The sequence below is a fragment of the Clavelina lepadiformis genome, chromosome 9 (genome assembly GCF_947623445.1).
Source record: "Clavelina lepadiformis chromosome 9, kaClaLepa1.1, whole genome shotgun sequence".
NCBI lineage: Eukaryota > Metazoa > Chordata > Ascidiacea > Aplousobranchia > Clavelinidae > Clavelina > Clavelina lepadiformis.
Window position 1 is genome coordinate 2,713,503 of NC_135248.1, and position 561,510 is coordinate 3,275,012.

At 37.0% G+C, this 561,510-nt stretch overlaps 56 protein-coding genes and 5 long non-coding RNA genes across 99 annotated transcripts in view; 34 read left to right on the forward strand and 27 right to left on the reverse strand.

The window, feature by feature from the left end:
• Nucleotides 1–1,283: 1,283 nt before the first annotated feature.
• LOC143470391 (putative methyltransferase-like protein 25) lies at nt 1,284–4,450 on the forward strand. Its single transcript, XM_076968500.1, has 3 exons — nt 1,284–2,963; nt 3,321–3,453; nt 3,633–4,450. Exons 1-3 carry the CDS (start codon nt 2,018–2,020, stop codon nt 4,036–4,038), a joined length of 1,485 nt encoding a protein of 494 aa, XP_076824615.1. The 5' UTR covers nt 1,284–2,017; the 3' UTR covers nt 4,039–4,450.
• A 74-nt stretch (nt 4,451–4,524) lies between these two features.
• LOC143470390 (DNA-(apurinic or apyrimidinic site) endonuclease 2-like) lies at nt 4,525–7,216 on the forward strand. Its single transcript, XM_076968499.1, has 6 exons — nt 4,525–4,659; nt 4,810–4,893; nt 4,968–5,157; nt 5,371–5,517; nt 5,597–5,666; nt 6,118–7,216. Exons 1-6 carry the CDS (start codon nt 4,545–4,547, stop codon nt 7,012–7,014), a joined length of 1,503 nt encoding a protein of 500 aa, XP_076824614.1. The 5' UTR covers nt 4,525–4,544; the 3' UTR covers nt 7,015–7,216.
• A 61-nt stretch (nt 7,217–7,277) lies between these two features.
• LOC143470389 (sodium-dependent multivitamin transporter-like) lies at nt 7,278–11,515 on the forward strand. Its single transcript, XM_076968498.1, has 13 exons — nt 7,278–7,415; nt 7,491–7,692; nt 7,799–7,916; nt 8,035–8,141; nt 8,300–8,415; nt 8,561–8,701; nt 8,852–9,064; nt 9,358–9,438; nt 9,638–9,765; nt 9,954–10,123; nt 10,372–10,449; nt 10,622–10,745; nt 10,875–11,515. The coding sequence occupies exons 1-13, from the start codon at nt 7,279–7,281 to the stop codon at nt 11,015–11,017; spliced, it is 1,758 nt and encodes a 585-aa protein (XP_076824613.1). The 5' UTR covers nt 7,278; the 3' UTR covers nt 11,018–11,515.
• Nucleotides 11,516–11,974: 459 nt separating this feature from the next.
• Nucleotides 11,975–14,438, reverse strand: LOC143470392 (ubiquitin-conjugating enzyme E2 variant 2-like). The gene is made up of 4 exons (XM_076968501.1): nt 14,286–14,438; nt 13,679–13,821; nt 13,350–13,472; nt 11,975–12,589 (listed from the first exon to the last, which is right to left on the reverse strand). Exons 1-4 carry the CDS (start codon nt 14,296–14,298, stop codon nt 12,449–12,451), a joined length of 420 nt encoding a protein of 139 aa, XP_076824616.1. The 5' UTR covers nt 14,299–14,438; the 3' UTR covers nt 11,975–12,448.
• An 8,195-nt stretch (nt 14,439–22,633) lies between these two features.
• On the forward strand, nt 22,634–30,748 carry LOC143471219 (apolipoprotein(a)-like). Of its 2 annotated transcripts, none has more exons than XM_076969619.1 (16): nt 22,634–22,695; nt 23,321–23,437; nt 24,180–24,323; nt 24,513–24,679; nt 24,885–25,020; nt 26,137–26,269; nt 26,479–26,703; nt 26,934–27,073; nt 27,331–27,439; nt 27,822–27,925; nt 28,010–28,165; nt 28,457–28,562; nt 28,630–28,763; nt 29,030–29,191; nt 29,350–29,530; nt 29,727–30,748. In XM_076969619.1, the coding sequence occupies exons 1-16, from the start codon at nt 22,635–22,637 to the stop codon at nt 29,884–29,886; spliced, it is 2,235 nt and encodes a 744-aa protein (XP_076825734.1). In that variant the 5' UTR covers nt 22,634; the 3' UTR covers nt 29,887–30,748. The 2 variants fall into 2 exon arrangements, with proteins under 2 accessions (XP_076825734.1, XP_076825735.1); XM_076969620.1 differs by lacking the exon at nt 22,634–22,695 and adding an exon at nt 23,079–23,172.
• A 5,403-nt stretch (nt 30,749–36,151) lies between these two features.
• Nucleotides 36,152–38,656, reverse strand: LOC143470693 (zinc finger MYM-type protein 1-like). The gene has a single exon (XM_076968958.1). The coding sequence runs from the start codon at nt 38,654–38,656 to the stop codon at nt 36,152–36,154; it is 2,505 nt and encodes an 834-aa protein (XP_076825073.1).
• A 10,415-nt stretch (nt 38,657–49,071) lies between these two features.
• Nucleotides 49,072–51,071, reverse strand: LOC143470752 (uncharacterized). The gene is made up of 3 exons (XR_013119397.1): nt 50,877–51,071; nt 49,910–50,382; nt 49,072–49,724 (listed from the first exon to the last, which is right to left on the reverse strand). It is a non-coding gene; the product is annotated as an uncharacterized LOC143470752 (long non-coding RNA).
• Nucleotides 51,072–51,158: 87 nt separating this feature from the next.
• Nucleotides 51,159–54,675, forward strand: LOC143470950 (uncharacterized). 9 transcript variants are annotated; one of them, XR_013119447.1, is made up of 7 exons: nt 51,162–52,247; nt 52,466–52,659; nt 52,770–52,894; nt 52,998–53,127; nt 53,273–53,404; nt 53,475–53,624; nt 53,735–54,675. It is a non-coding gene; the product is annotated as an uncharacterized LOC143470950 (long non-coding RNA). The 9 variants fall into 9 exon arrangements; XR_013119449.1 differs by having other exon boundaries at nt 51,163–52,247; nt 53,033–53,127; XR_013119442.1 differs by having other exon boundaries at nt 51,164–52,247; nt 52,770–52,912.
• A 4,078-nt stretch (nt 54,676–58,753) lies between these two features.
• Nucleotides 58,754–63,372, reverse strand: LOC143470583 (kelch-like protein 20). The gene is made up of 10 exons (XM_076968808.1): nt 63,121–63,372; nt 62,571–62,751; nt 62,201–62,334; nt 61,819–61,977; nt 61,536–61,749; nt 61,284–61,461; nt 60,568–60,711; nt 59,972–60,194; nt 59,501–59,620; nt 58,754–59,429 (listed from the first exon to the last, which is right to left on the reverse strand). The coding sequence occupies exons 1-10, from the start codon at nt 63,370–63,372 to the stop codon at nt 59,253–59,255; spliced, it is 1,782 nt and encodes a 593-aa protein (XP_076824923.1). The 3' UTR covers nt 58,754–59,252.
• A 601-nt stretch (nt 63,373–63,973) lies between these two features.
• Nucleotides 63,974–65,751, reverse strand: LOC143470584 (polyhomeotic-like protein 3). Its single transcript, XM_076968809.1, has one exon. It carries the CDS (start codon nt 64,907–64,909, stop codon nt 63,974–63,976), a length of 936 nt encoding a protein of 311 aa, XP_076824924.1. The 5' UTR covers nt 64,910–65,751.
• Nucleotides 65,752–68,061: 2,310 nt separating this feature from the next.
• Nucleotides 68,062–74,733, forward strand: LOC143470790 (phospholipid scramblase 1-like). 2 transcript variants are annotated; one of them, XM_076969061.1, is made up of 9 exons: nt 68,062–68,738; nt 68,814–68,912; nt 69,785–70,038; nt 70,197–70,239; nt 70,339–70,435; nt 70,783–70,906; nt 71,187–71,348; nt 71,523–71,681; nt 73,087–74,733. In XM_076969061.1, the coding sequence occupies exons 1-9, from the start codon at nt 68,729–68,731 to the stop codon at nt 73,147–73,149; spliced, it is 1,011 nt and encodes a 336-aa protein (XP_076825176.1). In that variant the 5' UTR covers nt 68,062–68,728; the 3' UTR covers nt 73,150–74,733. The 2 variants fall into 2 exon arrangements, with proteins under 2 accessions (XP_076825176.1, XP_076825177.1); XM_076969062.1 differs by lacking the exon at nt 68,814–68,912 and having other exon boundaries at nt 68,064–68,738.
• A 1,056-nt stretch (nt 74,734–75,789) lies between these two features.
• On the reverse strand, nt 75,790–82,520 carry LOC143470187 (uncharacterized). The gene is made up of 13 exons (XM_076968144.1): nt 81,952–82,520; nt 80,883–81,714; nt 80,683–80,741; nt 80,382–80,514; nt 80,103–80,231; nt 79,790–79,875; nt 79,337–79,456; nt 78,906–79,109; nt 78,268–78,436; nt 77,941–78,085; nt 77,048–77,243; nt 76,753–76,900; nt 75,790–76,523 (listed from the first exon to the last, which is right to left on the reverse strand). The coding sequence occupies exons 1-13, from the start codon at nt 82,141–82,143 to the stop codon at nt 76,390–76,392; spliced, it is 2,547 nt and encodes an 848-aa protein (XP_076824259.1). The 5' UTR covers nt 82,144–82,520; the 3' UTR covers nt 75,790–76,389.
• A 620-nt stretch (nt 82,521–83,140) lies between these two features.
• On the forward strand, nt 83,141–88,884 carry LOC143470189 (general transcription factor IIE subunit 1-like). Its single transcript, XM_076968147.1, has 11 exons — nt 83,141–83,159; nt 83,762–83,989; nt 84,220–84,310; nt 84,799–84,894; nt 85,380–85,451; nt 85,629–85,758; nt 85,911–85,993; nt 86,237–86,355; nt 87,146–87,284; nt 87,569–87,697; nt 88,170–88,884. Exons 2-11 carry the CDS (start codon nt 83,928–83,930, stop codon nt 88,404–88,406), a joined length of 1,158 nt encoding a protein of 385 aa, XP_076824262.1. The 5' UTR covers nt 83,141–83,159; nt 83,762–83,927; the 3' UTR covers nt 88,407–88,884.
• A 39-nt stretch (nt 88,885–88,923) lies between these two features.
• On the forward strand, nt 88,924–95,586 carry LOC143470188 (uncharacterized). Its single transcript, XM_076968145.1, has 17 exons — nt 88,924–89,062; nt 89,289–89,470; nt 89,649–89,720; nt 89,789–89,935; nt 90,198–90,314; nt 90,430–90,556; nt 90,692–90,796; nt 91,303–91,388; nt 91,595–91,727; nt 91,875–91,939; nt 92,025–92,195; nt 92,329–92,419; nt 92,703–92,900; nt 93,157–93,270; nt 93,348–93,431; nt 93,746–93,981; nt 94,248–95,586. Exons 1-17 carry the CDS (start codon nt 88,972–88,974, stop codon nt 94,398–94,400), a joined length of 2,172 nt encoding a protein of 723 aa, XP_076824260.1. The 5' UTR covers nt 88,924–88,971; the 3' UTR covers nt 94,401–95,586.
• Nucleotides 95,587–96,622: 1,036 nt separating this feature from the next.
• Nucleotides 96,623–98,954, forward strand: LOC143470423 (DNA polymerase alpha subunit B-like). Its single transcript, XM_076968550.1, has 3 exons — nt 96,623–98,004; nt 98,123–98,295; nt 98,467–98,954. The coding sequence occupies exons 1-3, from the start codon at nt 96,658–96,660 to the stop codon at nt 98,720–98,722; spliced, it is 1,776 nt and encodes a 591-aa protein (XP_076824665.1). The 5' UTR covers nt 96,623–96,657; the 3' UTR covers nt 98,723–98,954.
• LOC143470421 (interferon regulatory factor 8-like) lies at nt 98,946–114,057 on the reverse strand. 4 transcript variants are annotated; one of them, XM_076968549.1, is made up of 14 exons: nt 113,941–114,057; nt 111,102–111,211; nt 110,795–110,975; nt 109,911–110,069; nt 103,285–103,465; nt 103,035–103,100; nt 102,061–102,183; nt 101,732–101,787; nt 101,181–101,457; nt 100,769–100,941; nt 100,305–100,448; nt 100,090–100,227; nt 99,867–99,977; nt 98,946–99,633 (listed from the first exon to the last, which is right to left on the reverse strand). In XM_076968549.1, exons 4-14 carry the CDS (start codon nt 109,968–109,970, stop codon nt 99,250–99,252), a joined length of 1,713 nt encoding a protein of 570 aa, XP_076824664.1. In that variant the 5' UTR covers nt 109,971–110,069; nt 110,795–110,975; nt 111,102–111,211; nt 113,941–114,057; the 3' UTR covers nt 98,946–99,249. The 4 variants fall into 4 exon arrangements, with proteins under 4 accessions (XP_076824664.1, XP_076824663.1, XP_076824662.1 ...); XM_076968548.1 differs by having other exon boundaries at nt 111,074–111,211; XM_076968547.1 differs by lacking the exons at nt 109,911–110,069; nt 110,795–110,975; nt 111,102–111,211; nt 113,941–114,057 and adding an exon at nt 107,205–107,692 and having other exon boundaries at nt 103,035–103,094.
• A 3,497-nt stretch (nt 114,058–117,554) lies between these two features.
• On the forward strand, nt 117,555–128,905 carry LOC143470543 (uncharacterized). Of its 5 annotated transcripts, none has more exons than XM_076968747.1 (26): nt 117,555–117,694; nt 117,806–117,968; nt 118,097–118,204; nt 118,393–118,458; nt 118,565–118,742; nt 118,907–119,009; nt 119,135–119,286; nt 119,634–119,766; nt 119,920–120,024; nt 121,304–121,445; nt 122,308–122,382; nt 122,591–122,716; nt 123,057–123,125; nt 123,322–123,548; nt 123,825–124,018; nt 124,176–124,251; nt 124,338–124,485; nt 124,680–124,850; nt 125,039–125,168; nt 125,370–125,418; nt 125,592–125,666; nt 126,744–126,905; nt 127,037–127,123; nt 127,213–127,320; nt 127,514–127,686; nt 128,029–128,905. In XM_076968747.1, exons 1-26 carry the CDS (start codon nt 117,665–117,667, stop codon nt 128,156–128,158), a joined length of 3,180 nt encoding a protein of 1,059 aa, XP_076824862.1. In that variant the 5' UTR covers nt 117,555–117,664; the 3' UTR covers nt 128,159–128,905. The 5 variants fall into 5 exon arrangements, with proteins under 5 accessions (XP_076824862.1, XP_076824863.1, XP_076824864.1 ...); XM_076968748.1 differs by having other exon boundaries at nt 119,920–120,018; XM_076968749.1 differs by having other exon boundaries at nt 118,109–118,204.
• A 710-nt stretch (nt 128,906–129,615) lies between these two features.
• On the forward strand, nt 129,616–130,808 carry LOC143471137 (protein phosphatase 1 regulatory subunit 3B-like). Its single transcript, XM_076969515.1, has 2 exons — nt 129,616–130,036; nt 130,186–130,808. The coding sequence occupies exons 1-2, from the start codon at nt 129,809–129,811 to the stop codon at nt 130,663–130,665; spliced, it is 708 nt and encodes a 235-aa protein (XP_076825630.1). The 5' UTR covers nt 129,616–129,808; the 3' UTR covers nt 130,666–130,808.
• LOC143471138 (ADP-ribosylation factor-like protein 16) lies at nt 130,745–132,296 on the reverse strand. The gene has a single exon (XM_076969516.1). It carries the CDS (start codon nt 131,619–131,621, stop codon nt 131,079–131,081), a length of 543 nt encoding a protein of 180 aa, XP_076825631.1. The 5' UTR covers nt 131,622–132,296; the 3' UTR covers nt 130,745–131,078.
• Nucleotides 132,297–133,107: 811 nt separating this feature from the next.
• On the forward strand, nt 133,108–147,727 carry LOC143470466 (unconventional myosin-Id-like). Of its 2 annotated transcripts, XM_076968618.1 has the most exons (25): nt 133,108–133,402; nt 133,605–133,711; nt 134,263–134,364; nt 136,163–136,248; nt 136,706–136,879; nt 136,994–137,123; nt 137,194–137,333; nt 138,427–138,514; nt 138,619–138,734; nt 138,911–138,987; nt 139,128–139,266; nt 139,773–139,985; nt 140,679–140,824; nt 141,820–141,952; nt 142,181–142,347; nt 142,779–142,865; nt 143,420–143,437; nt 143,902–144,022; nt 144,236–144,348; nt 144,516–144,626; nt 144,840–144,984; nt 145,248–145,352; nt 145,690–145,803; nt 146,153–146,307; nt 146,607–147,727. In XM_076968618.1, the coding sequence occupies exons 1-25, from the start codon at nt 133,305–133,307 to the stop codon at nt 146,764–146,766; spliced, it is 3,045 nt and encodes a 1,014-aa protein (XP_076824733.1). In that variant the 5' UTR covers nt 133,108–133,304; the 3' UTR covers nt 146,767–147,727. The 2 variants fall into 2 exon arrangements, with proteins under 2 accessions (XP_076824733.1, XP_076824734.1); XM_076968619.1 differs by lacking the exon at nt 143,420–143,437.
• Nucleotides 147,728–148,920: 1,193 nt separating this feature from the next.
• On the reverse strand, nt 148,921–155,248 carry LOC143471159 (uncharacterized). The gene is made up of 11 exons (XM_076969537.1): nt 155,090–155,248; nt 154,341–154,407; nt 153,567–153,735; nt 153,202–153,316; nt 152,886–153,070; nt 152,109–152,264; nt 151,857–151,934; nt 151,381–151,518; nt 150,949–151,053; nt 150,485–150,652; nt 148,921–150,215 (listed from the first exon to the last, which is right to left on the reverse strand). The coding sequence occupies exons 1-11, from the start codon at nt 155,094–155,096 to the stop codon at nt 150,054–150,056; spliced, it is 1,350 nt and encodes a 449-aa protein (XP_076825652.1). The 5' UTR covers nt 155,097–155,248; the 3' UTR covers nt 148,921–150,053.
• Nucleotides 155,249–157,841: 2,593 nt separating this feature from the next.
• LOC143471022 (palmitoyltransferase ZDHHC6-like) lies at nt 157,842–159,899 on the forward strand. Its single transcript, XM_076969345.1, has one exon. It carries the CDS (start codon nt 158,046–158,048, stop codon nt 159,231–159,233), a length of 1,188 nt encoding a protein of 395 aa, XP_076825460.1. The 5' UTR covers nt 157,842–158,045; the 3' UTR covers nt 159,234–159,899.
• Nucleotides 159,900–163,463: 3,564 nt separating this feature from the next.
• On the reverse strand, nt 163,464–167,038 carry LOC143471079 (adenosine receptor A1-like). Its single transcript, XM_076969425.1, has 7 exons — nt 166,648–167,038; nt 166,315–166,432; nt 165,858–166,193; nt 165,487–165,658; nt 164,803–165,016; nt 164,608–164,630; nt 163,464–164,447 (listed from the first exon to the last, which is right to left on the reverse strand). The coding sequence occupies exons 1-7, from the start codon at nt 166,717–166,719 to the stop codon at nt 163,772–163,774; spliced, it is 1,611 nt and encodes a 536-aa protein (XP_076825540.1). The 5' UTR covers nt 166,720–167,038; the 3' UTR covers nt 163,464–163,771.
• A 3,280-nt stretch (nt 167,039–170,318) lies between these two features.
• Nucleotides 170,319–174,793, reverse strand: LOC143470947 (uncharacterized). Its single transcript, XM_076969245.1, has 7 exons — nt 173,690–174,793; nt 173,201–173,498; nt 172,480–172,818; nt 172,155–172,332; nt 171,637–171,850; nt 171,521–171,546; nt 170,319–171,388 (listed from the first exon to the last, which is right to left on the reverse strand). Exons 1-7 carry the CDS (start codon nt 174,038–174,040, stop codon nt 170,668–170,670), a joined length of 2,127 nt encoding a protein of 708 aa, XP_076825360.1. The 5' UTR covers nt 174,041–174,793; the 3' UTR covers nt 170,319–170,667.
• Nucleotides 174,794–178,852: 4,059 nt separating this feature from the next.
• On the forward strand, nt 178,853–180,972 carry LOC143470885 (uncharacterized). Its single transcript, XM_076969171.1, has 4 exons — nt 178,853–179,053; nt 179,333–179,497; nt 180,465–180,602; nt 180,791–180,972. Exons 1-4 carry the CDS (start codon nt 178,921–178,923, stop codon nt 180,835–180,837), a joined length of 483 nt encoding a protein of 160 aa, XP_076825286.1. The 5' UTR covers nt 178,853–178,920; the 3' UTR covers nt 180,838–180,972.
• Nucleotides 180,973–181,238: 266 nt separating this feature from the next.
• On the reverse strand, nt 181,239–186,883 carry LOC143470884 (NKAP-like protein). The gene is made up of 9 exons (XM_076969170.1): nt 186,610–186,883; nt 185,846–185,926; nt 185,066–185,154; nt 183,941–183,987; nt 183,636–183,745; nt 183,029–183,150; nt 182,428–182,551; nt 182,142–182,221; nt 181,239–181,564 (listed from the first exon to the last, which is right to left on the reverse strand). The coding sequence occupies exons 1-9, from the start codon at nt 186,822–186,824 to the stop codon at nt 181,329–181,331; spliced, it is 1,104 nt and encodes a 367-aa protein (XP_076825285.1). The 5' UTR covers nt 186,825–186,883; the 3' UTR covers nt 181,239–181,328.
• A 1,823-nt stretch (nt 186,884–188,706) lies between these two features.
• LOC143470571 (uncharacterized) lies at nt 188,707–190,377 on the forward strand. Its single transcript, XM_076968794.1, has 5 exons — nt 188,707–188,842; nt 189,307–189,331; nt 189,662–189,808; nt 189,945–190,014; nt 190,159–190,377. Exons 1-5 carry the CDS (start codon nt 188,762–188,764, stop codon nt 190,196–190,198), a joined length of 363 nt encoding a protein of 120 aa, XP_076824909.1. The 5' UTR covers nt 188,707–188,761; the 3' UTR covers nt 190,199–190,377.
• Nucleotides 190,378–190,847: 470 nt separating this feature from the next.
• LOC143470569 (histone acetyltransferase type B catalytic subunit-like) lies at nt 190,848–195,661 on the forward strand. The gene is made up of 11 exons (XM_076968792.1): nt 190,848–192,163; nt 192,337–192,459; nt 192,704–192,779; nt 192,975–193,098; nt 193,319–193,498; nt 193,641–193,762; nt 193,895–193,999; nt 194,268–194,374; nt 194,913–195,064; nt 195,212–195,328; nt 195,413–195,661. The coding sequence occupies exons 2-11, from the start codon at nt 192,381–192,383 to the stop codon at nt 195,554–195,556; spliced, it is 1,206 nt and encodes a 401-aa protein (XP_076824907.1). The 5' UTR covers nt 190,848–192,163; nt 192,337–192,380; the 3' UTR covers nt 195,557–195,661.
• Nucleotides 195,662–196,112: 451 nt separating this feature from the next.
• On the forward strand, nt 196,113–199,642 carry LOC143470570 (cyclin-dependent kinase 2-like). Its single transcript, XM_076968793.1, has 7 exons — nt 196,113–196,368; nt 197,246–197,323; nt 197,477–197,594; nt 197,783–197,953; nt 198,241–198,342; nt 198,973–199,176; nt 199,278–199,642. The coding sequence occupies exons 1-7, from the start codon at nt 196,253–196,255 to the stop codon at nt 199,380–199,382; spliced, it is 894 nt and encodes a 297-aa protein (XP_076824908.1). The 5' UTR covers nt 196,113–196,252; the 3' UTR covers nt 199,383–199,642.
• A 4,032-nt stretch (nt 199,643–203,674) lies between these two features.
• Nucleotides 203,675–207,129, forward strand: LOC143470332 (uronyl 2-sulfotransferase-like). Its single transcript, XM_076968392.1, has one exon. It carries the CDS (start codon nt 204,737–204,739, stop codon nt 205,739–205,741), a length of 1,005 nt encoding a protein of 334 aa, XP_076824507.1. The 5' UTR covers nt 203,675–204,736; the 3' UTR covers nt 205,742–207,129.
• A 26-nt stretch (nt 207,130–207,155) lies between these two features.
• On the forward strand, nt 207,156–211,062 carry LOC143470331 (uronyl 2-sulfotransferase-like). The gene is made up of 2 exons (XM_076968390.1): nt 207,156–207,408; nt 207,516–211,062. Exon 2 carries the CDS (start codon nt 209,768–209,770, stop codon nt 210,776–210,778), a length of 1,011 nt encoding a protein of 336 aa, XP_076824505.1. The 5' UTR covers nt 207,156–207,408; nt 207,516–209,767; the 3' UTR covers nt 210,779–211,062.
• A 1,598-nt stretch (nt 211,063–212,660) lies between these two features.
• On the forward strand, nt 212,661–215,432 carry LOC143471155 (uronyl 2-sulfotransferase-like). Its single transcript, XM_076969534.1, has one exon. It carries the CDS (start codon nt 213,202–213,204, stop codon nt 214,207–214,209), a length of 1,008 nt encoding a protein of 335 aa, XP_076825649.1. The 5' UTR covers nt 212,661–213,201; the 3' UTR covers nt 214,210–215,432.
• A 13,749-nt stretch (nt 215,433–229,181) lies between these two features.
• Nucleotides 229,182–232,176, reverse strand: LOC143471005 (F-box only protein 4-like). Of its 3 annotated transcripts, XM_076969321.1 has the most exons (3): nt 231,809–232,176; nt 231,548–231,721; nt 229,182–231,415 (listed from the first exon to the last, which is right to left on the reverse strand). In XM_076969321.1, exons 2-3 carry the CDS (start codon nt 231,714–231,716, stop codon nt 229,968–229,970), a joined length of 1,617 nt encoding a protein of 538 aa, XP_076825436.1. In that variant the 5' UTR covers nt 231,717–231,721; nt 231,809–232,176; the 3' UTR covers nt 229,182–229,967. The 3 variants fall into 3 exon arrangements, with proteins under 3 accessions (XP_076825436.1, XP_076825435.1, XP_076825433.1); XM_076969320.1 differs by having other exon boundaries at nt 229,182–231,412; nt 231,548–232,176; XM_076969318.1 differs by having other exon boundaries at nt 231,548–232,176.
• Nucleotides 232,177–235,249: 3,073 nt separating this feature from the next.
• LOC143470842 (uncharacterized) lies at nt 235,250–240,087 on the forward strand. The gene is made up of 3 exons (XM_076969123.1): nt 235,250–235,401; nt 236,450–237,187; nt 237,950–240,087. Exons 1-3 carry the CDS (start codon nt 235,341–235,343, stop codon nt 238,633–238,635), a joined length of 1,485 nt encoding a protein of 494 aa, XP_076825238.1. The 5' UTR covers nt 235,250–235,340; the 3' UTR covers nt 238,636–240,087.
• Nucleotides 240,088–250,298: 10,211 nt separating this feature from the next.
• On the reverse strand, nt 250,299–256,378 carry LOC143470492 (uncharacterized). Its single transcript, XM_076968660.1, has 6 exons — nt 256,316–256,378; nt 255,450–255,530; nt 252,444–252,623; nt 251,742–252,344; nt 251,458–251,660; nt 250,299–251,369 (listed from the first exon to the last, which is right to left on the reverse strand). The coding sequence occupies exons 3-6, from the start codon at nt 252,565–252,567 to the stop codon at nt 250,917–250,919; spliced, it is 1,383 nt and encodes a 460-aa protein (XP_076824775.1). The 5' UTR covers nt 252,568–252,623; nt 255,450–255,530; nt 256,316–256,378; the 3' UTR covers nt 250,299–250,916.
• Nucleotides 256,379–257,763: 1,385 nt separating this feature from the next.
• Nucleotides 257,764–260,438, reverse strand: LOC143471212 (sperm flagellar protein 1-like). Of its 2 annotated transcripts, none has more exons than XM_076969612.1 (6): nt 260,260–260,438; nt 260,072–260,183; nt 259,817–259,961; nt 259,602–259,656; nt 259,218–259,339; nt 257,764–258,477 (listed from the first exon to the last, which is right to left on the reverse strand). In XM_076969612.1, the coding sequence occupies exons 1-6, from the start codon at nt 260,372–260,374 to the stop codon at nt 258,346–258,348; spliced, it is 681 nt and encodes a 226-aa protein (XP_076825727.1). In that variant the 5' UTR covers nt 260,375–260,438; the 3' UTR covers nt 257,764–258,345. The 2 variants fall into 2 exon arrangements, with proteins under 2 accessions (XP_076825727.1, XP_076825726.1); XM_076969611.1 differs by having other exon boundaries at nt 259,218–259,402.
• A 2,536-nt stretch (nt 260,439–262,974) lies between these two features.
• Nucleotides 262,975–266,498, forward strand: LOC143470823 (galactosylgalactosylxylosylprotein 3-beta-glucuronosyltransferase I-like). The gene has a single exon (XM_076969104.1). It carries the CDS (start codon nt 264,089–264,091, stop codon nt 265,088–265,090), a length of 1,002 nt encoding a protein of 333 aa, XP_076825219.1. The 5' UTR covers nt 262,975–264,088; the 3' UTR covers nt 265,091–266,498.
• Nucleotides 266,499–266,504: 6 nt separating this feature from the next.
• On the forward strand, nt 266,505–267,983 carry LOC143470824 (palmitoyl-protein thioesterase ABHD10, mitochondrial-like). The gene is made up of 3 exons (XM_076969105.1): nt 266,505–266,657; nt 266,790–266,919; nt 267,129–267,983. The coding sequence occupies exons 1-3, from the start codon at nt 266,512–266,514 to the stop codon at nt 267,603–267,605; spliced, it is 753 nt and encodes a 250-aa protein (XP_076825220.1). The 5' UTR covers nt 266,505–266,511; the 3' UTR covers nt 267,606–267,983.
• An 8,858-nt stretch (nt 267,984–276,841) lies between these two features.
• Nucleotides 276,842–288,572, forward strand: LOC143470729 (transcription factor COE3-like). 4 transcript variants are annotated; one of them, XM_076968998.1, is made up of 15 exons: nt 276,842–276,984; nt 278,406–278,559; nt 278,875–278,938; nt 280,048–280,103; nt 280,184–280,257; nt 280,378–280,446; nt 281,655–281,736; nt 281,888–282,008; nt 283,575–283,702; nt 283,785–283,914; nt 284,038–284,126; nt 284,201–284,447; nt 284,680–284,907; nt 285,730–285,926; nt 286,191–288,572. In XM_076968998.1, exons 1-14 carry the CDS (start codon nt 276,899–276,901, stop codon nt 285,921–285,923), a joined length of 1,722 nt encoding a protein of 573 aa, XP_076825113.1. In that variant the 5' UTR covers nt 276,842–276,898; the 3' UTR covers nt 285,924–285,926; nt 286,191–288,572. The 4 variants fall into 4 exon arrangements, with proteins under 4 accessions (XP_076825113.1, XP_076825111.1, XP_076825112.1 ...); XM_076968996.1 differs by having other exon boundaries at nt 285,730–285,915; XM_076968997.1 differs by having other exon boundaries at nt 284,201–284,438; nt 285,730–285,915.
• Nucleotides 288,573–290,067: 1,495 nt separating this feature from the next.
• On the reverse strand, nt 290,068–292,786 carry LOC143471163 (uncharacterized). Its single transcript, XM_076969544.1, has 8 exons — nt 292,625–292,786; nt 292,332–292,528; nt 292,097–292,225; nt 291,859–292,012; nt 291,587–291,760; nt 291,325–291,461; nt 290,812–290,959; nt 290,068–290,419 (listed from the first exon to the last, which is right to left on the reverse strand). Exons 1-8 carry the CDS (start codon nt 292,680–292,682, stop codon nt 290,376–290,378), a joined length of 1,041 nt encoding a protein of 346 aa, XP_076825659.1. The 5' UTR covers nt 292,683–292,786; the 3' UTR covers nt 290,068–290,375.
• Nucleotides 292,787–300,163: 7,377 nt separating this feature from the next.
• On the reverse strand, nt 300,164–311,032 carry LOC143470723 (4-galactosyl-N-acetylglucosaminide 3-alpha-L-fucosyltransferase FUT5-like). Of its 3 annotated transcripts, XM_076968990.1 has the most exons (5): nt 303,293–303,401; nt 303,002–303,208; nt 302,327–302,576; nt 301,676–301,864; nt 300,164–301,578 (listed from the first exon to the last, which is right to left on the reverse strand). In XM_076968990.1, exons 2-5 carry the CDS (start codon nt 303,177–303,179, stop codon nt 300,816–300,818), a joined length of 1,380 nt encoding a protein of 459 aa, XP_076825105.1. In that variant the 5' UTR covers nt 303,180–303,208; nt 303,293–303,401; the 3' UTR covers nt 300,164–300,815. The 3 variants fall into 3 exon arrangements, with proteins under 3 accessions (XP_076825105.1, XP_076825107.1, XP_076825106.1); XM_076968992.1 differs by lacking the exons at nt 303,002–303,208; nt 303,293–303,401 and adding an exon at nt 310,936–311,032; XM_076968991.1 differs by lacking the exon at nt 303,002–303,208 and having other exon boundaries at nt 303,209–303,425.
• LOC143470724 (ammonium transporter Rh type C-like) lies at nt 309,653–314,635 on the forward strand. Its single transcript, XM_076968993.1, has 10 exons — nt 309,653–309,777; nt 311,067–311,239; nt 311,490–311,682; nt 311,855–312,005; nt 312,536–312,680; nt 312,999–313,162; nt 313,343–313,480; nt 313,621–313,754; nt 313,831–314,011; nt 314,206–314,635. The coding sequence occupies exons 1-10, from the start codon at nt 309,773–309,775 to the stop codon at nt 314,281–314,283; spliced, it is 1,362 nt and encodes a 453-aa protein (XP_076825108.1). The 5' UTR covers nt 309,653–309,772; the 3' UTR covers nt 314,284–314,635.
• Nucleotides 314,636–314,930: 295 nt separating this feature from the next.
• On the reverse strand, nt 314,931–317,217 carry LOC143470725 (fibroleukin-like). Its single transcript, XM_076968994.1, has 6 exons — nt 316,740–317,217; nt 316,531–316,634; nt 315,856–315,952; nt 315,680–315,776; nt 315,348–315,491; nt 314,931–315,239 (listed from the first exon to the last, which is right to left on the reverse strand). Exons 1-6 carry the CDS (start codon nt 316,999–317,001, stop codon nt 315,050–315,052), a joined length of 894 nt encoding a protein of 297 aa, XP_076825109.1. The 5' UTR covers nt 317,002–317,217; the 3' UTR covers nt 314,931–315,049.
• A 5,017-nt stretch (nt 317,218–322,234) lies between these two features.
• Nucleotides 322,235–328,531, forward strand: LOC143470992 (ammonium transporter Rh type C-like). The gene is made up of 10 exons (XM_076969301.1): nt 322,235–322,394; nt 323,727–323,899; nt 324,150–324,342; nt 324,507–324,657; nt 325,188–325,332; nt 325,719–325,882; nt 326,063–326,200; nt 326,341–326,474; nt 326,551–326,731; nt 326,926–328,531. Exons 1-10 carry the CDS (start codon nt 322,390–322,392, stop codon nt 327,001–327,003), a joined length of 1,362 nt encoding a protein of 453 aa, XP_076825416.1. The 5' UTR covers nt 322,235–322,389; the 3' UTR covers nt 327,004–328,531.
• On the reverse strand, nt 327,651–330,099 carry LOC143470993 (fibroleukin-like). Its single transcript, XM_076969302.1, has 6 exons — nt 329,460–330,099; nt 329,251–329,354; nt 328,576–328,672; nt 328,400–328,496; nt 328,068–328,211; nt 327,651–327,959 (listed from the first exon to the last, which is right to left on the reverse strand). The coding sequence occupies exons 1-6, from the start codon at nt 329,719–329,721 to the stop codon at nt 327,770–327,772; spliced, it is 894 nt and encodes a 297-aa protein (XP_076825417.1). The 5' UTR covers nt 329,722–330,099; the 3' UTR covers nt 327,651–327,769.
• Nucleotides 330,100–333,752: 3,653 nt separating this feature from the next.
• On the forward strand, nt 333,753–336,739 carry LOC143470706 (uncharacterized). Of its 2 annotated transcripts, none has more exons than XR_013119391.1 (3): nt 333,753–334,010; nt 334,549–335,086; nt 335,206–336,739. It is a non-coding gene; the product is annotated as an uncharacterized LOC143470706 (long non-coding RNA). The 2 variants fall into 2 exon arrangements; XR_013119390.1 differs by having other exon boundaries at nt 333,756–334,010; nt 334,549–335,020; nt 335,206–336,738.
• A 7,140-nt stretch (nt 336,740–343,879) lies between these two features.
• On the reverse strand, nt 343,880–345,209 carry LOC143471057 (uncharacterized). The gene is made up of 3 exons (XR_013119466.1): nt 344,260–345,209; nt 344,099–344,185; nt 343,880–343,973 (listed from the first exon to the last, which is right to left on the reverse strand). It is a non-coding gene; the product is annotated as an uncharacterized LOC143471057 (long non-coding RNA).
• A 2,644-nt stretch (nt 345,210–347,853) lies between these two features.
• LOC143471127 (fibrocystin-L-like) lies at nt 347,854–363,440 on the reverse strand. 2 transcript variants are annotated; one of them, XM_076969503.1, is made up of 39 exons: nt 363,197–363,440; nt 362,830–362,971; nt 362,322–362,488; nt 362,008–362,197; nt 361,765–361,918; nt 361,084–361,299; nt 360,520–360,643; nt 360,194–360,373; nt 359,868–359,970; nt 359,580–359,763; nt 359,152–359,324; nt 358,359–358,460; nt 357,661–357,894; nt 357,349–357,452; nt 356,986–357,124; nt 356,606–356,775; nt 356,092–356,261; nt 355,700–355,848; nt 355,338–355,503; nt 354,959–355,073; nt 354,755–354,875; nt 354,503–354,676; nt 354,197–354,374; nt 353,757–353,905; nt 353,462–353,636; nt 353,119–353,205; nt 352,928–353,036; nt 352,599–352,698; nt 352,275–352,405; nt 352,013–352,132; nt 351,724–351,789; nt 351,442–351,624; nt 350,867–351,091; nt 350,360–350,418; nt 349,985–350,139; nt 349,676–349,893; nt 349,333–349,441; nt 348,353–348,441; nt 347,854–348,204 (listed from the first exon to the last, which is right to left on the reverse strand). In XM_076969503.1, exons 1-38 carry the CDS (start codon nt 363,329–363,331, stop codon nt 348,380–348,382), a joined length of 5,538 nt encoding a protein of 1,845 aa, XP_076825618.1. In that variant the 5' UTR covers nt 363,332–363,440; the 3' UTR covers nt 347,854–348,204; nt 348,353–348,379. The 2 variants fall into 2 exon arrangements, with proteins under 2 accessions (XP_076825618.1, XP_076825616.1); XM_076969501.1 differs by having other exon boundaries at nt 353,119–353,241.
• Nucleotides 363,441–363,637: 197 nt separating this feature from the next.
• On the reverse strand, nt 363,638–378,039 carry LOC143470694 (fibrocystin-L-like). The gene is made up of 34 exons (XM_076968959.1): nt 378,006–378,039; nt 377,645–377,821; nt 376,963–377,187; nt 376,310–376,522; nt 375,615–375,860; nt 375,075–375,170; nt 374,615–374,839; nt 374,279–374,462; nt 373,972–374,207; nt 373,376–373,558; nt 373,078–373,232; nt 372,466–372,568; nt 372,098–372,217; nt 371,858–372,015; nt 371,461–371,609; nt 371,047–371,174; nt 370,535–370,699; nt 370,244–370,357; nt 369,815–370,033; nt 369,485–369,648; nt 369,095–369,185; nt 368,849–369,001; nt 368,298–368,481; nt 367,422–367,536; nt 367,105–367,242; nt 366,609–366,755; nt 366,269–366,460; nt 365,985–366,105; nt 365,604–365,696; nt 365,334–365,461; nt 364,707–364,849; nt 364,369–364,466; nt 364,126–364,284; nt 363,638–363,873 (listed from the first exon to the last, which is right to left on the reverse strand). The coding sequence occupies exons 1-34, from the start codon at nt 378,037–378,039 to the stop codon at nt 363,638–363,640; spliced, it is 5,292 nt and encodes a 1,763-aa protein (XP_076825074.1).
• A 436-nt stretch (nt 378,040–378,475) lies between these two features.
• Nucleotides 378,476–390,117, reverse strand: LOC143470696 (fibrocystin-L-like). Its single transcript, XM_076968964.1, has 24 exons — nt 389,978–390,117; nt 389,736–389,803; nt 389,446–389,520; nt 389,222–389,357; nt 388,993–389,098; nt 388,409–388,614; nt 387,877–388,070; nt 387,481–387,581; nt 387,122–387,299; nt 386,751–386,926; nt 385,860–386,031; nt 385,539–385,733; nt 384,852–384,992; nt 384,287–384,524; nt 383,815–383,965; nt 383,315–383,504; nt 382,548–382,676; nt 382,323–382,454; nt 381,798–381,883; nt 381,464–381,654; nt 381,142–381,325; nt 379,709–380,471; nt 378,876–379,334; nt 378,476–378,693 (listed from the first exon to the last, which is right to left on the reverse strand). The coding sequence occupies exons 2-24, from the start codon at nt 389,794–389,796 to the stop codon at nt 378,476–378,478; spliced, it is 4,482 nt and encodes a 1,493-aa protein (XP_076825079.1). The 5' UTR covers nt 389,797–389,803; nt 389,978–390,117.
• A 2,365-nt stretch (nt 390,118–392,482) lies between these two features.
• LOC143470489 (conserved oligomeric Golgi complex subunit 6-like) lies at nt 392,483–397,911 on the forward strand. Of its 2 annotated transcripts, none has more exons than XM_076968656.1 (14): nt 392,483–392,752; nt 393,679–393,822; nt 394,432–394,503; nt 394,664–394,834; nt 394,910–394,992; nt 395,147–395,311; nt 395,584–395,849; nt 396,056–396,206; nt 396,487–396,610; nt 396,779–396,910; nt 396,981–397,126; nt 397,254–397,311; nt 397,412–397,588; nt 397,662–397,911. In XM_076968656.1, exons 1-14 carry the CDS (start codon nt 392,657–392,659, stop codon nt 397,833–397,835), a joined length of 1,959 nt encoding a protein of 652 aa, XP_076824771.1. In that variant the 5' UTR covers nt 392,483–392,656; the 3' UTR covers nt 397,836–397,911. The 2 variants fall into 2 exon arrangements, with proteins under 2 accessions (XP_076824771.1, XP_076824770.1); XM_076968655.1 differs by having other exon boundaries at nt 392,484–392,752; nt 396,050–396,206.
• A 26-nt stretch (nt 397,912–397,937) lies between these two features.
• Nucleotides 397,938–405,687, reverse strand: LOC143470487 (chondroitin sulfate glucuronyltransferase-like). Its single transcript, XM_076968654.1, has 18 exons — nt 405,264–405,687; nt 405,031–405,099; nt 404,673–404,889; nt 404,261–404,441; nt 403,950–404,106; nt 403,620–403,787; nt 402,892–403,080; nt 402,659–402,809; nt 401,214–401,314; nt 400,841–401,005; nt 400,654–400,767; nt 400,354–400,479; nt 400,118–400,195; nt 399,382–399,502; nt 399,007–399,065; nt 398,619–398,771; nt 398,364–398,473; nt 397,938–398,249 (listed from the first exon to the last, which is right to left on the reverse strand). The coding sequence occupies exons 1-18, from the start codon at nt 405,432–405,434 to the stop codon at nt 398,135–398,137; spliced, it is 2,445 nt and encodes an 814-aa protein (XP_076824769.1). The 5' UTR covers nt 405,435–405,687; the 3' UTR covers nt 397,938–398,134.
• Nucleotides 405,688–408,889: 3,202 nt separating this feature from the next.
• Nucleotides 408,890–451,782, forward strand: LOC143470327 (fibrocystin-L-like). 2 transcript variants are annotated; one of them, XM_076968383.1, is made up of 90 exons: nt 408,890–409,029; nt 412,045–412,119; nt 412,201–412,330; nt 412,458–412,566; nt 412,894–413,099; nt 413,274–413,467; nt 413,793–413,893; nt 414,097–414,274; nt 415,057–415,232; nt 415,493–415,667; nt 415,780–415,974; nt 416,079–416,210; nt 416,841–417,078; nt 417,406–417,550; nt 417,748–417,934; nt 418,285–418,410; nt 418,529–418,660; nt 418,829–418,911; nt 419,825–420,015; nt 420,166–420,349; nt 420,802–420,961; nt 421,173–421,328; nt 421,533–421,652; nt 421,936–422,163; nt 422,251–422,431; nt 422,517–422,752; nt 423,218–423,400; nt 423,686–423,843; nt 424,167–424,272; nt 424,387–424,503; nt 424,586–424,743; nt 425,082–425,227; nt 425,463–425,593; nt 425,801–425,965; nt 426,191–426,304; nt 426,539–426,757; nt 426,925–427,088; nt 427,436–427,526; nt 427,625–427,777; nt 427,962–428,145; nt 428,272–428,389; nt 428,599–428,736; nt 428,909–429,055; nt 429,221–429,412; nt 429,799–429,916; nt 430,381–430,470; nt 430,580–430,707; nt 431,040–431,182; nt 431,422–431,519; nt 431,603–431,761; nt 431,945–432,176; nt 432,391–432,637; nt 432,828–432,966; nt 433,197–433,363; nt 433,728–433,914; nt 434,269–434,422; nt 434,673–434,888; nt 435,180–435,303; nt 435,451–435,606; nt 435,931–436,033; nt 436,152–436,335; nt 436,600–436,772; nt 437,119–437,220; nt 437,905–438,138; nt 438,534–438,637; nt 438,751–438,889; nt 439,107–439,276; nt 439,538–439,707; nt 439,848–439,996; nt 440,818–440,983; nt 441,254–441,368; nt 441,452–441,572; nt 441,784–441,960; nt 442,119–442,296; nt 442,743–442,891; nt 442,961–443,132; nt 443,638–443,718; nt 443,831–443,939; nt 444,147–444,246; nt 444,691–444,821; nt 444,990–445,109; nt 445,383–445,448; nt 445,650–445,832; nt 448,355–448,579; nt 448,749–448,804; nt 449,023–449,159; nt 449,394–449,578; nt 449,974–450,082; nt 450,737–450,839; nt 451,022–451,782. In XM_076968383.1, exons 1-90 carry the CDS (start codon nt 408,972–408,974, stop codon nt 451,074–451,076), a joined length of 13,404 nt encoding a protein of 4,467 aa, XP_076824498.1. In that variant the 5' UTR covers nt 408,890–408,971; the 3' UTR covers nt 451,077–451,782. The 2 variants fall into 2 exon arrangements, with proteins under 2 accessions (XP_076824498.1, XP_076824499.1); XM_076968384.1 differs by having other exon boundaries at nt 414,097–414,220.
• A 3,565-nt stretch (nt 451,783–455,347) lies between these two features.
• On the forward strand, nt 455,348–461,080 carry LOC143470953 (uncharacterized). Of its 2 annotated transcripts, XR_013119450.1 has the most exons (4): nt 455,348–455,506; nt 455,691–455,828; nt 460,598–460,779; nt 460,861–461,080. XR_013119450.1 is itself a non-coding variant. In XM_076969249.1 (3 exons), exons 2-3 carry the CDS (start codon nt 455,800–455,802, stop codon nt 456,426–456,428), a joined length of 432 nt encoding a protein of 143 aa, XP_076825364.1. In that variant the 5' UTR covers nt 455,348–455,506; nt 455,691–455,799; the 3' UTR covers nt 456,429–458,206. The 2 variants fall into 2 exon arrangements, 1 of the variants encoding a protein (XP_076825364.1); XM_076969249.1 differs by lacking the exons at nt 460,598–460,779; nt 460,861–461,080 and adding an exon at nt 456,026–458,206.
• A 1,691-nt stretch (nt 461,081–462,771) lies between these two features.
• Nucleotides 462,772–467,597, forward strand: LOC143471130 (uncharacterized). Its single transcript, XR_013119489.1, has 3 exons — nt 462,772–462,856; nt 462,920–463,073; nt 467,298–467,597. It is a non-coding gene; the product is annotated as an uncharacterized LOC143471130 (long non-coding RNA).
• LOC143471128 (fibrocystin-L-like) lies at nt 466,737–495,506 on the reverse strand. 7 transcript variants are annotated; one of them, XM_076969505.1, is made up of 65 exons: nt 495,295–495,506; nt 494,636–494,818; nt 494,184–494,341; nt 493,511–493,613; nt 493,280–493,396; nt 493,040–493,197; nt 492,548–492,696; nt 492,179–492,309; nt 491,910–492,074; nt 491,567–491,680; nt 491,121–491,339; nt 490,790–490,953; nt 490,353–490,443; nt 490,102–490,254; nt 489,735–489,918; nt 488,916–489,030; nt 488,606–488,743; nt 488,305–488,451; nt 487,943–488,134; nt 487,095–487,215; nt 486,711–486,803; nt 486,474–486,601; nt 485,943–486,085; nt 485,354–485,451; nt 485,111–485,269; nt 484,561–484,792; nt 484,176–484,422; nt 483,877–484,015; nt 482,870–483,036; nt 482,422–482,611; nt 481,867–482,020; nt 481,318–481,533; nt 480,874–480,997; nt 480,513–480,695; nt 480,295–480,397; nt 480,016–480,199; nt 479,385–479,557; nt 478,789–478,890; nt 478,168–478,401; nt 477,841–477,944; nt 477,582–477,720; nt 477,136–477,305; nt 476,616–476,785; nt 476,257–476,405; nt 475,867–476,032; nt 475,415–475,529; nt 475,207–475,327; nt 474,769–474,954; nt 474,262–474,439; nt 473,742–473,890; nt 473,503–473,674; nt 473,177–473,257; nt 472,971–473,079; nt 472,458–472,557; nt 471,856–471,986; nt 471,463–471,582; nt 471,206–471,271; nt 470,836–471,018; nt 470,294–470,518; nt 469,901–469,956; nt 469,602–469,741; nt 469,168–469,361; nt 468,670–468,778; nt 467,635–467,737; nt 466,737–467,508 (listed from the first exon to the last, which is right to left on the reverse strand). In XM_076969505.1, exons 1-65 carry the CDS (start codon nt 495,371–495,373, stop codon nt 467,454–467,456), a joined length of 9,441 nt encoding a protein of 3,146 aa, XP_076825620.1. In that variant the 5' UTR covers nt 495,374–495,506; the 3' UTR covers nt 466,737–467,453. The 7 variants fall into 7 exon arrangements, 5 of the variants coding, with proteins under 5 accessions (XP_076825620.1, XP_076825619.1, XP_076825621.1 ...); XM_076969504.1 differs by having other exon boundaries at nt 487,095–487,210; nt 487,938–488,134; XM_076969506.1 differs by having other exon boundaries at nt 467,615–467,737; nt 487,095–487,210; nt 487,938–488,134.
• Nucleotides 495,507–495,586: 80 nt separating this feature from the next.
• LOC143471129 (fibrocystin-L-like) lies at nt 495,587–509,682 on the reverse strand (the record flags this gene model as incomplete). The annotated part of the gene is made up of 26 exons (XM_076969509.1): nt 495,587–495,786; nt 495,874–496,101; nt 496,408–496,527; nt 496,731–496,886; nt 497,096–497,255; nt 497,716–497,899; nt 498,048–498,238; nt 499,024–499,109; nt 499,315–499,446; nt 499,586–499,714; nt 500,062–500,251; nt 500,450–500,591; nt 500,825–501,062; nt 502,226–502,357; nt 502,594–502,788; nt 502,921–503,095; nt 503,253–503,428; nt 503,753–503,930; nt 504,099–504,199; nt 504,364–504,557; nt 506,367–506,572; nt 506,925–507,033; nt 507,129–507,258; nt 507,340–507,414; nt 509,479–509,552; nt 509,621–509,682. Coding segments are annotated over 26 exons (3,948 nt in total), but the record flags the coding sequence as incomplete, so codon positions are not given.
• Nucleotides 509,683–514,147: 4,465 nt separating this feature from the next.
• On the forward strand, nt 514,148–519,141 carry LOC143471188 (uncharacterized). Of its 2 annotated transcripts, none has more exons than XM_076969580.1 (4): nt 514,148–514,230; nt 516,146–516,269; nt 516,427–516,559; nt 516,857–519,141. In XM_076969580.1, exons 3-4 carry the CDS (start codon nt 516,531–516,533, stop codon nt 517,272–517,274), a joined length of 447 nt encoding a protein of 148 aa, XP_076825695.1. In that variant the 5' UTR covers nt 514,148–514,230; nt 516,146–516,269; nt 516,427–516,530; the 3' UTR covers nt 517,275–519,141. The 2 variants fall into 2 exon arrangements, with proteins under 2 accessions (XP_076825695.1, XP_076825694.1); XM_076969579.1 differs by lacking the exon at nt 514,148–514,230 and adding an exon at nt 514,957–515,147.
• Nucleotides 519,142–523,544: 4,403 nt separating this feature from the next.
• Nucleotides 523,545–525,229, forward strand: LOC143470611 (uncharacterized). The gene has a single exon (XM_076968860.1). It carries the CDS (start codon nt 523,655–523,657, stop codon nt 524,831–524,833), a length of 1,179 nt encoding a protein of 392 aa, XP_076824975.1. The 5' UTR covers nt 523,545–523,654; the 3' UTR covers nt 524,834–525,229.
• A 6,222-nt stretch (nt 525,230–531,451) lies between these two features.
• LOC143471174 (uncharacterized) lies at nt 531,452–533,148 on the reverse strand. Its single transcript, XM_076969559.1, has one exon. It carries the CDS (start codon nt 533,067–533,069, stop codon nt 531,825–531,827), a length of 1,245 nt encoding a protein of 414 aa, XP_076825674.1. The 5' UTR covers nt 533,070–533,148; the 3' UTR covers nt 531,452–531,824.
• A 6,711-nt stretch (nt 533,149–539,859) lies between these two features.
• The window catches only part of LOC143470510 (fibrocystin-L-like), a 43,298-nt gene continuing 21,647 nt past the window's right edge, over nt 539,860–561,510 (forward strand). The window contains exons 1-43 of the mRNA XM_076968684.1: nt 539,860–539,976; nt 541,822–541,899; nt 541,992–542,121; nt 542,256–542,364; nt 544,299–544,498; nt 545,602–545,810; nt 546,000–546,100; nt 546,288–546,465; nt 546,898–547,073; nt 547,371–547,545; nt 547,658–547,852; nt 548,168–548,299; nt 549,022–549,259; nt 549,558–549,708; nt 549,945–550,131; nt 550,470–550,598; nt 550,721–550,852; nt 551,051–551,136; nt 551,308–551,498; nt 551,671–551,854; nt 552,218–552,377; nt 552,658–552,822; nt 553,187–553,306; nt 553,583–553,816; nt 553,895–554,075; nt 554,157–554,389; nt 554,950–555,132; nt 555,421–555,578; nt 555,874–555,976; nt 556,091–556,207; nt 556,316–556,473; nt 556,722–556,870; nt 557,134–557,264; nt 557,510–557,674; nt 557,955–558,068; nt 558,302–558,520; nt 558,635–558,798; nt 559,098–559,188; nt 559,267–559,419; nt 559,603–559,786; nt 560,556–560,670; nt 560,854–560,991; nt 561,221–561,367. Of these exons, the coding sequence (XP_076824799.1) occupies nt 539,916–539,976; nt 541,822–541,899; nt 541,992–542,121; nt 542,256–542,364; nt 544,299–544,498; nt 545,602–545,810; nt 546,000–546,100; nt 546,288–546,465; nt 546,898–547,073; nt 547,371–547,545; nt 547,658–547,852; nt 548,168–548,299; nt 549,022–549,259; nt 549,558–549,708; nt 549,945–550,131; nt 550,470–550,598; nt 550,721–550,852; nt 551,051–551,136; nt 551,308–551,498; nt 551,671–551,854; nt 552,218–552,377; nt 552,658–552,822; nt 553,187–553,306; nt 553,583–553,816; nt 553,895–554,075; nt 554,157–554,389; nt 554,950–555,132; nt 555,421–555,578; nt 555,874–555,976; nt 556,091–556,207; nt 556,316–556,473; nt 556,722–556,870; nt 557,134–557,264; nt 557,510–557,674; nt 557,955–558,068; nt 558,302–558,520; nt 558,635–558,798; nt 559,098–559,188; nt 559,267–559,419; nt 559,603–559,786; nt 560,556–560,670; nt 560,854–560,991; nt 561,221–561,367 (6,624 nt within the window). The 5' untranslated portion in view covers nt 539,860–539,915. The remainder of the gene's footprint in view (nt 539,977–541,821; nt 541,900–541,991; nt 542,122–542,255; nt 542,365–544,298; nt 544,499–545,601; nt 545,811–545,999; nt 546,101–546,287; nt 546,466–546,897; nt 547,074–547,370; nt 547,546–547,657; nt 547,853–548,167; nt 548,300–549,021; nt 549,260–549,557; nt 549,709–549,944; nt 550,132–550,469; nt 550,599–550,720; nt 550,853–551,050; nt 551,137–551,307; nt 551,499–551,670; nt 551,855–552,217; nt 552,378–552,657; nt 552,823–553,186; nt 553,307–553,582; nt 553,817–553,894; nt 554,076–554,156; nt 554,390–554,949; nt 555,133–555,420; nt 555,579–555,873; nt 555,977–556,090; nt 556,208–556,315; nt 556,474–556,721; nt 556,871–557,133; nt 557,265–557,509; nt 557,675–557,954; nt 558,069–558,301; nt 558,521–558,634; nt 558,799–559,097; nt 559,189–559,266; nt 559,420–559,602; nt 559,787–560,555; nt 560,671–560,853; nt 560,992–561,220; nt 561,368–561,510) is intronic.

The window sequence follows — 561,510 nt, forward strand, 5'->3', positions numbered from 1 at the left end:
CATTTGACTGAAGACGTTTACATATCATTGTTTTATTAATTTATAAGTAATAGTTGCAGGAAAATTCAATCTCATAATCCCTTAGTATTTGTAGGACAAAAACTAAGGTTCCGATATAGCGCAAATAAATTTCATTTTGGGTAGAGCTTGTAGAAAGCCTTTCATCAGTCGCAACGAATTTTCGTCTTGGTTGTTTTAAGCGTTTCGTTTGGACTTTTCCATTTTCTCCAAATAATGCTTTCACCAAAAACTCCAGAACGAAGCCAGACTCCGATCAATGCAGAGTAAAAGCAGTTATTGAACCACCTGCCTCCACTTCCACCGCCGTAATTCGTTGCACAGTTTAAATTACTGCAAACGCAGTATAACTTGAAAACAGCCTGTAACAGGTCTACAGTTTACCATTTGTATTACGTTAATAACATAATATAACTTACAAAATATTTTATTTCAATTTATTGTAGGCCTATAGTAATATATAGCTATGAGATTCTGTAAAACTAAAAAGTTGAACGCAGTTTTCCTGTCACATGTTGTTCTAATGGTCCCTATCTGGCGTAGAAAAAGAATGACCGTTGTGTCAATGAATTAAATTACCCCTGTATTTCACTATAACTATTTATACGAAAGCAGCAGCAGAATGTTCTGAAGTTTAACAATGATAAAATAGGAGCTATCGTAAAACAATTTTTGAGAAAAACTTATTAACTTTATCGCCCAGCAAAAGTTTCTTGCTTTAGCACAGATAATTAGCAAAACCCATGAACGTCTATAAAGTTTAAACGGCAACGCTCTATAGCAGTGATTCCCAACCGCGGCTCCAAGCTAGCCTTCTTGCGGCTCTCATTGACCCCTGAAAGTCCCACAAAAAATATAAAAATCTTCTTATAATAATTAGGGCAATTACTTTTTGACTTGTCAAAAAAAAGTCAAAAATTGGTCAAAATTTGTGTGATTTGTGTTATTTTTCTTGTTAGTGTTGCTATTCGTTGGGACATGCTTTCATGCTTTAAAATTTTCGTTATAATTATTTGAGTGTTTTCATGCGGCTCCATACGCACTCTGAAGTTTGAAATTCGGCTCCGACACCAAAAGAGGTTGGGAACCACTGCTCTATAGGGTTTGTGTTGACGTCCTAATGTTGCATGTCTGCCGCACTCCATGCTGGCTTCGCTCGCTATTGCGAGACACTCGGTTTAGTTATTTATTTAGTCTTTATATTTATAAGATATCCATGACTTCACCTTGGCAAACAAATGCGCACATGCTATTCTGCATACGACCTGTGCACAAAAACAAAACTTCTTACTTATATTGATGATTGGCTGGTTGCAAAACATTATGAGCGTGTTGTTGAACAATGCTGGCCTAGGGCTAGAAATCCGTGATCTTAAATAAGGGTTCTTCGGCAATTATATCCAGAAAAAAGTTACGAGCGAGCGTACCGGCAATTGTGTTCAACGACTGATGAATACCGTAGTTTGCCTGCGAACTGCTCTGCTATAGGCTATACAGCTTTTTATGTTTGTGTTAGTCTATGTATTGTCACTACAGGGAAGGGATTGAGCTATGAAAATCAAGTTACAAACCTTTGGACCTAAACCTCATATTGGAAAGTGTCACTCACGACCCACAGTAGCACAAGACTTGCACCAAGCCAAGTTTTGTTACGTTCACGACAATTTCTGTAGTTATAATAAATAAACAAAGCAAAGTTGGTTATTTGAACACTAATTTATACAAACAAACTAAGAATTAAGGCTTTTGTGATCATTGTTAAAAAAATTGTGTCTTTGCATGCATGATTTCACATAAAAAACTGTTACACATTCCAATCAAGTAGGGTATAATACTATGTTGCATACTTGTGGTATTCAAACTACCTAAATCATAGCTTTATTGCTCACTGCATTATGGTTAATATAAGTCCTCTGAGGCAAGATCTAAGATTAGGTTATATAGCTATGTATAGGCTAATGTTTTGCTATACATAGTATCACTGACATTGTGTTCGAGTATGGGAAAAGATGCTGAAAGCCTTTATTCTTCTATGACGCATATACAACAATACATAACGAAATATGGAGAATTGGGCAATGCTCATATGGTGGAATATTTCACTAAGGATCACTGGAATAATCTCTTGCCACAGGATCTGAGAACTGACTTAATGAAACTCAGTGTGGATCAATTATACACTTTGCCACTTGAGCTGAGTTGCAGTAATGTTAAAAACTTTGAAAAAGATCCAAAAGCAACTGTATCTATAGGGAAAACTTTATTAAGTTTCATTCAAGAATCTAAAGTTTGTCACTTGGGAGCACAGGATATTTTGACGAACATAAATGACCTGAAATCAGCATTGAATTACACGCGTACTGGGCAAATGGACAAGCAACTGGCAAATGTGAAGTCAAAAGAATATATGTGCCAAAAGAAAGCACACGAAATCACAGAAATGTCACCAGTGATAGATGCCCTGTGCTGTCACTGCAACACATCAAAAGTGTTGGATGTTGGCTCAGGTAGAGGCTACTTGAGCACTTTCTTGTCCTTGCGATATCAATTAGATGTGACTGCTGTTGATTGCACTGAAAATAACACAATTAGTGCCAGTCTCCGAGCAGAGAAATTTTTTAAGTACTGGAATAAGCGTTTAAGTGGAAAGAAAAATATATCACAGGCCTCTGTGACTGAAGTAACCACCAGTCAAAGACCATCTGCCGCAGTGCCCAGTTTCAAATCAGCTTACGTCTCTTGTGACACTGAACTAGTTGATTTACAACCATCGGATACTGACATAACACACGGATGCGTCATTGTTGGACTTCACACGTGTGGAGATTTAGCGTCAACAATCACCGAACTGTTTGTGAAACATTCGTTCATCAAAGGCTTATGTGTTGTTGGTTGTTGCTATCATCACCTTACCGAAAAGTATGATCAGACTGAGCACGAAAGAGGTATAGATGCATTATGATGATATACAGACATATCCTATACATTATGAGTGTATTGTGTATGTATCTTTTAGTTAAACATATTTCTGAAACAGTAAACACCATATGCACATACATAGATCAAAACCCATCTTAAAATTGACATAGTTGTGTCACAGGAGGTTACATGCTTTTATATGTCAAACTTTTTACGTCATAGTTTTTTTAGTTGTGATGTTGGGTTAATGGGTTGTACCAATAATATCAAATACCTCCCAAAACAATATGATATTTCTCAACTAAACATACTAACAATATACATGTGTAAATATTTTATATATATATACTGGAATATAAGTAATATTTACCATGTTATTTCAGTTGGCTTTCCACTTTCGTCTTACTTGAAAAATCAGCATGTGCATTTGGGGAGAAATATACGAATGGTTGGTTTAAAAGCACCGGAAAAAGTGGCCGTGTCGGATATTGCTCAAATGAGTAACAGTTCTGAAAGGTTAACATTGATTTTTTATTACGTACAAAAACTTAAGTACCTTACCGTCTTTTGCCACTTCTACTGTATTTAAATAATGTTACTTTTATGTTTTGCGTGAAAATGTAATTTTTGCTTTCTTCACATAATGTGACATTTTAAGTCTTTTATAACCGATGTGTTTATTGTTTATCTGATAGGTCACTCTTTTATCGAGCAATTTTAACAGTGATTTTGCAAGAAGAGTTTCTAATGGATATTAGTCGTAAAGATATTTGCATTGGAAAAGTCTTTTCAAAATCAAAAAGCTTCATTGATTATGTACAACGCTCAGTAAAAAAGCTCAACCTTAACTGTGACAAGCTAAGTGATGAGAGAATAATGGATTACTTACACAAATTCCAACCTCGTTTTAAAGAGATCATCGCCTTCGCCATGATGAGACAATTTTTGGCGCCTGCTATTGAAGCATTGATTGTTCTTGACAAACTTTGTTACTTATTGGAAAGTGCCGAGTCCTTCAATATTTCGCAGTGTCATGTTTCTGAAATTTTCAATCCTATAAAATCTCCACGAAGATATGCAATTGTTGCTTTCAAATCGTAGCAGTATCTGTTTTTCATTGCACAATTGAACATGTTTATCTTCGCGCCCAATACAGTATATTAACTTCATCAAAGGAGTATGCTTAGCACAGAAACAAAACCAACACTATTGGAATAAACTATCACTATAACGAAATAAGACCACGATCACTAAGTACGGTAAAATTAGAAAACTTATTGCTTTTGATGGAATTATTTTGGCAATTTTGAACTTATTACAGTGATGATGTTGTTCTGTCAATGATATAAGAAAATGTTGCTATTATTGTTTATTCTGCAAGTTATGTCCTGACGCCATTATTTATATTTTATCTTTTTACTGATTTTACCGATTTGATTCATTATCACTGAAATATTTATCATACATATGGTTTAAGACTATGTTGAAAGTTGATTTTAAATTTTCGTCACAGTTTTTACAACATTTTTAATGATACGTTTTGTGATGTGCTACTGAGCTAAATATATGATGATGTTTTGATCATATACCTCCTATGGTATTGTGCAATGAAGATTGTCACTTGGAATATAAATGGTATTCGGGCAACCAAAAAATCATTTAAAGAGATTTTAGAAAAGACAAATGCAGATGTGCTCTGTTTGCAAGAGACGAAGATAACAAGTTTGTTTGTCTTTTCTATCAATTTGTATAACACAGATTTCCTGTTCATAAACACGGTTTAACTTTTCAATACCGGTTAAGTTAGATATGTGTAGGAAATGAAATCACAGTGAACTTATTGCCATTTGTGAACGCTCATATCATATTTAGGAGATCAGCTTGAAAGTGAAATAGCCATAATTGATGGATACAACTCCTATTTTAGCTTTTCCGAAGTTCGATCTGGTTATTCTGGTAAGAACATGTATTTCAATATCTTGCCAGATCAATATTTCACCTGGAGCAAACACTTGTGTTGCTTACCATAGGAGTCGCAGTCTATTGCAAAGATATTTACACCCCCATATCAGCCCAAGCTGGATTAAGTAACCTTTATGAATCAAAATCTGGCAAAGGAGCAGTCGGGTGCTATGGAAAATTAACCACAATATTCACACAAGATCGCTTAAAGGACCTTGACAGGGAAGGGAGAACGCTTATTACACAGTTTGAATTAAGGTTCGTATGTGATGTTTTAACCAATAAAAAGTGTTTGCAAAATCAATTAACACAAATATTGATGAGATAGAGGTTAAAGCTGTAATAAATTGGTAAACATCATGGACATGAATTATACCATCAACTTTTCTCCATTCTTTGTATTGTTTTGATTTGGCAAAGTATTTGTTTTTGAACAAATCTCATTACGAATTTCTTGACATATCACATAAGGAGTTCCAAGAATGAAACCTGCAAACTGACTCTGATCAATGTTTATTGCCCAAGAGCTGATCCAGAGAAGGAAGAGCGTAAAATCTTCAAACTCGACTTTTACAAAGCATTGGAAGAAAGAGCAAAAGCTCTGATTGAAAGTGGCAGGTTTGTCATCTTTGTCTTAATCTTAAGGCAAGAACAATGGTTCTATAGTGACAATTGAGAAATATTCACATTTTTGCAGCTTTGTGTGCATTGTTGGTGATATTAACACTTCTCACAAAGAAATTGATCACTGTGATCCAAATGACCCGGTAAGTGCCTCAATAATATGCTTAATCGAAATAAACAGAGCAATACAATACAATAAGCTCATTTATGATTCAGTGAGATGGGCCAGACAAATTAATCTTCCAGGGCTTAGTTTGGTAACCCCTGAGGTACAGTAAAGCAGAGGTGAATTCAACGCACCATTTTTCTTCAAAATGATTCTAAATTAAAAGACGTGCTTTATGGCTACGTTTTTTGTTTGGAGTCAACAAAATGGACGATCACTTACCAGAAAATATTGTAATTATTTGATGCTGTGTTAATTACTTTGCCTATGTACTTATTTTGCCTCTGCAAGTTGCAGCGAACCAGTTGGTTTCTTTGGGATTTGAAAGAAATCCAATAACTTTTTGTTGACCTGAAATTAGAACTTTGAATAGGTTGTATATAACTTGCAATAAAACTATACTTTTCTACCAAGTTTTGTTGTTGCAGATTGTCTTCTATGATAATCCATGCCGGGTGTGGTTGGATTCTTTTCTATATAAAAATGGTGACTACAAAGACATAGCGGCAGAAGTATCAGACACACGTAATCAGATTCTTGGACTGTTTGTTGATTCATTTCGATACTTTTATCCAAACAAACAGAACATGTTTACATGTTGGTGTACTACAAGCAGAGCACGTGAAACTAATTATGGCACCAGGATCGATTACATTTTCTGCGACACAAAATTAGTTCCAAGATTAAAATCATGTGAAATACTGACTGAGGTTTACGGCTCTGACCATTGTCCAGTTGAAGCTGATGTTGAAGCAGAAGTAGTTGGAGCTAAAATCTGTCCAGTCCTCTGTAGTTGTTACATGCCTGAATTCGCTGGTAGACAGCGGAAAATATCACATTTTGTCCAGAAAATGCAAACGGTACCTTCAAAAACCTCTACTTCAGAGACAAGCTTAACTAAAAAGCGTTTGCTTAATGAAAGCCGTCCTGTCGGTAATCTCAAAAATGTAAAGAAGAGAAAAACTGGACAGTCAACATTGACAAGTTTCATAAAAAATAAAGAAGTTAATAGCACCAAAAACAATAAAGTTGAAGAGAAAGTTGTGCCAGCTATGCATAAATCAGATGTTAAACCTTCGAACACAAATTCAAAAGTTGGAAAACCCAGTGATTCAAAAGCATCACAGTTTTGGAAATCAGTTTTGAAGGGACCTGAACCACCACCATTGTGTGCAGGCCACAGTGAGCCATCTGTTTTGCGTACTGTAAAAAAGGACGGGCCTAATCTAGGGCAAAAGTTTTACTGTTGTGGAAGGCCTGATGGCCATTCTTCAAACCCAGAAGCAAGATGTCAATTTTTTGTGTGGGTAAAGAACAAAAAATAAAGAAGAAAATGCATCAAATTACTTTTCTGTCATCGTAGATAATTGACATGGTGTTACTATAAATAAAATTAAAGTTTTCTGCACACTTTACTGTTTTATTGATTATGACCATAAAGGCTGAATTTGGTTAGTGCAAAAAAGGTGTAGTTTGTTATGTAATTATGACATTTTCCAATTATCACTGTATTCCCCCTTTTTTCAGTGCTGACTTGTAGGTTAGGTGACCTTTCTGGCAGGTCAACAAATCAAATTTAATTTAGACAAATGGAGAAGCAGTATTTTGAAGTATGGGATTATGTGATATTTTCAGTTTGTCTTCTAAGTTCACTTGCTATCGGAATATACCATGCTTTTGCAGGCGGCCAACAAACCACCACCAACGAATTTCTTATGGCAGATAGGTATGTCTCCCTTCTGCTAACTTGTTTGAAATGTGAAAATATTTCATGTTAATCCAAATTTACTTTACATCACAGGAGAATGAACTACGCCCCGGTGTCACTTTCGCTTCTGGTAACTATTATGTCCGCTATCACTGTTCTTGGGGTACCATCTGAAGTATTTCAACACGGCACAAGCTACGGAATGTTTTCATTTTCTTATTTCATTTTCATTCCGATTGTTGCACATGGATTAGTCCCTGTCTTCTACGACATGAAAATTACATCCGTCTATGAAGTTAGTTCCTACCTTTGTTGAATAGGACATTATTTTTATGCTTATTCCTGTTAATGATGTTTTTCCTTATCGGTAAAAGATTTTAAAGATAACCTCTTTTTAATAGTATCTTGGCCGTCGTTTCTCAAGGGTTGTTCGCCTCTGTGCGACGGTGGCTTATATGGTGATGATGATTACATATATGGGAGTTGTGCTTTACACGCCTGCCCTGGCTATAAATGCAGGTTTGTGTGGTTTGCTGTCGTATATATTTTCTCTACGTAACAAATTTATGTTTTTTACAAGATCACCATGCAATGAAAAATAGAAATTCTAATGCTGGGTTCTGTTTCTTCATTGCAGTTACGGACTTAAATGTGTGGGTATCAGTAGTTGGACTTTGTGTAATATGCACCATCTACACAGGACTGGGTGGGCTGAAGGCAGTAATATGGACTGACGTGTTTCAGGTATCATGCCAAATTGTCATGTGTTGCATTATAAGAATTGCTTTTTGTTGAGAAATGGGTGTTTTACTGATAGATGATATCACTGACATTAATTGTTATTACTGCATATTGGCTTAGCTTATGGTTACCCATTTACAGCTAGATCATTTATTTTTAAGGCAATTGTGATGCTGCTGGCACAGATAGTTGTAATCTTTATTGGGAGCAGTAAATCAGGCGGTTTCAGCACCATCTTCAAGCTAGCTGCGGAATCTGGGAAACTAGCACCCCTGAAGCAAGTATTGTTGTATATGGTAATGGAATTATATACCATTATACCTATGCCATTGGGTTTCTTCACATGCCATGCATTGCATGTTCATTAAGTGACATTTCTTATCTTATGACACAACAGCAGATTTAATGACCCTTTTTTGCAGTTTTAACCCATCGCCTCTGGTCGCCCATACATTTTGGGCCCTGACTTTCGGTGGTACGTTTTTATGCATGGGAATATATGGCGTAAACCAGACAGCCGTGCAACGAGTAATTAGCTGCAAATCTAAAAGACACGCTCAAATGTAGGCAAACTTGACATGACTTTTCATCTTGAAGAATCTTTTTTTTCCAGCTGATACTGTTGGTTGAAGCTTTGCACATAATATTACGCATATAAGTTTTTACTTCATTTGTGGTAGTTGCTCCTGATACTTTTATACAATTTTTCCCAGCACTGTTTACCTCAACTTCCCCCTACTCCAGCTAGTGATGGTCATTGCCTGTGTCCTGGGTTTGGTGATGTTTGCAGAGTACAGGTGCAACAACCCGCTTGCGTACGGTGCTAAATCAGATCAACTTCTTCTGTACTACGTCATGAATGTGTTGGGTGATTATCCTGGGATTCCTGGACTCTTCGTTGCGTGTCTCTTTTGTGCATCATTGAGGTGAACTGGAAATTTTCTGAAATTGCTTTCTACACTACACTTTCTACTTTTCACACTGTGTTGTATGATACAATCAATGGCAGCTTGTTAACTCAACTCTGTATTACTCCAATCAGCCATTGGTCTTCCCTAAACTCTTGCATGATAATATCGTTAATGCTACACCGATTTTGGAAAACTTGAAGTAATTTAATTGATCCGTTTAGCTTCCAGTTAACGAAGAGAATGAGCTTCCATTGTTTTCATTTATCTCAGACGTGGTCTTCAATCTTAAACTCATTTATACTTTGCAGCACCATTTCATCCTGCTTTAGTTCATTGTCAACCGTGGCATTAAGGGACATCATCCAGCCCAATATTAACCTCTCAGACCGGTAATGTTTGTTCCTAGTTATCTAACTAAAAATCGCTATCATTTGAAGACAGATTGCATATTGCAAGTTAATAGGTCATAAATAACTAAGTAAATAGTAAGTACAGTAGTAGAATTTTGTAAAATAATGCATAATAGAGGGTTGGAAGTAACAAGTTCTTTCTCATCACGTACTGTACATGGTCATTATATTTGCTTAGGGCTGCAACGTTTCTTTCCAAATGTCTCATTCTCTTTTTTGGTTTATTGTGTTTCTTGATGGCGCTTGTTGCTTCACAGCTGGACAGTGTTTTGAAAGCTGCATTGAGCATTCTTGGGATTATGGGTGGTAAGGGTAGTGTTTTAAACTGTGATTATCAAAGCTATGTTTTTTTTACACATGGTAAAACATGATAAAATACATTTTAACATAATAATGGTCTGCACAAGCAGACAGTTCAAAAGGTTTCCTAAGTAAACCATGCTGAATGCTTTTGCTGAAGTTGTTGTCTGTATCGTGGTCTTGCTGTACAACAGGACCAATGCTAAGCCTCTTTATTCTTGGAATGTTTTGTCGTTACATTAATTCGACCGGAGCATTGAGTGGATTTCTGGTATCAAGTGCTATTGCATTCTGGATAGGCTTTGGTGGTCTTGCCTACAGGATGGGTGTCCCAAGGATGCCTTCACCACCTATTCTTGACCATGTAAGAAATAAACTGAAGAAGTTAATTGTTCCAAACTTTTTTGTTAGTTATTTGTAAACAAATTTACTGGTATAGACCGGTTTATAACTCTTGCTTTTGAACCTGTCTTGTATGCTTATCTAGTGAAGTTGTAAGATGCGCTGGCGACACTATTACTCTCACTGTATCTTGGTATAATTATAGCGCCGAATTACTTGTAATGTGGTAGCTTTACAGTGAAAGTAAAACTTAATTCCATAACTTTTTAGAGTTGTGCACCTTTGACAAATTACACGAGCACAGTGACATCTGCTATCGTTGACCAAACAACTGATGCTGATTTATTGGTAAAATTATTTCCTACGACTTTTACGTTTATGTTTTATTGACTCCCTTCTGTGATACGTTTATGTAAATTTCAGCATTCACTTACGATTCATGATTTTTTTAGTTGGTTATGTAATAACTGACTGTACTATTATAGCTACTTCTAATGTGACATGTGTTGGGTATTTGCAGGTGCCTGCAGTCAATACGTACTACGATGGAATCAACATTGTGTATAAATTGTCTTACATGTGGTACAGTGGCATGAGTGTGCTTGTCTCCTTTGTGGTGGCATCGTTTGTGTCATTGGTGACAGGTATTTTGTCGATTTCAATTTCGTGATATTAACCTGTGTCTTTCTGTAACTACCAACCAAGTATAATTTATTGAAAATTTTGCAATGAATACAAAATCTCGTAATTAGAAACCTATTTTCAACACAAAGGTCGCGAAGAAATCCTTGATGAAGAAGCCTTGCATCCCCTTTTTCGTGCCGGTGGTTACTTTGGCCCAAAGACAAATCAACCAAACAAGGAGGAATTGATATCTTTAGAAACAAAAATATCAACTCCTGGTATTACAACATGAGTGTCAAACATTTGGTACCATCTAATGTGCAGCTTTGATTTTGTAAAGCCTTCCATTAAACATTACTGTGATTTAGAAGTTCCACTTGTTACTTTCCTAAATTATGTACACCATGCATTCTGCGTTCCGGCTAATTGTGCATTATCCGCTACAGAAGTTCAAAAAATACCATCTAAATCTAGGTTATATATACACCATTACACATTATTGAGCCAAAGCAACCTATATGCTTGCTAATTGTTTTTCTACCTTTCTATTGTGCCTCATTACCTAACCTTGTGTTGCTTTTTTGTTTACCTTAAATGTGTGTTGATGCTGTGAGTGCTACACATCAGAGGTACTTATAACCTTGAAAGACGTGAACACTGTATAAAGTTGTGCAGCCTAATGAAGTCTGGCAGTCATACCTCGGAGAAAAAACTACTGATGTTTATAAAAGATAATTGTTTATCTGTTGTGTTGGTAATGAAATACATTACGCTAAAACTGAGCGGTCTTGTAATATGGTGCTCACTGGTTGAAACCTCTCTGCATTTTACTACTTTTAACAAGTTACGTTCAGCATACATAACAAAACTGCTGCACTGTCACAGCTGTGTTGTATACTAAAAATGCAACTCAATTTTATGAGAGTTTTGTAACAAACTCTGCCTATTCATGTGATGAAGTTATTTTTTGACATTCCTATTAATCTGTTTTTAAGGAGATTTCAGGGACCAAAACGGTCTTAAATTTCATACTTTTGCATTGACATTAAACAGCTAGTCTTTAAAGTTGCGGTCGCCAAACCTTAAAAACACTGCACATAATGATCCTGCCCAGAATTTTAGTAATTCAGCAGTTGCAAATTAAAATTTCATCAAGTTGCATGGAGCGCATATAGTACGGCCGATTGTAAAAACCAAAAAAAAAACTCAAATTTCCTCAAAGAAATAAGCGCAAGTGACAAACATTGAATATGATGTGGAATATTTTTAATAGTATGATTAATACCAGATTCTAAACAAGTTCGCAATAGATAATATGCAAAACCAGGGCACAGAAGATATAGTGGTTAGCTAAAAGAGCTTCAAAAAAACCATGACAGTATGAGTGAAATCATAAAAACAGTTTGCAGCAAAATGGTACAATTACCTAACATCAACATTAACGGCTGCTGTTAGCCAATAACTAGCATTGGCATAGGCAATGTCACAAAATGAATACAACAAATGGTTTACATGCAAACCAGTCAAATACTTGAGTTCAAATACCTCAGTTCCAGAACACAATAAAACTACTTAGATTTTAAGCATTTTTCAAGTTGAAAGATTGAAATTCATGATGCTCACACATTAAAAATATAAGATCCTAGTTGTGGGGACAATTTACAGCAAATAACTGACGTAATAGATGTTGAATACTCGCTGCACATTTTCTTAAAACAATTAATTAATATTCCATATTCTCTGGTGGCTGCTTTAACTTTTGGTAAGACCTTTCTGTCATAAGGCGACGAATTTCTTTTAAAAGTGATTTCATTGTGCAACTTTTGGTCCAGTTCAACAAGTAATGAAATCTTCTACTATCAATCTGAAAAACAAACAGTACCTAAAAGTATAGGAAACAATTGCATTACTGATAAGGACAGCTGTGTGTGTATGCAATGTATATAACTGGCTTCAGTAATAAGAAAAACATTGGAAAGTTTACCTTAACAAACTTACTTAAAACTTTGGTGATTTGGGTAGATTTTACATGTAGTTACTTTGACTTAAAAAGCCAAATTGACCTGAATTATTTCTCCTGCCTATCCCTCATATATTAGGTGGTGAATCAATATTACAATACATTCACAGCTACTACTATTAATGAACATTAATACGATACTCCATGCTAGCCATTACCCTGATGCAGATGTTTCAAAAAAAAACAGTAGACTAATAAAATCTTTCTTGTCAATCAAGAACTCCCATCCTTCTAATAACTGAAATATACCCAATCTCACATAAGTACAAACAAGCAATAGCATAGCCAGTACTATACAGCACAGGTGTAACCAATTCAGTTTTTTTCAAACTTGAGTCGAGTCATGCCAAGTGGCTGTCTGACGGGGTGAGGAGTCTACCGAATCAGACTTTTTGTATTTCGTCCAAAACTGAATTTTCGGCATTTAAAGAAACCAAGCTCTGTCGGCCAAATTGCCATATTTTCAATTTGTAACCGTTTGTATCATGGACGTGAACTAATTAATGCCTACCAACTGTGGTTTATAATCATCAAGAAAAGCGGAAGATAAAACAGCATACACTTAGTAGCGAGATACTTAGTAAAAAATCTTGCAATTACTTACGTGACCTGTTGCTGAAACAAACGGTAAGTTAACTTTAGTGTTGAATTTTACTTCTGGTGCAACCTTGGGATATTTTTCTCCACAGTGTAAGACAAGTTGGTATATCCTTCCTTCAAATACTGTCTGGGGAGATATGTAAACAATCAAGTACACTTGGCTTGAGGTGAACTTTTGCAATCAGTAATCAGACGACTTGAATGGAATGGATTGTTATCGCACAAAATAAAACATAAACCTAAAACACGGTGATGGCAATACATCCAGTTGCATAGATTGTGGAACATGAGACAGTTTAATGTGTATTTGCACAATGACATAGATTTCGATACCTTTGGTGGTCCAATTATAGTTCCAATCCACTTTGTCAATGAAGAATCTTCATCATCACACAAACCCCAGCTGATGGTGCCATCACCTTCACCTTTAATTCCTTCATCAAGTTCTTCGAGGAGAACAAACGTCCGAGGTTTCTCTGAAATTATAATCTGACAATGAAGTGACAATGCCTTCTAGGACTTTTAGGCAGGTTTACGAAGCTGAAAGGTTTGATGGTTATTCCAATCGATCTCAAATTGGACTAACGATAAACATTTTTGATTTATTCATATCTCTTAAATATGAGAAAAACTTCATTCCGTCACAGGCAATAGGTAGAAATGTTTGGTACAGCCTTCTACATAAAATTTTCAAATTTGAACAATTTGAGTTGGGAGAAGCCCTTGAAAATTACTTGCTCATTCGCTGGGGTTTACCTGCACACTTAAATGCCATCTACTGCTCGTTGTCAGGAAGACATCCCTGAATTACATGAGAGGCACTGGGACTCACAATTTTATCAGCTCAAAAAATGCAACGATACAAAAACAATAAAACTAACATTTTACACAAACTTGCAAATAACTGTATACATATAAATCAACATCTCACAGAACATACCACAAGTGCTCATTGTGATCAACTTCGAAAAGAATCAATCACACCTATAAACTTTAAACTTACAGTGTTATGCTATTGCATTTGCACCTGCATGCACAAAAATAGGTTTTTAGTCTTTCTTTGAAATGTACCTCTTCAGCAAAAAAGCTGCAGATAACATGGAATTAAAAGTTTATTCACAAAACTATAAGACATGAAAGCATCCAAAGCGATAACACTAGCACAGAATGAAACCAACTATCTGGTGCGGTACATCAAGTGCAATAAGACAGGATTAAAAATGAAAATACAAATGCTTTTTTTAAGTTCAGAATTGTATACAAATATGATTTTCTACGATCAATACACTATAAAATATAATAAAATGTACTTCAATAATAAATCTTTTCAAGTAAAATGTACAAAAATAACATCGAAGAAAAATAATTTTCACATGTATATTATGTACTTTTGATAAAGAAAGGCCGTACCATGAAAGCAGAAACTTAGCTGAATACGATTAAATACATCTCAATACTATCAAATCAATTTGAAAAGAGAACCCAGGTTTGCCGAAGTGTATTTCAAAATTTTGTAGCCTACATTTAAACCAAAATTCATCATTTTTAAAAGTTGACAACTAAGTGAAGGACATGGCTAAATTAAAAAAAAACGTAACATTAATTTCCGAACAACCTGTCTGAATCCAACTTTTTGCATTAGACAACAACAAAGTAATTTAATTCACATCTCATTAAACTACATCATACACGACATACAGCATATAGCAGTATTGCCTATTTATTCATTTTATTTTTGAGAGTGACTAGGCTATTTCACCGAAAAGTAGGTCACCCAGCCCACAGTTAAAGACAGGCGGTTAGTTAGCAAAATCTGAGTTATTTAGGGTCTTAACTATTTTATAACATTAACGTTAGCTTAACAAAAAACTGTGAAAAAGAGGTTTCAACGCACTATTTTTCCGGTAAAATAGTGGCAGCCTTTATTTTTCCTCCTAATTGTGGGTCGGACTGCATACTAAGCTATGGCAGTTTTTGCCAAGATTTCCAGGGTGTAAAAGCTAAATTCCGATGTGCATCGTAAGGTAAGGAAGGATGAATGAATGAATGAATGTAAAACCGTCCTGACTCCTGAATCGCGAACGTAACCGCACAAACTACCGTATTCACGCCCAACCCAAGTATAAATGAAATACGGTAGACCTAATAAGTAAAAGGCAACCACACGAGCTACAGGTTATTGTGTTCAGGAAAGAGTAGAGGTCGCACTATTTTGCGGAAAATGAGGAATTGATTAACGGAGGAGTACAAGTATATATTGGAAATAAATGTTATAATATTGCAATGATTCGATAATTCCCTTCCAAAATATTAAAAATTTCATTAATTCACATGTGATCAATCAAGCATGAAATGTAATCAGGCCAGTTCACTTCAATCGCTTGTCAGTAACGCACATGGGGTGCGGTAGTGTTTAGTTAGTTGCTCTGTTTAAGCATATGCTGTACTAGCTCTTGTTTTGAAATCATCGTAACTTGTTATAAACAGTTGTAACAGTGTGTTTCTATATTCTGCACATTATCGAGGTGTGAATAAAGTTTAGCATACCCATTCCTGTTTATCGTTGATTGTGACAGCCAAGTGCTTTTTTGGCATCCAACCAACCTTCGCACTGCCTCAATATAAACATAAATTAAAGCCAGAGTGTTAAACCGAACTTAAACCTTTTAACGGGATATTTTTGAGAAAACAAACCGGAACTAGGATCTGTATCTGATCCCACACCATGCCTTGGCTATTGCAGTCGAAGATGCAAAATTCCAAACTGGAGACCAATCTTTCTCGGCAATGACCACCTTGCTAAGTGCGGTAACTTTAGTTACTTACTTTAACGAACAGTTAATTGAAACGTGTTTCTGATTATTACCAACTATAGCCTGCGGGTTTACTTATTCTAAAATGTGAGAAGCCCTAAACCAAGAAATTGTCATCCCTCATAAAATTTCCTGAGTAAAAGCAGCGTTATTATGAGCAGAGCAGCTGAAGAAAATATAAGCGGCAATTTATTCGAAATTTTGATAAATCTCAAAGTTACGAAACTTGTTGGAATTATTTTAATTTTCATACTCACCTTGTCCGCTAGATAGCGGCAGGACATCGCGTTTATTTGCCGAAAAAGTCATTGTATTTTTCTCTGTTCCACAATTCGCATTTCGAGGCAGTCGTCTTCAAGATAAAGAAGTGTTGTTATTTTCCAATAAAATAATGTCAAGTTAGACGCAGTCTTGGGTAAGAGATAGCTCAACATATACAGACCTATAACATAATGTCCTTTGTTGCGCTATAGCAGAGGTCAGGAACCTATGGCTTGCGAGCCAGATCTGGCCCTTTTCATGATGGCATCTGGCACGCAGATAAATCTAAGCTCGCATTTTTTAGAACGATTGTTACGATAAAAACTTTTCTGTAATTCTAAGTCGCATTAACAGTAAGAAGCATGTTATTAATGAGTAAATTCAGACATTTTCCGTTATCTAAAATTGTTGGTTTTGCTGAAAAATGTACACGTTAGTTGCATTGAGTGTTGAAAAATATTATACGACTCTCACTGAAATAGAATTAAAAATATGTAATTTTCATGGCTCCCTTAGCCAAAAACGTTCTCGACCCTTGCGCTATAGGATAACAAGAATTGCTTGTGTAACCATATAAAGCTGGGTTTATTACAAAATTTTTCGTTCCATCTCAAAAAACTCTTAAACGGTTCCATCAAAAACCAAACTTGGAAGGCAAATTATAGTAAGTTGTTATTTTTTGAAACGGCAACTAAATAGATACAGACAATGGTAAAATAATACCCAGTTAATAAAACGTCTACCCTTTAATATTGTTTCAATTATTGAGTGGTTTTTGTTTAAATTACTTAACACATTTAAATGTCAGGTCATAAGAGTTTCCCCGTATCCTGAGGATTTGTTTTGTCGTAACAGACAATCAGATCTTTCGTTGTAATAATGTTTTACGCTGATACTTGACGTCTACTTACGTTTACGCTGGTTGTAATAATGATTCAAGCGACGTGCATTGTATGGGTGAAATGGGGTGACTTTACACAGCACAGCAGCAATACGACCGACCGATAGTTATTTCTTAATTGGGCTGTAGATAATCAAAATAGAGATTTTTAAATCTTTTTTTAAGTCATCCGCGGAATTTCACCGTTTTAATTGCTTTCCCTTATCTTTTACTTCACAGTTTTTGTATCTATCTCATTCATTACCTTCGTTCGAGCAGGACGGCTCTTTAATTTTCCATCGCATACATACAGAGTATAATGTATTTTACTTATGGTTTTAGGATACTTTTTATAGGTATATCGCTTTTGTTTTTTCTAGTTTTCATTTCTGATCGTGTTTTTATTTATTTTAAAAGCCTGATTATGCCTAATTGAATAGACGAAATATGTTTCTGATTTTAACATTGCACAAATCTACTCGGGTTTTATTTTCCTTTTACAAAGCCAATGCAGGATTGTCGCCCTCGGTGGTCGTTTGTGTCTCACCGGCCACCGTTGAAATACGTATTAAGTGTTGATGTAAGCCTTCGTTTTAATATAAAATCAGAACTCTGTCACTTTTACCCATAAATACGGACCGACTGGTCATTATTGCACGTGAACAGCCCATATAAGGCCGCCCGCAGCGTGTATGCACGTGCGTACCATTTATCTGCTTTGTGTTCTGAATTTACGCACATTAGACTTGATAACGTGTTGGTTTCAGATTCATATTTGTTACCAATGACGTGACACGTATTTCAAGCGTAAAAATCCAAAACTTTCGCGTTCCGCACATTCTGGGCAAGGTGGAAAAACGAAGGAATTTTTGGAAAGGCTTTTAAAAACTTTTGCCCATTCCTTTCTGAACGCAATCTTAAGTAGGCTACGTCACTGATTAAAACGTCTTATATCGAACAAAATTACTTTTTGCTTCGTGTTGAATAATATAAAGGCCACAAGAACCGAACATAATCACTCTGTGTCCACTATTAGAGATTACTTAGTACGCAAGCACACTGCCTTGTATGGCCTTTACGCACCTGTGCAGCAAATGAGAAATGCGGTATACAAGCAGAGAATTTGATAAAGCAAATGGTTATTTTACCAGCAAAATGTAACGTTGAAACGAATACAGAACTTACGCAACACCAGCTTTGCTTATCAAAAACTTGGTTGATCTCTGCAAAACGCAAAATAGGCGGATTATACGGCGTTATACAAAATTGTTGCATGTGGCGTTTTAAAATTGTCCGCTATAATTTGCCAGCTACTGTTCGTATAAATTTGAGAACACAATTTATTTCGTGGCGTGAAAAAGATTTTGCGTTCGCCCATTTCGGCCGGGTTTGACAAGCGCGCATATTTCAGACCAGGAGTTCCAAAAATATCCCCTCAACGCCCCTGGACACAAAGTTGATTTACAGAGCACAGTACAACTGTATCATTACCAGGATATAAAACGATTTAATGCATGCCATTCGAAATTATTCTGTGGGCGCTGGTATAATCGGTCAAAGTACAGTTCATTTTATCTTTAATTGAGTGCTAGTTTGAGGTTTTGTAATAACTAATAACACACTTTGAAAACGTTCTCATTGTGTTTATTTTACGACAGGGTTATAATTGCACAGTTTCTTTTGCTCGAACTACTGTCAATCGCATAATATAAGCACAGTCTTCAAAGACACTGATAATTATATGTAATTAATAGCAGTCAAACCGTGCATTTTACGCCAACGTTGAAGCCTATTACACCGGCGTGTAATCCGACTGTTTTCAAGAGAAGTAATGGATAGCTCTTCAATATTTGTCCTTGAGCTACCAGATACAGACAGAGTACAGTATTGAAAAATTCTACATTCCACGCGTTGGGCATCTATGTTAGGTTAGCAACCTAAATCGTGATCAAGCACTTAGCAAAGAAGTTGTATACAACGTATAAGCAAAGAGTAAGGCAAGAAGATGAACACCACAGATATTATGTCACATTTAGCAACGGCGGATTATAAAACAGAAGATAAGACTTTCTACACCTCCAGCGCTATTACTACAATAAAGACTCGGACCAGGATTAACTTTGCTCCAAGCACAAGTACGTCAACGGGAAGTGTGGCAACGAACAATGCTTCTCAGTTTTGGGCATCAGAAATTTTCTATGGAGGATCCCACGTTCTGCAAGGCATCGTAATTATACTTTTGGTCTTAACCGCTTATCTGGCCTGTGTGACGTCGTTTTATCTGTACAAGTACCAGCAGCCCAAGCTCAAGCTCTCCAACTTCCTGCTGTGTTTAGCATCGATTTTGCTATTTGCACAGTGCTGCTGGTTCCAGCCTGAAGTGGTTATTACCTCGTACACTTACCAGTTTTGCATCGCTTACTCAGTCGTAAACATCATTCTGGCAACGGTTGCCAAAACTACCATATACGTTATCCTGTGGGTTAGACAGAATTTCATCTACACCAATCCATTGCTGACGCTTGTAGGGGAACACTTCCGCGTAGTTGGAAAGATAGTTCTTTTTGGAATGCTCATTTTCGCCGCTTTCCAGTTGGGGTCACTGATTGCAATCGTGCCAAAGGCTGTTCCGGGTGGATGCATTTTACCAAAACTCTTTGGATGTTTGATCGTAATTACACCTTTGACGTTTTGCATTTCTTCTGTTTTCCAAGTTGCCCTCCTGCTGTTAACACTGTACCCTGTTTTGAAGCACATTCGCAAACACAGTAAAAGCTCCATCGGTGCGCACCTGCGTCCGGTAGCTATCAGGCTATGCGTGTGTACAGGGATTTGCGTTGCCACAGACACGTTGTTTTTAGTTGGCACCAGGATAGCTTCATGGCGCGCTCCTATTAACTTTATACCGGTATGCTATGCCTTTGACATTGCCATTCACATCGCAGTAACTTTGTGTTCGTTTGTTGATTATCAACGTCGCCTTTAGCCCTTTTGCAAATTCGAACCTCACAAAAACAACAATTCCAGTCTTGAAAATTCGTCCAAAGTATAGATTTTTAAGCATGGCTCAATATTTTGCTATGCGACTTGCAGTCTATATTTGTGAATGCATGTTTTGTTTTGTTTTGTGTTTTTGTAAATATGTGCATATACTGTTTACGTGTTTTACTGTAGAAAGAAATGTTCCGAAATGTAAAAGAAATAATATCGGCCTCACTTAGACCAGCCTTTTAAGCTGTAAGACGTCATAAAAAACTGTAATGCAAATGATAACATGCTGCTGGTTTCTATGAAAATCGCCTTTCTATATTATTCGTTTCAGGGTTCACGATACTTCATGATTGTAAATTCCGAAGTTGCCATTTATTTTGTGTTAATCACACAAAAAATTTGTTTAAAATTTTTAGCTATTCCGTAGCTGGTTGGTCGTGCAAGTCTGAACGTTTAAAGACGAGCTTTCGGTGGAGTTCCTTGTCGAAGTTTTATCCAAAAAAGAAGAGTGAAGTTATGATTTGAAGAGTTTCAAAGTTTCTAAGCTGAGTTTGGAAGCGAAAAATTTATTTCGTCTCACTGTTAGTCAACGTTTGTTTTTCTCTGAGTTTTTCCATCAGATCCATTGCTTGTTCATTTTTGATGTAGGCTACCTACCTTTTGATGTAGGCTACCTCCGTGGACGGTTGTAAATTAGGGCCGTTGGCTTCGTCTAACTGTAAAGAATGTAACGTGCACTTCCACTGATGGCTGTTTCAAAATTTTAAAAGGCAATGCTGGTTGTGTAGCTTAATTTAACTCTCTAGGCTACCTAATAAAAAACAAACGGCTACAAATTTGTCCTGATACGGCTTGCTTTTACTGCTTGAAATGAACCGGTTTAATTTCAATTTGTATTTACAAATTTTATGACACACTGAGCTGCTATATGTAACTCTATCGATATCCATCCATACCGAGGCAGCAAATGGAGGTACGTAACGACAATTTTTAACACGTTGGATGAATAACATTTGCCTCAACGTCATATCGGCATGTTAACTCTAAATTTTCACGATCTTCAATTTTTTGCTTTTATGTGCTGTATATACGTACATATAAGTTGATAGTTAATTTCAGACTTCGCCAGGGATAAGCAACACGTTTAGATAATGTTCTATACACGTGTAAAGTAAAAGTAGCTTTGATGGTCATGACGTGAAACTGCTTGTACAATATAATATCAACACCCCACTATCGAGTTGTTTACACGCATACCTTAGCTGTAGCCTATCGGGTTGTTGCATAACGCAAGTTTGACTCGGTTTTACTAGCTTCATATTATGCTCACTGATGCATTCTACTTACTGTGCATGTAGCAACTAGCCAGCCATGTTTAATCACATGCGCACTAATAAGTATATTTCATATATCTCCAAAGTTTGTATGTTTAAAAAAAGTAAAAAGGATCGCGTGCGCAATGTCTTGCACTTGAAAATGAAAGCAAGCGAACTAAAATATAAAATTAACTCTATCTACAAAAGGTAAGAAGCATCTCTCACGGCTGCAAGGTTAAAGACAACAGAGAAAAGGTTTGTCATAGAAATTACAAACACTGCTACAGCAGACTCAAATTGGGTTCTTTACTACTAATGCGCATTTTGCCCTACACTACGATTCATTTACCGTTGCTAAATAACATTAAGCGATGGGTTTAGAACACAGAACAACAATTTGTGAGAGTGATAACTGATAAGTGAAAAAAATGGGCATTTCTACAGGGCGATGCATGATGTATTCGGTGTGTTTTTTTTAGAAAAAGCTTTAAAACTGTAATTATCACTGTCAATATAGAGAATGTGAATAGAGGTCGTTGCGTTAAATAAGCTTTAACAAAAAATAATAAACAATGAACAAAGTTCAAAAATTTCTTGGAGGATATGAAGTCACGCACTTTGTAATGGCCATAACCCATGGTGGTAGTTAAACTTAAAGCAGGTAATATAAAAATAGAATATGTGGAACTAACCAGAGCGGTCTTAAACCAGTTCAATGCAGTAAACTGACTTATATAACCACGTCGAGTGGAAATGCGCGAAGGCTTACAAGTGAACAACAACGATTTGTGTGGCGCGTGAAACAACGAAGGTCAAGTTTGGTTGTTTGTAATTTAATTAAACTGATATATATCAAAACCGTCAAGCTTATGTCGCAGATTACAAAATCCAACGTAAAGAAAATAATACAGAAAAAACAAGTTTAGACTGTGAAAGTATCAGAAGGTGTCGAAAGTTTCGCTTCTTTAACTTGTAAAATCTTATTTTATTTGTAGAGAGTGGTCGTAAGAACTACCTTCTAGTGCAGCATGCACTTATATTTTTACATCGTGGTCTTTCTTATCACCGTGTTGCTGTACGCAGAAGCAGGTAGGCTATAGTTTGTGATTATTTGATTTTAATGATTTAGTTTAGCGGTTGCAAGCGTGTAAATATGGAGTGTAATTGTTTCCTCTTGGTTTTGTTTGCTTTACACAGATGCGACAATAATAGCAGCTGTCGGAAAAGCGGTTTTACAAAAAGAGGCAATAAAATTGCAGCTGACTTACTGTTTCCGTTTACTTGTTACTAGTAGCCTACTTATGGTAGAAAAACTTGAATGCCCACTGAGCACCAATTAGAAGACAAAAACGTTCACGTAATAAAAATAGAAGCCGCCTTAGAATTGAAGCCGCCCTCGAATAGAAGCTGCACAAAACGTTCAAAAATAAAAAAATAGTAGCCGCGGTTTCTATTCAAGAAAATACAGTACCAAGAAAGAGATAGATTAAGAGAAGAAAAAGAGAAAAGTAAATGACTGGTTGACCTGCAAGTGTACGAAAAAAATGAAGAACTTTGGTTTAAAAAGTAATAACTAGGATATTTCTTTGCCTTTTAAGTTGATTTCATGCAGAGATTGCTCACGAAAAAATTTTTCATTTGTTAAATATAACCGAATATAAAAGCGGATACCTTTTTAGTTGGTTGATTCTATTTTAAACCAGTTTTGGTTTAGGTAAATGCCCCAACGTGGAATGTGACAAAAAATGCAAAGATGAACATAAGGAAAAGGATGACAATGGTTGCACGACTTGCAGGTGTACGAAACAGCTGGGAGATTTACTTTTAACAGGTACTGTAACAGTTGGGCCTTTTCTTTTCCTCTTAATGTGTAATGCGCAAACAGTAGTCAGCATGTTAGCAATCAACGTTATGAAGTTAGCTGCCACTATTTCACCGAAAAAATCGTGCGTTCAAAGTTTTTCTTCACAATTTCTAGTTAACCTAACTTAAATGTTTTAACATAGTAATCTAAATCTAACTTCTAATCTAAATCTAACTTTAAGTAAACCCTAAATAACCAAAATCAAGGTTTTGCAAATCAATTCTCCTAACCGCCTATCTTGAAATATACTTTTTGTGACCTACTTTTGGTGAAATACTCACTCTATGAAGTTTAGTGAATCAACTTAACATAGCCTAGTTAATTAGACTATTTTCCATATTGGTTTGAGATTTCCAAGCATGCAGTTGCGGTGATGAGGCATTACAATCTCTGTGTAATTCTACTACACTGTTTGACAAAAAATAATATTTACAAGCTGTTAGGGTTGTAAGATAACATCACTAACAACAAATAACAATAAGTTAAAAGGTTTTAACCAAGTGCTATGACCCAAACCGGGCAAATTTGTGCATTTCAATCACTATCTTGGTTAGTACAATACTATCTGTGAAAAGGTAAATAATTTAAGCAACATTGTTATGTTATTTTATATATTTTGAAATTATTTGATGCTAGTCAAATATTTTGGTAGATTATTTCACTTTTGAATTGTTTTCCAAAATAAAAGTTTTGTTTCTTGCTTACTCAGAAGCACAAATTAATTGGATAGATGACCAGGAAAAGTCTGGGGATGGTAGCCCAAGAGCTGCATCATCTGTTGTTAAAAAATGGACGAGAGATGTCACAGCTGATGGTTATTACAGAATCCCCTACAATTACTCAGATGACATACGTAAGTCAAAAGCTTTCAAAATTGTTAGGGAGTTAGCAGCTCTTTCATCTTGATTTAATTTTAAGGCACTGATTGTTTAGACCTAAAGTGTACTGTACATATTTCCGGTGAGTAAGTCGGGGCCTGGAGGTCACAGTATTTTGATTTTTTATCGCGCACTTGGTTGATTCATTTTCATGCTAATCCCAGATTCTCGGCCTCAACACCGAGCTAACATTATCAAAGCTATTTCAATTCTCAACGCGCTGACTTGCTTAGAGTTCCAGCCAGCAACCCAAGTAGACATAAATCAGATGTATTTCATTGTTGATGAAGGATGTTGGTCTTACGTTGGGAGGCAAGGTGGTAAACAGAAGGTGAAAAGGTTTCACAAGTTTACATTATTTACATTATCTTTCTTCACTGTTCTGTTATATTTTGAAACCTTTCGGGTATTTGGGTATTATAATGTATCTTTGCTTCATTGCTTGTGTTCCATTATGAAACTCAAATCATAAACGCTCTCTTCAGTGACTTGAATTGATCCATCGAACACTAAATTAGTTTACTTACTTTTGAAAGATTTCTATTGACGACGGATGTCAGAGCGTAGGAACCATCCTGCACGAGATCATGCATGCATTGGGATTCTGGCACGAACAATCACGAAGCGATCGGAATGATTTTGTCAAAGTGTTAAAACGGAACATTGAATCTGGTGGGTGATGATGGAATGTTGTTAAAATAATTTCCATATGTTAGAACAGGGGTTCTCAACCTTTTTTAAACACGACCCAATTTTTCTTCATTTTGGATGCAAGCAACCCAACATTTTGCTATACCATAAAATAGAAGGACTGCAATTAACTGTGATTCCTCAAACAGACAGAAAATGTTACTTAATCACGCACAATCGTAATACACGATACCATGGCATGATATGTTGCAAGCAAAACATTAAATACTAATACATAATAACAACATATTCGTCCAGCTTGCTCAAGCAAGACTTTCTTGAATGCACCACCCGTTCAAGAAAAGGTGCATTGTTTCTTTGGTGTTTCGTCATAAAACATACTATGACACAACAAATGCTCATTAAAAACGTCACAGATTTTTTAACAATGGTTATGGCTTTGCTGGTTGATGACTAAGAACTAAAAAATTTGACAACTAATAAACATTTTTGTGCAGTTTCAAGAAAGCTACGTCAAAAACAAAACCAAGTAGGCTTGTAAGAAATGCCCGGTGACCCATAGGTTGAGGACTCATGCATTAGAAGTTTGGTAATTATAATTGTTGTTATAATTACTGGTGAACAGTTCCATACTTAGGAAAGACCACAAATAACGAAAAAAAACGGATTAAACAACGCAATGTGAGCAGAAAACACTTGAAGACTAGCCCCACAACTGAGGCTTGGGCAGTGGTATAGTTAACAGGTTGTGTTCACGTAAAGATTTTATTCATTCAGTTTTAGCATGATTATTCGATTTTTAACATTATCTAAGCAATTAATAACACTGTCAAGTGTAATTTATATGTCCTGTACCACATGACATTTTATATCCAGCTGTGCACTTAACGTATTGTGTTGGAAAATTTTTCGTTATTCCTTAACCTACTCACCCCACGTTATCACCTATTTACTACACTTTAAAGAAATTTTTTTTATATTGCTGGTATGAAAAGTTTACCAATGTTATAGATCACATGCAATTGCACAGTTGTTTTTTGACCAAGTTTAATATTAATACATTCAAGATTTGTGATGTTCATTTTGTATTGACTGAAAAACTACTTATTTCACTGCTTTTTATTAAAATTTTGCCAGACAAGAAAGACAACTTTTTCAAGATAAGCTCGTCCGTTCTTGAATCGTATAACTCTGCATATGATTATAAATCTGTCATGCACTACAATGGCTACTCGTTCTCTAAGAATGGAAAACCAACCTTAACTAATGTGTGAGTTGCGTTGCTGACCATGCTCAAATTTACTTATCAGATAATTACCTTTAGTTGTTACCAAGACATTACTGTAGTCTTTGACGTAATCAACTCACTTGTGTTCATGTGTTTTTGAATGTATAACAATGTTAAAATTACTATTTTTTACCGTTTATTAATGTCCTTAATTCCAAAGTTATTTTCAAATACTACATTTCAACCTGCAGACGAACCGGAAAAGCTGTGGTCAATCAAAGAATCATGCTTTCTCGTGAGGACCAACTACAGCTTCGAGCAATGTATAACTGCAAAGGTTTACGGAAAGTTCCGGAAACGACAGACTGCATGCACCCTCTGGACCAAGGGGCAAGTTATAGGGGCACAGCTTCAGTGACGAAAAGTGGGTACACCTGTCAGAGATGGGATCGCCAATCACCACATTCTCATTATTTGTGAGTTAAGTTTCGTGTAAAAAGTCGTGTTGCATTACAAGAGCATACTGTATGATATATATTTACAAATAATATTTTTACTTGATTCTATTGTGAAGACTTAGTACCACAGTTTAATTCTTTACCTTTATGTTGCTATGAATTCTAATTTTGTTCAGAAATTTTTTTTCTGTTTGGTACGTGGAATATCATACGTTTTCAGTAAAAAGCTTTCATTAATTTTATTACAGTGATCCATCTCACATAACTGGAGCTGGTTTAGAGAATAACTACTGTCGTAATCCTAATCTCAAGAACAAGCCATGGTGCTACAGCACGAACTTGAGAAGGAAATGGGAATACTGCTCCATTCCAATTTGTGACAATCCAGGTTCCGGTTGATAAATGTTTTGCAACACTTTTATCTTTTTATTGATAAAAAGTTTTCAAAAAATTCCCAAGTTGTTTTGCGGAAAACCAAAATCCGCATTTGTAGTTACAAGTAAGTTTAAGTAAAGTGTGGAGTGTAATTAATTCAAGTTTTTCTGCAACAATTTAAATTCAGAAACATTTTCTAAAGTCGTTTAAGTATCAATAACATGAGAAATGAGTATGACCCAACACTAAGCAATGATCAACTTCTTTTAGTCCGAGAAATTTTCTCGCCCCACTCACCCAGAAACAATCGTGGTTTCTGGTCTGATTGGTCGGAATGGGGGCAGTGTAGAGCCACTTGCGGAAGTGGGTACCAGTACAGGTGGGTGCAACATAAAAATAGTTGCTCATTATTTTTATTCCAAGCTTTTTTATATGTGTTATGAACTACAGTAGCACAAGGAGCACCAAAATCTATATTACAGTAGGTTTTCTATATCAGCTACTTTTATTTATTTATTTTGATTTTCTTTTTCTTACTCGTAATTGATTAATAACAGTAGCTTTCATTTCACCAGCACAATTTTGTCGTAATTTTAATTCACTATGAAATGTCTGGCGTAATTACCTGACACCAACCTACAAATTTATGACTTTTTAATCATCTAATCATTCTAATGGCTCACTACTTTTATCGTAACCTTAGCAATTTTCCAATGAATATCCCACCTGGATATTTATAATGACACAAATATTCTTTTCAGGACTCATCACTGCATCGGAGCTGATGTTGGATCTGCTCAATGTCCTGGAGAATATTGGGAGAGCGTTCCTTGTCGTGTCCCCTGCGCTAGTCGTCCTGCATCAGGTGAAGACATCTTATAATCCACTTGTGCTTCTTGCAGGAATGGGTCGCTAGGAACATCACATCCACCGACTTGTTTGTTCTCAGGAGACTGGCAGACCTGGTGGTCCTGGTCAGCGTGTGATGCAGTGTGCGTGCAAGGAAACAACGGACATCGATATCGTGTGAGGGCTTGCAGCAGTGAATACTGCGAAGGAGACACAATAGAAGAAGAAATGTGCTTTCAACCAAGCTGTCCGACCTGTAAGAAAAACTATAGATTGCAGAAACAGATTTAAGGGTCAAGCTAACTGACTTGCATTCCAAGAGTTTTCTTCCAAGATCATGTAATGTTAATTCAGTCATTGTGAGAAACGTAATGTATGAAACTCAGGTTGTTGAAAGCCTCTGTTACAAGTGCAACTGTTTTGTTACGGGTTTTTATTCGACAAACAATCATTTACTCATAAAGGCTGAGTTTATCCGTGTAAGAATCAATCACACTAAACCCGATCTTGTGTTTTCTTATTGTTTGAGTCGATTAAAAATTTGCAGATGATGGCAATGATTGCTTTAACAAGAACGATCCTGCTGCATACAGAGGGACCCTTGCTTTTGCAATGACTGGTGCGACGTGCATCCCATGGAAAAGAACAATAATGTAAGCGAAATTGTCCAGAGCAACACCCAAATAGAACATCAAATTTTATAGAGTTCTGTATCTGCAGAAATATCGATACTTATCCAAACGCTGACTTGCGTGAGAATTACTGCCGTAACATGGGTAACAGCGATGGTCTTGTTTGTTTTGTTAAGAAGAAAAGGACAAAACGTTGCGCACCTCCAAAATGCCGGAATAATGGTTCGTTGACAGATTAACAAGTTTTTATGACGTAAAGCGTATATATTAACGTACCTTATTGGTCTATGACTCGGACAGTTTTATTACCCTTGAATACGAGGTAAATAAGACATTGTTTATGATAAGTGGTGTCTCAACGAGTCTCTATAGTTGAAATCGTCAGTGGAAAATATTTCGTTTCATTTTTTTCACCAGAAATTCCTTATTATGTGAATATGAAATTAGTCAATGTGTTTTGTTAATTTTGTCATGACATGACTTTGCAGAAGCGTATTGGTCCGACTACTCCGACTGGTCAGCGTGCACAGTGACATGTGATGGAGGCTTCAAATATCGAACCAGAACTTGTATTCGAGGAGCCATCAGTGAAGGTTCCTGCATCGGTGACGTAGTGCAAAGCAAAGAATGCAACACCAATGAATGCGGCGGTAAAGTTTACACATCATTTAAAACAAGTTTTAAGATAGTGGAAGGTTATGTTGGATTAACATTTTAAGCATGCATCAGGTGGACCATACTTTTTAAATCAAAATTGTAGCCTATTTTCTTGCTAAAGTTTTATCATCTGAATTTTGCATTTCAACAGATGGTACAATTGCTCTTCCGGTTGCCCCAGTTACCCATACCCCACCCTCTATACCCGCATCGACTGGTAGTCGTGGTTGTGTGGTGTTGGGTGAACCACAACTTTACAGGGGTACAGTTTCAAAGACGTTCACCAGCTGTCTTTATTGGGACTCACAGACACCCCATGCTCATGATTATACGTGAGTTTTGACACAAAATTCTTTCTCAAATTGCTCAAGAATGTACAAAGCTTTGAAATGTGATTTTATAAACCAGAATAGCGTTTAAAGATTAATGTTATCGAGTATTTTTGAGTAGTGACTACAGCCCTACCATATTTTTATTACTTTGTATTCGCACGTAATCGAGCATGGGATAAGTTGTGTCAATTCGCAGCACTCTGGAAAAATTTGTCTCTGCCGGACTGACCGAAAATTATTGCCGGGCGCCAGAAGCAGATGATTCATGGCCTTGGTGCTTAGCTTTGCTCTCCGGAGTCGCAACAAAATTATCTTGCGATGTTGCCGCCTGTGAGCCAGGTAACGTCGAAAACTAACATATTGTGTCAGTGTTGTTCAAAGTACTTTGGATTTTGTGCCTCAGTTATGCCATGAAGCTGCATTTGCTGGTAATTGCACGAGTACCGTCTTAAAATAAAAGTCGTTCACAGCAACCTTTCGAGTATTTCTTTTGGCTGTATAGAGGCCAGCCGTTGTACAGCCTGGCAGAACGGAGCGAGAAAATTCCGTTACAATACTAACCGCCCTCTTCGTCATAACAGGAGGCCAAATTTGCGATACAGCCAAAAGGCTTTTATTTTAAAGCACATGTACGCTGAAGTGGTGGGTTCGATTCCCGCCCGGTTCGATCGTGACGAAAAAAGTGTTATTTGGTTTAGTCTGATGATGGCAGGTAACGTTAAATTTGGTTAAAACAATTCATCAACAAATATCTGCTGCTAGATTAGGCTACAATGACCTTTTTGTAACTGTCCATATATGTGATTCAGAAGTAGATATTCGCAATTCGTTGAATTAATTAGCGCTTCCTTGCGCCTGAAGCAAGAAATGTGTGACCACGTGAAGTTATTGTATATAAGACGGTAAACGAATAGAACTTAAATATACAAAAAAATATCAAAAAGGAAGAACTTCGTGTAAATTTTTGCCAGTTTCTAGTTTTTCCATGCAAAATTCATACAAATCCTAAATCATTCCAACATGATCTCTTGTTAGATTTTTTGCTATTGTACATTGCTTTTGTTTGCCAAAATATGTTGCAAATTATCCACTCTGCCTTCAGTCAAGCTAATGGCGCAACACGCAGAAGCGCATGGACTCTATGGCAGAGGTACTGGGTTCGATTCCAACCAAGTTCGCCCTTGTTTCGTGGAAGGTTGACGGAGATAAGTCATCATAGCACTCTCTACGCTAATCGCTAATCGCTATTCAACCAATTGCACTCAATTGCATCTTCTCTTTTCAGCTTCACTCGTTCCGTTCCAGTCATCGCGGAAAAAACAGGTTCGAAAATCTGATAATAATTAATTTGTCCTTTATCAGAGGTTTTCGATTTTCGATTTTCGATTCGATTTTCCAAGTAAGAGATGGCAATGGCTGCTTGACCTGCAAGTGTTCGAAAAAAATGAAGAACTTTGGTTCAAAAAGTAATAACTAAAATTTTTCTTTGCCTTTTAAGTTGATTTCATGCAGAGATTGCTAACGAAAAAATTTTTCATTTGTTAAATAATACCGAATATAAAAGTGGATGTAATTTTTTAGTTGGTTGATTCTATTTTAAACCAGTTTTGGTTTAGGTAAATGCCCCAACGTGGAATGCGACAAAAAATGCAAAGATGAACATAAGGAGGATGTCAATGGTTGCACGACTTGCAGGTGTACGAAACAGCTGGGAGATTTACTTTTAACAGGTACTTTAACAGTTGGGCCTTTCTTTTCCTCTTAATGTGTAATGTGCAAACAGTAGTCAGCATTTTAGCAATCAACGTTATGAAGTTAGCTGCCACTATTTCACCGAAAAAATCGTGAGTTCAAAGTTTTTCTTCACAGTTTCTAGTTAACCTAACTTAAATGTTTTAACATAGTAATCTAAATCTAACTTTAAGTAAACCTTAAATAACCAAAATCAAGGTTTTGCAAATCAATTCTCCTAACCGCCCATCTTGAAATTATATGGGCTGCGTAACCTACTTTTGGTGAAATACTCATATGACAAATTTTAATTCGCTTGTCTACTACTCGTGTGACGTATTACACAACAAACATATCTGTCATAAAAACCGCGAATGCTGGCGGTAATTGTTTGAATATGAGCGAGGACGGTTGATGGTTGATAACTTGTTTTACTTCTGCTTCGATGGATGAGTTTTCATTTCTCAAATTTGCGTGACTATGCTGTTAGTTGCTTGATTCTGTCTATACAAATTACAAAATTATGAAGTTCCCATTTTATTTATTATAACACAAAGGCTTTTGCCTTCGGGCAAAGCTTACTGAATGTTACATAGCACTGTAGTAACCAGTGAAATCGATCACATGAAAAAAGGAAAGATTGAAAACATTACATCAGTATTTATATGTAACACACCAGTTCAAGCGAGGAAATTATCTGACGTCATTAAGGAAAACTCAAGTCTGGTAAACAGCTGAATTACAGGATTCTAAATTAAATTTCAAACATCTCAAAAACAACTCGTGAGTCGTGACGTAATCGTCACATAGCCTACCTACCCAGAGTAAAGCTTGCCTGAAATGAAATTGAAGGCAACCTTTACTCGACAAAATTATGTCTTTGATTAAAATATTTATCACGGACATTAAAACAAGAATTTAGTACAGTACAATGACAGAGTTCGGTAAATATAACAAATATCGATACACCGTTTCACTTGAAATGCAAAACATGAGACATAAGCTGACAGAAGTGTCGCATTCCCTTGCCTGTCGAAGGTAAAAAAATGAGCGATCACGTCTGCGTGTGTCGTTCTGCGGCTGTAGCAAGCCTTGTTCGCGGTAGAGATATGCAGTTTGTTGCGATGTCCAGTGGACTTTGTTTCTTGATGCGTAAAAAATATATACAATAGTTTGCTCATGCTCTTGGAGATGTATAACACGTTAGTTAGGCGATCAAAACTTCATCACATCAACCAGGTATCAATGTCATTAGTGCTGTTGCTGTCGAATTGGTCCTGTTGCCTATATTGGAGATAGAATTTCTTGAAAGCTTCCTCGTTGACTAGCGTTCGTAGTTGGCTGATCTTGCTGTTGAAACTTGATCATCAAAACTTCATAAATAGCTGGTAACATTCTTTCTCGTTCAATGTGCAACTAACTCAGCAATTTCGAACTTACTCGGGCACCAATTTATGACAAATTTATAAAACGATGATGGTTGAATTGATATATATATTGTTTTTCTTCTGACTTAATGAGAAGGTTGTTATTTCTCAAACGGCGTGCTTCTGCTGTTTGTTTAATTTCTGTCTATATATATTGCTAACTGATAATGTTGCCATTTTGATTATTATAGGACACAAAGGTTTTCACCTTCGGGCAAAGCTTACTGAATGTTACATAGCGCTGTAGTAACCAGTGAGAACGGTAAAAAGGAAAAAGATCGTAAACATTACAACAGTATATACCTTGCAAGTCCATTTCGGCGTATAAACTTGAACTCCAAGTGTTTCTATAGGTTTTTTAAAAGAAAACAATTTGTAGGTTATATATCTTTTTAACTTCATTTGCTCACACCGTTGCATAGCTCGAGCACTGCTGAAAGTCCATTGGTGCAATGAGTCTCCGGTTCGAATCCCCTCTCTCTTACTTTTCCTTTTTCAAGAACCTCAATCTGATGCTCCTTTAAATCCGTTAAGTTATCGTTGTATGCTGTTGCCACTTCGCCCGCGTCCTTCGACACTGCACTCGGTGCTAGAGGTTCCAGATTCGATCCCCGGCCATAAGCCATTCTAGTCCAATTCACGGCCATAAGCCGCTTAAACTTAATCCACGGCCCTAGGCCACCTTTAACCCAATTCAACGCCATAAGCCACTTTAAAACAATCAATGGCCTTAAGCCGCTCTTTGTCCTATCCCTCGGCCATGGGCCACTCTAAACCCTTTAAACCCTACCCCAACCCACCCTCCCTTCCTAATCCCTTCCCTAACCCCGACCCCATATGTAAGTTAACGGCCTTAAGCCACCTAACAACGTCTGGAACTAAGGCGCCAGCCGGGGATGCGGGTGAAGTGGCAACATCAGTGGCAAAAAAATGACCTCACTACAAGCACAATGGAAAAAATGTTATGAAAAGAACAAACAAAGAACATTTTAATGGATTTAATTTAATTTCTTAACTGAATGTGCCTTCAACTCGAATCCTCAACAAACGATGTAAGCTATAATAAGTATAAACAGTCGTGCAAGCAGAAAAAATTGAAATCAATTTGTTTAAATGTAGAAGCGTGTGATTAGCAGCTTTGGAAAATTGGTTGATTAATGGAACATTCGCATATTACGCTGAAGCTTTATTGCACAGCGTGAGTTTATCTCCGGTGTAAACAGTTGTGGGAATGTAACGTTAAAATTAACCAGGTTAAAATGGAAGAGATTTCATAAGTACTATTTTGTTTTGTTGTATTTTCCACCTTCGATGTTCATACCAAAAACGTCCATTCACAATCATCCTTTTTGCGCTTAGTTGGGAAGCGATGGAAACCAAAGGACACGCGTAAAAGCAATAACACCAAAATATAAAACTCCTTTCTGCAAGAGATACCGGTCCGAGGATTTTGTTGTTAAGAATCTTACATGTATGGATTATTCTGGCATTGTGCGTTGCCATGTGCATTGCATTGTGCGTTGCCATGTACGTTGCCATGTGCGGATCCGAGTGAAAATGGAATTTGACTTTAAACTTTACGGAGAAGTTGATCGCTCTTCATACAAAGCATTCTACTTATCTCTTCAGAAATTTGGAATTAAATTGTCGAAAAGAGTTTAGAAGCAAAACCGATTTACGGATGGAACAAAATCAGATCATCTATCATCTGGATCAGTCGTCATCAGAGACAACTTCACAGTCGTTAAGAGTAATCTGAGCTATTTCCAACAAAGGTCACGTGATTTGTAAGCATCAGTTGTTGAGATGACATTTGTAAACATTGCCTAATCGTTAATGACGTAACACCTATCATTATGAAGCAGCAGCCAAAGACAGAGCATCAAGGTTTGACTTCGGCGAAAGCTAAAATATTTCAAAAAATTTTAAACGACTACTTAGGCTTACCATACGTCCCGTTTTAGCCGGGACAGTCCCCCTTTTTAACGTTTTGTCCCGGCGTCCCGATCGGTCGGCCAAACGTCCCGGTTTGGCATTCAGTCATCCTGCATAGGCATACCGCATAGAAGCCATACACGAACATTAGCATGTTCTTATTATTGTTTTTGCTGTGTAGCGTACCGGTACTTCTTGAAGAAGAATTCGTGATCTTGTTTATTATTTATTTCATTGTTTTCGATAAAAATGTTATTGTGACGTCATATGTCAAAAGCGTCCCGCTTTGAAGCCACAAAATTATGGTAAGCCTACGTCTACTGCTAATTTTAATCTAATAAACCGAAAACTGGAACTTTTGCTCCGTCATTCTTTTATCTCATTTATAAATCAGCGCCAGTTGTGCAGCTCCGCTTCATCGTCTAGCGGACATTTTCTTTAGCAAATACGATGTATATAGACGCTGTCATTCTGATGCTCGAATAATTCGTCGTAATTGGTTTTCATTTAGAGTTAGCAAGAGAAACTCGGAAACCATTTCGTTGTTCCGCTCAAACCAGTTTCAAACGTTTCAGTTGAATCGTAATTCACAACAATATACTATACTATTGTGTAGGGCTGTGGCATTGTTAAGCAATAGGAGAGCTTGTCGCAAGTTTTCTAGCAAGAATCTGGCACCTTTTTGCTTCGAGTCAACCTTGGAGCAAGTTTCGTGCGTTTATTTAATCAGCTGAGGAATTTGCGCGAGATTTCTCGAATCTTCACTGCGCGTGTTCGTTCCATAATTTCATTCTTTTACCTCGTGCAGTTGAGGTGGTTGGTTGGTGGTTATGAGTAGTTTAGCATTTACAATACAATGGATGCAATACAATGGATTTACAATAAAGCGGAGTTCAGTTTGGTGTGACTGGTTTGAAGTAACAACTTGTCTATGCTGATTTGAAACGTCACTGCTTGGCTTAAGGCCCATATTTGTTGGCCGATTTGTCTGACTTGTTTAATAACGATAAGTTTTTGGTCAGGACTGCAAGTTGTATTTTGTTTGATGCTGAAACACAGCTCGCGCTTGTTGAGTTTTGTATTTGTTTGACCTTTGTTGTACACTTCCATGTTCTTGTTGTTAACCTTTGTTCCTGCTTTGTTGCAACTGCTCTCTGCGCGCGCTTTAGCGTCTTGGTCTCGTTCAGGGCCGGATTAAGACGAAACTGGGCCTGATGCTGCAGCGCAAAAACAGGCCTATTTTTTCTAGGCATTGGTACATATGCATTCGACACTCTGACTCCACCGTACACGCGTAATCAGACCGACCAAAGAGCCTTTATTGCTTTCGACGCAGTCAGCCAAATTTTAATGAACATGAACAATAATAACGACGTGTTATCGTAAAAACTCGAGAGTAACATCAGGCTATGTAACACCAACACAATTCAATACCAATATTGCCTGAAAAGCGGAGTTAATGAAGAAAAGGCTAATCCAGATCAACTTAACGTTGGCATATTGTCAATGCTGCGCTAGTGCTGCTTACTTATACTACTGTTTTTCGAGCCTTAGCAAGCGCGAAATCTTCGATCATGTCAGTGCAGTCAAGGCTGCTCAGCACCTCATGTTCAATGCTCATAAGCGCCAGCATGTTTAGCCTTTCCTCCCTCATCGAAGACCGCAGCTCTCCTTTGACTATTCCCAGTTTTGAGAAGCTCCGCTCGCCGGAGGCATTAGACACCATCAAGCACAGATAGATGCGCAAAGCAATCTCGACGTTTGGAAATGTTTGAGAAAGGTTCAACGACGACAAAAGCTTGTACATGGTAAGCTCTGCTGACTCGTTCACACTCACCGATTTCTGGGTGCGCATAAATGCAGCAAACTGTATGAGCTCAGCCACCAGCGTGTCTTCCAAGTCATCTGGATACGAGGAAACGAGATTTTGAGCTTTATTCTCGATCTGCTTTATGCTCAATGACGTTAGCTCCGAAAGAAATCCGAATGTTGTAGATATATCCTCATACGCCTTCATTCGCTTTTCCAGTTCAGCTAACAGTCTGTCGATCATGACCAGATATATATGGGTTTTGAATGTTTCCCTAGGGGTGAGGTTTTCTTCGTTTGCAGCTCCTTCATCAGGCATTCGCTTTCGCTTACGGCCTCGACGTTCTTCAGCCTTGTATTCGCCGTGAGGAACCTTTTCGATCGCCATCTGCTCATACACGTCAAATCTGTCCCGTGCAAATTGAATCGTGTCGACCAGTGATGCCAATAAACTAGTTGCCGTATTCAGACTGACTGTAGGGTCTTGGAGGCTAATGCTCGTACTGTTGAGACGGCATAGGATATCGTTCCAGGCAGTCGCCATAACTGCAGTCTCAAGTTCGTCCATCCTGCGCGAAAATCCGTCGGCCTGGTTTCTCGTATCGGCCTTCTGCTCCTTATCTGCCGCAAGCTCATCCAGGACTTCTTGAATGCTCTTCCACCCTTCTACTAGCGCTTTGACAGCATCTGCACGTTCACACCATCGGGTTCCAGACAAACCTTTGAGCGTTAATGTGCAGCGATTCTTCAGTTTCTGCCAGCGATATGTCGATTCAGACAGGAAAACGTATAGTCCATTGACAAAATGAAAAAACCTGGTACAGCCAGCGCAGCTATTAACAGCCTGGTCTCCTACCAGGTTTAAACTGTGGTTGCAGCATGGAATAAAAGCAGCATATTTACATTCTCGCTTCACAATTGCCTGGACACCGTTGTACCGTCCTGACATGTTTGACGCATTGTCATACGACTGGCCTCTGCAGTTAGTAACATCCAAGCCATTTTCCTTCAGAAAGTTCAGAAGTATGCTAGCCATGTGCGTAGCGGTGTGTCTCATCATAGGCAAGAATGTCAGGAACCGTTCAACTGGACCCAACGGCAGAACATATCGAATAACAATCGTTAGCTGGTCGAGGTGTGATACGTCAGGTGTAGAGTCAATCGAGACAGAGAAATACTTCGCCTTCTTGGCTTCTTTCAGGATGGTGTCCTGCACCTTTTGTCCCATGAGCTGCACCAGCTCCTCGCAAATTGTGGATGACAAATAAGAAATGTGACCTTTCCCGCAGTTCGCATATTTTCTAATATGGCTAGCCAGCAGAGTATCGTACTCCGCCAACAACTCAATGATGCCAAGGTAGTTACCATTATGAGGGGAACCTATGATCTCATCCGCGCCCCTTATAGCAAGGCCACGCTTAGCTAGGAATATCAGAACGTCGATGAGCCGCTTTACAATCTGGCGCCAGTAACACCGCTCTTCCTCGACCTGTTTAGCGGCTAGGTAGTCAACACGACCGGCCTCCCTCTGTCGGCTCGCAAAAGACAACATAGCCTTGCGATGACCATCGCTGCTTTCATGCATTTTTATTCTGGATTCGCCTGTCCTCCAATTGTCGAAACCGCCGGATACGAACTTGGTTGCTTGAACAGCATTACCACCGAACAACTTGCATGCAAAGCAGAACACCTTCCCGGTCGAAGGCGAGTAGCACAACCATTGTCTATAGGATTTTTCACCATTGAGTGGATGCGTACGCACGAAGAAGGTCTTAGTGCATCGACGTTGGAATGATTCACCTAGGTATTGTCTGGCGCTCTCTTCAAACATCGATTCAGTGTGTTGGCAGTGTTTTGAACCTTTCTTGGCCCAATATTCTCGAGTGTCAGCGTTGATTTTACCCCACTGTCCTAAATCATTGGTGATATCCTCCAGCGTTTGCGCCAGTGCTTCGCCAGTGATAGCGTCTCCTTTCACCTCTGCTCTCTCCGCTGAACTTTCCCGCTCTTTATCCTCTCTTTCCTCATCAGGTTCATCTTGCTTGGCCTGGTCTTCAGGAGCGCTCGAATTCGCAATCGCATCCGACGCAGGCAATTGAGACGAAGCTGCTCGCATTCCAAAGTATGAACTCAGTTTTGGAATTTTCGCCAGAAGCTTTTCTTGTTCTGCTGCTTCTTTCCTTTTCTTTTTCGCTTTATCCCATCCACTGAGTTGAGACGCCATAGCAAGCGTGCACAAAACGCAGCTAAATTTGTAAATTGTGGAACCGTAAAATTTATCGCATTAACTTGAAATCTTCCGTTACAATAAACACAACGCCGTATATTTAGCCTACGTCACAGTGCAAAAAAAAAACATTAGCAATTGTCTTAGAATTAAGGCAATCGCTAGCGTCCAAGTGAACCCCAATGCTTTCCATCATTTTTTGTTATAAACTGACACTGGTTTCCATCATTTTTTGTTGTGAACCGGCAGTTGTTTGCACGGTGTTAGCTTGTGAATCGGCAATGAAACAACATTGAACTCAACAATAATGATTGCTAACTCTTTTCCCAACCATAATGAGTACTAATCTTACTGCCTTAACCTAATCTATTCCTAAGGTTTAGCCTAACTCAGTGGTTCTCAACCGCCGGTCCGCGAAGTACCGTATCTTACTTTCTGCCAAGCTAATTTTAATCTGGAATCATAAGCATTGCAAAGTTGATACTTCCTGTAAAACTCATTTTACGCTTGGCCGATTTACAGCAGTAGGCTAAAACTGGCATAGCCTATCTCTCCTTCGTTGATACAGCAGAACTGTTTAATAATAAAGGTTAACCTTCCGATGACCTAGATTTTGTGCCGTTTATGATTGTTTCGTCATAAACTGCGTCTAGCTTTCAAAAAGTTTTGTAATACAAGGTCATTCTTCACTTTTCAGATGCTGCAATAGCTTGTCCTGTTAAACTACAGAAGGATTAATATGGAATCAACGAACCAACAAGTGTATTTTAACAAGAAGGAAAAAACTAAGACTTCTGAAACAAATAATTCTCAAAATGGAAATGAACCAAGTATCAGTAGGTGCAAATGTAAACTACGAAAAGGGCATATGCAGATAAGTTGAGTGTCACAGAGGGAAGTAAGAAACGAAAAGGGGAATTTGTCAGGCAATACAATAAAAATACTTGGAGCTTGGTTTTACAATAGTTCCGGGTAGTGAACAATCGTCACGGCCCTAATGTTTGGTGTGCTCCCAAATTCTGCCAAATGACGTTATGAAACCTTCTAAAGTTGTTCGTCACTTTCATTCAAAGCACAACAATCTTGAAGGCAAGCCACTTGAATATTTTGGACGAATATTCTCTGATATGAACGATTAAAAAAAGCAAATGAAAAGATGACGACTACCGAAAAATCCTTTCTTCATGAATCCTATCTAGTTTCTCTACGAATAGTTAAAACCAAAAAAAGCATACACGATTGGGGAAGAGTTAATAAAGCCGTGCATCTTATCTGCGGCTGAAGTAATGAAGGGCCCTGAAACAGCTCGAAAAGTGTTATAATTTTTCATCTTAAATAAGTAGTCTATGCCAAAATCTTGCTTTATCTTACGTGCCTAGGCGTAACACTGTGCCTAGGCGTGCGAAAGTCGGACTACAAATTTCATAATAAGAATTATTTGTGGGTTAATTAAGCAAAGGAAAACTGTTCAGCGTCCGGAAAATTCACGTCTGTTTTCGTCTGGGCCTATTTCAGGAATGGGCCTAATGCTGCAGCATCAATAGCATCCACCTTAATCCTGCACTGGTCTCGTTGTTGCGTTTCTGCGCTTTGGCGTTTGTACAGTTTGTGTTAAAGAGTATTTTTGGAGCCTGTAAATTGGTGATTTTTTTGGATTTTTTATAGAGTTTTTTTTTGTTGGCGTTTATTGATTTATTTTTTCCTGGCCATGCAGTGACCTTCAGTTTAAATATGTTCAGTTTCTCTGGATTCTGTTCAAAAGTTGAGCTCGAGATATCTGGAATCTGGTGTTTCAGGAGAATTTGTACCCCCAAAGCTGATCTGAAATCTTCAAATCTGAACATTTCTTGCTGTGAACTGAACATGTCAAGATTTGTAGCAGAACTACAGTATACGTAGGCAGCATAGAAACTTAGAAATCTGCTTTGGCTTTGTTCAGTTCAGTAAAATTGTGTTGGGGGTGTATTTTAAGCTTTATTTAACATCACGGTCACGTTGCCAAAAGTTCCCCTTTTTGAGATGACGAAAATGGTGACTTAGGAATTTTTCTATTTCATAAAAGTTCCAGGGCCTTAATAATTACCAACAATACAATTATGATGTCATTGGAGCCAAAGTTTGATAATGATTGTGTCCTCCCCATCGCCCCTTTGTGGGTCGTCACCATCCTACGATAATTTATAGTTCTGGTGAGTTCGTTTTATTGCTGAAAATAAAACTTAAATTTTTTCATACTCGTTTCCCAAGATATTTCTTCCATCAGCTGAAGCTTCTACTTTGAAGTTCCAAGTCTTCTAGTCACTTTCATCTACTTCCGTGCAACCAGTAACTAATAGTGGTTACGCCAATAGTAAGTGGTAATGTAATGTCTTTCTTGGGCCCGTATTTAATTCTCACCATATTAAATATCGATTTTTCCCGAGAATCGTGTTGATATTTGTCTATTTTCATTCCTGGTTTTAATCTCTTGCAGGTCATTTCCCTGATAGTTTCTCGTATAAACCAAACATTTTCACGTTTCACGTTTCCCAAACATTGTGACATCTTACACAAGCTTCAAGACGTACATATACAAGACGTACAAGACTTCAAAACAGTAATGAAATTATTAGACACATAGCTACGATTAAAAGCTACTTCAAAGTTTTAGCAAGTGTATTCGATCGTCAACTAATAATAACAATATTGTTTCAGACTCTTTCAACATTCAATTCCACTTCAATAACTTCGATAGTGTTTGTTCAATATCAAGAAGGCCTCGGCCTCTATAGCGGCCTCGACCCAGCTATAGCTCGCCATCGGTAGGTCTCGTTTTAGCAACTAGTTTCCTGAATTAAACTAATGAATTGCTGGTGTCAAGCTATTAATCATGGGTGATGGTTTGGCTGTGTAAGCATGGGTTGACCCTTCTGTTACTTTTAAGGTCTAATGGAAGTCCAACCACCAATCAACCAACCAACCAACCAAAGCAATATTTAGTGGCAGAGCATAATAACGTTAGGAGCGCGCTGGTAACCAACGAGGGACGATGAGAAGAAGTAGCGATGAGACAAACACGGAAGAGAGAGGAAGCTTCCGACGACAAGTTGCCGGCGCGCCGGTGCATCGTAGGTTACGGTTCAGGCGGCATTACCATCGCACATTGCGCCCCTGGTGTAGAAATGTTAAACCATGTAGTGCAGCAAAAAGGGACATTATGTTATCAGACTAATATAACTTCTATAAGAATTCATTAAATTCACCTCTATGAAAGACAGGGACATTTCGTATTTTTGTATTTTTGTGTGTTTCTACTTCCTTCCTTCCTTCTCTTTTTCTAATATTTTTGTCGTCGGTAGAGGGCGTAAATGCAAATGCGATGGTAATTTTTTTTCAGTTAGGGTATATCCCAAATGTACCTGAAGTAGTAAAGTTTAGAAGATCCGAGGTAAATTTTCAAATATCTTGTTTGCTTAGGCCCTTTATATGTTGCATAGTTTACAATGATATTATTTTTGTTACAATAATTTTGCTAATAATTGTGGGTGTTAACATAATAGCAATAATAATATGGAGAAGATTAACTATTGCTTATTTTAATACCTGTTACATTTACATTTTACCATAAATGCAAAGATAATTTTAAACATTTTTTCAATAAAACTGTTTTGCGATTTAACCAAAGGACAGTTATCTAAAACCAGTAACAAATTTACTGGGATTACCTTATATAGGCCTACAACAAGAGAGTGGAGGTGCTGGAGTCGATGGCATAATGACTTTCTCTTTCTCTTAAAATTGATGGGATTGTTGTTGTGTATTGTTTTATCGCTTGTCTTATTCTCTCATAGTCTGAATCATTGAGTTCTTCTGTCTTATATTGTTGTGTGTTGACTGTTTTATCGTCGGGAGGGTGCAGGACCCGATGCAGCACTGGTTTCGCCAAGCCCAAAGCGATCCAGTGTCCCGGCCCAAATTAAGAACATTTTGCCCTCGCGCCCCTATACTAGCCTGCATTCTCATAACCCTATCCTAGGGGGACAAAGTGCCGTGTAGAATAGGGTAGGGACCTCCGACATTTCACGCCTCCCCTAGATGGCGGCACTCAATATAACAAGTAGGTCCGACGGGGCATTAAGCCACAGACACAAACAATTCGAGGCTTATGGAGTTTGTTGTGGGTCCTCAGATAAAATAGTGCTCCTAGGGTGTAGCTCGCTTAGGTTATCCAGCACTATTTTATTTCAATCTTGCGAATAAACTTTTAGGGTTTTTGTTTTCGGAACCACACAATTCTATTTAGTTATTCCCATTGTGTCCATCGACTCCAGTGCAGTTATATTTCTATTTTTTATATATACTGTATCTTATTTTAGGCATAAGACTCTATACTTTCCTTTATTCTGGCACTCCAACCTAATGCAGCGGTTGGATTGGTGCCTTAGCGCGCAACACAACCTTAAAAAGATAATTCACATACTGCATGGCCGGTTTGAGTTACCGATGTTGGTTTCAACTATTTTTTTTCAGGTTATCAAGTAAAGTATTACAAAGTATCCTAGGTAAAGTATCCTAGTAAAACAATCCTAGGTTGACCGCACTTCGGTCTGGTTGACTAAATTTTCAGTCAAATATAATTAAAACAACAACAATAGGCCACAACATTTAACGCGACCATATGCCTTCTCTTATTGTCTTGTATAAAATTCTCACACCACACCGCGCGATACCGGCTAGATCCCTCCAACATTTCTTAGATGAGGTAGGGTCATGACTTGTTTTGTTTTTGCCTTTTCCTCCATAGAAAACTTTTAAAAAATTTCTTCTTGGGTCCGCAAATGCTTGTCTGCCCAACCCCTTTGTTTCATTTTGCACGATTGCGGCGGTTATTTACAGGTTACAGGTAATTATATGAAATGAAACAACAATCAACGGTTGGGCTGATTCCCCCTGGCTTTAAGAGAAGGAGGTCGCATCGTAACGTACCAAATCCTATACTAAAAAAGTAGAAAGTACAAAACATAATATTCGGTATTTTCGGTAGTTAAAAGAAGAATTCGGTATTTGTGTTTTTACAACGGTCTTTATCCTGCTTCTCTACACCCATCGGTAGCGAAGTGGGGGATTCTCCCCGTTCCCAAAGAACCGTTCCGACGACTGCCACCTTGACGCGGTGGAACGGCTTCAAAAACTAAGAGCAGTTGACTTTTTGGCAACATCGCCAAACGCAGTCAATTTTAAACTTTTACCAGCATTACCAGCATTTTTTGCAAATTTTTAACGTTGGCATAGCAGGCCTACATCAGCTTTAATTCTATGGCTTCGTACTTTTAATCAAGATTTTGTTCTATATTTTTTTCAGCCAAAAGAAGTCGTCTTTTGATCCTGTGCCTTCGTACGCTCAAGCTTCTCAAATGGAACGACGACAACATGACTTTCTATAAAAGTGTTCAATATTATCTATGCAATGTTTATACCGTTGCTGTGTTTTTAGTTCTCACATCATGTTACTGCATTGCACGTCGCACTGCATATTACGTCACACATTCTTGCATGTTCCATTCTAAATGGTCTTAATTTCTGACTGATGCTCCGCGGCTCTTAACGGTTACAGGTTCTGGCTATCTTGTGGACTACCCTCGTTACCAGCGGTTAAAAGATCACAGATCAATTCTTACAATAAAATATACAAAAAACGGATGTTCCATACAAAATTCTAGAAATAATGAACCATACAGCTGCATGATACATAATAAAATTGAAATCGTCAACAAATCGCAATCGAATTCGTCACACGGCTGATTGGTGACTGGAAAAAGGTCATTACCGCACAAAAAAATTTAAACAATATAAATAATTGGTTGGAATTAAATCACTGGAAAACATAGGTTATTAACATTATTATTACAAAGCCTCATGGTAACCGAATTCTTTTAATAAAATATATGAAATACACAATGCTAATGCAATATAAATGAAACAAACAACATGATACATAACAAAGTAACACTTGTCACGTGCTAAAAACCGCAATCGAAACCAATTGCTGATTGGAAACAGATTGTAAATCTTTCCTTTGATAAAAACGTAATATGATAAAATAATATATTAACTCGTAAAAATACTCGTACGGTTTAAGTGTTTCAGAACTTGTGGCCGCAAAACAATATCATAGGTTTAATATAATTAAATATAATGTAGCAAAATTCTAATTCAAGAATTGTGTAATAATATAAAATAACAAATCGATTTGTTGCCGTGGCAACAAAGCTCGTAGCAAATCGTTCGATTTTCGACCATGATTATTTGCTGGTATGCTGATGAAACTATGACTTGTGATTTGGCATTTTTGCTGAAACAAACATCTCCTCAACTTAACTTGCCCGCTATCGTCCGCAAAATAATACCATTATTCGTGCACGTTTTAAACCTAGTAAATAAATAATAAATTTGTAGTAACCGCCCATGATTGGCTGATAACGAGCTTTCATCAGTGACACCGCGCGTCACTTTGTGAGTAATGGTGGGATTGAAAAACATGTCTATCGAAAATATATAAACAATATTTAGCAATTTGGGAGTATAACAGCTTAGTGGTGGAAGCTTCATTAATAAAACATTGGAACCCGCGTCTTTATAAAGGGCACGACTTATTAATAAGTTACAATTAAGTTTGTCATACTGTTTTCTGTTGTCATCATATTTATTTTGCATCTATTGCGCTTATTTCTGTTTCATTGTATTCAGTTTGACGTTTACTGTGTACATTTTGTATGTTTTGTGTGTGGGTTATATTAATTGATAATGTTATGACTTGTGTATTTCGCTCTAAAATCAGTAAAGTTTCCAACTTGGCTGCTTAAAAAGTGAGAAATCTATTGTGAAGAATAAAACCTTGACACATGTGTTTCAAGAATCGGTTTCTTAGAATGAGTCAAATAACATATATAAACAAAAAACAACCTTGTCAAAGCAGATCCCAACAAGTTAACAACCCTAAAATGTAGTGCAAGCACAATCTTTCTGAATGGGATTTCGACTAGTTGGTTTCGCGTTCGATTCCATTCCACGCTGGGTATGTTTTTGTCCATTTACATCTGTAGAATATACTGAAATTAACGGCATTGACAGAAGCCGGTTGGTAGCTCAAGCCTTAAACACCTCCTCGTCGTTCAATAGGTCACGATTTCGATTCCTTGACAGTCATTTTTCCTTTTAATAGTTAGAATAATTCCTTTGAAAGTTTTAATATCATTAACGTGTAGGCTACCCATCAAGGGGTCGCATATGCCAGTATAGTGTCTAATTGCTTGTAAGCGTATTTTTATTCTTCAAGAATGTAGCTGTGGGCTCATTTTACCATGAATGCACAATTAAAAATGTAATAAATACAATGTGATGTACCAAAACCAATGCCCTGAAGCCCTGATCCAATGATATAGATTATAGATTACAGACGGTCAGCTCATGGGTGAATAAAACGCAATGCAGGGAGGAGAATTCTGGTCAACTGCCCCAAGTCACCTACGTTTTTGGAACTGATGCTCCTGCTAGGACGGGTTCAATTGGGTTATGGGGTGGTGCAGTAGGGAGAATTTTTTGGATCGTCTATTCCGAAACACACATGTTTGCAATAAGGCAAAACAAAAAGAATGAATCTATAGCAGGGTCGTACAAATTCTGCCTTCTTGCATCAAGACATAACATGTGATGTTATTGCATGTATACTTTTCGTTGTGGTCGAGTGTGCTGGTACTACCTTTTAAAAATGACGACTCTATGGCGCAACGGTAGCGCGACTGACTACAAATCAGAAAGTGGCGTGTTCAAATCTTAAGCGGGCACTTGATATTTTATCTCAGTTTTTTGGTACTGACGAACGGTTCCTGGACGACTCAACCTACAATTCGTTGTTTACATCAGTGCAAATGTTCTGGAATCGATTTTTTAAAGTCTTGAACTTAATTTATTTTCAATCTTGTCACCTGGTGAGAATATGAGTGTTGGTTAAGGACGCTCGTTAGACGATTTGTAGCTCGCGATAGGAATTGCAGGATTCGGTGCGAAGGATTCTGGGTTCAGATCCCCCTGCAGTCGAATGGTTGTATCATTTTTTTTTTGAATTGATGAATGTACATTGGTCACATTTGTTACATCACATCGTTTACATGAGTTAATTCGTAGCTCATGTGACTCGACACTGCACTCGGTGCTGGAGGTTCCAGGTTCGATTCCCGGCGTTAAGCTCTTAAGCCACTCATGCGTGAATAAAACATAAGCAGCCTGGTCCACGGTCACAAGTGTAACGTAATACCGACTGATAATAACCTTCGAAACTGTAACTGAGTCAGCAAAGTGAAAATATGTATTTAACATGATCGTATAAACTTAGCTTTCTGACATCACGTTATAATGTGTGTAATGATTACATGTATACCTTTACATCATTTATATTGGTACAATGTTTTGTCAACATTATGACTCCGTGGCTAAGCAGTAGCGACTCCAGATGAGAAGATTTCGTGTTCAAATCACGTTGGAGTCACTTATCATTTTCTATGATATTGATGAACGGTTTCAGGTGAATTCGATTTCTGTACAGTCGAGGAAGATACTTCTAGAACAATTAAACTCAGGATGACCCAACCAACATGTGTGGATTGAAACCTTGGACTCAATTATCCTTGGTTTCATCTTACGTTGGTTGAGTTCCAGAGTTGAATCGACCGTGAGCTGAAATGAATGTTATCCTGACGAACAAAGGGTTAAACGCAGAGCAGGAGCAAGGCATACTTCACAGAACTGATCGCGCCCTCCGTCATTGACATCGGTGCAAAGGTTCTTGCTTTGATTCCTCAAAAACTTCAATTAATTTTTTTTAACTGATGTGATGATGGTATATGTGCTAACAAATGTAGATTAGGCCAGACGCGTTGTAGCTTGCGACGTTTATCACAGAATTCCGAGCAAAAGTTACCGAGTTCAGGTCTCTGTGAAGCCATATGACCTGTGTCTTTCCCTTTTCAAAATTTAACAACTGATGCATCGTCGTTGGTTATATTTGTTACACAACATCATATACGTGTGCAACTTGATAGCTCGTGTGCTTGGACACTGCACTCGGTGCTAGAGGTTCCAGGTTCGATCCCCAGCATGGTAGAAAAGAATGCAATACAGGAAGGTGAAAAAACAAGTAACAGGATGTAGAACCGAAGGTCCTGCAAGAATGGGGAGGGACGAGGGGATTCAGTGGGTACAGTTTTTTTTTTTTTTTGAGTGTTTTCGAATAATATATATTTGAAATTCTAAGCAAAATAAATTCCTGTGTATAGCTCTTTTGGATAAAATTTGCCTGCTAGCATGGAGGTAGCGGGTTCGATACCCAGCTAGTGCAGCAGATGCAGTAAATTTATTTATGGCGCCAAATGTTTAGGCGTTCACTAGATGGCCACCACACGAAACATATCCCGTCCAGCCGCCCTAAATCTAAAAGGTGCCTACTCGCTAGCTGATTTGCTGGGGTTAACAGGGCCTTTCGTAAACTAGACAACGATCCTGCGGATCCACCGATCACCGTTTCTACTGATGACGCTACGACCTTAACTGAATACGTCGGCATAAATTAGCACGCCTGTAGGCTACATGTTACTGAACCTATCTTGGCTGCCGGTACTGTCTTTTCCCCTCAACCTAATATGTATCCGTGTACGGGCCAGATAAGAAAGGACTAGTTGTTGACTGCCTAGCCCTAAAGTCTCAAACTAACTGGACCAGAGAAAACTTAAAAGCGCTACATCGATCGCAACACCACTGTGCATTAACATCTCTTAACAGTGGAGTAGGTGGAGGAGCATCGAGAAACAGACCAATGTCTGAGCACGACAAGAAGAAATCCGCAATAGGAGTGACCAGGTTTTTTTTTAAGGTTTGGTTTGGGTGACCGCTAAGTAGTTTTAAGAGACCGCAAGTGTTTCATCTAAATACCAAAAAATAGCCATATTTGCTTAAACGAGGTCTTACTGTAGTTGCAAGTCCAAATTTTGGGAAACCGCTGGAGAAATTTAGGAGACCGTTTCGGTCCCCCAAAACACCTTAAATAAAACACTGGGTGTGACGTTGTTTTGCAAATAATTTCGAAATAACTACTGTGATGAAACGGAACAGTGGCAATTAATGATAATGATTAAATAAAAACATGCCGGAAGCGAAACACAAAGTTTTCCACCGATGCACGAGCTTAAACAATTGACAACTCTCGAGGAGCTGAGAAGTGCCGTGGCAACAACAGCTACTAGAAAAGCTTGTACCAACCGTAGAGATATCTCTTTGGTGAGCGTTGTTGGCGAAGTTATTGCCAGAGTACAATTTGAATGTTTATAAATCTTAGCAGACAGTTTTTATCCCGAATCATAAAGCGACTTCATAGAAACAGGTCATCAATTGACTTTATTTTCTCTATCCGACTAACCCAGAAAAGTATCGAGAACAAGGACGGCCCATCGTGATCATTAGACCCTTAACTGACGCAACGAAAGTTTGTGTACAACTAAAGGATACATTTTAGAAAACTTTGCCTAAGTGTACAAGCGGCCTTACACTCATGAATGATTTTGCAAACAAATGCGGGAGGTTCTCAATGGTCATCAGCACCAACACTGATGTGCAGCATCTGCTACAAAACCGTAACGCAAGCAAATAACCTAGTAAATGAGAAACATATACGTGACAGAAGAGAAAGCTGAAGGTTTAGATTAGATTTAGGTGTTTGACACCTTAATAGGCGCTTTCTGCGACGCAGTTAAGGAGTCACGTGGCGCACCAAGATCAGGAACAGCAGTGTGATGGAGCGCACTGACTGCAGCTCTCTACCCTATCACATGAAAGCACGCTAGCTCGAAAAGCTAAGGCAAGGTCGCCGACGTCCCTATGTCGGAATTTCAAAGGACATCTCTCACAGTGAAGTCATCTCTAGATCCAGGCCCATTGGTCGACCTCTCCTGCGATTCAACCACAAGGTGAAGCAGGATACGAAGTAGCTCCACCAAAACAACATGTACGACATCCAGGTCAGCAAAACGACAACACGCTTGAAAAAAATTTGAACAGCGTTTTGTAGCGTGGCTAAACCTCATAAACATTGAAAATTTCTTGAAAACTTCAAAACACTATTAGTATTGAGTGATTCGGTGTCCACTAGAGGCCCACCATATAGTTCACACGGCTTAAACGTGTCTTTAATTTTGTTAAATGGACCGCAAAAAAGTAACTGACTATTTCACTCTCAGCCGAACTTGAAATAGGTCACGCAGTCAGTCTTCGAAGCTGCTTTGATTTTACTGGGTATTTGATTTAGTCTAAAAAACATATATTGTTAGGGTTAGTTATCAACAGTATATGATAAAACATTGAAGTTTAGTTAACGTGAGGTATGGAAAAGTAATTATGAATGTACGATGTTTTCGTTGAAATAGCGACAGCTCAAAAATTAACACCAAAAGTAGTTGAAATTTCATGAATACATTATGATTGGAGAACTTCACTAATCACATGAACAAAGCTGATCCACTACAGAAAACAAAGTTTAATTATGTGAACTGTAATAAACAATTCTACAGTTTGCTACAGCCACTTAATTATGAGAATTAGCTGCATAAGAATGAAAACTTTGTTCCGCTGGAAGACAGAACCTTTCTAGAAAGTGTACGTCATTGGCGGATTGTTGATCCGATAATCACCGCTTGAACCTACAAACATAATGGCTTGATTGAAGATATCGTTTACGCTATTTTGCATCTAAAGTTTCCAAGTTAAAAACGTATTATATTTTACAACAAAAACTTAAGCCTATAATAGTAGATTACAAAATTTGATCAAAAATGTTGTCATATTGTTTACAAAAATATAACAAGCCAAAACCAGTTTGAAAGCTAACTTGTACTTATATAACCTAGCAAGCTATAATCCAGTTTAAATAACAGATATAAACGTCAACCGAAAATGTATTCAATAAACCAAAACTTAAAACTGACAGTCTCATAAACTTCAGCCATTTAGTCATAGCACAATTAACGAAAAGGAAAAAGTGGTAAAACTCGAACTTTTACAAACATGCAAGATGCCAACAATACAATTGTGCTACATCATATTAAGTTAAGACAAGCTAACAAGTTTGGACAAAATATACCACTATCATAAGCATGTTTATCGCTATCAAGAAAATACTGAATGTTCAACTCACCAAACGTACCAGAACAAGCTTTCACTCAACTCTGAAAATATTGAACTGACCAAGCCAACGCACAAGTTCTTACAGCTGCGACCTTCTCAGCCACCGTCAAAATAAAATGACCACGAGTTTCTTTATTTGTTTGTGACGTCACCTGGCATTCGGCGCGGCGCGCGTTGATTAAAGTCTGGCTTCCTTCCAAAATTATCCGCGTAAAAAGCTGAGAGGTAATTTTGAGCTTAAACCATAGATATCCTATAAAACACTAGATCGCTCAACTCGCCTCTGGAATTGAAGCCAAATTGAAACTTTGCGAATCCGCCATTAAGGGACCCAGTCAGTCAGTCCCAACAGTGGTGCTGAATTGTGATGGAGTTGTATCGACAATTGTCTTGTTTCCAGTACGGTATATTTGTATAAATAGCCTAGTTCTAACGTTATACAGAACTTATACGGGCTAGGACTCTTTATACATCGTAGGATACGCCGATGCCGTATGTAGCCTGGACTACCGTATATTTTGAAAATTCATAGCTTTAGCACGATATTATTTTAGAGATAGGCTACTGGAATAATCGGAGATGGGCATTGATACAGTACCTTCGTACATTACTTTGTAATACCATGTTCCGAATCCCAGACAGGAATGTGTTACATTGTAAGCTATAGGCCTACCGTCAATACCGGATTTCTTTTAGTCGTCTCAACAGCTAGGCTATTCGCCATCGGTACTTTTATAGTGATAGTTTCAAGATTTTTAGAGATTTATGCCTAGGCTAGTTTTGGTTCTATGCCAGTACTTTCAAAGTCAAAGTATTGACTGCCCACATCTGGAAATATGTTCAGTTAACTGTAGTCTATAGGCCTAGTTTTCTATTGTGCCACACTTTAACTACAAATAAGAATCTGATTTGTTGGACCCTATTGTAAAACGTGTAAAATTTGGTAAAAAAGGACATAAACATTTAGCCAAATTTATTTACATGTACAATTTTACAAAACAGAAGAGATAAAACAAAACCATTCACTTATCACTATACTACATACATTACTATGTCAATGACTGACATTTGAAATTAAACAGTAACGAGTCATCCACTTGTCATTACTGATGGCTGAATAGTACAAGTTTGTTAAATTTTTTTCGTATCTTTTTGCAGGTAATTTCTTCATTGTACTCTTTTCCAAGGTGGTAAAGTCGAATTTTGCAGTATGCTTTTGAAACTAACTTTATAAGGTCAAAGATATGGTTGTTGGTGACACTTGTGTCTAACATATGATATTGAAGATTGCAGAATGCTAAGGATAGGTTGATATTAGCCAGAACAGATGTTGCAATACCTTCTGATACTCCTTTTTCTAAACCGACATAACAAATTCAAGGTATATATGATAATTATGCAACTAAGTTGTGTTTACATATATATCAGATAAATATAATAATCATCAGACAAATATAAATTATTTTGCTACATTTTACCTTGGGGAAGTTTTCCTCTTGTAGTTTTAAGAAGACGTTGAAACTGTTTTTCAGTTTCCTCGCAAACTACTACTACACTTTCGGAAGGTTTAAATAATTTGCCTTTATCTTTCATTTGCAGGAAGTCAGACACTGGAAAATTGGTTGTTGAACCAAGAGCTTGACTACAGTGACTGCACAACATTTGCTTATCAACCATTTTGCTAACATAGCCAGCTACGTATGAAATGGCAGCTTTTTTGTATTCAGACAAACCAAGAATGTTTGGAATTTCACTGAGGCTATGATCTTCGTCGACTTCTACATCCCGTCCAAGTAGGTCATATTTTCTTATAATATGAGCACCTGATTCTGTCAGCTGAGGGTTACTAGTTGAAGCACCATTGAATATATGCAAAATTTCAATTGGTAACTTTTGTTCACAGTTACCAACTCCACCTTTAATATCACTTCTTAGAAGTAAGCGCTTATAAGCTGCTGTAAACTGCTGGCTTGTCGGGTTGTTGTTGAAACCTCCTGCTGACCTTATGGCTCCAAAAAACAACTCAAGGTGGTCTTGGCTAAGCTTGTAAGTTAAGATATATCTTAGTTGAGATTGATTTTTCCCAACTAAATCTTCAAACAACCCTTTTATACTTCTTATTGCCATCAAGAATCCCAGAAAGCCTGTTTTCCGTCTTGTTTTAAGCATTTGTACCCCAGCAGTGTCCTTCAACTTGAGAATGTAATCAAAAGAAAAATCAAGAAATGGCCTCCAGCTGGACTCATTGCTTCTTTTCAAAGGTGATTTGAATCCTTTAGCACATAGCACGCCGAACTTTGGAACTGTTGTAGTTTCAATGTGTTGCTGCAGTACTCAATGGCATCAGCTACACTTGCACTTATTGCTTGAGCTGCCAAGTTAACCTTCATTTTTTGTTGTTTCCAGTTTATATGGGCCAACTTAAGTTTGTTTGCAAGGCGTAACCCTTCTTCTTTTTGAAGTTTCTGCAGCTGAACCAAGTATTCCCATTTCACTTTCTTTCCTTCAAAATCTACAAGTATGCCACCTTCACCAAAGGTATTGCGTATAAGTTTAAGCATATGGCACACATCTAACAACATATATATTTTGGAATTTTCATCTGCAGGATGGTTAAAATAAGTTTGGAAGTTATCTATGTCTAAAGACAAACCAGGTTCATTCATCATAGCAAGATGACTGGAAGGAACTCACAGGAACTCACAGAAGAAACTACTACTCCTATATCATGGAGCCGCCCAATACAAACATTTACAAGGTTAGCTTTCTCTTTACCAGTCAGACTGTCAGTAAAAAAATAGCCACAAGGAATTTTCCATGAATTGTTTAACGAAACAACCATTAGCACTAAAGCATCTTTTGCAACAGGTGAGGAATCATCTGCTGGCATTTCCACACCAATATCAACAAAACCTCGGAAACGATGGCCATCCCAAGAAACATGCTTCTTAATGGCCATTTCATCCAGCATTAAAGCACAAATTACCTGCTTGTTTTTCTTCTTCAACTCTGGCTGAAAGTACTCTGAATGCAGGTTCTGTAAAACCAGGTTCAGCCGACACTTTGGTGTACCATTTTCTAATGGTTGATTGTGCTGGCAAAGCTAAGTTGAAGGTTTTTCTGACATACTCATATGCCTTGGAAGAGTAAAACTGAAGGGTTAGTGCAAATGCCTTCAATTCCGTGGAATACTTGCAACCTTTAGAGGAATGCAGTTGTTTTGCTGCTTTTTTCATGACATGCAGTGGCACACCTGTAAATGATGCCTTCAACACTTCTTCACAATTTGAAGATAGGAGTTGATTTTTATGCAAACATTGAATTAAAGTTTTCATTGAAACTATTTTCTGTTTAAATATGCGTGACTTTTGCTGACTGAGTTTTAAATTTTTTCGAATTGCTGCAATTTGTTTGCTTCGTGACTGGATTTTCGTATTCAATTTAGTGAGTGAATTGCTTATGCTGTATGTATGGTCAGACTTTACTTTATCACAGGAGCTTCTTTTAACAAGGCAATCACTTGTTTTATCTTTACTACCGGAACTGCATTGTAACTGCAAACCAGTTTTCATATTTCGTGTATATGGTTTCTTCCTTTCATGACCAGCCTGCAGTGAATCAATTCAAAGTATATATATTATATTATATATTATACTGCCAGTATATATATTAGTATATTATATCAGTGCCTGTATACTTGCCAGTATGTTATAGCCAATAATTTCCAATAATTAGTCTTGAGTCTGATGGAAATCTGTTGTACATATACTTGGTACTAAATATATGTTTTAATAAAAATATGTCATCGAATGCAGCTGAGACTGTTCGGGTGCACTTTTAGCTGAGGTAAGTTATTAGTTGAACGCCATGCCAATACACAACAGCTGCAATGTTAATGAGATGGTCAGAACTTACAGCTCATTAAATTGAACGACTGGTGCAAAGACACGATTAATTAATAATTCCTGTTGCACAAAAACACCTGCCGGTGCTACTACACTATTGCTCTTTACAACTCAGTTTTCAGCAACTAACCTGTAGCCTATATTCCTGGCATATAAAGGCTGTGGTTATCGCACCGCTGTAGTTGTTTAACATCTGCAGGTTTTAAAGTTTCATATGGGGGCCATTTTGCTGCTTGTGGTCTTGTTTTAGCAAGGTATAACAACATTAGCACCACTCTTTTCGAGGAATGTCCTGTCAATGGGCCACTGAGATATTTAATAAATAGACGACTTTGGAAAAAAATTGATCACTTATCAACTACTATGTTAGTAGTAAAAGAGTAGTTACTTTTGGCTACGTAGTTACTTTTGGCTGGATAGTAGTTACTTTTCATTATTGGTGATGGTTATGGTGAAGAGAGTTAGTTAGCTTGAAAAGGCACAATACAGCCAATATGCCTCTAAGAAGCATGAAGTTGAATAAGAGATACAGTTAGACTATAGACCGGAAACATATAGACATAAGTAGCATATTTAACACCTTAAGCAATGAGAAAAGAGCTTTCAGTTACAGGACTTTATGTCAGTGCCAGTATAGGCTAGGCTACGCTACAGTTTACATACGGTACCGGTATTAACGTTAAACCAAGAAAAACATTAGTTGTAGGTAATTATTATTATGCACAAAAAATGCTTACGCATGGAAGGTTCTTGGATGACAAATTTCCTTTCTTGTCTCATCATCCGAACTCCCTTCACTGGCACTTCTTTCCATTAACTTATCGCTTACTGTAGCGCTATTAACTCTCTTTTTCCTTTTTCCACAACCGTAAGCACAGCATTGAGTTCCCCTTTTATCCATGTTTTATATAGATTACAAATTGACGAAGAAATCTCACAATTTAACGTTGGACCTAACAGCTTAAAAGCCTTATAAAATCGTGTTCAAAGCCCAGTTTGGGTCCCTTACTGTTCCCGCCAAATCTGTTCAATTGGCTTCATTTTTGGTTGGTCGAAAACAATAAGAAGAGCGATCTAGTGTTTTATAGGATATCTATGGCTTAAACCCGCAATCTATGATGTCTGTGGAAATGAAATGAAAATCAACCAAGTTGACGCAATAAAGTTCAAAATACAAACATGGACGTAATTATTTTGTCGTACCGAAGGGACATTCTGCTATCGGACTAAATAGCTTCTATAAACGTAAGTTTTGTATTTTTGTGTGTTTTTCTACTTCTTTTTTCTTTTCTTTTATATTGTTTGTCGTCGGTAGAGGGCGTCAAAGCAAATGCGATGCTAAATTTGTTTCAGGTACCCCGGGTATACATCAGTTGTACCTGAGGTGACATTTGGAAGATCCGAGGCGAACTATCGAATAGTTTGAACAGGCTTGGCCCCTCTAACATTTGCTAGATGAGGTAGGGTCATGAGTTGTTGTTTTGTTTTTGCCTTTTCCTCCATAGAAAAGATGTAAGAAATTTCTTCTTGGGTCCCCAAATGCTTGTCTGCCCAACTTCGTTGTTTCATTTTTGCGCGATTGCGGCGGTTAGTGACAGGTTACAGGTAATTACATGAAATGAAACGATGGTCAACGGTTGGGCGGAATCCCCCCGGCTTTAAGAGAAGGCGGTCTCAGGGAAGGTTTAGCTGTACCCTACCAAATCTTTAAGGCAACTTTACTTTTGTTACAAGCAATACACTCTTCACTTTCAGTGCGTAAACACACACACGTCAGTCGTGCATGTATTGCAACATGCTTTCAGCAACTAGCCCTACAGTTCTCACGCATTGTTTGATCATAAAATACAAATACGGTAGCGGCTACCGTAGGCCTTTGTGATGAAGATTGCGTAGCTTTAAACGTAACTGAGTGTGAAATGCAAAAATTGTGTTTAATATGAATATGCGCTTATTTACACACCGGGTAAATTTTCCTACTTTGTAATGAGAGTGTGCGGCCCGCCGGCTGCAACATTTTTTCTAATGCGGCCCTCAGTACAAAAAGTTTGCCCAGCCCTGTGATAGAGGTCTTATCCAAGACGTCACCATAGAAAAAGTATAAATCGTTCCGGTCCAGTGCGCATATGATCTTAGTTTGTGATGGTTTGTTGTTTTGGCGTTTTTGCGAACGTAATTTCACAGTACTGTAAAATCCTTTGAGTCACACGTTGTGGGTGGAATGCGATGATTGCGATCGCTGGTATCATGTTAAATGCACCCATTTGGATCCCAATCTCACCCAACATGAAATCGGAAAGCTCACTTACCTCTGTCATAACTGTGAGTGAAGGCATGTCTAAATGCTACTTTCAGATGACAATTTGAATGTTAGCTCTGGTTATTTTGAAGTTGGTTGTTTTCCGTATTGTGGTTCCTTTTAAGGCTTTAAGCGTGATTTTTAAACTCATTCGTTGCGAATAATTTTGCTGTTTACGTTGAATTCTTGAAAAAATAAGACAAACACATTTTATATAAATGCAATCCCTCTGATTGCACGTCGATGTTGAACAGTGATTGACGGTTGTGGATTTGGATGTTTCTTTATCTCAAGTTTCTGATTTCCTTCAGCAGTAAATAAAACGATTCGCTACTTCAGATTTCTCCGATTTCTTGGTGTTTGGCTCGTTTTCTTTTAAACTGGTCTTAATATTTTGGTGTATGCCATATAGGCCTATGTGTCAAATATTTATCGTATCATGTTTGGGCACGCTCTAACAAGGAACAAGGATAGCACCTTACTTTTCCATCCCTATAGCCAATGGCAAAAATTAACGATGCAACAACACCTTGACAATGCCCCACCTTGACGGTGCGAACAAAACCCGCGGCCCACTTCGAAATCATTAAGCATTAAACAACCGACAATTTCCTTGGTATTGTTGCATTTGTTTTTGCGCTGTGTTTTGTTGCGTTCTCCCTTGCGGCCGAGTGCGCTTTTCCGTGCTTGATTGAGCACACGTGTATTTCTTTCGACTCGTACGTGTCCAACAGGGAGTCGCCCGGTCAGACCTGATTTAAGCTCTTGAAATGAGCTGCTGTGTATGACAACTTCACTGAGCTGTTTTGAATAAAAGATGTGCCTACTGTGTATCTAAGACTGAGGACAAGCAAAACGTAACAGTATTCTAATTTGGTCTGCAACAGACTTAATTCTTGTTGCGCTATTTTTCTACTGCTTTCACTGCTTTATAATTTTCTTCAGCGAATAAACGCTCTTATCGTTTCAGACATGTTCTAAATTTTGCAATATCGACCAAGATGTAAGGCCTTCAGCTACTAGCCTAGCTCCACTCATCCATGTATCATTGTATCCCAAATAGAGCGCTCTATTGTCGTTTATGACGTAACAATGAAATTATTACCCGTAACGCAACAAACAATTTTAAAATTTCCGGACATTTAAGCATATTTTAGCATTTACCCCCGGACGCAGTTTGAACACTAAAATTCCGGACATGTCCGGGGAAATCCGGACGCATGGCAACCCTATTATCACTTAAACCGTATAATTTGAATAAACAACAATGCTAATTAGCATAAAAAATAAAATGCGTAGCGGTTGATTTGTGTCGCCGGTCAATTGACCACGACCAATTTTCGCCGGTGAATTTGTTCACGGTGAATTGACGTGATCCCAATGTTTCTAGCTTTTTCGATACTTACTCCAATTCCTACGAGCAGTAAATGAATCTGGAAGCAAATTTTGCCCACCGCTTCAGAACGATTGAGCGTCCACGAGCTTTTGTATTTTTATCAAACCCTCTCCACAATTGCATAAATTAGAGTAATTCTAAAGTATTTATCTGCTAAACTTTATCTCCTTAACTCTGTTTAACGTTGTTTCCCTTGTATTGTTTTATAGCTTGACTCGTAATATGACATGGTCACTGGACTGCCACCGAAAAGTTAGTTGTCCAACTCCAAACTAACTTCAACGAAAGACCTTGCACCAATGCCATATATTTTAACCAAAATGAAGACCGAAGTCATTAAACAATCAAGTATTAAGTTAAGCAACTTCAATATTCGCGAAATTCGTGCATTAACGCATGAAGTTGTAAGCATCCGCAAAGAACAGTAATAGCAGCACATCACAACAGGTATTCACAACATAATTTAAAACAAAAAAAACAAAGAAAATGAACTGGGCGAAGATGTCAGATAAGATTGCACAGGAAATCGGGCGTCATCTTGCGCGGTTAAACGTCCAAATTTCTGCTTTTGCGTATCCAAGCAGCAATCATTAATGCAACGCAAGCTTGTGTGCGAGTGAACATGAGCTATCTCCATAATGCTCTAAGATCAGCTTAAACTCTTCTCAATCATTGCATAGCAAACACATTTCGTCTTACGTTGCTAAACTGCATTTAGATGTAGGTGCTTGTGTGTTGTGTCACAGTGCCAGACATTGTCTATATAACTGAGCTATGAAGTTGGTTTCAAGTTTGTGGTAACCTGATTACCCCAACACCACCACCTAGCCGTCTATAGTGCATCCCGTCATACATTCTCCATGTATTTGATTCTGGGGTGTAGATCTCGATGGTTTTCAAGTAACTGGTACCATCAAAACCACCGACCGCAATAAGCTGTCCATTGACAACGGAAACTCCAACCTAATTACAACAGAAATGTTACCTATCAAAAGTTACTGGCTGGGGCGATTCTGGTAATTTTAGTTTCTCACCCCACTTCGTCGAGAAATCATGGCGACCACTGTACTCCAGGTGTTGGTGAGTGGGTTGTACTTCTCAACACTGTTCAACTCAGTTGTATCATCTCTGCCACCAACAGCATAAAGCATATCCTGCAAAATGTGGAAAGATTTTCAGAAAGACGTTACCAAATAGTGTGCTAATTGTCATGATTAGCCCTTATTCCTACATAATTCTCGTGCAGAACTGATGATATTAGAATGTTATTTGTGCTCTATTTCGTGTGTTTATCAACTAGCGTTGTACTATGTTTTGGCCGTGTTTAGTATGCGCGACCCAGTTTTAATTACTTCCGATTAATAAATATATCGCTATTGTACTAAATACATTGTTGATGTGGTTTCGACAAGATTGCCAGTATACCAGCTACAGTGCGACAGTGTTCAAAACCACAACCAGTATTCTTTTGAGAAACTGAGTGAAGTCCAATAAAAATAACCTACCCGGTAAACAGCGCACCCAAGATGCTTTCTTCTTGTGTTCATCGGAGCCACTTCGGTCCATCGATTTTCTTTTGGGTCGTAGCGTTCCACAAGATTCCACGGGGTCTGACCATCTGAGCCCCCGACAGCGTAAAGGTAGCTCCCTAAAACTGCCACACCAACCCCAAGCCTCTTGAAGCCCATTGAACACACCTTGCTCCATCGGTTTAACTTGGGGCTGTATCTGAAATTAAGTAACATAACTCGGATGTAGTTTGGCAAATATAAAATACTTCAGGTGACAACATTTAAGTGATTATAAATAATAAAGTATGAGAACTGTACAAGTACAAAGTAAAAACATAACCGCCAAGACAAAAACGATATGCTGAATGGTTTTATGTCTTCTTGCTCCTCTAGTGTTGTCTTTGTGGTATGCTTTTGTATAGCTTTTTATCAAGTTTTAAAAGCGATTGCCTTTAGGACGGTGTGCGCAAACACTAAAGACGAGTCATGATTATTCGCCACGCAGCACACAAAAGAAAAAATGAGATACAGACTTTAGTTCACAAACCTAAGACTAATAAGTTAAAGCGCACATTTTTTTAAGCACACACCTTTCCACTATGTCAAGGCATGACATGCCATCCTGACCGCCAACCGCATACAGGAAACCATCCAAAACAGCCACACCAACACTGGTTCGACATGTACTGGTTGGTGTCACATCACATGACCACTGGTTTGTTTGTGGATCATACCTAAATACGAAAAATGTGGTAAGCACATGAAGTTAACATCTATGGCATCTTTCACCATCCAGCTGAACTAATCTTAAACAACTTATTGTTTGTTGTTGTCACCATGTTACTGAAGCATTAAGTGTACTTCACCTATCAGCTTTTAATTATCACACTGCATCAGTGGCCAAATTTAACTGTAACACATAATTTTTCCATTTGTTTTATTATTATTTGCATGTTGGGTTTAGTGGCCGTGCTAACCATTGATCGCCTTTATGTTGTGTTAACATCATTCTTGCACGTTTTAAGCCCTTGGGCTTGGCTGCTTTTTCCCGTCATTGTCTGCTGGCTGAATTGTGATTTTTCTACGTGATAATGTTTAGCATTTCATTTCCCGTTCCCCGATTGACAATGAAAAAAGATAAACGATAAGATATGATTTACTGTAGAGAAATCGTAGTGTATTTAAAATGTTTTCCTCTATTGCTATCACCTTTGGCATAGAGCATTATGTCTAATGTTAGTTAGTGGTGGGGGAAGAAAGTACTTTAAATGTAATCTCTGGCAAGAATAGACTGTTCCTGTGATACCTCTCAACACTATTCAGATAAGATGTTCCATCATGGCCACCAACTGCGTAGAGTAAATCATCCAGAACAGAGACACCCACACCACAACGACGTTTGTTCATTTGAGCCACCAAACGCCACTCCCTATTTTCAGGGCAGTATCTTTCAACCGAGCTAATTGCGTCGCCGCTGCACCAACCTGCATAGAAATAACAACAACTGTACTCCATAAAACTGGTTCGGGGAGGTTCGAACAGACTTGAAGTGGTTTACCTCCAACTGCAAACAAGACCTCCCTTGTGATTGGTCTTCTTGGTCTTGTACGTGGCCCTTGCATGAGTGGGCGTTCCTGAGGAAGCAACATGTAATTCTTTGCTTCATCCACAAGATCGCGACACTGTTCATCATTGTGAATAAACGGGTCACTGTCAACAACTCCAACAAGAAACTTAGGGGTGAGTAGAGGCAAACGGACATGCTGTAACACCTGTTACAATATGTAGGTTTACTTATAAGTTGCTTTAAAGGCAGGTACGATGGGTGACTACTAACTCGCCTTCGGTAGTATGGGGCGTCTGTCTTTCAGATCATGCTTCATCCAGGCAATAACTGCTTTGTAAACATGCTCTTCAGAACGCACATTTAAGTCATCTGAGCTTAAAATTTCAATCAACTGGTCCACTGGCAGTAGTCGAAACTCTTCACTCTCCTTTACCTGCACATGCAGAACATCAACGCAGTGATTGTTTCTATAAGATAAGTTATACACAGCATATCCAGTTTCATACACTGTGGTATAAATTGTGGTGTAGGAAATGGAGAAATTGTGTACTTAACCTATTGATATTTGCAGCAAACAATAAACAATAACAGCTTACAAATATACATCATAGCAAACACAAACATCTACAGCACATGAAAAAAAGAAAGCGTTTAACCTCCTGAAAGTTGGCTTGGGTGAATTTGTCGGCAACTTTAAGTAGTTCCTTGCATGAGTGGGTGTCAGCAAAAGCCCGTATCCCCAAGCAATTTGTGGGGTCAAGTTGACGCTTGAGAAACTCACTACAGATCTCTTAACAAACAAATCAATCACTGAAAAACCAGTTTCTTGTCTAATATGTCATTGAGCACTAATTAAAAACATTAGCAACTAAAATATATGATATATGGAATGCAACTGGAGTATTGACATCTCATGGCAGAATGTAGAAGAACTACACTACACAAAATCATAAATTAAACAAGAATTACTTTTCATGACACATTACAGGCTACTGCAATAGATTTTGCTCGAAGTCTTCAGCCTACCTTGTATTTCCATCATTTGCAGTAAGCAAGCGGCAGGCAAGAGTGACTGTACGTTGCTCTCCTCAACGGTAATTTGTGAGGTGTATGCAAAATCGACGAGTAGTTCCATCGCCCTCTCTTCAATGTTATGAATTGCTATTTCTGTCTGATGCACCTCAGCTAATTCGACAGTAAACATCGCCTAAAAACAAAACTGACTATTCCGAAAAACTTCACACAAAATTATGAGAAAGAGCAATGTAGTTCATTAACTCTAATTGGGATGATAACAGCCAAAGATCATTGTTAAGACCAAAGATCATAGAATATTGTAAAAATCAGTAGAGTATAAACTACAGCGGTAAATGGACATAATGAACAACAAATTGTAGCGCTTCCCACTCATTCCGCTAGATAACAGCACGACACAATGTTTACTTGCCGAAAAAGTTTGTGTGTTTTCTTTCGTTTCCCTTTAAGATTTTACAGACCTGTTCTAGATAATTACATTGCGTAAAAACAGTTTTTCATGCCGGAAGCACTTAAACAAAGAAAAAATAAAAAGACTCACATGAAAATAAGGAGAAGCAGCAGCAAGCACAACTCTATGAGCATACAGCTTCGTATTACCAATCACCAAAACCACGTCCCAAAGAAGCTCCCTTTTGCGAAGAACATTTAACGATTCCAGCATCCGGCGTGGATGTTTCTCGGATGCATGGAACATGGAGGAAGGATGGGAATTGTTGCTGCTCGAGGATGTCTTATTGCATGCCGAAGTGATGTCAATTGACATTGGAGTTCCATGATCCGCATACATCATAGTCGCAATACAAAGTAGTGGACGTGCACCTTACCATCAATATTAGAGCTATGCTGAAACGTTCCAAACGCACCAATCAGTAGGCTATATACCTGTTGAAAAAAAAAAACAACTTTTTTGCATGCTAAACGAAATAGTAAGAACACGAGTAATAGATAAGTGAGAATACGGCAGAAAAAATGTGAAAAAGCAGAAAAAATGCGAAAAAGCAGAAAAAATGTTTACAAAATGTGAAACATATGTAATTACCGTCAGGAAGCACAAAAGGCAATTAATGCAATATTATCAGTTAGCTAAAGTTAAGGAAAAACTTATTAATCCAGAAATAAGGAAAGAATATCAATATCTCTTTTGGTTAGATCTTTCAAAGTTGTTGCAAGAATGTCGTCTGAATAGTAGTAGTTGAAAACACATATCATATAAACATAATAAAACTGTCATTACTAGAGTATACTGATGTACCTAGCAAGAAATTTTTAGGCATTAGTAAAGTGGATGATGACTCTTATATGAACAGATGCAGTCATGAAATACTTACAGTACCTACCCAGGGTAGCAAAGCCTTAATATTTAGCATGATAAATAACAAAATTTGAAAGGTCTAACAAAAGTCCTTCTCTCTAAGACGATCAATATGTGCACAGAGTTTTAACGCGGGACCAAGCGGAAAATTCATGGAGCTTACTAAATGCTCCTCATGCAAAAGCAATAAAGCAGAACCATCAATTTCTTGGGCTCGAAAATCTGCTGCATATTGAACAGCATCGGGAAGAGAACGCATGTAATTCCACACATCATCAACAGACCACTGTCCCGGTTGAACGGGCTTGCCACCAAGATACGGAACAGTTGGTTCTGGGGATGGAGTTGGACTGTAACTGAAAACTGATGCACTATCGCTGCTACTGAACTTGTCATCATCAGAAAACGAATTGCTGCCAGACAGGCTCTGTGAAGATGAAAGTACATCCTCTTCCTTTTTAGCTACATAGCTAGGTCTGCCACGACGTGGCTTGTTTGATAACGATGATAGATTCCTGATTCTGGACTTGCCTCTCCTTGAAACATGATTGTTTTGCCATAGTTTATTGTATGAATGCACTCCACCTGTAATACGGGTCTTGTATTTACGAGCACACTTAAGTGAGCAAAACTGCTGACTTGGGCTTGAAAACTTTACTCGAGGTCCAGAGAAGCCACATTGCTCGCAGGTGGCAACTGCCACCTCAATATTGTCTTGATTGTCAACATTCATTTTTTCGTCATCTTCTGACTTCATGTCCTTTTCTCGTTGCAAAATTTCTTGTTGCCTTTTTCTGATCAAGGACAGCTGATGATTGGACAAACCACAGTTTCTGGTTGGTGTAAATGGTGTCAGAGATTCTTCAAAGACAAACCCATCGATTATATGAGTAATTATATGCTGTTTAACTTCAGGAATCCTTTTGTTGTTATTTTCCGCGTTATCTTGAATTTGGTATGCATCGTTATCGTTGACATTGTCTACTTGGGACACTGAAGTAAGAGTTGTTTCCATTTTATTTTACAGAATCTTTTTAAACACTATAAAAACTACACTGCAAAATAATGAATATTTTTAACTAACAACCTCTCCATGACCTAAAGTGAGAAAGAGATAAGAAACACGCATGCGTGTGAGATTTCAACATCATCACAATGCAGTGTGTTATCTAAGTGGTTAATTCACCAATACATCAAACACAGAATTTTTCAATCCAAACTTGAACACAACATATATAAATGCAAAAAGCAAGTTAAAATTGGTATTACAACTTTTCATGGTATGTGTATATGTTAGATGTAAATATGAACAGAATAAACATTTGAGTAGTGAATGATGTGTTAGCGCTAAAACAAAAATTCAATAGAATTTGGGCTGCTACTGAAAAATATGCCAAGTACTGTGCATGGTATTGTCACCACAATTGTCTTGCTCGTAATTGCCATCTTTTTTAGACCTGCCGGTTTGAAGCAGGAAATCACCTGTTTTCACCTCAATCATTTGGAGCGAGCAGCAATCGCTCTTCTTGAGAATGCAATATGGGCAGATTTTTAACCTTGCAAATGTTGATAGCCGAATTGTCAAAAAATTTACAGATTAACATATTTTCATTAAGTTTTCAAAGTGTTGCCTATCTTCTGGTTATGAGATCTTTTGATGGTCTTGGAGTTCTAAGTATAGATTTTATAACAAGACAACTGTTTTCCACAACTTGAACGTTACCTAAATTTTTTGCGTCAAACTTCATGTTTGCTAGCGTGCTAAAACGTTCCATGTAACATTAGCCAAGATACATCTGAAACAATGATGACAAAACAAATGCTGACGAGTTGTTTAATTTTAGGCTACTATAAATGTTTTTGTTAACAACTCATGAAACTAAAGAGACGACAGCTTTAGAAAATCAAACCGTAAAAATTTTTTTATGAAAAGTTTGGCAAGAACAGTACAAAGCGCTTTCAAAAAGCAGTGCACAATTGAACGCCTGACATCAACAAAGATATTCACTGCTTGCTTGCCAAAAATAAAGTACTAGTTGTCATGTGTTGTTTAATCCACACGGAAAAGCAGTTTACCCAATGCTATGCAAGATTTGTTTGTAGCAAAATCGGTGCACCGCTTTGAGTTACACTTTATGCTGTCCTGTAGTAAAGAATGGTTTTGCTCACGGAAGCAATAGGGTGCCAATACCATCCTGTAACCCCCCGTTAGTCGGCGCCCATGATTATTAGCATGAGACAATAAACGGGAAAAAGTGACCACGTCGAAAAGGCTTGTGCTCAAAAAAAATTAAGGTACCGAATAATTTTGTTTGGAAGAAAAATGAATTTTTCTATAAATAAATTTAGCAATGCTACCTAATTGTGATTTAATTCAAAAATACCATAAACAGGCAGTAAAAAGTTTTGTTGATATAATAAGCAATGGAATTCATAGTGAATGTCTCAGCATGAAGAAACCTGTAACTAAACTAAATGAAGTTTATTCATCATTGCATAGAAAAAGTCTGTGAACAATTTCTTTGGTATATAATAAGCGATGGACTAGTAACCAAATGTTGTAATCTTTTATTGCTTAGGTTGGTATTGAGTTAAAGTTGAAGTTCATGGTTACATGATTATAGCTCGAGTTGTTTTGGCTCTATTCAATGGGTCTTGTATCTATATCGATTGTGAAATCTTCCACAGCCAGAAATCTGATGTTATTGAACTTGCATTCAACTCGACAAAGTTTGTCCATATAAATGTTCACTTTATTGATATCGTAATACATATAAATATTATATACATATATATTCGTTTTGAAACAACAATATTTGATATTTATTTGAAACACAACATATGTATTTGTGTTTCTATTATTAGACTGTGTGGTTATACGCATTTACATTGAAACAATTCGCGGAACATCTCTTTAGATATTTCATTGCATGCGACCGGTGAGGGCAGCACAATGAAATACTCTGATCGCTTTCTCAGGCTTTTGTAAAATCGCAATATTTAATGCTTAAAAGCAGCAACATGTCTATACCTTTAAAAGACTCTTGTAGGTTTCCGAAATCTTCCTTGTACAAGGCAAGAGTGATTGAGAAAATCACAACCTTGCAAAAAGTTGAGACTGGTTACCACTCTTCATTTTTCGCTGTTGATTTCTAGAACAGCTAAGTTTTCAACAATTCTTTGTACTATACCAGACAAATAACATTGTGCATATTTTAGTTATTTATGAATTTTGAATTTAATGAAGGACATAGATAAATGAACTAGATTACTAGACTACATCTTAGTGATCTTCCCAGGAAGCACATCAATATGAGAAAGCCAACAAAACTTCTATTTGAAACGTCTGGTGTAGGCAATACGTAACATAAATGTATGATAGACAAACCCCCGCACTCTAGGATGTGTTTACCAAACTGAGCCAAGCAAAGTAGTAAGGAACTAAGGATAAACGATAACGCAAATTAAAGTAAAACGTTATAAAAAAAAACATAAAATTCTTTTATATTAATTCGGATAGGCTACTTTGTGTGGCTTTGGCCGCCACCAATCCAACAGTTTTAGACGTCAAGGAGTCGAAAATTAAAAAATGCTATAATGCGATGAATAAAAACGCTTGCAGCTGCAAATGCAGAATTTTGATCTTTATGTCGAGATGAAAGCGATGCAAAGTGCGTTTCGAGATGAAAGATTCTAATAAAACTTTTCCGACTAAACCAAATTTTGACTTCCCAGATAAAGGTTGAAAAAACCTTAATATAGTTTAAAAACGCAACATGGTAATTGCATGAAAGGTTACAAGTTGTGAACTTGTGTCTCACAACGTTACTTATAATTATTTTTTCCAGAGCGTACATGACGTTGTTGTGAGCTGGTTTGTCGTAGTTGTCATGTTGTTTGCTGACTGCCTGTATTAGCTAAAACTTAGAGACTTTGCTGAAAAAAGGCCGGTGATTGGAGCGTTCAATTAGTAGATTCATCTTGAAAAATTAAACTTTTTATCATTATAGAGCTTTTAAATATACTACATCACTAAAGGACGCATATAGAACGAATAGATGAATAAATAATAAATACATGCTTTTGATTTCTATGTGTATTTTAAATGGGAAACTACTGTATAGTAGTTAGGGAAGTACCGTTTATTCTTAATCATAAGTTGTTTGGTTTTGGTCTCGTGATTGTGTTCATTCATCACCTTAAAGCGGAAAGACAGTTATTTATAACTATTTTGGATCATGTGGTAGACTATATTCCTGTTTGGACTTATTTGAGCCATGTTGCATCAGTTGGATAAGAAGTAAAGCTCCTCTAAACGATGATGTGTCCAAAAGTGTCTAACGCTCCAATCACAATCTGCATCGGTGTGCCCATGGTACCACGAAAAAGTTTGCAGCAATATATAGTGGTCCGATGTAAACTATTTCCAACGAGAGATCGACGGCAAGCGTTTTTGCCTGTCTTTTATTACCTATAGTCGTTTGTGATATCTGAATGCTTATACTTGATTCTGTAAAGTTAATTAAATATATTTTTAACAGTAGGATATTAATATTGTCCTTCAATTCAGATTGGAAAGTTTTCTAAGTGCGCGGAAGATTAAAATTAGCTGCGCATATAATTGCTTTATCCTGTTGCGCTTTGCTAATTGCTTTGCGCTGGGCATTCATCTCACCCAAAAACAGCAAACTTTCCAATCTGGCTTGCAATGTGTAATTAAACAATAATAGCTTAAATTATTACATTTACTATAGAATACGTAGATTAGATGATGTATAACTTGTTGTATTTGCTGGTCTAACATAAAGTTTTGAGTAGAATATTCCAGTGGAACATGTCTCAAGGTATTGCTTTGTGTACTACTTTAAAACTATTACAATTTGTCTATAAATATCTCACTATTTATGATTATCGTACAGGATACCACAAAACTGATGGCCCTGGTCCTGACATGAATGACATTGATAGAGGTGATGTTTGTTCTTCTCAGAGCTTAAACGAAATGAGATACCGGCCTGGTATGGATGGTGAAAACCTTGTTGTTGCACTTAGCTGCTGGCCCACCTTTGTATGCGTAAATTAAATCAGTCAACATTATGGGTTATGCCGCTATTTTGTAACCAATTGGAATTTTAATTTCAATTGCAATTTTAGGCTGACCAATTGAAACTCATGAAACTGTTGGTTTTAGTTGTTTGTTACTCAACTATAAAAATTTGTGTACACATTTAATAGTTTTTTCAAGAATTCTTCAAATATTAACATAACTTGAAAGATAAAAGATATTACTGACAGTCTAAAATTTAATCTAACTCTATTCTCTAATGTAAATCCAAAAACATTAAATTCAACTTGTTAGTTGTATATTTTTATCCATATGAAACTAACTGTTCATTGGTGTCTTTGAAAACATCCTACTTTAACCAACTTTTGTTGGAATAGACCTTCCCTGTTTTTAACTATAAAGATATATAATCTGATATATAATTGGAAGTTTTCTAACATGTTTAAATAATCAGAAATTAGAGAAGTACTTCTTAGGGGTAATAATAAGACTTACTACCATCAACATTTTTGCAATTTTTCAACGTAATCACTGGAAACTGTTGCCTTTGTTTTATTTTAAAAGGTGGTATCATGTTGTATATTTATGCTTAAAAAATGCATGGCAATTTTTGACTACATGGATTCAAAAATTGTGTAATACTTGCAGAAAACAATCATTCAGTTATCACCCAGTCCTAGACAGATAGGTTTTGTGGTATCCTGTTAACTTTAATAAAGTTAACATAAAGTAGTTATGTATATATGTATACATGTACATCATTAATAGCAAAACATATATACTTTACATGAATGTACGATGCATATCATACACTTTGCTTTCAAGGTTACCCACCACCAGGTTATGGCTCACCCCAACAAGGTGGTTACCCACCACCACAGCAAGGTTACGGTCAACCCCAAGTGGGTTTCGCTCCCCAGCAGGGGGGATATCCCCCACCACAGGGAGGCTACCCTCCGCCACAAGGTGGTTATGCTCCTCAGCCAGGTTACGGAGGCGCTCCACCCCAGCAACAACAGCAGTGGATGCCGCAACCTCAGATACCTGGCTGTCCAAGAGGATTGGAATATTTGTCCCAGGTTACATTTGCTAAATCTAGTAGCCATGTTGGACTACAAGTATTTAATATATTGTCTTTTAGCATGTGGCATTAAACAGTGTTTAATTGTATATTTGTTGAAAATAAATAGAACTGTTGCAATACCTATATGCCGGTGAATATTATTCTTCTTTTCAGATTGATCAGTTGCTTATTCATCAGAAGGTAGAACTTTTAGAAGGTTTGTTGTGATTTAGGATTATGAATAACCTTGTGAACGCAAGCTTGATGTGAACTTGATAAAATGAATGAGAACGATCATCATTCCTTTTTTATTTAGCTTTCACTGGATTCGAAACCAACAACAAGTACGAAGTGAAAAATACTCTCGGCCAAAAGGTGTATTTTGCCGTTGAAGACAACGATTGTTGTACTAGGTAAGAGCTTACAGCAGCTAGGGGATAATGCAAAGCAAGTTCATCATATTTTCAAGAGACTTACAATTAACTAAAAAGACTGTTGAAAGAATTTTAAACTTTTTCTTATTATGTAATTATTGCCTAAACTCATTGACACATTTGGCAGATATTTGAAATTTTGTTTCAAATGAGAGGTTATGTATAAATTGTAAGCAGCAGGCAGTGATTGGGCATAGCACAGAAATGCGTTGGATGAATAATATATAACAGTTTGGCTCATTTTGTAAGTTATTCGCAGGTTTAGATTAAAAAAAATCCAATTTCTACTAACAGCCTGACTGTAGACAGCCTAAATTCTGTTGCAGACAATGCTGTGGCCCTTGTCGTAGCTTCGACATGAAAGTAATGGATAATACACAACAGGAAGTTATTCACTTGGAAAGGCCACTACGGTGTGCCTCTTGCTGGACCCCATGTTGTCTTCAGGAGGTGCCTTTTAATTAAAATTTGTGTTTGAATATTTCTGTGAATCAGTTTATAGATATATTAGTGATTTAAATTTTTTAATGGAACAGCTTATAAAATATTCTCTGCTGCTGTAGTTACGTGAAAAAGCTTTTCATAAAGCACTATGTTTCAAAAAATACCATTTTTCGATACTGTTTTTCAGCAATTATGCTATGTTTAGTATGAATAAGCAAAATGTACTATGCATTGTGTTTGCATTTACTTGATTAATTTTACCCAAGTGTTTTAAACTTTATCGCAGATGACAGTTACGTCGCCTCCAGGCACAGTTATTGGTTACATTGAACAAGCTTGGGACATTTTCCTTCCCAAGTTCAACATTTTGAATGAACACAAGGACTGTGTGCTTAAAATTGAAGGCCCTTGTTTCACTTGTAACGGCTGTGGGGATGTTGAGTTCAAAGTGAGTTACTTTTTACCACTTCTGTACTTTATCGTAATCGTTAAATGCAGTTTTGTTGCTTTATATAAAGATAATACAGGATAGGGAATGTGCATCACTGTTATTTCCTAAATTGTGCTGTTAAATTTTTTAAACCAGGTTTCAAAAAAGGTCTGTAAGGGTTTCTTTGTTTAGGTGATGACAAAAGATGAACAGGTAGTTGGTAAAATATCCAAGCAGTGGTCAGGTTTGGCCAAAGAAATATTCACTGATGCTGATAACTTTGGCGTTCAATTCCCAATGGACCTGGATGTAAAAGTGAAGGCAACCCTGCTTGGTTGTGTTTTCCTCATCGTAAGTTCCCTTCTTTAGTTTATGTATTTAACTAACATTCTGATTGCATTCAATTTATTTTTTGCATTTGGTTATTCAAATACTTCTCAAATACCTTGCCCCTAAGCATATATTTAATTAAACTAAGTTATTATACATAAGTTTGGATCATGTACTATATATGTATCGGTACATCCTTTCTATTTTATGTTTATCATCGTTTAAATGTTTGCATTGTAAGAATATTGGTCGTCATCCTCATACTTTTCAATGTACCTGTGGTGATATTTACACCTTATCCAATAAATTTTTTATTAGCAGTAGGTTTAGCCACAGAATATGATACCACCATACGTCAGCTCTTTCCATTTACTTGAATGCATTTTTTCTTTTCCAATTCTACCAATGCACAGCACCAGTGCCTTTACAGTAGACGGAACATTAGTTTAATCGTATCGAATTCTTTTTGTGCATTAATTAGTGTAAACAATGTGTTGCAAGAGGCTGCTGTTTACCACATAGGGAGGGTATAACCCGAAACTATATGTCTTATCTTAGTTCAAAGCTTAGTATATACGGTCTGCATTAGTTATGGAGGCATTTTCTCTGTAATTTTTTATTTGCTTTAGCATGGTTTAGTTACTTTAGTACAACCTTTTGAACTCGGTGCTTCCAATTCTAGTCCTAAGGTGTGGCTGCAGAACCATATGTACTTAGGATCTCATGTATTATTCAGAGTTTAGAAATCAAACAGCCAATCTATTATTAGAAATTTATTTTTGTATTTCATTCCCTTCAAGTGGAAATCCTGTTGTCCGGGGTTTCATTGGCATATTAAATATTGCTTCGCTCGTCAACGTGATTAAAGAAGCAGCTGTTTTTGTCATACTTTTTATTTTAAAATTGTTTTTTACTTCTTCACATGTCTTTATTTACCACAGTGATATGACAGTTTAGTGCTCATCCTGGTTAAGTTTGCACAAAATCTATAGTCAGCTTTTTTTGAAGTTTATTGGTCCTTAAAGTCAATCAAACATGTCAACTTGTCAAAAAAATGTCAAACTAGTACCTTTACTTAAATTCGCGATTTGTTAAACATGTCACGAATTGCCGTCTGATGCATATTCGCGCGTCTACTGTTTACAAATTCCGTCTATTATACATAGAAAAATAGGTCAACTTTAGTTAAGGCGTCAATCATTTTTGAAAGGTTATTGATCTGCGCCTTCTGTTTTGCTGACATGTACATTACATAACAGTACGCCTATTGTTTAGCTATTGTAATTTCGCACCTACCACGATACCACGTTAGTGTTCAGGTTCAAGTTGCGATCTTAACAGGGATTTTAATGTACTTCTCTTTTGAAAACATTTGAAATAATTTTCGGTGTCATTTTATGAATGGACTTAAAAGGTGTTTTTTTAGGATTTCATGTTCTTCGAAGAAACCGGCAATCAAGACAATCAACGAGTTGGCGTATGGCAGTGATGTATTCGTTTTATTTGAGAACTCCGACGGAACCCTCGCCTCATTTATAGTGTAGTGTTGTAGATAATCAACATATCATATAACTATTAAGCTCATGACTTGTGTAATTGTTCATCTCCTGTAAAATGCACTGTTTGTAGTTAATTTTAACTATTATAGCCTTACTGCAAAACTGCATTGTCACCTGTTTCATTTTTTATATGTTGCACAGTAAAGCAAGCATAATTTGAGGTTGCCTGTTATATCAGAAGGCATTGTAGTATTATTTGGAAGTTATCAAAAGCAAGGCCTTCAAAAACTCAGTCACATGTCATATTTTATCCGAATATAACCGTCAGAATCGACAGGATTAAGAAACAACTCACTATTACGCAAGGATAATGAACACTTGGTCTTATGTGGTGTCTTTGCATTAGTTACAACATTTTTTTTAATACCTTTACTAATTTATATACAAATATATCTATTAAATATCATATTGCATATCTTACATTAGTCATATTGTTCTTCAAAGTGATAACTACGTAATATGTTACTGGGTATTTTCAAATTTCACTTCCTGCATTTGATATACATGTGTTGCTTGCAGGAAAAGGTTTTCGCATGGGCTGTTTTCAATGTCATGTCAGTTTAATACGTTGTTACTTAAATATTTGAGAAAATGCATTTTTTGTTTTTTATTTCAAATTTTACCTTCATATCAAGCCTAAATGTTTCTAAACAGTAAAAAGTGAATGTGATAATAGATTTAATTGTTTCGGCTACATATATTATTAAATAGCCCATTTTTAACAGACGTATAGTTTAGCAACTGAAAACTATTCACTTTTGTGTTGCATTCTGCCTCAAGACGTTTCTTTGATCATTGTGTTACCGCATATGTAAGCTTACTGGTTTGCTGGATGCAACTCAAACATTATATTGCAATCTTCACCTTACAATATATAGTGTAGTTATTATATCATAAATTGAAACAAAAGTGAACGAATAAATTAAGTTGTGACAAGCTGGTTTAATTGGTCATATTATAAGTTTAGACAATTTCCACAAACCGACGTAGTTGCTTCTAATTATCTAAGTATTAGTGAAGTTAGTTTTTGAGCTTTCACTCCATCTATTATAATGTAGCGGAGACATGTGCAACCAGTGGCCCGCGGGCCGCACTGTGGCCCTCGTGGTGCTCAGCAAAATGTTAGAAATGTATACTAGCCATCACTCTTTGATGGCTAGTATACACTTTCGTCATCTTCCATCGACAATTATTCACAGTTTTTCAATAAACTGTCGTACACAGGTGTTGTGGACTGCATTAAATCTGTTTCTTGACTACATAAACTATACTTTCATAGGAAAATGATACTAATTTTTTTCTGGAAAAATTCATGCGGCCCGCGTTATCATTCAAAATTTTGTATTTGGCCCTCCAGTGAAAAAGGTTGCACATGCCTGATGTAGCGGAAGGATACACAGTCATCATTTCTCAAGGTGTTTGATGTTTACATGTTTTGATTAAATGTTTCTGTTACGTTGCATTTGTTTGAGTTACTTATGGTTATCAATTGGAAATAAAATTGGTATACACTTTGCACAAGACCTACTTTTCAAAATTACCGTTTTAGTTGTATCAATGCTAAGTCATATGGTTATAATGTGTAAGTAATGAATTTACAGCAATTTAAAAAGATTTCGTTGAACGCAGCTTCAGCAAATATTTCCTTGTTACAATCGAGATAGCTGGGAACATTTTATGTAAAGATGGGAATAATTGAAGCTCGTTGCAGAAGTGACCAAAATTTCTCGGCTTGTGAACATTTTTTAAATGATCAAACCAAAGCAATTTACAACTTGACAAAAATTATAAATATAACTAAATGTGTATGTGTTGTATTCACTTCACACATATTGGTTTTTAACTAACGGTAGAGTGATCATGTTAAACAAATGGACAGTTGATGAAAGGTTAACTATAAGGAAAAAATATATTTTAAATGGCAAGAAAACTGCCAACGTTACCTTAGCACACCTAGACGAGATGCAAGAGTGTACTTAAAGGGGGCGTCAAACACCAAAAAATGTCATAAAATATTTGTTTATTTTATTATACAGTAAATTTACTAAAAGACTGTTTACTCGAAAAATCCTCCATTGGGCTCTCTAAAATTTTGCTTGTCAATTTATTATGCTTTGAACTACCATTCCATAATATGCCATCAAAAAACCATGATTCAAACGTTTTTAACAGAGGCCCAAAATAAACACTAGAATTTTTGGTCTAAAAAACCCAAGTTTAGCTACTTTAATGCTAATTTTTAGCATAATTCTGCACGCGACCTGGGACATTGAAGCACGCCAACTGCTAGGGTAAAAGCCCAGGCTAGAAAACAACACCAATCATGCTGCCTTCTGATTGGTCTAAACATGTTTTTTAAAGCCCTAGTAGGACGTCCAACAAAATCATGCAGATCTTAGTTTTAAGTCTTTGTCGGCTCCTTAAACATGGGCACATGGCATCATCAAAATTTGCAAAACTGTTTCCTAAATGCCAACATCCAATGTTTGTCTTGGTGATTTTTCAGTTTTTTGACACTGTGCTTCATACAACCAGCTGTTAACCTTCTTCACGAGTCTTTATGCCACAGGCAATGCTGCTTTTTGCAAAGACAAAATTTTAATGTTAGTAACTTGCATTATAGCATAAAGTAAACGCGCAAGAGCTGGTAAAATGTGCAACATAATGGAAAGCGTAACACCGACAATTTTTCTAGCACCTTCTAAATACTTAATGTTGAAACATGAAAATAAAGAATTGCAGAATTGAATTCATGATAAAAACACTTCAAAAATCTATGAATCATTCCATAAATAGATGTACGTCAAAACCTCTGCTGTAAAAAAGTGACTTACATAATAGTATACAAAATCAATAGGATTATTTTGTTTCAAAACAGAAGATTAAATGATTTTCAGACGAAATAAGCATATTTTGCAAGTTTTACTTGAAAGACTTTAAATGATATGTAGAAAGGCAAACAACAACAAAGATAAAAATTTCTATGGCAACAGCACGTATCACGGTGATTAGGGATACAGAATTATATTATCAAAATAGTTTATCAATCTGATATACTGCAACACGATTATCGTCGGGGTCACCAGGGCCAAGTAATTAGCCTGGCTTGATGATGCCCAAATTTACACCTCATGAGTTACTGAACAAAAATACGATAACAAAAAATTATATCATTGCGCTAAGAGCGGTCTGCTGCCTGATGGCGTTCTATGGTGTTCCACAAGATGGGGACGCGTGATTGGGCGAGCACCGCGATTTATTCTCAACACTTCACTCGTCAATTTCAGAGACTTGTCTCCGCTCCCTGGAAAAAAAATCATTCCTATGCTTTTTCCAATTTTCAACCAAATAAAAATAAATTTAAATAATCGCTCAATATTGATTAACCTCAGTTTTCCAGGCTTAAAATCACATTAAAAGCAGGGACCTTTAAACTTTGAACATTATTGTTCATTATTAATACAGATATATACTTAGCACACGCAGCATAAAAATGTTTCCTGGTCGTTCATTGTAGGCACAATGCTACGTACTCTTTCGCTTTGGAGCAGCAGCAACAAAATTTTTATCATTCTCTTCCTCATCGTCACTTAACATCTTCTCTTTAAAAGCTCTAGTTAGCTCTTCTTCCCGACGCAAAGACATCTTGTTGGTATCGTCCACATCATTATGTTGACCACTCTGTAAAGCAAGCAACAATATCTTACCTTTAACTTTAATTACATTCAAGCCAAAAATGATAACCACATAGTGTCAATATCTGTCGCAAAAAAACTGATTTATTTGAAAGCACAAAAGCAATAAAAGTTTGTAAATAGCAACGTTTACCTTAATATAATCATTATCATCATCATCAATATCTGGAACAACTTGTGCCTGAGCAGATGGGGTTCGTGACCTGTTCCTGGGTGCAACACACCTTTCCAGTGCTGCTAGGGTCTGCGCAGCCGTTAAACGCTTCGCAGGGTTTAAGTTAAACAATCCCCGAATAATGTCAATGGAATTTGTTGAGACGTGGATATCACTGCATGGGAATTAATCTCTTTTGTATTTTCTTTCATTTTTTAAATGCAATATCAAACTGACTAATGACTACAACTAGGTCACATATTTGAGTTTGACACCATAAACAGCATGTGTTATAAGTGAGAGCCAGTAGTAATTCCATTAAGCTAATAAAATGAAACACGAAAACAAAATATTAGAATAATACCATAACCAGAAGGACTATTACCAACAACATAATTACTCAAGTACGAAAAAAATGCGATATAACATATGGCTTTAATGAAATTATTTAGGACATTTAGAAGTTATTCCGGTCATAAACTTATTTTGTTCTTAATGAAAATGCAAAGAAATTGTATTAAACACACATGTTAATAATGAAAATACGTTTTATGCACCTAATGCTTTATCAAATCCAGTGTCATATTTAGAATAACGTCATAGCCATGACAAAAGCAAAAACAAACAAGTTTTTGTTGTTGTCAAAATAAAATGTTTGTGTTAAATTCACTTTGCATGGCTTAAAATAGATTATATAATATGAAGTTATATAATAGGGTTAGTTGAAAAATATATGGGTGGTAGGTACAACAATTTCGGGACATTCCAGACAGCAGTTCAAACAGAAAAAAAAAAAAAATTCTGAGCAAACAACACGGTAAACATGCAGCTATGTAACAGCACTCCACTATGACCTAGATAGTTTAAAGTACCTGGGTATAGAGTAATCTGCTGCTTTGATTTTAGCATAGAGCTTTTTACGTTCCTGGTCGTAAAATGGAAACTGTTTGTACAACATCATGTAAAAAACTACGCCCAGTGACCACATATCGCTCGGTTTTCCAGCATACGGCTTATCTGGAAAAGAATTTCACTTTCATTCATTATTAGCAAATTTTATAAAATACTTCACCATACACTGACACGGCCAAAAGACAAAGACTACTGAAAAATAAAACTTCGATGTAAATCAGCAAGAAAATGTAACAATAAAAATATTAAGTGATAATAATACGTAATACAGCTACTTCATAACTTACCACTTAGAACATCGGGACTGATGTAAGCTGGACTGCCTTTTTGATCAGTCAAAAGGTCACGATCAGCAGTTAATTGACAACCGAGACAGAAATTTGTCAAGATGACTCGACGTGTTCGTTTATCCATCACCATATTGCTTAATTTTAAGTCACGGTGAACAACATTGCTCTGTTGATAAACGAGTGGTTTATTAAAATCGAACAATATTATCAAACTGGAAATATGCGAGATAAATTTCACCATGGCGCCATTACTCATGTCTTAAAATAACATTCCATCTCATAGGGAATATATTATGTACACATATTATAGCAGAGAACCTTTTAAACTGGTATCAATGAGTCATAGTATTCACATTGCACCTCAATTTAGCATACTAATATTTCAATGCAACAAACCTAATTATTTTTTACTAGTCAGGTTTTGCAATGTTTTTTTAGCACTGGTAAAAACTGTGCAACACTCTCAGGTGAGGTGCATTCTTAACCCAACTTACACAATAAGTTTTAATGAATATGCCAATGCAAAACAAAATGTCATGGCAAACTGAAGTGAATGTCTTAATGAATGAAAATCACAATATCGAAAATACAACAAGTGTACATTGTGCGCTAGCAGCAGCCTTCATCGCCTTTACCTTGTGCAGTGAGTGTACAACTGTAACAATGGAGTAAAATATCCTTATAACTTCTTGTTCACTGAGGCGTTTTCCATTAACAACGTGTTGTTGCAGATTGAGGTAGTTCCAGGTGGCCAGGTTGAATTGGTGTGGAATAAGGCAATCAAGTATGAGACCTACCCGAAGAGAAACCTTTTGGTTTGTTGCATCAAAGCAGCAATCCTGAAAATAAAGGCGTTATCCAACTACCTGAGGGCGGGATTTAATGTCGTTATCTATGTTGCTGTAGTTATTGTAAAGTGATATTTTTTATGTATTTTGTAAATCATCAGCAATGATTCACTATTAAATATAATGATGATGCATCATGTACTCCACAATGCACGGCAAGGACCAATTTGAACTGTCACAGCCAGCACTTGACGGGCAAGTTTCAGGTCATAAATTACCTTGAACATTCCATGCTGATGAATAACGCCAGTATGTGTAGAGAGAGCAGACAGCAGTGAATGTTCTGTGTGAAGCAACATTTTGCCGCTTTTCACATCTCCATTGTCCATGTCTAATATCTGCAAACGTTTTGCAAGACTTCTGGTCAAATTGACGCATATTATTATGCTTTCGAACAATTACTTTACAACATATATTTGTGCAAGGACTGAACTGTCTTATTGGATACATTCAATATGAAAGAAAAAATGTTAATATATATATTTTCAGAGCAAGAATTAAATATTGTTAAAAAGAAGGCGATTACATAATGTAACATTTTCTCCACTCGTTTTAAATTCATGTCCGTAATATAAACGTTATCAATCTCATCTTAAATAAAAAATCATCCAGCAATAAAAGCAGCACAGAGAAAGGTTAGCATTGTTGTCTGCATGATGTTCAACACATACCTTTGCGAGGTAGTATTTATTAGTTCCAGCCTTTCTCACCAGATACTGACTTATACTGTTCACCGTACAGTTACCCAGCTTCTGACCTGCAAAAACCTTTTTATTAATAACAAATTTCATTTGTAAAGCAATTACCTAGTCTTTGTTATGTGACATAAACAATGTACACTGGTTTTTGTCACGTTGTATTCATTCTTATGCTTAGCACTAATGCTGGCTAATAGAAATGTATTTTAGCTTAATGCTAAGCTATGTCTTTATTTAATGTTGAAACAGCTTATCCACAGATCAAGAAATTATGGATTTATCTTACCAATAAAGTAAGGTCCTATTCTATTTTGAGCCGTAAATTTTGATGGGTTTTTCTTGATTGCTTCAACATCTAAATCTGACAAAATTTTATCTTTCCAAGTGTCAGTTGAATCATGGACCACAACTCGTCCTGCAAAATGTACATGTAACCATAAATATTTATCAGCTGGTTTACGCTCATGATGATGAGTCGACGTCATATCATGGTTTCAAGAGCTTTTTTCGACCATGGATGATGATCTACCAATTTAACTATAAGTCTGGTTGAATATACACTCACCACCGTTCTTCCTTGTCGATTTTTCCTTCTCCAAATCGTTCCAAACAACGTTTTTTTTCACATAGCGAGATTTTGATGACATGGAAGACTTCAATGATGAGTTCTTTTTGGTAGAAGACGCTCTAAGTGGAGGCTTAAAACAAGTTGCGAAACTAAATAAGTATGTATATAATATATAAAGGCAACATAACAACAACATTAAAAACAAATATATAAAGGTAACATTGGATTTGAGTTGCAAGTTTTGATGTATGCGGTATAAAGCTCTTTATTGCATCAATAACAAACCCATAATAATTACCTGTGTGCTGGAAGTTGTACATAAGTTTCTTGAAATGTCAGTCAACAAGTCTGGATTGTCTGAGAAAACATCATATAAACCACATTATTTACATACATAATATCATCCTAAGAACAAAGATGGCAAAAAACTCACAACTAAATAGGCTAAATTTGCGTAAAACTCCAAGCATTTTACGATGAGTGTATTTATGATTTTACCTTTTCTGGTATTACTTGGTTTGAAAGATGAATCTGTAACTCCGTTACACGGGACTGCTGCAGGGCTGGAATTTCTTATTATGATGTTAGAAGTGCAGCTGTTTCTCAAGTAGTTTGCAAGTCGTTCATTTGGGGGAGCATGAGGTGGTTGATTGCACCGAGAAGAATTTTGTGCTCCATGCGGAAGCACAGTAATACTACGCGATGCGGAATCACCTGTGGGTGCATCAGGAAGATTCACAGCGCGCCTCTTGTTCGGCGGAGGTTGATACCCTGAAGGATTGCATGAGTAATATAATTGCGGAGATGATGGAATAACCTGCGATGATGGTGAAGGCCCAGTCATGCTCCCAAAAGTTGGGGTGCCCGGATACGCAAAACCTGGGCTCTCAGGCAAACACAAACCAACCATGTCCCCAGCGCTCCGAGCTCTCTTTCTCGTTTCCATTCTTTGCAGTCGAGCTGGGCTGTAGGGCGTCGGAAGCGGAAAAGGTAACGTGGATGTTGTTGTAGAACTCGATAGTTCTACAGGCGCAAAAACATCATCATCGTTTTCCACGCTACCCTCGCTACTTTGGCGCTTGCCAATATGCTGCCGATTATCCAATGCCTGTGTCATCTGCATCAGGGTCATACCATTCTGGGCTGGATAGTACACAGGCATGAGCATTTGCGGCATACACAACGGTTGATAGGAGGCAATACTGTATCTTCGATAGTAGTTGGGATGATTGCGCATGCCTGGCTCTGTATGATAACCACTGGGTTGCGCTGATGTATCACTTTGACGTTGACCTTCACTACACCCAGGGCCATATGATAAGTTACAAACCTACATAAAAAATTGAAATAAATACATTTAGTCAAGTACATGTAAGAAATAATGAAGCTCCATACTGCTGCATATCCAGATGAATGCAGACAATGCAATTATCAACTCAACATTACAAAAGCAAACATACAGTTTTATTAGATGAACTTTAAAGTAATAATTCTTATGAAAGACACATTAGAAAGTATTTATAATGCAAGAACACAATCATGAATATATCATTGTACAATTTATAACCTCATTGGGCGTTTGATGTGCGTTGTTGTTCTCTTTGATTTTATTTTCATTTGATGCTTCATCTGTAAGGTTATTATGAAATCTTGCTCTCCGACACTGATGCAAAGCCTTTAAATGATTTCTTCTTGCCTCTTCAAGACTAGTCCGGCCACCAGCAAAATTGGAGCTTGGAGGAAAACTTCTTGAGGCCATGAAAAAAGCTCATCAGACAATGCTTAAGGAAAGGTAGTGTAGTTTATCCACAGACATTCGTTGGCAGTAAGAATATTTTGTTTTACACCTTTTATACCATTCTCAGATTAATTATATATCACAGCAACCTGCGCCCGACTTCGTGACCCACTCTCGCTGCGCAATTACTGCTAACAAAAGCTATTAATAAAATCAAATAATCCAATCAAAAAATATGAAGATAAAGGCTATATGCTAACGCGGTTGTTCTGTACATGGACTCCTGTACACTTTGAAAGTTTGTACAGAGCACTCTTGCAGCTTTAAATATTTGCTGTACGTTTTCCGACTTCTTTCGGTGCCCTACGCCCACTTCCTCCAAATGTCAATACCTAATAGCGTTTACGTGAGATACTCCATTTGGAAAGGAGAAAAGCGTCGGGTTAAATTCCATTACTTTGATTGACCCGTCAAGCGTGAACGTTTTTTTGGTCTTGTCTGGACAACGTAATAGGAATTAAGAGCAGTACTGTACATATAGGAATAAGCAGATGTCAATCATTGTCGTCAAGATGTCAAACTAAAGGTGAAAGGACATATGCTTCGATAATATACATACAATAGTTGCAATGCTTTTTCCAGCTAAACTTTAAAGGATTTACGATACTTGCTCCTTCCCTAATCGTATCTAAGGGAACCTATAGAGCGTTATAAGAAATTTATTTGCCATAAACTAAGAAAACTAACAAAAAATAGCTTTGAAAAATACTAGTGCTTAATTCTACCTTTAGTTTTAGAAAACTTTTCCAAAATCTGTTATTTCTATTTTTTTTTCTATTTATGCAAATATTTTAATGGATGTCTATTGTTAATCCAAGTGCAGCCCCGATTTACCATTTGTTTGGTCAAGCGAGATTGCGAGAACTTCCCAGGATGTTGATGTTGTAGATAGCCTAGTTGAATAATTTAATTTTTGTACGGTGAACTATTGCATCGCATGATATAATATTGGAATATTTGTTCTTGGAAAGAGGAAAGTGAGTAGTTCTTTAACGAATAAAACGAAGCAGATAGCCTGCCTGGCTCGTAAGGATATCAACGTCTATTCATGATTCATTCATTTTGTTTTTACCATAGCTTGAATGTGGGAGACGTAAAGTTGTGCTGTCGTTAATGGTCGAAGATAATAAAAACAATCATAATTGATAATAAACCACAACTAAGGCAGGAAAATTCAGCAACACCTCCAGAGCAAACACTTGCATCATATTCATTATTAAATAAATTTAAAATAAATTGAAAGCGTCGGCCAATCAAGACCGCCCCACAAACTCGTATAGTCGAATAACCTAGATACAAATAAATACACATACACCATTTTAACGTATTAATTTAAAGACAATTTTAACTATTTCCATTTTTTAAATATTATATTGATTATTTTCATTGGTTGATTTTGTGTTGGTATTTACCGTAGCCCATGGGAATTTTTAAAATAGTCTAGTTTATTAGTTTCCTATCTTGAAAATTGTATTTTTAGGAGATTTGCTCAATTTTTCATGCTTGCGCAACTTTGCTGTCTAGCATAACTTTTCAATGTAAAATTAATCACAAATAAAAATTATAATTTTTTATTTAGCATGATTTAGGCCCACATATAAATGAACACCAACAATTATTCACTGGCCATCCTATGCATACAGTTGTGCCTGTAACTTCCACTGGAAATTGTTCAGACCAAGACAACTATATTGAGACACCGAGACACCACTGCAACGTGCAAGGCCACGAGGTGAATTGTGACCATGGATGGAGACATGCCTGAGGTAATGCGTGAAGCACCCCCGTCTTTGCAAAGGCTTGTCAGGTCGGTCTTATGTTCTGTCTAGTTTAGGTAATAGTTGATTTTGTATTATACTGAAGGAATGTTACCACTGTGACTGTAGTCTGTAGCATTTGTATCATTTTTGCTGCTTGGTGTCAGGGATTTGAGGTAGATGGCTACATTTCGACTTCGAATAATTAAAGTTATCACAGGTCCGAGTAACTTTATTTTTATCCCACCTTGATCTAATATATATATAATAATTTATTTAGGACTGTTGTTCGTGGTTTTTATGGAATTGATCATGGACTGGTAGTGGACATATTAATAAGAAATACTTGCATTAAAGAGGACGACATAATCGTATGTAAGATTCTGATAGCATACATTTAAATAAGGCAATGTGTATATGGATAACAATGAAGATAATTTTGTTAAGCACTGTTTGGCACTGGTGCAAGGCACTTTTCTGTGTTGTGCTAACATAATTCATGAATAAAAGACAGTTGAGTGTTTAACCCATAATAACATTTTATTTTTACTATTACTTGGTAGCAATTTGCGAATTTAGGACTATATTTGCCAAATACAAGTTTTTCTTTGTTTAGTTTCATTGGTCAGAGCAGTAAGATGAGCGTTTAACAAAACCTTTATCTGTCAATTGTCATTTCCTTAAACATTAAAATATGCAATCAGTGAGCCATGTAATAACTGCTAACTATTAGATGATGCAAAAACTATCCAAGTAATTTACTTGCATCTAAGCCATGCTGTTACATACATACACAAGGTTGCTAGCCAAAGCGTATATCATATCTGACAGTTTTTGGTATTTAACTTGTCTGTTTTAGGAACTTCTTAAATTTGACAAGAAACAACTTCGTATTTTGTTGAATCATCTTAAAACTGACAAGTTTGTGAAATCGAGGCTCTTCGTAGAAACACAGGTATGTTAACACGTTGTCATTTTTTACTTTTTGGACTTGGACATGTTGACTTGGCAACTTATTTCAATTTTTATCGAAATTCATTTTCCAATATAATAGTTAGGTGTAAACTAGTAATAAACCGAGTGGATAGTATCAGTTTTAATGTCGCTATGTGTATTAACAGTGACCGAACTTTCTTATAATAATGTGCTCTTTGGGTCTTTCGAATCCTCATGAATTGCGGCTTTAACTTCCCTTTAATTGCCAAGTGGTATTTGTGAGCTTTCATTCTTGTTAAGCTCATTCTTTTTTCCAACAACTCCTTTTTTCTGGTTATATGAGCTGGTTGCAGGAGTGAAATTCAAGACCTTATTCTTGTCCTTTATCCTTACGACTGGTGGCTTATTTTGTTACTGCTTGAATGTATTTCTCTATACTATAATAAAAGTTCATTGATTTGAAACTGTAGTGATACATTTCGCACTCAAACTTGTTTTTTATAGGACGATAAAACTATGAAACAGAATTTCTATTATGTTAATTACAGAAGCATTGGCAATATAATCAAATATAAGGTAAGTATAGTACTTACTTCAAAATTATTCTCTACAATTTCTTCTTGATCCTATACCATTATGTTAGTTAACTTTGTTTAGTTATTTTGCTAAAATCCTGTTTGAATTAATTGGTTTCATTGGACAATTTGACCCGTACATATTCATTCCAACCATAAAATGTTGATACATTAAAAGCTTCATCATATGCATAAAAGAATTGAAACGTTAGAACGAGATTCAACAAACAGGCCGTCATTCAAATGTCCAACATGCCAAAATACATACAGTGATTTGGAAGTGAACCAGCTGATCGATCCCACCTTTGGTAAGACAACAAAAAATAATTTGCATCACTTGTTATTATCAAATTTTTCCAGTATTAGCAACAAATCACTATTAAGATAATTATTGTTTCCGAGCTTTTGATATACGATGAGATAACATGGTATAAGAATGTGGCTTCTTATGATATGTCAGGTACGTTGAACTGTACGTTCTGTAAAACTGAAGTAGTGGAAGACAAAGCGGCTGCAATAAGTCAAGATACACGGACTCTTCAGGTACACGGCTAAAATGCATTTTTAGATATTTCAATACCTTAGTAATTAGGAATACTTCCTGTTACGTATAGGAACATCAATTAAAGGTGCAGCTAAAATTTATGAAAAAGGTAATTTGTAAGGTGCACTAATAAGGTCAATGAATATAATACATATACCCGTCAGTGTACAATGCACACGGTTATCTGTAATCAACATACGTGTTTAATTTATATTTTATGAAAATACTCTGTTCTTATGAAGGCTCGTTTCAATGAACAAATGGAACCGATATATAAATTACTGAAAGAAGTTGAAAATATAACTTTGTCGGAAGATGTGCTGGAACCCAAACCAGTCCCAATTCCTCACCTTCATCCAAAGTATGCAAACATGTTATGGTTTGAGAGATATATCTATATTTACATGACTGCTTGTTAGACTCATACAGCTAGTTAGAGTTGGTGTTTTTGTAAAGTTTAGCATCACAGCTATACCATTCTGTCGTACCAATAGTGGGCGTTATGTTTCGTACAAAGTTCTAATAGAATCACCATTAGGTGCTTATGAAAGGTCTTTAAAAGCATAACTGTAGGTTAAAAACAAAAACTATCATTTTCAACATGGTTAACAGTGAAATATCTTTAAGGCGTAATCCATACTTATGACAACTTTGAGGCGTATTGGGTATAGTAAAAAACTTAGTTAATGAAAAACTAAGTTGCTGTTAGTGTTAGGTATTGAAAAGATTTTTATCTGAAGTATCTATTATTACAAAAGGTCATAAGCTATCAACCATACATTATAAAAAAAAATTTGGTGAGGTCAAAGGTCGGTAGCTCTGACTTCCATGAAAGGGAAGCATAGGAACCAAAATGGTAGAAACAATCACATTTAGGTTAGCTGGAAGTTGGAACGATATTTTTTTTAAATCAAAGAAAATTGCAGGCTTTTGAAAATAGTATTATGTTTGTCTGTGGAGACCTAATATTAGCGAGTAAAAATGTTTTTTAAATAACCAATTTCAACCATACCAGGAAAATTAACACTTTAAATAAAGTGGCTAGGGACCATAGTACGAAGATAATAGTTGAATTTAATTATTTGCTTGTCATAATGGGCATATGATGATGATTTACACATTGTTAACACATATATTTTTGTGATGAATAGCGCACCACGTGTGCATAAGCCACATAAAGCGAGAACGGAAGACAATTGGTCCGGGCGCTCAACCATGAACATAGATTACCAGCAAAGTGTCATCATTGACCTTGGAAATGAGAAGAGAGACGAAGAGGAAGTCAAAGCTGTAAGTGCCAACATTCTTTTTATCGATGGTGGTTCCATGACTGAATAAAAAATAAAAATAAGAATAAATAATAAAAAAATAATAATAATAACTGAATAAAAATATGCTTATTTTTTTGGTTAGTAGTGTCAGGCTGTTACATGTAAAAAGTAAATTAAAACCAGGGTCAATTTGGACAATGTTAAAATAAATATATTTCGCCTACAGTTAGGAAGTACGGATCCAGTGTTTGAGTGGACGCTTATAGTATCAGCGTAATAGTGTCATTATAAATGCTTCTCCAGGCCCCTCGTTGGATGACAGAGAGCACTGTGGATGCCTTCAAAGACACCGCACCAACCCCTTCAACTTCTGAACGTAAGCCGGTAATTACAGAAACTGATTCCAAACCATTGAACGATGAAGTTATGCAAGTAAGTTTCACGTACAAGTTGTTCTTATAATAGAATAGCATTGCAATGGTTTTTTACTAAGTAAATTAAATGTTAACTTTCATGGAATGTAATATATTATTCAATATTTATTAGTCCTTGTTCAGTGAGTAATTAACTAACTAACTCGATAGTGATAGTTGTAATGAATAATGATGAATATAAAGAGTTGGTGGATTATACATTTTTCTGTATAAGTAGTAACTGGACAAACATACTTTATAACTTTACAACTGTTGTTTTTTAGTTAATATGTGCTATTATAAACAATACAAAACCAGTACTGTTTTGTAATTAACTATTTGCTATTTTCAAATAATTCAACCAATTTATTATTAACTAATAACAAAAAAGTTTCAGTATGCATATAATTTTGTAAACATGTCGTAGGAAATTTGTGACAAAAGCACAACTAACTTTTCTCTTCAACTTTGCGTTTTCGGTCATTTTGCAGACATTGTTGGTCCAAGAAAGATCATCACATCCCCCTCCTGCTCCTAAGTACCATGACGCCGAGGAACAATCAGAAGATGAATTTGAAGACGTGGAAGACGATTTCATGGTCTACGTTGCCGGTCAACCTTACCACTACAAGGACGTGACACAGGAATTGGTCAATACGATGACCGCAGATGAAAAACAAGAGTACATTGAGCTCGGACAGAGATTGTACGAGGACATGCATGACTGATGATACAGATCAGACCAACATCCACCATTTTCTTAGCAGCTGCTGATACACGAGCAGGAAGTGAGGATGATTCGTGGAGAACAAAATGTTAGCCACAATGGCGGCAGAAAAGTTTACTAACACAAAATGTGTTTGCTATTGAGTTTGCTGACCCGCAGTGTAGGCTTCAATGTTACCGCATGGGTTCACTTTTGAAATTGCTGTAGCATTACACCGTATTTCCAAGAATGGTTGTCAGGTTACACTGGTATGTTAACTCTGAACCCTGGACGTTACTTTGAACAGTTCTGTCAAAATGCTTTACATTTCAGTGTTTAAGTAAGACAATTTTGAGTTAACTTATCTGTAACATTTTTTTCCTTTTTTTGTACAGTTGAGCATTATTTTACAACAATGTGAAACCACTTTGTTACTTTTTAGGCAAAGTTTCGACCAACATTATGCTGCGATCTAACTCTGGTTTACAATTTTTGTAGAATTGTAGGGTTTTGTCATGCCAGCTGTACCATAATACTAAATTAGAAATAAGAAAATTAACATAATTAAAAAATAGTAAAATACAACAATGTCACGACGACTGAGTAGTGACAGCTTAAAATCCACTTCAAGCGGAACTACGCGGAGAAGTACTAAACTTTCCAAAGCTGATGTCGGCGGTATGTTTGAGCTTGCTCTTCTTTATAAGCTGCGATGTTAGTTTTTCCTATTTACTCACGCAGCTACACTTGTAATACATTGCCTAATTTTTTTTACAAATTTAGTCGTAATGTCATTAATTTAACTTATTGATTTCTTTTGTTATCAAAATGTGCGACAGTTTACATATAAATACTTAACTGACTTATATCTTGCCAAATTGAAGTAAAATTCAAAAAACTTCAGGTACTTTTAACTGGGATAAATATCTTCAACAAACTGGCATGCCAGCCGCTCCACCAGAATGTTTTAAGCAACAGGCTTTAGATGACATTCTGGACAACAAATTCAAAGTTTATGACAAGCTGGAAGCTAAAGACGCCAGAAATCCTTCAGCAATTAGCGTAGCACATGTGGTTCTGATACAGGTGATACATTGTTAAAAAAACCTAATCTATTTTGTGAATAATTGTTGTTATTGTTATCTGGGAGAAAATCAGGTACTTTTGCTTTTTAAACTGAACATGTAGTTTAGGTTTTAAACTGTAGATTTATTTCGCTTCTCGTTCAACAGATCATAATAATTTTTAAATTAAAATTATCCAGGGTCCAAGGTTGTGTCTTCGACTTGATGGTACAGATGGTTGTAATGATTTTTGGAGAATGATCGATTCAAAGGTTTGCTAGAACATGTTAACATCTTGCAGGCATGTCTGTTATAGATAATTATTATTGAGTTTTTTTAGGATATTTTTCCACTGGGTACTTGTGAGGCACATGGAGGTTTGCTTCAGCCACCACTTGGCTTCACTCGAAATGTTTCAACGTGGCCTGGCTTCTTGCAGCGAACCTTACGAGATGCCAGTCAGGCCCAGACTGATTATTTCCTGGAGGTATGCAGCGTCATTAATTGTATTTTTTTGATAAAAATACTTGAATCTATGTTTATGGTAATAAGAATCGGTGGACTAGATGTCGCCTGCTTGTCATCTACTTTGCATTTTTAATTGTTTGTTTTGTGAAGTTAAGATGTGTGGTTTTCAGTTGTTTTTTTTGTGTCTAACTAACAATTTTGTAAATGCGTCCATGTGATAGCTGAATAGAATGATGTTGCAATTTTTTGGATATTCTTTTTTTTGAACTTTATGTCTTTAGGAACCTGAAAATCCTGAATCCAACAAATTTGAAATTGGGATGAAATTGGAGGCAGTTGATCGAAAGAACCCTCAGCTAATTTGCCCGGCAACTATAGGGGACGTAGATGGTGATCAGGTAATTGGTTAATAACTTTCGTTAATGTTCCAACTGTCTGCATCAAACGTGTTTGATATTTTTTTCTTGTTTAAACTGTGCCATACACATATGAAGTATATTTCCATACTTTTAGGTGTTTATATCATTTGATGGATGGCGGGGAGCGTTTGATTATTGGTCCAATTACACTTCTCGAGATTTATTCCCTGTTGGTTGGTGTCAGAAGAATGATCACGTTTTGCAATGTCCTGGTCAGAAGGGTAAGTTTTATCGAAAATTTTGTCTAATAATTCCCTTTTGTGTGGTAAAAGTTGTCTTAAAATCAATAAAAATCAGTGCGATTGTACAAACACCAGCCAAACTCTCAAAACGATTCATCATCGATTTACCTGCAGGTGAAAATCCAGTTGTTATGGAGAAGTTGAAAATGGCGGCTGAACAAAGAAAGAGACAAACTCGGAGCGTTAAGAACCAAATCGGCTCAAAGTCGACTGTAAAAGGTGAGCTTGTGCCGCCAACATGTCAGCCCACCCGATACTTCTGGGTCAAAATTTAACACACCATACCACTAAAGTTGCGCCGCTTAGGTTTATGTTTGAACAATAAAGCAACTGCATTTTTTTAACACATTCGACTTGACAAAAACACTAAATGCTCCTCAAACATCAGATATGAATCAAAAACTATAAAAATCATACTCTGCTGTTTTAATAAGTAATTGCGATTTTAGAAATCCTGTTGAAGATAATTTTCCAAATGTCTTGAAACTAGGAATATGTAGTGGGCCACTTGTGAATGCAAAGGGCCGCGATTTGATGTATCTCAATTTGTATAATAAAATATATTCAGTGACTTGCCGCACATGCTGACTTCATTTATTTCTAAACTGTCATAGTGCTTGCCAATTTTACCTCTGCTTTTCTTATGTTGTTACATCATATGAAATTGCTGTTTTGCGAGAAAGAGAAAGTGAAAGAACTGTTTTGTTTTTCCCATCATATTGCAGATGTATTAAGCCAGGCTAAAGAAAAACCAGTCCGACGACGACGCGTGAACTCGATCAAAGCTGCTCCATCTGATGAAAAACCTTTGGTTGGTCACTGCTAATAGCAATTTTGTAAATTACTTAAAAAACAAATACAGCTGCCTTACGATCATAGCTTTGTCCTCTTGATGGTTAACTGGGTTATTTGGCAAATTCAATTCACCTAACATATTGTCACTGTGTTTCCGTTATTTTTAATTGATTTGGTTATAATAAATTAATAAATATCGTAAAATTGTAAATGCATCGCCAGGAATTGCCTACTCCAGAAGAGCAAGGTTCTCCTGCTGCTAACACAACATCAGACTCGTCTGCTTCTTCTGACGAGAGTGACTCCTCGCAAGAAGATGTCCGAGAGAAGAAACAGAAGTTGGAAACTGAAGATGGTGAGTAAAATGAATAGATACAAAAGTCTCCAGTGATGAAGAATTTTAGAAATCAAAAGAAGTCACAGAGATTCTTGAAAAGATTTAACTTTCTGGAAAAAATAACAAGTGCATAAAAAGACTTTAAACGTAGAAATATTTTTATAGAAAACAAACATTCACTGACAGAAGCGCAAAGTAGTTTCACTTCCAGCAAAGATGGCCACACTCAGGTGTGTTACAATGTGCTCCTCCACGTATAACTTGTGTTTCGACATTTATCGTCAATCGTCAAAAAAATTGGCTTGTTCAACGTAGTTTTCGGATCAAACGTTGAAGAAATTAGAGCGACGTGTTAGGAAGCAAAAAAGAAAACAAAGACGCCTCGCGAAGGCTCTGAAACGAGCCGGACTTGCCGAAGGGGATGAAAACGGACCAGTGTCGTTAAACCTTACCCCTGAACAGCTGGCATTGCTTGCTTCGCCCAAGGTATGTGATGTACTTTGCTGGGTAGAATCCGTATTTTGCGTCAGTTATACACTACAGGACTTGAAAAAAAACGTAAAGGTCAACCCAGTATGAACACTGGTGAACACAGAATTTGTTTTTCCTGTCCGCTCAGTTTAAGAAAAAGAAGAAAAAAAGAAAAGTAGAGGCTTCGTACACAAGACTAGAAGGTTTTGGTCTTAAAGGAAACGAACAGACAGTTACAAGTACGTTAAGTATTTTCAAGTGTCACTTAATATTATTAGTATACTTAAGCTGTGTTTTAACATGACTTGCCTAGGCGTAGCGCAGAACTTGAAATGACAGGGAAAAGAGAATACATATAACTATACTTTATTGCGTTATTTATAGTTTTTGTAAACACACCTTTACACTTATTACAACCTTTCGCATGCTTACTTATACTAACCGATAACAACCTTCAATAGAACAAATATTATTTACTTTGACCGATTAACCTCAATTGTCATTTATTAACTGAATACACAGCTGCATCGGCCACCTCACCAACTTCCCCCTTTCTTGACGTCTTTTCGTCCCCGCCAACGTCGCTTTTTGGTGTCGACAAGTCTCGTATTGTTCGAGAAGCAACGCAGGGTTGGCCTAAGCGGCTGCTGATAGGATCAGTTGTGACCAGCGACAATAAACTTGGAAGATTTGACAAGACCCCACAAGAGAAATCGAAAGGTTTTAATCATTTTCTTTGTTAACTTCGTACTTTTTCTAACTTGTACAGTCAGTTGCGTTTTGGACGTGTTGTGACTGAAACTGCTACTTTTTGTAAATGAAAAAGCAAATTACAGTAAACTATTTTTATTCAAAACTGTGTTACTTGGTAACCAATATAACTCAGAGCTTGGCTCTACGAGTTTTTGACACTTTCAACAACAATAATCAACGAATACCGCTTTTATGCCCAACTAATGTATGTTTTCCGTTAAAGGGAATGCAGACGACAAGATTTTGAACGAGCCCGCAGTACCAATCCTGCAGTGTGTTTCTACAACAAACGAAGCGGCCCAAGTGTCTCTGACCGACATTTCACCAACAGACGCAGGTAGAAGGAGAAAGTCGCCGAACATATTTTCTTTCTTTCTTGTTGGCGACTACTTCAAAGCGTTTGTCGGTTTTTAGAACGTGCCACTCCTTCACCATTTGTAACCAGCACAACTCACAGCGCTAACGACTCCAGGAAAGATACATCAGAAGACACCAACAGTAGGTTTAGTGTTTTACACAATACACACCAGGTGTAAAGCTAGTCGCTATAGTTAAGTCATAGTAGTTAGTTAAGTTATATAGTTATAGTTACCGCTGCTAATAACATGATTAATGATAAACAGTCCCTTAGCTGTGAATAGAAAATAGACTGTTGTATAGGATGCATTCACTCAGGATTGAGCAGTTTGGACGTTTTGTCACGTAAATACTGATCTCTTTGATGTGAAGTATTTATATGTATAGGAAGATTTTGACCACATTAAATCATTAGTGCGCGCATCCACGAAAACCCGTCTCATGTTATTTTTCAGCTGTTTCGTCCACAACAAACCCATCGGCTGTCAACCCCCTGTCTGGATCGGGGGCTGAGTCAGGCACTCTGAGCCAAGCTCATTCGTCAAAGGTTTCGTCAACGGTGAGCACAACGCAATCGTCGGAGCGCCGAAGATCGCGAAACCCAGCCAGGTGGTCCATCCAGGATGTCATGAATTACGTGAAAGAAAAAGAGCCGGCCTTGCACCAGCATATTGGAATCTTCCAAAAACATGTAGGTTTTTAGCTCTTATGCTCCTGAAAGATTGGCCCCAAAATGAACAGATTCATTTAAGACGTTTGGATTGCAAGAATCGCTATTCTTGCTTGGACGGCTGGAGTCGCTTTGTTTTTGGTAGGTTTTCGCAATCCAGGTGATCCAAGCAAACTTTTGCCGATTTTTGCAATCGAAACAGACCCGTAATTTTTAGAGGACTCGCCTCTCAATATTATTTTTATGTCGATATGGTGTAGTGACGATGTCTACATCGTTTTCTACAGGAAATCGACGGTGGAGCTTTCCTTCTGCTCAACAGCAATAACATTGTTAAGTATATGGCGTTAAAGCTTGGCCCGGCGCTGAAGCTTTGCAGTTTGGTTGAAGACCTCAAAGCAACAATTTCAAAACATTCGCGACAAAAATTGAAGAAGTAAAGCTTTCATTCGTGTACACTATCAGTACCCTTGTGCAACTGTCCGTGTCTTTTTCCTTCTCCCTGTTGTTTTCCCACTGTCCCATCTGCCCGATTGCTAAAGTAACTTGTTTTTGCATCAATCGGTTTTCACTATAACTTAGTTTTTTTATGTCGTTATGTGCAAGACGATGTACTGTTTTGTTGTTATTGATGTAGTTTTTTCATAATTTGCACGCCACCAATGAATCACTATTTTTATTTTATAACTGGTTTTATTTAACGTCGTTTCTCTAAAACGACATTCTTGTAAAGACAAAATTATTATTTTCTTACTGTTTTCCTACATTGTGGTTTTATTTCCACTTCCAGTCTTAACTAAAATGTTGCAAAAGCAATAAACTAGTACACGACCCCTATAAAGCAGTTTCAAGGCATAATGTCGTCGTCTTTGTTTGATCTTCATTTAAATCCTCAATGTACCGTCGTAAAGCGAAAGTACAATGGTATGTGCTTTGCTTCGTGATCTTAAATATTACTGTGATTGTACTCAATTATGACCTGTACATCAGATTCATTTAGTAAGTTAATATAATTATGTATATTTTGTTATCATAGAAAAACCTGCAGTATTTTTGTCGCAAGCTGAAACTATAAGCAAGGATTTGCTTGATCTATACGTTGTAAATTTTCAGCTTTATCGCTACAACTTTGTTGCAACGACTTCGTATTGAGTTTATTATATTAATATTAACTTTTTAACTATTTACCATTGTCTTTACATTATTGCCACATCACTGGTCATACCACTAGTGTCGGTAATCAAAAACGCAAAATATCAATTTTTTCTTTATTTGTAAAACACCTGTGTTTGGGTATTTTGTCGATTATTATGTCTTTAAGAGATCTTGTCTTGTATTTAAAGCAGAAGTACTATTTTTTGTGTGTTGAAGTACAAAAATTCCCTCTCGTTGGATTTATTTTTACCACTTCCGGGAATTATGTTGGTTTCTTCGATTGAATTTCCTTTTGTGAAAACCGCGCATCTTCATTTTGCAATTTTGGCTTGAACAATCATGATCGCCGATTTATTTTCTTGCCTACTGTCTGCTCACTATTGTGTGGTGTATCATGCAAAATATTTTGTCGTGAGACACATTTTGTTGTTTTCTGTGTCTGAAGCCCAAATATACAAAACCAATCGATAAGCCTTCACCTGTACTTTAAAAAACAGACACGAGAATTTGGAGGGCCTCGGAGAGAAGTTTTGGAAGCTTTGCGACAACCGTTTCAAGATTGCAAGGTCGGCAAAATGTTTTTACGAAATGGAGGTAGTAAGTGTACATATGAACTTTCACAAATTCCTCGGCTGCAGTGTAAAACTCGCCGTGTAAGTACAACACGAAGCGGCACAACAGAGCTGATTGTCTTTTTTAGAGCAATACGTATTCATGATTTAGATTTAACGCTTGTTACTGCTTATTGATCCCGGTAAATGAGTTCCAAGCTTGGCCAAGGTTAAATAAGTTATGATTCTATCTGGCTTACTTGAAAGTACACGCAGGCTAGCTCGACAAACGAGTGCTTGATGAAAAGTTAGACAACTTATCAGTAACACACATACCGAATAGTTTGACATCAAACGCTGAGGGTATATGAATTATTACGTCAGCTTGTTTGGCGCGAAATAAAACGACAGAGAAAAGTTAGGGATGTTAAGAGTTTGGCGATTAGGCGGCTTTAGGCCTACCATCATCATAGCAACTAGGCCTATAGCATAGATTAGTCAGCTCACTAGTATATATAAGACGTTTAATTAGGTTATTATGCTTGGAGAAAAGTGACCAAGCTTACAAGGCTTAAAATACCTCCGAAAATAATATTACCTTGCTCATGTCATCTGTAGCTCCGCTACTACACCCATGAATAGGAACTTCTCAAGGTTTCAGTTGATGGTTGTGGTAAATTAAAATAACTATTGAGCAGGAGTAATTTTGGTGGTGTGTTTTGTAATACTAGTGTAGCATTGAAGGAATGTCTTATAATCAGATAGAGGGTCTAGGCTAGTATGCAAATGCATCTATGTACAGTAATACATCTAGTACACAGTGCACTTGTATACTAGACCCATCAGATAGTACCCGTTGTCTGTACCTATGTGTTTCTGTTAAATCTGCAAAATTTCTGTATGAACTAATACATTTAATATATATACCTTAATAAAATATGATTTAATTCAGGTTTTGTAGACCAGTTTAAGTAAAATTTGCACTGTAATTATGGCAGCAACAAGAGAAAATATTGTTGAAGAATTTCAAGAGTTTGATATTGATCTTGAAAATGATGAAATCATATCAAAACTGGTTGAAATTTCAGAACTCTTTGCTTTTGACGCAGATTCAATGGTCAACGAATGGTTGGCTTATCAAAGCAGACATAACCAGACACCATTGACAATTACAGAATTGGAACAGCTAGAGCATGAACTTGTTAACACACGCTCAAAAAGTACTGCAAAAACAAAAACTGACCACCACTCCTCAAACACCACTGATGCTTTTACAAATATCAGTACACCCACTGACGCCCTAGATATTATGGCCGGCTACTGTAGTCCTGGTAATAGAAATAAACTACGTAAAATGAACGTTCAAACTCCTGTTGCTATCACCCCCAATTCTAAGTTTACACGAATGGACGTTCAATTCTCCCCCCTCTTTTCACCGCCATCATCTGTGTCAAAAGGTTCACAAAAATACTCGAGTAGGATAAACTCGGGTGAAGTCACTGCACAACTATATGAAGGGGATTCACCAAACACTGAGTTTTGGTTAAAAATGACTGAGAATCGGTGTGCAGTTCGATTAAATTCAGCATCATCGAAACCGCAAAAATACATGTTCCAAAAAATTATGGATGTCTCTGATGTATTGAATGATAACGTGGAAAGCATTGCCGAAGAAATCCAACAAGCACACAAGAATCAAATAGAAACTTACGCCCCGTGCTCTGCCCCATGCCAGAGTGAAGTGGTTGTAGTCGGTCAGATGCGCAGCGAGTCCAACACACGCCTTTTGCCCCAAGGGGTTGTATTGGTTGGAGACAGGGTAAATTCATTTGGACGTAGTGTGCCGGTGGACTTGGAAAGATTAAGTGACTATTCTCTTTACCCAGGACAAGTTATGGCAATGTTGGGGACAAACCCAACAGGAAGTAAATTCATAGTTTCTAGAATCTTTACTCCAACCTGCAAAAGCGGCAGAATAGAAGTGGGAAATCCAAAAGATTTAGCCGATGATGATGATCGGTTAACAATAATAGCTGCCTCTGGCCCATTTACGACATCAGACTCGCTTAGCTATGAACCTCTACTTGATTTGATTTCTGTTGTGAAACAAAATCGCCCTGATGTTACCATAATAATTGGTCCTTTGGTCGACAGCAAATGTAATTTGATTGAAAACGGCTTAATCGACCAAGCGTTTGGTAGTTTGGGACAAAACTGGATTAACTTCATCTGCAATGCGTTAGACGGATACACACAAACAGTGTTTGTGCCATCACACAGAGACCTGTTTCATCATCCAGTTTACCCACAACCGCCATATGTGTCTAGGAAGAGAGAAGTGAGACCCATTCCATTCAGTAATCATGCTCACTTAAGTTTAATCATTTTGTCTTTAACTACCGATGAGTTGTTAAACCAAGTGTAATTGGTATGCTGTAACAAGAGGTATGTTTCAGAATGTACATTTCGCAACAAATCCATCTACATTTAAAGTCGGCGATGTGAATGTTGGCGTCACATCTGCTGACATTTTATTTCATCTTGGTGCGGAAGAGATATCTCTGAGTCAGACCTCATCTTCTGTTGATCGTTTATCAAGACTAACCGGCCACCTTCTAACTCAGAAGAGGTAGATTGATTTTATGTGATTAAAATTTAGCTATCACTCTATCAGGTCATGTAGGCAACTTAATTCGCAATCAAAAAATTGTAAAAAACGTGGTGTGTACATGGATGTGTGGTGTAGTAGAACTGTTTCAATGCTAAGGAACAGAAAATGACGGCACTTTTTCCCTTTTAGTTTCTATCCTCTATACCCACCACATGAAAGCATGCCCTTTGATGTTCTTGCAGCTGAGCAAGGATGCCAGCTACCAAACGACGTTGACGTTCTACTGTTGCCGTCCGATCTAAAGACTTTCGTTAAATGCCTCAATGGACGAGTTGTTGTAAATCCAGGAAGGTTGGCAAAAGGTTTGAGCGGTGGCACCTATACACGCCTGGTGATAGCAGGGACAAGCAAAATGCGAGTTGGGGCGGAGATTGTTAAGATCTAAGGAGTAAAAAACTAGTTTTCATTGCATTTTTATATCGTTATATACAGTTTATACTTAGTTGGCGCTTGGCAGTCAGAAAAGCTTTTTTTACTTTAAAACTTAGTGTGAATTGTTGCATGCGCCACTACGTTTGGACAATAGCACATGTCATACGTGCTTTGATATAAATGTGGTATTTGCATTGTATAATCATCTACGATAAGAAACATCTTAAGCTTGGAGGTTCCGTTAATTTTTGGTTTTATTTTATACAGACAAGAAAGTGATATTTACATGATATTAAAACATGCATGAATACATAAAAGCAAGTTGATGCTGCACAAAAGGCGGTTTACAAATTTTGTCCCGGTAGTATGCTGATGAGCAAGCCAACTAAGCAACTGTCCAATGTGCACATGGCAACCTTTGCTCAACCGTCACGTTGACACCACATTTAGGCCGATTGCTAGAAAATAAACATTCTCCTCTCCATGGCTTTTGTCAGCGGACAGGTACCAGTCTATCAGACTATGTCTCTACTGGAATTCTTATATTACTCTGGTGGTGGGCATCAAACCATTGCCAGTTTCCATTTCAACATCGTTCATTGGCAGTGGTGCTAAAGGAGCTGTGTGGATGACGTTTTGTGAAAAATAGCCTCCTTGAAAGGCCATTTGTTGTTGTTGCTGCTGCTGTTGTTGTTGTTGTTGCTGCTGTTGTCCATTGCAGTTATCCAGAACACCGTCAACGCCATCAAGAAAATGAAACTGGCCATTGGAGTCAATGTCCATTTTTGCAATGACTTCGTTTACAAATCGAATCGAGTCTTTTATTACCTCATCAGCCAGCTTATCTGTGCTATCTGGGCCTGACTCCATAATGCTGTTCATTGTCAAACTTCCCATTGAAAGTGAGCTGCGGCTTTCAGAAACCTGGAGAGCAAAGACGATTTGTTACAAAAGACTGAACTCTGATCACTGACAAGTTCACAAATGTTAACTTATTGACTGATGTGAGTAAGCTTTTGATTATACAGCCTTTATTCGAGAAGTAATCAGTGTTAAAAAACTTCAGTTTCTTATCATTATCACCAAAGAGCACTGGTAACTGCGGCAAGAATACATGATTGTTTAAGGATGGTAAATAAGGCCTGTTAAGTTCATACTTTTTTGAGAAGGAATCGAGCAGCAGAAGGAATCATATACATTGTCACTAAATTCTTTTCGATGGGTGTTTTGATTGACCAGTTTTGCCCGAATGACCCCTTCACTTCAATCTGCAAGGAAATTATCGCAATTAACAATACCGTCTCAAAAAGTTCCGAATTTTTATGCTGGGTTTTGAGAAATAGTCCAGAGATTTCATGGATGTCAGTCTGTGGACCTTACCTCAGGCTTGGCATGGCCTGTAGCATGGTAACGGCGAAGAGCTTCGCAGAATTTTCGATAATCGAACAGCTTGATGCGATTGCTACGATCCAATCTGTCTGGCGTGTGCCCAGTTGATTCGGGGCTCAGAATAAATACCTGCGTTAATCAGTGAAAATGAGACAATGGAAAAAGTCAAAGCTTTGCAGTATGCTAATTACATGACAACAGCCCACCCTGCTCTGGCATAACCGTTTTGCATAGAAACAGCCGTCTTCATAGTTAATGATTAAACCACGTTTCATGTTCTCAAGCACATGCTTTGTGAAGGCAGTTTGCTTGGTTGAAACCGTGTAAGAGTCACACTCCACAAGACCAACCTGTAGATAAATTTACCCAACTAAGAAAAATACTTCCTGGTATTACTTCAGTTTATTACGTCAAAACAGCAGCGCTTCTTTTAAACGTGCGGTATGAGAACTAAAGAAACGTATGTATTCTTATAATTACAGTACAGTCTTATAAGCCTGGATGCCAATTGGTCCGGTTTATAATAATACTGGAAAAACTTTAGCGACTGTGAAAATATGGTACTTGATTGGTCAAGTAACCATCCAGTCCTGGGCAAGGATAATTTGGTATGTTAGTTTTAACAAATCAACAGTAAAACAAACTTCAAAGTATAAATCATGAAAATAACCTGCTGTAATGACTCGGGACCAAATACAATGCTAGGCAGGTCATAAGCTTCTTTTGCAATGCGCTGTAGAGCTGTATCACCATAGTGAATCCGGCAGCCAGTTTGTTCGGTAATGTGTTCTGTCATGACTGTTATCCCCCTGTATCTTATGTAGATATCCATCTCATGTGGTTCTGTCAAAGCAGTACAAAACTTATCTTTCACCATACAGATACAATCTATTGATAACAATTAGTTGGTCATTTTTATAAAAACTTAATTGATTGCATTAAAATTTATGCGTTTTGCCCTTTAATGCAATTCTTCTTTTAAGTAGAAATAAAACCGCAATAATTCAAAATAAGGCAAAAAGAGAAAATCAGTTAATAAATGTAATAACAGCAAAAAGACAACATTGCAACAGTTGAACTACCTGGAGCCTTGTCTGGCACTTGCAAATCGTACATTCCAGGAGAAAACATCCTCATGTCCCCCGTGCTTGCCTCACTCTGCTCGCTATCAAATTCCAGGTCCGTGGGCAATGTGCCTGCGCTCACTTCACTTCCTCCTGGCGATGCCACTCCGCCAGGAAGAGGAGGACTCCTCGGATCCATACTTGCATTGTAACCCGAGTCCTGTGAGAATGTCGGACCGGTGAGCATCGATTTCTGCACTGAGTTGCTGGCTTCGGTTGGCGAAATGAGGTCGAGCTGAAAAATACAAAGTTATTTTTACTTCCATTTCAAATGCAATTTCGGTATAATCGACAAATAAATCTTTAAAAGCTTTTCGCCATAATCATACGTATCCATGAAATGTGAACTTTACTTCATAAAAAGATTTGAAACAAAATAAATTAATTTTTTAAAACATTTCTGAAATTATTCATTATTCAAAAAATTAATTAGCGGAAGACAAAATCAGCATCTTGAAAATTAATTAGACCAGGATTTAAAAAAAAACTCACTAAAATTCACATATTACCTTATTTATGGTGTAATAATCTTGATTGGTGACTGTTTCTTGCATTTGCAATCGACCTGAAGAGATAAACCTTTTTAAGTTTTATGTTAAATACCAATAGTAGTATTTATTTACCACATTTTGCTTGCTAACTCAGAGTTGAAATGACTGGTCACATTACTTCGATTTATGCAAAGTTAGGAAAACTGACAGCAAATGTCCATGAAAATGACACTGGGTTATACTGTAATAGACACTTGTAGCCATCAGTGTTTACATCTGGCAAACAATGTAAACTTCTTTACAACCTTTCCAGTAGGTTCGACTCCAACCTGTTCAATAAAACTCACCAAACTCCTTGCTCGGGTCGGTGTTCAAGTTTATGTGAGATATTTGCATATTCTGTGCAGCTCCATTGAATGGAACAGCATGCTGTTGTGGATAGCCGAATGCATAAGGGTGCATATTATTATCTGCAATTACATAATTTTAATAAACAGCTTGAACTTGCTTAACAGATGTGCAGCATCAGAACATATTGTGTTTGTCCATAATGTTTGCTAATGTATATTCTTGACAATGAGTAGTATGTTTATAGTGTACTGCTTTTGCTAGAGCGGAGAAATGGGCTTAAAAATCTCTATACACTCACACAGGAAGTAGTTTGTATATGTATTAACTTTTTAACCCTGGCGCATATTTTACAGTCATGCTAACTTTCATCGCATGCGTAACTTGCGGATATTACGTAGCGCTGGAATTCATTTTTATAACGACACAGCTTATGTAAGTTATGTTCATTGCTTAAAGCATTCTTGTTTACATTTGCATGGTGTTGTGAGTGCATTATAATATAAGTGAGAAAACAATTGATGGCAGGGAACAAAGAAACACATAGCTTGCCACGGTTTGCATATTTTCAACAGCATTGAATTTTACCGTTCAGAAAAAAAAATTTGCTGCGATGTATGTTATTATTGTAGTTATTGTAAAACAAGTTGTATATAGTTCTATAATAACTGGTCTATTATAAAAGATAAAAACGAATTTTATTAGATCAAATACTATCCCCAATGACTTGGCATTTAAAAACAAGTTAATAATGAACAGGAGAGATATCATTTTCTGCACAATGAAAAACAAGTTTGGCATATCGATTCTAAAACTTGCCCGAGGCATAGCAGATTTAAAGAGGTTCGTTATAACTTTTCGCCTGGGGCAGTAAAAAGATCTTTTTGCAACTTAAAATGGCCAGAAAAAAAATGGCTCTTATTTGTCCAAAGTTTATCGTTAATGGAAAATCCTAAGCTATTTTTTCACTCACTTGCTGTGTGTGGTGGTGAAGATTCCCTTCCCCAAGTGTTCCGCGGATAGATTTCAAACTCTGTTGCTAACAACAGATTATGTTAAAATCAGAACCACACTGCTAATTTAAATTCACAACTATTCCAGGCATTCTTACCAGCTATGCAGCGCTATTGTATACAAGGTGTAAGTAAATGGCTAAACAGGGCTATAAATTTTTGTAAAAAATTAGTTCACGAAAAGCAGAAGTATGGTAATGATATACATACTTTTATCTGGCTCTGGGAGTAATTGATAAACCCTGTATGGGTCATTTCCATCTAAATGGCTTCGATCCTTCATCTCTTTTATATCAGGTAGTTTATTTAAAGCGCACCGCAGTCGCGTTTTCCATGTTGCTGCGTCGATTTTGTCGCCTTTCTTAAACTTTCCACGATGCTCCGCCCATGCCTGCAAAACCAAAATGCATCCGTGTTATAAATATATTCATTGTGCGTGTCGTTTTTATTTTATGCCTCTGCGATTTCTGTAACTGGCAAACATTTGCCATCAATGGATTTCCTGTACCTTCAAATTATTTTAAATATTGGTTTGTTTTGAGGGTAATTCCCTTCAAGTACCAAGTCGAGGAGTGAACATAAATCCCACAGAAATAATACAAGCAAGAAACAGAGGCAGAAAAATGTTTTGTAATTATTCGCATATAAATGAGCACTGCTAAGAGAATATGTTAGTTGATCGAAACCTGCAATTATTTGTGACGACATCAAACCACTAAGTGAACTCAGGCTCATTGTGAATAGGAAAACAAACCACTGCGGATCCACCCAAGGCAGCATGAATTTCATTTAAATGTTATTGGCTTATAGTCACACTAGGTGACAGTAAAATGGGTTTCGGAGGCTATCTGATCCAAAGACACTCACAAAACTTCTAAGACAAACTGACAATTATAAAAAAAAATAACCCAACTTGTTTGCAAATTCAAGGTGGATAACCCAAGTCAGTTACCTTAGGGACATTTTTAATATACAAATAAAAACCTTGAGCAAAACTTTACTTCGCACAACGGTAAATCCCCCACCGGTAATATCGGTGGAATGTTAAGGTAAACCGCATCATCGTCATCGTGGAATTACGGTGAGAAAATGTTGAAAATTTCCAAAAAAATAGTTGCTTTACCCACATGAACACGTTTCTTTCCCGCTACCCGCGGCGTACTTTTTGAGCATCAGAAGGGTTGACGAATTACCGAACCCTAAAAGAAATACCAGGACAGGGACCAACACCACCATCTAGATTCTAGGTCTCTAGGACAACAGTATGTGAAACGCGGTGGCTGAAGATTTGCAAGTTTTTACGAACACTCCAAACCAGTGATACTTTTACTGGTCTTAATAAACGCTTTCACATAAAAGATACCTTAACGTCAAACGAAATCGAAGTGAGCTTGATTTTGCGTATAAGCCTATTGCTATGTTAGTTGCACCAGAGTAAAAGTCCCCCGCGTTGTCAGGTGACAAATATTTTGCTAACATTTGAAACGTAAGTGAACGTAACAGACGTAAAACGTAACGTAAAATGGCAACAGACATGATTGTCGTGCTAAAAGGGTAGGGTTTGGAGCTTAAATACCTACTCATGTGTTAATTCTTTATATTTAAAAAGTACAGTAACTATTATTTTTACGTATGTGTGAGAATAATAACTTACGAGGAAATCGTTCCCAATTACTTTCCGTAAGATGGCTTACGTAATTTGGACAAGTACAGACCTCACCGACACAAACAACTTAACTACGCAATCGATAAGCCTGGTCAAAATGCGCCTGTTTTTCTCTTGTTTGCGTAAAGTTTTTGGTCATTTCTCTTCTCTTTCTATCTTGAGAAAACACGGAAATTTTTCCTTCGAAACTACGATTTCCGATCACCGTTTTCACCTAAACGCCGCATTTAAGAATCTTTTCAAAATTAGTATGTGACACGTCAGATGTCAAGGTTATGACAATTATAGTTATATTAGTCGGAGCTTGCAAACACAAAATTGTACAATACGGGGTCGTCAACACCTAATTCAAGAAAAATCTTGAGTATGACGTTATAGTGGAAACCAATGCTTCCTTTTTGGGTAGTTTCGTGTCTTGATCATGTGACCCGCCGCATTTCTTAAATTTTATTAATATGGTATCGATCCTTCATTTTATAAATTTTCTTGTCAAAAAAAAACGGTATGAGCTTCTGTGCAAAAAACTAAAGAATTTTACCATCGGGTCAACTAAAATTTCACAACTGTCCATGTTTTAAACCTGATGCTTTCTGTTTTTTGTCGTTGGTTGTTGGTTTTAAATACGACAAACATAAAACTATCTGGTTTAGTTCAAAATCTGCTGTCAACTTCATCTTCGTTGTTACCCTGGTAAGGCCTAGTGAATTCCTTTTCCTAAAGGCCAATTTACGATTACATAATTAAGAAACTTCTAATACAATAATTGTGTCGAACTTAAAAACGAAAGCTTGAGTTATTTGACGATCCAACAAAAAGCTTCTTACAAAACAGAGGGTAATCATTGTACGTCTGGTTCGTCGATTGTTTGTCAGCAGAAAACTTTTTGGCCAATTCTCTTCTCTTTCTACATTGTGAAAACATGAAATTACAATTTTTTACCGTTCCCATCTAAAAACGTATTTAAAAATCGTTCCCAGAGTTATGACGTGACATGTTGGATATCAACGAATCAATTTATATCAGTCGTATTGTTTTCTACAGAATGTTAACAGCTAATCATTGTACTGCAATTTTTTTGGATATGACGTAATACTTGAAATCAACGCGTTTCTTTATTCGCACTTGGGCAAGCTGGTCACGTGACAAAATCTGGTTTCTTCAAAGGCACTACGATATCGATTCGTTCGTTTGTTTAAGCATCTTACGGAAGGTGAAATATTGAATTTTTAACGGATGACCGTACAATATTATTTACATGAATAACACATAAATTCTAATAATGTATTGGCCATAGACATATTGAATTAGGCCTTAGTAACCAAACAGAGTAATTTAAACTCCTAGCACAAGTCACCATACAATAGGCATAGCAGATCTTGCTTCGTTATCCGCAGGCGAGCTAAAGAAAAAAAAACACCAGACTCATCATCTTTTGCAATGTAAGCCTACTTCCTGTCAGAAGACAGCGACGTAGATTTCTCTTTGCTGAGTCAGAAAGCAGTCTGTGATCAGCTCATAGCAGTTCTGCTTGAGAGACCAACTTCCGCCAAAAATCGACATAGTTAAGCTGATGAAAAGTGAAAGATGTATGCATCGATTTTTGGTCGCGTTATTACTTGCTTGTTTCGCTTGTTGCCAATTTACCGATTCGTCTTATGTTTTATGATATTTAATCTGGGTATAGCCTGGCTGTATCAAACAGACACGATTTATAACTTTTTGTTAAGAGTCAGAATAACACAAGAGGCTAAGGTACCGACAAACTGCTTCTTCTATAATATGAAATCCGATATGGTGAAATTTGACTCGTCAAGGAAATACCTATTGTACGTCGCTTTCACACCAATGCCAGTTAATTTTATCAAAATACGACTATGTTGTCGTCGTTTGCAGCCATTGAGTATAGGCCAGGGCAACGGCCACACACACAACGATACCAAACCTTTGCAAAATGATCGAGAAAGGCAAGGTTAAAGCCAAAAGCAGACGTACATTTTCTGAGCTTCAAATACAAATCGGATTGGGTCGTTAGTTTAAAGACTCGCACAAAGTTTCCATTTCACCAACATCATTTTCAACAAATGTCAATTTGTATTTGAAACTTTCAATTTGATTTAGTAAAAAGTAAAAAGGAGTGGATTTTCCACGTTGTTGTGGTTCAACAAACATTGATTGACAAAACCAAAAAATCTTCAAACGGTTGGAATGTGAACGAAACGAACCCCACGACTGAAACCAACCTAGTATTAATTTTGCAACGGGTTAATCGCTGATACGCTGTGTTTACACGCTTCATCAACGAAGACCGCGAAGCGTAGCGGTCTGAAGACAAACATTTGGCTGCTACAATGTAGGTGAATGACACCAGTGGTACACCGCATACACTGGCAAAATAGAGTTGAGCTGTGTACGCTTGACTTAGTCCCTATACTGGTTACAAGCAACCGTACCGATCATTGATTACCTTAAAAATTCTACAGTCTTCCTCCTTCCAGTTGTTTTTTCCAGCGTGCTTCCAAGGGATGCGGAAAATCGTATGACTCGGATCTTCCCATTGAAGGCCCGGGATGGTGCCGCTGTTGATCATGTCTATCAACCAATACCGCAGCCGTTTCGGGGGTTCATTTTTTCCACTGCTGGTAGACGTGGTTGATAAAGCGGGTGAACTAGGATTCGGGGCATCGTCAGTGGCCGTACCACAATTACCGGCCCTGGTAAGACCAGACTTCGGTGACGGGTTAGGCGTTTCGGTTCCTGAAGTCATTATTTGATTCATATGTTGGCCGCCCAGGTCTGTTTTCATCATAGAATGTCTGAATTTCTCAAATGCAGGCGTCACGCACCACTGCAGGTAGACTTACACAACAATAGCAACGAAGACAAGGTGATTTGAATACGAGTATGGTAGGTATACAGCTAGTAAATTAAATAAGCCTGCGTAACAATCACAAGTAGTTAAACAGCAACGTAAAAGTAGCTTCCGCTTTCTGCGCAATTAAATTCGTTAACGGGCTTCCTTTGTTACGATAACCTTCCCAAAGTATTATCTAGATTCTAGAATGAAAGGACGCATCAGCGTTTTGTTCCAGTATCCTACTATGGCATAGAACACCAAAGCCACATAACTATGCCTCGCCTAGACGACAATCTCACAGTTTTGCTATTGGGAAGTCCTGGCATTACTTCCGCTGTGGAGAATTCTTACCATCAAGCTTGCATTACAACGCCAACCTACGTCAACAGTTTATCAACCGTTCGCCATTTCGTGATAAACGCTACAGAGTGGTTTATATAGGAAAAAACCTTTGTCTCTTTATTTCTCTTTTTCCCCGTCACGCGTGGCTGATTTCCTCCAAAAAGAGCCCTCGGCTGTAAACAGATTCGGAAAGGTCTCCAGCGTTTTTCTTTGGTTCGTGCCCATACACTGTCGTTTATTTTAGGATGTCGTGATAATGGGAATATGAACGGGGCTTACCGGTCTGGCGTAATACGTTTCCTATCTCGTATCAAGCACGTTTTTCGAAAGCATTTTTGCTTGCGAAACCAGCGTTGATTTTCGAACTACACCTTTCAGAAAGTAGCTTTACCGCGCTACTTACTAAATATTACGAAGCAAGTTACCTAGTCCTTACACATAGATATAATTGATCAGTAGAACTCGGGTATGATTTCCATTTACGGCGTATATAATTTTTCTACTAGGCTAGGTTAAATCAGAAAAGATAAAATTTCAAGTTTAGCGAATCTACGCAAAAACATTTACATTTCAGAATAAAGGATGTAATCTTCGTCATCTAATTCAACCATACCAACTACCGACCGAAACCGGATAAAACCATCATTAAGGCCCATAAACAACTGCCACATCTATGCGTCCACTGGTGCTAATTTTTGAGATAATTTAATTTAATTTAATTGTAAAACTGCACTAAAACAGACTTCATGGGAAGTTTGCAAAGAAAGCTACTATGCCAAGATAATATATAACCAGCTAGTTCATGCCTCGACTACCGTGAACTCATTGACACCAAGGTACTGTAAGTATATAGTTGCGCTTGGTTGACGAGCGTTAAATTCAGACGCTGAGCAAATATAAAACACATTTGTCATAGGGTCAGAAACACGTCCAGTCGCAGAAAAATTGGTGTGTATGTCACTTGCTCGGTATCTAGTGCTGGTCAGTTTGACGTCATAGGTCTCACTGTACGACAATGACTTCTGCTTCTGGCTAGCCTTAGTAACGAGGTCGGCATTGCGACACGTTGACGGTAAGACAATTTTTTTTCCACAAACTTAAAAATCGAAAACAAATGGATAAACCAACCACAAGGCGGTCAAACCGGGGTAAATATTAACAACCTCTGCCAAGTAAACCACATTCCAGACTCAACTGACCTTCCATCACTATACATTGAGCTGTTACCAAACCACAACAAATACTATCGAAAACACAAATCGGAAACTCTGAAATGTAGATACCCTTCCCTTCCATTAACTTTCAAACTACAAGAGGGCCCTTTAACATTTGGAGTAAGCTTATAGAAGTGAGCACGTTTTCAGCAGAATGCGGAAATCACGTCACGTCACACACGGGCTTTTTTTCTTTGGTAGGCACCGAGTTGTGCATCGTTGGAGGCTGTTTTTTCGTGACGTACCGTGTCGAGTGATGTAACAGATACACCCAAAATAGGTGAAGAGTTTGAAGTTTCAAAATTTTTTTCTTTGCGTTTAACAGTCGAGTTCTTTTCAGGTCACTTTTTCCAGTTAAAACAGCCACATTTTCAACATAACTCACAATCAACGATGCGTAATACTGCTAGCTTGCACTTAGCCTTCCTAGGTTCGAAACTAATTATTTGGTTGAAACAAATCACGTCTCTGTGAAATCTTTTTATGCAAAGTAATTTTAGCAAATTTCAAAGCGATATTTTTGCTTTTTCATTCGACATGGTTGATGATGCTATTCATGACACAGCTCAACCAGTTATCGCCAAGAGAGTGTCATGAAACGAGGGGAAGACATTTAAATAGCTAATCCGCAAATAAACTGCAGACTTCATAAAAACGTGACCCAGATTAAATTACTAACAACAAAATTTTATTCATAACCGAAACTTGGTTAAATATTATTTCTAAGATATTTTCAAAATAGAAAAAAAACGTTTCTTACCAGCTGGATAAATTGATAAATTGACTTGAGGTTGCAAGTACGCATATTGGTGGTAGGCATTGGTTTGTGGCGTAAAGATTTCGGTTCGGCTTTCGTTTTGTCGATTTCGTGGTTCCAACAGCGTAGCACCTTCAAAAACGAGCTGCGCAGCTTGTGTATCTGAAAAAACAACCACTTGTACTACCGTCAAGTGCCCAATACTTAGTTTTAGGAGTGATGTCATATACCTATTATATCACGTACGGTACGAAACCACATATACCTAACGAAAAACTTAACAGTGAAAGCGCATGCAAAGCACACAAGTAGGAATCGAAACTAGGGTCTGACAGCACAATAGCGTTTTAGTGTCATTGCATTTCTTGGCTAAAGAGGAAATTCTAATGGTTTAATGCACTTCCTTTATTACGATAAACTCGATGCTTGTATTAAGAATGTGAAATTTTTAAGGAAATCAAATCAGCATTAAGGGCTCACGATTTATAAATAAGCCAGATTGGCAGATTGTGTACCGCAAAACGTTCCAGACAATACCAAAGCTAGTTTCGATTGAAATGTAGTTAGAAGTTAACAATGATGTCTGGGTGGCTACAGAACAATTGATTGCATACATTTCCGGTCATTTTTTATTGTTTTCTCTGTGTATAGTTATATCAATAATTTACAATAGGTTCAAATTTACTTCCAGGATATTTTATATAACTAGCCTAAATGTGGATGTATTTTGTCCTACTGAATGGGCATTCGCCAGAACTTTCCATTATACTGGCAGCTTACTATATAACATATTTAACAAATCATGATGGATATAGTTATAGAAGTACATCGGACAACATCACTGAAGGAAGTGTCTAAGCACAGTTAGAACATATATTTAACTAAACTTTTTTTTTAAGTTTTTCTCATTTGATATAATCTATAAGTATCTTCTTCTTCTTAATGCAGTCTCACGGACAATGAAGTACTGTGTGTGACGTCCACACATCCGTAGATGAATGTTATCCACTACTTCCACGGCCGAGCTATCCAGGAAGACGTCTGCGTATTTCCTGGAATCGATAGCTGCTATAACATGCAAGTCATTCTTAGACTAAAATTTTAGGATAATATTTGCTACATTTTTATTATACAAAGCAAACATTCAAGAAAAACAATTAAAACACCGTATATGGCAACGATAATTATAATCACATTGGTTATCGTGTATTCTTTGACTGTACATATACGAGATAGAGCTTCAACACAAATCTTTGCGTTTGGCCGCAGCTTCAATCATTGTAGCTCGATCTCCAAGTCTATAACTAGCATAAGCAAAAGAAAGCAGTAAATGGATGGAGTATGGGGGAACTAATAGAGTTTTGTCATATTATTTATTAATAAAACATACGTGCTACACAAATGGTGCACATATAGTAAAAAATGTAAACCTTTTCTATACGACGTAGGTAGCGTATAAAATCATAAACGGAGGATGAGTAAACTTGCTCTAGCAGTGCAGCATACCTATATTTTAAAGACTATTTCTCTGACTTACAACTTGACGGGACACGCCTTTTCAATCAGCATGAGATTTATTTCGTTTTCTTCGAAACCAACTTTTTGGTTTTGGTATAAAGTGAAGTTTGTGAAAACTAGCTCCACAGTGTAAGTTAGACTTATAGCCTATACGTTACAATTTAAGCAAATAAAAATGGGTGAATTGGTCTAGCGCTACCCAACATTTATCTTAATTTTACATGAGTTTGGATTTATAGGCAAAACAAAACGGGCAAAGGTTGTGACAAGAATAAAATTGAAAGATGGTGCCATTTCTGTCAGTCGCATTTTTTTCATTTATCATTTATTCAAGTGGGAAAAATATATAAGCAACGGCCAATTTTTTATCTAACTCAATCTTTTATGTCGACGCACGGAAGAAAAGCTGTGCACATGTAATTTTGATTATAGCTGTTTAAATTAGGTCTTTAGCAAATCTATTTATACGAGAATGTAAAGCCATGCTAAGTAATGTTATTCAATCGGTGACTTTCAACGGGTTTTTTTGTTTTTCTCTGCTACTAATTTCCTCTAACACGTGATCTTGAATACCGTGTGAGGTCATAACGAAAAGCGGTAAGTACCAGGACTCATCTTGCACTAGTCACTCAACATCATAATGAAAAACTTAAACTTTTTTACAAAACAAGCAATAAGTTTTTATACTTAGTACATTTAGCCTATTTGTACATGAATAACATGACCACAAGCAAAGCGTCAATTGGTTCAAATCGTGAGCCATTTGTGAAATGTGGTCACAAGCACCACATCATAAACATTCAAATCTGATTATCATCCTGATCTAAAATCAAATTTAATAACCCAATAAAAAATTGTTTCATAAATCACTTTTTCGGTCTAAAACCGCAATTTTTCATATAATTTGTCCAGATTGACTTGACTTGACTTGGGTTAGTATGTGCTGACTACTTGTGTTGACTTGTGCTGTTGCGAAGTATGAGCAATTTATGTCATAACATACTTTCAAAAGTGGTTTCCTTTATAATATTTCTTAACTTCTGCTGTGGTAGATTTGGATTATTCGGATGTAAAGGAAAGATGTAAAGGCCTACGTTGCCTAATCATCGTTTTTAATAATGCATATAGCATAAAAGGTTAAAGATCATTTCCAGAAATAATAGCCCCAAATAACAGTGAATCTTGTGTGTTGTTCTTTTGAAGGTTCTTAAGCCTTTATAATGTAATTAAATGTAAATAACAGCTATCCAAAGCATTGTATCATAATTTATAAACCAGTTAATTAGCTTATTTCTTTCTTTAATTTGGGTTTGTAGTGATTTGAATTTGATTGCAGTTTTTAACCAAAGCTTGGAAAGCAATAAATAATAGACAAGCTAAAATTAGTAAAAAAAAATATTTTCTTATACCCGAAATTGGCTGTAAACTTGCTTAAAAATTGTTTTGTCATGAAGTTATCAAAATGTTTACAACGGTAATTGCTATTTCTCGTCAATACTGGAAAAATAAAACTGTTTGAAAGTTTTTATTAAATTAATAATAAAAAATTTTTAAAAAGCAACGAGTCTAATTACATATTCACAAATCATGTAAAATATCAATAATATATTGTTAGTATCTATCAGTTAATTAAAGAAATTAATCACATTTCCACATTTAGCCTAATATATATAATTAGGCTATAAACTAATGTAGCTATTGTCTAATTACTTTCAAAATTCAAATATTTTTTTCAGATATATTTATGTGTTTATTAAATCCATTTTTATAGGTATTAGCTGTATTTAAACAAAATGATCCAGAGAAAATAATTAAGCCTCGTATACTTTCATTAATGACTCAGAACAAGAAGGAACCTTAACGTCTCATCTCGGAGTCTTGAAATCAAGTAAAGGACCCACCTTTACTTTTACCCGCGTCAAAATATATTGAATTCGATAATAGTTTGATTGTTCTTATTTTAGCTTCTGCAAATAAGTTATAACTTAGTCTATTAAAGGTTATCAATAAAAATTATTTCTTGTCACTGACTATTTTGGATACCTACATTTGCACTGTTGCAATTAATTTTGCTCATTTTATAATAATTTTCTTCTCGTAAATGTTTTTTATTCCAACCAAAAAATTTTAAATTCCACAATTCAATTCTTAATATATTATGATTTTTCAATAATGAAAACTTGCTTAACTGACTATTAGGTCTAACAAAGAACTTTCTACAACTACAAAAACGCACACGCAGTTACAGAAAAGTTCATTGCAAATGCTTACAGGTCGAGTGTGTACAATAGAAAGTTACATGTTATACGGAAAACTATTTTCGTAGGTTTGTTTTCTCTGTCGCTATCTACGTACAGTTGTACAGTTTTGTCGTCTTCCATTTTTTTCTTTGTTGCTTATCATGCTGAACATACTAATACGATTTGTGAACTGATAGTCTAAGCTAAAATCTTTTTCAAAACCAATATAAATTAGCTATAAATTTTTTTTGTAAAATATAGTTGAATATATGCACCTTTACATTAATTCATCGAAATTCCTTGTTGAAGATCATGCTCTTCATGGTCTTTTAATTTTGAAAACAGTTTTGAATTTAGTCAAACTAGACTTTGATTCACTTAAAATTAATTCTGTGAAACAAAAAAGTATAGCAAACAATAATACGCTGTATTGAGCTCGTATATGAATTCGATGATTTTATAGAAAAGAGGCCACGCGAAAACAGAAGTGACTTATTTTGGTTTTAAAATGGCCTCGCCTACGCGATGAATATATATCCCGCTTCGAACTACTTTTACCAGCGGTAAGCTGTTTTGCCAGCAGCTATTAATCAAACTATGGTAGTGTAACAATAGCATTCATACAGAATTATATTAAAACTTATGAAAAATTTTCTTATTGACCTTGCCTCATACAACTTTGCAGCAGTCGCCAACCAGAAACGTCTTCCGTCAATAATAAACACCATAGCAAAATGCATAAACATATATTATATTTACAAGCGAGTTTATAAGTCCTATTATTTTATACCTTCCCCACTTGACCTAAGTCCTGCTTTTTATATTATATGAATGCAACCGAAATGATAATGTTTTACTACCCTACCATAAACTAGTAGCACTCTGGTGGATAAGCCTATCATTATGACTATGATGGTCGGATAGCCTACCACGTGCTGTAATTGCCGCCATACCTTCTCAGTTGATTGTCAACTGATTAGTCTGTCATTAATTCAAGACTTTATTCCGACGACATTTCCACACTTCAGATAAAACAAGAGACGAGTACAGCCTGTTGTGCCTAAATTTGTTAAGATCTGAATCCAATTCCAATTGCTGCAAACGCAACAAATGGCAAATCGAAACAGCCAGCGGCTTTGCTGTGAGTTGATTTGAATTTGGTAGCGATTACAACGCTGGAAAAGCAACAACATCATGGGTTGCATGTACAAATAAGTAACAAATCTACAATTGTTATAAACCAAGAATTTTTATGCTTATGGTGAGAACTGATTTTCTATTATGACGTAAAACTGGCGCTCTGGTAAAATGACGAAGTTTGATAGTTTACGGTCGAAGCGGTCGAAGCTACACAAGTAACATAAACCTCAAATTGATTTAAACAATTTTAATTATTACATTGGTATATTTCTTTTTAAATTTTTAACTGGCATTCGTTTTAGCAATCGCATCCTGCCATAGTCAGTTTTGCTCAACACATATGTTAGCTATCATGAGAAGAACGGAATAATATGTGGTTCTGTATCTTGAAAAAGTAGTTGTTCTTGCACTCGAGTAAAGTTTTGAGCTACAGAACTCTATGTTTACGCCAAAAAGTTAAAGAATTAAGTGTCATAGCTGAAATAAAACCAAAATTTGACACCTTTCAATTGCCATTTTCTGGTTAAAGTAAAAAGTCCGGTAAATGGTGAAACAAGAGAGCAGTCCGCATCGAATGACGAATGGTTACGTTGATATATTCGACAACAAAACATTACGTACGTCCTGCTGCTGTTTTCTTAGCATAACCAAGGCATTTACGTAAAAATTTAGAATCTAGTAACGAAATAAGATGATTTCTACAGTCAATACTATGAAAAGCATGTAAAGTGCTGTTTCGAAGTTGTTTGGTAATGTCAGTTTAATGTTTCCTGTATTTGATTGGAAATTTAATTTATCAGAACGCAAGTTTATATGTAGACAAATTAAGTTTTTATCATATTACAGCATGTTATCTTATCGACATTGTAAGCTTAGATTCGTGTTTTGTAAAAGGGTGTCTGGTCTGCTTTCAAACCGATTCGGTCCATCAGAATTCTAACTACCAAATCGTAGTTTATTTAATACCGTACGCTTGTTTGCCACTTACGGTATCATGTAAAGTTGTAAACAACTTAAACCAAAACAAGTCAATGCCAAAGCACAGCGAAGAAGATCATGAACACGACAACTTTGACCACAAAGCAAGCGAAACCCATTGGAACCTTGACGAGCGCTTTCTAGAATTCGAAAAGTGCTGTGCGACCAACCGTGACAATTGACTGAGATGAATATGTGAGCGCGAAGTTTGAGTTTTAAACAGACTTTTAACCTCATAGCCCTGGAGGGCAGGTTTCTGGTCCATGCGAAATGAACAAAACAGCGTCTTGTTTGAAAGAGATAGGCTAGGCTACCGGTACAATTTTTATTTCAGAGTTTACCGTATGTAGACGAGGCTATTAGGCCTAATGTTCATGCAAATCTATTGCCTGATTAACCTAAATTTATATCCCATCAATATTGATAGCCTAGGCCTAGTACAGTAGGCTATATGTCCACGTACAGTCAGTACAGCAGATGTCGGAAGACTAGAACATAAACTAGAACTATGAACTGAAAGACTTGTCTTTCAAGTCAAGCTGTACTGTATTGGTACCGGTATGTTTTTATCCAAGGCTTATGTTTAATTGCATAATCTTGGTTACCCTATTCTTAAGGCCTATCGGTCTGTCAGTATCACTGATCAGTTGTATCAAGATAACAGGAATATAGCCTGGTCTATTTAATAAGTTTTTTAGCTGTAACATAACTAGCCTATAAGCTTGTCCTTCTAGGCCAGTGGATCTAATCGCTGGACTAGGGTGTAAGAATCTGTAGATAAATAGGCTAAGTATCGTTTAATATTTTTTTAATACAAAATAGGCTCATTTAGCTATCATTGTTTCCACAGTTATAGAAGAGTAACATTAAAATAACTTAAGTTTAAAAAGGTATAGCCCAGGGATGTCCAACCTGGGGCCCGCGGGCCACAGTGCGGCCCGCCTGAGATTTTTGTGCGGCCCGCTAGTCATTTTCACTCCAAAAGTATGTACTTTATGTACCCATTTTTCTTGAAATTTAATAGGTTTTGCGGCCCATTGAATTATTTCAAGTGACAATGCGGCCCACTATAATAAAAGGTTGGACATCCCTGGTATAGCCTATAGTAACAATAGTGTAAGCTAACTGGAAAGAATGGTAGTTTTTGACGTGAAATTGTGCGTGCAAACATGCAAACTTTGGCGTGATGGTGTGCACTGAAGCATCAATTCTTAATTTTTTTATATTAAATTGGCGTTCAAACAACTACTTTTTCTTTGTTTTTTTTATTATAAATTGGTGCGATGAATAAAATATTCAGCGTGCATCTTGATGAATCACGTGCGTGCAGGTGCCACACTTTTCACCATAAAGTGTAAATAATAATATTTTGGTACTTACACTATCCTTACTATTAAAATTTATATTGGTCATGATCATGAGTAGCCTATAGCTGCAAATTACGAAAGCTTTGAACAGTGGTTATGTTTATTTTGTTTTTGTGAAATTTGTATTGAGTTGATTTTAACTTCATTACTTTCAGTAAGACTTAGCTGATATCAGTCATATATAAATCATTTAAATTGGTGAATCCAATATAGATAAAACAAAAAGACAATAACAATAATACGTCTGTTCACCGGCAGAAGATTTATTTCATAGCAAATTTTAATCGTAATAAAAATGAAGATTAAATACGAAATTTGAGCTTTGCATTGCAAAATTGGTCTTTCACCTGCTGAGTGAGTATATATGTGAAAGAAAATTTTTCCTCTATTAACAGGTTTCAAACTTCAAGAGTTTTAGAAGGCTAACCTATCAATAGAATACTACTATTAAAGGTAAAAACATTTATCTGCAAGAACTTGAAATTTCTCAGTATTCTGCATATCAACTGACAAAATGTCAGCAGAGGTGGATGATTTTACGAAGGTTTGTTAATATTACTGAGCAATTCATTTCTACAAATATTGCAATTACTTTGTTAATATACGCAAAAAAAATGAAGCACTTTCAATTATTATTGCTTTACACTCTCTTCAGAAATTGCTTGATCGAACAAAAGCTAGGCGTGAAGCGTTGCAACAAAAAATGCAAGAGCACTCCTTTCAAGCTCGTAAACGAAGACCGCTTGAAGCTCAAGACAATATAATCGAGGAGAATGCTCCAGTATGCCCTGTCCAAGTTGAGGCAAATGCAGAAATTGGTACGCTTTGTGTAGTGGACAAAAACTGAGATAAACTTTGTGCTTGAAAGCTAAAAATCAGTGAATAAACCTGGGCATATGGCATTATGGTTTAAGTTCTTTGTATTGCTGGTTGACAGTAATTTTAGCTATGACTTTAGTTGCTTCTGAATCACCAAGCAAAAGATGTAAGATAGACACATTAAAACCTGCTGTTTTGTCGGAAAATAATTCTTCAGCTGAAAAGCATCCAGCAGGTTTGACGATATAACAAGCATACTATCTGTTAATGTGTTCCTTCTTTTGCATAATTCTAATGAATGGTTTAACGAGGTTAAAATAAATTCATAAGTATGTACTGAATATATACCCACAGACAGTTTTTGTACCTATGTTTTTAAACAAAGCCATATGTTTTTAACTTAACATTACATTAAATTTTTAGGTGAAAAAAATGTTAGTGAAAGGATGAAAAAGCTTCTTGAGCAGAGAAAGCAATGGGAGGCAGCGGGTACGAACATGCACTATTTTCTTGGAAAACACAGTTATTTCACAGCCTAGCGTTGCATATATCATACCATAGAAATGGCCTATAAATGTTTGTATTTCTTACTTAGATCATGATGATGAGGTTGACTTTACGTGTGTGTCATCTCCAGTCAGCCATGATCCCGACTCTCCAATGCCTGCTCCTTTAAATCGTAAAATTGACTTGGATCGAAAAGCTCGATTTGCTGCTCTTGCTGAGAAAGTGAACAATTTTGAAGATGATTTAACACATTCAAATGTGCCAAGGTATTAAACTTGGTGGTATATTTGCGAAATGTTTAAAACAATATGAAAGATCACACGACCAAATGTTTCATATTTTCCAAGCTTGAGATTCCAAAATCCAATCAATTGTGTTGTCATAGTTTGGAGTATTTTTGTGCAAACCTGTGCTGTTATGCTGTTTGTAGTGCAAGTCCAGAGAAACCTAAAGCTCAGTGGAAACCTCCAAAGGGCCCTGGTCGAAAGACTCCAATGAGCGATGCTTACCAAAGTGACATACTTGCAGATAATGTAAGAATTCACTGAGTATTCCATACTAATATGGAGTTAACAGTGTCTAGCAGTACCTTACAGTTAACCATAGTTGTGTGATTTCTTTTGAGAATAAATGTTTTAGAAAAGTATATTATGCCTAGGAATTAGAGGATAAAGAGGTGAAATCTGATGAAAATGTTCGCCCGGTAAAGCATGTTTCGCAGAGAGTATCACTTTCTATTGAGACTCTAAGTCAGTTTGCTAGTAAAGATGCCAAAGCTGCTTCTCAAGTACAGCAGCAAACTCCTGTGAGGTAAAGGCATGGACTAATTATTATCAAACCTTCCAGGTCTTTAACGGAATAAGTAGCTTATTCACAAAACCGTTTTAAAATGTGGCCTGGTACAAGTGTTTACCAAAGCATAGCTTTTTTCTGAAGTTTTAGTCAAGCAGCCAAAATATTGACCAGAATTTGGTTATCTGCTTAACTTCGGCCAGTAACCTATTCATTTTATGACATAAATGTGGTTAAATATAAGCGCCTCTTTAGTCCCCACATCCCAACAAGCAATATTCTAAGACATTGAAGTGAACAGTTTTCAAGTTTTTTCCACAAAATATATGTTAGGTGTAATAATTTAACAGTGGTCAATTTAACAGAAACAATGTTAAAAATAAATATGGTGACAAAATAACATTCGAAAGCTACAAATCGGACGCGAGTGGGGAAGGAGTGCGCCACCAAATCACTCCGACCACAAAAAGCCTACATCAGCGGTTGATTGAACTTCAGGTAAGCTAGTTGACAATGTCTTGTATGCTTTATGCATGTGGTTAACAGCCTTTTCTTTTTTTGTGCATGACTGACGAGATAACTTTTCTTGCCACTTACATCATGTTTGTTGGTTATTTTTCACCAACCTTCTTCAGTGAGTTTTTTCCTTAGAAAAATGGCTGTAAAGCAGAGCAGGCAGCTGGCGTTGATAAAGCAATTGCTGACAGACAACAGGAATTAAATCAACTTAGGCAAAAGCATGTTAAAAATGTAAAGGTATATTTTTAATTACTTTATGTTCTTATGTATATTAAACAGGAGCTTTTTTGTGTTTTAAAAGATTTTTTTCTAGCTATAGTTAAACTAAATTTGACGGTAACAATTGGATGGCTTCCCAGTGTCTTTGTTCTTAGACCAAATGCAACATATAAGCCTAGTCTCTTCTTTCGCTTGTGACAAAAACATTTTTTGTTGCTTAGACATTTTATTTGGCATTTATACGCTTCTTTCTTTTCCTACCAGGAAATGGCTTTGTCAATAATTGTTACACATAATGCTGTTCAAAGCATTTTGTTAGGTTTTGCTCTAACCTCAAAAAAACTTTCTGTAAATTGTTTGACAGATTTTATCTCACTGAATAGTAACTTGTACTTTTACATATTATGTATTTGTAGTATTTTTACCATCATGATGCGACAAAACAATATATTATATTCTTCATTTCAATGAGCTTGTTAAGTTGTAGAGTTTCAAACAGAAAATAGCCAGTTTGCAGTTTTGATTAGTGACAGATAATTAATTTGAACAGCTTGTGAAACAAATTGTGGCAAATTAATTCAAGTCACAGTCAATTAACTTGTTGCCTTGAGGTTTTTTCTACACGACTTGCATGACTTGAATACGCAAACTAACTTTCCTCATACAATCACATTACTGCTTCAATAACATTCACAATGACGTAATAATCATTCTTATGCGCAACAGGCTTTTCCTGTATACAACTCAGCTACTGTTATTTGAAATAAGATATCGAGTGGGTATATTTATGTTTCTGAGCAGCTGTAGAAATTCTAGAAATAGCAATGTTGGTTACATTCTTATGAAAACTGGCAATTGTTAGGTGTGTGGACGTGCATTTTATGTTTTATTATGACAGGCAATGTCCACGATAAGACAAGTCAGTTTTACTTACAGTGAGCAGTTGGCTTCCTTATGAATCATCCAACTGCTTTCCCAATAAAGTGACTAATCATTCTATCTTGCATTTGCCCCATGTTAAATGGTTGCTTGTGCTAATAGCTCAGGACAGAAGGCAGACAAAATTAGTCAAAGTGTGGTTTTATCGACAGAAAGTCTCTTGCAGATTGTGGTTTAGGTACTATATAGCTGGTGAGAATTCAGTTGTAATTTGTTGCAAGCACATGCAGTTTAATAATATTAAGTACAAAAAATTATACAATACACCATGCCTCATAATTCTCATTGTTTTGCTCAGACTACTCTGTATTTCAGTCTGTGGTTTAAAGAGTTTAAAATATTTACTTTCCCTGTCCAGGAACAGCAAACTGCCGACGAATTAGTTGATGAAGAAGAAGAGGAATGTATGGCTGTAACTAGCTCAGAATCTATCAAAGAAAATGCCAGTCTCAATGAATCTGCTATAAACGATGAATCCATTATAAACCTGGAAGATTCAGGTTTTACGATTTAACAAAATTTGACTATATTTATCGCTAATTTATTCTGGTTAGGTTGAAAGATATTGTAATCGCTGTTCATGCCAGGGCCTCTCAAATCAGGCTTCGCACAACCTTAACCACAAAAAAATTCTTCTAAATAATACAACTCATTACTATCTGCCGTAACAGGACATGTAAAAGTCAAGTATTAGTGGCTATTCACACTACAAGATACAAGTGACCATGGCACACACTAAGTGTGTCGGCCATGCTGTTCCATTCATCAAACTCGTTTAAACGCCCCACACCAAATAGCCAATTGACTACCTGCTTGGCTGTTTAGAAATGATCATCAGGGGCCTTATTTTCAGCAGAACTTGCTAATATTTCCAATATTTTCTGACCTATCACTATTGTAGTTGCATTTAAGCACACATTCTGCTGAGTTGTAAGCTTACCTTTATGGCAGTGGCACTTTGACACTGGTGTAAATCAAGTATGGGTTAAAAATCAAAAGTGATGAATGTTTTCAAGTAAGTTGCATATTCAAGTAATGTGTAAAGACAAATTTCTTCCTTTGTACAAAAATATTACTGGGGAGGATGTATTTGTGATAATTCTTTTGGTCTGTGGAACAAACAGACATGCTTTTAATACTGAGGTAAACTTTATTGTCGTGCGTTGCAAAGTTTTCTCATTTTGAAAGATCACGGAAAATATTACTGCGAGAAGTGAGTTGCGAATGAAAAATGATTTAGAAGCTCTGGCTTATGTTCTTATAACGTTAAGTGGTTGACATGACAGATAATTTTGAGTAAGCTATTGGGGCTAACTACAGACTACCATCAATATTTTAATATTATTATTTATTATGCAACAGAAGCAAGTCTGGATGAGGAATCTGCCTCATCATATGGTGATGATATGCTCGACAGCATAGATGATGAAGACGCAGGTAAACTGCTTCATAATTCCTAAAATTGATAGTTTGTCTTGCTTGGTCATTGTTTTTCTTAACTTTTTAAGTACTACATATAACTGTGAATTAGGAATTGGTTGTTGAACTTCAAGCAGGAAGAAAAACTTGCATTTGGTTCTGGATTACAAAATAATGTGTACGCTACACTTAGAAAAGTTAAAAATATTGTTTTATTACTGCCAAGACATTCAGTTAAAGGTAAGTAGAAGCGAAGATGTAAACTCATCACGAAGTAAAAATGTAAGCGTTCACTCAGTAGATGATAACGACAGTGTTTCATCAATTCAAAACAACATGCACAACTTGTCAGGTATTACACAGCTAAGTGTATAGACTAGTTACAGTTTAGTGTGGTTTTAGGACAGGAAATGAAAAGGGTAAGCATTCGTACCTCATTTGAGGTCAGTACGGTGTTTAACAGCATAGTTTGCCGCTAGCCCAGGTTGCAAGATGTTGTTGTTGGAATAAAGTACCGGCGTGCTGCACAGACAACATACAATTACTTAGTTATTTAATTACTTAATTAGTAATAAAGTTACTTTTTTTGCAGCTATTGTGTAACGATATGTTTTAAAACGAGCACATCCGAAGCAAAAATTTGTAAAATTGTTTATGAAATGTTACTAAAATTGCTATTTCACATGTAACAGTGGAAGGCAATGAATCAACTGCAATGGATGACACTGTTGAGGACGCCAAGCCCTCACCTAAAGCAGAAGGTAGTCAATTACAGTACAATTGTTCATTTTATAGCAGAGCAAAAGGATAGAACGCATGTAGCACAATACGTACCAGTTATCACAAAGATTGTGAAAGTCATTGTAAATAACAGCAGCATTATCACGTTTTCATGCATTATGAGCCAATAACTTATACAAAGCAAGAGCAAATAAAAATTTGCAGATTTTTTGCTAGATCATCTTCCTAAAAAGAGCGCCTCGAATGATGAGGAGGAGATCTTTAAAAAGGAGAGTGAATCAGAAGAAGAGCAAATGATTGATGAACTCTTCGAAGGAGTTACAGATGGAGATACGGATGACAGCTTATTGGAACCTCCACTTTATTCCAACACTTCGCTTCTTGATCTGCCATCTCTTACCAGGCAGAAAAGTAGACAAGAAATACGTTCGGAACTAACTGTGGTCAGTTATCATCAGGGTGACTCCTTATATGTTTTGTTTACTATATAGTTACTTTTTAAATGCCTGAATAACTTTCTCTCAAAAACACATTTTTGATTCAAAGTTATTTTCTTGTTCGAGTTCATATGCGCAAGAGTTTGCACAGAATATCTATCCAGGATACCCCATAAAATGATAAGAAGTTAATAGATTTTCCAGATTAAAGTCTTATTATTACATTTACTTATCATCATATGATGCATAGTATTTCTCACAAGTACTGGTTTACCGGTTTAGCACAAAAGGACATGTCATGAAGCTGAAGATAGGCATTTAATTCAACAACAGCCGAGTCGGCGACTCCGGCCGATGGCTCGGTCCAACTCGATGGAGTCAGTTGTGTCTTTGGATACTGAGAAGAAAGAACAAGCTGAGGAATTCCCAGTGTTCACTATTGACGCATATCGTACGGAGAAACGAAAATCAATTAGGTATACCACCCTTGCTGTTAAAATAGGGTCAGATTATTTTTAAAGTATTAAATTGAGCCTACTCTATCACTGCGCTGCTATTAACATCTCTCAATGCTGTATTTACTGCGATGATGAAATACACCATTATTTAACTAAACTGTAACTTAACCTTCAGAAAAGTTGAGAAGAAAATAGTCCGCAAAGAAAAAGTGAAGCCCAGCCAACCAAATCCTGAAATAAAATCCCTACAGGTTTGTCTCATTGAGTTCACTAACCACTACATCTAAAAGCCAACCAGGGTGAAGACAATGATTTTACCAAGTTAGTTTATTTTTAGGAAATGAATTCTCAACTTCTGGAAGAAGTCCAGCAGCAACAGCGTGTCATTCAACAGGCCAGTGCAGCGTTGAACTGCTGCTACGATGCTCACCACGGCAAAGGCTCAATCACAGAGCTTGAGGCGGAAAAATTGCTTCTCATTGCCAGTAATTTTTGATCAAAAGCTGTTTTTAAAATTTACAGCGGTTCTCCGAATAATTTTCAACTCTTGCGTTGTCATGTTAATGGTGCCACTCTGTGGTCTTAATCTGTTTTCAGAATTTAAAGTTTAAGTCATTTCTGAGTATTGTGTGCATTTTGAATGTTTTAAAAACAAAACTTGGAAAAAATCTTTATCCAGGTGAGAAACGACTTGCCCTCTTGGCTGAAATACAAAAGTTAAAGATGCCGAAGTCGCGTGACTCGTCTGTCAGTGGCATGCAGCCATGCCGTGGGTCTCTCACCATTGATCACATCCAGCTGCCACTGAGAACTGAATACATTTTCTCGATGGCAAGCAAAAAAGATGGAGGTAAACTTTTTTACAAACAATTCTCAAAACATAAAGTAACATAACTTATTTTAAATATAAAGATTGTATAAATTTAAAATTGTGAAATGAATAAAAACGGTGTAATCTTTTTTAAAATTTAATATTTGAAGTTATTTTGCGAGCAACATCCCTCTCAAATTTAACTATTTGTCATTCTTATGTGAAAGGTGACGCAAAGGGTCATTACTACTTCATACTTGTGCGATGCGGAGCTCAGAAAATATTCGCTACACATCTGGCATCCACCCAAGATAGCTTGTCAGCTGATTCTCTTGTTTTCAGAGACAAATTTCAATTGTAAGTCGATCGAGATTGTTAGCTAATTTAAAATCCGTTTATCGATTTTCATGATTTGGTATTAATTGGTGTAGTAATGTTACTATACACCTACATTGGATGGTTTCTTCTTCAATTGGTTGTTAGCAATTGAGTGTGATAATAGTGATAATACACTGTAATTGCTCTCTGGTATAATTTCATCTCTCATTTACATTTCAGTTCGAATTTGGAGAGTGATTTTGACATTTCGATTGAAGTTTACAGCGTGGTAAGTTGAAACGCTATTATGCACTTTTTTCTCTTTGCTCATTTGTTATGATTAACTAACTATGGAACAACTATACTCAGATTACTAAACCTTATTCCCTTTAACTTCAAGACGTCCTATTAATTATCCGCATTAATACTGTTCATTGAATACTGAACTTTTGTTCTTTGCAGAACCACAGGGCTAGAGCTGACGGAGTTCCAACCAACGAGAAGTCAAAGAGCAAATTTTCTGGGATCCTGCAGAAGGTAAAGTTGTAACAGTCAGCATGTATTTATAAGCAATTAGCAACCACCACTATCAACTAAATCACTTACTATGGCTCGATTTCCCAAAACCTAAAGATCAGTACTTTCTGATTTGACTTTTTTCATGCACCCCCTGAAACTGATGTAGCCAATTTTGCACCCCCGATCGGCAAGCGCTGCTTTAGTAGTATCCAGCATTCGTATATTTTAATTTTAAAAGCATTCGTGTGTCGAAAAACATCCAGTATGTAGAAGTTGACTAAGTTTAGCAAATGTTTTACTTTTAATAGTTTTAGTTTGAGTCACTGTAAGTGAACCTTGTTTGACCCAACTTTTAGGCAAAGTAGGATATATCTTTTCAGCATAAGCCGTGTGAGGTAAAGAAGAATTTCAAAGGAGCACTCCAGAAAGCCAAAGGCGTGGTTAAGCATATCAGCTCATCTGGAAGTTACACTGTAAACAGAAGTGCTACTACCGCAGAAAAAGTTGGTTGAGGCAAATAACATTGTTTGGAAAACTTCAACTTGGTCAATGGTCTAAAACAGCAACCTTTTCTGATTGTTTGCTAGCCTTACACTTTTTTAAAGTACAGTATAGATTACCTCAGTTTAGCTTAGCTAGAAAAAAGCTTATTGAGGTTAGGTGTAGACTGTAGACAAATGGAATTTAGGTTTAGAATTCATTTTCTGCTTTAGTGGGCGTCTAAATTCTATATTGTAACTCTATAGAGTTGTCATTGTAGTGGAAATCTTAGGTATGGTTTATTAATTGTCCTAATGTACTGCAGTTTAACAGAGTGCTTTGCTTTAGTGATAGTCTTTTTAAAATCTTTAGCATCGGGTTGGTCGGGATAAGAACAAATTGTCTTTGGCATGGCATGTTTTATTCTGGTAAAATTGACTCTTAATAATGACATGCTTAAAATGTTTTCAATTTCACCATGAAATTGAACTGCAAATTGCAGCCAGTTCTCAACAGCATGTAAAAACAACACAAACCAGTCTATGTTATGATTTCCCACCTGTGAGAGAATTAAGTTGGTTTTAATGTACTTAGTCTTCTTCCATCACTATGCAGTCTCTTACGCCACGCAAGAAATCCAAATCGTCCCACATGACTTACTCGCATACTGCGAGTCCTGGTGGCCCAAACGCGATTCGCATCAGCAGTTTCAGCATCATTGGAAGCATTACCCTAAAACTTGAAGACGTGGACCGAAAGAATTTCACCCTGCAGAAGGTTTTTAATTCTTTTTTACAAGTCATTTTGTTTGCAGATTAGCAAAAATTTGCTTGTCGATGATGATTATTAAACCATCCTATTGCATTAATGATGTTCATGTAAAAAGCAATCGTAAAATTTCTATCCAGGTCCCATTTTTGTCACCAATCACCGGTCACCTTGGTTGTAGAATCAGCACCAACGTCCAGTCAATTGCTGAGCAAAGTGGCTTCTTGGTAAAACATTGAAAAACGACAACTAACATTATGTAACATGTTCCCTGTAACTCACAAAATAATGACGTCTTAATTGTATTACGTCATAGACAATGTTTGATGACGTTGGTGGACTAGGAGCTTGGCATAGAAGGTGGTGCGTGCTGCGTCATGGTGTCATTTACTCTTGGACCTACCCGGATGACGAAAAACACAAGGTAAGGAATAAAAATGAAGGACATTGTATTGGCGTTTTTTATTAATTATGCCAATATTAACGTAAATATTGTAAATATTACAAACGGTATTATGTAAAATTATTGAAATAACACTTAACATGACAGCGAGTTTTAGTATCAAAATAAAAAATTGAACTTCTACGAAATGTAATGACAAAATTCTAAACTTCAGGACGCTCTGAGCAAACTGCAGATGCGAGAATGCATTAGCCTGGACGTACGCACTGTGGAGCGAATTATGTGCGCTCGCCCCAATACCTTTGAAGTTCGTACTATGAGGCCCAGAAGACAAGGAGACAAGGATAACTTGATATCGCAAGACACTGGATCGGTTATTCAGACCAAGTAAACGTTTTGATTTATGCCATTAATAATGTTTACTATTTTTTGTTTTTTAAACGGAGTGATTAATGGATAAAAGATATGTACAATTACCGTTTGACTTCTGTTGTTCGAAGAAGTGCTTTAAGCATTATCTTTAGGCATCAAAAAGTTTTTAAATGATAGTTAACGCAAGCTTACGAAAGCTCGCGTTTATAAATTAAAGTAAACCATTGAGGTGCTATATCCTACCTCACTGCTTTTATCCCACTATTGAGGTTAGCACCGTTCTGCCAAAACTTCTATCTGGGACAGCAGTGTTACTTCCAACTACACTAACTAACCTCAATATTCTGCCAATACTAGGCACTGGCTCGCCGCCGACACCAAGGAAGAACGCATATGCTGGATCGACGCTTTGAATCGTGCCTTGGCCGACGTACGAGCCTGGGACCCGACAGCTCTTAAACCATTGACCCAGATTAATAAAGTCTGAACCTGGTGGATGGCATTTCGTTGGTCGTTTGTATATTTCTACACCTGTATTTAAACTGTTCTCTACACGTTTATTCATCGCTGTTGAAGACGTTTGGGTTGTATTACGTAATCGTAACCCAAGATATGTTGCGTGGCGTTCCGCTCTCAATGATTATTACGTTTGGCATTGTATATGTGATAAACAGAAAGTTGCATTGTACACAAAATCGTAGCAAACACTATACAGCATCTTCTAAACACACAATTAATTGACCGAATGAAAAGCACGCGTTGTTAAGCTTCTTTGAACTGCTGCTTTTAACGCAATGTTCTGTGTATTCTGTTAAAATCTTTTCGTTTGTTATGCAAGTTTATTCTGCTGTCATACTCTGCCGTCCTATGCTATATGTTAACAAGCAAATACTTACTCTTACTAGAATGTCCGTATTGCTACTACAGACCAGACAACAGTATTCGCCGCTCTGAGGTATTTTCGACAGTGTTTTTCCATTACACCCCGTGTTTAATTGGACCTGTATATTGTTGTCTATCGCTGCTATGTCGGAATCTCATTTTAAACTGCCTTTAAAATTGCATTAGCCCTGCAGCACATTCTATTGCGCTGGTTGTGTATCCCGTATCTCATAGATTTACTACAGTTAACTGCTATCTTAACAGTTCACCCCTTGGTGGTTTCCTTCGTGAACAAGTTTTGATCTATCTTCTTGTACATAGCATTGCTAATAAACATATCAAACTAATTGAAGAGGATTTGCTTTTTCATGCGCGATCTATTATTGTCAACCAAAAAAAGAAATAAAAAATTTTCAAACTGTATTGCAGCAAAAAACTATCAGTTGACTGCAGAATGTTGACTAGTATGAGTCAGGTACGGTACAACCAGAATCCGCCTTTTTAATGTAAGAACAATAATGACATAAACCAAATATATCTATTCTTTACGAATCGGCTCCCGTCAAAGCTTTGCTTGGTGCCATATTTTCATCGAAACATTCTCTTTCGAGAACAAATTTAAAAATATCTGATTTGCGCAAAATAAATGCTAAATATTTAATTTTTAGTTTCCTATCGTTTATTTTTCACAGCCGCTAAAGGCTAAACCCAACATACAAATAACAATAAAACGAACGAAAAAATATGTGATACAGTTATTTGAATTTTGACATTGATGCAGCGTGGTAATTAAAAGGTGATAGTAGTAATACGCAGTAGTAAACAATAAGTTGACAACAACAAACAATAAGTTGATTAAGATAAGTGCACCTGGATGGTAAAAAGAAACCCCATTCCACGGTTTGGATTCTCGTTTCCGTGGCAAAGGAGAAGGCACGAAAGTATAGGGCACTCTGGTGCAATAAACTTATTGAATTCACATGTCAGAAATAAAATATTGAGAACTCACACGCCTCAGACGATGCTCAGCAGCGCGGTGCCCAACGCAATCGCATCGCTCGCATTTGCTTGAGGCCAGCCCTGAATACAGAATTCGCAGGCATTGCCTTGACAATTGTCTTTGTTACGTCACTAATCAAACGTGGGCTGACAAATAAAAGCAAAAACATTTTCAAAGCAAAGATTTCTGTACAAACCCGGGCTTGTTTAACGAAGTTTTAATTTAATATGTTTTGCCGGTCGTGTTCGAGTCGCAATGGCGGTTGATAAATGCGGGCAGTTTGCCCACCAATTTTCAAACCTTTCCCTGCAGAATAGTGACGACGATACCACGACCAATGGATCAGAAGAAAATCTTTCCGACCGGGTGGATTTACATACCACAGTTTCCGAATCTCTCTTCGAACGACCTCCCGCTGTAGATCGACTAAAAGCCTCCAAAAGTGTGTCGTTTGCTGATCGTCAAGGCGGAAAGTTAGTTGAGGTAATGTTAAATTCTTAATTGGCGTTAAGTTTAGGCTGTATGTGATTAAAGCCCAGGTCGAACTAAGCTTGCTGGTTTTAAAAAGCAGAGTCTTGTTTGGCAGCCAGCTCATTAATTCCCTTTCAATAAAATTCAGTTTTGTTTTCCAGATTTGTGAATTTGACGGCTCTGCTGATTTCGTAGCAGAATTCAATCGAGCACACGGCGATTTAACGTCGCGTTCTTACCCGTCGCCACCAAACCAAAGCCCGGAACCCGAAAGATACTTTCTTCTCTTTCCACAACCTTTCATAAACCAAAACTTCTCAGCAGTGTTGTGGAGTCAAAGCGTTTGCCTGCAGTCGGCAAGGATTATGAATAACACAGCAAACGGTTCTATTAAGGTGATGAACTTGGCTTATCAAAAGCAAGTGGACATAAAAATTACCAGTGATATGTGGTCGACTTGCTGGTACCAACATACGACTTATTCCCACAGCGAAAGCGAGGAGGTGGATGTATTCGTATTTAACTTTATAATACCTGCGACTGCCAGATTCGTAAAATTTTGCATTAGATACTTTTGCCAAGGGAGGTACTACTGGGACAATAACAGAGGAATGGATTACTGCATTGCAGCACGTAATTGAATACAAAAATGCTTTTCTCATTTAATTTGCTTTGTGGCGTTCAGGATACCTAAAATGCCTATATAATTTCATTGCTATATTATTGAAACTACTAAAATTATCATTTACTGTATTACAAAAAGTGCAATAAAATATGAAACATTTCAAAAATGATCAAACTAAAAGAAAGGACTGTGTAGTGGTAATAACAAAAACAAAGACATACGAAAACTTTTTCATGAAAAAATGGCAATAACTTCTCATTGGTGCCATAGAACATTTACACATTATACATTCAACAGTAAACAATAGTTACCAGCAAATAGGGAATGATCTTCCGTTACGACATATGTGAAAAATTATTATTTCCACCAAACATAACATTTTTGCAAAAACCAACCTTGAAATACTGCTATGATACTGATTCAAATATTTTAATGTCTCTTTGTCTGGAGCCATTTAACAATATCACAAAACCCATTTTTCTCTCTACAACTTGTTTCTACGACAGAAATTACTTGTGAGGACTTTTTGCTGATTTCATCCAACTGAGAAAGATATCTCATTTCGTTAAGGTTTGACTTTGTTGGGATGTCCGTTTTATTAAAGACAACCAGCACTGGCTTGCCTTCGGTATCTGGAGAATCCAAAACTTTCTGAAGTTGAATGCTCGCGCACGAAATCTGATATGAATTTGAAGCATCAATAATGAAAATAAATCCTCGAGCGTCTTTATAATAACTCTTCCAAATTGGTACCATGGAGCCACCAACTTCACGTAACTCTAACATATTTCTTTTACCAATGTTTACAGTGGTGATATTGGTTCCTATAGTCGGTACTATTGACGGCAGTTCTTCAAATTCATTCAAGTCATTTTTTGATGATGATTTTAGTTTGTTTGAGCTCAAAAAACTTGACAACACTTTTACAAGAGTGGATTTTCCACAACCAGATGGCCCAAGCACCAAAATCATTTTACATTATAAAATATCCAAACTCTAAGTAAGCGTTAAACCTTTAAATTGTGTTGTAGTGCATCAAAAATTAATTTATACATTCCATGGTGTGTCTGTGATACTGATATAATACAAATAAATTGATTTGATATGTTATGACAGTAATTTGTTTACAGCACTTTTAATTGACAATTATCTAATTATAGAATTCATATTTCAATCAAGATAATATGAATAAACAAAAACAGACTAACTTTACTGTGTGTTCAAGAAAATTCTTTAGTCCCTCTACAGTAAAAAGTTAAGTGAGCTCTAACAACTAAAAGACAACTGGAAAGCAAAAAAACACTTTCTCCTAAATTCCAAAAGTAATTACAGGAACTATTGATCCACACTGATCTAATGCCTGGATGCAGAATCAGCAATTCTGTTTACTTTTTACAACAAAGGAGCTAACAATGATATTTCTAATGATGCCAGATATTTATCCCTGCATGATTCTCTTTCAACTTAGTACCAATTCACAGACCGCTGTCTCTTTTAAAATCGTTTGATTAAATACTTTAACCAGCCTGTTCAAATGTATCGACCACTTTGTTGTAGCTTTATCAGCCCCAAACGTTATAGATATATATGTTTTTATCCATAATTGAAAATGAAACCTAGTGAGAAGGTTGATTTGTACTCTATGGTTTAAATTTACTTTTACTTTCACTACTCACTTGCGATACGTTTTTTATGTCAATGTTTATTTACACTGCGTGACCTCTGAACTCACCACTGCTCAGTCATGCATGCACTTTCTTTCAAAAATTCCAAATTTGGTAAAAACATAAAAATCACAGGATATGAGGTAACGCATATTCCATAATTGAAGCCTAAATAAACTAGCTTTTATCAAGAGATCGTATTCTAATAGCAAGGTGAAAATTCAACAAACGTAAACTCCGCAAATAGTTTAAATATAGCACCAGTTATATTAGGATGGAGGGCGTTAACCAGTAATATTATATGTCTGGAGTGGGAGACGACCGCGATACCTTTGGCAACTTTCCCATCTCCTCGTTGTGTTAATGTTTACTCTACATAGCGTTGCTTTTGTATGGACGATAAACGATTGTATCCCGTGTCTACTGTATTTTCGGCAGGCTTGTCATCATTCTTTGAACTTCGAATTGCTTAACTGCACTGTTGGAACAACCAATTAAATTTATAATTGCCATTTGCTTAGGACATGTAGTCGTGTAACGTGTAGTCGGTGTAGTTGGGTTAGCGAAATTGGCTATATTAAAAGTCGCTTTCAGATCTCGCAATGTCGATTGTCAGCGTAAAGTTATAGCAATACCTGAATACCGGTGCCAGTGTCTATCAGAGAAACAGTTTAGATTCATTTCTTTTGCGGCAATAATTTAAGTGGAGTTGCTTCAATTTTTTATCATGTGTGCTATGGGCTTAGGCTTGTGTAATATAAGAAAAACTTTCATCATATGCTTGTTTTGAACTTAATTTTTGATGTTTATTGTAGAGTTTAATTTGGTGTTGTGCTTGAAAATCCATATCCAAATGCTTAAATAACTGCTAAAGCTGGCAAATTATTGAAATTAAGCTTAAAAAGGCTTAACTTTTTAAGCTTTATATAGACCAACCAGTACTAAAAGATTACTGTCAAGGGCCAACAGTGTCAGAGTTAAACACCGAAATATGGCGAATATGATTGAGAGCCAAGAGTTTGGGAAAGGAGACTTTGTTCTTCTGGACCAGCTGACGAAAGAAGCATTTATGGACAATTTAAAACTCAGGTACTTGGATCACACGAGCATTTCGACATGGAAATGAGGATAATTGTTTAGCTTGTGATTTAGCATTATATTGAGAAATTTGAACGTTATTTATCTGAAGTCAGATATGTTCTGAATTTAAAAATTTTGGGAAAAACTTTAGTAAACTTTATGCAATAAACAATAGTTAAAACATTGAAAAGTATTGATTCTTTAAACACAGGTTTCAAAGGGGAAGAATTTACACTTACATTGGCGAAGTTGTTGTCTCCGTGAATCCTTACAAATCAATGAATATTTACACACCTGAATATGTGAAAGATTACAAAGGTAATTGTTCTTTGCTGGTGTGCATTCATATATTTGCTGCATTCAGCATTTGTATGTTTAACATTAAAGTCAAATAGGTTTAGCATGGATTTAATTTAAACAACCTTATGTTTGACCCTAATTTTACCTTATATTTGAACAATAAACAGTAATGAATTTTAAATTATAACAGGTATATATTTTTTTTTATTTTAAAATTTCTATGTGAAATTGTTTTCTTGTCTATTCGCTGTATGTTTAACTTTTGTAAGATGGCGAGAAAAAAGTATCTTACAACCTTTCCTGAGAAGTTAAGCAGATGCTTTATTTATTAATTATAATATCATACAATTTGCATTAAACCATATATGTTGTGTTTTACCAAAGAGAGCTTCCAATATCATGATAGCTTGGGACATTTCAATGAACTTAGATTATTTTGTTATTGGATATGTTTATGTGTATACATACACTTGTTTGTAGTAGTCGTATTTGTAGACAAGTCATGCTTATTTCAATGTTGGTCTTCTAATCCAAACCTTTATAAATACATATATCCTTTTTAATTATAGGAAGAGAATTTTGGGAGCGTCCTCCTCATATTTATGCCCTCGCTGATGCTGCATACAAAACCATGAAAAGATACTTGAAAGATACCTGTATTGTTATTTCAGGTGAGATATATATAGTACAATATTTATTGCATCATCATGTTTTCTTGTTTTGAAATTCTAATGTTTGAAACAGTTCTAGGGATTTTATTAAGTGTTTTATGTTACCAAGATTTGCTTGCTGGCAATTAATTATCGTTTAATTTCTGTGAATCGTCATGTTATCATAAAAACACTGCAATAATCAGCTTTTAGTGTCGTCTGAAACTTCTAGTACCAGCTTACATTTTGGTTACTTTGTTACTAAATAACTTTATTAGTGTATGATTTATTCATTATGGAAATTTACGAAGAGAAAACAAATTTTTACATGCCGAGCTAAAACTTCTTTACTACTAAATCCGTCTTTAATATGTTTGCGCATGTTGTTTGCTGAAAAGGTTTGGTACAATTTAGAAGTTAATCATTGAATTAAGCCGGTTTAGGCAATGGACTTTTTCCTGTTACATTTTTTGTGCCAAACCGTTTCACCTTTTCATTTATCTTTCTTGCACTGAGCATGTTTCCGAGTTTTTAAATCTTACGAATGTGCTTTGAAATAATCTTAAAGGCACATGCACCTCTCCTTTGAACATTTTATACTCAAGCAACATACAGCTTTAAAAGTATATATTATACATTTAAAGTTTTTCTGTAGCTTTTAGCATGCATGTGTTGCCATGGTGCATGAATTGAACATGAATTGGAATACTATGTACCAGTTTTGTCCATTTTTGTAAGTACGAATCTTGCTGGGAAAAATGAACCAAATCCTTTACTATGCAAAAAAAAAGAAATAATACTAATAGTAACAAATTCAAGTTTTCGGTTCTGTGATTGATTGAATATAAAGCCAGCTGAATATTAAAGAATATTTATTGGAACTTGTATGACCAAACAATCTTTTTTTTCAACAACAAAGTTACAGATTTGAACATAATTAACTTGTTCATGCAATACTCTGATGAAGTAAAATAAGTATATTTGTAATCCTTTTAGTGAAATATGTTAATTTAGGCCTCCCATGTAATTTTTATTCAAACGTCGTCTGTGACATTTAGATTAATATTGGTAAATTTGTAAAGTAAATGTAGTTTCAGATAGCAAATAAATTAATCAAATTTTACATTTTTTATGTGATAACTTCTGGTGGTATTAAACTCATGATGGCATCCCTTAGTTTCTGTTTTAAGGCCCATTTCCTCTTTTGTTACTTTGAACTGTTTTTACTGTTTATGTGACATTGCATTATACTCGCAACGGCATTACTGTGGTATATTACCTCGGTGGGTAAAATGATTCAAGTTGCGAATGATGTCATAGTCTTGCTTACCTCAGGAAGCACACTTCCGTTTTCATTTGCTTATCTGCCTTGATGATGTCACCAACACTGCCTTCGTGTCTGTTGTAAGCCAGACTTTTTACTTCAAACCCTAATTAGTAAAAGATCTTTAAGCCTTAATTTTCTCCATATTTGTTCATTATAAGCATTTGGTCACTTGTTTGCCACAGTATGTCCAGTCAGCCAACACTAATAATATTCCTAATTCATCCCACATCAATTTTAATGTTGTTTTTTGGTTTATGCTGAGCTGCCAGTTTATTGTTTGCACATGTATGGTGTACCTGGTATGCATATATTCAGCAAACACAGAATTTTCATATTTTATGTTTTTACCTGCCGCCTATCGGTTGACTATCACCCATCTCTTAACAAAAATAATAATCAGTTTAGGTTATTTTTTGAAGTTACCGAAGTTATATTTTTATGATCTTTTTTGTTGTGGACGAACCTTTAAGTAACCGATTAATTTCTGTTTAGGTGAGTCAGGTGCTGGAAAAACAGAGGCTTCTAAAATCATCATGAATTATATTGCCTCTATCACGAATGTCAGCCATCGGTCAGAGGTGACATATAAAATAACATAATCAATTTGGTTCAGTACATTTTGTTGCAGATATAAATTACACCTGTGTTATATTACTATCTGGTTTGTGAAGTATTTTCTGTCTTGAGTTCATTATAATGAATTATTCTTTTTTCTATGCTGTTACTCTATCCGTGTAACTTAATCGTGTTAGTAGAAATCAGAAGAACACATTACAAACTAATGTTTTAATTTCCTCATTTCGAAAAAACATTTGACATGTTTTAAATAATATTTTCTTCAAAAACAGGTGTTGCTTGTTATGTAAATAGAAAAGGTTATTTGTTAATTATCAGCATAACATTGGTTGATTACAAACTTTGTTTTTTAAAAATATGAATGCTTAATTTTAACACCTTTCTTGTTAATGACAACAGTTTTTCAAAGCCCAGTGCAACATATTTGATATCGGTGTAATTTTGTTGATTGGTTTGTAGATTGACAGGGTCACTGGCATACTTCTCAAAAGTAACGTTATCTTGGAAACGTTCGGAAATGCGAAGACCACTAGAAACGATAATTCCTCAAGATTCGGTAAATACATGGACATGAACTTTGATTTTAAAGGAGACCCAATCGGTGGCCACATCAACAAATACTTGCTCGAAAAAGTAAATGAAGATGTGAAATTTGGCTGAAATCATAGACTTGTACTTTATTATATGAACATTCACAACTGGAATTGTGTTTCTGTATTTTTTTTAAATGTGTTTCTCTACTTTCAGTCTAGAGTCGTGCACCAACAAAAAGGTGAAAGAAACTTTCACTCCTTCTACCAACTCTTGCTCGGATCAACGGAACAGACTCTCAACGCACTGCACTTAAAAAGAGATCCGACCGCTTATACATACACAAGTAATGTTCCAGTTTCTCATATAAATGACTCAAATTTTATTGGTGGTTTAATTTTTGTTTGTGATTCCAGATCAAGGAGAGACGAACAATATGAAGTCAATTGATGACAAGAGGACATTCAAAGAAATGTCTGGAGCACTTAAATCAGTTGGCTTTAGTCATGACGAGCAGCAAACTTTATTCAACTTACTTGCTGTAGTGCTGCATTTGGTAGGAGCCGTGAATTTATTTATTAAACAAAGACATTTGACCTTGGAATCACTTTTTTTCTCTGGTGTGATCTCTGTAAAATAGAAACAGAATCAGAACCAATCAAAATATCTTTAAAGTCCATTATCCACTAGTTTTTTAAGTTTAAACTTCAAACGCTACTGCTTTCAAAAATACTTTTGATAATATATATGAGCATTATGCACTTCCTGAAACATACCGATGTTAAAACAGTTTTTCCTGTGTGACGTAGGTTGTTGGTCTGACGTAGGTCATCTTATTGGTATAGTTATTTTCAGATGCTTTTCGTGATTGCTCATACACTTTATGCGGTCTATGGCATATCAAATGTAAATTGCTGGTTATAAATTTTATTTTGGTTACTTCAGCTCTTTTTCATTAACTTTTACTATTTCATAACTGCAGACAAGTTGGCAGTGATTAAAACAGCAGGTGACGTGAAAGTTAGTGTCATGTTTCTGTTGGGGTCATTCTTCGTGTATGTGTGATCTGTAATTTATTTTCTTCACATCTTGTTGTCTTACTCATATCTTCCAAAAAATTGATAACATGTGACATCATAACCATTTTGTACTGATGATAGATTTAGTTTCCTTGACATATTGTCCATATTATGTGCTTGCAATTTTATTGTGACAACTGAATTGTCTGCTGTGACAACTTTGAAATGTTTTGTTCGTGATAATTTTGAGGAATATGACATCATCATCTCCCTCTGTCTCAGTTATCTTGTAATTAGTGTCTGTTTCTGTTTCTGTTTGAATTCAAATCAGGCTCATTCTCAGTAAAGAAAATATTTAAAATTATGGTTTTCTCATTTGTGTGCGAAGTCACTGAATTTTTTGCAACTTTGTTAGAGCGATAACCATAGGACACTTATTAAAGGTTTCGTGCTTTCAATTTGTAGCAATGCAAAAGTCCGCTTACAATTATTGAACTTTGGTGAATACTTGAACTTTTCCAATGTAGATACCGTATAAGTTACTAATAATTTAAATAAAAAAAGTGAAAATAATAATAAATTTAAAGTATTATTTAAATTAAACATTTTGATTTATGTTGATATATTTAGGGTCAACTAGAATTTGTCGAAGAAGGTCAAAAAGTTAGAATCAAAAACAAAGAGGTTGTGAATTATATTGCCTCACTCATAGACTCAAGTAAGCTAGTTCACACCTTTGTCTTATATATGATGCCGGTAAATAAATTAAAATAAGGTTTAAATTTTAAATTAGACAGCATATTTATGTGCATTTTTCTGCAGATGCTGCATCCACAGAAGAAGCCCTCTTAACCAGGGTTGTAGCTGCAAGGGGGGAGGTGATTAATAAAATCCATTCGAAGGAAGATGCATGTTTTGCAAGGGATGCATTTGCAAAGGTGATTGGCTGCAACTTCATATAAATTGCAGTTTGTAAGATGGTTGTGTTTATTTGGAATTAACATGCTTTGATGCCATTCTCTTGTCAGTTTAAAACTCGGAAATTAATAATACTTTGATTTAAAAAGTTTTAGATTTTATGATTTTCATGCGTCATTGTCTTTAATTTTTTCAGGCCGTATACGAAAGGGCCTTCTTATGGATAGTGGAACGCATCAACGGAATAATTGAAGTAAAGCTTGATGTTCACAGGTACAATTACAATCTTTGTGAGGAGTTTTTTTCACACAGGCGAAATTCTTTCCTAATAAAAAAGTTACATTTTTATTAAAACATGTCATAACTAAATTATGCTTTTCCTTCCAAAACTTGTTTATTTGATTTTATATTAGATACGGCAAAAGTACAGTTATTGGTGTGTTGGACATCTATGGTTTTGAGATATTTGACAACAACAGTTTTGAGCAGTTCTGCATTAACTACTGCAATGAAAAACTTCAACAACTTTTCATTGAGCTCGTACTCAAACAGGTAATTTCACTTTTATTTTGATATTCATGCCCATATTTCCAAAAGCACTTTGGCTGTACCAAGTCGTCCAGATAACTCATGCCCACTACATTGGAAATAGTACAGCAGTGACACAGTGTATAACGAGTAGTTTATTCTTAACATTAGTTCAGCAATTCAATTACATTTTGTGCCATTTCCTGTTTTACTCTGTCGTAAATGAAGGGTATTTTAAAATGAGTCATTTATTTCTTTCTGTTACATAATGTTTTTATCTTCAAACTTGATTGATTTTCTTATATGCAATATTATGAATGTATTGACATTGAAAGTCTTATGTGTGGATTAGGTCTGCCCTTATGTGTAAATTAGGTTTAGAAAAGGTTTTAAACATTTTGTTCAGGCAACCAAAACCTGGAATGATCTATTTAAAAATTTCCATGTTATCAATGTACTTCCATTCTGACTATAACAATTCTTCGCAAATATATAAAACTTTGAAAATATATGGCATCTGTCTTTTTCAGGAACAAGAAGAATATCTTCGTGAAGGCATCACTTGGCAAAACGTCGAATACTTCAACAACTGTGTCATCTGCGAATTGGTTGAACAATCTCATAAAGGAATCATCGCAATTCTAGATGAAGCCTGTTTGAATGTTGGCACTGTCACAGATCAAATGTTTCTGGAAGCCATGGACAAGAAGCTGAAGGAACATGAACACTACACAAGTAGAAGGGTAACTGGAGTTTGTTTAAACACCGATATAATGGGCTATTTTGTTGGGGAATATATAGCTTCAATTTACTGTAATCTCCCACTTAACTAATCATCTGTTTAAGGTCGCATCATGGATAAGTTTGTGAATGTTTGTCACAAATCCTTGATTTAAGTTTCTTCGTAATTTAGTAGTCATAGACATCAATACAGATCAAATGTTGACCAAAAAAAGATTAAAAAGGCGTTCCCTAACATCATGAGAATATAAAACATAAAACGTCATGATGACATAAACACTATACGATACTGTGCTGTACCTTAAAAGCTTTCTTGTCTGTGGAATTTTAGATTGTATCAGATGTACTGTACAGTAATTGTGACAAAACATTGGCTATTTTCGAGTATCTGTAATGATAAGTATAACAGAACATTTTGTGTTAACAATTGCTGAGTACCCACGTACCAAATAGATTTGCACTGCATGCTCAGACTCAAGTTGTGTGCTTAACTGGGAAATGGCTGTTCGTGTAGAATTTGCTATTGTAGCCGAAAATAGCAAGTTAAATTCATAGTGATTTGGCGACTTGCATTTTACATTTGCCTGGTACTAATTGCCAGCTAGGTAAAAAGAATATGTTTCAAAAAGTGCAAATCAAGACTTTTGACTCAGTTGAAAGAAACTTGAGTTATTTTATCCCAAATCATTTCACAGCTCGTGCCAAAGGACAAAGACCTTCAGCACGACCGTGACTTTCGAATCATCCATTACGCCGGCAGTGTGACATACTCCGTGATCGGGTTCATGGAGAAGAACAAGGATCAACTCTTCCAGGATTTTAAGAGATTGCTTTTCCAGAGGTACATCAACTACATCTATTATAGTCCTGATGTTTTCCCTTATCAGGCAGTTGTAATAGGTTTGTGTTATCTGTTTTCACATAATGATAGGTCTTTTTGGTATTAACGCATCACATTACATCATTAAACACACATTAATGGGTGTAATAGTATAATTATTTGATAATTAGAAAGGCGGGGCTTTAGACTGGGCTTTAGAGTTGTTGTCTAGCAAGAATATCAGACAACTTAAGGCGGATTTATTATCATTGCGTGTTCTAACGCAAGTGACGTCATCGCCCATTTACTAAGTTTCCTGTTATTGTTTGCTACCTTTAGCACTAAAAGAATAATTACGTGTCATCAAATTCCGTGGTTTATCTTTTGTAATTAGGTGTCTTAACTCCAACTTTGGTATAAAGTCATTTCAAAGATTGTTGATATCATTGTGATAGCTGTTATATTTTAAGCTCATTTTAAAACCGTACAACACGCACACATGTCACACATAGGAAATAGAGTTTATTTGGGCATAACTTAAATTTTATTTTGAATATATTGTAATCCCTCAGTTGAAAATTTTCATTTAAATCTTACGTATATAAATACTGTTTGTTGTGTGAGACATTGACTTATATATTGCTAAATGTATAAATTAAATTCCTTTGAAGCTAAACTGGTATTAAATCCGCAGTTTTTTATTTGATAACTGCTGGTGAAATTAAGCTCACAGCTGGTGTTCTTTAGTTCACGTTTTAACTCTGGTTATCACTCATTTTTCACTTAAGATTTTGTAAATTAAATCCAAATTAACTTAATAACAATTAACAACGTTTGCAATATAATAACATAATTTACAAATGTAATTTAACCTCAACATTCGTGTTTATCAGTGTAAATCTTAGTTTTAGTTTATAGTTGCATGTTACATGCATCACTTTTGATTTTTTGCTTGTTACTGTTTTCTGAGCTTTATTGTTATCACCATATTGTTAGAACTATTGTTACTTTTATAGCTCTAACCCAGTCATAAAAGACATGTGGCCAGAAGGTCAACAGAGCGTTAAAGAAGTGACCAAACGTCCTCTGACAGCAGGCACACTTTTCAAGAACTCCATGATACAACTCGTTGAAAAACTGGCATCAAAAGTGATTGATTCCGTTATTTGTACTCAATTAAACAAAAATTGCAACATATAACATGTTTTTTGCTACTACAATCTTAAATTCTGGATTATACATTAGTATTTTAGGTATATCTCTCAAAACGAAAACAAATTTGAAAAGGAAGTGTGCTGTTAGTATATGCTAAACTACATTCGTTTTATAGTTCCACATGTTATGCATTAACATTAACATGCGCATTACAATTGCAAGGCACCGTATTATGTGAGATGCATCAAGCCAAATGAGATTAAGTCTCCGATTCAGTTCGATGACAAGAGATGTCTCCACCAGGTGGAGTATTTGGGTCTCATGGAGAATGTTCGGGTCCGAAGAGCAGGCTTCGCTAACAGGCAGCCATACCAAAGATTCTTGCAAAGGTTGTAATAAAAATGGAAAATAAGTCTGTTGATTAATTATTGTAACCAAATAATTGCGCAGTGCTCTTGATAATTTAATAGATGTTAAAGCTTCCTTTTGCATGTAGTGATGTCTATTTTGGGATTTAAAACTTTCTCAAATTGTTTTAGTTGTTTAACTATTTGTATAAACTTGAGATTTTCAAGCTCAAACCCACAATACAACGTTAACAATTTGAAAATAAGAAAATAACAGATGGGCATTGATCAATCTGTTAATATTTCCTCCGAGATGAAGATCATTTACATTTGAGAGAAATTGTTAAGAGATAAAATAACCCGGATAATTTTCATTTGTGGGATGTTTCGGTGATTTTTCCCATTAATTACTGTGCATTGTGTTATTATCATTGATGCGAAATTAAACATTCAATTACGTGTTGAATCCTTAGATACAAAATGTTGTCATCGTATACTTGGCCGAACCATCAGTGTCGAAGTGACAAAGAAGCAGTGACAGCTCTTATCAAAGATATCAGGTATTTCAAATCACGATTTTATTATTTTGGTGTAACTTTTTGTTGTTTAGTTTTTTGCGAGCAGGTCTTTTTTGTTTTAACATTTTATGCAAAAGCAATTTTTTGCAGATTAAAAAATTTAGTTAAATTAAAGTTTGAAAAATTCAGGAGTGGTTGGTAAAAATTCCTATTATGACTGCACTACCAACCTGCTGTCATTCTAGCGTCATTGAGAATGTATCTTTGAGAATGAACCGAAATACAGTCCTGAAAAGTATATCCAACTAATTAACACAAATGTTTTGCAATGTTCTCCAACATTAATTACAGAAAATTAAGATTTTTAAAACGCAAAATATTCAGAAAGAGACAATCAATAGGTTCGATCATCTTCTGTTGTAAAGTTTTGTTTTAAGGCATGTGTTTTGTTTTTGTGGTAAGTTCCCTTTGTCAAAATGCATGACAGACTTGATATGAATTTGTTGGATTAGATCATAAAACTCTGCCTTAGTTTGATTTATATGTATGTATGTTATATTTCATTTGTTGCATATTTTTCTTTTGATCAAATACAGCTCTCGAAGTGACAAAGGGTAAGGTTGCATGACCCAATGCATTCTTAGTCCTTACTAACATACTAACAAATTTCATTGAACATTGGCAATATGCATGTTCAATAGCGTTTTAAATGCAGGAAATGCATGTTATAAAGGAGCCTGTTTAATCAAAGTTAGTAATCATGTAGACACTTAGACATGATAACATATGCTGAGTTTAGTGAAATGGTTAAATTTTTTTAACTTTCATGCCATGTTTCGTGCCATTTGGCAGTAGCTTTGCGTAACAAGTCAAGTCAAGTTTGTCATTTTGAAGTGCCCTGAAGCTAGTTATTAACACTTCATTCAATTTGATAGCCTGATATCGCATAGCCTACTAGTCATGGTTCCATTTTTTAAACATAGTATTTTTACGAAATTAGAAAAATTTGCTTACAAAGAAGAATGTTTTTTCAACTTTCTCACGTGCGCTTGGACTCATTTGGGCTGTTAACTTACAGGTTCGATCACGATGTTGCTTACGGGAACACCAAGGTCTTCATTCGGACACCGAACACCTTGGTCACACTCGAAGAGAAACGCTCAGAGCTCATACCTCACATCATCGTGCTTTTACAGAAGGTCGCTCAAAATGATGAGAATATAAAGTGAAATATTCCTAGTTTTTGGTACCAGAGTACAAAGTTGTCATCTGTTCTCTTTTGATAACTTTACAATTTAAATGTAGATTTCTGCAGTAAATGATTGTAAAACACCTGCAAATTCTATCAATTGTAACATTTCAATGCATTTCGTGATAAACAAACCATGCACGATGTAATTTTTAATTTGCAGATGTGGCGAGGAGCGAATGCTAGGAGACGATACAGACGAACTGTTGCTATTTACAAGATCATGAATCGCTATCGACGCTACAAGATGAGATGCTACCTTCTCGAAATGAACAGGTTGGCCTTGGTGTCTATTTGTTATCAGCAAAAAGCCTGCAATAAGTTTCCTATCTAAGATTGAAATCAAATCAACATGCGCTGTCCTTTCAAAGCAATTTGTTAATTGTTTAACAAGGTAAATTAGCTGCTTTTATGGTTCGTTTAATTAATTTTTGCATTTTCAGACGATTTGCCAATATAAAAAGAATGAAAGACCTCGGGAAATCTGTACAATGGGCCGTTCCACCAAAAGTTCTGATCAGCCTTGCTCAACAGATGAAGCTTATGCATGCCCGGTATACTACCAATTAAGTTGGATTTTTTTTTATTGTCTCATCCGTGTTACGAAATTTTTTCAAACCAGTTTCAAAAAATTCAGTTGTACTAATATCAATTAATTAAAACTAAAGTAAACATATCTTTACGCTGTAAAGAATGTCATAAAAAAGATTTAGCCTTCTTTTTGTTGTGACATCTTGACGTATTATTTATCTGTTTTGTTGTTATAGGTGGAGAGCTAAATACCTCATTAAATCAGTTCCGAAAGACCAGTGGCCTGCAATCCAGATGAAGTGTGCTGCGTATGATGCTCTCCACAACAAGAGGCAGGGATGGCTGAGGCCAAGAAAATGGGAAGGGAATTATCTGGCATCGGTGAGCTCACATTATCAACTTATTTACCAATCTATCATTATCAATATGAGAAGTGAATTGATAAGTCAGAATAAAGTGGATTGTTAACGATAAACAAACAAATCACTACAAGGTTCTTTTTGTTAACTTTTGTAATGTATGTAATAACTTAGTTGCCGTTAGCATTAATATAGGTCTACAAACCACTACTTCGCAATGCAAGCCCATCAACAATAAAACCTGTAACAGCATTTTAAATGTTGTTTTTGTTTCTGTGTCTACAGATGTCTGACAACGCTTCTTTGGCTTCAGTTTTTCTTACTTCAGTTGACAAACTTCGTTCAAAACACGGATTCAGGGACGTTATTTTCACAGCACATGTGAGAAAGGTGAAAGATGCTTTATATCATTCATAGCTGTACTGAGATTTACTGAGACAATTACCACAATGTAGTGACAATTCCTCTACATGCTACATAGTGCAAGTTGTGAAGACTAGTTACTAGCTATTCTAATATTATAGTTACTAATTATAAGTTACTGGCTGTTCATAATTATTTCACCAAAGTTACTAGTTATATGAAGTCTTGTAGAAAATTTACAAGCACTATTTCTTTTCAAGCTAAATTGGTTTCAAATCTATCACTGCATAAGTTTATAGTTGAAAGCTTGTCTGGCTATTAAGGTATTATTCCGTTTAAAAATGATACACAATTTGAACTGCAGGTCAACAAACACAATAAGAGTGAAGATCGTGCCATCATGGTTACGGACAAGTTGATTTTTAAACTGGATCCTGCAAAGGGTTACAAGCCCATGCATGGTGTGCCATTAAACAAGGTACTTGGTTTAAATGTTCCGGCTTGGTTTGCGATACATTTGCTGTCGTGTGTTAGTATATTGACATTACATCATAATAATAAGTTGAGTAGTTTTTGAAAAAATTTTGTGTTTGACTAAAAAAATTGTACTTTTTTGTCTGTTTTGATTGCTTTGCTGATGATTTCAGTTACAAGTGAATTTAAATATTAGAATATTTCTGTCCCTTGCCTTACGTTTTATAGTTATACACAATATCATCTACTGACAAAATAGTTACTTCGCATTGGAAAGAAAAGTATAAGCATATGGCATAAATTATTATGTTCATAAGCATGTGTAACGCGTTTAAAAGCCAACATTTGTTTAGATTACTGGGTTATCCATATCAAGTGGTACGGATCAACTTCTGATAATACATTTGGAAGGTCACGATGACTTGGTGACTTGCATCCACAAGACAACTCCTCAAGCAGATGACAGAGTCCCGGAAGCTGTCGGAAGAATATTGAGACTTGTTAAAACGTAAGTTACCCCTATGAAAGGAAAAACAATGTAGTTGTTGTTTTAAAGATGAGTTGATGCAAAGTTGGTGAAAATTTGTTTTGTATATTTTAATATAAGATACATAATCTAATTAATTTTTATTGGTTATTGAAATTTAATTAATTTATCAGTTTATTAATTAGTTAATTACAACAATTTATAGCTGTGTAGCTTCTTGATTAGTGTCATAAATTTTCCAATAATCTGTAAATATCATATTTCTTATGTTGATAAATCTGATGATGACCTGATGTTCATTTATTATTTTTCCATTTCAGAGAACTGAGAAGTGAACTTCGTGTCAACGTTGTCCAACAAGCACAAGTCAAACTGGGTGGGAAAAGTAAATCCATATCCGTCGATCAACAAAACAATGCATCAACAAACTTCCGGAAAGTTTCCAACACCATGTTAATGTTGGTTACTTGTCCGACGTGAAGCTGCCTTCAAAATTACGCAGAAAATCTTCTGTTATTTCCAATAGAAAGAATCGGTATATTCGTTTCCTCATATTTTTGCTACTAATTGTATGCCCTATTGCTTCGTCAGTGAAATTGTGTCGCACTTGACAATCACAGAAATTGTAGGTCATCAGTATTGTGGTATTCTTGTTGTTCCATAATTGCTTGTTTACTTTAATTGTTTTTAAGATTATCATGTGCCACACTTGTAAATAACAATTGAGCCTCATTATATTTTTATGCATAGTAATCGACCACTTTGACTTTAAGTGGAATGACATAGCTCAATAGTTGATGGTCAATGAAGCACAAATGTAAATCACCAGAAGTGCCGGATTTATTAATGCTAATCAACGTTTACAAACGTCAGCAGTAACACACTCAGTTTTTGAAACAAATTTGATTGAATTTGAAACTTCTTACCCGTTGATAGCATGATATAGCTTTAGTAGTATGAAATAATGCATTAAGTACCGCAAAGCGTTGACATTTTTATTCAACGGGTTACGTTATACATAGTCAGCCACGTGTATAAACCATAAACATAGATCCCTTTGTGGTCATTTCAGCAGAACTTGCATTTTCTACACACCTACTTGACTCATGTACTCACTGTATTAATCAAAGAGTGTAACTTGAAAGCAGTGTTGTCATCAGTAAATTAATTTTTATGATCTATTTTCGAAATATGCTACTCTGAAACTCCAAAATCGTGTTTGTTATTGTTTCATAAGGACCGATAAACTAATAAATTGTTCTTGTACAGTTTTATCGTTTTTTTCTTAATCATTATGCTTTATATAATAGTCCTGCTTATCATCAATGTCAGTTATTTATGTAGTATATGCATTTTTTGTGAAAATTATTATGCCTGTTACTTATGACCGTGTATCGATTTTATGCAGGTGTAGAATAAAATAATCTCGTCTAGTAAATAATTGTTGTGATATTTGACGTTTAAGTGCATCAATAAAGGTAAGAATTAGGAACTACAGAATAATCTGTAGGTACATTGTGGTATTTTAAACAGAACAGCATAAACATAGAAACAGAAAAACATTCCAGACGTTTGGTCCAATTATACAGAAATAAACTTTAAATTCTTGGTTGCAAATAATTTTCCCTGAAAAATTGTCTCCCCTTGATTAAAATGCATTAACTTCAATTCCTGGTAATACAGTATATGGTTAATTAGCCGACAACTTTTGGTCAACGTGTGCAACATTTAATATTTAACAAAACAGTTTTCATCTTTTCAGCTTTTGTCAGTTTGTTTAAGGTAACGTACCTTTTAGCACACAGATTACAACACATTAAATGCTATAAACTGAATACATGTGCACTTACACAAGTGTGGAAACTGATTCCAAGGTATGTATGTAGCTAATGTGGAGAGTGTAGTGACAGGAAAAATTTTGCGAAATGAGATTGACATTTAACTAACAGTGTGCCAGTTTACTAAAACAGTGTTGAGCATTAGGGTAAACAACTTTGTTTGGTTGTTGTTGGCTTACAGCTTGTGTAAGCTCAGCTCGTAACTGGATTAGGTAAACAGAAAGGTTTTGAGTCTGTTGTAAGCTTGATAAGTATTTCTCTTAATTGTATCCACATGATGTGCTTCTTTGTTATAATGCAGGGGCGGGCAACATACGGCCCGCGACGGGATTTTGAGCGGCCCGCAGACAGTTTCCGGTCTTACATGATAATGTGGCCTGCGGCCACATTCTGCCGCAATCCCTGTATTGCGTCACTGAATAAGTCCAAGTTTGCCAACCTGAGAAAGATGGCCATGAATCTACTTGTTCTGTTCGGGTCTACATACATTTATGAGCAAACATTTTCGACCATGAACATTAATAAGACAAAGCTGCGTTCCAATCTATTCAGGAATCCGGCCCGCCAAGTACTTGATTTTCTCATATCAGGCCCGCCGACCGAAGAAGTTGCCCGCCCCTGTTATATTGTATGTATGTTTCCATTTATCACAAAAATCGCATGTTCCTATTTATTTGTTTCTTATTTGATACGGTATGTTGTACAACACATATTGTGTTGCTATGATTGTGATCCATAACTTGCGATTCAACCTTCCTATATCAAATAATATCAACTTTAATCAAAACATGTAAAATCCTGAAAAGTTTGTGTAATTTTCATAAAGCAGTGCGCATATGGTTACAGGGGCACACAGCTTACTGATACGCAACTACATAGCTACAGTTGACATTACTGCAGTAACTACAACAAAAACAGTAAGAAATTAAGGCACAATGACACATTATTTTGTGATATTATTATTTTCACAATGACACATTAAAGCAAATTCCATCATTACTCGTTCTAAAAGCAAACACAGACCAGACCAGTAACATGAAACTGCACCTACAAAGCTTGTGGTGGAAAAATTAGTTAAAACATTTTCAAAAACCAGTATGAACAGGAAATACAAAGACATTATCATAATAGGTTGTCAACGTATAGCAAAATAAATAACCTTAATTAATTATTAATGATTTACGTCGTTAAATTATGAAAAGGAACAACAAAAGACATTTTATGAAGTAGGAAATCCACACAATTTTCAATATTGGTATGGAAATAACCTAACCTTCAATTTATTTTAACAGTTACAAATGACACATCGACTTGATTCATTAACGCTTTTATGGTATTGAAAGAAAAACATAATTTTGTGAAGTGTTAGGTGAGCAAAAATTAACAACTGTGGCAAGGTAGATAATCGCTCGCATCGGTAAATAATGTAAAAATAGTGAAACAAGCACCATATTACGCATGAATAATATCCCGGGTTTTATAACTTAGCAATAGCAACTATAGATATACAGAGACAACAGGTTTCAAAAGCTCATTCTGAAATAAAATGATGTGGAAAAGAGATTTCTATATTAAACACAAAATCAAAATCTCATCATCATAGAAAAAGAAAATGCATACAAAACGTTTTGAAGTAAGTTAAATTAGGTAGCATAGTGTTCTATCAAAAAGTATGCTTGATTTCAAAATCCCGGTATTTACAGAAAAATCCTCAAACTTTTTTCAAATTTATTGATAAAAATTCGACCTACTGCTTAAACCAGGCTGGAGCAAAAGCACTTGCACACTATCCTAACTGTGTAATTTTGATTAGAAGATAGCATAGCTACAAAACGTGAGATAGCTGCATTAAAAATTTTTCTAGGTTTTTTAAAATCACTTGTCATAGTGAGACAACTATGTAGGCTGCCTAATACATCTCAACGCATTTTATGTGATTCTAAGACTGTTAACAGTCCTCGATAATTTGCCCCAATCTTCACTTTGTAGCGACTTACTTCGATCAATCTCTGTCTTCAACCCACTCACATCCGTCTGCAGCGTGTGCATGTGTGACTCCAAGCGAAGTATTTCTGCTTCTTTTAGATCAAGCTACGACATAAGCAATGCATGCAGATACATTAAAGGAATTGCTTAATGTGCTTTAGGAAAACCACAGGTAGATAAAATTGAATTCTGAGGATCCTGTGTATTGCATAAAGTTGCCAATCTAGCCCAATCTTATCTATGTTTCAGCAGCTTTCAAAATTTAATAAATGAAAAAAAAAACGAGAGCAAACTGCAAACTATGCAAAGCCAAATCACATCTAAAAACGCTAGATCATAGTCTTTATGGTAATATTTTGCCATGATTATCTCACCTTCTTTTGAAGTTGTGCGACGTGTTCAACGAGGATTTGTTTATCTTTTCGCAGCTGAGCGTTATCCCCATCAGCTCTCGAAAATCTTGCTTCCACTTCATCCAGTCTGCTCTGTACGGTGCGAGTGTGGAAGTGGGAACTTGACATCCCATCCTGAGCTTTAAGCATCTGAGGACATTTTAAAAAATTTGCTTGCTTTGCTTTTGGCTTTAAATGAATTAATATTGTGTTAGTGCCTTTGCTAAGTGCTTGCTGTGTGATATCTTCAAGTAAGGCTGAAAGATATCACACAGCAAACAAATTTGTTTTAAATATTCTACAAATATATGTGCAGAAAGTTGTCAATGTCAGAGATAAATAACATTGGATAATTTGATAGAACTTGTTGTAACTAATTTGACTGATTCAATACATCGACCCAGACATGTGCCAAAACATACTAATTTCCAGTAATACTCTCCAACCTGTGCTTCCAGTTCGCTGTTCTTTCTTCTTTCGTATTCCAACATTTCTCGGATCTTCTGTACTTCAAGTTTGAGAACTTGTTCAGTGCCGCGTAATTCTGTAATCTGCAAAAATGTCCAACGTGTAGCAGCTGTTCGCACCATTTTGAATTGCTTGTCCCAAGTTAATGTTTTAATTTTAAGCGGTAAACACAAAGTCTGTGTGGATGGATGATGAGATAAATTGGTAAATCGACTGCATGAAAATTGCATCATAAAAAACAAGCCGATGTGTGCTAAGTTACAAATCTGCAGATACGACATAAATCTATTTGGTTCAGATTTTTACCCAACTTCACAGTTTGGTGGTAACACTGCTCAACCTTACCTTTACAGCTAATTAATCCTAAGCTATTACTAGAGCTAGTCACGTCTAAAATAAGTTAAACAAACATGAGTTGAGTTGGTTGCAGCTCTTGCATCCTTCTCCTCTCTCATCATCCTCTCATGATCCAGCTGTTTGTTAAAATCGAGCACGTTGGAATGCAGAGCTGCATTTTCGTGCGTTAATTTTGACACGTTTTCGACGAGCTGAACAGTAAATGATGACGTAATAGTAAATGCCTGGTTGAATAGTATTTCTGTAATAGTTTGTATATTAACATATTGTTATTATATTACCGTAGTAACTAGTTACTATACTATACTATACTTAAACATAGTTACTAGTTAAATTGTTGTATCCTTGACACGTTTTCAACACATAGTTTCGTGCAAGTTATAACCAGCACATTTAAATTAATCTAAATTCGTTTATTTACTTCTTTTTATTAATATAGTCTAACTAGTAATACACTGAGTAATATACTTCTACTGTAAGTTGCAGCAATAGCAACAAACACACTCTTAGGTTTAGTTTTATATTTCACCTTATCTTTCATTATCCTGTCTTGTGTTGCTTGAGCCTCTGTTGCTCTAAGTTGCTGTCTCAGTGACAGAATTTCATCCTAAACATAAAAAATTTTCAAAAGAACTTCCGGGCATTTTAATGTGTTAAAACTATTTTTAAATTAACACTCAAATGCATTAGTGTTTCGAATGCTAACTGCATTTAAGTCAGTTTATAATGATGGGGTAAATTGTTTCATTCACATTGTTTCATATTATTGCAAAATTTTTACCTTCAATTCTCTGGAGATTTTGTCCTGAATTGCCATTGTACTGGTGTTGAATTTCTCTTCAAGGTAATGCATTTCTGATTGTTTTCGTAGACATTCACCTCTTTTTTCTTCGAGCAAAGCACTTGTTTCTGAATGTTGGGCAACTCTTTGGTCATGCTGGAACAACACGAAATAGTAATGTTACACGACGCAACAAACAAAAACTCTTCAGTAAGTAGTAATAATTCTACACTGTTTTAAATTGTGTTTTTCTCTAAGTATTTCATAGGTGTTGTAAATTGAACACTATCGGTACTGGTGTAAATGCTCAGACATGATGTTAACGTTTAACTAACTGATTTATGTCAGATCCAGTTGAGTAAAATAACACTTTCACTTGATTTACTTCGAGTCAATCTAATTTAAGGATGACTTGATTCAAGTAAAATCATTGCTCATCTTTTGATAAAATTTGCTGGTAATTTCACACCATGCATGTCATTAATTTATTACCAATCATCAAGGCCATTTTGACTTTCGCCAATAATTTTTTCAGGGAGCTGGATTTGTTAATAAAATGTTCGCAGTTGTTACAAAAAACACTAGTTTTTGACATTAACGTTCATCTTATTGAGAATCAAGTCAAATTAATCACTTCAGATAAATGATTCTTAAGCCTAGCCACCTAGAAAGGGAATTCAAGTTGACTGAAGTCAAATCAACAACTAAAATCATTTTACCTCTGCCGTAATTTCAAGCTTCATTTCAAGAGTATTTTTGGGAAAACTTTTCACCCACCTGTGCTTGAAGTAAATTCTTGGAATGTTTTTCGTGACGAAGATTGGATCCAGTTCTTTCAAGTTCTTGCCTAAGCGAAACGATTTCAGAATCTTTTAAAGCGATTTCACGATCTGCAACTTCCTTCATCTTTTTCAGCTCGATCACTTGCTCCGTCAGAAGAAGCTTCTCTCGACGAAAATTATCTGCATTTTCACAAATCTAAATAACTTTGGGGTCAATTAATACCCTTTTGGTTTAAAGAACTTCTGTATCTTTTTCAAACTTGTGTAATTAATTAAAATTTTAATGACTTCTGCTATTTAATTATTTGCACCTTCAAAAGCATGTAGCTCTGCCGTCACCCTAGCTTTCTCGTTTGTCAACATTGCAATGTTTGCATCTTTTCTAGAAACTTCCAAATTCAAACCATCCATATCGCTTTGCATGTCCTACACAAGAAGATATAGAGGTTTATTTTTCTTTGACAAATTATACCCTTTCAAACAGAAAGATCTGTTTTGTAAAGATTATTAAAAAGTTTCCAGAAGCCCCATACCATTCATAAATTTACAATAAGACATTAGCCTAATACGTTGTTGTCACAATAGAAATTTACTGTACACCGATACCTCATAAACGTAAGCACTAACAATAATAAAAAGGTATGTAATAAAGGTATTTAGATAAATCTTTGCAGACCTTTAGTTTATACATCATCCTATCTGCTTCTTTGGTCATCTTTGGATGAATATCAGTTGCTTTCTTAGTCTGTTGTCGAAGATATTCAGCCTCGAGTTCAAGAAAATATATCTGTTGTTGCAAATTTTTGATATATTCTGCTTCCACATCTTTAAGTGTGCTGCTTTTACTGTAGAAAATAAGAAAAATTGAATAAACTTGAAAAATAATGTTGCAGCAATTAAAATCGCCATTAATAAAATGCCATTAGGTTATAGCTCCAGGAGGTTGTGCATAACAATAAGCAAACATTCAAGTTTGCAGACAAATGTTCCATGTAATTCTGCGCTATTGGCACACCATACCGCACAGTAGCCTACTTAAACATATGGCGGATGCGTGATTACCGAAGGTACCTGAAAATTATTTGTAAATGGTATGGTAGGACAATATTTATCCTCGGATTGAGAAAAGTCTATGCACAACTTAAACCTGATAATGATTCCTCATCACTCAAGACCCAGTAATTGAACTAACCTTTGTGCAAGCTCTGACTGTTTTATTTTGATTTTTTGTACTGTATTGGCCGAATTTAGAACTGTCCACCAGGTCTACTGAACAGAAGCGAGTGTTGTTAACGCCTTGCCCAAGTGCTTTACAATGGTATGGTGCCACTATGGGTATCGAACACGAAAAACGAGCCACATTTATTGCGAGTCTACTCGACTACCGAGCCGAAATAAAATTACGCATTCAACGATAAAAATTTTATTTGAGATTAAAATACAAACTTACCCCTGTGAAAATGCAGGTGATAAGGTCACTTTTTTAAAAGATCTAACTTTACTTTTTGTCTTCAAATCTGCAAAAAATAAATTTGTGATGATATTATAAAATTGCTTGCAAATCGAATGCCGCATAGAATACTTGTTTACGGAAATCGGCAAAGCAAAGCATTGCGTTACGTAATCGATTCCTCTCTGCTTATCGTATTAAGTCGTGACAAAAATGTCGTGCATGCCTGCTTTGCGTGTGTTGTTATTCATAGTTGTTCAATGCGTGACAGTCTACGAAGTTAACCATAGAAAGTGGTCGACTTTATTATGTAGCTGTCACAATGTCTTATTTAATGTAATCGTTTAAACAAGAAACAATATAACCAGTTTATACAGTTGTCATGGTATACAATTGATTCTAAGATTAAGAGAAGCGAAACAACGACCTGAGACTCATTTATCATCGAGGACATACAACAATTCTACAGACAAACTTTGTAATTGAAGTGGTCGTCCTTACAGGCTAAGGAACGATAAACAATCATTTCATTACAAATTTATTCAAAAATTGGTCAGGCAATTCTAGCCTAATCATTGTAAAAACACCCATTTTTAAAAATAGAATTATTTTATTAATCTTTGGATAACATATACAACTGCATGACCTATCAAAAATAGGGTTTCTTATTCATTTAGCTAATAGGCAAGTTTTTTTAGTCAGTATAGCCTAGCCTACATATGAAACATAAAGACAATTGTAAAACTTACCAGACATGCTTTCTTTTTTTCGTTTATGAGTTAAAACAGAGTTGACTATGTTTTGGAAAGGCTTCAGTTATATCTTCTATGCTGTACAAATGTGTTCTAAATCTGATTATGATTTTAATTTGTTTACAAAACAAATTCAGTACACGGCCGGCATATGATGACGTTTCAGCGTACATTAAGTCGTCATGGTTACGCACTGTCCTACTTCAGTATTTATTTGGAAGGATGGCAGAGTACCATATTAAAAGGCAGTTTAAAATACAATTAATATGGAGTATTATTACTTGTTAATTTCTTAAAATACGCTATATAATATAGTTACTGTTAATTATGAGATTTAATTTCATTAAAAAAAGGGAGTCTTTTTATAAATTTTTTCTCAACATTTTTTGTACAGTTGTTATTTTTGAATTAAAAAATTAAAGAACAAGGAAAAATTTTCAAAATTTGAGCTTGGTGAGATTGGAAAAGAAAGCAAATTCAAAATAAAACTTTCTCTTAAACATTGAAGTGACCTAATGAAGTTATATGCAAGTGAACTGTCAAAAACAGGGTGAAATTTAAAATGTTAAAAATATAAATAAAGAAAGAAGCATTATAAAGTAAATGCTGTATTGTCTATATTAAAATGTTTCAACCTACCTATTTTTCGAATATAATTAATATTAAGCCATCAATTTACTGGTGTAATGACAAAACCTGTTCCCCCATCCTGACGTCATGAATTCATATCCAAATAAGGATTCCACTCAGCAGAATAGAAGCAGCAGTCTGACTAGCGCAGTAGTTTTCAACCTGGGGGTCGCGACTCGCGACCCACATGGAGGTCATTAGCTTTTTTTAGGGGGCGCGAGAGCTTTCAATGAGTATAAAGTTAATACATGAGTCTTTGTTTAACAACAATGTGATTTACTCGTTTTTATTTTGCTATTGTGAATGCACAACAACATTACATAGGCCTATGTTAACTGGAAGTTTTTGGAAGGGGGTCGTCTGATTCTATTGGGTTGCAAAATGGGTCGCTGAATGAAAAAGGTTGAAAACCACTGAACTAGCGTGTAGCGCAATTAGCTGAGTTCTGATATCGAACACTTCGTTCTTCTAAAGGTTGCACAATGGGGGAAGTGATCATTTAATGACTTCGAACCCAGTTCATGAAAGTTTGAATAAATTTAATTTTGAAGGAAGTCAGTACTCAGCAGAACGAAAATGTCTTGCAGAGTAGTAATGACGTCACAACGAGATAGATGCTATTCAACTAACGGTACGATGCTGAGCAGCCGTATTTAGTGGAGATCAAAGGTGGCGGTGATTGCTGTGAGCCATTTTTAGTCCGGGTTATGGATTATGCATTGTTAGCATGGCATGGTGAATTCAAGAAGTTGGTTGTTTTGCTGTCCGGGGAGTTCTATTTCTGACTCCAGACTCCATAGCCCCAGTCTTGATACGATTAGTATTTACTAACCTATGCTTTGATGTTAGGCTTGGCAAAGTTAACGAAACTTTACATTCTTTGTAGTTCAGTTTAGCAACATGGAGTGAAGCATGCGAACATTTGCTCTCGAGGCCATGTCACATTTGCCTGTTTAGTTTGTGGAAATTATTATCATAACTGCTGATATGTTTATGACTACCTGCATCAGCACAATTTTTTGTCCCCCACATTGAAGACGAAAACTGAATGAATGAATGAACTTTTTGTAAATATTTTTAATCTGTGCATTAATAGGCTATTCAGGTAAAAATTGAGGACACAATTGAAGTAAAATAACAAGTAACCAATGTTCCCTCTAAGCTGCGCGCGTGCGCAAATGCGCACTGCTGACACGGTCTCCGCGCACAGAAAATCTGTGCTGCGCACAAGAAAAAAATCCAACCTGAATTGAAAATAAAATAAACGCATAATAATGGCCACAGTGCGCACGTGGCTCGTCTAATGTTGCTCACAGTGGTCCAAGGGACCGCTCAGGGAGTTAGTGTGTTTGCTCAGACTCGTGAAAAATTAGAGGGAACATTGCAAGTAACTAGCCTACATCTGATTTTAAATGAAAATTCTTTGCCATTAATTTTAAATTTATTGTGCTGGTGTGAAATAAAGTTGGAAAGGTCGCCCAATCGAATCACTGTATGAATATTCATAATTCTATGCAAATTACCCCAATATAATCCAAAAAGAAGACTAAAAGAATGGACATCAAGTTTAAAGCTATAATAATTTATGAACGATTAGAAAAGATCTTTTCCAATAGAGCAATTTTATTACTCTTATATGATTGAATCACTTTGCCCATATTATATATCCATATTACGCCTGAACACGTTCATTCAAAACAAAGCTGTGTGCAGATGATCCTATTAACATGTTTTTTATTGTTTTCTATGTGAATGGTCTTTTTTATTGATACGAAATTTATTACTTTGCTGTTATTAAGAAGTAGTCCAACACATGAATATTTTTAATGGTTAATATGGTCTTGAAAAATGCTAAGGTGATTTATTTGCTTTACTGTTACACCAGAATATCAACTTTTATGTCATTAAAAATGATTTTTCACTTAGATTACATTAATTTTGGTTATTTGAGTTTTAGTTAATTTCATATTATCCATATTGAGGTTTCATAGCACTTTACTGAATACGAAGTACAGATAGCTTAGCGGCAAGTTTGACCTCTAAGCCTGTAGGAAGACAAACAAACCCATTACATTTATATAATCAAGTGTGCGTCAAAATTGGTAGTGGTTTTTATTGTAAAAAAGGGAGCTGAATCTATGCAAAATAAAAATAGGACAAAATACAATTCGTACAAAACATGATTATTCACCTTTTTCAAAACCTTCTTTTGAAAGCAATCATAAAGATTCGAATACCAAAATATTTATATGATTGGTTTGTCAATAGTTTGATGCATTGTTTTTGACTTTGGCTAAAAAGGCAGTTTGGTGTTTGTTGGCGAATGAGCATTTTCCTCATTATCATTATTTTGTTTCAGGTTCAATTTGCAACAATGGCTCCTCTCTGGCGCATTTTGCACGTAGGACCACTTACTGCTATATTTGTCATTTTTGTCTGCTATACTGTTTCTGTTATTGATAGTTCTTTATGGTTTATGCCAACAAGTAGTGCTGGCATTGGAGGAAAATTGAACATAATTATCCTCACCATCTGGCTTGCCTTAATTTTGGGCAATTTTCTGAGAGCGATTTTAATCGGTCCAGGATATGTTCCGAAGAACTGGGCTCCAGAAGAGAAGTCAGATTCGAAGTACTTGCAGTTTTGCCAAGTTTGCCAAGGGTTTAAGCCACCAAGGGCTCACCACTGTAGGACTTGTAAACGATGTGTTTTAAAAATGGACCATCATTGCCCATGGATTAATAACTGCTGTGGACATAACAATCATACTAACTTCGTTTTATTTGTGCTATTTGCACCAATTGGTTGTTTACATGCATTCATTGTTTTAATTGGAACAATATGGTTTCAACTCTTCAGAAGAGCTGACTATCTACGTACCGCAGTCAAACCAGTACATTTTTCCCTGAATGCATTTTTTATCACATTGTTTGCTGCTGGACTCGCACTTGGCACAATCATAGCTGTAAGTGTTTTATTGTATTACCAGATCAAGATTGTCCTGACCAATGCCACAGGAATCGAACAGTGGATTATAGAGAAGGCAGAGGATCGGAGAATTGAGAGAAATGAACGGCCGTTTATTTACCCCTATGGTTATGGCCGTCTTGACAACATCTCACAGGTCATTAACTGGCGATGCAAACCATGTGGTAATGGATACAAGTGGCCCGTGGTACAAGGATGCAACCAGTATACACTCACCATAGAGCAAATGAAGCAGAAGATTTTGAAACGAAATCGAGAGGTTCCGTTCGATGTTATTCGTGCCTACTCAGGTTCGTGGTTTCCCATCACGCATGGTGTCAGCACATGCTGCTGCATTCCTTTTACGGACGAACCACGCATTTCTGTGAAGCCTGGTGACCGTATCATTGTTTCTCGTGGCAGCAAACATTGGATTTATGGCAATAAAGTCCTCGATGAAAAACAAACTAAAGCCGGGAAAAGAGAACGGGGCTGGTTTCCTAGGCACTGTGGTTTAAAACTAGAAGAAATGGACGATTCATGAGACTGTAAACTTAGTAGTGCCAAGAAGCACTAAACTTTTTACTTTTTTCAAGCAATGAGAAATTATTTTCATCATGTAAATTACGCAGTTTTTGTGTTCCGTAGAATTCATTGTTTGATATTACTCTATAGTTGTCTTCAAAACACCAACTACTTTATAATTAAACCATGATCATAATCGATGGTGCACTTTGCACAGTGGCCTAGCCAGGGGGAGGTTTGCTGGTTACTATGACCCTCTTTGAAACGTGTATGGTGTCATGATAATGAGATTATAATGATTTTTTCAATGTTTTTTTGCGTAAGAATTGCAAATTTTGTTCAGTGCAGACTGTAGACTATAATGTAAACGTCATGTCGAATGAACTTGGCTGGTGCTCTTAGTTACTCGCCATACTTTAGGAACCCATGCAGTCATTCATTACGTCATTATTCTTCTTGAGTTAATAGAAAGAAATTGTGTATGACAACTATAACGTTAAGCAACTCTGTTTCAAAATTCCTGGCTACGCCGCGTTTCATTACAATATGCACAACGATACGCGTTCTGCTATTGCCTGTGCCTTAATTTTGCTTGATCACATTTCGACGTGACATTGTTGCCGATTGTTTGTCATAGAATGCGACAAGTTTGCGGCAATACAGTAATGTGCTGTTATAATAGAAATAGTGGTATGTACTACAGCATGTATGAGGGTATGGCGTTAATTGTGAAGATGGAAATCTAGTGCTGGCGTTCCAGGATTCCTGGAAAAAACATTTGGAGAAAGTAAAACGTTGATATCAAAATAACCAAAAATTGGAGTTCAGCTACTTGATATCACTTTCAAAACTCTTTTCATTTTAAGACTTCAGCATGTCACGTACTTAAACTGAAAACTATTAAGTTTTCTAAAGGTTTCTGCAACCAGTGAATTGAGTCTAATTCTCTGAATTAGGAACTGCTCGTCGGGACCACTGAATAGGAGCAAGTGTCGCAAGGGCATTACAGCGGCAGCTCCACAGGAAAACGAACCCGTTCGCATTCTAACAAACGCAGGTGTTGTAGCCACTCAGCCGCACATCGAAGAGCAGCTTCTGTCGGGTTTATCGCGAGCATTTTGTGCTAAGTTTTATAAGTAATGAAAAATTAGGTTCCAAATTTCAAACTCAATCGTTTAACAAAAGTTGTGGTGAGGTGGGTCGCTTAAAATGATGTTACGTCTAAAACTCATTGTTTACATCATTCATTGAATATTCGTTGCTTTGATTAAACGAGAATTCGATATAGATGCTAAGTTTTTGAAAAGAAATTGTAGACTTTCTCGCCCAGCGCGGCACCTATTCAGTATTCACTTCTAGCCTATTTGACATGTTTTAGATAAAAAAGTCATTGCAGCAAGCCAAGACTTAGTGCATTTTCGATACCAAACAGCTTAGCTATAATTTTTGAAACGAAAACACACGCATGGCGGTAAACAACCAGCGAAAATGCTGATGCTTCCAGCCGCTAAATGGCGCTGTGATCTAAGTCTCTATTTTTATACACTGCCAATCTTCTGGGCAGCACCATAATTAACTAATAATAATAATTGCTTGTTTTCAACTCTTTTAGTAAATTACACAAAAGTAGATTTGTGCCCAAGGCTGGAGTTCAACTGTAGCATTCCAGCGATTGAAAAATATCAAGCAAAAGTAAACGTCCTGGTTCCGAGACTATAAGCTACATTTCCAGCATTGCTTGTCGAAACTGACACAAGTTTTAGGCATATTTTTGGAGGTGTTATCAAGTTTACCAGAAAATATCATGTCTGAGCTTCTAATTTTGTTCAACAAATACCTTGCAGATTCTATTCAATTATTTTTTAATGTTTCCAATAGACAAAACACTGAACTGATTGTTTAATAACAAATCTTAACAACAGATAGAAATAAACAACGCACGATGTACGCAAGAAAACATTGTGAGTTGGCTTGGCACATTATATGATTAAGTTGTATTTTCTAAATTTTTCATTCCGTCTGTGTCTGATGTTAGGCTACTTGGAAAAAAATTAACAAGTGCTTTCTTTGAAAAATCTCATAGACATTGAGCTAATTACCCCGTCTGAGACCGTGTTGTCAAATAACGTTTAATTTTTCGACGTTTTTTGTCACCTACGTGCACCATAGCGCGTGCTGTTTTTTTAAAAACCTATAAGCAGCCATAAAAGGTGGGGTTTGTTGGATCACGTGTGGAATGATTTACTACAAAATTAGCCAACACATTGTCGTTTTTTCGTGATTTTAACTCTTTATTTTTTTACAGACAAGTTTTATGAGTTGCGCAATGGCGTAGCGTGCATGCCATTATACACTTGAAACTATTTCGAATGACACATTTCAATGAATATCATGTACATATTATAACATTGGCAATACACGCCATATTGTGTGTTAGCCAAAAACTCAGTTTATAGAAAATTTTCTTTAGGTTATTTAAAAATTAATTAACCATGACTTCCTCCCAAACAAGACGGACGGCTTTCCTACAATTTGACCTTATTGGTTTGATGAGACTTGCGCAATTTTTGCAATATTGTTGTTCACTTTGATGCAGCCTAACCGTTACAGCGAAGCATCTCACAAGAAAAGCGAAAAGTGACTGGGCAAGGTTTTGAACTCGAGAGCTCTGGGAGATGAAGCGGGAACTTACAGCGGGTGACGCATTAACCGTTTTGGTATCTAAATACTATACGAATTTTAAATCATTTCAACATGACGTCTTATTAAGTATCAAGACTTTAGCCACTGTAGCCACTTTAGCTTTCGTTCGCCACAACATCTTGCAAATTATCCAGTCAGCCTTGAGTGTTAGTAATAACGCAGCACGGTAAAGCGCATGCGTTTGAAGGCTGAGGTTCCGGGTTCGATTCCAACCCACTTTAATCTTGTTTCATGAAAGGTTCTCCAAGATCCAGGATCATAGCAGGTAGACTAAATTAATTTGCTTTCTTTCACTAACTCCTTGATAGTAGTCCAACTCAGTGTAAATCGCTGCTCTCCCAATTATACTCAAAATCTTCTCCACTCTCACTGTGTGGAGAGCTTAACTACCTCCATCCCACTTGTCCAGTGTTCATTAGCATAAACTTGCAGGTACCAACTAACACTAGCAGTGTTACATAACAGGTGCTAGCAGTGTTCATAACGTAAGCCAACATGTAAAAGCATAGCAGCTATACTTTACTTAGCGTCTCAGTTTTAGTTTTTTTGAGCAAAAGGTAATTGACTCGGCGCTGCGCGCCTCGACCGGCCGCTTCGCGGCATTTAATCCTCTTGGATGAGGCAGGGTTAGCGTTTGTTTGCTCGTCGCTCCGCGCCTCGCTGGGTTGCTGATTTGAACCTGCAGCTTGTCGATCGTCGTCCTCCGATTTTTCCACTGCGCCACGACTAGCTTTTTGGGCATCTTGACAATATTGGTTTAGGACTCGCAAGAAAAGCAGAAGTTGGCTAGACAAGGTTTTGAACCGGAGAACAGAGTGGGATAGAGCTGAAAATTACATAGGGTGCCTCATTAACCGATGTTGCTATCTTATGACCACATTGTAGCCAAACTACTCAAGCATCAAATCTCGTTATAAATAACACTTCGCTCAGAAAGTAGAGAACTTTTGATATAGTGTTCACGCTAAGTTGTTGGAACTCATCTTTTATCCCTGGCACAGTCTTTAAATCACAGAAAGTTGGGAAGAGTGGTGGGAAGCGCAAATTATTATTAATGGTTGAAAACCGACAACGCTCGTTCAGATGAATAGTTACGTCGATTAACATCGTTGATTTGTATTTATACTTTCTTGCTAGCAAGATTAGATCATACTCAATGAAGAGACCAAGTCGGGAATCGAACCCACTCCTAGCCTCACAGGAAGGTTTGGGGCAAAATTTTCTTTACGTTATTTAAAGATTAATTTTTTACTGGTTAACAAAACAGTTTCTAGGCTATATAGTAATCGTGCGGTAACACGCTTTGACCTGCAGGTCGACAGTATATTGGGTTTATATCAATACAAGACCTGTTGATACAAGTACTGTAGCTTGCTATCGGAAACGTGCATTGAATAAAAGTCGACTTTTAAAGTGAGTGATTGACTAATTGGCTTATACAAAACTTAAGCTCTCTCAACGCCAGAGCCAAACTTTTGTAGACTATAACTAAAACTATCTAAAACTGTATAGTCTATCTAAAACTTAGATAGACTATACATAATGATCTAATGTGAATAATTTATTAAGAAAAATCCCGAAATATACAATCGCTGCTGTACAATTATTTTAAAACGTGATGCAATTGAAAACAGGAGTAATTTTTTTCTAACAAAGCTTAAAAAGCGCAAAAACTTTACAGTATTGCCGGCAACTTTAAACCAATCAGAAGTCGGCTCACGTCATTTGACCTAAAGCAATGTTTGAGATCTGGATGCTTGCAAATACCAGCTCTCCTTGAAGAATTCTACACCTCTGTAACGCTCTGTTTGAGGTATAGAAGATAATGATGCCAAAATATTGGCAACTTTTCATTTACACTTTCGGTTCGGGACTGGTTTTGGCAGTATCCACGCTTGAATCGCTTGGACGCTGCTCTCTTGAAGATGGCGTGATCGAGGATCCAGTTGCATCTCCGTTAACAGATGTAGAGCGAGTTTTGGTGGTCGGAGCTTTCAGCTCGTTCTTTCCTCTGCCGCTCTTGTGAACCCGGAAGGGCTTCTTCTCGGAGGCGTCTGACTTGCTCATGGTTCTCTTCCTCGATCCTGGATAGAATTTGTCGCCGCATCCGCAGCAGTTCAAGATGTCCGCATAGAATGCCCAGGAAGCTTCTCTGAACTCCTTGTGGAAGATGTTGTATATGATGACGTTGAGGAATCTTCCGCAGATGAGGATGTAGCTGCTGATAAAGAAAGCGATAGAGGCAGGGCCGCTGAAACAATAACCTGGTGGACTGAAGGCAATGTACAGGAGCACAATCAGCACTGGTAGGACCGTGACCGTAAACATGACCAGGACAACGGCGACAGTGCGGCGGAAATTGCGTTCGACTTTATCAAGAGCGCTCGCTGATGGCATGCTGTGGTCACGTGCCTGACGTAATCCTTTGAGCATTCTGTTGCTTTCCATTGAGCTCATAATCGTGAGTGTCCATGTCGCAACGAAAGGTATTCCCCACACGAATATGACGTAGACGACCGCGTGCCAGTACCTGTTTAAAAATACCGTTTTAGCGCCCTTTACCCTGTGGTGTGTGAATCAATGGATAAACATCAGTTTGTTTGTCATTGAGACAAAGTGCTAGATGTTTATACAATTAAGGTATTTTCTATTTATAATTTCAAATGAGTAATGGCTTTAATTTTACTTACTTGAAAATATTTGGAATGGAACTCTGTTGAAATAAAATAATAATAACGTTAGAGCAAGATTTTACAAAAATCTTCAGCCTGATCACAACCGCAGCAAAAGCAAAATCTTATCAAAGTTTTTTGAAATATTTTTATCAAAAAGAAAATGAAATGAATTATTAAATCATAATAATATACACCTACAGCAAGATTTACCGGTTTGATAACGGGAATGTATTGCATTGTGACGTAGTTGAGTCCATATTCAATGAAGTCATTAGACAAAATGGGGAAAGCAGATACCATGATCGCAAACAACCAAATGATCAGCACTGCGACAATCGCCCTGGTTTTGGTCATGACGTCGCCGATGCGGTATTGCAAAGGCCATCTCATGGATAGAAAATTGTCGATTGCCAGAAGCAGCAGGCTAGAAAAATAAATACAATTATTTATTGCAAAATTATGTTTGAAACTGTGATCATTAATAGTAGTTGTTTCCGTGAAACATGGGACGCGGTTAATAGTGTAATAAAAGGTTTGAATGGTCTTTCAAACGTGATTAAAGTGAAAATAACTTCAGTAACGAATCGGATATTTATCATAACTTTCCCAGCGAAAACTTTTTTAATCGTCACATGACTGTTTTGCGGTTGGTGGCACACAGAGGCGGGCATTTTACGTAAAGATCCGATATGCAATTACTTATAAGCTTATCTGTCTAAATTGGGATCGGGTTTAATTGTAAAGTATAAATAGTATACGGCTTAACGATTCATTTTGCAGATTCATTCTTGTTATTGTAACGACTAACGCGTCTTTGTTGTGAATGCTGTAAACGCTTCCTTTAACTCTTAAAACAGTGCGCCAGTGCCACGAAGTCGTGCTTTGAATACTGACCTGTACACTGCAGCCACTGAGCTCAAAATCCCTGCAATACCACAGACTACCGCAGTTGCTGTGTATCTTGACATGATACTGGAAAGCGGAAAGGGTTCTACGTCACTGTACGAAATCTCGTTGAAAATGTTATAAATGGCGGATGGCAACACAATGGCTCCGGCGACAAGATCTAAAATAAAATCACACTTTTCGTTATAGTTTCATATACTAATAAACTATAATGCATGTAATACGTCACTAACACGAGTTGCGTGTACTGTATCTTAAACAGCTAATTTTGATAAGCGTGTCTTGGTCGATAATATCACAGGTAACTATATCACACAGACCAAGCAAGTTTCAAAATCAAAACTGGTTCAAATGCTCACCTGCTGCGGCCAGAGATAACTTAAAGCAACCGTTCGGTCTCCTCAGTGACTTTGTTCGAAGAGTGACGACAATAATTAGCAGGTTGCACAAGACAATTATTACGCACAAAATAATTGTCAAGGCGGCAATGAACGAAGCGACCGGTCTGTCGCAGTGGACAACCAGATCTATGGTGCGGTTTTCCTCAGAGATGTACTGCACAGTGCAAGCCGGAAAAGCACCACACGTTGTGTTTAACAACTCCTCGGGCAAAGCTCGGAACGGTCCCAGGGTTACCGTGCTCGTGGTGTCATTCATCAGCATTTCTGTAGCGTTTTTGCCAACTGGCGGCACTCCTGCAAAAATAACAAGTTTAAAAAAATACCCAACCTGAAAGTTATACTTACAACTACACTGGAAGTAAATGATCTAAGGCATGCGAGATCATAAAAGCGTCAAACTGAGATCGCATCTCACTGGTGGTCGCTGTGGTCATCTGCATCTTTTTCATTTCTGCGATGATCCTTAAAAGTTCCTCTTCACCTGCTTGATTGGTGAGGAGAAAAAGATTTCTCTGATCTAAACCACTTTCGACCTAAAAATAGTCATTTCATTGCCATACACGTCAATCAGAATCAACAAATTGTGTCCATGTTGGCCACGTAAAATGCCTGCGAGCTGTACTTTTAACTTGGTAAAATTTCTGTCGGTTTTAACAAGTATTACAAAGAATGTTTGTAAATATTATCATTTATTGGCTCTATGTAACCGACAGAAAATGTATAAGATTATATTTGTTCTATAATCTACCTCATTTTCCGTTGTTTGTCCGGTTATTCTTCCAGCGAAGATAAAGATACAAACTATAACTACAGGCAACATTCTGTTGCAAAGTTTTTCCACTTTTCTTGCTGTTGGCGTTTGTAAAAACAGGGCAAATGTTAATTACGTATTAGTCTGAGAACCAAATTTAAAAAATTTTAATTTTCTTTCAAATGTTTGATTAAAAATACCTGGGGCACTAAACAAGCCATTTACTCATTTAAACCTCGCTACAACGCGCCACCTTTGATGATTTGCACTGATACTGCAACCTATTCGACAGCTAGCTATGAACTACAAGTCTGTCCAGTAGCCGGAGAGTCCATTCAACTGATAATGCACCGCCCGTTTTTCACCAGTAACAGTTCTACCTAATTGCGTAATTCTTTTTTAGGTAGTTGACCTACTGTATGTGTCAGCTCTTTCCAAATGCTTAGTTCGCTTTAACTGAACTCGCTTAAAGATCGTTGTATTAATTTTGAAAACGTGATCTGATGACGTCAGCCAAAAACTACGCCTAACGGAAGTGCTGACGTATGCTCCTGCGTTTTGCTAAACTTTAGCATTTAATTGGAAACGACAAAGAAATAATAGCATAAAATTTCTTAGCAAACATCATGCTTTGCTCAATTTAGGTCAATATTTTTGCAACTCGAATGCTATATATCTAAAAATTAGGAATGAAAACAACGTTTTTCCATGGTAGCCAAGTGTTAGAATTCCGAGAATGTCACAGACCAACCAGTTTTTGTCTGTCGGACGTGAAAATTGCATGCAGTGACCCTAACCACTAATTAAAAGTATAGACGGGAAATGACGAAACAAATTGACCAAGATACCGCTTTCTACGCAGATTTCATGACGTTTGTTTGACGTAATGTTGCTATCTTTACTGGCAAACAAAGCAGAAAACACAGTATTCAACACGATAATTTAGACTGAATTGCGTAAATGGATAGAACTTTCACCATTTTTCCGTGAAACCGGCTGGAATCATATAAGGAAATATATGTGCACTTCAAAATATCTGATGAATATAGTTTCACGGTAATTAAGGCCACGCACGCTTAGTCATACTTCGCAATAGAAACGTTTTTAATAGATTTCACCACTTGCTAACAAAATGGAGTTGTTGATGAATTGGTCGCTATCAAAATAATGAATGTTAATTATTTGCAAATGGCGATGGAAACTTTTGTTCCGTATATTTTTATCTCGTAGCCCGCCTGTTTTTAATTTGCATTGCGGAATTTTTGCAGACTGCATAGGAGAATTAAAACGTATCTACGGCTAGCTGTCTTATAACCACAGCTTCGAGCTTTCTTCAATAATGCAAACTCCAAAACATCTTATGTACCCACCAGCCTGTAAAATGATGAAGAGTGTCTAATAAAGTAATACATGTAGCTCCATTCCAAAGGCTAACCGCTTTAATTCCCGCCAATGATGCGGTTTGAATGCGGTGCCGTTACACAACATCACCGGAACTTAATTGGCACCTGTGTCTACAGCTTTTTGCCAATACGAACTACATAGTGCTGCGTGTTGGCTGATTGCTAATGCTACTACGTAGTAATATGCTTTGGCTTTACGAAGCTACCTTTGAACTGATCTAAAACGTAACGTCCGGCATTCAGCGTTTGTATTAAGTTTGCAGACTTGCACAAGTTCATTCATTGGACTATCCAAGACGTTTAACAAGTCAACACCCGCTTATTGATGACACTACGCGAATTTCTATGTGTTTACGCTGTCATTACATACTGTTAAAACATGTCCTGCACATTTACAACGAACCATTTTGAATTGATCGATATAACCGATAAATTCGCCGATTTAAACTCCTGCTTCACATAGAAATAAGAAAAATATTAATATTGTAATAGAGACCAAGGGCGACCAAAATAACCCACAGCCTATCCTGCGGCCTTGTATCTTTGGAATTCGAACCGAGGTGATTTCGTTTGGTTTAATGTCCATATTAAACGCAATATCTTGCCGTTAAACTTATACGTGCTATATAAGCCAACGCGACGCCAACGATTGTCTTATAAAAACATATATATAGTTTGCCATTGTAGAAAGTGCCCCAGATTTGAAATGGACAGTTTTATTTTGAAACTAATTTTTATTAGTGAATGTTTTCAAATGCAGATTAACACCTGATAAACAAAATGAGTTTTGAGTACAGCGTAGAGAATTAGAAACCCACTTGACAAGTGGGTCATTCATGGTAAAAGGCTCTGCCAACTTTAATCCGACGTTGCCCCAAGGACTTGTGTGCGAGACAGCACACGTCACCTGATACCATTTCACTGCGAATACGTCACACGAGCAGCTATTGTGACTCGCCTGCAGCTGACTGTAATTTTACGACAGGACTTTAGGCGTGCTATATTTATGCCTTTTCTAAAATTATGCATTTAAACCAGATAATTGCGGTAAGAAAGACTTTTATTAAAAAATGTTGACGTCTAAAAGACTTTTTACATGCGCAGTCATACAAGCGCCTGCATTTAAGAACACTTTCTCGCGGCGGGTGTGAATTTAATAAATAGACTGATTCATCACAGGCTTTTGTGCATTTTGTTAAAAACAATGCGCACTGCTCTAATCAGTTTAGTCTAAAATTCGCTTACAATGGTGCGCAAAAATAGGGTTTCCAATTTTTATATCACTATTGAACAATTTGGCAAGATCAATTTCTTTTACTTCGCTTGTTTATTGCTCATCGCCGAAAGTAACGAAAGCATATTATGTCTACACAAGCATTTAGTGGGCCTGCGCAAAGCTAAAAATATTTCAACAGCACAAAATGCCAAAATAAAAAGGTAGGAAATATATTTCTGGGTTTTAGTACAATTGCTCAGGGCTGCATATCCTCTTAACTCACACATTTTATGGTTTTTGAACATTTATCACCAATTCTTTTGGATCCGACGCTTTTCTAGCGCTTTAAATTCCCGTCCGTCATAAACGCAACAAACATATTAATATTGTAATCGATGGTGAACACGACCACCAAAATATTCCATTACCTGTCCCGCGGGCTTTTATAACTTTGCAATTTGATCCGTGGTAATATCTTGCAGCGCTTGTTAAATACAACTCGCATAGAAGCTGTATACTGCACATTGCTTTGTACATGAAGTTGTTGCGTTTAATGTATCGTGAAATAATAATTCTTCTTAGTATAATCACAAGTTTCATTCATACACATTTCCGTGAAACACACGCAGCCATTGTTATGTGCAAGCAACGAGCAGCAAAACACGCACAACGTTATTAATGGTCATACCCGTTGTTCCAAAATCGTGGTGACTGAATCTTTGCTTCCCAGAAAAAAACGCAATGTTTACAGGAAAACAACTCGCGCTGTCTCGACGTCCATACTACCGGTACACTGCGACTGCTTAATGATTGTAATAAAGTACGTCATCACTTGCCCGGATGCAATGCTAAAAATCGACCAGAAATGGATCTGCTTTCGTCATTGCTTTCACGGTTTGAAATAACGATAGTAACAGAATTACCTTAGACAAGTATTTACGTAGCTTTTTAAGCCTCACGCTTTTGTAGTTAACTGTAGAAAACCATTGACTATACGTATACAGTTTAGAAACATTCATTAATATAAGTTGGCATGAAGAACACTGCGAAATCGTGTGTGAGTTTATTTTGTGATCAAAAGCAAAATAACTCCATCGATTAATGTATGATTTAACTGGGTTGATTCAGTATCATATTTACATACACAGCATACAGAAACATGTACAGAAGTTGGAAGAACATGACAAGTGCGATCAGAACAGAAATAAAACAGAAAATTAACGCGTTGTATAAAACCCACACACAGCTATATTGAATAACTAGAACTCCACAGCAATGGCTACCATCAATCATTGTCGTCACAGTCTACACGTGGACAATTTTCAAGCAAAGCGCGCCTAAATAACGTTATTGACGTTGAGGCGAGCGCCCGTGAATGATGTTTGTAAGAAAAACACATCATGTTGTTTCCTTTGTACTTTTGAACACTGAATTACAACTCGACATTCTCTCTGCTCTGGGTCTTTGCGAGTCGGCGCTCGAGTTACTGATTCGTCCTGATGTCGGAGAATGGGGTCCCGCGAATCCGCTGTTTTTAAACGACGGGAGACTGGCGGTTCGGACCGACGTTGTTGACTTCCTTGAAGTTAGTTTACTTTTCCAAGACGTAATTGTCTCTCGGGACCGGAAGGTGCCTCCGATCTTGCGAGAAGTCCTGGATTTGGTCGACATGTGGCGGGTTGCTTTGTCGTTGCAAGTGATGCAAAGGAAGAAATCGTCAAAGAACTTCTTAAAAGCTTCCCGGAACTGCTTGTTGAAGATGTTGTAGACGATGACGTTCAAGAACCTGCCACACATGAGCACGTAGGTCGTGATGAAGAAAGCAAGAGTGACTGCGTTACTTCTACAAACTCCCACGGGCGCTGAGACCAAGTAGACCAAAGTCACGAACACAGGCAAAATGGTCAAAGTGAAAAGAACCAAAACCACGGACACAGTTCGGTGAAAATCTTGTTCGATCTTATCCAGGGCATTTGTCGACCTGATGCTGTGTCTCCTGGCTAGCCGCATCTCGCCCAGCATCTTACGACTTTGTACTAAAGTGATAACGGTCAGTACCCAAGTGGCCACAAATGGAACTCCCCAAACGAACACAGCATACAAGATCGCCAGCCAGTAGCTTAAAACCAAAGTAGCTGCTGTTAGCCTGGTGCAGTTGAAAACGATAAACGATGCAATTAATCAATGCGTAATACAATAGAACAGAAAATTATCAAACAAGGTTTTGTTTCACTGAATAAAGATGACTCACCCACTGATGGCGCTATCTTGTGTACTCTGAAAACAAAACACACATAAGATGATATAACTCGGCTCATTTTGAAAGTTCAAGCCAACCTTTTCATGACAATGCTAAATGTGACATACCTGTTTGATGAAAGGAAGATACTGTAGAGTGATGTAATTCAATCTGTACTCGATAAAATCTGTGGCGAAAATGGGAAATATGGCCACGGCTAGCGAAAACACCCAAACGACTGACACAGCGATAAGGGCCCTGGTCTTGGACATAATATCTCCCACTCGATATTTTACCGGCCACGTGATTGATAGAAAGCTGTCGATTGAAAGTAGCAGGAGGCTGCAATATAAAAAAAAATTACAGTATTTATACGTTTTCCAGACGGATATTCTGTTATTGTGGGCGAAAAAATGCAAGATCTTAACATCAATAAAACGTAAAAGGCTTGTAATATGTAACGATCATACGAACTCGCCTCTAGGCTAATCATATGACATAGGCCTATTATGTTCGTGCAATGACGAGCTTTTATATAGGTAAGGCTGCCTACTGTAGTTCTTTGATCGTAAAAGTCAAATTATTAAACTCAACAGAAAGTAAGTTCTGAAAAACCAATTTGTTTGGTGTTCTTTTACCTATTTACCTGTAAACTGCTGTGATTGTGGATAAAATACCGGCAATTCCGCATATTATTGCAGCTGGTGTGTTACTGTCGATACCGTTAAGCCCCGGAAGGTAAACATACAGTTGAAGATTGTCGTTTATTTCAGTAAATATATTGTAGATGACAGATGGCAATACGACAACTCCAGCAATCATATCTACCAAAAATACAAAAGCGTTATTCGTTGAGTTTGCGGCTGAGTTTCACATCGAAAATTTTACAGAAAATTGAAATAAGTGCTGTAGTACGCTTGCTCCATTTGCAATCAACTACTCAAACGTGTTTACGACACACCAACTATTACCTGCAACGGCCAAAGACAGCTTGAAAAAGCCACGCATTGACCTGGTCCTCAAAGTGACCATTATGATTAGCAAGTTGCTGAAGAAGACTACGACGCTTAAGATGATCGTGATTGCAACTATTAAGGTAACCAGCTGTCCATCGCAGTTGGCCAAGAACCTGATCGTCCGTTGATCTTTGAAAACTTTAATGTCGACCGGTGTAGGTGTGCAAGCAGGAAAAACGCCACATGTTGCGAAATCGAAATCCTGCTGCGCCGGTGCGGAACCGGGTGTGTCCAACGTGAAGAGTGAAGTCTCATGGACTGTAGGAGCAGCGGTTGCTGTTGTATTTTGTATCGCTGCCAACACAATTTTGTCAAATAAATATTCACACAGGCTACCAATTAGTTTGTACTTAATAGTATACAATGTTCGCAATCGAAAACTACGCAAAAATCTGGCCGGAAATAATTAAAATTAAAGTTTTGCATTCACCCATAGCATACTCATTTCAAAAGCAGGCTTGTTTACCAGGTCAGTTACAGCAATTTCATAAGAAAACATAAAAATTGCTGCTGATATTGCGAAAGGAGTTCAGTATTGATAGAATTAGGGTGAACAAGTTTCCAGCTAAATGAGCTTATGACGGCGAGGGCGTATGCGACTGTCAACACCAAGGCCAAATTTTATTGAAATGACTTATCATGATGGAGGTTGAAACCAGATCTAACCGGAATGTACCTGTTTGATTGATAGTTTCCGGAAAAACTGGTTGATCTTCCAAGAGGGTGTTCTTGTATGTGCTTAAATCCGTGTAATTGTTTGAAATTGTTCGTACTGTAGTGTGGTCAATAAAAGCAGTTGTAGAATCATAACCCGTAGTTGAGCTCATAGTGGTGGCGCCAGTAGCAGCAGTAGTTGTGGCAATGTCAGATTGACCTCCTTCAAATCTTTCCAAATCAAAATTTTGACCTAAGGATAGAAGCATCAGCAGCCCCTCAAAGCTAGTTTCTGGCGTTTCCAATCCGAAAAAGTTTCTCTGCAACGGACAATTTTTGAACTACTTTAATTATGTAACTGCATTGTATTTACATAAAATGTGTAAAAATACTTCTAGAAAACATCTCGTGTGGTATATTATACATGCAGTAGACTGATTTACAATCTTTACTAACTCCAATTCTAAAACAGTCTACATAGATTGATACATATATTTTTAACTAAACTTACAGCAGTGCCGTTTCCGCCGGCATACGTGGTGTATGATCCAGCAGCGTCAAACGAATTAGTGTGGTCATTCAAACTGTCCAAGTAGTGATTTAGTAGGTACCAGCTGCACTTAAAATCCGTCCGGCATCTGTTTGTAACAACTTTCCCAACGTCGTCCGGAACTATAACTAAAATCTTTTCTATGACATCATTGAGTGCAGTGTTGTCTGTGCCATTATTAGCGTTCAGGTTTGCCAAACATATCGTGGGTAGGAATAGGCAGAAAAAATACAATAAAATACGATTATTCTGACACAACATTTTCAGCTGTTTTCCTTTTGGATAAATTAAACAATCGAAAAAAGATAACATCAGTTTTTGGTAGTTTTATGAGCTAGTAATTTTTCACAGTTGACTTTATAGTGAGTGTAGTGATATATGACAACTTAATATTATCTTCCTATTTTCAAACACAATTACTAGGCCTAGCTTAGACTCGCCTTTGCTTTCACCTTTACTTTTCCTAAAATTTCGATTAAGTTAAAATTGAATTTTTTCTCTCCACCATTTAGTTAAAACTTATCTTTAGACTAGCGTATATTTTATCGTTTTAATGTAAAGTAAATCCAGGTCCATCTCAGCATTTAGGAACTGACGCTATGAAGGTAGAAAATATTTCATTCAAGCTTGAGCTTTGCCAACGCAGAGACCTCTTAAAACTGACTGCCTGTGTTTGTCTGTGCATGTCTGATTTTTCACGAAAAATAGGAAAAACGTGCATCGATTTACCTCGTCACATCGTGAATGTCTGAACCCATACAGCAGGTTTCTACAAACGCTGAAAAAGGGGTCCAAGAGAAGTTTCTCTCGTCTTGTTCCTTGTGGATTGACCTATGATGATCTCTACGCTAAGACATATTTGTAACAAAGGATTCGCTTCGCATAGATCGGCGACAGGCTAAACTTCCGTTGCCTTTTTAGATTCATGGTATGAGTAAAGCGTAAGAAGCACGTCATTCCAAAAAACTATGACGTAGGGATGGCATGTCAAGAAACCTTTTCTTACATGCAGGCCTTCACGTAGGCCTCATGACGCTGACTATTTCTGTCTCAAGAAAAAAGACTGTCCGCTTTATTTTTTCCAAGAAAAAAACTGAACACACGTTTTGAAACAAAATAAACTTCAAAAACCTAACCATACATCACCACACTCGCTGAAAGAGAAATTATCGTCGATCAGGCGTCAAACATGCTGTAGTGTCAAGTCCACCTTGTTCTACCAGCATCAAAGAGCCAATAATGATTCAACTCATACGAGAGCGACCGCGCAAGACTCACGCTTGTACGCTTTGCCCCGGGCATACCGCAAGTTTTCTTTTATTGAAGAACAACCTTTTAGTCTAATCATGTCTCTCGTACATACAATGTCATAACTGCCATCAACTAGTACATCAACAAAACTGACAACAAGAATTTTGGTTTAGTCTAATTTGAAATAATTGGAACTTTTGTGCGCGTGGAGGCCAAGGGTAATGCCATACCGGTTTGAAGTGTTCGCCGTTTGTAGAATTTGTATATTTACAGTAGATTTGCACCAAAGATAAAAAAGTTTGAGTAAACTTGCAGCGTTTTAATCTGCATAAAACCCTCTTGTAAATCTAAATTTAGTTCGCGCATTTTTTTCCATCAGATGAGAACCTATACCTGACGACACCAAGATCACGTGCATTTAATTTGGGCAAGTTATTTCTGTGCAAAGTAGACATCAAATTTTATTTCTTGTAATTCTATACTTAAAGCCTATTGCGATTTTGTGCTGCCACTTTATACAGTCATATAAGTGGTTTAAGTCACTTTATGTTGCTGTACGTGTTTTAAAAGTCTTTTACTAACATCGTCTCATATCTTTGCTGTTTGACGTAAATACAAAACGATTTTGTACACATAATTAAAGGTAGTTATACACCATCTTGATGACAAGGGATCAAAATCAAAAGCAAAGTTCAAAGGAACTTTTGGTATGACTTGTTCACGTGACTTGTGCCCAATTACGGACCCGTTTGAAATTGAATACAATTCAAAAAATCGAATCGAGATCGTAATGTTTTTGGAAGATACTAACCATTTTGGAAAATAACAGCTTTCGTTGCAGGTTGCCTAAAGTATTCAAGAATTAATTGTGAGTAACCGCATGAACCTCCATTGGCTGTATTTGTGGTGATAAAGTTAATTTGATTTTACGAAAATTATCCCACATTTTAATTTAAATTTAATTTCATTTTACTTTTAATTTCTCACTTCCCACATGAATACTTCAATAGTTAACCGTGGCAAATCGTTCGTCCAGGGGCAGCAAGACAAGATTCTCTGTAATTTTACAATAAACTAGAACATTAGATGTTTTCCCTCCAAACATCAATGTTGTCGTTGATCAATTCACTGTATTCAGCATAGACCCAGCAGTCTCTCAGAACTGCGGTCATAGACAGAGTTTATAAGTGACCCAAATTGTACAATCAACCTCTAATTTCTATGCCACATCATAGACGTTTACAAACTGGTCGTTGCAAGCTAACCGGTAATTTCGTGTTAGACTTGGCACACTGTTTGCATAATAATAGACGAACGACAATTTCCTCAAACGCGTTTTACATGTAATAGTTTACCACACGAATTGATTTAGAAAAAACAACGCTTATTTCATTTCAATGTGTGAAGACCAAATTAAAGCTACATTTAGTGTATAGGAATATTGTACTGGAATATCTACTTCACATACAAACCGCTGTTGGGCTAAATTGCCAGATTTTCCAAAAGCTACTTCAACTGAAACGAAATAAATCTGTATAATGACATTTAGCTAACTTTTCTACAGGTACTTTAATTTCAACAACCTCAAGGCCGAAACGTGGGCCGAAGTATTTAATAATGTCTTTAACCTCATGTCACGACATTACATGACGGTACTTTTCCTTACATCGAAACCATAAAATACAACGTGGAAAATTTCCTCACGAATCGCCGTTGCTTGGTGTAACTTTGGCAAACCATAAACGATTTGAAGATCAGCGAATATTACGCCAACATATAAAAAACACCTGCTGAAACTTAAATCTATTTGTAAACCATTACACATTAACGCTGTTTTGATCTTAACCGCATAAGAGGTACAATCCACTGATTGCGAAATCGTGTTGGATTTGCGGATAATTAAGTTATACATCCACAAGAAATTTCAAACTTGCGTTAGGACACCGCTTTGGAAAACAAGGGACATATTTCTACATACCGCACGCTGTTTTTCGAGATGCCTCGCGGTGCTAATTCGGGTGTTTGCAAAGCCATTGTGTTTACCGGTAAATCTCGCTGAGTAAAGTCCCGCATAAATAATTGGTGCAACGCCGTAACATTCATAATTGCATAACGATAAATTCCTGGGCGTGTATGCGTCTTTCCAAGCGCCTCGAGTCGGACACGGCGGTTATTTGTGGCTGGTCTTCGGTCATTTTGAGGAAAACTTTGTCACGTTTACGTCGCCTTCTTTGCTCGAAGCGTGCCGCGTCGTATAATTGAAAGTAATATCAGCGGTAGAAACTAAGTTATATTAAAGTTTCGAACGTTGCCTTGTTATTGTCAATTAATGATTGCCGTGATAAAATAATGTTCGAAGAAATACAATTCTTGGAAATGATTTTGTGTTTAAGTGCTTAGGTTATGCGGTCGAAATTACCAAGGATGATCTGTTCAATAATATTGCTGAAACACCTCACATTAGAAGCAGCTAGCCCTTCCCATTCGTCATAATCCAGCATCATTTGGCAAACTATTAATTTCTGGCTTATTTTAATGTTTCTAGCTGGTTTGTTATAAATAAAAGCATAATCCGTCGCAATAGAACATTTTTGTTAAAATTAACAAGACCGGAGATCTTGTGGCATTACACAACCCGTGGTATGACGAAAATAAACTCTAATAGTCGATGTAAGACATTACTTTTATCTGATTTAGTTGATAACATTTTTTCGTAGACAAACTTCGCATTTCTAAATGTACTAGTTTCGTGTAAACTGAAAAGCTTACATACAGCAATATGTTTCTCTAAGATACAAGCTAGATTCTAGAAAAAGGACTGTTGAAACATCCAACTTAAAGGTGCCTTTATAACCATCTAGCGGCAACAATCTTGAATTGTCAAACCGGCTGAATGTCGCATGGTATCCAAGATTCAAACCAAACGTATCGAGCAAGCCCACAGTGAACAAAATATGTGATTGTGGCTTCCATCGCGACAACTGGTATAGAGCGGCAGAATCTCAAATTCAGCAAAATCGTTGTCTGAAGTTTATTAGTGTTAACCGTTAACAAGTACCATGATCAGCCACTTTGCCGTAAGGAATGGTATTGCGCACAGATGTTGGTCATGAAAAGAAACAAAAAACAGCAAGTGCCTTTTTGTTATTCACAGTTTTAATGTATTTTCAATGTGTTAAATGTCCATCACCAAGTATTGGACACGGCGGCTTACCTAAGGAAAAGTATAAGATTGTTTGACAAAGATAAACATTAACTGGACATGTAGATTGTACGCTACATGAGTATTGGCCGTGGATTGGTTCCTTGTGTTCCAGAAGCACATCAGTGAACTCGTTGTAAAAATGTTACGTGCGTAATTGTTGGTGACCTAAGGTTTTCAGCAAACTCCTGTGTGTGACAAATGACTTTTTGAACGCCACCAATGTGCCTATAACCGTAACTTGTTTCATTTACAAGCTTTCAAAAGGCCCCGTCCGTAATCTACAAAACAGAAGATGTAAAAACTTACAAAACATGTTTTTATGTCGGCAAGCAGTGAGCTATGTATCCATATCGCTGCAAAACATATGTTCGCGCAGATAAAATACGATAATAAACGACTTGTTTTTCGTGGCTGGACAAGGCTTGTGCGTTGTCAGGTATGTCGACAGTAGGCTATGTCGTTGTCAGGTCGGCGACCTTGTCATATTAAGAACAAATATTTGGCAAAATGAAAACTGTCAAAAAATCTGCTGAATTGGCTTATAAGAGCGGTTTGGTTTCCAGCAGAGAAAGAACTCTCCTTGTTACTTAAGCCGCATATCAGCGCTGAAAGTTGTGCAGTCAGTGTACGGGTGTTAGGGGCCTACTTCAGAGAAAGTTTTTAAACTTGTTTTCTAAAATTGCATAGGTTACAGCATTTAAGTGAATATACTTTCAGCATTAAAGTGAATTGCACAATGATGAAAATGCGCGTTTGGTTGGCGCTGGTTTTAGTTGCTCTCAATTTGCCAGAAGCAGTCGTCACTCAAGGCTGTTCGTCGCATCACCAGCACCACAGCGGCCGTGATAGCGCGACCCATGTTCGGAACGGTATGAGATAACTTTTCTTTTCACTGATTTATTTCGTTTATAGAAAACTGTACAAAACCAACTGTGTACGTATTTGAATTTACCATTTCATAATAAAGGCCTGCAAAGACTATACTACCTACAAGATACAGTGTATGGTGTGCTTATCAAGGTTTTATTGGCCACCAGAAGTTAGCGGCCTAAAATTGAAACCATAACCTAATCTGCAATTTCAAAAGTGAATCCAGACTTACCAGTTTTACTTTGTGTTATAGTAATCTTTTTCATATATTACTTCAGTGGGCAAATGTGTTATGAGATTACTTGATTCGCCAAGCTGCCAAAGTGCATGTCATTCGGACTGTGAACCACTGACAAACATGAAAAGCTGCCTAGTAAATTGTTTAGGACCACAGATAAGCGATTTCTTTGGAGGGAGACAGGGTCATGGACGTCATACACGTGGTAAGTATGTTACTTCTTTCTTTCCAAGCGTTCTGTTCGTAACATGTCTGATTAGAAGTATCAGGTAACTGAGGTCAAAGGAGAACAGTACCGCGGTAATTTTTCATTATCGATACTGTCAGTACTTTTGGAAAAAAAGTGCTAAATCCCTGCACCGAATTACTTATTTCATGAATTTCTTTTCGGTCCTGGTACTCGGTACTTTTCAAGGTTTTAAGATGTATGTGTTTTAAAACTTCATTTTAATTAAACCATAAAGCCAACTTTTAGCATTTGCTGTTCTTTTCTAACCTACAAATATCCATCAAAGCTGCGAGAAGTGAGACCACGTATGTTTTGGCCAAGAGCGACCTGTAGTTGGACCTGATTTGGGGCAAAAATTGCACTTGGAACAGCGTCCTTTATACAAAAAGTACCGGTACCGAGTACCAACAAAGTACCGATTTTTTTTTGAAACTGTACTGAATATCAGTATCGTCGGTACATTTTTTCCAAGTAAAGGTACCGACAGTACTTTCAAAGTGAGACTGCAGACCTCTGATTGTATTCTGGTAAATCTAGAGCAACGATTAACTCCACAATGTGCTTTTAATGTTGAGTACAATACTTTTTTGAACAATGTTTAGAAACTAAAATTATAGGCTGTTACTATTTTATCGGAAAAAAATCGTGCGTTCGAAGCTATTTTTCATGATTTCTTGTCAACCTAGGTTAAATGTTTAAACAAAGCAACCTAAATCTACTTTCTAATCGGAATCTAACTTCAATTAAACTTTAAATAGCTAAAATTAACTTTTTGCATATAGCCATTGCCCATTCTCCAAGCGTAACTGCCCACGTTTAACAATGGGACGCTTGGTCTATTTTCGATGAAATAGTAACTCCCTAAATTACTTTGGTAGTTTGTGGTTGCTTCCGCCATTGTAGATGTGGTAAATATTAATTAAAATTTAGGACTTAATTACAGACCTAGCAAAACGTATGAGCTGCATGCAAAAGTGCAAAGGCCATGTAAAGTGTGAGGATGATACACCCAAGGAATGCATTCATGATGCTCTCTGCGTCTGCGCAAGCTGCATGAAAACCAACACAAATTGCAAAGGAGGTAAAATATATATGTTAAATAGGGCTTTGCTGTAACTTCCCAGACTAGATTAACAAAAAAGTTGTGCGTTAAAGTCTTCAACGGTGAGATTCCCGGTAACCTGCAGTCATGCTTAAACTGCTCAGCATGAGTTTAGTATATTTTGGTGTGGCCACATGTAACATCAACTCTTGTTTTCCAACGTGTAGGTCGGCGCTGCACCAATATATTCGCCTGCTTACATGAATGCCATTAAACCAACTTGGGAACATTTTCCATGCAGCTTCCAAGACAACTGCACGAAGAGCTTTGTTATATATTTGTATTCATGCTATAACTAGACTATATTCCCATGCTCGCATATCACATTAAAGAGTGACTTTGAACTCAAGTAACCCCTGGTTTTGCGTCAAGTGTGTTCGGACGATTGGTTGACAACCGGAACCATACTAGTCAGTAAGGCCCGTGTGGTACGAAGTATGGTTCATATAGGGCAGTGGTAACAACCATATGATGGCCACAGTATTAATCTCGAGTTGTTTTGAGGTCTGTACAAAGGGCATATGCCATATAAGGTAGCAAATAGTTGGAAAATAAAACGCAGCAAATTTTGGCTGACGAGGAAAATATCTGCTGACAATGCAGAACAGGCAAGGCTTTGAAAATGTATACAGCTTGTTTTAACGTACAAAGTTCACAAGAACAAATATTGACAAGTAACGATAAAATATCGGCAAAAAAGTCGATTCATTCTTGATTGATTTTGGTGCTGACCAGTTCTTTGAACGAGGAAAGAATGCGGACTTCGCGTTTGTCTCTCTCGATCTTATTAAAAGAAGCCAAGGCGCGTTTCTCGTCTGCGCTGTAGATCTGGTTTTCCTTTCGTAGACGAACAGCCTCCATGCGCCTGTGCCTGCTACCACTCATTACGTAACCGCTATCTTCAAAGGTAGTTATTTCGTTGCTCGTTAGGCCGATCTCACCTGAAAATTTTAACGAAATTTGTGATCAATGATTGTTAATTGGTAATTGTTGATAAGCGTTCTTCGTCTGTGTTTGCAGTGGAATTACGTAAAAGTGTAGTTCCTGGGTCACTAATGGAAGATGTTATATAAACTGTGACGAATATCCAAGAACAGTAATGGATGTTAATAATGCGCTAATTTAAACCAATAGTTAACACATTTAACCAATTAATTTGAACAAAATGTATACAACAGTTGGAAAAAAGTTAGTGAAACGGTTTTACCGCAATTCCTTGATAAAAAAAAATCGCGCTGTCATTTTTTCCAATACTCTGATATTAACTTCGAATAATAGAGGTTCCCAACTAATTGTAAGAAAACCACTTGCAAGCCATTGACCGCATGCTACAGCTGCAGCTGCCCAAAAGTGAAGTGAAGCGCGAGGCAAAGAAAAGACTTACGCGTCAAACTAAACTGTTTTCCCCGAACCAACGATTTAACCGCATTCCACGAACCAAGCAAAACCAGCAATAATCGACACAGCATTTCAAACACAACCGAACACATTATTGGTTTCGGACCTAAACGGACATACCTCTACGTGGAATTCGTTTTCCATCAGCGACAAAGGCGGCCATAGCTGCACCTTCGCCCGGTAGAAGAGCATGACCGAAACTGAAAGAGCAAAACAGAGTATGACAAACTATGCTACGTGTATTATATGAAGCACTTGAAACAGTAAACTAAATTGGTAAGCATCGACTTTTATCCAAGCTGTACCACAAAATTTTCTACTAAAATAAACCGCCAACGAGCGTTTAGCCGTACTTCGTGAGATGTATGAAGCGTTACTTGTGAAACCGATAAGGCTAAACACTTACTCCAGCGGTTTGGTGCTTCCCCCATCCAGAGAATCGGGCATGGGCCCAATCACATGATCCGTGACCTTGTCTATAACTTCTACTGGCACCGATTCATCGTCGATATACTCAGTATTTTGAAGCTCTATATGTTGAGATATTTTGTTAGTACGTTATATATGTCACCAATTCTGCCAGGAAACGGATGTGAAATGGTTGCCGGGAAACAAGAAATTACGCAAGGGATAAATTGATCATCTTATGACTGTGTCTACAATCACAGATAAATTATACTAACGTGCCAAGTGTATAGGCAAAGAAATTTCAACTGAAGGTATACATAATAATGCACCATGGGGCTATTCATTGAGCTTATTTACTACTTTGGATATGATCTTAATTACATCCTGAATGCGTTTAACTTCATCGGAGCAAATCACAATTTATTCTCAACTTTATTTCAACCTAAACTAAAGTCCTGATCAAAATCCAACAGTCATCCGACACGTGGCGCATTATGTTGAAGTTGCTACGTCACACGAAGTTGCTACGTGGCTACAATGAGTTGAAAGTTGAAATGAGGCATGGTTTGGGTTGGTCCATTGTCATCACCACCACTTACCTTCTGGTATTACGTCTCCTGCAACTTTTACATCCTTCTCTTCCCACTGTTCCTCCTCCTCCGAAGATGAGGATGAAGAATATTTACGCTTCTTCTTCCTTTTTTTGTGCTTTTTACTTGACCTGCCATTACAGGAAAGATAAAATAACTTCACTGAAATATGTTTTTAAACAAGGTGGTGGCGATCTAATGAAGTAAATTGGTTAAACACAATGTAAAATGGCTGGCAATGGATGGATTATGAAAATGGAATCGGGTCTTTCTGTATCATTCCCACACTTACTGTAACATAAAGAGCAGCCAAGTTTGCAAAACATTCAACATTAGAGTTTTTTGGTTTAAACTTGAACATGATGTTTAAAGGATGACATCATGCAATTGGAAAATACAGGAGCAAGCGATATTCCTATTAATATCTTATTTAGCACTTTGGATGCAGCAAAGGCTGCGATTGTAATCTGTTCGTGCGCTTTTTTTATTGCAGGTGATGGTGTGGTTTGTTTCATAGCTAAACTGTCGAATAATGACACAGCAATAAATCAATGCAAAGGCAAAAACAACCTGTAGTGGGACTGACACTGCATGACAATGTACTGAGTGCCAATACCTCTCTTTTTTGCGCTTTCGTTTTTCTTTCTTCTTCCTTTTTTTGCGTCTTTCTGATTCCGATGGACTTGACGAATCATCTTCGGATGAACTCTGATCCTCTGATGAGGTCTGCGTGAAAAATGAGAGCAAGTTAGTTGGATAGTCAACAATCCATTGCCAGGTCATAGCAAAGTTTAGGTATCATCACCCAAGTATGAAAGTAGCATTATTATTTATAACAGCTCAATGCTGCAACCAACACAACCACCACTTAATCAAAGAAATAGCAGAGCAGCAAAAGCCATAAATTTTTGCAGTACGTACATTTGATTTCTTTTTTTTCTTCTTTTTCTTTTTGCTTGAGTTTGAAGCTGCATCAACAACAAAAGTTTATTATTCAGCGTGACTAAGTGTGAGTGGGCACCCTACATAGGCTGCAATTGACCAGCCATAAACCCTGCGATTGTCTAATACAGGGATGTCCAACCTTTTATTAAAGTGGGCCGCATTGTCACTTGAAATAATTCAATAGGCCGCAGAACCTATTAAATTTCAAGAAAAATGGGTACATAAAGTACATATTTTTGGAGTGAAAATGACTAACGGGCCGCACCAAAATCTCAGGCGGGCCGCAGGTTGGACATCCCTGGTCTAACACATAAAGTTTGTCTTTCTCAGACTATTTTCTATCAATTAACAAGATGATTTTAGAAAATTTTTATTCAGAGGTTCAGTTCTCATGCATAAAGCGAAACACTTGGATAAGTCTGCAATGACATAACCCCATCATAACATCATAGATAGCTGGTTAAAAATATTAGAAACTTGTCAAAAAGTTTAAATTATTAGGATCATTTTGCAAGTTTGGTCAATATCATTACATAAAATTGAAGAAATTAACAAACGTTTTCAATTAGGATTCTTATAACTGAATTTGGATTATTTTGACATTGGAATTAAGGCAAGGACTGAAAGAAAGTTTAGTACACAACGTAGAAAATTGAGTTTCATCAGAAATATATCCTACGTACAAATTTAAAGATATAATGAAATTATAAGCCATCTGCAATAATCGTCTTCTCATAGCATTGTGCAGGAATGTGGAAAAATTATACTAGAACTAAAGGTTCCAGTCGCTTCGCGTCATTTTCAGCTGCTGAGTCGTAGCATTTATATTATAATTTATTAATTTGAATAAACAAAAACACATAACAAGCTGCTGTGGAAAATTACACAAATGACTGTTGTATTTAAGAGAATTGCTGGAAAACAAATTTTGGGGCAAAAATACTTTTCAGACTTGACTGTAAAAAATTTTCTTCGAATTCAGCTAAAATTGAAAACTAAACCTCAGTGTAAAAAACATATCAATATCAGTTCATCTGCATACAACCAACCAGACCAGACAGACAAAAGTTTTAAGATAACTTCAGGTACTGTGGAACGCACCTGTTGTTTTTAGCTTGTCTTCGCCATTCAGAGCAGGTTTATGGGAGGAATGGTGCTTGTGTCTGTGAAATCCAATTTCATCATCGGATCTGTGTAGAAAATATGACTGTAATATTTCTCGAGTCTCAAACAGCATCTTATATCAGTGCATAACAACAAGTCAACAATGCTTAAAAACAACACATATTTAATGTTGGTACGTACAATGGAACTCAACTAGTTGCTTTATTCGCAAAATGTCTATTAAAATGTATGTAAGCAATTGATGAACTTGAAATTTTGAGTAAATCAAAGCACTCCTTCGGGTGTGAGGGCTTAATTTGTGCTCTTTACCTTGCAGTACCTCTTTAGTACTGAAGTGAAGTGCTTTCGTCAATAAAATTTAATATGTCAGATGTGTCAGGTGTTACCTCAGCGTTACTTATTATCAAAGTTTCACGTGGACTCTGGTGTCAAAAATTTTGGAACCCGAGTCCAGTTGGTCAAGATTATGGTTTAATAGTGGCCTGTGCTCCTGTTTTCATGAATATTTCCCACTAATTTTACCAACTTCGAAGGAATCGAACTTTGATAACTAATTCGATTGATATCTTTATTGTCAAGTTAAATAAACGTCTGCTGAATTAGTAGGATGGATAAATAAGAGTTTAGTTTGGTAAATAAAAATTAATCATATTAATAAACTATAAGACAAAATATTTACAGTACATTAATATAGAAATTATACATGCACTGTCAAAATTAAATGACCAAAGGATTGGAAATATTTTTGCAACTTACGCTGATTCAGCTTCTGATGGAGATGACGCCCAAACTTCTGGAACTCCTTTTTCACTTATCCTCTCACGCTCCTTCACCCTCCTGTGAGCAAAAGAAGCAGGATCAAATTTAATTTAAGAAAGTTGCACACTGCAATTTGTAATCGTTGACAAACACAGACAACAAAGCTGTTAAGGGTTCACATTAGGGTTAGTTCGGATATCAATAATATTTACTATCCGGATAATCGTATAACCTTAAGGTAAGTTCATTGTTTGCAACATCATGGTGTCTGAGGTTGTGGCAATAGACCCTATGGGTAAATGAGTGCTAAATTTTGCCTTGAGCATGATAAAACGCTTCAACTTTTAAACAATATCTTGAGTTATTGAGCTTCCATTGTATACTAATCTCAAGTGGAACGAGAAAACTTTCAATAAAAACGATCGCGCAAAAATACAAATATTGGCAAGGTGGAGGATGGAAATTTAATTCTTTATTTACATATTTATTATAATGTAAATCGATGTTCAAGCATCCAACTTTGCCAACGTTCTTTACTTTAAATAAGCCTGAACGTGTAAAGGTTGCATGTTAATAAATGATAAGTTTCGTGTCAGTGCCGCCCGTTACACAAACAATATTAATTCTATCATTGGCAATTGTACATCACATGTCCATCTGTGGTCTACAGCTAAAATGTTTTGCTGATTCAGTCACTGGGCAGTTTTAATGACTAGAATGTGCAAGTTTTTACAAAAAAAATAGAAACAACAAAAACATGCCTGGATCGAAATTCTTCCTCCTGATCAGGAAGCTTGTGCTGGTGGTGTCGATGATGATATCTTCCGTTTCTTGGTGAGCGATCACTTTCATTATCTTTATCCAGTTGATGATGAAATGCTGGACTTCGATCTCTTGACCTGTCACTCTCGTGATAGCGGTAGTACTTAGATGTTTCATCTCGGTCTCGAGATCTTGAATGATGCCTACGTGGCATTTTATTAAGGTTTATGTGCAGCAAACCTTAAGCAAGATCTGAAGATAAACATGAATAGGCTATTATGACATTAAGAATCTCAGGGTATCTTACACTATTGCGATCTGACTTGAAGGCCTGTATGGACAGGAGTTATGAGGTAATAGAAAAGAAATTCTGACGTCATAATTCCTCATTACTCGATCCTGTACAGGAGTGCGAAAGTTAAGGTCCGAATCTAATACCTTCTTTAAAAAAAATGATAGGCCAATCACTTTAAACCCTGAACACTTTTCATTTCATTCATTCATTTATTTGTCGTCAAAAGCGCAATGGGAACGAAAAATCAAGCCAGTTGAACAGGAAAAAGTGACAAAGCCGAAAAGGCTTAAAAAGTGTTTAAGAAAAATAACGTTAATAGTTGCTGGTAATAACTAGCACAGCCGCTAAACCTACATTTAGTTAAATCCATAAAACATAAATAGGAAAAGCGAAAAATTAAGCACGCAAGCAGGTGGTGTGTTCAAGCAACTGATGATTGAAAATTGCTTCAATGCTGTACATCCATCCCAACACGGACAAATAAATTGTTGCATTAACCATTTAGGGTCAATCACTAATCAGCCTAGTTCCTGAAGTTCTGACTATAATGTGGGCTGGGGCTGGTCCGTATTTTGTGGCACCTGTACACCTAAGAAAAATTTCAAACGGACTTTTTGCACAGTAGGTTACTATGTTATAACATTTCAGTTTAGATTAACTAGAAACGATGAAACATAGCTTTGAACGCACGATGTTTTCCGGCGAAATAGTGACAGGCATAACTAAGCTATACCAGTTAGCAATTAGCATCCATCGTTTCGCTTCAGACACACAGTTAATGGCGAAAGGCAAACGATACAATACGATCGAATAGGATCAGCCTCCTATAAAAGGTTGTGCGCCAACTTTACTTTCCAATAGTTTGTGGTCATAGTTTGCTTTGGATAACTTAAAACTAGAAAAAATAATCAGAGTGGTAAAGTTCACGACGTGTCTTAACAATTTTTTTTGAAGAAGAGTGAGGTTTTAGTCTTATATAAAATAAAATTGGATGCAGTGGAGTCTTTTCTAAATTGAAATTAAAAAACTGTTTGCTAGATTCAGTTTTTCCAAGGTGATTCCCCATATTTAGGAAAGCCAAATTTTTGTCATACATTGTTGTCATAACAAATGTTGCATGTTGCTTTGCTTTAGTTTAAATAAAAATAGTTAACGTAAAATTAAACCTATTTATTCAGTCAGTTTGAAACCAGTTTCTAAATTTCACGCCATATATCAAGTTGCTAAACGCGTAATGTACACAACTTTTTATCAATTTTTATTAATTGAAATAGTATTATAAACATTTATTTAATGAAATTAATAAAACGTTGGCAGAACGTTCAATATTTTTTTGGCTAGTCAAAAATCGTGCAAATAAATCGTTGAAAGAACATGAATAACTTAAGCGCAGTAATCTTATTTCCTGTAAGATTCACTTTCAAGCCACGCATTATTACGACATGTAGCCCATACGGAACCGGTTCTGCAAGCGTGATAGCGAAACTTGGGCTAGTTAGTTAAGTAACTAGCAACTGCAGTTATTGAAATCGGTGGAAAACTGTTGATAGCAGTGATAGTATTATCATAATAGTGAAATGAAAACAAGTCTACACAATTGAAATAGCTCTTGTCTGCATAAATAACTGAATATCCCTTGTCTGTACCTTCAGTCGATACAATTACCTTTACTGGCAGGGTTAGAGACCGAGAGTTTTCAGTTAAAGATCGTTCTGCATTTTAACTCAGAAGATTTTTAAGTTCGAAAAAATGATGTATTAAAAAAGATTGACATAATGATATGATTAAAAATGCTTTATACATGTAGCTTTTACTCAAAGGTTGCTTTGCTTTTAGCCTACTTTACGTTGGTTAAAATGTTGAACTTAAGCTGGCATGTCGTCACAATTGTCGTAGTTGGTTTGCTGTTGACCTTTTCCAATTCAGAAACAATAGAGGTTGGTATATATATAACATTAGTACGGCTTTTGTTTAGATTTTCATTATTTTAGCAACGTGTTTCTATATAAAAAGAAATCGTTTAATTTGATAAAAAATGAAATGCTCCCATCTGGTAAACGTGGATATAATGTGTGGTAACATTGTATGGGCACAGTTACATGAACCTATAGGCTCACTTGTATTGGAGACAAATCATAAATTTTTGTGCAAACAACTTCTAATGTATTAGGCTTCAATCCAACATTAGAACACGATAACACCAGTAACACCATTAACACGTCACAAACGTTTTACAAAGTCAAGTTACTGAAAGGTAATAATAGCCTGAGGCATAGCATTTCTCAAAGGTTTACTGAAAGTCTTACACAAATGAATGGTTTAGGTCAGACTACGTAACATCGTCTAATACGCCTTTTGTACAAGTCAACCAATAACTTGATTCACTGTTTGTTTATTTCAGTCTTTGGAGGAAGCCATCAATGTAGGTGCGTATATCCTATTCTTCACTTGTCTATTATTTGTTCTTATAAAAGTGGCAAAACGATGATGATGAATATTTCTACAGTAATCAGTGACTTAACGAGTAGCCTACAATAGTTTGTGATAAATAACTTGAATGGTGTATTTCAATCTTGATAATTACAGACGAACAATTTTTACTTAACCAAGTTATACAATTGCAAAAACATAATGACGATTATATTGTTCTACAATTTGCTTGTAATGATCTCTTTATAATTGAAATCTTACAGAAAACAGTAGCCTATAGGCCTAAATGAAAGTTTATGAACAAACGTTTTATGTAACTTTTATAGGCACAGGCGATACTTTCAACAAAATCTTTGCTGGCGATGGAGGAAACGCAAAACAGATGCTCGAACTGTATTATGAAAAGACTAAAATTGAGCGCGATTACCTTGATCAAGTATTTGTAGAAGCGGCAGAAGTTTCTAACATTGAAGGTAGCCAATGTGATTAAAAATGGACGATAACAACAATATATGTATGGTTTAATCGATTCAGGCGTAATTGCGGTGTGTATCTTTGCAAAAAAATACGACTAAAGCACGTATAATTAATTCCAAATATTTTTTACAGAACTCCAAAACATTCACTTGAACGTGGGAGAAGCAGTTGATTTTATAAATAAAGTTATCAAGCATTTTCAGTAAGTTACGTCAAGAAATTGGAATAGACTTTTAATTACTAAAATATAACCATAAGGTGCCGTAAATCGTAAACTAGTCAATCCAATATAGCAACGTCCCAGCTATTATATGGATATGAACTTTATATTACGTTTTACTTGCAGAAAAAATCCAAATGCTGGGCGCCAAAAAGACGAATTATAATAATAATCAAAACCGGTGCACACTGCTGCCATCTAACAGTTGTCCGATTATTTTTAGATAAATCTCTTCAAGTTATATCAGAACTTAATTCAATTGTTTTTTGTTGTTTGGACCTTGGACGATGAACTTTGTAATGTATATTTGGCGCATACAAAATTAAAACTACAGGTTTTGTCGTACTCGTGTCATAATATAAGTGATTCTACGACAGAAACAAAATTGGCGGAGGTTTTCTGCGATATTCAGTTTAGTTGCGAAGGTTAAATTAAGCTGATTTTTAAGTCAGCTGTTGACGTTGAGGTGTTAAGCGTATTGGAAAACGTGTTTGTAACAACAAACACGTAATAACAGCTGAAGTTTGTCAGCTTTGTTTTAGGTTAACAAAATTCCTAGTACTATATTTGTTGCAAGTAACCGATACCACGCAATGTAATGAAAAATGCAATACAACTGCATGCAGTACTTACATTTATCTCAAATCTATTTTGTAGGATAAGCAAAAATGTTTTTCTCAAAAATTTGTATCTTCAAAATTTATCAAAATAATTTTCACTTGCCGTCAAAACCGATGTCTATGTTAGTAAGGGAATTTCCTTTACGCGCCAAGACAAAACCAAACTAGCCTACTAGGTCTGAATGTTAATGGATGATAACTAAAGTTTCCCAACTTTCGATACGAAGACACGAAGTTGAAATGCCATAGGCTTATATTTCAGCGTAACCTTGAGAAGGTCACGCAGCCTGTTGTTGAACAAGTCTACACTGAAATAGGAAAATGGGGTCTAATCCAAAAGGTCACAACCAAATGACGTCACAATTTGAGTAGCAGAAGTCTAGGCCTAGCACAAGTAGCCTAGCCATATCAGTAAATCAGTGATGTGATTTCGATAATCGACTTTGGCCGATTTAATCTCGCTTTTCGATGATTGATTCTGGGCGCCCTACACCCCCTAGATATCCTGGCGAAGTGCAGTTCTTCTCAGTCCGCCCTTTAACCTGGCCTAGTGCAGAAGTATTCGACCAAATGGCATCACAATTCAAGTAGCAGGAGTTATTAGGTTATGCACTCAATCTTAACCCAGCCTTTATATAGCCTAAGTTGTGATACGCATTTGTGCGACAAACGTTGTTGGCTACTTAAACAACCATAGTCCTCTACTCCTGTTATCATGCAATTGCCAACAACAGCCCATTATGGAAAGTGTGGTACAAATGAGCATGAAATCCATCAACGTTTGTGTTGAAATCTTACACATTCACGCCAATTAATAGTAAACAAACCGAGCAAATTTGGTTGTTTGAATGTCTGGTTAAGGTAAATAAACAAAATATTACTGCGCACACCATCATGCCAAAATTTTTTTTTGCATGCACAATTTCTCATTGAAAACTGCTATAGCCTCCAGTAATGCTGACAGCCACCGAGATTAGAACCTATATACTTAATACAAGTAATGCTCTGGTTCCTTGAAAGTCAGTAGGGTATGTGGAGTCTAACACCTAAGTATATGTAGCATTGTTGTAATCAGCCTGTATGGAAAGTTTGTAGGCGCTCACTAAAAGCAGGGCCAGGTTTAAAATTTGTAGCGCAAAATCGGAATGAAAACAAGTTACAGTTAAAGACTGTCCAGAAATCATTTCTACAAATGAAGGTCCAAGTGATGGCCGTAGACAGTTCAGAATCAATTTTACATATGCCGGTCCAACTGATGGAACTCCTTTTTTTAAATGCAACTGTGCAAGATGTCTATAGACAACTTCATGTGCTGTAATTAGACTTACTAATGGTTTATTGTATAAAGTGATACACAAAAATACATATGATATTGCCTTAAACCCTTTTACAAAATCATCAGTCGCTTAAATTGTAGGTATGATACATGATTTGGGGTTTGAAACTACAGTTCAACTTTGAATACCCACATATAAACATAACTTGTAATTTAAAAGGAATAGGATATACAGGTTAGATCTATATGTACAAATTCTTTTGAGCTCTTTGGTGCATACTGCATAACTTGTGAAGATAAGCTTTAATATACAGATCAGCGGGTCTAAGTTTTTTAAAAGTATTGCAATGATCCCCTTTTTGCTTTTTTCTTTTATTTGTTTTATCTTGTTTATTTATTTGCATCCAGAAAATTGCGTGTGAAGCATTAGTTTTGCCAAATCAACACTTTGCATGATGGAGAATGGAATTGCCCAACAGAAGTTTAGTCAGTATATTTGTGATGCGATTGAAGCAGTCAGTTTTAAGTTAGGTGAATGTCTTCGCAATGTTGCATTCTTGCTTTAACTGTGGTACTTTTTTGCTGTAAACTCGACTAATTTTCACAGACACGTTATGCAGTTGAGATATTGTTATCTACCTATCAGACTGTAGTTGTATTTTCTTTTTTTTAACAATTTAAGCACAATAATCACAAACAACAAAGTAAACTGAAGTTTGTTTGATTTATGATATTTGAAAAAATCTCTGAACTTCAATTTTTTTTATGATTATAGTGAAAGAAGTCAGCGACCTTGAAAGTGAAGATGGATTTTTTCACCCTGACATGTCACATCAAATTTTTGGAGAAAAGTAATTTTAAGTTTTATAGCATAAGAAAAAAAGCTTTGTAGATATATAATATATATCACGAAGCGGATGAAAAGTAGAAACGAAAATGGTTTCAAATGTTTTTTTAGTTTCTGAGTTAATTTATGCCCTTGCTATTCTTTATAGTCATGTTTTACATTAAGGGGTTGATGTTTTTCAACGATGTATTTCATTTAGGGAACAGATATTTGGATACAGCAACTTGCAGATAAAGATTTTCTATAGTGCGAGTTTACTGTATGCTTATGTCAAGGTTTCGTACACCAGGAAGCTTAACTCGAAGCAATGCGATGGTGTGGAGGTCAGTATGTAAAATCTGAATATCAGTCAATGTAGATTTATTGATTATATAATGTTTATATTTTTTGTAAGTGCGTTGATTTCAATCATCTGTAAACATTTCTTTCTAACTGATCATTAAATAAATGTTTTTTATGTTATTGCTTGTAGACTCATACTAAAGTTTAATTTCGAAAATTGTAGAAGCTGTGGTTTCAATCAACGATTTCTTTATTTTCTAGCCCGATAACATCATGTTGAAGTTGAAAGATGTTTTGCCTTCAAAATTCTACACAAACATAGATGATTTTTCATCTATTGTCCAGAAGGAAGACACTTTCAGACCTTATGGACATCACATAAACACTTACTCCAGAGATGCTATAGGCTGTTCTATGCCAAGACAGTTTGAAGTTTACAAGGTAAAAAGTTGTCCTTGATTTTCTTTAATTTTTTTGCCATTAAGCACGCCCACAACTTTTTTTATTGTGAGTATTTTACTTTGAATGTCAACATATGCTTTAAAATAGTTTCACTTTAACATAAGCTTATAATCAATCTCAGGCAGACATACATGACCCACAGTTCCGTAAATATCACAATCGAATGGAATCATTTATTTTGTGGTTTATTGACGCTGCATCTTACATTGATGTCGATGACGAGAAGTGGGATTATTATGTGTTGTGAGTTTGTTGTCTACTACTTATATATTATAGAAGTTATGTTTTATGCTGTATACTTTACAGTAATCATAATTATCAATGCTTTATTTGGCATGTATTACATTTTAGGTTATGTTGCGTTTATTTATATAGATTTGAGAAATGTGTGAGGAATGGAAGGACAAAGCATTTGTTTGCCGGGTATTGCACGTGTTACAGATTCTATGCTTATCCTGATATGTGTAGGCCAAGGATTAGGTGAGCAGAACTCTTTTATATTTTGCTAATTGTATATACCAGTGCTTCTCAATGCTTTTCAACTCATGGATCGTTTTTAACACGAATGCTTTTAACAACTTTTGTTTTGAGCAACATTCGCTGTTTGTACTAAAACATTTTATCATGCTTTGCAAGCCACGAGAAGCGCTGGTATATACTATCTTAAAGTACCACACTATCATATAGACCAAGTCATGGATACTGTCCATATTAATTATAACATTGTATGTTGATGTTTTGTGCACAGTCAGGTTTTGGTGCTTCCCCCATACCAAAGACAAGGGCATTGCTCTACACTAATTTCCACAATATATCAAGAATATGTCCCTAGAAAGGATGTTCTTGACATAACAGGTATCAAAGCTATTTGTTGTTGTTGTAATTACCAGTCTATAATCTACTTACCAGGGTGGCCGGACTTAATTTTACTTCGCGCCAGAAATCGAAGTCACTTATAAATTTAAGTTAAAATTGAAATGTGATGCTTAAGAGTTGGAAGTAATTTTGGTGAATCTAACGTCATCACATAAATAAGGTTTCTGCCATAAGCAAATGAAATGCCAGTTGCCCATGTTTACAAAAGTCAAGTAAGCTAAAAGTTACATTAGAATGATTGGCTAGAGGAAAATATAGTAAAAGTGTTAAATAAGAAATGTTAAACTTCTGAACTAAAGATAAATAGTATGCTTTGACCTTTCTAAAAGTACGCCATGTGTTTGTTACAAGAATCAAAGACTCTTAGTTGGGCCACAGATATGGTTTGTGAAGTCATAGCCTAATATTTAACCATAACATTTATTGTACGCTAATCAACTTTGTATGATATTGCAACCACTATTCTGATGCTTCTACTTTATTAACAAAAGATGTTATTTTCTACTTCTTTGTGTAGCGGAAGATCCATCTGAGAACTTCCAACGTGTCCGAGACTTTGTTGATGCAAAGAATTGCATAACATTAAAAGAATTTCTACCTGCAAACTTACACGGACGTTTTACAAAGGAAATGGCAGCGTCTGCAAAAGCTAAGTTCAAGATCAACAAAGTGAGCTGAACTTCATAAGTCTTCATATTAACTTTTTGAAAAATAGGCATTCAGATAAAACACAGCAGACATTTCAAGTCTAAACAGTGGGAAGCGAAACTGTTGAATTTAAACTTTTTACAGACATACTTTGCATTAATTTCACAGAGGCAGGCACGGCGTGTGTATGAGATACTGAGACTGCTGAATACAAATGAAAATAATGATGTAGAGTTTATTAAATATCGAACGGCGATCAAAACGAGGATAAACCAGCCCATGCGAGTAAGTGCCAGAGTGCCTATTGTCATGTCTCTCGTATTTCTGAAAATGTTGCACTCACATGCTCATTCTTTTATGCTGTTGTAGGATTTACGAAGGAAATGCCAGATGTTGATGAACAATCCTTCCCTATTGCCGCCTAAAGAGGAACAGGAAAAGATGGTGGAGCGAGAGTTTGAGCATCATCTGGAGGAGTATCACAGAGTTATTAATCGTCTCAAGAGCACATAACTGTTCAATTATTCTACCTGTTCTTTACGCTCGTTTCTGCCGTCAATCACTCGCTCGACTGTTTTATTGTAGTTTTCAGTTTTAAATAAATAGTAGAAAGCTGGAGTCGCGGCTTTTACTTGTTACCACTTACTGATGTCAAATTTTGTTCGGAGACTTGCGGTCAGTTAATATAGGCTATAAATTTTTCGGTCGAAATTTGGTTCGCTGTGACATTCAAAATGTACCCATCTGGTTGGAAGTATTTTTTAGCAACAGTTTTAGGGGTTACGTAGTTTTCAGCTAAAATGCTGGGGAGACCATGAAAATTGGGGCACAACGCTCATAAAATGCACATTTGCAAAGAACTGAAGCCTACGAGTTGTTTGTGGTATATCGTATGCAATTAATAAACCCAAGCAACATCAACAACAAAGCAAGGTTTTACGTTATGGCATTAAGTACACAACTGTTTTTTTTTACCGCCAGTGCAAATACGCGCTTTATTGTTATCATCTCTTGTATTTGCTAAACAACGGGATATGTGCGACAAAGAAGAACGGTTTTTTGAGCTTCAGTAACTCCATGCTTTCAAATATTTGAGCCGTAGCGTGAATAGAAAGACTGTTAGTGAAAATTTGTTACTTTTTATCCTTCGCAGGTTTTTATTTTTTGTTTTTATTTTGTAAATCATCTTGCCATAAAAGGTTGTCAATTATGGAAGGCTTTCATAAAATCGAAAAAATTGGGGAAGGAACGTACGGAATTGTGTACAAAGCACTAGATAAAGTGACCGGGAGAATGGTGGCTTTAAAGAAAATTCGTCTAGACACGTATGTATAATTTTCTTTACGTTTATTTTTTTGTCATTAACATAACAGTGCAGCAGCCTAACCAAACTAGCCTACATTGCTGGTTGTGCTTGAGAAATTTAATAAAACAAACTAAAATCATCTATATTTGTAGATAAGTTGTTTCTTAAGCACCACATCAAATGCAGTTGGTGGTAATGTCTGTGTCCCAAACCCAGATTGGAAAGTTTGCTAAGTGCGTGGGAGATAAAAGTTAATTGTGCATATATTGGTTATTGTTTCATCTTGTTGTGAATTACTTACCCCAAAACAGAAAAGTACAAAGTGAGCGGCTGCGTGAATCTTTTCTATACTTTTTTGGTGTTCCCGAGAATGTGATACACTGATTCCCGCTGTTTTGTTTCTCACACACTCCTGTTTTACAATGAGCATCAAATTTTTGACATGGTTTTGGAAATAATTGCTTAACACTAAAATTTTTTGACCAGCTTATTAAATTATCTAGTTGCACTTAATTTAGTAGATAGTAATGTTCTTTGATAAAATAAACTTGTATGTATTTGAGCTAACCTCATTTTGCTGGAGAGTTTGTATTGCTCATTTTAAAATATTTTGCTACAATACCTGCAAGACAAAAAATTTGCTCTTTCAGTATCCGTGCATGCATTTTGGACCCAAGCCAAATATTTAGTTTTTGATTTACAAAAGTGATCTGTATGTTTTTCAAGAATCCAAATCAGTCAGAAATCTGCTCTCCCTAATTCCTTTTCCTGTCTGGATAATTTTCAGAATAATGATATAAAAGAAGAATAAGGATATAAAAGAAGACTGCTTTTTTATCTGGGCTAGATTTTTAAGCCTTTTTATGTGCAATATCAGTATGTCATTTTGTTTTTAGAGAAACGGAAGGCGTTCCCAGCACGGCTATTCGTGAAATTTCCCTCCTTAAAGAGCTTGACCATCCCAATGTAGTTAGGTTTGTTCTTAGCATATTTTGTTTAATTGTAATACTGAACATTGAACCAGGCGCAGGACAATTTTTGTTGGGTGCGTGATTCTGTAAGTCTTGTTAAAAGTACTCACTTGAATATGTAACAAAAATTTCAGTTTGTACAATTTTTTTTTGCAGGCTTATGGATGTTATTCACAGTGAGAAGAAGCTTTATCTTGTGTTTGAATATTTAAGTCAAGATTTAAAGAAGTACATGGACGCGCAGTCGTGCGGTCTACCAATTCCCCTTGCAAAGGTAAGCTAGGTTGATTAAACTGATAAGTCAATGTGCTTGAAGACATGTGTCATGACTACATTTACTAGTAATAGTATATACATCAGTGTTTAGCTATTAGACTTTTGATCATAAGCTATTTAGCAATTAAAAAACTCTTTCTAAATTACAAATGTTACGATAACTTCTGGCATGTAACTTTTTTACAGAGCTATCTGTACCAGCTATTGCAAGGAATTGCATACTGTCATTCACACAGAGTACTTCATCGGGATCTAAAGCCACAAAATTTGTTGATTGATGAAAATGGATGTATAAAGCTCGCTGACTTCGGCCTTGCTAGAGCCACCGGCCTTCCAGTCAGAATGTACACTCATGAGGTTATGATTTAATTGGAGCTTTGTCATAGATATTTTCTTTATTTATCAAGTTGATATTTTTTGCAACATTTATTGGTTTCAAACTAACAGGTCGTTTGATTTGCATATGTAATGTACAATGCAATTGTATCTTGCAATCCAGATCAAATGATTTATGGATTGGAGGACTTCTATACTGTTGATATAAGACCTAATTTAAGTTTCATATTTAGTTGCACGAAATTGGTGTTATATTCTTTTATTGTCTACTGTATAGACTTGTAAGTTGCTTGTTGCTTCAACCACAGGTGATCACTTTGTGGTATCGGCCGCCAGAAATATTACTTGGTGGTAAATACTATTCTATTGCTGTAGATATATGGAGTATTGGATGCATATTTGCTGAAATGGTAAGTGTTAAGATTTAGCAATGCAGTGGCTGCTCTTTAGCTCATATTTTTGGTTGATTCAAAGTAACTCAATTGATCCCAGTAAACGCTTGTTAAGATGCATGTAAACAACTAACTTGCACTATTTCAGTTCACTCAAATTTCTTTTTGTCTACCCCGGGCATGAAATAGTGAACACTTGCTATCTTAATATTATTCAGAAAATCTCTTATTATGTGTTAAAAAGCCTTCCCTTTGTGCATATAAATAGGTTTTAAAATTTAAACAGAACAATGAGGTTGCCATATATCCGTGTCATCCCATCTTTATTCTCCCATATTTTACCCACCAGAATGTAACCAAGTTTATACCAAGTTAACTAACTCTAAGCTTGAGCATATTTTCGTTCTCCAGTATTGTGCTGTAATAAATCTAGTACCACACAGTCAAGGGTAAAACATAAACCACACAATTGGATAATTTTAGGCTGGATTCGAAGTAAACGACCTTGCGCTACGTTTTTTGTAGTATGCTTGGTTTTGTTAGCACGGATTAGAATACCCAGTGTGGTTTAGAAAGGTTGGTAAAATGTTATGATTTATGTTTCTAAAAAGTGCCTGAAGTTTGCAGAAACACTTGTTACTAACACAGGTTCATAAGAAAACGTTGTTTCCTGGAGATTCTGAAATCGATCAATTATTTCGCATCTTTCGTACTCTCGGCACCCCAAGTGAAGATATTTGGCCAGGCGTAACGTCACTACCAGATTTCAAATCAAAATTTCCAAACTGGCCTCCTCAGTCTCTATCGAAAATCTTACCAGAACTTGACGAAGTTGGCTGTAATTTATTAGAGGTTGGTGTGTTCTCCAATCGTGCAAAAATGATGGACTCAATGTCAATTATAATGTGTGTGCATGTGTTTAATCTGGTCCTGATGTTCTTTATCTTTTGCAGAAAATGATTGCATACGACCCCACGCAGCGAATTTCTGCGAAGTCTGCACTTCTACATCATTACTTTCAAGATGTGTCTCTCCAAATCCCTAATATTAAGCGATAAACAATCATTGAATGTTTTAGAGTTGTCTTAAAGCTGCCTTGATTTTTCTTTTTTTCTTTCATACTGCCACCATTTCACTGCCTTTCCCATGCTTGTAAAATGTAGCTAGTTTTTTAGTACTGTTTTTAAAGACCATTGTTATACATGGTTTCATTTTCGACATGTTTTTCAAGTGTTTATCTTTGCACCGTGCGTTTTTTAGACGTAAATGTCTGTGCTCAAGAAAACTAAAAGCATTGTGGCAATGTCCGGCACCTAAACGGAATCTTTAATGGTGAAATGGGTTTACGGATAATGGCAGGTCACAGGCCCAGGCAGTAAAGTTTCAAGGTTTAAAGCAGCGTTTAAATATTTTCCATAGAACATATAAGTATAATGTGCGTTTGGCTTTCCTTGTTGGTAGCACTAAACTTTCAAGTCGTTCTCTGACGTTATTACCCTAAACACTTTGAATTTGCTTTTTGCATCAAATTTTTCGGTATTGATTTATGGTACTTTTGCCGAAAGTTTACGAAGCATTATGAGCGAACATGATTGTTATACGCGTTTCTCCGACGTTTTAGTCGTCAGGTTTGCTTACCTGCTGATACAAAAAGCTTGACGTGGAGCTGATGGGATGGTTCATTTGCCCGACGAGAAAGAGTTATTCTCGCCACTGGAACTCTTTCTTATAGACATAGCTCAATCTTTACTGTAGGCATTTGGCAGACAGCATTTTTAGCCTTTTTCAACATTATCCTGGGTGAGCAAAAGATTTAAGAGAACTCCGCACACACAGGCTGTCACATGCGGCCTTTGACGCTTTAGCAAACCCCTGTACAGTATTAAAACCTGCAACAAACCCAGTACAAAATGCTAAAGTCCATCTGAGCATTAGGACACTGGTATTCAGTGTCAGTAAGTACCTAGTATTAGTATCGGAGTCGATTCCGGGTGGAATGGAGTTTGCATGTTTTACCAAACATGGTGCTGGCTGTAGTTAAAAATGTAGGCATCCACAGTAAAAAGTTGAAGAGCACTATTTTCTAGCGTCAAAAGGTTGTTATTTAGTCGTAAGACCGTATATTTTCAATTCCAATTAAAAAAATTTTTTAATAGCTATTCACTTAAGTAAAACTGGTTGTTATCATGGGTTTCCGGCATAGAAGCTTCAGAGCAGGAATCCAAAAACAGTGTCTCCGATCATTTTTCGTCGTATGCGGGTTCAAAACCATCAATGCCTTGTGCTGTGCCGACTTCCGGCCATTTAACCAAAGCGCCAGCTAAAGGGATATTAAAAACATTTTAATCTAATCAGCAAAGGATTTGCGCTTGGCATAATGTAATGGGAAGCGCATCTACTGACGTCTTATGGATGGGATCCTGGCAAGTTTATAGCAAACTTGATATATTGGTAAAATCAATTTGAACAGCAATGAGTTAGTGGAATTTTGTTTACTATACGCGATAAAGGTTGTAATGGTTTGTAATCCTGATATTATGAGCCTTTTTCGTCGAAATGTTGATTAATTAATTATTATTGACGTGGCCACAGAAATATATTTCCCCTGAATCGAGACAACCAATGGTTTCCTTTAAGAAGGCTACTGGGCAACATTGCTGTGGTCAGCAAGAAGAGATGTAGCCGATTGCTTTTGTTGATTGCCGCTCCAGCTTATGGAAGTGGTTCTCAATGTTTTCAGTACATTAAGAAAAACCTATGTTTTTTTGCGGTACACTTAATTTTTAGAAACTGAAAGCACAAATGTTCAGATTTAAAATCACTTCGTAGCGTATTTTCTATCTAAATATTTTGCTTTGTGGGACCGCGCTCATTGCTTTGATAAAAACCGTAAAACGAAAAGTAGTTGTTAGAAGTGCGCTATAATTCATCTCATGAATATTGCGTCGCTAGTATACTAAAGGAAGAAGGAAGGTTTCAATGAGAAGGAAGTGTAAAAACTAACTTTGGTGCTAGTAGCCTACTTCAACACAATAACAATTCTGGCGTCACAATGGTACCGAACAGTCATGTTTCCAAACCAGTAAGAGCACGGTTTATTTTGTTATCTTATTTCAGTATTTCGTTGACGCTACTGCAGAAGGGAATGTAGGTAGACCTGCAAGTTACCGCGCGTTTTTATGTAAAATACGTCACAGAAACCTTTTTTGTTAAGTACAGAAGAAAATTAACAAATATATTAATGAAGTAGAAATTGGACATAGCCTACTTAAAACAGGGTCTCTTATACTTTTGTACTCGGACTTGAAGACCTGAACAGGAAGGAGTAATGAGGTAATGCAAATAGAATTATGACGTAATAATTCCTCAATACTCGACAATGAGACTGCAAAAGTAAAAGAGACCCCTTAAAACATGAACAGCACAACTATAAAACCCTCACAAACACACAGTTTAAGAGCCACTGGCTTAAAGTGATTCTTATAGAGACAGCAAGTTAAGTTCTTACCGCTTTTCCAAGGTCTCATAGAGACATCTGCAGATTTTTGTATGTTTTGTCAAATTTCTCGTGCTGTTTAGAAACTTAGTGTTAGCTTGGTAAAGTTTGACAGTGGAGCAGTACGGCTGTTAGTGCTGTAATGATTGTAGTAGTAGCTCTTCTTACAGTATTATAGTTCGACTATTACAGTATTGGTTGCATTGTTTGGAAATATCTTATCGTCAAAAAGTTGTTGGCTTTAGCGTCATAAAAGTTTTCTTAGCATGTTATCTATGCAACATACATACTGGCTAGTAGCAAGCTCATGGCTAATATGGTCCTAGCTTGTGCATGCATGAATGGGTTTAGTGGCCGTGCTAACGTTATCAACAATTATTACCGTAATTTTTTAAGCACGTTTTAAGCCGGTCTGTAATAAACAAACAAGAGTTGGTTGTGTGAACGCCAACTTAAAATAAATAAACAAAGAATTGAGGCTTCAGTGCAGGCTATCATGCCAAAATTTGCGTCTTTGTACGCAAGATTTTTTGTCGAAAACTTCCTACTTTCCAGTTGGGGTTATAGGGTTACACCCATACAGCGATGCTGGTAATATACTAATGACTTCCGGATTACTTGACTACTGACAGACTAACTGGGTCTGCAGGCTAATTCTGTTGTACCCTAAGTTAACGTAGCATAACAATTTTGAGCTAGATCATGAGAACAAAACTAAATACTGAAATGCCACAATATCATGACAAAATTTTCACAGGTTGCATTTTGCAAAGAACCAAATACTTTGTTGAAAAATAATTACATTTGTGTGACAGTAAACTTACTAGGTAACAGGTCTCATTTCTTTTGACATTTGTGCAAGCTTGATCGGTATGTTCATACACACATTATCAAAATGTAAAAGATATTGCTGTGGTTTAATATTTGGCACTTTAAAACCTTTATTTGCAAGGCTAATCAGGATAGAAAAGAATTCTTTTTGTTGTAACTGTGTAGAATCAGTACGGGCTAAACATGGAAAAACAAAAAAGGAGCAATTAAAAGATAGAAAAAGTATTTTCACGCTCTGGTTACAAAACACCCGGCACAACTCGATTATGTGGGTCCAGAAGTTACACTGCTGAAAATGGGTTAGGCATGAATACAGTGCAAATATAATGCTTTACAGAACTACAATTGTCTTTGTACCAGGATTAAAATCTGAAAATGTAGTTTGATGTTGCAAATTTCACATTTTAACTGGTAACAACCAGACTAAATGTGTCATGATCTGATTAATTATTTATACAAATTGACTATTTTATTTGAAATTGCATAAATTGTATTTTTGATTGATAAATTGATAAACCACAAATACTGTAACCGACCGAGTTCCACCAATTGGTTTATAACTATTGGCTTTGCTGCCAGAGGCAGGTGAGTCTGTGGTTTAATGGTTGGTGACAGCACCACAGTTGTTACTATATAATTTCACTGTTCAAATTTTTATTTTAAATGATGTATTTAGACTCATTTCAGATTCAAAATGAAATGCTTTCAAATTTTTTTCCTTTGAGTGATTTAAGTTTTAAAGGGAGTTCATGTAAGGGTTTTTTGTGGTAACATAGTCATAAAAGTGGTGGTTTGGGTCTGGAGAAATTAGTTTCGGATTAATTTAGAGTTTGAAAAATTGTTTGTGATTTCAAGGTGAAAAAGTAGTAAAGTATCAATTGCGCAATCAGCTAGCTGTTTATATTTCAGGGTTTGGCAGAAATGTAACACTAAAAAGGTTTTTTCGAACGCATGTCTTTTTCTTTAAGGACTTAAATTTTAGCTAAAACTGTTGATCGGCGTACAAACTGTTATGTCATAGCCACTTGAATATTGATAGGCATATTCATATTAATTAGGTTGCTTTTTTGCTGAAACTTGGTCACTAAAAATTGTCATTCTAATCTTGCAAACTGTAAAAATTCCTCTGTGCTAGGTAACTCAAGCCTATTGTAGTGAGTGAATACAATACTAGCGCACACCTGTGTGCATGGCCATGCCTATAGGCTGACAGGTAGATTTGTACACTAATAAACAACAATGGTAAAAGCCCAAGTAAGTGGGTGATGTAGATTTCTTGCCAAAGAAATGTGCAGGTTGCAGCTATCTGGAATATAATAGTGACCTGCTCCCACTTACTAAGCTACCGATAAGATTTAGCTGTGTTCCAAACTATATATGCAGTTATGCAGTTGTGGATAGGTAACATTTGTAACCATGTGTAGGCTTGCACTCTGCAAATGTCCAGAATTAAAAAGTGGGAAGCTGATAAAGCAACCGCACATAACAAACTTTCATTGTGAGGCTAGGCACAACACAATACTGCAACAGTCTATAATATACTTCGAATTTTACCAAAGGTCAATCAATTTGTAATAATCTCCATCAATTTATAACAATTTTTACATATTATACTTATGCGATCCGGTACTGTCATATGACAATCAATTCGCATATGATACCATTGTGTGTGAATGAAATATCGTGTGCAGTATTTAATGAATGGTTCCGTTTTTGGTATATGTAATGTATTTAATGCAATAAAATTGTGAGATGCAATAAATGGATAATAAAATTTTATGGCATTATGTATAAAATGACTACAGTTTTTGTTATTAAACTCTAATTAACAATTTAAATGTTTACATTGAGTATTTTATTGTATCAACTGTTTAAATGATCAACTTTACACTGTTGTGTTAACTGGGTGAAAACAAATTTATTCGGCTTTCTTGGTACCATTGGTTTAATTACTCATGTCCTGACAAAAGTTCAACAGTCAAGCTTTTGTATGTTATTTTTAAACTCTGGCATTAACACATTACAGGTACTTTAGATACTGTGTTGGTACTTTTCTTTGCACTAAATGGTTGATCTACCTGATCTATGATGAAAGTGATTTCACCAGTTCGACTTCTTGTATTTTGCATGTCAATTTCAGTATTATTTTGCATAATGGTATGGAATTATATCAGTAGTCAAACCACTTATGCTCAGCGCAGTGGTAATAATGTGAATGCGGATGTTTATCGATTTGAAGATCCAACACCAAGCGACAGGGAATTTGTAGTAAGGCAACTGGAAGGAATTAACCGACCAGAAGACTATTTCTCAAGAATTGTTTACAATAGGGTCGGAAAATGCGGAAGCCGATCAATGCAAGCTGTTATTTCAGTTCTTTCCAAGAAGAATAATTTCATCTTTCACCTATCGCCCATTTCTAACGTTTCGCATCTACGGCTTTTGGACTTGAAAGAAGAAGTCAGATTAATCACTCACTTAAAACCTCCCATGCTGTATTCAAGGCATATACATTACATCAACTTTGCCAAATTTGGAGTCCAGGCGCCAATTTATATTAACCTGATTCGTGATCCAATTGAAAGGTTCTCTTCAAGCTACCACTACAAGAGATATGGAGATGCAAGGACACCAGTTGAAAGACGCAGGCATTGGGCAGAGGGCGAAAAAGAACGAAGCATAAATGACTGCATTTTACAAAATGTAACTGAATGTTCAACTGGAAGACTTTGGTATATTGTGCCATATTTTTGTGGTCAAGAAAGCATTTGCCAACGACCGTCAACATATAGTTTACAGAGGGCCAAACAGCGTTTGCTGGACAATTACTTAGCTGTTGGTATTTTAGAAGATTTTCAAGGTACACTGAAGATATTTGAAAAGCTAATGCCTTATCATTTCAAAGGTGCGCCAGATATTTGGCAAGATATTAGCCGTGGGACAGTAAACAATACCAGTACTGTGGGAAAAGAGAAAATACGACCTGAGGTGTATGCAATACTGAAAGAAAGAATGGCGATGGAATATGAGTTTTACAATTTTGCTGTAAAACGTTTCTATCATGTCAAAGACCAGCTTGGCATAAAATAAGATTTGTTTGTACATTTATATATTAAGTGTGCAGTTTTATGCACTTTTTGCAATGCAAAAAATTCTACAGGTATTTCATTATGTGTGCGGTGCAAATACATGTCGCCAAATTATTGTTATTTATTTTTTCGCCGAATTCATTAAATCATTACATTTAATTTCTTCTTACTATCCTATTGTTTTGCTACTTTTGCCGTGTGTACGTATTATTTTTCTACAGTTTTCCTAAGACTATCACCATGAATACTTGGGTGCCATCGGTACTTTGTATTGTTGTTTTATCATACAATATCATTGCTTGACAAAACCCTCAAAGATCATGATCATGGTCATGTTCTAACAGCATGATGCTGCTTTTTCCATTATCAATCATACTTTAGTTAAAATGATTCATCTGTTTGGTACTCATTTGTTTGTCGTTTGGAACAAATATTTTCTCATGGAAAGCACGTATCTAGTATGCTGGTTATGTTGTGAAATATTAACTTACTGTTTGTGTTAGCAGTTGTGTTCATTCCTTTTGTGATGAGGTTTAGCTTGCAAGGTCTTAGTTTGTGAGAAATGTCATAATAGTTCACTACTCTTGAGATTTCTGTAAAAATTTTGATACGTTTTTGATCACTTTGAATTGTATAATGTGTTGTTTGACAGTTTGTGTCAAAATCACTAAAAAAATTTCACTGAAGTCAAGTTTACAATTTAAGCATTTACATTTACATTTTTCTCTTAGCTGTTTAAATAGTCAGCTTATATCAACTGAGTAAGAAAATTTTATTTGGCTTTTAATACCATTTCTAACTCATGACAAAACTACTTAACCACTGTGTATAGACTTGGCAGATATCGGTCCATCTACCTATAAAATAGTTTTATTCTATGCATTCTAATACCAATTGCCTTATCTGTATATAGAAAGCTTACGTTGAAGGTACCATAATTATGATGTTTATATCATGCTCTTATTCATCCCAGATATTTCAAAAACTGTCTGTTTCATTAAAGTCTTATTCCAAATAGTGATGTATGAAATGTAATTTGAATTAAATGGTATCTGTTCGTGTACATTCCAGATTTTTTGCACGAAGCATAGATTAACTCTCTTAGCAATTTTTGTTTTCATAAGTATATTGAATGGTGAAATATTTGCATGCCAGTACTTTTTGCGTGCCAGTATGTTTTATTTTTGAAACAGTATTTTTTCTCATATTTGAGTTTCTCCCAGTAGAGAATTTATTTGTCATCATATCGTATTAAAAGTTATTTTTACACTTTATAGCAGTCATTCTTTATTGCTATAGTTTCATCATTACGCAGTACCATAGCATTGATTATGTTGATTTCATAGACGCACTGAACATTTGTTTAAATACTGAGTATTTCTTTTTCAGCTGTTTTTAATGGTCAAGTGAATATGTGCTGATAAATTTAACTTAAACTATATGAGAGATTTCTCGCCGGGAAGGTCTTTTCCACCACTTATTGTCTGGATGAAGGGTTGAATGCTGTTCTGCACTGCACAGGCTCATTCTACTCATTTATACTTCACATAGAAAAATAAGCTTTGTTCAGCTCAACTCTGGATTGGATTTGCTTCCCACTACATCATAATGTTACAGAGGAGAGGAACAAAACGATTCATTGCAATGTGGTTTAACTAACATCTTTAGGTTGGTGACATGGGTTCATGTCTTTTGTCTTTTCCATAAATCAGGATGGATGGATGTAACTTGCGTTTTGAATATAAAAAACAAACTTTTTTTGTTTCCCAACACAGGCATTTATAGTTGGTTCTTCACGATGGATTCCTTCTCTTTAAATCTAAGTTAAATGTGTGTTTGCTGAGGGTAAACGTTACTTCTTGGACTATTGATATTTTGGAAGATTTTGTACCTAATGTTTGGCAACAAAATTGTTATATGATGAAGAAAACCAGCAAAGAAGGTAAATAGATAAAAAACAACCTGAGGTGTTTACAATACTGATTAGCATTGAAATGTGAATTTTGTTGCTCAACTTAAACAAACAAAAATTGTCAGCTGTGAATAAAATGAGATTTTTGACACTTGATATGTACACTGGTTTGGTCTGGTAGTGCCGTTTTATCATGCTATTTCCTTTCAATTTTATTGTTTAAGGTTGTGCTTGTATGAACATGAATTTTGTTATTTAAAGTTTATAATAAATTACAACCCTGTTGACCATTGCTAATACAACCATAAAAATCTTCTGTTCTCCAATAATGTTGCTTCAATATCGGTCTCAAAGTGTATGGTGCATTTTACATTTATCAACAAAACTGGATAAATGCATTTCTTCATTGCCAATTGTATGGGCATTCTTAAAGAAAGTTGCAATGCTTGATCTTTTAAACTTACATACTTGGTACAAATAACTGGTTTGGGCCCATTAGAAACAGAACATTTATTACCAATGTTTTGTGTAAACTGTCATGATTCATTCCCTAAAAATGTAATGTTGAGTTAAGGTTACAAAAACTTCTCTTGTGAAAGAAGATCATAGTATTTTGTTATTATATAATCATGAAAATGATGTATACACATTTTTTGATCAAATGCTGTCTATACTGTGAAATTAGTAAATGACAATGTTTGTATTAGCTGTCAGTGTTACACAGTGTTGATATTTAAGAGCGTGATCATTGTGCTATTTATATTGGTGGAAGTTTACTTCCTACGATACATTCGTTACAAGGCCATCATTTTGTAAAAGTGTTTTTGCATTCATTTGAGAGAGATTTGATGTGAATTGAATACAATTTGGATGTAACACTAGCCTTGATTATAACTCTCTTTGATATATAAACATGATATGAATCATATTGATGCTTGATTATTTATTTAACTTACAAAATTAATAATACCACCATTCATGAGATTAGTAAATGGTATTGTATAACTCAAAACTGCACGTACCGGTAATTAATGAACGTAGGCACATTAATGTTTTAGTAAGAAATTGGTTAGCCAATGTTCTTTAAAGTGTTCAGTTGATTGTAAAGGCCTTCTAAAGTAGCACTGAGTAATGAGTAGGGGAATATCGTGGAACCTTAAAGTCATTGATATGTTTGGACATCAATATTCACAATTTCTATCACTTTTCAACTTAAAAAATTTGCTGACCGCCGTGAAAAATTTAAAAAGTGGACTAAAACCAAAATTTCTCTCACACTTTTGAAAGTCTTCGTAAAAAAACACCATTTTTACTAGATAGGTTTTTCTTTAGAAGAAACAGATGTTAAATGATCAACTTTCTATCGCCTGAAACTGATGCTTCTTGTGTCCGAAGTTGGCAAAAGGATTATAGTTGTTGCTAAATTTCTACCAAATGCTTAATGATTGGGCGTTATGTTTAATATTTAAACTTTAAACAAAAGTCTTAAATGTTGTGCAAACATTGTATTGAAGGGTTACAGATGTTTTTTAACATTAATTGTTTATTGGGCTTTTTTCTTCGCGGTAGTAAGTATTTCGATAAAAGACGTTCCCTTTACTTCTTTTCTTCGTGTGGCGGCCTAAATTGCAACCGTTATACAACATTGTTGGAGTTCCATTACTTCCCGTACTAAGAAAGAAATTCCACTTCCAAATAACTTTCACGGAATAGAAGAAATTTAGCTCCTTTGTAACATAAACCTAACTTCCTTCCACATGCAATAGGCTACATCTTGTTAATTGTGTTCTGTTTTTGCAGCCGTCATGTCACAGTTACACGATAGCAGTTCATGAAGAGGGTGAATGATCATTTGCCCACCAGTTGGTTTTAGTTTAGATAACAACTATTGTTGGTTTGTCAATATCATGCTGTCATTTCATCGCAGTGCAAAGTTTTGGATACAATACTTTATATTGTTGTAGTAATATAAGATCAGCAAACAGCGAAAGCTAGTGCAGGAAGATTTAAACCTTGGGTCCTTAACTTAAATTATAAGAACATGTAAGACTCTACTCTCATTTGATTGGTCTGTACTAATGCTTTGTAAATTTTTCTTGTAAAAATTTTTGTAGGATGAAGAATTATTTTAGAACATCAAAAATGCCATTTTTAAAGTGGTCGCATATTTTTATTATATTTTTGATCACAAGTGTAGTTTTAATTGGTAATAGCTGCTTCCATTTAAAAAAAAATCCATTCAGTTTTAGCTTTAGTGTGACTTCACATTTAGCCAAAAAAACTCCCCAGGTATCCACCAGGCTGTACCACCGCATTATCAATGACAACTACATCCCCAACAGAATACTATACAACCGGGTGACTAAGTGTGGAAGTCGAACATTGAAGGAAATAATATCCCATCTGGAGAGGAAAAACAATTTTCACTTTTATAAGTCTCCTGTCAACAACTTAATAAGGCCACCGCCATCTGAACTGACTCGTGAGACCAAATTGATTTACAATTTATCTTTGCCATCCTTGTATACCAGACATATTCATTACATTGACTTCACAAAGTATGGCTTGGAAAATCCAACATACATAAACGTGGTACGTGATCCTATTGAACGGTTTTCCTCACAGTTTCATTTCAAGCGCCGTTTCATTGACTTTACCAACTCGCTAAACCTTAAGCATGTTAGATGGAAAAGCTCTGAAAACAAGGAAATGAACATCAATGACTGCATAATTAAGAACCATCTAGAATGCTCAACTAAACAGCTGTGGTACATTGTGCCTTATTTTTGTGGCCAAGATGAGATGTGTCAACACCCTTCCAATGAAAGTTTACAGCAGGCCATTGCAAATGTGGAAAGACACTACCTCTTTGTTGGTATTCTTGAAGACTTCAAAGGAACTTTACAAGTGTTTGAAAGGTTGCTCCCAGGATATTTTGCTGGAGGAACCGAAATTGGAATGAGGTTGCAAAATGCCTTACATGAGAAAACAAAAACTCTAAAAAAGGACGCCATAACACCTAAAGGGTATGAACTTCTCAAAAGTCGAATGTCATTGGAATATAAATTTTATGACTTTATAGCTCAGCGGTTCAACGCTACCAAAAGTCTGCTAAAACTTACGTAACAAACAACCTGCCTTTCATTAAACTGTTGTATAAATGTGCCAGCATTTGCCTCTTGGGCTGTTACAGTTGTGTCTGTTTAAATCAAATGTAGGCAAAAGTCAGGTTTATTCTAAGGCCTACTAGTTTTTTCCACTCGCGTGAAGTGGAATCTTTAATCTCAATGTAGCCTATAACTTGTGTATTATGTGTCATAGTTTTTATTATTGTTAACGCCGCTAACGTTATAGGCATGCAGTAATCCTTATTATGAACCTTTATAATAAAGTATTCAAGAAAAAATTTATTGTCGTTTTATTCCTCTTAATTTACTATGATTTACGGTATTAGATTGATTTTCAACTTTGAAAAAAAATAGTCGAGTTTTTGGAAGAAGCGGTATTATTGTGACGAATTAGGCACTCTGCGCAATTGGGATAAATTTGTCAGCTTAAGCTAAAATTAATTTTCTATTATCTGTTATTCCTAAAATTCCTAAACATTGAACACAAGAAAACAGCAAGGCCAAGCAAGACCCCAGCAAGCGTCACTTTATTGCGGGATCAAAATTTATGCATTCTTAATTGAAACTGAACAACATTTTGCGGGGCATGTGTCGAAGTAAATGTATTATTTCAAAGCAAAATTTATTAACCAAAGTTTCAAGAAAAACTCGCTTTTATTGCGGAATTGGCCAAAATTATACCAGTTGTTATGATTAAAAACCACTTCACAAGTTCTTTAGATAAATCAGTCGTTACAAACCGATAAATGTTGAAATAAGTTTTAAGAAGATGATACCTTCGTTACAAGGCCATCCTCATTGTGTAAAAGTGTTTTTGCATTCATTTGAGAGAGATTAGCTGTGAATTGAATACAATTTGGATGTAACACTAGCCTTGATTAAAACTCTCTTTGATATTTATAAGCATGATATGAATCATATTGATGCTTGATTATTTATTTAACTTACAAAATTAATAATACCACCATTCATTTCATTAGTAAATGGTATTGTATAACTCAAAACTGCACGTACCGGTAATTAATGAACGTAGGCACATTAATGTTTTAGTAAGAAATTGGTTAGCCAATGTTCTTTAAAGTGTTCAGTTGATTGTAAATGTAATAAGTTGATGCGATCCAATATCGGCTCACACAGAGCGTACACAAACGACAGCTAGTACAATCGAATGACCTCGTAGGCCGTAGGGTAATCCGAATGACACCGGTACGACACAAACTTAAAGGGAATAGTAATTAAATTAAATCATAGTAATTAATGGAAATTAAATTTAAGCATGCTGTTTCCCCACCAGGTTGTGTGCCGGTTAGAAAAGAAGGAAATCACATAAAATAACAAGAATGAACTAACAGTTTCATTGGTCAACAATTCAAGAATATAATAACAATTTGATTCAAACATTATCACAGTAAAGGCCTTCTAAAATAGCACTGAGTAATGAGTAGGGGAATATCGTGGAACCTTAAAGTCATTGATATGTTTGGACATCAATATTCACAATTTCTATCACTTTTCAACTTAAAAAATTTGCTGACCGCCGTGATAAATTTAAAAAGTGGACTAAAACCAAAATTTCTCTCACACTTTTGAAAGTCTTCGTAAAAAAACACCATTTTTACTAGATAGGTTTTTTTTTTGAAAAAACAGATGTTAAATGATCAACTTTCTATAGCCTGAAACTGATGCTTCTTGTGCCCGAAGTTGGCAAAAGGATTATAGTGGTTGCTAAATTTCTACCAAATGCTTAATGATTGGGCGTTATGTTTAATATTTAAACTTTAAAATAAAAGTCTTAAATGTTGTGCAAATATTGTATCGAAGGGTTAGAGATGTTTTTTAACATTAGTTGTTTATTGGGCTTTTTCTTCGCGGTAATAAGTATTTGGATAAAAGACGTTCCCTTTACTTCTTTTCTTCGTGTGGCGGTCTAAATTGCAACCGTTATACAACATTGTTGGAGTTCCATTACTTCCCGTACTAAGAAAGAAATTCCACTTCCAAATAACTGTCACGGAATAGAAGAAATTTAGCTCCTTTGTAACATAAACCTAACTTCCTTCCACATGCAATAGGCTACATCTTGTTAATTGTGTTCTGTTTTTGCAGCCGTCATGTCACAGTTACACGATAGCAGTTCATGAAGAGGGTGAATGATCACTTGCCCACTAGTTGGTTTTGGTTTAGATAACAACTATTGTTGGTTTGTCGATATCATGCTGTTGTTTCATCGCAGTGCAAAGTTTTGGATACAATACTTTATATTATTGTAGTAATATAAGATCAGCAAACAGCGAAAGCTAGTGCAGGAAGATTTAAACCTTGGGTCCTTAACTTAAATTATAAGAACACGTAAGACTCTACTCTCATTTGATTGGTCTGTACTAATGCTTTGTAAATTTTTCTTGTAAAAATTTTTGTAGGATGAAGAATTATTTTAGAACATCAAAAATGCCATTTTTAAAGTGGTCGCATATTTCTATTATATTTTTGATCACAAGTGTAGTTTTAATTGGTAATAGCTGGTTCTATTTGCCAAAAAATCCATTCAGTTTTAGCTTTAGTGTGACTTCACATTTAGCCAGAAAAACTCCCCAGGTATCCACCAGGCTGTACCACCGCATTATCAATGACAACTACATCCCCAACAGAATACTATACAACAGGGTGACTAAGTGTGGAAGTCGAACATTGGCGGAGATAATATCCCATCTGGAGTGGAAAAACAATTTCTGCTTCTATCAGTCTCCTGTCAACAACTTAAAAAGGCCACCGCCATCTGAACTGGCTCGTGAGACCAAATTCATTTACGATTTGTGGACGCCATCCTTGTATGCCAGACATATTCATTACATTGACTTCACAAAGTATGGCTTGGAAAATCCAACATACATAAACGTGGTACGTGATCCTATTGAACGGTTTTCCTCACAGTTTCATTACAAGCGCTTCAATGACTTTACCAACTCGCTAAACCTTGAGCATGTTAGATGGAAAAGCTCTGAAAACAAGGAAATGAACATCAATGACTGCATAATTAAGAACCATCTAGAATGCTCAACTAAACAGCTGTGGTACATTGTGCCTTATTTTTGTGGCCAAGATGAGATGTGTCAACACCCTTCCAATGAAAGTTTACAGCAGGCCATTGCAAATGTGGAAAGACACTACCTCTTTGTTGGTATTCTGGAAGACTTCAAAGGAACTTTACAAGTGTTTGAAAGGTTGCTTCCAGGATATTTTGCTGGAGGAACCGAAATTGCAATGAGGTTGCAAAATCGTTCACATGAGAAAACAAAAACTCTAAAAAAGGACGCCATAACACCTAAAGCGTATGAACTTCTCAAAAGTCGAATGTCATTGGAATACCAATTTTATGAATTTATAGCTCAGCGGTTCAACGCTACCAAAAGTCTGCTAAAACTTACGTAACAAACAACCTGCCTTTCATTAAACTGTTGTATAAATGTGCCAGCATTTGCCTCTTGGGCTGTTACAGTTGTGCCATTTGTTTAAATCAAATGTAGGCATAAGTGAGGTTTATTCTAAGGCCTACTAGTTTTTTTCACTCAACTGAGCAATCAAACGGTAACGCGTAAAGTAAAATCTTAAATCCCAATGTAGTAAGTAGCTGTGCTAATTGTCATAATTAGTCCTTATTCCTACGTACTTCTCGTGCAGATATGATGATATCAGAATGTTATTTGTGCGTTATTTCGTGTGTTTATCAACATTCTATGTATTGTACTATATTTTGGCCGTGTTTAGTATGCGCGACCCCGTTTTAATTACTTCCGAATTACGTCATTCGTACTACAGCGCTAAATACGTTAGTTCTGATACTGACAGTCTGTGATTTTACAGTCTACCAAACGCAGCTCTATTCTGTACTCTGAAAACAGTAATCGTTTCGTCGAGAATCAAAGTATATCAATACTCAAGACTATAACTTGTGTATTATGTGTGATAGTTTTTATTATTGTTAACGCCGCTAACGTTATAGGCAGGGTTGCCGTCGGTCTCAACACAAAAATAAGCACGACTAGGAAACGAAAGAAGAATACCACCTTAAACAGTGCACAATCAGAGAAAGCAACCAAAGTTCCTAAAAAAACGAGACACTATCTGCATGTTCTTAATTTTGGTACAGTATCTCTTTCGTACAAAGTGGTATACTAAAGGTGTCAAAATGCCCAAAATACGAACCTCTGCCCTAAAAATAAGACGAAAATTAGGACGCAAGTGAAAATAAGGACATTTCTTAGAAAAAAGGACAAAAATATTTTCTAAGACACGGACCTTTAAAATAAGGACGGTATGGCAAACCTGGTTATAGGCATGCATTAATCCTTGTTATGAACCTTTATTATGAACTACTCAAGAAAAAATTTATTGTCGTTTTATTCCTGTTAATTTACTATGATTTACGCATTTTACGTTATTAGATTGATTTTTAACTTTGGAAAAAAATAGTCGAGTTTTTGGAAGAAGCGGTATTATTGTGACGAATTAGGCACTCTGCGCAATAGGGATAAATTTGTCAGCTTAAGCTGAAATTAATTTTCTATTGTTTGTTAATTGAATACTGTATGCCCATGTTCTATCGTTAATACACACTCAGACATTGCTGTTAATATAGGGAGACCATATTTGATTATGCGCAATCCCTGACAAATTTGCCTCAGTTGCATTGACTAATTTTAAAATATTACCAGAGTACATTGCCGCCATTGCTTTTTTGTGATAAACACGAAACAATACAAAAACAGCAAAGAATTGTTGTCTTACAATACACGAATGCAAGTTTTCTTTTAAACTGTAACATTATGAAAACGAAAATTAACACAGAATTTTTACAAAATACGCTCTAAGGTAATTACAAGTAATGAACGTATAGCAGTTTATAAACAATACTCTACTCTCCCTCATACCAATCGTTCTTTTCCGAAGATCTGATATTTTTCAACAAGCTCTTGTTGGACTTCAGAAAGACATAAAATTCCCCACAAGACATGTTTTTGAAGTTGAACTGAACTTTTAAAATTCCTTTCATTGTTTCAATGGTCATCTTATTTCCTTCTTTTGTCCACCTGACTCTGCATCAGTGAAAACACCCGCTCAACATTTGCGTTGTATGGCGCCACAGCAAAGATAAACTGGGCAACCCTTGGTAATTCTGAGTGACATTCAGCGTTTTTTGACTTTTGAAAATACCTGCACCATTTCTTATGTGTTGGCAGTGTAGCAAATTCTTCGTCACTGATGCAACATTCCATAAACGACTTCAACGACTAGAATAAGCCAGACCCTAATGCTGCTCATCTTAAAAGGTAGTAAACAACTTACGTCATAAAGGAGTTGCACACAGTTTTGACGAGCTGAGAATGTTCGCGACCTAGAAAAAGTTGGAAAAAAGGTGGCAACCTAGAAAAACTTAGACTAAAAGACAATTAAAAAAATTCCGGACTTTTAAGCACATTTTAGCATTTCTCCCTGACGCAGATTTGAACATTAAATTCCCTGACATGTCAGGGAAAATCCTGACGTATGGCAACCCTATGTTAATACCCTTTACAGTACCGAGCATTAGCTCCAGCTTAGGAAAATTACATCGGACGTCACCTCCCATCACAAAATTCGATGCTCAAAACAGAGCTTTTCAAAATTGAAATACTTATTTGCGATGAAGGGATTGCTGCAGATTTATTTCCATATAATATAACCTACTGACAAACCTGTAAGATTTTTATACATTTTATTGATAATTTGTTTGGAATGTGACATAGACAAAAGGATAACAACATGTCCAAGTTCGAGCACGCCCAAAGATGGCCCCCTTGGTACCAGGGTTCATAAAAAATTCGGCGGCGAACGCCTCACTAGTCCCCCGCAGATTACGCTTGGGGTAGAAACAAGCCGCATTCGAAAAAGAAATAAAATGCAAATGTGTGATGCGAAATCCTCAGCAGTAGCTCCTCGTCGCAGTTGCTGGCAGGCGTGGATCCTTGTCGGACTAAGTTGCAGGCTGATTTGTGTCCTTTTGACCTCATTTTAGCCGAGCATGCAGAGCTTTGTGGTCAGTTGGTCACCAGTGCAGCAATCTCTGGTTGGTGGATCACGTTTCTGACGGCGTTAATTAAACACGACATGACCTGACTTTCATAAAGACTGCCTGTCCTCTACCAGCACTAATTACAGACAAACAACGCCTTTAGAAGACGAACTCAAGTATAGCGTTTTTTCCGCCAAAGGAAAGAGTAAAGATTCTGCATCGAGCGGTACAGCACAAGCACTTGTAAAGTACGACAATAAGAAATAATTGAATGCGAGAAATGCGCCGCGAGGAACAAAACTTTAGAAGTCAAGAGTGGCATGTGATACGTCTGTGCGGCGCTAAGCACCACATGTGAGTATAGGTTCATTTGGCAACTGGTTTTCGTTATTCTCTACTAAATTGGAGAAGCGCTACACCACTAGGAACTGCCGGACACTGTGTTCACTTCCATAAAAGTGTTTGGTTTTAAAAAGAATTTGTTTCTAGAAATCTCATAGCTGCTGTTAAACAAACCACATGATGTTGTTTGATGTGGAACAGAGTACAGTGATTATGTTTTTTGAAGTAAGTTTCCTAGCCTTATTGTGACTATTGCATATGCTGTTTACAATGTTTAGCTTCCTATGTCCAACTTTTTTCAGATGAGATTCAAAGAGAAAGGAGGTGACCAAAGAAAATCTGGATGAAAGTAAAGTATTTATTACGCTCCCAGTGTATGGTTGATGTCAAATTCCCAGAAAAATATTTTAATGTTTTTAGGTTGTTTTTCGTAAATATCTTTTACTCGGAGATCTGCAAAAGTATACTTTGCCAGCTCTCTTGGATGTTGTGAATGTGTCTGAAATGTCAATAAAATTTAACATATATGTAAACAGCTTTTTCTGCAGTATTTTAAAAAGTACAGAAGCATTGCACGTTGCAAGAAAATGTAGTGAAACGTTTTTTCAATCTTTGAAAGACTCTGTTTAAATCTTTATAAGTTCAACAAAATGAATAAGCGTTTGTAGCTAGCTGCACTATAAGCTAAATGTAAAAAGCAAAATAAAACAGGGTCGTTTTGTTCGGTTTAAAACGGAATAATATTCACCTATACACCAATAGGCATCTCGCAAGAAGAGGCGGCGAAAAGAGGCTGGGTAAGGTTTTGAACCCGCTTGCTCTGGGAGATGGAGCGGGTGCCGCATAAGCCGTTGTTGATATTTAATTATTACACGACTTTTCAATTATTTCGACATGATCTGTTCGTAAGTATCAAAACTTTAGGTTTTGTTTATTGCTTTCGTTTGCCAGAACATCTTGCATATTATCAACACAGTTTTCAGTAATGTTAATAGCGCAGCACGCTAAAGCGCATGCGCTCAAAGGCAGAGGTTCCGGGTTCGATTCCAACCTCAATTCGCCCTTGTTCCGTGAAAGGTTCTCCGAGATCAATGATGATAGCAGGTAAGACTTAATTAATTTGCTTTCATTCACTAACTCCTTCATAGAAGTCCAACTCTATGTTAATCACTGCTCGACCAATTGCACTCAGAAATCAGAATCGTCTCCACTCTTACTGTGTGGAGAGCTTCACTCGCTCGATCCCACTTGTCCACTGTTCATTAGGATAAACTAGCAGGTACCAACTAAAACTAGTAGTGTTCATTACGAAAAACTCAGGTAGGCGGGTAGCAACATGTGAAAACATAGCAGTTATACTTTGTTTGTGTCTCAGTTTTAGTTTTTTTGAACAAAAGGTAATTAATTGACTCGGCGCTGCGCGCCTCGACCGACCGCTTCGCGGCATTTAATCCTCTAGGTCTCTAGGATTAGGCTGGGTTAGCGGTTGTTGGCTAGCCGCTCCGCGGCTTGCTGGGTGACTGGTTTGAACCTGAGACTTGTCTATGCAGGTCCTCCGATTTTCCCACTGCGCCATGACTTCCCCCCCTCAAATCTCGTTATAATTAACACTTCGCTCAGAAAGTAGAGAAATTTTTAAATAGTGCTCATCTGGAACTTATCTTTTATCCCTGGCACGGGGTTTAAATCACAGAATGTTGGGAAGGGTAGTGGGAACATCAAATTATTGATGGTTGAACGCCTACAACGCTCGTTCAGATATCATCGACATCGAGATAGACATCGTTGATTTGTATTTATACTTTCTTGCTATCAAGATTAGATCATACTCAATGAAGAGACCAATTCTGGAATCGAACCCACTCCTAGCCTCGAGACCTGTGATATGTTGGTTAATGCGTGCAAACCAGGTTAGGAAATTTTTTTCACTGAGTATACATTTAAAAACAAAACTGAAATATGTACATAAGTTGATGCTAACATTCATTGACAAGAACAGAGATCAAGTACCAAGCAATTTTACGAATGTTAACGTCACAATGGAGCAAGTGCCGGTTTTTATCGGTTATATACCGGGACAACTCGTTTCTCAGCCAAACATTTTTGTGCATTTGAAACTCGATTAAAAGTGACGTTGCGCACAAATAACATGTTTGAGCTTTGACCCGTGCACAAACTAATAAAACACGCGCTCATCACCTCCGTCAGTTACTGTAGAACCAAGCTTAGAAAGGCATCTGTCCTATTTGCACCAAAACGGAGTTTAATCTATAGAGTTCTTCCCATCATTGCATTGAACTGGAAATAAAATCTCTAGCCGAACACACAAAGCGCGGGTTGGTCTCTAGTTGACGCAAGTGCTTCATTTATCATGTCACACGTATCAAATTATGGAAGAATGACGTCACTAACGCAGATCGAAAAATGGTGTCAGCGTAATATAGTCCGAGAAAGAAAAACTTGCACTCCGGATTCGATCTCCATCGTTCCTGGCTCCAGCGCAGCTGTTTTGCATAAGACGTCATCTTTTCGTTTGTCACGAAGTTAATGGACACTCGACTAAAATCTCTGAAATATAAAATCGCGGATCAACGTTAATTTATTTTGTCCAGTTTCGGTGAAAACATCCACGCTCACACCGAAGCATGTACGTTGTACACGGTACTACGACACCTTATCGAAAGACACTTTATCGAAAGACACTTTATCGAACGACACCTGATCGAAACGACAGCTGATCGAAAGACACTTTATCGAACGACAGTTAATCGAACGACACTTTATCGAACCGACAGTTAATCAAAACGACAGTTGATCGAACGACACTTTATCGAACCGACAGTTCAAGCAAGATTTTTGCGTGTTTCTCAAACATTGAAACAATGAGCCATTGTGATGTGCGGTCTTTGTAATGGTGTGCATTAATGAATTGTGATGTATATATCATAAAGTTGACGATTTATATTTTATATTTGTATCATAAAGTGTTCGATTTCGCATGGCGGCCGGCCCGCCCACATATTAATAAGATATCACAAGAATACGCACGAGAATTACTAAGTACGAGAGTAACCTAGAAACCTATGCGTCGTAGACTGATGAGATTATTACAGGTTAGTAGAAACATCATCTGGCTTCCTGTATACATCATAATTGTAAAACTAAAGAAAGTGAATTTAGTGTAAATTAGGTATTTCTAAAAGTGACACATTTTTATAAATTCTTCTTGTTACGCCGCGCCCCCGCTGTGAAAAGAGAACGAAAAAGAATAGTTAGTCAAGTTATTGGTGCGTAAATGAGTAATACGTTTCAATGAGGAGAGAGAGCAAAATTATATAAATATCACAATATCTCAAAAATTACAAAATCCAACTTTATCAAACAAACATGGACAGATAACTGAACATCACAATGACCCATTGTTTCAATGTTTGAGAAACACGCAAAAATCTTGCTTGAACTGTCGGTTCGATAAAGTGTCGTTCGATCAACTGTCGTTTTGATTAACTGTCGGTTCGATAAAGTGTCGTTTGATCAACTTTCGGTTCGATAAAGTGTCGTTCGATCAACTGTCGTTTCGATCAGGTGTCGTTTCGATCAGGTGTCGTTCGATTAAGTGTCTTTCGATAAAGTGTCGTTCGATTAAGTGTCGTTCGATAAAGTGTCTTTCGATAAGGTGTCGCGTCACGGTTGTACACTGCTCCATAATGGAGTTTGCTGTAAATGACGAGTGTACCGAATTAGAGACATTGTATGTCTATTGCATTTTTTCGCCATTAACTGTGCGGAGCGAAGGTTAGGATGCTAACCGTTGTAGTTATAGCACAATAGAATAAATGCTCACGAACAGTTAACGAGCAAGAAAAAATGGTACTACGACACCTTATCGAAAGACACTTTATCGAAAGACACTTTATCGAACGACACCTGATCGAAACGACAGCTGATCGAAAGACACTTTATCGAACGACAGTTAATCGAGCCGACAGTTGATCGAACGACACTTTATCGAAACGACAGCTGATCGAACGACACTTTATCGAACCGACAGTTAATCAAAACGACAGTTGATCGAACGACACTTTATCGAACCGACAGTTCAAGCAAGATTTTTGCGTGTTTCTCAAACATTGAAACAATGAGCCATTGTGAATTGTGATGTGCGGTCTTTGTAATCGTGTGCATTAATGAATTGTGATGTATATATCATAAAGTTGACGATTTATATTTTATATCTATATTTTATATTTGTATCATAAAGTGTTCGATTTCGCATGGCGGCCGGCCCGCCCACATATTAATAAGATATCACAAGAATACGCACGAGAATTACTAAGTACGAGATTGTCTGTACAGTAGACTAGACTAGTCATTATAGATACAAAGAGTAAGGAATTGAAGGCAAAATTTTATAGCAAGGGGCATGTCGCTGCCTGACTTTTACACAAAGTAGCTTCTTGAAAGTAGTCTCTTGACCGACAGCGCAAAATAAATGGCTTCGATGCTTGGTAGCACGTACACATGTGAACAAATATTTTCAACAATGAAATTCACGAAAAGCAAGCTAAGATCACGCATTTCCGACGCCTATTTAGAAAATGTTCTGGTTCTTGCTTCATGAACACAGTCATCCACCAAACCCTGCACGTGTTATAGTTGCAAGAGCACAAGCCAGCATGCGAAATCGAGCAGTCAATTCAGATGAACGTACCTCAAACATTATTCAGAGCGAAACGCAGGATATATCCTTAGCCACCGCTGGTGCTCTCCCTAAAGCAACATCATTAAAGCGGATGATACAGCGAAAGCGCGAATGTCCAGAAGGAAACGGCTTGATGGATGAACTCCGCGTGACACCGAGGGGAGAAGCCTTCGTTATCGAGGAAGACGATGAGAACGAATTCTATATGTTTGCATCTCAAAAGAATCTGGATATACTGAACAACTGCGCTAATTGGTTTTGTGACGGTACATTTGATGTTGCCCCACTTGGATACCAGCTGTACACGATACACGCGCTGGTCGATGAAAATCGCACGGTGCCACTCGTATACACCGTTACCGAGAACAAATCTGAAGCTGTGTACAATCGCATCTTTTGTTTATTGGAACAACAGCGACCAGGAATAGTCCCAGAAACCGTAACAATAGACTTTGAAATGGCAGCATATAATGCTCTTTCTTCCAGCTTCCCTCGGGCAGAAATTCTCGGCTGCCTTTTCCATTTTGGCCAATGTAGCTTCCGGAAAATTCAGGCTCTCTCTCTGCAGCGGTGGTTCAATGAAGATGCAGAGCACGCCCTTTGCATAAAATGCTTCCAGGCACTGGCATTCGTTCCGCCTGACGACGTTGTACAACGGTTCGAGGCCACGTTCAGTGACGACGATGAGCAGCACTTGTCTGAATACATTGACTATTTTGAAATTACTTGGATTGGACGATTGTGTCGCAGGAATCGTCGTCAACCTCTATTTCCTATCCGGTGTTGGAATGTTTTCCACCGGGTTCAAGATGACCTTCCACGAACGAATAATAGCATTGAAGGATGGCACAATGCGTTCAGCAAGCGTGTCTCATTATCCCATCCGACGCTTCGAAGACTCGTCAAAAAAATTAAGCAGGAACAAGGTTCCAACGAAATGTTAATTGAGCAATTGAGTGCTGGAATCGATGGCCCACCTCGGAAGAAGCGCTACGACGCTGTCAACCAACGGCTGAAGAGCATAGTTGAAAATTATGACTCAACAAATATGGACATAAAAAGTTATCTTCGAGCAATTGCACACAACTTGTAATTAAATGAATGCGATTGAAATGTGCACTTCGTCAGTTGTCGTGCTTTTAACAGTGCATGTTGTCAGTTCTTTTAATAAATTGTCGTTCTTTTAACAGTGCATATCGTCAGTTGTTTCAATAAATTGTGGATCTTTTAACCCTATCCTAACCAGGTTCGCGAGTTTACTAAAAAAACCGTGACCCGACACCTTATCGAAAGACACTTTATCGAACGACACTTAATCGAACGACACTTTATCGAAAGACACTTAATCGAACGACACCTGATCGAAACGACACCTGATCGAAACGACAGTTGATCGAAAGACACTTTATCGAACCGAAAGTTGATCAAACGACACTTTATCGAACCGACAGTTAATCAAAACGACAGTTGATCGAACGACACTTTATCGAACCGACAGTTCAAGCAAGATTTTTGCGTGTTTCTCAAACATTGAAACAATGGGTCATTGTGATGTTCAGCTATCTGTCCATGTTTGTTTGATAAAGTTAGATTTTGTAATTTTTGAGATATTGTGATATTTATATAATTTTGCTCTCTCTCCGCATTGAAACGTATTACTCATTTACGCACCAATAACTTGACTAACTATTCTTTTTCGTTCTCTTTTCACAGCGGGGGCGCGGCGTAACAAGAAGAATTTATAGAAATGTGTCACTTTTAGAAATACCTAATTTACACTAAATTCACTTTCTTTAGTTTTACAATTATGATGTATACAGGAAGCCAGATGATGTTTCTACTAACCTGTAATAATCTCATCGTCTACGACGCATAGGTTTCTAGTAATTAACGATTGCAAATGTGTGTGCGGGGTCGGCCACACCTAGTTTTTTAGTAAACTCGCGAGCCTGGTTAGGATAGGGTTAAAAGATCCACAATTTATTGAAACAACTGACGATATGCACTGTTAAAAGAACGACAATTTATTAAAAGAACTGACAACATGCACTGTTAAAAGCACGACAACTGACGAAGTGCACATTTCAATCGCATTCATTTAATTACAAGTTGTGTGCAATTGCTCGAAGATAACTTTTTATGTCCATATTTGTTGAGTCATAATTTTCAACTATGCTCTTCAGCCGTTGGTTGACAGCGTCGTAGCGCTTCTTCCCAGGTGGGCCATCGATTCCAGCACTCAATTGCTCAATTAACATTTCGTTGGAACCTTGTTCCCGCTTAATTTTTTTGACGAGTCTTCGAAGCGTCGGATGGGATAATGAGACACGCTTGCTGAACGCATTGTGCCATCCTTCAATGCTATTATTCGTTCTTGGAAGGAAGCGGAATTGGCCATTGGCCAAAATGGAAAAGGCAGCCGAGAATTTCTGCCCGAGGGAAGCTGGGAGAAAGAGCATTATATGCTGCCATTTCAAAGTCTATTGTTACGGTTTCTGGGGCTATTCCTGGTCGCTGTTGTTCCAATAAACAAAAGATGCGATTGTACACAGCTTCAGATTTGTTCTCGGTAATGGTGTATACGAGTGGCACCGTGCGATTTTCATCGACCAGCGCGTGTATCGTGTACAGCTGGTATCCAAGTGGGGCAACATCAAATGTACCGTCACAAAACCAATTAGCGCAGTTGTTCAGTATATCCAGATTCTTTTGAGATGCAAACATATAGAATTCGTTCTCATCGTCTTCCTCGATAACGAAGGCTTCTCCCCTCGGTGTATTAGCTGAGCGTGATCTTAGCTTGCTTTTCGTGAATTTCATTGTTGAAAATATTTGTTCACATGTGTACGTGCTACCAAGCATCGAAGCCATTTATTTTGCGCTGTCGGTCAAGCTGGGATAAAGACTACTTTCAAGAAGCTACTTTGTGTAAAAGTCAGGCAGCGACATGCCCCTTGCTATAAAATTTTGCCTTCAATTCCTTACTCTTTGTATCTATAATGACTAGTCTAGTCTACTGTACAGACAATCTCGTACTTAGTAATTCTCGTGCGTATTCTTGTGATATCTTATTAATATGTGGGCGGGCCGGCCGCCATGCGAAATCGTACACTTTATGATACAAATATAAAATATAGATATAAAATATAAATCGTCAACTTTATGATATATACATCACAATTCATTAATGCACACCATTACAAAGACCGCACATCACAATGGCTCATTGTTTCAATGTTTGAGAAACACGCAAAAATCTTGCTTGAACTGTCGGTTCGATAAAGTGTCGTTCGATCAACTGTCGTTTTGATTAACTGTCGGTTCGATAAAGTGTCGTTCGATCAGCTGTCGTTTCGATAAAGTGTCTTTCGATCAACTGTCGGCTCGATTAACTGTCGTTCGATAAAGTGTCTTTCGATCAGCTGTCGTTTCGATCAGGTGTCGTTCGATAAAGTGTCTTTCGATAAAGTGTCTTTCGATAAGGTGTCGTAGTACCAAAAAAACTAGGTGTGGCCAACCCCGCACACACATTTGCAATCGTTAATTACTAGAAACCTATGCGTCGTGGACTGATGAGATTATTACAGGTTAGTAGAAACATCATCTGGCTTCCTGTATACATCATAATTGTAAAACTAAAGAAAGTGAATTTAGTGTAAATTAGGTATTTCTAAAAGTGACACATTTTTATAAATTCTTCTTGTTACGCCGCGCCCCCGCTGTGAAAAGAGAACGAAAAAGAATAGTTAGTCAAGTTATTGGTGCGTAAATGAGTAATACGTTTCAATGAGGAGAGAGAGCAAAATTATATAAATATCACAATATCTCAAAAATTACAAAATCCAACTTTATCAAACAAACATGGACAGATAACTGAACATCACAATGACCCATTGTTTCAATGTTTGAGAAACACGCAAAAATCTTGCTTGAACTGTCGGTTCGATAAAGTGTCGTTCGATCAACTGTCGTTTTGATTAACTGTCGGTTCGATAAAGTGTCGTTTGATCAACTTTCGGTTCGATAAAGTGTCGTTCGATCAACTGTCGTTTCGATCAGGTGTCGTTTCGATCAGGTGTCGTTCGATTAAGTGTCTTTCGATAAAGTGTCGTTCGATTAAGTGTCGTTCGATAAAGTGTCTTTCGATAAGGTGTCGCGTCACGGTTGTACACTGCTCCATAATGGAGTTTGCTGTAAATGACGAGTGTACCGAATTAGAGACATTGTATGTCTATTGCATTTTTTCGCCATTAACTGTGCGGAGCGAAGGTTAGGATGCTAACCGTTGTAGTTATAGCACAATAGAATAAATGCTCACGAACAGTTAACGAGCAAGAAAAAATGGTACTACGACACCTTATCGAAAGACACTTTATCGAAAGACACTTTATCGAACGACACCTGATCGAAACGACAGCTGATCGAAAGACACTTTATCGAACGACAGTTAATCGAGCCGACAGTTGATCGAACGACACTTTATCGAAACGACAGCTGATCGAACGACACTTTATCGAACCGACAGTTAATCAAAACGACAGTTGATCGAACGACACTTTATCGAACCGACAGTTCAAGCAAGATTTTTGCGTGTTTCTCAAACATTGAAACAATGAGCCATTGTGAATTGTGATGTGCGGTCTTTGTAATCGTGTGCATTAATGAATTGTGATGTATATATCATAAAGTTGACGATTTATATTTTATATCTATATTTTATATTTGTATCATAAAGTGTTCGATTTCGCATGGCGGCCGGCCCGCCCACATATTAATAAGATATCACAAGAATACGCACGAGAATTACTAAGTACGAGATTGTCTGTACAGTAGACTAGACTAGTCATTATAGATACAAAGAGTAAGGAATTGAAGGCAAAATTTTATAGCAAGGGGCATGTCGCTGCCTGACTTTTACACAAAGTAGCTTCTTGAAAGTAGTCTCTTGACCGACAGCGCAAAATAAATGGCTTCGATGCTTGGTAGCACGTACACATGTGAACAAATATTTTCAACAATGAAATTCACGAAAAGCAAGCTAAGATCACGCATTTCCGACGCCTATTTAGAAAATGTTCTGGTTCTTGCTTCATGAACACAGTCATCCACCAAACCCTGCACGTGTTATAGTTGCAAGAGCACAAGCCAGCATGCGAAATCGAGCAGTCAATTCAGATGAACGTACCTCAAACATTATTCAGAGCGAAACGCAGGATATATCCTTAGCCACCGCTGGTGCTCTCCCTAAAGCAACATCATTAAAGCGGATGATACAGCGAAAGCGCGAATGTCCAGAAGGAAACGGCTTGATGGATGAACTCCGCGTGACACCGAGGGGAGAAGCCTTCGTTATCGAGGAAGACGATGAGAACGAATTCTATATGTTTGCATCTCAAAAGAATCTGGATATACTGAACAACTGCGCTAATTGGTTTTGTGACGGTACATTTGATGTTGCCCCACTTGGATACCAGCTGTACACGATACACGCGCTGGTCGATGAAAATCGCACGGTGCCACTCGTATACACCGTTACCGAGAACAAATCTGAAGCTGTGTACAATCGCATCTTTTGTTTATTGGAACAACAGCGACCAGGAATAGTCCCAGAAACCGTAACAATAGACTTTGAAATGGCAGCATATAATGCTCTTTCTTCCAGCTTCCCTCGGGCAGAAATTCTCGGCTGCCTTTTCCATTTTGGCCAATGTAGCTTCCGGAAAATTCAGGCTCTCTCTCTGCAGCGGTGGTTCAATGAAGATGCAGAGCACGCCCTTTGCATAAAATGCTTCCAGGCACTGGCATTCGTTCCGCCTGACGACGTTGTACAACGGTTCGAGGCCACGTTCAGTGACGACGATGAGCAGCACTTGTCTGAATACATTGACTATTTTGAAATTACTTGGATTGGACGATTGTGTCGCAGGAATCGTCGTCAACCTCTATTTCCTATCCGGTGTTGGAATGTTTTCCACCGGGTTCAAGATGACCTTCCACGAACGAATAATAGCATTGAAGGATGGCACAATGCGTTCAGCAAGCGTGTCTCATTATCCCATCCGACGCTTCGAAGACTCGTCAAAAAAATTAAGCAGGAACAAGGTTCCAACGAAATGTTAATTGAGCAATTGAGTGCTGGAATCGATGGCCCACCTCGGAAGAAGCGCTACGACGCTGTCAACCAACGGCTGAAGAGCATAGTTGAAAATTATGACTCAACAAATATGGACATAAAAAGTTATCTTCGAGCAATTGCACACAACTTGTAATTAAATGAATGCGATTGAAATGTGCACTTCGTCAGTTGTCGTGCTTTTAACAGTGCATGTTGTCAGTTCTTTTAATAAATTGTCGTTCTTTTAACAGTGCATATCGTCAGTTGTTTCAATAAATTGTGGATCTTTTAACCCTATCCTAACCAGGTTCGCGAGTTTACTAAAAAAACTAGGTGTGGCCAACCCCGCACACACATTTGCAATCGTTAATTACTAGAAACCTATGCGTCGTGGACTGATGAGATTATTACAGGTTAGTAGAAACATCATCTGGCTTCCTGTATACATCATAATTGTAAAACTAAAGAAAGTGAATTTAGTGTAAATTAGGTATTTCTAAAAGTGACACATTTCTATAAATTCTTCTTGTTACGCCGCGCCCCCGCTGTGAAAAGAGAACGAAAAAGAATAGTTAGTCAAGTTATTGGTGCGTAAATGAGTAATACGCTTCAATGCGGAGAGAGAGCAAAATTATATAAATATCACAATATCTCAAAAATTACAAAATCCAACTTTATCAAACAAACATGGACAGATAACTGAACATCACAATGACCCATTGTTTCAATGTTTGAGAAACACGCAAAAATCTTGCTTGAACTGTCGGTTCGATAAAGTGTCGTTTTGATTAACTGTCGGTTCGATAAAGTGTCGTTTGATCAACTTTCGGTTCGATAAAGTGTCGTTCGATCAACTGTCGTTTCGATCAGGTGTCGTTTCGATCAGGTGTCGTTCGATTAAGTGTCTTTCGATAAAGTGTCGTTCGATTAAGTGTCGTTCGATAAAGTGTCTTTCGATAAGGTGTCGCGTCACGAGAAAAAATGGCAAAGCCCTAAGGGCTTGAAAACATGATAGCAATAACACAATTGTGGTAAAAGATGGTAGGTTAGCATGGCCACCAAACCCACACAAACAAAGCATGTTTGCAACGCCATAACGCGATTGTAAGAGACTTACAACTACATTCCTCGCTAAAAAAAACTGCCAAGGTCACTTTGAAATAAAAATAGGATTTTCAATCACACAAGGCATATTTCATATATGCATAGATGATAAATGTTTATTTTAAAGAAATAACCGCAAAGAAAAATATGACAAAGAAGTTTTAAGGTAAATATATACAACAAGTGCAATCGACAAGTACAACTTCCATCTTTACTAAACACCTTATCCTAAAATATTAGCGTTGCATTGTCAAAACCAAAAATGATGGAATTCAAACTTAAAGTGTGCTGAGGTTTATAAGAAATGAAAACAACAAACAATTGGTTGTAATAATATTGTGAAAACAGACCTGAAACTGCTTTGCTGGGAAACTAGGCAGACCACACTTTCATGAAAGAAATGTAAAATCTGACATTGGGCCAGTCCAAATCGTAATTGCCTACAATGTCGCAGTACATCACAAAATTCAGAAAAATAAAAAAACGTAACAAATTAGTAACCTCAGTTTTAAACGTTTTAATCTCACAATACATTGACAAAATCATTTCAGTAATATATGAAAACCATGACACATAAGATATGAATCACACATGATACTACCTCATTCAAATAGGTAGACGGTCATATTTTGCTCATGTTATTAATTTTTGCACTATGGTTGACGGCAACAAACATCTCATCCCTGTTTTAATCATCAAGTGGCTACTTCACAAATCTTCACACTTCCAATAAAATGTAATGCAGTGAGTACCAACTATTAAGAAGTGTTGTGTTAACAATTTTAAATAACGAAACTAAAAAAATTAAGAACATAATGCTGTATGAGACTGGGTTAGGCAACAAAAGGCAACACATACAGATTGACACAAGTAGATCACATTTGTTTAAATAACCAGTTTAAGCCATTTTCTACACCCGTCAAATTATCAACCGTAACATCTTGCACATACCAAGGTCTATCTGTTACGCTGGCTAAATCCAGGAGAGAGGCAATCTCAACACACGAAATTCTGGGCACTGTTTTATCCTGAACACAACTTAATACAAGGACTGGTCTGCGAGAGCCTTGACTGTTGGATGAGAAATGACCAGTGAAGCCAATGAATGATGAAAAATGTGATGGGCTGGACTCACCATTTCCTGGAAGATTTTCAAGGTCTGATGGTTCGGTTGAGTCTAGTTTAGTGTTTTCACAGCTTCGAATTCCATCCAGTATTGCCTTTATTTCAAGGCGATTGCAGGCAATTTGAGACAACGGCTGAGACTTTGTGGCATCGACAACATATATGAGACGGTATGTTTCCTCTCGATTTTTCAGGAAATTAAAAACTGGATCTCTGAGATGAAATTTAATCATTGGAGATTTATTTGGAATAGCTGATCCAACTTCTACGCTAACATCATCAGCAGATGCTCCATTAGCCTGCTGCCCGTCAGTTGTTTCCTGGGATGCATCTTCTTCCAATATATTGCTCTGGCGCAACCGCTCAAGGCCACTACGCCGTCCCCTGTCTCTGTGATTTCCAGAATACAAAGCAATGAGGTTAAAGCGCTTTTCGCCTTTGAAATCAAGTTCAACACCAGAGCCGACTCCATCCTGACTTCCAGGAAGAAGTCGTTGAGTGATCAAAAGATCAGGCCTTGTCCATAAAAGACGTCTGAAAATTTTACTTGTGTTTGGCGACTCCATGCCAGGGCCAAGCATAATCACCTCACCGTTTCCGGATCGTATACGAAGCCACAAGTTACGAAGGAATCGAGGAAATGACTGGCCGGATGCGAGTTGTTCTCGACTTGGCACAAGCACATCCTCCACCATTTTCTCTTCCTCTGTGCTTTTGTCAACATGGAGAGGTGGTGAAATTCCAGAGAGCTGCATGTCTTTATGCCGCTGATAGGAAGTGTGAAAATAAAGTGCTTTGAAATTGATATTCTTCCTACTTGATAGCCTTGTATGAAGGTCATAGGCAGCAGCTGGGATCCCATCCTCAACGTCTTTAAGGTCTTCAGTTACGGTCACTTTGCTTTCAATGTGATCAAACTTTTCACAAAAGTCACGCAGTGCTTGCAAAGGATAGCTTTTGTGACCGATACTATGCCAGGTAACCATATCCCTGTAGAGTAACTCTCTCCACAGAATCTGGTCACTGCAGACCTCACTCCATAGCCTACTGGCCACTGACAAGTGTCGGATATCTGTTGTGTCAAGCTTAGATAGAATAACAATCTTGCAGTAGAAAGGTAAGTCATCCAGTCTTAGAGTATCAAGAGTGGTTTGCACATCTCCATTTCCTTGGCATTCCTTGTCCTTTGGTAATTCTACTGAAACAAAACATGTAATTATACAACCAATCGCAATTGACAACTTGTAACTTCACAAAATACTGAACTGCTTAAGAACGACATAATACAACAAAAGTAAAACTAGATAAATATATATATATATATGTATACCTTTGCTGGGTGATTTAGGTTTTGCTGTTGGTATGGTAATTCCATCTTTTAATTTCAACATACATTGATCACGAAAGTTTCGAAAAACTTCCACAATAGTTCTTTCGTTTACTTTATTACATGACTTTGTAAACTGGCCATTCTTGTAGTTATTTTGATGAAGGCCCATTGAACCTTGAAATATTTGAGTTGATGACGACGGTTGTGAATCCAAGTGCGCGGACATAGGACGAGTCATTGGTGCACTAGAAGTAGACATACCTCTTGCTAACGTTGTAAAACTTACAGTCAAAGATAAGCAATGGTGACCGGTAATATCACTGAGAAGTCAAATATCATAATGGTGAGTTTCTGCTGAAATAAATTTAAATGTCAAGGATTTTCAAGCACAACTAAGCTGTGCACACAAACTGAAGAAGGTGTTTACTGAATACTGTTCACGTTTCCAAGCTATAACCCAAACTATAACTATATATTCCAAGCTATAACTATAACCCTATCTATAACCATAACTTGCTTGTGATGAGTTAGGTTTGGTTACTAATACTACCTACGCCTCTAACTCTTAAATTATAAATTAATGACATAACTTGGTGGAATTCATCAATAAATAGCTTAATCATACCCCAACAACATCATTGATTATGACGAAAGTGAAAGATGTTGGAAGCGATTACGTCATTTATTCAACACGAAAGTAAGATGTCTATTGTTGTTGTATTAAATCAATACATTTGTTGCAAAAAAACAAACTATTTCTGTACATCTCGTCGTTAATTTTTTCATTGAGTTTAGGGATCAAAAGGGTTGTACTAACATTGTTCCAGCGTAGTAAAACAGAAATAGGCCACAAACAATTAATGCATGGAAAAAAGCCACAAAGCCACAAAGCCCAAGACACCAAAGCATGCAACGGTAAGCTGAATATTACAGCGGTGCACAAGCGATGGAACGTTAGCAGTGTCAATACTACCAATCCTGCCAATACAATACTACATCTGAAAAGACATTCCGTTACAAAACGTGATATTGTATTTGTGATATTGCAGAAATTTTAGCTGAAATTGAGCCAGTTTGGTTATGGATCGATTCCTTAACGGTGCGATTAGAAGGGTGGAGTAGGATATTCATAAAATTTATAGAAGCTACCGTCGTTATGTGCTGTTCAGCAAGGCTTGAACGAGGCTTGCTCTTGTTAAGTGGTTCAAGTGAACAGTTTTAAATCTGCTAATTTGACATAAAAATTAAAAAAATATAATTGCGCGTTTATCGGAACTTACACAAAGATAAGCTCGGTAACCAGGGCTGGAGCGATGAGGAATCGTCGCCGGGTTTAAGTCGTACAAAACTTCTCTCGGCCCAATAATATACATTATGATATTATTTCATACCTTACTCGTAACAAAAGCTGCGTTTTCAAACGATTTAAGGCGACACAACTTATATAAAAGATGTAAGTAAAAACATGAAAAACGTTAACTGTAACCTAATTGTGAGTTATTTTTTTAACGAGATATGTTTTGAAAAAAGATGCGTAATTACTTCTAGAAAACAAATCTATTGATTTGCGTCATAGGATACATAAAATTTTGCACTTCTTTACAAAATGAAAAATAGACTTACAGTAGTAGCTAAGGTACTGGATTCGGTGGTCGTGCTGATCTGTCATCTTAAAGCACGATTGTTTTAATTCCATCTTGCAATTTATAAACCTTTGAGGTTTTATAACTCTCTACCGTTTGTTATAGTTTTCGTGAGCATGCTTTTTTGTGCCATACCGGTTAGTAATTTTTGCTCCGCAGAGTTAGTGGCGAGAGGCCACAAAGGAACAATATGACCTACGTTACGAATAAACGTCAGAAAAAAATATTTGTACCTTAATTACCAGAGCACTAGAAAATATAAGCTTCTAAGATTAAACACAAGAAAACGGTCTCAGATATTCATATAAAATATTTTTGTTTCCCAATATGTAAACGTTGAATTTTGCAACGCTTTATCACCAACCGCTAGGTGGTAATAACGTGGCGAAAAATGCATCTTTAACTGCGCACAACAGCCACATTTCTGAACAACAAAAGGCTTCAGGCAGGGCTTAAGGTTTAAAGTGTTAATTTTGTCATCGTTTGAGAGAAAGTGCCCATAACCTGGACATCAGGATCATGACATCGCCCACCTTAATGACTATTGGCAATTGATCGAAACTCGACCGCACGCCAGTACCGCTATTTATACACTAAAGCTAACAAATTCCCACGCATTTTCATACACGAAATGGGGTTAACAAACGTTTAAACAAATTTAATTTGTAGGTGAGCTAATAAACAGAGTAAGCTACCTACGGCCATAACGCGTTCCGGATTGTAGGACAAAATTATGAGAAATGCATTTTCGATAAATATTGACACAACACTGCACATGTAAACAATTTCATGCCATATTTTGTTCTATGTCAGCACAAAATGCATAACCACTGCAGATTTTTAAAAAGTACCGGGGAAAATTCAGAGGTAGTTGATCAGGAGATTACCAGCACCTTTATTGCTGGTGGTCATTTGGCAGGGAGCTGCTCTAGGTATAGCCTGATAAAATCTACATTTGCATTGTAACAGGCTATAAATTAACGATAAGTAGCATGACAATAGCAGTTCGCGTACAAAAGGGTTTTTATTTTATGACAATTGACACACGAATACCTGTCCTCATAACCTTTTCGCTACTGCTTCCTCTTTTCGTTTGAAAATCGAAACCTTTGCTGTTGAGAAAAGAAAATATTTCGTGAAGCGACCACAACGACATGCCGTCAATAAATGTCTATGATATCATACATTGTAAACCAAGCGACCGCATACTTTGGATAAGGATATGTAGGCTAATCTATAAGAGTATAAATTTGGATTAGGCCTATACTCACTCTCCTACGATTTCCTTGCACTGAATTTTTGTATTTTTTTTTATCGGAAATTATGAAACTTAAAATGAGACAAATCGTTTTTTAGAGCGCCATTTTTCTTGTAACGTAAGCAGTTGGTACCATATCACACTGGCATGTGAGAGGTTTGTTATTTAAAAATAACCCTAGAAGAATGCTTTGGGTAAAAATCTTATGTAGTGTTTTCGTGTTTATTGTGATACACGAACTGTATTTGACCTGGGGCTGCTGTTTTCTTGTTTTCTCCGTCCTCGTCTGGCCTTTTGTTTTCACAGTCAAGCTGTTTGTGGTTAAAACGGGGATATGTGGGGTTAATTCACAGTTCCTTTTCCTGCGCGTGACCAAGATAATCGTCATGTTCTTTCATTCTTTTCTTGAGACTCCATTTGCATTCTCACCTATGGCTGTAGTGTTTGTAGGGGTGGGGAAGGGCAGCTTCGATGACACGTCATTAAAAACAGTCGTCTGAAGTTGAAAATAGGCAATATTTATTTCGCGGGGACTCACCGTAGTTTTCGACTCGTTTTGACCTCCGTAAACGAATTTGAAGTAAGCAAAGTCCGTAAACCAGGCGAACTGCCTAACACGCGACCACACTTTTCAAGAGGCAAGTTCTGACACGCCTTAGACCTGAAGATAATAAAGAAACAAAGATGAGCGGATGAGCAGGCGCGCTCGAGGAAAAAACAAAACCAGGGGATTCACCAGAAATGGCTTTTTTTTGTCTATTTCTGTCGGGGTTTATAACAATTACGCAACTGGCAAGTCAAACCATTCTACGGTTGTATTCAGTCTGCAAGGACGTGTTATATGTGATGGTTCTATCTGTTCTAGGTAGCATACGATTATTCAATTCGGAATATGGTCAATACGTCAAGATTCTTTGTATCCCAAACAGCAGAGGAAGCGTTCTTCAAAGGCGGTAAGTGAAGTTATTTCTGATACTGTTCCGCAGTTAAAGTGTTGGTATACAGAACTTTGCTTTGTTATTGATTTTGTCATTTGAATTATGCATAGACAATGGTGTATCGTGGTGGTCTATAGTAATTCGCGACAACTGTAAAAAACAGCAACTGATCGAGATGATTTAGTTTATCTCCCGATTTCGGACTCAAATAATTAATGCTCGTTCTAAACTTAACGCATGACGTAGCAACACGCTTAGCTTAATATACGTTTGGGGTAGAAAGTTGCAAGGCCTAATGGTGCGGAAATGCGGCATTATGATGTTCTGTGCTAGTGTCGGTAACAAGACTTATCACAGCATCGTGAACTAAACCAAGCTAACTTGCGTCGAACTTTGGTCTATGTCATACTACTTGTATTGTTTCGCGCATATGTACGGTTGCTTATGTTTTCCGTCATATATTTAGTGGCGTCTAAAAATTACGTCGAACTTGCATCCCATGGTGACGTATGGCTTATTTTTGGATGGTTATAGGAATACAATGGGCTTGCTAGTGTGTCTTATGACACACGCACAGTGTATTGATTACAAAGCTTAGGCCATCAGGCGTTTGTTCTATTGGAAAATTTGAAACAGTTTTGCCAAACTTAAAAACGTGGGTATTACCGGCAGTCACATAATATCGCTTGGTTTTATCATTTGATATTTACAAGGGTGTGACGTTGTAACCGATTATGTGATTTGTCACGTGTCATCTGCGAAAGGAGGAACTGGAATTGCGTAGGAGAACGCGTAACATTCGCTGGTCATAGCGGCAAGAAAAAAGCGGAGAGATTGGTTAGGCTTAATTTTGAAACCTATGACCACCGGTAGTTGTGAATAGCAGTCACGGGAGATGATTTATATACTGGTGGTGGAAAATATACGGCGCCATTTTTCGTGTGACTAGGTGGCGTTAGGCCAAGCTGTTATCTTATGTATTATGACGTTGATTGACCGACCTTTTTTCTTGTTGACGGTAGTGGATGGTATATGTACAATTAACTGTTCATTTTCATTTCAGAACCGCATCAGCACAGCCACCTGACTGATTCAAATAGTTTTCTTTGTGATCAAAGCAACAAGCAACCTAGCGCGCCAACTTCAGAACAACAGAAGAGCGACGCAATGTTCCTCCAATATCCACCTAACATGACGCATGCGCAACACGCAAGCGTGCATCACCAGTCATCATGTGTTAATACCGGGGGCGTGAACAATATAAACCTACAGCTTTTCGCAAATCAAACCGGCTACACAGTGTCAGAAGAAAGAGCTAGTAGGTTCGGGAAAGCTTCGTTCATTGACGAAGACCAAGTGGCGTTTCCTGAGGTCTTGAGGGCAGGTCCCCCGAAAATGGATCGCCAGTACTCGATAAACACTGTTTTAGAGGTGATCGAGAATCACAAAATCAGCGACTTTTCGAAGTCATCGACAGCCTTTTCGCCCAAGGCAGGAAAAGCAGAGATGATGGGTTGTGCCGCCAGCCAACCAATAGATATCAGAAGAAATCCGAATGCATCTGACATGCAAAGAATGATCTCCGAGGAGCAGTTTGACAGGACAACTCTCGGTGCTCCGGTTTCTGATACCTACAGCCAGTACGGTTGTTCGCCAGCATACAGCAACATCTCCACGAGTCCCGGTCCCGAACCGTTTCCGTTCGAGCAATATCAACACGACGCAGCGTTCAATTTGTCGCCTGCGTTGTGTGCAGTTAGCCCTGCTGGTCAAAATGCAGAGGCCAACGTTTTCTTTAATGGTAAGTACCCAGTGCTGCAATGAGTTTGTTAAAGTAGCTTTTAGTCGTGATGTTATTGTTTATACCGGGGAAGTGCCACTTCTAAGCGGGGATTTTTCGCTTTTGCCGAGGGTGCGCGTATAATGTCTAAAATCGTTTAATTTCCAGTTGAATAAACAAAATCACTTTTGATTAAATTGTCAAGTCAAGGGCTGGTATCGATTTTCCGCCATTTTAAGTCGCCAGTTTTATTGTTCCCCAACAGAGCTGCGCAAGCCCATTATACCCTTCTCCTTAACTAGCGCAGGAGTTGTGCACGTGACTTGGCGGTACCTGTTTGGACTCGCCCACGCAAAAACGCATACGCTAACAAAAACAGGTGCCACGGCCCACTTCTAAACGCAACAGTTGGGGCCTCTAATTGTTTGTTTCTGCTAAACCTATGCCCGTATCATGTGTCAAGCCAGCGACCTGTTACAAACGAAGGTGTTTTGTTTTGCGTATTTAAAGACCAGCGCAAGTCTGGGCTTGCTCAGTTGCATTTCGTCGGATCCAAGATATTGGCAATTCATTACACAAAAGAAATAAAACCGCTACAGAGGTAGCGGGCACTTAGAAAATATCGATTTTTTTCGAATATTCGATATAGCGCTATTTCCGAACTTAGCGCGTATCGTAATCCATACTTGGCCCGAATTTTTTTCCTTATTTTATTTGTATTGTATTTTTCGAGCTTAATCCATTTACAGCTTTTTAAAGGAATTCTTTGTCTTAATTTTGTAGAATTGGAGTTCAAGTCGCTCGATTATCCAGTTTTCTCCCCGGAAGAGTCAAATGCCACCTCACCAGCATATCAACAGCGAAATCAACAATACGAATTTGACTCATACATGCAGTCTCCTGGCAACGCGTGCTTTCCTTGTCCAGATTACAGTCCCCAGAACACATTTAAGGAGTCACAATCTTGCCCCAACTTCACAGGACAGACGCACAATTTCGGCGGGGCCCATTCCCTTCCCAACAGTGGCCGCATCAGAAGCGTCCAAGCCGACAGCGTAACATCGCCCACCACAAGCGCAATCACTGCGCGAGCACACACAACTTCCACGTCCAGTTTATCGAACGTTGACATTGACGGATTGAGCATCGGAACGAATTCTCCATTTTCTGTGGAGTTGGAGGAGGTCAATAGTCCGGGCTCCAAGGAGGAAATCAACCAAGCGTTCCAGGATCGGGATCGGTTTTTGACCGAACAAGACCGGCTCGATTGCCGCAGAATCCGCAACAATCGCGCGTGCCGAGCTTCTCGACAACGGCGTAAGATGCGCAAGGAACAACGCGAGCGTCAACAAGTATATTTGGAAGATCAAAACAAAGGACTGAAGGCGAAAATTCGACAATTGGAAAAAGAGTGTAAGGAGGCTAAGGCGGAAGTTCTTCGGCGCGGTCGCAGCCACAGCCTCGTCTAGAAGGGCGTAAAGCCCCTACCTGTACATAGTGATAACCCGAGCGCCGTCAGACTCGCGAAAAACAACACGATTACAGCTGTGCAATTAGCACTGGCCGAGATAAAGACAAGACAAAAGTTGAAACAATTAATGTATGTTCGTCCGTTAAACACACTGCTTTGTATTTTGAAAAGCATGTTGTCTAATTTTATTATTAACTAGCTAATATCTGATGAGCTATTAGAATTATGCGCAGGACGATCAAATGTACTTTAATGCTAACATAAATTAATTTTTACCATAGCTTGGTTAGATCTGGTTAACTTTATGTCAATCCAATCGCTTGGGAATCTTCTTCTACGGAATGTTTTTTTATTTATTTGACATTGTTTTGTTTTTGTTATTATTTTTCCACTCCTGGTGCCTCTAATCGTTATTTAAAAACGTTTTCTCCCTTTTTCTATTGTTTTATTTTCTTATTGTATAGTATCAGTTCATTGTGAGAATGAATGTAACCTTGCGGCCAATCAGGGCGAACGACGAGGTGCCTTGAAATCGCCGAGACAAAGAACCCGACGCCCGAGTTTTTTAATACGGCGTCAGATGAGATAGATGGTTTCTTACACGGCCGTTTTATATCGTGAGGGAGAGCTGGTTTGGCTTGCGTGACTTTTTTATACCTATTTGCGACACCCGATGATCCTTATTTCTTCTTGCCAAACTTGTATGTTCTCTTGTGTAACTGTAGCCTGTGTGACTCTTGATCTCTGTGTGTTTGTATGTGTGACTGTTGGTTTAGAAGAGTAGTTTTGTAGAAAATGTTACCGCACAGCATGATACAGCAGTTTGTTTTAGGCCAATGCGTTCAGGTGTATTTTTGATAATTATCCTGACAATGAGTTTGTACTGGTTGTGAAGGCTTTTCGGCCGAATGTTAGCGAAATGTTTTTTTTCTGTGATGTTTTACCTTTTCGTGTTATTTCCAGATTTTTTCTTCTCGTTTCTTTCTATTTTTCACTGCTGTACGACACTTGTTTTTTTGCATTGAGCTGAATTTTGCAATCTGTGTGCTGTTCCCTGGTAACGCTGTTTTCTACCAAAATGTGCCCGAATTTTGGTAGCATACAGCAGCCTTGTTGGAATTGCCTCACAATTGCGAAGCTTTTGATGTCTTTAATTCTACGATTTGAATCCTTTCACAGTAGCAATTGGAAATTCGCGAATTAATTAGCTCTAAAATCAATCATGACATCTCAGAAGAACGCTGGCCGTTTTCTGAGTAAATTGGCCCACCAGACAATCGATATAAGTAAGAAAATCGTTTTTCGCGCTGGTAACGAAAAGGATTTCTTGTTCCATAACTATTATAGTTCCTGCTGTTGCTGCAATATCGTGATTTTCTTTGCTTCTGTTCCACTTGCCGCTTTTAAAAATTCTGTGCTTTCAATAAAAGTTGACAAAAACCCAAAAAAATTGTTATCGTTGCAGAATGCTATTTTTAGTCTTGGCCCAGTTAGTTAAATGAAAATGAAATTGCAACATATAGGTCAAGTGTTAAAACGAACAAGTTAGCTTGGCGCAATTTTCTGCTTATTAGGCAGAAATGGTCAGCAGGAGCTTTATTAAAGAACGGATTAACCCAACAAAGACAAGCGACTCTCCACACAACTGTCCGATAAAAAGCGTACCACACCCGCTAACCCCGTTTGTTTACCTTTATATACTTTGCGGTTATTTATTTGTTTCAAGCGAGTTTAATTAAGATCACGTATTTTAACGACAATACTCATCTCGTGTTTATGCCGCCGCCGTATTTGTTGAAACGCGCGATCTAGGGTCAACGAACTCAAAGAATAAAATAGCAAAAAAATAAATCGAAAAAATAGAGCGCTTAACGAAAACTAATAACAATAAACTGCCTTCGATACACAAAGGCATGTAATATGGGTAAAGGCGTAATTGCATCTCCAGGCGAAAGCGAACCGAACATAATGCCCATATTTATTGATCAATACCATCTCTCTGGTGCTTGGGCTAATAACACTATTTACACAGGTGCAACAGTTAATGACAACAGTGCTAGTTGTGACAAGATGGTCTCGATTTAAGCCTCAGCTGTTTTAATAATCTCCCGTAAGAAGAGAACCCATCAAACCTTTCTAGGAATAAACCAGCAGGGATTGTTTTGTTTAGATAAGTGGTGTTCATGAATGACGCTTATCTGCTGCGTGTTTCATAAACAAAGTTAACTCAAATCGAGTGATTACAACAGCCAAGCTACCACACGTATTAAATAGATAAGGTTAATTCGATCTCCCAGATAGAATGAAATGAAGTCACAATATCGCCAGAAACTCTTTATCGACACACAAAAGCCACTAATTATAAGCTCAGTACACATCACCCATCGCCTTTTTTGTTTATTTAGCACCAACCAATGTTAAAAACAACTCGATGTGACTCCTAGATTAACTGAGTATTAAAAATGGAGCTGCGGTAGCGCCCGCGATTCCGAGTAAATAAAAGGCTCGCGTTTGATTGATTTGCCAACGAAAATAATACCTTAAAATCGAAACAGCAAACATAATTAAACGATCTCGCTGAGCCAAGTAGGAGCGAAACGCGCTAGAACTGATGTGTGTGTGTGTGTACTGTGCATGCTCTGCTGACGATCAACATAAAAACTGTCTGACTTAAGCTGAGGTAATTGTCGTCCATGGCGATAAAAAATACGATCGCGACATTTTCGCAAACAAAGAAGCTTACATGACTTTGCAACGGCTTCACGCAATCGATAAGGGCTTCCCGCTGTGATCACGCTACGGGGAAAACGACCTACTCGTCTTCTGCTGCCATGTTTATGAAAAGTCAAGACTGTAAAAGTTGTTTTGTTTGGAAGTAGAAATCATAAACAGTAGGTCAATACTCGTTTTTAAGGAATTGAATAGGTTGCTGGTAGCGGCCATATGCAAATCAATGTCGTTTTAAGGCCCTTGTTGTTGTCAAACTGGTTTAAAACGAGCTGATGACCTTTCAGGAGTGCATAAATCCATAAGGATATACTCGATTGCAGCACTTGAAAATTAATTAGCAGGTTTTCTTTGTTCGTAGCTTCAAGCTTGCCGTTTCGAGGCGATGATGTATCTCCTTACACGGAGAATCTGTGACTCATAATGCCCATGTTCGTGCGACGCGCTGGTTGACTCAGTTTAACCAAACAATATACTTCCAGTGGCGCTTGGGCCACTTGACGTCGGTCTAACAGTTATATTGATATCATTTTCACTAATCTTGGAAGACGACTGTGAATTGGCGCCCGTCTAAATTTAGAAACAGTTGAAGGGAACAAAGATTGGTAACTTAAGATTGACCAAATAAACCCACCATCTGTTTACAGCATTTTTGATGTCTAAATATACTTTTTCGGACTTTATTTAATTTGAAAATCTTTTTTCAAAAACCATGAAAACTTTGCAAGGTGGGTGCCAGTAACGGTGCAGTTCTGACGTAGAGCTCGGCAATCGCGTCGAATTTATTGGCGTTTAAATTTAGACGTCTTTTTTTACATCGAATTTCGGCAAAAATAAGTGGAAAAAAATGATCGCAAAAAAATCGGCCATTGCTTGAAGAAGTAAAGAAGTCCAACCGCATTGACGTAGTCGCTATATTTGGGACGACTTTAAAAGAAACTCACGCACGCAAGCAGATGCAGTGGATTTGAACACAACATGCGGAAGCAGCAGCAACTGCATAGTATACTTGCTTACACAGAGTGCATATTGGTCAGCTGGGCAATTGATTCATCAGCGCCAAGCATTTAATGAAGGCGAATGGGGAATAGTGTGGGTTGCTGTGTGTGCCCATAAGACGATTTGAATAGTCGATTTTTACACTTGCACCTATATTGTGAATGCAAAAATATCCATGCGTGTTTTTATTCCATTGCATGCTTTTCTGCTATCCCCAAAATACGACCCATTTCTACATTTACCCCTTTGTGTACATGAAAAGGGTCAATTTTTAGCAATTCTGCTTTTAACAAATCTGCATTTCGAAATAGCATGCTTGCACAATACAGATATATTTGACGCGCGATTCTCTCGTTGTTTTTGGAGAAACAACAGAATTTTTTTGCCAAAGGTCGACTGTGCAGCGTGAGATAAATACCAAGATTCATAAATAGACACCTGCAAAAAAGTTAAACCAAGAAAGCCGCTTTCGGTTTCGCCGGCAATTGCTATGGCCATGTGCACTTAACTCGATGCACTTTTTTTAAACCCGGCGAATGCCTTCGCATAGTTTACGGTCTACGTGAACTTGTAAATATTCTATTACGTAATCACTTTTATGACGTAAACCATCAGCTACAACCGATGGTCGTGTGTAGTTTCTTTACGATGCCCATGGAAATCACTATCGATGATGTAATCTGTTTTAGAGCAATGGGTAACGCCTATGAACACAAATTAAACACAAGCGCGACAGTAACCCTTTTAATATATACCCTCACTATAGTAGTGGCGCCGTTACTTGCCAGGGCGTAATAAAAATTAGATAATAGCGCGTCATCTAGAATGCGACATAACAAGTGACCTAATGTCGCGTTGGTTTATTAAAATATTAATCGTCAAAATCAGAGGAAAACAAACAAAAGGCATATTTGGTGCTACCATTCCTTTTTGGTTTCTGTTCTACATATTACCGCATAAGGAAGGCGATATTAACCTGCGGCAGTTAGAAAACGTTTTAAAATTTACTTATTAATACAATCGCACTCAAGTTTATCAGAATTCTAGAAAGTTCTATACACTCTGTCGGTGCTTCCCCTGATGGGAAAAAGGCGGAATTACCCGAACCGTAAAAGCTGTCTTCGCTGCTCGCTCAGTGCTTGCGTGCTAAACAAAGAAATCTTTTGTTTGTGTTCGTCAAAGCTGGCATTTGCTCAAAACGGTAGACACGCTTTCGATTAAAATTACGGGTTTGGCTTTTCTGAAAATGATACGTCCAGGCAAGTCGCTTCGGTTAATTTTCTTTATTAGTCGCGCTTGGAACGGTGACGATGTTACCTGATATCGGGCAAGAACAAAATTGCGGTTACACAATACTTGCAAGTTATATCATCCGACGAATCATACAATATATTTTTAAAACGGAGTTTTATTGGATCGAATTACGTTAAGTTTCCAGAACAATACAGAAGAACAATAAACATCGTATAACATCGTAAACGTAAATTAATTAATTTTTCTTGAACAATAAAATCTAATTAAATGACAGCTTTACCATCGAGTATCGTTGATGCTTAACACGCAATCAAAATAAGAAAAGAACACCGACGTTTACCATGTATCAGGCCATTGTTTGTATAAGCTTAGCAGGTGATATTGCACCAATTTTGCGTAACGTAAAGCCAGTCAAATTACGGTATAAAGGCAGCGAACCGTAAAGCGACGTACGGAAAAGTTTTTTTCGAAGCAGAATTTAATAGCTTGCGGTTGTCCATATGTTATAGTATACATATACACACACGTCAGGATATAGGAGTAGAAGCGGTGCGGATACTTAGGGTGATGCAATGTACAAGCAATACTGTCAATCACAGTCGACATCGCATTGGCTGCGCAAAATCAAACAAACGATGGCGATGTACGTTGTGGAAAAGTTTCTGGAAATGATATTTGCTGACACCAAGGACTTATGTCTCTTTTAGATTGGGTCAGCGATAGTTTATCGCTTTAAAATCTACTCCCGCGGCGATTTATGCAAAACACTTTTGCAGCATTGCAGACCAAAACATAGAAGTCGCCTTTGATTCCTAAGCGAACAAAGGTCGCGCAAAACGTACACCATCATGGCACTACTAGTGGCCCACTTGCAAAACGGTCCCGCTTGTGCAAACTTTCATCAACCGAAAGGCAGTTCAGCGATGGCCTTTATGCGACTTAGCTCAGGAAATGACCCAATTAAAGAGATCCATTGCACAATTCCAAACTCGCTTTTGCTGCAAAACCGTGTGACGTCATTACAGACCTCGCGGATATTTTGCTGGAATACGCTTTCAGCCCGAGGTAAAACAGACATGGTGACGAAAACAAAACCGTAGAAGGACCTGTTTAACGCGTTTTCAGGCCCGATTTGCGTAATACCTTTGTTTTCATCGTATTCCAATGTCCGTCTTGTCTATACTCGCGTGATGCGAGCTGACGTAGGTTGCTTTATAATGTTATCAAAAAGGGAAGCGGATTGCAGTCCCAGTGCGCATTCGCACGTCAATCACTTTGTCAAGCGTGTTGTTAGTCACTTGGCAAGGTGATCAGTAGCCGATTTGTAAATCGTTCGTGCTTTCAAATTGCATTAATATTAGAGTTCGCCGTAAGTTATAAACCCTGATAGAATTTTGTAAACCTGTAAAGGTCAGCAAATGATGGAAATTGGAATAAACACGTGAACTACTGTAATTATGAAATAGCTAGTGAAATATATTGCGCAAAAACGCATGCTTAGCCGAGTAACAACCATTCATTAATACAAGTGCTAAAATTAGGTGGGCCACACAGATGTTTATTGCATTTATGAACTGCAACGTTGTTATTGTGCTCTATAAATAGCAAACAGTAAATTCTGCCCATTTGAAATCTTGTACAGTGCGATAAATTGAACACCTGTATTGAACAATCTCGAGATATAAAAAAACAAAGCCTGTTTATTGGGTTGTTGCCATTTAACAAAGCTACAGAGATTTCGCGTGTGACGATTCAATGGTTGGTGTGGTGTCAATTTGTAATTTTGAGATACCGAAACAATTAAAATATTGATGTGTTTTTTCTTCCCATAAATCAAACGCTTCTTACGAAAAACGCCTTAATCATTCCGAGAAATCACTTACAAAAACAAATGATGATATCTCACAAAACTAATTACAGTTTTACTTTTACGACTTTCAGGTAATTATATTGACGTCGCAAAAATCATAGAGAACCCGCACAATTACGCCTTTAAGTGTTTTCAAGTAGACTAAATTTACAACCTATTTCACAGTAACTTAGTTCTTATTTTTATGACTTATTTTCCTTTTGTGTCCAGCAGAATAAATAGATACGGCTTTAAATTTCACTTGAATTAATTTTTGGTCAAAACGAAGCGTCAAATGGATTCCAAACTTTTTTGTACTCCTTTGCATGGAAGTGGAAAATATTGTATACAACATATAACACTTGCAATATAATACAGCAGCAATTTGGCTTAGAAAATAGCAGTGTATTGTTCAAACACATTTCGGCGCTCGCCAAATGACATTAATTACTAATGAGCTGGCGGAAACACGTTTAGAGACTCGCTCACAATTGCGACATGTGTTCTCGCTCGGATAAATAAACTCACGAGGTCATAATTTTACGTTATCTTTGGAATGAAATCAATTCATTAAATCCGTTGCAAAAGAGGGCTTGAACCCATGGCACACAGCTCAGCTAGGACAAAAGGTAAACAAGCATGTGACTCTATTTTAGGAGCACAATAGTCGGGTCAAAAAGTGCGCCAGGCTGGCATGTAGCCGTAAAGCTATTACAGTTGAATATAAAGAAATACGTATAGATGGTTTTGGCTGCGATGAACATGCAAGATTTACTTCCTTGTAATTAAACCGATTGGAAAACCTGCTGTGACCGTTTTTTTCCTGTGATTATTACTCACCGCGTCCAGAGCGTCACGATAAAATGAGAAAATACCAAACGGTCAGCGTTGTAGTAACACAGCTCTTGTTAAATTCATCATAGACCCGACTGTTTTCTACGAGATTGCGCGAATTTGTATGACCTCTGCCGCGATGGCAGGTAAATAGAAATAATTTGTTGTTTTCGACAAATCGGACGACATTATTTCACACAGTCCTTTGCCCGGGGTCAAACGAGTACGCCGCGTCCCTCTTGTTACTTGGAAACAAGCCTTGGCCCAAACCTTCAGAAAACAGGAATGGAAAAAACTTGACGGACGGCCTCTAGTGTTACGCAAGGAATGATTCCAACCCTAATAAACGTAGCCATGTAAATAGGAAACCTGTGCGACGTCACGTGCAAAAGCCCCCAGACGGTCGCTACACAACACGGGCGTTTCTGAGTCAAACAAAGTCGAATTTTCAAAGAAAAATACTCGGTCGTCAGCATTGTTTAAAATGTTTTTCATTTCATATTTTTGTCCATACGGCTTCTTTTTAAGATGTTGTATCGCTTTTTTTAACAAACAACGTGAGGATCGAAATAATTTTTCCACTGACACACACGCGCTCGAGAAACGCCTCATTAAAATGTGACGTCATCTTCAGAAACCACTGACGCAGACGACAAATACACGGTTACGTAAAACGCTTTTCGATGAAAACACCACAGCGGCCTTAGCACATATACATTGCATTTAAATAACGCGCACCATAAATCGCCTAATATGGGTTCAAGTAAAGCCAACTACAGGTGAACTTTTACGTATTTGACGTCGATATCAAGCCGCTAATTTCACGACACAGTATGTGTCCATGCACGTTAACGACAATCGGGCAGAGATTACATAATTCCGTGTTGCAAAGCGCGTAAAATTAAGCCGCCTTAGCGGAACTTCAAAGGTTTTTTGATAGAACCTGCGACATTAAAAAACGATGATAATAACGGCACGTTCCTCATTGGATTTGGCGAAACACGCAATGACTTGGCACAATTATCATATTTTCTTCGCTTTGCAAAGCTGCAATTAAAGAGCGCTGCAATTAAAGGGGCTGCGTAAGTGGTCTGTGTTATGCTTGCCAAAGTAGTTTCTGCATTTTCTTTGTCTTGTCGTAAGAAGTAATAATAAACGAAAATCAAAAAATAACAAATGGCAACATGGCGAACAATAACGCGCCACGTATTGTGAATCATATCACATAAACCTTCATATTATATTACAGTTTTATACAAATAACGAGACATATCCAGGAGATGTGCAATGAAACGAAAGACAGACTAATGCGAAACATTTACCGGCAAAATTAAAAGACAAAACAAAACCATGGGTTATTGCAACAAAAACATGTAAACAATAGAGCAAAAATCACAAGACCGAGGTTCAGCCGTAGGCAACCTCACGTTGGGGCATTATATTTAAAGTAAGCGACCCTCACAAGACCATTTTCACCCGTGACATACTATTTGCAACAGGATGTATGCAGGAGTAGGCACACAATGCATTGCCGTGTGCAATCAATCACGTGACAGTTGGCTGCGGTTGCGTTAGTTTAGCATATTGTACATACTTATAGTCTCTGAGGGATTAGGGATTAAGGGGGAACAATTACCGAGTCCCGATTACTACAATTACTAGGTGTGTGGTAACCAACCAATGTATATGGCGAAATCTGTACCAAATTATTCAACGGAAACGCAATTTCCTTGAAAATATAGGGAACGTACTTATGCCAATAGACTTCGGATAAAAAGTTTAAAAGTTCAAAAGTTTTTTTTAGAACTTGGTTCATTTTGCAAAAGGAAACGGAAAGCATCCTTCTGGTCTCCTGATGAATTGCGCTTGCCAAGAAACCGCCATGATTATGAGTGATCCGCTGCCATGCCCCGCTGTAATACACAAAGTCTTTGTTTGTTTGTTATAAATTGAATCCCGTATCTGCCTATTTTAACCGGTGCACAGACGGTAGTGGCTTGTATATAACCCACTAAACAACCTTTGAATGTGCAACGATGATCATAAGACAATTATATATGTTACTCACGCCGCTGTAGGATATTGGAAATGTTAGACTGTGATGAAATAAGTGGTAAAAGGTGATATTAATAGTTTGAACTTTTGATACCTTTTGATACGCATATCAAACATTTACAACAATGATAAGTTCTCTTTGCACTGCGTTTCAGTCAGCTACAATATGGTTTTGGTCTACTGTGGTAGTAAGATAACCACTAAGTGTATATTATTTTCTCTGAAAATCTTCACTATAATAATGTAATTACTGATTAGCTACAAAATGACCTTCATAAACTCATTAAAGCATTACAAAATGCTTTTTCCAGAAATTGGATCAGTTTTGTAATATAATTTATTTGCCATTTTACGCAAACAGTACAAATCATTATCAAACGAAGCAAGATCTAGCAAGGACTGTTACTATGACCGTTTCTAACAACACCCTGTCGAAAACAAAAGAACTGGTGAAGTTTAAGCCTGTGCTTCCCCCTAGCGGTAAAACAATTGCGGAACCAAAACTACAGAAAGTTCTAGAAAAGGTCTGCAAGTGATGTCAGGTTGTTGCAATAAAACCGTGTTAGTGAACAAAGGTAACCGTAGATATCTGCTATAAAACTGGGCTTACGTAAGCGATAACTAACAGCTTACCGTCGAAAAGATGTTTAAGGAAAATCACCTTCTGGTGGACTGGCATAAAATGTTTTTAAGCTGATGTAATGCCCCTGTACAAATTACATCATAACTGTCGTTATTATGTTACATGATTTACCATAGAAAAAAGGAGCCTGTCAGTGATCAAATTTGATATTTGGATAAGAAAAAAGCTCAGCGTTGGTTGTCTGATACGCGAAAAGCTCCCCGCTACGATTTGCTTTGTCAAATTTGTACTCGTGTCCTTACCCGATGCCCCATGTGACTTATAATTACGTCACCGCCAAATAAAGCCACGACTTTGTCGTAATGAAGAAATCAGCGTTTTAACACGATAAAGGTCGTCGCTACTTTTGTTTGCGATCCTCTAATCTCACCTTGCGTAGCAGCAGCCCGCGTTTGAACAGACAATTCCAAACGAGAAAACGAGATAAGGTATTACGTCATATTTTTTGACAACAGCTTGAAATAAGACGTTCTTCCAAATTTTTAGACATACAACGACGCCCTCCGACCAAAAACAGCCCCAAACCTTTTTTGGTATTGTTTGTGTCTTCAATCAAAAGAGGGACTGTGTGTAAAGATTACGTCATGTTATAAGTCGTTTATCACCCAGCCAATAAAAAAGTGCGTCTTTATATGACATCACCATCGTCTTTTGAGGCTCGACCCCACCTCAAAACCATATTTGGTGCTTTCAGTTGCAGTGTGGCAACTAATAACTAGCCATATGTTTCAGTAAATGTTCAAATGAACCAAAGACTATCTCCAACCGTTTAAAAGGGTATATTTATAGCGGTTATGGAAGTTGTTTTTTACGAATCTTCGCAGCGTTGGAGTCGATACCGTCAAATGTCATGTGCATATTTTTAATTGTTAACTAAAAGCGATTGTTTTACAATTGCCGCATAACTTTCTTTTGTTTTTCAACGCATTGTTCGCCTCAAACGCCATGTGATCGTTGTTTCACAACTGCTACGAAATTGATTTTGATTGCCGGACATTCTAGATATGGATTTGTCTGCAGATTATGCCTCCACCTTGTTCGTGCACCAGGGGATCGTTTTTCTATGGATTTACGAGATTAAAATAGATAATTGCAATCATTTCGCGTTGTCAAAACCGTCAAGCGAACTTTGGAACCAGGTGTGCGACAATTCCTAAGCGTGCCTATCACGCGAAGTTATTGTGAGAACCTTTTTATTTGAACGGTGGTGAAATAATTCTGTCCGATAATCTCAATCTTACGCCACCTTTAACAACCGCCTGTGTTGACTAATACAGAAGTTTTTACATTATTTACATTTATTTTTTCGAATTTTTGATGTTGTACAGTAGCAATAATGACAGAATACATTGCAAAACTCTAAACGAACATTGTTTTTTTTTCTCAAGGGATTTTTCAATAATTTCTTTTTATGGGTTTATGAAAATCATACTAAAACTTGGAACGAGAAACAGTAGTTGCAATGACACATTACGTAACCGTACAAAAGCAAAAATAACAATCGAACTTAAATCAATCCATTCATAGGCACACACGCTTCAAAAAGAGCACTTCGAAAAGATGAATAACCAGATCAATGAATCAAAACTGAAAGTTTTAGAATAAATAAAATAAGTTATGGAAATTTAATAGAACAGTAGAAAAAATTTGACTATAAAGAGTACTAATGCGTAACTAGGTTAAGTGTTGCAAGATCCTATTTGTCCTAGGTAGCGAGTAAAAGCCGCTTTGGGCCAGTGCGGGCAGCGCCGTACAAAAACAGACAGTGCCAGCCATAAGCACGTGATTTTTTCTTGGCTTTCTCCTCTGTCAGGGGGAAGCTTGTTGACGTCGCACTTGTCCACGACGAAAAATGACGCGGCATTTTATAAGACAATTGTGAACGTAGCAATGCAGAAGCACAGATATGTACAAGTTGTTATTTAGCCCGCCCTCTAGTCATGCGGAAGAGGAGCTCCTCGCGGGTCTTCTTCACTTCTTCCTCCAGCTCCACGATCTTCTTCCTCATCTCCTCGTTGTCTGCCTGGAGATATTCTGCTTTGTCCTCCATCTCATCTCGCTGCACCTTCCTCTTCTTGCGTGACTCTCGGCAAGCGGCATTATTCCGTGTCCTCTTACGTTTGTAGGAAGAGGAACGTTGCATGATTGTTGGAGAGGCTGAGGATGAAGAAATATCCACCGACTTGGAAGAGCAAGGCTCCTCCTCAGTTAGATCAATGACAGTCGCCTGTGGAGGAGGAATTGTCTGTTTCTGCTCTTCTTTGAGAATGATTTCTTGGACATTGACACTGGAGAATTGAGCAGCATAGGAATGGTCAGCATCGACACTATCCGTGTGACTGACGGTGACTTCGCTGTCTTCCATAGGCTCCTTAAAAGATTAGAATTTTATGTTGTTATTAAGCTGTAATGTAATTGAATTCCAAGCAAACAAGAAAGTGTTGAAAACTACAACTTACTGTTTTTAGTGGTTCAGTTGTTGCGATAACATCATCTATCATGCCATAAACATCCAGACTTCCTTCTGCCACATCTTCAACAGTTGGAGCATTTGTCAAGTAAGCTTGGAAGGGCTCGAGGGATGCGGCAGGTTTGGATGAGTATTCACCATTAGTAGATGAATCATTTGCAGTCGTGTTCGTATTGTCTGTTGGTGTGGTTCCTAATAAAAGTACAAATTTTAACATTGGAAATTAACAACATTTCTCATTATGATAAACACTTATCCAGGTCTTCAACGTACCAGTTTCAGTTGACTGGGAGTTGGCGAGAGTGTGGATAAAGTTCTGGACATCATGTCCATATCCAGTGCAGTCAGCAGAAAAGGCTCGAGTGCGAGAGTCTTCTTCAGCAGCAGAAACAAAGAAGCCTGAAGTAACATCGGACACAGTTCGGCATCTTACCGGAGCATTGCTCGGGACTCCGTAGTGGCTGAATGCCGGCGATGGATGACTCAAATAAAGGTCGTCTCCATTCACAGAAGGTGAAGGTGTTGGGGGGTATAGGTCTGTGAAGGATGCGTTATTTTGCACTTCCTCATTCTGGCAAGTTCCCAAGACTTCTAAGGCAATGTTTAGGGACGTCTGTCTTTCATAGCCCAATAATCTTTGGGAGGCAGGGAACGCCAGTCCTCCGTTTACAGGAGGAATTACAACAGTATTGCTGTTGTTGGTGAAGACCAAGTGGTCATTAGCGGGGGCCTGAAGTTGTACATCAGGCTTTTTAATGTTAAGATAAATGGCTGGATCCACAGCGTTGTCAAAGACTGGATCCAAAAGGGCGGATTCATTGTAAAATAGGGGATAAGCATTGCCGTCATCAGTGTAAGTCGAAGGGGCACATGATGCTGTAAAAAAAGAACAAGTCAGGCATTTTTACAAAAAAAAACACAAAATTAAATTAACTTGTAAACGATGATTAATTATCATCTAATCAGAATGCTTACCATTATCGTTAGTCCGCAAAGCATTGACAAAGAGCGCGTTCTCTGCGCTCACTTCGTCGGGGTTCATTGGGGGGCTCAGGGGTATATCGCCCCCCTGACTGTAATTCATATTGAAGACTGCCATATCGTCTGACTGCGGTAGGCGAGACTCGTTCAGGAAAGGATTTCGTAGCAACCATTCTGCAACGACAACGCAACTGTCAAATATGGTACTATTTCTGTTTAAAACTGTAAGATTCTGATCTAAATTATGTAAAAAGTTTCGTTTATTACTAATACATTGTTAAAATTCGTACCGGTTTTAAGTACAGCTTTCGAACGAAGGTCTATCATTTCAAAAAAGTTACGTCTTTACTAGTAGCTAACGCTTTCGCTGATTTAACAACAATAACAAACGCACGCGGATCGCTTCGTATATATGGTACAAGTCACGCACGGTTGGTTCTCTCAGACATCTTTTTTCGAGAGCAAAATCTCTCGGTTTCAGGCAAGCTTAAACCTGCCTGGGCCAACACGCGCGAACAAAACATCACATGATGCTACGTCATTATCTCCAACATGGAGCCAAGCCTGTCCCAGTGGGCCTGAAAAAAGCGGGGATTTTTTTGCCTGCCAAGTCCAAAAATGCTGCAAATCATCTTAATTGCGTCATTTTTTACGAGCAAAAATCCATCATATGAAATCTGTACAATGACACCGCAGTGCTTTGGTGTTACGTTATATAAAAATTTACAAAACGTTTACACCGTGATCGATATAAGAGAAACGAACCAAGTTCTACAAATAGAAAAACAACGACAAAATATTATGCCATATATGGCACCACGCCTTGTTTGCATTGAAAACAGTATCCGCCTTTAATTGGTATGTGAAGAGCTACCGGTGTCGCCGGCGTAGAACGTTACGCGATCACAGCTGATTATTGCGCAACAACCGGCACTTCGAATGAAATACCTTCCCACGCTTGAATGAATTACTGCGTCACGTGCCTACCCAAGCGATTCCAATAAAACGTTCTGGTTGCGTTGTGGCTTCGTTTGCAAATGCAAAGTTGTAGTTGTGTACGTCACGAAAATCCGCGCCGTGGTGAAAATTTTTTATTTTTTGTCACAAACTTTTTGTTAGTCATAGGAAAAATGCGTATTTTTACAGCTGACGCCATGTTAGCTGTTGAATCAAATCATGAAAGGTTTACCAATCACATGAAGATGAAATGGCCAGACCACAGAAAACACGTTTTTTCGCGTAACATAAAAACCTCACGCGACAACTCACTTTGCATCACATGCCAGTACGCCACGTATAATACCCAATTTAAAACAGTTTACGTTTTACAGTAGGCCTATTGTATATATTAAAAACAATATTGCTGAATTGCAAGGCATACTAACGCGCTTTCACATACCTGTTGAATTTAGCCTTTCGGCTGGTAGAGTTTTCTCGAAATTACCCAAATGGGTATCGGAAAGCTCAGGCAAAGCCTAAGCGCGTTTAGACATGTTCCTTTGGTTAAAAGAAAAACAACGATAAATTGGAGACTTGGGAATATTTTGATGCCAATTGTTCAAATGCCAACCCATTGAAGAACAAGCGTTAAAATTATTGATGAAGTTTTGCCGCTCGATTGTTGTGTGTAAATGCGATTGGCGATGCAGTGTTTTTAAGTCGATGGTTGTTGTATCTTCGACGGTCTCAGATGAAAACATGGGAAATGTTTCAAAAACAAGCTCTCAACTTCACCAAACCAATCACAGCGACGGGACGCAACCACAAAAGCACTTGGGCTAAGATTTTAGATAATCAAAACAGTGAACTGTTTTATACTATTAAACAACTTTTACGTCTGTAAAGAAGAGTAACAAAAGTTAAACATATTACAATAAGCTGAAACTCGGTCCTCGGCGCACGCCCACATATGGCAAACTGTAATCGAAAAACTGCGGTATGTCAATACAGAAGCCTGACCTAATTGTTTAACAAACCTTACCCCAAGACCCTGCAAACCTTCTCCCTCATTTGTCCTATCTGTCTAACTTCTAGTACTTCTCAAGGACACGTCGACCTACCAACTGCGCTTTCAGCGCTCACAGTCACGAGGCGAATCAGTCAACTGAAGCAGCCCGAGTCCGCTGATAAGGTTACATTGACAAAAATGTCTGTGACGTCACAATAAATATTTAAGATGAGGAAAAAAGAAATTCGCATGATGCAACATTACGCGTCGGTGACGTATACAATGACAGAGCAAAACAGGCGGCCAAAAAGTTAACTCTTACGTAAGAACGACGTCATCGTTACCAAGGTGACAACTGTTCATTCGACCGTAAAGTCGCCGGCTCTGTTACATAAATTCTTTATCGAAAAGCGCATCGAAGCGGCCTAAACCGGCTTGCTTGGCGGTCTGGAGAAACGTTTTATTTACGTAGTGCTTTCTCAGTCTGAGATGTTTGTCACGATGCGAAAGTCTGGTACTTACTTACGCAGTTTCGCTGTAATTAAAATGACATAAGATCAATCAATTTTATCTGCCAATACTAACACGACAAAGACTCAACTAAATTCTTTTTAACAAAGACAATCCATATACTTGGTCAACAGGATGAATACCAAAAATACATGTTTCAAGAAAAAAATGCTTAGCATTACGATAGTTAAAGGACTTTCCAGATCACACCACGAACATGACCATTTTTCTTAACCAAGCGTTTTAATTTTATATTTGTATACTTTGTAATTTTGCCCAAGAAAAGACGAATTGCTTTTTAAAACAAGGTTTCAATATACAGTATTGCCAGAAAGCCATATAAAAACTGTTGGTTGCACTTATTAAAGATTGTATGATAAATTGTCTTCAATTGACACCATATAAACAGAACAATCTGTCCCCAAATACATAAATACACATATCGCGCTGCAGTTTACTCTGCAAGCACAAAAAATATTTCCACATGCAACTGGTGTATAATACACATTGATTAAATACAGTCAATCATGTGCAGAACCTACCTGCTTGGCAAAAAGAAGTTGAACTTTCGTTAAGAGAAATGGTGGAATTAGTCGAGACCAAGTAAGAAGTAATTTCGTACTCTATAAACATAACAGATAGTGACAACCTGGTATGCTTGATGAAAAGTTACATATTTTTTGGTTGATACTGGACATGCAACAATGCTAAAATTGCTCCAAAGTACATAATTAACAAAACTAGAATAAATTCATATTCCAGTATTCATAAACTTGTACTCATTGTGTGCATTGGTTCAAGGCAACAGACTTCGACGACCATTTGCGGTCCTTGGTTGCCCTGCACCAGCCATGCCCACATAAACTGTTATATATAAATATATGTACCGGGTATGCTTTCTATTAGATATGGGGAAAAGTGAAAAGTGTTTGGTTTTACAATTACAGATTTACCAAAATAAAAATCGGGTCTAGTATACAAGTGCACAACCAGATGACGTCACAATTTGAGTAGCTGGGGTCTAGTATACAAAGGTATCCTGTGGTTGTGCACTTGTATATTAGATCCCAAAAATCAAGGCGAAACAATTTAGCTTAGTTCAAAATCAAGTAATGAGTCAAAATAAATTGGAAATGTGCCGGTAACTTACAAGCATATGCTGGTCTAATATAAGCAATGCACCAACTGAAAAGTTTTAGTAATCCACCAAATTACAAATTATTCTTGTTATGAACATCATCATAACAATGACAACTGTAAACTAGCCTAATTAAAATAACAGCCAGACTGTTAAAATGTGGCGAACACTATACGCAAAGCCTAGCACAGCCCAAATTTCAAGTATAAGTCTAGGCTGTGACTAGCCTAAGCCTATAGATCAAACAATAGTACAAAGAAGTTGGCTTACCACTATTTTCCAAGTGCGACGAAATTTTTCGCTTAGCTTTACTCTTGTCTAGCTGATGTTTAGATTCCCCTCACTTGATGAAGGTGGAAACTTGATATAAACCGGTTACTAACTCAGATGAGCTAGTAACCCCTTGTAAAAAGCTCAAAAATTGACAAAACTCTCGATTTATTTCGACTGTAATAGTCGAAATAAGTAAACAAAAGAAGTAGCTTGATCGTTTTTGCCGGTTACGGCTTATACACTTGCAAGAAATACTTTTTAACTTATCTTCAGCAACACGAAATTCCTTCAGCAACTTTATCTAGTGAATTTGGGAGGGTAGTTGCGCAAGACTTGCGCAATGGTTTATATACCCACTGTTCGGGATTCCCCATCTATAAATAAACTACGGTCTCGGGAAAGTGGCAATTTGATTGGTTTAAACGAGTCACGTGACTTGTCAGCATTCTTCTGGCATCAAAACACAGCAAAGTTAAAATTTAGCCACATAGCGACAACGAACAATAGGTCCTGGTTACCAGCACAGCACGCCGTTGGTATATTTATTTTTCTTTCCATATGCTGTTATCGTGACGGCTGTGGACGTATGATACCGTAATACGGGCTATACCAAAATTGCTATGTTAGATTATAGTTTTTAAACAAGCGGAAATATCATCAGTAATACAAAAAGTAAAGTAATGAAAAACCAAAACGTATTCAAAAGCATCAATTTGTAAAAAGAATATTTCGTACTTTCGTGTTTAAAACGGTTATTTCATGATTTATTTTTATATGTGATCAGTAGTCAAAAATGGCAAGCTGTTCCTAATTTGGTAAATTTTCGTATTGTTTATTTTTCGTCATTACTGCATTGCTGGTTAGAGTTGCGAAAACTAAAGTCCTAACGTAGTCCCTTTGTCAATAACTTACTCTGTTGTCCACCGCAACTTCATTTGTGTAATTAAGGTTAGCGGAATAAGTACGTTAACACGAGTAGCCTAATTCACTTAACGACTTTTCAGTCTTGGTCCTATCTTTACATTACATGATGATCGAAACTCAAATTACCTCACCACTAAGCAGAAGATTATCAGTGACGTTATCAACTCAGGTATGTTTGAAGTTAGCCTTATCCGTATAAAAACAAGGCCACATACTTTTCACGCTTGCGGCGAAAGCCGGTTAGTGGGAGAAATACTCACCTGGTATCCGGATGATTTCGACCAAAATGTGATCATTACAAACTGTCACAAGATATGGAGTAACCAAATGATTTTTTTATGGCCAGCGGCACGCGGCTATTCTCAACTTCAAGATTGAAAGCTGTTAGTCCGTGTACTTCTACAATGCATTTAACTGCTGTGGTTTTTTGTTGTAAACAAAGATGTTACTATCCTATTTTATAAATATAACAAATCCTAAGAAGCTCGATTAATTTTTAATGCATGTATATTGGATGGCGGTTGAATATGTCATTTTGTATTGATTCATGATTACTGTATATGGCAAATTCAACATTGCGTTTTTTCAAGTTTCTTGATATTATAACAACTATCGCCGAAAAACAAACGCAATCGTCGCATCATGTATCAAATAGCAAGAAATTTCGGTCAGGAACGTCTTACATAACTCAAGAGACAATCATAATCACACATGGCTATGGAGGAACATTGGGATACAAGATACAACCACATGCGCGGTTCAGAAAATAATGCATGCAAAGGGCTTTAATGCCACAGATACACCGATATTTAAAAAATAGGCAAGTGTACTAACCATCTATTTTTAAGTCTTTTGAATTTTTAGTTAATTATAATTTCAAAATAAAATAAAATAAAACACACATAAACACATTAAATTTTAGAAAATATCATCTGAAATAAAAATATAGACTTAAAATTTGCTTAAAAAAGAACATGCTTACAGATAGCAAAATTGCAATTACTGAGCACAGTATATTCAATCACTTTACTAAAAAATTACAGCTAGAAAGATAAAAACACATAGACATCTAGAAAAAATAATCTGATATAAATTTTGCGCAGTTATCTTCTTTGCGCTGACGACTGGATGGAAGAGACAGAATCAAATCGTGTCAAGCGTTGCTCCATATCCTGAAGACGAAGATCTTTCAAATGCAGCAAGTGCTCCAATCTACGAATCTTCACTTGCAATATCTGCAACAAAACAGGAAAAAAATCACTAAAACTTAATCGATTAAAACATAATTCTGGCCAACAGTTCCAAATTTGGGCAAGATTATATAAATAAAGCATTGATCTGAAAAGGTACATAGGTAAAGATGACAATTGCTGCTTAGCTTAATTGGCGAGGAGTTGTTATGGAGTTTATATAAAAAATAAGTTAAAATTATGCTGGGTAAGAGTTTCATTAATGTCATCCACAGTCCAGAACATTTCAATATTATGTACAGAGTTGACATAAAACTTAAATAAAAATGGTCTATTGTTCTTACTTAAGTGACAGTTTCTATTTACACTTCGTTTGAACATAAGTACCACAAAATCTTGGGTAAATACTGCATTACAGTACATATTCACCAGTACTATATGAAGTTGACCATAATAACACAAATTGCAAATACAAACCTAAAACTCAGGGACAGACTATAGGTTGCATAAAACAGGCTCTTTAATATACACATTATGTCTTTGACCATCTGTTTAATAACAAAATTTGCTATTTAACTTGAAGCGCCGTTATCTATCGCCAATTATATCAACTGGATTATGGCTTGCACCTGTTAGAATCAACACTCAAGTAACGGCACGATTAAAGCAAAGCCTAATAAATACAACAATTTGTCATGTGAAGCATTGCAATTGATAAAATGTACAAGAGCTTTGATATCCATACATCTACTAAATCTAATAAAAACTTTACCATGAAACTTTACCTGAACTGTCTCTTGTGAGGCAAGCAAGGCCTGTTCCTTCTCTTCAAGAATAAGACGTGTCTGGTTGTCCAATGAACCCAAATCAAGCTGAGCCAAAGGAATCGGATTTTTTACAGCGTAATCTGTTTGGAGTGATGAAATAGATGTACCTACATCAGTTGCTTCAGCCCTCAACCCTTGGGACACTAGCAAACGTTACAATTAGTTTCAAAAGACAAAGCTGCTGTTTGGGATACAGTAATAATGATATATTTTTTTCTTCAAGTTTGTAAATGAAGTCAGAAATGCTTACCCCATAATAATTAATTATTAAGCGGATAAATACTTACGGTAAGTACTGCAATACTATAATGCCAGTAATATATATTAAACAAAATTACAAACCATTCTCTGAACTTCTTGCAATGTAGTACGGTCTGCTTTCAGGTGTGTTTCCTTGCTGTATTGAAAAATCAGAACAATAGACTTAACAAGAAGTCCAGCTGACAGTGAGTAAATAAATAAATAAACAGCCGAGTAACTAGAGTACACCTTTCTTGCCATTACAGGAAATTGATTAGCGAACATTAACTATTGCACATCAAAAATATGCTACTTACTGTGCTTTGGCGGTTGTTCATTAAACGTGATTCAATTTTACGCAAGAGTCCCAGTAAAAAGACTTCTATGATGCCTGGGGAGCATTCTGCTATCTTTCTCATTATATCAGCTGGAACCGTGCAGTGAAGCTTGGACAAAACTTTTCTGTTTAGAAGTAAAACAAGCCAAACGCATAACGACTGTCAACTGAAGTTTATATGTTTATTTATGATATTCCACCAACAAAATGTTTTTGTTTTACAAAATATACAAACCTGTTCAACGTTCCCCAATTGTTTAACTTCTGATTTATAGAACTTGCTGACACATAATTATGAATCTCTACCAACCGTGGAAAGTAGTGTGCTATAATTTCAGCAACAAGCACTGCAGAGAAGATAAGAAAACACATAACATATATAGTATATACATGACTTTAGATTTGTATCTGGTGTACACTCACATCCATCACTGAAATCTCTACTGATATTTTTCTTTTTGCGAGAAAGTGGGATGCCGTCAATCCAAACAAACAAGCTTTGCAACGAATCTTCGCTTAATTCAGAGTCGTAATCCATCTCGGACAAGTCATTTACTTTTACATCAAGCACAGCATTCTACAAATCTATTTATATATAGAACTATGCTAGAAAAAATTAATAATGTTTTACTGATTACTACTCTCAGTTTTATTGTTGACTGTATCAAAAACTACTTTGAACCTAATTGCGCATTATATCAGTCACATCCATATATTTTATATTATGGCATTCATAATTATACACTTGTAAAAATCAAATAGCACACAGAACGAATTAAGCTAGATTACAACTTAGCCCTATATAATGGATTAGGGTTAGAGACAAAGTTTCAGTAAAACTACCGGGGGTTCTCCAATATATACATGTTTGCTTGGGCCACCGATCAATAAGTTCACTTGGACAGCTTGAACCAATTGGATTACTTGAGTTGTTTATAGACAACTTGAAGCTGCTTTTGAAAGCGGCTTTTGATGTTAGGCTTATAGCAATAACTTTAATGGTAAAATTCATGTAATAAAGTATATAAATACATATAGGAGTTAAGTAGACCAACAGTTTTGCCCGCTGTGATGTGATACACTCTGTTGTCAAAATGAGCAACGGAATTTTAAAAAAAATATAAAGAAAAAAAAAATTAGTTTGCTAAGATATGGTCAAATAATTCGGTTACTTTTGGTTGTTTGGTGCACGCAAGATCTGGCTGAAAAGAATCATAGCTTGCAGTCCGGCCTTAGCTTTTACATATTGAAGTGAGTATTTCTCTGGCGTCCGTTTACCAAAATTGCAAAACCGCAATACCGACAGAATAGATTTATTACTCTCATTTTGCAAGAAGAAAAAATAAACCCGGCAGTGTAATAGTTTTATAGCGATTGGGCCAAAATGCTTGAGGTTTTGGATTCGAATACTGCTTATGTTAGATTTTTGTTCAAATTTAATTTTAGAGTATTTTAGTCATGATCCACACTTGAAAGTACGGCAGTTTTCGACAAGAATTTGTGCATGCAAATATTTAACTTTTGTGTAACGGTGTATACCAAAACTTTAATCTTTTGATGGTTTATTATAAATCGGCGTGAAGATAAAAAATTCAGCATGCTAGTAGATGAATGTCATGCGTTCAGCTGTCACAATTTCCACTACTGGTCATGGAGGTGAGAGTTTGAGTCTGAGGGGTTTAGTAATAAACGAATTTAGAGTTTGGAAAAATTTATTTTTCATTTTTAATTTTTAAGTTGAAAAATAGCGTTTTTTTGTTGTTAGCCCCTAGGCCTAGTGAAAAAGTACGCACAAGATCCATCAACATGCATGCCAAATATTTTACTTATCACGACGATTTTTAATGAATGAAGAAAAGCTGGTTATTGGAATGGCAATTTATAATAAATAAACAAAGAAGTGAGGCTTAAGTGCACGCCATCACGCCAAAATTTGCGATTTTGAACACACGATTTCTCGTCAAAAGCTGCCGTACTTTCCAGTCCAGTTAACGTATTTCCCTAGGCTACTTCGGTAAACGGTGGCCTATAAACTAAGCGTCTATCTACTTCGGTCAGCTACCGAAGTAGGAAAATAACAATTGCGTAACCAGCTAGCCGTTTACTGAAGTAGCTTTTTCCAAATTCTGTATCCGCCAAATGCAGAACTGGTAGGTGTTGAAATAACCTAGACGCTGCCTTCATATACCTATTCATACGGCTGCATAACAGTACAACAGAATATATTTACAAAAAATGAATACCATGGTTTTACTTCAGTACTTTAGCATATTCGCCTACGTCAGAATTATTATTTTCAAAGAATTAACAAGAACAAGAAAAGAAAAGCACGAAACATGTCGTCAACCACCGTACGCTGTTTGCTGTTAGATTCAGCTCAGTAAAATTCATAAAATTCAAAAACCCACAAGGCTACAAGCTGACTAATTGATATCACAATTTTACGTTTACAACTGATAGTTTATAGTAAGTAAACAGTATGAAATAAACTATTCCAACTTATACTATATTAAACATATTTTAAGGTATTTCAATGTGCTTTATCTTTACAAAAGCAGTAATGTTTTATTTTTTAGTTTGAAACTGCACAATAATAACCAGATTTGCTACTTTTAATAGTATGATTTTGCAACCATAAAACAGAAGGTAGAGCCTTTTTATCACCCTTTAGAATTCGAAGGAGAAAATGGTTATATTTGAGTGATTTTGAACCTATAAGCCGGCAAGATTGATGAAAATTTTTTCTACAGTTTGAAAGAAGAGACCCACTCTTTTATATTGTAATGTGTGAAAAAAAGGTTCTACCTTTCTTTATAAAAATTGTTGATCTTACTTCTTAATTCTAAACCGCAGTTCTATTCCGAAACGTCAGAAAAACTTCTAGTTATTGACATAATGTAAAATATTTTATTTATAATTTCTGCTTTTCATGTTTAATGCACTTAAATGCTTCCATGATCTAGTTAAAAAAAATATTTACATATGTGTATGTACGCCCATTTATTCTACCAGAAAGTGTCTGCCAGCTTGATAGGTATGAAGCTAGCAGACAATGTCATCCAGAAAGGTTCTGCTTGATTGATGCAGGTACAGAATCAGGCAGACACTGGTGAGCCTTAGTCAAGGTCACGGAAAGACACTTTTCGAATTACCGCCGCCATATTTTTGGGTGGCGAGATTTTTTCAATCACCCATACTTAACAATGAATTTTGTCGACCCACTTTCAATGTTTTTTAAGTTGCAAGCCTTCTGACAGTCTGGGCATCTCATTGTAAACATTTCGCGCCGAACGTGAGTAGCATATGATTTCTTTTAAGCTACAGTATACCGGTATGATACAAAAAGTATTGAAAATATTTTTGCCTAGCCTAGTTACTATTTTACAGCAGTTTAAATCCTATGCAGTGGACTTGCTCAATATGATTTCAAGATGCATGGTCAGCGAAGCATGCGATGTGAAATGCGTATAAGACTAGAGTTTGCGTGCTGGAAATTATAAGCTATATAATTTTATTTTGCATTTCAAGCAAAGTTTAAAATAATAAACTAGAAGCAAATACGAACTGAATTACTACATCCCCCCTGCAAACACCATGCAAAGTTGCAAACTCCTATATACATTATGCGTAAAATGTGTAAGACTAGAGTTAGTGTGGTATTTGTGTGTGTGTGGTAGGAATCACATCGAATAAGTCTAATAATATGTAAATAATAATAAGTAATAATAAATAAATAAGGGCGTAGGATTCAAACCGCTGTAAAATAAGAACTAGGCAAAATATTTTCAATATTTTTTTCTTTATTGAGTAAAAGAATTTATATGCTAGCCTACTCACCTGAGTAAAATTGTTACAATCTGATGCATTAAACGCTTCCCATTTAAAAGAGAATGAAAGTGGAATGACAAGTATAGATGATCAAAAAATCTTGCCATTCATACAGTAACTGGAAAAGGTCTATTATTATCATCTCATCAGTCTCAGAACCTGATTTTATTTTCGCTGTATCAGGAAGAAGCAATAGCAGAAAATATGGCACCTGCACGCGTGAGACTCATTAATCTGCATCCCGATTTATAATATACAATCAAAGAATATTAGGTTGCTTGAGTTCGAACTTATAATAACAAACAAAGATTTAAACATTCTGTGCATGTTGTCACGCTCAAAGTGTAAGTTTATGGGCATTTTTGCCTAAAGTCGTGATGTTATTGTTTCCCTTGTCAAACATTAGGTACATAGACTATCTAAAATGAAGCTAAAATTGGTGTACAGCCTTCGGTTGCTTTTTATAGCAAACCTGTTTGTTTTTACTATGTGGAGCTTGTTGCTTGTCTTGAAAAAAGATGCTCATAGCAATGTGGAGCATTCAAATCTGAAAAATTCAGACGATAAAGACACTGAAAAAAGAATTAACAAATTGAAGAAGTCTTTGAAGAATCGTTATCCTTCACAGTTGGATTATATTGAAGCATACATTGTCAAAGACTTGCCTGTGATTTACGCTGTTACGCCCACTTATACAAGGTGGACTCAGAAGGCTGACTTAACAAGATTGGCTCAAACTTTATTACATGTACCCAATCTTCACTGGATTGTGGTTGAGGACGCAGAACGTAAAACTCCGCTTGTTACAAAGTTTTTAAAGTATTCGGGCTTACAATACACCCATTTAAACTCCAAGACTGATGCTAATTATAAGCTTAAAGCTGACGATCCTAACTGGCTTTTACCAAGGGGAGTTGCACAAAGAAATGCCGGGTTAAGTTGGATACGAAAAAATGTACCTCCAAGCACTTCTGGAGTTTTATATTTAATGGATGATGATAATACGTATTCGCTCAAACTTTTTGAAGAGATGAGAACGATTGCAACTGCAGCTGTTTGGCCTGTAGGATTAACCGGAGGCCTCAAGTTTGAAGGACCTGGGTCATGCAGTGGTGGAAAAGTTTTATCATGGTACACGGCCTGGAAACCAGAACGTCCTTTTCCTATAGATATGGCCGGTTTTGCAGTTAACCTGAAACTCTTTTTTCAACACAAAAATGCTGAATTTTCCAACAAAGTTCCTAGAGGATACTTAGAGTCACATTTTTTAACCAGTTTAGATTTAACGAGGGATGATGTAGAAGGCAAAGTGGAAGATTGCTCTGAGATATTAGTATGGCATACCAGGACTGAAAAGGCTACATTGAAACAAGAAGCCAAACTTATTAGTATGGGCAATCCTTCTAATCCTGACATTGAAGTTTAAAAAGTTCATTTATTTATTTCAAAATAGAAAATATTTACATTTAAATTGAGGTAAAATTTTTTGTTCCGTGTTTCACTTGTATTTTTATGTCTTTGCATCATCTGTACATTCAATATTCTTATGTGTCAAATATTTTTAGGCTTAAAATAAATCAATTTTTGGTGCAATGTCTTCAAAGCGTGTACCACGTAGCTATGGCGCTAAGACAACAGTGTTACAAGTATGTCAAGATGTACAGTATATTGTTGCATGTTTAACATCACACAATATGTCGTGTTTTGAATGTTCTGTGCAAGGAAAGGCATGAATGAGACAACTGCCACTGTAATTAATGTAAAGGAAAACTTTGCAAAAGTTTACTTACACAGCAGCGGTCACTTGCCATTGCTGACATGCTCAGTAATAATTGGTTTTGTGTAACACATGATATTTTACAATGAATATTAATCAGAAGCTTAAATTTGCTTTCTTTATTTGCTAATCCTGCTTATCTTTTTTAAATTAGTTGCATTTGTGCTTGCTGTTACATAAAACTATTAGTGCATCAATATGTGTTATTCTGCAGTTTGCTCCTGTTTCTGTTTGTAGCTACTTTTTGTTAGGACCTTATTGGTTGCCATATTTTAGTATTGGTGGTCGAATGTGATTTATCTTAATATATTATTACCATATTGCTAAAATCATTGATTTTGGTACAACCATGATTGTGTGGTACTGGTAGTACTTTACAATACATTAGTCAAGTTTAATAAGATCATATATATACGATCACTCTCCCAAGGAGTATTATCTGATACAGTTGCACAATGTTGCCTACCTTCTTTGACAACTCACATTTGAAGAAAATCCTGGACATATCAGTGCAATGCCAATACCTTCATTTTATCATTGTCAGTTTGTTTGAAATCTAATGTAAAGCAATATGTCCAATACTATTTCAGTTGTGTAAAAATAATGTAGTTTTGGGGAATATTAAGATGTGTCTGATTGTATTTTGCTAGGAAATTCTGTGCCTACTGTGTGTTACTACTTTGCTGCGTGGCTGTACTGAACAATATTTTCACCACTGCTATTTTATACTTTATATATCTGCTATCCCTGCTTATGCAAAATGATGCTTTTATTGTTCCAATGTATGTTGTGATTAGGTGTTGCCACTTCTTTAGCTAATTGTAAATTGTGCTGTCTTAACTTGGATGTAGTGCACTGCCCTTGGTTGCTTGTCAGTTAATATCTTTTGTATTGATAACCCAACAATGGTAATAATCAGCCTGTAGATTTCATTTAAGTAGGCATCAATTCTGTTAAAAATAACACGGCTCGGCTGTTAACAAATTACTTAGCTAGTAAACTTAAATTTCCTGTACAATTACAACCAATTAAAGATTAATGCTTTGCTGCTCTTTAGGTTGTATATAAAAATGCTAAGACGGCTTGCACGAAACTCAAAACCAGCTTTGGCATATTCCAAAGTAACTGGTAAGAAATCTCCAGGTGTGATGTTTCTGCCTGGTTTTATGTCGAATATGAACGGTCAGAAGGCATTGGCTCTTGAAAACTGGTGTAAGTGAGTGCAGCACAATAGGACCATCAATAATATTACTAGATTGTTTTAAGAACAAAGATGTGCAATACTTATAGTGCTATAGGGATCGGCTGCATTTGGTAATATCCAATCCTATCAATATGCAATTTCCAGATCAAATGATCATTCATTTGTACGATTTGATTTCCATGGAACTGGTTCCTCGGATGGTCCATTAAGTTCAATAAAAAACTGGATTGATGATGCGTTTGATGTTTTTGAACTTACAACCGAAGGGCCTCAGGTTTGTTTTGTTATTGAGAAATAGTGTTGCTGTCCATAATCATATCATCCATAATTAATTAAGGAAATTGATAAGTTGAATAAAGTTTGTGACAAACAAAGATTATTTGCGGTAGTTTGTCACACATGTTTTCACGTATTCTTAAGATTGGTGAAAAATATAAATAATATCTGATATATCCAGACTTTCAGCATAACCCACAATTTCAGGTTCTTGTTGGCTCAAGTATGGGTGCATTTATGATGATGCAAATAGCTAAGCGTCATCAAGATCGAATAGTTGGCATGATCGGCGTTGCACCTTCTTTTTACTTTTTGAACACCACAAGGAATTGGTCTACTCAACTAGTTGCCAGCTCAGATGCTGACTTTTTCACCATCCCCTCATCATATGATAAAAATATGAGAGTTCCTAGAAATTTTTTTGACGGATTAGAAGAATATGATACCCAGTTAACATTGTCATGCCCGTTACACGTCATACACGGTATGCAGGATGATGCCATTCCTTGGAAACTTTCTTTGGAGTTTTTACAAGAAAACCAAACTTCAAGTGATGAAATTATGCTAACTCTAAGAAAAGACAGTGATCATAGATTGTCTAAACCTGAAGATATTGGTTTCTTACTAGCCGCGTTGGATAACCTATTCAGTACTCTTACACAGAGAGAAAAATCATTACTTTAATCGAGTTCGCCAGCAGCCGCAAAGATTGCAATCTTTTAAAATATATGCAGTTGTACATTTTTTAAAAAGATTAGCAAGCAAAATTATAGAGTAACTTGTGACATTGTCTGTGCACAAGTTTTGCACAGATTATATCGCCTTCATCTGTTGCATAACGCTGAACCCAGGCATGTGACGGTGGTTCAAACCACCAAGGTTTGAAGGTGGATCATCTAATTGAATGTTAAAATATTTTCAATTGTATCTTTATCTTCACCACTTTCTAGTTTTTTCACATTCTTTCGACTTTATGTTGATGCCAAAATCCTCACCTTTTTAACCTTTGTTTATCTGCTCATTATATTCCATTGAAATGAAATAAAAAATTTATAAAAAGTTTGGGATAAAGATTTGTGAAGAGTATTTGCAAGATATTCTTACCTATTGTTTTATAGATTATATTGTGTGGAGTCCGACAATAGGCCAATGCAACAAAAATGATTTACTTGAAATTTTCAGAAATTTAAAATAGTCACAAATAACCCACAATTGAATGCATTTACTATGATACAAATAGCTAAGTGCTGTAATCCGCCGGGACGAGTTACCCTTTTTATAAAAATAGACAAAAGTAAAATTCCAACGGCACAGTTTCACAAAAATATTGTTCTTTGATACACTCAACAATCTGTGACTAATAATCTTTTCCGATCCTAGTACCCCATTAAACAGGTTTGAACGGTCTAGAACCCCTTCAAGCCAGACTGTACAATTTGGCAGGTGTACAATGGGGTAGTGCGACCTAATCATTTACTTGCTTCTAAAAAAAAGTTTTGGAAGCAAGTCGGCTTTCTTTTAAAGGCCGTAACCTACATTCCCCACACAGAAGATCTTGGTTAATACAGAAATACTCTGCCATCTTATTTCGGCCATTAAGTGTCGTTTACGTATCAAAAAGAAAAATAGGCAATCTTTTTATATTTACCTGTCACAGCACCCCACGTTAAGAAACACTGACGCTGTCGTTTATGGTTAGCAGTCGGTCTTTCACCAGCTGGGAATGTTTCTTAGGCGGATTTATTTCTTCTCGATAGTGGGACTCGCTAAATTTCAGAGTTCCGAGTACAGTAGTGATTGACATTTAAAAATCCTGATTTATCAATTACCCAAAGTCATGGACGTCCGCCAGAGGGGGCACATAAGGCATCTACCCCTTGTGAAAGTCTCAATCAGGCACTTTGTCATATGTAGTGATCGTTGTTATGATCGGTTGTAATTTCAGTATTCTTTGAAGAAACCGATGTTTAATCAACGTCATAACGCAACGAGGATATAGGCTATTTACAGTAAACTTGAAAATTTTTACACGCGTACGCGATGGTTGCGTACATAGAGATGCGCAAAATTACGCTAGCATTAGCATACAAGCCGATGACTCCGCATTGCGACATTGCGACCTTGCGATTTCTATGTTTTCCTTTGGTTATAAAACTCAATGCTATTTGTCTGTCATTTATCCAGTGTTGCACCTGTCTCCAGTAATATCCAGTATGACATGAGAGAGAGAGAGAGACTTTAATTTCACCAGATAAAGTAAACTAAACTGTATCATAATATAATTTTAACATAATTATGTACGTCTTTTGTGCACCGGACACCGTAATTTTCAAAGACAGGTGTGCACCAGTATGCAACAAAAAGTTTTCACCGGTATGCGCGAGTGTGCACCAAATATCGCTGTTCGGGAATTACTTAGCTTAAAAGGTTGCCTTTTTGACCCGTTTTGTGCATCAGGTAGCTACGTTGTGCACCGGTCATGTCCAACTGCTTTATCTAACGTGGCAGTTAGACATTAACAAACTTTCCATTTGAAGCTGAAGATATTAACTTGATTTGTATGGAGTTCTGACTTTGGTTAATTCAAGTCAAACAACCATTGGCTTCTACTTGACTTGTGTCAGAAAATATGACTTGGCTACAAATCTGCAGAAAATGACTTGTCATTTACCCCTAGCCGCATGAAGTGTAAGCTGGAAAGCTATACTATAGGCCAGGGCTTCCCAAACTTTTTTGCTCGCGACCCCTTTCAAACTTCTGAAGTTTTCCGCGACCCTTCACGTTTAAATTGATTAGCAGTGCGAAATAAACATTAGTCATTAGTGACATTTATTGAGATGCAAAGACTGAATTTAAGCAACCAGTACTCAAAGCCTACTTACTACTTTACACATATGTAGGCTACTGGAAACAAAAAAGCACACACATTTATTCAGTGTGATTGGTGCGACTGCTTTCTGCTACAAAGCAAGTCCAGCCGTGGCTCAATATCTGTTAATGCTTGTCTTAAGGCGGTTTCAATGTTGATTAGGCTGGAACGATATTTTGTTTTGATTGTATTTTGTACTTCGTGTAAAATTGGTATACGCTCTGCGACCCCTGAAGTTCGTTACGCGACCCCCAGTTTGGGAAGCCCTGCTATAGGCTATCGAATATAGGCTACCAAAACGTTGGTTTGCCCAACTTTTATGAACTTAGGTTTGCTGTAAAGTTTTCTTTCCTATAAATTACAGCACTTTTGAATAGAAGGGATGTAGGTGCTTGCAAAAGCACATTTTTTACCAAATGAAAGACGGAAAAGACTGGGGTGTTAAAAACGTTTTAGCTTAGGTACCGCATCGGTAAGCTACCAGCAGCAGTAGTTACCAGGTAACTGTTACCTGATACATTTGAATTTGGTCAAAGACAGTAGATAAAGGTTGACATTCGGTGTTGTACAAATTGTTTGGGTTGCATTGATTTTTCAGTGAAGAAGGTATTGTTTAGTGCAGCTAAAGTTGGGCAGTCGGTACTTTAGCAGTACTGTCAGTAAGGTTACCGGTTTTTGGCAAAACATGTACCGACGGTTCCGGTATTCGGTACTATTAAGAAAGTAGTTTGGTACTCAGTACCGGTATATTTTGTGTAAAAGTTGCTGCTGCAAATGCAATGTTTACCGCTATTAAGCCCCCGATAGAAGTTACTTCAAGTCAAGACATGTGTGACGTTAATCGCTTGCAATTTTACTTGACATTTCTAGATTAAAAAAGAACAACAAATACTAAAATTAATTAACATGTATTTTTGAAAACATACTTGTTGAATTTTTGAAATAATCATGTGACCGACCGATTGAAAGTTCTTGATTAAAGTAATTCGGTACTGTTTTCAAAAGTACCGACGGTATCGGTACCGAAAAAATACCGCGGTACAGTAATTCGGTACTGCCCACCTTTGAGCGCAGAATTATATCTAATTATAACAATTGGTGTATGGACAATAACATGGTAACGTATAAAATAAATTTTGAAGAACCGTCGACTTTAAGAGCACGAGGACTTATTGAGCATGTGTTGTGATGCAATTGCTTTGATGACCTGGAAGAGTCGAGACAATGAACATACAGTAGATGGCGCTAAAGGAAACTGACCACCAACGGCAATCTTGAGTTGAGCTGGCCAAAAATCGCAGCGACATGAAGAATGGTGGACGATACGTGCGAGCAGTGAGTATGTGTATAACTAACGTGTATAACATTATGTCTGGGTCTTGTGATAACAGCAACATGCTTTTAAAAGAGCATACATCTGCTTTTACATGTGTCTGGCGACTAACAGACCTCACGAACCTTTGTCAGATTCAATGACTAACAAAAATATTTGAATATATTGCATAACAAGCAGTAAGACCTTGAGCATACAAACATAAATCAGGATTTGCTTGTGTATTAGGTAATCTTAGATTAATCAGTACGCCTCGGTTGCAACAGATTGGCTCGTGTTTGCTCGATATGTTTATTCAGAGCTCGACCGAATTAATCTGGTTTTGGAGTTCAGAACGACGTCGAAAAAACGCGTTTTTAGGCTTCTTCCTGTGGCTTATGATGTGAAACAGAGACTGCGACATCTGACTTGTTGTTTTCTTTATAGCAATTGACCCCGTCTCACAATTCGTTCATAATCTTAGAAGCTGTGTTGTTTGTGAAAAAAAGTGTTTGTTCATACAACCGACTTTTCGTGTAATACTATTACAGTAAACTTTAATCTAAGTTAATAATCGGATATTATAATCATAGGAAAACGATTGTTACGATCAGAAATAAATCGACCTAAAACTGATAACACACAACACAACCATACATTTCAACAGTATCACACTCAATCAAGCTTGATTCCCATATTATACAATATACATGGTTTAGGCAATATTACGCCTAGAGCTAAGGGCTTTGCGAAGAACCGAGACGCCTGGTGTAGGCATAGATCTCTATTTCTTTAAATTTTAATCGCAGGAAATCCAAGCGTTTTGATTGACAAGACTTGTAAGATGATTGTCTCTGTCTTCGCTACGATAGCAATCATTTGTCCGTGTACTTCGATCTCACCAAGCAAAGAAAACGTTCGAACATTGAACGAGGGTAATGAAAGGGACATATGTGTGTACGACATGTTTCAGTTGAAACCGTGCGACTTTAAAAAATCCCTCGTTTTAGATAACGGCTATTCCAGTGCTTAAAGAAGTCAGTTTGCATTTGCGGCATTTTAAGGATGTGTTAGCCTAATTCCTTTGAATGTCTTTTTGGAAATGTTATGAAATCAGATTAGCAAATCTCGGCTGTCGTATGTTAAAACAATGAACCACAAATCTCTCACGGAACGGCTCAATTTTACGCAGACGAATTCCGCCTATTTGTCCGTTCTACTCGACCATTCTCTTTGAGGGTCGTAAGTCAGTGCTGCGGCATATCTTGTTGTGTAGTTTCGTTCGTTCCACGGCATATGGGCCTTTATCGGGCCACAAGCGATGACATTAATTATAGATGGATAATATCGACAGCGTCGGGGGAAGAATTTTGAAACATGCTACTACGCTGGGTAATCTGTTTTCAATTTTTCGTTTTCTGCCTGATTTACAGCAAAATGAAATCGAAAACGGGTCACCTGCCTTTCAACATTACCCCTTGCATGTTTCATTTTTAATTGTTTTCCTTTGTCGTTCGTCCGACATACTTTTCATGTTTGTTTTTGACAAATCTTCATGCCTGTAGTTTTTCCCTAGAAACCTTTTCCCATCGAACGTTACATTTCCGGGGATTTTATTTTACCAGGATCAAATAATTTCAGGAATTTGTAGAAATCTAATTTCTTGACGCCCTGTTGTGCTGTTATAGCGAGATAGCTGTGTTGGTGTCTGCGAATGTGTACGAGTTGCTTTCAAATCATAAGATAAACCTCTACGTCGGCCAGACGCTCTATTTATATGGCATCCATTTAACTCGTGTTCGGCTTTAATCTGACAGACTTTCTATTTTTTCATGTCCTACTGTTTTATTATTTTGACATCTACGGTCACGCCCGACTGCCCAGATTCATGACAATCGCCCTTGGAAACTTCCTTGCCGATGACATCATGGAATATTTTTCATAACGGGTGCTTTTAATTTGGTACCGCTACACGTCGCGATCGTTTGATCACGCACAAATAGCTTACCGTGTTGGTTATTGTACAGTGACAAGTCCTCGTAAGGCTAGGCTCCGGCAAACCTGACCACTGGTGTGAAACTGCTGGTGGGGGGCAAGTGTCGAAAATTTCTTTCTCTCAATGCTGCTTTGTTTGTAAATAAACGGCGTACAAAGCGGGATTATTCGCGCGTTTAAGCCGATTAGCATTCGCTTATAGCGCGGCTTCCTTTACTGATTATTATTGTTACTACGCCACGTGTTAGTATTTCTTTGCTGTATTGTTGGTTATACGCTGACTTAAATCTGATGAAATCACATCGTTTGTATCAGTAGGTCGTGCACTTGGTAAAAATCGTCTGTATTTATGCCTATGGCTCGAATTTTAGTTGGCATATGTCACTTTTGTAGTTCGATTCCCATTTAAACAAATGGTTGTTTTTTGAGTTCTTGCGCTCCTTGAAGTTCACATTATAAGTAAAAATTTTTAAAGGCTTATTCGGAGCAGAAAGCTATTAAAGTGTTAGCATAATACTTGGCGTTAAATGTTTCATTTTAAAAAATATTTTGTTTTAAATTAATTTTTTCCAAGGCGTACAAATTAAAAACTGCTATAAGGAATTTCTAGCAATAAAAAAGATTAAAAAGCGGTCATCACAAATCACCTTTCAAAAATTTCGATGAAATGGAAAACGCAAACGGGAAATTTATTTCATCAGACGCTTCCCGAAAAATTTACTTTAATAAACAGTGCATCCGCGTTAACAGGTCTTTCCTGGACTAAAACAAACGAAATGATGCTGCCAGAAGCTCCCCAATGGGCATTAATTTGGAGGATGTCAACTTACTCAAACTTTACCTTTCGATTAAAATCCCAAGACGCTAATAGAGATATAGCAAATTGCCGCCGTCGGAAACATGTTTCCAAATAGAGAAACTTTGAAACAGGTTCTAAGTGTAACTTTACACCGCCCAGGCCTGCAAATTATTAGCCTGTTTGCCATCAGGGAATCGCGTTCAAATTCTACTGTCTCCCGGTGAATTCTGCTGGGACGAAATGTTCACCAAGATGTCTTTATTCATATTTTAGATCATAATTGACTGTCGAAAGGTCTATTTGACGCAATTGAAACAATATTATTCATATTCACGAAATGTTTTCGTAGGTTACTGACCTAATTCGCACAGGTTAAGTGCTTTTATAAAATGCTCTTAACATAAACAAATTTATAACCTTGGGAATTACTGTTTTTTTTTCAACCAACTGCATGAACGCCGAACACAGTGTCATCGATTTTCAATTCACAAGTACAGTATTCAAATTATTGCATTTTTCAAATTTATAAATTTTTTCAAACATTAGATAGAAATTTATTAAACAATTTTGTAAAATCCACTTGAAATAGCAGGTAGTTTAAAAATCGCAATTGTCAACGGTAAATATAAAAGACAGTTGCGAACTTATAAGCAGCTTACTTGGACTTGTTGATTTAACTAATCTCAAAGGCGGGCACGCGACCAGCATGTTACAGCCGTTGACTCGCCAAAAATTCTTTTACGCCGTTGATTTTTTCTTTTGTGCGTAAATTTCGCCATAAGATCACCGTAAAAACAGCCATCTGTTGTCGAAGTGGGCCTCTGTCTTGCGCTAGATAGTCCTCGGAATTAACTCTTTCCTTTTTGTTCTGGTAACTGGCTTCCATTGTTCCGCTTAACGAGAATTGAATTTCACAGCGGGACGACCGGCTCATTACAGCACAAATATACGAGCAAACTCACCAGTTCAGTATAATGCCATACTATTGTTACCGTCGATGATGCATGTAACTGTTGCGATGACCATCAATCTTATTGTTGTCGAAAGCCTGCTGGGGACTATTTTCTTCTAACTACCGCTTGTTTACAATTGATCAAAGCAAAGCAATTAGGAAAGGAAACGCATTCGCACTTGTTTCTTTTCAGACTTAGTTTACTGCCACCGATCTGAGGTTAAATTAATCGCCGATAACATAACAGCTCACAATGTACGACCGTGGTCAAGCAGTCGCTTACCTTTCAAATGAAATTCTTAGGTTAGAGAAATTATGTTTTTTCAATCTAAATCGGTTTTCTTTGACAAAAAATGTAACGTAAATCCATTTTCACATCAACAATCATAGGAGTATTGTTTATTCATAGGAAAAGACGTGAAACACGTAACATGATAAAAATATTTAATAATTATAAAACGTTCATCTACATATTTCCTAGTTTATATTTCAACTTCGACTTCCATATTTTATCAATATTATTCGCAACACTTTTGTGACACAGTGTACCTCACAAAATGGCGATTGACAACAAATTGTGAATGACAATGCGAGCGTTATCATAAGGGTTACGGCGTCACCGTAAAGGTTATTATTGTTATTATTTAACCCTTTTTAATAGCGAGCATATAATCGTACAATCCTAGTCGCCGTTGTGTTCCACGAATTGAAATTATCCAAACACTTTAGTGGTAAAACTATTTCGATTTATGTAGAAGGGCATAACGCCGTCTACATTCACTTGTACACATTTGAATGCTACTAAACCCACCAGTATTGTGAATTCAACCAATCGGTCATTTTGTAAACAACCAAATGTAATTTCAAATCTAAAGTACCGGGTCTCGTGACGTGGCATCATGTTGCCCTGTATACTAGTGAGCATTTGTAATCAGGAGGAGTAGGTTCTCTGAATGAGTCACAGGACTTCTTAAAAATTGGCAACAGATGCAACGAACAGCAAAAAAGAGAGATAAAACGTTCGCGAACCAAGTTGGCCGTCCCACAGCCACTATAAGCCTTCCTCATAGCTTTTCTCTTTTTTCCCCCGACCAAAACGTCTTCTATTAGAAGTGACGGCCTCGTTGGCATGTAGTTTCAAAACGGTCGCGTGTCTCGAAGGACACATCAATACACGATTTCTCAGCGGACTCAGTTAGAACGAGGCTACATCGGCTAGGTGCAATAACTTTCATGATTGCACTTGAATCCCAGTGCGGTAGTTTTGAGCCGATATGAAGTGCAGGCAACATCTTGAGAGCAACTTGCAAAGGCCGCATCGGGAATACACAAAAATAGATTGGATTTAGATATATTTCCCGAGTGGGTCTATAGAAATACATAATAGTTTAATAATGAAAATGACATTTTGAATTAGGAAAACTTGCAGCTCTGGAACTAAAGGCTACACAAGTTTCTGAACGAGTTGAGCCCAGGCTATTTCAGCCCATTCACAATTTGAAAAATTTCTTTGCACTTTTGTGTGGAATTATTTAAATATTAGTATTTAGTATCGAAAATATTTAAATAATGAAACCCTTGAAGTTTATCTCAGTCACATTTTTTTTCATTCTTTTTATGTCTTTTTCACGTTAATTTATTCTTGGTCATATACACTGTAAGCGGCAAATGTGAAATCAATTTCGTAATAAACTTGCCAACTTTATTTTAAAACCAGAAGTTTTCTTTTAATTTTACAACAGCAAAGTAGCCCATAGTGCGGTGCACTTTGTTACATAAATTTCCCACATTGAGTAAATTGCACACATTGTAATATTTTGCCCCAGATATTTTTTGTTAATAATAGTAGTATCGGTGTTTCTCAAGCAATTCAGTATTTTTTCCCCGTTAGTGGTTATAATATTTATGATTTCATTCAATTTAATTTGATCGCATTTATGCGATCATCTTTTCAAAATTGCAGAGTCTAATATACTACGTTACACACGCAAACTACTGAGATACATTATACTTGAGAAAGGTTCAGGTTCTCTGAGAATAAACATCAAGAATGACATCGGCCGCGATGTCCGGTCAACAACTTGCCTCACCAGCCAGGGGTTGGATTCAGACCAGTCTGGTGGACACAATGCCAGGGTATAACCAGTTGGTTCGGTTCAGAAACATTTATTTTACACATTGTTATTGGTTGGTAAAGATCAGACCGGAGTAAGGCCAGCGGGTGGCTTTTTGTTTTTCCAATTTTCTGTTTTACGATGATTTGTCAACCAAGAGAATTGGTAATTTATTTTTAAGAAATCACGTTTCTGTCGCGCAATTGAATTTGTGAACTTTTACACCCAGTTTGGAATTTTAACCGTATTTGCAGTCAGTGATTCTTGGTTATTTTGAATCACGTTCAGAATAGGAATTCGTTTTTAAGTTCTTGTAAAACTTTAACGACGTAAATGTTTTTTAGACAAGAAATAAATCTTAGAACATATTTCTGAGCGTAGTACACACAACGTTTCTATACTCAGTAACTCTCCGCGCCCGCAGCAAGGCGTCCATCAATCTTTTCATCAACTCTAGTAATAATCGGCCAAATTTTGACAAGGTCGTTCTCGAGGACACCGCGTTTTCCCGCCGGGCTAGGACCCTTCTATTGATGCACAATTAGCAGTGGTGCACTGGGACATGCAACCGTGCCCGTCCTATTAATGCCCAGTTTGCTCTTTATCTTCCGACTTTTGGCGGAGCATCCCCTGTCGCTCCGAATCCCAGGAGAAATTTTAGTCTTCTTCTTGGTATGGCCGATACCAGGTCCTTTAGCTTAGGAATCCGGCCCGAACTCACATAGTCTGTCGTGAACTTTCAGTATTAGCAGTATGTTAGTTGTGGTAACTCTCTGTGTTCGGGGAAGGGATTCTATCAAGGTTAGCGTACCGGCCGACTGATATTTTTCTCAAACGTAAACAAGGTGAGAATTGTAACGTTTTATCTTTACGTTTTCAGCAAGGCAAAGCCAAACGTGAGGCTGTATTCGCGCAAGCATGCAACCGAAATCGATAGATCGATTTCGAAATCAGCCTTTTGCGTTTCTTCCCATGTACTGTTAAGTCAAAGAGCAGTTAACTTGCACAGCAAAATCGAATTAAAAATACAAGTTTTTGGTTTTAGCAAAGCTTTGACGCAGACGCAAGGTTTTTAGCAAAAAAGAGAAGAATGTTTTAATAGTTGTTATGATGGCGCAATGTTAGCAACGTTCTTGGCTACTATCGAGAAATAATTTCTTTTGCGATAGAAATGTGAGACAACCGTGTTTTGTAAGTTTTTATTCGAGTCTTGCAAAATATTTTGATTTGATAAAAATTTTAATGTGAACGTAAACTTTTAAGTAGACGTTTTTCGCGTAGCCAATTACGGCGGCCATTTTGTTAAAGGGCAGTTGAAAACGCGACCAAATATGTCAACATGAACAAGTCATGAATAAAGTGTGACATTCGCTATAACCGGTCTTTCTTATATGTCTGTGCGCTTTAAATTTGGGATTTTCTGAAATATTTTTCTTTTTGCAGGGTCGGGCTCCGGGAAGCACATTTCGAAAAACAGCCGCCTAGTAATTTGCGTAAAAGCAACTTCTTTCACTTCATCGTGACGCTCCATGATCTAAATGGGCAACTTGTGGAAATCGAAAATAGCGCATTTGTTGGTTTTGTGGAAAACGAAACGGTAGTTTTTTTTATTACTTTTAATTTAAGAAAAACAACTCAAAAACGAAGAGTTATTTTTACTTTATTATTTTTATTATTATTCTGTTAAATTTTTGTGTCTACTTCCTTAGTATAGCAATATAGCGTATATATATATATATATATATATATATATATATATATATAGCAGCATAGCAATATATGAACGTGCACCAAGTGAACGATTAAAAGAAATGCTTATTATTGTCGTCCTCTGCTGTATTTCTATATCGCAAAAGTAGTTTTTTTTTCGACTTAAAAATTCAAGTATTTTACAATATTCCAATATTTTTAGGAAGTTCCTGGCCAGAAAACAAACAATGGAGTGCATTATAGATTACAACTTGTATATCAGAACGGTGAGATAATTGAATTTTTGTTCATTCTTGCATTAGTTTGCGGCCGCAATTAGTAAACAAAAAAAATCGCTGCTCGCATTTCTACGGGTTCAAATCAAAGCGTGTCACTCCCAAAAAATCTATTCCAAATTCTGACCCGCGATCAATGACACGAGATATTACGTTCATTAAGAGTCATTGCCACGTTGTCCTAAATAACACGTTTGGGAATCGAAACAAGGTCCCAGAAGTAATGAAAGTCCGCTTTCGAGCAAGTGCGATCCATGTCTTGATTGGACGCCACCTAAAATTACTGATGTCGCCCGCCTATCGATCGCGAGACCTCCTATGACTCTTTTCTCAAGATTACTCGACATAAGTCTTCACACTTGCTCTCTGCACACCGTACGCTGCCAATACGTGATAAAACACTTTCTCGACTGTCTCTGAATTTCCGAGAAATATGTACAGTGATATGCGTACGTACAAATTTTGATCAATTTCGATGCTAATAGCTTATTAATCTCTGGCATGAATAGAATATGCAGTTAAGCAGCATGGTAATGTAAGTTTTGTTTCACTCTGTAAACGTTTTTGGCGGCCATGCTTTATTCAAATCTTTAGCTGTTCTTTTCTGCAACCGCTTGTCATCCGCTCCTGGAATTATTATCTTTTGTTTTACATTTAACATTAAAATATTGAAATATTCATTGTAATATAATTGCTATGGAGAAATGCCTACGTAGAACTAATTATGTACGTATGCGCTTATATACAGTGGTGGCTCTAGGAGTCTATAGGTGAAGGAGAAGCGCGCGCGAGGTATGGCGCGACTTGATTTTGTGGCCCCGAAATTACGGGAGATGTAGCAATCTTTCCTAGGGGTTCTGGGGGTATGGCGCCCCGAAAAAAATTGACTTTACGCGCATTCTAACATGCACAAAATTTTACTTTTATTTCAAAAAACAATTTACCCCGTGCGTTTCTTCCCAGTTTTTCGCTTTCTAAACGGCAACCGCCTTGCTCGCCTTACCCTAAAGCTTACATATGTCTTACCTACTGCTTACATATGTCTATGTAGAAATAATAAGAATCGCAAGAGTGATTGGAACAATGACAGTATGTTTTAGGTATACGAATGGAACAGAGTATTTACATTCGCCTCGTAGATGCCTCCAATGAGAAGGTAAAGTGGAAATAACTGTGATGGACTCTGAGTTTAATGGTCTTGTATAGTTGATACATTTGAAAAATTTTTTCATTTAGGCTATTCCATACGAAGGCCAAGACAAGAACCCCGAAATGCGAAGAGTTTTACTAACCCACGAAATCATGTGCAGGTGAAACTTTTAATTATTAAATTATTTGACTCAATCGCTTATTTACACACGTTTTTTCAGCTACGTATGGAGATTGGTAAAAAAATGTAAAGATTAAAATTAAAAGACGTTAATTTACAGTCGGTGCTGCGACAAGAAAAGTTGCGGAAACAGAAACGAAACGCCGTCAGACCCCTTCATTTTTGAGAGGTTCGTCAAGTATGGTTTATAAATTAAGCAAATGCAAAAACAAACTCATTGTCGCATATATGATTAATATTGACTTGCTTATAAAAATTGCAACTCTCGCATGTTATTTCCAATCTGCATTAACACACAAAGGATGTGGCATTTCAGCTAAGACGCCCGTACTTTTGGAATCCTGCAATAAACGGGAAATTGAAAGCAAATTTAAGTGGAGAAAGTTAGGAAGTCAGAAGGCGAAATCATTACTTTAAAATGTCTTAATGCGCCCTTAAGGTAATGCATCCCCAATATACAGTCCAAGAACACAGCGCCTTGCATGTTTCTCTGATGGTTGCTGAAGCGAAAGTAGCATATGGTATCTGCTAACTATAAAGTTAATGAGCGTAACAAATAACGGCCTGTTGTCTGCTTGTGCGTTTTTGGACAAACTTAAACACATTAGGCTATAATGTATCGGCTCACCCTTCTAACTGACTATTAATCACTTTTTACTCTCACGATTTTTGAAAGGCTCTGACATAAAGTAATCGGCTTGTTTTCGCCGATCAGCTTTTTGATATTTTTTAACGTCGTTGGCGGTTGTTTTCAATTATATGAAAAGCTGAAAAAATTTTTTTCAGCAATATAAATCACCAAAGATTACGGTGACAGAGAAGCGCCACTTCAGAAGCGTTGATAAAGGATTTTTCCTCGCAAAAGCATTTGTACATTTTAATACAGTTGTTGATTTTTGGCTACATACAGTGGACGTACCATATTTTACAGTTTAGCTTCGCACAAGTTTTTGTCATTCACCCAGCCTTATGTTAATTAAATCTGCTCGGAAATCGATAATCAGGACAACACAGATCGTACTTTGTCGGGAATCTGCAAGTCGCTATAGCCTAGAAAAATCAATACTTCGTAGCATCGCGGCTGTATGTCTTCAAAGTCGACGTGTATTTTTGGATGACATGCATTTGAAGCATGGCAGCTGTTCCCATTAACTTATGCAAGCTTGTGTGATCAGCCTAATGCCATTATATTGGTCTTATTATTATTGCGTAGATGATGACGTATATTGACGTTTGACCATGCCACAGTCATTTTCGATTCATTGCCTGATATAATCTGAGTCATGCTGTTTACGTATTGTGTCTTCCGCAACCAATAGTTACTCACTCTTTGCCAGTGGAGGTTTAGTGCACTGATATCAGTAAAATGTTTTTCAGGTATTACTTGAAGTTTTTTTTGAAATGCAATCAAAATTGCTTAAAAAACGCTGGTAACCCGCGGGATATGCGAAGGTTTCGGGTAAGTTTTAAATCAAAATTTTCTTTCCGTGTTTTCTTTACTGTACAATTCGCATATATTTTCTTTCTTGTATGTATGTTCTTAAAAGTCCGGTTATATAGATGATCTATGGCCAACAGGATTGCAATTCCGGTTTCTTTGTTTACTTTAGGTTGTCGTTTCCACAACGGTTCATGTCGATAATCAGGTGGTGTTGGGAACGTCACAAAACATGTTCGTCCATAACAATTCAAAGCATGGTAGAAGATCCCGCAAAAATGACCCCTCCGGCTGTAAGCGGCTTGCTGTCAATTAAATTTATTGCCCAAATAATGACTCAAACGTCACTGTTTCGACTCTGTGTGATCAGCTTTTAACCAACACAGAAAAGAAACTTTTGGGATTTCCATAAATTTCGAAGTTATTAAAAGATAGCTTTAAAAACAGGATCGAATTTTTCAACCACTATTTGCTCTGAATATTATTCATATGCTATCCGCGCTCCTAGGGGGCCTGCATTGTACCTAAGGGGCATGAAATATGATATAAGTTTAGAGATTTAAGTGTAAGCCTACCCGGGTCTTATTACCGGTATGAAAAGGCAATTGTTCCGAAGGGATTACCTTTGAAACAAGTTACGCTTTTTGTAAAAAATACGCAGCTTTCGAAAGAAAGACCAACAGTTGTTGTCAGGAACCCCGGGCATCAAAGCGGTTAATTTCAGAGCCGGCCGATAATTTTTCCCGACCGCATTACCGCTTCCACATGCGCGTGTCAATCAAAGTTATTTCACTTCGCTTCAAATCGATGAGTGCCTTCTCATTGCTATTGGGGCCTGGAACCTTGGAAATAGTATTGCGCTGATAGGTTTCTGCAAAGCGGTCTAGTTATAGCAAGAAAATTCTTTTTGGTCGCCCCCCCCCCCCCTGTAAACTTGATGAATTACTTTTAAACGATGACTAAAGAGCGGTTCTTGAAAATGAGGAAATCGAGAGATTTTTAAATTTGAAAAGAATTTAATTTTGATTTGGCAGATTTTATTATTACTTCGAATTCGTAAAATGTGCCTTAATAATTTCCACTGACGCCTTTTAGAAGAAAATATAACCTAGTACTCAGTTTTTTTCTTTCTGTATATTGGTGCAACCAACTGCACCAGTACGACCCCAATCGACCTTCCACCGCGATCGAAGTCTATAAATTGTCTAAATGTGTCCCATGGGGTTGATTTTCACCAAAATCGAACCAAGCCAGTATTCGTACAAGCTTACAGATTTTTTTAACCTTACCTGTGTTTATGACAATTAACACCATAAGCCAACTCAGCTATATGGGAATCACAGACGGGACCGGACCGAACAGACCGAACGCAAACGACATATTGAGTCTAAAGTTTGGCATTTTGTCCTATACAATAAAATTTGTCACGGTTTGAATTGGTCTCCAAATGTTAATGCAGTGCGGCTCGGATATTATTAATCGTTACGCGGCGTTGGTTGCTTTTTTAAAAGGCGAGGTAAATGAAAGGGAACTGCAGTGTTAAAGAAATCTTATTTGTTCGATGCATGGATCGAATATATTGATCGTGGCTGGAAATTTGAACGAAGCTTACTCGCTGCGGGAGACAGAAAGAGATTCGTTCTCGTTCAAGCTCATATATTACCACCAAGGAGACTTGATTTTTAGCATTTTATAAAATTTGTTGATCACTTTTAAGATTTTAGGAATTATTTCTCGTCTGTAACCTTCGTTTGATTTAAAACGAGTTTTGACCCAACGGGTAACATTTTATTTACGAAACCTTAACAACATATTTTAATGTTTTGTGAAATGTATTTTATGTTTTTATCTTTCAACAGCTCCAGAAATAAAAGCAATCATGCCTAGCGAAGGATGGAGTACGGGAGGTGATTCAGTGATAGTTCTTGGTGATGGCTTCGTCGATGGGTTGCAAGTCATATTTGGTTCGACGATCGTGTGGGGAGAAGTAAGAATTTACATTGATGCAATGTCTGCTCTAATCCAGTTGTCTCCGGTTTAGGGATGTTTCAAGTTTTTACTTTTTGCAGCTAATCACGCCACACGCCCTACGCGTGCTGACACCCCCAGCGATTCACGGCCAGGGCGTAGTCGAAGTAACTCTGTCATTGAAAAATAAACAATACTGCACTGGTGCTGCTGGACGCTTTACTTATATCGGTTAGCGAATTGATTCTATGTTGTTTTCACGTAGCTACCCAAGCTCTTTCTATTGTGAAATAAATTTCACTTGGTGGCCTATTTATAAGCTTCTGGTTAAATATCTAATTCGCGTTTTTTTAGCTCTCAATGATGCAACATTGGATCGTGGTTTTCAACGTTTGTTAAAGACGGTACCGAGGTACGCTGGTGACCCCGATCGTCTGTCAAAAGTAAGTTACCGGCTTTTGGGATAGCTCTCCGAAAAAAAAAACAAGCAAAAATAACCAAAACGCTTCTCCGACAGGAAGTCGTCCTCAAGAGAGCGGCAGACGTCATGGAGGCGTTCATTGCTCGGCAGTACAACGCTCATCCTCAAATTGCTCCTCCAGGAGGCGTTGCTCCGCCCCCTTCTCACTTGACTTCGCCTCCAGGAGGTACGGGCAGCTTCGTGCCGCACTCTGCCGCCATGGCAGCCGTTGCTATGAACGGTTACGCGACTCAGTTTGGGGGAATTTCCGATCGCTACGATGCAAGCGATTCAGGTTGGATAGGTTTGTTAAGACTTGTAAATTTTTAGATGTACAGTAGAATAAGCTTGTTGTGTATAGCGAAATACTAGTTCATTAACATTAATAGTTGCTCACATTTGTTGATATTGCTAATAATAAAGTTAATATTGTTTTGTTACTGGGCGCAGTCGCTTTACAAAAGCCATAATGGATCTTTTTGAGTTGACATTCAAAAATAACCGGCAAACGTATCAGCATTGAGTGATCTTTACAGGCTATTCAAGAGGTAACAGCGTTTCACCCAGGAATGGGGGGTATTCCCCACAAGGGACGCCGAACAGCGGAAATGGGAGCGCAGGAAGTATGGTCGGGCTGACTACAGTGGCCCCCGTTGTGCCATCTCCGTACAATTGTCCCCCATCGTTCAGTTCCTACCCCGCCTCTACCCCGTCCTTTACAAACATGGCAAATCCGTCTCCGGGACTGTTCAGTGGAACCGGAAGTGAGTACAGCTGGCACTTAGTGGTTTCTACCTCCTGTTCGATGCTAATTAACCCGGTATGCAGTACATGAATGTGAGTGAGTTAGGGCCATAAGGCCACGTCATCGAGTAGGGTGCTGCTGCTGCGACATTGCATGCCAACATTGTAAGGGAAGCTTTTAAATTGAAACAATAACTTACATATTGCGTCCGGTGCAAAATGAAAAATTTAATGTGTTCTAAGCCGCTTTGTAAAGAGAAAAAAGAAAGAGAAAGAGAAAACTTAAACAACTTCCTGAACCGCAATAAACTTTTTTGCTCGACCATACCCCAAAGCTCTAGTAATCTAGTTAATAATTGTAAATGTATACGAGGGTGTTAAGAAAGCAAGAATGGAGGTATCTCCGCAATTAAATCGAAACAACATTGCTTTAAATGCTCACGTAATTAGCGCAATTAACAGCAATGCAACAAGTGCTTTGATCTGAGTTGGTAGCTACAGGCTACAGCTCATAGTTTATCAACAAAGTAGTAGTTTGTGTTGACTGAAATAGCATCTTATTACACTGAAAATTACTCTGTTTATTCTCTGTCTTTGACCTTGATGCTAAACTGACTTTCCCGACTTCGTTGTACTTCACCACAATGAAAGTAGATGTCTGTTTTATATTAGCAACGGGCCTACTTATATTGTGACAAAGCGTAACGAGAGCGCAACTTGGTTTTGAAAGAACAGACGAATGTATGTTGAAGAATACCACTGCAATATTGTAGCAAGCGTCGTAGCTGCATCCGTCTATGATTCTACGATCAACCTGATCAATTCATTTATTTTTGGCGCAGTTTTGTCTTCGTCGCCGCCTAGCGGACCCGGTAACCCGTTTTCCTCGTCTGGCTCGTCCACGGGAATATTCAGTTTTTCCCCGGCGAATATGATATCCGGAAATAAGCCGAAGAGCGCTTTTGCTCCCCTTCTACGTCCACACAACTCTCCGTCCCCCATGGCGTCATCTGCTACTATTATGCATGGTATGTAATAGGTACGTCATATGAAAATTGATTGTATTTTTTATTGGTGTGCTCCGTATAGTCATATTAGTAATTTATCCATCACTATCTAAAATAATAAAATGCGTATTTGGAACACCTATGTTATATTTTAGTCATAGTTTTTGCTTTTACTAGAGTGAAATATTCTTCAAGCTTGTAAAATTCAAAGTACAGTGTTGTACACCTAATAAAACATAACATGTGAAATACAAAACAAGGTATATTAATTTATTTTTACACATTTGAATTCGCAGCCCTTAACGGGTACAGCTAGAATGTAGCGACACAAGCAAAGCCAAAAACAATCCGCTTGATGACAGCCCGGAGCTGAGAAAGCACTCCTAGCGTTAAATTTCCTTCAAAATCGGATATTCCGACAAAGGACACTACACGTCGGGTTTGTTCGGCCCCAGGGCACGAAGATTTGGAGGTTTTCTCCATTTTTTCTATTTTGTACTCTGTTTGTTACAATCTATAAATATTTGATGCTGAGTATTATTTCGGTTGAGCGGATTAATGCTATTCGTGGCGTGCGGGTTCCATTTTTGCGCATTTCTAGTCCTTTTCCGCACCATATGTTGACAATCAGTCTCGTGGTAACTTTTTAAGCGATTATTCTATCTATAACGGTTATGAGAAAATGCGTTGATCTGACAATTATGGACCAATTAATTCACAAATTTGGAATCAGCGTAAAACAAAAATGGGGATTTGGACACCTAGAAAGTAGATTATATCATGTGTACGTCATGCAAACGTAATTGTACTTGTAATCAAACAAAACGAAAACAACAAAAAATAGATGCTGATTCGTCCAGCTTGTTTTACTTTAGGCCACTTGACCTGCCGTACAACTTGCAAAAAATGTGATGTCAATAATGCAACATAAGCTCATCCTCTGCGTGGTGATATGAAGTTGAACGATTGTTTACGGGAACAGACCACAGTGTGGTGATAACGCTTTTCTCTCATCGAATGATAAGTCTCATTGCGAAAGAAATTAAGAGTAAGAAATTATTGATAAGAACAGAATTAAGCGTACTGTTTGGTTGTTGCGGCATAATTCCGTCTTAACTTTAAACAATATCAAATTACAAGTTTGGTAGAACTAGCTTTGCTATACTAAAAGTTGTAGCTAGACTTAGCGCAAAACCGATTTTAACCAACCAAAACCAGTTTCAAAAAACATAACCTAACTATTACATGATATTCGGTCAGTCTAATACACCTTTTCTTCAGAAGCTTATGTAACGTTATTATGTTGATAATTGCATTGCTATGTTTGTTAAAAATATTCCAGTGTTAACCACGTTCAAACTTGAAATCATTTTATTCAGTCGTATAAACAAAGTCCCACACAAAGTTGTTTCACTCAACTGTAAAATTATAAATTAGAGATTACTTGACAACAAAGAATGCTAACAAACAAGAAATTCTACCGAACTGTCCTCACAAACAAGCGGTAAAATTGCATCCACGAAGTACATGACTGTGCCAGTTTGCGGTCAGTTGTAAATTTACAATGTAGTAATAACCGATGTAGTTATCCATACTATGAGTCAATTGTGCGCCCGGGTTAACCACTGGCAACCGAAGGGGTTTTTCCAAACGTAATTAATGTAACAAGAGTGTGACAATTCAAAGATGAAGCCACTCCCCAAGATGTCGTGTCCATCTAACTAACTAAACACTCCCTTTTATCGTTGACGCTGACGAGCTGTTAGTAATAGGTTATGTGGTTATACTTTTTGCTTTCGTTTTGATCATTCTACTCGATAAGGTAATTTATTGATAAAATTGAACCCCGTTAGTTAACCGCTACAAGCAAATAACATTTACAGGGGGTGGGTCGACGAAACATTTACGAAATGGGATAGATTGATGGTCGTTGACGGGTTCGATGGTTTTTGATGATAAAATATTTAAGTCAGTTCTCGCTTTGACGATCATAAATGTCGTTCACGATCAAATAATTCTCTGCATTTCTTGCGGATTGCTTTAAGTCGAAATGATCGATTCGCCCTTTCTAAAATGCGCCGAAAAAACGATAAATATCTTGATAAACTCTACTGCGGATGTAAATCAACCTAACAATAACATGTGCATATAGCTGGCGTAATCGCATACCAAGTAAATTGGGAAAATCATGACCAAGTTCAGGTTACAAGTACGGCTCTTACCTATCACGCGACAACAACGCTCTTGTTTGAACGAACTCGTCATTTCATCGCTGATCGTGTTTATTTTATCGCGTCGTGTGCAATTCGTATCGAACAAGTGGATCGTTTTTTTGGTGGTCGATCAACTTTTTCGCCACTTTGCTGCTGTTATTTTTTGCGTAACTTTTGTATCTGTTCGCTTGGCGCTCTGTCTATCGAACTATTTTCTGTTTCTTTTAATTTCTATGGCGCTCAGGGGTCACTTTTCTCCAACGCCGTTTTTGAAAGGTTATAGCACGAACATCCAATGTACACGTGTTATCAACTTATCATTGATTTACGTCGAACTTTTTACCGCTGCTTTTCTTTGCTATACTCACTATCTCTTTTTTGATGACTTTTGTAAAGCGTGTTTTTATGACGTTCTTCAAGACCTTTCTCGTTCTGCCAACAATAAAGTGAGACTTTTGTAAAGAGCCCGGATTTTGATTTTGCTTACAACACAGACAGCGTATTAAGGTATTGATCCTACACAACATGTTTTGCAAGCCTGCAGCAGGATGTACGCATGCGGCTGTTATCCAGCATATAGTGACGCAAAAAAATACACGACGTCGACCAATTTCTTCCGAAGCTACGTAAAGACCGTAAACTTGTTTTCTGCTTTTACTTGATGATTAGAAAACTATTTCCTGTCGATGGCATCAGAAAGAAGTTTTTCGTTTATATTAACAACACCTCGCCCATAACAGCTTGCGTCAGCAATATGTTTTGAGCGATCCATTGTTAATATGTAAACTGAGGGCTTACCTTTTAGAAATGTTTATGTAATTACTGTATATGCTGTACATGATGGAGTACATTTTCTTTATCGTTATTGTTGATTAAATGTAGAATTTGGAAGTGAAAACAATGCCAAAATTTTGCACAGTTCTTACAAGTTTACATTCGGTTGACTTCAGAAGACCACTAAATATTGTTGCCTTTCATCATAAGAGTAGGCAAAAAGTCAGGACATACTGAAAACGCTTTTAAACAAGTTAATTCCGTGTTTTTTTTTCTGCACGATAACCTCCGACAAAAACTGTTCCCCGCTAAATCTGACTGAGTGGTTTTTTCAAATACTCACGAAACGTTCCAGATAATTGTTACCGAACCTCCAAAATACATTTTATGTGTCTTTAACTGAATACATGTTATGATCAAATAAGCATACCGTAGCGGAAAAATTGATTTGGTACGGCTGGGTAATAATGAGTCGATTATATTCAAGTATTAATTCTCTATCTTTATAATACTCAATTAAATTCACATGCTAGCAATCATATAGGGCGATGGCTTCGAACAAGTAAATTATAAACATGACTTATATGTGGCAGCGTTTCGTTTGCAGCAATCGCGATGAGAGCCATGACTCGACATGAGTTAAAATGTTTAAGGCAAATCCTCGTATTCAAAATACTTTAGGTAGTCGTTAAAATTCCGACATCTTGTTAAAGACAAGTGCAGAAAAAGATTAGTGAGTCACCATGTGATTCGAAAACGAGCGATAAATAAATAAAAAGATATGACTCTGAAGAACGCTCGTCACCTCCAGGCAACCACAATAGGATAAATTGCGATATTCATCGACCAATCTCGAATAGTTGTTCGGTTTCTATGTGAGTGCTAAGTGTCAGTGTCACTCGCTTTTTTTTCGGGCAATGCTTACCTTAATCTCTTTAATGCACATCATTGCGATCGTGGCCTGACGTGAAGAATAAATAACTTGATCAACGACCAGGAGATCAACAAACGGTAAAAGACAAGAGATTACTGGGCCCAGCACTTGCCAAGCTAAAACATAAAGTAAAACTAAACCGGTTACTGGTATACATGGTTTAGCAAAATTGTGGGGTTATAAATTTAATGCTGCGCTATTACCAAGTTCTGGGTGAAGGGGAACTCTCACGAATATGGAATCACAAAGATGTTTGGTAATAATAGTTTTATTAACAAATTTAAACTTGCGCGAACATTCAATAGCGTTAGGCTATAACCACAATGTAAACGAAAGTAGGAAGTCATGACAAAATATAATCAAATACGCGGCCACAAAAAGCAAAGTTGTAAGGCAATGATCCTACATAAGCTGGCGATATTAATTACTTGACACATCAGGGAAGAGTAAATATAATTGGTATAAGACGCACAAGAAAATTGCGGCTAATTTCATGACATTTGCTTGATTGCAATCTTCATGACAAGAAGAATATTTGGTGAATAATTTACACTCATCTTTCAAGATTCAACATCAAAATCTTTGTCTGTTCCGCGCATTGGTGCTGTATGAGAAATGTAAAATGTGAGAAAAACTCTCGTGTTTATTCGTCTTTTATGCAAAAAGTCTACTACACCAAGGGTTAAACTTGCTTAACTACGTCTACAACAAACTTTATGAAGAAACTCAGAAAAGAAGTCGGCTTATTGCACAAAACAGCTTTATACGTTTCATCTGCTCGACCATGAAGTCGTTTTATTTTGCCTAAAGCATCACGCAGCTAACACAATAACATATTTGCTTCTCACAAGAAAGCAATTGAGCTTAAGCCGAATTCTTTCTGCGCAGCCTTTGGCCAATGTTGGACATGTTTTGTTTAAATACTCTTGGACGCAATGTTTTCAAGAGTAGCAGAGAATTTCTCTTGAGCCTATTAAGTATGATTTGATTATTTACCTGTTCGTCCGTATCTCGATCTTGACGGAAATCCTTCCACTCCGTCTGCGTCCACAGCTGCAAGATTGACTTCGTAGGTTTTTCCTGCCGCCAGATCTCCGATTATGCCTTCGACAACTCCGTCGTTGATTTCGTAATTAAAAGTAGTCTGATGCAAAATATATCATTATAAGGTGGATTGATCATAAAACTTATTTTCTAAAATTTAGCACCTATAAAAAACAATTTTAAAGCGTCCTGCAAACAGTTTATCACAATAAAACGTTTTGTGGGCAAAATGAAAATCTAAAACGCTGACAACTAAATGAGATTTCAATGAGAACGATCACGCAAAAGATTTTTCTACGTTTTATGGCGTCCAAAAATAGTTGTCTAATTAAAATTCTTCATCTTGGTGCTGTGACCATATACAAGCTGGTTTTAATTAAATCGGAATTATGAAAGACTAATTTGCCACTTCATATATTAAGTTGACTAATGCAAGCATTAGCACTTGGCAAAAACCAAACTTACCACCATTGGAATCTTAGTATCGACATCGATCACAGAATTAACAACATAATCTTCGACATCATTGAGAGCATTGAAAGTGACTTGGATTGAATTCGGAATTAGACCGTCGTTTGAGATTACCACAGACACACGACGAACTAAAATAAAATAATTTTGGTACACAAATCATCGATAGTATAGGCTACTTAGACAGGGTCTTACACTTAACTGTCGTCAAACTCACACAAACACGTCCAGCAGATGGATATACTCAGTTACTCACGTCTGCAGGTCGGAACTCTTCTTGTCCACTTGTCGTGAACGCACATTGTGTACCAGGGCCCGTCCCTCACAAACTCCCCGTTGCACTGAAAGAAGCAAGCACTTTTCCTGGAGTTCCAGCGGCTGCAAGAGAAGTTTCCAGCCTTATGGAAGCTCGTGATCTCAGTGCATGCTCCTGGATGATCAAAAATGATAAAGATTTAAAAAGATACTTTAGAATTTAGATGGTTTTTTATTCATAGGTTAAAAAATTTTGTCTTGCGTTTAACTTACCAGGACAATTTCTCTCGTCGGTCCCGTCCGCGCAATCTTTGCTTTTGTCGCACCAGAACGACTCGTCAACGCATTCTGTTTCGTTGGTTTCGCAGGTGAAGTATCCCTTGCCGCACTTGCCAACTGGGGTTGGAGCGGTTGGTGCCGGTGTGGTCTACATCAACGAATGATTTATCGGAGCACGCGAAACAATAAATGATTTTTGTTAATACAAGTTAATGCCGATGAAAGTAATTACCGTTGTTGTTGTTCTTGGTGTTCCGAAAGTCCTGGTGCGACCTGGCAAGCCCATTTGACTCCTGCATCCGCCATTATAGACGCATTCCACCCGAACATTATAGACAGTGCGCAATTCCAAACCATCGACCTGTGGTGACAAGCAGACCCAAATGAATAACAAAATAGCGTATATATAGATACAAGGTGGACCGATTTATAAAATAGCGTGATGTTTATCGTCATTGTGTACTAACCATTAATGATTCTTCAGTAACGTTCATGTATGATCTCATAATGTCTTTTGAATAACCGCTGCAGAGAAACACGTTGCATCCTGAGGCTTCTTCCGGGCACTGGAATCTGGCACGAAAACCGGTGGGTTTGACATCTCCCCATCTCACCTGAGTGTACATTGGCGGGGGCATGGGTGGGTCGCACATTGGCATGGGATCTAAAACCAGACAAAAACGTTTACTTGACATAAACTGTTAATCATTGCAGCAATTCTAGTTTTATTTTTGCGTAAATCTGAAGCCAAGATCTTTACCTTCAGCAAGACCGAGCGATAGGAAGCTGACAACTGCGATTGAGATAGCGAGAGACATCTTGTAGATTTCTTAATTCGTCTTAGAAGTGACACTGTGCTGCTTGCTGACCTCGTAGACGACCTGGATGAAAATCGAGTTAGCAGAGTCGCTTATATAGCCGAGTTGAAGCAGCAGTTTTGTTGTCTACAGAGCAGTATTTTTTCACGTGTCTTTGATTAAACGTGACTCATTTTGCTTGGGGCAAAATGACGAGTTTTGACTGTACAACCTTTTTTCTGGAGCAACCTTGCCAAGAAATTTTGTTTCTTTCTTTCTAATTAATAACAATAACAATTTGCCAATGTTTTTCCAGACATGCATCAATGCATAATAAACATAGATCAGCAATGTGTCATTCGATGTGAATCACATTTAAATGCAAAAATATTTTGTCAATATATTTTAAGCTCATGCAAAACTGCTCCGATAAGAGACAAAGCCGCAAAATGTCACCCTTTTATCCAACAACAGTGCGAATAACCTTCAGAAAAAGTGCAGTTTTATGTGATATTTATATTTTTATAGAGAGTTCTCATGACTTGTTTTTGTTTGTGCTTTCATCAGTTTTATCTTTCAGAAATCTTAAACTGGCAAATTTCCACCCTTATGTGTAATACTAAGGTAAAAAGTCCACTGAGTCACAAATCTTGGAGAACCTTGGTAAAAAATGACAAACCGGCAACTTTACATGTATCAACATCGATGTTTACTGTGATAAGCAGACCTGTGCTGTGTATAAGTCATTTTTCGTAATTAAGAATCACACATTTCTACTGTACATTTTACGTCAATTACTATTACTAATGCCAGATGAGCAGGAACTATACTTGAAATCAATTGGAATAAGGAAGGGCGAGTTGTTGCGGAATAGATGACTTAATAAGACATAAATGGTTCGATAATAACGCCATTTAAACAGGTGAAACGAACCATCTTAAAACGTGACACAATCAAAGCCTTGGAAATTTGCTGGCGGTGGCAATTCGTTCGAGTTAAAGTTGTGACCATACAACAAGGCGTTTCGCTGTGAGATGGCACTTAAGTCGCAGAAGGTGACACCCAAAAACCAACGATCTCCGTGTTTTGGTACAATGTATTTATTGATTGATTTTGGCTTATTAAAGCGAAACCAATGATCGCAGGCGTCTTGTTAACTTTGCATTAAACCTGTCTCATTCGTAAATCAATTCAATTTGACAATTCCGCCGATTGTTGGGCTTGGCGGATTCCGGTTGCCTGCAGATTAGCAAAGTTCGGCGTGTTAGAAAATTCTTTTAAATTTAATTTCACGTTTTCTAGTTGATATCATTGCAACAAGTACAAGAATGATATAACTATAACTTTAAAGTAGACATTAATACCGTTGTTGCAAAATTAAGCGAACCATAATTGCATAAATTCTTGCAAATTCTAATCGACTGAGTCATATAATATAAAACATCTTAACACATCACAAAACACTTTCATTAAAACCTGTAGACCTATACAAGAAAAACCAATTAAGTATGTTTATTTAACCTATACAGTAAGTTATATCACATATCCACTAACGTGCCGTCTTTATCAGTATGCATAGCCCGATAGCCTGTTTAAGTTTTCGTAAAGTTTTTTGGGTTTGTTTATTTTTATCAAAGCAATTTGCCAAATATTTTTGGACAAAATTCTTTAAAGAGTCGGGAAGGCCCAGCGATAGAATTGAGATAGAACCTAGAATAGAGAACCTGCCTTTTCAGTAAATTTGTATTAGACTACTGTATACTGTTATGAGCGTTTAGCATTCTCGAATTGAAAAGGAAAATAAGGGATAGTTTTTCTGACAAAATAAGGTTAAGCTTATAAAATTTAAAACTGTTCCTTTTGCAACACCAAGAAAACAATCATCACGTGTGAATCTAGTTGGTAAGAATTAATTCTGATGTTATCGGATCGGTTCAATGCTTTTGTGTAATGTAAAGCTGAAACTATTGGTGGAAACTATAGTTGCTACCAATTCAAAACCAATACGAGCATACGACATGACATTACCTACGTAAGTCATCCAGCAACATTCAACAGGTTCAGTTGTGATTAATTGTTATGTTTATTTGAATGGCACTGACACATTTGCTGGCTTAAATCAGTTGCGCTAAAGCGCCAGCTAACGTTCACTTTTCAGTAGAAAATCCAACCATAAGAATTGCTTCTTTGAAAGAGAATCACGTATCGTACTTAAGAATTCCGTGTTGAAATATTTTGGTGCTTGGAATTCTTGTAGAGCAATGCATTACAAATGCAGTATATCGAGTCTACGCACAAAAAACCTTAACTGTCCTGAAATCCTATGCTAAATAAATCAAGCAATGTTCAAGGGGTCGATTCTCTTTGATGATCTGAAATGAACATCTCTCATTTCTAACTCGGTCGGTTCCATAGATATCCTATAAAACACTAGATTGCTCAACTCGCCTCTGAAATTGAAGCCAAATTGAAACTTTGCACTTCCGCCATTAAGGGAACCAGTCAGCTAGTCCCAACAGTGGTGCTGAATTGTGATGGAGTTGTATCGACAGTTGTCTTGTCTCTAGTACGGTATATTTTTAAAAGTAGCCTAGTTCTAACGTTATTCAGAACTTATACGGGCTAGGACTCTTTATACATCGTAGGATACGCCGATACCGTATGTAGCCTAAGTTACCGTATATTTTGAAAACTCATAGCTTTAGTACGATATTCTTTTAGAGATAGGCTACTGGAATAATCGGAGATGGGCATTGATACAGTACCTTCGTACATTACATTTTAATACCATGTTCCGAATCCCAGACAGAGATGTGTTCGATTGTAGGCTATACCGTCAATACTGGATTACTTTTTTCTTTTAGTAGTCTTGTAGCGGCCGTTGGATGTTTTGTTTGTTTTGTCGCTGGCTGGCGCCCTTGCGGTGCTTCCAGCACATGTTTATTTAAGCACTGTTAGTTCGTTTACCGACCCTTTTCGTTTTGCACTGTCTGAGCGAAGGACGTCAGTTCGATTAAAGACTTGAAGTAAGAAGGTCGTGCTTGTTTTTCCTTTAATATATGAGCGAAGGTAACAGACAACTGAGTAGCAGCCTTCTGAAGCAGGAGTCAGCAACAGATCAACAACAACAACGCACGAGACGTTAGCCTTCGCCATATATTCTGGTGACCCCGACGTGATCCCTGAAGAAATGTCTTACCTACAACCCATGCAAGGTTTGGTCATCGAGCCTTTAACTGCAAGCCACCGCAGGCCGATAGTGTGGTTGATGATACTTTGTTTGACCCCGAATGCGAGGGTGGCGGAGAAACAGCATGCTAAACAGTGCACGACGCGTGGAAGGTCATTCAAGAGGCCTGCGCGGTGTTCCAACACTCCGTGGTGAATCTGTGTTTTGCGTTTGTTTATTTATAAGCGTTCCCATTTTGTTGTATATTTTTTCCTCAAGGCTACAAAGGGTAACTTGAGTTTTACGTTTAACCTATAGCCTTACACTTCATGAGTCGTGTACTATCGCATAAATTTAAATTCTAACTAGTTCGACCTATAGTCTCTTATTGCTCGGTTGTCATTTTGTCGTGCCTGTCAAAGGTTTATTATAACCTTTGACAATTATCGCTCACAATCTGGTGTTACGTGTATTAGCGTTATATTGCCGATTGTGCTTATCTTAATGGCCCTAATTGCCATGCTTTTAACGGCACTAATTGCCAGTCTCACTAATGGCCTTCATTGCCATACTCTCAATTCTTGTTTTTGCACGATAGTTTGGCACACTGGCGCTGAGAAGATACCTAAATTTGTAATATTTAAATTGTGCTTTGATAGTCCACATTATGTTGTTTCTCATCGCTTTCCGCTCCTCTTATTTTCTTGCCGGGAAAGAAAGATGTATGTAGCGGCCGTTGGGTGTTTTGTTTGTTTTGTCGCTTGCTGGCGCCCTTGCGGTTCTTCCAGCACATGTTTATTTAAGCACTGTTAGTTCGTTTACCGACCCTTTTCGTTTTGCACTGTCTGAGCGCAGGACGTCAGTTCGATTAAAGACTTGAAGTAAGAAGGTCGTGCTTGTTTTTCCTTTAATATATGAGCGAAGGTAACAGACAACTGAGTAGCAGCCTTCTGAAGCAGGAGTCAGCAACAGATCAACAACAACAACGCACGAGACGTTAGACTTCGCCATAGTCTCAACAGCCAGGCTGGTCGCCATCGGTACTTTTATAGTGATAATTTTAAGATTTTGAGAGATTTATGCCTAGGCTAGTATTGCCGCGTTATCGTTCTTGCCAGTAGCCTACTTTCAAAGTCAAAGTATTGACTGCACACGTCTGGAAATATGTTCAGTTAACTGTAGTTTATAGGGCTAGTTTTGTATTGTGCCACACTTGAACTACAAATAAGAATCTGATTTGTAGCACCCTATTGTGAAACGAGTAAAATTTGGTAAAAAAGGACATAAACATTTAGGCAAATTTATTTACATGTACAATTTTACAAAACAAGAGACAAAACAAAACCATTCACTAATCACTACTACATACATTACTATATCAATGACTGACATTTGAAATTTGAAACAATAACGAGTCATCCACTTGTCATTTCTGATGGCTGAATAGTACAAGTTTGTTAAACTTTTCTCGTATCTTGTTGGAGGTAATTTCTTGATTGTACTCTTTTCCAAGGTGGTAAAGTAGAATTTTGCAGTATGCTTTTGAAACTAACTTTATAAGCTCAAAGATATGGTTGTTGGTGACACTTGTGTCTAACATGTGATATTGAAGATTGCAGAATGCTAAGGATAGGTTGATATTAGCCAGAACAGATGTGGCAATACCTTCTGATACTCCGTTTTCTAAACCGACATAACAAATTCAAGGTATATATGATACTGTATATCATCTTCTATATTTTGTAATTATGCAACTAAGCTGTGTTTACATATATAAATATAATAATCATCTGATAAATATAAATTATTTTGCTACATTTTACCTTGGGGAAGTTTTCCTCTTGTAGTTTTAAGAAGACGTTGAAACTGTTTTTTCAGTTTCCTCGCAAACTACTACTACACTTTCTGAAGGTTTAAATAATTTGCCTTTATCTTTCATTTGCAGTAAGTAGGACACTGGGAAATTGGTTGTTGAACCAAGAGCTTGACTACAGTGACTGCACAAAATTTGCTTATCAACCATTTTGCCAACATAGCCAGCTATGTATGAAATGGCAGCTTTTTGTATTCAGACAAACCAAGAATGTTTGGAATTTCACTGAGGCTATGATCTTCGTCAACTTCTAGATCCCGTCCAAGTAGGTCATATTTTCTTATAATATGAGCACCAGATTCAGTCAGCTGAGGGTTACTTTTTTAAGATGTTGTGGAAATTTCTTAAAGCGAGTTGGTACAGCACCATCTTTAAGCCTGTTTCGTTGCCCTGATCTATCAAAATATTTCTCAAGAAAATGGTCTGAGCAAATTTTTGAGTGTTTGCTGGGAATCCAACAATCTCTGCGCATTGCCACAAGCCATTCTTTCCTTCGGTCTGAGTCTGATGGAAATCTGTTGTACATATACTTGTGTGCTGGTACTATAAATGTATGTTTTAAAAAAATTATGTTATTAAATGTAGCTGAGACTGTTCGGGTGCACTTTGAGCTGAGGTAAGTTATTGGTTGAACGCCATGCCAATGAACAACAGTTGCAATGTTAATGAGATGGTCTGAACTTACAGCTCATTAAATTGAACGACTGGTGCAAAGACACGATTAATTAATAATTCCTGTTGCACAAAAACACCTGCCGGTACTACTACAGTATAGCTCTTTGCAACTCAGTTTTAAGCAACTAACTTTATGTCAGTGCCAGTAGGCTACGCTACAGTTTACATACGGTACCGAACGCCTTGCCGGTATTAACGTTAAACCACGAAAAATATTAGTTCTAGGTAACTATTATTATGCAAAAAAAAAGCTTACGCATGGAAGGTTCTTCGATGACAAATCTTCTTTCTTGTCTCATCATCCGAATTCCCTTCACTGGCACTTCTTTCCTTTAACTTTTCGCTTACTGTAGCGCTATTAACTCTCTTTTTCCTTTTACCACAACCGTAAGCACAGCATTGAGTTCCCCTTTTATCCATGTTTTATATAAATTGCAAAATTGACGAAGAAATCTCACAATTTCAGGTTGGACCAAACAGCTTAAAAGCCTTACAAAACCGTGTTCAGAGCCCAGTTTGGGTCCCTTACCGTTGTCGTCAAATGTCTTCAATTGGCTTCATTTTTGATTGGTCGACAACAATAAGAAGAGCAATCTAGTGTTTTATAGGATATCTAAGGTCGGTTCGAAGTCATTGTATCCAGGGACATTGTTAACAAAACTAAACAACTGCAGCCATCACATTACATAAGCGACATTTTTATACTTTAAGCTCAATTCAACCCCAATTTAGCACTACACTGTGTTAGGTTATTGCCCATAAGCTCTATTAGCCTATAGCTGTATATCTCTGATACACTTCTGAAAACACTTGGTCGGGTCAAATGAAACAGCCTCCGTTTTTTTTGGCCATAACCGCCAGGATTTAGCAAAGAAACTGAAAACATCAAGCAACTGCATGACACCACAAACCAATACACTCACAGTGGTTGAATCATGCACAGAATTGAATATCTGGCTTAATCTTCCATCTCACTCTTTTAACTTTTATCGCAAATCAAAATCGGGAGTGATACTGTTCTGATTCTTTACGACCTACTCTGTATTTAAATTTAAACCAATCAACCACATAGACTTATTGTCTAATGGTCCAATGAGACTAGCGTTCAAATAAATTTCAATGTGACGTCAGTTTAGCGAAGGCATTTACAGCAATGCATGTGATGGTCCGAGTTTTGCGAGGTAACTCTAGTATGTTTGGTAAAGCACTTTACACTTTCATCGACATGTTACAGTTGTTACTTGTTCCCTTTGCAGTAAGTCGTGCGAGATCTCATAGAAAAAAACAGGTTATGCTTTACGTGCTGTGCAATATTAAAGTCTATATAACTTAGTTTAACCTATTACTCGAAAGTTATTGATCTATTCTCCCGGGTAAGCTGGACTTACAGCCAAGTTGGAAACGCAATTCTTCCGCTCATGTGTGGCCCAGCCTGCCTATTTGTTGACTGCCTTGCTGTAGTTCTGCTCCGGGAAAAAGCCCTAGACTATTTATAGCCTTTATATGTAACATGAAGATAAAAAGATCCGTGAGTCACAAAATGTGGGCAACCTTGCTGGCCTCCAAGACCTAGCTTAGCCTACAGGTATCAACCCCACCGTTTACTGCAATGACCAAATGTGTACTGTATGACACAAATTTCTTGTAATGAAGCGCAAACGTTATTAAATACTCCTTTAGTTGCTGTGCAATAGATGATTTAATCGACGATAAACGGTTTCGTAATAACGCCATTTAGACAGGTGAAACGAACCATCTCATAATAACATGACACAATCTGCTTGTTTGAAATTTGCTGGCGTTGACAATTCGAGTTAAAGTTGTGACCATAGAACAAGGCGTACCATTGTGACATGGCACTTAAGTCGCAGAAGGTGACACCCAAAAACCATTGATCCCCGTGTTTTGGTACGATGTATTTATTGATTGATTTTGGCGTATTAAAGCGAAACCAATGATCGCAGGCGCCTTGTTAACGTTGTATTAAACATGCTTTCATTTTGTAATCAGTTCAGTATTGACAATAGCCTACTTCGGACTGTTGGGCTTGGTAGATTTCGTTTGCTTGCAGATTAGCACAGCGAGGTAGGTACCTCTTTTTCTATGTACTGAGGTACTCTCTCTCACAGTGACGTACCATATTCTTTCAAAATTAATACCACATTTTCTAGTTGCTAGCATTGTAACCAATGCAAGAGGTGTTCAATTAATTTTAAGTTTGGAAGGGAATTTATTGCGAAATCAAGCAGATATTTATTGGATACATGGTTGCAGGTTTCAACTTACTTAGTCATATAATTCGAAAACCTCATTACATTTTTGGAAAACCTGTGGGGCTACAAGCAAAACCAATTAACTTCATGTTGGCTTAAACTTATAACATATAACCACGTAGCACATAACCATAAAAATTCGGGTTTGCATTACAGAATATCACTCAAACTACTTTCTCTTTCAAACATTCGTTGCGTTCACGACCATACCATAGATCCTTTAAGGATGAGATGGATTTAGAAGTTCTTCGATGCACACCTTCCCTTATTAATTTGCTCAGTTCGCAAAACCCATTAAGCCACGAGCTTACGTGCTGGAATATGGATGTTCCAATCTTTTGGTCATTTACTTTATGAAGTGGATAGTAGCAAGGAGTTACTAACCGCCATGCAAAATACTCGAGGTACGCTGTATCGTTTTGATCAAGATATTTAAGGTAGTTAATTAATTCCATAGGATCTGAAAAGTCTTCGTAGTATATATAAGAGTTCGGTGGCAACATTCTACTTGCGTCAGTCTTGGTTGGTCCCCAAACGATTGGAACACTTCCCAGATAAAATGAGTTGAACCAGACTTTTTCTGTGATGTATTCTTGACAGTGGTAGCCGTTTTCAAAAGCAAAATAAAATTTGAATTCTGACATAGTGTCATAAAATTGCTTGGAGTTCATGAATTTTGGCTTCTTCCCAGATTTTCCGAAAATATCAAGCTTTAAGCCGCTTTGCACCAGTCGTTGAACAATGGAGAACCGCTCTTTTGCTCCAGCGGTTAAGTCACGGTTGTTAGCGGCCCAAGCAGCGAGAAATTTCTTTCTTGCTAAGTTAAATCTTAAATCGTCTTCAGTCAAACGATTCTTTTCGCATTTATACGGCGATGTCAAAGAATTGAATCCAGCACGAAAGTAGTTGGCAGCTTGGCCTTGTAATCTACAAACAACCCCGAAGCAAAGCAATTTGAGGAGGATAAGCCACACTTAATCATGCGTCAGATTTTTAACGGCTTTTTATTAACATATGCTTTTACTTTTCTTGCATGTTGTCGAAAAACGATCGAACTTCAAAAGGGATCATCACCGCTTTCACGTCCGAATCCAAACGGTAAGTCATCGTCCAGTTAAAATATCCATCAAACTCAGTTAACTTTTTGTAGTAAAAATGTCGTGAGGTCCATGGAGTTTCTCTTGTGAACCACACGAAGACCTGATTGCTTTTTCTTTGAAACGAAAATCGATGATTATGTTCTGAAATGCAGTCAGATGCACAAAGAATGCTTATAACAGGTTGTAACCGTAAAGAACTCTTTTCGTAACCTCCAAACACAAATTGTTAATACTTTCTGCATATAATGTTTCAAGATAATTGGGTCTACTCAATAGGTTATTTTTTCCGGGAAATGACGTCTTTTTTACATCTTCTATGATGAAGGATTTCCAGTTTAAATGAAATTTGCTACACCAAGTTTATTTGTGCACATAAAGATAATTATTTTGCAGATGCAAAAGTACTTTGCATAACTGAAACATTATAAATGAATTGGTAAATTGGAGCTATAAGACAAAACTAAAGGAGACCAGAGCTAACTTACCGTAAACCCCCCAGTTTTACATGAATTACTTAAATGTTTCATTTTATTTTTACTGTAACTCGAATAGTCTTCACTGTAGACACCTCTTACCGTTTTCTCGGGTCTGGGAGATCCCCTGCTGTTGTAGTTTTCATTTGAAAAACGACCGCGTCCGCTTCCTCGTATCTAGATCTGTCCGTAGTGATGTTGCATCCTCCTCCGCATGATGGGTGCTCGGGAATTCTGCGCACGTATATAGCGATGTGGGCCCAAAGCAAAATAAGGCACTTGCTAGGTAATGGCGGCGTGATTGTTGGTTGCGTTTGGTTGCCGGTGGTAGACTTCATAAAATTTCGATTATCTGCAAAAATGAAACCACGTTTACTCAAACCTCAGTTAACGGACACGATGGCTTTTGTTGCTATCTTACTTAATTCAAAAAGTAGTAAAATAAGTTCACAAATTTACAAAATAATTATACACCTATATGCCTTCATAGGTAGTTGATCAACTGAGTGACAGTTCATTTGAGTGACACATTGGTAAGTACTGTTCAAACTACAGTAATGGGTTAGAGTTAAGGTTAGTGTGAGGGTTAGAGTTAGGGTTAGTGTTAGGGTTAGGGTTAATTATTTCACTCGAATGAATAATTTATGTCATAATTATGTCACTCAAATACTGTCACTCAAATGAACTGTCACTCAGATGATATACAACCGCCTTCATAAACTTGTAAAAACACGATCAGTAGCTTTTTGACCTATTTTATTGCAACTTCAAACTTACTGTTTTCGACCGGCGACGATTTTGTCGCAGTATCTACAGTAATAGTCACAGAAAAAAGCACCATGGCTACTGCTGCCATGACGACAAAAGCGCGAACTGTTAAGCTTATTGCAATCATATAACAACACCGCCATCTTTTTTTTATCATCTGCATTGGTAGCATCGGTAGAATTAGCATGGTAGCATTAGCTTCCTATGAGTTAAAACCTGGAAGTAGAGTCGTAATGAACTTGAATTAGTGATTGGAACTGAGTCAGACTCCAGTCATTTTTTATCAAGACTTGACTTTACTTGAGTCTTTTCCCAGAAAGTAACTTCTAATTCAAGGGTCGGCAACCTACGGCCCGCGGGCCGGATCCTGCCCGCCATGCGAAATCGTCCGGCCCGAGACATATTAATCACTTATCACAAAAATACAGCCCGCTGTTTCTTATTGAATTCCAAACTGCAGTGTTAACACTGTTTGAAAAAATTGTGGTATTGTTACGCCATAAGTACGTCGTATTGGTCTATTGTTACGCCATAAAACTGGGGCGAAGGCGGTAGACTAGTATCTCGTACTAAGTACGAGATTGTTTGTAGACTAGAGTCTAGTTGTTTGTAGACTAGATTCTCCAAACAAAGCTATTTCTAAATAAATTTTGATCCAAACGTCCTTGGCACTGCAAAATTTAACAGATTTTGTCACCAACGCAGTCTAATACGTGGAATAGCCACTTTGCTGTGCTAAGCACCCAGTCTATAGTATGAATGCAAACGCTACCTGACTTATACATATTATAGTATCAGGCCTATCAAACAGATGAGCTGTGCTATAGGAAGCACAATATACGATTTACAATACCTATACTTCTATAGCAACTCATTTCTTCCGAAGTATTGTTTCCTCTTCATTTAGTGCTGCTTGTTACAAAGCTACCGGTAAAATATCTTGTTTTAAGATAGAATCGTAACGGTATTAAAAAGGGCATGAAAACAATTGGTTGAAAGATAATATTCGAGTTTTTTTACTATTCAAAAAATGTCTTTAGCAATTTCTTATGCTGTGTCAGTGTATTACATGGGCGAGCGACCTTGTAGGTGCTGGCAGCAGACAACAATATATAGGCAGAGTAAAAAACTTCTGCAAATAAGTTTCAAACTCTTTCTGGTTTAAAAAACGTTAGCACTATACGTGCTGGTAATATTTTTGCAATCCATGAAATGTCGATAAATATCATATAACTGTTGCTGCACATTAGGACTATCGTTTGGTAGCTACCCCGGGAAGCGAGCGAGCGCACAAGATAGAGCAGTGGTTCTCAACCGGTGGTCCGCGGACCCCTGGGGGTCCGCGAAACGTTTTCAGTTGGTCCGTGAGAACTTCGAAATTTGCAACATAAAGTACGAGTTTTTAAAATTTTTTTGCTGTTTATCATTGCTTTTTGAAATGGGCTTGAACATTTGCTTAATTGCCTATTGTGATGGGACAATACAAAAGCTTATTGAGATTTATCACCCGCAGGGAAGGCCTATTGTGATGCACTAGATTGCGGATTATATGAGAAGACAGCTGGATACAGTGATTTTAAGTAAAAATATCCGCATAGTTTGATGTTATTTTGAATGAATAGCGCAGTTGTGCACCAAGACTATTAAGTAAAACTAAGCAAAGAAACATTTAAGTGCAGTCTCAGAACCCTTAGTTTGCTTAAACTTCAGGGGTCCGCCACTTCTTTGACAGCAGCAAAAGGGGTCCGCCAAGATCAGAAGGTTGAGAACCACTGATAGAGACTTTTCAACAACGTATGAATAGTATCGGAGTCTTCAATACCCAACACTAAAACTTGATTTAAAAGATGCAAGAGAATATGGGTATTCCCACAAATTCGAAAACACACATTTTTCTAGTATTATTCATCCCATTCACAAAACACATGCATACAATATACGTTATAGTGATATGGCGTACAGTGTTCTACTTGCAGAACGCGCACAGTATAGCGTTCTATGATCCCAAATATTAGTAAGTTTTTACTGGTTATTACAGTTTGAAGAAATTATTTTAATAGAAATGTTGCTTTGTCTCACCTGCGCTATCTATTTGTTTTTATTTATCGTGTATATAGCGCGCCCTCGTACAAACAATGGAATTTTTCCAAATGTTTTAACACCGCTGGAGGTCGCAACAGTATCAATAAAAAAGCAGTCACATTTGTCTTGAAGTAGTTGGTCTTGTTGTTGGAGTGGGCCAAGCAGTTGATGCTGTAATCCTGTTGTGGTGCGGTATAATAACTTGCAGCCTAATGAAATACTTTTTATACACTTCAAACGACCCATAACGTAACCTAAACACACGCTTCAAGTGCATGGAAAATACATGACAATACATCAAATACAAGCTGAGCATGCCAGGATGTCGAAGATGGCGAAAAATAACGTCGCTTTGTATCCTTTTATTACCAGACGTGGTTTAATGCAGAAAGCGACTTTGGGAATAGCAGCTGAAGCTCAATTCTGTTTGATATGGATGAATCTATATACATATCTACAAAGAATGTTTGAAGCCGGCGAGAAGAGCAAGCCCCAAACATCCGCAGAATACACTTTAAATATTGTTGAAGCATAAGTTTCTGCATCATGCTGTGTCTCTTGAAGCGCTTAAAATACAGTAGAACCCTGGTAAGTTGAACATCCACTGGATCACGGTCAAAAGGTCGTGTTAGCTGTGTGAACGCGCCAATGAAACATAACGCTATACAACGCAATAGAATAGCAGACATTTCTTCGCTTTCTCGGGGTGGTCATTAGCCGGCGTTTTACTGTAATCTGATTCGCGCGCGTTATTTCAGCCTTGTTTGTGAATCCTGTAGCAACATCACGTAGCCAGAGAAAACGTCTAGGGCGGTGCGTCGTAAGAAATGTTCACTCAATGTGGGTTAAATGGAAAAAGTTGGAGGATGTGTGGACAGATGGGACAATAGATTAGTCAGGAAAGATCACGCAAACACTCCGTTATAACTTATAACTCTTGCGAACCACACGCCACTTTTATCCTTGTTATTAACATTCTCGAGGGAATATATTGGGTATATGAATGTGTACAGTATATGTTGAATGTGTGAGGATAAGTCGACTTCCACAGAATTCTTTGTTACTCTTAGTATTTACCAAGGAAAACCCAGCATTGTACACCGGAGTAATCCCACCATACAAGAGATAAAAAGTAGAATGATTATAATTTTAAAGTTTCGAGATAAGTTTAAGAGTTTGGGTAAATTTGAGCGATAACATCGATTAAATTTAAAGATTGTACCACAAAGTTTTAGTTAAAAATCTTGATATACGAAGCCTGAATTATTCTCGCGTTGAAAATGAGATATAAATACCCTCTATAATTCTGAGATGTCCCAGCAAACAGTTTAACTTTTAACTTTTGTCACATGTAGAGTTCAGGCATCATTAAGGAAATATGACCTGTCAAAAGCCGATAAAGCTCAAAAGTGGTTTATATGCAGGGTTGCCATCGGTCTCAACTCAAAAATAAGGGCGACTAAGAAACGAAAGACGAATACTACCTTAAACAGTGCACAACAGGAGAAAGCAACCATGCAACGTTCCTAAAAAAAAACGAGACACTATCTGCATGTTCTTAGCTTTTGGTATCTCTTGGTACAAAATGGTATACTAAAGGTGTCAAAATGCCCAAAATACGAACCTCTGCCCTAAAAATAAGGACGCAAGTGAAAATAGGGACATTTCTTAGAAATAAGGACGGTATGGCTACCCTGTTTATATATTTACAGCCGATGCACAGAAGAGATCGGTAGATTGCGTATCACTTAAACGATCTGTCATTTGATCGCATACCTATCGGAAATCTCGAAACAAAACCTATAAAATCTAACATAATTATTATTGTATTATCAACCACAAAACTTGGTTAAAGAATATAAATTCGAAAATTGCCTTAGGCTCACACTGCTTAAGCCTTAAAAGGAATGAATCCGATCATGGCATAAGATATTTTGTCTCAGTTGCATTCTTTCTTTTCTTAATTGCAAATTTTCCTGAACAAAACGTTCAAAAACAAAGAAAATTAATCGTCCGCTAAATTGCAACGGGGCCGAAGAAATGCTCTCTTGCTGCGGAGAACGGACAAAAGAATTGCAAGGCTCGTCACTCGTCACAAAATGCCATAATCCTAATTCTCTTACATCTCATTGTCATAGTGTCGTCATAATCGTAATGAACTTGTCCCAAACCTCATTGCCCCATTGTCAAGAAAAAGAGGAAAAAACGCAAACGTGTTTAAGAATAGGAAAACAAAGTTATCGTTTTTTTTTCAATACTTGTGTCCAACTTAAAATATCAAGCAAATCTGTAAAACGAAAAGCGTTTGTTTTTAACGAGGCACGTGGGTCAATAATTAAGATTTCTATGATTTTGTTAGAGTTTTTAGTGGACGTTTAAAACACTGTTTAAAGCAGGGATGTCCAACCTGCGGCCCGCCTGAGATTTTTATGCGGCCCGTTAGTAATTTTCACTCCAAAAGTATGTACTTTATGTACCCATTTTTCTTGAAATTTAATAGGTTCTGCGGCCCATTGAATTATTTCAAGTGACAATGCGGCCCACTTTAATAAAAGGTTGGACATCCCTGGTTTAAAGAATCCAGCATAGGGTATAGCGTGGTTGCTCATCTCTGTGGTTACGTGTTGGTTTTAGGATAATCTTGGGAATTACCCTATAAGAAGTTTCAGGTCGCATACAGACCCAGGAAGCTAAAAATGGCTCGAAAATAGGTGAATAATATACACTTTTAGGCCAAAATCTCTTGACTTAGGGCCTTGATAACAACAGTTTTAGATATATGAGCTTGGTCACGGCGTGGCGTGCTTAATACGCATGCAAAAATTCAGAAAGCCCCATGTGGGCTTTTTTGGAGTAATTGCGTTTTTGGTAAATGTACTAGAGAAAGAAACAAACTACAGTAAGTTATTGCCCTTTTTTCTCATGCGCTTCTAGTGCTAGCACCAAAGGTGTTGCAGAAAATTGTTGCTGCTAATTCCATCGTGTTGAAATCACAAATTTCGCAAATGTGGAAGACGCAAAAAATGCTCTTAGAAAATCTTGGCAATGACAGCAATCCATGAAAGAAACGTGTTAGAGCAAGTGGTCAAAAAATGTTTGAAGAGCTCTTGTTACCCGGGTTCACTTAAAAAAAACAAAAGTTCAAACCGTCTATTTCACAAGTGACTATTTCACCGAAACTAGTTCACGCAACGTCGCAGCCCGTCACGTGGATACGCCGTTAGATTAGGAAAATTTGTTTGCAAAAAGTTGATTTTCGTCATTAAGGGTTTAATCAAAGTTAAATTTATACTGGAAGGATGATTAAGATCAGTATATTATGACATTTAAGTTCTGTTAACAAGAAACTGGGAAACTTAGCTCTGAACGCACGATTTTTTTCCAGTGGTGCAGTGGTAGGTAGTCAAACTTGTTTCCTAGAGCAAACCGCTTGCTGTAAACGAATATATCGGATAATCGCTTAAAAATGTCTTAGAAATGAAATTCGCGATTATCCGATCCGGTCTTACTACGGCTTTCATATTGGCAATTAAGGTAACACCAACTGTAGTTGGTTGCTTATAGGCTGCTATAAAGTCATTGTAGGGACAATAACAAATCCATTAATATTTCAATCAAATCACTAAAGAATCGAACCTATATGTCAGCAAATGCTTTAGTCCTTATTTAGCCGTGTTCCTTCCTTTGTATCTGAAACAAATTCTTTTTGCCGCTTTGCAAGCCGCTGTTTGTGTTTATGGCAAAATGTTTAGAGTGGTTTAGCCCATTTTACTATAAATGCTGTGGCGCCACAATGTTAAGACAACAAACAGCACTTATAAATCGCCCCAGGTGAGCAAGCAACTCTTGTGGTGTGTAATTGGCTAATTGCCGACTTGCGACGATAATACATTCGTAAACGCGATTCATAATTCGCAGTTTTGCGAAATGAGCGTAGTTTAGTTGCTTCAGTTGGCATAGAGTAGCAAGAAGGAGGTTTTCAGTTCACAAGTTGGAAACGGAACTGCTGTGTAGTGCCAAGTACTATATATAGTATGTAGTGCCAAGGTATATGTATATATATAGTACACACTATATGTCAAGGTATACCATGACACACATTTTTTCATACAGGAAAGGAAGTTAAGCCTTTCTTTTCCGTCCATCACAAGATGTTTTGACCCCTGACCATTACGTTCGCACTTGTGTGCGAGTCAGCTGATAGTCTTTGTGTATCACAAAACAGGATTGTAGTTATTACGTCTCCTTTCTCAGTCAGTCTTATTCAACAACCTACTATAATATGAGTTTAGAGACTTCGTTCCTCAACTAACCAACTGACCGCAAGTGCTGTTACTCATAACAGTTTTTCTCTAGTTTAGTCATTATCAGAGTATATTGACGATTATAAGAGCACGTAGGTCTATTAGTGGTTTGTTCGGGTAGAAAAGAAACTAGTTTTTGAATATTGGATAAATTATGTGTTATTGGATACAACTAGCTTAAAATTGTAATGCAATATTTTCAAAAAATGTTTCCTACATGCGACGTCATCATTTTCTTTGTCATAATATTGACATTGTTTCCTCTAACCCAATCAGCAGCTTAGGGCGGGGTCAGGGTAAGGGAAACCTGAAGTTTCTGTCATTCTTCTGCAATTAAGTGTGTTGACGCGGCTGTAGTTTTGTATACCGGAAAAGATCAACTTCTGCGCAAAAAATGAGGTAAGCCAATTTAGTTTATTCCTGATTAAAGAATTTCGAAAATGAATAGAAAAAAAACTGTCAGGCGTATCCTCTCCAGTATAGATACATTGTAAAAGTCCCAAAACTGTGCAAAACACCTACGTGCAATCAAGCGTGAATTTTGCGGAACTTGCAAAAGGCATTACTGCCGGCAGGAGTTTATCAGGTGATGTTGGAAACGCTTCATTAACTTCGGTAAACCAAATTCGTCACTCTTCTGAAGAATATTTTTGCAGAGTTTGCATTTTTTATCTCTCATATCGGCTACGACCGTGGATAAAAAATAGCCTTCCATGTAGTAAGTTCTCTGCTATAAAGACCTCGTCATCGATAAACGGCGTCGGGGTTCAAACTTAAAACACTTTCTACCAGACAAGTATCGATAGTTGATCAACAGCAAAGAGAGTGAACACTTTACATGGTGTATAAAGGCTCAGTATCGCATACATTCGTTCTTAGCAAGTTACAATAACCGCTGGTAATGACGAGCGGCGACCCTAAACAAACATGCGCCTGTACACTATAGAGCCGGGACTTGTTACAGTTGGCGTAGTGTACTTCAGTTATTGAGATAAAGCGACAGCTAACTACTGCTTTAAAAACACGTATTAAGCAAGCTGGTTTGGTGACGTAATTTGTTTTTGTTCTTGCTACGTCATAGAATTTATTTTGGGGGACAGTTCCGCAACTATGGCGTTTGCCATTCGTAACGAATCCTTTATACAAACTAAGAGCTCTTTACTTTAAACAAGTTTTTCAACTTTGAATGCTGAAGCTATTTATCTTTAGTGGTGGACTTCATCCGATTTTGTTGATGTTAAGTTTTCGATCAAATGCGGCTGATGTCATCTTAATCTAGGTAAGACAGGGCTTGTCAGCATTCTGTAAACCTGCCTACACAGGTTGCGTATGAATGAGATAAAACTGTTTTAAATTCGGCTGCCAAAAGGGAATATTTGCGACGCCGAAAAGGTTTAAACTTTAAATGCCTTGATAAGGATCTTAATCATTTCCAATTTTAAAAATTTCTCAAATTTTGAAATAAATATTATTTCCAATACTAACCAAAGCTCTCAAAAATACCCTAAAATATTAAAATTTTTGATAAATGTTAATTTTTGTGGTGCTACCACCTACCTTCCTTGGATTAATCCACTTCAGAAATGTCGACACCCTTTTCCAAAATTCGATTCGGTAGCGACATGCATTCTGTAAACTGTAGACACTACCTTTGATACTAACTGTTTAAAGATGGTTATTTCTTGAAGCAATACAAGAGGCAAAGAAACGGCGGTTCTCCTCCTAGCACAAGTGATTTTCATCGTGCTGTTCGGGCTGTTTGTTGATTATGGATACGACGCTGGTCCCGGTCATGTACAGTTGGAGAAGCAAGATCTCAATGAATCCGGCAAGGAGCTGACGTTCGAACAGCTTTATCCGAGTAAGTACAACGGTTGTAAACTTGCCCATTACGAAACAACCGTTTTCACTGCGCTGTGTTTCATGTGGGCTTTAAGTCCAAATTAGAAACTACTGGACATAACATGAGTATGACATCGCGCTGAGAACGGCAAGTGACTACAACGATTTTTCTAATCTTACTTTAAGGCTCAGGCTGTAGTGGGTAGCATGAAACCATCCCATGTTCTAAACTGTGTTCTGGCCCTTTTTGCTTAATATTTCTGATGTAGTGTACCAAGATGTCCACGTCATGATGCTTATTGGTTTCGGATTTTTGATGACGTTTTTAAAACGTCACGGCTTCGGTTCGGTTGGCTTTAACTTTCTTCTCACTTGCTACATCATTGAGTGGTCAACTTTAGTCAACGGATGGTTCGGCATGATCACCACAAATAAATCGAAAATCGAGCTGAATTTGGAAGGGTAAGCTTATAGGCTATTCCTATAACAAGACTTCATACTGTGCTTTATAAAATTGGATTTAGATCCAGAATTAATTTACATGTGGTTGCACTCAAGTGGTAGAAGATCTGTAAAGTAGCCTGTGTTGACTATCTGTCAAAACGTATCATTAGTTCATTACTTTCTATGGCAGTTTGCTGAACGCCGACTTCGCCGTAGCAACTGTTCTCATTTCGTTCGGAGCCGTCCTCGGCGTGGCCAGTCCTGTGCAGTTGGTGCTCATGGCAACACTGGAAGTGGTTTTCTATAACATCAGTCTTTATATTGGGGTTGAGGTGCTTGGGGTGAGTGCAATGAAAACTCGTTAGCTCGAAGCGTATATTTGGAACCGGATGATTTACTTCGATGTATCCCAAGTTGGTGACATTGGCGTTAAAAATGCAATAAACGGGAAGTAGGAGATAGTAGATGCCATCAGTAAACTTGCGTTTTTATTTTGTTACCTTTCTTATAGGTTTAATTCTAATTTTTAAAGAATTACGTCATTATAACTTGTTTACGATTCCGTTAAAATTATTTAACTATTGTTAACGCGTCAATCGTCAATACACGAAGCGCATCACCAAGGTTGTTACGTTACAATGAATGACTTTGCGATTCGTTGTAAGGTAGCAGGCGCTAGTTATACGCCGTGAGACTACAGAAACACTTAAGCGTAACCAAAACTTCCAGTTACAAAGCTCCTACTTATCGTTATTTGTTTACATGCTATTTAGATGGCACTGCGGCAAAAAAACAATACAAGATATTGGACTGGGTTGTGCTGTCTTGCTATAACCATGTTTGACCTTCATAATCTTTTATTGTTTTGTAGGTGTTAGACATCGGTGGTTCCATATTCATCCACGCCTTTGGTGCGTATTTTGGTCTGTCAGTTGCTCGTATGCTTTATAGGAAGACCCAGGCTGAAAATGAAAAGGAGGACTCTGAATATCATTCGGACATCTTCGCAATGATAGGTGACTTTTGCACGCTTTTTTCCTTTTTATGCCTATATGCTCGTGTGTTATGGTAGTTGTATTGTACAGTAGACAAACTACCAACTTCTGGCTATCAGTCCATTAGTCTTTGCTATGAAACCACTATTAAACTTATCGTGTCTAGTTAACTGGGGCTGAACTTTGCAAACACGTGGTCACAATAGCTCTTATTGTTGTTACTTAATCGTGAAAATGCTCATTTCTTGCCCAAGAAAGAGGCGAGAGAATGTCCTTTAGGTTGGTCAGGTTGTCTGCGTATAGGAATATTATGATCAGCGTTATTACCTCCTTTGACAGGAACTTTGTTTCTTTGGATATACTGGCCAAGTTTCAATGCCGGCCCAGCAATGGATAACGAGCGACACCGTGCGGTGATCAACACAGTTCTGAGCTTGTCGGCGTGCACTGTCACAACGTTTGCTCTCAGTTCTGTTCTCAACAAAGATGCGAAACTTAACATGGTAGGTTTCTTGAAAATGGATTTTTGTCTCATCGTATCAGTTTTTGCTCGTCTTTTTTAAATTTTTAACTTTGACAACCATCGTTTGTCTGCGTGAAAATACGACGTAAGAATCATCTCTATACGCGCAGTAAACCGATTTGCATCCAATACTCACTTTAGTAGAAGGTTTACTTTCAAGGTGCACGTACAAAACGCTACCTTAGCCGGAGGTGTTGCGATGGGTGCGAGTGCAGACCTGATTGTTTATCCATTTGGAGCTTTACTTGTCGGTACGACTGCAGCTACCGTTTCTACATTGGGTTTTCACTTCCTACAGGTATGTTGTTTTCCGTAAACCCTTCATTATATATGGATAACAATACAACTTAAAACTAAATGTATTATTGCTAGGTTGTGCAACCTGTTGCATTAATCACGTACCTTTGGCTAAATTTTAACCGGCTGCCTGTTCTATAGCCCATTTTGCTGGCAAAGCTAAAAGTTCACGATACTTGTGGAGTCCACAACCTTCACGGTATGCCCGGTGTTCTTGGTGCGATTGTCAGTGCAATTGCAATTCGCATCGCAAACGTAGAAACTTACGGCAATAGGTAAGTTGTTTATCACATAACAAGAAAACGCCGACGGGAGTGCAACAGCATGAGACTCTCTTTTTGTCTGTTTTAGTTTTGAAAAGCTATTTTCTGAACGGCCGGTAGACAGTCAAGCAGGTTTTCAGATTGTGGGTGTGGCGGTGGCTGTTAGCATCGCTATGGTGTCTGGTTGCTTGACAGGGCTCCTGCTGAAACTGCCTTTTTGGGACAATTTGACCACGGAGGAATATTACGAAGATGAAGTGTTTTGGGATGTGAGTCCAGCTGACAAAAACTCTGTTTATGTTTTAAAACCGATTGGTGTATACTAGCGTTTAACTATACTCCAACGTTCTGTCCTTGTCGTCTTTGAATAATGGATAAAATCGTCGTTGAACGTGTACATCTGTTTGAGTTTGTTGTTCGTTTTAAGTGTGTTGGTGTATCCTTTACACAACATCTTTTTTAGTGCCAGGAAGAGCAGCCTTCAGGATATGAGGCCACCAAGACCAAAGAGCAGGAGACAATACTTCTGGGAGGGGAGTAACGTCATCTTTCTCACTCAACTCATTGCCTTTTTGAAGTGACTCCCTTTAACTCCTTATATTGGTTTTACACGGCAACAGCTGAATGGACATACTGCCTGTAGTCAGCTAAACCAAACCAGGATGTAGCGGTTGCCGTTAACAAAGATCTCAGCTAAATTATGCTGTTGTCTTTACCGTATCTAGAGCTTTTAAATAGCCGGTATTTCTACGTATAAGAAACGTGTTGTAAGAAAGCAACTTACTGCATGCAATACTAATAATGGCTGTAGTAACTTCAATGATTAAGGTTACGCACTTACTAGACACATCTTTAACAGGCGGGAGCTGGATTAAAAAGGATAATAATCTACAGCCAAAGCACAATCAAACCAGGCTGAAATTTTTAATAATAATTATACCTCAATAAAAAATCTAGAAGAGAAATTAGTACATGAATGCATTAATGATTTTGGTTTTCCGTTGCGAGACTACATCTAACATTGTCATTAATTGGTTCATGTAACGACACACAAGCACTGTCGACGTTGCGATAGTTCGGTGAAAGGTTGTCAGCCTTTATAAACGCTGTTGTTGTATAGATTACGACACTTCACCTAAATCCTTCTAAGAGGAGAAATTGAACTGAAATTCTTGAAGCACAACGGTGTTCAAACTTTCACTATTTTATTAGCATCGGACGTATAACTACGCATGTTTACAGGTAGCACGCATCCGTGAAAACAACAAGGTGATCAACAGCATGCGTAGTAAGGCGACATTAGCTTTTCAGTAGCATCGAAGTTTCATTGTTGTCGCCTTGAGAGCTTCATGATAACCCTTCCAAGATTGCCAAATTATGTTTTGGACATTTCCTCCTGAGCGTCCCCATGCGGCGTTGAGAGCAGATGAAAAGCAGGCGTTGAACCACCAGCCGCCAAGTCCTTCATTGTAGTAGGTCGAACAATGCCTATCATTGCTGTTAAAAATCACTGAAATTGGTACGCTGCAAAAATAGCTGTAGAGAAAACATGGCCAGAATGACCTCAGGGCAGCAATTTAATGCCTGTTATTTAGCTCAGCCTACTGTTTATCGTTGTCTCTATCTGGAGAAGAAAATTCCTGCAAATCGTGGACGTGGCTGCCTGCCGACAGACTGTCCCCTGCTGTGCCACTGTAACCACTCACATGAAGACGGTAGTTTGTCGATTCATCCTCAATGAAAAATAAACTGTGAAAATATGAGCATCATCAAACCTGTTAATCGTCTTTATGGTGCTGGAGTTACGTATAAGCACCAAAAGTAAAAGAGGGATACAGTTGGACTATAAAAACTTCTCATGCTGGGTTCCCTGGGTGCTGATTAACTTTAGATGGACAACGAGTTGTGGATTCGTGTGGAAACCTGTGTTCAATTACCTGTATTGGGCGTATGCTTGGATATCGGTGAAGTCCCAAAGTTCTATTCTGAGCTTGCATAATCTTCCGTATGTCAAGGAATGAATTTTGTTTAAACCTTTATAGAATGTCAACATTGTTGAATTCGTTTTCCATGTAACGACTATCTGATGTTTTAGTAAACATCATATGAATACCAAGCCAAAACTCTCCGCTTAAGTTTCCAAACCCAGATTTGTATTCATCCCAGTTGACTATAAAGTTCACGCTTCCGTCCAATCTTCTTTGGAAAACCTGAAATGTTAAAAATAAGCCTTTAATATATTTACAGAACGCCGTGGCGCGCATAATAGAAAGTTATGTCAAAAAGTCCGAATCAATAAGCTTCGCTACAATATTCTACACAAGTGCTCCTGGAAGACGCGTTTTGAAACTTAAAAACACTGCAGTTCCATCAGTTAAGATTGGAATTTGAGGTTAAAATTTGCTTTATCTTTAAGGCTATGTCAACCGGACGATTAGGCTATATAAACATTAAAACAATTTTAGCTTTACATTAACGGGAAATAGTTTAGTCTATAACTTACTTGGTTCCACGACAATTAACCGTGGGAAATTGACCGCGAACAAACTCACCGGGGACAACTGACCGTGACGTAAATTTACCTAGAACCAACTGACCTTAAATCATATTATCACTTAAATCATATAATTTGAATAAACAACAATGCTAATTTGCGTAAAAAATAAAAATAAAATGCGTAGCGGTTGATTTGTGTCGCCGGCCAATTTGTTGCCGATCAGTTGACCACGACCAATTGTCGCCGGTGAATTTGTTCAATATTCAATTGACGTGATCCCAACTTACTTACCGTCCATCCGTCATCGCAAAAAGCTTTTTCTCCAGATCGCAACTCCTGCAAACCATAAACGGATGATGTGTAGCACGATGCTGGTGTAAGGAGCTTCTTTATATCTTGATTTTAAAGCGAGAAACGTTAAATCTATTTCGTTCAAAACTTCTCTTAAGTAAATTACGTGCGAAGAAGACAGATGTTAACTTTATTGAAGCATCTCCTACCCAAATGATTTTGCCTAATCATGGACGCCAGAGATGTAAATGACATTCTTTCCTCCTCACACGGGTCACCTGGATCTCCTTTCTCACCTTTGCTTCCGGCTTTTCCAACTAGACCCCTTTCGCCTTTCTGGCCTTTTCCCAAACTGCTTGTAACGTCGTCACACACAGTAACAGGGCGCATAATTTCACGGCATTGCTGTGATGAAACGATTACAACACCGAATGCTAAGAGAAAGGACACTGCAATCTTTGCCATTCTCATTTTTCAATAAACAAATGTTAGATCGACTGTGAAAACTTTTCACTTTGATGCAAAGCCTACGTGTAATCTTCTAATATCAGACTTAAACTATTCTACTGAGGTTTAACCTGCAGAGAAAAACTTCTTATTTCCAAAGCTGCAATTATACCACTCAAATGACAAATCGAAGCCAAATATGGCAACGCGATTAAGCTGTTTACCACTTTACGCTGTTTGAAACCATAATGTTTTTTCAGCTAAGTAGGCTATAGCCTTGTAATGAAATGGTTGTATGTCGTACCTTATCCTGTAAGGGCAACCAAATCACTACAACGTTTGTCGGTTGAAATTTTTATTATCCTCGATGATAAATGAGCCTCAAGGTCGTTGTTTCGCTTTTCTTAATCTTAGAATTAATTGTTCATTATGACAACTGTATATTCTGATTATATTGAAGCTTCTTTGAACGATTACATTTTAAATAAAACATTGGGACAGCTACATAATAAAGTCGACCACTTTCTAGGGTTGACTTAGTAGACTGTAACGCATTGAACAACTATGAATAATAACACACGCAATATAGACATGCACGACATTTTTGTCACGACTTAATACGATAAGCAGAGAGTAATCGATTACGTAATGCAATGCTTTGCTTTGCCGATTTCCGTAATCAAGTATTCTATGCGGCATTCGATTTGCAAGCAATTTTATAGTATCATCACAGCCTATATAGCAAACAATAAAGACGTCAACCATAGGTCACTTGAAAGTACTTGAAGAAGCTCGTTATCGTTGAAATTAAAACCACAAAAATATCTTTATGAAGTCTTTAAATCGTACAGCACATTAATTCCTTTTAACATGCTATGCGTGTGGTAGGAGAAGGTGGTGTAAAGCGGACCAACGGGGTAAAGTGGCATACCCCTCTTATTTTCTTAATAAAGTTTTTTCACTGCGCGGATACCACTAAGTTCAGTGAAACATAACGTGTTGCAGACGCGATTATTCGAGGTTACATGGAAAAGAACACAAAAAAGGCGAGGAATTCGTATTTTGTACTCTCTGATCTATCGGAAGGTAACTTGTAAGGTATCTTGTAACTTAGATTTTATTTTACATGCATAAGGTAGGCTAGAAGTTTGGTTGAATGGTATAGGAAGGAGTTTTACTGTATCACGTACGAATTACATAGGTTCATTCCGCTTACTGACTAGCCAAAATTTGGCCAAAAGTCAAAATAATAGTACCGGTAACCAAGGCCGGGTAAAGTGGACCTATGATCCTGATCCATATTGATCCAATCCTGTTCCAACCAACACCGAATCTTACTCCGTTAATGTTAGTTCAACTAGGGTAGGCTAGCCAATTTGCGAAAAACTTCATATAACGCAAAGTAATACGTAAATAAAACAAGTTCTACTGATCACACAACCATCGTTTTTATATCATTACAAGCGTAATTTTATTCTCTATATTATACTTTAAAACCGCAAATTTTTAATTAATATCTTTCAGGTGGTAACAAATCTTGCATCAGCAATTTTTGCGCCAGTTTGCGATAATTGCACCAGTTTGCGAATGCAAGAAACATGAATTTCACACTTATTCGAGCTAGCTTTACTGTATTCTAATTGGTTAATTTTAATTAAATAGACATCAAATATTTATTCAAGCTTTAAATTCTGCCGATTATTTATTTGCCATAAAAATGGCATTTTTCGAAAATAAACGCATAGTATACTATATAGTAACGTATAGTAAGTTATATATGTTTCGAATAGAAACCATAACCTTCATTCTCTTTTTAGTATTGCACGCTGTTTCTAAGCAAAGGCGCTTTGTAATCGTATCGTTCATTTTTGCCATTGGCTATAGGGATGGAAAACTAAGGTGCTATCCTTGTTAGAGCGTGCCCAAACATGATACGATAAATATTTGACACATAGGCCTATATGGCATACACCAAAATATTAAGACCAGTTTAAAAGAAAACGAGCCAAACACCAAGAAAACGGAGAAATCTGAAGTAGCGAATCGTTTTATTTACTGCTGAAGGAAATCAGAAACTTGAGATAAAGAAACATCCAAATCCACAACCGTCAATCACTGTTCAACATCGACGTGCAATCAGAGGCATTGCATTTATATAAAATGTGTTTGTTTTATTTTTTCAAGAATTCAACGTAAACAGCAAAATTATTCGCAACGAATGAGTTTAAAAATCACGCTTAAAGCCTTAAAAGGAACCACAATACGGAAAACAACCAACTTCAAAATAACCAGAGCTAACATTCAAATTGTCATCTGAAAGTAGCATTTAGACATGCCTTCACTCACAGTTATGACAGAGGTAAGTGAGATTTCCGATTTCATGTTGGGTGAGATTGGGATCCAAATGGGTGCATTTAACATGATACCAGCGATCGCAATCATCGCATTCCACCCACAACGTGTGACTCAAAGGATTTTACAGTACTGTGAAATTACGTTCGCAATAACGCCATAACAACAAACCATCACAAACTAAGATCACATGCGCACTGGACCGGAACGATTTATACTTTTTCTATGGTGACGTCTTGGATAAGAACTCTATCACAGGGGTGGGCAAACTTTTTGTATACTGAGGGCCGCATTACAAAAAATGTTGCAGCCGGCGGGCCGCACACTCTCATTACAAAGTAGGAAAATTTACCCGGTGTGTAAATAAACGCATATTCATATTAAACACAATTTTTGCATTTCACACTCAGTTACGTTTAAAGCTACGCAATCTTCATCACAAAGGCCTGCGGTAGCCGCTACCGTATTTGTATTTTATGATCAAACAATGCGTGAGAACTGTAGGGCTAGTTACTGAAAGCATGTTGCAATACATGCGCGACTGACGTGTGTGTGTTTACGCACTGAAAGTGAAGAGTGTATTGCTTGAAACAAAAGTAAAGTTGCCTTAAAGATTTGGTAGGGTACAGCTAAACCTTCCCTGAGACCGCCTTCTCTTAAAGCCGGGGGGAGTCCGCCCAACCGTTGACCATCATTTCATGTAATTACCTGTAACCTGTCACTAACCGCCGCAATCGCGCAAAAATGAAACAACGAAGTTGGGCAGACAAGCATTTGGGGACCCAAGAAGAAATTTCTTACATCTTTTCTATGGAGGAAAAGGCAAAAACAAAACCACAACTCATGACCCTACCTCATCTAGCAAATGTTAGAGGGGCCAAGCCTGTTCAAACTATTCGATAGTTCGCCTCGGATCTTCCAAATGTCACCTCAGGTACAACTGATGTATACCCGGGGTACCTGAAACAAATTTACCATCGCATTTGCTTTGACGCCCTCTACCGACGACAAACAATATAAAAGAAAAGAAAAAAGAAGTAGAAAAACACACAAAAATACAAAACTTACGTTTATAGAAGCTATTTAGTCCGATAGCAGAATGTCCCTTCGGTACGACAAAATAATTACGTCCATGTTTGTATTTTGAAGTTTATTGCGTCAACTTGGTTGATGTTCATTTCATTTCCACAGACATCATAGATTGCGGGTTTAAGCTCAAAATTACTTCTCAGCTTTTTACGCGGATTATTTTGGAAGGAAGCCAGACTTTAATCAACGCGCGCCGCGCCGAATGCCAGGTGACGTCACAAACAAATAAAGAAACTCGTGGTCATTTTATTTTGACGGTGGATGAGAAGGTCGCAGCTGTAAGAACTTGTGCGTTGACTTGGTCAGTTCAACATTTCCAGAGTTGAGTGAAAGCTTGTTCTGGTACGTTTGGTGAGTTGAACATTCAGTATTTTCTTGATAGCGATAAACATGCTTATGATAGTGGTATATTTTGTCCAAACTTGTTAGCTTGTCTTAACTTAATATGATGTAGCACAATTGTATTGTTGGCATCTTGCATGTTTGTAAAAGTTTGAGTTTTACCACTTTTTCCTTTTCGTTAATTGTGCGAGAGCAAGTTCTTTATTGTGCTATGACTAAATGGCTGAAGTTTATGAGACTGTCAGTTTTAAGTTTTGGTTTATTGAATACATTTTCGGTTGACGTTTATATCTGTTATTTAAACTGGATTATAGCTTGTTAGGTTATATAAGTACAAGTTAGCTTTCAAACTGGTTTTGGCTTGTTATATTTTTGTAAACAATATGACAACATTTTTGATCAAATTTTGTAATCTACTATTATAGGCTTAAGTTTTTGTTGTAAAATATAATACGTTTTTAACTTGGAAACTTTAGATGCAAAATAGCTTAAACGATATCTTCAATAAAGCCATTATATTTGTAGGTTCAAGCGGTGATTCTCGGATCAACAAGCCGGCAATGACGTACACTTTCTAGAAAGGTTCTGTCTTCCAGCGGAAAAAAATTTTTATTCTTATGCAGCTAATTCTCATAATTAAGGGGCTGTAGCAAACTGTAGAATTGTTTATTACAGTTCACATAATTAAACTTTGTGTTCTGTAGTGGATCAGCTTTGTTCATGTGATTAGTGAAGTTCTCCAATCATAATGTATTCATGAAATTTCAACTACTTTTGGTGTTAATTTTTGATCTGTCGCTATTTCAACGAAAACATCGTACATTCATAATTACATTTCCATACCTCACGTTAACTAAACTTCAATGTTTTATCATGTTTTGCGAAATGAGCGTAGTTTAGTTGCTTCAGTTGGCATAGAGCAGTAAGAAGGAGATTTTCAGTTCACAAGTTGGAAACGGAACTACTGTGTAGTACCAAGGTATATAGTATACACTATATGTCAAGGTATACCATGACACACATTTTTGTCATACAGGAAAGGAAGTTAAGCCTTTCTTTTCCGTCCATCGCAGGATGTTTTGACCCCTGACCATTACGTTCGCACTTGTGTGCGAGTCAGTTTATAGTCTTGGTGTATCACGAAACAGGATTGTAGTTATTACATCTCCTATCCCTGTCAATCTTATTCAACAATCTACTATAATATGAGTTTAGAGACTTCGTTCCTCAACTAACCAACTGACCGCAAAGTGCTGTTACTCATTAACAGTTTTTCTCTAGTTTAGTCATTATCAAAGTATATTGACGATTATAATTATAAGAGCACGTAGGTCTATTAGTGGTTTGTTCTGGTAGAAAAGAAACTAGTTTTTGAATATTGGATAAATTATGTGTTATTGGATGCAACTTGCTTAAAACTGTAATGCAATGTTTTCAAAAAATGTTTCCTTGCATGCGACTACATCATTTTCTTTGTCATAATATTGACATTGTTTCCTATAATAAACCAATCAGCAGCTTAGGGCGGGGTCAGAGTAAGGGAAACCTGAAGTTTCTGTCATTCTTCTGCAAGTGTGTCGACGAGGCTGTAGTTTTGTGTACCGGAAAAGGTCAACTTCCGCGCAAAAAATGAGGTAAGCCAATTTAGTTTATTCCTGATTAAAGAATTTCGAAAATGAATAGAAAAAACTGACAGGTGTATCTGCTCCAGTAGGCCTATAGATACATTGTAAAAGTCCCAAAACTGTGCAAAACACCAATGTGCAATCAAGCGTGAATTTTGCGGAACTTGCAAAAGGCATTCCTGCCGGCAGGAGTTTATCAGGTGATGTTGGAAACGCTTCACTAACTTCGGTAAACCAAATTCGTCACTCTTCTGAAGAACATTTTTTGCAGAGTTTGCGTTTTTTACCAGCATTCAACTGGATTGCTGTGTTTGCGTGTTTTATCTCTCATATCGGCTGCGACCGTGGATAAAAAAATAAGCTGCCATGTAGTAAGTTCTCTGCTATAAAGACCTCATCATCGATAAACGGCGACGGGGTTCAAACTTAAAAGACTTTCTACCAGACAAGCATCGATAGTTGATCAACAGCAAAGAGAGTGGACACTTCACATGGTGGATAAAGGCTCAGTATCGCATACATTCGTTCTCAGCAAGTTACAATAACCGCTGGTAATGACGAGCGGCGACCCTAAACAAACATGCGCCTGTACACTATAGAGCCGGGACTTGTTACAGTTGGCGTAGTGTACTTCAGTTATTGAGATAAAGCGACAGCTAACTACTGCTTTAAAAACACGTATTAAGCAAGCCGGTTTGGTGACGTAATTTGTTTTTGTTCTTGCTACGTCATAGAATTTATTTTGGGGGACAGTTTCGCAACTATGGCGTTTGCCATTCGTAACGAATCCTTTATACAAACTAAGAGCTCTTTACTTTAAACAAGTTTTTCAACTTTGAATGCTGAAGCTATTTATCTTTAGTGGTGGACTTCATCCGATTTTGTTAATGTTAAGTTTTCGATCAAATGCGGCTGATGTCATCTTAATCTAGGTAAGACAGGGCTTGTCAGCATTCTGTAAACCTGCCTACACAGGTTGCGTATGAATGAGATAAAACTGTTTTAAATTCGGCTGCCAAAAGGGAATATTTGCGACGCCGAAAAGGTTTAAACTTTAAATGCCTTGATAAGGATCTTAATCATTTCCAATTGTAAAAATTTCTCAAATTTTGAAATAAATATTATTTCCAATACTAACCAAAGCTCTCAAAAATACCCTAAAATATTAAAATTTTTGATAAATGTTAATTTTTGTGGTGCTACCACCTACCTTCCTTGGATTAATCCACTTCAGAAATATCGACACCCTTTTCCAAAATTCGATTCGGTAGCGACATGCATTCTGTAAACAGTAGACACTACCTTTGATACTAACTGTTTAACGATGGTTATTTCTTGAAGCAATACAAGAGGCAAAGAAACGGCGGTTCTCCTCCTAGCACAAGTGATTTTCATCGTGCTGTTCGGGCTGTTTGTCGATTATGGATACGACGCTGGTCCCGGTCATGTACAGTTGGAGAAGCAAGCTCTCAATGGATCCGGCAAGGAGCTGACGTTCGAACAGCTTTATCCGAGTAAGTACAACGATTGTAAACTTGCCCATTACGAAACAACCGTTTTCACTGCGCTGTGTTTCATGTGGGCTTTAAGTCCAAATTAGAAACTACTGGACATAACATGAGTATGACATCGCGCTGAGAACGGCAAGTGACTACAACGATTTTTCTAATCTTACTTTAAGGCTCAGGCTGTAGTGGGTAGCATGAAACCATCCCATGTTCTAAACTGTGTTCTGGCCCTTTTTGCTTAATATTTCTGATGTAGTGTACCAAGATGTCCACGTCATGATGCTTATTGGTTTCGGATTTTTGATGACGTTTTTAAAACGTCACGGCTTCGGTTCGGTTGGCTTTAACTTTCTTCTCACTTGCTACATCATTGAGTGGTCAACTTTAGTCAACGGATGGTTCGGTATGATCACCACAAATAAATCGAAAATCGAGCTGAATTTGGAAGGGTGAGCTTATAGGCTATTCCTATAACAAGACTTCATACTGTGCTTTATAAAATTGGATTTAGATCCAGAATTAATTTACATGTGGTTGCAATCAAGAGGTAGAAGATCTGTAAATTAGCCTGTGTTGACTATCTGTCAAAACGTGTCATTACTTTCTATGGCAGTTTGCTGAACGCCGACTTCGCCGTAGCAACTGTTCTCATTTCGTTCGGAGCCGTCCTCGGCGTGGCCAGTCCTGTGCAGTTGGTGCTCATGGCAACACTGGAAGTGGTTTTCTATAACATCAGTCTTTATATTGGGGTGGAGGTGCTTGGGGTGAGTGCAATTAAAACTCGTTAGCTCGAAGCGTATATTTGGAACCGGATGAATTACTTCGATGTATCCCAAGTTGGTGACATTGGCGTTAAAAATGCAATAAACGGGAAGTAGGAGATAGTAGATGCCATCAGTAAACTTACGTTTTTATTTTGTTACCTTTCTTATAGGTTTAATTCTAATTTTTAAAGAATTACGTCATTATAACTTGTTTACGATTCCGTTAAAATTATTTAACTATTGTTAACGCGTCAATCGTCAATACACGAAGCGCATCACCAAGGCTGTTACGTTACAATGAATGACTTTGCGATTCATTGTAAGGTAGCATGCGCTGGTTATACGCCGTGAGACTACAGAAACACTTAAGCGTAACCAAAACTTCCAGTTACAAAGCTTCTACTTATCGTTATTTGTTTACATGCTATTTAGATGGCACTGCGGCAAAAAAACAATACAAGATATTGGACTGGGTTGTGCTGTCTTGCTATAACCATGTTTGACCTTCAAAATCTTTTATTGTTTTGTAGGTGTTAGACATCGGTGGTTCCATATTCATCCACGCCTTTGGTGCTTATTTTGGTCTGTCAGTTGCTCGTATGCTTTATAGGAAGACCCAGGCTGAAAATGAAAAGGAGGACTCTGACTATCATTCGGACATCTTCGCAATGATAGGTGACTTTTGCACGCTTTTTTCCTTTTTATGCGTGTATGCCCGTGTGTTATGGTAGTTGTATTGTAGATAAACTACCACTTTCCGGCTATCAGTCCATTTGTCTTTCTTACGCGTCTATTTGACCTATAGGTGTGTAGTATACCTACAAATAACTTCTGGCCATCAGTCCATTAGTCTTTGCTATGAAACCACTATTAAATTTAACGTGTCTAGTTACCTGGGGCTAAACATTGCAAACACGTGGTCACAATAGTTCTTATTGTTGTTACTTAATCGTGAAAATGGTCATTTCTTGCCCAAAAAGGGGCGAGAGAATGTCCCTTAGGTTGGTCAAGTTGTCTGCATATAGGAGTATTGTGATCAACGTTATTATCTCCTTTGACAGGAACTTTGTTTCTTTGGATATACTGGCCAAGTTTCAATGCCGGCCCAGCAATGGATAACGAGCGACACCGTGCGGTGATCAACACAGTTCTGAGCTTGTCGGCTTGCACGGTCACAACGTTTGCTCTCAGTTCTGTTCTCAACAAAGATGCGAAACTTAACATGGTAGGTTTCTTTAAAATGGATTTTTGTCTCATCGTATCAGTTTTTGCTCGTGTTTTTTAAATTTTTAACTTTGACAACCATCGTTTGTCTGTGTGAAAATACGGCGTAAGAATCATCTCTATACGCGCAGTAAACCGATTTGCATCCGATACTCACTTTAGTAGAAGGTTTACTTTCAAGGTGCACATACAAAACGCTACCTTAGCCGGAGGTGTTGCGATGGGTGCGAGTGCAGACCTGATTGTTTATCCATTTGGAGCTTTACTTGTCGGTACGACTGCAGCTACCGTTTCTACATTGGGTTTTCACTTCCTACAGGTATGTTGTTTTCCGTAAACCCTTCATTATATATGGATAACAATACAACTTAAAACTAAATGTATTATTGCTAGGTTGTGCAACCTGTTGCATTAATCACGTACCTTTCGCTAAATTTTAACCGGCTGCCTGTTCTATAGCCCATTTTGCTGGCAAAGCTAAAAGTTCACGATACTTGTGGAGTCCACAACCTTCACGGTATGCCCGGTGTTCTTGGTGCGATTGTCAGTGCAATTGCAATTCGCATCGCAAACGTAGAAACATACGGCAATAGGTAAGTTGTTTATCACATAACAAGAAAACGCCGACGGGAGTGCAACAGCATGAGACTCTCTTTTTGTCTGTTTTAGTTTTGAAAAGCTATTTTCTGAACGGCCGGTAGACAGTCAAGCAGGTTTTCAGATTGTGGGTGTGGCGGTGGCTGTTAGCATCGCTATGGTGTCTGGTTGCTTGACAGGGCTCCTGCTGAAACTGCCTTTTTGGGACAATTTGACCACGGAGGAATATTACGAAGATGAAGTGTTTTGGGATGTGAGTCCAGCTGACAAAAACTCTGTTTATGTTTTAAAACCGATTGGTGTATACTAGCGTTTAACTATACTCCAACGTTCTGTCCTTGTCGTCTTTGAATAATGGATAAAATCGTCGTTGAACGTGTACATCTGTTCGAGTTTGTTGTTCGTTTTAAGTGTGTTGGTGTATCCTTTACACAACATCTTTTTTAGTGCCAGGAAGAGCAGCCTTCAGGATATGAGGCCACCAAGACCAAAGAGCAGGAGACAATACTTCTGGGAGGGGAGTAACGTCATCTTTCTCACTCAACTCATTGCCTTTTTGAAGTGACTCCCTTTAACTCCTTATATTGGTTTTACACGGCAACAGCTGAATGGACATACTGCCTGTAGTCAGCTAAACCAAACCAGGATGTAGCGGTTGTCGTTAACAAAGATCTCAGCTAAATTATTCTGTTGTCTTTACCGTATCTAGAGCTTTTAAATAGCCGGTATTTCTACGTATAAGAAACGTGTTGTAAGAAAGCAACTTACTGCATGCAATACTAATAATGGCTGTAGTAACTTCAATGATTAAGGTTACGCACTTACTAGACACATCTTTAACAGGCGGGAGCTGGATTAAAAAGGATAATAATCTACAGCCAAAGCACAATCAAACCAGGCTGAAATTTTTAATAATAATTATACCTCAATAAAAAATCTAGAAGAGAAATTAGTACATGAATGCATTAATGATTTTGGTTTTCCGTTGCGAGACTACATCTAACATTGTCATTAATTGGTTCATGTAACGACACACAAGCACTGTCGACGTTGCGATAGTTCGGTGAAAGGTTGTCAGCCTTTATAAACGCTGTTGTTGTATAGATTACGACACTTCACCTAAATCCTTCTAAGAGGAGAAATTGAACTGAAATTCTTGAAGCACAACGGTGTTCAAACTTTCACTATTTTATTAGCATCGGACGTATAACTACGCATGTTTACAGGTAGCACGCATCCGTGAAAACAACAAGGTGATCAACAGCATGCGTAGTAAGGCGACATTAGCTTTTCAGTAGCATCGAAGTTTCATTGTTGTCGCCTTGAGAGCTTCATGATAACCCTTCCAAGATTGCCAAATTATGTTTTGGACATTTCCTCCTGAGCGTCCCCATGCGGCGTTGAGAGCAGATGAAAAGCAGGCGTTGAACCACCAGCCGCCAAGTCCTCCATTGTAGTAGGACGAACAATGCCTATCATTGCTGTTAAAAATCACAGAAATTGGTACGCTGCAAAAATAGCTGTAGAGAAAACATGACCAGAATAACCTCAGGACAGCAATTTAAAGCCTGATATTTAACTCAGCCTACTGTTTATCGTTGTCTCTATCTGGAGAAGAAAATTCCTGCAAATCGTGGACGTGGCTGCCTGCCGACAGACTGTCCCCTGCTGTGCCACTGTAACCACTCACATGAAGACGGTAGTTTGTCGATTCATCCTCAATGAAAAATAAACTGGGAAAACATGAGCATCATCAAACCTGTTAATCATCTTTATAGTGCTGGAGTTACGTATAAGCACCAAAAGTAAAAGAGGGATACAGTTGGACTATAAAAAGTTCTCATGCTGGGTTCCCTGGGTGCTGATTAACTTCAGATGGACAACAAGCAGTGGATTCGTGTGGAACCCTGGGTTCATTTACCTGTATTGGGCGTATGCTTGGATATCGGTGAAGTCCCAAAGTTCTATTCTGAGCTTGCATAATCTTCCGTATGTCAAGGAATGAATTTTGTTTAAACCTTTATAGAATGTCAACATTGTTGAATTCGTTTTCCATGTAACGACTATCTGATGTTTTAGTAAACATCATATAAATACCAAGCCAAAACTCTCCGCTTAAGTTTCCAAACCCAGATTTGTATTCATCCCAGTTGACTATAAAGTTCACGCTTCCGTCCAATCTTCTTTGGAAAACCTGAAATGTTAAAAATAAGCCTTTAATATATTTACAGAACGCCGTGGCGCGCATAATAGAAAGTTATGTCAAAAAGTCCGAATCAATAAGCTTCGCTACAATATTCTACACAAGTGCTCCTGGAAGACGCGTTTTGAAACTTAAAAACACTGCAGTTCCATCAGTTAAGATTGGAATTTGAGGTTAAAATTTGCTTTATCTTTAAGGCTATGTCAACCGGACGATTAGGCTATATAAACATTAAAACAATTTTAGCTTTACATTAACGGGAAATAGTTTAGTCTATAACTTACTTGGTTCCACGACAATTAACCGTGGGAAATTGACCGCGAACAAACTCACCGGGGACAACTGACCGTGACGTAAATTTACCTAGAACCAACTGACCTTAAATCATATTATCACTTAAATCATATAATTTGAATAAACAACAATGCTAATTTGCGTAAAAAATAAAAATAAAATGCGTAGCGGTTGATTTGTGTCGCCGGCCAATTTGTTGCCGGTCAGTTGACCACGACCAATTGTCGCCGGTGAATTTGTTCAATGTTCAATTGACGTGATCCCAACTTACTTACCGTCCATCCGTCATCGCAAAAAGCTTTTTCTCCAGATCGCAACTCCTGCAAACCATAAACGGATGATGTGTAGCACGATGCTGGTGTAAGGAGCTTCTTTATTTCTTGATTTTAAAGCGGGAAACGTTAAATCTATTTCGTTCAAAACTTCTCTTAAGTAAATTACGTGCGAAGAAGACAGATGTTAACTTTATTGAAGCATCTCCTACCCAAATGATTTTGCCTAATCATGGACGCCAGAGATGTAAATGACATTCTTTCCTCCTCACACGGGTCACCTGGATCTCCTTTCTCACCTTTGCTTCCGGCTTTTCCAACTAGACCCCTTTCGCCTTTCTGGCCTTTTCCCAAACTGCTTGTAACGTCGTCACACACAGTAACAGGGCGCATAATTTCACGGCATTGCTGTGATGAAACGATTACAACACCGAATGCTAAGAGAAAGGACACTGCAATCTTTGCCATTCTCATTTTTCAATAAACAAATGTTAGATCGACTGTGAAAACTTTTCACTTTGATGCAAAGCCTACGTGTAATCTTCTAATATCAGACTTAAACTATTCTACTGAGGTTTAACCTGCAGAGAAAAACTTCTTATTTCCAAAGCTGCAATTATACCACTCAAATGACAAATCGAAGCCAAATATGGCAACGCGATTAAGCTGTTTACCACTTTACGCTGTTTGAAACCATAATGTTTTTTCAGCTAAGTAGGCTATAGCCTTGTAATGAAATGGTTGTATGTCGTACCTTATCCTGTAAGGGCAACCAAATCACTACAACGTTTGTCGGTTGAAATTTTTATTATCCTCGATGATAAATGAGCCTCAAGGTCGTTGTTTCGCTTTTCTTAATCTTAGAATTAATTGTTCATTATGACAACTGTATATTCTGATTATATTGAAGCTTCTTTGAACGATTACATTTTAAATAAAACATTGGGACAGCTACATAATAAAGTCGACCACTTTCTAGGGTTGACTTAGTAGACTGTAACGCATTGAACAACTATGAATAATAACGGTTCCACGACATATGGCCGCGGGAAAGTGGCCGCGAACAAACTCACCGGGGTCAACTGAACGTGACGTAAATTGACCGCAGACAAACTGACTGTGACATAAACTGGCCGGCGATCAAATTAACCGTTGATAAATTGGCCGGCGATCAAATTAACCGACGACAAATTGGCCGTCAAAAGGTCAAAATTCTAATTCACTATCTAGTCACTTCTGTTTATTTCAATAAACGTTTCAATGTGTATTGAAATAAAAAACAATTTTGTTAAAAACAAAGGAAATAGTTACAAACAAATATTTACTTTACATATCATATACTACCGAGTTTAAAATTTTGACCTTTTGACGGCCAATTTGTCGCCGGTTAATTTGATCGCCGGCCAATTTATCGACGGTTAATTTGATCGCCGGCCAGTTTATGTCACAGTCAGTTTGTCTGCGGTCAATTTACGTCACGTTCAGTTGACCCCGGTGAGTTTGTTCGCGGCCACTTTCCCGCGGCCATATGTCGTGCTCCCAATAATAACACACGCAATATAGACATGCACGACATTTTTGTCACGACTTAATACGATAAGCAGAGAGTAATCGATTACGTAATGCAATGCTTTGCTTTGCCGATTTCCGTAAACAAGTATTCTATGCGGCATTCGATTTGCAAGCAATTTTATAGTATCATCACAGCCTATATAGCAAACAATAAAGACGTCAACCATAGGTCACTTGAAAGTACTTGAAGAAGCTCGTTATCGTTGAAATTAAAACCACAAAAATATCTTTATGAAGTCTTTAAATCTTACAGCACATTAATTCCTTTCAACATGCTATGCGTGTGGTAGGGGAAGGTGGTGTAAAGCGGACCAACGGGGTAAAGTGGCATACCCCTCTTATTTTCTTAATAAAGTTTTTTCACTGCGCGGATACCACTAAGTTCAGTGAAGCATGACATAACGTGTTGCAGACGCGATTATTCGAGGTTACATGGAAAAGAACACAAAACGGCGAGGAATTCGTTTTTTGTTCTCTCTGATCTATCGGAAGGTAACTTGTAAGGTATCTTGTAACTTAGATTTTATTTTACATGCATAAGGTAGGCTAGAAGTTTGGTTGAATGGTATAGGAAGGAGTTTTACTGTATCACGTACAAATTACATAGGTTCATTCCGCTTACTGACTAGACAAAATTTGGCCAAAAGTCAAAATAATAGTACCGGTAACCAAGGCCGGGTAAAGTGGACCTATGATCCTGATCCATATTGATCCAATCCTGTTCCAACCAACACCGAATCTTACTCCGTTAATGTTAGTTCAACTAGGGTAGGCTAGCCAATTTGCGAAAAACTTCATATAACGCAAAGTAATACGTAAATAAAACAAGTTCTACTGATCACACAACCATCGTTTTTATATCATTACAAGCGTAATTTTATTCTCTATATTATACTTTAAAACCGTAAATTTTTAATTAATTAATATCTTTCAGGTGGTAACAAATCTTGCATCAGCAATTTTTGCGCCAGTTTGCGATAATTGCACCAGTTTGCGAATTTCACACTTATTCGAGCTAGTTTTACTGTATTCTAATTGGTTAATTTTAATTAAATAGACATCAAATATTTATTCAAGCTTTAAATTCTGCCGATTATTTGCCATAAAAATGACATTTTTCGAAAATAAACGCATAGTATACTATATAGTAACGTATAGTAAGTTATATATGTTTCGAATAGAAACCATAACCTTTATTCTCTTTTTAGTATTGCACGCTGTTTCTAAGCAAAGGCGCTTTGTAATCGTATCGTTAATTTTTGCCATTGGCTATAGGGATGGAAAAGTAAGGTGCTATCCTTGTCCTTGTTAGAGCGTGCCCAAACATGATACGATAAATATTTGACACATATGCCTATATGGCATACACCAAAATATTAAGACCAGTTTAAAAGAAAACGAGCCAAACACCAAGAAATCGGAGAAATCTGAAGTAGCGAATCGTTTTATTTACTGCTGAAGGAAATCAGAAACTTGAGATAAAGAAACATCCAAATCCACAACCGTCAATCACTGTTCAACATCGACGTGCAATCAGAGGCATTGCATTTATATAAAATGTGCTTGTTTTATTTTTTCAAGAATTCAACGTAAACAGCAAAATTATTCGCAACGAATGAGTTTAAAAATCACGCTTAAAGCCTTAAAAGGAACCACAATACGGAAAACAACCAACTTCAAAATAACCAGAGCTAACATTCAAATTGTCATCTGAAAGTAGCATTTAGACATGCCTTCACTCACAGTTATGACAGAGGTAAGTGAGCTTTCCGATTTCATATTGGGTGAGATTGGGATCCAAATGGGTGCATTTAACATGATACCAGCGATCGCAATCATCGCATTCCACCCACAACGTGTGACTCAAAGGATTTTACAGTACTGTGAAATTACGTTCGCATTAACGCCATAACAACAAACCATCACAAACTAAGATCACATGCGCACTGGACCGGAACGATTTATACTTTTTCTATGGTGACGTCTTGGATAAGACCTCTATCACAGGGGTGGGCAAACTTTTTGTACTGAGGGCCGCATTACAAAAAATGTTGCAGCCGGCGGGCCGCACACTCTCATTACAAAGTAGGAAAATTTACCCGGTGTGTAAATAAACGCATATTCATATTAAACACAATTTTTGCATTTCACACTCATTACGTTTAAAGCTACGCAATCTTCATCACAAAGGCCTGCGGTAGCCGCTACCGTATTTGTATTTTATGATCAAACAATGCGTGAGAACTGTAGGGCTAGTTGCTGAAAGCATGTTGCAATACATGCGCGACTGACGTGTGTGTGTTTACGCACTGAAAGTGAAGAGTGTATTGCTTGAAACAAAAGTAAAGTTGCCTTAAAGATTTGGTAGGGTACAGCTAAACCTTCCCTGAGACCGCCTTCTCTTAAAGCCGGGGGGAGTCCGCCCAACCGTTGACCATCATTTGATTTCATATAATTACCTGTAACCTGTCACTATCCGCCGCAATCGCGCAAAAATGAAACAACGAAGTTGGGCAGACAAGCATTTGGGGACCCAAGAAGAAATTTCTTACATCTTTTCTATGGAGGAAAAGGCAAAAACAAAACAGCAACTCATGACCCTACCTCATCTAGCAAATGTTAGAGGGGCCAAGCCTGTTCAAACTATTCGATAGTTCGCCTCGGATCTTCCAAATGTCACCTCAGGTACAACTGATGTATACCCGGGGTACCTGAAACAAATTTACCATCGCATTTGCTTTGACGCCCTCTACCGACGACAAACAATATAAAAGAAAAGAAAAAAGAACTAGAAAAACACACAAAAATACAAAACTTACGTTTGTAGAAGCTATTTAGTCCGATAGCAGAATGTCCCTTCGGTACGAAAAAATAATTACGTCAATGTTTGTATTTTGAAGTGTATTGCGTCAACTTGGTTGATTTTCATTTCATTTCCACAGACATCATAGATTGCGGGTTTAAGCTCAAAATTACTTCTCAGCTTTTTACGCGGATAATTTTGGAAGGAAGCCAGACTTTAATCAACGCGCGCCGCGCCGAATGCCAGGTGACGTCACAAACAAATAAAGAAACTCGTGGTCATTTTATTTTGACGGTGGCTGAGAAGGTCGCAGCTGTAAGAACTTGTGCGTTGGCTTGGTCAGTTCAAAATTTCCAGAGTTGAGTGAAAGCTTGTTCTGGTACGTTTGGTGAGTTGAACGTTTGGTTTGGTCAGTATTTTCTTGATAGCGATAAACATGCTTATGATAGTGGTATATTTTGTCCAAACTTGTTAGCTTGTCTTAACTTAATATGATGTAGCACAATTGTATTGTTGGCATCTTGCATGTTTGTAAAAGTTCGTTTTGTACTTTCGTTAATTGTAACTTTTTCCTTTTCGTTAATTGTGCGAGAGCAAGTTCTTTATTGTGCTATGACTAAATGGCTGAAGTTTATGAGACTGTCAGTTTTAAGTTTTGGTTTATTCAATACATTTTCGGTTGACGTTTATATCTGTTATTTAAACTGGATTATAGCTTGCTAGGTTATATAAGTACAAGTTAGCTTTCAAACTGGTTTTGGCTTGTTATATTTTTGCAAACAATATGACAACATTTTTGATCAAATTTTGTAATCTACTATTATAGGCTTAAGTTTTTGTTGTAAAATATAATGCGTTTTTAATTTGGAAACTTTAGATGCAAAATAGCGTAAACGATATCTTCAATCAAGCCATTATGTTTGTAGGTTCAAGCGGTGATTCTCGGATCAACAAGCCGCCAATGACGTACACTTTCTAGAAAGGTTCTGTCTTCCAGCGGAACAAAATTTTCATTCTTATGCAGCTAATTTTCATAATTAAGGGGCTGTAGCAAACTGTAGAATTGTTTATTACAGTTCACATAATTAAACTTTGTTTTCTGTAGTGGATCAGCTTTGTTCATGTGATTAGTGAAGTTCTCCAATCATAATGTATTCATGAAATTTCAACTACTTTTGGTGTTATTTTTGAGCTGTTGCTATTTCAACGAAAACATCGTACATTCATAATTACCTTTCCATACCTCACGTTAACTAAACTTCAATGTTTTATCATATACTGTTGATAACTAAACCTAACAATATATGTTTTTTAGACTATATCAAATACCCAGTAAAATCAAAGCAGCTTCGAAGACTGACTGCGTGACCTATTTCGAGTTCGGCTGAGAGTGAAATAGTCAGTTACTTTTTTGCGGTCCATTTAACAAAATTAAAGACACGTTTAAGCCGTGTGAATTATATGGTGGGCCTCTAGTGGACACCGAATCACTCAATACTAATAGTGTTTTGAAGTTTTCAAGAAATTTTCCATGTTTATGAGGTTTAGCCACGCTACAAAACGCTGTTCAAATTTTTTTCAAGCTTGCCGTTTGCTGACCTGGATGTCGTACATGTTGTTTTTGTGGAGCTGCTTCGTATCCTGCTTCACCTTGTGGTTGAAACGCAGGAGAGGTCGACCAATGGGCCTGGATCTAGAGATGACTTCACTGTGAGAGATGTCATTTGAAATTCCGACATAGGGAGGTCGGCAACCTTACCTTAGCTTTTCGAGCTAGCGTGCTTTCATCTGATAGGGTAGAGAGCTGCATCCAGTGCGCTCGGTCACACTGCTGTTCCTGATCTTGGTGCGCCACGTGACTCCTTAACTGCGTCGCAGACAGCGCCTATTAAGGTGTCAAACACCTAAATCTACGATCTCTATGAATTTGTTGGACGTCCTACGTAGGGCTTTAAAAAAATGTTTAAACCAATCAGAAGGCAGCATGGTTGGTGTTGTTTTCTAGCCTGGGAATTACCCTAGCAGTTAGCGTGCTTCAATATCTCAGCTCGCGAACAAAATTTGACTAAAACTTAGCATGAAAGTAGCTAAAATTGGGTTTTTTAGACCAAAAATTCTAGTGTTTATTTTGGGCCTCTGTTATTTTGTTTTTTTGATGGCATTTTATGGAATGGCAGTTCAAAGAATACTAAATTGACATGCAAAATTTCAGTGAGCCCCATGGAGGATTTTTCGAGTAAACAGTCTTTTAGTAAATTCACTGTATAATAAAACAAACAAAGATTTTATGGCATTTTTTGGTGTTCGACCTTAAAGCCTTCAGCTTTCTCTTCTGTCACGTATATGTTTCTCATTTACTAGGTTGTTTGCTTTCATTACGGATTTGTGGCAGATGCTGCGCATCAGTGTTGGTGCTGATGACCATTGAGAACCTCCTGCATTTGTTTGCAAAATCATTCATTAGTGTAAGGCCGCTTGTACACTTAGGCAAAGTTCTCTAAAATGTATCCTTTAGTTGTACACAAACTTTCGTGTCGTCAGTTAAGGGTCTAATGAGCACGATGGGCCGTCCTTGTTCTCGATACTTTTCTGGGTTAGTCGGATAGAGAAAATAAAGTCAATTGATGACCTGTTTCTATAAAGTCGCCTTATGATTCGGGAGAAAAACTGTCTCCTAAGATTTATAAACGTTCAAATTGTACTCTGGCAATAACTTCGCCAACAACGCTCACCAAAGAGATATCTCTACGGTTGGTACAAGCTTTTCTAGTAGCTGTTGTTGCCACGGCACTTTTCAGCTCCTCGAGAGTTGTCAATTGTTTAAGCTCGTGCATCGGTGGAAAACTTTGTGTTTTGCTTCCGGCATGTTTTTATTTGCTCATTATTAATTGCCACTGTTCCGTTTCATCACAGTAGTTATTTCAAAATTATTTGCAAAACAACGTCACACCTTTTGCGGATTTCTTCTTGTCGTGCTCAGACATTGGTCTGTTTCTCGATGCTCCTCCACCTACTCCACTGTTAAGAGATGTTAATGTACATTGCACAGTGGTGATGCGAATGATGTAGCGCTTTTAAGTTTTCTCTGGTCCAGTTAGTTTGAGACTTTAGGGCTAGGCAGTCAACAACTAGTCCTTTTTTATCGGGCCCGTACACGGACACATACAGTATTAGGTTGAGGGGAAAAGGCAGTGCTGGCAGCCAAGATAGGTTCAGAAACATGTAGCCTACAGGCGCGCTAATTTTTGCCGACGTATTCAATTAAGGTCGTAGCGTCATCAGTAGAAACGGTGATCGGTGGATCCGCAGAATCGCTGTAAAGCCCTGTTAACCCCAGCAAATCAGCTAGCGAATAGGCACCTTTTAGATTAAGGGCGGCTGGACGGGATATGTTTCGTATGGTGGCCATCTAGTGGACGCCTAAACATTTGGCGCCATAAATAAATTTACTGCATCTGTTGCACTAGCTGGGTATCGAACCCGCTACCTCCATGCTAGCAGGCAAATTTTATCCAAAAGAGCTATACACAGGAATTTATTTTGCTTAGAATTTCAAATATATATTTTTCGAAAACACTCAAAAGAAAAAAAGCCCTGTACACCCACTGAATTCCCTCGTCACTCCTCATTCTTGCAGGACCTTCGGTTCTACATCCTGTTAAGTGGTTTTACACCTCCATGTATTGCATTCTTTTCTACCATAGCTGGGGATCGAACCCGGAACCTCTAGCACCGAGTGCAGTGTCCAAGCACACGAGCTATGAAGTTGCACACGTATAGGATGTGGTGTAACAAATATAACAAACGACGATGCATCAGTTGTTAAATTTTGAAAAGGCAAAGACACAGGTCATATGGCTCCAAAGAGACCTGAACTCGGTAACTTTTGCTCCGATTTTTGTGATAAACGTCGCAAGCTACAACGCGTCTGGCCTAATCTACATTTGTTAGCACAGATACCATCATCACATCAGTTAAAAAAAATTAATTGAAGTTTTTGAGGAATCAAAGCAAGAACCTTTGCACCTATGTCAATGACGGAAAGCGCGATCAGTTCTGTGAAGTATGCATGCCTTGCTCCTGCTCTGCGTTTAACCCTTTGTTCGTCAGGATAACATTCATTTCAACTCACGGTCGATTCAACTCTGGAACTCATAACCAACGTAAGATGAAACCAATGATAATTGAGTCCAAGGTTTCTATCCACAGATGTTGGTTGGGTCATCCTGAGTTTAATTGTTCTAGAAGTATCTTCCTCGACTGTACAGAAATCGAATTCACCTGAAACGGTTCATCAATATCATAGAAAAGGATAAGTGACTCCGACGTGATTTGAACACGAAATCTTCTCATCTGGAGTCGGACGCGCTACTGCTTAGCCACGGAGTCATAATGTTGACAAAACATTGTACCAAGATAAATGATGTAAAGGTATACATGTAATCATTACACACATTATGTCGTGATGTCAGAAAGCTAAGTTTATACGATCATGTTAAATACATATTTTCACTTTGCTGACTCAGTTCCAGTTTCGAAGGTTATTATCAGTCGGAATTACGTTACACTTGTGACCGTGGACCAGGCGGCTTACGTTTTATTCACGCATGAGTGGCTTAAGAGTTTAAGGCCGGGAATCGAACCTGGAACCTCCAGCACCAAGTGCAGTGTCGAGTCACATGAGCTACGAATTAACTCATGTAAACGATGTGATGTAACAAATGTGACCAATGTATATTCATCAGTTCAAAAAAAATGATACAACCATTCGACTGCAGGGGGATCTGAACCCAGTATCCTTCGCACCGAATCCTGCAATTCCTATCGCGAGCTACAAATCGTCTAACGAGCGTCCTTAACCAACACTGATATTGTCACCAGGTGACAAGATTGAAAATAAATTAAGTTCAAGACTTTAAAAAATCGATTCCAGAACATTTGCACTGATGTAAACAACGACTTGTAGGTTGAGTCGTCCAGGAACCGTTTGTCAGTACCAAAAAACTGAGATAAAATATCAAGTGCCCGCTTAAGATTTGAACACGCCTCTTTCTGATTTGTAGTCAGTCGCGCTACCGTTGCGCCATAGAGTCGTCATTTTTCAAAGGTAGTACCAGCACACTCGACCACAACGAAAAGTATACATGCAATGACATCACATGTTATGTCTTGATGCAAGAAGGCAGAATTTGTACGACCCTGCTATAGATTCATTCTTTTTGTTTTGCCTTATTGCAAACATGTGTGTTTCGGAATAGACGATCCAAAAAATTCTCCCTACTGCACCGCCCCATAACCCAATTGAACCCGTCCTAGCAGGAGCATCAGTTCCAAAAACGTAGGTGACTTGGGGCAGTTGACCAGAATTCTCCTCCCTGCATTGCGTTTTATTCACCCATGAGCTGACCGTCTGTAATCTATAATTAATCTATATCATTGGATCAGGGCATTGGTTTTGGTAAATCACATTGTGTCTATTACATTTTTAATGGTGCATTCATGGTGAAATGAGCCCACAGCTACATTCTTGAAGAATAAAAATACGCTTACAAGCAATTAGACACTACTGGCATATGCAACCCCTTGATGGGTAGCCTACACGTTAATGATATTAAAACTTTCAAAGAAATTATTCTAACTATTAAAAGGAAAAATGACTGTCAAGGAATCGAACTCGTGACCTATTGAACGACGAGGAGGTGTTTAAGGCCTGAGCTACCAACCGGCTTCTGTCAATGCCGTTAATTTCAGCACATTCTACATATGTAAATGGACAAAAACATACCCAGCGTGGAAGGGAATCGAACGCGAAACCTACTAGTCGAAATCCCATTCAGAAAGATTGTGCTTGCACTACATTTTAGGGTTGTTGGGATCTGCTTTGACACGGTTGTTTTTTGTTTATATATGTTATTTGACTCATTCTAAGAAACCGATTCTTGAAACACATGTGTCAAGGTTTTATTCTTCACAATAAATTTCTCACTTTTTAAGCAGCCAAGTTGGAAACTTTACTGATTTTAGAGCGAAATACACAAGTCATAACATTATCAATTAATATAACCCACACACAAATCATACAAAATGTACAAAGTAAATGTCAAACTGAATACAATGAAACAGAAATAAGCGCAATAGATGCAAAATAAATATGATGACAACAGAAAACAGTATGACAAACTTAATTGTAACTTATTAATAAGCCGTGCCATTTATAAAGACGCGGGTTCCAATGTTTTATTAATAAAGCTTCCACCACTACGCTGTTATACTCCCAAATTGCTAAATATTGTTTATGTATTTTCGATAGACATGTTTTTCAATCCCACCATTACTCACAAAGTGACGCGCAGTGTCACTGATGAAAGCTCGTTATCAGCCAATCATGGGCGGTTATTACAGATTTATTATTTATTTACTAGGTTTAAAACGTGCACGAATAATGGTATTATTTTGCGGACGATAGCGGGCAAGTTAAGTTGACGAGATGTTTGTTTCAGCAAAAATGCCAAATCACAAGTCATAGTTTGATCAGCATACCAGCAAATAATCATGGTCGAAAATCGAACGATTTGCTACGAGCTTTGTTGCCACCGCAACAAATCGATTTGTTATTTTATATTATTACACAATTTTTGAATTAGAATTTTGCTACATTATATTTATTATATTAAACCTGTGATATTGTTTTGCGGCCACAAGTTCTGAAACACTTAAACCGTACGAGTATTTTTACGAGTTAATATACTATTTTATCATATTACATTTTTATCAAAGGAAAGATTTACAATCTGTTTCCAATCAGCAATTGGTTTCGATTGCGGTTTTTAGCACGTGACAAGTTTTACTTTGTTATGTATCATGTTGTTTGTTTCATTTATATTGCATTAACATTGTGTATTTCATATATTTTATTAAAAGAATTCGGTTACCATGAGGCTTTGTAATAATAATGTTAATAACCAATAATGTTTTCCAGTGATTTAATTCCAACCAATTATTTATATTGTTTATATTTTTTTGTGCGGAAATGACCTTTTTCCAGTCACCAATCAGCCGTGTGACGAATTCGATTGCGATTTGTTGACGATTTCAATTTTATTATGTATCATGCAGCTGTATGGTTCATTATTTCTATAATTTTGTATGGAACATCTGTTTTTTGTATATTTTATTGTAAGAATTGATCTGTGATCTTTTAACCGCTGGTAACGAGGGTAGTCCACAAGATAGCCAGAACCTGTAACCATTAAGAGCCGCGGAGCATCAGTCAGAAATTAGGACCATTTAGAATGGAACATGCAAGAATTTGTGACGTAATATGCAGTGCGACGTGCAATGCAGTAACATGATGTGAGAACTAAAAACACAGCAACGGTATAAACATTGCATAGATAATATTGAACACTTTTATAGAAAGTCATGTTGTCGTCGTTCCATTTGAGAAGCTTGAGCGTACGAAGGCACAGGATCAAAAGACGACTTCTTTTGGCTGAAAAAAATATAGAACAAAATCTTGATTAAAAGTACGAAGCCATAGAATTAAAGTTGATGTTGGCCTGCTATGCCAACGTTAAAAATTTGCAAAAAAATCTAAACGTTTAATGCTGGTAAAAGCTTAAAATTGAGTGCATTTGGCGATGTTGCCAAAAAGTCGACTGCTCTTAGTTTTTGAAGCCGTTCCACCGCGTCAAGGTGGCAGTCGTCGGAACGGTTCTTTGGGAACGGGGAGAATCCCCCACTTCGCTACCGATGGGTGTAGAGAAGCAGGATAAAGACCGGTGTAAAAACACAAATACCAAATTCTTCTTTTAACTACCGAATATTATGTTTTGTACTTTATACTTTTTTAGTATAGGATTTGGTACGTTACGATGCGACCTCCTTCTCTTAAAGCCAGGGGGAATCCGCCCAACCGTTGATCGTTGTTTCATTTCATATAATTACCTGTAACCTGTAAATAACCGTCGCAATCGCGCAAAATGAAACAAAGGGGTTGGGCAGACAAGCATTTGCGGACCCAAGAAGAAATTTTTTAAAGGTTTTCTATGGAGGAAAAGGCAAAAACAAAACAAGTCATGACCCTACCTCATCTAAGAAATGTTGGAGGGACCTAGCCGGTATCGCGCGGTGTGGTGTGTTGTGAGAATTTTATACAAGGCAATAATAGAAGGCATATGGTCGCGTTAGATGTTGTGGCCTATTGTTGTTGTTTCAATTATATTTGACTGAAAATTTAGTCAACCAGACCGAAGTGCGGTCAACCTAGGATTGTTGTACTAAGATACTTTACCTAGGATACTTTGTAATACTTTACTTGATAACCTGAAAAAAAAATAGTTGAAACCAATAGTTGAAACCAACTCAAACCGGCCATACAGTATGTGAATTATCTTTTTAAGGTTGTGTTGCGCGCTAAGGCACCAATCCAAACGCTGCATTAGGTTGGAGTGCCAGAATAAAGGAAAGTATAGAGTCTTATGCCTAAAGTAAGATACAGTATATATAAAAAATAGAAATATAACTGCACTGGAGTCGATGGACACAATGGGAATAACTAAATAGAATTGTGTGGTTCCGAAAACAAAAACCCTAAAAGTTTATTCGCAAGATTGAAATAAAATAGTGCTGGATAACCTAAGCGAGCTACACCCTAGGAGCACTATTTTATCTGAGGACCCACAACAAACTCCATAAGCGTCGAATTGTTTGTGTCTGTGGCTTAATGCCCCGTCGGACCTACTTGTTATATTGAGTGCCGCCATCTAGGGGAGGCGTGAAATGTCGGAGGTCCCTACCCTATTCTACACGGCACTTTGTCCCCCTAGGATAGGGTTATGAGAATGCAGGCTAGTATAGGGGCGCGAGGGCAAAATGTTCTTAATTTGGGCCGGGGACACTGAATCGCTTTGGGTTTGGCGAACCCAGTGCTGCATCGGGTCCTGCACCCTCCCGACGATAAAACAGTCAACACACAACAGTATAAGACAGAAGAACTCACTGATTCAGACTGTGAGAGAATAAGACAAGCGATAAAACAATACACAACAACAATCCCATCAATTTTAAGAGATAGAGAAAGTCATTATGCCATCGACTCCAGCACCTCCACTATCTTATTGTAGGCCTATATAAGGTAATCCCAGTAAATTTGTTACTGGTTTTAATTTGGTACTGTCCTTTGGTTAAATCGCAAAACAGTTTTATTGAAAAAATGTTTAAAATTATCTTTGCATTTATGGTAAAATGTAAATGTAACAGGTATTAAAATAAGCAATAGTTAATCTTCTCCATATTATTATTGCTATTATGTTAACACCCACAATTATTAGCAAAATTATTGTAACAAAAATAATATCATTGTAAACTATGCAACATATAAAGGGCCTAAGCAAACAAGATATTTGAAAATTTACCTCGGATCTTCCAAACTTTACTACTTCAGGTACATTTGGGATATACCCTAACTGAAAAAAAATTACCATCGCATTTGCATTGACGCCTTCTACCGACGACAAAAATATTAGAAAAAGAGAAGGAAGGAAGGAAGTAGAAACACACAAAAATACAAAAATACGAAATGTCCCTGTCTTTCATAGAGGTGAATTTAATGAATTCTTATAGTTATATTAGTCTGATAACATAATGTCCCTTTTTGCTGCACTACATGGTTTAACATTTCTACACCAGGGGCGCAATGTGCGATGGTAATGCCGCCTGAACCGTAACCTACGATGCACTGGCGCGCCGGCAACTTGTCGTCGGAAGCTTCCTCTCTCTTCCGTGTTTGTCTCATCGCTACTTCATCGTCCCTCGTTGGTTACCAGCGCGCTCCTAACGTTATAATGCTCTGCCACTAAATATTGCTTTGGTTGGTTGGTTGATTGGTGGTTGAACTTCCATGAGACCTTAAAAGTAACAGAAGGGTCAACCCATGCTTACACAGCCAAACCACCACCCATGATTAATAGCTTGACACCAGCAATTCATTAGTTTAATTCAGGAAACTAGTTGCTCAAACGAGACCTACCGATGGCGAGCTATAGCTGGGTCGAGGCCGCACCGCCAGCTTCTTGATATTGAACAAACGCTATCGAAGTTATTGAAGTGGAATTGAATGTTGAAAGTGTCTGAAACAATATTGTTATTATCAGTTGACGATCGAATACACTTGACATTATTAGTTGACGACTTTTAATCGTAGCTATGTGTCTAATAATTTCATTACTGTTTTGAAGTCTTGTACGTCTTGTATGGGTACGTCTTGAAGCTTGTGTAAGATGTCACAATGTTTGGGAAACGTGAAACGTGAAAATGTTTGGTTTATACGAGAAACTATCAGGGAAATGACCTGCAAGAAATTAAAACCAGGAATGAAAATAAACAAATATCAACACCGATTCTCGGGAAAAGCGATATTTAACATGGTGAGAATTAGATACGGGCCCCCAAGAAAGACATTACATTACCACTTACTATGGGCGTAACCACTATTAATTACTGGTTGCACGGAAGTAGATGAAAGTGACTAGAAGACTTGGAACTTCAAAGTAGAACCTTCAGCTGATGGAAGAAATATCTTGGGAAACGAGTATGAAAAAATTTAAGTTTTATTTTCAGCAATAAAACGAACTCACCTGAACTATAAATTATCGTAGGATGGTGACGACCCACAAAGGGGCGATGGGGAGGACACAATCATTATCAAACTTTGGCTCCAATGACATCATAATTGTATTGTTGGCAATTATTAAGGCCCTGGAACTTTTATGAAATAGAAAAATTCCTAGAAATATTTACAACATACCTTGCAAATATTAATGCCGTCGTAGAATAGACGTCATGTTTACACGTCACCACTTGCGTCATCTGAAAAAGGGGAACTTTTGGCAACGTGACCGTAATGTTAAATAAAGCTTAAAATACACCCCCAACACAATCTTACTGAACTGAACAAAGCCAAAGCAGATTTCTAAGTTTCTATGCTGCCTACGTATACTGTAGTTCTGGTACAAATTTTGACATGATCAGTTCACAGCAAGAAATATTCAGATTTGAAGATTTCAGATCAGCTTTGGGGGTACAAATTCTCCTGAAACACCAGATGCCAGATATCTCGAGCTCAACTTTTGAACAGAATCCAGAGAAACTGAACATATTTAAACTGAAGGTCACTGCATGGCCAGGAAAAAATAAATCAATAAACGCCAACAAAAAAAACTCTATAAAAAATCCAAAAAAATCACCAATTTACAGGCTCCAAAAATACTCTTTAACACAAACTGTACAAACGCCAAAGCGCAGAAACGCAACAACGAGACCAAGACGCTAATGCGCGCGCAGAGAGCAGTTGCAACAAAGCAGGAACAAAGGTTAACAACAAGAACATAGAAGTGTGCAACAAAGGTCAAACAAATACCAAACTCAACAACAAGCGCGAGCTGTGTTTCAGCATCAAACAAAATACAACTTGCAGTCCTGACCAAAAGTTTATCGTTATTAAACAAGTCAGACAAATCGGCCAACAAATATGGGCCTTAAGCCAAGCAGTGACGTTTCAAATCAGCATAGACAAGTTGTTACTTCAAACCAGTCACACAAACTGAACTCCGCTTTATTGTAAATCCATTGTATTGCATCCATTGTATTGTAAATTCTAAACCACTCATAACCACCAACCAACCACCTCAACTGCACGAGGTAAAAAAATGAAATTATGGAACGAACACGCGCAGTGAAGATTCGAGAAATCTCGCGCAAATTCCTCAGCTGATTAAATAAACGCACGAAACTTGCTCCAAGGTTGACTCGAAGCAAAAAGGTGCCAGATTCTTGCTAGAAAACTTGCGACAAGCTCTCCTATTGCTTAACAATGCCACAGCCCTACACAATAATATAGTATATTGTTGTGAATTACGATTCAACTGAAACGTTTGAAACTGGTTTGAGCGGAACAACGACATGGTTTCCGAGTTTCCAAAGTATTGAAATACTCTTGCTAACTTTAAATGAAAACCAATTACGACGAATTATTCGAGCATCAGAATGACAGCGTCTATATACATCGTATTTGCTAAAGAAAATGTCCGCTAGACGATGAAGCGGAGCTGCACAACTGGCGCTGATTTATAAATGAGATAAAAGAATGACGGAGCAAAAGTTCCAGTTTTCGGTTTATTAGATTAAAATTAGCAGTAGACGTTTAAAATTTTTTGAAGTATTTTAGCTTTCGCCGAAGTCAAACGTGATGCTCTGTCTTTGGCTGCTGCTTCATAATGATAGGTGTTACGTCATTAACGATCAGGCAATGTTTACAAATGTCATCAACAACTGATGCTTTCAAATCACGTGACCTTTGTTGGAAATAGCTCAGATTACTCTTAACGACTGTGAAGTTGTCTCTGATGACGACTGATCCAGTTGATAGATGATCTGATTTTGTTCCATCCGTAAATCGGTTTTGCTTCTAAACTCTTTTCGACAATTTAATTCAAAATTTCTGAAGAGATAAGTAGAATGCTTTGTATGAAGAGCGATCAACTTCTCCGTAAAGTTTAAAGTCAAATTCCATTTTCACTCGGATCCGCACATGGCAACGTACATGGCAACGCACAATGCAATGCACATGGCAACGCACAATGCCAGAATAATCCATACATGTAAGATTCTTAACAACAAAATCCTCGGACCGGTATCTCTTGCAGAAAGGAGTTTTATATTTTGGTGTTATTGCTTTTACGCGTGTCCTTTGGTTTCCATCGCTTCCCAACTAAGCGCAAAAAGGATGATTGTGAATGGACGTTTTTGGTATGAACATCGAAGGTGGAAAATGCAACAAAACAAAATAGTACTTTTGAAATCTCTTCCATTTTAACCTGGTTAATTTTAACGTTACATTCCCACAACTGTTTACATCGGAGATAAACTCACGCTGTGCAATAAAGCTTCAGCGTAATATGCGAATGTTCCATTAATCAACCAATTTTCCAAAGCTGCTAATCACACGCTTCTACATTTAAACAAATTGATTTCAATTTTTTCTGCTTGCACGACTGTTTATACTTATTATAGCCTACATCGTTTGTTGAGGATTCGAGTTGAAGGCACATTCAGTTAAGAAATTAAATTAAATCCATTAAAATGTTCTTTGTTTGTTCTTTTCATAACATTTTTTCTATTGTGCTTGTAGTGAGGTCATTTTTTGCCGCTGATGTTGCCACTTCACCTGCATCCCCGGCTGGCGCCTTAGTTCCAGACGTTGTTAGGTGGCTTAAAGCCGTGAACTTACATATGGGGTCGGGATGGGGTCGGTCGGGAAGGGATTAGGAAGGGAGGGTTGGCGTAGGGTTTAGAGTGGCTCATGGCCGAGGGATAGGACAAAGAGCGGCTTAAGGCCATGGATTGTTTTAGAATGGCTTATGGCCTTGAATTAGGTTAAAGGTGGCTTAGGGCCGTGGATTAAGTTTAAGCGGCTTATGGCCGTGAATTGGGCTGGAATGGCTTACGGCCGGGATCAAACCTAGAACCTCTAGCACCGAGTGCAGTGTCGAAGGACGCGAGCTACGAAGTGGCACCAGCAAACAACGATAACTTGACGCATTTAAACGAGCATCAGATTGAGGTTCTTGAAAAAGGAAAAGTAACAGATAGGGGATTCGAACCGGAGACCCATTGCACCAATGGGCTTTCAGCAGTGCTCGAGCTATGCAACGGTGTGAGCGAATGAAGTTAAAAAGATATATAACCAGCAAATGTCGTTTGCTTTTAAAAAACCTATAGAAACACTTGGAGTTCAAGTTTATACGCCGAAATGGACTAGTAAGGTCCGGGGTTTGAACCGGGAACCTTTGGGTTGTTATTCGCTAAACTTTCCTCTCCACCTAATGGGCACTTTAAAAATTAGCGAAATACCTTAGAGTTAACTCTCAAAACAAACAAGTCAAATGTGTTGGTGAAATCAGTGAATTGTAACGATTAAGCCTTAGGTGGTCCGCTTTACCCCACCCTCCCTATAATTTAATTGCTAGGTATATAGTTTATGCCCTACGATGTAGAACTTATTTCTAACAAGACTTTCCGACACTAAGTTGTTTTTCAATTAAGTGCAGTAGTTTGTTGTCAGCACGTTTTAGCCTTTCGCAGACTCTCTCATGTTTTCCGGCGCATTAACAAGTGAAATATTTACAACTAACACTGCTATTGTCCTCTGTGCCATTTACAATGAGTAAAATGATTGAAGTTTATAACACATGTAACAAAGTTGAACAGAGGCGGCAGTGCAGCGTATAAAGGCAGTAATTCCAACAACAAAATCATGAAAAAAATGCACGACTAAGAAGTAAAAAGAATTCCAACACAAACGAGTTACAAAGATGAGATTTCGCAACAAGACGCCAATAAAGAGCTTAAAGCCAAATTGTACAATCTTCAACTGCAAGCTCAATTGTATTTGCTGTCCATGGTGTCAAAGTCAAGGCCGAGGGCAAAATCAAGGTCAAGTTCGTTGCGTGATCGATGCCAAACGAAGGTTAAGCTCGGACAGCTGTCGTGCCTGGGTGATAGGCAGGTCAAGGCTGGCAGAGCTAAAAAACAGGTGATTGCGTCATAGCTGATGTAATTCTTGAGCAACGCTAAATGGGGAGCTGAAAAAATTGCTTACATAGTAGGCTCACTGCGGTTGCAACACTATCAAGCGTTTATAAAAACCGCTCGTTACTTCATTGAACTTACAAAGATCTGCAGCTTGTATGAGCTTTATCACTCTTTGCTTGTGGGGGGGTCAAAAGGTTCTGTCACGACGCCCACCTTATTCGTCCAGGCTGCGTCACAAAGAAATTCATAATGTTTAGCTCTTCGCGTATATGCCATGGGCGAGCATTTAGCACAAAGCCATATCGCGTTTTTGCCAAAACCGGAAACAACTAACTGGCATATTTTAAAATTTACCAATAACTTAACTGTAATGATACTTATCCATTACACAACAAACAACAAGGAAAATTACTAAACAGGGCATTTTAAGGCGTTGAAATTCGTTTTTATCACAGTAAGTTTTTCAGTCCAAATTTTTACCAGACCAAATTTGTCATCACCAAAGTCACAGGTTAAACGGGAAGATGAACAAAATAGAACTTTGATTGTTCGTGTCGTTCAGTCTTATAATGCTGGCAGTGGTTAGTTAGTTATTTAGTTAATACCGAACAACGGAAAACAGAAAGTGAAGAATTGAATTAATGATGATGAAGAAATGTATAATATCATGTGAAGCCTGTAAATGTGTTCACAACGAAAACGCATGACAACTACTTAAAAACAACGCTATTTTCATGAGACAAAAAGCTTGTTATTCAAAATTAAATTTTCGCGTTTCAGACTCAGCAAATAAAAAATTATGACGCCGGTTACGTAGACGCATTTCCCTGCTCAGCTACTGGTTAATGCTTCGCGTTATCAGGAAGTTGACAAACAATGTAGCTCAACACATGCGTCATATCGTAGTTTCTAAATCGGATTAATATCGACAATTACAGAGTTAAAGAAAAATTCTAATTTAAACCCAGCATCCAGGTATAAATTAATAGTAATTTCGACGAAAATAAAGAAATTAAAACTGTGTCATGCGCATATACGACCGTTTTTACTGTAGGCTGCTAGGGGATACCTATAAGATAAGCTCTATGGCCCCTAGGTAACATTGTAACTTTTCCTACCTCGAATGACAATCCAAGAATATGCCAAGCCGCCTCCAGCCATAAAAAGGGCCAATATTACACCAACCAGGACGAACACCCACGGTTCTGTCCCTGTGTCTAAGGCAACCTTTGCAAGATAACTCATGTTAACAGTTGTTAGATTTTAAATTACTTAACGATGATTTCAATGCTATAGAGGCCTACGATTCATGATTTTATGCATATATATAACACTGTGTGCGTTTATCAAGCAGTAGTGTCCGAAGAAACTATGATTTAAAAACAAACTGTTTAAAGTAAGCAAAGGACATCAAAAAAATTAAAATATAATCCCAATTTAATTTTGTCAGGAATGTCCTACCCACGTAACATTCCGGTTGTTGCACATCTCTTCGACCAGAAGTAGGCAAGTTGTGTCTGCAATTACTAATCTTGACCCTCCAAAGATAAGGTTGTTGTATGGGTAAACCAAGAAACTGGCCACTGTGGTCACAGCTATGTCCACTAACGTTAAGTTACTGGACGCTACGTCAAAGGCTACTTCAGTATAACCAACTCCAAAGGTTTGGAACATGTATGCTGTTGAAAGATTGAAACGTTGACTTAATTCGCCTGATTTTTGTGGGAAAATTACCCGTAAAAAACGTTCAGATTATTTGAGAATATTCACGTGATTGAAAAGTTGACGGTCTTCTTTTCGCCTTAGTGTTGGCGATGATAACTCCAGCGGTTTGTTCGACCATCACGTTGTGGATGTAAGCTGTGAAGACGGATTTGAATGATGCAGAAAGATCAGATAAGTACGTGTGGCCGACAAATCCAATTCTGTATAATTTGGACAAATAAGTTGAAAATAAAAACATATTTTGCCTTTCCTTCGTTCATTTTTCAGCATTCTATGTTTCGAAACATATACTTCGTAAAACGTTTAACCTTAAAAAATCCGCGATCAGCAAAAGATACGTAACGTACGCCACGTAACTGATAAGTTATAACAACATAAGCAGTACCATCAAAAGCCAGAAAGTAAGTAATTAATTCTTACTTTAATTTCTTCAGGTAAGTCGCGTTCAAATGAATAGAATCTGTGAGTGGCCAAATAAACTAAAACCGAAGAAATGTCGTTACGTCACACATATAAACTGCTTGTACAAATATTATTTTTAGTGTTAAGTTAAATTCAAATGAGACAAGTAAAACAAATTAAGTTCAAAATGCATCTAAATCAAATTTCAATGAATTCCATTGAGTTTGTGCATTAAACATTAAACTTTCCACATTTCCCGGCAACACTTGCGGATAAACTCGAACGAGCAAAGTAAAAAAAACCGTAAACAAAGTAGATGACGTTTACCCTTCAGTAACAGTGTGGACAAAAGTATGTGGAAGAATGGCAAGCTGCAACTACCAAATTACTCAATTCCAATGACAATACAATGTTACAGCACCAGCACACTGACACCTCACACGGCGATGAAATGAAGATAGTTAGCTGGTGGCATAACAAGGAATTGACAAAACGCCCTTTTGTAACAACGAAACGCGGTCATACCTGCAATGTGGGTCCTTCCACTATAAAGTCAAACAGAGCAGGTTCCGTGTAAACCCGGAAGCGGACATTGTAATGGTAATAGCTGACCGTATTAGTCAAATTGAATCCCGTAGTGACGGTCTGACTAGTGGCCGGGTCAAAGGTGAAAGTGGTGCTGCCAACAATGGCAGTGTTGCCATAGATCGTGCCGTCATCAAAGGATATGTCCAGATACCAAGTGTGACCCTGGGATAAAAGTTGAGGTTAAAAATATTGTGTTAACCGTAAATTAACACTCAGCAAACAACTTGTGACAGCGTAGCAGGCATTAACTGGTGAATGTTCTTTGTCATTTTGCTGTGATATGTTTTGTTCTCAAGAGCAAAGTCGTTCCGCAAACATCGTTGCAAGGAACACTGATAATCGAGCTTTGTGTCTGGTGCATTGTAGGTTTTCAATTACTTTTCTTAAACTCCGCCTAATTCGGAGTCAGACTTCGAGTGGACCACGAACAACACCAAAAACTCGTCACAAACATCGATTATTTCTATCATTATGATCCAATCTCTTTGATTGTCGATTCATAATTACTGCACCTTATATCCAATGTTTTCCAAAATTGTATAATGGACGTTTTGAAGTTCAACTATGAGCTCTACAGATTTGCCGTGTTCTAGGAAAGCATCAACGCCGTCGGGCAAGCCAACGTTAACAGTTCGAAGGCTGATGTTGATTGTTGGATCAGCGCTTGCCAGATTGATTCCGCTTGGTTGGCTTATCTTTGAATGTAGTAGTTAAATTTCTTAAAAGCTAGTTTATGAAAAATAGGTTGGTTACCAGAGTTCACTCTGAAAACAATAAAAATTTACTTAACATACCGCAAATCTCAGAACGTATCCGGTACCGCTGTGAGTGATTCTGAGATCAGTGAAGTTGGCATATCCCTGGTAATGCACAAAGTTATTCGAGGAGTAATTTTAAACTACGGTGGAAAGTAATGGCCAAGATGCTAAGTACAGTAGTTTGCCGTAAGGTTGGCCATAACCTCGACATGGTTCATAAAAACAAATTGAAGCTCAGAGAATTCACTATATTTGGTCCAAACTCCAAACCACCTTAAACAGACGCTAAAATTCACATGCGCTTTATACTGACTATTCGGCTTACTTTGTACACTCTGACAGTTGTGTTGCCCAACAAGATGGCCCTGGCGTCTATGTCAGGGCCTGACTTGTCCAGTGTCACGGTCACCATCCAGGTACCGCCCAGTTTTGAAACCAGTTGGTTCTGCAAAAGCAACCAGGTTAGTCTATTTCACTATTGTAAAATCACGCAATATAACTCCAGTTGATTTTCACAGTTGTTATTTCAAACGTTTAAAGATTGTAACATTTTAACTTAAGTTATTACGATAGTAAAAAAGCATTACGTCAGCGTCCAGTATGGAAACCAACGGTGGTGGATCAAAGACGACATATTCCTCCGCGCTTGACGGAAGTGACGACACAACAAAATGAGTGGGAATGGTGTATTTGACCAAAACCAGGTCTCCAGTATCATCTAATATGGACACAAGATAAACAAGAGTCGAAAATGGGTACAAGTTTATTAAACAACACTTTCCAAGAATTGTTAAACTGACACTAACAGTGTGGCATAGCTGGCCATCGAACTTGTCTGTCAAAAGTTATTTGCTTGCTTTATTTGACTAAACTCTGTTATTATGTCGGACTATGTTAGCTGCTTCTCTCACCTGATGTGTTTGATGTGGATGCTTGAGTGGAGGAAAAAGTTGCTCCTTCTGTGACGTTCAGGCGCTCCCATAAGTGTCCGGTTTGAAAATCCAAGAGTAACTGAGGTGGAGATGAAACGGGATTTTCATGTAGGATTTTATAAGGTTAGTTTGGTAGTTTGAAAAACTAAGATTGAACGTATGAAAATTTAGTTTTTAAATATTTTAAATGATTATTTCATTATAATTTGTGCGGAAAGCGCAGACACTGACGTTTCTTTGTTCCGTGTAATTTGTTATCATCGATCAGTTGTTACATCCCCAAACATATGATCATAACAAACACTCACTGTACTAGTTCTGTTGTTCAAGAATTCAGCCGCCAATGCTTCGTCCCCACTGACAGATGCGTTGTTTATTTCGTCACTGAACTGTATTGTGTAAGACACTGTTCCATTGCTAATTCAAAAAAATTGTATATTTATAAATAAACAATTTCAGCAATTTATCGGGCATTTGACTTTACTCCGAGTTATCTCACCCAGTGCTTCTTCTTCTCCTGGCGGCGCTCGGTGTCTCGCGCACCACATCAACCACGCGGATCTTCTCGCTTGGAACCTCCAGGTAACTTTGAATGTTTAATTGAAAATTGTAAAGCCAAGGTCTTAAGCGTAAACGCGCATCAGTCAGACGATTGGAAACATTTTACCGGTTTTAACACACGACAGCAAATTTTAACGACCTTTCAGCAAGGGGCATAATAAAAGCAAATCCTTAAAACTTATCGAACTTAAGAGAGATCCGTCAAACCCTGCATGAGATATTTTAAAGAGATATATCAAACTCATAGAAGTAATACCGTAACCTTAACTGAATTCACTTACGTAGCAAGGTTGTTGGCCAAATTATCCCCAAAGAACTCATCTTCCGTGACTTCCGCAGGGAAACCAAATTCCAAGATGACCGCTGGAACTGTGTGAATATCGACTGGTATCCCACCACGTAATGTTACATAGAGCAGGTCAGATTTTAGGTCCAGATAATTAGCGCCATGGATGTCTATGATAGACACCGTGTTAAGTCTTTTTGTTCGATGTGCTGCGTTTAAGCGCAGGTACACGTATATTTACTCTATAATTGTTCTATTTTATTAACAAGTTAATTAAAGTGTGAGTTAACTCGAATCGATCGCTGGTCTGTATTGTCCATCGGTCTCCGGTCTCTTATAAATCCACTTGTCTTTATCCACGTCATAGACGTAGTTTTCAGGCGTGACAACAACATTACTCCCTGCTCTGTACACGTCTAACTTCTCCGGTCTTGCATACCTGATGGCATGGTAGTTGATAAAAATATATAATATTTAGACAATAGACAAATACACTTTTTTTTGTAAACAATTAAGCATACAAAATCGACAAAAAAAAAACAAAAATCGTTTTGCAATTAAATATAGGAAGGCTTGTACCGTTTAATATAAAATATATCAACATAATAAACTTGTATTGTAGTAATACTGCGTGCAAGACGCACGTTACCAGGATTTATCTCTTAACAAGAAAATAAAAACTCGTAATCATAATTATTATTAACATAATTAACCAAAAGTGGAAACACACCAGATAGCAACTCGCAGTGTGATGTCATCATCAACGTTCAACAGGGTTAATCTCAACTTTTTCGGCGCATAACCGGTGAAGTAAACGTCATAATGATGCCCGGTGGCGACGATTGTGTAGAAAGTCGAAATCCGCATCAGACAGGCGTAACCAAAACACCAGCCGTGGTCCTGGGGTCCTGAACAATGAGACGCGATTTAATCGAAATCAACAATGACAAGGCAAAGAAAATAACAAAATTGAAAATGTAATAACAGCTACAACAGCAGTGATGTACATTTCACAGTCACATTGACACTCAAGTACCATTGTTAAGGTCAATGTATCTTTCACTGAGCAGGGCGAGCGGCGATAATCTTCTGGTCTCGGTGTCGGGATCTAAGCTCTCTATTACCAGCATGCGGTAGTCAAAAGATTTGTCAGTGCAATCATACGCCTGCCAGGTGGGGTTGTAAGTGCAACTAGCATCACGGAGAACGCCTGGAAGGAAATGTTCGTTTACGACTACGATTAACTGCTTATCTATAAGTTACGAAATAATTTTAGCGTATATTATACCTCTGTTATCAACGCTTTGGTTAACTGGAATTCTATCACCGCTTGGAGTTGTGAGCATCGCTTTCGGAATCCGGTAATCCCCTAGACCGCGAATCGGATCACCATCCCATTCATACTCAGCCTGAGTTGAGATTCATACTTGAGCATAGATAAGGCCACTCAAAGCGAGATACGTAACTTTATAAGCAGAACGCATTTGAGTACCTGAGGGATGACAGAGCCGCCAGTGCCGCCAATAAATCCTCCATCGAAATCTTTTATCAGGACTTTCTTCATTCCGTCGCATTCCATGTCGAAGCAGTCGGACGGGGTTATCAGCCTTTAGTAAGTAACTACAAATAACTGGCCATCGTAAAGCATGCCCATATAAAGTGACATTGATTTAACTGACAGATGATAGGTAGCAGATTAGGTAATGACTAATGAGTAATGACAGGTTGTACTGCTGTTGTGGATGGGTTATCAAGTTTGGGCGAGATATCTTAAATTTATATTATGGGTTAATAAAAATGAATTAACGTATATTTGTGGCAATTTATCAAGCACTGAAATTACTTAGTACAAGCGTTAAAGGAATTTTTACTCGATATTTGGTCTTGCGTAATAAACTTTGCTGGCTTCATCGACGTTACTAAGAACAATATTTCTCAGGTAGGTTGGGTGGAAAATGTCTTCGTTGCTTGGATTGGTAAAGAAGACCAGGTCACGTGTTCCGTCCGAGTTCAAGTTGTAATTTTGAGCGTGGAGACCTTTTTGAAAAAAACGCACTAAGTGAACTTTGACGCCAAATGGTAACTAAAGCAAAGGTGGCCGCAACGACGCTACGTGTGCAAAAAGTGTTCAATCATGTACGAAGGAACATTGTTTGATATGCAGCTGGTTCAGGCAAGGACAATAGGATTTAACAGCAGGATTCTAAAAAGGGCTTTTTGACATCAAAGTTACCTCTGATATCGAGCAATCCACGAACAGCCGGATAGTTCAAGTTGAAATGAAAGGCTTTGAAAGGTGCGGCGTTGGGAGTACTCTGAAACATTGGCAACATGACGCATGTCTTGCCTCCATATACGTTCCTGGGTGCTTCCCTGGCTATCCTAAACCAAACGAAAATTTGCTAAAAACATACGCCAGAGCTTTTTATATTGTATTATTACAATAAACGATGTATGTACGAGACAATTAATTCAACCTGACACATACTATAGTTCATTATAAGGAACTCGATAATTATCGACCGATGAACGTATTGAATGTCCACTGTATTTTGTTTGGCTTAGGTTATACAAAGCAACACAACTTGCAAATGGTTTTTAATAAGAAAGTAAAAAAAAACTTACGCATAATTTCGAATTAGTAGATTTTTATCGGTTTTCTCATCCATTTTATCAAGGGCGGGATCAAAATGCGGGCTACGTCCAACGCACAAAACGTTTTCCATGCGAGCAAACTTGTCTTCATATTCGTGCGTAAGTGCGACAGGTGCAAATATGTAAGGGAGGTATCCAACCTATAAAACGAGCAATGCACAGTATATAAACGTACCTGATTTTGATGTCATTTCTCGCGTACAGCCTTTAGGTCTAAAGCCAAGTCATCCGCGCAAAAATGATTTAGAGTATTCTTACTTACCAATGTTAGAATTATGCAGCTTCTGCAGTGGAACAATAATATTAAATATTTTTTACAGGCGGGGCAAAAGAGAAATGTAGCAACTCACTAGTTCATAATTAATGGCTCATACGGTCAGTATAGAGTCATCCATCGATATCTTATATTGTTCTATTTGAAATGCAAATCATTACATAATAATCTTCAAGCATTACACGCAGCTAGGATTGAAGCTACACTTACAATCGAATCGGCTATGACTGTGTTTTTGATGTGAACGCTGACTTGAGTCTGGTGATATATACCGTAGTCCCACGATTTGTAAACGACGAAGTTTCGGATCATTGAACAACTTCCAACACCGTCCGCTGTGAAGATCTGTATACCGTGTAGACATCCGTGGGCCACGTTGCCTGTAAAAAAAAGTAGGCTTGAAATATTTACTGCTTTTGACAAGCGTTAAACTTGGTGTCAGCATAAATGTCAACCATTTTCCAACTTTTACCAAAAAGTTTTACAGCCAATGTAGTCAAGTAGGGACTAACAAGACACCGCAATTTATCATTTGCTTATTAATTTGATATAATTGTTGATAAATAATAAATGACAAGTAGATATCCAACCTGTCCATGCATTGTCATCTTCCGGTGCGTCGCAAGCTTCACCGTCGATGTGGAAACCTCTTCTCTCGCTGCCGGCAGCAACGTTGCCTTTCATGATCAGGCTGCTTGCTTCTGCTACTTCGAAGCTTGCATGCCAGTCCTGGAAATAAATTTTATTCGCAGTTGGGATTTAAAACAATTTAATAATATTATAATTATTAAATAATACTTTATAATCTATTACCACTTACATAACCTTGCAATGTATATCGGTTATAATTTATAGTTTACAAGTAATAATTTTTACACACTTATCCCTACTTGAACGGTCTTACCACATATTACTTATCCAAACATCCTAATTATTCATAGTTTTTTTTATACTTCGTAATTGTCCAGTTCTTTCCTGTCGCCCCAAGTTCCTCTAAACAGGGTGAGGGTTACGAGGTTATTCTCGAGTTTGTGTCCTGTGCCTGTGAGTCGAATTCCTGCCAGAAAATATTGAAACTTCGATTTAATCAACTTTATATTTTATTTATGATTTTATAACAGTGAATAAAATTTATTTTAATTCTAATCATGCGTTAGTTTTTCAGTTGTAGGAAATAAACCTACATGGGTACATTATTGCAACGTCATTTCCGATAAAATCATCAAAGCGTTTAATTTACCAGGCTCTTACATAACTAAGCTTACCGTCAAATATTGTTCTATGAACGACGTTGCCGCTGATTGTGACATCATCAGCACCAAAGGTTCCAATGGCAGTCGAATAGCCGTCGTGAAAGGCACAACCTTTCACGTAAGCGGGTCTAGCAGTTGTCGAAGCCCCCGTTCCTACCCAAGCAAGGGAAAATCTCGGGTCCCATGTGTCGGTCCAACCCTCCTGACCGGTCCGATGAAACTCAACGTTGCTGAACCGGGCGAAGCCTGGTTTTGATTAAAATACTCGTCAAAGAAAAAATCTTAACAAAACAACTTCATACTAAACCATACGAGCTTTAGCAATGTTGAAAATCTTAAAAGTTGGCCTTTTCAATTTTCGGACTTATCCGGAAGTTGATTGCATATTGTGTTCAACTTTTAACAAATAAATTGGAATCCAACAAAACTGGTGATTTTCATGACCCCCTCCTACTACTTCATGATTGATTCATATTGTAGATATTTATAAACAAGATAAGAATATGAGTTGACTTTACAGTGTTTTGCGTTTCAATAAAATATCTTAAAAATGAAATTTATAAACTATTCACATTGTGAGAACATAATACATAAGCACATAGACACAGCAGGCACAGTCTTCAGACGTTGTAACCCAACGTTCTTCTTCTTCGAATAAGTTCTGACTAAACTACACTTAACAGAATTCGAAATCCACCGATGTAACTTACCTTTAAGATTGACTACTTTGCCGTTTATGTCTTTCATTATGACCGAACTAACCAGCACCCTCGCACCGTACGCTTCTTTGTCAATGTCTTCGTACCATTGTCCTGAAGTTTATTTCAAAATCACAACTATTTGAAGACAATATGCTAAAACTGATTCTTAATAATAAGTATTATCACTAATAGCATTTCAAAATATACTAACATAAAAGTTGAAAACATATAACTTTGTATATTTTTGTCAAAGCCGATGTACGATTGTCCTAAGCAATTTTCAATTAGGGGTCACCCATACATGAACTCTTATTATTATCACAGACGAAAATGGGAGATTTATAACGAAAAGGGGTAGATCAGTCGTTTCGAAAGCAAGGTATTAGTGAAAAGTGGGAAACGTGAATCAACAGGATTTATAAAGTAATCACTATAACTCTTGAAACCATATAGCCGTTTTACTGCTTTCATGGCTATGTAAACTATTTTGATAAAAAACTTTTGCAATGTTTTCCTTGAACAAAAACCAAACAAACACTTAAATAACATTAATGGTCGGAGAGTCAATTAAATGGTATCGTAAAGGCGAAAACAGATCTTCGAATAAAGCATAGAATTCAAAGAACATTTTTCTTGTCTATGTGAACGTTGATTAATTATTATCAAATGCCTTGATTGTAGATCAATAAAATAAAACATTTACTGCTATGTTTTTTTCAAACGTTTTACAAAAAAAATAGATTACTATCTTATACGTCTTAAAAAGTATGAAGAAACTAGTATTTGGTAAATGATGACAAACCTATGATTTTGATGTTTCTACTGAGCAAGCCGACCTCAGCTCTCATGTCGTAGTTATGTTGTCCAACCGTGTAGGTTTCCCCCATATGTCTGTGGGCAAGTGTGTTCTCGAGAGTTATTGTTACCCCGTCAGTGGCCACTGCAGCTATCACGTGCTTCTCGGTCTCTCTTGAACTGCAAGTTTGTGAAAAACCGAAGTAAGTTGACGTGGTATTTTCGATATAACGGTGGTGTTGGTGAATTTATTATGACGGCAACAGCTCGAAAACATGAAATATAAAGCCAAGGGACTCATATAGTAGCTTTAATAAAATTGTTGTAATTCATTCAAATCTACACTTCACAGGGCAATAAAAAACACGTAATTTCGCATTTTTATTTTGGTCCATGAAGCGTATCGAGCAAGAAAAAAGGTAAAATATAACTTACTCGTATCCAGTTGTTGTAATAACAATCTCTTCACCAGCGACCCAGTCTACCACGTCTTGTACAATGATATAACCGGTTCCTGCAGCAACAGTTAGAGCAAGACGGGTCCAGGAAGGCGAGCGCTTCTTCCCGTGAAAGTCGCATCCTCCGAAGCAGCCGATTGCTTTCGATCCCAGATTGATCTCTTTCATGAAGGAAATTGCGAAAAAATTATCAGGGTGTTTCAAGCATTTCAGGGTGTTTCATTTGATTCAAAAATAGAAAAATATTTAAAGGCAGTTTAACAACCTGGAAAATCCACTCTTGGCGTACTGTGGTTCCCTCGCAGCTCGATCGTGAGCTTTTTGGTAAATGGATCGGCGTCCTCGAAGCCTGCGATAATTCGCCCATTCTTATAATAAATGCAAAAGTTAAAGGGACAGAGTGGCGGAATATTAAAATACTGTACAAGAAACACGGGAAAGTGGCGACTGAAGCAAGATTAAGGAATAAATCAGTAATAACAGAATTATTCAAAAGCGGCAAAATGTACGATGCATAACCATTACGTATACGAGTCTTATGCGAATAAAATACGAGGTAATACTTTTATGAAACTGAGTAAATTTGCTTACCAACACCAAAATCGTTTCGGCCGACAAAAAGAAATCTAGATCATGTTCGTTACCAAACACCAGGACGCCGTCGACCGTCAAAGTGGTAACTATTATCGAAGCTACGTCCACAACTACCCAGCAGGTAACATTTTTGCGTTCTGAGTTTATGTGTCCGCTGAGTATAGTTACGTTTTGTTCCTGTAGGGAAATTACGAAACAAAGCCATAAAATCTATGGAAGTCGCCTTTACAAACACTTCTTCATTCACAAAATTGGTACTTTGAATAAACAACGGAACTGATTACAAATGGTGATTAATTGAATTGATTAAAAAGACAACTCACATCATCAGACCAAACCAAGCAAGGATTATTAGTATTTGACCAAGAATAATAATCAGATGGTCTTTCCCTACTTGGCGGCATTTCCTCGGCGCTGCTTGGCGCGATGCAATTCGAGTAGAAACATCTACAACGTAAAACAACTTGGTTGATAGTGATGCAATGTCGCCAGTAAAACTTGTGCGTTCGTTTATCAAGTTAGTGAGTAGTTGATGTTGTTTTCTTTTACAGTAATTCCGACGCCGGAGCAACTCAAATCTTATCATATACAGTTGTAACCGCACAATTTCTGTAATTATTTCAAAACTCTTTTTCACTCTTCCCAGCAATAATAATTCAAAGCTGTCAAAGCTGTCAAACCTTTCCAAAACTAATACAATTACCAACAAATGTTAAACTTTTGCGATGGTATTTCATCTAAAGAGAGATTACTCGATAAATTTTAACGTGACAGGTGTTTATAGCTAATTGATCACAGCAAAGGTAAACAATGTTGTCTAAGTTGTCTAGTTTGTCTAAGTAGACGAGGTCACACACATCATAAATCACTGTGACTGTTTTTCTCACCTGTATGTGGTTGGTGCGAGCCTGATATGTCTGTATTTATCGTCATCAACGCCTGAAACAGCCCTTGCCGTTCTCGATGAACTTTTTCTTCTTCCCGAAACCATTATGCTCAGTTCTTTCGTGTCTCCGGCGAAATGCCAGTCCAGGTTCGGGCTCTTGGGTGTCAAAGGCGACGTATCGCCCACCGACGAGTACCGTATCCCGTTAATCTGAACGCTGGATTCGACAAGTTTTCTTGTTAACCGATGTAATATAATAACAAGTAACTGGTAATAATTGAACTAATAACTATTCAGTTAACATAATAACTGATGTTTCTTGTTAACTGACGCCAAAGGTCTCCAAAGAGATAAAACGAGAATTGGAGGAACTTGCAAAGAGAAAACACAAAGTTTTCCTTCACTGAACAATGAGGGGCTTTTACCAAAACTTGTAAAAAGAACAAGAACGCATTTCAACTTAATAGATCCGCTTGAAGGTAACCAATTTTACCAGAAAATACTCATTTTTTCATGGCCAGATCTTTTATCAACATATTGCCCATAGGTGGTCATTTCAGTAATTGTTAAAAACTACTACTACTTCGAAATCACAACATGGTTTTTAAAATTTATGCAGGAAAATATCTTCTGATTAAGGCGAGCAACTCCACTTCTCTCCACTTCAAAAAACAACACTTACACGTCCGGAGTCTGCGCCAGCTTATGCTTAACGATGACGTAATCATTTTCCATCAAGTCGTAGATCTTAGAATTGTAAGTGATGTTGGTGAACTGCTCGTCATCTTCGAAGTAAATCAAGATCTCTTCCTTGCTCGGTAGAAGCGCCATCCAACCTTTAAATCAAATGACCAAGCATTAAGTTAATAAAGAGTTTTTAAATATTTACAAAGAGTTCAAAACTTTTAAAGTCAATGCGTATCACCTGGCTTATGAGTAAGCCTCTTCTCCATATAGGAGCTATCAGTGCTTCCCTGATTATTAACGAAGACCAGTTTTTTGGCGTTGAGTGATCTCGGAACTGGATTGTTTAGCGCGAATCGATGAAATCTTTTTCCGCCGGTACAGATTGCAGATGGTACAGCGCCACTTGAATATAAGTCGCCTGATGCAATCTTATTAAGATTCGGGAAAATATGTTAGAATCTTTCTACTTATTCCGAAATTAATTCAGAATCGTCTCCATAAACGCAGCTAAACAAAAGGGATACGCAATACAACCACCATCCATCAACTTACAGGACAGGTAGTGTCATCAATAAGCCCTATGTAAGGGACAATCGTGGTATTGGCTGAACCAGGTGCGCCAGATGGATCAGCAGTCAACGAACCATCTTTATCAAGTAGAACACCCTCGTGTGTCCATCTCCAGTGTATTCTTCTTGCTACTGAGTAAAACTTGATGCCTGTTAAACAAATGATTGGTCACACGGTAACCTCACAATTTTTTTTGATATATTGCATTTATAAAAATTCAATTTTTAACGCGTATGCAAACATAAATAGCCGCAAATAAACATAAAAAATGCGGCTTCGGTTCTTTGCAGTGTAACAGTGTCTTGTTTATAAAAGCAACAATAGTTACAATAGAATCAAGCACTTTCACTTCCTGCACCAACTGATTGTAATTGGCTGAAAAATTACCTTGAGCCAGGCCACTACATTCACTTGAACAATTCCAAGCTCTAAACATATTCGTATTTTTGAAGCTCTTGGCGAAAGTGTTTTGTATTAGAAGAATAATTACCTCGAAACCAGTAGTAAAAGCCTCCACAGTGGCGAACACACGTTCCTGTGATAGTTGTTAGCTTGAGAGCTACTTGGTCGGTTCGATTGAAACTGAAAAACTTGGCACCATCAACGAAAAGTCCCGGGGAAAAGGGAAGAATCTGAGTTACGTACAAGTGATGAAATGGTTAATTTAGTTAAGAGGTGATTCTAGTAACGTTTTCTCTATCTTAAAAACAGGTTTTTTATTGTGTTTTCTTTCAATATAATATTAAAATCAACTATATGTTTGAAATTACAATATAATAAAATTAAAAATAATATTTATATAAAAGATTGAAATAAATAAGCAAAAAAACGCAAAACATATAAAAGGTCATATTTACAATGCCTGTTTTAGTTTGAGGGGCATCCGACTGTAGGGAATGCCCCACAACAGTGAGGTTGGTAATTTTTGCATCTCCCCACGCTGTGCCCGAGATGAGTTTGATTTCGATGCCGGTGTCCTCGTTGTTGACCATCACGAAGTTATTGAACTGAATTGCCCCACAGTTGACCCATTCAGCCCCTTTTTCACAGTGCCAGGTGGTCAGTGAATCGAACTTTGCAGGAGATGGTTCGGTCGAACTACAGCTGCACAAAATGATCCCTTAGGTTATTACTAACCTTGAAGAGCTCAATTTGTGAGATTCGATTTTACCCCAAACAGCTTTTAAGGTATTTACTATTTATTAAACTAACAATAACTGTGGGGTAAATGGGTAAAAACATTTATATCATTATGGGGTCTAGTAGGAATCCCTAAACAATGTTAATTTATATTCCACTCACCTGGATCCTTTCATCGGAAAATAAGTTTGGAATATCCAAAGACCGAACCAGCCTTGCGAGTGAACTGTGTTGTTTCTGAATTCGCCCAATTCTACTTTCTGCTGGCACACGGTTGGGGTGTAAGAGGGTCCGTCCGGGTGCTCGTGCATTCTGTACCAGAAGCCGAAGTGGGTGCCACCTGCTGCGTGGTTGTGTCTTAGCGTGTTGTTGGGGTTGCTGACCCAGTAGGCGGCTGCAACAAAATGGACATTGTGTTTGGTCATCATTTATCATTTATTTATTCAATAATTTCAATTTAATCTTTTCAAGAAGCATTTCACTCACTACTACCATGCTTGTTTAATTTTGAGAACAATCAGCGAGCTATTGATAAATAATAATAAGGCAAAATTTTGGCAAAAATTAATAGCGCAATACAATGGAAACTATTCTCACTGAAACTTATATTAGCAGTTCAATGTGAACTGACATAATGAAATTTTACCAGGTGTGATGTCATCAATGAGCAGTGACGTGCTCTGACGTACAAACACAGCCAGATTATGTTGTATTACGTTTCCAGTTTCGATTCCGTCTTCGATGAAGAAGGCACCGCCCATGACGTTATAGACCACATTCGAGTCGACCAAGAGGTGATGAGTTCCTTCGTCATAACAGTAACATGAGTGACGTCAAAAGATCAAGTGACGTAAGTAGATAAAGTAAAAAAACGTCATTATCCACCAACCATGTATAGTGACTGCTCTGTTGAATGTGTTGTGGATGGCGCATCGTTTCACGTACATCCCACTCACGTCGCCCATCAAATGGAAATGAATGGGATATCTGAAATAAGTTGGAAAAGACCAGATGGGTTTTGTAATCATCTTTGATTGTCATGCATTAGTTATTTAGTAAGTTAAGGCTTTATTAACCGAGAATTTAATAATGCAAGTTTAAGAAATCACTAGAAGCATTGTCAGTTATAAAAATATAATATATAGAAATGTGAGAAATCATAGGACACTTGACCTGCGAAAAGATCATAAAAACATAACAAGACAAACAAAAGTCCCTCATTTCTACCTTCCCAAGCGGAAGGCTTGCCCGACGTAAGTCACTTCAATATTTTCAATCCTCGCCTCAACCTCACCAGAGTTAGGTTCGCTGGAATGGATCATGATGGATCCTCCGAATTGATCTGATCCTGCTTCTTCACCGAATCTTCCCTGGATGAAAGGTATATTACCAATATTTTAGGCAATTAAACATGAAATAAAACATCAATACAGCTGTATCTATAACAGCTTTCCATTAAAGCCGGTTAAAAATTAAAAACATGTTTAAAAGTAGTTCTTAAAAGACAACACTGAAAGGCATGGATGTACACGCCGAACCATACCATATAGTCATATAGTGTGTTGAGTGTGAAAAATCAACAGTGAAGGTAAGTTATTTTAAGTTAAGTTTAAGAACATAGGACTTCATGGCTGCATTTCGTTGTTTTTAACCTGGCTAACTCCGAGTAATGAAATCTGTTATCCACTTACTGTACTTCTCCAAGTATGCCATGCTTGGTATACACCAACAGTAGAAGGTAAGCTGTTTTAGTTTATCTTAAATGCTACGAGGCTGAACTCAAGCATGTGCAAAGTTCTCTTACCTGGAAACATGACTCAAAGCATCTACAAAGTCGTATTACTGTAGGTATACCTGGAAGCATGTCTGCGTGGCGAATTGTCCAGTCTGGAAACCTGCCTCACAAGCTTCTATCTCATCGTTCCACGCCACGTCGTTGGTGCCACGGAAAACGACATTACGCGATAAAAGGCCCACCTCCGCTGTGTTGGGAATATTGGCAAAGTAAGCGGCGGTTTACTCTGATACTCTCTTATTACGAAATCAACCATTTAACAGTTAGCTTCGTTATCATCATGCCACGGTCAGTTCACGTTTACTGTGACGTAAGTATTCAAGTCGTACCTCGTAATTCAACTTCTGTTCTATCGTCGAGAACTTCGGTTACACCAAGATGTTTGTATTCCAACGCAGAGTCAAATGTTATAGTGAGGAGATCTAGAAACAAAGTAATACGAATGCATCAAAACTGTTGCTTTGTTTGAAGATGATTTTAAGTACTTCATGCCGCTGGTATTGAACGAGTTAAGAAAATAGTGCGTAAAGTGAATTGAGTGCGGCCCTGTCTACACTGTAGGTTTAGTTGATTAGCGACTTGTTTGATGTCAAAAGATAAATTTGCATGTAAGATATCAGTATATGTAGAATATTAGTATATGTGAATGTTATTACGTTACATGTGGTATATCGAATATATGTAACTATGTAAATGAATTCATCTCTTACCCGATGATATGGCGGAAATTTTCCGTTTTTCGTTTTCCTTTTGTGAATGACGTGTTCCAGTCGACGCAATAACTACTTCGTCACCAGCCTGCCAGTTGATCGCCGGCAGTTTAAGGGTAATCTAAAAAAGATCAAAATTTTGTCATTGCTAATGTTAACGTCAAGAAAAGTGGAATCATAACTTAAAATAGTAATTAAGCTTATTGTGAATTTACAATAAAAAATATAGCTAATAAACCTCTATTAACAACAACTCAATTAAAAAAATTAAACCTGAAGATAACCTGAGTGGCTCCAACGTCGGCGGTTGCCGCAAGGACCGTCCAAGGGTTGGGGATGTGCCGTCCGTGCAGGTCCAAGGTTCCGCTTCGTAAACCCAAGGTTTTTTCTCCATAAATTGGCAGCTCCTTTGATCTCAGTTGACCGTACATGACGATTTCGGCCTTGCCTTTGTAAGGTTCCGCTTCGGTACCAACCTAATTGATGTAAAGGCTATCGTAAAAAATCAATTAAATGAATTATTGATATCGCGAGGAGGGAAAAACTAATGATGAATTCGGACAGGATTTGAATATTCCATTGAACAATTGTTATTAACACATTAATAGTTAATCCTTGGTAAACCTGAAGACGTCCGTTGTTAACGATGAGGATATTTTCTGCTCTTAACGATACATTTGCATCTTCGGCTTCGTCAAAGATCAACTCTCCACCGTCGATGAGCAACATTTTCAAAATTGCGGTGTGCGTGTCAAGCAAGACAGTTTGTCCCTGGAAACATTGTCCAAGAATTCTTGATGTAAACGATCATTTATTGTTAATTGTATGAGATAACATCAAGTCATGATATCAACAGTTAAAAATTCACAATATTAACGCCATTATTCACCTATTCTGGAAATGGTTCAAAAATTGATAAGGTTGACGATTAATTGTTATCATTAGTTATATTATAGATTATTGTCAAAATGAGGGGAAGAAAAACACAGAAATTGCTGTGAACGTTAAAATTTATGATCCTATTTTTCCTGAAAATTTTAAAGCAATGTTAATTCTGCTGTAAGCGACATTGGATTGAAATGAAACAAGAAGCAAAATAATCACAGAGGCCAATAAACACCATTTTAATAATCACGAAATCCTCATCTGTTGGCAAACTATCACCACCCCAGGTGAATACAGACGACCAACGATCGATGTAGAAGAAATCTGCGCCATCTTGCGTCGCAATACCGAGGTTCCCGACTCGCACGGTCACCTAAAATAATGCGAAGTTTCAATGGGTAAGTTGATTTTTTAGTTTAAATACAAGTTGCATCAATTCGGTTGAAACTAAACCCAGACACTACAAGAAACCACTGCAATGACCATTTAACCTAAACAATAATTCTTGAAGCATTCATCGGTTATAACTTAATGTGCATTGTTATACATTACTTTAGTTTTGATAGATCCTTTATGAGATGCAGTCTGGCATTCAATGCTTGTATCGCTGGAAGTACTTATTACGCAATCGCTTCCATCAATCGTAACCGTCAAATCACTATCCAATCTATAGATTGATGATAGACTTGAATAAACAAAGTAAAAAATAACATTTAAAACAGCACAAAAACTATAAAAATCGGTTAATAGTTTGTTCGAAGTAAAATATCAGTCAATACAAAGAAATAATTTTATTGCACTAAAACCGATGTAGTTTTATATCTGATATGGACTTGCTAGTGAAGATTTGAACCGAGTGGACGAGAAGACAAATGAAGCCAATCTTAAGAACTGACCAAATCGTTGAAGGGTTTAACCTATCTGACATTGGGAAATATAGGGCATTTAAATTTCCATTTCCCTATTTAACACTACATCATACAACAGAATTTCCTTGTTTGTTCGTTAGAGCAGGGCTTCTCAAACTTTTTTGTTCAGTGACCTCATTTTAGAAAAGAAATTTCTATGCGACTAGTTGATGGGTAGCCTATTCGTTGATTGTATAAAAATAATAAACGTCCAATTATAAATTTCAAGTGGCATTTTTGTCTTTGGCGAAATTATACAAATGCACACAATGCACGATAGTAACTGTACAGTAATAAAAGAACCGCATAATGGAAACAGTAAAGCGAATAAGAAATTAACAAAAATAAATTCAATTTACAAAAATTGAATTTGTTTCACGACTCCAGAAAGCAATAGTTTGAGAAGCCCTATATTAGAGCATCTTCCAATGTACTAGGTCAACAGAATTCGTGAAATATAAAGAATACGGTAAAAAGAAAATACATAGACATTCCAGAAACCACCATCCTCATCACTTACGTGAATCCCGATCCATTGATGGTGATCTCTGTTCCTCCTCCAGTTCCACCACGCTCAGGAGTGACCCCAGTAATGGTCGGAGTCTGAGCCCCACTGTACGTATAATTACTTCCAGCTGTGATGGCGAAGTCTTCGATCTGAGCTTCGTTGGTGACCTTGACCTCGCATGTAGTCGAACTAGAACCTGATATAGTGACGGTCATTGGAGTAAAGATCTCCACAAAAAATTATGCAGCAAGGTGGTCTTATGGAATGTAAGCTGAGAAACATTTTGTAGGTGAACGGCCTCATTGCTTTATTATTGCTGATTACTTGGCAAGTCTTGCGAGCACCATAAAGTTCTTATTTTTTGTTTCGGTACTTTTTGTTGTCGCCACAAGCGGTAAAAGTGTTTAAATTGTTGAGAAAGCAGAAAAAGCATAATTATTATCAGCACAAAAATTTTAGCTACCAGGACAAGTTATAAGCAAGCGGCAAGCTATCATGTAATTCTCTCCTTATAATAGGTTACAACATGCATGAAGGTGTCCCTTATTCATACAAACTCTTACTGTCCACATAATTCGGGTTGGCAGATGTACGACAAGTGATCTGTGTGCTGCTACTGTTTTCAAGTGTGCATGGTAGGTCACATATGTGGACGATGGTGTGGTCGGAGAAGCCTGCACCGTCAATGGTGACCAACTGTGAGCCGCCGTAGCTTCCTAAATAGAGGTGTAGAAAGTTTGATAATGCTCAGGCTTTACTTACGAGTTACTATTTATTTGAAATCTAAGGCAAATAATTACGTGTCTTACCTGTCTTGGGTGAGAAATCATCCACAGCAAGAATGTACCGGAATGAGATTGATAGGTTGACAGTTGCACGACCAAAGCTTGCAGCGGTGACCTATCAAGGTGATTTGCAATGTTACGAAAGTGAAACAAAAAAATTAAGCGGAAAGGCACGAAACTGTTTTCTGTTGTGAACGATAAGAATTAGCCGATATTTAGTTATCAATCTACTCATGAAAACAGACAAAGTCTATATGAGGCACTGGTAGGGCTGTAATACTGCTTAAAAACTCTCTTTAATTTTTTTTGTTAAAATTTTTTAATTGCTTAGTACTAAGTAGTAGTAAAATTTAATTAAATAGTGAACTATTCAAGAATTAATAATTATCGCTTAATCAAGAAAAGGTCAACAACCTCTATGCTGACAGGACCACCCTCGCGAGCTCCAAGCGTACACTCCAGTGATGTATTACTCACAGACGTCACATTGCAATCAATACCACCAACTGTGACAGTGAGGTCACTGGTAACATTGCCCAGTTTGGTTCCAGTTAAAGTTATTGAGTCGCCTTCAGCTCCTAAACCCCCAAGCAGAATATGTTAAAGGTTATCTCACGAAACCAAGGCCGAAAAAGGTAAATAGCCTATGAATTCATTTAGCGTGTTTTTTAAAATAGGTAGTTGGTTAGGATTTAGGAATAGCGAAAGCAAATTTCAATTTTATACCATTTGAATGCAACAAACCTGTGGCAGGAGACACATTTGCTATGGTTGGAGTCGCCGCGTTTGAATATTCGTAGCTTACAATTGGGTACATCACCCCGTTTGACACCACTTCTACGGAAACTGGTCCAGCCACGCGTGCACCGGTTGTACAAGTAATTTTACTCAAGGTTACGTTAGTGATGACGCAAGGTACTCCCCCTACTTGAACGGTGACGTCATCTTTAACAAAACCGTTTCCTGGCAGAAAAATACCTGATGAGAATGTGTTGTTCGCTGACCTTCATGCATGCGCAATGGTCGGATGACTTAAATGGTGATGACATTTGTAAGTACAAGGCATCAAATATATCTGCCTATGATGTTTTATGCACAGTTTTATGCCCATGCTAAGAAGATATGCCGTAAACCAAAATAAAGTACATAAGTGTTTAGCATGTCGGGACTTACCAGTAATGCTCAAGGTGGTTCCACCAGCTGTGCTACCCAATGTCGGAGTTGAAGCGCTTATATACGCGGGACTATCAACACTTTGATGGCTCTTAATGCTGAAACTCGCCAACCCTTTTCCGAAATGAAATTAGTCATAGAAGAACGTTAATGAGGTTTGTTGATGGTTTCGCTATAAATCTCATGCTGGTATTTATTATAAAAATTGTTGTGGATATTCCGGTTATTTTTGCATTTTATACTGAATACTGTAGGTCAGTCGGTTTTTGTCAGAAAAAGTTTTTTCTTTACCTTTTGCCCCAGATATGGACACGGATACGGTATTTTCACCAACAGGAAGTCTTGATACAAGATCACACTGAATTTGAGTGTCAGCAGCGGATGTGACGTTGCATGACGTTATAATTCCACCCGATGACAATGTGATGTTAATTGCCGATGCATTGGTGCCAAACTCTATATTCAAAGAAACATTTTCTGTGAATGCTAAAGTTCCTGTTTAATTTATTAATATCAGGTGGATCAGATTTAAGATCAAATATAAGATCAGGTATAAGATCAGATATAAGATCAGATATAAGATCAGATATAAGATCAGATTTAAGATCAAATATAAGATCAGACATAAGATCAGATACCAGATCAGGTGTTCATACTCGACTGTACTAAAAATATCGGATTTAAACGTTATAAAGCCAAAGACCTGGACACAAAAAAGACTTTAAACACATGAGTATTTACGTTCATATTATGAACTATTAGGTAACTATTAGGTAATTCTAAGTAAACGCTAAGTTGTTTACTAATTCCAGTCAGTGTTATGGTAAGCGCGGAAAAATCGTTGTCTGTAGTCTGCTCTGCCACAACCGGCGTTGCATTTGTGGCGAATTCGAAGAAGCAGTCATTGCCAAAACATTCCGCTGCTGTCGATCTGGATTATGCAGAAAGTTTGAATAGTCTAGCTCAAGCGAAGGCATATCCATTTATTTATTTATTTATTTATTTATTTATCTATTCGTAAAGAAATTCTACTTTATACAAATTAATTGAAACTGACAGTACTCTAAGTGCAATAGTTAGTAAACAATAAACAATGTAAGAAAAAGTACAATATCATTGCAAGTTACGATAAAAAACAACGTTACTTGCGCACGGAAAGGACTAGAAAAAGCTACGTTGGAAAAATAAAAGAATTGGCCACTGTATACCCAACTCACCCCACTGTAACTGAAATGTTTCCACTTGCCGCTGTAGATGCTCGGGTGATGCATACAAGGGATGTGTAAGTGCTCTCGTCATCAATCACGTCACAAGGCACTTGCTGTTTTGCAATAATCACATTGCTTTTATTGGTGAATCCAGAACCCTGCAGATTTTCAATTATTTGTCAAATTGAAGTTGCTGGTGTGGTTGATTCTTGTGCTTAAACCACAGCAAAGTCGTTAATGCGTGTTTGTGTAAATCTGAGTGAACTTTACGGCAATAACTCTCGTGCTATGTTGTTATGCTTTCATTTAAATAGTATTAACCGTGATTAGGTTTTCAAAATTACGGTTTTGTGTTCTAAAATCGAATTTCTCTAATTCAGGCAATTTTTGCGACCGGATAACCAACCTGAATTGTAATTTTGGTTCCGCCAGCCAGCGAGCCCATGTTGGGTGAGATTCTGGTTATTAGCGGGGTCAGTGCAAACGAGCGTTTTTTCTGACTCTGCATCTGAAGAAGGGCGTCACCCTTTCCATCCACATTAACAACAACTGGGTGGTAGATGCCTGGCAGGAACAATACAAGGATAACGTCTTAAAATCGTGAGGTTCTAAAACTGAAAGGTAAACTGGGAGCGATTACACCCACCTACTGCGAGCTCTTCTGAAGCTGATATCTGGCAGGTGATTGTAGCGTTGGTTGTGATACCGATGACGTCACACGATTTACCACCTACTTTTACGGTGGTTGAAGTGGAAAATCCAGTTCCTGAAAATGGAAAAACGCCTGAAAGTTAATATTCCTCTCTAAGCCGTCTTACTACTAAGCCACCTAGTGCAGATACTTAACTTTTGTGTTGAGTAACACCTTTTAATTTGTTTTTCACGATTATCTTTGAATATATTGATTACTAACTTTTATTTATTTAACTCGGTCTTATTAACTACCCTTGTAATCATCAATTAATTAACTATAACTTACTCATGTTAAAACTAGTAGTTAATTGTTATTATTACCATTAATGGTGATGATCGTCGCTGTTGTACCGGTGTTGGGTGATATTCTAGTAACCATTGGTGTTTCGTCAATGTCAAATGTAAAGTCAAAACTGCCAGATGCCTGCACATATCGGCGGTTAATATTGTTTGTTGTTTATACTGTTAGTTGTTAATTGGTTCGAGTTACTTCATTCAAAAGGATTAGACCTAATGGTTTAGCCTTAAGGATAATGACTTGACTTGTAAAGTTGTGACTCTAGTTCAAACCTTGCTCGTGGCTTTTTTTATCGCCTGTAAGGCAATGACGTTTAAGGCCATGAACAGTTAAAGTGACGGTAAATGGAGTGAGGGCAACATCGAAATATCCTATCAAACCATTAAAATACTTCAAAGAAATCAAAGGCCGTCTTATATTGCAGCAGTGCACGTTGCTAGATTTAACACCAAACCGTTTTCCAGGAGCTCGATATGTCAACAGGTACAGTTAATGAGTGATTTATAAATATAAGGGGACTATTTCTAAACTCTGCCGAAAGCAGACAATAATGAAGTAACCCGTACTGCAAAATTTATCACCTTAAAGCTGAACATTTAGGACACAGCGTACAAAAAACTTTACCCACAACTTACCGTCCTGTTCGCCAAGGTAACAAAAGCAGTCCCCACTTTGTTTATGGCAGAGTTTACTTCCACAGTAAGCCCAAGAAAGATTTGACAAGCCTTGTCAACGCAATTGCTTATAAAATAGAATTTTCCTTCTTGATTAAAACGATATTGATGCTTACCTGGAAATCGATTTATTGAAACGATTAGTTGCCTAGTCTCGTTGTTCATGAACATGAACATCATATGTCATATATCGACTATAAATTCGCCGTTTCTTGTAAAAAATAAAAGTTCGAGGTAAGTAAGTTCAAAATGGACATACCTTTGCTCACCCTAGCTATGTTAAAGCCATTATCGTTGTACGTTTTGTTGGACGCTGAGTCAGTTGAGTAAAGGCCAATTTTCGCGTCATCTATCAAACTCGATATGGACCAACGTACAGACAACAGACCACCCACTTCCATTTCTACAGTCGATGAATTCCAAGAGTATCCCTTGCCAAATTCTGCGTGTAAACGAAAAGAATTATAAGAGGACTATATTGGTTTAATAATGTAGTTAGATGGGGTTAACTACAACTTCTACAGGCTGATTGGCGCTGGAATAAAACAGAACTTTCATTATCTGAATAAACTTTGTCAAACAATACAATATTTTGCAAACGAGAATATAAAATGTTAATCAACGTTCCGAATACCAATACTAATTCACCTAATCTTCTTACGATAGTGATCGATATAATTGTGAACGATACTAAAAAGAAAAAGCCCCAAACTCAAAGTGGATCTTCTCAATAACAAACTTTGAGGTTCTCATTGTTTAGAGTCAGCAGCAGTACTAATGAGAGTAGGACGACCGACGCCCTTCTCTACAGAGTGCACAGGAAATTAATCGTCTTAACAACCTTTAATAACTTACTTGGATGTAACCCAGCATTGGTGACAACATGCACTTTGCCGGGGGGTTTGGTGACGCACGTCAGTGAAGTGCCTGAATCCGTAACTGTGACGTCATCGCAAGTGACATCACCTAACTTGACGAGTGAATCATTTGTAAAACCGGACCCCGTCAAGGTCACAGTGGTTCCACCAGCGAGAGAACCTTTATCTGGGGTGATGGACGAAACGCTGAACTCGTAAGTCACATTACGCGAGCTGCAAAAGAGAGCGAGTCAATGTAAAGAAGAAAGTCAATGAACCGTAAACTTTGCGTCAAAGTGACGTACCCGGCAGCGCATCCAACGCTCCCGTTCAGAACGACTTTAAGTTTATAAGAACCGGCAGCGATTGACGGTGTGCTGATTTCTATGCTCGTGTCGTTCCAAACCAAAATGTTCGCCTCTTCGTCGCCGATGAAAACCTGCCCGGATGTGTTACTAAAACCGGTACCGGTTATTGTGACGTTGGTACCTGAAGTAAATTGAACAAAAATGTTATGACTCTGATGTAAAACTTTAGCTAAATTAAGAAAAAGTTAACTGTATACGCTGAAAGTTAAGTTTATTGTGATTTTTAGGTTTTCTGAAAAGAAAAGTACTGGGCTGAACATCTCTGCTGAATACCTCCGTTAACAGTGAACTTGTCCAACGACAAATTGGTGATAGCGGATGAGTTTTCGTACGTATACGCGTTAGAAAGCACAAGGGTGCTCCCACTTGTTGTGACTTCAACGTCAACTGTTCCGGTAGATGACGCTGCGGAGGTCGTACATGTGATGCGGCTGTGTGTGTAATTTGTCACTGAACACGGGTTTCCTCCAATCTTCACTTGAAGGGTTGAGTTAAATTCTGCATTAATGCGTTTAAATATTTATGTCAAACCATGACGAATTTAACGCCGTACATAAAGTCGATTACTAACATTATTCAATTGTAACTGAGTTAAAAAATAATCCTCTGTATAACAAAAGAGGTTCTACAAAAACTTCAAACTGTTTCGCACCAAGCGCTTTGCAAATTTCTTATCACATTAACCTTCCTTAGATGAGTAAATGCAGCAACCACACAGAAGTTTTAGCCTCACCTGATCCTGAAATCTCTACTTTATTGCATCCACCTAAGCTACCGTTAGTGGGCGTAATACTTTCGACTTGACCAGCAACGTTGACATCATCACTAACTAACAATATATAAGAGCATATTGTATCAGGGAAACTTTAAATGAAAGGCTAGTTTCTGTTAAAATTAACTCAATTGCGGAACACAGCGTTAAAAATAGACAAGAAGAAACGGCAGGGGTTGCATTTTGTGACATGGTTTCAGCAAACCTTGATCTAATTGACAAAGATAGAACTGGAATGTGGAATCGGAATGTAAGGCTACACAAATCCTAAGCAGTGACCAATAAACCTGAGCAATTATCTTCAGAAGTATCAAAATTTAGACAAAAAATAAATAAACAAATATAATTAGTATAGTATCGGAACATTTGTAATTGAACCGAGAAAATCTGCGCACAACATAAACTTGGTTATAAATTAAATAAATAAATAAAAAACAAATAAAAAAGTTAAATCAACGAAAAAATAAAAATCTTATTCCGTTAACTGTTTCCTTTTCAAACCTGTGGATGTTGTAGAAGCAGATGTAGATTCTGTAGAAACGGATGTAGTAGAAGCAGATGTAGATTCTGTAGAAACGGATGTAGTAGAAGCAGATGTAGATGCTGTAGAAACGGATGTAGTAGAAGCGGACAGGAAATGCTCTATTTCAGATAAGATGGACCCCTCATTGTCAGATGCTGCACCAGGAACCAAATCTTCGATCTCAAAGCCAAAATCGGTTTCAGTGATTGTAGTTAATTCGATTCCTGGGAAAACAAAAAATGTTTTATTTTCATTTCAGTAAATCTGATGCATTAAATTCCAGTTTTATTAGTTTCAATAAAAATTGATGTCTTGAAAGGAGAAAATAAAATTATGAAGCATACTAACATCATTTTATATGATGATCAAATTAAAATAAAAGATAACGTACAACAATAGTGGAAAGTGCTATTACATCAACAATTTTCAGAATTCAAGGCTAAACAAATCCAAAACAGTGACCAATAAAACCGAGAAAATAACTTCAGGAGAAAAAAAGTTTAGACAAAAAATAAATTAACAAAATAATTAGTATAGTATCGGAACATTGGTCATGGAATCGAAGAAAATCTTTGCACGACTTAAACTTGGCTATAAATAAAAATAAAAACAAATAAAAAAAAATAAACAAAGAAATAAAAATCTTATTCCGTTAACTGTTTCCTCTTCACACCTGTGGATGTTGTAGAAGCGGATGTAGTGGAAGCAGACGTTGTAGAAGCGGATGTTGTAGAAGCGGATGTAGTGGAAGCAGACGTTGTAGAAGCGGACTGGAAATCCTCTATTTCAGATAAGATGGACCTCTTATTGACGGATGCTGCAGCAGGAACCAAATCTCCGATGTCAAAAGCAAAATCGGATGCAGTGGTTGTAGTTAATTCGATTCCTGGGGAAACAAAAAATGTTTTAATTTCAATTCAGTAAATCTGATGCATTAAATTCCAATTTTATTAGTTTTGATTAAAAATAATGTCTTGAAAGGAGAAAATAAAATTATGAAGCATACTAACATCATTTTATATGATAATCAAATTATAATAAAAAAATACTGTACAACAATAGTGAAAAGTGCTATCACATCCACAAGGGTCAGAATTCAAGGCTACACGAATCCAAAGCAGTGACCAATAACGCTGAGAAAATAACTTCAGGAGAAGAAAAATTTAGACAAAAAATAAATTAACAAAATAATTAGTATAGTATCGGAACATTGGTCATGGAATCGAAGAAAATCTTTGCACGACTTAAACTTGGCTATAAATGAAAATAAAAAAAAATAAACAAAGAAATAAAAATCTTATTCCGTTAACTGTTTCCTCTTCAAACCTGTGGATGTTGTAGAAGCAGACGTTGTAGAAGCGGATGTCGTAGAAGCGGATGTTGTAGAAGCGGATGTTGTAGAAGCGGATGTTGTAGAAGCGGATGTTGTAGAAGCGGATGTTGTAGAAGCGGACTGGAAATCCTCTATTTCAGATAAGATGTCTGCAGCAGGAACCAAATCTCCGATGTCAAAAGCAAAATCGGATGCAGTGGTTGTAGTTAATTCGATTCCTGGGGAAATTAAAAATGTTTTGTTTTCATTTCAGTAAATCTGATGCATTAAATTCCAGTTTTTTTAGTTTTGATAAAAATTGATGTATTGAAAGGAGAAAATAAAATTATGTAGCATACTACAGTAATATCATTTTATATGATGATCAAATTAAAATAAAAAAATACTATACAACAATAGTGAAAAGCGCTATCACATCACCAAGGGTCAAAATTCAAGGCGACACATATCCAAAGCAGTGACCAATAAAACCGAGCAAATATCTTCAGTAGAAGAATTTAGACAAAAAATAAATTAACAAAATAATTAGTATAGTATCGGAACATTAGTCATGGAATCGAAGAAAATCTTTGCATGACTTAAATTTGGCTATAAATGAAAATAAATAAAAATAAAAAAAATAAAAAATTAACAAAGAAAAAAAATCTTATTCTGTTAACTGTTTCCTCTTCACACCTGTGGATGTTGTAGAAGCAGATGTTGTAGAAACAGATGTTGTAGAAGCGGATGTTGTGGAAGCGGACTGGAAATCCTCTATTTCAGATAAGATGTCTGCAGCAGGAACCAAATCTCCGATGTCAAAAGCAAAATCGGATGCAGTGGTTGTAGTAGTTATTTCGATTCCTGGAGAAACTAAAAATGTTTTATTTTCATTTCAGTAAATCTGATGCATAAAATTCCAATTTTATTAGTTTTAATAAAAATTGATGTCTTAAAAGGAGAAAATAAAATTATGAAGCATACTAACCAATGTTCCCTCTAATTTTTCACGAGTCTGAGCAAACACACTAACTCCCTGAGCGGTCCCTTGGACCACTGTGAGCAACATCAGACGTGCACACTGTGGTCATTATTATGCGTTTATTTTATTTTCAATTCAGGTTGGATTTGTTTCTTGTGCGCAGCACAGATTTTCTGTGCGCGGAGACCGTTTCAGCAGTGCGCATTTGCGCACGCGCGCAGCTTAGAGGGAACATTGATACTAACACATCATTGTATATGATGATCAAATTAAAATAAATAAATACTGTACAACAATAGTGAAAAGTGCTATCACATCCACAAAGAATCAGAATTCAAGGCTACACAAAACCAAAGCAGTGACCAATAACGCTGAGAAAATATCTTCAGGAGAAGAAGAATTTAGACAAAAAATAAAATGACAAAATAATTAGTATAGTATCGGAACATTGGTCATGGAATCGAAGAAAGTCTTTGCACGACTTAAACTTGGCTATAAATGAAAATAAAAACAAATAAAAAAAAATTAACAAAGAAATAAAAATCTTATTCCGTTAACTGTTTCCTCTTCACACCTGTGGATGTTGTAGAAGCAGACGTTGTAGAAGCAGACGTTGTAGAAACAGATGTTGTAGAAGCGGATGTTGTGGAAGCGGACTGGAAATCCTCTATTTCAGATAAGATGTCTGCAGCAGGAACCAAATCTCCGATGTCAAAAGCAAAATCGGATGCAGTGGTTGTAGTTAATTCGATTCCTGGGGAAACTAAAAATGTTTTATTTTCATTTCAGTAAATCTGATACATAAAATTCCAATTTTATTAGTTTTAATAAAAATTGATGTCTTGAAAGGAGAAAATGACTTAAACTTGGCAATAAATAAAAATAAATAAAAAAAAAAAACAAAGAAATAAAAATCTTATTCCGTTAACTGTTTCCTCTTCACACCTGTGGATGTTGTAGAAGCAGACGTTGTAGAAGCGGATGTCGTAGAAGCGGATGTTGTAGAAGCAGATGTTGTAGAAGCGGATGTTGTAGAAGCAGATGTTGTAGAAGCAGATGTTGTAGAAGCGGATGTCGTAGAAGCGGATGTTGTAGAAGCAGACGTTGTAGAAGCGGATGTTGTAGAAGCGGAGGTTGTAGAAGCAGATGTTGTAGAAGCAGACGTTGTAGAAGCGGATGTTGTAAAAGCGGATGTTGTAGAAGCAGATGTTGTAGAAGCGGATGTTGTAGAAGCAGATGTTGTAGAAGCAGATGTTGTAGAAGCGGATGTTGTAGAAGCGGATGTTGTAGAAGCGGACTGGAAATCCTCTATTTCAGATAAGATGTCTGCAGCAGGAACCAAATCTTCGATCTCAAAGCCAAAATCGGATGCAGTGGTTGTAGTTAATTCGATTCCTGGGGAAACTAAAAATGTTTTATTTTCATTTCAGTAAATCTGATGCATTAAATTCCAGTTTTTTAGTTTCGATAAAAATAATGTCTTGAAAGGAGAAAACAAAATTATGAAGCATACTAACACATCATTGTATATGATGATCAAATTAAAATAAAAGATAACGTACAACAAATAAAACCAATAAAACAAAGTGAATATTTTCAGGAGAATAAAAATTTAGACAAAAATTAAATAAACAAATGCAATTGGCATAGTATCGGAACATTTGTAATTGAACTGAAGAAAACTTTTAAATGACTTGAACTCAACTATAAATTCAAATCATAAATTAAACTAACAAAAAAATAACAATGTCATTCTTTTAACTGTTTCCGCTTCACACCTGTGGATGTTGTAGAAGCGGATGTAGATGTTGTAGAAGCGGATGTAGATGTTGTAGAAGCGGATGTAGATTCTGTAGGAGCGGATGTAGATGTTGTAGGAGCGGATGTAGATGTTGTAGGAGCGGATGTAGATGTTGTAGGAGCGGATGTAGATGTTGTAGGAGCGGATGTAGATGTTGTAGGAGCGGATGTAGATGTTGCAGGAGCGGATGTAGATGTTGTAGGTGCGGATGTAGATGTTGTAGGAGCGGATGTAGATGTTGCAGGAGCGGATGTAGATTCTGTAGGAGCGGATGTAGATGTTGTAGGAGCGGATGTAGATGTTGTAGAAGCGGATGTAGATGTTGTAGAAGCGGATGTAGATGTTGTAGAAGCGGATGTAGATTCTGTAGGAGCGGATGTAGATGTTGTAGGAGCGGATGTAGATGTTGTAGGAGCGGATGTAGATGTTGTAGGAGCGGATGTAGATGTTGTAGGAGCGGATGTAGATGTTGTAGGAGCGGATGTAGATGTTGTAGAAGCGGATGTAGATGTTGTAGGAGCGGATGTAGATGTCGTAGAAGCGGATGTAGATGTCGTAGAAGCGATTGTGGATGTTGTAGAAGCAGATGTAGATGTTGTAGAAGCGAGCGTGGATGTTGTAAAAGCGGATGTGACAACAGGAGTTGATTCCCAAGTCCACTCGAAGTCGCACGAGGTGGAGGAGTCGTCGTCAAAGTGTCCGGAGCAGTGAGAAGGAATGTCGTTGATGAAGACTTGAACCTGGTCGCAGAAGAGATTAAGTATGACTTAATAAAATGTATTGATATATCATGTAACATAGTAGACTTGATGATGATGAAATAATTAAACTATCTTATACACTAAGACAGTGATATTATCATAGCTGAAAACATTGATCTAATTATTCTTATTTAATTAAGCCTCAAGAAGATTTATACGAAATGGTAAATAGAAAAGGAAAAACATAATAATTAATTAAATACCATATAAAAAGAAAACAAAAAAACATGAACAAGTTATGTTTATTGAAATAAAATCAACAATAACAGAGAGTTTATCAAGAGGCCTTGTTGGGTATTTGAAGGGTTTTCGAAGCACTTTCATTGTTTAGTTTTTCCAGAAACTCTAATGGCAATATAAAGTCATCGATTACTTTTAATTGGTCCTCACACAGTTATTTATGCATAGTTAGTAGCTGGCAAAGAGGTTGACGAGCAAAACTTACCAATGCAATTTTTAACAACATGACATATAACGTAATCATCATAGAAAATTTAACAAAAGAAGACTTGTACGTTAATAATGTGAATTATATCAGTCAATCAATCAACATTTTAATGAGGTCAATTAATAAGTTAAGTTTAATTTTTCAGGGGTGACAAAAGCTTAAAAAATTCAAGCAAGCAATGAAAAAGTCAAACTTCCATACCTGAGGTTTCTCATGAGCAGTTCGAACAAAATCTCCATGAATGGGACTCATGTAGAGTCCTCCATCTTTTTCGAGACTCACTTCTACAGCGACAGAGTGTGTTTTCGGCTCCAAATTCGTCACGTCCACTCTCATAAGCGGGTAATCCCCACTTGGCGATGTGAATTTCACTTTGTAATCATATCTTTAAAATATTAACAACATAATTTTTGCAAGATCATTTTACTTTTTAATGGATTCATTTCTTGTCATAGACAACAAAACGTTGTTTTATTTTAATTATTATTTGACAAAGAAGGAAAGGTTAACGGGATCCACTCACCCATAACAGGTACCACTTCCAGTTACTTCGACGTGTTCGACTTTGGGCAGAGTTTGGAGTTCAGCCTGTAGCTCCCAGGCTTCCATATGACCGTCCAAACCAATCAATTGCCCATAACCTGAGTCTTCAAAAGAGAGGTCAAAGGTCCCAGTGACTGGTGGCGTGGCAGAACTGTTTTGGAAGACGTGGACCTAATCAAGAAAATTTTCTGTTCTAGAAGGCCATGATTAAAGCATTTGGTATCTTTGTTGCGAGAGTAGATATCAGAACATGCAATAATAAGGTAACAGTCAGTCAAGATCTTCTAGTAAAAGTTACAACCACACAGTTTTACCTGCGGTGATGTATTGGCGTCATTCCCGAAAACGTACTTGTCATGTTTGGTCGATATTGTAGTGGAAGTTTCCGCAAATGCCAACCCTTTAATGCAATTTAATTAGCAATTTACAATAAGCAACAATGTTAGTATGAACAACATTGTTAACAATCATACCAACGTTGTGAAGGTAATGGTGACAAAAAACCGTGTTACCCTCAATATATAACAAAAAGCAGAATGTAAGGTAGCACTCAAGGTATCCTTAGCACCTACTATTTACTCTGCACAAGCTCTGTAAGCTAAAGTATATAATGTATAATATGCAATTAGATGGTGCACTTGGTGATCGATGATGATGCTTGTGTAGAGTAAATAAAAGTTAAATCCTAAAGTGCAAGTTATATTCTAACTTTTCATGAAAGAAATGATTGGAATTATTAGGAAATTGCAATTTAGAAGTAGGTTCAAAGTTAACAATGTTACAATCAGTCAGTTACAATGCATAGCAGTTAAAACTTGATCAAAAGTGTTACCACTTACCTATCAATGGGAAATTGTAACCACAATTTATAGGAATAAAAGTCATGGTGTACCCGTCGTTGTTTTTTGTAACCTCAACATTCTCTAATTTGACATCGGCCCCAACAGATGGAATAATAAAGTCCAGTGCGCCTGTTGAACATACAATTAGTAGCAAATATATTCCCCTGGGGCTAAATATAAATAATGGCAATTGTTGCTTTATCTAAACGCAGGAAGATTTACTTTCTCTAGCTTCATCGTTGTCAAAAGCCAAATCGTCTCCAATGAACACGTTATCAAGGTACAAGTCTTCGCCAGATAGAGCATTAACCTGAAGCTCTTTAACTTCGAAATTTCGGCCAGATGCATAAACTGTTAAAACATCAATAATGCTTAGTTATGAAACTGTATGTATTATTTAAGAATTTACTTGAAGTCAAGACGAATTAAACATGCTTTGCAGTATCTTTAAGGATATTTTAACACACAGATCAGTATTTTGAAGTTGGCAACGATCGACGCTAGCACAACAAACAAGTTTTGGGTTTTAAATTTATAGACGGTGGACCACGGTGGACCGTGTGGGTCTATCCAACCACACTTTGCAAATATATCACACTAAAAATTCAAGAGTGCACAAATGCCAGTTATGCAAATCCCTCAGAAACATAAACTTTATTAGAATACACCTTCACCGATCACACAACTACCAGAGCAACTAGTGGCTTCATCTTGGACAGGGGAAATCAAGCTTTTTTTCAAAAAGGGTCAGACAATCAAGAAAACTGATGATCACGGGTCAAATTCCTACTTGTTCAATAAGCTACCAAACAATAAGCTCATTTGTGATTCGGTGAGGTGAGAATCTTGCAGAACCTAGTTTGGTGTCTCCTGATCTAGGACTTTATACGTAGTAAGTGAGTGATGCCGCTTAATGTCTAATTTCCGGGAATACGACATATTGTAAACAATCGCAGTTTAATTGTAACAGAATAATCTCTAATGTTTACCGCTCTGGAGTCGATTGTGAAGGTTGCAGCAGAAATGTTTCCACATTTTTGGTTCCTCAGTTGATTTGTCCAGGCCAACTGTGTTCAAGAGTTTGGAAAATACGGTGTTAATTAATGATGTGTTTGAATCCTTGTACGTAAAACTGACACTCAGTCGGTCGTGTATTCTCCCTTTGTACGCGAAACACACCTTTATGAAGAAAGAAATTGTAATATTGTGGAAATTCGTCGTAAAGGTAAACAGTTAGTGTAACACTCCCTCGCTTCAAAAAGAATGACTTTATTTGACAATGTCAACTAGCAACATGACCGCTGTGTTTCCAACATAAAATATAAATAAACATATGATGGTGATAACACAGACATTGTATAGACACTACAGTTAGTTTTAATACAGAAAAAGGAAAAAAAACTCGAGAATTTATTAATAACTGACAAGAGGAGAACTTTCCATGGAACTTAATGACTTTATAACAAGAATAAAAACAAGCGTAGCTTACATAAGGATAGTGGGAAAGCGAGTAGGCTGGTTTTTGGTAGTCGTTGTCGTTAAAAATGTCGACGGGGTTTTTAATGGAGTTGACTCCGCAAAACGATTCTTCACCGGTCCTGATACCTCCATATCCCCAGCCGTCACTTTCAAAGTCATGACTGAAAAGTGGACAAAAAATAAAGTGTGGATGTAAAGGTGTGAAATAAAAAGTGAATAAGATTGGCAGGTGATGGGTTTAACAGGGTGGTGGGAAAGTGAAAACTTGGTGGACTGCACTTGCTGTTCCATTTGAAACTCTGTACCGGCCTTGCTTCCAATCTTCATGTTTAGAAGATTCCATTTTTAATAAACTTAAATAATTACACGATAACAACAGAAAACTACATTAACATACACAACCACTCAAATAACTTGATAATAATGAATGGTGTCTTCGTTTGTATTGCAGCTAGGACACCATTTTTAGTCCCAAAACTTACTAGTAACCAACAGTCCGTCCAATGCCCCTTTCAAGTGAATTTGGACATTTGGGAGCAAACAGGCTGGACACAGCTGCGGCCACGTCACTAGTGGTAGCGGTGGCGTAATTCAGTGGAGCAGAAACACGGTTGTTGTTGGAGAAAGTGAAAGTTGCCAGGTCAGGCACTCCTGTTGTGGTCTCGCTGAGTGTGATGGACAACGATGGGTTGGTTGACTCGGCAGCTAGAGGCATTTGCCCTAACAGAGATTTAAGTAAAGCTCAAAATTATTATTGTGCTATCATTAGCTACATTTGGAACTAACTACCCCATATGCCTCTCTCTATTATACTTAAACAGTGTAAAAGTAACACCAAATAATTCACGAATCTAAAACAGCAGGCTTAATGTACGTGGATCTGATGCATACCCATATAATTTAGCTTAGCATTTGAAAAAAAGCTTACCTTTTAAATTCAAATCAAGTCATTTCATTGCGATACAACTAAACACTTGATTTCAAGTAAGTCTTTAATCATATAATTAAAATCACTTACAGGTAAATCAATGGATAAATAGTGGTTACCTCGAGAGGAACTGAAGGTTATCTTGTATCCGTCAGATATTTCAGTTACTGAGACGTCTTCACTTGCTGCTAAAGCCAAAACAACCATCGATTCCAGTTCAACCTCAACTGTGGTGTCACTTGCACCATATCGTATTGTACCTGTTTGTAAAGATTGAAATTACACCAAGATAAATTAAAAATTAACGGTCTGTTTCTCTTGACATCCAAACTTCGGATATCAGTCAGCTAAAGTTTCGCTAAAGTTGCCTGTCATGCAACAGATATCTTGTCAGTATCTTTGTCCTTGGACTGAGGGTAGTCTTTGTATGGCTTAAAACTGAGTCGTTCAAGTTAAGTTACCAAATTTGTCTTTGTACAAGATGCATCAGACATACTCATTTTTTATTGAATATTTTGGTTTCTGTGTCACATTGCTCGTATTAAATGTTCATCAGGAACAGAACTGAACAGGTGCAAGTGTCATTCAAGTATTGCTGAAAGGTATTGCAAATATGCAACGCTAGCACAACTGGTCATCAAGCCTGGGTAGCACCATTGCAAGTCCAGCGTTTTAACCACTCTGCCCACTGAGTCAACCATGTTAAGACTTACACACATTTACACACAAAGGTACCATTTAACGGATAAAATTTGAACCAACTCAGAACAAAAGTTTTTTGAATAACTGATAAAATAAAGCAACACCTGATCTTATCCCAAAAAGGGAAAAATGGAATTTGCTGTCAACACACTTCTTTGTAGTATCCGAGCAGGAAAGCATGACGGTCCATGTAGACTGTGTGGCTGTCTGTGTGACCCAGTTCTCAAACTTTATGGTCTGGATCTCTCGTTGCAAGATAGAGGTGACCTTGATGTGTTGAATTTCGTTGACAGACCAATCTGCAATGAATACATCTGGATAAACAAATGCGATTCAAATATTGACAATTCTTTCAAGTACCAGTATTGATGCGATGAAATACATCTCAACTGACAAAACAAAATCACTTGAAATCCAGTACTAACCGGTTTGGTCCGGACTGTAGTTTGTTCTATCTACGTAGACAGAGAGTTTTATCATAGCAATGTATTTCTTCTCCAAGTGATTTATCTCATAATAATATTCAGTGCCGGCAATTAGGGAGTAAGCTGACGCTGATGTCGTTTCATTGGCCGTTGTCTGTTGGAGAGCTAGTTGCTGGAAAATCATTAAAGGTTTAACTTTTTAATAGGATTTGCGATTGTGCTACTTAAGTACAGACATCAGTGAGTCAGATTCTTACAAAACTGTGCAACGTCATCAAAGGTCGACTTGCTGAAGCCTTGTTAGTTTCCGTTTCAACTGAACAAGCAAAATAAATCCTAATTTCATTCCGAAAGTAATTCTATTTGAGTTTTACGCTAAATTTAATCAAAAAGTACATCTTTTAGGATGGTGTCGTTTTCGACACCACCGCCTGTTGGAGGTAAAGTTGGTTTCTAGCCGTTGTAGTGTTAAGTACAGACATCCGTGAGTCACTTAAGAGCTTTATTAGAAAGTGGAACAAAAGCTTCGATTAATTTGGCGCTTTATTCATAGATTTGTTCTATTCGAGGTGATTGGTTTTCTGGTTTGTTAAACAAGCTTCGAGTCTTCAAAACTTATCATGTTTTCTGAGGTAATTGTTATATTTATATTAGGTGTCATATAGATACATTAAATACTTACGTTCACTAAGTTCTTTATGTAACTTGGTTTTCTTTACCTAATTTAAAATCCTTAACGAAACTAGTCATCTGTATCAACTTTTACAAAAAATTTGTTTTCTTGGCAAACAGATATCAGACATCGAACAACGTGCATAGCCAACCGCCACACCGGTCAGTATTCTATCAGGCTTATTACTAGGCTTTAACCGTTTCATTTCTAGGAACTACCTTGCCATCGGGATCCTTTCCGTCTGGATTGATGTAGAGATAAATTTGATCATCTGCAATTGCTGTGAAACGATGACGCCCCGTTTTAGAGGGAACAAAAAATCCCCGAATCCGAGAAATGAAGTTGTTGCCCTTAATATTGTCCAGTTTAATCTTGTCGGTCCAGTGGACCCAGTCTGAAATTGTTCGGAAAATTTTGATTAGCTTTTGTGCAGTGATTGCTTTTGGTTAGGTTCTCCACATTGAATTTTTCCAAAATTGTTTTACATTTATGCAGAAAGTGTTATTAACAAGGGCTACGTAAATGCCATCTATTTTCAAAGCATTGTTTACAATCGCCCACGCTTTATAAAGTGTAAACACAAACTTACAATCACTGGAACTGCTGTCGACAACAGCGTTGATATCGTTCTGGTTGAATTGGCCTTCCAATTTGAATCCTCGTCCACCGCTGTACAGGTGGTGTTCTGCTGGTTGTTCTGGTGTGAGGCACGTGATTTCCGTTGTAGTGACACTTTGAAGTTCACACACTTGACCTCCAACCAACACCTGTTTGCAGGGAATTATTTTAAACTCATTTTCGTTTTTTTAATTTTAGATTATTATTTTTTTTTGGAATAAGAATATACCATACAAGTTCTCCATTCCTCTTTTATTTGCTAACAGAAGGTTTCTTTTGTTACATTATCTAAAAAAGCGTTAACTGAGCGATATATGCAATGATATTCACCCGGGCTTCTATCCCGGAGCTATTGTAGAAGAAGTTTCCAGAAATAGTGAGCTTAGTCCCGCCGAGTGAGCTTCCATTTTTCGGGTTCACGTCATTGATTACTAAAGCAAAAATGAAACCATCAAAGCGCTTTCTGCACTTAACTAGCCTGCTAGGTTGTTTGGTGAATGCAAAGGCGTCATTGCCAAATGAATCCAGGCAGTGCGAATCCAATTTTCCAGATGATAAGGATTATGATGCCATATCAGTGCGAGTATTAGACAGAATTCCAGACACAGCAAGTTTTTTTCAAGGCTGTGCGTGCACTGCCTGCACCATAGGCAACGACGCTTGGGTGAGTCAGTAGCAAAGATCTGGTTATTTTGCTAGAAAAATGCAAATGTTGAAATCACTTACCGGCGTACGTCTGCAACATGTACAAGTCATCGTTTGCATCCACGTACACAATGAACTTGTCGGGTTCAGAACGACTGTAGCCAGGGTCCACGATGAAGGAAAGATTTTGGCTGCCTACGTAGGAACCTTTAAGAAGGCAGGTGAAATGACCCTGGTTTGAACTGCCTTCGTATCCATCTAAAGCAATGCCGTATCTGTTCCAAAAACATAAGCAAAATTTTTCAGCAGTACTTGCTGAAACACGATTGCAATTGTCCATAAATATTAAACATAAAAACATACACCGTATTTAAATCATCCATAAGTTTATATTAGCATCAGTGGTATAATATAAACTTTGACTTTAAGGTGAATTATTGCATCGATAATAATGCGCTTCTACTTTCTTCCAAAGAACTCGCAATACTCAAGTATCACCTTATAGCAAGGCAATGTCGGTGAAGTGCCTGGAAAAAGTCTAAACTATCAATGGTACTAAGTTACAAGTAGATTCAACGACTCAAATATTGTCCATTATCCAGTGAAGACTTACGAATCGCCTGATGGTTTGTAAAGGTTGCAGAGTTGACCAGATGAGGACCAGACTCTTGTAATCGTTGCAGTGTTGCCATTGGTTGCTTCCACGTTGAGAGATGAGATGAGATTTGTAAAGATCGTGCCATGGATGCTAATCAATTTTAGTGGTTCACCGCTTGTCCAGTTCAAGGAAGAGATTAAAGGGGTGCGATCACTGGATACCTAAAGAAGAGCAGATTAATCTCAATGATAACAGCTAAACATTGACTAAACATTATCAAAAAGTTGGTTAAACAGAGATAAAAATTAAAGTAGGAATTAACAGAAAAGTAATTTTACTTAGCCAGCGCTAGTTTACACTTGTTAAATGTGAAGTGTATTAAATAAAATTGTAAGCTTAAGTAAGAACAATATAAATTTAGAATTTAAAGTTACCATTTAACAGGTAAAACTTGTCTTAACTTAAACGTGAAAATAATTTGTTTAAAAACCTAGTTGTCAGCTTAGCCACAGAAATCCATTAAATAATTGAATTACTGTATATACTTCAGCGGCCGATGTATGCTAATTTGAAAACGTGTAACACAATGTGAAAATTACCTCAAAACGACACCGTTCTGAATACTTCGCATTGCAGTATCTTGAATCGTCTAAAGGGATGCCTCGAATGCGCATGCGCACGTAATACACTCCTACCAACATTGGTCTGAAGAAAAGACAAATAGTTTTTGGTTTTGAAATTTCAAACTGAAACCGGTAAAATTGTTGTTTTCCTTTCATTTTTACCTAAAAAAAGTCTCATTTTACCAAACACCAATTGATTGTTTACCGTGTGTAGCATACGGTTTGTCGTTTGTCGCTTTCAACATTGTGTAAATCGCATTCATACTCTTGGTGTTCACTTACAAGGTACACTTGTTTAATGGGGTCCCGACAACGATAACGACAGAACTCAGATGGAAAGTCTAACATGAAAAGTATATTAAAAGTATAGCTAGCCATGTTTGGGTTTAACAACATTCTAAAATTAAATGGTGACGTTACACAGCTTACTTGAGCCGAAGATTTGGATTCTTATTGCGCCGTTTATTCCACCTCTTCTCGGTAAAATGTGACTAATGGCCGTCTCTGCGTCATAATACAAAATATTGAACATTATGACGTTGTTAAAGCCAACTTGATTTCAATAACCTTCAATGAAAAATGATAACGTGGTAAGACAAATTTAAGTCAGCTAGTTCTCACACTCTAAGAAAGTTCATTGAAAGTTGGTTTCATGAAACTGATGTTTTGGTTATACCTGCTTAGTAACCTACTAATGCAATATTACATACAGTACTTACCCTCCTGTTCACTAACAGCAGTTTGTAGAACACCCAGCAGAAAAATTGTGAATACAAACATGTTGAACCTAGTTAGTAGAAATGCAAGTTTTATGTGATTTAAATGATGAGAAGGGTGCTTTATTGATGATTCTCAAATGTATTGTGTAACTGTTATTGAACTTTGGAACATAGATTGATTTTACAATCAAACAACTTCCCTCTAACACATGATAATGTACAAAAACATAATGTATACAAACCTACATATATCCCAAGTTTTTATGAAAAAATGGTGGTATATTACAGCAAATTCTTGTTCATTATTACTACACACAAATCGTAGAACGATCCATTCAACACAATATGATTGCAATATTCAAATCTCTTACGAAAACCTATATATTTTTGGTGCTGGTGCAATGAGGTAGTGTTAAATAGCAAAACATTTACATTGCAATATCAATGTAAATGTTCAATAAACATAATCATAATCATAACCAAAGATAAATAAAAACTTGAAGATAAATTATATAAAAACTGTAGAAGCCAAAACTGTTAAAGTAATAACAATAAAAATATGCTGTACTATGCACTCACTTAGGCGCACAATTACACAGTTTGACTTAATCAATTGAAAATTGAGCGCACAGAAGTACTGCTCTATAGCATACGTGTCAAACTCCTGACCCACAATGTTGTTTTATACATTGAACTATTTCCAGCCCACGAGATCATTGTACAGTACAACTTACCTTTTTCAAGCAAGAAACAAGATTATAACAAATCGCACAAGACAGCAGCACAGCAGTTGCCCCATCATAAGATGGAGTAAATCAAATTATCCTAACGCTTGTAATCTGGGCTGCTTATTTATTTATTATTTGTTTATTCTTTAATGCTTTTGCAAGGAGATGAATGAAACATAATGATGTAAGAGAAGAATAATCAAAAATAGCCCAGTCAAAAATCGTCAAAAACATCAAAAATTTGGTGTTGTTCCGCTGCATGTTCCAATTCATGTAGGCCTACTTAAGTCACGAAACGTTCAATCAAGTTTTATCCTTACGGCCCGCAGCGTTAAATAAGTTTTGACTTTTGGCCCTTGTTGCAATGGAGTTTGACACCCCTGGCCTAAGTCATTAAGTGTAGAATAACGCACCTTAGTGCGGTATAGCTCATGAAAAGCAATAATGAGGGCGCTTAAGCAAAACTCTGCAGTCCGGCCAAATGGTACCATATGAGGCTAGTCTTTGGTGCCGTAGGCGGTAGGTAGGACTTAGATTAAAGTCCAGTGTGAAATTAGGCCTACCCCTAGACTAGTTTTGTTGCTTCTCGCATGATAAACCAAATGTAGATCTAGCCTAGTTTCTTGTCTTCTACTTCACAACTCAGCATTTCCATATCAAGTAATGAACAGGCCTGGCAACGTCATAACTTCTTCTGAATTAGCTCATAATTTTTTTTTCAATTTCGTTTTCATGTGAAATTGCAAAATTAAAACATACCAAGAACCAGCAATTCTGAACTAATAAACGATCTGCTGATTGCAGACGATTGGGGCGGGACATTGAGGGTGGAGTCTCCATAATAACAAGTTCTAACCAAAGCGTTTTCCGGATAAATATCATATAAATCTGAAGGTAAACATCCTATTAAATATTCTTCAGCCACAGTCTGTGTTGAAACCGAGATTTTTCATAGGAATGTATAAAATTTTGACGTTACTTTCAAACTTTTTCTTTAAATCCATTATTAACTATGTTACTTTACAACATTGTGCACAATTGATGGTGATAACATTGTACACAAAAGGCAAACAATTCAGACTGCCACATGATTTGATATGATAATGTTTATCCTAGGACAGGAGAAAGCCTTTGCAAGATTGAAACACAGCGATAATTTCTCATCGTTCGAGCCCCGGTTACCGAGCTAACTTTGTGCAAATTCACACACTTTTTATTTTTTTTTGTAGTATTAACAACAGCAATGGCAATGTCATTAATGACTTTCCCAAAGGTTTTACAACGGTATGGCTCCACTGGGTATTGAACACGGAGCCGAATTTATTGCGAGACAAGCGCTCGAATCACTCAGCTACTGACCGGAAAAGCCATTTTTATGCATCCTGTCAGTTTCTGTTACACGCTTCAAGCCAACTTGGTTAAGATATAACGCGTGTTTATCAACGAGTTTGTGAGAAGTAGAAGACTGACTTTGGTGAAGACTATGCAAGGTTTGCATTTGGCATGAACAAAACAGTTGAATTGTATTTAAGTTATGGTTTGCAAAATGACATACTTGTCTACACATTTCTCAAAACATTGCATGGCCATATGATGTGCAATCTTAAAATACTGCTTTTTACTGTTGGAATGAGACGACGAGAAATACCGTAGAACGGTTTTAAAAGTAGCCACGATGTTTCAAAGACATTCCAGTGAACTAATTCCGTTCGTCATACAAAACTATTTAAAGTTATCTTATAAATACTATTGTATTTCACTTTAGGCTATATATATCATTTTAATTGCAACCTCGTGTCTGTGGTGTGAGTTCCAATCTCTCGGTTACGTACTTGTGAAACAAAATCAACTTGGGAGCCGTGATATGTCAAAATCAGTGCATCGTGAAATTACACTTAAATAAAATTCTTAAATAATAAATTTAAACGATTAACGTAATATCTATGGTATACGCTTGACGTGTCAATGATTATATTAGGGGGTGCCCCGTTACAAGCTTCATTTGATCACAAACAGCTCTTGTAATTCAATTTGTAAATCTCAATTAGCTTCCTATTTGTTACTTCCATGCTGCCGTAGCCCAGATAAATATTGGTCAAAATAAGGTAACAAGTCAAGGCTCTTTGTAAAATTATTGTGATTTCGGATAAAAATCGATCAGAAGGCTGGAAGGGCGTGATCTTTTTTCACAAAATGGAGGAAACATCTGCTGGATCCCTCCAGCAAGGAAATCATCCTCTCTCACGGAAATTGAAAAAGATTCTTGATACACGGCTCGACAACGACAAAGTAAATATCTATTGGTGAATTGTTTTTTAAATTCATGGTATATAGTTAAAATATATGATTTGACCTGGTAGGATAACTCTTGCCCTTTCGCAATAGTGGAAAACGTGACATACGCACTATGCCAAACATTTCGTCTTTGTACGCATGATTTAACGTGGTAAACAGTCGTACTTTCCAGTCAAGATTGTTCATTCTAGAAAATTTGTTTTTAAATATACCTACACAAATTATGACCAGCCATTTTTATGAACATTTTGGTGCAATCCCATTTTTTTGATGTAAATCTTTTCATTTTTTATCTACATTTGTATGTTTTTTTCATTGTATGCCCTTGAAACGTTCATTTAAAAGCACTATTACCAAATGTTTGAACATCTATGTATATCTATCTGTTATTTATCACATGCTCAAGAGTCGGCAAGTGCTTATACTTAAAAAGGTATGAATAAACAGATTTAATTGTAAAAGCTAGGAGTTGGATGACTTGGGCCCAGTATTTATTTGTTTATTTATTAAATAATTTATCACACTTTTGGAAGCCCACAACATATTTTAACTTTGTCAAAAACAAAGTAGTATTTTTGTTAAACCAGAATTCTTTGGCCATTATTTCGTTTAAGCCATATGTCAGGTCAAAAATTGCTAATTTACTGTCAATCTAACTCAATTGTTAAACTACTATTGACTTCAGGTCCAAAGGGATATTTCTGCACCAGCAATGATGAGAAATTTTAAACTTTTGTATGTAAACGTGTTGTTGTTTGTGCATCCTTACACGGCAGCATTTTTCAGTCTGACACTATGTATTCTAAACACAATGATCCAGTACATACTGATACTGTCCAATATATATATATAATGTAGCATGCTATAGTATTTAACTTGCATTTTATTATAGTTAAACACAAGATCAATTGATATTTTAGGATATGTTGGAAGCTCTGAGAGCAGTTTCTACTTTCTTCACTGACAATAACATCCGAACAAGAAGGAACTTGCGTGGCGAAATTGAAAGAAGAAGTTTACTGATAAATCAACAGTTTTCAGAAGCCTTTAGCCATGTTGTGAAAGTAGGCTAAGCTTAACTAAGTTTGATGTGATTTTTAGCTTCCAAATGTATAATTCTGAAGTAAAAGTGATTTTTCATAGAGTGATTTAAGTGCGAAAAAGTGAGTGAAGGGCAATGCTTTATATCACTGCTTTTCAAACTTTATAAAATCATATCTCCTTCTCTTTAAAACTTTAGTGGTGAGTTGTAGTCCATTTAAAAACTAGGCCCAATGGCACTTTACCATATTTGCAAATAATAAAAGCAAACCATAAGTATTTTTTAGTATAAAAGTTAGAATTTTATTGCCAAAGTAACAACCTATAATCATCAATCAAAGGCGATCATCCACAACTATATTCAGTGCAAGGCAATTTAGTTTTCCCACTGTTTTAAATTGTTTGTTAAAAAAGGGTAAATTATTCCAGATGAAGTGTTTTATAGTTCGTATTTCTATCAAAAATAAATTGTTACTCCAGGAGCTCTTTTGATCACATTGTAGCAGTACATGGTGTTATGTGTCCGTTTCAAAAATTTCTTGGTCAGCCGCTTGTTATTCATAGTACAGTAATTGGTTATAGATTAACGATATAACGTTAGCGCCAACATTTAATGATTTTTTATTGCTTAGGATTTAGAAAGCATTCACAAAGATGTTCAAGCAATGTCACACTGCTGCAAAGATATGACAGACAGACTTGCTGTAAGCACTTACATTTATAGCTGTTTAGTTTTAGCCTTTGTTAAGTGCTTTGTGTAGCTCTTTAACTGTTAGTATTCCTACTAATGTTTATGAAACTATTACAAGAATATATTTTGCAACAGTAACTATCTAGAATCGCCGTTATGTTGCTCTCCGTTAGGCAACTAAGGAACAGACACAAGAGTTGATCACAAAAACAAGCGACCTGCAAGCGGAGGGTCATAAATTACAATTGCACTCTGAACTGGCCGAGGCATTTCTGGATCGATTTCAGCTGAAACCCGAAGAAGCGAAAGTCTTTCGTGGAGCCAGGGATGGGCAGTTACACCCTGTAAGATTAAATACAGACATAATAAATTTTTTTTAACCACGCTGGTTTGAAATATTATGGTTTTCTTATTTCAAGGGATTTTTTAACGCGTTGGACAAAGTGAAGAGGATACACGGAGATGTGAAAGTTTTGTTACGAACGAACCAACAAACTGCTGGGTAGGCAGATTTCATTTAAGCCAGTGTGTTTTTACACCGTTTGTGTAAAAATGTTATCAAACATATATTGATTTAACAACTGTATCATTGATAAGTGGTTAGACGACTGTCTTCTGACACAGCCTTTGTCTATAAAAACATTTGTCAATTGAAGATTAGAAATCATGGAACAGATGGCGTTGCAGCAGGAATCAGCGTACGAGCGACTTTATCGATGGAGTCAGTCACAATGTCGTACTATGACCTCTGACTCACTTGATATTACACCCATGCAGCAGCAAGCAATGAAAGCACTTCAAAATCGCCCAGTGCTTTTCTCGTACGTTTCATTTCACTTAATACTTTAGCTGTACCTATGTACCAATATCTACCATGGTTTTGGACAAAGCACATGAACTTCCAATTATGTTGTGTCTTACTTTGAAATGATCCGTATTTGGTATTAGACTAGCTATTACTGACATATTTCATTAAACAACATACGTTTTTGGCAGGCTACCATTGTGTTACGGTTTGCTATAAATGTAGAAACATTATACTCACCTGCATGGTTAAGTATGTGAGCTTAGTATTTTTAACGAAAATATGCAGGTACACAATGGATGAGTACAATACTGCACGACGAGGTGCGGTGGTTAGAGGGTTTATTGACGCACTCACAAGGGGTAAATCAGGCCCTATACAAGCAAGTTCCGGTGACAATTCACCAGATGTCCCTACACATGGTGGTCCCAGGCCAATAGAACTACACGCACACGACCCTCAACGATACATCGGTGATATGCTTGCTTGGCTGCATCAAGCTTCAGCATCAGAGAAAGAATGTCTTGTACAGTTGCTGTCTGGCTGTGAGAAGCGTAAGTAGCTGTCATTTACTCCTCCAAGTGTAGATTGATGTAGACTACAGATATATTGATACGGATACCATGTTTGATCACAAGTTGTTTAACCCACGCTACCTTGCATTTATTTCAGACAAAATTGCTATCAACGACAGCTGCAATAATTAAAAACATTAAAATTATGAATCTAGGTTGTTAAATTATTTTTTTTTCAGAAACAGATGATGTAATACGAGATACACTTGCCCATATCCTAGAAAGCGTTTGCAGGCCCTTAAAAGTGAGAGTCGAACAGGTTCTCATTTCTGATCCAGGAACGTTCGTCTTGTACAAGTTGACAACTCTTCTCAAATTTTACCACGATACAATAAGGTACCGATAGTTTCTAAAATTTTCACATTTCCATTCTCTTACTAGTTCCTACACAGAACCCTTCGCTTTTGCATGTGGATATATTTTCATAACCGCTGTGCACTTGCATGGTGTACAACCGTGGATAGCTAGAGTTTGTAACTAATCCTTTAAAGGAATCTTTGTCATTTTGACTCAAAGTTTGACAATTAAGTCAGCACCAAGTGTTTTTTTTCAATTCATGTTCAACCCAGAAAAGTGCAGAAATGTAGCTATTTTGTAATTATGAGATGTCTTCCAGGGATATAACTGGAGGTGCTACTGAAACAAGCCCATTGTTGGAAACCATAAGTGACATGCATGTTCTTTGTCGGAAGTTATTCTTCAACAGCCTGCAGTTCCTCTCAAGCAAACTGCTTGATAAGGTAATGCCGATCAGGAAAGTCAGTCAACTCGTCACAAAGTTAACTATTCCGTCATAGTACAGGGCCTTTTTGCAAGGCTATCCTTACTAAAATCAGTTTGAATTTGTTATTTGCTATTTATGTTTTTTATGTCAATGGCCGAATGGAGTCTTGACTTTTTTGACACAGGTCGAGTTACCTCCAAGTGACTTGTCTCCACCTCGGACTCTAAGTGAGACTCTTCACCTTTTAAGGGACATATTTGACTCCCAGGACTCGTCAATTTTACCAGCAAAGGAAAGAAATGAAGACTTAATCCAGGTATAGAGCAGTGTGGGAGTTCTTTTTGAACATTTCAGCCGCAAGGTTTTAACGGTTTTTATTCATGTAGATCATGTCCTGTCTACTGGATCCCCTTTTACAGATGTGTGCCATGTCTGCCAGCCAACTGCAACCTGCTGATATGGCAACGTACATTATAAACTGCATTCACGCTATAAAGTTCTTACTTTCCTTGTACGAATTCACAGACCAAAGGTAGAAAGTCTGCTTCTAAAAGAACAGTTGAATTTATCAGCATTATTGCCGAGGTTTTATCTCCTTAGTGTAGTAATAAAATCCAGTTCGGTTTTCTTGAAAAAAAACTGTTTTATGTTTTGGGCAGAATAGAGATGCTCTCCGCTCAGATTGACGCCCATCTTGACACTTTGGTTAATGAACAGGTTAATCGCTAATCTATTGTTAACAGGTTTAAACTTTCGTTTAATCAATGTACTTTTATTTCCTTTGACACTCATATAATCATAGTCCGATTTTTGTTAGGCGGCCGCTATATTAACAAGAGGGGGCTTTGCCGATGTGTATAAAGCCGTGTTGCGTGAAGAGGGCAAAGATTTGGTTTTGTCCAAGGTCCCTGGGCTTGATAGACAGTCGATGATCATCGCGTTTCAACGATTTGACGCTGTAGTTGTAGCGCCTGACGAGCTGATATTACCTCAGGTCTGCTTTCTTGACAACGAGCAAAATTCTACTGTTGTAGCGGGAAATCAACTGTTGTGTTTTTTCTTTTTAGGTGTCCTTGCTTGCCAGTGCCACCCTGAAGGAAGTGGCAACAGCCAGGGCACACGAACTCGTCACTAATGCATACGCCACAGTACATCAGACGTTCAGCAGAATTTCGAACGGTTATGACCCTTCGTCGTTCAACATGAAAACGCCAGATCAAATAAAACTGCTGCTTTGTTGAACCGATGCTATAGATTATATTATATATGAGGCAATGTAATTTCTATGCGTACAATACATGGATATTTGAAACTGAATATGTGTGAGATTGGAAAAAAAAAAATGAAGTTCAGAGCGTAAGTGCCAAATTGCTTCAGTGCTGAGAAACAAGGCACTTTGGTGTATTCAAATATAGCATAAATGAAACGCCAATATCGTGTTATTGACAAACGTGGATAAGCTAAAAAAGACTGCATAAAAGCATATGAAAAATATCGATCAATACTAATTGCACCGGTAGCGGATGGAATAAAAACGACGTTATGTGTTATCAGGGAACAGTTCCATAGCTAATTGTGTCCGGGATGCTAAACCTTCAGCGTTGCTCCTCTCACATCTCTGAAAGATCTCTTCACCGTTGAGAGCGTTGCAGTTTCTGCACGAAAAACAAACAATAACGTAGCACGCTAATAACAGCAAATCTGTTTTTCAAAGTTACACATAACTTGCAAGTGAAAGCGTTAATTTGTGGGATAGCAGGCGTAATAACCTGTGTATGTATCTCCTGGTAAGCATGGGTTCGACCGCTCTGAAGATGTGCATTTGAGAGTATTTTATCATCATATCGTAGATATCAAGAGAGTCGACATGCTCTGCGATCTGGAGGCACAAAACTTAGGGTGAAACAGTCAGATATACTCCAATAATTATCTATAACATCTACTGCGCTTGTCTGTACGTAAGAAGCGTAAGAAGTAATTTAAAAATGCTTCACCGTGAAATTTGTGCAGGGTCAAATGTTTACCGTTCCTGTTGTTTTCTGGGTAGCCACGGATGCCGATAGCTTGGTCCGTGCTGCCATGTAATCTGCATTATAGACGCACACTTCGTCGAATGAATAAATGTCGAAGTGACCGTTGTTTGGCTTAATCTCGATCTGTTCTGGCGCTGGAACGTCCTACAAACACGTTCCAGTGACGATTAAGCAAACAATAGACGTTTTGGTACATACATGGCAATTGTTTTAAATGTAGACGTTTCGTTTTTAAGGATGTCACACATCCTGCAATAGGCTTCTAGTTATGTAACCAAATCCTTAACGTTTTCTAAATAGTTATCAATAGACAAACGTAAAACACATTTCTATTTTGAAGTATCAAGTAAGACTGCTGGGGAATAATAATTTGTCCCACCTTGTATATGATTTCTGGATTGTAACTTGAAAATGGAATTGGGAAGAAGGTTTGCCATCCTAAATTAAAAAAGAAGTTTTAAAAATGGTGACATCCCATAAAAATGGTGGCTGAACTCTGTTAACCCAGTCACATGAAAAGCACGATAGGATGGAATTCTAGTATTAACAAAATAATTAATCCTAATGCGCCATCCTGTATCTTGCATTTTTTATTTTACTATAAAAACTAAGTTTGTAAAATAAATACTAATCGAACTATCCGAACCAGCATCCACTTTTATGCTAAGGCTGAAGTGGTAAAGGTGTTTTCAATAACACTAAAATGAAAAAGGCATTGAAATAAAATGCTTTGTCTGATACTTTGCTCACTTACCGGGAATGGTGTTCATTCTACATCGGTTGAGAAAATTCAAATTTATATTTGCTGCAACACTTGTCAAAAAGAATAGCGCTTCATTTGGGTATTTCTTGGCGACAATGTCCATGATTTTCAACTGAACAGAATAATAAAATCAATTAAATGTGATGTCAAGATAGAAACAGTCCCCATTGCCAGAACCTCTGATAGCTGTCGTAATCACACTTTTCCTTTTCAATATAACAAACGATATCGATCTGCAAAGCGCAAGTTTCTACATTAGATGTTATTCCACAGCAAAAATGTGACTGATGAACCCATTAAATTAAGTTAAATGAAATGATGTATTGGTCAGTTTCGCCAAAAACTTTCAAAAAAAATTTTTGATTTTTTGTTTAAAATGGTATTTCGTGTGCAGTTGGGTGAGTGTATCAACAAAGTACAGAACCTGTAGTCCTAAAATTTTGTATGTAGAACAGGTATGTAGTTATTACACATTTGCATACATATGAAGCCTATTTTGCATGCAAATATAGCAAATGGCTAATTACGGTTTTATACTATTTCCCATTACTTGTAATCCAACAGCCAATATGCAAATGCAGAATTTTGTGCACCTTGCCTACATTAATCATTCAAGATGGCAGAGTACAGTGTTAGTCTGCCTTGCTGTAACCAATACATAACCCTGTTTGCAGCATAGAACATATGGAATAGAAATACAAAGATATGTTAATTTGTTACAAATTACCTGTGAAGGAACTTCAGTTTTTATGCTGACCCAAGGTATAAGTTTTGGCGAACTGCTACTAGCCTTCTTGTACAAGCCCTGTGTTACAAACATGATAATATCAGAAAACAATGGCAATTGTGATAAGCAAATCATATTTACCAATGGATAACTATTACCAGTGTCTTAAAAAGTGAAGTGTACAACTCACATTAGATGAAACATGAGCAAAGAAATCATTCGACTTAGTGCTGTACCTCGTACTCCTGAAGAAGCTGTTTCTGCTTGGCGAAAATGTCATTTTCGTGTATTCGTTGGGCGTCGTCAGGGTTGTAAATAAACACAATATTTAAACCTACGTTTTCATCATTGTTTAGGCAAACCTGAAGAAAATACAACAAAAATATATCAGCAATCACAGACGAAATCTGAAAAAAGTTTGATCTATAAATACGTAAACTCTTTTCATGAGCAATAATATTTTAAAAATATGGCAAACTATTGTACCAGGTTGAATTGCTATAATTTATACTTTGATATAAGAAAGTGCATAAAACCTTTGCATATCGATCCATGAACGACACAAACTGTGCTCTGTCTTGACTAGTTAATGGCAATATTATATTAACTTTGGCGGTTTCAGTCACATACGGCATCGGAATTATTTCCACCTTCAAAAAATGTGGTCATATCTTAGCAGAGAAATCTTTTATTCAAATGATAAACTCACACGCCTGTTTTTACCTGGCTCAATGGGCGGAGCATGTTTACTCTGTGACTAACTTCAACCTGTTCAGTGGCACCTTTTACCATGACGTTAAGCAAAAGATCGAGCATGTATTCCATCCCTCGTTGGGGGTCAAAGCGTCGATAGCCGTTAACCAATTTTTTCTTTTCGATTATCAATCCCTGGAGAAATAATTGACACGAATTGCTTTCAAGCAATAAGTTATCAGGTCAAATTAAGATGATCTATTGTAAACCGACCATTGACAAGATGCAATCTTAATAAAATTTGCAACTTTGACGACTCTTTAAAACCTTTATTCCTAATTGATCATATCCCAGTAATAACAACTTATTAAACAAGTTTGCCCAAGTAACAAAATATAAATACCTTATCATTGTATTTTTCATTTAGACGATCTAAGGCAATTTGTAAAATATTTTGTATGTCAACTTTATCGACGCCAGACAGTTCACACTTAGGAACCTCCCCTAAAACACACAGAGGTAAAAAGGTGAATGCCCAGTACTTAAACATCTCACATTGGTCATAGTAACTACAATGCCTATACTGAAAAGAAAGCAAAGATATTTACAACACCTTAATATTTTGTTTGTAGAGAAAAAGTATACCAACATACTTAAGCCTCCATGTACATCAGTAGTTAAGGAAAATCATAAATCTTATAATTTATGCTATCACTATTCAACCTAAACTAGCATACAACAACAATTGCCGACAACTGGGTATAATGTAGATCAGTGCTCTTCAACCTTTTTGTCAACGCGGAACCCCTCTTGTACTTTCGCGTTTGTCACGGAACCCCACCAACAAAAGCTTAGAAATTACGAATTGCTTGGTCAGAAAATAAAATATTTCGTTATTACACTATTACACTTCAACGTTCTTGTTAACAGCAAGTGACGCAACAATTATATTAATGTTTTATTCGGTTGTTGACTGCACTCAACTTCTTGTTTAACAAACTGGCCTACTTGGAGTATGAATGCGGTGCAGTGATCTAAAAAAAATCGGAATGACGCATCAAAATGCTGAAGCAAGAAATCAATCAATTAAATAAAAAAAATAAATAAAAAAAAAAAAAATGCTGAAGCAAGAAATCAATTTCCCTAAATAAACGAGGAACCCTCACGGAACCCTTAAAACTCACGGAACCCCACTACATCAGGGGCGGGCAACTTCTTCGGTCGGCGGGCCTGACATGAGAAAATGAAATACTTAGCGGGCCGGATTCCTGAATAGATTAGAACGCAGCTTTGTCTTATTAATGTTCATGGTCAAAAATGTTTGCTCACAAATGTATGTAGACCCAAACAGAACAAGTAGATTTATGGCCATCTTTCTCAGGTTGGCAAACTTGGACTTATTCAATGACGCAATACAGGGATTGCGGCAGAATGTGGCCGCAGGCCACATTATCATGTAAGACCGGAAACTGTCTGCGGGCCGCTCAAAACCCCGTCGCGGGCCGGATCCGGCCCACGGGCTGTATGTTGCCCACCCCTGCACTACATGTTGCGCGGAACCCTAGGGTTCCGCGGAACCCATGATGAAGAGCACTGATGTAGATAATAGCAATAGGTAACACATACTTACAATAGGTTTATAATGTGAGCATTTTCTACTAATGTAGTCATACATTTATATGTGTACGTATATATACATTTTATAATTTAAAATAAATGATTTAAATGAATAATCTCAAGTTACCCAATTAACCCTGCAACACTTTTACAAATAAAGAAAAAACATATAACAGTATATGAAAGTAAACCAGAAGTTATTTAGTGTTTATTTTGATTGAATATATATACCAGGGCAGGTAAGAGTGTAGTCTTCTGTGAAATAATCCCACACGATAATATCCCAACGATTGGTTGGTTTAAAAGGAGGATTAATCCCTATTGGCCAAGATAACTCCTGTTCTCCTTCTGGTAATTTAGGAGCCAATTGGCGAATTTCATCCTATGAAATACAGAGGAATTTGAATCAACCAATAGTGGACCCTGTTGTAGTAAACCGTTGTTAAATGAAAGCAAAATTAAACCTGTAGTTCCACAATCTCGTTGTATGCTTTGTCAATTTCGATTTGAGAAAAGCGCTTGTGAAGTGTGTACATCATCTGTGGGGTTTCAACACCAGTCACGGTGACTGAGTCTTTGAAATTTGCGGCTGATTCTGTTTCTGGGTCAAAATTACCAGCACTTTCAAGATCAAATGTTTGAAAGAAAATGCCCTGTAGTTAAAAAAAATCTTTATCATATCACTTTATATATATATGTAAATACTTTATAGTCAATGCTTAAAGTTTTAGTACAGCTATTTTTCTAGTACTTCGGTGTAACAAATAACACCACAACAGGAAACGTTTTAAAATGATAAATGAAACAGAACAAATATGGGTTAAACAAATATATCACATATTAGTTTATCACTATACATCCACATGTCAAAACTTCTTAAGTTTTGCTGAGATTTAACTTGGTGACATCAACGAAGACAAAATACATATATATATATGTGTCGAATTCAAAAAAATTTATTCAAAAACCTGGGGGAAATTACTGTAATATATAGTCTTATGTATATAATTTACATAGCATTTAAATGAAAATGAAAAGTATTAAATATAAATTATTCATACAGGTATCTTTAACCTATATATATATGTACATTGTACAGTATAAATAGATGTTGTATAGGCTATATTTATATATATATGGTCAAAGCATAATGACACAGAGACATTTCTACAACAAAAGATTTGAGCAATACCTCTTCCTGTTCAACACATTCCACTGCACCCCTGGTAATACGCATTATGCATCTGCCAAGCCATTTATCAGGCGGAAGGTCTTTCATGTCCGTGTCGTCCAAGCAAACTTTGATGTTTCCCATTAAATCCAGTAGTAACAAGCGTGATATAATAAATCCACTGTTCACCTACCATGCAGGATGACAGGTTATTAACTCATAATCGTAGCTAGAGAAATATACACAAAAAACCTCAAACTTTTCAAATAAATTTCCTTTCCAGATGAAAAGCAGCCCTTTGCATCATGCAAGCTACTAGCAAAACAGCTTAATTCACGATGTACTACTTACACTGCAGTATGTAACGGTGCCCATTCGATCTTGATATGATAGAGGTTTGCCCATATACAGGCGCCTGTTTATGCTCATGTGGTCGACAAGATAATTGACCCTGTCGCCTTCCGAGTATGTCCCATCTGGTACCACATAATACCAATCGTATTCATCTCTATAAAGACAAGAGCACGTTCTTAAAATATCAAATCATCAGCCATAGTTTCATACAGTACAGGTAAGCTTAAGCTTGAGTTTCCTTGGTTTAAGGTTCTTTACATATTATATTATGCCAAGAGAGTAAGAGACTCTTTAGTGAAAGCACTTACTTGAACTTTGAATAAAGGTAGTTGATAGTTTCATATAAAATCTGGGTTGGGTTTGAACTGGGGTGTAGAATAAGTGTCATGTATTGCGCATCGAGAGAATTTTCATCTAAATTCTGCCCAAGGCCATGAAAAAACAACACTTTCTGCATGTGGTGGGTGAAAGTTTTGTTAACTGCAAGACCTGCGAAATTACAACCAAATAAAGAAAGTTTGGTGAAAGAGAAACAATATGAATCTTGTTCTATGCATTTCTGCTGAACACAAGAAAATATTAATGAGCATTGTAACGTTGCAAAACCTAATTAGGACCACAGCTTAGGATAATTAAATCAAAACAAAAAGATGTTAAATAATTTGTTATAATTTCAAACTAAAAAAGTAGTCTACGCATCTTTTCAAATCATGACTTTACCTAAAGTTTTGAAGCTATCAGCAGTTGTCAAAACAGCACAGATTAATTTTTCTCTTATTCCTAATTCTGTGCTGATATATCGCGTTCTGACGATTTTCTTTTTGCTTGCTTCAGGGTCAAAATCTATCTTTGGCTTCAACTCTGGATCAGTGATGATATGTGGTTCGAAATCTTCCAAAGTGTCATAGACAGGTGGAACATATTCTCTATCTTTTCTCTACAAATCGATAATCAGTTTATTCGAGCCATTTGTGAAAATCTCATTGAAGCAGTAACAAACAACACAACTCCGTTTTACACTTCTCTTTTGTAAACACAAGAACAGCATTATGTGCATTGAAACATTAGTCAGGCTTACATATCTTATTGCTTCTTCATCGGACATTGGTTGGAAATGAGCATTTTCCTCTGGAACAAACTTGATGTCCTAAAAAAACTCTTTTGTAACATAACATAGAGAACAGTAGCCTGTTTCCAAAACTAAACACTTCGAAGGCAAAAGTTTACAAGCCTCATACCTGTTATACTCAAATGTCCATGAAAAGTACTACACATGCACATTTTAATAAAAAAGGATACAAATCAACAAACCTTTGATCGATGTAAGGAATTTAACTTTCTGTCTCCGTGATCTTTGGAAACATGAATACAATTTTCGTGACTGATCGGAATCCTTACAATGCTCATACTAAAACCGAGTGAAAGACCGATAATTACAGGTAAAAATGGCTTCAGATAACTTATAACTTTGCATCTTCTCATGATTGCTTTTCTCGATTTACTGTTCCGTATAGCAACGTCTTTTAAAGAAAAGCCGTGATATTGTTCAATAAGTTCTCTAAGTGAGCACAAACGTTCAACGTGAAAACATACAGATTTAATTTGCAGTCTTCTCTTTCTGCAGGTCACATCATTTAGTCATATCTACTAGTTAAAACAGCAAAACCTATTCCAATTCTACTCCTGTATAACTTTTTGGTATGTAAACACTATCAGTATTAGATTCCTAAAATTTGAAAATTAAATTATGCAGTTAAAATTTCAGCTATTGATGTCAGTATATAGTTTAAGCTGCTACTATTTCAACTAAAACGTCATGCATTCGAAGCTATTTTTCTTACTTTCTTGTCAACCTAACTTAAATATTGTAACATACACATAGAAACATAGGCCTCGTACCAACTTCCAAAGACTATGGTGACCATGAACATACAACTTTGCTGAATTAAAAATTACAATTTAACATTCCACCATCCGCAGCAAAAACTAATTATAGGAAATTAGCCTTCTAATGTAAATCTAAAGGGGTCTAGTATACAAGTGCACAACCATTGGACGCCTTCGCATACTAAGCCTAGACAGCAGCTACTCAAATTGTGACGTCATCTCTCACCTGGTTGTGCACTTGCATACTTGTCCTTCTTAAACTACGGGCTGCTTGACCTACTTTTGGTGAAATAGGCCTAGCCTAGTCACATTCAATTGAAAAACAGACCACGATTTCACTAGCTTAGCTGCCTAATGCCAATAGCGACCACTGATTATAGTGATTTCCATTCATCAGCAATCACAACTGGTAGGCCTACAATATTCTTTTCTGATTTAGACAGCAAGCAACGCATTCGCTTTCAGAGTCAGTCACTGCGTGCTCAATCAAGAATGACGCGTAAGATCTAATATGAATGGGAAACACAATATCGACTTGCAGCAGATTGTCATAACGATTGGGCTGTTTGCCATCCGCTAGTTCTAGTTACTAGGCTAGTAGAACCTACCAAAAAGTAATGTGACTGAATTGATGAAAAACATCCTGTAAGACGAATTAAGCGTACAACCCAAAAAGGGCACGTTTGTTAGACGTAAACACACTAACATTTTCTAATACATTAATTGTTCTTGAAAATAAATGATATATTAGGGATAAGCACAACATGGTAACCAAGACAAGTTATAGCCTATATAGCAGGGGTGGCCAGACCTGCTTCATGCTCGAGCCGCATATAACATATTCCAGTTTTAAAAGAGCCACAACACAAACACAATGAAAAACACGAATTTATTCACTCACAAAGAAGTGTAGCTATTGATTAACATTAGTGCTGCGTGGTGATACTATGAGTCTCCAACTGGGCTTCACCAACTCTTTTTGCAATTATTATTACAACCGTAACCAAGACTTAAAACTAGGTCAACCCTGACGTACAGCTTCAATCTGACAGTTTACTTAACTACAGTGTACAAGTTAGCACACTTCTGTACAATAATGTACTTTTTGGAGTGTAATTTGATTATTGCTAACAATGAGTCCATTGTTAATACGTGTGATAGAACGCATTGTTTCATAATCTGATCAAACAACTCGTCTAGACCGGGAAAATTGCATGTCTAATTCAACAATGCTAATTCATTAAAGAGCCGCAGTTTGGCCACCCCTGCTATATAGGCTACAGCAGATCCCACAAGTATGCCAACTATACGGGGAACAGTAGTGGAGTGGTCGTGTTAGTGGCTCGATCGCTTTAGTCTTAGTGGATTTCGCACTTGAAATTTAACGTCACAATTGTACACATGACCTTGTTGCTTATATGGTACAGCCCAGACTACTTTAGAGTATAAAACGTGTTTTTGTAATCCTGTTGTATTTTAAGCATGTGGAATATGTCTTTAATTGTAATACTAGGCGTTGTTGCGCCACACATACAATAAAATGCGCTTTATCGAAGTATTTTGCCCATGATTGCCAAACAGAGATACAGTAGCGAAAATGAGATTCCACCAAACTATGATACAAAATAAGTAAGCTACCACGATTTAAGTATTGCTTAATTTTTTATCACTGCACCCGTGTTCAGTTTGATTTTCTGTAACGCAGAGGTCGTTTGGCATTTCCATGATAAGTTTTCCCTCAGTTGAATTCCAAGAAAGTTTACTGTGGTAACGCGTTCAATGCATTGTTTATTCACTGTTAAAGGTATTGAGCTAGAATGTTTAGTTTTATTTGAGAAATCATGAATTTTCCGGCTTAACATTAAGAGTTAACTTGTTGGTGACGAGCCAATCAGTTATTCTGGCCAATTCCACGTTTAGGCTACTTTCTTAGTTAACTTATCTCTGCAATTCCGCTGAACAAAAATAGAAGAGTCGTCTGTAAACATGATAGCTTTCGCACTTTCTTAAGCACCTTGCAAAATCATTTATGTGGGTAATGGCGATGGGCAATAACTTTCGAAATGGCTTCATTTCTTTTACACGTCTTAAAACCATTTCGAAACTGATGAAGGATATTGAACTGTCACTGTAGATACATTTGCATTATGTGTAGGCCTATGCCATGCATCGCACATAGGAAAGCATTGCCTTAAATACAGTCTCAGATGCTTACAGCGTAGCTGCAATTAACTAGTTATGATTTAAAAATTGCGAGTTAAAAACTTTGCGAAATTTTCTGTAATAATGGATTAATGGTCGTGTTTGGCAGGGTTCAATCAGTTGTTTTGAGCCAACTTTATTGCGGCTGTGGTCTACATAACTAGGGTGGTCGCGTTGGCGAAACAAAATATTATATATTGCAATAGAGGATATTCCGTGCCGTGTTGAATAGATCGTGATAACGGGGTGGTCGCATTATCTTGGTGTTACAGTAATTAACCGAGGTTCCCCACCATACAGGCTACCATTGTAGATTGCAGGTATGCAAAAGTAAACGTGGTGATGAGCACGAACCGATGTAGCAAAGCTACAAGCTTCAAACATTTACTGCACTGTCCGTTCTTTACAAAATTGGTGTCAAACCATACACAAGGCTTGAATACCAGTTACAATCAATTTCTCTGATACTATTTCCAGCTTGAAATAGGAGCTGGAATGACGATTTAAACCTTTTGTTTCTCGTACGCTTCTGGTGTTTGCAGAATTGTTATATCACAATGATGACACATCAATAAAAGCAATGGAAGATCAGGTAATGCGAAAAAGGCTTAGTAATTATTCTGGATGTATAAAAATAGCGAAAGCTATTTAAGTGTACAGTACACTCCATGGTGTCTATACGTTTGACCTAACCTAGGGAATGAGGCCCGCCGTAATTTATAACCTATATTTAATTTTTGAATCAAGAATTAATTTCTTTACCCGCGTTGTGGTAGGTTTTGTTTTGTTGCAAAATAAACCAATGGTTTTGGATAGTTTAACACAGTTTTTGATTGTATTGCAGAATCATCAAAACACAGACTATTTAAGTTATTTTTGTTAGAAAAAATAGAAGAAAATTTCTTTGCTAAGTAGGCTATCAGTTGTGATATGCTTTGGTCCACAATTTTCGTGGTCGTTCTGCTGAGGACGGCTGTGAGTGGGCAAGGTAAGTTTTGCATAGCACATGTTAGGCTGTTATATGCCAACTGCTATTGTTTTCTGGTGTGGAAATTTTTAATTAGGGCTTGTTTACAAACTTTTCATATAGAAGCACACTTTCAACGGTTGTCCATTTCTTGAGTCCTTTTTTGGAAGTTGTTTACAGGCTTTACTGGAAGTTATAGGCCTACTGCAAGCGTTTTCTTGTTTAAATATTGTGTCATTTCAATAATCTTTCAATAGCATGGCAAAACTATCACTGGTAGAGTAAAGACGCAAAACGTCGTTTGTTATTTCTGGTCCACGTCATAAAGTCCATGTCAAAGTTTAGGTCAGGGACGACCAACCTTTCATTATAGCCCTTTATATATACCTTTCATTATAGCATTGTCACTTGAAAATTTTCAATCGGCCGCAGAACCTATTGAATTTCAAGAAAAATGGGTACATTAAGAAACAATTAAAAACCATTAAGACCATCAATCCTATTGCTCCCATACTATACTACTACTGCGCCCCTTAAATCTGACTGGTACATTTTAATTAGGCTAAAAATCTAAGTTCAAAATACTACTTTTGCAGTGAAAATGACTAGCGGGCTGCAGGTTGGACATCCCTTTTAGGTTGATTCTGGAATTTTACCAAGTTTGTTTGATTAAAACTGTTAAAATCGAAGACTAAAAATCCTTTCATTTCCAGGTCAGGTCAGTCAGGTAACCACACAAAAATACTGTGTAATTATGCCCAACCAATCTGTAATAACAACACGTAGGAAATCAATTAATGTAGGCCTATTAAATTATGTATGTAATTATACTAACTACCGCAATGCATGGCGACTGATTCGTTAAGATCGTTTTATTCAATTTAGCTACGGTATTAAACTGAGAGAGCGTGCAACGAATGAAATTTGTTTATCTGTAACAAAAAATGGGATTATTCAGCATAAATATTCTTTAGGAAGTTTTAGTTAGATGAGAAATGGCAGTCCATGCAAAAACTTGACTTTAGTTATTTAGGGTTTAATAAAAGTTAGATTTAGATTAGGCTTAGGTTACTACGTTATAAAATTTAAGTTAGGTTAACAAAACACTGTGAAAAAGCGCTTTGAACACAAGATTTTTTCTGGTGAAATGGCGGCAGCCTATTCTTTATGCGTTTCATTGCAGTGAAATAAAACAACCCAATCTCTCGTTATTTTAGATAATGTCTTGGGATAGTATTAAAGTATTTCGATTGGTTGAACATTCGTTTGCTACAAAGTATGAAGGATAAAACCTTTGCGATGTGCACATTGTTGGTGAAGGTAACTTTTCTACTACTGAGACCAGCTTGCGCTATGTTTGATCGCTTTTAAGTGAAGCGTTTTAATAAAAGTTTTACTATAAGTGAATGCAGTTTCAAAACAGCACAAGACGCGCACTGAGATCTGAGTTACAACAAACAAAGGTTATTTGACTATACAGCACTTTAAGGTTCTCTACTCAAAAGCCATTTAAATCAATCACATGCTTGTTTAAATGTCTGATATAGGCTACTACCCCGAAACTTGATTAATACCTTAATAAAGAAGTTTTTGTGCTTTAATTAAGGCTTTAATTTATTTGCTTCTTAGCTTGTGAAAGTAATGTTTAATAACATTTTTGTTAAATAAGTGATTCAAAATTCAAACGAAGATTAAACATCATTTTACTTATTAAAAAATTTATCTCTAAACGCAGAACAACCAGCAAGTATAGTAAATGGTGTTAAATAATATGCAGAGAAATTGGTACGTTTTTTGGTCGTGCAATTCCTAAATCGTCGTTTAGACCGATCCGGCGTTAGAATTACATAAACTAGGAGACCAACAAACTGTTGGACGTTTGAGATACTGAACTATGTGTAGCCTGTTATGTAACTTCTTTAAACAACCGCCTGTCTTCCTATCGTAACCGTATTATACAAGCGTTTCTTTTGAATTCGTTATTCAATCAATTCAATTCTTCTTTTTAATTCACTATTATGAGGCATATATCGCATTACTCTATTTTGTTTTTGTGAATTTAAAGTGTCTTCGCAACGAATGTTTTGCTCAGGAGACGATAAAAAATTTACTGTTTATTGTGGTAACGACTTTGATTCGAACAACCGCCCTTGTACACTCGAACAATGCTGCACTTGTGTCCCATCGCGCTATCACAAAAGCACGAGGAAGATTCTATGAAACGATTTGGATTGTGATGTTGCATGTTATTGGTTTGTCTTGACTACGCGTGCCCTTTGGTTGCTTTTGCAAAGTCATCTTATGCCTTTTTCCTTTTTGTCTTAAACAAAAGCTATTTTCGGACAATATGTTCCAGGTATAGCGAATTTTTTACGTAACTGTTATTTGCAAGTTTTTACCGAACACCAATAACCGGTTTTGTTTTCACTATCTGCATTTGGTTGGTTTTCTCGACCGCGCTTCAACAAACAAACCCATAACGTCGCGTAACTTGGTTACTGGTGTCTCCGAGCTGTTTCAGATATTTTATTCTTCAAGCAACAAAACTCATAATGAAATAGCTGTCTTGGTTTTCAAAAGAAATTAATTGAACATGTAGTTGATAAACTAATTGTTATTGAACGATTAGGTAGTATAAGTTAGTTAGTTATATAGTGTATAACTATTAATTAATTAATTAATGTAATTATTAATTCTATAAATCTCGAGTCAATTATCTTGGGCACCTAAAATTCAGAAAAAAATTCAATTGTAACTTTCAGTATACAAAAATTTCACCATATAACGTTTAGAATACTATGATTAGTCTGTCTCTCATTTTCCTTCAATCATACCTTTCCATTATAGTTGTTTGGTTGTTTACAAACATTAGGAAATTCGTATTCAACGTCAACAAAAAATCCTTCAAAGCAGGAGATGTAGATGTGTTAGTTTACTGGTTTACTTTGCGTTTAGAAGACTTACGATCTATTAGCAGGAGTCTTAATTGCAAGCTTTGCCATGACTTTTAATAATATTTATTCTCATTAATGTCAGATCCGACAATCAGCAGCATCCAACCAAGACGGGGCGGAAGAGGCGGTGCAACCAGAATCCAAATCTTTGGCTCAGGTATAACTTGTAGCGCCACCTTCTGATAATCATCTTATTATTTTCTCGCCACTAATGATCTTATTCTTTCCTTTTTGCTAGACTTTCCATCTGCGTTTAGTCTCAGCGGGAACGTAATTAAGCAAGTGCGTTTAGTGAGTGACCACAAGGAGTACGAATGCGAACTGCACGACGCTGAAAGCGACGAAAAACAAACTGTCTGCTACACTCCGTGAGTGATTTGTGAAAGCATTGTCTCTTAAGAAATGTTGCTCTTAACTAAGTTCATTTAATAATTTTCATGCCCTTGGTAGTGTTCTATTAAAAGCGCGTTTATCTTTGCAATGTTCTTCATTCAGGACAATGACTGTTGGAACTTATTACGTACGTATGACCGTACATAATTTGCCCTTAAAAGATTCAAGCTACTGCGGTGGCAACACGAACTCCTGGTCTTGTTCGTTTCTGGTAAGTAACTAGTTTATGAATCAACTAGTTATTTCACTTATTTTGTATGCTGTTTATTTATCGGTTATCGTCCAAGTCACAAACGATTCCATGTTTTACGCCGATTGACTTTAAATATAAATGTTAACCTTATCAAAACATTTGTCATAAACAGACCTGAACAAATCTTGACCCTTATATTATTCATATACCTAAACCCATGATAACCCTAAAGAACTACTCTACATTAGTTTCGTTTGTATATTTGTTTGTTATGTTTTTTTCTCATAGACTTCTTTAAATAATTCGCTTAGTTTGCCAAATTTGGTGAAGATTTTTGTCTTTTAGGTTTATGACTATCGTACTCCATTTCTTACTGCACTGAGTTGGACAAGTGGTGAGCCAACAAACCTTATTGTTGTCTCCGGCAGGACGTTTACAAATCTCGTCTCATCTAACGAGGCGGAGGCGACCAATGGCAATACTGCTTCGATTATAAGGGTCTGGTCGACTTCCGGTAAAACTTGTAACCTTTTTGGAGAATCAGGCGAACCGTAAGTCTTCGGTGGGAATTCTTCGAGCGTGTTTTGTTCCAACTTGTCGGTTACAATTTTTTACCACGCTAACCAATTTCCGCCCGTCAATTTAAACTTTATAAGCCCCAACAGGCGTACATAAAACGGTGTAGGATTATTTTTGTGGTAGTGTTTGCATTTTTCATGGAACAGATACAACATTGCATTAAACGGCGAAGACGGTGAGTCAAACTGGGGAAGCTTCACCTGCCTTCTTGAGGGATCATACGTAGGCAGCCAAAACATTTCCTTCATCGTGGACCCGGGTTACGGTCGTTCTGAACCCTACAAGTCCGCAGTGTACGTGGATGCTAACGATGCCTTGTATATGTTGCAGACGTACGCCGGTAAGTACTGGCTTTGACTTATGTAGCTGAGTGTTATAACCTAGGTTATATAGAAAAAATGTTTCAATGCCTCTTAACTTTCAGTAAATTAAAAAGGGATGCCACTATTTCACTGTAAAAAAATTGTGCGTTCGAAGCTATTTTTCAGTGTTTCTTGCATACCCATTCTCCTAACCTAACCCATTCGCTTATTTTTAACAACCGGCTGCGTAATCTAATTATGATGAAATAGTCACTTCAGCGTAGTCGTAGCGTGTAGGCTAAGTTGCGAGTGTAAGACAGCAGGATCCGCTCTCAATCTTTTTGACGATTTTCTTGCATGTAGTAATCAATGATGTGAGCCCGAAGACTGGAAGTTTGTTCGGCGGGACAACGCTCACTATTTCTGGGAACTTTTTCGATGACAGTTCCGGCATCAAAGCCCGGGTATAAAAGCAATATACTTATACAGCTTTATCGCTGGAGACTCGTATAACCAATTAAATAAATGAATTCATCAAAACGTTTAAAGTTCATTCCCATAGTACCAAATTGTTTTCAAGCGTATTTTGACAATTGTAATACGGTTGGTTTTGGTCACTCTCCAAACTAAAAGAAACCATTGCAACTCAAAGAACTTCTCACAACAGGTATTAGTCGGTGGACAGCCATGCACAGTTCAAAGTGTCACTACAACGGAAATTAAATGCGTCACACCAGAACAACCGACCGACCAGAAACTTTACAGCGGTGGACGAGGGTTCAACTTGGAAGGTCAGTTCAACCAGAATAATATCAGCGTTGTTGTTGACAGCAGTTCTGGCGACTGTACGTTTGTTACCAGCTCAATTAGATAATCGATATGTTGTGCAAAAATATCTTTTTGTCGTTTGGCTCAGTAAACCTAGAGACATGTAAACAAAACATTATCCCTTTTTTATTATATTAATAACAGTTATGTCCATTGTCCAACCCACGGCCCAGTTGGAGATTTTCTTTGTTATGTATGACCAGAAGCAACAATTATTCTTAAATTTGCTGCATATCAAATTGAATTGGCATTGTCGTGAACACTCTAGCTCAGACATGTGCAAACCAGTGGCCCGCGGGCTACATTACCGCCCGCCAGGTTGTTCCGTGCGGCCCGCGTGGTGCTCAGCAAAATGTTAGAACTTCATACTAGCCATCACTATTTCATGCAGTTTACATCAAAGCAATGGAAATTTTCCCACGCTGTGTAAAGAAATATTGCCCTATGTGATGCAACAATGCTGCGTTGCATAATTTTGCTGCATAGGAAAGTCGTTTTACGATACTAATTTTTTCTGAAAAAATCATGTGGCTCGCGTTGTCATTCAAAATTTTGTACTTGGCCCTCCAGTGAAAAAGGTTGCACATGCCTGCAGTCTAGCTAGTAGAAATTGATCGAAACAAACCAGCTCCACATAGAATTACTTGGTAGATTAATTACAGACATAGCATACACGGTCACAAAACGAGAAGTCGTGAAACTAATACAATTGTATGAAATATCGGAAAACCCCAATCCAGAACACGAACTTTATATACCGTGACAGCAGGCAGTCTTAAACCCTTACAAACAATTCCAGACTTGTCTTACTGGACTGACAAAATGGAGGTGAACAACATTAATGGAGACAGTTTAGTGTCTCGCGTGCGGGGTTTCTTCGTACCTTCAACAACTGGACAGTATCGTTTCACCGTTCTCGCCGACGATCAAATTCGTTTCTACATCAACCCTACTGGCAACGACCCTGACGGAAAGGTAATACATAGTCATAAGTTTTTTTCCTATACAGACCCTGACAGTGACTTGTTTTGTATTAGGCAATATTAAGTGGAAAAAGGTTTGTACGTCGCGTAAACAGCTAATATTTTTGTAACAAAATGTTATTGTACTGTATTTTGTTTAGCATTTTTCATTACTTATTTGTTCTATGAAGACATCGAACAAGAAGTCTAGTTTCATGTTCACGCCTTATCGTACGAAACCTATTTCAAGACAAGCCTTTCAAAATTGTTTAGGAACTTGCCATCGAACTGACAACAGCCAACATCGAAAAGACATCGGAGACCCCTTACACCCTAACTGCTGGCACCGAGTACTATTATGAGATCAGTCACTTGGAGGATGACTACAGTGCTAAGATTAAACTCTCTGCCTACGTTGATAGAACAAACTACAGCCCGGACCAAACCGGTTAGTACTGGATTTCAAGTGATTTTGCATTTGAATAACTTCACCGGTAAAAACTGGACTGAAATCGAGTTGAATTTAAACCGTTTGCGTTATCCCGGTCTTATGTTTGCAGGTTGGTCTTTCAACGAGATCCAGCACATCAAAATCAGCTCTGACGTTCAACGAGAGATCCAGACCATAAGGTTTGAGAACTGGGTCACACAGACAGCCACACAGTCCACATGGACCGTCATGCTTTCCTGCTCGGATACAACAACCAGCTGTATTGGCAGCCTGTTCCACTTTTCCCTTTTTGGGACAAAATCAGGTGCCGTTTTATTTGTCAGTTATATACTAAACTGTTGTTTTACAGAATCTGGACAAATGTACGTGCAGCCATAAGAAAGTTGACGTTCAATTTCTTGCAAACAGGTGGTATAATGTACGGTGCAACTGGCGACCAAGTTAAAGTCGAACTTCAAAAGATGGCCGCCTTAGCTAAGGAGACTGTGGAAGTAACAAAATCAGACGACCAGTACAGCATAATTTTTCAGTCTTCACGAGGTACAGATGTGACTAATTTGTCCTGTAGTTTGGGGTCTGTTGTAACCTGCATTGGTTAAATGATCCAATAGCGATACACTTTCTTAATGATTTCTTTAAAATCAAATGCAATGCGTTACGCAGTTTGATCCGAAAGTTCAATCAATTGGTGGACAGAAATCTAAAAAAAACAAGCAAAAGCAACTAGGTGACCAGCCGTTTTCAGTCACAAAACTAAAATAGGGCATTTTAAGAATTGAAGAATATAATTTACGCTTATAATTTCCTTCGTTATACGTAAAGTAGCCGACAAACATTAGCACAATTTGTACCACATCTTGCCGTCTATATGTTAATTTTCCAAAAACTACAGTACCTATGACAAATAATATCATTCACATAACGAAATTCATTTGTTGACATAAAGTAAAATGAAGCCTTTAAAATGAACTATTTAATTATTATTCACTGCAAGTTTTGATTGCGTTTAAGCTTCTATGGTGTTTTACGAATTCGGCTTTATTTTGAAAATGACTTTTGTGTTGTTTTTGCCTTTTAATTACTGCCATTAAATTTAGAACATTTTTTTAGTGAAATGCTGCTAGCATAGAACAATAATTCACTTTGAATTTATCTAAAACAAACTTTCAGGGCAAATGCCACTAGTTGCCGAGTCAAACAACCCATCATTGTCCATCACACTCAGCGAGACCACAACAGGAGTGCCTGACCTGGCAACTTTCACTTTCTCCATCAACAACCTTGTTTCTGCTCCAGTGACCTACGCCACCGCCAGCACTAGTGACGTGGCCGCAGCCGTGTCCAGTCTGTTTGGTCCCAAATGTCCAAACTCGCTTGAAAGGGGCATTGGACATACCGTTGGTTACTAGTAAGTTTTGGAACATGAAATAGTAATTTGTAGTTAGGTAAAAAAACACTGTCCAGATACTCGTTAGAAATTGCAACCATCGTTTTTCTAAGTTGACGTTTTTTGCTTAATCATATTTATTAAAAGGCTTTTAGAGAATTTAATTTTTTTTGTCCTTTAGCCTACTTTTCACTGATAGAAAAGGATATAGACAACTCTTTTTATGCATTGAATAATCCTGGTCGCTCTTTCTTTACTGTTACCGTGCTTTTAATAACACTACATTATCATATCATCACGGTCGTACTTCATATCACATGACTGAGTGTGTGCGTGATTGTTTTTCAGTCATGATTTCGAAAGTGAAGGTTGGACATATGGCGGTGTTCGCACGAGCGAGGAATCGTTTTGCGGAGTTCGCTCCGTCAAAAATCCAACCTACATTTTTAAAGATGACGAACAACCTGCCTACTCGCTGTCTCAAAACCCATTTGTGAGCTAAGCGTGTATACTGGAATGTGCTTGGTTATATTCAAATTAAAAATTTAGTTTTTGTGACCTCAATTGTATAGTTTTTAGAATTAAATACTTTAGAATATTTATCTTTTTTGCTTGTGGAATTTGCATTTTTTATTTTTAAAATTTTACTTTTACTTTTCTTAATTTTATGTATTTCATTTCTCGGTAAAGGTTTGCTTCGCGTACAAAGGCCGCATATCGAACCAGCTACGGGTCGTTTTTACATACGTCGATTCCACAACGCCAACAGGTATAACGGTCGACAAGGACTTTTACACAGTGGGCCTGGTTGATTCGACTGAAGAACCGCAAGTGTGGAGACATTTCTGCTACGACCTCAAAGAAAAACTACAGCTCGGTAAAGACTGACTATCAGTTAACTTCTAAAACTAAACCATCATACTGTATTTACAAAATGACCTTTCCACCGAAATTATAGTCAGTTACATTAGCTCTGGTTACACAGTGCGTAAGAGTTGGGTTAGGAATTTTTGTGAGCTGGTTTGTGCGATCTTGTAATATGACTCTAATATTTCAAGAAAACATTGTTTGCTGCGGGTTTACGGTTTTCTTGTAGACGTTTTGCAAAACACTTACACTATTGATCTACAAATGTTGGAAGAGTAAAACGTGTCAACCAATTCTAACCAATGGAAAAAGTTTCCATTTTATCTTCGCGCACAACTTAAAATCGAATTTAATTTGCAGATTACCCATCGGGACGAAATTTTAGGATAAACGATCTTCTTGTTGTTCCTGTTTCTGAAGAAGATTTGTACCTGGATAACGTGTTCATTGGCGGCAACTTGGAATCTGATGACGAAGCAAGACAAGGTAAGATTTTCTTCACACGGAAAACGTATGAAGAGAACAATTTTGTTTTTGCTCTGACAAAATATTTTAAGGCTACTAGTATATTAAAAATATGTTTTCAAACCTTTTGCACCAACAGATGCGCTGGGTGTCATAATTCCTCCCGCTGTGCCCAATATCAAAATAGAGAGTATTGAGGTTACAAAAGATACCAACAGCTACACCATGACTTTCGTACCTGTTGAGTGTGGCTACGAATTCCCATTAATAGGTCAGTGGGTAATCACTTACTTTCTAGAAATTAGGAAAACCAATAGCTATAATGAATTCAATCCAAATCTGTGGTTATTTTATTTTGCAATATTTTGTAAACCATTTTTGTGATTATGGAAACATTTCGTATTGATTGATTGTAATTTTTTTAATTGAACTTGCATAGGATTTGCATTTTCCGAGATATCTGAGACAACATCAACTGATCACAAGTACGTTTTCGGGAGCGACGCAGACACATCGCCACAGGTAAAACTACTTTATTTTTGGTTTTGCTCATAAGGTTGGAAATTAGGTTTGCCGGAGTTTTTGAAAGACAAAATTTAACCCACAATCACCGTCAGTTGAGATAAATAAGTGGCAGATCGAGTGGTTTGCAAGCAATTTGAAAACTGTTCAGATCATTAAACAACAGTAAAGTAAGACTTGTTCAACTAAACACTCAATTAACGATTGACATGTTAAGCAAGTGGATTGCAAGCAATTCGAGAATGGTTCTGATAATTAATTAAACATTTTCAATTGTGTTTTACTTAGGCTCACTTCACATAATAAAATCGCTCCCTTGCTTTTTAACGAATAACAACATGCAAAATTATGGCTTTGTATACAAAACATCAAATAGCATTCGTTAAGCAGTAAAGCAAATTTTTTTCTTTTTTTTTTCTAAAAAGTTCTTTATTCTGACTTTTTCAAATTATTATCATGCAACTTTTTTGTATTGTAATTTCATACAAACATTAGGATAGACTTGGTTAACACACCGTATCGTGTTACGTTTGCTGCATGCTGTGGTATCCAAGTTGCTATTTGCAGTTTACGCGTTGCCCATTTACTTATTAGTAATGGTTTGCTTTTTCTGTTATACCTTGGTATGCTTTCAACCATAATTTTTTCCCAATATGCTAAGCACACACTTATCCAAGAAAATGTCAAAGTTTGTTATTGACAAAGAATTGTCTTCTATGCCGCCTGTGCTGGGGTTTATTCCACGCAGCTGTCTGAGACACTGTATTGCGTGATGTCAATTTTACAATGCTCAGGTTTAGAAGAAACGTTATCATTCCTAGAATATTAGTCGCTGTATAACAAGTTCAGATTTATATTTTTATATTAAAGACTTTTATTAGTTATTTACAGTAGTTTTTGTTTACCTCATCAGGTTCACGTCTCCCGCGACAATTCCGCCTCACCACCGGTCACCGGGACCTTTGACCTTTCATTTGAGGACTCAAGCTACGGACAATTGACTGGCCTTGCAGCTAATATCGAGGCCGAAGATTTGCAAATCCAACTCCAGACTCTGTCTAAAATCGACCACGTCGAAGTGATCAGAAGCGACAATTGTCATGGGTGGGTGGACCCAGTTGCAAGTTGAATCAGGAACTTTGGGGAAATTTTATTTCGTTCAATAAAGGAAATTATTTCACTAGAAAGAAGAAATAGAATAGCAATTAACAAAGTTGGCAAAACGAAAATTTGTTTTGTTTAACTGTTTCAAAGATACGATTACCAAGTTAAATTCACATCTCCAAACGGGGATTACCCGTCTATGACGGCCGACGGAATGAATTTGGAGGCGAAAACACACCCTGTCAATGTAATAGTGACTCTCGGCAAAGATGGAGGACTCTACATGAGCCCCATCCATGGAGATTTTGTTCGAACCGCTCATGAGAAACCTCAGGTATGGAAGTTGAATTCTTTTCTGACTCTTGTTTGAATTGAGTTGAAGTTAAATTGATATACATCAGTGAATATAAAGAAGATTCTTTAGAACCTCACATTTTATTCTTTGGGTATTTCTTTGGATTGTGCTATCGCTAAAAATGATAAAATAAACTTAAACTGATTCAAAAAACTGTTCTGCAAAATCTACTTGCCGATATATTTTGCACCCAATAATAACCTTTGCATGCAAGAACAATTTTTAAATTTTATTACTATTTCAGTTATTGTAGATTTGCATCAAAACAGTTTTTGACGTCGTTATCCATTTATTAAATGGTAAAAATTTTATTTTCGGGTTTTTCAATTTTTTATATTTTAAACTCAAAGCTACATTTTATCTCATCATTCATCAATCATTATTTTATCAAGCATCTTGGAAAAAATCAATGAAACCTCTTCCTCGTCTAGGTCCAAGTCTTCATCAACGACATTCCTTCTCTCTGCTCCGGACACTTTAACAGCGACTCCACCTACTCATGCGACTTTGAATGGACGTCCGAAGCAACTCCTGAGGTCACTTCCGTTTCACCATCATCCGTATCCGCTGGAGACACCATCACCATTGAAGGTTGAATAACAATGAAATTTTAATTTACATTTTTTGTCTTATTTTTTATTTTATCATGTTGTCATTTTTTACTCTTATTCAATATTATTCAAGGTTTTGTGTTATTTTAATAAATATTCCTTTCATTATTTTTATTGAGTTAAAATCAAAATTTAGTCATTTCTGTTCTGCGTAAGTTTAAGTTCTAACTAAAATTTTTCAATCTCCCCAGGAAGCGGATTTACCGGCACCATCTCATCCGCTGCCGTCGTTCTTGTTGGGGGAGTTCTATGTGCCGTAACCGCCATCGACGACACGAACATTCAATGTCGTTTAGGGAATTCCCCGTCTGGAGAACAACCCATTGCACTGAACATAGTGGGAAAAGGTGATGTACGCAGATATTTTTGCTGGGAAGTTTATAAAGTGATGCCGAAATCGAACGCCGTTTAACTCAAATGACAAAAGTGCTCTTTACTGCAACCTCGTGTCAATTAGTTTATTTGAACTTCAAAGTCAGTTACCTTCATTGACAAATATTCTTCTTTCAAAGTATACTGCATCGTTATCATTTGAACATATTTAATTTTAGGCTCGCCGTTAATCGCATCTGGCAGCAGCATTGCAATCAACATCAACGGTCGAATTGACGCTATTTCGCCAAATATTGGAAGCCGGGCTGGGTGTACAAGAGTGACGATTACGGGATCCGGTATGTTTTTGGACTACAGTGTCATTGCGTAAAGTCCAGCTCTGAACTGCCGTAACACTCGTTGTTGAAACATGAAATTTGAAATATGGGACAGTTGCACGAAAATTTAAACACAAGTGTTAAATGGAAGCCCATGAATTTTTATTAAAAAAAACTTAAATACAAAGATTTTAAACGTTTGGAATTTATTAAATAATACTCAAGATAAAACACTGATTTTCCTCGATCATTCTTGAAAGAAACATTCCTTCACTTTTACAAACCGTTTGACTAAACCTTATAGGATTTGATTCGACTTCTGAAGTGACCATCGGTGGAAGTCCATGTTCTGGGCCAACTGCCGAATACAGCAGCATAACCTGTACTGCTCCAGATGCACCGTCTACCGGTTCAGTTCCAATTGTAGTTACAACGGGTGGTATCCCTCTCACCATGGATGATGCTTATACCTATGCCAGCCCGTCCGCTACGATTACCAGTATTTCATCAAACTTGTTCACTGTCGATGGAGGTATTTGAAAGTTATGTTAATCGCAGTAGACCTGTGTTAGCTTTCACTTTGGTTTTATCATCGTAAACTGACTCGGCGAATTTCTAGGTACCGAGGTTACAATCATCGGCTCGGGTTTCGGTATCACAGCCGGGCAGGTTTTAATCGGTGACGTAGCAGCAACCGTTTCCTCTTGGAGCGACACAAGCATTAATATTATGACGCCTTCGCTGGCTGCTGGCACTTACTACCTCAAGGTGGTTGTGGGCGAAGATGGATGCGCGGGCTTGTAAGTCACAAATAGTCCGCGATTCTTCACTTTACTTACCTACAGTATACTGACCAGTGACCACCAACATATCTTTTTTGTCCAGTCCACAAAGTGTGACCTACGAGTTCAGCATTTCGTCGATCACCCCAGATAAAGGCTCTCTGGCTGGTGGAACCACTGTAACCTTGACGGGATCCGGTTTTACAAATGATACGGCCGTACGGATAGGTGACGTCACGTGTGGTGACGTCATTGTCACGTCAGATAACTCTTTATTAACTTGTGTCACTGAACCTGGGGGTGCTACTCACCTTGTGTCGAATACAGGGACTCATCCAAGTAAGTAATTGTTTGAAGATAAGCTGTATAAGCCATTGAAAATGGTTATGTGATTGTTAATTAGTTTGATTATCACATCAGTATCAAAACAGAGTGTTCATTGTTTTTCATAAGTTGACTGAGTCAATATGATTTGCAAACTGTGTTTTTACAAAAAATATATCAAAAGTAATAGTGTTTTTATTTTTATAACGACTGCATAAAATAGCAATGAGGCTTGTATATTTTCGACTATTAGCTGGGAAACTTTTATTTACCTATTTTTGTTAACAATTTGCATTTTTAAACAGAATGGAACGGCAACTAAATTAAAACTAAACAGCATTTATTTGCTGATAAATTCACTATTGTCCATGTCCTTACGCTGGTGTCAATCAGCTGGTGTAATACCTTTATGTAAAATCTTTTTGAAATGAACCCTACCATGCCTAATCGTATTAATGAAGCATTTTATTTTTCATGCAGCATATGGCCTGGGATACGGTTGGAATCCATCGACTGTAAACATGAAAGTGGGCGATCTGTTGTCGGTTCATTGGTCCATATCGGCTTGGTTGGATAAATCAGTTATAGGTCTTTATTCAACTGACTCTGCAATGAACAACACATACGATGGCGAAGGATTTCAAGCCCCAGTATTTCGTGAAGGTAAATCGAAGAATTAAATTTTAAAAGTGATTTAAGTTTTCTTATTCCGTTTTCAGAAATTTTGTCTGGAAAGATTTTCAGGAAAACTTTACCAATTGCCAAGTACAGTTTTCCGACCAAAAGGCCAGTCATAAGGCCGTATCGTTAGGCTAATAAAGTCATCCATACTAAATAGTTGACAGTATAAAATGTAACCCTTAGCCACACTCTTAATATAACAATCGTATATAAACTATCTTTTCTGTCTACGTCAAAAGATAAAGTTATAATTAATCCAATCAACAGGCAAGTACCAATATCGCTTCAACAAAGTTGGAAAGTTCCATTTCAGCAGCGGTTGTATTGACAGCCCACAATGCCAAGTTTACATGCGACTCGCTGTAGAAGTCACAGACGCCACCAACAAATTCGGATCTGTTAGTGCCACATTGGGGAACCTTGAGGTAACTCTTGGGTTGTTTTGTGATAACGGTTCGAGTGGTCTGGACTTTAATTTTAATCGAAAAACTACAGTTTTAATAATGAACAACAAGAAAACCTTTGTTATTTGCTTCCATCATTACTACCTGCGCTTACATAGCTTGCTGCAACGATCGCAGTTCTTTAGAAATCCATGTAATGCAATAAATGGTTATGATGTTTATCAACGTTGCGTAGGTCGGTTGGTTGTATAGTGGCAACCATAGTGAATTTAGTTACATTCTGTTAACTTGTGTACTTTTTCTGACACTGAACAATGCTTCAAACAATTTCATTGTACATTCAGATAACTTGTGACACCTGCCTTTACACCTTTGACACTGCTGAAACCCCGATAGTTACCAACATTTCACCCAACACCGGTACAACTGCGACGACAATCGCCATTCAAGGTACTGGTCATGAATTAATAAAATACAGTCGGCTGTAACATTACCTGAAACCTTATTTGGGAGCTTAGGAAGCTTGAATGGAGGGAGAAACCAAACTTGCAATTCTGTTCGCAGGAACTGGGTTTTCGACTCCGACCACCGTAAAAGTAGGTGGTAAAACGTGTGAAGTCACTGGCACCACAACCACTGCAATCACCTGCCAGATATTAGCATCAGAAGAGCTCGCAGTAGGTGGGTGTAATCATTCCCAGTTTACCTTTCAGTTTTAGAACCTCACGATTTTGAGACCTTATCCTTGTATTGTTCCTGCCAGGCATCTACCACCCAGTTGTTGTTAATGTGGACGGAAATGGTGACGCCCTTCTTCAGATGCAGAGTAAGATAAAACGTTCGTTTGCACTGACCCCACTAATAACCGGAGTCTCACCCAACATGGGCTCGCTGGCTGGCGGAACCAAAATTACAATTCAGGTTGGTTGCCTGGCGACAATATTCACAGACTCCTGCATTGTTTTCTCTTTATAACGTTTCGATTTCATGACACTCTCGATTGCAGAAAATTCATTTGCCGTTTCTAAAGCTGTTTACTACTTACTCAAACAGAAGTACCCTGTAGACTTATAAAAACTGACAAGTTGTGTTAACACGTTGAAAGATTGGCATGTCTTGGTAGAGGCAACATGTCGTCTTAGATAGTTGAATATGATACAATATTGATAAATTAAATTTGTTACCAACATATGAAGGTTCACTTTTTCACATAGAGATCAGTTTAACCAATCGTACATATAACAAATGAACATTTCCAGGGATCTGGATTCACCACACAAAGCGAGGTAAAGATTGCGGAACAAAAGCTTTGTGACGTAATTGAAGAGGAGAGCACTTACACATCCCTTGTATGCGTCACCCAAGAATCTACAGCGATAAGCGGAAACATTGATGTTACTGTGGGGTGAATTTTTGCTTATCCTTAAAGAAATTCTCTGCATTCACAGAGATTACGATTAATGTAGCGCTTAGTGGTTTTGCGATTTATTAATTGTTTTAATAATTTATTTTTTGTTGTTTCGGGAAACTATTAAACCTGGTTGGTCGATCTCTGTAGATTTACAACAACACGATACTTTTCAGTACAGAAAATAACCAGCAAACATTGGTGCTTAAACACAATCTTATGCATATTTCAGCGTCTCCGATGCCCAATGTGCTGCTGGTGTCGATTGCTCATTCGAATTTGCTGAGACTGCAACTCCAGTTGTGACCGGTCGCACTACAAATGAAGATTTTTCTGCTCTTTCGTTGACTTTGGATGGAACAAGTAAACTATCAAACTTTTGTTTCATAATTTTACCTTAAGATGCTGCACATTCACTTGAAACCGAAAACTCCCGAGCTAATATATTTCTTGATTTTGTCAATGCTGGAACTTCATTACTTTTAAACTATGATTATAATGCGATTATACATAGAAATATTAAAGTGAAGGAAGATGTACAGAGAACAATTTGCGTTTTCCAATATTTAGACTTTGGCACGGACACGCCAGCAGTTACCGTCACATTGTCTTCGGGAATGATTATGACGTCATGTACAATCACATCTGTGACGGACACACAAATTGGATGTGATCTCGTATCGAGACTTCCTGTTGGCACAAATGAGATATCTGTTTCCATTACGGGAGCCAAAGGTTAGATGTATTTTCGATTTTCAAGCGTGTGTTATTTTTAAGCAAAGTTATAATCTGGTGAATACATGTTTTTTTTATATCAGTAGATAAATAAACATTGTGTCAGAATTGTAATACTAATAACCCATGTTACGATAAGTATTAACTTACTTTGGGTCGAATATATTAAACGCACCTAATTAAAATTTTTGTCATTACTGTAACAATTAATTTATATCTGGAAAGGTTTGGCGAGCTTTGACGACCTTAGTCACAAGTATATTGTTAGTCCGAATAGAATCAGCGATCTGACTCCCGAATCCGGTAGCGTCAATGGCGGCACCACCTTGACCATTACCGGTAGGTATCGTGATTTAAGATTGTTTTTATGGACTTCCTACTCTCATTATTATCATATTTTGGAACATTGATATGTATCTACGAGGAATTGACCAAACATAACATAAATAGCGTAACAGCTACAAATAGCTGACTCGACATTGCATCAGCATACTGTAATTTTTATTGTGTCATTATTTGTGTATTATCAAGTGAATATTGAACAGATTTCAAAAGACATTTCGTTTCTCGCAGGAAACGGTTTCGTTAAAGTTGGCATTTCCGTTCAAGTAGGAAGAGTACCTTGCGTCATCATTGACGTAACCTTGAGTATAATTACCTGCACAACCGATGCACACGAGGCTGGACAAGTTTCCGTAAAAGTGGAGTCAAACGAGGTGACGTACCCAACTGTAAGCTACGAATATTCAAACGCGGCGACTCCAACCATAGCCAATGTGTTTCCTGTCACAGGTTTGTTGCATTCAAATGTTCTGAGAGTTCAAACTATTTTTCTTATTTTTCAACTAACTGTGAACAACTCGTTTAACCTGTTGCTGTCCAAATACCTATTTTGCACAACGCGTAGTGTCCCTTGGTTTCGTGAAGCAACCTTTAACATATTCTGTTTGGGGGTTTAGGGGCTGGAGGCGACTCAATAACTTTAACTGGAACCCAACTGGGCAATGTTGTTGGTGACGTCAGCGTCACAGTTGGTGGTATCGAGTGCACTGTGACGTCAGCAGGTGAGACCACGCTTGAGTGCACACTGGGAGATCGTGAGGGTGGTCATGCCATCATTGAGGTAAATGTATAACAAAGCAAAAATAAATTATGGTTTACTTGGTTGATCACTTCATTAATTTAAGAGCAAACTTAACTTAATCAAGCTTACAGTGTTGTAGCAGACACGTGTTATCTCTAGTATTAAGTTAACCTTTGAACAAAAAAGTTAACCTATAACAATAACTTTCTTTTAAAAAAGCGATAAAACTCTGTGAACATTTTAAACTGTTTAAATGACTTATTTGCGAACCCAATTTGTAGCGTCTCGTCTGTCACTTTTTAAATAAAACTAACAGTTCTTTCAGTTTTTACTACGGATTTTATTGTGAAACTACATTCAGCTTTTTAATTACACGCGTTTCGTAGGTGACTGTTGCAAGCTTAGGTCTAGCAATGGTCAGCTCGTCAGTCTCATTCGTATTTAATCTTGGCGTACATGATTTCTCACCCAAAACAGGTAAGAAATAAGAAATGTCTGTTTCGGTTGTAAATCTTTAAATACCGTATCCAACTCGTCACTAGTTTGTCATTTAAATCTTCTCCAACGCTATTTAGGAAGCTACGGCGGCTCACAGTTGGTCACCATTGACGGTGCAGGCTTCTCCAACCACACCATCGTCCGCATATGTGACCTACCATGCACTCTTGAAAGCAGTAGCAGCACACAGATCACTTGTCGTACATCTGCCAACCAGGATTATGTGGACAGTAAGAAACTTTGTTGTTTGAAATCTAGCGGCACTTACTGGATGTTAAATCGTAAGAATAAAGAAGATTTAGAATCTTACGAGCTGGTTTAATTCTTTTTTAAAAACTTGGAACGGTTTTTGCCTCTTCTAGTTGTTTCTCAATCTTGTTTTAGCTTTAGTGTCAATATCTGTCACTATATCAGGTTCTAGTTCAACTACATGCGAGGTCAAGGTCACCAACGAAGCTCAGATCGAAGACTTCGCCATCACAGCTGGAAGTAATTATACGTACAGTGGGGCTCAGACTCCGACCATTACTGGGGTCACTCCTGAGCGTGGTGGAACAGGAGGAGGAACAGAAATAACCATCACTGGATCGGGATTCACGTAAGTGATGAGAAAGGGTCCGGTTTTCCTGCAGGTCTTTGCTATTCTGAGTGATAAGAAAGGGTTGTTGTGTTTCTGGTTTAACTTGCTGAAATATAACCACATCTCTTAATGTTTTAAATTTAGAATGACATCGATCGTTCCTAAGGTGTCGATTGATGGCAGCGATTGCGTAATAAGCGCCTTCACCGACACAAGCATTATCTGCCAGACCTCATCTCATAAAGGATCCATCAAAACTAAGGTAACTTTGATCTCTATGCTGACCACGTGGATACTTAAAGAAATTAGCAATAAAATATAGATCTTTCTGGATACATTGAAGGCTTTTGCATTAAATAAAAATAGTCTATGATAGTATATAAAATAGGTAATTCATTATAAATAGTCAAATCCGTAAAACCACTTTTTCGAAGAAAAACTCAACTCTTATTGTAAAACAAATTGTTTTAGGTGACCGTGCGAGTCGGGGACCACGGTATTGCGACGCAAGATGGCGCAGATTTCTTCTACATTGATCGTTGGTCGTCTGTATTCACCTGGGGTGGGAAAAGTTTACCTACAGATGAGGATTTCGTGATTATTCAGGCGGTGTGTAGAAAATCTTGTTGTATATGATGTTTTTGTTGTATATGATTTGTTTAGGGTTATAGCGTAGACTCCGTAGAAAGTCCGAAAGAAAATCATCGATTTTATCGCTTGTTATACGTCATACAACTAACAATGATTGTTAACCTCAAGAATTCTTGGACAATGTTTCCAGGGACAAACAGTCTTGCTTGACACGCACACCGCAGTTTTGAAAATGTTGCTCATCGACGGTGGGGAGTTGATCTTTGATGAAGCCGAAGACGCAAATGTATCGTTAAGAGCAGAAAATATCCTCATCGTTAACAACGGACGTCTTCAGGTTGGTTTGCCGTTACCGTTTTATTCTATAGGCGGTTATCGCATGGCATGCTGCGGCCACGAGGATCATAATTGTCGTCGTATAGGTTTTATCCAGTAGTACGGTTGTCGACATTTCTATTGAATCGTCATTAAAATGCTTACAATTGCCGTTATATCCATTTAGGTTGGTACCGAAGCGGAACCTTACAAAGGCAAGGCCGAAATTGTCATGTACGGTCACTTGAGGTCACCAGAGCTACCGATTTACGGAGCCAAGACCTTGGGTTTACGAAGCGGAACCTTGGACCTTCACGGACGTCATATTCTCAACCCTTGGAGTGTACTTGCGGCAACCGCCGATGTTGGAGCCACTCAGGTTATCTTTAGCTTTAAAATTTTGAAATTACATGCGTTCTGGTATCATTCGTTCATTGGTATCATTCATCATCGCCATCACTTTGCTTCACGCTTTCTGTTTTCATATTTCTCGGACTGCTATCCTATCTTCTACCTGTTCTATAATAATCATCGAAAGACATCCATAAGGTTTCTTTTACAATGTTGGTATTGGTGTTACCCATTACTGCGACTTTTGCAAAGTTATTTATATTCTGGAGACATATTCGCAATGTGTCTGCATCTGTGCTGTTTGGATGTTTAGCGCGTCAGTCGTCACCGGAAAGAATCGTAACTTAATTTCACGTGTTCAAAGTATCGATATTGTTGCTACATGTTGATAAGTTATTAACTTTTTTTTATCAGATTACACTTAAGCATACGCTGACCAACTGGCAGGTTGGTGATGAAATAGTTATAGCGTCGACTGGAACCCGTCATTCCCAGAGGGAAAACGAAAAACGGAAAATCACCAATATTTCGGGTACAAAGCTATATCTTTTGCAGTTGCATGATTATACTTATATATACATACTATATAAAAAAGTGTATATATACAGTGTATATATATGCTTATATATATAAATATACATATGCGAGACATACATAATTATACATATACGATACATATAAAATTATATTATAGTCATATAGACTTTGTACATATTTACCATTAGTTCTTGAATTTCTATTTACGGCCGTAAGCATGTTTGTGATTATATTAACTTAACCTACATGTAACTTATCCCGTCTTTATCTGATAAATATATATGAAATACATACATGAAATACACTATCTGAATACTATACTCAAGTTTATCTATTTTAGCATTCAACGTATTACTAAAGTAAGCAGGGAAGATATTAAGGCTTTAATAAAGTGTTCGCAGTCGTGATGAAAAAGGGCGCAGGCAACAACCCGTTTATAACCCATGTTATGTTTCGCAGGACTCACAATAACAATGGACTCTGCGCTTGAATACAAACATCTTGGTGTAACCGAAGTTCTCGCCGATGGAACAGAAGTTGAGTTTCGAGGTACGACTTAAATACTTACGTCATCATTCGTGCTTAAAAAAAATGAATTATAAGAATCAAAGATCCATGATGTAAACCACCGCTTACTTTGCCAATATTCCCAACACAGCGGAGGTGGGCCTTTTGTCGCGTAATGTCGTTTTCCGTGGCACCAACGACGTGGCGTGGAACGATGAGATAGAAGCTTGTGAGGCAGGTTTCCAGACTGGACAATTCGCCACGCAGACATGCTTCCAGGTATACCTACAGTAATACGACTTTGTAGATGCTTTGAGTCATGTTTCCAGGTAAGAGAACTTTGCACATGCTTGAGTTCAGCCTTCGTAGCATTTAAGATAAACTTAAACAACTTACCTTCTACTGTTGGTGTATACCAGGCATGGCATGCTTTTTATTATGTTTTACTTTCATTATGTTTTTAGCTGGATGAATATTGTTCTTGTCAATTTAAGAGTAGTAGCATTTCGTAACACTTAAATGTTACAAAATGTTACAAAATATTTGGGTTTATTATAAAACCGTAATAGCGTTTAATTTGATGTAATCACTTGATGGTTTTGTTCATCCAGGGAAGATTCGGTGAAGAAGAAGGATCAGATCAATTCGGAGGATCTATCTTCATACATTCCAGCGAACCCAACTCTGATGAGATTGAGGCGAAGATTGAAAATATTGAAGTGACTTATGCTGGACAAGCCTTCCGCTTGGGAAGGTAGAAATATAAGCCTATACTTTTTATGATTAAAAGACTTCAAATAAATTCTGTAGTTAAATCCTACAGTTGAGTAAGAAATTGAAAATGCCTTTTTAAATGGAACTATAACTTATACAGTATTTATGCAAGACGACACTTTCCCAGAGAAAAAACTTTGAAATCTCATTAATTAATTACGATTACTGTGTGGAAATTAGAAGACGCGTTTTTAAAGCCCCATTTCCAACTGATTTCAGATACCCCATTCATTTCCATTTGATGGGCGACGTGAGTGGGATGTACGTGAAACGATGCGCCATCCACAACACATTCAACAGAGCAGTCACTATACATGGTTGGTGGATAATGACGTGTTTTACTTTATTTACTTACGTCACGTGGCCCTTTGACGTCACTCATGTTACTGTTATGACGTAGGAACTCATAACCTTTTGGTCGACTCGAATGTGGTGTATGATGTCATGGGCGGTGCCATCTTCATCGAAGACGGAATCGAAACCGGAAACACAATTCAATACAATCTGGCTGTGTTTGTACGTCAGAGCACGTCACTGCTCAATGATGACATCACTCCGGGTGAGCTTGAATTAATTTTACAAGTCAAATTATTGTTAAAAGCTTTACCAAGTTTATCAATGAAGAATTGTTTGTTATTTGTTCAATTTAAAGTCCACCGTGGAAGAAAGAAATATGAAAGAATTAAATAACTATACCAATGAAATAATTGGTGCCAAGACTCGATATTTTCTTTATTTCCAGCCGCCTACTGGGTCACCAACCCCAACAACACGCTAAGACACAACCACGCAGCAGGTGGCACCCACTTTGGCTTCTGGTACAGAATGCACGAGCACCCGGACGGACCCTCTTACACCCCAACCGTATGTCAGCAGAAAGTAGAATTGGGTGAATTCAGAAACAACACAGTTCACTCGCAAGGCTGGTTCGGTCTTTGGATATTCCAAACTTATTTTCCGATGAAAGGATCCAGGTAGATATTATGCTGTATATATTAGGATTGCTTGTGGATAACTTAAGTTAGTAAGTCGTACATAAACTTAAGTTAGTGTTGTACTCTTTAATTTTTACTCTTTCTCTTGTTGGAAATCAACGAAACTTACGTCGTGTACCACTGCGTATTTTTCAAAATATAGATTTTAAAGGTCTTGTTTAAATTAAGTTTAACAAGAGATCATTTTGCGCAGCTGTGATTCGACCGAACCATCTCCTGCAAAGTTCGATTCACTGACCACCTGGCACTGTGAAAAAGGGGCTGAATGGGTCAACTGTGGGGCGATTCAGTTCAATAATTTCGTGATGGTCAACAACGAGGACACCGGCATCGACATCAAACTCATCTCGGGCACAGCGTGGGGAGATGCAAAAATTACCAACGTCACTATTGTGGGGCATTCCTCTCAATCGGATGCCTCTCACACCAGAGTTGGCATTGTGAGTATTTTCGTACGTGCTACCTTTCGAATATTGTATTAATTGCTTACTCTTCTTGTTCCCATTTATGCTGTGTTTAATTGCCTACACACCGATAAGTATGAAAGCACAAAGCAAGGGGAAATAGTTTGTGAAAAACATTTTTTTTGCGTCATATTCGTTCCTCGCACTTGTCTGTTCGTCATTTCAGACTCTTCCGTTAGCTCCTGGATTTTTCGTTGATGGTGCCAAGTTCATCAACTTTGATACTGGAGGAGTGGCGTTGATAGGAACAACGATTCAAGGAACATGCTCTGTTTTCTGTGGTGGTTTTTACTACTGGTTTGCTCGTAAGTAATTGCATGGAAACATTTCACTTCTAGGTTTGGAAAAAAGTTGAAAGTTTTAGAAATGTTTAGAATCTTACTTCCATGTCGCAATGTTGTCACACTAACAATGACACCAAAAAGAAACCCAAATTGATTTAGTTTTGTTTGAAGTTTGTGAACAAATAAAACCCAAGTTAAAAGTTCATCAAACAACAATTAATAACTGCAAATAATTTCTCTTATTCGATCAGGCATCGAATATGACTCGGTAACTAAAAGGATACACTGGCGATGGCCACACGAAGGTGTTTTGGTTGATAGAGATGGTTCCTTGACCGCTGATGCATCTGGTGCATCTGGTACAGCTGGTACCACCGTCGTTCCTTACACAGGGCTGGTCAACACGGATGATTGCCCGGTAAGTTTCTGAAAATGTTACGTTTTAAACTTGAATGTTGACTTGTGGAACTGATATCTCAACAATCGTTTTGCTTTGGCTTAACTGTCTGTAGGGATGTGGTAAATTTTGCTACGTTACGTGTTGTTTGAGGTGGAATACTTCGTCGTCAATATGAGCTTCCACCAATTAGTATTAGTTTTAATGTCAGGTTTTTATATTATGGCATAATAACTAACATGACGCAATTATAATGACAATAATAATTATCGTTGTGGGCCACTTTTCACTAAAACTCGTTACCATAGGGAAGAACTTTTGAAAACCTGCATGAAATGTTTCAGAAGTAACAGAAATTTTTCTACGTTTATTTAAACATAATAAGGTTTGGTCGGATGACCTATACTCGAGTGGCGTACAAGCTGCAATCTGTAAAAACGGAAACAGATTTCATCGATTCGCGCTAAACAACGCACTTCCATCTTCACTCGACGGCAAAGACATGGTTTTCGTTAATAGCCACGGAAACGCAACCAGCAGTTTTCTAAAGAAACGATTAACCCATAAACCAGGTTAGTCGGTTTTGTTTTAGTCATATAATGTCATTGTTAACGGCTTTAAAAGATTTTTTTACATGTATTGCACCAACTTTCATTGATGTAATTGTTGACTGTGTTACTTATGTAGTTAAAGGTGTTGTCGCAACAATGCTAAACGTCATAAACATATTTTTAAACCTTATATGTTGATTTTATAATTTAATAACCTTTGCTCATCAGTTTTGTGAATATGTGTCCAAGTGCGGTTGCTTTTGCATTTCCGCCCTAACACGACTTTTTGTACTCATCATATCAACACTATCGGTGCTTTGTTCAAATTTCCTTCTCATTTTGTTCTTATTTTCATTCATAATTATTTATTCGTAGGTTGGATGGCACTTCTTCCAAACAGGGACGAAATCTTTGTTTACTTCGAAAACGGCGATCAATTCACCAACATCACTTACAATGCAAAGTTGTACGACTTCCAACAGGACGATTACGTCATCTTGAAGCATAACTTGACGCAGACTCCGGACGTGTAAGTGTTTACTTTCAGGGGAAAGAATAATTTAATTTGTAAACGGGACATTTTTACTCTCACAACAATTTCGTTGGTTCTCTGAGAGTTTCTCTGCTTGGAATGTGCATTTTTTTGATGTTTTGACGTTTTTAAACAATGTTTTGTATTTCTTGCTTCAGTCGTATATTAGGTCATGTAAAAATGTACGTTTTGAACTGTAACGTTAATGGGATAGGCCTAAGTTTATTTGTAAATAACCTTTTCTCAGAATTCAAATCAACGGACAAGGAAACACATCAGTTGGTGATACGTCAGAATTGACTGCCACGAGCTCGAACTTGGACTGGCATTTCGACGAAGATAACAAAGAGCTGAGCATAATGGTTTCAGGAAGAACGGAAAGTCCATCAAGAAAGCGAAGAGCTACATTGGGCGTTGTTCAAGACGATTACAAACATATTTCGGTGTCACCAACGATCTACAGGTATAGAAAGGAGCAATATGCAGTACATACAGTACAGCACATATACAGTAAAACACTTGCCAGCTGCATTTGCGTAAACCAAACCGTTAATCGCTCAAGATAACATTTGCCACAATTTTGCTATGATATGATCCAGCAAAATAACTCACAGACTCAGGCACCTATGAAGATAACGTATTTGCAATTTATGATTATGGTATCAAAATATTTAACGTCGTTGTAAATGAACTGCAATTATTCCAACATTCATAACCAAGACGCAAGAGCTAAGTACAATCTGCTTTACTTAAGGTGCTTTTATGAGAAATGTGTTGAGCCACTTAGCCCCGAGCAGGTTCCTCCTGAAAGGGAAAGACCAGAATATTATTCTCGTTTGTCCAACCTCTCAAACCCTTGTGCCACATGGTCTGATGACGTAAGTGGCATTAACAGATGTCGCTAGTATTTATGCTTAGCCGAGTTTTCAAATTATGATCAATTTGCGTTAGTTTGTTATTTCTGAGACAACTCGCAAAGCAAGTTCCAAGGTTACATTTCAAAATTTGCTCTTTATTTTTTTCAGAACCGGATCTTGACGATAAATCACACAACTACCGATGGTGAATCGTGCTGGGTGGTTGCAGATGTGTCCTCGATAAATGTCGACTCCATAATCATTGAAGGTGTTCTTGAATTTGATCGAGACACCAACGTCTCTGCAATAACTATTCTTGTTCTGGTAAGAAATTTCTATTGTAACCTCCTTTTTCTTAAATAATTCTTTTTTATTTTTGTATGTCGTACAAGTAAATGCTAATTAAAAACCTGATAGTAATGTGACTTGTGTAAAAAATAAAACTATCTTTTTTACACACGAGCCACTGATAAAAACCCAGATCGTATTGGTACAGTAGATATTTGTTGGTATATATCAATTTGTTTCTGGTCGACTGTTGACGGCGTCACTACAACCTGACTCGCTTTGGCCAGTTAGCCTCCAAGCTGTCGGTCGGTTAATTGATGATTGTAATTAATCGATTAATTTTTATAATTTCTCCATCAGAGAGGCCGAATAATTGCCGGGGTGACGGAGACCGAACCTTTCGCACATAAATTACAAATCGAATTGCGAGGGAACCACGATACAGAGAGAGTGGCTCTTCCAGGTCGCCAGCACTTATTATTTTCGAATTTTTATATTTTCCGTTCCCACTAGTTCAACTGACAACATATACAGCGTGACAATTTTAGCCATTCATTTCGCTTCTTTTTCTTCCATAAAAGGCATCAATCTGGGATCAAAAGCAATCGGTTGCTTCGGAGGATGCGACTTTCACGGGAAGAAGCGCTCGCCTTCCTGGACCCGTCTTGCTCAAACTGTTACTGCAGGAACTAACCAAATCATTGTACAAGACGTGGTAGACTGGGTCGCTGGTGAAGAGATTGTTATTACAACAACTGGATACGAGTGAGTTGAAATTAGATTGAGGCAGCATGTGCCGGTTAAATGCGCTTGATTTACTCAAGCAAGGTGAAATGGAACTGAACGATTCGTATCTTTAGGCTTTGAAATGAATCCTAAATACTGGTTATGCTTAGGTCTATTGTGATTTTCTCTTTAATAATATTGTTTTGTATTTTCCGTTTTTTGTTAAAATGACGATTTTATTAAAATCGTCTAGAAAATATCAAGTTTTGCATAGTTCAAGTTGAAGAAAATTTACAATTTCAGTTCTCAAGAGACCGAAAAGCACGTGATAGCTGCAGTTGCTGACGATAGACGTACAATAACCCTTCGGGACACACTCACCCACAGACATATGGGGGAAACCTACACGGTTGGACAACATAGCTACGACATGAAAGCTGAGGTCGGCTTGCTAACTAGAAGCATCAAAATCATAGGTTCGTTATGTGTTAACGTAGACTGCTTTTTGTCTGTTGTCTGCTTGTTAGTTTTGTTTACTTGCAAAAACGCCAAGCTGAGTACTGTACTGATACTTTTTATGTTTATTTCACCTTTTGTGTTTACTTTGAAGAGCTAACCTGTTTGTTTATTATAATTACAGCTATCAGTAACTGCTGGTAATTTTCGTGATAGCACACTCATTAATTATTGATTATAAAATACTTTGAGGAAATTCAATGAACTAATGCACCCTTTGGTCTTATCCATTTCTCATTTCATTTTATTCATTTCATTTAAAAAAATCTTGTATCAAATGGTGACCCCGATTTGAATTTTGTTCAGGGCAATTGTACGACGACATTGACAAAGAGGCGTACGGTGCGAGGGTACTGGTTGGTTCGGTCAGAGCCAAAGACGTAAATAACGAAGACGTCCAAGCTTCTGGTAGGTTGTTTGGAACATTTTGTGTTCTAAAAAATAATTTGCAACTTTTTAATTCTTTGGTATATCCTCAGTAGGCGACGTCATTATTTGATGGACTCCAAAAATTAGTCGTTTGGAATTACAAGGCCACGTGTGAATATTATTCGCTTGTTTTTGGATAACAATATTTTGGGCGATTAGGCTTATGTCCGTCTTTCTTAATATGGAAAATCTGCTTTTAATTTTTAGAATATTTGTTTTTCATTTTTTATTCATTTTAATTGTATATTTATCTGTTTTTAATTATAATAAATAGTACGAGGTTTAAGAGTTTAAAGTAGTTCCAACTAACAGTACAAGTATATCTGGTTGAATATTATTTTCAATTTATTAAATTTAGACGTAAAAATTGCTGTATAGTTGAAACTGTATTATTCAGTTATTTGTCACTTATTAAACGTGACCTATACAAAAAGAACCTCGCTTACGTATAATCAACAGAAATGATGAAAGTTTATTTATTTTTTTGAATCTTTCCAGAAAGGGGAAACAGACTTCTTTGATGTACAGTATAATAAATAATTAGTATTATTATTAACTATTGCTATAATTAATTCAGTTACAAAAAATATATTTTTACAAAAATTGCACAGTGCCATTAATGCGTAATACTAAATGCGAATGTATTCATTTTTTCAAAACCAGGCTTCGCCCGGTTCAGCAACGTGGAGTTTTACCGGACCGGTCAGGAGGGTTGGACCGACCCGTGGGACCCGAGATTTTCCCTTGCCTGGGTAGGAACGGGGGCCGCGGTACCCGCTAGGCCCGCTTTTGTAAAAAATTGTGCTTTCCACGATGGCTACTCAACTGCCATTGGAACCTTTGGTGCTGATGATGTTAACATTACCGGCAACGTCGTTCATAGAACAATATTCGACGGTAAACTTAGTTATGTATGACCCTGGTAAAATTTGATGTTTGTGTAAAATTATGCCAGTGTAGACATACCTACTTTGTACGAAATGACGTCACTGACATTAAGGTTTTGCGTCCTGTGATAAAGTTTTATAAATTTCGATTTTGTATGACAGCTCTATGTGTTTGTACTTTAGCAATTTTATGACTTAAAATACCTGAAAATGAATGAAATATTTAACAAACAGAAAGCACGCTTAATATTTTTGTAAGAGTAAAAAACGTTTTCAAAAAAACTGATCAGGTTAATTTTTTTCGGAATTACTTTAATCAAAGGCCACCAAATGAATTAACCAAAATATTTCTCCGTTTATTTTTTCGTTTGATTTAATTAAGTTTTTTTGAAAAATTTCTGGCAGGAATTCGACTCACAGGCGCAGGCCACCAACTCGTGAATAACCTCGTAACCGTCACCTTGTTTAGAGGAACCTGGGGCGACAGAATGGAGTGGAACAACTTTGTGGTAAAATTAACAACCAGTGATATGGCTGATGATTTAACCACCATCAAGTGCAATCAACCATAGAAAATATTGCGTAATAGAAGGAAAGAGAAACTAATAAAATTGTTTTCCAGGACTGGCATGCAAGCTTCGAAGTAGCAGAAGCAAGCAGCCTGATAATGAAAGGCAACGTTGCTGCCGGCAGTGAGAGAAGAGGTTTCCACATCGACGGTGAAGCTTGCGACGCACCGGAAGATGACAATGCATGGACAGGTATGTTGGATGTTTCATTTTACCGCGGAAATTTGCAACTTTTTAATGGTTTATTTCTTGGTTTAATAAATACTTGGCATATTGTGGTGCCGTTTTAGCCTTCGCTTAACTGCTGTACATTGGTGGTAGACTATTTATGTAAAAAGAAGAGAATATGACAAACAAGACCTTATTTTAGTCTCATTTTAAGTTGACATTTAAGTCCACTTTTTTACAGGTAATGTGGCCCATGGATGTCTACACGGTATACAGATCTTCACAGCGGACGGTGTTGGAAGTTGTTCAATGATCCGAAACTTCGTCGTTTACAAATCGTGGGACTACGGTATATATCACCAGACTCAAGTCAGCGTTCATATCAACAACACAGTCATAGCCGATTCATTTGTGAGTATGCCATCTTTACTCAGACGCAAAAAAGATTTTATGTAGCCTTTAGCTTCGTATTGGACCGTGTATGAGTTAGGGAGTTTTTTCCTAATGGCATGTCAGAGTGGAACGTTTAAAAGTACACCCACATGCACCAGCCACAAAAACTGTCTCCTTCGGTCGTTTTTAGACTATTTCTCTTCATCTTCGATACTTTTTTCTCGCTTTTTGATAATACCATGTTAACTATACTCACAGTATATTTTTATTATAATGTAGGTTGGATACCTCCCTTACATATTTGCACCTGCTGCTCTTTCGCACGAACAGGCAGACAAATTCGCGCGCATGGAAAACGTTTTGTGCGTTGGACGTAGCCAGCATTTTGATCCTGACCTCGATAAAATGGATGAGCAAACCGATAAAAATCTTCGAGTCCGAAACTACGGGTAAGGAGCAGGCTCGGATAGCAATTACATGGCGGTCTCTGTAGTCATTTACAGACACCGCCATGAAAAATTTTACTCTTAAAATTTTTTCAACTCAACGAGTTTCCCGTATTTATGTGGATGATAACTATTTTCTTCAGACCAACCAGACAAGCACCTAGGAACATTTACAATGGCAAGACTTGTGTCATGTTGCCAATGTTTCAGAGTGGCCCAAACGGCGCTCCTTTCAAAGCTTTCAACTTGAACAAGAATTATCCATCGGTTCGCGGCCTACTCGATATTGATGGTAAGAAACATTGAAAAAGTAAGAAAGCAGGAAAATATTCCCTTCGGAAGGCGTTTATGTTTGGTATTTTTGGTGTTTGGGGTGAATGGGGTTCAGTTTTCGTGACGTAAACTATAGAGCTTGCTCAATCGTTTTAATTTTATTTAATCGTTTCTAGTTAATGATAAAGTTGTGAGAGATCCGACCTGACATGTTGCAATAGGTTTCTATTTAAAAAGCAATATTTTTAAATACATGATATTCAAAGACGGTAGTTATCATAATTTTATGAAATTTTTCCAATTGAACCTTCTTACTCTCGTAGAAGTAATACGAGCATCTGATTACATTTTTCTCTTTCCAAAATGATTTTCTGCGACAATATTTTTTCCTTGTATATATGCATTATTTTTTGTTTTATTTTTAAGAACATTTTAATTTGTCATAGTTTTGTATTATTTAATTTTAAAATGAAATCTAAATATACACATAAATGTATATATTGAAGGTCACCTACCAAAATTATATAAATAGGACATACAATAACAAATCGATCACATTTTACCGAGTTTCACTGAATATTATAGAGTATAGACGTTTGTATTGACAAGCCTAACGAATTGGTTACCGTTATGCGGTCAATGTCAACACCAAGTAACTTTTATTCGTTTTCTCAGATTTTAAATTCGATCTAGGACACGTAATATTGTATGCATATCGTGCTAGTATAAGTGCTATGCTAACATGCTATACACCTACTGGTATATTTTCTAGATATCTTTTATTATTCTGTTTTGTTAAGTTCGATTTTCTTAAACGTCCGCTTTATTTTATGTAACAAGGTCTCCACGCTCAAAATTACAACTTGAACTCGGACGGAACACGTGACCTGATCTTCTTTACCAATCCTAGCAACGAAGACATTTTCCACCCAACCTACCTGAGAAATATTGTTCTTAGTAACGTCGATGAAGACAGCAAAGTTTATTACGCAAGACCTAGTATCGGGTAAACTTTTGTTTGCTGAACTTTGAACTTTTATCCGGGATATATTATCATTTTGCATTTAAAAATGAATTGTTGTAATGATGTAAAAATAAACAAAGATTAGTAAACTAACGTTTATGTTTGAAGTTAATGACTTATTTACTTATTTTAGTTACTTATGTTATTAGTTTTAAAGCATCCGAATTACCTTTCCTATCGTTGTGAGTGTTGATAAATTACTTATTCCAAGGACGTAGCTATTTTTGTTATTAACTGAACTCAACGACTCAGGAAAATTAATCCGTCCGACTGCGTTGACATGGAATGCGACGGAATGAAGAATGCTTTAATAAAAGATTTCGATGGAGGATTTATTGGCGGCACTGGCGGTTCTGTCATCCCTCAGGTACTCAAATGCGTTCTACTCATAAAGTTACGTATCTCGCTTTGAGTGGCCTTATCCATGCTTAAGTATAAATCTCAACTCAGGCTGAGTATGGATGGGATGTTGATCCAGTTCGCGGTTTAGGGGATTACCGTATTCCGAAGGCGATGCTCACAACTACAAGCGGTGATAGAATTCCAGTCAATAATATTATTGGAGGAAGAGGTGCAGTACAATTGTTATTAAAGTTTGTGCTGCATTTAGTTTCGACGATGACTGATTGTTCCATTGTAATGTGAATTTATTTTCAAATCAACAAGCCCATAAACATGTGATGATTTTTAACTGAACTTTGGCTGCCAACATGGCGATCCCATAGCATTCGTAAATGCCACAATGATGTTAACTTGTGTCATATAGCAACATGTCGTTTTAGGCATTTTCCGTGATCCTGCTGAATGCACTTTGAACCTCAACTGGCAGGCGTATAGATGCCCCAGGGAAAGATTTGACCATCGCATGCTGGTGATAGAGAGCTTAGATCCCGACACCGAAACTAGAAGATTATCGCCGCTGGCTTTGCTTAGCGAGAGATACATTGATCTCTTCAATGGTATTCAAATGTCATTGTTGTTGTACAATACACTTACAAGACTGCTGTGTAAACCAGAGTATTTATTCATTTGCAATTTTGACATTTTGTCGTTTTTTTTCTTGCCTTTGTCAATTTCGACTAAATCACGCTCCTCTTGAATACCCTTCATTGTTCAGGACCCCAAGACCACGGCTGGTGTTTCGGTTACACCTGCCAGAAGCGGATTTCGACTTTCTACACAATCGTCGCCACCGGGCATCATTATGACGTTTACTTCACTGGTTATGCGCCGAAAAACTTGAGACTGACCCTGTTGAACGTTGACGATGACATCACACTGCGAGTTGCTATCTGGTGTGTTTCCACTTTTGGTTAATTATGTTAATAATAATTATGATTACGAGTTTTTGTTTCTTGTTAGGAGATAAATCCTGGTAACGTGCGTCTTGCGCGCAGTATTACTACAATACAAGTTTATTATGTTGATATATTTTATATGAAACGGTACAAGCCTTCCTATATTTAATTGCAAAAGGGTTTGTTTGTGCTTAATTGTTTTTGGTCATTAACTGTCACAGCATATTATAAGTTTCTTTACTTGTTTTATTAAGTTTGATGTTAAATAACAAGCTATTTGATATATTGCAATAGATATCTGCTATATTGAAAACTGTAAATAAAAGACTGATCCATCTAAAGAAACATTTTAAACCGCGCTGTGGCGTTTTAATTCTATCAAACATTTATTAAAAAAAATTCTGTTTTCATGTTGTTTGTTATAATCACTACTTACCCTCCAGGTACGCACGACCTGAAAAGTTAGAAGTGTTTAGATACAATAGTGACGATTCTATCACGCCTGAAAATTATGACTATGACGTGGATAACGACAAGTGGATTTACAAGAGACCGGAGACCGATGGGCAATACAGACCAGCGATTAATTCGAGTGAGTTATATACATTGCTGTAGAAATAATATAGTAGCATTTGTTAAATTTTGGTTTTCTCTGCAACAGGGATCCATGGCGCCAACTTCATGGACTTAAAACAGGACTTGCTGTATGTGACGTTGCGAGGAGGCGAACCAATCGACATTAAAACCGCTCCTGCTGTTATTTTAGCTTTCGGTTTTCCCGCCATCTCCATCGATGAATTCTTTGGAGAGAATTTGATTTCCAACCTTGCTATGTAAGTAGCTGGCGAAGTTTGTTATTTATACCAGTATGAGGACATTGTTTATCAAATTTGTGTTTAATAAATAACATGATAATAATAAATAAACATAACATAAACAACATAAATAAAAAATACATATTTGCTATACAGGCTTTATACTAATAGTAACGTCTTTAGTTTACAAATAACATTATGTAATAGCTACCATTTTCTTATGAAACCATGTTTATTGTATTTTAGTGTACAGTATGTTGTTAATGACAAATTTAGACAATTATAGTAATAGAATTATTATTAAATCATTTTACGTACCGCTTTTTATTACTAGTCCGGTCTTTTGACATGATTGTGGTTATAAAGTAATACAAAAGGGCCTTAAAATGTTCATTATTCTTTAATGTTAAACACGCAGTTTGTCCATTTTTAAATGAAATACTTGTTACATAACAATGTATAAAATATTTTGACTTGAAAGCTTTTTTGATTAAGTTTAAAAATATTTCAACACGTTTTGAAGCTACCTGGGAGTGCCCGATGACAAAATCCGCATCGTTGACGTTGTAGAAGAAACGAGCTCAAGAAAACGTAGAAGCACAACGTAAGTCCACATGAACATGGTCTAGATTTTAGAATCTAGAACAACGTAGAAAAATTCCTTGTTTATAATATTTGATGCAGTTCCTTTCATGCAGTATTTTTTTTCCATACAGCGGTGGAACAGTGACGTATATGATACAGTTCAGTGACGAAATAAGCAACTCGTCTGTGAGTGGGAGCGACACATTGGCGGCCGAAGTCTTGAACAACAAAACAGATGCGGTGAGTGTTGGTTACAGCAAATTAGTTCAAATTTAGTTAATATAATTAATCTATCAACCACTAGTTAATAATCAATAAAATACAAGAAAAAACCTGTCATTTCACGGGTCTTTAACGATTTCTTGCTTAAGTACTGTAATTAAGTTTGTTCGAATTTACACATTAATCTTTGTTTGATTTAACTCATAAATTTTCAACCAACACCAGTTACTCTTGGATTATCAAACTGGACACTTGTGGGAGCTATTAAACGTCACTGAGGGATCGTCTCTTTCCACCAGTGTTGCATCAACATCCAATACGTCAGGTGAGAATTTACAAGTATTTAATTTTAGTTTTATGTTTAGGTTTTGTTAAAACAGGTTGGACAGGTTGAAACATTTGTGTAGTGTGTAATTCGTGTAATGTAACGTGTAATTCGTGTAATTTTTACGTTAAACATAATGCCATTTTTGTTTTTGCCAATTTTTTTCAGTTATTTTGAGTAATGCTAAAATTTAAGTTTTTAAACGTGTGTTAAATTTACTGCAGTTTAGTTGTTATACTTTATTCTATTTGTTAATTTAAATGGCTTTTAATTTGGTTAATAAAAATTTAATTATAATTAAAAACAGAAGTGATCGTTTGAATGAAAACCAAATAACAAATAGGGAAAAAGCAATCATTGGATCATTGGATCAATACTACAAAAATTAAAACTTTAGCTTATAAAATCGTTTTTTTTTCCAACTTTATTCTTTGTCCATATTAGGAGATGCTGGAAACGAAACTTTAGTCCAACATTCCATTCCCACTCAGCTTGTTGTGTCGTCACTTCCGTCCAGCGCGGAAGAATATGTCGTCTTTGATCCACAACCGATGGTTTCCATACTAGATGCTGACGTAATACTTTGTTATTAGGAGTTTGAGTTAGAGTTAAGAAACTACCAATGCTAAAACATGAAATAACAACTGTGGTAATCAGCAGCAACATAGTTATAATGCTTGATTTTACGATAGTGAAATAAACTAACTAACTAAATAACTAAATAAACTAACCTGGTTTTGCAGAACCAAGTGGTTTCAACGCTCGGTGGTAACTGGATGGTGACTGTTTCACTTAACACGTCAGCTACCAACGCAGTTAATGAAGCTACTTTGATGGGCAATACTACTGTCGAAGTGTCCAATGTAAGTCATCATAGAAATAGGCAGATAAACGCTCATTACTCTAGTCTAGTACAAGTCGAAACAATTTCATGATGGTTGTGATTAATTAATTGTATGGATTTCATTTTTGAGTTTTATTTTTTTTATGAAGCTTTCCAAGAATTTTAATGCAACCGGAAAATTATTGCATAATTAATTATGATAACCATCACGTATCATAATGATCTAAAAATTACTGGTTAATGTTGTCCATTAGAACTTAAACCTATTCACCAAATAACTGTGCATCACCAGGGATACGCCAGCTTCACTGATCTTAGAATCACTCATTCCGGTACCGGGTACATTCTAATATTTTCGGTAAGTTGAATAACTTTACTGTTTAAAAAACTGATCCTTTGAAAAGCTATCTTTTATTCTCTAAATGACCATCTGTTTACTGTTTAACTGTTAGCTTTTTATATTTATTTATTTATTATTCATTGTTCTTATTTCTACTATTAAACTGTCATTACTTATTATATGTAAAACGTAATTAATTAATTTAATAATGTTTTGAAGATAAGTGCGCCAAGTGGCATCAGTTTGACAACCACGGACCCAACAATTGACATCAGCCTTAGAACTGTGAACATTGGCCTGCCCAGCGGTGTTGAAGGGTACATAGAGCACAACAACCCTGTAGACATCACCCTCGAACTTCAGGACGTTAACGGCGTCCCCCTGGAAAAAATTGGATACAAGGTAATGAAGTCGAATGTAGGAGCCGTTTCGGTGGGCTTGCTAAATTTACTAAATAGTGTTGGAGTAAAAGTTAAGGAACTTGTAATCCACCAGCAAAATTGCTACAGGTCAATACAAAAAGAATCAGGTAAAAACATTTTTCACTAAATTTTGAAGCTTTGACAAGTATTAACCTTTGTCCTACTGCATGGGTACAATTGTAACCTTTCCCATTTTAAATTAAGGCAGTCTTTTTTCTAGAAACCTGAGGGACCTGAGATTTCCTGACATCTCTACATCTTTGTGTTAGATTATGCAGAGTAAATTTCGGCAAAAAATCTTTACACGTTACCGAGATAGAGGATCGAGTTGTTTTTACACCCTTAAGAGGCGGCATGGGTACAATTGTACCCTTACACGTTTTGTATCGAAATGACGCCGGAATACATAACACAAAGACAATTTTTCGAATGTTGAGTGAAACAGATTACAGAAATGATTTATTTGGTACAGAAATATGAAAGAAAACTTAATCGAGGTGGTTTTAGTCCGTTTCACAAGTAATGCACTTTGTTTTTGTTACTGATTGTTCGTCGCAAACAGGCTGAACGCAAACCACGCAGCTTTTCCTGGTCTTTCGTCGTTTTCGTTTCTGGTGTCTGCCACATAGCAATTTCCAACAATCGGTGTAGCTCCATTACTTCCATGGGGTTCTTTGGAGTTAGTTGCTGGAGTTAGTTCGCCTTCTGGCGGTGTCGCAGTGTGCCGTTCTAAAACCATTTCCACTGCAGCTCGAAGGAAACGGTTTCTCATCACCATCCGGTTGGCAGAGCGAGCTTCCCCTGAAGGCATACATTGCTGTTTCGCAAGATCTTTCAGAAACTCTCTCCGTTGGTCCTTTTTCTAGAACTCTTGGTTGTGCTCCCTGTAGATGATAAACGACGCTAAGCCAGTGAAGTCGATCATAAAAACGCCAATGGCCAACGCAATGTCCGTCGTTTACACTTCACTCACCCAGCATTTTGTCCATCGTATCCAACCCACCTTTGGTTTTGACATAAAACTTGATTATCTAGGGTTTGCTTGATTGCGTCGCTTCGACTTCTCCAGTCATGTGCATGGATGATAGAAGAGCACAACCGATTTTTTTTCTTTGGCACATATGAACAGACTCTTGCATCTTGATGGTAGACGAAATTGGTCGAGTAAACAGCCCTTTTCTTGGCAGGCTGCATGTTGCTAGGCAAAAACCTTTTGTTTTTTCTGACTGTTCCAACTAAAGTCATGTCCCATGTGATCATTACATAGCTAGCTGTGCCTGTAAAGAAAGTATCGGTGGTGACATTTCTTCCAGAGCCTTTATACAAACAAGCCAGGTTCGGAACTGCTCGCTCACCAATATTTACTTGTCTGGGACCATCTACTGCAGGGTTTACCAGTATAAATCTGACCATGTAGCGGGTGGGAGTTTGATGCATCATGAGCCCAGAAATCCTTGATGCCATATTTAGCCGGTTTTGATGGTATATAATTATATACTGTGTAAATTTAGTATGTCCTCGATATGGAAACAATTGTTCATCTATGGTGATGCATTCATGTGGTTTGTAGGCTCTCTCCAAATTTTTATTCAGCATGAGCCAAATATATCGTATTGGTGCAGCTTTATCTTTTTACACATGCTCTGCACAGGTATTTTCGTTGTCAAATCTAATAAATCTGAGCATCATCTTGAAGCGATATCGAAACATAGCTGCACGTACAAGAGGCAAAGCATCTACTTTCCACATATCTTCCAGATTATCTTTGTTATTTCTGCGTACACCAGCAACAATAAGGATGCCAATAAATGCTAAAGAATCTATGCTAAATTTCGAATCGGTGAAATGCCATGCAATATCAGCGGAAATTTATGGGAGTTGAGGACAGGGGCATAATGAGCTGTTTTTCTGAGTATAATCGAGGTCACAAAGATAACATATCATATAACGTTGTTCAATGTCTACGTGGCCTAACAACACGTGTGATACTTCTGTAGAGCACAGTATTTAAACATTCGGACCATTAAATACGGCACACCGTACAAAAAGTATAACTAATTTGGGAATTTCAATATAAAATGTATGTGGGTACAATTGTACCCATACAGCCTTTTAGCGGTGTAAAATTATGCAGTAGGACAAAGGTTAAGTAAAATTTGAAAAACATTTCTGAAAAAAATAACGATTATAAGAGTTTTACTGCGGCTTTTGGATTGTTCTGTCGTTTGGAGCAATGTGGAGACTGGCTTGTGTTTCTGAAAGATAATTGCAATATTTACATTTCGTTTGAAAATTGCTAAAGCTTGCCTTAGTCTTATTTATGACTTAGTCCTAGATATCCTTATTGATTGATTGATTTATTATTTGATATTGATCAATTTTCAATAAACTTTACTTCACCAAACGCAATAAAAGTTTGAAAACCAATGTGCAACTAAACTAAGGAGAGAATGTGATCTGAACAGCCACATAATATATTTTTAACGTAAACTTACTGTAAAGGGCCACACTTGGAAAGTTGACATATCTCTTGACGACAGCTCGATTTACGGCACCACTGGAGTTGATGGCACCACCACTTTCACCTTTGACTCGACCACTGGTCGTACGATAACCACCGGCTTAACCCTGACCAATACAATCAGTTATTACCAATACAATCTCCGCTTCCGGGTTTACACGGATCCTGCCCTGTACGACTTCGCTGTGGAAGGTCCTACATTGCAGGTATGGCCGCGTTTGTTTGTTTAGAACGAGATAGCAATAGAGCATTTTCAAATATCATTCTTGAACATTGTATCAATCCATTGTCATAAAATGGTGTCTTAATTGATCGCTTTCATAATTAAAACCTAAACGAATGCTCCTATAAAGTAGCAATTTTTATTTTATCTAGTTTACTTCATCGTCGGATGATCTTCATACGTCGGCAACAAACATCAAAAAATTGAAGTGAGTAGAAAATGCTTATGTTAGTTTCCAGAAATATATTAATAATTAATAATAGTAAATCATACTATTCATTTTTAATTTTATTAAAACATCTAAAATCTAAATGATTGTTTCATTATTAGCCTAAAGGTTTTGTTGATGGTAGTTCATAAATGTCGAGACCAAAATGGTAATAAAAATGAAAAAAATATTAATGTTTGTCTCTACAAATTACGCAGGATTGAATTTGTCGGACAACCGTACACATCCAAAACCTCTTCGTCCTCCAAATCCGTCTTCACAGCTTATTTCCACAACACGATGGTCCAAAAAACAGGAGTTCTTATTTCAAACACTGACGCCAGTGAGATATCAAGTAAGAGACGTATTGTTCTTATGTTCTTCTTTTATAAATTATTTAAATATATTAATTCGTTTTTAAATTTCTTACGGCTTGGTGTATACTTAAAATTTCAGAAATTCTCCAACGTTAACCACGAAAATTAAATATTTTTAACTCTTAGATAAAACTAACATTGAAAACTTAAACAAACGTTTGTACTTCTCAAAAAGCTATAAATCAAATTTACAATATTATAAATTTTTGCAGATGGAAACACTGAAGTATCCTTCGATGTTGGTTCAAGCAACGCAACTGCAGTGGACATTGCAGTGACCACAGTGTCCGACTTCCTGGTTTCAGACAACGGTTTGTCCTTCCAAGGGTCCAGACTGGTAGTGGCAGATACATCCTGCGTAGTTACAATAGATGGAACATGCGACACCGACACTTCGGCAAGTCATAGAAAGCATTCTGCGTTGTAATTATGCTTTCGAAACAATGTTAGCAAGCGCAGTATAGCAGTATAGCAGTATAGCGGTTATAGCGTGTAACCAGACCTGGCTTTTAGCTTAGTATGCGCGGGTACTGCATTTACGTAAAACTAAAATGAAACATTTTTTCATCTTTTGTAAAGTTATTTTCCGGTTGAACTTTGTTTGTAAATGTATATTACTGCATGTCTAAAAATTTATAACCTTTGTATTATCTAATTAATTATGTGTATAAATTCGTCTACTTCAATGATTAAAACACTTTAAAAACCAAAAATTATACGGCAAATAATTTAACATTAATTAGTGTGTTTACCTATCAAAAATCAAAATCAATCAACATTTGTTTTACAAAGGTCACCTCAACCACTACAACGAAATCCTGGATATACGTGGTGGTCGGTGTGGTGATGGCCATTGTACTGGCTGCTGGCATCATTGCATTCTCTTGCGTCATGAAGCGAGGTATGCGTGCAACCATTTTTCTAAGAGGACTAGAGATTAGGTATCCCCTGGCAACACGAAAATGGCGGTATACGCATGCGCATGACTCGGTTTTAATTTTTCGAATTTACGTTGGTATTAGTTTAATTGAAGCTTGGGAGGTTTAAAAATTACGTTGATTTGTTAACACTGTAATCGTCGTTAGTAATCCGCCTTTGAAATATTTGACCACATACATTCCATGTCAATAACATTGTTTCCCATCTTCTCGCAAAAAGGCGCCAACAATGCACAAAAATAAGTTACTCAGCCGATATCCTACTTTTCGCCAAGCAAATCCACAGCAAAAAAAGTAGATTCAATCACCAGGTATGTTTGATCCACTTGATCAATGGCGCATTTCAAAAAAAGCATTGTTTCATACTATACACATCGGTCAACATCATATTGACTGATTTGATGAAATCATTAAAATTCTTTGTCTTTTACCGCTCGAGTTTTGTAGCGATATTTTGCTACATTCATTGATGTTTTAATCAGTTCAGTTTAACATTTTTACTATACTTTTACTTTTACTTTTGTATTTTTCACCAAATTTCAAGATTATGTCGAGCTATACATTCTTCCATGTCATAACTTTTGAGCAATCTATTAATAAATTTTTTCCTGACGCAGCAAAAATGAACAAGGTTGGTGGCACGAGAGGTTGCTTCGATGCCAACTCAAGCAGAGGAGCAAGCCCAATACTTGACAGTTTCTACACAAGCTCTAGTGCTTCGTGAGTAAAATAAATCACTGGTCGGTTTAGTAAATAACTTGATAACTAATAACTAATCATAACTTGATAAATCTGCAGCACGCTGCCTATTGCAGATGTTGAGTTTTAGTTCCGCATTTAGCGTTGCGTAAGAATTATGTAAGCAATGATGTCATGCATGACGTAATTGCGTGTTTTTTCAGCTCTGCCACTCCCGATTTGTATAATCGTCGTCCGATGACATCAACCCACGCATAGACATCGATTGACATTTCACCTTTTGACCTTTTTAAATCGACCTCGGAACGAACTTGACCTTGATATTTGCACCCACACCGACCTTGACGTTGACGCCATATCCGGAAATGTCCCGGCGTTGTCCGTGACCACTGGACATGCAAATGCGATGGAACTCTGCAGCAGAAAACGATAAATTGTGATCAGCTTTTTATCGCTTTAAGTTTAAAGTTTTGACGTACTTAATATTTCAAAGTTTTCGAGCAAAGTATTTTATAGACGAAGACTTCAGGAAAGCTGTTGGTGTGGGAATTAGGCTATTTTTATTTTTTATTTCGTAGAAGTAGTTTGTGTTTACGTTGATTGTGTAGAAAGACTGTCGTTTCAAGATAACTCTAAAACAATAAAAAAACTTTGTAAATATTGAGAGGTGAAGAGAATGATATGAATTTTAATTAAATTAATGATTGCGTAGTGGAAACGTATATAAGCCATATAACTAACGTACGCCATCGTTATATTACTCTGCTTGGCATCTGATTACGTAGTGTTTTGTCGTATATTTTAAGTGTTTCAGTAGATTTTTAACATGTTACTGCACTGTGACAGAGAAGGTGTAACGCACTTATAACATGTACGACTGTACGTTAACATGCTATTGGTAAAAGGCGCTAATTATTGCAACTGTCTGTGTTTGTTTGCTTTTGTAATAAACTTTTGTAGTCTGGCTCGTTGTTTATCAGTTTTGGATCAATCAATTGTGATGTTTGACAAAATTGGTGACGTTGCCTATGGTGACGCAATGGAAAATTTCTGGCCCTTCTGATTGTCGAATTTTTGCGAAATCACCTCAAGGTCGCAATTCCCAAAACAAACGGAATATTTCATTGCTTTGCTATTATTTGAAACCGCAAAAACGCCATAACATAGCATCGTGTTTCATTTAAGGGTAAACAAACCGGCACGTTACTAGGTTAAGATGAGTGTTTGCAATGGGGAACTGTTTTATGTACTTGCGTGCGAAATGCACTTGCGTACGAATTGCCCATGATTTCAATTTCTTCGAAAATTCACTCTCCACCCACTCAGCAAGTACAGGCTTGAAAACTTATAACCACGCTAATCTGTCATTTTGCAGCATTTCTTTGCAAGGGTAACCGCGCGTCGATAGGTTTCCTGTAAGCACATGACAACACCTTTAAAAACAAGAAGTTTACTGCATTTAACGAAGCAAAAGTAATTAATCAAAGGTCAGTGGTTACAAAAGTCAAAACGGGAAAGACTTGTTAATAACTGCGAAGGCAACCTTTCTTAAACGAATGCTTTTGTAGCCAGGGCGTACTGGTAACTATAAAACTCCTCGCCAAGAATATGTCCCAACATAACAATTACCTGTGATTGTTTCCCGATCTAAAAGACTGATTTGACCAGGGGTGGGCAACATACGGCCCGCGGGCCGGATCCGGCCCGCGACGGGATTTTGAGCGGCCCGCAGACAGTTTCCGGTCTTACATGATAATGTGGCCTGCGGCCACATTCTGCCGCAATCCCTGTATTGCGTCACTGAATAAGTCCAAGTTTGCCAACCTGAGAAAGATGGCCATAAATCTACTTGTTCTGTTCGGGTCTACATACATTTATGAGCAAACATTTTCGACCATGAACATTAATAAGACAAAGCTGCGTTCCAATCTATTCAGGAATCCGGCCCGCCAAGTACTTCATTTTCTCATATCAGGCCCGCCGACCGAAGAAGTTGCCCGCCCCTGGATTTGACGAATAAGAGTGGAATGCGAATGATCAGATTTCTTCCTATTTTTAACTCGAGTTTGTTTTTAAACTTTTTGAAGCCATTTTCGTCAGACGACGACGACGGCTAAAGACGAAGCAATAACGAAATTTTGTTAATTTTGCGAGTCATACTTGTACGATTCAATTCACAAACCAGTCGGGGTTTATTGTTCAAACATACCTCGATTTTTCACTGTAAGCATTGTACCGCAATAGACCACCGTGATTAAATATTACATCATCCAATCCAGTGATAAAATTGCGACACGATCTATCCCGAAGCATAGCGTTAACGACTGTAGTCTTTCACCAATTTCATTTCGAACCATAGAATCTAGAGCCTAGATCACAACGGCAGCGTGTTTTAGTCTGAAATCGGAAAACATTTGCCCAAAAAGCCGATCTCTGGGTCCTAAGCAATAAAGAATAAAACGCTTACAAATTTTTATTAAGACGCTGAAAACTAAGTCGAGCGTAACGTCACAATGCAGACTTTGTTCGCTACGGTCCAATTAACGTAGTAGGCACTGGTCAGGAAGTTGCTGATTCTGTAAATATCCTGAATACAGCAAGTCTAACACCATCCGTTCAAAGCCGTTAAGACACTAACTGTGGGAGCCCGAAAGCGAAGGTTTAGTGTTTTGCAAAATTAGTGTTGCATTGCAGGTTATACGCAGTACTTTTAACCAGTTGACGTCTAACGGTATACGCTTTCCAACAAACTTGGTAAAATGTCCAAAATCCGGACATTTTGTAGCAATTACAGCAGGTAAGATTCGAAAAAGATTTCAAAATTTTTTATTTGGTTCGCTATATTCAGTCTATTACACAAACACAACGTAAAAAAAAACATCGCTGTTTACTCCTTCGAACACGTGAGAGAGATCGAAGTCCAACGTTGACGTAATGTTTGTTGAAGGGAGAAATCGTCTTTGAACAAACAAGAATTACTCAGCCGTGACAGCTGCGAAGTAGGAAACAGCTCTAGAAAGTGTTGTGATGGTCTAGGCTAGCGGTTAGAGTAAACGTTTCCGTCTTTGTTTGTAATGTACAGGTGAAATAGTTGATGGAAAATTACAGATCAATCTACTGCGACTGCAACAAATATTTGCAAAGTGAACCAGTATGAGCCGAGATGTTTTTCACGGAGTACATAACGATTCGCCTTGTGTTTTAAAATAACCAAAAAGGCGGTGTCCGTCTGGACAGTACATAACAGAAAGACAGGTTTTCTTAATCCTGGGTTAAATGTGAAATTCGGGTTACTTATTAATGCGCGTTGCCTATAGCTTATACGATATTTGTGCACCTGTGTTAAAGGTTGCGAAAGCGATTTTTAGAAAGATTCTATTATTCTTACATATGTAGGCCTAGATTTATTTTGAAATTTCTGCTACAAGGTGTTGGTTCATCAGTAATTTAACTTAAAGTGCTGTATTGCTGTTCAGAGTCATGAACCACTCGCCGCCAGCATCTTGTGTGACATAATTTTGACTTGCTTTAATCCGGGATTAGGCTAATCCGATTTTGGTAAACTTTTATCAGCTTAACAACGTTGACTGGTAGCTAGTTGAGCCAAAGATCTTCAGCAGAACTAGGTAGAGCGCCACAAAACCTAGGAGATTGCATTCAATAGAAATAACATGCATATTGTGGTATCAGAATCTGAAACCTCAGACTGAGAAAAACATTTGGACGACTTAAACTTGGCGATGATTCCTCATTACTCGAACTCCAACCTTGGAGTTATCTGCGTTTATTTTGTCAATAGATTGCAGTAGTTTAGATAGTAGTAGATAGGTTTAGTTGTCCTGTGTATTGGAAAATGCCCTTGTGGCCTCCTTATTCAAATGAGATAATTATTTGTTTGTTTAGACTGCGATGAATAAAATTTTAAATGTTTTGTTGTTTTAAATGTTTTGTTCTTATTTTACAATAACGCCTATGATTTTTTTAAATTTTGCTATTGCTAGTTTAGAGATTAATGTTGAACTAAATTTTGTCGAAAATGTTCCATACGTGTCATGGTTAATTCACGAAGAATTTTTGCAAGAAACATTTTTAACAACTAAAGTGTTATCATTAGTTTTCAACAATTAATTCTTTGATTTACAACGCCTTGTACTAAATCCGGTTTGTTTACATTTGTAGTCGTTACACTCAATTTACCGATTGTGTAACTTGGTTAATTTAAGCTTATTGATTGCTGATGTTGTTTATGTAAACGTTGATACGTTGTCTAGTTGCAGCGAATTTTCCCAGGGGGAATACCCAAGGAATTTCCCATTTTTTTTCTATTCAATTTCAGTGGCTAGCTTAGGCTGCAGAAAAAAGTATTAATTATTATCATAGCTATTAACAGTAGTCAGTATTTTACTATGGCGGTTGAATTTCTTTTGTGGGCAAAGGTAGAGCGGAGCATAGAGCATAGTTATGTAGGCAGTATGAATTTTACGACTATATGATTATTAATATCATAACCTTGAACTTGAACGATTAGCCCATATTCTACTACTTTGCAGTTTTAACTTATATTTCTTTAATGTTGTCTGCTATGACGTCATTGTGGCCTCGTATGAAAAGTCCAGTATCCGGTTTGTACAACGTAGATGCCAGTGAATACAAAACACTTCGAAACTACAACAACTATTTTTTGCAAGGTTTGGTTTTGAGTTGTTGTATAAATGTATGGTACATTGTGATACATGACTGTACAAGTATGACTAGATAATGTACTTGCAGTATAATATTTAGATTTTGGCTGGTAAATATTTTTTAGCCGAATTCCTTTGAATAAACGTCAAGAAATCAACGTTTCTCTGAGAACTTGCATTTTCTTTTCAGGATAGCCCACATTTTTGTAGTACAGGTGTTTTTCTACATTCCCTGCTGACTTTCCTTCGTCTTTGCATCCTATACACCAATTCATTAAGTGCTGGTTCTATTCCGCCGGATGACAATTCCTTGTGAAACACGAACAAGGTTGCACAAATTTGCCAGTTTTTACAGTAGGCCTGTATAAACGAACGATACTGTTCAATCAAAAACGTTTTTGCTGTGTGTGTGAGGGTATGCGTGTAAATATCATTTTATTACGTCACTATAATTATTACTAGTGCTCCAATAAGAACGTTGACTAAACTTTCCGGTTGACCGAATCCCATTTGTTATATGTTCAGAAAGTGCGACGTCGCACAATGTGAAGAGGCAGCAAACGTGAGGTACGCGTCATGTGACCACCAGGTGTGCATTGCTCACGAAGATGCAACTTTCGAAGCTTGTGTCTTCTGCTCCGCTCCTCCATCTTTACTCGAGGATCCAGAACTACTTGACTCCTCCTCCTCCGAGCTCAGTGAGCACGATGAAGATGATCCGGCCGACGTGTTGTTGCCAGGAAACGACGATGACGTCGCAAACATAGTTGAATCTGATGACGTAAATGAGCCGAACAACCGTGTTGTTCTTGGAAGTTTTATTGAGTTGACGGAAGATTTGCAGAACCAGCAGTTTGAAGCATTCCAGGAAGAAGGAACCAGCAAAGATGATGCACTACATCTTTTTTCGGAATCTCTTCAGGAGTAAAACAAACCGAACAAAGACAATGATATACCCATTCCCATAAACTCCATTTTTCTTAGTCAATCACTTCTATTTCTGCTGTCATATTACCCAGATATTTCATATGGCGGTCATTGTTTTACAGGAAAACGGACTTTTTAAAACAAATCTTTTCAGGTTAAACCAAGTGCTTGCCTGTAGTTACCAACATTACAACCAACTTTGAAGGAGGTATATAACTCATTCCTCGAAATGAATTTCCATGTTTGACAATACCATCATGCTGAAAGATGTATACCATATAACAAAAAACTTCTGATTGTATGGGGTGGTTTTGTTTGGAGGTTACAAGGAGATCTGGCTGTTGTTATTCCGGGTTATAAATGGGCCAATACCTTGTTCAAAATGGCCATTCCAGCATTAGAAGGGCAGCAAGGGCTCATCTTTTATGAGACAAAATTTCACTAATTTGGTGAAAAATGTGAAACGTTTTGTTTTTGCTTTCAAACGTAATCTAGTTCAAATCGTGCTATCATTCTGTTCAATCTGTTGCAAAAACACGTGACGTCAACGTTTTTGTACTTTTGCAAATTTTTCACGACGTAAGTTTCATTTGTATAGACAGTTTGAGTTCGGTGTCTCTATTACTTTTATATAAGGCAGATCATTACAATGAAAATGTGTGAAAGCTTGCAATAGACCAACGACTATATTACCTAACCTATAATTGGTCAACTTTGCTTGATTTTTCAAGTTGTTGGTCAGCGGTTGCGCGACAGTCGAACGCAATCGTGAACCTACGCAAGCATGATACTCCAGGTGAAAGGTTTAAGCCGATAAAAATCCTCTCATAGTACACCCGATGAAGCAAGCTCATGCTTGCGAAAGCTTGTGCCGAGTAAATAAAAGTTAATCCCTAGCGTACTTTCGTATATTTTGCTTTTGTACTTTATACCGGATTGACACGGTTCAGTCACCATTAGCTTTGAAGGTAAAAATAACGATGGTATGATGACGTCGTAAGTTAATATCGTGATTTTGTAAGTTTTTCGGATGGCGTGTTACAATAAATGTACATTTTCCTTTAAATGGATTATTTCCGATAAATTGATCTTACTACTGCAGTGCTATTTTTCTGCGGTTGATGTTCAATGACTTCCGTTTACAAGGCCTTGTTGGAAGCACTTATATTACTATTTTGAGTTCAATGCATTTTTTCTGTTAAGCGTTATGAACAGAATTACCGTAATGATGTCGAAAACATCACAGTGGTTCATTCATGACACTAATCATAGGAAATCAGATAATCGACATGAATAATACACATTTCAGCCTTCATGATATGGATGGACATCATTTCGTATGTATACAGTTTCTTGTTTGTAATACGTTGCTTTCGCATTTTTTTGTTTGGTGCAGCAGACTTATTTCCAAATGCTTGCGGATTATAACTTTTCATGTAACACAAGCTTTTGCGTATAATCTTAGTGCTTTCTGTATTTTTAATTCCGATATTGTCCAACATTAACTTACATCTTTGGTGCATAATATTTGGAGCGTCTTTTAATTCAACCAACAAACTATAACAGCCTGCTTACATTTTTTAATAACGTTTTGTGGTGTTAGGCGTCATACGATGGTAATGTTTATGCTTGTAGTTCTCAGAGCTTTTTGGAGTTTTGCGAAAGTCATGAAATCGTTGGGTTTATTTTGGCATTCTATTTCCATGTACATTCTCATACCATTTTTTACTTACATGCGTGATTTAATTCTTTGTACATAAATAAATCAGTAGAATGAGATGTCCGTGTATTTTAATCGAACGGCTTGTAAGCAAGCGTAACTATTGAAGTCATCGGTCTGTATAGTCTTACATTGGCAGTCCACCCAAGCATGTGTTAAGGTCGAATTTACAAAATCAAAGAGCTACCGGCCCTTATTTTAGGTACTGACCAGTTGCAGTACCGTGTGTAAGCCACCTGTACACTATAAGTGTTGAAGGTTCGGTTGGGTAAAGTTGCTGGTATTGATCAAAAACGTTTTACAAGCCTTAAGAGTTGTTTCGAATCTTCTTCAACAAAACAATGACCCTTCGTTATCGTGGGCTGTTTACCATGTCTCAAGCTGAGGACTCAGATTACAGTCGCGAAAGCAACTTTGGTAACGAAGTTAATCCCACTTTAATCCGCAAATAGCTTGTTCGAGCTGAGTGCAATTTTCTGCGTTCGACCCTCAGACTCACAGACATTTGTTATTTGTCCTATTCTGAGATCGTGAGGTGAGAGTACACCTTCAGGTGTACGCAGCGTAACTTAACTAATTGGCTTTTCAACGATAACCTTAAGTTAAAGTAAAGTTTTATTGGTTTAGTTTTCACCTTGCTTTGTACGACGCGACTGTCAGATTGGTTATGCACACTGCACTGCAGGAGATAAGAGATAAGAAGGACCAAGGAGATGGGCAATCGACTGCACCAAGTCACTGAAAACCACTGCCAGAAAAACGCTGCACCAAGGAGATAAGCAATCGACCCTCTACATTCTACAGTACAAAAGCGTGTTGTCAGTCAATAAACTTAAGATACTAAGCCCGTGGTCAGGCAAACATCAATCTGATCTATAGATAAAGTGGCTTGATAATGACGTCATAGAAACTAAAAAGAAACAAAAATACATTTTCCAGACCATGAGTAAACAAAACGACTAGCTTTTAAAGTCTTCAAATATACACTGTGGATTACCATAAACAATTGTGAGTATATGATATGATAAAGCCGCTTGTGATAATGCATGCAGGTTTCAGCCTCGAAGTGAGATCAGTGTAAAACTATTTAAAACAGCAAAGTTTTGATCTTTTATAAATCACTACTTCCTGACTTCTGATTGACAATTTTCTTGCTCCTCGGTAATCGTGAGGGGTGCTTGGGGAACCCCCAAGATGTAATCGACTCAGAAGTTTTAAACAACATGATATCACTGGGAAAATGGTTTGCACTTGTTGCAAGTCTTTGACCATAAGCGTCCATATTCGGCAAAGGCAGTGGGTGGTGTTTTTCTAAAGGTTCGTCAAAGAAACATTACTGGTCAAGGAAATTTTGTCAAACAATCAAAGTATGGTATGATCGGCTATTTGATGACACCTAATATGTGGACGGAAAGTGTTTTAATGTGTTTCCCATGTTTCTTTTTTCGCCACGTTAAGTGCCATAGGTTTATTAGGCTGAAACCTATGGTAAAACATTGGTTCTAACAAAAACGTTTAACAACTAACTGTCGTTCGTAATCATGAATCCACGTAGAAAACTCAATTACAAACTTCACAATGGTGCAATATCTTTATGTAACGGGCGCGGACAAATGCTTGTTTTATGACGTTTTTGGATAACACTTATCGATTACAACAGTTATGGAAATTAGCTCAGTAGTGGTCGTAAAAGTTTTGTGTTTGCCTTTGATAACATTTTCTATGCAGGTAATCGGTGCAAAACACTGATGGAAAAGTACAGAGGTGACATGAAATTGTTCTTTTACAAAGCATGTTGGGTCATGTTTGTTTAACTTCTTCTACATCACATGATTTCATCTTTTTCCTTTCAAACCTATCCATAAAAACGGTTGAAGTATATCGAGTTATTCAGTTAATCGGTAGATATGTCCGAGTTAGGAAGTCGCCGAGTTAAAAACCGGAAGAATTGTTTGTTTTAAATGAACTGTTAGTCAGCTGAAAAGATGTGATTGTTACTTTTACAAAATCCTATTGATGGCTTAACTAATGTATGATGTTATTCCTTTGGATTACAAGTAAAGTCAGAAATACTTGGCTACAAGTATTCGCGCAACTTTAACGATTAAATGGTCAAATATACCAACGACTAAGTTAGAAAACATTTGTTTAAGCAAACTAAACTTTTCCTTGGCTAGTCACCGGATGTTGGATCAGATTTTGTTGTTGTTGTTGTTGAATATAAATTCCTATAGATAGCTTATATATTCTACTAAAACATTTAGTTTCAATTTCGCCCCAAATAAAACTTCAAATGCAGACCGACCGTATTGTCAGTTGTTAAATATCAAATATTACGAAGAATAGCAATCGGACAAATTATATTGTGATTGTTGTTTTGGGGTGCATAATATAGCATTTATTCGTATTTGTCAGTATACGCTTGTGTTAATTTAATCTTCGTTTTTCAGATTTTTTTTGTTGCAAATATGCATTTGCTTTCCATCCAAAAGACTCCTGTCGCGGGATTGTTTCAAGTGGATAATTCGGAACAGAAAACTTTTCGAAATTAAACCTTTTACGTTCACTTGATTACGTCATCCACCTTCAAACACAACAACCAACCATACTTCATAAAACAGCATTTTTTCCCGTAAGTATCATCTTGGGCTTTGCTGTTTGTTTAGTTTTTTTATTAATTAAAACTACTACTGTATTTATTTTTTATTTATAGAAAGTCGCGGAAGAACTTCAGTTTAAACCTACAGTTGAACAATTTCAACAGCAGCTTTCGCTGCAATGACGAGACCGTTTTTATCGGGATCACAAAAGAGGTTCGTTGACATTCCTGTGTGTAAATATATATTAGTCTTGTGATCATTGACGTGCAATTGTGTAAATAGCTATCAGTAATTTTTACGAGGGCGCCCATTTTTACGACATTGGTTATTGCGCCATATTAGCTATTTATTCTACTTAATCTATTTATTATTACGAAGCAGATGTTTCCGCAATTTTTTTTAAAAGCCTATCTTAAATCCACGGCATGATGTCAAAAACTTAATCAGTTATATGTACAAAAACTATGCATAAACTTACTTCTTTAGCGAATTATTCTGGCCAGTGTAATCTTATTTCAATGACGATATAATTCTATTATTTATATGAGTATACAACTCCCACTTAATGACGGCTTGAAAGTTAACTACTCTTAATATGCTTCTATGTGCAGGTGCTCAATGGAGCAGTGCACCAACACCGTCACTGTCAAGTACGTGTCGTGTTCGCATGGATTCTGCTCCGAGCATGAGCAAGTCGGAGTTGCTGATTGCAGCGGATGCTCTTCTCCTGCAACCTCCCAAGATGCTCCGTATGGTGATGATGGCCCACAAGCTTTTTCTAGCGGAGCCAACCTTAAGGATGAAAATGGTCCGGATTTTGTCTGCAGCGACAAAGAGGAGGGAAATGATGTAGAAACTTTCCTGGAAGAGTAAAAGCAAGTTAAAGTAAAAATGACTTTGAAAGCAGGTACTAATACAATTGCAAGCAAATTCGTTACCGCACTCACATCAAAACTTTAATTTTAAAAACACTTGTGCACGCTTTAAGTTTGTAGAAACCACATAATTCCACGGAATGAAAAATATCCAGCACTTGTTGCAACCCTAAGTGTTCAATTCGAAAGATTACATTGAATTGAACTTGAATTATTTGCTGTCCAACTTAGTATACAACATTATTATGCATGTAGGTAATTGGTGAAATTGTGGTAGCTTACAATTTTCTGATGTGTAAGTCGCTGTCAACCGTAAGTTTTATTCAGCCTGGTGGACAGAAAGATTTCATCACCTTTATATGCCAAGTTTTGTTCATTTAGAAATGTAAATTACCAAAACTGGTCCATGAACTAAACAAGAAATAACTGTACCCATAGCAATAATCCCTGAAAAAAACTAGTATATGATTGCAGTATATTATTATGTATATGCTAAATTATATTATGTACTGGTAAATTCTTCGAAGGATTTTCTGTTCGGTGCAAATTGCTTATTCCATTTCACATTTGCTCAGTATACGCGGTAATAATTCATCAAATTTGTTTCTTTTGTTTGCTAAAATGTATTGCTGTCATATATTTACTGTAATATCTTTAGTTGTACGATGCTGTTTAACGACCAAAACATAGTATAAGAAGAAACATGATCGTTCTGTCTTTACTTATATGCGGAGATCAATCGTGTGTATAAATTAACATTAGTTGATTAGTTTTAGTTTTAATAAATAGCATTACAGTTGTGATTTTTGTTCGTTATGTTTATGCACTTGTGGTTGCTTTAACAATGAATCTGTAGTAATAAATTCAATATAGGAAATATAGAATGACTAAAACGTTAGTATTCCGTGGTCTGAATTTTTTCATGCAATAGTATACAGCCAAGTTAAAGATCTTTTTAACCTTTTCATATTCTGAGCAGAAGGGCTAAAAGACAAACAGCGCGATCGGTCGACGTCACTTGGTCGTAAATGTAGCCGTTTAAAGCCGGGGAAACACCCAATGAAGGTGATGTTGGGACCCAACCTTGGAAAAGAGTTCGAGACAATTTGTTTACAAAAAAGTTAAAATACCAAAAACACCTCCTACCTACCAAAAACACCTCCATACATCTCCTTTGATCGCCAGAGTCAACGGAGGGGAGCATGATCTGTACGCAGAAGAAATTTATTACCAAGTAAATAGCACCTAAAGAGCTTCGACGCGTAAACAATCGCCAACAACTCCTTTCTTGTCGTAGAATAGTTCCGCTCACTTTTGGATAAAGAGCGGCTGCCATAAGCAACCACGTGTTCACCACCACCAACATTTTGCGATAACACACACTATGGCGAGATCGGAAGCATCGGTGTCCAATATGAAAGGTTTATTGAAATCGGGATACCGCTAAACAGGTGAGCTCACTAAAGCGCCCTTCAAATTTTCAAAAGCCGTTTGGCATTCTTTAATCCAAGAAAACTTCTTTCCTTTCTCAGTAAGTTTATGCATGGGAGCTGCAATATTCGCGTAGTTTTTAATAAATTTTCTATAGTTCGAAGTCAGGCCGACAAACTGTCTGACGTGTTTAACGCAACGTGGTATCGGCCGCTCCACAACCGCGGAGTCTTGTTGGCATCACACTTGAAACCTCGTCGAGAGACCACGTGACCAAGAAAGTGAACCTCAGCATTGAACAACGTACACTTTGTAGGCTTAAGGGTGAGACCAGCCGCCTTTATCCGTTCGAAAACTAGTTTAAGTCTCTCCAGGTGTTCTTCAAAAGAACGAACGTACACAATTACATCGTCGAGATAAGCCAAAACGCCTTTCCACTCTGCAATAGACGTTGAAAACTGGCAGCAGAATTACATAACCCCATGATGGGCATCACATTAAATTCAAAAAGACCGATGTGGCTTGTGAAAGCTGTAGCCTCGCGGGACGCCTCATCCATTGGTATTTGCCAGTACCCAGATTTCAAATACAGAGTAGAAAAATATTCACACCCCGCTAATTCATCGAGACTGTCGTCAATACGTGGAATAAGAAAACTATTTTTCTTTGTTTTTGCATTGACCTGGTGGTAGTCAATACAGAAACGCGTTTCACCTGATTTCTTCTTTACCAAGACGATTGAACTGGACCAAGGTGACTTAGATGGGCGTATCAGATCACCTTCCTGCATGTCATTGATAATTTCTTCCACCTTTCTTTTCTTTTGGGGGCCCGTCCGCCGTGGAGCTTGACGCGATGGACTGGCGCCGCCCGTGTCTATATGGTTTGATGAATAAGATTAGTGCGACCAAGATCATTTCCACTTACTGAAAACGCACCTTGATGCTTTCGTAGTTTTGCCAGCACCGCTTGCCTTTGTTCGTCAGACAATCCTTCGTCAGTACGGATGTTTTCCTTTATCTTGTTCCACCGGTCCGGGGTACTACACGTCGCCTTCTCGATTCAATTCGCAAGGTACGTTACCTGTAACAGAAACGGGAAAAAATGTAGCAACCCGTGTACCATTGTGTATTTCCACATCGTCATCGCTAAAGTTTGCCAGCCACACCGGAATGCGCGCATCTACGGGTGTTGCAATACAATTAGCAGTCAAGCTCCCATACTTTGCGTTGAATTCGACATTCCGCTCTACACACACTGAAGAGGACGAGAAGTTTTCTCCGCCAACATGGTTAGTAAGTTTGGCCATCACGCGGATCTCGGAGAAAGCTGGAACTACCACGGACTCCGTTATGAAAATTTCGTTGCGGTTTGGGATGATCGGCTGCGTTAACAGAGGAACTTCTATTTCTCCTACGGACAAGCTCATGGAATTATAACACAAAGCGCAATGATGAGACTGAAGGAAGTCACGACCAATGATAAGATCATGGACTATGTTGGAACACACAAACAGATCTACTTCAAACGCTAACGTTCCAAGTGAGAACGAGACTTTACCTTTACCTACTATGGATAAATCACTACCGCCGGCTCCGACAAAACGTGTACCCTTCGGGGAGGCTGACACGGGACCTTTTTCAGCAGACCTCAGCCCATCCCAAAGTGATTTCTTAATGAGGGAAACGCTGGCACCGGTATCCACCAAAGCACACACTGGCTTATTCCGGAATACTATACTCACAAAACAACGCAAATCTGCGCTTTCTTTGTGTCCAGTGACAACAACTTTTTCTAACCTAACCGTAGAAGTCCCCTCTGTTAAATTATTCATTGGCATAGACATCCGTCGGCCTTTGCAACCGCTGTAAATAGAATTATCAAGGCTGTGAATACGTTATGGACACTCCTTTAAAAGGTGTCTTACCGATCCGCATCCAAAACACTTATGACGGCGTCGGGCGTTGTTGGTTGACAATGGTTGATTATAATATCAGCTCGGTATAGAAAATTGCCCAAAGCTGCATCCATTCGATCATTGACCCTCCTCAGGTCGCCTCTTAATTCCGAGATTGCGTCACTGTTGCGTTCGCGATACGATTTTGTTTCACGCTCCATATCTTTCAGTTTGTTTAGGATGACAGACACATCCGTAGTAGAAGGTATCGCCGAACAGGTTTGAATCGATTCCACGCCAACAGATGGGCATATCTGGGAAATAGCCTTAAAAGTGACGTCGGCCGCTTCCATAAAGTTACGTTCGTACCGTAGAGTTGCCGGTATGCTGCTAGCCAATTGCCTGTCTCTCAAGCCTTTGATCAGGCATAAATAAAGTAGTTCGTTCTTTAGGTGACTGTCTTCATTATGAGGGTAGCATCGGTCGGCGAGGGCTTTCAGCGCGTAGACGAAATTCCGTGCGTCTTCTTGAGGCAGTTGCACACGTTGAATCAACTCCAAGCGCAATTTGTGCGAAAATTCTGCGCCGCTGATTGCTTCGATAGCTCGCTCAACCAACGTGTTGTAAGATATGTTGTAGATATTTTTGTCCTTTCCCTGGATCTTCCAGTTTAGGTTTTGATCGATTGCGTCCAAAAAAAGGTGTCTTTTTACATCGTCGGAGGCTTCAACGCTGCCGCAATACGAATTAGAAACTTTCAAAAACTCGGCGAGATCATCACCTGGATTGAAGCTAGGTGGTGTCATCATCAAATTGAAAGCCATGTCCGGGTAATGAGGCTTGAAATCTCTGGAGTGGCTGTAGATCCTGGTGCGCTCGCCAATTTGTTATAGATTTTCTTTTGCCAGATCGTTTTGTACCGCTTTCACGGTCCACTCAAAACCCACGAACGTTTTCCAATGTAGTTCGATTGTATTTCATATGAGATTAAAAACACTCCTCTCCGTTTGGGGCTTAACTTTCGGGACAAACGTTCAAAACAATTCGATAAAATATACCAACAAGACAGATCTGAGGGACCAAGAGAAACGACAGGTCCTCATCCTGACCGCTCGTATCCTTGCTGACTTCGAAGGCCACGTTTTCTTAGGAAGGCACACACTCCCGCCTGAAGCCAATGCGTGAAAACAACCAAAAAAGGACACGTAATGATTCCGCGTTCGACCACATCCGAACACTTGAGGCGGCAAAGAAGAAAACAACATGAAATAAAGCAGTGGACAAGAGAAATCATAACAAACATTACAAAAGCTAACTGATAACTAACAAAAATAAAGCGTGGAAAAACACACGAAAAACAAACAAACAATTGTGCGAATTAATATTTTGCCGCACAAGCCTGTAATGAGTGAGCGCGCGGATGAAATGTTAAAAGAAGGTGGTGTTATAAGGAATCCGTACACAAGAACATGTTAATTAAAACAGTTTTTATTAAAAGTTTGTCTTAATGAGATAGCACGCGTGCTCTCTGTACTTATAACTCTTTCTCCGCCTAAATTTGTACTCGCAAAACGATGCTTCGTTTTAGAGTTGCTTGAACTTCAAATGACATCTCCCCAATAAGAACGTTTTAATTGCTATTGCTACGTACCAAATCATAGAAAGCTGATTTTGCAAAACCGGCATTGAAAAAGGCCGAAATTTTCCATTACGTCACGATAGGCCACGTCACCAGCTTTGTAAAATATCTCTATCGAGTGATCCAACATTGGTAAACAACAACGGGTTAAAATTGCAAGGTTTATTGTTCAAGCAAATAAAGACAGACGGTTGCAATATAATCAGTGCCTGGCACCGAAAGCTCGCAAACCAGCACACACATGAAATAAGCCCGACAATAAATATTTATCTACGTCATAAATGCGTAATGTAAACATTATGTAATACTTTTTATCATGCTATAAAAATAAAACCATGTGTAATTCAAATGTCAAGAGTAATAATTACAATTTAACGACAGTGTTCGTTGGATAGATGTCTTAAACGTCTCAACTACGCAATTGGTTAGTTAATTATAACATTCCATTCTTTTTGCATTTGACAACATTTACAAAATTAATTGTTATCACTCTTTTTGTGTTTTGTTGAAAAAATAGTATACTTTTCACAATAAACGTAAACATAGGAAACTACTTCTACGAAATAAAAATAATTCCCACACCAACAGTCTTCCTGACGCCTTCGTCTATAAAATACTTTGCACGAAAACTTTGAAATATTAAGTACGTCAAAACTTTAAACTTAAAGCGATAAAAAGCTGATCACGATTTATCGTCTTCTGCTGCAGAATTCCATCGCATTTGCATGTCCAGTGGCCAAGGACAACGCCGGGACATTTCCGGATATGGCGTCAACGTCAAGGTCGGTGTGGGTGCAAATATCAAGGTCAAGTTCGTTCCGAGGTCGTTCTCAAGAGGTCGAAAGGTGAAATGCCAACGAGAATTTAAATATGAACAGGTGTCATGTGACGACGATTATACAAATCAGCGGTGGCAGAGCTGAAAATCATGCCATGACGTCATACATGACATCATTGCTTACATAATTCTTACGCAAAGCTAAAGGCGAAACCAGCAGTTTTATCAAATTATTTACTAAACCGACTAGTGATTTATTTTACTCACGAAGCACTAGAGCTTGTGTAGAAACTGTCAAGTATTGGGCTTGCTCCTCTGCTTGAGTTGGCATCGAAGCAACCTCTCATGCCACCAACCTTGTTCATTTTTGCTGCGTCAGGAAAAAATTTATTAACAGATTGCTTAAAGGTTATGGCATTGAAGAATGTATAGCTCGACATTATCTTGAAATTTGGTGAAAAAATGTAAAATTAAAATCATAAATAAAAATGTTAAACTGATTAAACTATGAATAAATACAAAAAATGAGTTTTGCAACCGCATCCTTGACCTAAGGTCGCTTCTGTTTAAATCGTATCATAAATTACAATAAATGATGCAACATTGCGTTGTATTTAGTGGTGAAATGTTGAATGAACAAACCACTCAGAAAGTTGTTTAGACAGAGTTTATAATTTCTTTAAAGCATGTGTTGCGCCACATTAAACTTTATACCAACTAACTATAACCTATATCACAGCCTACAAGCGCAAACAGAAGAAATTCAAAACTTATTTATTGGTGTCCGTGGATTCCATATCATCATACTGTGTTTATGTGCTAAGAGAGTCAAAATATCGCTACAGACCGAGCGAAACTCGAGCGGTAAAAGACCAAGAAATTAGATGATTTCATCAAATCGATCAACATGTTGATTAACGTATCAGTAAAATGAAACGACAGTGTTTTAAAAACACACCATTGATTAAGTCAAACAAGATTGGTTATTCAAAGCGTCTTATGTTATGGACTTTTTAGGCGAAAACACAACGTTGGTGACGTAACTTAATTTATTGCCTTGTTAGCACCTTTTTGTGATTGGTGACAAGCGATGTTATCGATACAAAGGCGGGTTACAAAGACGATTACAGTGTTAACAAATCAACGTAATGTTCAAAACCTTCCATGCTTCAACTAAATTCATACCAACGTAAATTCGTAAAACTAAACCGAGTCATGCGCATGCGTATACCGCCATTTCGAGTTGCCAGGGGATACCTATTCTCTAGTCCTCTTAGTAAAAATTGTACGTGCCCCGCATACCTCGCTTCATGACGCAAGAGAATGCAATGATGCCAGCAGCCAGTACAATGGCCATTACCACACCGACCACCACGTATATCCAGGTTGCTACTGTAGTGGTTGGGGTGACCTTTGCAGTATAATTAATATTAATTGTTTATGAATTTACTTGTTGTTTATATTTTAAAATTTGGTAATTGTTTAATCATCAAGGTGAATAAATTACATATAAAAAGAAAGAATAAATTCTTAAAGAATAGTTTATACTTAAATTCAGTCATGGTTAAATAAAGTAGTTTTACTTTTACCTTAATATATATCACAAACTAAGTTAAAAAAAGCAAGTCAAGTTATAAACTATAAATCAGTATTAGGTGCTTGTGAATGTTTTATTTCAAAAGCACTATATACTTTAACCATATATTATTTTATCAACAAACTACAGTATACTTTAAGTGCACTACTATGTCGCGGCACACAGTTTAAGAAACACTGCCTTAACTGCATTGCATCACTTACCCAATCTATTGTGCCAGTGATGCATTCCTCGTCAACTGTAACTACGCAGGATGTATCTGCCACTACCAGTCTGGATCCTTCGAAGGACAGACCGTTGTCTGGGGCAACCAGGAAGTCGGACACTGTGGTCACTGCTATGTCCACTGCAGTTGCGTTGCTTGAACCAACATCGAAGGATACTTCAGTGTTTCCATCTGCAAAAATTCCCAAAAATGTAAACTTGGTTTGTTGTTGTTTGAAACGTACAAATTTGTTTTTAGTGAAAGCATTTTGTTTCAGAATTTTTCTTTTAATTAAAATTTCAGCGTTATTCACGGAAAAACATGTTTTTGTGACAAGCTAATGATAAAATATCTGAAATTCTAATTATGTCTAAAGTCGTTGAAAATTAAACTAAAATTGATTAAAATAAATTAAGTGAAAACTTTTCTCACTCGATTTCCCGCTGGCGTCAGTGTTTGAAATAAGAACTTCTGTTGTATGTTCGACCACCACGTTGTGGAAATAAACTTTGAAGGTGGACATGGAGGACGAAGAAGTTATGGATGTGTACGGTTGTCCGACAAATTCAATCCTTCAGATTTGTTCAGATAAAAGAAGGGATAAGTGTAAATTTTTTGTTTGTTTTTATTTGCTTTTTAAACTCATGTTTGTAATATTAAATATTATTTTAATATTAATATAATGGAGAACAAAAACCCCGGAAATTATAAACGCAGCATTTTATACTTACTTTAACTTTTTGATATTTGTTACCGATGTATGAACATTGTCCGAGGATGAAATAAACTAAACAAAATAAAAATTCTTACTCCATACGCATAAAAAAGAATAAAAATTTGTATTAGTTTAATCTCACTTTAAACTCGAAGTTTAAAGCAATTAACAAGCTCTCCTTAATTACTTAATACATTCTACTGCACTGCTGTACAGAATTCAACACTTACGCACAAAAGATAAGCAACCATTTTTGTAATGGTTATCATGCATTCGTTTTTGTCTGAATGATGGAAGCGATCATCCAAGACAATGTTTTATGACAATGAATTGACAATACGCTCAAATATGATATTAAAAATACTCTATCTTCACCTATCTCGTTCTTAACAACCAATCGCGACCATACCTGCAATGTAGGACCTTCCACAGCGAAGTCGTACAGGGCAGGATCCGTGTAAACCCGGAAGCGGAGATTGTATTGGTAATAACTGATCGTATTGGTCAGGCTAAACCCGGTGGTTATCGTACGACCAGTGGTCGGGTCAAAGGTGAAAGTGGAGGCGCCAACAACGCCAGTGTTGTCGTAAATCGAGCTGTCGTCAAGAGATATGTCGACTTTCCAAGTGTGGCCCTTGATGAATATAATTTGCAAGATTAAAATTCATTGACAAGATAAAGCAATTAGAATACCGGTACATTAAAGTGAATACTAAATTTGTTATCATGCTTTTGATATGTCTGAATTTTTATTGCCTTTTGTGGGGTAAATTGAGCTGAAAAAAGATTTGCAATTAATGATAAACTTTAGTGTATTTTTGTCATCTGAGCTGTTATCCTGATCATTTGGACAACTTTATAAGGAGTTTTATACATCAGATTTATTACATCAGATGCGTAGATTTTTAATTCAACATTATTCTAAACGAACAATGAGTAAATCTACATTACCTTGTATCCAATATTTTCCAGGGTGACGCCGTTAACGTCCTGAAGTTCGAGGGTGATGTCTACAGGGTTGTTGTGCTCTATGTACCCATCAACACCGCTGGGCAGGCCAATGTTGACAGTTCTAAGGCTGATGTCAATTGTTGGGTCCGTGGTTATCAAACTGATTCCACTTGGTTCACTTATCTTTAAACAAATTTGAAAAAATGGAAACGTTCCGAATAAATCATAAATAAACAAATAAATACCGTTAATAGTTAACAAAAATTTAATAGTAATGAGCAGGTTGACATTTATGGGGCATTTTAGAGTAGAAGAGAATGACTTGGTGCAAATTTCTGATTTTAAAGTAATAAAAATTCAAGTAACATACCGCATATCTCAGAACGTATCCGGTACCACTGTGAGTGATTCTGAGATCAGTGAAGTTGGCATATCCCTGGTGTAGTACAAAATTATTTTGTTAATAGTTTTAACTTACGGTTAAAACCAAAAATCAGATGTTAAAACCAAAAAGGAAAAACCAGTTGTAACCGGTTTCAACTCCCTCAAATTCCTACACATGGAGTTTGTACTGTAAAATGACACTCAGTGTCACGTGTGTATCTGCTTATTTTTATGATTACTTACGTTGGACACTGCAACAGTCGTTGTACCCTGCAAAGTGGCACTGTCGTCTGCGTCGGTACCTGACGTGTCAAATGAAACAGTCACCATCCAAGTACCACCGAGTGTTGAAACCACTTGATTCTGCAAAACCAGATTAGTTTATTTCACTGTCGCCAAATCAAGCAATGTAACTATGTTGCTGTTCATTACCACAGTTCTTATTTCATGTTTTAGAATTGGTAATTTCTTAAATTAAATTAAAATACATTACTTTCGCGATTGATGTAAAACTACCAGTTGGCCATGTAACTACGTTGCTGTTGATTGCCGTGGTCTCAGTGCATAAAATAATGAACGGTCGTAACAACCATGATTGTAATAGTTTAACTTAAGTTAGTAATAACAAAGCATTACGTCAGCATCCAGTATGGAAACCATCGGTTGTGGATCAAAGGCGACATATTCTTCAGCGCTTGACGGAAGTGACGACACAACAAGCTGAGTTGGAATGGAATGTTGGACTAAAAGTTCGTTTCCGGCATCTCCTAATATGGATACAGAATGACAGCAGATTTGAAAATAAAAACTTCGTATGTTACATTTCAAACTTTAATATCATTTTCTTGAATAGAGACGTTTTGTACCTCATTTATGTTTGTCACACTTCTGCTTTTCAACAATAGATAACTTTGAGTTACTCAGGAGTTAATTAATTAACTGTAAGAATTATTGTAAGATATATACAGTATATTAACATTTTAGATATGTAAGGGAATAAAATAAAAAGAAAAAGGAAAAAATACAAAAAAAACATAAATAAAAATAATATAAAAGTAAAAAATAAAAATAGTTAAAATAGATTAAAGTTAAAACATGTTAAAAATTAAAATTTAAGGTTTATCTAAAATAACCAAACAAAAAATTCTTTAATAAAAAACATCCATTAACTGAAGAATTTAGCGAACTTTACGAAATCCTAAACATACAACTGAAATCAACTATTTGTATATCCTCACCAGATGTGTTTGATGTGGATGCTTGAGTGGAGGAAAAAGTTGCTCCTTCCGTGACGTTCAGGCGCTCCCATAAGTGTCCAGTTTGAAAATCCAAGAGTAACTGAGGTGGAGATAAAACGGGATTTGGATGCAGGATTTTACAAAGTTAGTTTGATAGTTTGAAAAACTATGACTGAAGGTATGAAAATTTAGTTTTTAATAATTTTAAATCATTATTTCATTAAAATTTGTACAGAAAGCACAGACACTGAAGTTTCTTTGTTCTGTATAATTTGTTATCATCGATCAGTTGTTACATCCCGAAACATATGACCATAACAAACACTAAGTAACTGAGCTCGGGTGGAAATTTTATGAATTTAATTCTGACAAATTGTGTATAACTATATATAGAACTGAAAACGAACTAAACCAAGAAATTGTCAAAGAACTATTGACTCAGGCAATTATATGTTTTGTTTTATGTAGTTATTAGTCTATAACTTGAACTGACCAATCAAAACAAACACTCACCGTATCAGTTTTGTTGTTTAAGACTTCGGCCGACAATTCTTCGTTCCCACTTACAGACGAGTTGGTTATTTCGTCACTGAACTGTATTATATACGTCACACTTCCATCACTGTGTGAAAATAAAAAATAGTTAAATCATCGAAAGGTTGGCATCAAATATAATAAATGAGGAATTATTCTACGTTGTTGTGTGGATGTGGACTTACGATGTGCTTCTACGTTTTCTTGAGCTCGTTTCTTCAACAACGTCAACGATGCGGATTTTGTCATTCGGCACTCCCAGGTAGCTTCAAAACGTGTTAAAATAATTTTAAACTTAATCAAAAAAGTTTTGATTATATGGACATTAACAACATACTGTAGGCTAATATACAACAAACATGTTTTCATAAGAAAATGGTAACCATTATTTAATAATACTTGTAAACTAAACACGTTACAATTAGTATAGCTTGTATAGAAAACGTGTATTATAATTTCATGAACAATGTCCTTATACAGGTATAAATAAGATCTTTGGCCAGCTACTTACATAGCAAGGTTGGAAATCAAATTCTCTCCAAAGAATTCATCGATGGAGATGGCGGGAAAACCGAAAGCTAAAATAACGGCAGGAACGGTTTTAATGTCGATTGGTTCGCCTCCTCGCAACGTCACATACAGCAAGTCCTTTTTTAAGTCCATGAAGTTGGCGCCATGGACCCCTGTTGTAAAGAACCGAACAATTTAACAAATACTACTATATTATTTCTACAGCAATGTATAACTCACTGGAATCAATCGCTGGTCTGTATTGTCCATCGGTCTCTGGTCTCTTGTAAATCCACTTGTTTAGACTGACATCGTACACGTAATTTTCAGGCGTGATAGAAATCCCAGTCTCGACATTAAACACTTCTAATTTTTCGGGTCTTGCGTACCTGGAAGGAAAATAGTAAAAAGTGTGTGTTTTGTAAAAACGTGTGTGTGTGTGTAAAAGTGTTTTAGCTCAATAAAAACGATTTCTGTTTTAATGTTCTTATTATCTCTTGTTCTGTTACAAGAGATAATAAGAACATTAAAACAGAAATCGTTTTTATTGAGCTAAAACACTTTTTAATAAAACTTTTGAGGGAAGGAATTCACATGGAGAATATTCATTGACTAAGTTTATGCTATAGTTTTTTCGTTCACCACACAAACGATTGCACTGTTATCTAACTGTATTTGAACCTAAAACAATAAAAAAGGCTCCAATCTAAATGTATCAGTAATTCTTCAAACAAGATTATCAATTCCTAAACAAACTTACCAGATAGCAACTCTCAGTGTGATGTCATCATCAACGTTCAACAGGGTCAGTCTCAACTTTTTCGGCGCATAACCGGTGAAGTAAACGTCATAATGATGCCCGGTGGCGACGATTGTGTAGAAAGTCGAAATCCGCTTCTGGCAGGTGTAACCGAAACACCAGCCGTGGTCTTGGGGTCCTGAACAATGACAAGAACTATAACATTTAAAAGACTTAAAATGGAATGCTTCAATGGTCAAAATGGATTTGGTTGAATTAAGTTATACCGGTAACCAAAGCAATTGTTCGCATAACTGTAAGTCAAGTTTAACAAATTAAAATTGTTCTAAGCTTTCTAATGTTAGAAAAAATGGTTTAATTTCTTTAAACAGAATGAATCGTTTTAGAAAAAGATGTCTGAAACTTTAAAACAATTACTTCTAAGTTCGAAAGAAGAAAAATCGGATTCAAATAACGCTCAAAATGATGAAGACAATTACGAAGTATCAGAGAGAAATATCCAAATACCGTTGTTAAGATCAATGTATCTGTTGCTTAGCATGGCAAGAGGAGACAGCCGCCTTGATTCCGTGTCTGAGTCTAAGCTCTCTATCACTAGCATGCGGTAATCCAAAGTTCTATTTTCGCCGTCATTTTGGCAATTGTACGCCTGCCAGTTGCTATTGTATGTGCATGCCGAATTGCGAAGTATACCTGAACAAAGAACCTTATTATAAATTGGCTTATCAAATTAGATTTGCAAACGTCGGTTGCGAGGTTTTGGAAGTTCCGAAGAAAAAATCATAAACTTTTTTGACAGCATAACAAAGTACACAGCAGAACACATCAGTTAGCGTAATCATGGTGTTAACCAACCAATCAAAAATGAACAGCGTTAAAAATGAACACATTTTTACTTTCTTGATAGACGCAGCGTAGACGACCAACGTTGCTCATATAACATACCTCTAACATCAATAATATCATCTACATCAATCCTATCGCCACTTGAGGTTGTGAGCAACGCTTTCGGAATCCGGTAATCCCCTAAACCGCGACGTGGATCGCCATCCCATTCATACTCAGCCTGAGTTGGAAGTTTTACATAAGATAAGCTTGGGTTACTCAAAGGGCGATGTAAATTAATTTTTATGAGCACACAAAGGGGACACACCTGAGGTAGGACGGTCCCGCCAGTGCCGCCGATTAAACCTCCATCGAAATCTTTTATTAAAACATTCTTCATTCCATCGCATTCCATGTCGACGCAGTCGGACGGATTGATCAACCTTAAATAATCAGGTTTTCCTTGAGTTAGTATTAAAGAGCTCTGCTAGTGTATAGAACAACATTTGATAACAATATTTATAAGCATAGTTAACAGTATTTTTATAGGTTATAAAATTGTAATTTGTCAACAACAAAAAGTTTAAAAACTTTTGGCGACTTCAAATATATGAGCAGGAACAGACTTACCGCAAATTCTTCGTTGAATTTATCAATTCCAGTCCAATAATTAATTAAACATCCCGAGATTTGCAAACAAGCTAATTATTGTTAATTTATTGTTGTATGATTTATGTTTACAAGAGAAACGAAATAATTGTTGTTAACATAACTATTTACCCGAGACTGGGTCTTGCGTAATAAACTTTGCTGTCATCATCGACGTTACTAAGAACAATATTTCTCAGGTAGGTTGGGTGGAAAATGTCTTCGTTGCTTGGATTGGTAAAGAAGACCAGGTCACGTGTTCCGTCCGAATGGCCGTTATAATTATGAGCGTGGAGACCTTTTTGAAGAAATACTTAATGTGCCTTACAGTAACGGTTTTGGTCTTTCATAAGTTGCATGCTGCCGCTTAAGTTCTGCTGAAGTTTTAAAGCTACAACACAAGTCAAATACAGCCGGTTTGTCACAATACAGCACGTTTGCTTGCGGTTGGCACGAAAATAAACTCATAAATAATTTGCAAAAAGTTATTTCTTTGAAAATGTCCTCTAGCTGCAAACGTACCTCTGATATCGAGTAAACCACGAACTGAAGGGTAGATCGTGTTTGAGTGGAATGCTTTGAAAGGAGCGCCATTTGTACCACTCTGAAACATTGGCAACATGACGCATGTCTTGCCTCCATATACGTTCCTAGGTGCTTCCCTGACTATTCTAGAGATAAAAGAAAAAACTGCAGCTTTATTGTATGTGCTATAATCCTTTATCCGCAGATTTTATGCTACCATTGGATGATATATTTTTATATCTATATATACAGTATATATATATATTTCTGTAAGTGCTAGTAACTAGATGGTATAGATCTGATAACTTTTCATAAAACAAACAAATAAATTAATGAAATAACGGTAGGTATAGTACTGGTAGTTTCGAATCTGCAGATTTTTATCGGTGTTTTCATCCATTTTGTCAAGATTAGGATCAAAATGCGGGCTACGTCCAATACATGTGACGTTTTCCATGCGGGCAATCTTGTTCTCATATAGGTGGGTAAGTGCAGCAGGGGCAAATATATAAGGGAGGTATCCAACCTGTTTAAACAAACCATGAAATTCTGGAGCAGTCTTTTCATGCAAGATAGGGCTCGGATAAAAAAAACTTAAAATTACAGTTTTCTAATGACAATTTTATTCTTCTAATCTAAATATCGCAGTTTCGCGCACTTCAGCATTGCTGTAAAATTTTTGCGATTATTTTGCGAATTTCTGATTTTTGTTGAAAGGTGACCTTTTCAATTTCATTTAGAATAAATTTTGATACCGAGGTTTGGGTCGCCTGATCAATTGTAATCACCCGAACCATTTCGGTCATACTCTTGCTTTGTGAATAATTTATTCATGTGACGCGTAGAAGGTTTCAAGCAATAGTCTAATCTACTTACAAATGAATCGGCTATGACTGTGTTGTTGATGTGAACGCTGACTTGAGTCTGGTGATATATACCGTAGTCCCACGATTTGTAAACGACGAAGTTTCGGATCATTGAACAACTTCCAACACCGTCCGCTGTGAAGATCTGTATACCGTGTAGACATCCGTGGGCCACGTTGCCTGCAAATAAAAAAGTGTAAATGCATAGTTTATGACTAAACATTATTGATATATTATTATTATTACATTATTGCTAAGCACAGTTAACTACGCTATAATTATAGGCTAATATATCAATGTTGGTCTTAAGCATTGCATTGTTTCATGAATCCCTTCAACCTATAATAATTACTTTATAAGCTAAGGCAAGTAATAAAAGATATTGACGTTATTTAAACATAGCTCCACTGCTAATAGATGTAGTTGTTGATAAAAACTGACAAGTAGATATCCAACCTGTCCATGCATTGTCATCTTCCGGTGCGTCACAAGCTTCACCGTCGATGTGGAAACCTCTTCTCTCGCTGCCGGCAGCAACGTTGCCTTTCATTATCAGGCTGCTTGCTTCTGCTACTTCGAAGCTTGCATGCCAGTCCTGGAAATAAATTTTATTCGCAGCTGGAATTTACAGTGCATGAAAAATTTAACAATGTTTTACATAACTTTACGTGGTATGAATTGGTAATTGATATTATTTGTTTTTGGAAATTTTTACCATATAGTTTGTCAATTCATTCCTGTCGCCCCAGGTTCCTCTAAACAGGGTGAGGGTTACGAGGTTATTCTCGAGTTTGTGTCCTGCGCCTGTGAGTCGAATTCCTGCCAAAAATGGAAATACATTTTTATATCAAAAATCAAAACCTTTAATTTCTAATGGCTATTCTAAATCATTTCCACCAATGATTCATGACGCATGCATTTATAAGAATATTTCCTGTAAACAGGTTTTTTACCGTAAAACGTACAGTAAACATTGACGTCATTTATAATATTCATATATTATATTTATTCCGCAAGTTTTACAATGCAGTTTATTGCTTACCGTCAAATATCGTTCTATGAACAACGTTGCCGCTGATTGTGACATCATCAGCACCAAAGGTTCCAATGGCAGTTGAGTAACCATCGTGGAAAGCACAATTTTTTACAAAAGCGGGCCTAGCCGGTACCGTGGCCCCCGTTCCTACCCAGGCAAGGGAAAATCTCGGGTCCCACGGGTCGGTCCAACCCTCCTGACCGGTCCGATGAAACTCAACGTTGCTGAACCGGGCGAAGCCTGGTTTGTATCGAATCAAAAAACAAACAGGGATTTAAACGAACCAAACTGATACTATTATAAATTCCAATATCTGCTATAGTTTATCATGAAAATAAAATATATCCGAACACATGTTCATAATATTTAATACGATACACATACATTTCGTCTGCCATCATATATAGTTAGCATTGTAAGTTGGCATTGCATTAATTAATCAATTAAATAATTAATTAATTAATTGATTGATTTACTATTTAAATAAAAACACAAAAACTCTTAAAACACGATGTGGCGAAAAGTTGAAAGACGTCATAGGTTTATTCCTGTAGGCCCAGCGGCCGGGTAGAAGTTACTTATACATGAAAAAATTCAGTTTTGACAAAAATATACAAAGTGAAATACCCCTAACATCAACTTCATTGCCGTTTTCGTCTTCGGTCCTGACCGTACCAACCAGCACCCTCGCACCGTACGCCTCCTTGTCAATGTCTTCGTACCATTGTCCTGAAGAATTTTTGTTTGAGATCAACAAAAAAAATAAATTTAGTTTAGAACCATCGCAAAATGTTAAATGAGTAACGACGAATAAAAATTACCCTTCTCGAAGGCAAGTAATTAAGAATAAACGGATTTTAAGAATTAACCAGCACTGCTACCGAATATGCTAACATTAACAACAAGTTATGCTGTTTCTCGGCAAATAAAATTCACGAACTAACATTCCATAGAAACAAGGTATAAGTATTTATTAGTATTTATATAGTTTATTATTATTATTTATTAGTATTTATTAGCATTCATATATTTATAAGTATTAATCTATTTATTATAATAAATGATAATTATCAATTATATAATTATATTATAATTATATAATATTTATCCAAGTAAATTGGATAATTATCCTAGTGAAGTGACGTTTGGATATTAATAACAGTAAAAATAACAGTAACATAACAATAAAAGTAACAGTGATTAATAAACAAAATATAACGAACCTATGATTTTGATGTTTCTACTGAGCAAGCCGACCTCAGCTCTCATGTCGTAGCTATGTTGTCCAGCCGTGTAGGTTTCCCCCATATGTCTGTGGGCAAGTGTGTTCTCGAGAGTTATTGTTACCCCGTCAGTGGCCACTGCAGCTATCACGTGCTTCTCGGTCTCTCTTGAACTGCAAGTTTGTGACAAGACATTAGCTGAATCACAACTTCCAGAAAGTAAGATAATAATAATGAATAAATATTAAAAACTGATTAAATTATTATCATTAAATTAGTTATAGATATAATAAATGAAAATAAATTATGTGATAGATAATAAGTATTAATATTATTATAATATTATATATACTAATGCCAATATTATATATATATATGATACTATATAATAATATTAAAAAATGTTATACTATATGATAATTATGTATCATAAATTACTATAAAATGGCTAATAGAATAGTATCTTAAGCTAATTAGCAGAGAATAAAAAATAACATTAGGTTGTCTATTGCAACATACAACTTACTAACATTTTAATCTGCACCCGTCCCAAAACATAAACACCCAGCTTTCTCGTTTTACATTAATATACATACATACATACAAGCAAAGACCTCTGAGTTCTACTCACTCGTAACCAGTTGTTGTAATAACAATCTCTTCACCAGCGACCCAGTCTACCACGTCTTGTACAATGATTTGGTTAGTTCCTGCAGCAACAGTTTGAGCAAGACGAGTCCAGGAAGGCGAGCGCTTCTTCCCTTGAAAGTCGCATCCTCCGAAGCAACCGATTGCTTTCGATCCCAGATTGATCTCTTTCATGGAGGGAAAGCATGAATAATTAATCCAGTGTTTCAAGCAAAATCGTACGTCTCCACAATAAATATTAAAAAAGAAATATTTTTTTTACCTTCTAAAGTCACTCTTGGCGTACTGTGGTTTCCCCGTAGCTCGACCGTAAGATCTTTATTGAAAATTTCGGTCTCCGTAATACCGGCTATGATTCGCCCGTTCTATCAGTAAACTTTTAGGTTGATAACATTTCAAGACGTTATAAAAACCGTTACCGCGTATAGTATATAACAAAAGCAAAATTCGCTAATTGAAATTAGAAGTAAATCGGCTCACCAGAACCAAGATTGTTTCAATTGAAAGTGCAATGACGTCAGGGCCGTGATCATTGCTAAACTCCAAAACACCATGAATAGTCAAGTGAGTGACGTTTATCACAGCTACGTCAACTACCACCCAACACTCGGAATCGCTGCCGTCCAATGTCACGTATGTTCGACCAACCGTAACGATTTGTTTCTGACAAAGAACAAGAAACAAAGCTTAAAAACTATTCTGCAGTCTGTATCCAACAAACAAAATGTTCTTTTAATCCTACATTTTAGTATATTTATTGTCAAAATGCTTAATTAATCGAATATTAAGCAGCTAACAACAGCCAGTATTATTAGCAGAAATAACAAAAGCTATAGCTCACATCACTGGACCAAAACAAACAAGGGTTGGTACTGGTGGACCAAAGATGGTAATCGGATGGTCTTTCCCTGCTTGGCGGGATTTCTTCGGCGCTTACTGGCCCAATGCAGTCTTCATAGTAACACCTAAAAAACGAAATATATTTAGGAAATATTTTTCGTTATATATAGTACAACTAGGTTATTAATTCAATTAAAAATCTCAGTTTGAATTGAAGTACGAAAAATGTTTACTCAAATCGAGTACTGTATAATAAGAATTCCATCATAATTTTGCTACGGTGTAAGTTAAATGTAGCCCGACGTTTACCACAAATATTAAATAATGTATTACAATAATCCTTCTAATATAACACACAGTAATAACCTGTAGTAGTCTTTTTTGTGTTCTATTCAAGAGTAAAAATAGAATAATCTCAAAAATTGAGCGCTTCTGTTTTTCTTACCTGTATATTGTCGGTGACACGGGGACATGACTGTAGATGTCTCCAGTGACGCCAAGAGAAGATCTCCGTTTTCTCGATGAACTTTCTCTTCTTCCCGAAACCATTATGCTCAGTTCTTTCGTGTCCACGGCGAAATGCCAGTCCAGGTTTTGGCTACTGGCTGTCAATGGTGACGTATCGCCAACCGACGTATTTCCCTGTTCGTTGATTTGAATCCTGGATTTGAAAATATTGTTTTTAATCGGAATTAAGTTTATTGCTTTGATAGTTAACATACAACTATACGGTCCAAAGTTATAGACAATATAATTAAATAAATAAAAGATATGCACAGGGCAGTAAAACATCGTATTTTGAAAAACATGTTAATATCAAGAAAAGTTTATAATTTTCGGTGATTATTTTATTTTTCAAATAACAAAACTTCCTCCAGAACAAAAAAAGAAGGACAAAAAATTCAGATTTAACATATGAAGGTCATTAACGGTATATACCTTGAATAGTTTTATCAAAAACAGTTAAAACTCCTTAAGACTTAAAAACACTTACACGTCCGGAGTCTGCGTCAGCTTATGCTTAATGATGACGTAATCGTTTTCCATCAAGTCGTAGATCTTAGAATTGTAAGTGATGTTGGTGAACTGCTCGCCATCTTTGAAGTAAATCAAGATCTCTTCCTTGCTCGGTAGCAGTGCCATCCAACCTTTTTATTGTGTTTTTAAAACAGCTTGATTAATTCATTGAACTATATTTTTAATAGAGATTTAACACAAAGTTGATGGGGTGGATAACGTTGGCGAGCAGCTAAGTGCCCGCTGCATAGTACGGCGTACACGTACATGAGTGCTTTATGTGCTATATGTTGTATTATTGAATCATTGGATTGGACATTCAGATAGACATTTAAACTTCTTTACATTTCGTACTGTCAATAACTTAATGACTTCATTTACTTTAAAACATATCCAGCAAACACAGAAAAAAATAACAGAACAAGAAATTAAAAACTTGTTTTTTATTTGATAATAATATCATTAAACGTTATCATAACACCTTTCTATTTGCATTTCGATGACACTTTTCCTCGAAGACAAATTATTTTACCTGGCGCGTGTGTGAGCCGCTTCTTCATAAAATTGCTGGTTGCGTTCCCATGGTCATTAACAAAGACCATATCTTTGCCAAGAAGTGATCCCGGAACTGGGTTGTTTAGCGCGAATCGATGAAATCTTTTTCCGCCGGTACAGATTGCAGATGGTACAGCGCCACTTGAATATACGTCGCCTGATGCAGTCTTATTAAGATTTGGGAAAATATGTTAGAATCTTTTTACTGATTCTGATATTAATTCTCAAAAATATTGGGCAACATACAATGGAGTTAAGCGATTAAGTAAAGTTAAGGATGGATTGTAGAAAGAAGAGATAATAATATGGAGATAATATGGATAATACTTAATATGGAACAATGGCGAGAAATAATTAATTCCTTCGAAGTCTAATCGCAATAAAACAAGAACAATAAAATATGCAACTATCGCTCATCCACTTACCGGGCAATCATCTGTGTTGACCAGCCCTGTGTAAGGAACGACAGTGGTACCAGCTGTACCAGGTGCACCAGATGCATCAGCGGTCAAGGAACCATCTCTATCAACCAAAACACCTTCGTGTGTCCATCGCCAGTGGATCCTTTTGGTTACGGAATAATATTTGATGCCTGTTTTTAAAAAAGTTGGCCAAGATTTAATGATGGTGCGTTACAGTGCTAACTTATGTGTGTGTTTAGACATAGCCAATATAATTTTTGTTAAGTTGGTTTTATTATAATGCAATGTTGTGAATGAAATAACTGCTACCAACGCATCACAGGTTATGAAATGTCTGTGGTTGTAAAAATAATTGACAAAGATATCTTTAACTCTCTCTATGTCAACTAAGTATCAAATAAAGACTTGGTTATAATTAAGTCTGTCAAAATATTGCTTACTTTCAACTCTCAAGTCAAGGTCAAGGTAAAGCGTGTTTTTAATTATTATGCCGCAGATCTACCCCAAACAAATTTATGAATTTTATAATAAATAATTAAGTAATTAATAATAATCAAATAATTATCTTGACATTAACTGTTAAAAAGCTAATGTAAAATTGGCTATTTATGGAAGAAAATGCAGATAAAGCAAGCTTAAGCACTCAATCGCGCAGAGCAATGCTAGATGCATTATGCAAACAAAGTCCGGTGAGAGTCAAAGTAAATTTAGGAATACGCATTTTAAAAAGGACTTAAAACAAATATTCTTTCACATAATGTTTAGGTCACAATCAAGTCGAGCCGAAAGTCAAGTCACTAATTGACTTGCAGCACCTGACGCACGCAACAGTTCATCGAATTTAATTTATTGATTCTATGATATTTTTATACTTGGTTAAAGGTTATAAAAAATCTTTCAATATGTTGGCATTTACAGACCTCATGCCAATAGTCTACAGCTATATGTATTAGTGTAATAATGTAATACAGTGATGGTGCCAATATAGTTACATAACAGCTATAACTTACGTTGAAACCAGAAGTAAAAGCCCCCGCAAACATCGACACATTTTCCTTGGACAGTTGTTCCTTTCAACGCTACTCCTCCATCGTCGAAGTTGAAGATCTTGGCACCATCAACGAAAAGTCCAGGAGCAAACGGAAGAGTCTGAGTACCAGAAGAGCATGGATAAATGAATTAATTTTTAGAAAGGTATCATGTACCACTTCAAATGTTTAATGCACTTTTGAGCAGCATGCTGATGAACCAAAAACACACAATTTAAGTATGTAAAGGAAAGACATACACACTGACACATAATACTAACAATGCCGGTTTTGGTCGATGTGGCATCCGACTGAGGGGAATGCCCCACAACAGTGAGGTTGGTAACTTTTGCATCTCCCCACGCTGTGCCCGAGATGAGTTTGATGTCGATGCCGGTGTCCTCGTTGTTGACCATCACGAAGTTATTGAACTGAATTGCCCCACAGTTGACCCATTCAGCCCCTTTTTCACAGTGCCAGGTGGTCAGTGAATCGAACTTTGCAGGAGATGGTTCGGTCGAAGTGCAGCTGCGCATGATTAACACATTGTGTTATCTTCATTTATGAGCGTTATACAACTAAACGATTACTGTTACAGCATCTATATTTGTGCAAGCATGCAGCAGTAGAAGCCTATAAAAGAAAGTTCATCTACGTTCTGTTCACCTGGATCCCTTCATTGGAAAATAAGACTCAAATATCCAAAGACCGAACCAGCCTTGCGAGTGAACAGTGTTGTTTCTGAATTCACCCAATTCTACTTTCTGCTGACACACGGTTGTGGTGTAAGAGGGTCCGTCCGGGTGCTCGTGCATTCTGTACCAGAAGCCAAAGTGGGTGCCACCTGCTGCGTGGTTGTGTCTGACCGTGTTGTTGGGGTTGGTGACCCAAAAAGCAGCTGAAACAATGGTGGTCATTTTAACTATTGATCATCATTTATTTCCTTATTTGTTATTTGTTTATTTACTTGTTTATTTATTAAAAAATTTATAAATTAACTGGCCTTAATTTTTTTGCTATTTTACACCGTTTATACACTAAGTTTCAAAATGATTAAGAAAAGTTAAACCTAGTATTAATAAATTTAGTACAATATTAGCAACAACATTTCAACCTCAAAGATGAAATCAACGTCAAATTCTTAGGATCATTGCTGTCCCGGAACTTGCAGATTCAGTAAAATATGTTTCTGTAACTATGACGCAATAAACCTCACCCGGTGTGATGTCATCATTGAGCAGTGACGTGCTCTGACGTACAAACACGACCATATTGTATTGAATTATGTTTCCGGTTTCAATTCCGTCTTCGATAAAGATGGCGCCGCCCATGACGTCATAGACCACATTCGATTCAACCAAAAGGTTATGAGTTCCTAAGTCATAACAAAACAATAAGTGACATCAAAAGATCACGTGACGTAAGTAAATAAAGTAAAAAGCGTCCATTATCCACCAACCATGTATAGTGACTGCTCTGTTGAATGTGTTGTGGATGGCGCATCGTTTCACGTACATCCCACTCACGTCGCCCATCAAATGGAAATGAATGGGGTATCTGAAATAAGTTGGTAACAGGGATTTATGAAAACGCGAAATCAACGTTATCAATTTGTAGTCAGCAATGCCTCAAAAAAATTAATAACTGTCGTTAAAAGGAACATTGGAGTAAAAAATTGTTTTGAAGTAAAAATTTGAAGTTACATTGAACGAAACATGAACAATGAATGAACATTGAACTTCCGACACTGCATACAATGGCCTTATTTTGCAGCATTATTCAAATTGAAAGTAAATAAGAAAACTGTTTATTTGCGGTTAATTAATTGAAAAAGTATATGAAAAACATAGATTGGATAATGCAGGTTTTTTTGAAACTGCTTCATACTTTGTAATGCTTTCGTAACAATTACAACCTAAATAGAATGTACCGTAATGAAAAATATTAACCATCATGACCAATAATCTATACTGTTTGATGATTTACGATTTCTAATATTTCTAGTTCATCTCTTCCAACTATAAAACAAAGCTGACATATATTTCTACCTTCCCAAGCGGAAGGCTTGCCCGACATAAGTCACTTCAATATTTTCAATCCTCGCCTCAATCTCATCAGAGTTGGGTAAGCTGGAATGTATAAAGATAGATCCTCCGAATTGATCTGATCCTTCTTCTTCACCGAATCTTCCCTGGGTATTAAAAACATAATGAAAATAAAAAGGTTAAAAATGAGTACAAAGCAACGTCGTTATAGGATGTTGCAAAACATCGCAACGAATTAAATCAAAAAGTGACCAGCTGTTACATTCCGTTGTCTTTAACCACGCCAACTCCGAGTAATGAAATCTATTAAGAATGAAATCTATCTATTAAGCAAGATTATAAATGTTGAGAAATTTTTTGAAACAGACAAAACAATAAAACACAAAAAAGGTAAACTGTTTGTTATTATTATACATCACATCATGTTCATTGTGAAACAGCGGAGAAATGAACTGAAAAATTACACGTTATTGAATCAATGGCTGCATTGGGTTATTTTTAACGTGTCCAAAAATTGAAAAAGTAACCACTTACCTGGAAGCATGTCTGCGTGGCGAATTGTCCAGTCTGGAAACCTGCCTCACAAGCTTCTATCTCATCGTTCCACGCCACGTCGTTGGTGCCACGGAAAACGACATTACGCGATAAAAGGCCCACCTCCGCTGTGTTGAGAATATTGGCGAAATAAGCGGCGGTTTACATCATGGATCTTTGATTCTTATAATTCATTTTTTTTAAACACGAATGATGACGTAAGTATTCAAGTCGTACCTCGAAACTCAACTTCTGTTCCATCGGCGAGAACTTCGGTTACACCAAGATGTTTGTATTCAAGCGCAGAGTCCATTGTTATAGTGAGGAGATCTGGAAAACAGAAGGCGAGTGAAAACAGCTACATAATTTCCCTTAGTCCCTCATACTATAAATTCTAAACACTTTAACGCTCGTCATATTTTGACCTTACATATGTCAAATACTAACTTAATATGTTCAATGTTAGTATGAATATAGATTGTAGACAGTGCAAGATTAGCTGAAAATGATTGCAGAGTAAGTGAGGAGCGTCGGTTCAGTTAACGATTTGTTTGACGTAAAAAAGGGCTTCATATTCAAACGCATGGCATAAGAACTGTATTGGATATTTTATATAGTTACCTGGCGATATATTGGAAATTTTCCTTTTTTCATTTTCCTTCTGTGAATGACGAGTTCCAGTCGACGCTATAACTATTTCATCACCAACCTGCCAGTTGATCGCCGGCAGTGTCAGGGTAATCTGATAAAATTAATTTCTCTTATATTACCAATACAATTATATACAAACCGCGGAATACCAAGAAAAACGGAACTATATTTTAAAATAAATACAATGTGTTAACAGCTTGTGAGAATAGTAAGGTAATAGCACTTTAGTAATACGGAACACTAAAGCTAGGAAAAGCCTAGAAGTACAGCAAACGCTGTAAGAACAACTGGAAATTTCCGACAAGCAGCGTTAAGGACATGAAAGGATACTTGAAAGCAGCAAGTCCATACAAGCCTATGGCAGCATCAGTGAAATCCTGGAGAACACAACTGATACAGAAATAGATTATTTTCTGAAGTAACCTTATTAAAAGAGGAGTTTAAATTGAAGCGCTTTCGACCGATGACCTTGTTCTGCGGCACAATCAGTTCTACAACTTACAAGTTGTCGCAAGCTTGCCACTGCTACAAGATAAGGTCTAGCAGACATATAACTACCGTGGCAGCCAACCGGCCAAGCTGCAGAAAGACCTTGAAAGTAACTCGGAAAATCACACGGTAATCCCGAAAAAACTACACTACTGGTAAGCCAAAGAGGACTCATGAAAATGACTTAAAAAGGCTCTAGATACCCCAGAGAAATGGTATAGTACTCCGAGACTATACAGACCTTAACAAAGAAACCAGAAGTAGAATAAAAAACGCGTGAAGCTAAAACGATAACTTTATTTTTGAAAAGAATGAAAGCTAAAGATAACCTGAGTGGCTCCAACATCGGCGGTTGCCGCAAGTACACTCCAAGGGTTGAGAATATGACGTCCGTGTAGGTCCAAGGTTCCACTTCGTAAACCCAAGGTTTTGGCTCCATAAATCGGCAGCTCTGGTGACCTCAAGTGACCGTACATGACAATTTCGGCCTTGCCTTTGTAAGGTTCCGCTTCGGTACCAACCTAAATAGATATAACGGTAATTGTAAACATTTGAAATTAATGACGTTTCAATAGAAATGTCGACAACCGTACTACTGGATAAAACCTATACGACGACAATTATGATCCCCAGGGCCGCAGCATGCCATGCGATAACCGCCTATAGAATAAAACGGTAGCGGCAAATCAACCTGAAGACGTCCGTTGTTAACGATGAGGATATTTTCTGCACTTAACGATACATTTGCATCTTCGGCTTCGTCAAAGATCAACTCTCCACCGTCGATGAGCAACATTTTCAAAACTGCAGTGTGCGTGTCAAGCAAGACTGTTTGTCCCTGGAAACATTGTCCAAGAATTCTTGAGGTTAACGATCATCGTTAATTGTATGAAGTATAACAAGCGATAAAATCGATGATTTTATTTCGGACTTTCTACGTTACAAACTTAAAGAAATAAAAAATACCAGATACAACAAGTTTCTATACACACCGCCTGAATAATTACGAAATCCTCATCTGTTGGCAAACTATCACCACCCCAGGTGAATACAGACGACCAACGATCAATGTAGAAGTAATCCGCGCCATCTTGCGTCGCAATACCGAGCTCCCCGACTCGCACGGTCACCTAAAACAAATCGTTTTACAACAACAGGTTTATTTCTAAAAACTGATTGCACGGTTTCGGTTTGTTTTACACCCAAGTACGGAAACCATTGTTATAACTGTAACTGAGGCGGCAACACTTAGTAAATTTTAAAGTAATTATAAGTTATTGAGTATTTATAAATATAAGTTACCTTAGTTTTGATAGATCCTTTATGAGATGAGGTCCGGCAGCTAATGCTTGTGTCGTTGAAATCGCTTATTACGCAATCACTTTCATCAATGGAGACCGTTAAAGGAGTACCCAGCCTAGATTGGAGGCAAAAGAAGAATGCAGTATATATGGAATTATAGATCAGCCATATAGCCTTGAAAATCATTACAGTTATCATATCATATCATATCAAATCATATCATCTCATATCATATCATTTCATATCATATTTAAAACATGTACTTTTTCCGTAAATTTTAGTATTTTTCTATTTTTATTTGAACAATTAAACCATTTTTCATTGCGTTTTGACAAAATTTTTATAAAATAATTGGGGATCTGATTAGAACGTGTAAAGGCTAAATTTGTTACAACGTCGGAATAATGATAAATTGCTCAAACTCACTATACATCCCTGATTAAATCTATACACGGTAGCTTCGTTTGTATTGTAGTACGTCGTTCGTACTTCGTCTACTCTATTTATAATTTCTGGCCGAATTTTCAGATATTTTTTAGGCAAAATTTTAAACGCCATCCAGATGAAACCCTTTATTGAAGACCGTGCACAAACAGTAAACACATGTTATTACAAAAACATAGTTTCCACAAGATTTTAGTTCGTTCAGCCAATACAGATCATACTGAGAACTATTAGTTTGTTTCGAGAGGGAAAAAAATGTGGCGATCACTGCTACAACGGAGTGAAATTAGAAAAACTAATAAACTGAGGTAAACTCTCCAAAACATAAAAGCAAGAAAATCATCCAGCGAAACTCGACACTTCCTCATTACTTACATGAATCCCGATCCAGTGATGGTGATCTCCGTTCCTCCTCCAGTTCCACCGCGACCAGGAGTGACTCCAGTAATGGTCGGAGTCTGGGCCCCACTGTACGTATAATTACTTCCAGCTGTGATGGCAGAGTCGTCCATTTGAGCTTCGTTGGTGACCTTGACCTCGCATGTAGTCGAACTAGAACCTGAAATAGTAACGAATAATGACATTAAAAGCTTAAACAACACTGAGAAAAAACTACAACAACTAAAACAATTTTAAGTGTTCTGAAAAGAGTTAAATTGCTCGTAAGTTTCTAAATCTTCCTCATTTCCACATTTTAACATCCAGTAAGTGCCGCTAGATTTCAAACAACAAAGTTTCTTACTGTCCACATAATCCGGGTTGGCAGATGTACGACAAGTGATCTGTGTGGTGCTACTGCTTTCAAGAGTGCATGGTAGGTCACATATGTGGACGATGGTGTGGTTCGAGAAGCCTGCACCGTCAATGGTGACCAACTGTGAGCCGCCGTAGCTTCCTAAATAGTGTTGGAGAAGATTTTCGCGACAAATTAGGGACGAGTTGGATACGGTATTGAGGAATTTACAACCGAAATTGACATTTCTTAATTCTTACCTGTTGTGGGTGAGAAATCATGTACGTGAAGATTATACCGAAATAAGATTGACTCGCTTGCCGTTGCTAATCCTAAGCTTGTAACAATGACCTGTGTATCGCATGTAGTTAACAATACGATGCAGTTTTGCAATACAAATGGAACAGAAAATTCGTAAAGGATTTTAATCTTGTTAAGAAGTGACAGATGGGAGACTACAGACTTGGTTTGCAAATTATTTATTGAAGCTGTTTATTGTTCACAGATTACGATTACTTATTTTAAATAAAGTTAAAAGTTACCCTGTTTGGTTCGAAGGCAAACTTTATTAGCAGGGAATATGCTTCCATACTATAGCTGCAGTTGACATTCGTTAACTTACATTAACAAACACATCATTTATTAAAGAAATCAACTAATTAAGCCATTATTTATTTTTGCTTTGTTATACATTTACCTCAATGATGGCATGACCACCCTCACGATCTCCCAGTGTGCACTCAAGTGAGGTATCACCTGCTGACGTCACACTGCACTCGATACCACCAACTGTGACGCTGACGTCATCAACAACATTGCCCAATTGGGTTCCAGATAAAGTTATTGAGTCGCCTCCGGCCCCTAAACCCCCAAACAGAATATGTTAAAGGTTGCTTCACGAAACCAAGGGACACTACGCGTTGTGCAAAATAGTCATTTGGACAGCAACAGGTTAAACGAGTTGTTCACAGTTAGTTAAAAAATAAGATAAATAGTTTGAACTCTCAGAACATTTGAATGCAGCAAACCTGTGGCAGGAGACACATTGGCTATGGTTGGGGTCGCCGCGTTTGAATATTCGTAGCTTACAGTTGGGTACGTCACTCCGTTTGACACCACTTCTACGGTTACTGCGCTAGTCACGCGTGCACCGGTTGTACAGGTAATTTTACTCAAGGTTACGTCAGTGATGACGCAAGATACTCCTCCTACTTGAACGGTAACGTCATCTTTAACAAAACCGTTTCCTGCGAGAAATAAAATGTCTTTTAAAATCTGTTCAATATTCAGTTTATAAAGCACAAATAATGACACAATAAAATTTACAGTATGCTGATGCAATGCGGAGTCAGTAGCTGTTACGCTATTTATGTTATGTTTGGTCAATTTCTCGTAGATGCATATCAATGTTCCAAAATATGATAATAATGAAAGTAGGAAGTCCATAAAAACAATCTTAAATCACGGCACCTACCGGTAATGGTCAAGGTGGTGCCGCCATTGACGCTACCGGTTTCGGGAGTCAGATCGCTGATTGAGTTCGGACTAACAACATCCTTGTGACTGGGGTCGTTAAATCTCGCGAAACCTTTCCAGATTTAAATTAATTGTTACAGTATTGATAAAAACATTTATAAGGTTCGTTTCATATATTCGACCCAAAGTAAGCTAATATTTATCGTGACATGAGTTATTAAAATTCTGACACAATGTATATTTATATACTGATATACATAAACTTGTTTTCACCATATTATAACTTTGCTTAAAAAATAACACATCGATGTTTTCGCTTGAAAATGGAAAATTCATCTAACCTTTTGCTCCCGATATGGAAACAGATATCTTATTTGCGCCAACAGGAAGTCTCGAAACGAGATCACATTCAATTTGTGTGTCCGTCACAGATGTGATTGTACATGACGTCATAATCATTCCAGAAGACAATGTTACGGTGACTGCTGACGTGTCCATGCCGAAGTCTATCCGAAAAAATCAAGAAATATATTAGCTCGGGAGTTTTTGGTTTCAAGTGAGTGTGCAGCATCTGAAGGTAAAATTATGAAACAAAACTTTGATAGTTTACTTGTTCCATTTAAAGTCAACGAAAGAGCAGAGAAATCTTCGTTTGTGGTGTGACCGGTCACAACTGGAGTTGCACTGTCAGCAAATTCGAATGAGCAGTCGACACCAGCAGCACATTGGGCATCGGAGACGCTAAAATATGCGTAAGAATGTGTTTAAGCAACAATGTTTGTTAGTTATTTTTGTACTAAGAAGAATCGTGTTATTGTAAATCTACAGAGATCGACCAACCAGGTTTAATACGTTCCCGAAACAATAGAAAATAAATTACGAAAAAAAATAATAATTGCAATATCACTAAGCACTTAATTAACCGTAGGCTACACTCTGTGAATGCAGACAATTTCTTAAAGGATAAGCAAAAACTCACTCCACAGTAACAGAAATGTTTCCCTTTGTCGCTATAAATGCTCGGGTGATGCATACAAGGGATGTGTAAGTGCTCTCGTCTTCAATTACGTCACAAAGCTCCTGTTGTTTTGTAATGACTACCACGCTTTTGTGGGTGAATCCAGAACCCTAAAAACGTTTAAGGTCGTCATATACACACACGAACTAATCGGTTGATTAAACTAAATCCTCGGTAAATACAAGCATCTTCATATAGTGGTTACAGATTAATTTATCATAACCATCTTTAATCACGTAAGACGAAATGTTGATTCTAACAAAGCATGCTAATCTTTCATCTTGTTGACACTCGCTTGGTACAAATTTTTAAAACTATTTCAATTGGAATAAGACGTAGGCAGGTTTTCGAAATTGCAAATGAATTTTCTGAAATCGAGACTGTCATGAAATCGAAACGTAATATAGAAAGAACAATGCAGGTGTCTGTGAATATTGTCGCCAGGCAACCAACCTGAATTGTAATTTTGGTTCCGCCAGCCAGCGAGCCTATGTTGGGTGAGATTCCGGTTATTAGTGGGGTCAGTGCAAACGAGCGTTTTATCTGACTCTGCATCTGAAGAAGGGCGTCACCCTTTCCGTTCACATTAACAACAACTGGGTGGTAGACGCCTGGCAGGAACAATACAATGATAAGGTCTCAAAATCGTGAGGTTCTAAAACTGAAAGGTAAACTGGGAGCGATTACACCCACCTACTGCGAGCTCTTCTGATGCTGATATCTGGCAGGTGATTGCAGTGGCTGTGGTGCTAGTGACTTCACACGTTTTACCACCTACTTTTACGGTGGTCGGAGTCGAAAACCCAGTTCCTGCGAACAGAATTGCAACTTTGGTTTCTACCTCCATTCAAGCTTCCCAAGTTCCCAAATAAGGTTTCATGTAATGTTACAGCCGACTGTTTTTTATTAACTCATGACCAGTACCTTGAATGGTGATTGTCGTTGCAGTTGTACCGGTGTTGGGTGAAATGTTGGTAACTATCGGGGTTTCAGCAGTGTCAAAGGTGAAGTCGCAGGCACAATTTGCCTGTGTATTCAAAGATATTTTAGCATTGTTCTTGCTATGTTATATAACTTAACAGTAGTAACTCTACATTGTTAATCAATCAAACAAAATATTGGCGGTAACTGCATTGTCAGACAGACTTACTTCATGCGAAAATTATTACATATTTAAACTAATTATTTTATATAATGGTTTAATGACATGCAAGCTTCATACGAGTTGTAGTTGCACTTTAAAAATATAGCGTTTGTTGTTAAGTATTCCGTTACACAAGACATTTCTTTACGAGGACGAATTAGAAAACGCTCGAGACTATACCACAGAAAAAAGCATTAATCCATGTCTGTGACCGGAACGCGAGAGATTTTGACGCACGAAAATAATTACACTCACACGCCTAACGACCACCGTTAAATAAAAGCAAAATATTTACTTTCCCATTTATTGTAAACAATCGCTATCCAAGTAATTATATCTAACTACTAACGCATAATCACATATCAATCGAAAAGCACAATTTGTGCTTAAATTACGAATCCAAGCTGTAAAAACCTTGTTCATGTAACGCAAAAAAGTTACCTCAAGACTTACCTTATGTTCACCCAAAGTGGCAACAACATTTTCAGCTTCGTTGGTGGCGTCAGTAACCTCTACAGTGAGGCGCATGAAGATTTCGCAAGCCACGCCATCAACACAACCGCTGCCAAAATGGAACTTTCCAACTTTGTTAAAGCGATATTGGTATTGGCCTGGTAAATAGTTAAACATTAAACATATCCTTTGCTACATCATAAGTGACAACGATTGCCAGTAATCACAGCTAACACTTTTGATTGTTTCAGTCAGAGTATATGTCTTACAATTTACATGTGAAACATCCAAGTGGACGACTTTTTCGCAATCGTATTGAAACTAAATAATAGGCACTTTACAAGCAAAACTACACTTGCACAAGAGTAACTTGCTCCTGGTAAAAGCTTTCAAACATGAACACATAATTGCTAGTTTTTAAATTTTCGTTGAAATTTAAATCTTCGATTTACCTTCACCAGATGCTGGGACTTGAAATCCTTCGCCGTCGTATGTATTGTTCGTTGGTGAGTTAGTTGAATAAAGACGTATAACTGCGTCATCTAGCAAGCTCGATATAGACCAATACACAGACAACAGATCGCCGACTTTCATGACTACAGTTGATGGATTCCAAGCGTATCCCCTGCCATATGCTGCGAGCAAATGGTCGTAATTGTCTTGAGTAATACTGCTAGCTAATACTAGGGTAGGCATTAAGGAGATTGTATGTAAAACTTAATAAAAGTATTCATCATATATTCATCCAATTCATTAGCAGAGGAAAAAGGAAAATATTAACAGCGCTAATCAAAAAGCGTTACTTAAATATGACGTTGTCGTGCTTGTTAGTTGAAAACGAGATGCATCGTTTTATATTAGAGATGATACTAGCCTAAATTAGAGATGCTAGTATAGATGAACCAAGAATTAAATTACTAATATTTTTGAGCAGTTTTTTGTAAAACCAGTTTTCGCATATAATAATATTGAATGAAACAATCAATCTATCAAAAATAAAAAGCGCCGCCTATCCCGACTGTGATGTGGTCATTAAACTAATCAACAACAATGAATGAGGCCATAGGAAAATTTTAACTGTTTACAAACTTATCTTCAAACAATTACTAACTTGGATGTGAGCCTGTATTTGTCACGGTGTGGGTCATTCCCCCAGGTTGGGTGACGCAAGTCAATAAGGTACTTGACATAAGACTGACATCACCACACGTGACGCCATCAATACTAACGGCGGTATTGTGGGTAAAACCAGATCCCGTTAATGCTACTCTTGTTCCACCAGCCAGAGAACCTTTATTTGGGGTGATGGATGAAACGCTGAACTCGTAGGTCACACTTTGTGGACTGGACAAAGTAGTTAAGTTGGTGGTCAGAATACTGTAGGTAAGTAAAGTGAAGAATTGTGGACTATTTGTGACTTACAAGCCCGCGCATCCATCTTCGCCCACAACCACCTTGAGGTAGTAAGTCTCAGCAGCCAACGATGGCGTCGTAATATTAATGTTTGTGTCGCTCCAAGATGAAACGGTGGCTGCTACGTCACCGATTAAAACCTGCCCGGCTGTGATACCGAAATCCGAGCCGGTGATTGTAACCTCGGTACCTAGAAATTGGCCGAGTCAGTTTACGGTGATAAAACCAAAGTGAAAGTTAACACAGGTCTACTGCGATTAACATAACTTTCAAATACCTCCATCGACAGTGAACGAGTTTGATGAAATACTGGTAATCGTAGCAGACGGGCTGTCATAGGTATAAGCATCATCCATGGTGAGAGGGATGCCTCCCGTTGTAACTACAATTGGAACTAAACCGGTAGACGGTGCATCTGCAGCAGTACAGGTTATGCTGCTGTATTCGGCAGTTGGCCCAGAACATGGACTTCCACCGATGGTCACTTCAGAAGTCGAATCAAATCCTATAAGGTTTAGTCGAACGGTTTAGACTTCAGAATAAAAATGTTTCTAAAAGTGAAAGAATGTTTCTTTCAAGAATGATCGAGGAAAATCAGTGTTTTATCTTGAGTATTATTTAATAAATTCCAAACGTTTAAAATCTTTGTATTTAAGTTTTTTTTTTATAAAAATTCATGGGCTTCCATTTAACACTTGTGTTTAAATTTTCATGCAAATGTCCCATATTTCAAATTTCTTGTTTCAACAACGAGTGTTACGGCAGCTCAAAGCTGGACTTTACACAATGACATTGTAGTCCAAAAACATACCGGATCCCGTAATCGTCACTTTTGTACACCCAGCCTGGCTTCCAATATTCGGCGAAATAGCGTTAATTCGACCGGTGACGTTGATTGCAATGCTGCTGCCAGATGCGATTGACGGCGAGCCTAAAATTAAATATGTTCAAATGATAACGATGAGTTTACTTTAAAAGAAGAATTTTTTCCAATGAAGTTAACTGACTTTGAGGTTCAAATAAACTAATTGACACGAAGTTGCAGTAAAGAGCACTTTTGTCATTTGAGTTAAACGGCGTTCGATTTCTGCATCACTTTATAAACTTCCCAGCAAAAAGATTTGCATACGTCACCTTTTCCCACTATCTTCAGTGCAATGGGTTGTTCTCCAGACGGGGAATTCCCTAACTGACACCGAATATTCGTGTCGTCGATGGCGGTTACGTCACATTGAACTTCCCCAACAAGAATGACGGCAGCGGATGAGCCGGTGCTGGTAAATCCGCTTCCTGGGGAGATTAAAAAATTTTATTTAGAAATTAAACAGAACAGAAATAAATAAATTTTAATTTTAACTCAATAAATATAATGAAAGGAAATTTTATTAAAATAACACAAAAGCTTGAATAATATTGACTAAGAATAAAAAATGACAACAGAATAAAAATAACATTACATAAAGTAAATAAATTAAATCAAAATTTCATTGTTTTTCAACCTTCAATGGTGATGATATCTCCAGCGGATACGGATGATGGTGAAACGGAAGCGACGACAGGAGTTGCCTCGGAGGTCCATTCAAAGTCGCATGAGGTGGAGGAGTTGTCGTCAAAGTGTCCGGAGCAGTGAGAAGGAATGTCGTTGATGAAGACTTGGACCTGGACGAGGAAGAGGTTTCATTGATTTTTTCCAAGTTGGTTGATAAAATAATGGTTGATGAGATAAATTGTAACTTTAAATTTCAAATATAAAAATTTGAATAACCCATAAATGACAATTTGTTCTCATTAAATGAATCGATAACGAGGTTGCAAAATGTTTTAATGAAAATCTACAATAACTGAAATAGTAATAAAAATGTAACAAGTAACTTGGCAGTCCTTGCAAGTAAATGTTATTCGGTGCAAAATATATCGGCAAGTAGATTTTTCAGAAAAGTTTTTTGATTCAGTTTAAGTTTAGTTTATCATTTTTAGTGATGGCACAATCCAAAGAAATACCCAAATAATAAAATAAAATGTGAGGTTCTTAAAAAATCTTCTTTATATTCACTGATGTATATCAATTCAACTTCAACTCAATTCAAACAAGAATCAGAAAATAATTCAAATTCCATACCTGAGGTTTCTCATGAGCGGTTCGAACAAAATCTCCATGGATGGGACTCATGTACAGTCCTCCATCTTTGCCGAGAGTCACTTCTACATCGACAGAGTGTGTTTTCGGCTCCAAATTCGTCTTGTTGATGATCATTAGCGGGTAATCCCCGTTTGGAGATGTAAATTTCACTTTGTAATCGTATCTTTGAAACAGTTAAACAAAAAAATTTTTCGTTGTGCCATCTTTGTTAATTTTTATTCTACTTATTTTCCAAGTGAAATAATTTCCTTTCTTGAACGAAATGAAATTTCCCCAAATTTCCAATTCAACTTGCAACGGGGTCTACCCACCCATGACAATTGTCACTTCTGGTCACTTCGACGTGGTCGATTTTAGGCAGAGTCTGGAGTTGTATTTGCAAATCTTCGGCCTCGATATTAGCTGCAAGGTTGGTCAATTGTCCGTAGCTGGAGTCCACAAATGAAAGGTCAAAGGTCCCGGTGACCGGTGGTGAGGCGGAATTGTTGCGGACGACGTGGACCTGATGAGATAAACAAAAAAATACTGTAAATAACTAATAAAAGTCTTTAATATAAAAATATAAACCTGAACTTGTTATACAGTGACTAATATTCTATGAGTGGAAACTTTTCAGATTTTAACACGAGCGTTGTACAATAGAAACGGTGCATCGTATCTCAAACAGCCGCGTAATAAAAACCTCGTAGCACTGGGAAAAAGCCAACTGTTTGTTAATAACACGAGATCACATTTTCTTGGTTAAGTGTGTGCTTAACATGTCGGGAGAGAGTTATGGCTGAAAGCATAGTATAAAGTATACATCTCAGAACATATACTATAAGTAGATGGTTAACAATGATGTATAAAAGGATAAGCTAAATCCTTACATAAAGTTAATCAAAGGTTGTTCTGACTAATTGAATGCAAGCTGAGTTTGAAAATGCAAATGAAAACGATTGACATAGAAAGCAGCTCTAATGCAAATTTTAATTAATTAATTTTAACTTTTCTAATAATTATTATTGATCAATCCTTAAAAAATGTGAAGTAATCTATCAAAATTAACCTAAAGACACAACTGACAATACTGAATTGTTTTCAAATTGTTTGCAAATTACTCATTCTGCCATTATTATTTATCACAACTGACATATCGATCTGTGTGACGGTGATTGTGCGTTAAAATGTGTACAAAAAACACAGACAAAGGAAAATGATCACTTCGATCATAAAAATAGCAAGTTGTTGATAGACTATTTGGTACTTCGTGTTGTGTGCGCAGAAATTTTGTTAATATTCTTTTACCTGTGGCGATGTATTGGCGTCGATCCCGAAAACGTGCTTGTTGTGATCCGTCGATATTGTCTCGGATGTCTCGGCAAATGCGAACCCTATTATGCAATTTCAATTACAAAATTTACAGTCGTTATATTGCCACGTATCACTATACAGTGAATATTGTATCGAAAAACGACGTGGATATGACAAAACAATCGTTCATGAAACATTTCAAATCAAACTAGGCGCACATTAGAGATTTGAGATTGTTTTTCGGCGTACGTACTCAACTATGAAAGATAAATAGTCTCTGAATACCTAATAATGGGAAATTGTAACCACAATCGCTGGGAATGAAAGTCATGGTGTAACCGTCGATATTTTTCGTCACTTCAACGCTCTCTATTTTGATATGGGGCACCGCGGAAGGAATTATGAACCCCAGGGCGACTGTTTTCGGTAAGATAAAGAAATATTTTAAGAAACGGTTTCTCAAAAGATAAGTAACGATTAAACTTTATATTGGCCTAAGCACAAAGCTTTGCAATTGCTAGCAATTGTTTCCACGCTTTAATTTATGACAATTTACTTTCTCTGGCTTCATCGTCGTCAAAAGCCAAGTTTCCGCCAATAAACACGTTATCCAGGTACAAGTCTTCACTTGAAACAAGACCGACCTGGAGGCTTCTTACTTTGAAAGTTCGTCCAGATGGGTAATCTATTGGTTACAAATTCTTAGATTCTTTAACGTGACCTTAAAAATATAAATCGGAATCTTTTATAAAAAATTGTTTTACAAGTTTTACTTTTTTCAACATTTGCATATTAAAAGGTCGATTGTTGTGCAAGATGTTTGCAGGCATCAATCATAAGCATACTAAACCAAACTTTGTTTGATCAAGTAAAACATATAACAAAGCAAAAAAAACTTAATCTAACTCCTCAACCCTTCGCCTTGCAACCAGGGGACTAAGCCGAATTTCTACAACAGCATCATGCAAGGACGCCTTTAATTTGTAAATGAGATAGTTTAATTTTACAAGTTCACTGATGGTCAGCCTTTACCGATCTGAAGTTTTTCGTTGAGGTTGTAGCAGAAATGTCTCCACACTTGTGGTTCTTCAGCCGAGTCGACCAGGCCCACAGCAAAAATATTTTCGTTATCAACTGCTTTAGTTGATGACGTTGTGGAATCGACGTACGTAAAACTGACTCGTAGCAGGTTGGATATGCGGCCCATGTACGCGAAACATACCTTGATGCATCGAAAGTAAAAACTTATCTTAGAAGTAAAACATTAAACTTTAACATAGGAGGAATACAAGATAAAAGATGAAACTTTTGAAATTCAGTTTAATCTCAAAAGTTACACAACTGACTACAAAAAAACAAGGATCTTTTATGAAACTATTTAGTAGATTAAGTGTGAAGTGTAACAACACGCATAGTTTACATAAGGATAACGGGAGAGAGAGTAGACTCGTTCATTGTCGTTAAAAATATAGGTTGGATTTTTGACGGAGTGAACTCCGCAAAACGATTCCTCGCTCGTGCTAACACCGCCATATGTCCAACCTTCACTTTCGAAATCATGACTGAAAAATATCAACACATACACTCACTTATGTGATATGAAGTACGACCGTGATGATATGATAATGATGGCATGATAAGCACATCGGTAAAATTTTACGAGCGTCAAAATTATTCTATATGTGAAAAGCTGGTCGGAGAAAACTCTATTAAATTGGATCGAAGAAACCGAACAGCGTTTTCTTTTGCTGAGCTCTAAACTGTAAAGAATATCAGTTCATGTTCCAAAACTTACTAGTAGCCAACGGTATGTCCAATGCCCCTCTCAAGTGAATTTGGACATTTGGGACCAAACAGACTGGACACAGCTGCGGCCACGTCACTAGTGCTGGCGGTGGCGTAGGTCACTGGAGCAGAAACCAAGTCGTTGACGGAGAAAGTGAAAGTTGCCAGATCTGGCATTCCTGTTGTGGTCTCGCTGAGTGTGATGGACAACGATGGGTTGTTTGACTCGGCAACTAGTGGCATTTCCCCTGAAAAAGGTTTATATGAACCTAAATTGCTTGATACTTTAACAACAAAGTCACTCTAATTTTGTGAGCTACATTATTTCATTCCACAATCAACAAATAACTTTTGGTATTTTAATGGTGGCATTTGAAAAATTGTAAAAGTTACATTCTGGCTGATGAACGCAGAAAAAGGGACGTATATTACGTTCGGTATCAATATCATCGGTACAATAAAAGAATATATTTCTATGTCAATTTACGTTGTTTTCAAAACCCTGAATCATGTTTTTAGGGCTTGTGTGCAACCATTTTAACATTGTTGTTTTGAATGCATACATGCATTTAAAATCAGTTTAAGCCAATTGGCAGTACAGGCCTATAGCAGCAGTATAAGCCAATATGGATAACTGTGATTTATTTAATAGCGTTATTTAACCTTTAAATATATGAGGTATAGTTGTTGGTGACTTTCAAGCCATTTGAACGTTATTTATTGTGTTGTTTTGTATTATTCGTCTGTGAGACGTGTTGTATTTGCAGTACAGCGCCGAGATTTCGTTTACAGGTTCCTGTGACCTGTAAAAGTTATTGGGATGTGGCAAATCAAACACGAATCCGAAGATTACGCACGAATATCAACCTTTTTTTTCTCAGGAATCCGAATCTAGATGGCATATTAAGGTGGAATTCTCCATTAATGTTTTTGTCTATGACCTAATGGGTAGAGGTTATGTGACAACACGTGAGTTTATTTACCATCAAGTTCAAGAAAAAATAAAAAATGTTTTGAGCTCCAGCACTTGTTTACCAGGTAAAAGGTTGCGACAGTTCTGTTGAATATTTACTCGATCTAAGGACGATAATATCTTAATGACACGTGTTCGGATTCTCGCGAATATTGAAATCTATTATTCGTGTTCTCACAAATCCGAATCTTTTTCGATTTGGAACATCCCTAGTAAAAGTATACTCTCCCAAAGACGAGTTGAGCTAAAACAGGTAGCGTCATGTGTAACGTAACTACAAATACGTGCTAATTCCTATATAACTTAGTTTATCGCGAGTTACTTTGTTTTCTAGTTTGAAGTTATCGCTATTGAAACATTCAGCTATGCAATGCACGGCAGATCCTATAATGTACAGCAGCCTCTGAGCTATTGGATAAAAAGAAGTGCCACTGTCACCTCGTGAAGACTGGAAGGTTATGTTGTACTCGTCGGCTGATTGAGTCACTTCCACTTCTTCGCCAACTAAAGCGACCATCTTTTCAACTTCGGCCTTCACCACGTCACCAGTCGCACCGAATGTTATTGCACCTGTTTGCAAAGGTTGCAATTGAAAAATCGAACAGCAAGAAATTTTTACTTCAGGCACAAGTCATATGTGTCTTATGGGGCCTTTAAAGACAAAATCAAAAACTTTGCTGACAAGTTAAAATATTTTGTTCAGGCGCACGACAAAACACATACACGCAAAAACAAAATAATAGACGATAAAGTACGATCTACAGATTATTTCGCTGATTTGATGATAAACTAATGAAACAAAGCACCAGATTGTGTCCCAAAAAGAGAAAAGCGGAACAGGCTGCCACTACAGTTGGTTGTTGTATCCGAGCAGGAAAGCATGACGGTCCATGTGGACTGTGTGGCATTCTGTGCGTCCCAGTTCTCAAACTTTATGGTCTGGATTTCTCGTTGAACGTTAGAGCTGATCTTGATGTGCTGGACCTCGTTGAAAGACCAACCTGCAAATATAAGATCACGGTAACGCAAACGGTTTAAATTCAACTCGATTTCATGTCCCTGTGCCAAATACGATTCCAGTTTTTACCGGTGAAATTATTCAAATGCAAAGTCAATTGAAATCCAGTACTAACCGGTTTGGCCCGGGCTGTAATTTGTTCTATCAACGTAGGCAGAGAGTTTAATCTTAGCACCGTTGTTATACTCCAAGTGATTGATCTCATAATAGTACTCGGTGCCAGCAGTTAGGGTGTAAAGAGACTCAGATGTCTTTTGACGGTTGGCTGTTGTTTGTTCGATGGCAAGTTCCTAAAAAATTAAATTATACTTTACAAAACTACTAAGTGACGGCAAAACTTATAAATTACATTAAAGCTATTTCTGTAACTGTGTAGGTCAGATTCTCTGTTAGTTACCTTTCAGTTACTCTGTTCCGACAAAACAAATTTACGATTCTATAATTTACCTTGCCGTCAGGGTCGTTGCCAGTAGGGTTGATGTAGAAACGAATTTGATCGTCGGCGAGAACGGTGAAACGATACTGTCCAGTTGTTGAAGGTACGAAGAAACCCCGCACGCGAGACACTAAATTGTCTCCATTAATGTTGTTCACCTCCATTTTGTCAGTCCAGTAAGACCAGTCTAGAACGGTTTCCAAGTAGTTAAGGTATTCTGATATTAATGCTTATAATAACCTTCGTGTTCTGAATTGCCTTGTTGCAAGTTTGTATCATAAAAGCGTATAGGCTACGCATAGACATATTGTGCACGCATTCGCCAGTTGTAATGAATCAACCGCACAAAACAGTAGCCTAGTTAATTCAGCACTTTGCAAAAATCTGAGATTTCTTTATACTACAGCTTATCTGTACCAGGAGACAAACGTTATCACAAACGAGGGTTTTTAAGCATTTAACCCTAAACGCTAACCATTTGTTTGAGCTTGGCTACCAGGGAAAAACTTACAATCACTGGAACTGCTGTTGACAACAACGCTGATATCATTCTGGTTGAACTGGCCTTCCAAGTGAAACCCTCGTCCACCGCTGTAAAGTTTCTGGTCGGTCGGTTGTTCTGGTGTAATGCACGTAATTTCCGTTGTAGTGACACTTTGAACTGTACATGGTTGACCACCAACTAATACCTGTTGTAAGTAGCCTAGTTACATGATGTTTGATGATTACTCTGATTATAAAAAAAATATTGGGGGATGCGTAATAAAGTTGTTATAACAGATTTATTAACATATTTCCATCAAATTAATCAATAAAACAAATGCCCAGCGATAAGGCTGTAAGTATTGCCTTTATACCTGGGCTTCGATCCCGGAACTGTTATCGAAAAAGTTGCCAGAAATAGTGAGCGTTGTCCCGCCGAGCGTACTTCCAGTCTTCGGGCTCACATCATTGATTACTATACATACAAAGAGCATGACAACCTAGCTTATTGCCAAAAATTCACGGCCTAGCCTACACCAGTTTTTTTTATTTACTAAAAGTTAAGAGGCATAGAAACGATTTTTTTCTATAGAACCTAGGCTATAACAGTCAGCTACATAAGTCAAAACCAGCACTTACCGGCGTACGTCTGCAACATGTACAAGGCATCCTTAGCATCCACGTACACTATGGAATTGTAGGGTTCAGAACGACTGTAGCCAGGGTCCACGATGAAGGAAATGTTTTGGCTGCCAACGTAGGATCCCTCAAGAAGGCAGGTGAAGCTTCCCCAGTTTGACTCGCCGTCGTCGCCGTTTAATGCAATGTTGTGTCTGTGGTAATATGATGTTGATGACTAATAATGTAAGATACGGGGTTAAATATCAATTGGAAATTTAGCTTTTCAAGTATCGAATCAGCGAAGCGTAACACTACGTCATGAAACTTCCTGAGTATTGTTTTATAGTTGTGATGTAATGGCGCGTTTGCCTTTCTTGCATGCGTTTCGTTCTCAGTAGCGCTAACCAGTAACCAGTAATGTTATGCAGTTACCAATATAAACAAAAAGTCTTTATGCTGTTGATGTGCCAATGTTCTGTTCATATGTAATCGTTCAAAGAAGAATCAATATAATCAGTTTATACAATTCTCATTTTTGTGCAAACTACTGATGAATTCAATTTAAAGAAGTTCAGTGTCGAGTTAGACAACTTTGTTGTCACCTTCACAACACAATAATTCGTTAAGGTGAACAATTAAGTCTGTGGGTGAGAAAAGCAAACAACGACCTTGTGAGACTTATGTATTATAACATCGAGCGCAATAAACAATTAGACAATCAAATAATGTATTGGAGTGGCTTAATCAGTCAAGTTCAACAACCATAAACCGACCATTCCATTACATGTCTGTTCCATAAAAATTATCACATTTTTTCAGCAATAATTTCACGTTTCGCTAAACATAGCTATAAAATGGCAAATCCCTCATAAAAATTTCACCAAATAAAAATCATTCGAGCACTTTTCTCTGTTCTTGTTGTAGTTTTTAAACTTTAAATTCTTTGAAGATAAATCGCCTTTGTGATGTCATCAGTTCTGTGAAGTAGCCCAATCTACTTTATCTTACTGATTAAAACCAAAATGTAATTGTCGTTAAATGCTGAATCCATAATGTCTATTGACCAATATAATCGTTATCCTTCACACGCAAAGATGCACGCTGGTCTAATGTGTCGGTCGGTCATTGACATTTAAAGATACCTGAACATAAGCGTGTATAGCAGTGATTCCCAAACTGTGTGCCGCAGCACACTAATGTGCCGCCAAAGATTCTCAGGTGTGCCGCGAATCTTTTTGGAATTTTGGAAAAGAACTGTATAAATATTTAAAATATGGCATATATGCAGACAAGCATATGCGACTTAAAAGCTTTCTAGCTGCTTCAATAGCTGAGAAATAAGCACATGTGACGATGAAACCAATTATAGCATTGTCGATAGAGAAGGGTAATTTTTTAAAGCAACATTTCTTCTCTTGTAAGTGTGTCGCGAGCGTTTTCTAATTTTTCTAGTGTGCCACAAGCTGAAAAAGTTTGGGAACCACTGGTGTATAGTATAAGCCAGGAGTGGGCAACATACGGCCCGCGGGCCGGACGCGGCCCGCGACGGGATTTTGAGCGGCCCGCAGTCAGTTCAGCTGTTCAGTTCAGCAGTTCAGTTTGGCAGTTCAGTTTTGACTTCAGCAGCTATTGAAGTACATTATTCGTTAATAAATTCATTAAATACTGTTTTTGGTCTCTGCTTAAAACTTAAAGTTTACATTAAAAACGATTTATTCCTTGCATAGGTGGATAAATACACGATTAATGTATCGATTCAGGAATCCGGCCCGCCAAGTACTTTATTTTCTCATATCAGGCCCGCCGACCAAAAAAGTTGCCCGCCCCTGGTATAAGCGCTAGTTATTAGTCTTCAATGTAACGATGGAAAACTTTGTGTTTCAGACTCTTAGTGTGACAGTATGAATACGACCTATAATAATAACCGGATGACCACAAATTTTTTTCGAATCAATCAACGGTGAAAACTTGCAAAGCAAAAGTCGAAAGAAAAGCTCAAGAAGTTCCCACCGAAGACTTACGGTTCGCCTGAATCCCCAAAAAGGTTACAAGTTTTCCCGGAAGTCGACCAGACCCTTATAATCGAAGCAGTATTGCCATTGGTCGCCTCTGCCTCGTTAGATGAGACGAGATTTGTATAGATCCTGCCGTAGACATTAATCAGGTTTTGTGGCTCACCACTCGTCCAGTTCAGCGCATTAACGAGTGGGGTTCGAGAGTCATGAACCTAAAACAATAGAAATTTTACCAGTACGGCTGAATATACTTAAACGGCATAACAATTTATTTAAATTATAGCCCATATACATATAGTTAAAAATGCTGACACAGAAAACAAAAGCAATTATTTAGGGTTATCATGCGTAAAGAATCAACCGACGACAAAGCTTAGAGAAAGTTTATGTCGCTTTCATAATGTTAACGTTAGATGTAATCTATTCTTGAAAAAATGTATTGAGAATTATTAACATTTTTGCTGTTGGTTTTAGTCAAACGGCGTGAAACATGAAATATTTTGTAACTTAGGCAGCAGCTAAGTTAGAAAGAATTTAAAACGAGTAATATAACTTGCAGGTTACCCTAAACAGGCATGACCAGGATTTCTTGTTGCCACGGCAGTATTTTGAATCATCTAAGGCGACGCCTCGGATACTCATACGAACGTAATATTTTCCAACAGTCATTATCCTACATAAGTGAAGAAAAAGTGCAAAGAAAACCACGTTTTACTGCAATGCCATGAAACTAGTTTAAGGCCATAAACGCTTTCACAGATCACTCACGGAGTGTAGCAGACAGCTTGTTTTTCGTCGCTTTCAGCGTCGTGCAGTTCGCATTCGTACTCCTTGTGGTCACTCACTAAACGCACTTGCTTAATTACGTTCCCGCTGAGACGAAACTCAGATGGAAAATCTAGAAAAAAGGAAAGAATAAGATCATTAGTGGCGAGAAAATAATGAGATGATTATCAGAAGGTGGCGCTACGAGTTATACCTGAGCCAAAGACTTGGATTCTGGTTGCACCGCCTCTTCCGCCCCATCTTGGTTGGATGCTGCTGATTGTCGGATCTGAAACATTAATGAGAATATTTGTCTTAGTAACGCTTACAATTAATTAAATCGATTATAATTAGTTAACTGCAATCGATTTTCAATTAAAACTACTGCAAATGGTTAGGAAATTGCTCTCTTGATTGTGAGGTAATTGAATACGACATAAAACAAGTGGGGGAGGTCACTTCGTAACATTTAGTGATCACGACCGCTGGCCTAGTAATTAATGTATGGTTGTAATGTATACGGCATTTTTTCTAGCTGTCTCTTTGAATTTGTGCTTAAACATAACTTGGCAAAACTTTAAGAAAAATGCCCATAGTGGAAGCTCATAATAATATTCGTATATTAAATAATTGTGTGTTTTTTACAGATAAAATAAATTTAATTCGTTGCTAATTCCATAAATGAAAATGTTAAACTGAATAAAACTGATTCAACTAAACAGTCACCAAGCATTGTGTTACTTATTAATTAATACATATATCTGATTGACACCCTATGTATTGTTATTAAGAATTGGTTGAGCGAGATTATAGCATATTTTGGCGTGCATCAGTTTGCTATAAATCAGATTTTACAGATATGGATTTGAAACGTTCTTTTCCAACTAAGGTATTACTGTAACCAAATATTCTTGCTTTCGAATGCCAGGCTGTCTTCCCACATTCACGGTGAACCGCGGCACCATCAGTAAAACCCAACAAATGAACTCATTTTATTGAACAGCGGTGAAGGGCTTACGTGACCCGTAGCAAGTCATGCAACTTCCCGAAAGAGTTTTCGACGAAAAAGATTTTGACGCACTTTGCAAATTCTTAATGACCCCACAGGCAGCGCTCCAAAAGACAAACACGCCTGACTTTGAATTGACTACACAAATTAACGACGAAGATAATACAACTGAGAAAGCCGACATGCTTCCTGCTAAACAAGAACTGAACCTTGCGTTGAAGTATCCAAATTCAGCGCTCTTGTTTTCTCACCCCGGATGTCCGGATAGCGTACACCATGTTCACGAAGACAACGCTACAAACTGGCAAGCGTTCGTAGCTAACGTCGCTTCCGGCAGAATGAAAAGGCTTTCACTCACTATGTGGAATTCACCTACCTTTGATAGTTTCGTTGATATTTGTCAATCATTGAACACTTGCTGTTACCAGTTATCTGCACTTCACCTGAGTGGAATGACTTTGAGAGACTTATCTTGGGATGTTGGGTAGAAATTTCCCAGGTGGGTAAATATTTAAGGTGGGGGGAGTGTAACGAAATTATGTCACTTGTTATTTATAGCATTTTGTATTTTACCGCTTTTATTGTGAATTAATTCTCTAGTGCGTTGATTACGTCACGGCGTTTTGGTTAATTAATTGCAATCACCGTTGTTTATCTCACGTTTTGCGCACTTTTATCTTATCAATAGTGTGGCACCTTGCCTTTTGTATCCTATAAAAATCGTTTGTTAAGTGATTTGAGGAGGTCGGTTTTGGTTTTGGGTGGTGGAGGTTGTTCAATAAAATGAGTTCATTTCTCGCGTTTTACTGATGGTGCCGCGGTTCACCGTGAATGTGGGAAGACAGCCTGACATTCGAAAGCAAGAATATTTGGTTAAATTACCACAAACGTTATTTCTGTTTTTTATAAGCGCCATAACTTCAATTTAGAAGATCTCAAAGCCTCAAAAATATTTTTATATAACAAAAGGAACTAGGACAAAGGTAATTCGTCCATTGAAAACAAGCAAAAAGATTTTGCTCTGAGGGATATAAATTACCTTTAAAGTTTTACTAAAGGAAAATTTTCGGCATTTAAAAGTTATTGTGGTCACAAAACTTTCCGGTAAACAAAGGATATTTAATCTGCGGTTTTAACTGTCTTAACCAAACAAGCTCATAAAATTTCAGCTTCAATCTAAGGTTTGACGTGTTTGATGACGTAGACAAGCAAATAACAGCCTCCTAGATTCATTATACCCTGCTACTAATAGTTTTGGTTTGATACAAAAAGTTGAAAAGTTACAGTAAACAACTGAACAATCTTTAAGAAAGAAAACACTTGTAATAGAATTTCCTGTCTTACCAGTAGCTGAAGTAAGCTTGCAAGCAACTTCCAAAACATAATTCAAGAAATGAGCAATCGTTGAAAGTTTGCCTCTATTTAAGAAGTTTGTAAACATGTCCTTAATTTAGCAACTACCAAACGTGTTCTATGTAGAACTTACCTTCTTGGCCATTCACAGCCGACCACAGCAGACCGACCACAAAAGTTCTGGGCCAAAACATATCACAACTAATTTTTAGCAATGAAATTTTATTCTACTTTTTCTATTTCAATAAACTTAAATAGTCTGCGTTTTGCTCATTCTGAAATGCAATGAAAAGAAGTTATCCAAAGACATATATTTTTTTTTGCATAAGCAACAACTTTACTACATAGGAGAAAAAAAAAGAAACCATGATTTAAAAATCGTTTTTTCTGCACTTAAATACAATTGCATACGGTGTGACGTTAACATTTTTTAAACCAGGTATAGCTTCGCCCTACCTATATAGTATCCTATTTCGGATTTGTGTAAAAAAACGTGTGAAGGTGAGTTCAAAATAAGCATTACACTTCGTTTATTACGTTCTCAGTTACCGAACGAGTCCCTTTAGCTGCCCACATTGCTTTCATTTTGATACCTCTCTTATGAGAGGTCTTTTTCACTAAGCCTTTTTCGCACCGGGAGAGCTTCCATTGCTTTCGTCGTTTCGTCATTCAGTGTGATTCAACAATGTTACTAACACCAGTGGGACAGTGGCGTACGGGAAACAGTGTGATTCAACAATGCTACAAACACCAGTGGGACAGTGGCGTAACAAAGTGGCGAAACAAAAAGGTTACAATCGTCATTCCTTTTTTCAACATGGAAATAGTCATAAAAAGTGATTGTGGTTGGTTTTCGAGACTCTGATATGATTTGAACGCCATTTTCAAATAACGGCAAAACCTCTAAGCCTTTCAGCCTTGGTGCAATAATTGCAATGATTTTATCTAAATTATTCTTATTCATCATCAAACCTGTAATTCGTAGCGATCTCTTTAATGACGTCGTAAGCAAGTGAGAAGTTATCTTTAAATTATGTGAAGAATAAACACTTGTTTTAGAATTAAACGCGTATTAAAACGATCTTGCATAAAACATAGATTGCATAGGCTATCAACGTTTAATGTCGTTATTGCATCCAGCCAACAAAGGTACGAGATCTAAACTCTAAAGTACATTTCCATTTTATTTGTTCGAAGTATGAGAAAACACCATACGTCTATCCTTCTTGAGTTCAAAGTTCACACCATTCCAAGCATTAAAAGTCTTACCTGCATTTTTTACGAACAAATGCTTTGTTAATTCAGGCTAGCCTACTTCTTTGTTGCATTATTCACGCTGCTTACGTTACTTGCTGATGCTATTAACTACGCTATATTTTGAGTTTACTCGGACGACATTAATAAGTCTCTTTTGTTTTAGCTGATACCTTGTGCATTCGTGTCATCTGCAAGATGACTCATGGTCCATGACGTTTCCCGGTTCCTGATTCATTCATAACGTGAGCCCGTATTAATTACAGGATTACACAATTAATTCGGTGAAAATTATTGTTCAGTTCTTGATAAAAAAACGCTTTTTTCATGCAGTATATGCAGGGTTGCCATCGGTCTTAACTCAAAAATAAGGACGACTGGAAAACAAAAGACGAATCGAATACCACCTTAAACAGTGCACAACAGGAGAAAGCAACCAATTTTTCTAAAAAAAAACAAGACACTATCTGCATTTTCTTAATTTTGGTATCACTTTGGTACAAAATGGTATGCTAAAGGTGCTAAAGCGAAATGGTATGTAAAAAACGAACCCCTGCTCTAAAAATCATTAAATAAGTCATCATCATCATCATAAATCATCATCTTAAACTAAGGACAAATCTTAGAAATAAGGACGGTATCGCAACCCTGGGTTTAGTTTCGAACGTTCCAAAAAAAACTACAAACTAGCTGTTAACAGGGCATTTTAACGACAATTCTACGCTCAAAATTTGATGTCCGACCTATACTTTTAGCGGCTGTTAGTAAACTACATGGTAAACTATAAATGTCGGATGTCGTGCCCAACACGAACTGCATTACACCGAACCCAGCGCTCTACAGTAAATCACTACGCCACTTAGCGGATTTTATATCGTTACTGGTTACAGTTGACAAAGCGCACAGCATCCACAAGGTGGCATCCGTCAGTCATTATAGGCTGTTGACTGACCCAGTAACACTGTAACATTAGATGTGGTACTGTATAGTTTTTTATTGCTGGAGCAAATAATATTTGCAGACTACTACATACTCTCTTAGTAAACGTTTGTTATGTCTTAAATAGGTCTACATAATCATGCCCAAAATTGAATGCTAACTCTTTACCGATCTATGCAAACATAGATATTAGGTCTCTCTTGGCAACCCGTAAACGGCGGTGTACGCATGCGCACAGCACGGTTTCACTTCCTCGGTGGATTTGAGTGGGCTAGTTAGTAGTTAAAGCGTGCGTAAAGTTTAAACACTGCTTTGTTATCTACGCGGGCGTTTGTTATCCTTAAATTTTTGTAACTAAATAACGATCAATATTAAACGATAACATCACCTTTATCGGTAATAATAGTAAACGGTAATAACCGCGCCAACAAGACTTAATGGTGTGCCATCTTTGGCATCACGGACAAAATGCACCAATAGTACAACGACACGCTTGAGTACCGGTGCTGAAATTTTTCATGAAGTAGTTTAACAGCTGAGCAACTAAGTTTTCAATAGCAAATTTCATTTGATCCACAGGATTCTGTGCGTGTCCCCTATGTTTTGAAAAAGTTGTAGTCTAATCTCATGACTAACTGATCAACATTACAAGCCGTTTATGAAATCACATATCTCTTTGTTTTATTACAATTGCTGCTTTTCGTATAAACTGAGTAGTCAGTTTTCACAGATTTAGGAGACAAGGCATTCACCATACAACAAACAAGAACTTTTACCGCCTTTAAAATTTCTTGCTTCTTCATTTCTTTGGTTTGTTTGTTGAAACAGGTTTCTACATTTTCTGACAACACTAGGTTGATCCCAAAGCCGTGACGCAGCATTTTATAATCACGCAATATCTCCGAGTTTGGCAAGTATAAACGAAAGCGATTTGTGGAAAACGCATTTGCAAATATTTTTTACGTTATAAGAAAATGTACGTTAATTCATGTTGACGTTTTTGTATCTATTGTTTTCGTTCCAATTCAGCAAAATTCTGAATTGTTTTGGGCTAAACAAGTAAACACAGTATATGCCAGCAGAGATACTATACTACAGGCAAGTGCATAAAAAGCAGTTTTTAAATGTTTAGATTTAATGTATAATTAAACAGTAAATACTTTGCTTTATTGAAAATTTATTGTGAACCTTTATTGTGAAATAGAATATGCAAAGCACTTGTTATGAATATCTTAAATTTTATAGTTTTGCGAAGTTCTCTTGTTAGTTAGTTCTTGTTTGTTTGTTTGCATTCAAACAAAATCAGTTTTGTGACCATTTGGGGTTGGGTTGGGGTGAAACAATCGCCATTATGGTTAAGAAGAAGGCGCGTGTCTATCAATACGCAATGGAAATTTACTACAAAATTTCTGGTCTTTGAGCGATGATATTTGCACAGTCGGCTCCCTACAGTTTTGGAGCAATTTCTATGACAAACATATGTGCTATGATACAGTGGTATACCAGGTGTATACATCATATGGACTTGTTCTGAATTGACATGCTCCTGTGTTGTGTTCACTTTCTCACCACATTGCTCTTTGTGACCACATCAGCCCAAACCACATTGAGACAAAACACATGGCCACGAAAACTGCATTGCCTTTGATCGTATCGCTTAGTGAAAAGCAGTAAGCAACCGAAAGCTAAACTTGTAGTGTAACTCATTAAATAAAAACCACGGAAGCGAAGCCGTAACTAACGTGATAATAAGAGTCAAGTCAATCTTTCTTTTGAAATAAATGTTCTTGTATAGCCAGGTTGAATCACACTACAACACAAGATTAGGTTTCAGAATAACATCCAGTGGGTACTTACCGGGTTTAAAAGGGCTAAATTGGCAATGAAATGTTTTTTATTAGACCTTTCATCATCTTATTCGATCAAAGAAAAGATTGTCATACGATCCATCATAAGTAGCATATCTACTTTGAAGTTTGCCAACAACAGTTGTAACCAGGCAATATCACGAGGCCTGCCGATTTGATCAGCATAAGCAAACAATGTGTCCGTAAGTCATCAAGCATTCCGAAAGTTCGAAACCCAGCTATAAAGTGCTTTAATTATAAGTAGGCGATAAAACCAATTAATTCGTAAGATAGAAGACATTCCACAGACTTTGCAAAAACTTGGTATAATTTGAAATGAGGATATTTTGTGAAAATGTGCGGTTGAAGTAAACGAATGCACGCCTACGCCAAGATCACGTCTTAAGGAACTATTATATTTTAATTTCTTCCCATTTAGGCCTTACAATGTATTTACTTTACGCCTAATCGATGAACATAATGCTGTAGAACAACACATCCATTTTTATTTGTTAGTTTTAGGGCCAAAGTCAAAACGACGATGTAATATTGGATGAACCATTGTTGACTATCGGCCTTTCCCTACGAGACTAATGTTTTATGAAGCTTAGCAGTGAATTCAAGCGAAGAATACTCTTCCGAAAGTGCAGTACAAAAGTTATGGAAAATTACTGATACGATTACCAGGAGAACGTGTTCCAAGGTACGGTAACTTGTTGTGAACTACTGTCATCTGATATTTCTTTGTTCTCTAGTTGAGAGTATTAAGTGAGCCACATAGATACTTTTCAATAATGGGAAGAAATTTTTGTTCAACGGTAGCATATAAATACACTGTCTGCAGGTGCGGTATCTCTCTGTTAGCCTTGACGTTGAGTCAAAAATACTGTCCGTGTCGTCAGTTGAGGTTTCGTTTATATCGACAGTAAGCCAGACAATAAGATGGTGTTGTGCAATTGTAATAACTAATAACTGTTGTAGGGCAGCAGTATAACATGAAAAAATTGAACTTAAGCAGTCATTTGGCCAAAGAAGTTGTAGTAGATAGTAGTAATGTTTACTAAACAACGTAATACCTTTATTTGCATTGCGTAATCGCTTGTATTGAACCTATCTTACAACTTTAACATTGCACCATAATAGAATGACAACACTAAATTGCACCTTTTTTCTGTTGTCATCTACCACGTGTTCATTGTTTATTTGTTAATGGGTTATCTGTTTGTATGATTTTTGTCCAAAATAGACAATTATAAAAGTGTCGGACACAGCTATGTCAGGTTCTATTTCATCACCGCTTCTGATGTGAAGGGTAGGCTGGTGGTTAGATCACTGCAAAAAGCATGATCGTTTTTTTGCTAGAATAGTTGTGAATATATTGACAATTAAGGTTTTGGGAATGACCCGCTCTTAGAACGAATATTACAGCTTAAACAATAAATATGTTGTTATTATTTTCGAAAAAAGAAGCGTACAAATATAATTTATTTCTGCTGCAGGTGAAGTCAAACGCTTGCCAAAGTTTTTCATGAAACCTTTTTTCCATTCAACAATAAACTAACGGTTTAATATTTAACCTGATGTTCTACAAGATAGTGATTGAGACAACACAGTAGATTGGTAGGTACTAAATTCTCATTATGTAAAGAGATGCGCTTCATTGCATTCGTTGGTGTTGAATTACGGGATCACGTCAATTGACCGTGAACAAATTCACCGGCGACAATTGGTCGTGGTAAACTGACCGGCAACAAATTGGCCGGCGACACAAATCAACCGCTACGCATTTTATTTTTATTTTTTACGCAAATTAGCATTGTTGTTTATTCAAATTATATGATTTAAGTGATAATATGATTTAAGGTCAGTAGGTTCTAGGTAAATTTACGTCACGGTTAGTTGTCCCCCGGTCAGTTGTCCCCGGTGAGTTTGTTCGCGGTCAATTTCCCACGGTTAATTGTCGTGGAACCTTGAATTACATTCATCGATTTTGTGACTAGACATAACGCGGGGTTTTCCCAGCTGTCTGCGGCCAGACAATAAGAAGTGTGTGACGAACTTTTCATAATACGAGCAATTTACATTATCGGTCAGCTAACAAATGCTAAGAGTTTCGTAGATTGCTGTTCTGAAACAATTCGTATATTGCGTAGAGTTTAGACTAGCGGTGATGTCGCTGTCATGTAAATGTTTTACAGCCTGACCAACGATGATGTTTTAGGTACTCTTTGCTACTAGTTCCATGATACGATAACGATAGAGTGGCATCATAAAATTTTGTGATACCTAATTACGACATATGTGTAATTTGTTACAATCCTGAACATATTACATATGCAAGTCCATCGAATTTTTGTTGGTAGCTAGTCAGTTAAGTGTAAGCCGACTAAGACTGTACGATGTAGCCTACAGTGTTAAACATAATAATGATAGCGTTTTTTATCTTTGTTTATACTGTGGTGATTGGATTCCTGGTGTGAGATGCTGTCGTCAATATGGACAGACTGATTAGATTTCCGAGCAATTTTTTTAACCTTTAAAGTCATGTGTTATGAAATTTGCAATATTGCTATTTTGATTACTATTATCTAAAATAATTTTTTTACTAAATTTTGCAGTTTTAACGTACTTTTTCTGCTATGTCGCGTCTGTCTCCTCTTATGAAAACCCCAGTATCCGGTTTATACAACATTGACCCAAGTGAATATAAAGAACAAACGTAGCGGCCACTGTTTTTGCAAGGTTTGTCTTTAGATTTATTGCATATAATTATATATGTAGTATAGTGCGGCATTTATAACTCTGATTATTCTTTACTATCAAAATTGCGACTTGTAAGTGACTTAGTTAGCAATTCATAAATTAATTCACTTTCCAATTTGCTGTAAATTTGTTTCAGGTTAAACGACACTTCTTGTGTTGCTGTCCTTGCACCAACACCTGTACTCCCTAATTGTTGCGTTCCACTGCACAATTGTCAAGTGTCGCTCTTATTCGGCCGAGATGACGATACCTTGCGAAACACGAGAAAGGTAAAAAGTTTAAACGCAATGTTTCATATCCTTTGTGTAGATCTATCTATCATTGCTGTAAGTTTTTTGAAAAAAGATTTTGGTGTGTGTACGTAAGCTGTTGCGTGTTTATGTGCGTGCGTGCGTGCTCCCTTTGAGCCGTTAGATTGCTCAATCACGCGTGAAACAAACAAAAAGTGCTTAATACCGTGGTGGTTTTTACTCACATGAGCGCTTTATTAATACGGTCATGGCGTAATTGTTACCAATGTCTCAATCATTCACCAGTTGACCGAATCCCATTTGTTATTTGCGCAGAAAATGCGACGTCGCACAATGCGAAGAGGCAGCAAGCGTGAGGTACGCGTCATGTCACCACCAGGTGTGCATTGCTCACGAAGATCCAACTTTCGAAGCTTGTGTCGTCTGCTCCGCTCCTCAACCTTTGCTCGAGGATCCAGAACTACTTGACTCCTCCTCCTCTGAGCTCAGTGAGCACGATGAAGATGATCCGGCCGACGTGTCGTTGCCCGGAAACGACGATGACGTTAATAACGCTGTAGAAATCGATGACGTAATTGAGCATCAACCTCCAAACGTCCGCGTGGCGATTCAAAGCTTCATTGCGTTGACAGAAGACTTGCAAGTTGGTCAGCCATTAGACGACACAATCGACGAAGAAAGGAAAGACGGTGCTCGTTTTCCACAGCAATCTCCCGAAGAGGAAGAAAACTAAAAAAGAACAGAGCACGGAACCACATGTACAGACGACAGTTATCACAGATGAAATTTTCTTACCAACCACTTTTACATAAACTTATACGTTGACCTATTCATGTCAATTGATTATTACAGATCATTATCTTTTTCAAACTGAACCGATACCAGCATCAGGTTCTTGATCAACCTTTTACAATCGTGCAGACATTTCAACCGGCTGCAATTACGTCATCAAACCAAATCATTGGGGTATGGTTGGAAGTTTAAAAAGAGAAGAAGGGGTCATCATATTTTCATAATACATTAAATCAAATGATAGTTTCAGTAGTTATACGTGTAACTTTGATAGGACCCGGTAAAATTTTGGGGATTTTTTTCATTTTATAGATCCATTCACGACTTATTAGGATAACGATATTATTCATTTTTTGTAAATTTCTCTATATATCTCTGTATTATCTCCATCTCAATAGTTTTTGTTACTTGTATATGTAATAGCTAGGGCCATTTTTATTTTGACCCAAAAAAAGTTTTTTTTGACTTTATTTTTATCAAATTTTGACTTTATTTTGACCTAACGAAATTGCTTATTTGTAGAGGCCACAGTTCTTCCTCCTGTTACCCAAACATAATATTTTGTCAATTTCAGACCCAAACGTAATATTTTGTCGAAAAGTCAAGGTGTTTTTTGGATTATAAAAAGTGCGTCGTGTTTTTTGGCGATAGATTTAGGTAGCTTGTGTTATTTTGTCCTTGTGAAAAGGGCACTTTGCCTCGATTTTCTCCGCAATGGTAAATTCTAATAAACAGCAAATTAAACAGGGATGAAGTAATGTAACCCTTCACGCGGCTTTAAAGAAATCACTACAGAAAAGTGTTTGAACTTATTTATTGTAATACAGCATCATGTAATTTTTAACAATTTCAGGCTTGAAATTTCTGTCTTTTCTCAATAGCTTTTCGAAATAAGTTACTGCTGATCCAATTGGGCATTGTGACTTATTTCCTGCTTTTATGGGTTAATATGGTTTAATTGTGTCGCAGTTCCTGATTTACAATGCTTTCACGAGGATTTTTACAAAAATTACTCTCAAGAAACACAAAAACTTTGTCAAAAACCATAATTTGACAAATTTTGACTTTATTGAAAATTTTGACTTTATTATAAATTTTGACTTTATTTTGACCTATAAACTTCTTAGAAACAATCCCCTAGGTGCTGAAAACAACTTTATTCTTTGATTCGTGGTCAGACGAGGTCCTTAAAAAATTTTGACTTTATTGACTTTTGCGGGCCCTAACTAATAGCATATTTTCTGAATCAATAATTCCCACGATATCATAATATTGCTGGCTGCATCATTCCATTTTTAATTCATTGCAATACAGTGTATTTCGTAACATGATCCATCACAAAATTTTGCTTCAGTGCATATTGATTTGTTAACATATTTGATGATATTACTATCATCTATTTCCAATATCACCCCATGGCTTTCCGTAATGAATTCCCAAACTAATCCCCCATCGTCTGCTGTGTATTATTGGACAAAATTGAGTGAAGCTTGTGGAGAGTCGAAACAAATTTGTTGCACCAAATCGCTAGAATAAGAATAAAGGACTGAGGCAATAATCGAACCATGTTGGCCTTTAAATAAATATCATCAACAAATCTGTTTCTACAGTAGTAATGTAGCCATATTGTAGCCACCTGATGTTTGTACCGTATATATTTTTGTAAAATCTCTTTCAAATAGGATTCTTTGCACAGAAATAAGCCAGTGACATATCTTTAACTGTGTGTATTTTTTTTATTTAAAAAGTTGTATGTAGCAAACGGAAGTATTTGCTTGTATATGGTCATACAGTGATTGCAAACATAACATCTACACATGCATGATTAATGTTCGGTGTAATGTACATACTGGGCTTATGCGATGGCAAAAGAGCTGAGTCATTAAGTGAAAAAGGATATCTCAACTGCTCTTTGTCAACACCAAGTGATCAATTTTATTATAATTTCCAAAGCATGTTTAAATTTCACTGAAGTATCGTTATTGCTATAGATTTGCAGTAGGACGTGCTTTGATTATGTTAATTTGGAAATTAAGCCTAGCTAGTGACATACTTTAGCTGAAGACTTAATAATCTCTTTAAATTTTATATTTAACCCAAACAATCCAGCTAGTGAAAATGTCATAAAGGTTGCAATTTTAACAAAAACTTGAACGCTTTTAGTGTGCCGTATATGGCAGTACAGTTTTCTCACATACACATTCCAATTTTTTGTTGTTATTTTGCCGCAGTGTATTAGTTTAAATGGGAATCAGAAATTAAAACGAATGTAAAACATGTAAAACATAAACGAATGAACGCATAAACGAATGTAAAACAACTAGAACTTTACTAGTCAAAATACACATGATACTGACAAGAAAAAGAATTAATTTAAGTTTTTAAGCCAGTGGTTTTTCAATTGTATACCGCTGCACATTAGTGCGCAGTGTCGGTTTCAAAAGTAGGCCTACCTCTATTTATATTCAACTCTTTTAAACATGAGAACACTTTCAAAGATGATATAAGCTACTGAAAGATACATTATAATACGACACGGGCTCAAGTAACTTACAGCTCGGCCTTTGGCTATTTGTTAAAGTGGCACTAGTAAAATTAATGCTGTTATATAGCCTACATATAAAAGGCATAGACGGGTAAATCTGGATCTTATATAAACAGAAGCGTTGATAACACTGAACTGGAGCTTCCTTGTTGGTTCCTATACTTGTATTGCATAATTTTTCTCATGTTATTTCAATTTGCTATTCTTCTCTTTGAAATACTGTTCACTTGCACTTGTAAAGTATACATTAACTTGAATAGAATTTTTTCGAAACAAACCTAAACTGTACCATGAACAATGACATATTGTGTTTCCCAGGTGCAACCATAATATTATCATAATATTAAAATTGCTAAAGCTATATTTGTGTCATCCCTTTTCAAAACTTTGATTTTATTATCAAGCCAAAAGATATGAAAGTTAACTACTGCAGGTTATACGGATGTCATTAAACTAAAGTAAGCGCAAAATCGATGAAATATACAACGGAATTACAATAGCTTTGACGTTAAAAATGAAACAGAATATTTAAGATAACGTTGAAAAACTGCTTGAAAATTTCATCATTGCTATCAAGCTCTGGAAAAGGCGAATATGATTGTTGATGCAAGTAACAGGAAATCTATAAGTATTTCATATGCGTACAGTTTTCGTGCAAGTTGCACTGAGGTATCACTCTTTTAACTATCGTGTAACCTTGATTACACAAGCAATGAGACAACGTCATGAAACAATTTTGTTTTTTTTTTCTGAAAACTCGGTTTCGAACCGAATCTAAAATGAAGATTCGGTACACCTTTAATCTGAACAAATTCTTGGATTACTTCGTTGTAAACTTTGAATAAAGAGAATGCACCGTTTTCAAAATTTTGTTTGTTGAGAAATGAAGAAACGACAACTTTGCTTGATCTTCTTTCTCTGATTTCTATTGTTTTATTCTTTGATTTTCTTATCCCCGCTTTATTTTTTCTTGCCTGACATTTCCCCACGATTTCAAAGTTGTGATAGGACAATTGTGACCGGTACGCATGACATAATTGTGGCTGTTATTTCGTTGGTATAAACTGTCGTTTCGCCTGTTCTGTTTTCTATTATTACGTGCCACGTAATAGACTTGTTGATGGCTATAGCTATTTCTTATTTGAAGTCACGATTTATTTGGATTGAGTTCAACCACAGTTCTTGAGCCGTCTTTCTGTCGTTTATTCGTCGTGCTTGACAATAACAATTTAGTGTGAATAACAATTTTTGTGTGTGAACAAATGAACTTTCAAGATTAAGCAAACAAGGTTAGAAAAGAGAAATGTGAACACTGCACACGAAGCCACAAATTTCGTGCCAGTGTAAAAGTCGAACCTAACTAAAGATGAAGAAGGTGCAGCAAACTTTACACACCCTACAGACTCTTTGTTACTCCTATGGTTGCCAGGTTACGGTACAATCGTCTATACTCTATAGCTTTAAAAAGCGACTGCATGTTTGAGCATAAACGAAGGTTTTAGTATACGTGACCTATAGTCAGGGTTGCCATACCGTCCTTATTTATAAGATTTGTCCTTATTTTAAAGGTTAGTGTCTTAGAAAATATGTTTGTCCTTATTTCTAAGAAATGTCCTTATTTTCACTTTCGTCCTTATTTTTAGGGCGGATATGGGCACTTTTGTCCTTATTTTGGGCATTTTGTCACCTTACGATACCATTTTGTACCAAAGAGATACCAAAATTATGAACATGCAGATAGTGTCTTGTTTTTTTTGTTTTTTTTTTAGGAACATTGGTTGCTTTCTCTTGTTGTACACTATTTAAGGTGGTATTCCTCGTTCGTTTTCTAGTCGTCCTTATCTTTGAGTTGAGACTGATGGCAACCCTGCCTATAGTGAAACACTTGTTATGAGCAAACCTGTCATAACATATAACGGCATTTCTCTGGTATTGCCAAAATTTACTGTACACAAGTACACAGAGAATATAAGCAAATAATATACAAATTTATAGACAACAAGAAAGTTTTTTATAATAACATGTACTAATTTTATAATAATATGCATCTAGTTGTACTACCACATTACACAAAGTTACCATAACCTCGGCCTATCCAATAATTATCTTTTCAACGCCATCAGCACTCAACAGCAACCAACGAAATCAAATTCATTGTTTTGCGAGAAAAGTCGCTGTTAGAGGTGTACTTTGAAAACAATTAGAAGCACTCAAGTGTGACGAAACACCCGTGAATATTGTTGTTAGATTTCTATTGTAGAAGCTCATAAACTGAGGTCATAGTATGAATGCTTTGAATGCTGTCAACTTGTGTGTGGCCATGATGCAAATTATACTGTTTTTCATGTGAATATAACGAAATTTGAAACTAATAAACAATTAATAATTATAATTATTGTATTACGTAGTCATTCTGTTTGTGATTTTTACTTTGATAAAGCTTGATATTATCGAACAGGATTTGTTAATGATAAAATACTTGAATGGGTAAATACAACTCTTATAGTTGTATTGGTAGCAAGCAAAGGTTCGTAGCGCATCTGAAGTAGGCCTATATATCTATTATGTACAACAGTTTCCTATTCAAGGGGACAACTCAAGTATCCAACTGTTTCAAGTGGGCAATTCTGTCCACCGCTTTAGTGTGTGTTTATTGTGCGATCATTCACCGAACACAGTTTAGTAAACTCTTAGAGTTAGCTTTGGTATAGCTACTGTAATGACCGAAGCGTTTTTCAGATTATAGGATTCACGACTTATAATGTAAATGTATAGGTAGTCAGTATAATGCGCAGATTATGCTCGTTTATATAATGTAAGAAAGGTATTAGAGCAGTTTTATATATTTTAAAATTTTAGGGGCTGAACTATTGCGGCGACTTGTTTCACAAACCATTTTCGCCTTGTGAGAAAATGTGATGAGAAAACGCTACTTCAACGTTCAACGTGATGTAAATGTGAAATAGAAAATCGTTACGGTAACTCTTTGTATATTTTTTTTCTCATTTACCGTTTCTGCCTAATATGTGAGTACTCTGATATTAATATTTAGTTATTGATATAAAGTTATGAACAATTCTACAATAGTTACGTAATTCTAAAGTGGTAAACATAGCCAGTGAAATAGAAAATCTCCTTCGTGTTTAAGAAAGCAATTGTTTGCATTTTGTGTTGAGCGAGTTAATAAAGTTCTATGTTACACATTCCAAACAAGCATTCATAAACTGCTAATGGAGTGAGTGGTTTAAACTTTCTGGAAATCTTTATAACTTTCCGAGCTTTCCTATATTGAACATAAAGGCTTTATATAAAATACATTTTTTTGTATTAATTTCAATAAAATAGCAACAACAGCTGTTTGTACAAGTATATAAGTAATATAAGCAACGCAAGTTCTAATGTTTGCTATAAACGCTTGCTAAGCTGCTTAGCTTGCCACTGTTTCACCCGAAAAAATTGTGCATTTAAGTCTCTTATACAAAGTTTCTTTTTAACTTAACGTTAATTTTATAACATAGTAACTTAACCCGTACCTAAATCTAACTTCTAAATTAATTCTAACTGTAATTAAACACCAAATAACAAAAATGAAGTTTTTTCATACCAATTAATTATCCAACTTAATCGCCTATGGACAGCATGACCTACTTTTGGTGAATCAGTCAATCTCTTATGTTTTTGCTTTATCTTTATTTCTTACCATTACAGCAAATGAGTGATAGGATACTGATTGTTCTGAATAATTGACAGAATATAGTTACTTTAAAACAGTGGAAATGGATTCTTCCGATCTGAAACAAAAAACGAAAACTTTATCTTCCCTTGATGAAGACCTTAATCCCAGTGACGTAATATTCAGTGAAGATCAAGTATCACAAGTAACACGAAGTTATATTAAAAGTCAAAATGAAAGCCATTTAAAGAAGAAACCATTTCAGTGTCTAATTTGCAACAAAACAAGTGAATCCAAACATGCATTGAATAAACATTTTCGATCACATTTCAAGGACGGTCTTTGCAAGTGTAAATTTTGTGATAAAGATATCACGTTGAGTAACTATAAGCTCCATGTTCAAATCCATACCGGGGAAAAGCCATTCAAATGTGAGCAATGTGGAAAATCATTCACTCAATCAAGTAGTTTGCAAGTTCATTTGAAATGTCATTCTGAAGAAAAGCCATTTACTTGTCAAGTTTGTGAAAAATCATTTAAGTTGAAACAAACTTTGAAATATCACATTAGCACTCACTCAAATGATAAAAAGTATCCCTGTGATACTTGTGGAAAGCTGTTTGCTTCATCAGCTTCGGTGAAAAATCATATGAGAAGACATTTTCTCGTCCGTGATCATTCATATAAGTGTACGCTTTGTGATAAAACGTTCAAACAAAATTGCCTATTAAACACTCATATGTTAGTTCATTTTGGTAAAAAACCATATTCATGTGAAATTTGTGAAAAAGGATTTGCTGCAAGACGTTATATTAAACTTCATATGAAAACTCACACAGGTGAACGACCTCATTCGTGTAAAGTTTGTGGAAAAAGTTTTGCTTGGCCGAGCTTTCTACAACGTCATGAAAAAAGTCACACGGATTTGAAACCTCACACTTGTGAAATTTGCTCAAAATCATTTCGCCTGCTGGATCACCTACAGACGCATCTTGCCATACACACCGGGGAGAAAAATTATTCGTGTCAATTTTGCGAGAAGCGGTTCACCACTCGCCACCATGTAACAATACATATTCGAACGCATACTGGCGAGCGTCCTTATAGTTGTCCGTATTGCAATTACAAGTCGGCTTATAGCGGTAGTATGAAGGCTCACATCAGAACACACACTGGTGAGCGACCGTATGTTTGTAAAACATGTGGTAAGTCATTTGCGCAGTCGTATAGTTTAAAACGGCACATGGCAAAGAAACATTTGGAACATCAAATACAATCGTAAAAAAGATTTGTATTGATTTTTGAAGAAGTTACTCAAGTTTTATAAGAATGCTTGCTGTATGCCCGTATTAATGCACCAGGCCAAAATCTTCGTTGTAAGTTATATACAGTATATATGTAGCTATTGCGATACTTTTTATTGTGTATGTTTTTATTAAATTGTGTCATCATTTTCTGTTTAGTGAAAACTAAAATTTATAAATAAACTTTTTGTGCTTTAAACGTCGCTAATTGCTTATCATAACACCGTTAGTTTGTGAGAAAATTATACGCAATTTAAATCAATACTAGTTGTGGTTTTGGCATTGAATGAAAATCGTTTTGTTTGTGTCGGATTTGCTTTAATAACTTCGTATTAAAAGCTTTTCCTGTGCAACATCGAACATCAGTGCAAGGACTTAACACATTTAGGAGGCTAGATTTATCTCTGTACCTAAAAACCTTGAAGAGATAGCCTGGCAAATACGCCGTCGCCTATAAGCAGGGTATAAGCCATACCGTCCTTATTTATAAGATTTGTCCTTATTTTAAAGGTCCGTGTCTTAGAAAATATGTTTGTCCTTATTTCTAAGAAATGTCCTTATTTTCACTTTTGTCCTTATTTTTAGGGCGGATATGGGCACTTTTGTCCTTATTTTGGGCATTTTGTCACCTTACGATACCATTTTGTACCAAAGAGATACCAAAATTATGAACATGCAGATAGTGTCTTGTTTTTTTTGTTTTTTTTTTAGGAACATTGGTTGCTTTCTCTTGTTGTAAACTGTTTAAGGTGGTATTCCTCGTTCGTTTTCTAGTCGTCCTTATTTTTGAGTTGAGACTGATGGCAACCCTGCCTATAAGAGACGCCTGTGACGTAATACAGTAGCCAATAAGGTACCTGTACCCGTGTACCGAATGGCTCGGGTTCCAAATAGCGACTGTCAGAACAGCGACTATCAATAGAGCGACCACACGACAGCGATTCATTTAAAACAGCGACTGCCACAACAGCGACCTCACTTCTTTTATTAAATCCAAGGCTTACGCGCACACGCACTTCCATCCCCCACACCTCTCTACACACGTATGCACGCAGAAACAGGCAAATACTGCGTAGTGAAAGATTGAAACCAAAATGGACTTTAAAACAACATTTTATTTGGACTATCCACAGTCACATGAAGTCACATGATTTAAAAAGCAATAAAATAAAATAAAATAAAAATGCAATAAAAATCAAGACACGTTTATTTCTAAATTGCGAGCAAGGGCTCGAAGGAACTGCCGCAGATCATACTGGCCTCGATTTTGCTGTACAACAGTGATTCGTGTGTTCGTTGTCACGTATCTTTTCATTCGCTGAGTCAGGTCTCTGCCTTGTAGTAGCTGGGTTCGGTTTGCCCGTTGAAGGGCTTCCTCCCGTCTTAAAGCTTCGATGAATCGAAAGATGGAAGGATTATGTGTTTCCGTTGATCCCTGAAACGCATTGTGCCAACTCTCTAGCTGGTTGTTGGTTCGTGGCAGTCCCGCATCTTGTCTGGCTTTCACACTCCACATATGTACGGGAAACAATGGCTGTCGTCTGTCTCCCCGTCTGTTTCTTCGGCCCACGTAGTTGTCTTCGAAGTAATTTACGAGAGGCATTACTTCTGCTAGGTAGTCTGCCACCAATTCATCAAAGGCATCGCTCACTTCATCCACTGGTAGAAAGGCAAGAGCAAGGAGCATTTTAAGTGCCATCCGAATATTGTCGTCTTGCAATTTTTCAAACGACCTTAAAATTAATGTGACACGTCATAGTGTTGCCTTCCATTTATAAATGCCTCATTCGACTCAGCGACCTAGTTAAGTCGCTATCATAACAGTCGCTGTTTTAATGCGGTCGGCATTTAGACAATCGCTGTTTGGAATGTCGCTCACTTGATTACGTCGCTATTATGAAGTCGCCATTATGACAGTCGCTGTTTTGACAGTCGCTATCCTGCCTGGATGCCGTACCGAATAAGGCCCACCTAACACTTTTTTGAAAATAACTCAAGAACCATAAATGAGAATAGACTGAAAAATCGTATTCTATTAGTGAGGGTATATGACTACAACATATTAAAACCACAATACCTGACTATCCCCAAAAAATTTTTATAAAGAAATTAAAAATTCCAAAAAATGGGCCTTATTAGGAGCATAGGCTCCTAACAAGGCCCACCTATTTTGTGAGTATTTTGATTCAAAACATGGTAATAGACAACATATAACATTATTAGAAATTTCACATTTTAAGTTGTACAAATATTTAAAAAGATTCCACTAGACGCATCAAATTAACTGCAACAATTTGCCAACTGATGACTGGAACCACTCTTGAAGTCTGGACATAAAATAGCCAAGCATCTTGTATGGGCCTTATTAGGCGCATGTGGAATCCACGAAAAAAATGTCACATTTTATCATCAGAAAAATTTTAGCAAAAAAAAGTGGATTATCCTTTTCAATACTAAGTTGGTTGTTACATGAAAACTTCAGCCGGCTGACAACAGTTCATTTAATCGGCCAAATTCTCACTTACTTTTTTTCTAAATTAACAAAATCACCTTAACTGCAAATATGAAATTTTTGTTGTGCTCTAGCGAATCGGTTGATCACGTGACAAGGATGAAATCTGGTAAACCATCATGAATTTATATTAGTTTTTATGTAGGGAAAAAATATTTTATTAATTTGTACGGGTTTGCGAAATATGAGCAATGGGCTTTATTAGGGACCGGGCCTTATTCGGTACAGGTACCTTATAATTTTAACTTTGTAGTCTGTAGTTTGTTGTTTTTTGTTGCGTTGTGTATACCGGACATATCACTTCCCACGCATACACTAACCCATTTAGACTTTGGTCGTCTAGTCTGATACTTGAGAATAAGCTGAGAAACAAATTAAGAATTATCACCAAAGCTGAATATTAAACAATAGAAAACGATTACCCAAAGTAAAAAGCCAAAACCATAAATAAGAGAATGAATATATTTATAAATAAGTGCAATATTATTTAATAGTAGAAAACACTAAGCTCTGCTAATAAACTAAAAGTTAATTAGTCCAAATTAGGTTAGTTAGTTATTAGTGCAAATGGGATTGCAAATTAGACAAATATGAAATCATGATGTAAAAGATAAACGAAGAGTAAGCAAGTAGAAAACATCAACATAAAACAACACTAAGTAAAACCAAGAAAAAACAACAAATAATAACAACCCAAGAAAATAAATGGAAAATGATTAAACAGCTCTTGCTTAAATGTACGGATTATTTCACGTGACATCGTTGTTAATCTGTTTATTAGTTTGCCTTATTTTGTTATTGCTAATTTGCTACAGCAAATAAGTTCCAGCAAAAGCATGCAAATAGGCCTAATCATTTATTTCATTTTTATAGAAATGTTTGAATTTTTATTGCAGAAACCTGTAGCGCAAAACTTAACTTGTCTTAAAGATAACTCTCTGAAGCTTGTTATATTAATTGTTGAAAATGAAACATTTTCAAAGCACTGACAAAAATGTGACGTACAATATACCCATATCGCCAGGCATTTTAACCATCTAAAACTGTTAAAGTATAATTCATGCAACATCAGTAGTTTTGCTTACTTCTTGGTTAGATTTTCCGGAAGTAGAGATGCCGAATCGTTTCAGGTTTCGTGGACAATAAGATATTCGTTTAAAACATATAGGGGAGACTGGGGTTAGTTGGACAGCGTGGTTAGTTGAAAAATCGCAGTTTTAGTACTCCCTGAACATCTTTGTAAATCTTTACTGCCCCTTAGTGATTGATAACGATGTTATCTATTCGTCATGTTAATTTTATTGGTCTCAGAGCAGAAGTATAAGAGTGGCACACGTTTTTCTGTTTTTTACACTTTGAACTAAAATTCGAGCTTGTTGGTAAATATAGTGTAACATAGTGCTCTAGAGAGACTATTGAAAGTTCATTAGTCTATATTGACCGTAGGTGCCATGGTACCAGAAAAGGTAGAGGCAATTAAATTACCTGGTTTAGTGGCTACATAAAAAGTAAATTTTCTCTCCCATGTGCATACGGGGTTAGTTGGAAAATTTTGAATGGGGTTAGTTGGAATATGTAAAATCATATGAGTAAAAATTAATTTTATTAATGCTTGATGGAATTCATATTTTTTACTTATACAGCCTCGTACAGTTAAGTTGGAACTTGTTATTTGATACAGATCGATAAATAGCTACACTATTTAATTGAAAGTATGCGCGAGTATAAACGCAAAACTCAACGAGGATCTACGCGGATCAACGAAACGCTGTCAGCAGAAATTTGTCTTCCCTGTTGACTTGTTGGGCTACAATCCACGATAGATTGATTGACATTCAAAAAACAGACACTTTTGAATACTGTATATAACAAATAGATATATTTTCTAACTAACCCCGTGTGGTTTTCCAACAAACCGCGGCTTCGGTGTTAGTTGAAAAATGTGACTGATGTCTGAAAAAATAAAGTTTGTGCGTAAACCAGTAACAATTTCTGGTCAGTCTTTTGTAATAAGCTGTAGACCAGCGTAGTCATTATGCCAGACTAGATAAATGTTTCGAAGATCATTCTGAATTTTGGTGGTTTAAATTTTCCTAAAATTTTATCCAACTAACCCCGGTCTCACCTACAGTATAATCGTCTATAACGGCATTTATCTGGTATTGCAAAAATTTATTCTACACAAGTATACAGAGAATAAGTTATAAAGAAATAACATCTAAATTTATAGTACACCAAGAAAGTTTTTTATAATAATATGTACTAATTTGATAGTAATGCAACGGTCAATATAACGTTACACTCTAAAAACAATATATTTCATTGTCACGGGATTATTTGTACACATTTGTTTTATTAAGAAGCACTGCATTTTAATGTTATTATATAGTCCAATTTTTAAGGCACTGGTTTGCCGTGTAGTTTGTGATTGTGTAGTGATGTTTTACCGTTGTGGCACTTGCGACCCTTTTTATCGTTTTTAGGAAATTGTATTTGAAGATAAACGCACATGTTTTTCTTTGTTCCCTGTAACTCTGACTACTGACGAATCCTTTTTCTCGTTGATTGCCTTGTTTTCTGGAATGATGGTTTGATGACGAAGTGTTAAGTCAGTCTACATTTGGTTTTAATAAAGGAAAGACGTCTGTTTTTATTAAATTAAGGTTCAAGCTTGTTATATTAATTGTTAAAAATGAGAAAATTTTGACACGCTAAAAAATATGACGCCCATTATACCCATATCGCCAGCCATTTTAACCATACAAAACTGTTTTAAGTTTCAATCATGTACGATCAGCATTTTGCTTACTTCTTGGTTAGATTTTCTGGTAGTAGAGATGCTGAATCGTTTCGGGTTTTGTGGACAACAAAAGATTCCTTTAAAACTTATTCAGTATAATTCGTCTATGACGGCATCTCTCTGGTATTGCAAAGATTTACTGTACACAAGTACACTGAGAATATAAACAGAAACCACCAAGCCCAAGCGGTGGTGAATTTTTAATTTCTCATGAGAGTACAATCAAGCTGCATTACACAAAGTTTGTTGGTTTTGAGTGGCCCGTGAAAGCAGTAGAAAACGTACCTGGAAGAAGAAAATCTATAACACAGAGATTATACAAATTTACAGTACACCAAGAGAATGTTTTACTGTAAGATGTACTATATTAATAGTAATGCAACGTCATCAATAGTAATACAATATCCGTATGGTAATATCCGTAATTTTAATGAAAACAAAAGATAAAAAATTTGCCTGGACTGAGCAAAATGTGACGTTTTAAGCAACAATTGACGTTACATAGAAAACCGTTTTCGACGAATTCTACTGTTTTTCAAATCAAATGCAAAACTAGTTTTTCTACATAATTTTTCACTTAAATTATTTCTCCTTATATGTTTACGTTGCTCATAATACAATGCTTCTTGCGTTGCGTTTTCTGTTTAGGTTTCTGGCGATCCTCACTTTTAGCTTCGTAAGGAACGTTTTCACTATACTTGGATAACTACTTTCATTTGGCATCACTATATTTCTGTCGTATTGTTTTGCATATTGTGTCATCGAAGTATTTATTTATGAGTCGAAGTTTTATTTCAGTAGTTATTTTGTCTCCACTCTTTTAATTTGTTTAATCCTAGGTTTCTCCTCGCCCCACTTGTTTATGCCCCTTTGGTTGATAGTGATTTCGTGTTTCGCGGCATGATAATTGCCGAGCATATGGTGAGATTTTGTTTGAGACTGGTCATTCTAAACTTGACCGGCTGAGTGACAGTAGTTGTTTTATATTTTGTCTGAGAAATACGTATTTCAGTGAACCCCTAGCTAACTTTTATTTAGTTTATGTTTTGCTGCATTCCAATAAATAAAAGATCCGAACAGTTTGTGTGAGTCCCATAATAATTGCAGCCATAATAGAGACATCCCGGTTGGTGCGGCGACCATTATCTCTAGAACCTGGCAATAGCTGACAAACTTTTCTTTCACACAAACGTACATGTTCTGATCTTTGCTCGCTCTTCAGCAAATAAAAGATAGCAAGTAATAAACAAAACTCTTACGCAAGTTTATGACAGGTGCAACAGATCCATGAATGTGACTTTATTATGAAGAACACGTTCAATATGTATAAACATGAATAACATGATATAATGTTATGTTAAAATAACGTTAATATTGACAGACGTATAGCAATTATGGTCATCAAGCAAACTCCAAAAACCGTTTTAAACTCTGTTGTAAAATGCATGCGCTCGTAAATTTTATTTATTGTGGAAAAAAATGGTTGCAACTATTTGTGGGTCTGGCTGAAGTTAGACAAGAATGGAATTTGACAGAAAAAAAAACTATTTTTGAAATTAGTACGTTTAAAATAGTAGTACGTTCACTACTCATTTTTGCAGGATTTTGTCTATCTGTATCATATCATGCGGCTATACACTATACCAGTATACAATTATTAATTTGCTTTTTTAAGCGAGTGTATAAATTTAATATGATTTTTCAAAGCACTCGACTGCGCAAATGACTTACCACATGTTTTACAAACATAAGGTCGCTCACCCGTGTGTGTTCTGATGTGAACTTTTATACGACTAGGTAGAGCAGCTTTGTAATCGCAATATGGACAACTGTGAGGACACTCATCAGTATGCGTTCGAACATGAGCTGTTAAACCACTGGGAGTGCTGAACCGCTTCTCGCAAAATTGACAAGAATAATTTTTCTCCCCGGTGTGTATGGCAAGATGCATTTGTAGGTGAACCAATAGGCGAAATGATTTTGAGCAAATTTCACAAGTGTGAGGTTTCAAATCCGTGTGACTTTTTTCATGACGTTGTAGAAAGCTCGGCCAAGCAAAACTTTTACCACAAACTTTACACGAATGAGGTCGTTCACCTGAGTGAGTTTTCATATGACATTTCATAGAACTTCTTGCAGCAAATGCCTTGTCACAAATTTCACATGAATATGGTTTTTTACCAAAATGAACTAACATGTGAGTTTTAAATCGGGTATTTTGTTTGAAAGTTTTATCACAAAGCTTACACTTATATGAACGGACGAGCATATGACTTCTCATATGATTTTTCACCAAAGCTGATGACGCAAACAGCTTTCCACAAGTATCACAGGGATACTTTTTATCATTTGAGTGAGTGCTAATGTGATACTTCAAAGTGTGTTTGAACTTAAATGATTTTTCACAAACTTGACAAGTAAATGGCTTTTCTTCAGAATGACATTTCAAATGAATTTGCAAAGTACCTGATCGATTGAATGGTTTTTCACAAACTTGACAAGTAAATGGCTTGGCAGTAGAATGAAGTTTCAAATGATTTTGCAAAGTACCAGATTGAGTGAATGATTTCCCACACTGATCACATTTGAATGGTTTTTCCCCGGTGTGGATTCGAACATGAGGCATATAGTTATTCAACATGATATCTTTATCACAAAATTTACACTTGCAAAGACCGTCCTTGAAATGTGATCGAAAATGTTTATTCAATGCACGTTTTGATTCACATGTTTTGTTGCAAATCAGACACTGAAATGGTTTCTTCCTTGAATTGCTTTGATCTTCATTTACGATCCTTTTTGATATATTTTGATCTTTTCTAATTATGACGTCACTTGCTTGAAAGTCTTCTTGAAGAGAGGACAAAGTTTTCCTTGTTTGTTTGAGATGTACTTTCTCCATTTCTTTTGTTTAAGTTGTATTTTGACAATTTTACAACACGAAAATTACAGCTAGTTTGCTGTGATTGTGAAAAGTAAAGTTTAAGCACAAACGTATTAGCTGTAATTACAGTAATAATAAGCAGTAAAACATGTACTGTTGCTGAAATGACCAAACCTCCTATTTAAACCTTTATCTGTTTCTTTGCTTTATGGGCAGTTTCCAAGATTACCTGTCCCAGAACTTTGTCATGATTATGTAGTAAATAAAGTTTACAACATGCGTGAACATGTTATGCGTCGCTGATATTAAAGAAAAAAGTTTAGGTTATGATCTAAATATCTAGAGACGTACCTATCTGTCTATATAGACTTCATATTAAACATCAGACAATGGTTATTCCAAAAGTAACAAGCCTTTCATAGACATTTTAATTTATGTGTGACATCATTTAATCATTCTCTCGTCTCTCTACATTAACGTGTTTTCTAATTGGTTTATTGGTGTATCAAAATCAGCTGTTAAAAGTCACTTACCATACTGACCGATTACGTCATTCCACTTGTAATGAAAAGTGGGTATATGATACCTTAACTTGTAAGGTTTATCCACTTCACTACAATGTTTGCTTGTCAAGTTGTTTATTGCTGGTGATGATAGGCCTATATGAGTCTCATAAGGTCGTTGTCTGCTTCTCTCACCCGCATACTTAATTGTTCACCTTAACGAATTATTGTCCTATGAAGATAAAAACAAAGTTGTCTAACTTGATACTGAACTTCTTCAAATTGAAATCAACAACGGCTGCACAGGAATGACAACTGTATAATCTGATTATATTGAAGCTTCTTTCAACGATTACATTTAGACAAAATATTAGCACACCAACAGCATAAAGTCTTGCATCATGCGGCGTTGACTTATCGTACAGTATGCACTGAACGACTATGCATAATAATACACGCAGGATGACAGGCACGAGATCATGTTACGAGTTGAAACGGAAAACAGGAAGTCACGTGTCACGCAATACTACGCCTCGCAAAGCAGATATTCGAGACGAGAATTTCAAACTGTATTCGACCAGTATACTACAATATGCCCCCCATCATCACACACTCATGTCATCACCGGGTGCACAGCCTTTTATTTGAGTGTGAAATACAGTGCAGGTTTGTATTTAACGAAACCAGTTGTGCTACTGGGATATCTCTGACAACCAAACGCAGCCGTAGTACTTACGCTTGTTATTGCTGCCGTACATCAAGGGAACATTTATAAAGGTGAAATGTAGATCACTTCAATACTTACAGCGATTCTTATTTCCAAGTATAGATTAAACGTTGTGTATACCGCAGTAAAGAATTTCCATTACTGTTTCACAAGCGAGAATGCTTTGTATTGGGCTAGTTCTTTTACAAAATTACAGTACATACTAATCAAAACTTCCATCATTTTATATAATTCTTAACAAAATGGAAAGCGATACTCTGACCTCTAGCGAAAGAATTTGTAAGGGAAAGTGATGGAAATTTTGCTTGCTAGCTTATGGATGCGTCTTAAGTTTTTCATATACTTTAACTTTACACCGAGATGCTGTAGCGTAAAATGTAATCTAAAATGTACACATTGTACCTTTCCTTTCTATCTATGCTTTTGCGACATATTACTGGAAATGGCAGTTAATAAATCAGTTGCTATTTCAAATCATTGTTAACGTGAGTTGAAACTATAACCTTAAACAGGTCATACAATACGACTTAGACAAATCGACAAGATAACAGGTTACAAGTTCATTACTGAAGTGTATAAGATTTTGTTTCGCCCAACATGGTCCAAACATCTGATTAGTTTGTAAAACGTTAAACAAAAGGGCATGTTTGAAATGTCGGAATAAACCGTTTCACGGAAATATTTTCTCTATCCTAATTTTCTGTCCATGTTACTGTATAGACAGCTTACTTAATTGTTTCTGGGAACAACAGGAGGCGTGAAATAAATTTGACTGGATCTTTTTTTGAGAGGAAATGTCACCTAAGAAAAAAACACCGGGTCATGCCGGCGCAGCGGGGAATGGCAGGACACATTTTTATTAATCGAGTTTCTGTTGCCAGTTGTCATCATTACTTGCTTTGACATTTTGAGGAATAGTACAATGGCTTACAGTAAAATGAGTTGTGCTTCCTCATTACTGCATTTATCGACTAATAAAAGAATTGATGTTGACAACCAGTGATCGTGACGTAATGCGACTGAGACCTTCCATGTTTGCTTACAACGACATCAGCTTTCTAGTCACGTAATCTTTCCTTTCGTTTCATCACAGCCAGTCACTTCCAGACGTCTTCGTTTTGGGAGAAGTGGATTATACTCCACCACTTTGGCTTAATTACGCATTGATGGAAAGTTGGTGGGCTTTCTGCAACTAACGTATGTTTGGCCAAAGAGACAGTAAAGCATTAATTTTACGCCTTGCCTTGACAGGGCCGGGAATCGCATGCGAGACAAAAGGTCTGTCCAATTGGCCACTGCACAGACCACTCCAAGTATACTACAAAAAATAGTGAATAACTTTTACCACAATATACGGAACAAGGTGATGCACAAAAGTTGAAAATCGTTTAAAGTCAGTATACTGACTAATACCTGATGGTAGGTTTCACTGACGAAGTATGTACAAAAACTGCTGTTCACAGCAGTCAAATAATTGCGTGAAAAGCGGGTGTTTTAGATGCAAAGTACCGTAAAATAGCCCCACTGACTTTACCACGACACCGGCCGTTCTAATGTCACCCAGGATTGCTGATGTTATAAATAAAATACAAACAGACCTCAATATATCGAAAGTAAATGTGTACGGAGAACATTAAACCAACACGTTTGTCTTTTTTCTGATTCTATCGCAACTACATGGCAAGTGCGCAAAACTACGGTCAACGTTTCTAACTACCGTCAACTGACACAGTGCTCTTGCCAAGAGTTATCGATCAATGCAGCCCCGAATAAATCTCCTAGTAAAACGTGTTAAATTGAATATTTAACATAAACAATCCAGCTAGTGAAAATTTCATAAACGTTACTATTCTAACAAAGGCTTGAACGCTTTTAGTGTGGCGTATATGGCAGTACAGTTTTCTCACATCCACATTCCAATTTTTTGTTGTTATTTTGTTGCTACAATGATAAGTACTGGCATAAACGAACTCAAAACAACTAGAAGTTTACTAGTCAAAATACATATGATACTGACAAGAAAAAGTTATTTAAGTTAAGTTATAAACAGTTATTTAAGTTTTTAAGCCAGTGGTTTTTCAATTGTATACCGCTGCACGTTAGTGCGCAGTGTTGGTTTCAAAAGTAGGCCTACCTCTATTTACATTCAACTCTTTTAAACATGAGAATGCTTTCAAAGATGATATAAGCTACTGAAAGATATATCATAATAAGATACGGGCTCAATTAAGTAGCCTACAGCTCGGCCTTTGGCTATTTGCTAAAGTGGCACTAGTAAAATTAATGCTGTTATATAGCCTACATATAAAATAGATGAACGGGAAAATCTGGATCTTTTATAACAAAAGTGTTGATAACAATGGAGCTTCCTTATCGATTCCTATACTTGTATTGCATAATTGTTCTCATGTTATTTCAATTTGTTATTCTAAATTTGAAATACTGTCCACTTGCACTGTAAAGTATGAATTAACTGAAATAGAATTCTATCTGAACAAACCTAAACTGTACCATGAACGATGAGATATTGTATTTCCCAGGTGCAACCATAATATTGTCATAATATCAAAATTAATAAAGCTATGTTTGTGTTTTCACTTTTTTAAATTGGCAATGTCGTGTGAAAAACTTTGATTTTGTTATTAGGCCAAAAGGTATAAAAGTTAACCACTACCAGTTATACAGTTGTCATTAGACTGAAGTAAGCGCAAAATCGATAAAAAATACAACGGAATTACATTAGCTTTGACGTTAAAAATGAAACCGAATATTTAAGATAACGTTGAAAAACTGCTTGAAAATTCCATCATTGCTATAAACCTTTGGAAAAGGCGAATATGATTGTTGATGCAAGTAACAGGAAATCTATAAGTCGCACTGAGGTATCACTTTTTTAACTATCGTGTAACTTTGATTACACAAGCAATGAGACAGCGTCATGAAACAGTTTTGTTCTTTTTTCTGAAAAATCGGTATCGCGCCGAATCTAAAATGACTATTCGTCACACCTCTAATCTAAACAAATTGTTGAATTAATTCGTTGTAAACTTTGAATAAAAAGAACGCGCCGTTTTCAAAATTTTATTTGTCGAGAAATGAAAAAAAGACAACTTTGCTTGATCTTCTTTCTCTAATCTCTCTTGCTTTATTCTTTGATTTTCTTACCCGCGTTCTTAAACAGTTTTCCTGCCTGACATTTCCCCACGGTTTCAAAGTTGTGGTAGGAGAAATGTTATCGGAACGCATGACCTATAATTGTTGCTGTCATTTCGTTGGTATAAACTAGCGCAGGGGTCGGGAACCTTTTTGGCGAGGGAGCCATAAAAGCCACATATTGCTAATTTTTATTTCTGTTAGAGTCATATAATATTTTTCAACACTTAATGCAACTAACTTGTGCATTTTTAAGCAAAACCAACTATTTTAGACAACGGTAAATGTCTGAATTGACTCTTTAATAACATGCTAATTACTGTTAATGCGATTTCTGGTGCTGCATGGTACAGAAATTACAAAACTACAAATAACAGAAAAGTTTTATTCGTAACAATTGTGCTAAGAAATGCCAGCTTAGATTTATCTGCGAGCCAGATGCCGTCATCAAAAGAACCATATCTGGCTCGCGAGCCATAGGTTCCTGACCTCTGCTAGCGTATCGCCTGTTCCGTTTTCTGTTATTGCGTGCCACGTCATATCTGCAGTAGACTTGTTGATGGATATAGCTATTTGTTATTTTATGTCACGATTTATTTGAATTGGGTTCAACCACAGTTTTTTCAGTTCAACCACAGTTCAGCCGTCTTTCTGTCGTTTGTTCGTCGTGCTTGACAATACCAATTTTGTGTGAATAAGAATAACAAATGAAGTTTCAAGATTAAGCAAACAAAGTTAGCAAAGCGAATTGTGAACACTGCACACAAAACCACAAATTTCGTCCGAGTATGAAAGCCGAACCTAACTAAAGATAAATAAGGCACAGAAAACTTGACACACACGCCCTACAGGCCTATAGACTCTTTGTTTACTCCTATGGTTGCCAGGGTACGGTACATTGGTTTATAGTCTATACTATATAGCTTTAACAAGCGACTGCATGTTTGAGCATAAACGAACGCTGTGGTATACGTGACCTATAGTGAAACACTTGTTATGAGCAAACCAAACATTAAAAGAGAACAAAATACAAATAAAAAATTATAAAAGTTTTTGCTACATCATCATTCTAAGGAAATTTTGAAGTTACAGTAATTATGTTTTGTCAGCACTTTTATACAAGTTGCGACACTGTAATACGGTACTGTATATAATCTTTATCAATATAAACAGATGAGAAAAATCTTAATTTGTTACTGAGTTTTTCGCATCGGTAATGTGCAATTAATACTTGAGGTAAGACAACCCAACAAGTTTTTCAATTCTTTACGGCAACTCGTGCTTAACATGTAGGCCAAGTTAAGCGTGAGGGCAAATGTCGCAAAACCATCCACCTCAAACGACAGTTTTGAATGCAATGAACAAAAATATGGAAGATCACGCACGAAGATATACAAACTGCAACCTGACTCAACAAAAAGAACCGAGGTTAATGGCTGCAATTGCTTGAAGTCAGTTTTGGAAAAACTTTGCTCAGCAGAGGACGTATTGACTGAACAGCGTACAAAATTTTACCTCGGGCTTTAACCCTACAATGAGTAAGTCACCAATATGTAGAACCAACTCCAGTACGTGAGTAGGTCAGATGTTCAAACTTTTGGAGCGAAGCCCGCTCGATTTCACTCGTCGCGAAACCATGACGTTTTCACACTTCGAAAACAAGTGATTCTTAGTGAGGAAACTTCCCTTTTTTCATTAATATTATCACTCATAAAGAAAAAATACAGAATCTTTGTCTAGTACTAAATCCAGCTTGATATAGCAAGGTTAAAAATGGAAAGCTACAATGTCGATTGTTAACTTTTCTCTTTCGTTTGGCACTGGTCTTTGTGGTATTGTTAAAGAACAATGCTTGGCGCAATGGAAAAGCAACAGAAGCTCATATGGTACAAATATAGCTCAATAATCAATTAATCATACTGGGGTATAAAATGAAAGCGTTTTAGTTGCAATCCACATTTACTCGGTGCTGCTGTTAATGGCGCACTTTCAATGACTGATGACGTGATTAGTAAGTGTAATGCTCATCTATATAGCCAAATTCGCAAAAATCGAGTTTAGATCGCAAGAAAGGTGTTAGACTTATTTAATCTGCAATCCTTACGACTGCAGTGATCTGACAGTGCTAATTAATTTGTTTGTAAAAAATCATGCCCAAGAAACCTTTGGGACAAAAATACTTGCGGACCCTTTGATCTATGAGGCAGGAGTCTGTGCACATTTTTCAAACTGTAAATTAATATTATATATAAAGAAGAGAATAGCAGTCCTCGATGTGTCTTTTAAAAACGATTTTACACCATGATCATTTTCATTTGCTCGTTCTGGCGAAGTTTTTTATTGCAAAATAAATGGGTGCTTTTAACTTCATTATATTCGAATTATTGTATTTTAAAATCATTAAAAAGTAACAATTTTTTTGCTTAGTTTTAGAGCAAAGAAAAATACCTTAACATTTTATTGCGAAAAACTAGTTGTGATATGCTTAGGTCGGCAATTTTCTTGACCTGTCTTCTGTGGACAGCCGTCAATGGGCAAGAAGGTAAGTGTTATAGCAGCCTACCTATTAGCCAAATCTTTGGTCAACTAATTTGCAACCCAGATAGCTGATGGGATCATTGAAGACCCGTTCGTTTTTCTTCGATTAATTTTTCTTTGGAATTGAACTGTTTTTAATTATGAAGGATAAGCGTCCCATTCCAAGTAACTTGCGACAATTTTTCCATAGTCAAGCACATTAACAATTGGATCAGTTGTCAGCACAACTTTCGAAAGAGAACCTACAAAGAAAGACTTTTTAATAGAATCAAACGTTTAATAAATATTTATATTTCTATGCCCTTTGTTGAAAGTTGCGTTAAGTAACTAAGAGTTGCTACTCTGAATCCCCGAAAATTCAACCACAAAGACTATTTAAAGACTATTTCAATTGTTCAAAGCCTAAACTTTGTACTGCAAGCCTGAACAACTAAAAAGAGAGTGATTAAGTAAAGAAATACAAGAAAGAATAAAGAATAAAGTGCACAGCACATGAATATTGTTCTGTTTGTCATAAGCCGACACATCTCGAAACTTATGAAGATTTATCTTTTTCCTTTCCAGTAAAGCTTTTTACAACATGCTTTTGTGTATCTCAATTTAGTGTCATACAGTAATATTCAAACAAAAAATTCATTGTGACGCAAAAATTGAACCATACACATAGTCATAAGGCAATGCTAAAATTTTCACTAAAAAAAAGATAATTATCTTTTTTTTAGTGAAAATTTTAGCATTGCCTTATGACTATGTGTATGGTTCAATTTTTGCGTCACAATGAATTTTTTGAATCACAATAATGGATAACTGTATTTTACGGGGACAATAAGACTGAAAGCAAACCGGTTCGTCCACAACTAGTTTGTGATTGAGTGTAGACTGTAGAGCATAATCTAGAATAATCCGCATTGGACTTTAGGCCGAAGCGGAACTTTACTGCAATTTTAACGCAAGTTAAAGAGCTTTGGATTCATTATTATTGGTGCTATGCTGAGTAACCACAATAGTTTTATATTGCGCTATAAAATCACAGTGCAGTGCAATACAATAGCCTATCTATCCCGTCTTGAGATAATACAACTATGAACGTTGGGCTGAAATATTTAAACATGAAAATTGCAAACTGAAATTTTTCAAAGACAAAAACAACAAATCACAGTTTTTCAGATAAGAAAATAACATACATAAAATTTTCTAAACAAACACAAAACAAGTTATGCTACAAAATTTTCTAACACAGAAAATAAACGGAATTATAATCGAAACCGAAATATTAAAATTAGAGAGTGTAGAAAGCCAAGTCAAGGCAACCATATTTGGCACATTCCATTTTTAAGTTTCTTACCTAGAAATAAAAAATTATTTTTTGTCTGGTTGTATCCAGTTTGGTAAATTGGTTTCGGTATTAATTACTTTAGTCATTAATTTTTTAATAAAAAATTGCAATTCAATTTGTTGATTCTATGTTGGTATTGACCTACATGTTATGGAGCTCAATACATTTTAAGATACCAAATGATGTCTAACTTCTGAAAAAGAGCTTAGAAAGTAATCTATATCATTTTGAGCAAAATTCTTTTTTCTGTTATTCTACAATATTTCTGTTGTAGATAATTAACAAATAAAATGTTTACATTGTATATTGGCTGAAGCAATAAATGTCTGAAGTAACAATAAAGTTAAAAATGGAAACTTTTTCAACTAAGTCTTAAATGTCAGATTACATATATTGGTAATATTGCTGTAATTCTTGTAAAGACTTGTTATTTCACTTTTTGGCTTACTGCACGTTGATTAGATTTGTAATTATTTTGCAAACGATCCTTAAAAGCAAAGTCCTGTTTTTTAGATACGAGAATCAGTTATATCGAACCCAGATTCGGTTCCGGGGCAAACGGAGCAATCAAGATTCAAGTATTTGGCTCAGGTAAATTGTAAATTGCCACCACAGTTGCGTTCAGTAATTACACGGTCGGCTAAATGTCGCTAATGATTCCTTGGATCAACTTTACTTACCAGACTTTCCATCTGAGTTTCGCCTGGGTGGGGAGGCAATTAAGCGAGTGTACCTGGTAAGTGACCGTCAGGAATTTGAATGCAAGTTGCACGAAGCTGAAAGCAACGACCGACGGATTGTCTGCTACACTCAGTGAGTGAATTTAGATAGCCTTTGCTCAAAAAATAAAAAATAGTTTTAGTGGTGGTTTTAATGCAGGAAAAGCTTAAGTTATGCGCATTTCCTTTTTGGTTTTTAAAACTTAAAAGATTTTTTTCTTTTCTTAGACCAATGACTGATGGAGACTATTACGTTCGTATGAGTATCCGAGGCGCCGCTTTAGATAGTTCAAAGTACTGCCGTGGCAACAAGTATTCCTCGTCGTGTCGCTTTCAGGTGCTCAACTGGTTGAATTACAAATTTTAAATGGCTTTGTTGATAATAACTGCCGCCCAAGTGCCATACGGTTTCACATGTTGCACTTGACATTTTATAAATTATCAATTTCTTGACATTCGTCATATCAAAAATTTTGTCAAAAAAGAACCTAAATCTTAAACCTGTTCAAAACACTGCTATGGAAAGTTTTGATCTTTTGTACTTTATGTTACACATTTTCAAATATCTGTAGTTCAAAATTTATCCATTATTCACATACTGGTAATGATATTAATGAATTATAATACTTCATGCAATTCGACTTGATAGGCAGAGGTGGCCAGACCTGCTACATGCTCGAGCCGCATATAACAAAATCCAGTTTTAAAAGAGCCACAACACAAACACAATAAAAAACACGAATTTATTCACTCACAACGAAGTGTAGCTATTGATTAATTATTATTAGTGCTGCGTGGTGATACTATGAATCTCCACCTGGGCTGCAAGATGTTTGAAATTAGGCTGATATGATGTTAAACAGTTCGAAGCAGTTCCTTCAAGTGTTGATTTGTCAAAACTGAGCAGTATTTTGACTTTACAAATTTCATCACGGAATAAAATGACTCACAACAGTATGTCGTGCTGAAAATAGAAATCAGCCGGATAGCTGTTTTCTTTAGGTTCGGGTATTTTGCTTTTGTGACTTGTTTCCAGAACTCAACTGTACTCAGAGATTTATGGACCATTTTCAAAGCGAGATCTTCTTGCAGTCCCATTTCCGTTTCATTTCATTTTAGAATTTCATTTCCCATTCTGTCTTGAAAGTTCTATTCTCCTCTTCATACTTTCTCTTTTTGCAGTTATTAGTATAACCATAACCAAGACTTGAAACTAGGTCAGCCCTGACGTACAGCTTCAATCTAACAGTTTACTTAACTACAGTGTACAAGTTAGCACACTTCTGTACAATAATGTACTTTTCAGAGTGTAGCCTACTTTGATTATTACTAACGATTAGGGATGGTCCGATACGAACCCGAACCCGAATAGATTCGCCGAATATCGCCTTTATGGAAGATTCGGGCGAACACGAATACCAACAATGGCAAACCCGAATACTATATTACTTATAAATTTACTGACTTTTGTTAAAAATGATGATCTAGTTTCCCGACAAAGCTAAACTAGAGTCAGCAGTACTTACAATGAAGATCGTTTTCCTAACGATTTTGCTTTTTAATCGTTTTTTAAACACTATTTTTCGAAAGAAAGCGATTTTTTATCGATTACATCATGTTACAAGCAAGACTTGACAACTTTTGGATGAAATTTTGTTGTTTGGTTCTAATACGAATAGATTCGGGATTCGTTCGTGTCGACCTTCATGATATTCGGGTTCGTGCGAAGCCAAATAATCTTCCTCACGGCACATCCCTACTAACGATCAGTGCATTCTTTCTACGTGTGATAGAACGCATTGTTTCATAATCTGATCAAACAACTCGTCTAGACCGGGAAAATGCATGTCTAATTCAACAATGGTAATTCATTAAAGAACCGCAATCAAAGGCTCAAACAGTCGCAGTTTGGCCACCCCTGTGATAGAGTGTCGATAAACAATTTGTAAGCTAGATATTGTTTGTTGATAGTTAACTTCCATAGGTTTTCTGATTTTAGTATAATGATAACACCACCAAAAGAATATTGTAAATAAACTTCGACTTCATCTTTGTAGTCACACTTAAAATTTAATTCTTCATATTTAGTTCAACATACACGTTTTTAATTAAATTTGGATACTTATCCTGAGAAATATGCTGTCGTTAAAGTTAATAAATAATAATGCAGTATTCAGCGAATACTTCAATCCATAATAAAAGTAACGATACAATGCCTCAATCTTTCAGCTTTAAATTAGACAGCTAAGCGTCAATCTTGCTGTCATTTAGGTTAATGGTTATTATACTCCGTTAATCTACTCGCTGAACTGGACCAGTGGTGAGCCCCAAAACCTGATCAATGTTTACGGCAAAATCTACACTGACGTTCTTTCTTCAAACGAGGCAACCAGTGGCAGAACTACTTCGATTACAAGGGTCTGGTCGACTTCCGGACAACTCTGTATCCTTTTCGGATCATCAGGCGAACCGTACGTTATTGCTGCACTTGCTGCTATTTTTTTATTATCAAATAAGTCGAACATTATTGTTATACCTTACAATCCCCAAACTAGGATATACAGTATATATATATGTTTTCGGGTTTTTCTATTGCTGTTCTGAAGAGACTTCCCTTTAGCTATCTCAAATTATGTCCATCTAAAAACAATTGCTGAGGACAGACTACTCAGCAGTGCTTGTATCGCTCCAAATTACTTTTTACATTACAAGCAAGATGTGTTTAAATTATCGGCCGCCATTATTTCACAGGAAAAAATCGTACGTTCGAAGCTATTTTTCATAGTTTCTTGTCACCCTAACTTAATTGTTATACAACGTAGTTATCTAAACCTAATCTAAACCCTTTTTCTAATCTAAATCTAACTTCAATTAAACCCTAAATAGCTTAAATCGACATTTTGCATACCCATTCTTCTTACCTAACCGCCTATATTTAACAACAGGCTGCATGATTTACTTACCATGAAATAATCACTACGTAAATGAATATTAAGCTCTTTTGGCCAGAGATGGAAAAAATTGCGGCACAACTTTATATATATAGTCATACAAAGCAATTTTTTGTAATTTCGATTCAGAAATAATAACATGCTATAGAAGAGGTTCCGACGTGAGTAATGTTTTGTTCGGCAAACTTCAATTGCAATAGTCTTACAAAAGGTAGATAAAGATAACTTAAATGTCTTTTCGGTGATTGTTTTGTGAAAAAATTGCCTTACATCTCATAACACATTCTGTGTAGGTAAATTTTAATCCAGGACTGATCATCACCACATTAACCGTCCCTCGCCAAGTAGTAAAACTTGTTCAGTTTTACTTGTTGTTAGTCGTTGGCTGTAGGCCTATCATGCTACAATGTGTAAAACCAGGAATATTAAGATTGCAATGTACTCGAGATATGAAAATATATTGATTGGAAGTTTAAGCAGCAGGTTGAAACCTCTGTTTACACGAGGTTAATTATCTGTTACATTTAATATAAAAATGCGTGGTTGTAGTATCTACCATAATAGCTTCCACATATCTGGCATGCCTTGCAAATCTTAAAACCTTTTTAAATTTTGTCCTCCAGATTCGGCATCACTTTACATAACAACCGAAACGGACAGTTCACTTGCCTGATGGAGGGTTCGTACGTGGGCAGTCAGAACATTTCTTTTATTGTCGACGGGCACGATTCAAGTTATTATTGGCGTGGTTTCGGTCGATCGAAGCCAAACCGACCACAGCAACTATACGTGGACGCAAACAACGATTTGTATATGTTGCAGACGTACGCCGGTAAGTGATTTCCACTTTAGTAGTTTTACAGCAACAAAAATAATTGTTTGCTTGTACAGCCAATATTCTGTGTATAGGAGTATAGGTTAAGCACTCCCATATAAAAACCTTTCCAGTGATTTTAGTTTTTGTGTTTCTATGACAAAGTCATTTGCTATTTGCCAATGCTGTTCATTGGTTTTCTTTTAGTAATCAACGATGTGAGTCCGAAGATTGGAAGCACGCTCGGCGGGACTTCTCTCTTTATTTCCGGGAACTTTTTCAGCAATAGCTCTGGGATTGAAGCCCGAGTAAATAATATCGCATGATGATTAACTAAACAAATTAAATTGACAGAAAGGTTTCTAACGCATACGCTACATGGCTAATAGAATGGTAAAGTTAAACCTCAGAAAATTCAAAGACATATACACTTTCAAATTCGGATTCAAAATTATAATAATAAAAAATTTTCAGTCAAAATAATTTACACAACAGGTCTTAGTCGGTGGACAGCCATGCACTGTTCAAAGTGTCACTACAACGGAAATCACGTGCGTCACACCAGAACAACCGACCAACCAGAAACTGTACAGCGGTGGACGAGGGTGCAACCTGGAACGCCAGTTCAACCAAAATAATATTAACGTTGTTGTCAACAGCAGTTCCGGCGACTGTAAGTTTGTTTTATTCCTGTACTGTAAAATTTCTAACCTATATGGAAGTAAACAAGTCAGGAATTTTTGTTTATTTAACCAACGAGGCTGTAAACTGGGTGGTTTCTATATGAAATATGCCTACAAAATTTGAAACATCACATATTTGAACCGAGATTATCGTAAAAACTTGAGGATTTTTGCGCAAGATTTTACTATGTGGTAAAAAAATTGAAGACGTAAGTAAAAGTCGCATAAACATGTTTATCTATATACTTCTGCATCAAAGCTGAGTTCATTAGATTAAAAAACATGCACACAATGACTAGTTACAAGTCTTGAAGCTGAGCATGAGATTATGGTTGAACAAATCTTCGAAAAACGCAAATTCAAACATAACTTTTAAACAAGCCACAATAACAGCTTATGAACAAGTTTGGAAACAATTCCAGACTGGTCTAACTGGACTGACAAAATGGACTTAAACAACATTAATGGAAACAATTTCGTGTCTCGCGTGCGAGGTTTCTTCGTACCATCGACAACTGGACAGTATCGTTTCACTGTACTCGCCGATGATCAAATTCGTTTCTACATCAACCCTACTGGCAATGACCCTGATGGCAAGGTAAATTACAACTATATTTTTTATTGCTTTTACAGCAAAGTGATATAGAGAAATAGAAGGTTTTAGCTACCGCAATAAGCTTTCTTTTAGTGTAACAAGGGTATATTACTATAGTCAATAAAAATTGGAGTATATGTATCTCAAATACAACAAACGTTTTTCTAGAAAAGTTTACACATTTCGCTTTAGTTTGGTGTTATTATTACATTGTTAATCACGTTAAAACCAAACCGATGATATGCTCCATACCCTACAAACCCTATTTCAAAGCAAGCCATTCATTAAATTATTGTTTAGGAACTTGCCATCGAACAGACAACAGCCAACAACGAAAAGACTTCAGAGACCCCTTACACCCTAACTGCTGGCACCGAGTACTATTATGAGATCAATCACTTGGTGTATAACAACAATGCTAAGATTAAACTCTCTGCCTACGTTGATAAAACTAATTACAAACCCGAGCAAACCGGTAAATAAAACTAATGCTTTAAGAACGTTGAAAATAAAAGCTGGTCGAATTAACTAAAAAAAGGAATGAAGGTTTAAATTCTTTTAGTCTTCTAATCATACGTTCATTTCAGGTTGGTCTTTCAACGAAGTCCAGCGAATCAGGATCAGCTCTAACGTTCAACGAGAGATCCAGACCATAAAGTTTGAGAACTGGGTCACACAGAATGCCACACAGTCTACATGGACCGTCATGTTTTCCTGCTCGGATACAACAACCAACTGTAGTGGCAGCCTGTTCCACTTTTCCCTTTTTGGGACACAATCTGGTGCTTTGTTTCATTAGTTATTCATGAAATCATTGTTCTGAAATTATTTACTTTTGTGTAATTCAAAATTTCGTCAATTTGTTTGCATTTATGTATTTTTATGCTTGTCATAACCCAGTTAAGTTGAACGTAACTTCATCAGAAACGTATAACAAAATAATACAAAAAATACAATAATATGCAACACAAATATTGTAAACTGGAACTAAAATCTGTAGATTTTCTGTTTGATCGTTGCAAAAAGCTCTATGTTGTAACGTCCATAAACCATTGGTGTGTATGTTTTTAAACTTATTTTTAACCCTTTTTTAACAGGCGCTATAATGTACGGTGCAACTGGCGACGTAGTTAAGGGCGAACTTGAAAAGATGCTCGCCTTAGCTGGAGAGAAAGTGGAAGTGACACAACTAGTCGGCATCTATAACATCACCTTCCAGTCTTCACGAGGTGAATATTTTTCCTGTTCCTAATTTGGTAGTTGCAATTTTCTAATTTGCACAAAAGTAGGATTTTACAGAATAAAGCTGCTATACCTAATATTAAGCGCTTTGCTGAAACGACTTAAATGAAAGATTTGGTTTCTGAGTAAAGCGTTTTTTTTAATTATAGTAAGTTTTTGTTAATAATTGAGTTTTATCATTTATCATTTACATCATTTACAGTGAGAAGATGAATTTTTGCAAATAGTAAGCTAACAAAAGTAAGTTACAAAAAAGTTACAAAGATGGTTCATAGCTTGGATCATTACAAAAAAAAACTTTAAGTTTAAATTCCTTACCAAATTAGCTGTGGTACCGTGCTGTTGTATTGAATACAAGCCTGGTGCTTTTTATATATTAAGTTTCAGGGAATATAAATCGAGTGTATTGTTGTCAATCACGTCACGATCATCGCCAAATTTTCAATCCATTTTTGGAGATAATTACCAAAAGGTCAATTTTTTTTTTAATCTGTTTACCGATTTTTCACTTAATTGTGCCCTTTAATGCAACATAAGCTCGTTTTTGCACTAGCTGTAAGGTGCAAGCGCTTTAAGGTTAAAGTTTGTTAGGAACCACATCTGCAGTAAAAGTGGAATGAGACATATAGGAAATACGTTATTATATTTTCACATACAGATTTACATAATACAGTAATTCATTTTGAATTTATCTAAAACAAACTTTCAGGGCAAATGCCACTAGTTGCCGAGTCAAACAACCCATCATTGTCCATCACACTCAGCGAGACCACAACAGGAGTGCCTGACCTGGCAACTTTCACTTTCTCCATCAACAACCTTGTTTCTACTCCTGTGACCTACGCCACCGCCAGCACTAGTGACGTGGCCGCAGCTGTGTCCAGTCTGTTTGGTCCCAAATGTCCAAACTCACTTGAGAAGGGCATTGGACGTACCGTTGGCTACTAGTAAGTTTTGGTTTCAAAAAGAAAGTTTTAATTAGCAAGTTTCTTTTTTTTCCTTTCTTTAACTTCCTTACAAACAAGTTAAAACCAGAAGATAAAAATAGACAATTGAAATAAGATAAGGAATTTTAAATGCGACTGACAAAAAGCCTGAAAGTTTTCCGCAATTCAAAAAACCTTTTTTGACATAGATTTTGTGGATGCTTTCTGACTTTTACCGACATGTTTAATTGCTTATCATATAGCGTCATCGAAGCATTCCGCTTAAACTTTATGTTGTACTTTTTTTCTGTTTTTGTAGTAACGATTTTGAAAGCGAGCATTGGACGCTCAGAGGTCAAAGAACGACCGAGGAATCATTTTGCGGAGTGCGATCGGTTAAAAATCCATTTTGGCTATTCCATGAAACTATAAACGATCGGCCGGCTTACTCTCTATCTCGATTTCCTTATGTAAGCTATGCGTTTATAATAGCTATGCTACAAATTCGAATGTTTGCAAGATTTCATTTTAGAGGATTTTTGTCAATTTTTATTATTGTGAGAAACTAATTTTCAAAGTTTTCATTTCGTGTGTTTTCGAATTTACTAATTTTTATAAATTTTAAACTACTTTTTTCTTATTCTACTTAATTTTTTTTTAATTCGCGATACATTTTTACGTTATATATATTTCTTCCGGAATACAGGTGTGTTTCGCGTACAAAGGAAGGATTCACAAATGGATACATGTCGGTTTTACTTACACGGATTCCAAAACATCTTCCACGCAAACCTATTACCGGTACTTCCATGGATTGGGCCTAGTTAACTCGGCTGAAGAACCAAAAGTATGGAGACATTTTTGTTACAACCTCTACAATCGACTTCAAAACGGTAAAGGTTATAGACAGCAAACTCTGACTTAACTGGACTGTTAATGCTTTAGAATTAGATTATTTAAAGAAATTCAACTTTAAAGGGTGTTGATAAGTATAGCGTCCTGGTCTAAACCACATAGTTACACGGGTTAAGTCTGGGAGTTGGATTATTATGGATGGATCTCGCTTTATTTTCCTATCTTATCTTGCAAGACTAATTTTATTTGCGAAATACTTGTTTCTTTTTTTGTAAAAACTTGCATCAACAGAAAATCTTGTAAAGTCTATTTAACATTAAAACAAAGTCCCAAAGTTTTTTGAAAGTCACATTCAAACACCACATGTAATTAACAGATTACCCATCAGGACGAAACTTTTTGGTTAAGAGACTTTTCATTAATCGTGTTAATGGCGATAACTTGTACCTGGATAACGTATTCATCGGTGGCAATTTGGTCTTTGCCGATGACACTGCGAGAGAAAGTGAGTTTTATAAAACTAGGTGTAAAAAAATGCTTTTTTTTAGCCTAACCTGTATTTAATAAGCATATCTATTGTATTAAGCGACTTCTGAAAATATTCTTTTTTTAATCTACCGGCTACAGGTGCTCTGGGGTTTGTAATTCCCTCCGCCGTTTCTCATCTCAAAATAGAAAGCATCGATGTCACGAAAAATCCCGACGGTTACACCATGACTTTCATTCCTCTTGACTGTGGCTACAATTTTCCATTATTAGGTTTGTGAAAAACTACTACAACTTTTATAATGAGTATACACTGGGAATGAATATAAAACTACTTCACAACTTTGAATCCAATTGGAGACTGCATTGTTTCGTCATCAAATTGTTTAGTTGCAAAGTCATCAATAAAATGTTGATTTGGGGTTAAGATACACTGTGCCTAGTAATTTTGTAAATAAAATATCGTAATAGAACTTGCATTTGTCGAAACCTCCGCAACAATATCTGACGATCACGCCCAGTACGTTTTCGGAAATAACGCCACCACTTCACCGCAGGTAAAACAAATATGAAGAGATGATTTAAACGTTTGGTAATTTATTCAACCTCTCTCGCGGGAGGGAAAATTGAGTCAACTATATTCGTAACTTATACATTAAAGTCAAAACTCAAAACATTGACCACAATCACCAATTTAGAATCAGGAAGTTTACTAAATTCTTGGACAGGTTCACGTGTTCCGAAACAATTCCGCCTCGCCACCGGTCACCGGGACCTTTGATCTATCCTTTGAGGACTCAAGCTACGGACAATTGTCCAGTCTGGACGGCGATATCACGAAGGAAGATTTGCAAACCCAACTTGAGACTCTGCCTAAAATCGACCACGTCGAAGTGAGCAAAAGTGACAATTGTTATGGGTAAGTGGAACCTCATAACCCATTTTTGTCAAATCAGAGATTTGACAAGATTATTGAATTGCGTGTTATAGAATACGTTGGTTAATCAGGATAAAGAAGTAACAAACAGGAAAACAAACCTCTTGGGAGATTGGCAAAGATCAATTTTCATGCATTTTCAATTATTTCAAAGGTCCGATTACAGAGTGATATTCACTTCGCCAAATGGGGATTACCCGCTTATGATCGCCAACGGGACGAATTTGGAGCCGAAGAAACACTCTGCCGCTGTAGAAGTGATTCTCAGCAAAGATGGAGGACTCTACATGAGTCCCATTCATGGAGATTTTGTTCGAACCGCTCATGAGAAACCTCAGGTGTTTAGATGGTTAGCAGTTATATAACATATTTATTGTTTATGGTCCATGGTAATTATAGAACTATGAGTGATTCGAAAACGTTCCTTAGCCTTTTTGTCATTTAACTAGTTTCTAGATCTTTCTGACTACCAAAGATCTCATGAATCTAAAACTTGAAAGCGTAAATTGAAATGAAATAGGTTAATCATCTAATACATTAATTATTATTTGCTGATTGATCGATTGAGATAATTGAGATTGATCGATAATAATAAGTTGTTTATGAGTCGTAGACTTATTTTTGTTTGATATATAAACTTCCAGTTTACCTCATCTCGTGATTAACTAATTTGAAGACCCAATAACCTCTGCCTCGTCCAGGTTCAAGTCTTCATCAACGACATTCCTTCTCACTGCTCCGGACACTTTGACGACGACTCCTCCACCTCATGCGACTTCGAATGGACGTCGGATGCAACTCCTGTCGTCACTTCCGTTTCTCCATCATCAGTATCCTCTGGAGACATCATAACCATTGAAGGTTTTAAATGGAATGAAGCTGAATCTTTTATTAATTCGTTTTTTGTATATGTTCTTATGTAGTTATGGATGTGTACCACTCAAGTATGTCACTGCAAGTACATTAAATAAATTTATTTTACATTTATTTCATTATACAGCAGTAAACATCACATACTTGTTATCATGATTTAGTTATTATTTTCATTTATACATTTTTATTAGCTTTTTTTTAAATGAAACAGTGCGAACGCAGCTCGTAAGACTTTATACATTAAATAAAAACAAATTAATTTTTTAAGGAAACGGATTTATTACATCTGAAGACACATCGAGTATTTCCAATATCACCATCCTCATCGGAGGCGTGGCGTGTGACGTAACATCCGCCAACGAGACGATCATCAAATGTCAACTAGGGAATTTCCCGTCTGGAAACCACACCATTGAAATAATCACAAGGAAAGGTGATTACGTTTGATATGAAAACAGCCTCGAGCTCTCATGCGACCGTATCAATAAGTTTCTTGTCTTCATAAAACCTTCTGTCTTAAAAATTAGTAAACTGGATGGAGTAAAATTCAGTTTCGGTTACACTGTGGTGGTTTCTACGTTTTTGTGCAAAACGTTTTCATCCATGTTGTCCTAATATTGCTATAGTTTTGACAAAACGCTTAGCTTAGCGCTTAAATATATACTCCTGATTTTGATATGATACAATGTTTATATGATATGATTTATGTATATATATAAAGAAGATATGTTAAAATATATAAGATAGGATAAAATATAATACCCAAATGTCAAGGTTTATTGCATATTTGCGGTTAGGTAAGGCTTCCATTTCACCCGGTGTCAGCTCTGCAATCAGCGTCACGGGTCAACTCTTCAGTATTTCGCCCACTAGCGGTAGCCAGGGTGGATGCAATGAAGTGACGATTACAGGATCAGGTAAAGCAAATATAAAGCCTTTTCGTTGTAGTTATTTGAATCCTAGAAAATGTTTACCGTGACAAAATGGATTGATTTTACGATTTTACGTGACAAGTGTTTAAGATCATCGACAGTTAGAAATCTAAAACCTTCCACTTGGAAAATCTGTACAATAAATTAACTTAACCTTATGATAAATAACAGTTACACTATAAACTGTAATAATAATAATAAAGTTATTTCCAAATCAATTTTCGGATTGTGGAGTTTATTGCGGTTGTAAATCTTTTGTAGGATTTGACTCAAGTTCATTGGTGAAAATCGGGGGAAAACCCTGTACCGTGATACCGTCAAGTGTCACCCACACGAGCATAACTTGCATCGCCCCCTCGGCGTCGGCTATCGGGCCAGTTACAATTGCAGTTACGACGGGAACTGCCACCCTCGAGGATGTTGACGCTTATACTTACGAGGCGCCATCTGCTACTATTGACAGACTTTCGCAAAATACGTTTTCTGTCAACGGAGGTATCCAGTTAGCTATCAACTGTAAAAATTTATTAATTTGTTTGCGTTTTCTCGTGAAACCGATTTGTCTTCCCTCAGGTACCGAGGTTTCAATAATCGGTTCTGGTTTCGGTATCACAACCGGGAAAGTTATAATCGGTGACGAAGCGGCGAACGTATTGTTGTGGAATAGCACAAGAATCGAAATCAGCACACCGTCGCTCGACGCTGGCTCGCATGAGCTTAAAGTTGTTGTGGACAGCGGTGAATGCGCGTCTGGGTATGTTATGCACGGCCAGAGGCTTACTATTTATCACTTCACTGACCAATACTGACCAACAACTAAATTTTCTATGTCCAGTCCACGAGCTGTGACCTACGAGTTCAGCATTTCGTCCATCGCCCCAGATAAAGGCTCTCTGGCGGGTGGAACCACTGTGACCTTGACTGGGTCCGGTTTTACAAATGATACGGCCGTACGGATAGGTGACGTCACGTGTGGTGATGTCAGTGTAGCATCAAGTAACTTATTAACTTGTGTCACAAATCCTTCCGGCAAGACTCACATCGTGACAAATACCGGGTCACATCCAAGTTAGTAATGATTTTATGTTCATAAACTGACTCAGTAAAACTGTTGGTTACAAGTTAGTTTGAAAACCATGCCGAATACAAGGTGGTCATTTGCTGCTTTTAATACTCTGGTTACATTTGATTTAGGCTGTCACTGTTTCACTGGAAAAAATCGTGCGTTCGAAGCCATTTTTCACAGTTTTTGTTAACCTATAACTTACATTTTATAACATAGTAACCTAAACCAAATCTAACTACAATAAAACCCTGAATCAACTTTTTGCATACCACCAATCTCCTAACCTAACCTAACCTCCTAACTTAACCACCAATCTTTAACAACTAGTCGAGTGACTTACATACGTTGAAATGGTCACTCTCTTATAGTCACTTCGTTATATTCATTGTCTGAATTACAAATTATGGGTCACACAACGTATAACATTTATTTCGTACAATGGAGTTTATTTATATTTAGTTTTGTTTGAACAAAGTTGTTGCAACTTTGCTCATTTTGTAAAAAAAAATCCTTGGAAAATCAATCCATACGGTGTGCTCGGTTATTCTTGATTTGCACGCAGCATTTGGAAAGGGATACGCATGGAACCCATCGACCGTGAAAATGGAAGTGGGAGACCTGTTGTCTGTTCATTGGTCCATATCGAGTCTCATCGATAACGCAGTTATAAGTCTTTATTCAACTGACTCACCAACGAACAACACATACGATGGCGAAGGATTTCAAGCCCCAGCATCTGGTGAAGGTAAATCGAAGAATTGAATTTTGAGTAAGATTTATGCTCTACATTTCGATGTTTATGTTAAGAAATGTTTTTTCTAACAGCGGCCAACCTATGTGCAAAAACAATTTGCTTTTACTGTAGAATGTGTAGATGCAAAATGTCGTTAAAGTCATTTATTCTAAATCTGCCACCTATAGAAAACCTAGTTCCTAACTGTAACAACAATCGAACATTAAGTCTAGCTAGTAGATGCTAACATTTTGCTACGACAAATTATAATACTTTCGGCTTTATACTTATCACCAACAGGCCAATACCAATATCGCTTCAACAAAGTGGGAAAGTTCCATTTTAGCAGCGGTTGTGTTGATGGCGTGGCTTGCCAAATCTTCATGCGCCTTACTGTAGAGGTTACTGACGCCACCATTAAAACTGAAAATATTGTTGCCATTTTAGGTGAACATACGGTAAGTCTTGGGGTAATTTCTTTGCAGTTGGTGATTCAGGTTTACAACTAAGTTATACCATTGCACTGCACGCCAAAATTCTATAATTTAAATTACGATTTTATAAATTTAATAGGAGATCAGAAGTTCTCGCGCTTTTGGCGTGGCAAGTAGTTATATTTGGTGACGTATTTGATGAACGTTAAGAATACTTCATTCACCATCCGTTTAATTACATAACTAAGCCAAGTGCTTTTGAGTAATGACTTCAGATTTAAACAAGTAGGTGCTGTTTCTAACCCGGAGGCGTATTTAGACAACCTGTGCCTGCGACTTCACCTTTGACACTGCTGAAACCCCGAAAGTTACCAACATTTCGCCCAACACCGGTACAACTGCGACGACAATCACCATTCAAGGTACTGGTCATGAATTAATAAAATACAGTCGGCTGTAACATTACCTGAAACCTTATTTGGGAGCTTAGGAAGCTTGAATGGAGGGAGAAACCAAAATTGCAATTCTGTTCGTAGGAACTGGGTTTTCAACTTCAACCACCGTAAAAATCGGTGGTAAAACGTGTGAAGTCACTAACACCACAGCCACTACAATCACCTGCCAGATGTTACCTTCAGAACAACTCGCCATAGGTATTTTCGCGATCATTAATTATGCCTTTAAGATTTGGAATTTCACTTTTTTAAGACGTTATTCATGTATATGATTTTTTTCTTTTATCCTTGTATTTTTCCTGCCAGGCATCTACCACCCAGTTGTTGTTAATGTGGACGGAAAGGGTGACGCCCTTCTTCAGATGCAGAGTCTGATAAAACGCTCATTTGCATTGACCCCACTAATAACCGGAGTCTCACCCAACATAGGCTCGCTGGCTGGCGGAACCAAAATTACAATTCAGGTTGGTTGCTTGGTTCAAAGAGTCACAAGATTTTCCTCGTAGCTCATTACGTTTTGAAAACTTTCTTATTTAAATAACAGTGCTGTATAAAAAAGTGATATATAGGCAAGTTTTGAGTTATTAACGATTAATTAGTTACATTTCCAATGATAATTTTTGATAACGTTGATGATGGTGAGCGTGTATTTGAAATATCATAGACCCCATAACCAGCATTCTGAATTTAACAATTTTTTTAATTAACCCAGGGTTCTGGATTCACCCACAAAAGCTTGATAGTTATTACAGAACAACATGTGCCTTGTGACGTAATTGAAGAAGAAAGCGCTTACACATCCCTTGTATGCATCACCCGAGCATCTACAGAGACAAGCGGAAACATTTCGGTTACAGTGGGGTGAGTTTTTGTTCATTTTATAAACTTTTCTTGTTGTACATTTTGCATTTTATGTCATTGCTTAATAAATTTTTGTCATATACTGTACTTAGGTATATTACTGCGACCGATACAATATTGTTTCGTTGTTTGTTTTTGATTTCTGATGTTTACTGTACTACTCTGTATGTCTTTATACGCTATCGGTTTTCATAGATTTTTTCAAAGTGCCGAAAATAACAAGCAAACAATGTTGCTTAAATATATTCTTACGCATATTTCAGCGTCTCATCTGCGCAATGTGCTGCTGGTGTCGACTGCTCATTCGAATTTGCTGACAGTGCAACTCCAGTTGTGACCGGTCGCTCTAGAAACGATGATTTCTCTGCTCTTTCGTTGAATTTTACCGGAAAAAGTGAATTATCTATGAATTATCTGTGTTTTATAATTTCAGATTTCGTTTCGGTTTCTAGTATTTGCCTGTTTTATATGTGGTCTGTGATTAGGCCTCATCATGGAGAAAACTCATCATTACCTAAAATATATTTCGGTTCTGAGCTCTGTGGTATTTTTACATTAATGCGATGAAAAAGGAGGTGTAATTATATTTAAAACTAAATTAAGCTGTAACTTGAACAAATTATATTTCCTAATATTAAGACTTCAGCGCGGACTCGTCTGCAGTCACCGTCACATTGTCTTCTGGAATGATTATGACGTCATGTACAATCACATCTGTGACGGACACACAAATTGAATGTGATCTCGAGTCGAGACTTCCTGTTGGCATAAATACGATATCTGTTTCCATATCGGGAGCAAAAGGTTAGATAAATTTTCCATTTTCAAACGAAAACATCGATGTGTTATTTTTTAAGCAAAGTTATAACATTGTGAAAACATGTTTGTGTATACCAGTCATAGACACCTTAAATAGACACCTCTATTTAAGGTGTCTATGATACCAGTAGAAAAATAGACATTGTGTCAGAATTTTAATAACTCATGTTACGATAAGTATATTAGCTTACGTTGGGTCGAATATATTAAACGAACCTAATTAATATTTTGTCATTACTGTAACAACTAATTTAAATCTGGAAAGGTTTGGCGAGATTTAACGACTCTAGTCACAAAAATATTGATAGTCCGCCAGACATCAACAACCCTGTACCTACCACTGGTAGCATCAATGGTGGAACTGCTTTGACTATCACAGGTAGGTGATACGCTTTAAGGTTCTTTTTTCTGGCTTTTTTCACTTAATGCTGATTTCTTATTTCAGTTTATAGGTATACACGTCTAGCTTACTACATACTAGAACCCGATCTTTGTCTGCTATAACCATTGTCATTATTACTTTTCGCTTACTATTGTTAGTATTATTACCTGTGTAGCCTATTATTAAGTTTGATTCTCAACCAGTTTTAAACTGATAGCTTTTTCTTGCAGGGAATGGTTTTGTTAAGGATGACGTCACCATTCGAGTGGGGGGAGTTACTTGCGTCATCACTGACGTTACTTTGAGTACAATTACATGTGTATCCGGAGCACGCGCAGCAGGAGCAGTTTCAGTACAAGTGACTTCCAATAGCGTGGCATACGAACCAGTTAACTACCAATATTCTGTCGAGGCGACACCATCGGTTACAAATATATCCCCCGACCAAGGTTTGTGGCTTTGGAAGTACATAAGCATAAGTTTAACCTTATAATTATTTTGAGTAAAATGCACTTCGCTTGGTTATATTGCGAAATGCCAGCATATTCTTCTTGGGGATTTAGGGGCCGGAGGCGACTCGATAACTTTGACTGGAACCCGATTGGGCAATGTTTCCGGTGGCGTCACAGTCACAATCGGTGGGTCCAAATGTGAAGTAATGTCAGTTAATGACACGTCACTGCGGTGCACGCTGGGAGATCGTGAGGGCGGAGTGACAAGCATTGAGGTAATAACGAACACTTAACTTGACAGTTGTGAACGCAGCTTGCCTTAGAAAACTCGTAAAAGTAAAACAAAAATATATACACATAAAAATAAAATAAGTAAAATAAATCTTATAAGTAATTATTATTATCGCTAAACTTTTTACTTAAAACGAATAAAGTTGAAAGTATCGTTGTGTCCGTATTATCTCTAACAACATAAGCTGTTTTAAAAATCGTTGCTATCTTTTTAAGAGTTTTATTGTGTAACACTGTTACTGCTGAAATATATCTGAACAACAAATATCTGAACCTTTCACAGGTCACGGTAGCAAACTTGGGCCTTGCAACGATTAGCGCGTCTGCTTCTTTCCGATATATTCTTGCTGTGGATAATTTCTCGCCTACAACAGGTAAAAGTGTCTTAAATTCTTAAAGGAGAGAACTGGACTGGAACTTGCAGTCACCACGTTTCTTTCATTTTTATTTAGGAAGTTACGGCGGCTCACAGTTGGTCACCATTGACGGTGCAGGCTTCTCCAACCACACCATCGTCCACATATGTGACCTACCATGCACTCTTGAAAGCAATAGCAGCACACAGGTCACTTGTCGTACATCTGCCAACCAGGATTATGTGCACAGTAAGAAACTTGGTTGTTTGAAATGTAGCGGCACTTACTGGATGTTAAAATGTGGAAATGAAGAAGATGTAGAAACTAACGGGCCTTTTAACTCTTTTCTGAACACTTAAAATTGTTTTTGCTGTTGTAGTTTTTTCTCAATGTTGTTTAAGCTTTTAGTTTCAATATTCGTCACTATATCAGGTTCTAATTCGACTACTTGCGAGGTCAAGGTCACCAACGAAGCTCAGATCGAAGACTTCGCCATCACAGCTGGAAGTAATTATACGTACAGTGGGGCTCAAACTCCGACCATTACTGGAGTCACTCCTGAGCGTGGTGGAACTGGAGGAGGAACGGAGATCACCATCACTGGAACAGGATTCACGTAAGTGATTAGAAAGGGTCCATTTTTTCTGGAAGATTTTATTGCTTTTATGGTTTGAAGAGTTTACCTCAGATTATGGGTTTTCAAATTTCTCTCCATTGTAGCAGTGTAAACGCCACATGTTTTTCCTCTCGCAACAAACTCATAGTTCTCAGTATGATCTGAATTCGCTGAACGAGCTAAAACCCTGTAGAAACAAAAACTGAGATGTGAACAAACAACTGTGATGATTTCATTATTCATGTTGATAATATTTCTATTCTTGGTGATTTACACAGCATTGCCATGTTATCCCTCATGCTGTGCGTATCAATTTTACATTATATCTAAAGGGAAATTATATAACATATTAAAAGTAAATAATTAATCTCACATAAACAGCAGCCATCAATATCAGCCAATAAACTAAATATACAGTATATTTTACTTTTTGATTTGGTTGGCTTTAAACGGATTTGGTGTTATTATTGATACAAAACTAGGTCTTAGTTTTTTTATGGTGTTTGCTTCCGGAAATTTTCCATCTATTCATAATACTGCTTAAGATCAAACAAACTACAAGCCAAGATTTTTATTTACATTTATGGATTGCATGTTGTTTTGGTAACGGCTAAGCTTAATTCAATCTAACCCTACAAATTACCGTCTAACCCAAAAGGTTACTTTATTAATTTAATCTTATTTCGTCTTACCGTATGTTTGACCTAATTCAAATGTTTATACGGGCTTATGCAGCTGATCTAACATCATTATTTTGTCTCCAATCTAGGCTGGGTACTCCTTTAAAGGTCTACATTGATGAAAGTGATTGCGTAATAAGCGATTCCAACGACACAAGCATTAGCTGCCGGACCTCATCTCATAAAGGATCTATCAAAACAAAAGTAACTTATCTGCGTAAATAACTTGAAAAAATAGTTATTTAAATATTGTACCTGTTGTATTTTACCCTGTATTGCCGACACAGTCATTATGGCTTCCTTACTTGGGTTAGAAATAAAAAGAAATGGTGCGTTCATTTTTAAACAGAAAATTGATTTTGTTGTCAAAAAATGGTTTTGTTTTAGGTCACCGTGCGAGTCGGAGACCTTGGTATTGCGACGGAAGATAGAGCAGATTTCTTCTACATTGATCGTTGGTCGTCTGTATTCACCTGGGGTGGTACAAGTTTACCTACAGATGAAGATTTTGTAATTATTCAAGCGGTGTGTAAATAACTCGAGTCATTGAATCATTGATTTATCACTATTTCCCGTATTATTTCTTCAGCCTTTACAGCCCGATGAAGAGCTACAAGTTTATGGGCTGACATAAGTATAGTTGTTTCAAGCATTCATATTTTGACTTAACTGTCGATTAAGTTCATAGCTTGTGAATACGTCATACAATTAACGAGGATCGTTAACCTCAAGAATTCTTCGACAATGTTTCCAGGGACAAACAGTCTTGCTTGACACGCACACCGCAGTTTTGAAAATGTTGCTCATCGACGGTGGAGAGTTGATCTTTGACGAAGCCGAAGACGCAAATGTATCGTTAAGAGCAGAAAATATCCTCATCGTTAACAATGGACGCCTTCAGGTATAGAACCATGCTCACAGTAGAGTTGCCACATTTTTGCGGTTGAAAAACACTTTTTCATGGTAATCGTCGTCGAGTGTTTTTTACTATTTATCACTGTACTTTTTAAATATGACGTCATTGATGTTTAATGTTAACTATAA

What these genes read in the sequence shown, in the direction of transcription:
- LOC143470953 (XM_076969249.1), top strand. Translation starts at nt 455,800, where the DNA reads ATGACAATTCCTTGTGAAACACGAACAAG. An exon ending in CCTTGTGAAACACGAACAAG is followed by an intron (nt 455,829 to 456,025) that starts GTTGCACAAATT and finishes TTATATGTTCAG; the next exon opens with AAAGTGCGACGTCGCACAAT.
- LOC143470584 (XM_076968809.1), bottom strand. Translation starts at nt 64,909, where the DNA reads ATGGAAACAACTCTTACTTCAGTGTCCCAAGTAGACAATGTCAACGAT.
- LOC143470571 (XM_076968794.1), top strand. Translation starts at nt 188,762, where the DNA reads ATGTTGAACTTAAGCTGGCATGTCGTCACAATTGTCGTAGTTGGTTTG. An exon ending in AGAAGTTTCTAACATTGAAG is followed by an intron (nt 189,809 to 189,944) that starts GTAGCCAATGTG and finishes TATTTTTTACAG; the next exon opens with AACTCCAAAACATTCACTTG. An exon ending in AAAGTTATCAAGCATTTTCA is followed by an intron (nt 190,015 to 190,158) that starts GTAAGTTACGTC and finishes TTTTACTTGCAG; the next exon opens with AAAAAATCCAAATGCTGGGC.
- LOC143471079 (XM_076969425.1), bottom strand. Translation starts at nt 166,719, where the DNA reads ATGTTGCCTGTAGTTATAGTTTGTATCTTTATCTTCGCTGGAAGAATA. An exon ending in GATGACCACAGCGACCACCA is followed by an intron (nt 166,194 to 166,314) that starts GTGAGATGCGAT and finishes TTATTTTTGCAG; the next exon opens with GAGTGCCGCCAGTTGGCAAA. An exon ending in GTTATCTCTGGCCGCAGCAG is followed by an intron (nt 165,659 to 165,857) that starts GTGAGCATTTGA and finishes ATTTTATTTTAG; the next exon opens with ATCTTGTCGCCGGAGCCATT.
- LOC143470842 (XM_076969123.1), top strand. Translation starts at nt 235,341, where the DNA reads ATGGTCAATACGTCAAGATTCTTTGTATCCCAAACAGCAGAGGAAGCG. An exon ending in GGAAGCGTTCTTCAAAGGCG is followed by an intron (nt 235,402 to 236,449) that starts GTAAGTGAAGTT and finishes TTTTCATTTCAG; the next exon opens with AACCGCATCAGCACAGCCAC. An exon ending in GGCCAACGTTTTCTTTAATG is followed by an intron (nt 237,188 to 237,949) that starts GTAAGTACCCAG and finishes TTAATTTTGTAG; the next exon opens with AATTGGAGTTCAAGTCGCTC.
- LOC143471212 (XM_076969611.1), bottom strand. Translation starts at nt 260,374, where the DNA reads ATGGATTACGACTCTGAATTAAGCGAAGATTCGTTGCAAAGCTTGTTT. An exon ending in TGAACAACCGCCAAAGCACA is followed by an intron (nt 259,657 to 259,816) that starts GTAAGTAGCATA and finishes TTTTCAATACAG; the next exon opens with CAAGGAAACACACCTGAAAG. An exon ending in CCTCACAAGAGACAGTTCAG is followed by an intron (nt 258,478 to 259,217) that starts GTAAAGTTTCAT and finishes GTTTTGTTGCAG; the next exon opens with ATATTGCAAGTGAAGATTCG.
- LOC143470331 (XM_076968390.1), top strand. Translation starts at nt 209,768, where the DNA reads ATGAAGAATTATTTTAGAACATCAAAAATGCCATTTTTAAAGTGGTCG.
- LOC143471128 (XM_076969505.1), bottom strand. Translation starts at nt 495,373, where the DNA reads ATGTCAAGTACCTTATTGACTTGCGTCACCCAACCTGGGGGAATGACC. An exon ending in AACATTTCTGTTACTGTGGA is followed by an intron (nt 492,310 to 492,547) that starts GTGAGTTTTTGC and finishes CGCATATTTTAG; the next exon opens with CGTCTCCGATGCCCAATGTG. An exon ending in GCGGCTCACACACGCGCCAG is followed by an intron (nt 482,021 to 482,421) that starts GTAAAATAATTT and finishes CACAATAAAAAG; the next exon opens with GTTGGATGGCACTGCTACCG.
- LOC143470570 (XM_076968793.1), top strand. Translation starts at nt 196,253, where the DNA reads ATGGAAGGCTTTCATAAAATCGAAAAAATTGGGGAAGGAACGTACGGA. An exon ending in TCAGAATGTACACTCATGAG is followed by an intron (nt 197,954 to 198,240) that starts GTTATGATTTAA and finishes CTTCAACCACAG; the next exon opens with GTGATCACTTTGTGGTATCG. An exon ending in TTGGCTGTAATTTATTAGAG is followed by an intron (nt 199,177 to 199,277) that starts GTTGGTGTGTTC and finishes TATCTTTTGCAG; the next exon opens with AAAATGATTGCATACGACCC.
- LOC143470723 (XM_076968990.1), bottom strand. Translation starts at nt 303,179, where the DNA reads ATGCTAATTCTACCGATGCTACCAATGCAGATGATAAAAAAAAGATGG. An exon ending in ATCGTCGCCGGTCGAAAACA is followed by an intron (nt 302,577 to 303,001) that starts GTAAGTTTGAAG and finishes TCATTTTTGCAG; the next exon opens with ATAATCGAAATTTTATGAAG. An exon ending in TTCGACAACATGCAAGAAAA is followed by an intron (nt 301,579 to 301,675) that starts GTAAAAGCATAT and finishes GGTTGTTTGTAG; the next exon opens with ATTACAAGGCCAAGCTGCCA.
- LOC143470389 (XM_076968498.1), top strand. Translation starts at nt 7,279, where the DNA reads ATGGAGAAGCAGTATTTTGAAGTATGGGATTATGTGATATTTTCAGTT. An exon ending in GAATTTCTTATGGCAGATAG is followed by an intron (nt 7,416 to 7,490) that starts GTATGTCTCCCT and finishes TTTACATCACAG; the next exon opens with GAGAATGAACTACGCCCCGG. An exon ending in TCTAAAAGACACGCTCAAAT is followed by an intron (nt 8,702 to 8,851) that starts GTAGGCAAACTT and finishes AATTTTTCCCAG; the next exon opens with CACTGTTTACCTCAACTTCC.
- LOC143470992 (XM_076969301.1), top strand. An exon ending in GGACATCTTCGCAATGATAG is followed by an intron (nt 325,333 to 325,718) that starts GTGACTTTTGCA and finishes CTCCTTTGACAG; the next exon opens with GAACTTTGTTTCTTTGGATA. An exon ending in GTAGAAACATACGGCAATAG is followed by an intron (nt 326,475 to 326,550) that starts GTAAGTTGTTTA and finishes TGTCTGTTTTAG; the next exon opens with TTTTGAAAAGCTATTTTCTG.
- LOC143470693 (XM_076968958.1), bottom strand. Translation starts at nt 38,656, where the DNA reads ATGGCGTCTCAACTCAGTGGATGGGATAAAGCGAAAAAGAAAAGGAAA.
- LOC143470885 (XM_076969171.1), top strand. Translation starts at nt 178,921, where the DNA reads ATGATGAAAATGCGCGTTTGGTTGGCGCTGGTTTTAGTTGCTCTCAAT. An exon ending in CGCGACCCATGTTCGGAACG is followed by an intron (nt 179,054 to 179,332) that starts GTATGAGATAAC and finishes ATATTACTTCAG; the next exon opens with TGGGCAAATGTGTTATGAGA. An exon ending in TCATGGACGTCATACACGTG is followed by an intron (nt 179,498 to 180,464) that starts GTAAGTATGTTA and finishes ACTTAATTACAG; the next exon opens with ACCTAGCAAAACGTATGAGC.
- LOC143471138 (XM_076969516.1), bottom strand. Translation starts at nt 131,621, where the DNA reads ATGATTTTGGTGCTTGGGCCATCTGGTTGTGGAAAATCCACTCTTGTA.
- LOC143470489 (XM_076968655.1), top strand. Translation starts at nt 392,657, where the DNA reads ATGGAGGAAACATCTGCTGGATCCCTCCAGCAAGGAAATCATCCTCTC. An exon ending in ATATGACAGACAGACTTGCT is followed by an intron (nt 394,504 to 394,663) that starts GTAAGCACTTAC and finishes GCTCTCCGTTAG; the next exon opens with GCAACTAAGGAACAGACACA. An exon ending in CAAGCAAACTGCTTGATAAG is followed by an intron (nt 396,611 to 396,778) that starts GTAATGCCGATC and finishes TTTTTGACACAG; the next exon opens with GTCGAGTTACCTCCAAGTGA.
- LOC143470391 (XM_076968500.1), top strand. Translation starts at nt 2,018, where the DNA reads ATGGGAAAAGATGCTGAAAGCCTTTATTCTTCTATGACGCATATACAA. An exon ending in TCAGACTGAGCACGAAAGAG is followed by an intron (nt 2,964 to 3,320) that starts GTATAGATGCAT and finishes ATGTTATTTCAG; the next exon opens with TTGGCTTTCCACTTTCGTCT. An exon ending in ATGAGTAACAGTTCTGAAAG is followed by an intron (nt 3,454 to 3,632) that starts GTTAACATTGAT and finishes TTTATCTGATAG; the next exon opens with GTCACTCTTTTATCGAGCAA.
- LOC143470332 (XM_076968392.1), top strand. Translation starts at nt 204,737, where the DNA reads ATGATGAAAGTGATTTCACCAGTTCGACTTCTTGTATTTTGCATGTCA.
- LOC143470188 (XM_076968145.1), top strand. Translation starts at nt 88,972, where the DNA reads ATGTCACGACGACTGAGTAGTGACAGCTTAAAATCCACTTCAAGCGGA. An exon ending in GGAGAATGATCGATTCAAAG is followed by an intron (nt 89,721 to 89,788) that starts GTTTGCTAGAAC and finishes GAGTTTTTTTAG; the next exon opens with GATATTTTTCCACTGGGTAC. An exon ending in CATTTCACCAACAGACGCAG is followed by an intron (nt 93,271 to 93,347) that starts GTAGAAGGAGAA and finishes GTCGGTTTTTAG; the next exon opens with AACGTGCCACTCCTTCACCA.
- LOC143470725 (XM_076968994.1), bottom strand. Translation starts at nt 317,001, where the DNA reads ATGAGAATGGCAAAGATTGCAGTGTCCTTTCTCTTAGCATTCGGTGTT. An exon ending in GATTAGGCAAAATCATTTGG is followed by an intron (nt 316,635 to 316,739) that starts GTAGGAGATGCT and finishes TTTAAAATCAAG; the next exon opens with ATATAAAGAAGCTCCTTACA. An exon ending in TTTGCGATGACGGATGGACG is followed by an intron (nt 315,953 to 316,530) that starts GTAAGTAAGTTG and finishes TTAACATTTCAG; the next exon opens with GTTTTCCAAAGAAGATTGGA.
- LOC143471174 (XM_076969559.1), bottom strand. Translation starts at nt 533,069, where the DNA reads ATGGAGAAAGTACATCTCAAACAAACAAGGAAAACTTTGTCCTCTCTT.
- LOC143470487 (XM_076968654.1), bottom strand. Translation starts at nt 405,434, where the DNA reads ATGAGAAGATGCAAAGTTATAAGTTATCTGAAGCCATTTTTACCTGTA. An exon ending in ATTCCTTACATCGATCAAAG is followed by an intron (nt 405,100 to 405,263) that starts GTTTGTTGATTT and finishes GAGTTTTTTTAG; the next exon opens with GACATCAAGTTTGTTCCAGA. An exon ending in TCATGGATCGATATGCAAAG is followed by an intron (nt 400,480 to 400,653) that starts GTTTTATGCACT and finishes TATTTTCTTCAG; the next exon opens with GTTTGCCTAAACAATGATGA.
- LOC143470543 (XM_076968747.1), top strand. Translation starts at nt 117,665, where the DNA reads ATGTCAGCAGAGGTGGATGATTTTACGAAG. An exon ending in AAAGCAATGGGAGGCAGCGG is followed by an intron (nt 118,459 to 118,564) that starts GTACGAACATGC and finishes TTTCTTACTTAG; the next exon opens with ATCATGATGATGAGGTTGAC. An exon ending in AGAATTTCACCCTGCAGAAG is followed by an intron (nt 126,906 to 127,036) that starts GTTTTTAATTCT and finishes ATTTCTATCCAG; the next exon opens with GTCCCATTTTTGTCACCAAT.
- LOC143471137 (XM_076969515.1), top strand. Translation starts at nt 129,809, where the DNA reads ATGGCGGTTGATAAATGCGGGCAGTTTGCCCACCAATTTTCAAACCTT. An exon ending in AAGGCGGAAAGTTAGTTGAG is followed by an intron (nt 130,037 to 130,185) that starts GTAATGTTAAAT and finishes TTTGTTTTCCAG; the next exon opens with ATTTGTGAATTTGACGGCTC.
- LOC143470421 (XM_076968546.1), bottom strand. Translation starts at nt 107,546, where the DNA reads ATGATGAAAACAGACCTGGGCGGCCAACATATGAATCAAATAATGACT. An exon ending in GTCCCGAGTCATTACAGCAG is followed by an intron (nt 100,449 to 100,768) that starts GTTATTTTCATG and finishes ATTTATCTACAG; the next exon opens with GTTGGTCTTGTGGAGTGTGA. An exon ending in CAGGCCATGCCAAGCCTGAG is followed by an intron (nt 99,978 to 100,089) that starts GTAAGGTCCACA and finishes ATTTCCTTGCAG; the next exon opens with ATTGAAGTGAAGGGGTCATT.
- LOC143470611 (XM_076968860.1), top strand. Translation starts at nt 523,655, where the DNA reads ATGGATTCTTCCGATCTGAAACAAAAAACGAAAACTTTATCTTCCCTT.
- LOC143470569 (XM_076968792.1), top strand. Translation starts at nt 192,381, where the DNA reads ATGATGGAGAATGGAATTGCCCAACAGAAGTTTAGTCAGTATATTTGT. An exon ending in GGATGTTCTTGACATAACAG is followed by an intron (nt 194,375 to 194,912) that starts GTATCAAAGCTA and finishes TTCTTTGTGTAG; the next exon opens with CGGAAGATCCATCTGAGAAC. An exon ending in CTAAGTTCAAGATCAACAAA is followed by an intron (nt 195,065 to 195,211) that starts GTGAGCTGAACT and finishes TTAATTTCACAG; the next exon opens with AGGCAGGCACGGCGTGTGTA.
- LOC143471188 (XM_076969580.1), top strand. Translation starts at nt 516,531, where the DNA reads ATGACGATACCTTGCGAAACACGAGAAAG. An exon ending in CCTTGCGAAACACGAGAAAG is followed by an intron (nt 516,560 to 516,856) that starts GTAAAAAGTTTA and finishes TTATTTGCGCAG; the next exon opens with AAAATGCGACGTCGCACAAT.
- LOC143471163 (XM_076969544.1), bottom strand. Translation starts at nt 292,682, where the DNA reads ATGTCTCTCGCTATCTCAATCGCAGTTGTCAGCTTCCTATCGCTCGGT. An exon ending in AAGAGTTCCGACCTGCAGAC is followed by an intron (nt 291,462 to 291,586) that starts GTGAGTAACTGA and finishes ATTTTATTTTAG; the next exon opens with TTCGTCGTGTGTCTGTGGTA. An exon ending in ATACTAAGATTCCAATGGTG is followed by an intron (nt 290,960 to 291,324) that starts GTAAGTTTGGTT and finishes ATTTTGCATCAG; the next exon opens with ACTACTTTTAATTACGAAAT.
- LOC143471155 (XM_076969534.1), top strand. Translation starts at nt 213,202, where the DNA reads ATGAAGAATTATTTTAGAACATCAAAAATGCCATTTTTAAAGTGGTCG.
- LOC143471005 (XM_076969318.1), bottom strand. Translation starts at nt 231,806, where the DNA reads ATGTCTACTTCTAGTGCACCAATGACTCGTCCTATGTCCGCGCACTTG. An exon ending in ACCTAAATCACCCAGCAAAG is followed by an intron (nt 231,416 to 231,547) that starts GTATACATATAT and finishes GTTTTGTTTCAG; the next exon opens with TAGAATTACCAAAGGACAAG.
- LOC143471219 (XM_076969619.1), top strand. Translation starts at nt 22,635, where the DNA reads ATGCACTTATATTTTTACATCGTGGTCTTTCTTATCACCGTGTTGCTG. An exon ending in GTTGCTGTACGCAGAAGCAG is followed by an intron (nt 22,696 to 23,320) that starts GTAGGCTATAGT and finishes GTTTTGGTTTAG; the next exon opens with GTAAATGCCCCAACGTGGAA. An exon ending in TCAACCAAGCTGTCCGACCT is followed by an intron (nt 28,166 to 28,456) that starts GTAAGAAAAACT and finishes AAAAATTTGCAG; the next exon opens with ATGATGGCAATGATTGCTTT.
- LOC143470327 (XM_076968383.1), top strand. Translation starts at nt 408,972, where the DNA reads ATGCTTTGGTCCACAATTTTCGTGGTCGTTCTGCTGAGGACGGCTGTG. An exon ending in TGATGACGAAGCAAGACAAG is followed by an intron (nt 418,411 to 418,528) that starts GTAAGATTTTCT and finishes TTGCACCAACAG; the next exon opens with ATGCGCTGGGTGTCATAATT. An exon ending in CAACCAGGATTATGTGGACA is followed by an intron (nt 427,778 to 427,961) that starts GTAAGAAACTTT and finishes TCACTATATCAG; the next exon opens with GTTCTAGTTCAACTACATGC.
- LOC143471159 (XM_076969537.1), bottom strand. An exon ending in AGAGCTACATGCTTTTGAAG is followed by an intron (nt 153,071 to 153,201) that starts GTGCAAATAATT and finishes GTGAAAATGCAG; the next exon opens with ATAATTTTCGTCGAGAGAAG. An exon ending in CTGCAACCAACTCAACTCAT is followed by an intron (nt 151,054 to 151,380) that starts GTTTGTTTAACT and finishes ACATTTTTGCAG; the next exon opens with ATTACAGAATTACGCGGCAC.
- LOC143471127 (XM_076969501.1), bottom strand. Translation starts at nt 363,331, where the DNA reads ATGGTCAACAACGAGGACACCGGCATCGAAATCAAACTCATCTCGGGC. An exon ending in TGGATTGCTCGATATCAGAG is followed by an intron (nt 355,504 to 355,699) that starts GTAACTTTGATG and finishes TTTTTCAAAAAG; the next exon opens with GTCTCCACGCTCAAAATTAC. An exon ending in CAACTGTCAGAGTGTACAAA is followed by an intron (nt 351,790 to 352,012) that starts GTAAGCCGAATA and finishes GTGCATTACCAG; the next exon opens with GGATATGCCAACTTCACTGA.
- LOC143470466 (XM_076968618.1), top strand. Translation starts at nt 133,305, where the DNA reads ATGGCGAATATGATTGAGAGCCAAGAGTTTGGGAAAGGAGACTTTGTT. An exon ending in TACCTTCTCGAAATGAACAG is followed by an intron (nt 144,349 to 144,515) that starts GTTGGCCTTGGT and finishes TTGCATTTTCAG; the next exon opens with ACGATTTGCCAATATAAAAA. An exon ending in TCACAGCACATGTGAGAAAG is followed by an intron (nt 145,353 to 145,689) that starts GTGAAAGATGCT and finishes TTTGAACTGCAG; the next exon opens with GTCAACAAACACAATAAGAG.
- LOC143470492 (XM_076968660.1), bottom strand. Translation starts at nt 252,567, where the DNA reads ATGGCAGTCTTCAATATGAATTACAGTCAGGGGGGCGATATACCCCTG. An exon ending in TTTGCGGACTAACGATAATG is followed by an intron (nt 252,345 to 252,443) that starts GTAAGCATTCTG and finishes CTTTTTTTACAG; the next exon opens with CATCATGTGCCCCTTCGACT. An exon ending in CAACTGAACCACTAAAAACA is followed by an intron (nt 251,370 to 251,457) that starts GTAAGTTGTAGT and finishes TAATCTTTTAAG; the next exon opens with GAGCCTATGGAAGACAGCGA.
- LOC143470724 (XM_076968993.1), top strand. An exon ending in GTTCGAACAGCTTTATCCGA is followed by an intron (nt 311,240 to 311,489) that starts GTAAGTACAACG and finishes TTTCTGATGTAG; the next exon opens with TGTACCAAGATGTCCACGTC. An exon ending in TGGGTTTTCACTTCCTACAG is followed by an intron (nt 313,481 to 313,620) that starts GTATGTTGTTTT and finishes CCTGTTCTATAG; the next exon opens with CCCATTTTGCTGGCAAAGCT.
- LOC143471022 (XM_076969345.1), top strand. Translation starts at nt 158,046, where the DNA reads ATGAGCATTTTCCTCATTATCATTATTTTGTTTCAGGTTCAATTTGCA.
- LOC143470696 (XM_076968964.1), bottom strand. Translation starts at nt 389,796, where the DNA reads ATGTTTGTATTCACAATTTTTCTGCTGGGTGTTCTACAAACTGCTGTT. An exon ending in TGCTGTTAGTGAACAGGAGG is followed by an intron (nt 389,521 to 389,735) that starts GTAAGTACTGTA and finishes ATTATGACGCAG; the next exon opens with AGACGGCCATTAGTCACATT. An exon ending in CGCTTTCCCACTATCCTTAT is followed by an intron (nt 383,505 to 383,814) that starts GTAAGCTACGCT and finishes TTCTTCATAAAG; the next exon opens with GTGTGTTTCGCGTACAAAGG.
- LOC143470824 (XM_076969105.1), top strand. Translation starts at nt 266,512, where the DNA reads ATGCTAAGACGGCTTGCACGAAACTCAAAACCAGCTTTGGCATATTCC. An exon ending in GCTCTTGAAAACTGGTGTAA is followed by an intron (nt 266,658 to 266,789) that starts GTGAGTGCAGCA and finishes TGCAATTTCCAG; the next exon opens with ATCAAATGATCATTCATTTG. An exon ending in TTACAACCGAAGGGCCTCAG is followed by an intron (nt 266,920 to 267,128) that starts GTTTGTTTTGTT and finishes CCACAATTTCAG; the next exon opens with GTTCTTGTTGGCTCAAGTAT.
- LOC143470884 (XM_076969170.1), bottom strand. Translation starts at nt 186,824, where the DNA reads ATGCCACGTAGGCATCATTCAAGATCTCGAGACCGAGATGAAACATCT. An exon ending in AGAAAAAAAAGAAATCAAAT is followed by an intron (nt 183,746 to 183,940) that starts GTACGTACTGCA and finishes TTTTTCACGCAG; the next exon opens with ACCTCATCAGAGGATCAGAG. An exon ending in GGAAGCACCAAACCGCTGGA is followed by an intron (nt 182,222 to 182,427) that starts GTAAGTGTTTAG and finishes TTGCTCTTTCAG; the next exon opens with TTTCGGTCATGCTCTTCTAC.
- LOC143470423 (XM_076968550.1), top strand. Translation starts at nt 96,658, where the DNA reads ATGGCAGCAACAAGAGAAAATATTGTTGAAGAATTTCAAGAGTTTGAT. An exon ending in ATGTGTCTAGGAAGAGAGAA is followed by an intron (nt 98,005 to 98,122) that starts GTGAGACCCATT and finishes GGTATGTTTCAG; the next exon opens with AATGTACATTTCGCAACAAA. An exon ending in CACCTTCTAACTCAGAAGAG is followed by an intron (nt 98,296 to 98,466) that starts GTAGATTGATTT and finishes TTTCCCTTTTAG; the next exon opens with TTTCTATCCTCTATACCCAC.
- LOC143470729 (XM_076968996.1), top strand. Translation starts at nt 276,899, where the DNA reads ATGACATCGGCCGCGATGTCCGGTCAACAACTTGCCTCACCAGCCAGG. An exon ending in ACAACTTGTATATCAGAACG is followed by an intron (nt 278,939 to 280,047) that starts GTGAGATAATTG and finishes AGTATGTTTTAG; the next exon opens with GTATACGAATGGAACAGAGT. An exon ending in TAGATGCCTCCAATGAGAAG is followed by an intron (nt 280,104 to 280,183) that starts GTAAAGTGGAAA and finishes TTTTTCATTTAG; the next exon opens with GCTATTCCATACGAAGGCCA.
- LOC143470823 (XM_076969104.1), top strand. Translation starts at nt 264,089, where the DNA reads ATGAAGCTAAAATTGGTGTACAGCCTTCGGTTGCTTTTTATAGCAAAC.
- LOC143470694 (XM_076968959.1), bottom strand. Translation starts at nt 378,039, where the DNA reads ATGACCACAGTGTGCACGTCTGATGTTGCTCACA. An exon ending in CAACCCGAATTATGTGGACA is followed by an intron (nt 368,482 to 368,848) that starts GTAAGAGTTTGT and finishes TCACTATATCAG; the next exon opens with GTTCTAGTTCGACTACATGC. An exon ending in ATTTCGTGATTATTAAAATG is followed by an intron (nt 366,756 to 367,104) that starts GTGTTTATTGGC and finishes CAATGTTTCCAG; the next exon opens with GGACAAACTGTCTTGCTTGA.
- LOC143470390 (XM_076968499.1), top strand. Translation starts at nt 4,545, where the DNA reads ATGAAGATTGTCACTTGGAATATAAATGGTATTCGGGCAACCAAAAAA. An exon ending in AGTTCGATCTGGTTATTCTG is followed by an intron (nt 4,894 to 4,967) that starts GTAAGAACATGT and finishes TGCTTACCATAG; the next exon opens with GAGTCGCAGTCTATTGCAAA. An exon ending in GCTCTGATTGAAAGTGGCAG is followed by an intron (nt 5,518 to 5,596) that starts GTTTGTCATCTT and finishes ACATTTTTGCAG; the next exon opens with CTTTGTGTGCATTGTTGGTG.
- LOC143470790 (XM_076969061.1), top strand. An exon ending in GTGGGGATGTTGAGTTCAAA is followed by an intron (nt 71,349 to 71,522) that starts GTGAGTTACTTT and finishes TTCTTTGTTTAG; the next exon opens with GTGATGACAAAAGATGAACA. An exon ending in TTGGTTGTGTTTTCCTCATC is followed by an intron (nt 71,682 to 73,086) that starts GTAAGTTCCCTT and finishes GTGTTTTTTTAG; the next exon opens with GATTTCATGTTCTTCGAAGA.
- LOC143470583 (XM_076968808.1), bottom strand. Translation starts at nt 63,372, where the DNA reads ATGATGTATGCGGATCATGGAACTCCAATGTCAATTGACATCACTTCG. An exon ending in GCAAATGATGGAAATACAAG is followed by an intron (nt 62,335 to 62,570) that starts GTAGGCTGAAGA and finishes TTGTTTGTTAAG; the next exon opens with AGATCTGTAGTGAGTTTCTC. An exon ending in TGCCTTGACATAGTGGAAAG is followed by an intron (nt 60,195 to 60,567) that starts GTGTGTGCTTAA and finishes ACTTAATTTCAG; the next exon opens with ATACAGCCCCAAGTTAAACC.
- LOC143470189 (XM_076968147.1), top strand. Translation starts at nt 83,928, where the DNA reads ATGGATGGAGACATGCCTGAGGTAATGCGTGAAGCACCCCCGTCTTTG. An exon ending in GGCTCTTCGTAGAAACACAG is followed by an intron (nt 84,895 to 85,379) that starts GTATGTTAACAC and finishes TGTTTTTTATAG; the next exon opens with GACGATAAAACTATGAAACA. An exon ending in GCAATATAATCAAATATAAG is followed by an intron (nt 85,452 to 85,628) that starts GTAAGTATAGTA and finishes ATACATTAAAAG; the next exon opens with CTTCATCATATGCATAAAAG.
- LOC143470187 (XM_076968144.1), bottom strand. Translation starts at nt 82,143, where the DNA reads ATGGCCTCAAGAAGTTTTCCTCCAAGCTCCAATTTTGCTGGTGGCCGG. An exon ending in ATCGACAAGGAAGAACGGTG is followed by an intron (nt 80,232 to 80,381) that starts GTGAGTGTATAT and finishes TACATTTTGCAG; the next exon opens with GACGAGTTGTGGTCCATGAT. An exon ending in GCAGATTACTCTATACCCAG is followed by an intron (nt 77,244 to 77,940) that starts GTACTTTAAACT and finishes ATTCCCATGCAG; the next exon opens with TGATATCCACGTCTCAACAA.
- LOC143470947 (XM_076969245.1), bottom strand. Translation starts at nt 174,040, where the DNA reads ATGTTATCTTTTTTCGATTGTTTAATTTATCCAAAAGGAAAACAGCTG. An exon ending in ACAATCACAGCAGTTTACAG is followed by an intron (nt 171,851 to 172,154) that starts GTAAATAGGTAA and finishes TTTATATTGCAG; the next exon opens with CCTCCTGCTACTTTCAATCG. An exon ending in ATCTTCCTTTCATCAAACAG is followed by an intron (nt 171,547 to 171,636) that starts GTATGTCACATT and finishes TTTTGTTTTCAG; the next exon opens with AGTACACAAGATAGCGCCAT.
- LOC143470392 (XM_076968501.1), bottom strand. An exon ending in CTATAATTGGACCACCAAAG is followed by an intron (nt 13,473 to 13,678) that starts GTATCGAAATCT and finishes ATATCTCCCCAG; the next exon opens with ACAGTATTTGAAGGAAGGAT. An exon ending in TTGTTTCAGCAACAGGTCAC is followed by an intron (nt 12,590 to 13,349) that starts GTAAGTAATTGC and finishes TTTGTTTTTCAG; the next exon opens with ATTGATAGTAGAAGATTTCA.
- LOC143470993 (XM_076969302.1), bottom strand. Translation starts at nt 329,721, where the DNA reads ATGAGAATGGCAAAGATTGCAGTGTCCTTTCTCTTAGCATTCGGTGTT. An exon ending in AAGCGGAGAGTTTTGGCTTG is followed by an intron (nt 328,497 to 328,575) that starts GTATTTATATGA and finishes CATTCTATAAAG; the next exon opens with GTTTAAACAAAATTCATTCC. An exon ending in GATAGAGACAACGATAAACA is followed by an intron (nt 327,960 to 328,067) that starts GTAGGCTGAGTT and finishes GATTTTTAACAG; the next exon opens with CAATGATAGGCATTGTTCGT.